Source organism: Ranitomeya imitator, chromosome 3 (genome assembly GCF_032444005.1).
Source record: "Ranitomeya imitator isolate aRanImi1 chromosome 3, aRanImi1.pri, whole genome shotgun sequence".
Taxonomy (NCBI): Eukaryota; Metazoa; Chordata; class Amphibia; order Anura; family Dendrobatidae; genus Ranitomeya; species Ranitomeya imitator.
Window position 1 is genome coordinate 702,398,725 of NC_091284.1, and position 576,716 is coordinate 702,975,440.

The window sequence follows — 576,716 nt, forward strand, 5'->3', positions numbered from 1 at the left end:
CGTGCTGTTAGTTCGGCACGGTGGGTCTTTTTGCCCCTTTGCGTGGTTTTCGTTTTAGGGTTTTTTGTAGACTGCATAGTTCTCTTTGCTATCCTCGCTCTGTCTAGAATATCGGGCCTCACTTTGCTGAATCTATTTCATTCCTACGTTTGTCTTTTCATCTTGCTAACAGTCATTATATGTGGGGGGCTGCCTATTCCTTTGGGGTATTTCTCTGAGGTAAGTCAGGCTTGTATTTCTATCTTCAGGCTAGTCAGCTCCTCAGGCAGTGCCGAGTTGCATAGGTAGTTGTTAGGCGCAATCCACTGCTGCTTTATAGTTGTGTGAGGATAGATCAGGTACTGCAGTCTACAGAGATTCCACGTCTCAGAGCTCGTCCTATTGTTTTTGGTTATTGCCAGATCTCTGTATGTGCGCTGATTACTGCACGCTGTGTTGCCTGATTGCCAGCCATAACAGTACAAGGAGCCACACCAATGATTCCCAATAGAGGGAAAAAAGAAATCCTGACATCATTTTTTTTTCTTAGCTCTGTCTTCAGTCTTTTTTTTCCCCTAGACATTAGAGTGCTTCAGGACACAGCTGTGGACATGGATATTCAGGCTCTGTGCTCCTCAATGGATAATCTCGTTGTAAATGTACAAAAGATTCAAGATACTATTGATCAGAAATCGATGCTAGAACCAAGAATTCCGATTCCTGATTTGTTTTTTGGTGACAGAACTAAGTTCCTGAGCTTCAGAAATAATTGTAAGCTATTTTTGGCCTTGAAACCTCATTCTTCTGGTAATCCTATTCAACAGGTTTTGATTATTATTTCTTTTTTGCGCGGCGACCCACAGGACTGGGCGTTTTCTCTTGCACCAGGAGATTCTGCATTGAGTAATGTTGATGCATTTTTCCTGGCGCTCGGATTGCTTTACGATGAGCCTAATTCAGTCGATCAGGCTGAGAAAAATCTGCTGGCTTTATGCCAGGGTCAGGATGATGTAGAAGTATATTGTCAGAAATTTAGGAAATGGTCAGTACTCACTCTGTGGAATGAATCTGCACTAGCGGCTTTGTTCAGAAAGGGTCTCTCTGAAGCTCTTAAGGATGTAATGGTGGGATTTCCTATGCCTGCTGGTTTGAATGAGTCTATGTCCTTGGCCATTCAGATCGGTCGTCGCTTGCGCGAGCGTAAATCTGTGCACCATCTGGCGGTACTGCCTGAGAGTAAACCTGAGCCTATGCAGTGCGACAGGACTATGACTAAAGTAGAACGGCAAGAACACAGACGTCTGAACAGACTGTGCTTCTATTGTGGTGATTCTACTCATGCTATTTCTAATTGTCCTAAACGCACTAGGCGGTTCGATAGCTCTGCCGTTATTGGTACTGTACAGTCCAAATTCCTTTTGTCCATTACCTTAATGTGCTCTTTGTCATCGTATTCTGTCATGGCGTTTGTGGATTCAGGCGCTGCCCTGAATCTGATGGATTTGGATTATGCTAAACGTTGTGGATTTTTCTTGGAGCCTTTGCGGTGTCCTATTCCGTTGAGAGGAATTGATGCTACACCTTTGGCCAAGAATAAACCTCAATACTGGGCCCAGCTGACCATGTGCATGGCTCCTGCACATCAGGAAGTTATTCGCTTTCTGGTACTGCATAATTTGCATGATGTGGTCGTGTTGGGGTTGCCATGGCTACAAACCCATAATCCAGTATTGGATTGGAACTCTATGTCGGTAACCAGCTGGGGTTGTCAGGGAGTACATGGTGATGTTCCATTTTTGTCTATTTCGTCATCCATTCCTTCTGACATCCCAGAGTTCTTGTCGGACTTTCAGGATGTATTTGAAGAGTCCAAGTCTGATGCCCTACCTCCGCATAGGAATTGTGATTGTGCTATCGATTTGATTCCTGGTAGTAAATTCCCTAAGGGTCGTTTATTTAATTTGTCCGTACCTGAACACACCGCTATGCGCAGTTATGTGAAGGAGTCCCTGGAGAAGGGACATATTCGCCCATCGTCGTCACCATTGGGAGCAGGGTTCTTTTTTGTAGCCAAGAAGGATGGTTCGCTAAGACCGTGTATTGATTACCGCCTTCTTAATAAGATCACTGTTAAGTTTCAGTATCCCTTGCCATTGATTTCTGACTTGTTTGCTCGGATTAAGGGGGCTAGTTGGTTTACTAAGATTGATCTTCGTGGTGCGTATAATCTGGTGAGAATCAGGCAGGGAGATGAATGGAAAACGGCATTTAATACGCCCGAGGGTCATTTTGAGTATCTGGTGATGCCGTTCGGACTTGCCAATGCTCCATCTGTTTTTCAGTCTTTTATGCATGACATTTTCCGTGAGTATCTGGATAAATTCTTGATTGTTTACTTGGATGACATTTTGATCTTCTCAGATGATTGGGAGTCTCATGTGAAGCAAGTCAGAATGGTTTTCCAGGTACTGCGTGCTAATTCCTTGTTCGTGAAGGGATCAAAGTGTCTCTTCGGTGTGCAGAAAGTTTCATTTTTGGGGTTCATCTTTTCCCCTTCTACTATCGAGATGGATCCGGTTAAGGTTCAGGCCATCCAGGATTGGACTCAGCCGACATCTCTAAAAAGTCTGCAGAAATTCCTGGGCTTTGCTAATTTTTATCGTCGCTTCATCTGTAATTTTTCTAGCATTGCCAGACCATTGACCGATTTGACCAAGAAGGGTGCTGATTTGGTTAATTGGTCTTCTGTTGCCGTGGAAGCTTTTCAGGAGTTGAAGCGTCGTTTTTGCTGTGCCCCTGTGTTGTGTCAACCTGATGTTTCTCTTCCGTTCCAGGTCGAGGTTGATGCTTCTGAGATTGGTGCAGGGGCGGTTTTGTCACAGAGAGGTTCTGGTTGCTCAGTGTTCAAACCATGTGCTTTCTTTTCCAGGAAATTTTCTGCTGCTGAGCGTAATTATGATGTGGGCAACCGAGAGTTGCTGGCCATGAAGTGGGCATTCGAGGAGTGGCGTTATTGGCTTGAGGGTGCTAAGCATCGCGTGGTGGTATTGACTGATCATAAGAACCTGACTTATCTCGAGTCTGCCAAGCGCTTGAATCCTAGACAGGCCCGTTGGTCGTTATTTTTTGCTCGTTTTGATTTTGTGATTTCATACCTTCCGGGCTCTAAAAATGTGAAGGCGGATGCTCTGTCTAGGAGTTTTGTGCCCGACTCTCCGGGGTTATCTGAGCCGGCGAGTATCCTCAAGGAAGGAGTCATTGTGTCTGCCATCTCCCCTGATTTGCGGAGAGTGTTGCAGAAATTTCAGGCTAATAAACCTGATCGTTGTCCGGCCGAGAAACTGTTCGTCCCTGATAGGTGGACTAGTAAAGTTATCTCTGAACTTCATTGTTCGGTGCTGGCCGGTCATCCAGGAATCTTTGGTACCAGGGAGTTGGTTGCTAGATCCTTCTGGTGGCCATCTCTGTCACGGGATGTGCGTGCTTTTGTGCAGTCCTGTGGAATTTGTGCTAGGGCTAAGCCCTGCTGTTCACGTGCCAGTGGGTTGCTTTTGCCCTTGCCGGTCCCGAAGAGGCCTTGGACACATATTTCGATGGATTTCATTTCTGACCTTCCCGTTTCTCAAAAAATGTCGGTCATTTGGGTGGTCTGTGATCGCTTTTCTAAAATGGTCCATCTGGTGCCCTTGGTTAAATTGCCTTCCTCCTCTGATTTGGTGCCTTTGTTCTTCCAGCATGTGGTTCGTTTACATGGCATTCCTGAGAATATTGTTTCTGACAGAGGTTCCCAGTTTGTCTCGAGGTTCTGGCGAGCCTTTTGTGGTAGGATGGGCATTGACCTATCTTTCTCCTCGGCCTTCCATCCTCAGACTAATGGCCAGACCGAACGAACCAATCAGACCTTGGAAACATATCTGAGATGTTTTGTTTCCGCTGACCAGGATGATTGGGTGTCATTTTTGCCGTTGGCTGAGTTCGCCCTTAATAATCGGGCCAGCTCGGCTACCTTGGTCTCTCCATTTTTCTGCAATTCTGGGTTCCATCCTCGTTTCTCTTCAGGACAGGTTGAGTCTTCGGACTGTCCTGGTGTGGATTCTGTGGTGGACAGGTTGCAGCAGATCTGGACTCAGGTAGTGGACAATTTGACCTTGTCCCAGGAGAAGGCTCAGCTTTTCGCTAATCGCAGACGCCGTGTGGGACCCCGACTTCGTGTTGGGGATTTGGTTTGGTTATCTTCTCGTCATATTCCTATGAAGGTTTCCTCTCCTAAATTTAAACCTCGTTTTATTGGTCCGTATAGGATTTCTGAGATTCTCAATCCGGTGTCTTTTCGTCTGACCCTCCCAGACTCCTTTTCCATACATAATGTATTCCATAGGTCGTTGTTGAGGAGATACGTGGCACCTATGGTTCCATCTGTGGAGCCTCCTGCCCCTGTTTTGGTGGAGGGGGAATTGGAGTATATTGTGGAGAAGATTTTGGATTCTCGTGTCTCTAGACGGAAACTCCAGTATCTGGTCAAATGGAAGGGTTATGCTCAGGAAGATAATTCCTGGGTTTTTGCCTCTGATGTCCATGCCCCAGATCTTGTTCGTGCCTTTCATGTGGCTCATCCTGGTCGGCCTGGGGGTTCTGGTGAGGGTTCGGTGACCCCTCCTCAAGGGGGGGGTACTGTTGTGAATTCTGTGGCTGAGTTCACTTCTGTGGTCACAAGTGGTATTGCAGTCTCTGGGCTTCCTCCCTCAGGTGTTTTGGTGAGCTCGTTGGCTGCCTTGCTATTTAGCTCCACCTGAGTCTGTCTTCCTTGCTCCTTGTCAATGTTCCAGTGTTGGATCTGAGCTACTGCATCTTTCCTTGGGCCTGCTGCTCTGCTAGATAAGTGCTTCTAGTTTGTTTTCTGTTTTTTTCTGTCCAGCTTGCTATTGTCTTTTGCTGGAAGCTCTGAGAAGCAGAGGGGTGCACCGCCGTGCTGTTAGTTCGGCACGGTGGGTCTTTTTGCCCCTTTGCGTGGTTTTCGTTTTAGGGTTTTTTGTAGACTGCATAGTTCTCTTTGCTATCCTCGCTCTGTCTAGAATATCGGGCCTCACTTTGCTGAATCTATTTCATTCCTACGTTTGTCTTTTCATCTTGCTAACAGTCATTATATGTGGGGGGCTGCCTATTCCTTTGGGGTATTTCTCTGAGGTAAGTCAGGCTTGTATTTCTATCTTCAGGCTAGTCAGCTCCTCAGGCAGTGCCGAGTTGCATAGGTAGTTGTTAGGCGCAATCCACTGCTGCTTTATAGTTGTGTGAGGATAGATCAGGTACTGCAGTCTACAGAGATTCCACGTCTCAGAGCTCGTCCTATTGTTTTTGGTTATTGCCAGATCTCTGTATGTGCGCTGATTACTGCACGCTGTGTTGCCTGATTGCCAGCCATAACAGGTGTGTGATCCGACATACGGCATAAACCACTTCTGTCTCCCAAATAAGCAGACTGTTCTCTGTAGTCTAACTTGTTTATTGGTAAACATGAGCGCGGTAAAACTATAAGAATACAAATGATTTGAGTAAGTATTGTGCAAATAATAACATGACTGCAACTAACAGGGAAAGCATACAGGATGATGCAACTTCTATAATAACTACATACAGCAGGTAAGTGAAATCACATTTCCTGTGTACTGGCTGCTATACAGTTAATCACACTCTGTACAACATTACATAGCAAGAACAGGGATAATGGTCTTACCGGATAAACTTAACCGGAATGGGAAGTAAGTGAGGTAGTTCAACACAGCAGATTAACACGTGTGTCCAGGGAAATACACAGAGAGAAAATGGGGTTTCCCCTTCCCATGATACCTTGGTGAATCCCAGAATGCAACACTCAAATAATTACTGAAAAACACATGTAATAAATTTAACCACCACTGGGTGGTGCTATAACACAGCAAAACCAAAACTATGGTATTAAACCTTTTTAAAGCTAGATACGAAACCTGACCTTCGCTAGAATGGGCAGAACAAGGCCTATGATGAAAGGAACACCATTCCTGGGGTTGTGTGAGCTACAAAGGCGCAGGAAACTTAGTTAAAGTTAAAGGAAAGATGAATGCAGCACGCCATCAGCAAATACTTAATTTGCACTCATCACCCCGGAAGTTGTGCATGGGACGTACTTGGATGTTCCAACATGACAACGATCCAAAACACAAGGCCAAGTCGACCTGTCATTGGCTACAGCAGAACAAAATGAAAGTTCTGGAGTGGCCATCTCAGTCTCCTGACCTCAATATCACTGAGCCACTCTGGGGAGATCTCAAGCGGCGCAATTCATGCGAGACAGCTCAGGAATTTACAGGAACTGGAGGATTTTTGCCAAGAAGAGTGGGCAGCTTTACCATCTAAGAAAATAAAGAACCTCATCCACAACTACCACAAAAGACTTCATGATGTCATTGATGTTAGAGGGAGCAAAACATGGTAATAAGAAATGTGGTATGTAAACTTTTGATCAGGGACATTTGGATGTTTTGGGTTGTCATTATGATTTAAAAAGAGAAAACACAAGTTCGACAATAAATAAGTTCACCCAACCACTATCCGTGAGTGGAGAAAAAGTTTTGGTGTTATCATTCACATTCTCTAAAAAAGAAAAGGCATGGAAAGCAAAAATTGTGCATGTAAACTTTTGACTACAATTGTATATATATATATATATATATATACTAGATTGTGGCCCGATTCTAACGCATCGGGTATTCTAGAATATGCATGTGCCCGTAGTATATGGACAATGATGATTCCAGAATTCGCGGCAGATTGTGCTCGTCGCTGATTGGTCGAGGCAACCTTTATGACATCATCGTCGCCATTATTATTATTATTATTATACATTTTTATAGCGCCATTTATTCCATGGCGCTTTACATGTGAATACGGGGCAAATATAGACAATTACATTAAACATGAGCAGATAACAAGGCACACGAGTACATAAGGAGGGAGGACCCTGCCCGCGAGGGCTCACAGTCATGGCAACCATTATGACATCTACGTCGATACTGTGACCTGGCAGCCTCGACCAATCAAATGCGGGATGTCTACTTCCTTTATGACATCATCGTCGCTGTGCCCGTCTCTGATTGGTCGAGGCCGCCAGGCCTGGCGGCCTCGACCAATCAGAGACGCGGGATTTCTAGGACAGACAGACAGACAGACGGAAAAACCCTTAGGCAATTATATATATAGACTAGATTGTGGCCCGATTCTAACGCATCGGGTATTCTAGAATATGCATGTCCCCGTAGTATATGGACAATGATGATTCCAGAATTCGCGGCAGACGACGCAACCTGATTGGACGACGCAACCTTTATGACATCATCATCGCCATGGCAACCATTATGACATCTACGTCGATACTGTGCCCGTTGCTGATTGGTCGAGGCCTGGCGGCATCGACCAATCAGACGCGGGATGTCTACGTCCTTTATGACATCATCGTCGCCTGGCGGCCTCGACAAATCAGAGACGCGGGATTTCCAGGACAGACAGACAGACAGACGGAAAAACCCTTAGACAATTATTTATATAGATAAATACGGTACAGACCAAAAGTTTGGACACACCTTCTCATTTAAAGATTTTTCCGTATTTTCATGACTATGAAAATTGTAAATTCACACTGAAGGCATCAAAATTATGAATTAACACATGTGGAATTATATACTTAACAAAAAAGTATGAAACAACTGAAAATATGTCTTATATTCTAGGTTTTTCAAAGTGACCACCTTTTGCTTTGATGACTGCTTTGCACACTCTTGGCATTCTATTGATGAGTTTCAAGAGGTAGTCACCGGAAATGGTTTTCACTTCACTGGTGTGCACTTTAACAAGTGGAATTTCTTGCCTTATAAATGGGGTTGGGACCATCAGTTGTGTTGAGCAGAAGTCTGGTGGATACACAGCTGATAGTCCTACTGAATAGACTGTTAGAATTTATATTATGGCAAGAAAAAAGCAGCTAAGTAAAGAAAAACGTGTGGCCATCATTACTTTAAGAAATAAAGATCAGTCAGTTTGAAAAATTGGGAAAACTTTGAAAGTGTCCCCAAGTGCAGCGGCAAAAACCATCAAGCGCTACAAGAAACTGGCTCACATGAGGACCGCCCCAGGAATGGAAGACCAAGAGTCACCTCTGCTTCTAAGGATAAGTTTATCCGAGTCACCAGCCTCAGAAATTGCAGGTTAACAGCAGCTCAGATTAGAGACCAGGTCAATGCCACACAAAGTTCTAGCAGCAGACACATATCTACAACAGCTGATAAGAGGAGACTTTGTGCAGCAGGCCTTCATGTTAAAATAACTGTTAGGAAACCACTGCTACGGACAGGCAACAAGCAGAAAAGACTTGTTTGGGCTAAAGAACACAAGGAATGGACATTGGACCAGTGGAAATCTGTGCTTTGATCTGATGAGTCCAAATTTGAGATCTTTGGTTCCAACCACCGTGTCTTTGTGCGACGCAGAAACGGCAAACGGATGGACTCTACATGCCTGGTTCCCACCGTGAAGCATGGAGGAGGAGGTGTGATGGTGTGTTGGTGCTTTGCTGGTGACACTTTTGGAGATTTATTCAAAATTGAAGGCATACTGAACCAGCATGGCTACCACAGCATCTTGCAGCGGAATGCTGTTCCATCCGGTTTGCGTTTAGTTGGACCATCATTTATTTTTCAACAGGACAATTACCCCAAACTCACCTACAGGCTGTGTAAGGGCTATTTGACAAAGAAGGAAAGTGATGGGGTGCTACGCCAGATGACCTGGCCTCCACAGTCACCAGACCTGGACCCAATCGAGATAGTTTGGGGAGAGCTGGACCGCAGAGTGAAGGCAAAAGAGCCAACAAGGGCTAAGCATCTCTGGGAACTCCTTCAAAATTTTTGGAAGACCATTCCCAGTGACTACCTCTTGAAGCTCATCAAGAGAATGCCAAGAGTGTGCAAAGCAGTCATCAAAGCAAAAGGTGGCTACTTTGAAGAACCTAGAATATAAGACATATTTTCAGTTGTTTCACACTTTTTTGTTAAATATATAATTCCACATGTGTTAATTCATAGTTTTGATGCCTTCAGTGTGAATTTACAATTTTTATAGTCATGAAAATACAGAAAAATTTTTAAATGAGAAGGTGTGTCCAAACGTTTGGTCTGTACTATATATATATATATATATATATATATATATATATATACTGTTTACATCAGGATGTGGAACATATGTATCAGAATGGGGTTGGGGACCTTGTCCAAATCTTGCACCGGTGCCCATCAGACTATAGTTGTGCCCCTTGACTAGGATCATGGTTTCAGCTCCTACATTCCTACATTATGCTGCTCTCAGATCACATAGCAAAACCTGCTGACAGATTCCCCGATTCCCTTTAAGAAACTGACAGACTCCATGCACGAAAGGATTATGCTTGATATTGAAAAGAATGGTAACTAATTTATTTTTTTAATATCAGAAATTTATTTTTGTACGTTTTGAGTTGTTTGGTTATTATTATCACATTAACATACAAAAATAAATAATGAGATTAAAAATTCAAATTTTTCATTTAGTTGCACATTAATTCTGCACATATAGATATTCTCCTAAGAAAGATAAAACCTCACCCTTGAGGTTTATTAACTTTTTGGATTGTCCCACAGCACTATAGTTGTATTATATTAATCATCAAAAATACAAATTATCCAATAATTTTGCACACAGTGTATATCATGAAAACACTTAGGCCTGATTCATACATTCTTGTTTTTCGCTTTTTTTTTTTTTAGTAAAGTTTAGATTTTAGACATTTTTATTTTGGTCCCAAATTCATTATGGGATTTTTTCCATCAGCAATTTTTTTGTGGAAGTGGTGTTTTGATTATCTAGAAGTCTATATGGTGAATTCATGATTTGTAACTTTTCAAAATGCCTCAAAAATGTTGTGCAATGGTACTCTAGTGGGGTTCAAGAGTATAAAATCTGTCTCCAATTTTTTTTAACCCTGGAATACTAACATGAAACCTTTTCAGCTTATTGAAAGGATTGTGTGACATTTTTCTCTAAATAAAAAAAGCTAAAAAACTTTTGCATTGTCCCTCTAAAAGTGTGTTTCTGCCACAAAGTAAATAACTCCCATGGGATTGACTTAGTCACAATTGTTAGCCAAGTCCTATTGTCCAAACATCCACGCACAGGTTTCAGAGAACCCACAATGTGCCATGAAAGCATTCTCCACACTATTATTCCACCCAAACCCAGGCTGATCTGTTGGCACAGAGCAGGAAGACTTCATCAATTATTGCTTCATCGGCCAAATTCTGATCCTCCTATGATCAGGCATATGGATTAACATGGTCATAAAATGTTTTACCACGTTTTTGCTTTTGCCTACAGGAGTCTTGCTTTTCTGTTTTCCTTACACAGCACTAGCACTCCAATTTGTCGCTGTTGATACAGTCCATCTGACAAGTTTCAACAACAGCATTGCATCGAATGGTAATTTTCTTGACTGTACATCATAATTATTTTTTAAATCCAACTATGACCCATTTTTTCCATTTTTTTTAAGTTCATAGGATCCCCTTTAGGCGGATGCTTTATCTCAGTCAAACGATTCTCTGTATGAGAAAAACTGCATAGGATTGCCAATTTTTAAATTACTAGACCGGACTTGTCTACCACCAATAACTATACCTCATTTGAAGAAAGAGTGGAGCAGCGCCCTATATGTACTAAGATACAGATAAAAGTTTGTGAAATCCTCAGAATTTTCCATATTTCTGTATAAAATTGACGTAAAACTACATTCAATTTTCTCACAAGTCTGAAAAAATAGGTAAAGAGAACAAAATCAAATAAATGAGTAAAATATTGCTTTGGAATTAGCAGACATTTTTAAGATAAAATAATTTTCTTGTGTTTTCAGTCAATGGGATAGCAATCAGGTGTGAGTGGGTGACATATTTTATTTAAAGAACAGGGATCTATCAAAGTCTGATCTCTACAAAACATGTCTGTGGGAGTCCTTCATGACACAAACAAAGGAGATTTCTGTGTAAATCAGAAGAGTTGTTGGTGCTCATTAGGCTGCAAAAGGTTACCAAACCATCTCTAAAGAGGTCTAATTCCACCAATTCGCAGTCAGACAGGATATTTACAAATGGAAGAATGGAAGAAATTTGAGACTATTATTACCCTCCCCAGCAATAAAAATCACTTGACGAGCAAGGCGCAGAATAGTATGTGAGGTAAAAAAGGAACTCAAGGTAACATCCAAGCAACTAAAGGTCTCTCATACACTAGGAAATATTAGGAGAACACTGATCACCAATTGTGTGCATGGCCGGATTGCAAGAAGAAAGCCACTGCTCTCCAATTAAAACATTGCCACCCGTTTGCAGTTTGCACAAATCTGAAGGCTTTGGAACAAAGTTTTCTGAGACAATGACACCAAACTAGTGTTTTTTGGTTCACAAGAATAGTGTTATGTTTGTAGAAAGAAAAACACTGCATTACAGCATAAAAACATCATGACATCTGTGAAACGTGATAGTGGGAGCATCGGGTTTGGGGCCTGTTTTTGTTGTATCTGGGCCAGGATGACTGTCAAGACATCTGTCTATAAGTTCACTCTCAATAAAACATAGTTCATGCAACAAGACAACGACTCAAAGCCCACAAGTTGCTCTACAACGGAATAGTTAGAATAAACTTAATGACTTGGAATGGCCAGTATAAGTCTTAATCTTAGATAGAAATGTTGAGGAAGGTGCTGACCTGGAAGGACCTGAAGTGAGCACTTCATGGAAGAAAACCCACCATCATAACTGAGTTGAAGCTGTTTTGTAGGTAGAAAGGGGCTAAAGTTCCTCCAAGATGATATGCAGGACTGATCAAAAATTACAGGAAACCTTTCAATGCAGTTATTGCTGCACAAGTGGTCACACCAGACAGGGCCGGCGTCAGCACCCGGCACACCCGGGCAAGTGCCGGGGCCCTGAGCAGGCAGGGAGTCCACTCGTCGTCGGGGACACTGGCGCGCTATAGGACCCCCCACCTGCTCCGGGCCCCGCCACTTGCGATAATTACCTCTCTCGGTTTGAGCGCTGCAGCGTCTTCCATCCTCTGACTGTGATGTTCAGGTCAGAGGGCGCGATGACGTCACCAGTGCGCGCCCTCTGCCTGAGCAGTCGCAGCACAGAGAGCAGGAAGACGCTGACGGTGAGGACTCCAGAGCAGAGCAGCGTCAAGCAACGAGAGGTGAGTATTTCATTTTTTTTAATATTTGGAGCAATATATGGGGACCATCAGAAGGGGCCCATATATGGAGCATTATATGGGGCTAATTATATATGGAGTATCTTATGGGGCCAATAATATAGGGAGCATCTTATGGGGCTAATTCTATAGGGAGAATTATATGGGGCCAATTTAATATGGAGCATCTTATGGGGCCAATTCAATATGGAGCAGTATATGGGGCCAATTACATATGAAGCAGTATATGGGGCCAATAATATATGAAGCATCTTATGGGTCTAATTATATATGGAGCATTTTATATGGCCAATTATATATGGAGCATTATATGGGGCCCATTATATATGGAGCATTCTTATGGGGCCAATTATTTTTGGAGCATTATATGGGACCCATTCTGTAAGGAGTATTATATGGGGCCCATTCTGTATGGAGCATCATATGGGGCCCATTCTGTATGGAGCAATAAATGGGACTCAGTATACTGTATGGGGCCAATCATATACTGTATGGAGCATTATATGAGGCCCGTTATATATGGAGCAATAGATGGGGTCCATCATATACTGTATGGAGATTTATATGTGGCTCACTATACTGTATGGAGCATTATATGAGGTCAATTCCGTATGGAGCAATATATGCGGCTCATTCTGTATGGAGCACTCTGTGGTGCCCATTATACTGTATGGAGCATTATATGAGGCTCATTATTCTGTATGGAGCATATTATTGGGCTCATTATTATGTTTGGAGCAATATATGAGGCTCATTATTCTGTATAGAGGACTATGTGGTGCCAATTATACTGTATGGCGCACTATGTGGGGCCATTATACTGTATGGGGCAATACATGGGGCTCATTATTCTGTTTGGAGCAATATATGAGGCTCATTATTCTGTATAGAGGACTATACTGTCCAGTTTCTGAGCTAATGTAGAATGTACTATAGATATCACTCATGTAATGTAAGAAGTAAGTGAAATCTTTGGCATTGTACTATACCTATATTTCTCTGCCGTATCGGTGCATTATGAATTGTGGTATGTTTTAAAGGGGCCCAGCAGGACTCTTTCGCCCAGGGCCCATGAAAACCTGGAGCCGGCCCTGACACCAGATATTCAAAGAAAAGAAGAAATGGTTCAAATTTTTTGTCACACTCAGACATGGGATGTAAGATTATTTTCTTACTTAAAAAAATGACAAAGTCAAATATTGTTGACTCATTTGTTTGATTTGATTCTCTTTATCTGCTTTTAGGACTGATGTATGTTTTGGTCAAATTATTCTAAAATATGAAAATTCTGAAGGGTTCACAAACGTTCCAGCACCACTGTATTTGCTATAATTGAATACGTGAAAGTTAAACTGCATTGCTGCTAAATAGACTATACGTATAAAATTAAGGTCGTTAGCGCACAAATTAACCAACTAATGTGTGCCACCAGCCACAACAAGGCAACCTTTCTCTGGATGGACTGCATGAGAGACATGGTTAGGGTTTCTGCAAAGTCGCCTTGTAATGACAGGTCCCTCCAGAGAAAGGTTGCCTTGTCGTGGCTGGCAGACACACACAAATTGGCGAATTTGCGCACTTAATTTATTCTATATAGCAGATATGCAGTTTACATTTAAGATAATCCATGTTTGCACATATCCTAGTGTACAGGGTGCTGCTGTATTCTTTGGCTTACATGTAATACAGTCATAGCACCTTTGACCTGTTCACACTTACTTCATTCTAAGGGTGGTTTCACACTTGCGTTTTTGTCTGCAGCGTTTTTTTTCAAAAAAAGCATGCGTTTTTTTTCCTATATTTAACATTGAAAACGCATGCGTTTTTGTTTGTACGCGTTTGGTCGCGTTTTGCAACGCATGCGTTTTTTAACTGCATGCGTTCATTTTCAGAAATGCAACTTGTAGTATTTTTGAGAGGCGTTTTTTGGACCCAAAAAAACGCATGCGTTTTCATGCGTTTTTTTGGGGTCAAAAAATACATTGGAGTCAATGGGGACGCATGCGTTTTTTTGTGCGTGCGTTTTTTTGCGTTAAAAACGCATGCGTTTTTATATTAAAAAACCAGAAAACACACTGATATGCCACCCCCCAACATAAAGGTGATAAAGGGATCCTAACCCTAACCCTACCCCTCACCCCAACCCTACCCCTAACCCTAACCCTAAGGGATCCTAACCCTACCCCTAACCCTACCCCTAAACCTACCCCTAACCCTAACCCTAAGGGATCCTAACCCTAACCCTACCCCTAACCCTACCCCTAACCCTAACCCTAAGGGATCCTACCCCTAACCCTACCCCTAACCCTAATCCCTTTAGGGTTAGGGTTAGGGTTAGGATCCCTTAGGGTTAGAGGTAGGGTTAGGGTTATGATCCCTACCCTTAACCCTACCCCTAACCCTAACCCTAACCCTAACTATTTCTGTCTTTAGTGGGTTTTTTACTTTATTTTGATGATTAGCAGCTGTCACACGTTTCTCAGCATGCGTTTAAAAAATGCAAACGCATGAAAAAACGCATGTAAACGTGTCAAAATGCCGCGTTTTTTTTCACCACATGCAAAAACGCATGCGTCAAAAAAACGCAGCATTTGCACGCGTTTACATGCGTTTTTTCACCATTCTTTTTTTTGCGTTTTTTACCGCAAAAACGCACCCAAAAAAACGCAAATGTGAAACCAGCCTAATAGGAGGCTTCTCTGTACTATACATCTGGATGTGGTGATTGTCTGCTTATTTGGCTGAGCACACCGCCTATCAATGGAAGGCTGATTTTCATTAGCATTGGATCCTATCTTCCCTTTATATTTGAAGGCTTTAACCCAGGAGAGGTATATCTGATAGACATTATTTGGGTCCATTCAGAGAAAGGTACGCCTTGTTATGGCTAGTGGGCACACATGAATTGGCCAATTTGTACGCTAATTACCTTACAGTGGTATTCCCATCTCCAAGATTTTATCCCAATATGCAATAGGCATAATAATAATAACATTAGCAAATACCTCCAATTAGAAATGTAGTACAGTTTTTCTGATTTGCTATGCCGCTTTCCCTCATGTGCAGGACATTGCAGTAGCTTAGGTATCCATGGTTATGACCACTCATATAGTGACAGCTAGTTGCTAGTGATTGTAACCATGGATACTGAAGCTACTGCAGTGCCCTGCACCTGAGATAAGAGACATAGCAAATCAGAAGAACTACACTATATTTCTAATTGAAGGTATTTGCTAATATTATTATTATTATTATTATTATTATTATTATTATTATTACATCAACTACATATTGAGATATGGTCTTGGAGATGGGAATATCCCTTTAGTAATTTAAGTACATTCTATATAGCAGTTATGCAATTTAAATTTTATATATTCAATGTCTGCATATGTCTCAGTGCTTAGAGTGCTGCTGTATTTTTTGGCTTATATATACAGTGGGCGAAATAAGTATTTGATCCCTTGCTGATTTTGTAAATTTGCCCATTGACAAAGACATAAACAGTATATAATTTTAAGGGTACGTTAATTTTAACATTGAGAGATAGAATTTCAAAAATAAAATCCAGAAAATCACATTGTGTAAATTATATAAATTTATTTGCATTTTACAGTGAGAAATAAGTAGTTGATCCCCTACCAACCATTAAGAGTTCCAGTTAGACGCTCCTAATCAACTCATCACCTGCAGTAAAGACAGCTGTCTTACATAGTCACCTTTATAAAAGACTCCTGTCCACAGACTCAATTAATCAGTCAGACTCTAACCTCTATAACATGGGCAAGACCAAAGAGCTTCATAAGGATGTCAGGGACAAGATCATAGTCCTGCACAAAGCTGGAATGGGCTACAAAACCATAAGCAAGACGCTGGGTGAGAAAGAGACAACTGTTGGTGCAATAGTAAGAAAATGGAAGAAATACAAAATGACTGTCAAGTGATATGATTGGAAGCACCAGGCAAAATCTCACCTCGTGGAATATCTGTGCTCACGAGGAAGGTGAGAAATCAGCCTAAAACTACTCGGGGGGAACTTGTTAATGATCTCAAGGCAGCTGGGACGACAGTTGCACTGGGGGCTAACTTATGCCCTGCAAACCTTTGCACACTTTCCTAATAAAACGTGTATGTTTCACATGTAAAGTGATGTGTCATGTGATATTGTTTTATTGTGAATTAATGTTAAACAATGTACTGATGTTCGGGTACGGTGCAAGTCATACAGTTAGGGCCAGAAATATTTGGACAGTGACACAAGTTTTGTTATTTTAGCTGTTTACAAAAACATGTTCAGAAATACAATTATATATATAATATGGGCTGAAAGTGCACACTCCCAGCTGCAATATGATAGTTTCCACATCCAAATCGGAGAAAGGGTTTAGGAATCATAGCTCTGTAATGCATAGCGTCCTCTTTTTCAAGTGACCAAAAGTAATTGGACAATGGACTCTAAGGGCTGCAATTAACTCTGAAGGCGTCTCCCTCGTTAACCTGTAATCAATGAAGTAGTTAAAAGGTCAGGGGTGGATTCCAGGTGTGTGGTTTTGCATTTGGAAGCTGTTGCTGTGAGCAGACAACATGCGGTCAAAGGAACTCTCAATTGAGGTGAAGCAGAACATCCTGAGGCTGAAAAAAAGAAAAAATCCATCAGAGAGATAGCAGACATGCTTGGAGTAGCAAAATCAACAGTTGGGTACATTCTGAGAAAAAAGGAATTGACTGGTGAGCTTGGGAACTCAAAAAGGCCTGGGCATCCACGGATGACAACAGTGGTGGATGATCGCCGCATACTTAATTTGGTGAAGAAGAACCCGTTCACAACATCAACTGAAGTCCAGAACACTCTCAGTGAAGTAGGTGTATCTGTTTCTAAGTCAACAGTAAAGAGAAGACTCCATGACAGTAAATACAAAGGGTTCACATCTAGAAGCAAACCATTCATCAATACCAAAAATAGACAGGCCAGAGTTAAATTTGCAGAAAAACACCTCAAGAAGCCAGTTCAGTTCTGGAAAAGTATTCTATGGACAAATGAGACAAAGATCAACCTGTACCAGAATGATGGGAAGAAAAAAGTTTGGAGAAGAAAGGGAACGGCACATGATCCAAGGCACACCACATCCTCTGTAAAACATGGTGGAGGCAACGTGATGGCATGGGCATGCATGGCTTTCAATGGCACTGGGTCACTTGTGTTTATTGATGACATAAGAGCAGACAAGAGTAGCCGGATGAATTCTGAAGTGTACCGGGATATACTTTCAGCCCAGATTCAGCCAAATGCTGCAAAGTTGATTGGACGGCGCTTCATAGTACAGATGGACAATGACCCCAAGCATACAGCCAAAGCTACCCAGGAGTTCATGAGTGCCAAAAAGTGGAACATTCTGCAATGGCCAAGTCAATCTCCAGATCTAAACCCAATTCAGCATGCATTTCACTTGCTCAACTCCAGACTTAAGACGGAAAGACCCACAAACAAGCAAGACCTGAAGGCTGCGGCTGTAAAGGCCTGGCAAAGCTTTAAGAAGGAGGAAACCCAGCGTTTGGTGATGTCCATGGGTTCCAGACTTAAGGCAGTGATTGCCTCCAAAGGATTTACAACAAAATATTGAAAATAAAAATATTTTGTTTGGGTTATGTTTATTTGTCCAATTACTTTTGACCTCCTAAAATGTGGAGTGTTTGTAAAGAAATGTGTACAATTCCTACATTTTCTATCAGATATTTTTGTTTAACCCTTCAAATTAAACGTTACAATCTGCACTTGAATTCTGTTGTAGAGGTTTCATTTCAAATCCAATGTGGTGGCATGCAGAGCCCAACTCGCGAAAATTGTGTCACTGTCCAAATATTTCTGGCCCTAACTGTATATCTTTATAGGACAAGGGTTAGAGATAGGGGAAATATAGTGTTAGTGTAAGGATTAGTATTAATAAGGGTTCATTTAGGAGTTAGAACACTGTGGGGCACTGTAGAGTAGGAGATTAGATTGAGTTAAGTTCAGAACTGGTTTCACTCAGAGTAGTGACAGTTGAGAAAGGGGGCGGGGCCATGTAGTGGCGGGAAGAGTGTCTCCCTGAGGTAATCAGTGAGAGGAGTTGATTAGAGCTGTCAGGTTGTGAGAGGAACGAGTCTGCGAGAAGCTCAAAAGTCCAGGCCCTTATACCACTAGCTCTCACCTGTTACTCTGCAGCACTGATTATCGGGACCCATTATCTATGACACGCACATGAACTTCTAAAGGTTACCTTGCACACCCTGGTCGGTCCCATAGCATTTACACAATGCGTCTGAAGAAGGTCTAAGAAAAGACCGAAACGTTATGCTTTTTTGGGGGGATTATATATCCATAAATAAATTAATATTTGCTGTTTACTTTTTGGAGTGCCGGATTCTTTTCATATTATTCTGATACAGGGGCTGGTAACCCTTATCTGAGCACCAAAAACTGAGTAGGAGTGACGTGTCATATTATTGAACTATGGGCGGTATGAGACACGAGGTGGAGAGGATCAGAGCAGCATGAGAGAGGAAACGGATAGGCTTAATGATAAATCCTGAAATGTCCAAGCCCTACGGTCTGAAAAGGATTGGCAGTGGCATCCTTTAGTTTCACCCAGGATGGGGAAAGTGGACGGGGAGCATCAAGAAGAAACTAGCATGGCTACTCAGGGAGCTGCGGTACCGGAGGATACTGTACAGGAACGAGAAATGGCAGGAAGGACCAGGGACAGTTCAGCGAAAGGAATGTCCCTGAAGTATGAAGATTACGGTGCCATGTCTGTGATAAAACTGGGCGAGCTCAGTAAAGTTGTTTTATTAAAAATTAACTTGGACTCGGACCTTCATTGTGTGGTGCTGAAGAACTCTGGGATGTAGCAATCTGAGGAAAACTCGATTTCACAAGTGAGTGACAGGCAACGTACACACATTACTCAGATTGGACATGATGTTTATGTAGCGGAGTGCCAGGGTGTGGAAATATAGAAGCCCCTCAGCATGACTACCACCCTGGCCCCGGTACACAGTCACCAAGAAAACCATTGGTAACATATTATGCCATAAAGGTTTAAAATCCTGCAGTGCCCGTAAGATCCCCCTTCTCAAGAAGGCACATGTGCAGGCCCATCTTAAGTTTGCCAATGAACAACTGGATAATTCTGTCAGTGATTGGAGAAGGTGCTGCTGTCAGATGAGACAAAAATTGATCTCTTTGGCATTAACTCAACTCGCCGTGTTTGGAGGAAGAGAAATGCTGCCTATGACCCAAAGACCCAACTGTCAAGCATGGAGGTGGAAACATTATGTTTTGGTGTTGTTTCTCTGCTGTGGGCACAGGACTACTTCACCGCATCAGTGGAAGAATGGATGGAGCCATGTACCATAAAATTCTGAGTGACAACCTCCTTCCCTCCTCCAGGACATTAAAAATGGGTTGTGGCTTGGTCTTCCAGCAAGACAATGACCCAAAGCATACAGCCAAGGCAACAAAGGAGTGGCTCAAAAAGAAGCACATTAAGATCATTTAGTGGCTTAGTCAGTCTCCAGACGTTAATCCCATAGAAAACTTATGGAGGGAGATGAAGCACCGAGTTGCCAAGCGACAGCCTCAAAATCATAATGATTTAGAGATGATCTGCAAAGGGGAGGGGACCAAAATTCATCCTGACATGTGTGCACACCTCATCATGAACTACAAAAACGTTTGACTGCTGTGCTTGCCAACAAGGGTGTCACGCTGCAGACATGCAGGATGATACAAACTCCACTAGATGGCAATAAAGTGGAGGGAGGAAAGAAAGTCTGCCAGAACAGACTGTTATGATCCGGTGACCTTGGAGCTGCATGAGAACTTTCACTGGAGAATGTGGCCACTATACTGACCACAATCCTGAACTTAACACCACAACTAGAAGTGGCCGTGGAGTGTACCTAACACACCTAGACACCTCGTCACAGCCGGAGGACTAAATACCCCTAAAGATGGAAATTGGAATACTATCTTGCCTCAGAGAAAATCCCCAAAGGACAGACAGCCCCCCACAAATATTGGCAGTGAGTCGGAGAGGAAAAAATATACACAGGCAGAAAAACAGGATTTAGCACAGGAGGCTGTTATGATTAGGTAATTCAGTACCACAATGGACATAGTAGCCAGAGCACATACAGTGATCTGACAATAACCCAAAAACATAGAACGAGCTCTGAGACGTGGGAACTCTGCTGACCGCAATCCCTAATCCTCTCCAACCACACTAGAGGCAGCCGTGGATTGCGCCCAACGCTCCCCATGCAACTCGGCACAGCCCGAGAAACTAGCCAGCCTGAAGATAGAAAATAAGCCTACCTTGCCTCAGAGAAATACCCCAAAGGAAAAGGCAGCCCCCCACATGTAATGACTGCGAGTTAAGATGAAAAGACTAACGTAGAGATGAAATAGATTTAGCAAAGTGAGGCCCGACTTTCTGAACAGAGCGAGGATAGGAAAGGTAACTTTGCGGTCAACACAAAACCCTACAACCACGCAAAGGGGGCAAAAAGACCCTCCGTACCGACTAACGGCACGGAGGTACACCCTCTGCGTCCCAGAGCTTCCAGCAAGCAAGAAAAACTAAATAAACAAGCTGGACAGAAAAAACAGCAAACAAAAATAACTCAAGCGAAACTTAGCTATGCAGAGCAGCAGGTCACAGGAATGATCCAGGAGGAAGCAAGTCCAACACTAGAACATTGACTGGAAGCCAGGATCAGAGCACCAGGTGGAGTTAAATAGAGCAGCACCTAACGACTTCACCACATCACCTGAGGAAGGAAACTCAGAAGCCGCAGTACCACTCTCCTCCACCAACGGAAGCTCACAGACAGAATCAGCCGAAGTACCAGTTGTGACCAAAGGAGGGAGCTCTGCCACAGAATTAACAACAGTACCCCCCCTTGAGGAGGGGTCACCGAACCCTCACCAGAGCCCCCAGGACGACCAGGATGAGCCATATGAAAGGCACGAACAAGATCGGGAGCATGGACAGCAGAGGCAAAGACCCAGGAATTATCTTCCTGAGCATAACCCTTCCACTTAACCAGATACTGGAGTTTCCGTCTCGAAACACGAGAATCCAAAATCTTCTCCACAATATACTCCAACTCCCCCTCCACCAAAACCGGGGCAGGAGGATCAACAGATGGAACCATAGGTGCCACGTATCTCCGCAACAATGACCTATGGAATACGTTATGGATGGAAAAAGAATCTGGAAGGGTCAAACGAAAAGACACAGGATTAAGAACCTCAGAAATCCTATATGGACCAATGAAACGAGGCTTAAATTTAGGAGAGGAAACCTTCATAGGAATATGACGAGATGACAACCAAACCAAATCCCCAACACGAAGTCGGGGACCCACACAGCGTCTACGATTAGCAAAACGTTGAGCCTTCTCCTGGGACAAGGTCAAATTGTCCACTACATGAGTCCAGATCTGCTGCAACCTGTCCACCACAGTATCCACACCAGGACAGTCCGAAGACTCAACCTGCCCTGAAGAGAAACGAGGATGGAACCCAGAGTTGCAGAAAAATGGCGAAACCAAGGTAGCCGAGCTGGCCCGATTATTAAGGGCGAACTCAGCCAAAGGCAAAAAGGACACCCAGTCATCCTGATCAGCAGAAACAAAGCATCTCAGATATGTTTCCAAGGTCTGATTGGTTTGTTCGGTCTGGCCATTAGTCTGAGGATGGAAAGCCGAGGAAAAAGACAAGTCAATGCCCATCCTAGCACAAAAGGCTCGCCAAAACCTCGAAACAAACTGGGAACCTCTGTCAGAAACGATATTCTCCGGAATGCCATGTAAACGAACCACATGCTGGAAGAACAATGGCACCAAATCAGAGGAGGAAGGTAATTTAGACAAGGGTACCAAATGGACCATCTTAGAGAAGCGATCACAAACCACCCAAATGACTGACATTTTTTGAGAGACGGGAAGATCTGAAATAAAATCCATAGAGATATGTGTCCAAGGCCTCTTCGGGACCGGCAAGGGCAAAAGCAACCCACTGGCACGAGAACAGCAGGGCTTAGCCCGAGCACAAATCCCACAGGACTGCACAAAAGAACGCATATCCCGTGACAGAGATGGCCACCAAAAGGATCTAGCCACTAACTCTCTGGTACCAAAGATTCCAGGATGACCAGCCAACACCGAACAATGAACCTCAGAGATAACTCTATTCGTCCACCTATCAGGGACAAACAGTTTCTCCGCTGGGCAACGATCAGGTTTATTAGCCTGAAATTTTTGCAGCACCCGCCGCAAATCAGGGGAGATGGCAGACACAATTACTCTCTCTTTGAGAATACCCGCCGGCTCAGATAAACCCGGAGAGTCGGGCACAAAGCTCCTAGACAGGGCATCCGCCTTCACATTTTTAGAGCCCGGAAGGTATGAAACCACAAAGTCAAAACGGGAGAAAAACAGCGACCAGCGAGCCTGTCTAGGATTCAACCGTTTGGCAGACTCGAGATAAGTCAAGTTCTTATGATCAGTCAAGACCACCACGCGATGCTTAGCTCCTTCAAGCCAATGACGCCACTCCTCAAATGCCCACTTCATGGCCAGCAACTCTCGATTGCCAACATCATAATTTCGCTCAGTAGGCGAAAACTTCCTGGAAAAGAAGGCGCATGGTTTCATCACCGAGCAATCAGAACTTCTCTGCGACAAAACAGCCCCCGCTCCAATTTCAGAAGCATCAACCTCGACCTGGAACGGAAGCGAACCATCTGGCTGACATAACACAGGGGCAGAAGAAAAACGGCGCTTCAACTCTTGAAAAGCTTCCACAGCAGCAGAAGACCAATTGACCAAATCAGCACCCTTCTTGGTCAAATCGGTCAATGGTTTAGCAATACTAGAAAAATTGCAGATGAAGCGACGATAAAAATTAGCAAAGCCCAGGAACTTTTGCAGACTCTTCAGAGATGTCGGCTGAGCCCAATCATGGATGGCCTGGACCTTAACAGGATCCATCTCGATAGTAGAAGGGGAAAAAATGAACCCCAAAAATGAAACCTTCTGAACACCAAAGAGACACTTTGATCCCTTCACAAACAAAGAATTAGCACGCAGGACCTGGAACATCGTTCTGACCTTCTTCACGTGAGACTCCCAATCATCCGAGAAGACCAAAATATCATCCAAGTACACAATCAGGAATTTATCCAGGTACTCTCGGAAGATGTCATGCATAAAGGACTGAAACACTGATGGAGCATTGGCAAGTCCGAAAGGCATAACTAGGTATTCAAAATGGCCCTCGGGCGTATTAAATGCAGTTTTCCATTCATCGCCTCGCTTAATACGCACAAGATTATATGCACCACGAAGATCTATCTTGGTGAACCAACTAGCCCCCTTAATCCGAGCAAACAAATCAGATAACATCGGCAAGGGGTACTGAAATTTGACCGTGATCTTATTTAGAAGGCGGTAATCTATACAAGGTCTCAGCGAACCATCCTTCTTGGCCACAAAAAAGAACCCCGCTCCCAATGGCGACGATGACGGGCGAATATGCCCCTTCTCCAAGGACTCCTTCACGTAACTCCGCATAGCGGCATGCTCAGGTACAGATAAATTAAACAGTCGACCTTTTGGAAATTTACTACCAGGAATCAAATCGATAGCACAATCACAATCCCTATGCGGAGGTAGGGCATCGGACTTGGGCTCATCAAATACATCCCGGTAATCAGACAAGAACTCTGGGACCTCAGAAGGGGTGGATGATGAAATAGACAGGAATGGGACATCACCATGTACCCCCTGACAACCCCAGCTGGACACAGACATGGATTTCCAATCTAATACTGGATTATGGACCTGTAGCCATGGCAACCCCAACACGACCACATCATGCAGATTATGCAACACCAGAAAGCGAATATGCTCCTGATGTGTTGGAGCCATGCACATGGTCAGCTGGGTCCAGTACTGAAGCTTATTCTTGGCCAAAGGCGTAGCATCAATTCCTCTCAATGGAATAGGACACTGCAAGGGCTCCAAGAAAAACCCACAACGCCTGGCATACTCCAAGTCCATCAAATTCAGAGCAGCGCCTGAATCCACAAATGCCATGACAGAATAAGATGACAAAGAGCAGATCAAAGTAACGGACAAAAGAAATTTTGACTGTACTGTACCAATGGTGGCAGACCTAGCGAACCGCTTAGTGCGTTTAGGACAATCAGAGATAGCATGAGTGGAATTACCACAGTAGAAACACAGCCCATTCTGACGTCTGTGTTCTTGCCGTTCAACTCTGGTCAAAGTCCTATCGCACTGCATAGGCTCAGGTTTATGCTCAGATAATGCCGCCAAATGATGCACAGATTTACGCTCACGCAAGCGTCGACCGATCTGAATGGCCAAAGACATAGACTCACTTAGACCAGCAGGCATAGGAAATCCCACCATGACATCCTTAAGGGCTTCAGAGAGACCCTTTCTGAAAATAGCTGCGAGCGCACCTTCATTCCATTGAGTAAGCACGGACCACCTTCTAAATTTCTGACAGTAAATCTCAATCTCATCCTGACCCTGGCACAGAGCCAGCAAATTTTTCTCTGCCTGATCCACCGAATTAGGTTCATCGTACAGCAATCCGAGCGCCAGGAAAAACGCATCAATATTACTTAATGCAGGATCTCCTGGCGCAAGGGAAAATGCCCAGTCCTGAGGGTCGCCACGCAAAAAAGAAATAATAATTCTAACTTGTTGAACTGGGTCACCAGAGGAGCGAGGTTTCAAGGCCAGAAACAGTTTGCAATTATTTTTGAAATTCACAAACTTGGCTCTATCACCATAAAACAAATCAGGAATAGGAATTCTTGGTTCTAACATAGGATTCTGAACCACCAAATCTTGAATCTTTTGCACATTTATAACGAGATTATCCATTGAAGAGCACAGACCTTGAATGTCCATGTCCACACCTGTGTCCTGAACCACCCAAATGTCTAGGGGAAAAAAAAGGCAAAACACAGTGCAAAGAAAAAAAAATGGTCTCAGAACTTCTTTTTTCCCTCTATTGGGAATCATTAGTACTTTTGGCTTCCAGTACTGTTATGATTAGGTAATTCAGTACCACAATGGACATAGTAGTCAGAGCACATACTGTGATCTGACAATAACCCAAAAACATAGAACAAGCTCTGAGATGTGGGAACTCTGTTGACCGCAATCCCTAAACCTCTCCAACCACACTAAAGGCAGCCGTGGATTGCGCCTAACGCTCCCTATGCAACTCGGCACAGCCTGAGAAACTAGCTAGCCTGAAGATAGAAAATAAGCCTACCTTGCCTCAGAGAAATACCCCAAAGGAAAAGGCAGCCCCCCACATATAATGACTGTGAGTTAAGATGAAAAGACAAACGTAGAGATGAAATAGATTTAGCAAAGTGAGGCCCGACTTTCTGAACAGAGCGAGGATAGGAAAGGTAACTTTGCGGTCAACACAAAACCCTACAAACAACCACGCAAAGGGGGCAAAAAGACCCTCCGTACCGACTAACGGCACGGAGGTACACCCTCTGCGTCCCAGAGCTTCCAGCAAGCAAGAAAAACTAAATAAACAAGCTGGACAGAAAAAACAGCAAACAAAAATAACTCAAGCGAAACTTAGCTATGCAGAGCAGCAGGCCACAGGAACAATCCAGGAGGAAGCAAGTCCAATACTAGAACATTGACTGGAAGCCAGGATCAGAGCACCAGGTGGAGTTAAATAGAGCAGCACCTAACGACTTCACCACATCACCTGAGGAAGGAAACTCAGAAGCCGCAGTACCACTCTCCTCCACCAACGGAAGCTCACAGACAGAATCAGCCGAAGTACCACTTGTGACCACAGGAGGGAGCTCTGCCACAGAATTCACAACAGGAGGCCACTCTAGCTAGATAGGACAGGATAGGACAGAGTTCTGTGCGGTCAGTATAAAAACCCTTCAAAACATCCACAGCAGAATATACAAAAACTTCCTACATCTAACTAAAGATGTAGGAGCGTAAATCTGCAACTCCAGTGAATCCTACAATCAGAGCAGGAATAAAACTGAAACAAGCACACAGCAGTGTGCCACAGATTCAAAAACCAAACACTTATCTTTGCTGAATTTGGCAGCAAGCAGGAGAAGCCAGAAAGTGATCCAACACTTCACAAGGAACAATGACAACTGGCAAGGGCTAAAGGATCCAGCACACCTAAATATCCCAGTCAGAATTGTAATCATCCGATACACCTGGCCAGGACTGTGACTCAGAGACAACTGCATTCCCACCTACAACCACTGGAGGGAACCCAAGAGCAGAATTCACAACAGTACCCCCCCCCCTTGAGGAGGGGTCACCGAACCCTCACCAGGGCCCCCAGGACGGTCAGGACTAGCCAGATGAAAGGCACGGGCCAAATCAGCAGCATGGACATCAGAGGCAAAAACCCAAGAATTATCCTCCTGGCCATAACCCTTCCATTTGACCAGGTACTAAAGCTTCCTCCTCGAAAAACAGGAATCCAAAATCTTCTCAACAACATATTCCAACTCCCCATCAACCAACACAGGGGCCGGAGGATCAACAGAGAGAACAACGGGCTCCACATATTTCCGCAACAAAGATCTATGGAAGACATTATGGATAGCAAAATAGGCCGGAAGCGCCAGTCGAAAAGACACCGGATTAATAATCTCAGAAATCCTACAAGGAACAATAAACCGAGGCTTAAACTTAGGAGAAGAAACCTTCATAGGAACATGACGGGAAGACAACCAGACCAGATCCCCAACCCGAAGCCGGGAACCAACACACCGACGACGATTAGCAAAACGTTGAGCCTCCTCTTGAGACAACACCAACTTGTCCACCACATGAGCCCAAATCTGCTGCAACCTGTCCACCACAGAATCCACACCAGGACAGTCAGAAGGCTCAACCTGCCCAGAAGAAAAACGAGGATGAAAACCAAAATTACAAAAGAAAGGCGAAACCAAAGTAGCCGAACTAGCCCAATTATTAAGGGCAAACTCGGCCAATGGCAAGAAGGCCACCCAATCATCCTGATCAGCAAACACAAAGCATCTCAAATAAGTCTCCAAGGTCTGATTAGTTCTCTCGGTCTGGCCATTTGTCTGAGGATGAAATGCAGAAGAAAAAGACAAATCAATGCCCAGCCTAGCACAAAAGGCCCGCCAAAACCTAGAAACAAACTGGGAACCTCTGTCGGACACAATATTCTCCGGAATACCATGCAAACGAACCACATGCTGAAAGAACAACGGAACCAAATCTGAAGATGAAGGCAATTTAGGTAAGGGCACCAAATGAACCATCTTAGAGAACCGGTCACAAACAACCCAGATAACAGACATCTTCTGGGAGACCGGAAGATCAGAAATAAAATCCATCGAAATATGCGTCCAAGGCCTCTCAGGGACTGGCAATGGAAAAAGCAACCCACTAGCACGGGAACAACAAGGCTTGGCCCGCGCACAAGTCCCACAGGACTGCACAAAAGAACGCACATCACGTGACAATGAAGGCCACCAAAAGGACCTACCAACCAAATCTCTGGTACAAAAAATGCCAGGATGACCGGCCAACACGGAACAGTGAACCTCAGAAATCACTCTACTAGTCCAACTGTCAGGAACAAACAATTTCCCCACAGGACAGCGGTCAGGTTTGTCAGCCTGAAATTCCTAAAGAACCCGTCGTAAATCAGGAGAAATGGCAGAAAGGACCACCCCCTCTTTTAGAATACTGACCGGCTCTAAGAACTCAGGAGAATCAGGCAAAAAACTCCTAGAGAGGGCATCAGCCTTAATATTCTTAGAACCCGGAAGGTACGAGACCACGAAATCAAAACAGGAAAAAAACAAGGACCATCGAGCCTGTCTAGGATTCAGCCGTTTAGCAGACTCGAGGTGAATCAAATTCTTATGATCGGTCAAGACCACAATACGGTGCTTAGCTCCCTCAAGCCAATGTCGCCACTCCTCAAACGCCCACTTCATAGCCAACAACTCCCGATTGCCGACATCATAATTGCGTTCAGCAGGCGAAAACTTACGGGAAAAGAAAGCACACGGTTTCATTAAGGAACCAACAGGATCCCTCTGAGACAAAACGGCCCCTGCCCCAATCTCAGAAGCGTCAACCTCAACCTGAAACGGAAGAGAAACATCCGGTTGGCGCAACACTGGAGCAGAAGTAAATCGACGTTTAAGCTCCTGAAAGGCAGAGACAGCCGCAGAGGACCAATTCGCCACATCAGCGCCTTTCTTCGTCAAATCGGTCAAGGGTTTAACCACGCTGGAAAAATTAGCAATGAAACGGCGATAAAAATTTGCAAAACCAAAAAATTTCTGAAGGCTCTTCACGGATGTGGGCTGAATCCAATCATGAATGGCTTGAACCTTAACCAGGTCCATCTCTATAGACGAAGGAGAAAAAATGAAGCCCAAAAAAGAGACTCTCTGTACGTCAAAGAGACACTTAGACCCTTTCACAAACAGGCCATTGTCATGAAGGATCTGAAATACCATCCTGACCTGTTGCACATGAGACTCCCAATCATCGGAAAAAATCAAAATATCATCCAAATATACAATCAAGAATTTATCAAGATAAGTCCGGAAGATATCATGCATGAAGGACTGAAAAACAGATGGAGAGTATTAGAGAGTCCGAATGGCATCTCAAGGTATTCAAAATGGCCTTTGGGCGTGTTAAATGCAGTTTTCCAGTCATCACCCTGCTTAATACGAACAAGATTGTATGCCCCTCGAAGGTCAATCTTGGTAAACCAACTAGCTCCCTTAATCCTAGCAAACAAATCGGAAAGCAAAGGTAAAGTGTATTGAAACTTGACTGTGATTTTATTCAAGAGGTGATAATCTATACAGGGTCTCAAGGAACCATCTTTTTTAGCAACAAAAAAGAACCCCGCTCCCAATGGTGAAGAAGATGGCCGAATATGCCCTTTCTCCAAAGACTCCTTAATATAGCTCCGCATGGCGGCATGTTCAGGCACAGATAGATTAAAAAGTCGACCCTTAGGAAACTTACAGCCTGGAATCAAGTCAATAGCACAATCGCAGTCCCTATGCGGTGGAAGGAAACTGGACTTGGGCTCATTGAATACATCCTGAAAATCAGACAAAAACTCTGGAATTTCAGAAGGTGAAAAAGAGGAGATTGACATCAAAGGAACATCATTATGAACGCCCTGACAACCCCAACTAGTCACAGACATGGACTTCCAGTCCAACACAGGATTATGTACCTGCAACCATGGAAAACCCAGCACGATAACATCATGCAAGTTATGCAACACCAGAAATCGACAATCCTCCTGATGGGCTGGCGCCATGCGCATGGTCACCTGTGTCCAAAACTGGGGCTTATTTTTAGCCAAGGGTATAGCATCAATGCCCCTTAAAGGAATAGGGTTCTGCAAAGGCTGCAAGGGAAAACCACAACGCTTGGCAAACTCAAAATCCATTAAATTCAAGGTGGCGCCTGAATCCACAAACGCCATGACAGAAAATGATGACAATGAGCAGATCAATGACACAGATAACAGAAATTTAGGTTGTACAGTACTGATGGTAATTGAACTGGCGATCCTCTTTGTCCGCTTAGGGCAGACAGAAATTACATGAGAAGCGTCGCCACAATAATAACACAACCTATTTTGACGTCTGAAACCTTGTTGTTCCGTTCTAGACAGAATTCTATCACATTGCATAGGCTCAAAAATGTTTAGAATTGAGAGTCCTCAGTGGTTGATACCTTTTAATGGCCAACTGAAAAGATGGTAACAAATTGCAAGCTTTCGAGACTACATACGTCTCTTCATCAGGCAAAGACTAAAACAAATTCTGAAGAATCACATATTTATGCACAACATCGTATAGAAAAAAAACAAAAACAAAAAAACAAACAAACCACCATGGATAAGCCAGGTCACCTGGCTTATCCATGGTGGTTTTTTTTTTTTTTTTTTTTTTCTATACGATGTTGTGCATAAATATGTGATTCTTCAGAATTTGTTTTAGTCTTTGCCTGATGAAGAGACGTATGTAGTCTCGAAAGCTTGCAATTTGTTACCATCTTTTCAGTTAGCCATTAAAAGGTATCAACCACTGAGGACTCTCAATTCTAAATATTTTTTCTATCTACTGGCTAACACGGTACCAAGATATATTTCTTTCCTGCATAGGCTCAGAAATTTGCTCTGAGGATAACGCCACAGCACGCACAGTTCTGCGCTCCCGCAGGCGTCGGTCGATCTGAATGGCCAGAGACATAGAATCACTCAGACCGGAAGGCGTGGGAAACCCCACCATAACATCTTTAACGGATTCAGAAAGCACCCTTCTGAAAATTGCCGCCAAAGCATGATTATTCCATTTAGTCAACACAGACCATTTTCTGAATTTCTGACAATACAATTCTGCCGCCTCTTGACCCTGAGACAGGGCCAACAAGGTCTTCTCAGCTTGATCCACAGAATTAGGTTCATCATATAATAGTCCCAAAGCCTGGAAAAAGGAGTCAATATTAAGCAAAGCCGGATTCCCAGATTCCAGGGAATACGCCCAATCCTGCGGGTCGCCACGCAGCAGGGAGATTACGATTTTTACCCGCTGAATGGAATCACCAGAGGATCGAGGTCTCAGGTCAAAAAACAGTTTACAGTTGTTTTTAAAACTCAAAAATTTAGACCTGTCACCAGAAAACAAATCAGGAGTAGGAATCTTCGGTTCTAAAGCAGGAGTCTGAACAATATAATCATAAATACCTTGCACCCTAGCAGCAAGCTGGTCTACACGAGAAGCTAATTCCTGAACATTCATGCTTGCACCAGGCTCCTCAGCCACCCAGATATTAAGAGGGAAGAGAACACAAAACAGACTGGAGAAAAAAAATGGCTCAAGAGCTTCCTTCCCTTCTTCTGAGATGCATTTAACTCACTGTTGGCCAGTTGTACAGTTATGATCCGGTGACCTTGGAGCTGCATGAGAACTTTCACTGGAGAATGTGGCCACTATACTGACCGCAATCCTGAACTTAACACCGCAACTAGAAGTAGCCGTGGAGTGTACCTAACACACCTAGACACCTCGTCACAGCCGGAGGACTAAATACCCCTAAAGATGGAAATTGGAATACTATCTTGCCTCAGAGAAAATCCCCAAAGGACAGACAGCCCCCCACAAATATTGGCGGTGAGTCGGAGAGGAAAAAACATACACAGACAGAAAAACAGGATTTAGCACAGGAGGGCACTCTAGCTAGATATGACAGGATAGGACAGAGTTCTGTGCTGTCAGTATAAAAACCCTTCAACACATCCACAGCAGAATATACAAAAACTTCCTACATCTAACTAAAGATGTAGGAGCGTAAATCTGCAACTCCAGTGAATCCTACAATCAGAGCAGGAATAAAACTGAAACAAGCACACAGCAGTGTGCCACAGATACAAAAACCAAACACTTATCTTTGCTGAATTTGGCAGCAAGCAGGAGAAGCCAGAAAGTAATCCAACACTTCACAAGGAACAATGACAACTGGCAAGGGCTAAAGGATCCAGCACACCTAAATATCCCAGTCAGAATTGTAATCATCCGATACACCTGGCCAGGACTGTGACTCAGAGACAACTGCATTCCCACCTACAACCACTGGAGGGAACCCAAGAGCAGAATTCACAACAACAGACCTGCAGCGAGGCTACCACCTGCAGCAGAATAGTCAAACAAGCCAGGTCAAAACCTAGAGAGTAACGCAGTACAAAGGGAAAACACCAAATACATAGTCAGCGGGGTGCTAGGGGGTCAATACCAGTCAGAAGCCGAAGTACCAGAAGCAAGAGATAAAGTCAGATCAGGATCAAACCCAGGTCAAACACAGGGAAATCCAAATACTAAGGGAAACACTGAGTCAGGACGGGGAGAGAGGAAGGAACAGACACGAGCGAAGTCAGCTAAAGCAGCAGGACAAATCAAAGTAACATCGGAGTCAGATACTCACGCCGTAGGCAGAAAATATAACTGACACCACCTGCAGGATGCAGCGGAGATATATAGCAAACCTGAACCCAGAATGAGGCAGAGCAAAGTTAACCCCTGATATGACCAGACGGGGAAAGAGGTAGACAGGGCTCAAAACCCGGTCGAGATCATGACAAAGGGTTTTGCCACCAAGTAATAAGTCTTGTTTGCCAGAGGGATCAAATACTTATCTCTCACTGCAAAATGCAAATAAATGTATATAATTTATACAATGTGATTTTCTGGATTTTATTTTTGATATTCTATCTCTCAAAGTTAAAATTAACCTACCCTTAAAAATTATAGACTGTTTATGTCTGTCAATGGTCAAACTTACTAAATCAGTAAGGGATCAAATACTTATTTACCCCACTGTAATACAGTCACATAAGTTTGTATCTGTTTATGCCTGCTTGACTTTGTTAGGTCAGTTTGTTGTTTTTGTAGTATACCTCTATTTGAAGTCACTCAAATCACTAGCTATTTCCTTTCTAAGACCATGTTCATAAGTTGAGTATTTGTTCAGTGGAAGAATCAGAGGAAAAGTAAAATAGAAACATGTGCACCACTTCTGCATTTTTCACCCACTCCTGTTTTTTGCTTACAAATACTGATGTAAAATACTAATGTGTGAACATGGCCTAAAATGGATTTACACTGAAAATGATCTACTGTACTTGTTCACTTGATTTTTGCGGCACTCTAGGGTCACATGTCAGATTTCCAGGGATGCTGCATTTGTGAAAGTGCAGGTGACTCTAATAAAGTGGTTATTCAGTGTATATACAGTAGGGGAAAAAAGTATTTAGTCAGCCACCAATTGTGCAAGTTTTCCCACTTAAAAAGATGAGAGAGGCCTGTAATTGACATCATAGGTGTACCACAACTATGAGAGTCAAAATGAGAAAACAAATCCAGAAAATCACCTTGCCTTATTTGGCAAGATTTTGCAAATTATGGTGGAAAATAAGTATTTGGTCATTAACAAAAGTTCATCTCAATATTTTGTTATATATCTTTTGTTGGCAATGACAGTGGTCAAATATTTTCTGTAAGTCTTCACAAGGTTGGCACACACTGTTGGTTGTATGTTGGTATGTTGGCCCATTGCTCCATGCACATCTCTAGAGCAGTGATGATTTGGGCCTGTCACTGGACAACACAGACTTTCAACTCCCTCCAAAGGTTTTCTATGGGGTTGAGATCTGGAGACTGGCTAGTCCACTCCAGGACCTTCATATGCTTCTTACGAAGGCACTTCTTCGTTGACCTGGCAGTGTGCTTGGGATAATTATCATACTGAAAGACCCATCCACATTTCATCTTCAATGTCCTTGCTGATGGAAGGAGGTTTGCACTCAAAATCTCACGATACATGGCCCCATTCATTTTTTCATGTGCACAGATCAGTCGTCCTGGTCTCTTTGCAGAGAAACAGCTCCAAAGCATGATGTTGCCACCCCCATGCTTCACAATAGGTATGGTGTTGTTTGGATGCAACTCAGCCTTCTGTCTCCTCCAAACACGACGAGTTTTGTTTCTACCAAACAGTTCTACTTTGGTTTCATCAGACCATATGACATTCTTCCAATACTCTTCTGGATAATCTAAATGTTCTCTAGCAAACTTCAGACATTTCCGGACATGTACTGGCTTAAGCAGGGGGACACGTCGAGCACAGCAGAATCTGAGATTCTGGCAGCGTAGTGTGTTACTGATGGTATTTTTTGTTACGGTGGTCCTAGCTCTATGCAGGTCGTTCACTAGGTCCCCCCGTGTGGTTCTGTGATTTTTGCTCACCGTTCTTGTGATCATTTTGACCCCACGGGTAGAGTTGAGCGACCTTGACCTTTTTAGAGTCGAGCCGGGTTTCGCGAAACCCGACTATCTCAAAAGTCGGGTCGAGTGACCCGACTTTTGAGATCGGCCGATTATGACGTAAAGTCGGGATCGACCGAAACACGAAACCCAATGCAAGTCAATGGGGCAGCATAGTCGGCAGTGAGTGGGGGCCAGGAAAACACCTAGAGTGCCCATTTTAATGTCAAAACCATCCATTCTTCTTAATGAAGCTTGTCAAGCGTAATTTACCTTATAATAATTGGAAGGCATTTGAAATTGGGGGTCATTTGGCTAAAGTTGTGGTGGGTAGGGCTGGTTCAAGTAATTAGTGGGCCCAGGAAATCTGGACCACGTCACGGCAGTGGAGCAGGGAGAGGTAAGTATTTCAACTTTGCAAGTGCTGTGAACCTGAGCAAGCAGGGGGGGCCCACTCGTTGGCATTGGCACTGGCACAGGGCCCCTCAAAGTACAGCGGTGTGTTTGCACGGCGGGGGCGCCTCCCACCGGCAGCAACACTTTTGCGTACCATGAGAGGCCCTGTGCCAGTGACGTCGCCAACTAGTATTCCTCCCCCCACCTGATGAAGGAACCTGCACTTTCATCTGCACCTTCCTGTTTGTCCCCGTGTAAGGTGGTATGGTATGCGGGAAGGGGGACCTGACTTTCAGCAGGGTCACAATCTTGCAGTGTAGCGTGCACGGGAAATGTTGCGTTATGGGTCAATGTACCAGCAGACTCATCTATCACTGGCTGGGCAATGGGCAGGATGAGGAGGAAACACAGATATAGGCCCAAAGAATAAAGTGGGCTAAATGCAGTTCAAAATTGGTAACACAGGACTAATCAGGGGGCATTGCAGTGGAGGACAACTGGAATGAGAGGCTGACACAGAGAGTAGGCCCAAATCAGTAAGTAATCGAAATGCAGTTCAAAATTGGCAACAGTAGTAAACAGGCGGCACAGCTTTGTTCAGTGGAGGAGAACAGCAAGGAGTGGCAGACACCAATAGTAGGCCCCAACCCAACTAGTAGGCCAAATGCAGTCTAACATTAACAACTACTTAACGAGCGCCTGAAAACGGAATTTCAGGACAGGAAACCAGGAGAACAGCAAGGAGCGGCAGACACCGATAGTAGGCCCCAAACCAACTAGTACGCCAAATGCAGTTGTTCCGTTTAACCACAATTTAATGAGAGCCTGAAGATAGAAGTTCAGGAAAGGCAACCTGGAGAACACCTTGGAGTGGAACACACCATCTCTCTACACCCCATACCCAATTTGTAGGCCTAATGCAGCGTAGTTTCCAACAACTACTAAACGAGAACCGGAAGATCGAAGCAATGGAGAGGAAACCTGGGGAACACCTTGGAGTGTAACACACCATCTCTCTACACCCCATACCCAATTTGTAGGCCTAATGCAGCGTAGTTTCCAACAACTACTAAACGAGAGCCGGAAGATCGAAGCAATGGAGAGGAAACCTGGGGAACACCTTGGAGTGTAACACACCATCTCTCTACACCCCATACCCAATTTGTAGGCCTAATGCAGCGTAGTTTCCAACAACTACTAAACGAGAGCCGGAAGATCGAAGCAATGGAGAGGAAACCTGGGGAACACCTTGGAGTGTAACACACCATCTCTCTACACCCCATACCCAATTTGTAGGCCTAATGCAGCGTAGTTTCCAACAACTACTAAACGAGAGCCGGAAGATCGAAGCAATGGAGAGGAAACCTGGGGAACACCTTGGAGTGTAACACACCATCTCTCTACACCCCATACCCAATTTGTAGGCCTAATGCAGCGTAGTTTCCAACAACTACTAAACGAGAGCCGGAAGATCGAAGCAATGGAGAGGAAACCTGGAGAACACCTTGGAGTGTAACACACCATCTCTCTACACCCCATACCCAATTTGTAGGCCTAATGCAGCGTAGTTTCCAACAACTACTAAACGAGAGCCGGAAGATCGAAGCAATGGAGAGGAAACCTGGGGAACACCTTGGAGTGTAACACACCATCTCTCTACACCCCATACCCAATTTGTAGGCCTAATGCAGCGTAGTTTCCAACAACTACTAAACGAGAGCCGGAAGATCGAAGCAATGGAGAGGAAACCTGGGGAACACCTTGGAGTGTAACACACCATCTCTCTACACCCCATACCCAATTTGTAGGCCTAATGCAGCGTAGTTTCCAACAACTACTAAACGAGAGCATGATGATCGAAGCATTGGCGAGGAAACCTGGGGAACACCTTGGAGTGGAACACACCATCTCTCTACACCCCATACCCAATTTGTAGGCCTAATGCAGCGTAGTTTCCAACAACTACTAAACGAGAGCATGATGATCGAAGCATTGGCGAGGAAACCTGGGGAACACCTTGGAGTGGAACACACCATCTCTCTACACCCCATACCCAATTTGTAGGCCTAATGCAGCGTAGTTTCCAACAACTACTAAACGAGAGCCGGAAGATCGAAGCAATGGAGAGGAAACCTGGGGAACACCTTGGAGTGTAACACACCATCTCTCTACACCCCATACCCAATTTGTAGGCCTAATGCAGCGTAGTTTCCAACAACTACTAAACGAGAGCATGATGATCGAAGCATTGGCGAGGAAACCTGGGGAACACCTTGGAGTGGAACACACCATCTCTCTACACCCCATACCCAATTTGTAGGCCTAATGCAGCGTAGTTTCCAACAACTACTAAACGAGAGCATGATGATCGAAGCATTGGCGAGGAAACCTGGGGAACACCTTGGAGTGGAACACACCATCTCTCTACACCCCATACCCAATTTGTAGGCCTAATGCAGCGTAGTTTCCAACAACTACTAAACGAGAGCCGGAAGATCGAAGCAATGGAGAGGAAACCTGGGGAACACCTTGGAGTGTAACACACCATCTCTCTACACCCCATACCCAATTTGTAGGCCTAATGCAGCGTAGTTTCCAACAACTACTAAACGAGAGCATGATGATCGAAGCATTGGCGAGGAAACCTGGGGAACACCTTGGAGTGTAACACACCATCTCTCTACACCCCATACCCAATTTGTAGGCCTAATGCAGCGTAGTTTCCAACAACTACTAAACGAGAGCCGGAAGATCGAAGCTCAGGAAAGGCAACCTGGAGAACACCTTGGAGTGGAACACACCATCTCTCTACACCCCATACCCAATTTGTAGGCCCAATGCAGCGTAGTTTCCAACAACTACTAAACGAGAGCCGGAAGATCGAAGCAATGGAGAGGAAACCTGGGGAACACCTTGGAGTGTAACACACCATCTCTCTACACCCCATACCCAATTTGTAGGCCTAATGCAGCGTAGTTTCCAACAACTACTAAACGAGAGCCGGAAGATCGAAGCAATGGAGAGGAAACCTGGGGAACACCTTGGAGTGTAACACACCATCTCTCTACACCCCATACCCAATTTGTAGGCCTAATGCAGCGTAGTTTCCAACAACTACTAAACGAGAGCCGGAAGATCGAAGCTCAGGAAAGGCAACCTGGGGAACACCTTGGAGTGTAACAAACCCTTTCTCTACACCACGGAAGGGCTGATTCTTAGGAAGGAAGGCTGTCGGAAAGAAGCAGGGCGCGTCCGAGGGTGATTATATTCTTATTAGGTATATACTCACCCTCGGACGCGCCCTGCTTCTTTATTTGTAATGAATGTTTATTTGCAATGTGGTTTTGACTTACTCTATTTTTTTGGTAAATAATGATTTTATTATTTTCATTGTTTTGCATCTTCTTGGCAATAATATAAAGAAGACGCGACAGGACAACACTCGGTGGATGCCATATCTGTGTTTAAAATTGAAAAAACCTTTCAGTTAACTACTTGCAGGAGAAAGTTATTGTAGCTGGTGGCCATTTTTAGTACTGTACCAGATTTTTGTTGTATGTGTTTGTTTTTAATGTTAAAATGTCTGCATTTGATATCTCTCCAGTATTTTCTTTTTTATAAGCAAAATACTTATTTTTATATTTTCTGATGTTGGTTCCAGGGGTACACGGGCAGCAGTGGTGTGGTCAGTGGAGGCCTAGTGGAAGGAGTGACCGCAGACAGGCATCGAAGGCCTAAAATAATAACACATGGCTGTAGGCAATTTTAAATTGGTTCCAGGGGTACACGGGCAGCAGTGGTGTGGTCAGTGGAGGCCTAGTGGAAGGAGTCACCGCAGACAGGCATCGAAGGCCTAAAATAATAACACATGGCTGTAGGCAATTTTAAATTGGTTCCAGGGGTACACGGGCAGCAGTGGTGTGGTCAGTGGAGGCCTAGTGGAAGGAGTGACCGCAGACAGGCATTGAAGGCCTAAAATAATAACACATGGCTGTAGGCAATTTTAAATTGGTTCCAGGGGTACACGGGCAGCAGTGGTGTGGTCAGTGGAGGCCTAGTGGAAGGAGTGACCGCAGACAGGCATCGAAGGCCTAAAATAATAACATATGGCTGTAGGCAATTTTAAATTGGTTACAGGGGTACACGGGCAGCAGTGGTGTGGTCAGTGGAGGCCTAGTGGAAGGAGTGACCGCAGACAGGCATCGAAGGCCTAAAATAATAACACATGGCTGTAGGCAATTTTAAATTGGTTCCAGGGGTACACGGGCAGCAGTGGTGTGGTCAGTGGAGGCCTAGTGGAAGGAGTGACCACAGACAGGCATCGAAGGCCTAACATAACAAAAATGTCAATACAATGGTATTGTCAGTGGCAGGCATTGAAGGATGTCAGCGCATAGACTAAACATTGGTGGAGCTGTGAGATAATTTTGCAAATGGTAGAGCACTGTTTGAGCTGGGGTGGGGGGAAACTGTCTTGTGGCCGGCGGTACAGGCCCAGGGCCCCTCATATTACAACGGTGTGTCTGACGTTGGGTGCGCACCACCACCGCCAGAGACACTTTATTGTACTAGGAGGGACCCAGTGGCAGTGCCGTCGACCAAAAGCGGGCTCACCCACCTCTTCAGACAAACTGCACTCTCACGGGTGCTGTCGCCAAGTGTCGATACCACGGCCCCGTGTGGGGAGTTTGGCCATTTAGTGAGGTGTAAACATGTCGTATGCTGGACAATCAGGTGCAGAAAATTACGAGATTGGAAAAGGCATTCAGAATAGTCCACAGGCAAGACCTTTTCATAGGAAAGCTAGGTGTCAGCCGGGCAAGGTGGGGCAAAAGATTTCGAAATCCAGTTGTGGTTCATTTTAATGAAGGTTAGATCATCTACATTTTGGGTAGCCAGACGAGTCCTTTTTTCTGTTAGTATTGAACCTGCAGCACTGAATACTCTTTCTGATAGGACACTAGCTGCCGGGCAAGCAAGCTCCTGCAATGCATATTCTGCCAATTCTGGCCAGGTGTCTAATTTTAATGCCCAGTAATCAAATGGGAATGACGGTTGAGGGAGAACATCGATAAGGGATGAAAAATAGTTTGTAACCATACTGGACAAATGTTGTCTCCTGTCACTTTGAATTGATGCTGCAGTACCTGTCCTGTCTGCGGTCATAGCAAAATCACTCCACAACCTGGTCAGAAAACCCCTCTGGCCAACGCCACTTCTGATTTCTGCCCCTCTAACTCCTCTGGTCTGCTGGCCCCTGCAGCTCGTGTGAGAACGATCACGGGCGCTGTGTGCAGGGAATGCCAGAAGCAAACGGTCAACAAGAGTTGATTGTTTGGTTGCTAATATTAGTTCCAAGTTCTCATGTGGCATTATATTTTGCAATTTGCCTTTATAGCGAGGATCAAGGAGGCAGGCCAACCAGTAATCGTCATCATTCATCATTTTAGTTATGCGTGTGTCCCTTTTGAGGATACGTAACGCATAATCCGCCATGTGGGCCAAAGTTCCAGTTCTCAAATCTGCGGTTGTGCTTGGTTGAGGGGCAGTTTCAGGCAAATCCACGTCACTTGTGTCCCTCAAAAAACCAGAACCCGGCCTTGCCGCGCCACCAATTTCCAGTGGCCCCGGAAAAGCTTCCTCATTAAAAATATAATCATCCCCATCATCCTCCTCGTCCTCCTCCTCCTCTTCGCCCGCTACCTCGTCCTGTACACTGCCCTGGCCAGACAATGGCTGACTGTCATCAAGGCTTTCCTCTTCCTCAGCTGCAGACGCCTGATCCTTTATGTGCGTCAAACTTTGCATCAGCAGACGCATTAGGGGGATGCTCATGCTTATTATGGCGTTGTCTGCACTAACCAGCCGTGTGCATTCCTCAAAACACTGAAGGACTTGGCACATGTCTTGAATCTTCGACCACTGCACACCTGACAACTCCATGTCTGCCATCCTACTGCCTGCCCGTGTATGTGTATCCTCCCACAAAAACATAACAGCCCGCCTCTGTTCACACAGTCTCTGAAGCATGTGCAGTGTTGAGTTCCACCTTGTTGCAACGTCTATGATTAGGCGATGCTGGGGAAGGTTCAAAGAACGCTGATAGGTCTGCATACGGCTGGAGTGTACGGGCGAACGGCGGATATGTGAGCAAAGTCCACGCACTTTGAGGAGCAGGTCGGATAACCCCGGATAACTTTTCAGGAAGCACTGCACCACCAGGTTTAAGGTGTGAGCCAGGCAAGGAATGTGTTTCAGTTGGGAAAGGGAGATGGCAGCCATGAAATTCCTTCCGTTATCACTCACTACCTTGCCTGCCTCAAGATCTACAGTGCCCAGCCACGACTGCGTTTCTTTCTGCAAGAACTCGGACAGAACTTCCGCGGTGTGTCTGTTGTCGCCCAAACACTTCATAGCCAATACAGCCTGCTGACGTTTGCCAGTAGCTGCCCCATAATGGGAGACCTGGTGTGCAACAGTGGCAGCTGCGGATGGAGTGGTTCTGCGACTGCGGTCTGTGGACGAGCTCTCGCTTCTGCAGGAGGACGAAGAGGAGGAGGAGGGGGTGCGAACGGCTACAGCCAATTGTTTCCTAGACCGTGGGCTAGGCAGAACTGTCCCAAACTTGCTGTCCCCTGTGGACCCTGCATCCACCACATTTACCCAGTGTGCCGTGATGGACACGTAACGTCCCTGGCCATGCCTACTGGTCCATGCATCTGTTGTCAGGTGCACCTTTGTGCTCACAGATTGCCTGAGTGCATGGACGATGCGCTCTTTAACATGCTGGTGGAGGGCTGGGATGGCTTTTCTGGAAAAAAAGTGTCGACTGGGTAGCTCGTAGCGTGGTACAGCGTAGTCCATCAGGGCTTTGAAAGCTTCGCTTTCAACTAACCGGTAGGGCATCATCTCTAACGAGATTAGTCTAGCTATGTGTGCGTTCAAACCCTGTGTACGCGGATGCGAGGCTAAGTACTTCCTTTTTCTAACCATAGTCTCATGTAGGGTGAGCTGGACTGGAGAGCTGGAGATCGTGGAACTAGCGGGGGTGCCGGTGGACATGGCAGACTGAGAGACGGTGGGAGATGGTATTGTTGCCACCGGTGCCCTAGATGCAGTGTTTCCTACTACGAAACTGGTGATTCCCTGACCCTGACTGCTTTGGCCTGGCAAAGAAACCTGCACAGATACTGCAGGTGGTGCGGAAAATGGTGGCCCTACACTGCCGGAAGGGATGTTGCGTTGCTGACTAGCTTCATTGGCCGAGGGTGCTACAACCTTAAGGGACGTTTGGTAGTTAGTCCAGGCTTGCAAATGCATGGTGGTTAAATGTCTATGCATGCAACTTGTATTGAGACTTTTCAGATTCTGTCCTCTGCTTAAGGTAGTTGAACATTTTTGACAGATGACTTTGCGCTGATCAATTGGATGTTGTTTAAAAAAATGCCAGACTGCACTCTTTCTAGCATCGGATACCTTTTCAGGCATTGCAGACTGAGCTTTAACCGGATGGCCACGCTGTCCTCCAACAGGTTTTGGCTTTGCCACGCGTTTTGGGCAAGATACGGGCCCGGCAGATGGAACCTGTTGCGATGTTGATGCCTGCTGCGGCCCCTCCTCCTCCGCTTCAGAACTGCTGCCGCCTGCACCCTGTTCCCCCAATGGCTGCCAATCGGGGTCAAGAACTGGGTCATCTATTACCTCTTCTTGTAGCTCGTGTGCAACTTCGTCTGTGTCACCGTGTCGGTCGGTGGTATAGCGTTCGTGATGGGGCAACATAGTCTCATCAGGGTCTGATTCTTGATCAGCACCCTGCGAGGGCAATGTTGTGGTCTGAGTCAAAGGACCAGCATACTAGTCTGGCTGTGGCTGTGCATCAGTGCACTCCATGTCAGATTCAACTTGTAATGGGCATGGACTGTTAACTGCTTCACTTTCTAAGCCAGGGACGGTATGTGTAAAGAGCTCCATGGAGTAACCCGTTGTGTCGCCTGCTGCATTCTTCTCTGTTGTTGTTTTTGCTGAAGAGGACAAGGAAGCGACTTGTCCCTGACCGTGAACATCCACTAACGACGCGCTGCTTTGACATTTACCAGTTTCACGAGAGGAGGCAAAAGAGCTAGAGGCTGAGTCAGCAAGATAAGCCAAAACTTGCTCTTGCTGCTCCGGCTTTAAAAGCGGTTTTCCTACTCCCAGAAAAGGGAGCGTTCGAGGCCTTGTGTAGCCAGACGACGAACCTGGCTCCACAGCTCCAGACTTAGGTGCAATATTTTTTTTCCCACGACCAGCTGATGCTCCACCACTACCACTACCCTCATTACCAGCTGACAATGAACGCCCCCGGCCACGACCTCTTCCACCATACTTCCTCATTGTTTTAAAAACGTAAACAAACTAACGGTATTTGTTGCTGTCACACAAATTACACGGTGAGCTATAACTTCAGTATGATTTAGCTACCCCTTTACAGGTGAGTGAGACCACAACGAAAATCAGGCACAATGTTACACACTCTGTTGTTGGTGGCAACAAATGAGAGAGATGCCACACACGCAGGACTGTCACTGAAGCACAAATGTAAATATTAATCTCCCACTGATTTGATTTTTTTTTTTTTTTAAGGGAGACTTTAGGAAAAAAAAATAATAGAATAAAATGATTTTTTCAGGAAGAATTTAGAAACCAAATAAAATAAAATGATTTTTTCAGGGAGAATTTAGAAAACAAATAAAACAAAAAAAGGCTTTCTATGGCCCACTGAGTGAGAGATGACGCACACAGGAGTCAGGAGTGGCACACAAGCCCAGAGGCCAATATTTATCTCCCACTTTTTTTTTTGTTCCAGGGAAAATTTATAAACCCAATAAAAAAAATAATAAATAGGCTTTCTATGGCCCACTATCTGAGAGACAGAGAGAGATGGCACGCTTAGGACTGGCACACAAGCCCAAAGGCCAATATTAATCTCCCTTTTTTTTAAGGGAGAATTTATAAAACCAAAAAAAAATAAATAAATAGGCTTTCTATGGCCCACTATTTGTGAGAGAGATGGCACGCTCAGGACTGGCACACAAGCCCAGAGGCCAATATTAATCTCCCACTTTTTTTTTTTTTTTCCAGGGAAAATTTATAAACCCATTAAAAAAAAAATAAATAAATAGGCTTTCTATGGCCCACTATCTGAGAGAGAGAGATGGCACGCTTAGGACTGGCACACAAGCCCAAAGGCCAATATTAATCTCCCTTTTTTTTTAAGGGAGAATTTATAAAACCAAAAAAAAATAAATAAATAGGCTTTCTATGGCCCACTATTTGTGAGAGAGATGGCACGCTCAGGACTGGCACACAAGCCCAGAGGCCAATATTAATCTCCCACTTTTTTTTTTTTTTTCCAGGGAAAATTTATAAACCCATTAAAAAAAAAATAAATAAATAGGCTTTCTATGGCCCACTATCTGAGAGAGAGAGATGGCACGCTTAGGACTGGCACACAAGCCCAAAGGCCAATATTAATCTCCCACTGATTGATGTAGTGATTTTTTCAGGTAGAATTTAGAACCCAAATAAAGCAAAAAATAAATAAAAATGGGCTTTCTATGGCCCACTGAGTGAGTGATGATGCACACAGGAGTCAGGAGTGGCACACAAGCCCTGAGGCCAATATTTTTCTCCCACTGATTGATGTAGTGATTTTTTCAGGTAGATTTTAGAACCAAAATCAAGCAAAAAAATAAATAGGCTTTCTATGGCCCACTGAGTGAGTGATGATGCACACAGGAGTCAAGAGTGGCACACAAGCCCTGAGGCCAATATTTTTCTCCCACTGATTGATGTAGTGATTTTTTCAGGTAGATTTTATAACCCAAATCAAGCAAAAAAATAAATAGGCTTTCTATGGCCCACTGAGTGAGAGATGACACAGACAGGGATGGCACTCTAGCAGAAATGTCAATCTTAATCTCCCACAAAAAAAAAAAAAAAAACAGGGAGTGTCCTTCAATTACTATCTCCCTGCAGTAATCTCAGCCAGGTATGGCAGGCAGCAATAAGGAGTGGACTGATGCACAAATTAAATAAAAAGTGTGTACAAACCAAAAAGATAGCTGTGCAGAAAGGAAGGAACAAGAGGTTTTGTGCTTTGAAAAAAGCAGTTGGTTTGCACAGCGGCGTACACACAGCAATGCAGCTATCAGGGAGCCTTCTAGGGCAGCCCAATGAGCTACAGCGCTGAGGGGAAAACAAAAAAATGTAGCTTCCACTGTCCCTGCACACCGAAGGTGGTGTTGGGCAGTGGAAATCGCTACAGCACAAGCGGTTTGGTGGTTAATGGACCCTGCCTAACGCTATCCCTGCTTCTGACGAAGCGGCAGCAACCTCTCCCTAAGCTCAGATCAGCAGCAGTAACATGGCGGTCGGCGGGAACGCCCCTTTATAGCCCCTGTGACGCCGCAGACAGCAAGCCAATCACTGCAATGCCCTTCTCTAAGATGGTGGGGACCAGGACCTATGTCATCACGCTGCCCACACTCTGCGTTTACCTTCATTGGCTGAGAAATGGCGCTTTTCGCGTCATTGAAACGCGACTTTGGCTCGAAAGTCGCGTACCGCATGGCCGACCCCGCACAGGGGTCGGATCGGGTTTCATGAAACCCGACTTTGCCAAAAGTCGGCGACTTTTGAAAATGAACGACCCGTTTCGCTCAACCCTACCCACGGGGTGAGATCTTGCGTGGAGCCCCAGATTGAGGGAGATTATCAGTGGTCTTGTATGTCTTCCATTTTCTTCTTATTGCTCCCACAGTTGATTTCAGCATACCAAGCTGCTTGCTTATTAGATAGATGTCCATATATATCATACTATAACAAGTAAACAAATGTACACAAATATATTATGGTAGATCGATTCACTCAGCTGCTTAAAGAGGTACTCACAGGAACACTTTCCGTTTAAGTTTTCAACTGGTTTATTAAAACTGCATAAACCAGTCCAAAATTAGGTAAACAAACATGTCCCTTCTGGCATAACAGGAAAAACAAAATAGCATACAGTACAGTCTGTAGCTGTGTTCATCCGCCTACAAGATTTAGTTCTCTTTAACATGAGCACAGCTCTGGAGTTCTCATCTCCTGACACACTGAACACTGAATGAATCCAAAGGCTCCACATTTAACTTCTGGACCACACCCTGGGGTGGAGATATGGTGAACAGTCTCCCACCCACTCCTCGGTTGTTAACAAAAACCCAGCTTTTAATATGGCGGATTAACCCCTCTCATTTTCCCAGGTTCATATCACTGAGGTTAACATCCTGAGTAACACATATCTCTCCTCTAGTATTTTACTAGTGACCTTCTTACAATTCAATCAATTTTTCTTTTCCCAATATTTTATTTCTTCATGTTTTATATTGTTCCAGTTTGTCAAACACTTTAACAAATTTGGCAAATTAATTTCCAGGAATAGTTCTGTGTTTTTAACATTTGTCTTTTTAATGCTTTTGCGCCTTCACATTTTGCAAACCTTTAATTAATATTATCTTACAATTCTAGCAAATGTTATTGGTAATTTTATGAAAGAGAAGCATTAGCATTTCCATACATGTTGTAAGTACGCTATTGTAGTTCTCTTTAAGAAGACAAAGAAAACAGCTGAGGACCTGACGTGCTTCCTTAATGACCTTGGAAGCTATTTCACAATCGTAGAAACTATTCGAAGGAACATACAGCTTACACATTTGTGTCTTTTGTACCACATTCTTCCAATTAGTTATAGTAAGAAATAAGGGTCGGTATGCACATCCATATTATGGATCCCATGCCTAACCTCTAAGTATCTACATAGTCTCATAAACATTAAGTCTGTGATGTTCTCCTAGAAACATCATCATAAGTCATAGCTCAGGCAAGATATGTTTCTTCCTACAGATATCCAGGTATGGTTTGCAAGATTGAACAAGGCTTGAGGCACATGACCATGACTGTATACCATCCAGCTTCCAGAGAAGTCTAACGGTCTCCATATCCATGCAATTTCATACAGGAGCATACAGAGGGTTTTTCTCGTATTTGGACTTATGCCATGTTGCATACCATTTTACAGATATACTATATTCTCCCTAAGATCCCAAAGAAACCAAAAAGTGGTGGTGCTGGGAGAAAAATTAATGGTCTCTTAAAGAGGTTGTCTGCTACTAGGACAACTCCATCTCAATCTGAATCTTTGCCCCCGGTAAAATAAAGACACATATACTCACCTTCCGTGCCGCCACTGTTCCAGCGGTGTCGTCACTCGCATTCCCGGGGCTCACATGAGGTTGTTAATTACCATATTTTTCGGACTATAAGATGCACCGGACTATAAGACGCACCTATGTTTTAGAGGTGGAAAATAGGGAAAAAAATATTTGAAGCAAAAGAATGTGGTAAAATATTTAGTAACATAAATAACATACTATTATATATGGTGTTATCATATATAATAGTATGTTATTATGTTGGAAGCTGCGGGTAGAAGATGGTGCTGCAGGACCAGTGTGGTGGCTGTAAAATACTATATGAAGACGCTGGAGGATGAGTATAAGAATGGGGGCACAGGGCTTATATTTTCCAGCACTGAAAACTAACACTGGAGTGCTGCTTTAAGATCCCATTGGAGAACTATAACTCCCAGCATGTCCTGCACATGCTATGGCATGCTGGGAGTAATAGTTCACCACAGGAGTGGCAGAGTGCTTTATTGTGTGTTGTAAAGACTAACCTTTTAATTGTGGCAGCCAGTCAGCCACTGTGGTGAGGTGAAAAGCTGAAGCATCCCATGAATGCACACACAGAGCCCTCCCTCTTGTTGACTTTCCACAGCACAGACAACAAGAGGAAGCCTGCAGATTCTATTGCGGTGTCTGAAGGACCTGTGATGACATCAGTAGAGAGAGAGCTCTGTGCTGTTATGTGATGCTCCAGCCCGCCCACTTCATGACATCACACAGGTCCTTATGCCTCAGCATCCAGCACAGCCCAGGCAGGTAAGTAGCGATCTCGTCTGGCCCCTGCTGCTGCCTCCTCCTCCACCGGACACACAGATCTCCCCAGCCTCTGCAGGAATTCAGCACTGGGGATCCATGTGTGTCACTGCTTAGGTGAAGGAGTATTCATTTGCTGCTCCCTGCTCACTGCTGGAAGCTGACAGGTGGGCGGGGAAGCTGCTAATAAATATTCACTGCACTTTAATCATCGGGACCACATGGTTTCCCCAGCACTGCAGCCAGGCAGCGGGGACATTTTTCTGCCTCTTGTGAGTGGGATCACAGTGGATCCCACTCGTGCTGCCCCCCTCCCCACATGGTACATCCGGACCATAAGACGCACCCACACTTTCCTCCCAAATTGGGAGGAAAAAAAGTGCGTCTTATGGTCCGAAAAATACGGTATGTTACGTGCGCCCTGTGCCCAATCAGCACTGGTGTCACTGTCTCCATCTTCAGATGTATAAGTAATCAAGAAGAGGTGAGCGGCAAGCGGCATTACCTTTCCTGACACCCCCATATACAAGAACACTCCAGCAGTAGCTTAAAGAGGTTGTCCACTACTAGGACAATCCCTTCTTGATATTAATGTTTGGCGCCAATAAAATTAAAAAGTTTATGCTCAACTCCCGTGCCAGTGCTGATAATTTTCTACAGCCCCTGAATGATGGTATAAATATTCACATGGCCCCTGGCAGAAAAAAGGTTTCCCATCCCTGATCTAATATGTACTGGGGTCTTAAGGCCGAAATCAGTGAGTTTAGCCTACTTAGACCTAGAAAGAAAAGTGGATATCATGAAACTAACATTTCCTAGATTTGAACATGAGACAACACTTCATTCATCCATCCAACTCAAGTTATTTCTAACATATATAATTTTCTTAAAGGAGTATATATCAAAAGATTGTTCATAAAATAAAAACTTTATGTTCCTTATGCCTTTTGTCATTAATGTTATTTGGGCAATATAGACTGATAATAAACTGGAGAACATCAGTGTTTAACTTTGCTTTGAGATGCAAATGTTATTACTATGGCATAGTTTGCGTTTGCACAAAAGTTTTACAAGTGCTTATGGGTGGCAGTTATTGTAGATTTGTCATTACATGCTATGAATTCCCATTTAAGTAATATGGGCATAGTAGAATAGTAGACGCATTAGTATTTATGCATAAACTACTCTGCAGCAATTAGAGGAAATTTCCACCCACAATTTCATATCCTGTTCTATGTAAAACTCAATAAATACCACACAAGGTAGAACACTACTTACCTGTAAGAGATAAAAGGATGCCTTAGCAGAGCTCCTGAAGCAAGTTAAGTAACACAAATTGCTATAATGGATCCACTTTCTTTTACAGCGCAGATTTATCCCCAAACCACAATTGTAATTGCTGTGCAATTGTTCCTGAATTTCATTTTTTACTATCTACTTTATCTAGTTTTTTATGTTTTGAAACTTATAATAAAGTATATTAAGTAAAAACATATTTTTTTGTTACTTGGCGCAGTATGGCAATCAGAAATGTCATTATTTGCACCCTTGGACCTTATTGCCAGTGAAAACGACGTGAAGATGAACAACTTGTACAGATGAAAAAGGTGCTCTATTAAATGCTCATAAGGAAAAAAGTAATTTGGAAGGGGGAAATATTCTCAGAATATACCATCAATTTCTGATCGGTGAGGTATAATCCTGGTCTTTCAAAGAGGTTGTAGTATTTTAGCCTGGTCAGTGTTTATCCAGGCCCTGTGTCACTTTCATAGATGAGGCTGTGTTGGGTCACGTGGCTCACCTGGATTTCAGGGAATAGCACTTCTGTTTTGTTCCAAAAAACTGCAGTTTAAACTCCACAAACCAGAATTGTAGCAGAGCAACAGTTTAATGTGCCCCTTCCAAAAAAACACATGTATAAACATGCATTAGGACGAACTCAGGTGTCCTTGTATCACAGTCCGAGTACGAATCACGATACATAGACTGGCCATGGGCCTCTAGCCCCAAACTTGACAGCCTCATAAGCATGTATGAGGCTCTATTGAGTTCAGGTTGGAAGGCTTGGTACCAGTCTGTGCATTATAGTTTGTGTTTCACAGATGTCTGAATTCAACCTTAGAACGAAGCTGACTTTATCCCCAAAAAGTAACATACAGTGGGAACGGAAAGTATTCATACCCCTTTAAATTTTTCACTCTTTATTTCATTGCAGACATTTAATAAATTCAAAAAAGTTCATTTTTTTCTTCTCATTAATGTACACTCTGCATCCCATCTTGATTGAAAAAAACAGAAATGTAGTAATTTTTGCAAATTTATTAAAAAAAGAAAACTGAAATATCACATGGTCATAAGTATTCAGACTCTTTGCTCAGTATTGAGTAGACGCACCTTTTGAGCTAGTGCAGCCATGAGTCTTCTCTTGAATGACACAACAAGTTTTTCACACCTGCATTTGGGAATCCTCTGCAATTCTTCATTGCAGATCCTCTCCAGCTCAGTCAGATTGGAAGGTGAACGTTGGTGGACAGCCATTTTCAGGTCTCTCCAGGGATGCTCAATTGGGTTTAGGTCAGGGCTCTGGCTCTGGGCTCTGAGTCAAGAATGGTCACAGAGTTGTTCTCAAGCCACTCCTTTGTTTTTTTTTAGCTGTGTGCTTAGGGTCATTGTCTTGTTGGAAGGTGAACATTTGGTCAAGTCTGAGGTTCAGAGCACTCTGGAGAATGTTTTCATTCAGGACATATCCGTAATTGGCTGCATTCGTCCTGTCCTTGCAGCTGAAAAACACCTCCATAGCATGATGCTGCCACTGCCATGTTTCAATGTTGGGCAGGTGATGAGCAGTGACATGTTTTCTCCACACATACTGCTTAGAATAATCACCAAAAAGGTCTATTTTCATCTCATCAGACCAGGTAATCTTATTTCTCATAGTCTGGGAGTCCTTCATGTGTATTTTTTAGCAAACTCTATGCGAGCTTTCAAATGTCTTGCACTGAGGAGATATAAGAAACTTGGCACTCAACTTAAGATTCTTAGATGCAGCAGTATTTTAATGAAAACCAGTAGCAGTACAGTCCAAACGTTTCGGTCAAACCATGACCTTCCTCAGTGTACTAGATATATACATATACAATTAATTGTATTGAAGTATAACCACTTATAACATATCATGTAAATTGACACTAATGGTAGTAAAGGAGAAACCATATAAAACCATATATATATGTATCTATATATATATAATTGTCTAAGGGTTTTTCCGTCTGTCTGTCTGTCTGTCTGTCTTTCTGTCTGTATGTCTGTCCTGGAAATCCCGCGTCCCTGATGATGTCATAAAGGACGTAGAAATCCCACGTTTCAGATTCAGCGACGGGCACAGTATCGACGTAGATGTCATAATGGTTGCCATGGCGACGATGATGTCATAAAGGTCTGCCGCGAATTCTGGAATCATCATTGTCCATATACTACAGGGACATGCATATTCTAGAATACCCGATGCGTTAGAATCGGGCCACAATCTAGTATATATATATATCTAAGGGTTTTTCCGTCTGTCTTTCTGTCTGTCTGTCTGTCCTGGAAATCCCGCGTCTTTGATTGGTCGAGGCACAGCATCGATGTAGAAATCCCGCGTCTCTGATTGGTCGAGGCCTGGCGGCCTCGACCAATCAGCGACGGGCACAGCGACGATGATGTCATAAAGGACGTAAATATCCCGCGTCTCTGATTGGTCGAGACCGCCAGGCCTCGACCAATCAGCAACGGGCACAGCAATGATGATGTCATAAAGGACGTAGAAATCCCACGTTTCTGATTCAGCGATGGGCACAGTATCGACGTAGATGTCATAATGGTTGCCATGGCGACGATGATGTCATAAAGGTTGCCTCGACCAATCAGCGACGGGCACAGTCTGCCGCGAATTCTGGAATCCTCATTGTCCATATACTACGGGGACATGCATATTCTAGAATACCCGATGCGTTAGAATCAGGCCACAATCTAGTATATATGTATATATATATATAAGAATAAACAAGAAAATACATGGAGTAGGAGGATCCCATGAATAGGAGGCCTACCCGACTGTTTGGAAGAATTAGACCTGTTGTGATTACGAAGTGCAGTTGGTCATTGTAATTGGGATAGTTCTGCAACAAAAGGGTGTAGCCTTATAAGAAATACAATCTTGGGCAAAGATGTAAGATAAATTTGTTTCACCCACATATTTTTATGTAAGGGAGAAGTAGTCAAGAAGACTAGTGATGCTGCATTGAAAACATATTTGACCATAATAATGTGTATATGAACTCAATGGTAATTTAATATAAAATATCATTAAAAGTTAATGCTGAAATACCTATTATTTGCAGTTTGAAGAGAGGCGGGTGGATCCGGTATCCACCGATTATCCTATTGGCACCGTCTAGTGTAAAAACCAGTGTCGTTAGGTGGGCGTGAATATACATATTAGGAGGTGATGCAGATTGTTGCTTACCAGTGGTGACAGTGGAGATTGGATCTTCTTGTGGAGAGAAGTGCTTGCCGTGGGAGATCTGGGCTCAGACTGCTGTTTATATGCAGTCAATCTAAGCTGTGGGCAGGAGGCCTTGGAGTGCACACAGCGGAAGTGACGCGGCCGTCGGCAGGAAGTGCATAGCTGTGCATTCCACTATGCTCCTTGTGGGGAGCTTGCGTTCCACTGTCCTAGGGATGCGCACGGCGGAAGTGACGCAGCCGGTGATGATACGGTCTGTGCTCCGTCAGCAGGAAGTGCGTCGATGAGCGTTCCACTGTGCTCCTAGTGAGGAGTTTGCGTTCCACTGACCTTACCACCCGGAATTGTGCATTCTAAAGTGTCTGGAAATAGAGTGAAATATAGCCAAATATATATTGTTGTATCCTATACGTTATACAGTATGTTGAGCATAAAAAATGGATGGCCAATGTTGAAGAAAAAAAGGGAATAATATCTTGTGACCATGAGTTATAGCAGTCGGATAGGTAGAGAGATCCGTAGTGGGGACCAAGTAGACATTTGCAAGCAGATTTTCAATATAATCGACTCTGTAAAGAGGAACATCAGAGTTAATGATACAGCATAAATGAATGGTTCGATCATAAGTACAGTACAGACCAAATGTTTGGACACACCTTCTCATTTAAAGATTTTTTCGGTATTTTCATGACTATGAAAATTGTACATTCACACTGAAGGCATCAAAACTATGAACTAACACATGTGGAATTATATACTTAACAAAAAAGTGTGAAACAACTGAAAATATGTCTTATATTCTAGGTTCTTCAGAGTAGCCACCTTTTGCTTTGATGACTGCTTTCCACACTCTTGACATTCTCTTGATGAGCTTCAAGAGGTAGTCACCGGGAATGGTTTTCACTTCACAGGTGTGTCCTGTCAGGTATAATAAGTGGGATTTCTTGCCTTACACTGTACTGTACTTATGATTGATCCATTCACTTATGCTGTATCATTAACTTTGATGTTCCTCTTTACAGAGTCGCTTATATTGAAAATATGCTTGCAAATGTCTACTTGGTCCCCACTACGGATCTCTCTACCTATCCGACTGCTATAACTTGTGGTCACAAGATATTATTCCTTTTTTTTCTTCAACATTGGCCATCCACTTTTTATGCTCAACATATAACGTATAGGATGCAACAATATACATTTGGCCATATTTCACTCTATTTCCAGACACTTTAGAATGCACAATTCTGGGTGGAAAGGTTAGTGGACGCACTTCCTGCTGACGGAGCACAGACCGTATCATCACCGTCTGCGTCACTTCCGCCAGTGGAACGCAAGCTCCCCACTAGGATGGTTTCTCCTTTACTACCATTAGTGTCAGTTTACATGATATGTTATCAGTGGTTATACTTCAATACAATGATATCTAATTGTATATGTATATTTCTAGGATACTGAGGAAGGTCATGGTTTGACCGAAACATTTGGATTGTACTGATACTGGTTTTCATTAAAATACTGCTGCATCTAAGAATCTTAAGTTGAGTGCCAAGTTTCTTATATCTTACACACTGGTTTGGGACCCTACTTGAGCACCTAGACGGTTGTGCCATGGTTTTTTCACTTGCACTGAGGGGAGGCTTCCGTCGGGCTACTTTACCATAAAGGCCTGACTGGTAGAGGGCTGCAGTGATAAGTTGACTTTGTGGAACTTTCTCCCATCTCCCTACTGCATCTTTGGAGCTCAGCCATAGTAATCTTGGGGTTCTTCTTTACCTCTCTCACCAAGGCTTTTCTCCCTCGATTGCTCAGTTTGTCTGGACGGCCAAGTCTTGGAAGACTTCTGGTGGTCCCAACCTTCTTCTATTTAAGGACTATTGAGCCCACAGTGCTCTTAGAAACCTTGAGTACTGCAGAAATTCTGTTGTAACCTTGGCCAGATCTGTGCCTTGCCACAATTCTTTCTTTGAGCTCCTTGGCCAGTTCCTTTGACGTCATAGAACAGTCCCAGCACTGTACGCCAGATGGTGCACAATACAGAGTCTCACCCTTCCGCTGACCCAATGGGATAATGGCAGATGTTACGTCAGAGCTCCCAGGGTCGGCTACCCCACCTGCGGTACTTACACAGAGAGGAGATATCGACAAGCGTAGGATGATGACAGTCCATTGAGTCCATACAAAGTCCAAGGCTAGTTGACATGAGAGTCACAACCTGGCTTATCCGACCATCTCCATGGAGCCAGGTGAAAAGCAGGTCCCAATCCTGGCTTTCTCCAAATGTATCCATGGTTCAGCGATGGTCAATGGAGCAGATCTGTATCCAACCGGAGCCAAAAACCCCTAGGTTTTTTCATGTAGCATGATTGATCCGTGTCACTCGTGATGGAGCCATGATGTAAAATGGCTGCTGTCTCTGTGAATTTATATGTCTTGGCAGAATCTGTGGTTGATTCTCTTCTGTCTCTCTGTCTCTGAGTCTCTTGATACAGAGACATGTAACCTATTTTTAGGTTTACCCAGTGTCCTTCAGTCCAGAATCAAAATAACGGGAACAATGGTGATGAGATCAAGCAGCATTACTCAATTATTTAATCTATTTGCATAGTTTTTCCCTTTCTGCTTTTGAAGTCAACAAATTGGCTCCATAATAAAATGCATAATTAGCATATCAGCAAACATCACTAGTCATCAAAGATAAGCGCACATTATGTTGTATGAAATATCATCTTACATATCACTATTACAGGATTACACAAGCAAAAGTATAGATAGCAGCATATTCTTCTTGGTTTGCTAAAAATAGTAGTCTGGGTAATTAAGATATAATCCAGTTTCTTCACACCAGATTTATATCCATTTTTTATGTTTGGCTACTGTTACAAACTAAAGACGCTTTTTTTTCCAAGAAAAAGTTTTTGCATCGCCATATTTTGAGAGCTATAATTTTTCCATATTTAGGCAAGCAGAGTTATGTGGGGGCTTGTTTTTTGCAGGACAAGCTGACTTTTTTTTATTGGTAACATTTTCGGGCACTTGACTTTTTTTTTTAATCTCTTTCTATTTTGATTTTTGTGGAAGCAGAATTAACAAAAACCAGCAATTCAGGAATTTTTTTTTTCTGGTCTGCGTGTGGTAAAATTGATAAAGCAGTTTTATTCTTCGGATCAGTACGATTACAGCGATGCCACATTTATATAGTTTTTTTTATGTTTTGGCACTTTTAAAAATAAAAACTTTTATAGAAAAAATAATTATTTTTGCATTGCTTTATTCTGAAAGCTATAACTTTTTTTATTGTTCCGCTGATTGAGCTGAATAGCACCATTTTTTTTCCGGGACAAGATGGCATTATCAGTTATACCATTTTTATTTACGTTAGTCTTTTTGATCGCATTTCCGCTTTTTCCAAGCGGTATGATGATAAAGCATAGTTTTCTACATTTTGTGTTTTGTTTTACACCGTTCACTGAAGGGTTTAACTAGCACGACACTTTTATAGATCGGATTATTCCGAATGTAGCAATACCAAACGTGTACCTTTTTTGTTTATTTTATTTTTTTATATAAAAATGTGTATTTATTTGATTTTTTTTATTATTTTGTATTTTTTTTTAACATATTTTTTTTTCCTTTTTTAACTAGTCCCTTTATTTATTTATTTTTTTTACTTTGATTGAAGGTATAATGCATTGCAATGCACTAGCATTGCTTAGCATTATACCTATACTGAAAGCTTCTGACACCATGCTGTGAGCATGGCCTTAGAAGCTTTCTGTAGCTTGGTGACCTGGGGGCAGTGGTGGATTATAATGAGGTCAATCTGGACGGTTGCCCAGGGCCCAGTGGTGTGGGGGGCCCTTGGCAACCGCTCAGATTGACCTCGGCCGCCATAAGGGCATTACTGCCCTGACTGGCTTATGGGCCCAGTGGGCAGAGGGGGCCCGCATCGGGCCCCATCTCATCTGCTCACCGGGCCCCTCCTACAGGTGCTGCGGCAGTAAGGCTATTGACGTGCGGGCCCGCACGTCAATAGTTAACAGCCGCCAGCCAATCGGAGGCTGGCGGCTGACATGTGCCGCAGCGAGCATGTCGCCAGCATCTGACATCATTGTCAGCCGCCGGCGAGTGCACGCTTCACCTGAGTGGAGGGAGGAAGCTTTGTCCACTGACCGCCGCAGGAGCGTGGCTAGGTATGTAAGAACTTGTTTTTTTTTTAGAGCGGCGATCCTGGGGCAGAATGCTGGAGAGACTGGGGGCAGAAATGCTGGACACTCTGGGGGCAGAAATGCTGGACACATTGGGGCAATAAGCTGGAGACACTGGGGCAGAATGCTGGACACACTGGGGGCAATATGCTGGAGACACTGGGGAAGAATTCTGGAGACACTGGGGCAATATGCTGGACACACTGGGAGCAATATGCTGGAGACACTGGGGGCAATATGCTGGACACACTTGGGGCAGGATGCTGTACACACTGGGGCAGATTGCTGGACACACTGGGGGCAATATGCTGGAGACACTGCGGGCAATATGCTGGACACACTGGGGGTTGGATGCTGGACACACTGGGGCAGTATGCTGGACACACTGGGGGCAGGATGCTGGACACACTGGAGGCAGGATGCTGGACACACTGGGGGCAGGATGCTGGGCACTGGGGGCAGAGATGCACGACACTGGGGGCAGAGACGCTGGACACTGGGGGCAGAGAGGCTGGACACTGGGGGCGGAGATTCTGGACACACTGGGGGCAGGACTGGAGACATGGGCTGAATGTAGATATGGGGCATAATTGGAGACACAGGGCAGAATGAAAGACAGATCGTGCAGGATCATGGGGCAGGATGAATAGATCATATGGGGCAGGATGGGAGAACATATGCCTAGAGCCAGGAATGAGATACATGGGGCCAGGATGGGGGACATTATTATTACCATAGGGGCTAATTAACCCCTTCATGACCCAGCCTATTTTGACCTTAAAGACCTTGCCGTTTTTTGCAATTCTGACCAGTGTCCCTTTATGAGGTAATAACTCAGGAACGCTTCAACGGATCCTAGCGGTTCTGAGAATGTTTTTTCGTGACATATTGGGCTTCATGTTAGTGGTAAATTTAGGTCAATAAATTCTGCGTTTATTTGTGATAAAAACGGAAATTTGGCGAAAATTTTGAAAATTTCGCAATTTTCACATTTTGAATTTTTATTCTGTTAAACCAGAGAGTTATGTGACACAAAATAGTTAATAAATAACATTTCCCACATGTATATTTTACATTAGCACAATTTTGGAAACAAAATTTTTTTTTGCTAGGAAGTTATAAGGGTTAAAATTTGACCAGCGATTTCTCATTTTTACAACGAAATTTACAAAACCATTTTTTTTAGGGACCACCTCACATTTGAAGTCAGTTTGAGGGGTCTATATGGCTGAAAATACCCAAAAGTGACACCATTCTAAAAAAATGCACCCCTCAAGGTACTCAAAACCACATTCAAGAAGTTTATTAACCCTTCAGGTACTTCACAGCAGCAGAAGCAACATGGAAGGAAAAAATGAACATTTAACTTTTAGTCACAAAAATTATCTTTTAGCAACAATTTTTTTATTTTCCCAATGGTAAAAGGAGAAACTAAACCACGAAAGTTGTTGTCCAATTTGTCCTGAGTACACTGATACCTCATATGTTGGGGTAAACCACTGTTTGGGCGCACAGCAGGGCTTGGAAGGGAAGGAGCGCCATTTGACTTTTTGAATGAAAAATTGGCTCCACTCTTTAGCGGACACCATGTCACGTTTGGAGAGCCCCCGTGTGCCTAAAAATTGGAGCTCCTCCACAAGTGACCCCATTTTGGAAACTAAACCCCCAAAGGAACTTATCTAGATGCCTAGTGAGCACTTTAAACCCCCAATTGCTTCACAAATTGATCTGTAAAAATGAAAAAGTACTTTTTTTTCACAAAAAAATTATTTTCGCCTCAATTTTTTCATTTTCACATGGGCAATAGGATAAAATGGATCATAAAGTTTGTTGGGCAATTTCTCCCGAGTACGCCGATACCTCATATGTGGGGGTAAAACACTGTTTGGGCACACGGCAGGGCTCGGAAGGGAAGGCGCGCCATTTGACTTTTTGAATGGAAAATTAGCTCCAATTGTTAGCGGACACCATGTCGCGTTTGGAGAGCCCCTGTGTGCCTAAACATTGGAGCTCCCCCACAAGTGACCCCATTTTGGAAACTAGACCCCCCCAAGGAACTTATCTAGATGCATATTGAGCACTTTAAACCCCCAGGTGCTTCACAGAAGTTTATAACGCAGAGCCATGAAAATAAAAAAATAATTGTTCTTTCCTCAAAAATGATTTTTTAGCCTGGAATTTCCTATTTTGCCAAGGGTAATAGGAGAAATTGGACCCCAAATGTTCTTGTCCAGTTTGTCCTGAGTATGCTGATACCCCATATGTGGGGGTAAACCACTGTTTGGGCGCACGGCAGGGCTCGGAAGGGAAGGCACGCCATTTGGCTTTTCAAATGGAAAATTAGCTCCAATCATTAGCGGACACCATGTCACGTTTGGAGAGCCCCTGTGCCTAAACATTGGAGATCCCCCACAAATGACCCCATTTTGGAAACTAGACCCCCAAAGGAACTAATCTAGATGTGTGGTGAGGACTTTGAACCCCCAAGTGCTTCACAGAAGTTTATAACGCAGAGCCATGAAAAAAAAAAATTATTTTCTAAAAAATGATCTTTTAGCTTGCAATTTTTTATTTTCCCAAGGGTAACAGGAGAAATTTGACCCCAAAAGTTGTTGTCCAGTTTCTCCTGAGTACGCTGATACCCCATATGTGGGGGTAAACCACTGTTTGGGCACATGCCGGGGCTCGGAAGTGAAGTAGTGACGTTTTGAAATGCAGACTTTGATGGAATGCTCTGTGGGCGTCACGTTGCGTTTGCAGAGCCCCTGATGTGGCTAAACAGTAGGAACCCCCCACAAGTGACCCCATTTTGGAAACTAGACCCCGAAAGGAACTTATCTAGATGTTTGGTGAGGACTTTGAACCCCCAAGTGCTTCACAGAAGTTTACAACGCAGAGCCGTGAAAATAATAAATACGTTTTCTTTCCTCAAAAATAATTATTTAGCCCAGAATTTTTTATTTTCCCAAGGGTTACAGGAGAAATTGGACCCCAAAAGTTGTTGTCCAGTTTCTTCTGAGTACGCTGATACCCAATGTGTGGGGGTAAACCACTGTTTGGGCACACGTCGGGGCTCAGAAGGGAAGTAGTGACTTTTGAAATGCAGACTTTGATGGAATGGTCTGCGGGCGTCACGTTGCGTTTGCAGAGCCCCTGGTGTGCCTAAACAGTAGAAACCCCCCACAAGTGACCCCATTTTAGAAACTAGACCCCCCAAGGAACTTATCTAGATATGTGGTGAGCACTTTGAACCCCCAAGTGCTTCACAGACGTTTACAACGCAGAGCCGTGAAAATAAAAAATCATTTTTCTTTCCTCAAAAATGATGTTTTAGCAAGCATTTTTTTATTTTCACAAGGGTAATTGTTGCGCAGTTTATCCTGAGTATGCTGGTACCCCATATGTGGGGGTAAACCACTGTTTGGGCACACGTCGGGGCTCGGAATTGAGGGAGCACCATTTGACTTTTTGAATACAAGATTGGCTGGAATCAATGGTGGCGCCATGTTGCGTTTGGAGACCCCTGATGTGCCTAAACAGTGGAAACCCCTCAATTCTAACTCCAACACTAACCCCCCCACACCCCTAACCCTAATCCCAACTGTATCCATAACCCTAATCACAACCCTAACCCCAACCCTAACCCTAAGGCTATGTGCCCACGTTGCGGATTCGTGTGAGATTTTTCAGCATCATTTTTGAAAAATCCGCGGGTAAAAGGCACTGCGTTTTACCTGCGGATTTTCCGCGGATTTCCAGTGTTTTTTGTGCGGATTTCATCTGCGGATTCCGCACGGTATTTTCCGCACCATGGGCACAGCGGATTTGGTTTTCCATAGGTTTACTTGGTACTGTAAACCTGATGGATCACTGCTGCGGATCCGCAGCCAAATCCGCACCGTGTGCACATGGCCTAATTCTAAAGGTATGTGCACACGCTGCGGAAAACGCTGCGGATCCGCAGCAGTTTCCCATGAGTTTACAGTTCAATGTAAACCTATGGGAAACAAAAATCGCTGTACACATGCTGCAGAAAAACTGCACGGAAACGCAGCGGTTTACATTCCGCAGCATGTCTCTTCTTTCTGCGGATTCCGCAGCGGCTTTACAACTGCTCCAATAGAAAACCGCAGTTGTAAAACCGCAAGTGAAATGCGCAGAAAAAACATGGTAAATCCGCCATAAATCCGCAGCGTTTTAGCACTGCGGATTTATCAAATCCGCAGCGGAAAAATCAGCAGAGGACCAGAATACGTGTGCACATGCCAAAACCCTAACCCTAACCCTAGCTCTAACCCTAGCCCTAGCCCTAACCCTAGCTCTAACCCTAACCCTAGTCCTAACCCTAGCCCTAACCCTAGCCCTAACCCTAGCTCTAACCCTAACCCTAGCCCAAACCCTAACCCTAACCCTAACCCTAGCCCTAACCCTACCCCTAACCCTACCACTAGCCCTAACCCTAACCCTAGCCGTAACCCTAGCCCTAGCCCTAGCCCTAAAACTACCGCTACCCCTACCCCTATTTTAACATTAGTGGAAAAAAAAAATTCTATATTTTTTTATTGTCCCTACCTATGGGGGTGACAAAGGGGGGGGTCATTTATAATTTTTTTATTTTGATCACTGGGATAGATTATATCTCAGTGATCAAAATGCACTTTGAACGAATCTGCCGGCCGGCAGATTCTGCGGGCGCACAGAGCATGCGCCCGCCATTTTGGAAGATGGCGGCGCCCAGGGAGAAGACGGACGGACACCGGCAGGATCGGTAAGTATGATGGGGTGGGGGGGGGAGCACGGGGGGGGGATCGGAGCATGGGGGGGTGGATCGGAACGCGGGAGGGGTGGAACGGAGCACGGGGGTGGAACGGAGCACGGGGGCTGTGGAACGGAGCACGGGGGGTGGAACGGAGCACGGGGGGGTGGAACGGAGTGCGGGGGGGTGATTGGAGCACGGGGGGGTGATTGGAGCACAGGGGTGAGCGGACAAGAGCACGGGGGAGCGGAGCACAGGACGGAGGGGAGCGGGGCAGTGTACCGGGCAGATCGGAGGGCTGGGGGGGCGATCGGTGGGGTGGGGTGGGGGCACATTAGTATTTCCAGCCATGGCCGATGATATTGCAGCATCGGCCATGGCTGGATTGTAATATTTCACCCGTTATAATAGGTGAAATATTACAAATCGCTCTGATTGGCAGTTTCACTTTCAACAGCCAATCAGAGCGATCGTAGCCACGGGGGAGTGAAGCCACCCCCCCTGGGCTAAACTACCACTCCCCCTGTCCCTGCAGATTGGGTGAAATGGGAGTTAACCCTTTCACCCGATCTGCAGGGGCGCGATCTTTCCATAACGCCACATAGGCGTCATGGGTCGGATTGGCACCGACTTTCATGACGCCTACGTGGCGTCATGGGTCGGGAAGGGGTTAAGGGATATTATTACTGCAGTGATGTATTTATTTTATTTTTTGAGGACACTGTTTTAAATGGGGGGGCGGTCCTGTTACTGTGTAGAGTGTCACTATGTTGCCTCTTTTTTCTTCATGTGGTGTAATGTAGAAGTTGGGAAAAATTAAGTAATGTGTTCTACAAGCGGAGCTCGAGATAACTGTTATTTCCTGCAGAGATCAGTCATGGCTGGATGAAGTAATGGCGGTCTGTGCTGGATGAAAGATGAAGGACTTCACCTAGAGATGTCACTGGTGAGTCAGTGTGTTACCTATAGACTGACACTATACACTGTATACTATATACTGAACTGAAGGGTAAATTGACTAGATCAATGGATGTTTGACAGGTTACAGTTTCACACAGCAACTATTTTTCTGGAATAATCTGGTTCAGGTATATGATGACCCTGTCACATGACCCCATCACATGACCCGGGGGCCCACAGTGTCTGAACAGCCCGGGACCCTGGCTACCCTTAATCCACCCCGTCCCTCCTGAACGCTGCGATCGTGCGTGGCGATGACACCACTCCTGGCTGTTAGTGCAGACGCTCAGCCACTGGCAGAGCTGAGCTGATGAACTGATCGGGCATGAAGTGCTAATATTTCAGCATCTCCTGTGCGATCATGCTGTTATCGGTCAGTCAGATTGACTGACCAATCACAGAGATCTGGGTGTGGAGACTGACAGCATGGGTCCCCGCAACTCTTTTTGTGACTCTCAGCTGCCACAGACAGCTGTCGGCACTGAACTGTCACTGCGTGTTTCCATGCAGTGACAGTTTAAATGCATGATGGACACAGTCTGTCCTGGTGCGGGAACTGACAGCCGGCCAGGATTTACTGTGTCTGTCAGTGGATGTTAAACACAGGAGTTCTGTACATAGTATACAGTGTATAGTGTACAGGTAATGCCGTGATTATTATTATTTATTTATATAGCACCATTGATTCCATGGTGCTGTACATGAGAAGGGGTTACATACAAATTACAGATATCACTTACAGTAAGCAAACTAACAATGACAGACTGATACAGAGGGGTGAGGACCCTGCCCTTCCAGGCTTACATTCTACAGGATGGTGTGGAAGTGCTGCTCTGTATATAGTGTCAGCGTACAGATAATACAGTGATCACCAGTGACGTTATACACAGGAACTCTGTATATGGTGTCAGTGTACAGGTAATACAGTGATCACCAGTGGCATTATATACAGGAGCTCTGAATATGGTGTCAGTGTATAGGTAATACAGTGATCACCAGTGACATTATACACAGGAGCTGTTTATATAGTGTGCCAAAAGGAGAGCAATTCAGAGCAATGATTTATAAAACAAACTTTAATTGTCATAAATAATACAAAAACATATATCAAAATATTACACTATCTAATGACTAGAGCACAGGATGAATGTCCCAGGAATGCTGGAAAAACGCCCATCCCCCCGCTCCCCCAGATGTAAATACCCTTGTAATGGTATGCATAAGAAAAAGCACCTACACTATCCAACCAAAGTCACCCCAAAGCAGTGGGACTCTATAGTAATGCCATTAAGTATGGTGGTGGAAAAAGGGTGCTAGCACTTACCACTACACAGAGGTAGGGGGGGGCGGTCAGGCGATGGTCCCCAACGCACGTTTCGTGGCCACCAGTGCCACTTCCTCAGGGGGATAACCATGTACTGCCTAACAGGACCTTAAAATAGCCCTTGGCCCCGGTCACATGGTACACAGCAGCCAATCACAGTGGCGCCATCGGCACATGTGCATTGTGTCCGGCAAGTCCCAGCAGTGGAAATCAGCGTCAGACCAGGTGCGCACGCCCAGGACAAAGAAAAAAAAAAAAAAAAAAGTCCGGAACGCACACACCGAGCCCTAAGACGCCGGTCCACACAGGGACAGGACGAATCACAGCGCAATGCGCACGGCCACTGGTGAGGGAAAATACTAAAAGTGCACAATATAAGTATAAAAGCTACTCCCTCCACATCCACTACTCATAGCTGCTACCAATACAGGACAATTGGGGACCCATCAAAAATACAGCTCACAATAAAAACCGGTAAATGAACAAGTATACAAAGTGGAACTAAACCGTTTTCTATACATCGGCATCACATTATAGTGGAAAAAGTGCATCGCTTCAGTTTAACAGTCTTCATAGTAAGAATATTTGTCCCATTCTCTCTGAAGCAGATGTCTTGATGAGTCCACTTTGCCCCGGTTTGGATGGTATCCACGCTGGTTACTTAAATGGAGCCAAGGACATATTCAAAAGGCATACCTTAAGGCCACGGATCAATTATTATCACTAATAATGTAAATAAACCAGAGGCTGCTTATATAGTGTATAGTGTACAGGTAATACAGTGATCACCAGTGACATTATAGACAGTAGCTCTGTATATAGTGTCAGTGTACAGGTAATACAGTGATCACCAGTGACATTATACACATGGGCTCTGTATATAGTATACAGTGTACAGGTAATACAGTATAGTACAGTACACTGACACTATACACAGGAGCTCTGTGTATAGTGTCAGTGTACAGGTAATACAGTGATCGCCAGTGACATTATACACAGGAGCTCTGTATATAGTGTCAGTGTACAAGTAATACAGTGATTACCAGTGACATTATACACAGGAGCTCTGCACATAGTATATAGTGTCAGTGAACAAGTAATACAGGGATCATCAGTGACATTATACTCAGGAGCTCTGTATATAGTATATAGTGTTTTGGTGTAAGTGTACAGGTAACGCACTGACCAGTGATGTATCTAGTTGAAGATATTCATCTTCGTTTTGCTTCTTCATCCAGGGCAGATTGTCATCATTTCTTATAGCCAGGACGTGCCTCTACAGGAAATAGCACAGTTATCTTGAGCACATTCCCCAACTTCTACACTACGCCAAATTAAGAAAAAATGCAACAGTGTCGCCCTGCACAGTACAGAACCCCCGCCCACTGAAAACAGTATCCTCAAAAATAAAATGCATCATGGCAGTAATAATATTCCTTAATTAACTTCTACAGTAAGTAATAAAATCCTACATTTTGGCACCTTGCTGTAACAACGTCCCCAATCCTGGCCCCCATGTGTCTCATTCCTGGTCCCATGTGTCTCCATCCTGCTCACATATGTCCTCCCATCATGGTCCCATATGGCCTTCCATCCTGGCCCCATATACAGTACAGACCAAAAGTTTGGACACGCCTTCTCATTTAAAGATTTTCTGTATTTTCATGACTAGGAAAATTGTACATTCACACCGAAGGCATCAAAAGTATGAATTAACACATGTGGAATTATATACTTAACAAAAAAGTGTAAAACAACTGAAATTATGTCTTATATTCTAGGTTCTTCAAAGTAGCCACCTTTTGCTTTGACGGTCTGTGCTCCGTCAGCAGGAAGTGCGTCGATGAGCGTTCCACTGTGCTCCTAGTGAGGAGTTTGCGTTCCACTGACCTTACCACCCGGAATTGTGCATTCTAAAGTGTCTGGAAATAGAGTGAAATATAGCCAAATGTATATTGTTGTATCCTATACATTATACAGTATGTTGAGCATAAAAAATGGATGGCCAATGTTGAAGAAAAAAAGGGAATAATATCTTGTGACCATGAGTTATAGCAGTCGGATAGGTAGAGAGATCCGTAGTGGGGACCAAGTAGACATTTGCAAGCAGATTTTCAATATAATCGACTCTGTAAAGAGGAACATCAGAGTTAATGATACAGCATAAGTGAATGGTTCGATCATAAGTACAGTACAGACCAAACGTTTGGACACACCTTCTCATTTAAAGATTTTTTCTGTATTTTCATGACTATGAAAATTGTACATTCACACTGAAGGCATCAAAACTATGAACTGACACATGTGGAATTATATACTTAACAAAAAAGTGTGAAACAACTGAAAATATGTCTTATATTCTAGGTTCTTCAAAGTAGCCACCTTTTGCTTTGATGACTGCTTTGCACACTCTTGGCATTCTCTTGATGAGCTTCAAGAGGTAGTCACCGGGAATGGTTTTCACTTCACAGGTGTGCCCTGTCAGGTTTAATAAGTGGGATTTCATGCCTTATAAATGGGGTTGGGTGTTATGATCCGGTGACCTTGGAGCCGCATGGAACTTTCTCTGGAGTTGGTGGAAACTAAACTGACCGCAAATCCTGAACTTAACACCGCAACTAGAAGTAGCCGTGGGGTGTGCCTAACAAATCCTAGACACCTCGACACAGCCGGAGGACTAAATACCCCTATAGATGGAAATAGGAATTCTACCTTGCCTCAGAGCAGAACCCCAAAGGATAGGCAGCCCCCCACAAATATTGACTGTGAGTAGTAGAGGAAAAGACACACGCAGGCAGGAAACAGGATTTAGCAAAAGAGGCCACTCTAGCTAAAATAGGAAAGGATAGGACAGAATACTATGCGGTCAGTATTAAAACCCTTCCAAAAATATCCACAGCAGAAAATACAAAAAACTCCACCATCTAACTAAAGATGTGGAGCGTATATCTGCAACTCCAGAGAATCCAGCAAGACTGAGAAAACACTGACACAATCTAAGCTGGACAAGAGAAAACAAATGAATAGCACAGAATTATTAAGCACACAGCATGTGTGCCACAGAAACAAAAACCAGACACTTATCGTTGCTGAAATAGCAGCAAGGCAGGAGGAACCAGACAACGATCCAAAACCTCCCAGAACCATGAACAACTGGCAATGACTAATGAATCCAGCACACCTAAATACCCCAGTCAGAGCTGCAATCAGCAGATACACCTGACCAGGACTGCAACTCAGGGACAACTGCATTACCACCTACAACCACTGGAGGGAGCCCAAAAGCAGAATTCACAACAGTTGGGACCATTAGTTGTGTTGTGCAGAAGTCTGGTGGATACACAGCTGATAGTCCTACTGAATAGACTGTTAGAATTTGTATTATGGCAAGAAAAAAAGCAGCTAAGTAAAGAAAAACAAGTGGCCATCATTACTTTAAGAAATGAAGGTAAGTCAGTCTAAAAATTGGGAAAACTTTGAAAGCTTCTCCAAGTGTAGCGGCAAAAACCATCAAGCTCTACGAAGAAACTGTCTCACATAGCTGCTAGGAAACCACTGCTAAGGACAGGCAACAAGCAGAAGAGACTTGTTTGGGCAGTAGACCAGTGGAAATATGTGCTTTGGTTTGATGAGTCCAAATTTGAGATCTTTGGTTCCAACCACCGTGTCTTTGTGCGACACAGAAAAGGTGAACGGATGGACTCTACATGCCTGGTTTCCACCGTGAAGCAAGGAGGAGGAGGTGTGATGGTGAGGGGGTGCTTTCCTGGTGACACTGTTGGGGATTTATTCAAAATTGAAGGCATACTGAACCAGCATGGCTACCACAGCATCTTGCAGCGGCATGCTATTCCATCCGGTTTGGGTTTAGTTGGACCATCATTTATTTTTCAACAGGACAATGACCCCAAACAGACCTCCAGGCTGTGTAAGGGCTATTTGACCAAGAAGGAGAGTGATGGGGTGCTATGCCAGATGACCTGGCCTCCACAGTCACCAGACCTGAACCCAATCGAGATGGTTTGGGGTGAGCTGGACCGCGGAGGGAAGACAAAAGGGCCAACAAGTGCTAAGCATCTCTGGGAACTCCTTCAAGATTGTTGGAAGACCGTTCCCGGTGACTACCTCTTGAAGCTCATCAAGAGAATGCCAAGAGTGTGCAAAGCAGTCATCAAAGCAAAAGGTGGCTACTTTGAAGAACCTAGAATATAAGACATAATTTCCGTTGTTTCACACTTTTTTGTTTTAGTACATAATTCCACATGTGTTAATTCATAGTTTTGATGTCTTCAGTGTGAATTTACAATTTTCATAGTCATGAAAATACAGAAAAATCTTTAAATGAGAAGGTGTGTCCAAAATTTTGGTCTGTACTGTATGTCCGCTCATCCTGGCCCAATGGCTCTCCATACTGCCTCCCCAAAAGTCTAGATCCTTTGCTTTCATGTCTCCATCCTGCCTTCCCATATATCTCCAACCTTCTTCCACATATCTCCTTCCTGTCACTCCTATTTGTCTCCATCCTGACACTCCTATTTGTTTCCATCCTGCCCCATATGTCTCCATCCAGCCCCATATGTCTCCATCTTGTCCTCCATATATTTCCATCCTGCCTCCCCTAGATCTGCATCCTGCCCCCATGTCTCCATCTTGTCCTCCATATGTTTCCATCCTGCCCCCATATATATATATATATATCCTCTCATCCTGGCCCCTACATGTTTCCATCTTGCCCCCCCATATGTCTCCATCCTGCCCCCATATGTCCCCATTCTTCCTCCCTATATATCCCCATCCTGCCCCCCCCATATGTTCTCCCATCCTGCCCCTCATCCCCCATATGTTCTCCCATTCTGCCCCCCCATATGTCTACCTCCTGCTCCCACATATGTCTCCTCATATTGGGGATTTCAGGCCCAAAAAAAGTTTCTCTTTACCTGGCAGTGGTCCAGCATCGTCCTCTTCCTCAACCATTTGATAGCAACGTCATGCGCCAGCGACGAGCTCACTGAGGTCAGCTGCCAGCCTCTGATTGACTGGTGGCTCCTATTGCAGTGCAAGAAGTGGGTCCTACACGGCAAAAGATTTCAACTGAATGTCCGTTCATGTTTAGTTACGAAACCGGCAGAATTTGTTGTGAATTCAGCTTTTGGGCTCCCTCCGGTGGTTGTAGAGGGTAATGCAGTTGTGCCTGGACTGCAGGAGTGGACATGTGTATCTACTAATTGCAAAACTGACTGGGGTATATTGCTTTGCAGGACTCTTTAGTCAGTGCCAGTTGTTCATTGTTTTTGTAGGATTCACTTCCCTGCTGGTCTCTCCAGTTTGCTGTGCTTTTCTACAAAGATAAGTCCAGGCTTTGTTTTTCCTGTCCACTGCTTTGCACACTCTTGACATTCTCTTGATGAGCTTCAAGAGGTAGTCACCGGGAATGGTTTTCACTTCACAGGTGTGCCCTGTCAGGTATAATAAGTGGGATTTCTTGCCTTACACTGTACTGTACTTATGATTGATCCATGCACTTATGCTGTATCATTAACTTTGATATTCCTCTTTACAGAGTCGCTTATATTGAAAATATACTTGCAAATGTCTACTTGGTCCCCACTACGGATCTCTCTACCTATCCGACTGCTATAACTTGTGGTCACAAGATATTATTCCCTTTTTTTCTTCAACATTGGCCATCCACTTTTTATGCTCAACATATAACGTATAGGATGCAACAATATACATTTGGCCATATTTCACTCTATTTCCAGACACTTTAGAATGCACAATTCAGGGTGGAAAGGTCAGTGGACGCACTTCCTGCTGACGGAGCACAGACCGTATCATCACCGTCTGCGTCACTTCCGCCATGCGCATCCCTAGGACAGTGGAACTAGCACGACACTTTTATAGATCGGATTTTTCCAAATGTGGCAATACCAAACGTGTACCTTTTTTGTTTATTTTATTTTTTTACATAAAAATGTGTATTTATTTGATTTTTTTTATTATTTTGTAATTTTTTTAACATATTTTTTTTCCTTTTTTAACTAGTCCCGTTATTTATTTATTTTTTTTAACTTTGATTGAAGGTATAATGCATTGCAATGCACTAGCATTGCTTAGCATTATACCTATACTGAAAGCTTCTGACACCATGCTGTGAGCATGGCCTTAGAAGCTTTCTGTAGCTTGGTGACCTGGGGGCAGTGGTGGATTGTAATGAGGTCAATCTGAACGGTTGCCCAGGGCCCAGTGGTGTGGGGGGCCCTTGGCAACCACTCAGATTGACCTCGGCCGCCATAAGGGCATTACTGCAACTGACTGGCGTATGGGCTCGGTGGGCAGAGGGGGCCCGCATCGGGCCCCATCTCATCTGCTCACCGGGCCCCTCCTACAGGCGCTGCAGCAGTAAGGCTATTGACGTGCGGGCCCGCACGTCAATAGTTAACAGCCGCCAGCCAATCGGAGGCTGGCGGCTGACGTGTGCCGCAGCGAGCATGTCACCAGCGTCTGACGTCATTGTTAGCCACCGGCGAGTACACGCTTCACCTGAGTGGAGGGAGGAAGCTTTGTCCGCCGACCGCCGCAGGAGCGTGGCTAGGTATGTAAGAACTTGTTTTTTTTTTTAGAGCGGCGATCCTGGGGCAGAATGCTGGAGAGACTGGGGGCAGAAATGCTGGACACACTGGGGGCAGAAATGCTGGACACATTGGGGCAATAAGCTGGAGACACTGGGGCAGAATGCTGGACACATTGGGGGCAATATGCTGGAGACACTGGGGCAGAATTCTGGAGACACTGGGGCAATATGCTGGACACACTGGGAGCAATATGCTGGAGACACTGGAGGCAATATGCTGGACACACTGGGGGCAGGATGCTGGACACACTGGGGCAGATTGCTGGACACACTGGGGGCAATATGCTGGAGACACTGCGGGCAATATGCTGGACACACTGGGGGTTGGATGCTGGACACACTGGGGCAGTATGCTGGACACACTGGGGGCAGGATGCTGGACACACTGGAGGCAGGATGCTGGACACACTGGGGGCAGGATGCTGGGCACTGGGGGCAGAGATGCATGACACTGGGGGCAGAGACACTGGACACTGGGGGCAGAGAGGCTGGACACTGGGGGCGGAGATTCTGGACACACTGGGGGCAGGACTGGAGACATGGGCTGAATGTAGATACGGGGCATAATTGGAGATACAGGGCAGAATGAAAGACAGATCGTGCAGGATCATGGGGCAGGATGGATAGATCATATGGGGCAGGATGGGAGAACATATGCCTGGAGCCAGGAATGAGATACATGGGGCAAGGATGGGGGACATTATTATTACCATAGGGGCTAATTAAGGGATATTATTACTGCAGTGATGTATTTATTTTATTTTTTGAGGACACTGTTTTAAATGGGGGGGGGCGGTCCTGTTACTGTGTAGAGTGTCACTATGTTGCCTCTTTTTTCTTCACGTGGTGTAATGTAGAAGTTGGGAAAAATTAAGTAATGTGTTCTACAAGCGGAGCTCGAGATAACTGTTATTTCCTGCAGAGATGAGTCATGGCTGGATGAAGTAATGGCGGTCTGTGCTGGATGAAAGATGAAGGACTTCACCTAGAGATGTCACTGGTGAGTCAGTGTGTTACCTATAGACTGACACTATACACTGTATACTATATACTGAACTGAAGGGTAAATTGACTAGATCAATGGATGTTTGACAGGTTACAGTTTCACACAGCAACTATTTTTCTGGAATAATCTGGTTCAGGTATATGATGACCATGTCACATGACCCCATCACATGACCCGGGGGCCTGTTATGAACTGGTGGTTTAGAAACACAATGGACCTGGTGGTTAAGAGCACACAAAGTGACCTGATAGTTACTAATAACATAGGACGAGCTCTGAGACGTGAGAACTCTACTGACCGCAATCCCTAATCCTATCAAACCACACTAGAAGTAGCCGTGGAGCGCTCCTGACCAGACCTAGGCGCCTCGGCACAGCCTAAGAAACTAGCTAGCCCTGAAGATAGAAAAATAAGCCTACCTTGCCTCAGAGAAATTCTCCAAAGGAAAAGGCAGCCCCCCACATATAATGACTGTGAGTAAAGATGAAAATACAAACACAGAGATGAAATAGATTTTATCAAAGTGAGGCCCGACTTACTGAATAGACCGAGGATAGGAAAGATAGCTTTGCGGTCAGCACAAAAACCTGCAAACAACCACGCAGAGGGCGCAAAAAGACCCTCCGCACCGACTAACGGTACGGAGGTGCTCGCTCTGCGTCCCAGAGCTTCCAGCAAGCAAGACTAACCAAAATAGCAAGCTGGACAGAAAAAATAGCAAACCAAGAAACACAAGCAGAACTTAGCTTATGCAGGGAAGACAGGCCACAAGAACGATCCAGGAGAGAGCAAGACCAATACTGGAACATTGACTGGAGGCAAGGAACAAAGAACTAGGTGGAGTTAAATAGAGCAGCACCTAACGACTTAACCTCGTCACCTGAGGAAGGAAACTCAGAAGCCGCAGCCCCACTCACATCCACCAGAGGAAGCTTGACCACAGAATTCACAACAGGGGCCCACAGTGTCTGAACAGCCCGGGGCCCTGGCTACCCTTAATCCACCCCGTCCCTTCTGAACGCTGCGATCGTGCGTGGCAATGACACCACTCTTGGCTGTTAGTGCAGACGCTCAGCCACTGGCAGAGCTGAGCTGATGAACTGATCGGGCATGAAGTGCTAATATTTCAGCATCTCCTGTGCGATCATGCTGTTATCGGTCAGTCAGATTGACTGACCAATAACAGAGATCTGGGTGTGGAGACTGACAGCATGGGTCCCCGCAACTCTTTTTGTGACTCTCAGCTGCCACAGACAGCTGTCGGCACTGAACTGTCACTGCGTGTTTCCACGCAATGACAGTTTAAATGCATGATGGACACAGTCTGTCCTGGTGCGGGAACTGACAGCCGGCCAGGATTTACTGTGTCTGTCAGTGGATGTTAAACACAGGAGCTCTGTACATAGTATACAGTGTATAGTGTACAGGTAATGCAGTGATTATTATTATTTATTTATATAGCACCATTGATTCCATGGTGCTGTACATGAGAAGGGGTTACATACAAATTACAGATATCACTTACAGTAAGCAAACTAACAATGACAGACTGATACAGAGGGGCGAGGACCCTGCCCTTCCAGGCTTACATTCTACAGGATGGTGTGGAAGTGCTGCTCTGTATATAGTGTCAGCGTACAGATAATACAGTGATCACCAGTGACGTTATACACAGGAACTCTGTATATGGTGTCAGTGTACAGGTAATACAGTGATCACCAGTGGCATTATGTACAGGAGCTCTGAATATGGTGTCAGTGTATAGGTAATACAGTGATCACCAGTGACATTATACACAGGAGCTATTTATATAGTGTATAGTGTACAGGTAATACAGTGATCACCAGTGACATTATAGACAGTAGCTCTGTATATAGTGTCAGTGTACAGGTAATACAGTGATCACCAGTGACATTATACACATGGGATCTGTATATAGTATACAGTGTACAGGTAATACAGTATAGTACAGTACACTGACACTATACACAGGAGCTCTGTGTATAGTGTCAGTGTACAGGTAATACAGTGATCGCCAGTGACATTATACACAGGAGCTCTGTATATAGTGTCAGTGTACAAGTAATACAGTGATTACCAGTGACATTATACACAGGAGCTCTGCACATAGTATATAGTGTCAGTGAACAAGTAATACAGGGATCATCAGTGACATTATACTCAGGAGCTCTGTATATAGTATATAGTGTTTTGGTGTAAGTGTACAGGTAACGCACCTGACCAGTGATGTCTCTATTTGAAGATATTCATCTTCGTTTTGCTTCTTCATCCAGGGCAGATTGTCATCATTTCTTATAGCCAGGACTTGCCTCTGCAGGAAATAGCACAGTTATCTTGAGCACATTCCCCAACTTCTACACTACGCCAAATTAAGAAAAAATGCAACAGTGTCGCCCTGCACAGTACCAGAACCCCCGCCCACTGAAAACAGTATCCTCAAAAATAAAATGCATCATGGCAGTAATAATATTCCTTAATTAACTTCTACAGTAAGTAATAAAATCCTACATTTTGGCACCTTGCTGTAACAACGTCCCCAATCCTGGCCCCCATGTGTCTCATTCCTGGTCCCATGTGTCTCCATCCTGCTCACATATGTCCTCCCATCATGGTCCCATATGGCCTTCCATCCTGGCCCCATATACAGTACAGACCAAAAGTTTGGACACGCCTTCTCATTTAAAGATTTTCTGTATTTTCATGACTAGGAAAATTGTACATTCACACCGAAGGCATCAAAACTATGAATTAACACATGTGGAATTATATACTTAACAAAAAAGTGTAAAACAACTGAAATGATGTCTTATATTCTAGGTTATTCAAAGTAGCCACCTTTTGCTTTGACGGTCTGTGCTCCGTCAGCAGGAAGTGCGTCGATGAGCGTTCCACTGTGCTCCTAGTGAGGAGTTTGCGTTCCACTGACCTTACCACACGGAATTGTGCATTCTAAAGTGTCTGGAAATAGAGTGAAATATAACCAAATGTATATTGTTGTATCCTATACGTTATACAGTATGTTGAGCATAAAAAAATGGATGGCCAATGTTGAAGAAAAAAAGGGAATAATATCTTGTGACCATGAGTTATAGCAGTCGGATAGGTAGAGAGATCCGTAGTGGGGACCAAGTAGACATTTGCAAGCAGATTTTCAATATAATCGACTCTGTAAAGAGGAACATCAGAGTTAATGATACAGCATAAGTGAATGGTTCGATCATAAGTACAGTACAGACCAAACGTTTGGACACACCTTCTCATTTAAAGATTTTTTCTGTATTTTCATGACTATGAAAATTGTACATTCACACTGAAGGCATCAAAACTATGAACTAACACATGTGGAATTATATACTTAACAAAAAAGTGTGAAACAACTGAAAATATGTCTTATATTCTAGGTTCTTCAAAGTAGCCACCTTTTGCTTTGATGACTGCTTTGCACACTCTTGGCATTCTCTTGATGAGCTTCAAGAGGTAGTCACCGGGAATGGTTTTCACTTCACAGGTGTGCCCTGTCAGGTTTAATAAGTGGGATTTCATGCATTATATATGGGGTTGGGTGTTATGATCCGGTGACCTTGGAGCCGCATGGAACTTTCTCTGGAGTTGGTGGAAACTAAACTGACCGCAAATCCTGAACATAACACCGCAACTAGAAGTAGCCGTGGGGTGTGCCTAACAAATCCTAGACACCTCGACACAGCTGGAGGACTAAATACCCCTATAGATGGAAATAAGAATTCTACCTTGCCTCAGAGCAGAACCCCAAAGGATAGGCAGCCCCCCACAAATATTGACTGTGAGTAGTAGAGGAAAAGACACACGCAGGCAGGAAACAGGATTTAGCAAAAGAGGCCACTCTAGCTAAAATAGGAAAGGATAGGACAGAATACTATGCGGTCAGTATTAAAACCCTTCCAAAAATATCCACAGCAGAAAATACAAAAAACTCCACCATCTAACTAAAGATGTGGAGCGTATATCTGCAACTCCAGAGAATCCAGCATGACTGAGAAAACACTGACACAATCTAAGCTGGACAAGAGAAAACAAATGAATAGCACAGAATTATTAAGCACACAGCATGTGTGCCACAGAAACAAAAACCAGACACTTATCTTTGCTGAAATGGCAGCAAGGCAGGAGGAACCAGACAACGATCCAAAACCTCCCAGAACCATGGACAACTGGCAATGACTAATGAATCCAGCACACCTAAATACCCCAGTCAGAGCTGCAATCAGCAGATACACCTGACCAGGACTGCAACTCAGGGACAACTGCATTACCACCTACAACCACTGGAGGGAGCCCAAAAGCAGAATTCACAACAGTTGGGACCATTAGTTGTGTTGTGCAGAAGTCTGGTGGATACACAGCTGATAGTCCTACTGAATAGACTGTTAGAATTTGTATTATGGCAAGAAAAAAAGCAGCTAAGTAAATAAAAACAAGTGGCCATCATTACTTTAAGAAATGAAGGTCAGTCAGTCTGAAAAATTGGGAAAACTTTGAAAGCGTCCCCAAGTGGAGGGGCAAAAACCATCAAGCTCTACGAAGAAACTGTCTCACATAGCTGCTAGGAAACCACTGCTAAGGACAGGCAACAAGCAGGAGACTTGTTTGGGCAGTAGACCAGTGGAAATATGTGCTTTGGTTTGATGAGTCCAAATTTGAGACCTTTGGTTCCAACCACCGTGTCTTTGTGCGACACAGAAAAGGTGAACGGATGGACTCTACATGCCTGATTCCCACCGTGAAGCAAGGAGGAGGAGGTGTGATGGTGAGGGGGTGCTTTGCTGGTGACACTGTTGGGGATTTATTCAAAATTGAAGGCATACTGAACCAGCATGGCTACCACAGCATCTTGCAGCGGCATGCTATTCCATCCGGTTTGGGTTTAGTTGGACCATCATTTATTTTTCAACAGGACAATGACCCCAAACAGACCTCCAGGCTGTGTAAGGGCTATTTGACCAAGAAGGAGAGTGATGGGGTGCTATGCCAGATGACCTGGCCTCCACAGTCACCAGACCTGAACCCAATCGAGATGGTTTGGGGTGAGCTGGACCGCGGAGGGAAGACAAAAGGGCCAACAAGTGCTAAGCATCTCTGGGAACTCCTTCAAGATTGTTGGAAGACCGTTCCCGGTGAGTACCTCTTGAAGCTCATCAAGAGAATGCCAAGAGTGTGCAAAGCAGTCATCAAAGCAAAAGGTGGCTACTTTGAAGAACCTAGAATATAAGACATAATTTCCGTTGTTTCACACTTTTTTGTTAAGTACATAATTCCACATGTGTTAATTCATAGTTTTGATGTCTTCAGTGTGAATTTACAATTTTCATAGTCATGAAAATACAGAAAAATCTTTAAATGAGAAGGTGTGTCCAAACTTTTGGTCTGTACTGTATGTCCGCTCATCCTGGCCCAATGGGTCTCCATACTGCCTCCCCAAAAGTCTAGATCCTTTGCTTTCATGTCTCCATCCTGCCTTCCCATATATCTCCAACCTACTTCCACATATCTCCTTCCTGCCACTCCTATTTGTCTCCATCCTGACACTCCTATTTGTTTCCATCCTGCCCCATATGTCTCCATCCAACCCCATATGTCTCCATCTTGTCCTCCATATATTTCTATCCTGCCTCCCCTAGATCTGCATCCTGCCCCCATATGTCTCCATCTTGTCCCCCATATGTTTCCATCCTGCCCCTATATATATATATATATATATCCTCTCATCCTGGCCCCTACATGTTTCCATCTTGCCCCCCCCATATGTCTCCATCCTGCCCCCATATGTCCCCATTCTTCCTCCCTATATATCCCCATCCTGCCCCCCCATATGTTCTCCCATCCTGCCCCTCATCCCCCATATGTTCTCCCATTCTGCCCCCCCATATGTCTACCTCCTGCTCCCACATATGTCTCCTCATATTGGGGATTTCAGGCCCAAAAAAAGTTTCTCTTTACCTGGCAGTGGTCCAGCGTCGTCCTCTTCCTCAACCATTTGATAGCAACGTCATGCGCCAGCGACGAGCTCACTGAGGTCAGCTGCCAGCCCCTGATTGACTGGTGGCTCCTATTGCAGTGCAAGAAGTGGGTCCTGCACGGCAAAAGATTTCAACTGAATGTCCGTTCATGTTTAGTTACGAAACCGGCAGAATTTGTTGTGAATTCAGCTTTTGGGCTCCCTCCGGTGGTTGTAGAGGGTAATGCAGTTGTGCCTGGACTGCAGGAGTGGACATGTGTATCTACTAATTGCAAAACTGACTGGGGTATATTGTTTTGCAGGACTCTTTAGTCAGTGCCAGTTGTTCATTGTTTTTGCAGGATTCACTTCCCTGCTGGTCTCTCCAGTTTGCTGTGCTTTTCTACAAAGATAAGTCCTGGCTTTGTTTTTGCTTTCCACCTGCTGTGGACCTTATAGTTCTGTGCATATTCATGTTTTTGTCTTGTCCAGTTTTGTCTGTGAAGGATTTTTTGCAGCCTAGCTATTTCTCTGGAGATGCAGATATACCCCCCATGTCTTTAGTCAGATGTGGTGATTCGTATTTTCTGTGTTGGATATTTTCTAGTGTTTTTATACTGACCGCATAGTACTCTGTTCTATTCTTTCTTTTTAGCTAGTATGGCCTCCTATGCTAAAATCTGATTTCATATCTGCGTATGTTATTTCCCTCTCCTCTCACAGTCAATATTTGTGGGGGGCTATCTATCCTTTGGGGATTTTCTCTGAGGCAAGATAGGTTTCCTGTTTCTGTCTTTAGGGGTAGTTAGATCTTAGGCTGTGCCGAGGGGTCTAGGGAGTGTTAGGTACCCCCCACGGCTACTTCCAGTTGCGCTGCTAGGTTCAGGGTTTGCGGTCAGTACAGGGACCACCTTCTCCAGAGTCCGTCTCATGCTGCTCCTAGGCCACCAGATCATAACAGTACAACTGGCCAACAATGAGTTAATTGCATCTCAGAAGAAGGGAGAGAAGCTTTTGAGCCATTTTTTTTTCTTTAGCCTGTTTGTTATTTTCATCCCTCTTTATCTCTGGGTGGCTACGGAATCTAGTATTAACATGAATGTTCAGGAGTTAGTTTCTCGGGTGGATCAGCTTGCTGCTAGGTTACAGGGTATTTCAGATTATATTGTTCAGACTCCTGCCTTAGAACCTAAGATTCCCACTCCTGATTTAGTCTTTGGTGACAGATCCAAATTTTTGAGTTTGAAAAATAACTGTAAACTGTTTTTTGCATTAAGACCCCGGTCTTCTGGTGATCCTATTCAGCAGGTTAAAATCATCATATCTCTGCTGCGTTGTGACCCACAGGATTGGGCATTTTCCCTGGAAACTGGCAATCCTGCTTTGCTTAATGTTGATTCGTTCTTTCAGGCATTGGGGTTGTTGTATGATGAGCCTAATTCTGTGCATCAGGCTGAGAAAATCTTGTTAGCCCTGTGTCAAGGTCAAGAAGCGGCAGAATCGTATTGCCAGAAATTTAGAAAATGGTCTGTACTGACTAAATGGAATGAGGATGCCTTGGCGGCAATTTTCAGAAAGGGTCTTTTTGAATCCGTTAAAGACGTTATGGTGGGGTTCCCCACGCCTGCTGGTCTGAGTGATTCTATGTCTCTGGCCATTCAGATTGATCAGCGCTTGCGCGAGCGTAGACTTGTGCACACTGTGGCGTTGTCCTCTGAGCGGAGCCCTGAACCTATGCAGTGTGATAGGATTTTGTCTAGAGCTGAACGTCAAACATTCAGGCGTCAGAATAGGTTGTGTTTTTACTGCGGCGATTCTGCAGGGGCCGTTTTGTCTCAGAGGAATTCTGATGGTTCCTTGATGAAACCGTGTGCCTTCTTTTCTCGGAAGTTTTAGCCTGCGGAGCGCAAGTATGATGTCGGCAATCGGGAGTTGTTGGCTATGAAGTGGGCATTTGAGGAGTGGCGACATTGGCTTGAGGGGGCCAAGCACCGTATTGTGGTCCTGACTGATCATAAGAATCTGATTTACCTCGAGTCTGCCAAACGGCTGAATCCTAGACAGGCTCGATGGTCCCTGTTTTTCTCCCGTTTTGATTTTGTGGTCTCGTACATTCCTGGTACTAAGAATGTTAAGGCGGATGCCCTCTCTAGGAGTTTTTTTCCTGATTCCCCTGGGGTTCTTGAGCCGGTCAGCATTTTGAAGGAAGGGATGATTCTTTCTGCCATCTTCCCTGATTTGCGACGGGTACTTCAGGAATTTCAGGCTGATAAGCCTGACCGCTGTCCTGTGGGGAAACTGTTTGTTCCTGATAGATGGACTAGTAATGTGATTTCTGAGGTTCATTGTTCTGTGTTGGCTGGCAATCCTGGGATTTTTGGTACCAGAGATTTGGTTAGTAGGTCCTTTTGGTGGCCTTCTTTGTCGCGGGATGTGCGTTCTTTTGTGCAGTCCTGTGGGATTTGTGCGCGGGCTAAGCCTTGCTGTTCCCGCGCTAGTGGGTTGCTTTTGCCATTACCGGTCCCCGAGAGGCCCTGGACACATATTTCTATGGATTTTATTTCCGATCTTCCTGTTTCCCAAAGAATGTCGGTTATCTGGGTTGTCTGTGACCGATTTTCTAAGATGGTTCATTTGGTGCCTTTGCCTAAATTGCCTTCCTCTTCTGATTTGGTTCCGTTGTTTTTTCAGCATGTGGTACGTTTGCATGGTATTCCGGAGAATATTGTGTCCGACAGAGGTTCCCAGTTTGTTTTTAGGTTTTGGTGGGCCTTTTGTGCCAAGCTGGGCATTGATTTGTCTTTTTCTTCTGCATTTCATCCTCAAACAAATGGCCAGACTGAGCAAACTAATCAGACCTTGGAGACCTATTTGAGATGCTTTGTGTTTGCTGATCAGGATGATTGGGTGGCTTTTTTGCCATTGGCCGAGTTTGCCCTTAATAATCGGGCTAGTTCGGCTACTTTGGTTTCGCCTTTTTTTTGTAATTTTGGTTTTCATCCTCGTTTTTCTTCTGGGCAGGTTGAGCCTTCTGACCTTCCTGGTGTGGATTCTGTGGTCGACAGGTTGCAGCAGATTTGGGCTTATGTGGTGGACAATTTGGTGCTGTCTCAGGAGGAGGCTCAACGTTTTGCTAATCATCGTCGGTGTGTTGGTTCCCGGCTTCGGATTGGGGATCTGGTTTGGTTATCTTCCCGTCATGTTCCTATGAAGGTTTCTTCCCCTAAGTTTAAGCCTCAATTTAATGGTCCTTATAGGATTTCTGAAATTATTAATCCGGTGTCCTTTCGCCTGGCGCTTCCGGCCTCGTTTGCTATTCATAATGTCTTCCATAAATCTTTGTTGCGGAAATATGTGGAGCCCGTTGTTCACTCTGTTGATCCTCTGGCCCCTGTATTGGTCGATGGGGAGTTGGAATATGTTGTTGAGAAGATTTTGGATTCTCATTTTTCGAGGCGGAAGCTTCAGTACCTTGTCAAGTGGAAGGGTTATGGCCAGGCGGATAATTCTTGGGTTTCTGCCTCTGATGTCCATGCCGTTGATTTGATTCGTGCCTTTCATCGGGCTCATCCTGATCGGCCTGGGGTCTCTGGTGAGGGTTCGGTGACCCCTCCTCAAGGGGGGGGTACTGTTGTGAATTCAGCTTTTGGGCTCCCTCCGGTGGTTGTAGAGGGTAATGCAGTTGTGCCTGGACTGCAGGAGTGGACATGTGTATCTACTAATTGCAAAACTGACTGGGGTATATAGCTTTGCAGGACTCTTTAGTCAGTGCCAGTTGTTCATTGTTTTTGCAGGATTCACTTCCCTGCTGGTCTCTCCAGTTTGCTGTGCTTTTCTACAAAGATAAGTCCTGGCTTTGTTTTTGCTGTCCATCTGCTGTGGACCTTATAGTTCTGTGCATATTCATGTTTTTGTCTTGTCCAGTTTTGTCTGTGAAGGATTTTTTGCAGCCTACCTATTTCTCTGGAGATGCAGATATACCCCCCATGTCTTTAGTCAGATGTGGTGATTCGTATTTTCTGTGGTGGATATTTTCTAGTGTTTTTATACTGACCGCATAGTACTCTGTTCTATTCTTTCTTTTTAGCTAGTATGGCCTCCTATGCTAAAATCTGATTTCATATCTGCGTATGTTATTTCCCTCTCCTCTCACAGTCAATATTTGTGGGGGGCTATCTATCCTTTGGGGATTTTCTCTGAGGCAAGATAGGTTTCCTGTTTCTGTCTTTAGGGGTAGTTAGATCTTAGGCTGTGCCGAGGGGTCTAGGGAGTGTTAGGTACCCCCCACGGCTACTTCTAGTTGCGCTGCTAGGTTCAGGGTTTGCGGTCAGTACAGGGACCACCTTCTCCAGAGTCCGTCTCATGCTGCTCCTAGGCCACCAGATCATAACAAGAATCCTGCCGGCAGTAATGCCCTGATGGCAACCCTGTATGCCGTCAGGCCGCACACTTATTTACACCATACCACAAACATTCATAGTATTGTTATACTGCAACACTATTATAATAAAAATAATCTTTATATAGCGTTAACATATTCCGCAGCGCTTTACAGTTTGCACAGCCCGATGGGGCTCACAATTTAAATTCCCCATCAGTATGTCTTTGAAATGTGGGAGGAAACCGGAGTACCCGGAGGAAACCCACGCAAACACGGAGAGAACATACAAACTCTTTGCAGATGTTGTCCTTGTTGGGGTTTGAACCCTGCACTCCAGCGCTGCAAGGCTGCTATGCTAACCACTGCAGCACCATGCCGCCAGTCAAACTTGCAGAAACACCCAACAAGAGCACATGACGGCAGTGAGAATAGAGCCTAAAGGATTGCTAACTTTCTGTTATATATACTATTTTCTTTTGAGATCTTGTATGTATTTTTGCTAAACTTTAACAGCATTCATGAGAAAAACTAGGTACATCTTCTTGCAATTTTATGCATCAGATAATGAAAATCATCTGGTCCTTAAAAGGATTTAAAATGAATTAATACAACTTCACATGAACAGGAACAACACATGGCAAATATCACCCTGTCAGACTGTGGAAAGCTCAGAGAAATTGGAAAAAACAACAACCCAGAAATCAGAGGAGCTGCAGCTCAGACTTTAAGGCTAGAGTCACACTCAGCGTAAGACAATACGGTCCGTATATTACGGCCGTAATACGCTGAAAAGTCCCCAAAATAGTGGTCCGTAGCTCCTCCGTAGGCAGGGTGTGTCAGCGTTTTTTGCGCATGGCATCCTCCGTATGTAATCCGTATGGCATCCGTACTGTGTGTTTTTCTCGCAGGCTTGCAAAACCAACATACGGCTATACAAGGGATCCATGTTTTAAAAAAAACAAAAAAACATATATACTGTCTATATATATATATATATAAATATATATATATATATATATATATATCAGTAGACACATATATGTATATATATTATTACTTCATACAGCACTAGATAGCTTTAAAACCGGTAATTCAATTGCCAGCTTTTGCTTTCTCCTTCCTAAAACCCGACATGAAATGAGACATGGTTTACATATAGTATCATATCACCTTTTTTTTTGCATATTCCACACTACTAATGTTAGTAGTGTGTATATGCAAAATTTGGCCGTTCTAGCTATTAAATTAAAGGGTTAAATGGCGGCAAAAATTGGCGTGGGCTCCCGCGCAATTTTCTCCGCCAGAGTAGTAAAGCCAGTGACTGAGGGCAGATATTAATAGCCTGGAGAGGGTCCACGGTTATTGGGCCCCCCCCCCCCTGGCTAAAAACATCTGCCCCCAGCCACCCCAGAAAAGGCACATCTGGAAGATGCGCCTATTCTGGCACTTGGCCACTCTCTTCCCATTCCCGTGTAGCGGTGGGATATGGGGTAATGAAGGGTTAATGTCACCTTGCTATTGTAAGGTGACATTAAGCCAAATTAATAATGGAGAGGAGTCAGACGTGCGCAGAAGAGATCGCGGCGGCCAATTTCCTGAAGCCGAGTCAGCCTCTCTGTCCTGAGCGTTGCAGAGCCGGAGAGACGCTGAGTGCACCGGACCTGCACTGGGAACGGGAGATGTTGTGAATTCTGTGGTCGAGCTCCCTCCTGTGGTCATGAGTGGTACTTCGGCTGGTTCTGTCTATGAGCTTCCTCTGGTGGATGTGAGTGGGGCTGCAGCTTCTAAGTTTCCTTCCTCAGGTGACGAGGTTAAGCCGTTAGGTGCTGCTCTATTTAACTCCACCTAGTTCTTTGTTCCTGGCCTCCAGTCAATGTTCCAGTATTGGTCTTGCTCTCTCCTGGATCGTCCTCGTGGCCTGCATAAGCTAAGTTCTGCTTGTGTTTCTTTGTTTGCTATTTTTTCTGTCCAGCTTGCTATTTTGGTTTGTCTTGCTTGCTGGAAGCTCTGGGACGCAGAGGAAGCACCTCCATACCGTTAGTCGGTGCGGAGGGTCTTTTTGCGCCCTCTGCGTGGTTGTTTGTAGGTTTTTGTGCTGACTGCAAAGCTATCTTTCCTATCCTCGGTCTATTCAGTAAGTCGGGCCTCACTTTGCTAAAATCTATTTCATCTCTGTGTTTGTATTTTCATCTTTACTCACAGTCATTATATGTGGGGGCTGCCTTTTCCTTTGGTGAATTTCTCTGAGGCAAGGTAGGCTTATTTTTCTATCTTCAGGGCTAGCTAGTTTCTCAGGCTGTGCCCGAGGCGCCTAGGTCTGGTCAGGAGCGCTCCACGGCTACCTCTAGTGTGGTGTGATAGGATTAGGGATTGCGGTCAGCAGAGTTTCCACGTCTCAGAGCTCGTCCTGTTGTGAATTCTGTGGCAGAGCTCCCTCCTGTGGTCACAAGTGGTACTTCGGCTGGTTCTCTCTGTGAGCTTCTGTTGGTGGAGGAAAGTGGTACTGCGGCTTCTGAGTTTCCTTCCTCAGGTGATGTGGTGAAGTCGTTAGGTGCTGCTCTATTTAACTCCACCTAGTGCTTTGATCCTGGCCTCCAGTCAATGTTCTAGTATTGGACCTGTTTCCTCCTGGATCGTTCCTGTGGCCTGCTGCTTTGCATAGCTACGTTCCTCTTTGCTATTTCCTTGCTGCTTTTTTTCTGTCCAGCTTGTCTATTTGTTTTTTTCTGCTTGCTGGAAGCTCTGGGACGCAGAGGGTGTACCTCCGTGCCGTTAGTTCGGTACGGAGGGTCTTTTGCCCCCTTTGCGTGGTTTTTGTAGGGTTTTGTGTTGACCGCAAAGTTACCTTTCCTATCCTCGCTCTGTTCAGAAAGTTGGGCCTCACTTTGCTAAATCTATTTCATCTCTACGTTTGTCTTTTCATCTTAACTCACAGTCATTATATGTGGGGGCTGCCTTTTCCTTTGGGGTATTTCTCTGAGGCAAGGTAGGCTTATTTTCTATCTTCAGGCCAGCTAGTTTCTCAGGCCGTGCCGAGTTGCATAGGGAGCGTTAGGCGCAATCCACGGCTGCCTTTAGTGTGGTTGGAGAGGTTTAGGGATTGCGGTCAACAGAGTTCCCACGTCTCAGAGCTCGTTCTTGTTTTTTGGGTTATTGCCAGGTCACTGTATGTGCGCTGACCTCTATGTTCATTGTGGTACTGAATTACCTTTCATAACAGTACTGGAGGCCAAAAGTACTAATGATTCCCAATAGAGGGAAAAAAGAAGTTCTGAGACCATTTTTTTTTCTTTGCACTGTGTTTTGCCTTTTTTTTCCCCTAGACATTTGGGTGGTTCAGGACACAGGTGTAGTAATGGACATTAAAGGTCTGTCTTCATGTGTGGATCAGCTCACGGCAAGAGTACAAAGTATTCAAGACTTTGTGGTTCAGAATTCTGTGTTAGAACCGAGAATTCCTATTCCTGATTTGTTTTTTGGAGATAGAACTAAATTTCTGAGTTTCAAAAATAATTGTAAACTATTTCTGGCTTTGAAACCTCGCTCCTCTGGTGACCCAGTTCAACAAGTTAGGATCGTTATTTATTTTTTGCGTGGCGACCCTCAGGACTGGGCATTTTCTCTTGCGTCAGGAGATCCTGCATTAAGTAATATCGATGCATTTTTCCTGGCGCACGGATTGCTGTACGATGAGCCTAATTCTGTGGATCAGGCAGAGAAGAATTTGCTGGCTCTGTGTCAGGGTCAGGATGAAATAGAGGTATATTGTCAGAAATTTAGAAAGTGGTCCGTACTCACTCAGTGGAATGAAGTTGCGCTCGCAGCTATTTTCAGAAAAGGTCTCTCTGAAGCCCTTAAGGATGTCATGGTGGGATTTCCTATGCCTGCTGGTCTGAATGAGTCTATGTCTTTGGCCATTCAGATCGGTCGACGCTTGCGCGAGCGTAAATCTGTGCACCATTTGGCGGTATTACCTGACCTTAAACCTGAGCCTATGCAGTGCGATAGGACTTTGACCAGAGTTGAACGGCAAGAACACAGACGTCTGAATGGGCTGTGTTTCTACTGTGGTGATTCCACTCATGCTATCTCTGATTGTCCTAAGCGCACTAAGCGGTTCGCTAGGTCTGCCACCATTGGTACGGTACAGTCAAAATTTCTTCTGTCTGTTACCTTGATCTGCTCTTTGTCATCGTATTCTGTCATGGCATTTGTGGACTCAGGCGCTGCTCTGAATTTGATGGACTTGGAGTATGCTAGGCGTTGTGGGTTTTTCTTGGAGCCCTTGCAGTGTCCTATTCCATTGAGAGGAATTGATGCTACGCCTTTGGCCAAGAATAAGCCTCAGTACTGGACCCAGCTGACCATGTGCATGGCTCCTGCACATCAGGAGGTTATTCGCTTTCTGGTGTTGCATAATCTGCATGATGTGGTCGTGTTGGGGTTGCCATGGCTACAAGTCCATAATCCAGTATTAGATTGGAAATCCATGTCTGTGTCCAGCTGGGGTTGTCAGGGGGTACATGGTGATGTCCCATTTCTGACTATTTCGTCATCCACCCCTTCTGAGGTTCCTGAGTTCTTGTCTGATTACCGGGATGTATTTGATGAGCCCAAGTCCGATACCCTACCTCCGCATAGGGATTGTGATTGTGCTATCGATTTGATTCCTGGTAGTAAATTCCCAAAAGGTCGACTGTTTAATTTATCTGTGCCTGAGCACGCCGCTATGCGGAGTTATGTGAAGGAGTCTTTGGAGAAGGGGCTTATTCGCCCGTCATCGTCGCCATTAGGAGCAGGGTTTTTTTTGTAGCCAAGAAGGATGGTTCACTGAGACCTTGTATAGATTACTGCCTTCTAAATAAGATCACGGTTAAATTTCAGTACCCCTTGCCATTGTTATCTGATTTGTTTGCTCGGATTAAGGGGGCTAGTTGTTTCACCAAGATAGATCTTCGTGGTGCGTATAATCTTGTGCGTATTAAGCGAGGCGATGAGTGGAAAACTGCATTTAATACGCCTGAGGGCCATTTTGAGTATCTAGTAATGCCATTCGGACTTGCCAATGCTCCATCAGTGTTTCAGTCCTTTATGCATGACATCTTCCGAGAATACCTGGATAAATTCCTGATTGTGTATTTAGATGACATTTTGATCTTCTCGGATGATTGGGAGTCTCATGTGAAGCAGGTCAGAACAGTGTTTCAGGTCCTGCGTGCTAATTCTTTGTTTGTGAAGGGATCAAAGTGTCTCTTTGGTGTTCAGAAGGTTTCATTTTTGGGGTTCATCTTTTCCCCTTCTACTATCGAGATGGACCCTGTTAAGGTCCAAGCCATCCATAATTGGACTCAGCCGACATCTCTGAAAAGTCTGCAGAAGTTCCTGGGCTTTGCTAATTTTTATCGTCGCTTCATCTGCAATTTTTCTAGTATTGCTAAACCATTGACCGATTTGACCAAGAAAGGTGCTGATTTGGTCAATTGGTCTTCTGCTGCGGTGGAAGCTTTTCAAGAGTTGAAGCGTCGTTTTTCTTCTGCCCCTGTGTTGTGTCAACCAGATGTTTCGCTTCCGTTCCAGGTCGAGGTTGATGCTTCTGAGATTGGAGCAGGGGCTGTTTTGTCGCAGAGAAGTTCTGATTACTCGGTGATGAAACCATGCGCCTTCTTTTCCAGGAAGTTTTCGCCTGCTGAGCGAAATTATGATGTGGGCAATCGAGAGTTGCTGGCCATGAAGTGGGCATTCGAGGAGTGGCGTCATTGGCTTGAAGGAGCTAAGCATCGCGTGGTGGTCTTGACTGATCAATAGAACTTGACTTATCTCGAGTCCGCCAAGCGGTTGAATCCTAGACAAGCTCGTTGGTCGTTGTTTTTTGCCTGTTTTGATTTTGTGATTTCATACCTTCCGGGCTCTAATAATGTGAAGGCGGATGCTCTGTCTAGGAGTTTTGTGCCCGACTCTCCGGGTGTATCTGAGCCGGCGGGTATCCTCAAAGAGGGAGTAATTGTGTCTGCCATCTCCCCTGATTTGCGGCGGGTGCTGCAAAAATTTCAGGCTAATAACCCTGATCGTTGCCCAGCGGAGAAACTGTTTGTCCCTGATAGGTGGACGAATAAAGTTATCTCTGAGGTTCATTGTGCGGTGTTAGCTGGTCATCCTGGAATCTTTGGTACCAGAGAGTTAGTGGCTAGATCCTTTTGGTGGCCATCTCTGTCGCGGGATGTGCGTACTTTTGTGCAGTCCTGTGGGATCTGTGCTCGGGCTAAGCCCTGCTGTTCTCGTGCCAGTGGGTTGCTTTTGCCCTTGCCGGTCCCGAAGAGGCCTTGGACACATATCTCTATGGATTTTATTTCAGATCTTCCCGTCTCTCAAAGGATGTCAGTCATTTGGGTGGTCTGTGATCGCTTCTCTAAGATGGTCCATTTGGTACCCTTGTCTAAATTGCCTTCCTCCTCTGATTTGGTGCCATTGTTTTTCCAGCATGTGGTTCGTTTACATGGCATTCCAGAAAATATCGTTTCTGACAGAGGTTCCCAGTTTGTTTCGAGGTTTTGGCGAGCCTTTTGTGGTAGGATGGGCATTGACTTGTCTTTTTCCTCGGCTTTCCATCCTCAGACTAATGGCCAGACCGAACGAACCAATCAGACCTTGGAAACATATCTGAGATGCTTTGTTTCTGCTGATCAGGATGACTGGGTGTCCTTTTTGCCTTTGGCTGAGTTCGCCCTTAATAATCGGGCCAGCTCGGCTACCTTGGTTTCACCATTTTTCTGCAACTCTGGGTTCCATCCTCGTTTCTCTTCAGGGCAGGTTGAGTCTTCGGACTGTCCTGGTGTGGATACTGTGGTGGACAGGTTGCAGCAGATTTGGACTCATGTAGTGGACAATTTGACTTTGTCCCAGGAGAAGGCTCAACGTTTCGCTAATCGCTGTGTGGGTCCCCGACTTCGGGTTGGGGACTTGGTTTGGTTATCTTCTCGTCATATTCCTATGAAGGTTTCCTCTCCTAAGATTAAACCTCGTTTTATTGGTCTGTATAGGATTTCTGAGGTTCTTAATCCTGTGTCTTTTCGTCTGACCCTTCCAGATTCTTTTTCCATACATAACGTATTCCATAGGTCATTGTTGCGGAGATACGTGGCACCTATGGTTCCATCTGTTGATCCTCCTGCCCCGGTTTTGGTGGAGGGGGAGTTGGAGTATATTGTGGAGAAGATTTTGGATTCTCGTGTTTCAAGGCGGAAACTCCAGTATCTGGTTAAGTGGAAGGGTTATGCTCAGGAAGATAATTCCTGGGTCTTTGACTCTGATGTCCATGCTCCCGATCTTGTTCGTGCCTTTCATATGGCTCATCCTGGTCGTCCTGGGAGCTCTGGTGAGGGTTCGGTGACCTCTCCTCAAGGGGGGGGGTACTGTTGTGAATTCTGTGGCAGAGCTCCCTCCTGTGGTCACAAGTGGTACTTCGGCTGGTTCTCTCTGTGAGCTTCCATTGGTGGAGGAAAGTGGTACTGCGGCTTCTGAGTTTCCTTCCTCATGTGATGTGGTGAAGTCGTTAGGTGCTGCTCTATTTAACTCCGCCTAGTGCATTGATCCTGACCTCCAGTCAATGTTCTAGTATTGGACCTGTTTCCTCCTGGATCGTTCCTGTGGCCTGCTGCTTTGCATAGCTAAGTTCCTCTTTGCTATTTGTTTGCTGTTTTTTTTCTGTCCAGCTTGTCTATTTGTTTTTTTCTGCTTGCTGGAAGCTCTGGGACGCAGAGGGTGTACCTCCGTGCCGTTAGTTCGGTACGGAGGGTCTTTTTGCCCCCTTTGCGTGGTTTTTGTAGGGTTTTGTGTTGACCGCAAAGTTACCTTTCCTATCCTCGCTCTGTTCAGAAAGTTGGGCCTCACTTTGCTAAATCTATTTCATCTCTACGTTTGTCTTTTCATCTTAACTCACAGTCATTATATGTGGGGGCTGCCTTTTCCTTTGGGGTATTTCTCTGAGGCAAGGTAGGCTTATTTTCTATCTTCAGGCTAGCTAGTTTCTCAGGCCGTGCCGAGTTGCATAGGGAGTGTTAGGCGCAATCCACGGCTGCCTTTAGTGTGGTTGGAGAGGTTTAGGGATTGCGGTCAACAGAGTTCCCACGTCTCAGAGCTCGTTCTTGTTTTTTGGGTTATTGCCAGGTCACTGTATATGCGCTGACCTCTATGTCCATTGTGGTACTGAATTACCTTTCATAACATCGTCCTATGTTATTAGTAACTATCAGGTCACTTTCTGTGCTCTTAACCACCAGGTCCATTGTGTTTCTGAACCACCAGTTCATAACAGTACTGGAGGACCAAAGTACTAATGCTTCTCAATAGAGGGAAGAGAGAAGTTCTAAGACCATTTTTTTTTCTTTGCACCGTGTTTTGGCTTTCTTTTCCCCTTTACATCAGGGTGGTTCAGAACACAGGTGTGGACATGGACATTCAAGGTCTGTCCTCTTTGATGGATAATCTCACTATAAGTGTACAGAACATTCAAGATTTAGTGGTTCAGAATCCTATGTTAGAACCTAAAATTCCTATTCCCGAGTTATTTTCTGGAGATAGAGCTAAGTTTCTGAATTTCAAAAATAATTGTAAAATATTTCTGGCTTTGAAACCCCGCTCCTCTGGTGAACCAGTTCAACAAGTAAAGATCATTATTTCTTTATTACGTGGCGACCCTCAAGACTGGGCACTTTCCCTTGCGCCAGGAGATCCTGCATTATGTGATGTTGATGCGTTTTTTCTGGCGCTCGGATTGCTGTATGATGAACCTAATTCAGTGGATCAGGCAGAGAAAAATTTGCTGGCTCTGTGTCAGGGTCAGGATGAGGTAGAGATATATTGTCAGAAGTTTAGGAAGTGGTCTGTGCTCACTCAATGGAATGAATGTGCGCTGGCAGCAATTTTCAGAAACGGTCTCTCTGAAGCCCTTAAGGATGTCATGGTGGGATTTCCTATGCCTGCTGGTCTGAATGAGTCTATGTCTTTGGCCATTCAGATCGATCGACGCTTACGTGAGCGTAAAAATGTGCACCATTTGGCGGTATTATCTGAGCATAAACCTGAACCTATGCAATGTGATAGGACTTTGACCAGAGCTGAGCGGCAAGAACACAGACGTCGGAATGGGCTGTGTTTTTATTGTGGCGATTCCACTCATGCTATCTCCGATTGTCCTAAGCGCACTAAGCGGTTCGCTAGGTCTGCCACCATTGGTACGGTACAGTCGAAATTTCTTTTGTCCGTTACTTTGATCTGTTCATTGTCATCCTATTCTGTCATGGCATTTGTGGATTCAGGCGCTGCCCTGAATTTGATGGACTTGGACTTTGCTAGGCGTTGTGGGTTTTTCTTGGAGCCCTTGCAGTATCCTATTCCATTGAGAGGAATTGATGCTACGCCTTTGGCCAAGAATAAGCCTCAGTACTGGACCCAACTGACCATGTGCATGGCTCCTGCGCATCAGGAGGATATTCGCTTTTTGGTGTTGCATAATCTGCATGATGTGGTCGTGTTGGGGTTGCCATGGCTACAAGTCCATAACCCAGTATTGGATTGGAAATCTATGTCTGTGTCCAGCTGGGGTTGTCAGGGGGTACATGGTGATGTTCCAGTTCTGTCTATTTCATCATCCACCCCTTCTGAGGTCCCAGAGTTCTTGTCGGATTACCGGGATGTATTTGATGAGCCCAAGTCCAGTGCCCTACCTCCGCATAGGGATTGCGATTGTGCTATCGATTTGATTCCTGGTAGTAAGTTTCCTAAGGGTCGACTGTTTAATTTGTCTGTGCCTGAGCACGCCGCTATGCGGAGTTACGTAAAGGAATCCTTGGAGAAGGGTCATATTCGCCCGTCGTCGTCGCCATTGGGAGCAGGGTTCTTTTTTGTGGGCAAGAAGGATGGTTCGTTGAGACCTTGTATTGATTACCGCCTTCTAAATAAAATCACAGTCAAATTTCAGTACCCCTTGCCGTTGCTGTCTGATTTGTTTGCTCGGATTAAGGGGGCTAGTTGGTTCACCAAGATAGATCTTCATGGTGCGTATAATCTTGTGCGTATTAAACAGGGCGATGAATGGAAAACAGCATTTAATACGCCCGAGGGCTATTTTGAGTACCTGGTTATGCCATTCGGGCTTTCCAATGCTCCATCAGTATTTCAGTCCTTTATGCATGACATCTTCTGAGAGTACCTGGATAAATTCCTGATTGTATACTTGGATGATATTTTGGTCTTCTCGGATGATTGGGAGTCTCATGTGAAGCAGGTTAGAATGGTGTTCCAGGTCCTGCGTGCAAATTCTTTGTTTGTGAAGGGGTCAAAGTGTCTCTTTGGTGTTCAGAAGGTTTCATTTTTGGGTTTCATTTTTTCTCCTTCTACTATCGAGATGGACCCTGTTAAAGTTCAGGCCATTTATGATTGGACTCAGCCGACATCTTTGAAGAGTCTGCAAAAGTTCCTGGGCTTTGCTAATTTTTATCGTTGCTTCATCAATAATTTTTCTAGTATTGCTAAACCGTTGACTGATTTAACCAAGAAGGGTGCTGATGTGGTCAATTGGTCTTCTACTGCTGTAGAAGCTTTTCTTCTGCCCCTGTGTTGTGCCAGCCAGATGTTTCACTCCCGTTCCAGGTCGAGGTTGATGCTTCTGAGATTGGAGCAGGGGCTGTTTTGTCTCAAAGAAGTTCTGATGGCTCGGTGGTGAAACCATGTGCCTTCTTTTCCAGGAAGTTTTCACCTGCTGAGCGTAATTATGATGTTGGCAATCGAGAGTTGTTGGCCATGAAGTGGGCATTCGAGGAGTGGCGTCATTGGCTTGAAGGAGCTAAGCATCGCGTGGTGGTCTTGACTGATCACAAGAACTTGACTTATCTCGAGTCTGCCAAACGGTTGAATCCTAGACAGTCTCGTTGGTCGCTGTTTTTCTCCCGTTTTGACTTTGTGGTTTCGTACCTTCCGGGCTCTAAAAATGTGAAGGCGGATGCCCTGTCTAGGAGTTTTGTGCCCGACTCTCCGGGTTTGCCTGAGCCGGCGGGTATTCTCAAAGAGGGGGTAATTTTGTCTGCCATCTCCCCTGATTTGCGGCGGGTGCTGCAAAAATTTCAGGCTAATAGACCTGACCGTTGCCCAGCGGAGAAACTGTTTGTCCCTGATAAATGGACGAGTAGAGTTATCTCTGAGGTTCATTGTTCGGTGTTGGCTGGTCATCCTGGAATCTTTGGTACCAGAGATTTGGTGGCGAGATCCTTTTGGTGGCCGTCTCTGTCGCGGGATGTGCCTTCATTTGTGCAGTCCTGTGGGATTTGTGCTCGGGTTAAGCCCTGCTGTTCTCGTGCCAGTGGGTTGCTTTTGCCCTTGCCAGTCCCGAAGAGGCCCTGGACACATATCTCTATGGATTTTATTTCGGATCTCCCCGTCTCTCAAAAGATGTCGGTCATTTGGGTGGTCTGTGATCGCTTCTCTAAGATGGTCCATTTGGTACCCTTGTCTAAATTGCCTTCCTCCTCTGATTTGGTGCCATTGTTTTTCCAGCATGTGGTTCGTTTACATGGCATTCCGGAGAACATCGTTTCTGACAGAGGTTCCCAGTTTGTTTCAAGGTTTTGACGAGCCTTTTGTGCTAGGATGGGCATTGATTTGTCTTTTTCCTCGGCTTTCCATCCTCAGACAAATGGCCAAACTGAACGAACCAATCAGACCTTGGAAACATATCTGAGATGTTTTGTTTCTGCTGATCAGGATGATTGGGTGTCCTTTTTGCCTTTGACTGAGTTCGCCCTTAATAATCGGGCCAGCTCGGCTACTTTGGTTTCGCCGTTTTTGTGCAATTCTGGTTTCCATCCTAATTTCTCTTCAGGGCAGGTTGAGTCTTCGGACTGTCCTGGTGTGGACACTGTGGTGGATAGGTTGCAGCAGATTTGGACTCATGTAGTGGACAATTTGACATTGTCCCAGGAGAAGGCTCAACGTTTCGCTAACCGCAGGCGCTGTGTGGGTCCCTGACTTCGTGTTGGGGATTTGGTTTGGTTGTCGTCTCGTTATATTCCTATGAAAGTTTCCTCTCCTAAGTTTAAGCCTCGTTTCATTGGTCCATATAGGATTTCTGAGGTTCTTAATCCTGTGTCTTTTCGTTTGACCCTTCCAGCTTCTTTTTCCATCCATAATGTATTCCATAGGTCATTGTTGCGGAGATACGTGGCACCTGTGGTTCCATCCGTTGATCCTCCTGCCCCGGTTTTGGTTGAGGGGGAGTTGGAGTATATAGTGGAGAAGATTTTGGATTCTCGTATTTCGAGACGGAAACTCCAGTACCTGGTTAAGTGGAAGGGTTATGGTCAGGAAGATAATTCCTGGGTCTTTGCCTCTGATGTTCATGCTGCCGATCTGGTTCGTGCCTTTCATTTGGCTCATCCTGGTCGGCCTGGGGGCTCTGGTGAGGGTTCGGTGACCCCTCCTCAAGGGGGGGGTACTGTTGTGAATTCTGTGGTCGAGCTCCCTCCTGTGGTCATGAGTGGTGCTTCGGCTGGTTCTGTCTATGAGCTTCCTCTGGTGGATGTGAGTGGGGCTGCGGCTTCTGAGTTTCCTTCCTCAGGTGACGAGGCTAAGTCGTTAGGTGCTGCTCTATTTAACTCCACCTAGTTCTTTGTTCCTGGCCTCCAGTCAATGTTCCAGTATTGGTCTTGCTCTCTCCTGGATCGTCCTTGTGGCCTGCATAAGCTAAGTTCTGCTTGTGTTTCTTTGTTTGCTATTTTTTCTGTCCAGCTTGCTATTTTGGTTTGTCTTGCTTGCTGGAAGGTCTGGGACGCAGAGGAAGCACCTCCGTACCGTTAGTCGTTGCGGAGGGTCTTTTTGCGCCCTCTGCGTGGTTGTTTGTAGGTTTTTGTGCTGACTGCAAAGCTATCTTTCCTATCCTCGGTCTATTCAGTAAGTCGGGCCTCACTTTGCTAAAATCTATTTCATCTCTGTGTTTGTATTTTCATCTTTACTCACAGTCATTATATGTGGGGGCTGCCTTTTCCTTTGGGGAATTTCTCTGAGGCAAGGTAGGCTTATTTTTCTATCTTCAGGGCTAGCTAGTTTCTCAGGCTGTGCCCGAGGCGCCTATTTCTGGTCAGGAGCGCTCCACGGCTACCTCTAGTGTGGTGTGATAGGATTAGGGATTGCGGTCAGCAGAGTTCCCACGTCTCAGAGCTCGTCCTATGTTATTAGTAACTATCAGGTCACTTTGTGTGTTCTTAACCACCAGGTCCATTGTGTTTCTGAACCACCAGTTCATAACAGGGAGAGGTGAGGATTTTACTTTGTTTTTCTTTATGTCTGACTCTGTCTGTCTGGGGGCAATGCTGGACACACTGGGGCAATGCTGGAGACCCTGGGGCAGATTTCTGGACACACTGGGGCAGATTTCTGGACACACTGGGGCAGATTTCTGGACACACTGGGGCAATGCTGGAGACCCTGGGGCAGATTTCTGGACACACTGGGGCAGATTTCTGGACACACTGGGGCAATGCTGGAGACCCTGGGGCAGATTTCTGGACACACTGGGGCAGATTTCTGGACATACTGGGGCAATGCTGGAGACCCTGGGGCAGATTTTTGGACACTGGGGCAGATTGCTGGACACGCTGGGGCAATGCTGGACACTGGGGCAGATTGCTGGACACACTGGGGCAAATTGCTGGACACACTGGGGCAATGCTGGAGACTCTGGGGCAGATTTCTGGACACCCTGGGGCAGATTTCTGGACACCCTGGGGCAGATTTCTGGACACACTGGGGCAGATTTCTGGACATACTGGGGCAATGCTGGAGACCCTGGGGCAGATTTTTGGACGCTGGGGCAGATTGCTGGACACGCTGGGACAATGCTGGACACTGGGGCAGATTGCTGGACACACTGGGGCAGATTGCTGGACACACTGGGGCAATGCTGGAGACCCTGGGGCAGATTTCTGGACACCCTGGGGCAGATTTCTGGACACCCTGGGGCAGATTTCTGGACACACTGGGGCAGATTTCTGGACACACTGGGGCAATGCTGGATACCCTGGGGCAGATTTTTGGACACACTGGGGTAGATTTCTGGACACACTGGGGCAATGCTGGTGACCCTGGGGCAGATTTCTGGACACACTGGGGCAGATTTCTGGACACACTGGGGCAATGCTGGAGACCCTGGGGCAGATTTCTGGACACACTGGGGCAGATTTCTGGACATACTGGGGCAATGCTGGAGACATTGGGGCAGATTTTTGGACACTGGGGCAGATTGCTGGACACGCTGGGGCAATGCTGGACACTGGGGCAGATTGCTGGACACACTGGGGGCAATGCTGGACACACTGGGGCAATGCTGGAGACCCTGGGGCAGATTGCTGGGCACACTGGGGCAGATTGCTGGACACACTGGGGCAATGCTGGAGACCCTGGGGCAGATTTCTGGACACACTGGGGCAGATTTCTGGACACACTGGGGCAATGCTGGAGACCCTGGGGCAGATTTCTGGACACCCTGGGGCAGATTTCTGGACACACTGGGGCAGATCTCTGGACACACTGGGGCAATGCTGGATACCCTGGGGCAGATTTCTGGACACACTGGGGCAGATTTCTGGACACTGGGGCAATGCTGGAGACCCTGGGGCAGATTTCTGGACACACTGGGGCAGATTTCTGGACATACTGGGGCAATGCTGGAGACCCTGGGGCAGATTTCTGGACACACTGGGGCAGATTTCTGGACATACTGGGGCAATGATGGAGACCCTGGGGCACATTTTTGTACATTGGGGCAGATTCCTGGACACGCTGGGGCAATGCTGGACACTGGGGCAGATTGCTGGACACACTGGGGGCAATGCTGGACACACTGAGGCAATGCTGGAGACCCTGGGGCAGATTTCTGGACACACTGGGGCAATGCTGGACACTGAGGCAGATTTCTGGACACACTGGGGCAGATTGCTGGACACTGGGGCAGATTGCTGGACACACTGGGGGCAATGCTGGACACACTGGGGCAATGCTGGAGACCCTGGGGCAGATTTCTGGACATACTGGGGCAATGCTGGAGACCCTGGGGCAGATTGCTGGACATACTGGGGCAATGCTGGAGACCTTGGGGTAGATTTCTGGACACTGGGGCAATGCTGGACACTGGGGCAGATTGCTGGACACGCTGGGGCAATGCTGGACACTGGGGCAGATTGCTGGACACACTGGGGGCAATGCTGGACACAATGGAGCAATGCTGGAGACCCTGGGGCAGATTGCTGGACACACTGGGGGCAATGCTGGACACACTGGGGCAATGCTGGAGACCCTGGGGCAGATTTCTGGACACACTGGGGCAATGCTGGACACTGGGGCAGATTGCTGGACACACTGGGGCAGATTGCTGGACACTGGGGCAGATTGCTGGACACTGGGGCAGATTGCTGGACACACTGGGGGCAATGCTCGACACACTGGGGCAATGCTGGAGACCCTGGGGCAGATTGCTGGACACACTGGGACAGATTTCTGGACATACTGGGGCAATGCTGGAGACCCTGGGGCAGATTTCTGGACACACTGGGGCAGATTTCTGGACATACTGGGGCAATGCTGGTGACCCTGGGGTAGATTTCTGGACACTGGGGCAATGCTGGACACTGGGGCAGATTGCTGGACACGCTGGGGCAATGCTGGACACTGGGGCAGATTGCTGGACACACTGGGGGCAATGCTGGACACACTGGGGCAATGCTGGAGACCCTGGGGCAGATTGCTGGACACACTGGGACAGATTTCTGGACATTCTGGGGCAATGCAGGAGACCCTGGGGCAGATTTCTGGACACACTGGGGAAGATTTCTGGACATACTGGGGCAATGCTGGAGACCCTGGGGTAGATTTCTGGACACAGGGGCAATGCTGGACACTGGGGCAGATTGCTGGACACGCTGGGGCAATGCTGGACACTGGGGGCAGATTGCTGGACACACTGGGGGCAATGCTGGACACACTGGGGCAATGCTGGAGACCCTGGGGCAGATTGTTGGGCACACTGGGGCAGATTGCTGGACACACTGGGGACAATGTGGGACACACTGGGGCAATGCTGGAGACCCTGGGGCAGATTTCTGTACACACTGGGGCAATGCTGGACACTGGGGCAGATTGCTGGACACACTGGGGGCAATGCTGGACACACTGGGGGCAATGCTGGAGACCCTGGGGCAGATTGCTGGACACACTGGGGCAATGCTGGACACTGGGGCAGATTGCTGGACACACCTGGGGCAATGCTGGACACTGGGGCAATGCTGAACACTGGGGCAGATTGCTGGACACACTGGGGCAATGCTGGACACTGGGGCAGATTGCTGGACACACTGGGGCAGATTGCTGGACACACTGGGGCAGATTGCTGGACACACTGGGGACAATGCGGGACACACTGGGGCAATGCTGGAGACCCTGGGGCAGATTTTTGGACACACTGGGGCAATGCTGGACACTGGGGCAGATTGCTGGACACACTGGAGGTAATATGCTGGACACACTGGGGCAGATTGCTGGACACACTGTCCAGGAGCAATACTGGACACACTGGGGCGATATGCCTGACATACTGGGGCAGATTGCTGGACACTGTCTGGGGGCAATGCTGGACACACTGCGGCAGATTGCTGGACACTGGGGCAATATGCTGGACATACTGGGGCAGGTTGCTGGACACACTGGGGGTAATATGCTGGACACACTAGGGGTAATATGCTGGACACACTGGGGCAGATTGCTGGATACACTAGGGGCAGGACTTGAGGCATGGACAGAATGTAGATACGGGGCATGATTGGAGACACGGGGCAGAATGAAAGACATGGGGCAGGATTGGATCATGGGGCAGGATGGATACAATGGAGACTGATGGGGCAGGATGGGGAGATCCTATGGGGTAGAATGGATACTCATGAGGGCAGGATGCGAGAACATATGGCTGGAGCCAGGAATGAGATAAACGGGGCCAGGGTGGGGAATATTATTACCATAGGGGCTAATTAAGGGATATTATTACTGCAGTGATGTATTTATTTTATTTTTGGAGTATACTGTTTTAAATGGGGGGAGGGGCGGTCCTGTTACTGTGTAGAGTGATACTATATCACTTTTTTTTCTTCATGTGGTGTAATGTAGAAGTTGTTAAAAATTAAGTAATGTGTTCTGCAAGCGGAGCTCGAGATAACTGTGTTATTTCCTGCAGAAACGAGTCCTGGCTGGAAGAAATGATGGCGGTCTGTGCTGAACAAAAGATGAAGGACTTCACCTAGAGAAGTCACTGGTGAGTCAGTGTTACCTATACACTGACACTATACACTGTATACTATATACAGCGGTCCCGTGTACAATGTCACCAGTGATCACTGTATTACCTCTACACAGACACTGCATACTAAGTATAGATCTCCTGTGAATACTGGCACTTATGGTGATAGCATTGGTTTTTTTTTATTACTGTTATTACTGATCAGTATTGTAATATTCAGTCACTATGTGGTGGTAATATGTGGTCTGGAAATGGTGTTGTGGTATTTGTCCCTTGTATGTGCTATTTGGTCACCAAGTGGTGGTAATATGTGATCTGTTCATGGTGTGGTGGTATTTGTCCCTTGTTTATAGTAGTATTCGGTCACTATGTGGTCTGGTCATGGTGTGGTGATGTTTCTTCTTGTATGTGATATTATTGGTCTTGGTATAGTGGATTGTTGTGTATGGCGGTCATTTGTTCTCTCTGATATTAATTAGGAGAAGATTCTTTATTTCCATTAGTTTTAATGCTTTGTACACAGCGGCGGAGATGCACTTACAGGGGGTTTCCTGTGGAAAAAAGTAATTACCTCTCCACAGGATAAGTGATAACGTATTGATTGGTGGGGGTCTGACTGCTTGGACCCATTCAGCAAAATGTGGAACTTTTTATCCCCATTAGACTGGAGTGGCATGTCCGACTAGATCACTGATCCATTCATTCCCTCAGTGGCTGCACTTGTTTTTTTCTGGAAGCCCCAAAGAGAATGAATGGAGCTGCGGTCAGACATCCCACCTGCCGCTGCATATTAAAATAGTGATAAAAGTGTCCTGTCAGGGATAAAACTTCCCAATTCTTCCGATCGGTGCAATTTCTAATGGTCGGATCTAAGCGATCACCTATCCTGTGGAGCCCATGGATCAGTGATAACTTGGTTTAACCAAGAACCCCATTAATGTAAACTACCGTAATTATACATCCCAGTTCTTGGGGCACACGGTAGATGTGCAGCAGCCGCCGGTGTTTTACAGCCGATGCTCCACTATAATGACATATATTTGCATATAGCTGTAGGGTGGGCCCCTAGAGTCCATTCCTCTGGTGGGCCCCGGACACCCCAGTCCGACTCTGGCTGCAGCTGTTTAACGCTATTGACGTGCAGGCCCGCACTTCAATAGTTAACAGCCGCCAGCCAATCTGAGGCTGGCAGCTGACGTCAGTCCCAGCGTGCATGTCGCCGGCATCTGACGTCATTGTCAGTTGCTGGCGAGTGCACGCTTCAGCTGCGTGGAGAGAGCAGGAGCGCGGTCAGGTAAGCACTGAGTGAATATTTGCATTACAATTGGGGATTTACCCCCCTGGCGCCTATACATTTAGCGTATTGTGCATAGCATATGCACAGCACACAGGTGGCATAAGCGCAAAAGGTGCCCCCCCCCCATCACCAGTCATTCAACCTGTCAGATGCTGCAACCTACATGGTTAGACCGATGGAGTGCACCTGTGATGTTATGACACAGTAATGATTATGGGCAACCATATCATTCATTGTCATTAAGAAAAGTCTCAGGTTTGGCATGTGGGGGTGACACCATTAGGCCCAGTTTAAGTTCTACAAAACAGGAAAACTATTTTTGGTAACCTTTGTGTGTATTGAGCCGGGGGGGTGGGGGGGGCGCCAAACTCGGCAACAGCCCCGGGCGGCAAAAGCTCTAGCTACGCCTCTGGGTTGCATACCGGACACTGTGCACCACACCTATCAGTGTGACTGGCGTCCTATGCGAGTTATATCAATGTGCATTTTTTCTACTAGGCAACACACACACAACACACACACAACACACCTCTCCTCACGCTCTGCCGCAGCATCTCATCGCGTCCTCGCCAACCCCTGCAATGTTTGGTTGGTATGGGGGTGGCTGTTTTTATCAAGTAGTTTGCACTTGTGCCGCCCCTAGCCTTTATCAGTGGAGGCCTGCTGCATCCTGCTAAGTGTGCATTTGTCATCAGACAGGGTTTTGGGAATGCCGTATCTCATGGTATGTATAATTGCAAGCAGGAGCAGTTTGTGACTACGAAGAATCGTGCCGAGCAAAATAGGCTCACAACCAGTGGCGTAACTACCGCGGTCGCAGCGGTCGCCACTGCGACGGGGCTCTGCAGGTCAGGGGCCCGCCGCCCGGCAGGTCAGAGGCACTGGCCGACACCATGTTGCAGTGCAGGAGATCCCTCCTGCACGGCAACAGTCCGAGGCATATCTGGGGGGGGGGGGGGCAGGGCGCAGCCGGCAGGGGGGGGCGCAGTCGGGCCGCCTAATATGGCGGTCCGCAGCGTCTCCCCCGGCGGCTGCATTCTGCTGCCCCCCGCACTGGGAGTCAGCTGTTCTCTGCGCCGACTGTCAAGCTGACAGCCGGCACAGAGAAGCTGCAGAGCGCCGACTCCCAATGTGAGCAGAGGTGGAGGGGAGCCCCTGCAGAGTGGCTGCGGCAGGCAGGGAGAAATCCCTGCAGCGCCGCTGCCCAGCGATCTGTCTTCCTGCTTCCTCTCACACAGATGCGCCGCTGGATGACGTCATCAGCCAGCGGCCGGCTGTGTCAGAGGAAGGCGATGAGATGCTGCGGCAGAGCGTGAGGAGAGGTGTGTTGTGTGTGTGTTGCGCTCTGCAGGGAATCTTCTCTATGCAGAGAAGTAAATGGTGTGTGTGTGTAGAGAGAGGAGAGGGCAAGGATGGGGATGGTGGTGAAGGAGGAAATGATCGAAGGGGTGGAATGGGCAAGGATGGGGATGGTGGTGGAATGGGCAAGGATGGGGATGGTGGTGGAGGAGGAAATGATGGAAGTGGTGGAATGGGCAAGGATGGGGATGTTGGTGAAGGAGGAAATGATGGAAGTGGTGGCGTGGGCAAGGATGGGGATGGTGGTGGAATGGGCAAGGATGGGGATGGTGGTGGAGGAAATGATGGAAGTGGTGGAATGGGCAAGGATGGGGATGGTGGTGGAGGAAATGATGGAAGTGGTGGAATGGGCAAGGATGGGGATGGTGGTGGAGGAGGAAATGATGGAAGTGGTGGAATGGGCAAGGATGGGGATGGTGGTGGAAGAGGAAATGATGGAAGTGGTGGAATGGGCAAGGATGGGGATGGTGGTGGAGGAGGAAATGATGGAAGTGGTGGAATGGGAAAGGATGGGGATGGTGGTGGAGGAGGAAATGATGGAAGTGGTTGAATGGGCAAGGATGGGGATGGTGGTGGAATGGGCAAGGATGGGGATGGTGGTGGAGGAGGAAATGATGGAAGTGGTGGAATGGGCAAGGATGGTGATGGAGGAGGAAATGATGGAAGTGGTGGAATGGGCAAGGATGCGGATGGTGGTGGAATGGGCAAGGATGGGGATGGTGGTGGAGGAGGAAATGATGGAAGTGGTGGAATGGGCAAGGATGGGGATGGTGGTGGAGGAGGAAATGATGGAAGTGGTGGAATGGGCAAGGATGGGGATGGTGGTGGAGGAAATGATGGAAGTGGTGGAATGGGCAAGGATGGGGATGGTGGTGGAGGAAATGATGGAAGTGGTGGAATGGGCAAGGATGGGCATGGTGGTGGAGGAAATGATGGAAGTAGTGGAATGGGCAAGGATGGGGATGGTGGTGGAGGAGGAAATGATGGAAGTGGTGGAATGGGCAAGGATGGGGATGGTGGTGGAATGGGCAAGGATGGGGATGGTGGTGGAAAAGGAAATGATGGAAGTGGTGGAATGGACAAGGATGGGGATGGTGGGGGAGGAGGAAATGATGGAAGTGGTGGAATAGGCAAGGAGGTGTATCTAGGGCAGTGGTGTATCTGGGGGGGGGGAAGGCAGCCGGGGCATGTAGGGAATTAATTAATAGGGAATTAATTAATAGGGAAAATGTGAATTTGGGTGGAAAATATTTTGGCATGGTGGGGGGGCCCCATTTGAAAGTTCGCACCAGGGCCCATAACTTTGTAGTTACGCCACTGCTCACAACTACCTACCTGTTAGTGTTTAGGCAAATTTTTTTTGCATTTTTTATTCCCTTTAAGTCCTTCTTAGTATCAGATGTTTCTCTTTATTATGCTTAGATACATTAACCCCTTAATGACAGAGCCAATTTGGTACTTAATGACCAAGCCAATTTTTACAATTCTGACCACTGTCACTTTATAAGGTTATAACTCTGGAACGCTCTAACGGATCCCGCTGATTCTGAGAATGTTTTTTCGTGACATATTGTACTTCATGTTATTGGTAACATTTCTTCGATATTACTTGCGATTATTTATGAAAAAAATGAAAATCTGGAGAAAATTTTTTAAATGTTGCAATTTTTAAACTTTTAATTTTTATGCCCTTAAATGCTACATGTCTACTTTACATCAGCACAAAATTTTTTTTGTTAGGAAGTTATAAGGGTTAAAAGTTGACCAGCGATTTCTCATTTTTACAACAAAATTTACAGAACCATTTTTTTAGGGACCATCTCACATTTAAAGTCGCTTTGAGGGGTGTACATGACAAAAAATACCCAAACTTGACACCATTCTAAAAACTACACCCTTCAAGGTGCTCAAAACCACATTCAATAAGTTTTGTTAACCCTTGAAGTGCTTCACAGCAACTGAAAAAATGTGGAAGGAAAAAATGAACATTTAACTTTTTTTTGCAAACATTTTACTTCAGAACCAATTTTTTTTATTTTTACAAGGGTAAAAAGAGAAAATGAACCACAAAACTTGTGCAATTTCTCCAGAATACACCGATAACCCATATGTGGGGGTAAACCGCTGTTTGGGTGCATGGCAGAGCTTGGAAGAGCAGCGCCGTTTGACTTTTTTCAATGCAGAATTGGCTGGAATTGAGATCGGACGCCATGTCGCATTTGGAGAGCCCCTGACGTGCCTCAACAGTAGAAACCCCCCACAAGTGACACCATTTTGGAAACTAGACCCTTCTTGAAACTTGTCTAGATGTGTGGTGACCACTTTAAACCCCCAGGTGCTTCACAGAAGTTTATAACGTAGAGCCGTGAAAATAAAAAATCGCATTTTTTCTACAAAAATGATTTTTTCACCCCCAAATTTGTATTTTCACAAGGGTAACAGGAGAAATTAAACCCCAAAAGTTGTTGTGCAATTTGTCCTGAGTACACCAATACCCCATATGTAGGGGTAAACCACAGTTTGGGCGCATGGAAGAGCTTGGAAGAGAAGGAGTTACGTTTGACTTTTTCAATGCAGAATTGGCTGGAATTAAGATCGGACACCATGTCGTGTTTGGAGAGCCCCTGATGTGCGTAAACAGTGGAAACCCCCCACAAATGACCCCATTTTGGAAACTAAGCCCATTAAGGAACTTATCTAGATGTGTGGTGAGCACTTTGAACCCCCAAGTGCTTCACAGAAATTTATAATGTAGAGCAGTGAAAATAAAAAAATCCTTTTTTTTTTCCTCAAAAATGATTTTTTAGCTCACAATTTTTTATTTTCTCAAGGGTAACAGGAGAAATTGGACCCCAAAAATTTGTTGTCCAGTTTGTCCTGAGTATGCTGATACCCCATATGTGGGGGGACCACTGATTGGGCACACATCGGGGCTCGGAAGGGAAGTAGTGACATTTTAAATTGTAGACTTTGATGGAATTGTCTGTGGGCGTCATTTTGCATTTGCAGAGCTCCTGATGTACCTAAACAGTAGAAACCCCCCACAAGTGACCCCATTTTGGAAACTAGACCCCCCCCAAAGATTTTATCTAGATGTGTGGTGAGCACTATGAACCCCCAACTGCTTCACAGAAGTTTATAATGTAGAGCCATGAAAATAAAAAATCATATTTTTTCCGCAAAAATGATCTTTTCACCCCCAGATTTTTACTTTCACAAGGGTAACAGGAGAAAATGGACCCCAAAATTTATTGTGCAATTTATCCTGAGTACGCTGATACCTCATATGTGTGTGTGGGTTGGAGGTGGACCACTGTTTGGGCTCGGAAGGGAAGTCGTGACGTTTTGAAATGCAGACTTTGATGGAATCGTCTGCGGTCGTCATGTTATGTTTGCAGAGCCTCTGATGTGCCTAAACAGTAGAAACCCCCCACAAGTGACCCCATTTTGGAAACTATACCCCCCAAGGAACTTATCTAGATGTGTGGTGAGCACTTTGAATGCCCAAGTGCTTCACAGAAGTTTATAATGCAGAGTCGTGAAAATATATATATATTTTTTTCCACAAAAATGATTTTTTTAGCCCCCAATTTTTTATTTTCCCAAGGATAACAGGAGAAATTGGACCCCAAAATTTGTTGTCCAATTTGTTCTGAGTACGCTGATACCCCATATGTGGGGGGACCACTGTTTGGGCACACATCGGGGCTCGGAAGGGAAGTAGTGATGTTTTAAAATGCAGACTTTGATGGAATGGTCTTCCGGTGTCATGTTGCATTTTCAGAACCCCTGATGTACCTAAACAGTAGAAACCCCCCCCACAAGTGACGCTATTTTGGAAACTAGACCCCCCCAAGGAACTTATCTAGATATGTAGTGAGCATTTTGAACGCCCAAGTGCTTCACAGAAGTTTGACGCAGAGCCATGAAAATAAAAAATCATTTTTTTCCCCACAAAAACCATTTTTTAGCCCCCAATTTTTTTTTTATTTTCGCAAGGGTAACAGGAGAATCTGGACCCCAGAAGTTTTTGTCCAATCAGTCCTGAGTACGGTGATACCCCATATGTGGGGGTAAACCACTGTTTGGGCGCACGGCAGGGCTAAGAAGGGAGGGAGCATAATTGACTTTTTGAACGCAAAATTGGCTTGGAGACCCCCTGATGTACCTAAACAGTGGAAACCCCCCAATTCTAACTCCAACCGTAACCCCAAAACACCCCTAACCCTAATCCCAACCCTAACCATAACCCTAATCACAACCCTAACGCCAAAACACCCCTAACCCTAATCCCAACCCTAATCAAATCTCTAAGCCCAACACAGCCCCAATCATAATCTCAACCCTAACCTCAAACCTAACCCCAACCTTAACCCTAATCCCAAACCTAATCCTAATCCCAAACGTAACCCTAATGCCAACCTTAACCCTAATACCAACCCTAATCCCAACTCTAACCCTAGCCCCAACCCTAACTTTAGCCCCATCCCTAGCCCTAACTTTAGCACCAACCCTAACTTTAGCCCCAAACCTAACCCTAACTTTAGCCCCAACCCTAACTTTAGCCCCAACCCTAACTTTAGCCCCAACCCTAACTTTAGCCCCAACCCTAACTTCAGCACCAACCCTAACCCTAACTTTAGCCCCAACCCTAACTCTATCTTTAGCCCCAACCCTAACCCTAATTGGAAAATAAAAATACATACTTTTTTTATTTTATCATTTTTTCCTAACTAAGGAGGTGATAGGTGGGTTATTTACTATTTTTTTTATTTTGATCACTGTGATAGGATCTCACAGTGACCGATATAAAACAAGAGGAAGAATCTTCCTCTGCTGGCCGGCACATCACGGCGGGTGCACTGCGCATGCGCCCACCATTTTCTTCCCGGAGGAAGAAGCCGGTGGCCAGGAGGGGACGCAGGAGGACCCAGGGACACCAGTAAGTATGACAGGGTTCCTGAATTGCCCTATTTCTCTGTCCTCTGATGTGCGATCACATCAGAGGACAGAGAATGACACGTAGCTTTTTTTTTCTTTTTGCACTTGCCGGTAAACGGTTAATTACCGGCGATCGCAAAACAGGGGTCAGTAACAACCAACCCCGATCATTTTCTTTAGGGTCGCAGCTACCCCCGGCAGCCGAGACCCCAAAGATCTGCTGGGTGCTGGCCGGCCGGCGCACTGCGCCCACCATTTTTTTCCCGGAAAAAGATGGTGGCGCCATCGGGAGCCACGAGGAGCATCGAGGGAGACGGGTGAGTATCGGGGGGCTATCGGGGACCCCATTTCTCTGTCCTCTGATGTGCGATCACATCGGAGGACAAAGAAATTAAATGGGAAATCTCGTTTTTTTTTTGCGGCCGCCAGTAAACGGTTATTTACGGCGATCGCAACCCGGGGGTCGGTAAAAACCAACCCAAATCATGTTCTCTGGGGTCTCGGCTACGCCCGGCATCCGAGACCCTAGAGAAAATACGACTCTGGGGGGCGCTATACACTTTTTCCACAACGCCGATAATTAATGGCGCTGTGGTTTAAGTACCCTTAACTGCCGCCGTTAGAAGGCGTATCGGCGGTCGTTACGAGGTTAAACCATAGAATACAACATGTGTACTTAGTTTAGATCATGACTGTATTTGTAGTCACTAAGGCTATGTGCACACGTTCAGGAATTCATGCAGAAAATTCCTGAGAAAATCCAGACATTTCTGGCAGATTTCCGCATGAAATCCGCATGCGTTTTTTTTTGCGCATTTTTTGCGCGGTTTTGACGCGGTTTTTGCGCGTTTTTTTCCGGACATTTCCCAATGCATTAGACAGTGGGAAAACCGCAAAAAAACGCAAAATTAATGAGCAGGTTCATTATTTTTCAGCAATGCGGTTTTCATGCGGAAAAACGCACATCATGTGCACAGAAATTGCGGATTTCATTAAAAATGATAGGATGCTTAATGTATGCAGATTATTTGCGGTTTTATAGCGTTTTTATAGCGCAAAAACGCTAGAAAACCGCAAATAATCTGCAACGTGTGCACATAGCCTAAGGGTTTATGTATTAACCCATTTACTAGTGAACTTTTTGACTCCTCTATAAAACATTACATCATAGTTACAGTGGTTACATAGACTGAAAAAAAGACCTCGGTCCATCAAGTTCAACTGTTCTCCACCAATTATAGCAATAATTTTATTTCTACTGCCAAAAACAGAGAAAACCTGCCGAATGAAATGAGATGGCCATAATGTTGCAATGATAGATGAGGTCTACACCATCGGTGCCTGTGCTTTACCTGTTCAGTAATTTGAGTATCACATTCACTGTGATTAATCTGCAGGCTTGTAAGAAGCAGAATGTAATTAGAAATGTTCGCTGTGCAATTAAAAAGAGAGTTAATTATTAGAAGCTATCCCATAATGCAATCATTGGACTTCATGAAACCGGAGCCAATCTGTTCTTTTTCCTTTTTTTTAGTTTAGTCTTTTCCTTCCAAAATACACAGACGTTCAAGAGCTTGTGACCACGGGGCTTTTGAGGCAGAAGTGAACCAGACCTCTGGAAAGCAAATAGCGTCTAATTACAAACTGCACCAACTTTCAGATTTCCTGGGGCTTGTGCCTTTTTTCCGTTCCTCATTGCAGGTCATACTGTTTCACATCAAGGTTGAGCTGTTGTAGCTGTGTTGTTCATATGGATGTATTTATAGCAGGGAATACATTTGTAGCTTTAGGAATGATTCTGGCTCCGTGAAAACAGTTTATAGGAATGCATTTTGCAAGTTTAACATCTGTATATATAAGTGCTCCCTCTGGAGGTATGAAAGTATCCAACAAATAGAGAATGCATCAGGGAGCTTTGTAAGGGTGCATGGGTTCAGAAGTCATGACTGTGGCATGGCTATTGTAGGGCAAAGGTGCGGCAACCACGGGGCAAGGTAAGGGTCTGCGTTCTTATTACTGAAAATATGAAAATGATAGAAGCGCTGGACTCTGATCATGCTGGACCCCGATCATGCCGGACCCCATGGATAGACCATTGTACCAGCGATGTACCGTTTCCTAACTGTGGCATTTAGGCAAATATTCAGTCCAACCTTGCACTTCCCCATCTACAATTTGTAGGGAGAGGAGCACCATTTCACTTTTTGACTTAGGGATCGCTCACAAGAGCGTCTAACATGGCAGAGCACTTTCCAATATTTTATCAGATGGCACTCTGCCCAATGTAATGCTATAGGTCAGTGCCGATCAGCTACATTTTTATCATGCCGATTCGGCATGAGAAAAAAGTTGCAGCATGCTGCGAGTGGCTCTGAAATTTGGAGCACATGCATCCATACAAGTCTACAGGTGCGCGTGAAACATTGGACTGCTGCAGATGTCATCCAAGCGCAGTCCGACAACTGCGGACTTGGACAATGGAAAAGATAGAAACATTAAGTTCTCCGCCATCTCACACTTTTTCTGTGATTTTCTCATGCAAGCAAATCAAATCACACTAAGATGACACTTTTTTTGGCAGAATTTGAGCCGAGTGTCATTAGCATCATCAGTTCAATTCTCTCACATGAAAGAATCTATGGGTGTCTGACTGCAGCCTAAGGATAAGTCCACATATCACAAATCCATTGCGGAATTCCCACAGAAGAAAATCCAGAGAAAAATCCACAATACTGAGAAACGCTGTGGACTTCACTACAGTAAAGATGCAGATTTTCCACATATGTAATCTTTTGTACTGCAAATACACAGCATGAATTGATGTGATGCAGATTTCAAATCCACAGCCCCGGTTTCTTTACTCTGCAAATATTCATGGTAGTGTCTGGATGAGTTTTCGAAAAATCTTACCTATAATATGAATACCTTTAGTACGCTATGAGTTTTAATCCCAGAAAATCAAGATGGAAAATCTGTGTATACGACCCATGGATATACTCTTGAGCAGAAAAGGACTAAACATATCTCTGTAGGTGGGCAGAGGGTGTCATTATACGAGTGTGTTTAAGCCTAAAGGTCCAAGAGGGTCCTCAACATTAGAAGATAGAAATTGTCATTAGGGCAGGTGCAGATGACCGTGTATTGTCTCTACTGAATCGGGTCAACTATATAAATCACACTCTGATCAAACTCTAATCAGAGGTTGGTCAGAGTGTCATCATAGTGTGATCCCATTCTCTTGGTTGAGGAGAAGATGGAGAAAAAAATTATCCTCTATTCTGTCAGTCCGTGGAAATCTGAGTGCAGTCCAATGTTTTCCACACACTCATTGACTTGCATGGCCGAGTGCATTCGAAATATCAGCTCAAACTCGGGGATGTTGTGATTTTTCTCTCAGACAGACTGGCAAAAATCAGACATGCGCACGACCCCACAGAATAACATTGGTCCGAATACAATCCGATGTTTAGTCGCATTAAACTCTGGAAAAGTAAGGAAAAATGTAGCCCACAGCAAGCCGTGGGCGCAGTGACCCGTGACTTGGTTGGTAGGGCAAGCAGGGTTTCAAATAAATATGGGTAGAAGCGCAGGCTCTGTTGGGGCCAAAAGTTTGGGTCATTTTGGAGAGCGGTAGTGAGATGGGTTCTTGGTGTTGGTGGCAAAATTGTAGTGAGGAGGTTGTAAATCAGGTGGTGACCCCCTCTTGATGTTTGGATTTTGGTTAATTGCCTGGCGGATTTTGGGACTCTACAGGGTGGGGTCCCTAGGACTCGGTGTTATGGAACAGGCCTGCACATGTGTCTTCTTGAGCAGAGGGACCTTGCTGGCACTGCAGGATTTTAAACCTTTACGGCGTAATGTGTTACCAATGGTTTTCTTGGTGACTGTGGTCCCAGCTGCCTTGAGATCATTAACAAGTCCCCCCCCGTGTAGTTTTAGGTTGACCTCTCACCTTCCTCATGATCAAGGATAACCCACAAGATGAGATTTTGCATGGTGCCCCAGACTGATGTCGATTGACAGTCATTTTGTATTTCTTCCATTTTCTTACTATTACATCAACAGTTGTCTCCTTCTCACCCAGCGTCTTACTTATGGTTTTGTAGCCCATTCCAGCTTTGTGCAGGTCTATGATCTTGTCCCTGACATCCTTAATGCTCTTTGGTCTTGCCCATGTTGTAGAGGTTAGTCTGACTGATTAATTGAGTCTGTGAATAGGAGTCTTTTATAAAGGTGACTATGTAATTGGATTGCACTTGGCCATTCAACTTTATGGGTCCGTAGAAAATATTGGAACGCACTCAGATGACATCTGAAAGGCTAATTGACATAGAGAAGGTGGAGAAACTTGTTTTGTTTTTTTTCATTCCACCTGCGATAAAATCGGATCACACTCTGATTAAACTCTAGTCTGGGTCTGATCAAAGTGTAGTGATGAGCGGACATGCTCAGACAACGTCTTATCCGAACATGCTCAAATGTTATCTGATCATCTGGGAGTGCTCGTATATTATGTTCGAGTCCCTGCGGCTGCATGATTTGTGGCTGTTAGGGAGCGTCAACACATGTGGCTTTGCCTGTTTGTTAAGGAATAAACACATTTGATGAGGCTATTTAACAAATATATACACTGCTACACTGGTCAAAACAATAAAGAGAACACTGAAATGCCACATCCTAGATATCAGTGAATGAAATATTCCAGTTGCAAATCTATATTCATTACATAGTGGAATGATCTGAGAACAATAAAACATAAAAATGATCAATGTAAATCAAAATTAATATCCCATGGAGGTCGGGATTTGCAATGATGCTCAAAATCAAAGTGGAAAATGAAGTTACAGGCTGATCCAACTTCAGTGGAAATGCCTCCAGACAAGTAAATGATGCTCAGTTGTGTGTGTGGCCTGTATGACTTCCTTACAACACTTGGGCATGCTCAATGAGGCAGTGGATGCTCTCCTGAGGGATCTCATCCCAGACCTGGATTAAAATATCAGACAACTCCTCAACAGTCTATGGGGCAACGTGCTTACAGCCCAAAACCCACTTGTGGAAGTCAGGCCCTCATACCACCCTCATGGAGTCTGTTTCTGACAGTTTGAGCAGACACATGGATGTTAGTGGCCTGCTGGAGGTAATTTTGTAGGGTTCTGGTGCTGCTCCTCCTTGCACAAAAGAGGAGGTACTGGTCCTACGGCCCCCTCCACGTGTTCTTGACTATCTCTTAGTATCTGCTTCATGCTCTGGGCACTATGCTGACAGACACAGTTACCCTTCTTTCCACAGCTTGCATTGATGTGCCATCCTGAATGAGCTGTGCTACCTGAGCAACTTATGTGAGTTGTACAGTAGCCTCATGTTACTGTACAGTACCTCTAGGGGTGAGAGCAATGACAATATGTAAAAGTGACGAAAACAACAGCCAAAAAGGATGAGAACAGCGAAATGGCCGGTGGTCACCCCCTGCAGATCCACTCCTTTATATGGGTTGTCTTGCTAATTGCCTATCATTTCTACCTGTCTGTTGCATTTGCCCAACAGCAGGAGAAATTGATTCACAATCAGTGTTGCTTCACAACTGGTCAGGATGATTTCACAGAAGTGTGATTGACTTGCAGTTACATTGTGTTTTTTATGTGTTCCCATTATTTTTTTTGAGCAGTGTATATTTGATTACGAGTTCTGAAAATTAAGTGCCACAATATCAGTGACTCTACAAACAGCATCAAAAGGCTTGTCTACGCTGTGGTATAATCTTTGGGGAAAGTCAAGCTAGCCTAGTACTCACCTGATTCACCCAGAGTAAAATGTTGAGTCCTGGGGGCCTTTCTAGGTTCTCGCGGCAACGAGTAAGAAACATCAAATACTGGTACATAACCCTATCCAGTAGTGTTTTTGTCCTCTCTGATACCTGCCAAAAGGGCTGTCCCCCAAGATGTCTAGAAGCTCCAGCTTGTCGCCAGCAGCAGGGCCTGCTTGTTTGTTATAGACTCGACGGTAAAAACTACAGTGTGAAAAGTCAAAGATTGTACTTTTCAGTTGGGGTGAGTGGATGGGGTCACCATCTGAGTTATGAGGTTTGCTGAACTTCCCTAATGCTCAGGTTTGGGTGATGAATTATGGTTCTAGGGCCTGGTGCTGGGAAAGTCTTACGCCCTGGGATCGGGTATGTCAAAAGTCTTTGTCCACCTACCTGGCAAATCCCACTTCTCCGTATTATGCATGTTGTCCCACAACAGTCTCCTGGCCTTCTTCTCCTGGGGTAGACCACTGCAGCCAATTGGTGGCAATAATCAGGTGCAGCATTCACATTCCGTCCAAGCTAGAAGACACTATTTTTTTTTCTTAGATGGGATGTAAAGGTTGCAGCCAATCCCTGGCTTCCACAGTCTTGTAGACACTGGCATCATGGCTCAGAGCTAAGTGTTGATGGTATTAGTGGAGCGCATTAGTACACAAAGCTTGCAGCCATGAAGAAAAACCATCAGGATCATCAAAACATCTGTTCTGGACCTGTAGACATTTTTTTTGTTAAATTAGAGCAGTTGCTAGTCCTTTTTACTTCTAAAAGTTGCACAACCTCTTTAATGGAATCTGTCAGTAGGATCAATGTCCTTAAGCCATCTATATGGCCATGTAGGTCATAGGAAGACGAGTAAAATAATACCTTGATATTTGAGATCTGATGTCCTATTCCAGAGAAATCCACATTATTTTTATGTGTAAATGAGCTGTTAAGATTTATGGGACAGACATAAATCTCCCTGAGAATCTGCTTCCAGATTCCAAGGTATCCAGAAAGGGGGTGGCCGTAACTCGTATCGGCCAAACCTGGTGACAGGTTCCCTTTAATGAAAGAGGTCATTACCAGGGTGAATCATGTAGATCAGGACATCAGACTGTCAATCATTACATGTCTTGCGCTGCTAATGCCCCCTTTCATTTAATCTCTGGAGGCAGATTCTCAGGGAGATCAGTGTCCAGCCCATAGATCTTAACAGCTCATTTACATATGTAAATAAACTTCAATTTCTCTGGTATAAAACATCAGATCACAGATATCAAGGTATCACTTTATTCAGCTTCCTATGACGTACATGTCCATATAGACGGCTTAGGAGGGAGTATCCTACTGAGATTCCCTTTAGGCCGGGGTCACACTTGCGAGTTCAATGCGATAAACTTGCGTGAGTTTCTCGCATTGAACTCACAAGTGTAACCCCGGCCTTAAGATCTCTCATTTTCTGATCACATGTCCAATCAGACATACGGCTTGTCTGTTCCATCAAATGGAATAAGTGACCCATTGCATCAGTTATGCAAACTGAATAAAGGGACCCGCTGATTTTTATGGGGTCCATGTCAGTTCCTTTTTTTTAAGACTCAATGAAAAAATTCTTTTTTTACTGTTCTAAAAAGCAGATCCCTTAATCAACTGTCCCCACTGCTTTTGTTTCCATAACTGATACAACGGGTCACTTACTCAGATGGCACAGATGAGCGGACTGTGAACGGTCATGTGACCAGAGCCTTACAAGGGTCCCCAGTCTAGTTCATGTGCCCTTTGTGTGATTGAAGGATTATAGGCAGTATTTGGTGCGGTGCTCATTTATTATAGGGGGCGGACATACTGTGTGGCCAGGACCACTTCAAGTCTGCCCAGATTTCATTAAAAAAAACAATTATGAAAAGTAGAGACCCCCTTCCCCCGCTATCACCCCTATAGAGCCTAACTGGCCCTTCATTAGCAGTATCACAGGAGGATGGTGGGCATGTGACGATGACGGGTCACTCTCACATCACCCCTGTGGGACACACGCCGTCCATGTGACGATGACATGTCACTCTCACTTCACCCCTGCAGGACACACGCCGGCCATGTGACGATGACATGTCACTCTCACTTCACCCCTGTGGGACACATGCTGGTCATGTGACAATGACGGGTCACTCTCATTTTACCCCTGCGGGACACATGCTGGTTATGTGACGATGACAGGTCACTCTCATTTCACCCCTGTGGGACACACGCCGGCCATGTGACGATGATAGGTCACTCTCATTTCACCCCTGTGGGACACACGTTGGCAATGTGACTGGATCGCCCCCACGTAAGGGCAATGGGGTACTCGGTACCGGGTCCTTCAGTTCCCTCAGCGAGGATGTCACGGTGGCCCGACCCGGACCGTGGCCCTATGAGGGGCGCCCAATAAAAGGCAGAGTTCGTAGATAACGGTAGTGTTCGTGACGCCACCGCAGGGCTTCCCAGAAGTGTAGATGTTAATGGTGGATAGTGCAAGGCGCGGCGAATAACGAGGACACAATGGGTGCAGTCTCTTTACCTTTACTGAAGGCTTCAGCATCCACAGTCCAGAGTGCCGGATGACAGGGTAGGCAGGGTCCGGCCGGTCTGATGGCAATTCCAGAGTCCCCTTATCCAGGTGGAAATCAGTAGCCTTCCCCTTGCGCACAGTAACGTAGTAGGTCCCTACTTGCATTAGCTACCATAAGGTCCTCACTGTTGTTACTTCTCTCTCTCTGTCCCCCAGATGGATAGGACAAACCCATATGACGGTGGTGGCCTGAGGCTATTTTATAGGGACCCTAGTGTCGCCCCTCGTCCACTTTGCCACCTTGTCTGCTTAGGTGTTTAGGTCGGACAGCCAACTTGGAATCGACTGCCCAGCCAGTCTCTGAAGTAAAGCGTAGAGTCTATTACTCCCTCGGTGTTCCGGCCACCGGATCTGCGCTTCAGATGGAGGCAGCCTGCTTCTAGCTGGTCTCCCACTAATGTTTCATTCCTGTTGCTATGACTTCCGTGCTCACTCACTACGGCACACTTCCTTTCTTGTCCTTTCTTAGGAGGCTGCCGCATGGGTTGCAGGCGCAGCTCCGTGTCCTTCCTACTGAGCCGCTGATGTTCTTTCCTTTTTCCTCTGTCTGCCTGACAGGAATTCCCTGGGCCGAGCCCAGTCTGCTTCTCTCCCTCTCCTTCTCCTGACTCCAACTGACTGACTTCCTAGCCAGCCCACCAGTTTTACCCTTTGTGAGGAATGGCCTAGTACATAGAACCCTTAGCTCCCCTGGTGGACCGGCGTGTGAAGTGTGTGTGTGTGGCTGTGATACCTGGCACGGTGAACTCCTTTGGTGCCATCAGACGTAACATCACTCCCCCTGGTGGAAGAACGACATTACTGCAACGACCAGGACTCTGGGGCGCTGCATGACGATGACGGGTCACTCTCATTTCACCCCTGCGGGACACACGCCAGCCATGTGAGGATGACGGGTCACTCTCATTTCACCCCTGCGGCTGCTGGGCACACGCCGGCCATGTGACGATGACGGGTCACTCTCACTTCACCCCTGCGGGACACACGCCGGCCGTGTGACGATGACGGGTCACTCTCATTTCACCCCTGCGGGACACACGCTGGCCATGTGACGATGACGGGCCACTTTCATTTCACCCTTCCGGGGCACACGCCGGCCATGTGACGATGACGGGTCACTCTCACTTCACCCCTGCGGGACACACTCCGGCCATGTGACGATGACGGGTCACTCTCACTTCACCCCTGCGGGACACACGCCGGCCATGTGACGATGACGGGTCACTCTCAATTCACCCCTGCGGGACACACGCCGTCCATGTGACGATGACGGGTCACTCTCACTTCACCCCTGCGGGACACATGCCGGCCATGTGACGATGACGGGTCACTCTCACTTCACCCATGCGGGACACACGCCGGCCATGTGACGATGACGGGTCACTCTCACTTCACCCCTGCGGGACACACGCCGGCCATGTGACGATGACGGGTCACTGTCACTTCACCCCTGCGGGACACACGCCGGCCATGTGATGCTGACGGGTCACTCTGACTTCACCCCTGCGGGACACACGGCGGCCATGTGACGATGACGGGTCACTCTCACTTCACCTCTGCGGGACACACGCTGGCCATGTGACGATGACGGGTCACTCTCACTAGTCACTTCACCCCTGCGGGACACATGCCGGACATGTAACGATGACGGGTCACTCTCACTTCACCCCTGCGGGACACACGCCGGCCATGTGACGATGACGGGTCACTGTCACTTCACCCCTGCGGGACACACGCCGGCCATGTGACGATGACGGGTCACTGTCACTTCACCCCTGCGGGACACACGCTGGCCATGTGACGATGACGGGCCACTTTCATTTCACCCTTCCGGGGCACACGCCGGCCATGTGACGATGACGGGTCACTCTCACTTCACCCCTGCGGGACACACTCCGGCCATGTGACGATGACGGGTCACTCTCACTTCACCCCTGCGGGACACACGCCGGCCATGTGACGATGACGGGTCATTCTCAATTCTCCCCTGCGGGACACACGCCGTCCATGTGACGATGACGGGTCACTCTCACTTCACCCCTGCGGGACACATGCCGGCCATGTGACGATGACGGGTCACTCTCACTTCACCCATGCGGGACACACGCCGGCCATGTGACGATGACGGGTCACTCTCACTTCACCCCTGCGGGACACACGCCGGCCATGTGACGATGACGGGTCACTGTCACTTCACCCCTGCGGGACACACGCTGGCCATGTGATGCTGACGGGTCACTCTGACTTCACCCCTGCGGGACACACGGCGGCCATGTGACGATGACGGGTCACTCTCACTTCACCTCTGCGGGACACACGCTGGCCATGTGACGATGACGGGTCACTCTCACTAGTCACTTCACCCCTGCGGGACACATGCCGGACATGTAACGATGACGGGTCACTCTCACTTCACCCCTGCGGGACACACGCCGGCCATGTGACGATGACGGGTCACTGTCACTTCACCCCTGCGGGACACACGCCGGCCATGTGACGATGACGGGTCACTGTCACTTCACCCCTGCGGGACACACGCCGGCCATGTGACGATGACGGGTCACTGTCACTTCACCCCTGTGGGACACACGGCGGCCATGTGACGATGATGGATCACTCTCATTTCACCCCTGTGGGACACACGGCGGCCATCTGACGATGACGGGTCATTCTCACTTCACCCCTGTGGGACACACGGCGGCCATGTGACGATGATGGATCACTCTCATTTCACCCCTGTGGGACACACGCTGGCCATGTGACGATGACGGGTCACTCTCACTAGTCACTTCACCCCTGCGGGACACATGCCGGACATGTAACGATGACGGGTCACTCTCACTTCACCCCTGCGGGACACACGCCGGCCATGTGACGATGACGGGTCACTGTCACTTCACCCCTGCGGGACACACGCCGGCCATGTGACGATGACGGGTCACTGTCACTTCACCCCTGCGGGACACACGCTGGCCATGTGACGATGACGGGCCACTTTCATTTCACCCTTCCGGGGCACACGCCGGCCATGTGACGATGACGGGTCACTCTCACTTCACCCCTGCGGGACACACTCCGGCCATGTGACGATGACGGGTCACTCTCACTTCACCCCTGCGGGACACACGCCGGCCATGTGACGATGACGGGTCATTCTCAATTCTCCCCTGCGGGACACACGCCGTCCATGTGACGATGACGGGTCACTCTCACTTCACCCCTGCGGGACACATGCCGGCCATGTGACGATGACGGGTCACTCTCACTTCACCCATGCGGGACACACGCCGGCCATGTGACGATGACGGGTCACTCTCACTTCACCCCTGCGGGACACACGCCGGCCATGTGACGATGACGGGTCACTGTCACTTCACCCCTGCGGGACACACGCTGGCCATGTGATGCTGACGGGTCACTCTGACTTCACCCCTGCGGGACACACGGCGGCCATGTGACGATGACGGGTCACTCTCACTTCACCTCTGCGGGACACACGCTGGCCATGTGACGATGACGGGTCACTCTCACTAGTCACTTCACCCCTGCGGGACACATGCCGGACATGTAACGATGACGGGTCACTCTCACTTCACCCCTGCGGGACACACGCCGGCCATGTGACGATGACGGGTCACTGTCACTTCACCCCTGCGGGACACACGCCGGCCATGTGACGATGACGGGTCACTGTCACTTCACCCCTGCGGGACACACGCCGGCCATGTGACGATGACGGGTCACTGTCACTTCACCCCTGTGGGACACACGGCGGCCATGTGACGATGATGGATCACTCTCATTTCACCCCTGTGGGACACACGGCGGCCATCTGACGATGACGGGTCATTCTCACTTCACGCCTGCGGGACACACGCCGGCCATGTGACGATGACGGGTCACTCTCACCTCACCCCTGCGGGACACACGCCGGCCATGTGACGATAACGGGTCACTCTCACTTCACCCCTGCGTGACACACGGCGGCCATGTGACGATGACGGGTCACTCACTTCACCCCTGCGGGACACACGCCGGCCATGTGACGATGACGGGTCACTCTCACTTCACTCCTGCGGGACACACGCCGGCCATGTGACGATGACGGGTCACTCACTTCACCCCTGCGGGACACACGCCGGCCATGTGACGATGACGGGTCACTCTCACCTCACCCCTGCGGGACACACGCCGGCCATGTGACGATGACAGGTCACTCTCACTTCACCCCTGCGGGACACACGCCGGCCATGTGATGATGACGGGTCACTCTCACTTCACCCCTGCAGGACACACGCAGGCCATGTGACGATGACGGGTCACTCCCACTTCACCCCTGCGGGACACACGCTGGCCATGTGACGATGACGGGTCACTCTCACTTCACCCCTGCGGGACACACGCCGGCCATGTGACGATGGCGGGTCACTCTCATTTTACCTCTGCGGGACACACGCCGGCCATGTGACGATGACGGGTCACTCTCACCCCTGCGGGACACACGCCGGCCATGTGACGATGACGGGTCACTCTCACTTCACCCCTGCGGTACACACGCCGGCCATGTGACGAATAATGACAGGTCACTCTCACCTCACCCCTGCGGGACACACGCCGGCCATGTGACGATGACGGGTCACTCTCACCTCACCCCTGCGGACACACGCCGGCCATGTGACGATGACGGGTCACTCTCACCTCACCCCTGCGGGACACACGCCGGCCATGTGACGATGACGGGTCACTCTCACCTCACCCCTGCGGGACACACGCCGGCCATGTGACGATGGCGGGTCACTCTCATTTTACCTCTGCGGGACACACGCCGGCCATGTGACGATGACGGGTCACTCTCACCCCTGCGGGACACACGCCGGCCATGTGACGATGACGGGTCACTCTCACTTCACCCCTGCGGTACACACGCCGGCCATGTGACGAATAATGACAGGTCACTCTCACCTCACCCCTGCGGGACACACGCCGGCCATGTGACGAATAATGACAGGTCACTCTCACCTCACCCCTGCGGGACACACGCCGGCCATGTGACGATGACGGGTCACTCTCACCTCACCCCTGCGGGACACACGCCGGCCATGTGACGATGACGGGTCACTCTCACCTCACCCGCCCAGCTCCTACGTGAACCCGCACGTCAGGTCCTGAGCTCTCACCCAGCAGCCGCAGATGCGCAGCCCGGATCCTCCAGCAGCGGTGGCGGCGGCTCCACACATGACACATCCACTCCACTGAAATGTTTTATTTAACATGCCATACAGGAAGAAGAAGCCATATTTATCCAGCCCTCACTTCATAGCCATCCATTGCTGCCTCGGCTCAGTGCAATAACAAGCCAGCCCTTATTGTGAGTGTAGCATGAGGCGGCCGGCAGCCGGTGCACGGTAAGCCTCAGCACCTGCATGTGGGGTGTCTCCTGTTATTGGGGGGACCCATGTCTGCCGCTGGTGTCTGTGCAGTGTGGATGATGCCCCCCAGCAGCGGCTGCAGGGTGGACGCCGGGGCTGGTGCTGATGATGCGGCTCCCTGATCTCCACCGGATGGATGGACAGTCACACCAGGCTGGGGATGCTGAGAGCTGAGACAAAAGAGGAGCCCTGCGTGTTTCATCCACGGAAAAGAAAGAGGAAGCAAGGGGGAGGGAAGACACGGGAGGAAGCCCAGCACCTCATCCAGATGGTCGCCTTCTCCATTGGATTATAAAGGATTCTTGCCTCTTCTTCTCCTGATGCTTTGCTAGTATGGAGGGCTGCACTCCCTGCAGATAGGATGGGCAGAGAGACCTGAATCTTCTCTTCCCCCATCCTGCATCCATGTTAATTGCTTTTTCCTCTATCCAGTAAACCCTTCTGCCTTCCACACAGCAGATTGTTGCACACCCTTTACCTGCTGTCCACCCTTTACCTGCCGTCCACCCTTTACCTGCCGTCCACCCTTTACCTGCCGTCCACCCTTTACCTGCTGTCCGCCCCTTTTGGCCTTACGGTTGCAGGTCCTCCCACCTTCCCCTCTCACTGCATGTTGGAATAATACAACTATTTTACAAGCCCTTTTTCTGAAATGTATCTCTAGGGTCCTGATTATTTGCTCCCCCCCTTTTTATATACAGAAGGGTTGATGGATGCCTCCCCTTTAGATAGACAATCCTGAATTGCACTCACTTAACCCCATGCCGTTCAGTCCCCTGTCACAGGAACACAGGAGAGTGAGAAGCGTTCCACTGTCATTGGGTCACTTGGGACCTCCGTCCATGCCGCTGTGCACTGGAACCCCCCAAACTCCTGGTCCACCGGCCGGTGAATGATGTTTAAATACCGGCTCCGTATGTTCTTCAATGAACTTAAGGTTCTGGTGCTGACCCGATCTGGGCGAAGTGAACCGGAGCCGGGTCACGCTATGCGAGGGCTTGGGGTTGGGGGCTGTGGATGGCCACCCTTTGCAGACTGCTCCTCCAGAGACGATGATGAGGAATACTATGGATCTGATCCTAGACCCCGCAGCCTGGCACTGGAGGAGAAGGATGGAAGGCTTGGGGCTGCGCTGGACGCTGTGTCCCTGGGCAGCAGCATTGACAGTGGCATGAGGACCCCGCAGTGCAGAATCTGCTTCCAAGGCCCTGAGCAGGTGGGTCCTGTTTACTTGGGGTCACACTTAGTGCTTGAGATTAAGTCACCTAAGGTAAAGGGTCTTGTCTTGGGGGGGAGGGGGATGTGTTTATTTGCTTTTCCTCGGTTTCACCAGGGCTGGTATATCTCAGGAGCTTCCATTACTATCATACATCGCTATTGCGAGCTGACCATATATATATATGCATGTCTTTATATGTATATGCACCTTTCTATGCCAAGATGACAATGTTGATTTTATTAAAACATTCTGTCGTCTTTCCGTGCAAATGTGAACAAAAGGCTGTACAATGAGAATACATTAGATTGCATGGGAAAGATGCTCTGGAGGCTTTCAGTACATGAAGAAATGTGCAGGAGAATATGTGGTGTCTGAGATCTCTTGGCTGGAGCCTAAACTGGCCGTAGACATATTGCTAATTTGGCTGATTAGGTCTTGTACATTTTCTGGTCGTCTGGGCCATCGGTCAGATCCTCTTATCAGATCCGTTCACAATTTTTATTGTTATCAACAGCAAGTGGTCAAGAATTGGGACTACACCTGAAGTCTTCATGATGTTCCTAAAAAAAATAGATTTGTCATGGAATTGTGTCTTTTTAGCCATGTTTTGAGAAATTGAATGATGCTGCTATAATCACCTGAGTGAGTGCAGATCTTGGTGTGTATGGCCAGCACGTGGTTCATTGTGTCTGAAAGGTCTTCCTTGGTCTTTGGTGCGTATAATGGATATTTAGATTACTTCCCTTAGTGTTTGTCCTGTTGGTTAACTTGGCTGATATCTGGATGAAGCAATGAATTTATGATATGTTGATGCATCAATGTGGAGTCGTCTACCAAGTCCCAAATTGTTATTTCAACTCAGATACTTAGGCCTGTAACGAGGGTGACGGGAACATGGACCTCCATACAAATAGTAAGAAAAAATAGTCATCCTACAATAAATATTCAGTAGTAATATTTCATAAGAATTGCGTGGTTATAGCATTTTCCATCCATACATCTGACTGACGGGACTCTTAACCGAGTCAGAGAACGTGGCCATGATCCAGTTGTTGTGAGACTGTCAGTATGAAGCTAGAGTGGCAAGTACCATTGACCCAGCCCTTTCTAAACTTCCTTGGTCATGAACCGTATGAACTTTCAAGAATCACTCTGGATTTTTTCCATCCCTCAACCCGAACCTAATTGTCTATCACATTCTTCACTTATATATTGCACTCACTTCCCTAGAGTTCAGCCTTCTATTTCTCCTCTTCAGTCACCATCTTGATTCCTTGATCTCATCCTGCATTTTTATTCCTCTATGCTCTCAGTCCCATGATGCATCAGCACAGCCTGACATGTGGAGCTATTGGCAGCATCATCTCTAGCACTCCTGATTATCCTTCCCTCTATATTCTCCTAAATAAACCAATCTAAGTATTCAGTCATGAAGGATGAATATTCCTCTGCTATATTATAAATGTGTGTGACTGGACCTGTATAATTATCATAAGTATTTGTGATAGAAGTTTCCATCTTCTATGAAGAACTTCATTGGTACAGTTCATGTAATTTTATTATAAAGAACTTCTGGTGACTGAGATAGTGATCCACATGAGAGAACAGAAAAGCATTTAACTTTCAAGGGGGGTTCACCATGCGATCACATGATCTAACTGAAGAGAAGGAACCCACAAATGATACCAGATAAAAAGCAATTAACTATATAAGGTAATACCAACCGAATTATATATATACTGGAGACTAGGTAGCAATGAATAATCAAAACATAGAGTGTTAGTTTAAGGCGAGTGAGACAATGCACATCACTCGGATATCATCCAAGTGATGTGCGATGTACGCTGACCCCGGCAATGGAGGAGATGGAGAAATTCATTTCTCCGCCTCCTCCACAGCTGTGCTCCGATCTTCTCTGTGCAAGAGGCTCGGAGCACAGACGCATGACACTCGGCTCGGCAAAGTAGGAGCCGAGGGTCATTAGCATATCACATCCGATGCTCTCGCATCGGACGCCGTAAGCTCGTCTGACTCCGGCCTAAAGGGGTTGTCCATGACGTTAAGATTTATGGCCTATCCTTATTGAAATCAATAGGCGGTGGATGAGCAGTACCCAATCATGGCCTCTGTTCCATTGATGGACCTGTGCTGTGCAGCTCCGTTACAGAGGAGTTTCGATATCGGAAACAACTGATCAGCACCTCCAAAAGTCAGACATCAAAGACCTAATTGGCCAGAAATCTTAAAATCACGGACAAGCTCTTTAAATAGAAACAACTACATGATGCCCCTAAAGATTTAAACCATTGCGTGTCTCTACGTCAGAACCCTTAAAGTTTATTTTTCTGCCATTTTTCATGTCCTACTGACTTGGACATCTAAGAGAAGGACAAGGGCAAGAGCAACCTAATCTGTGTTGATGGTATTCCTGGTATTCCTACCCTCAGAGCCCAGTTTTAGTTCTTTAGGGATGTCTAGTAGATAACCATATTTAAAGTTCACATGTTTAATGACTGGTGCTCTGGTGTCACTGGAGTCATCTAGGCATCCTCTGAAGCCTGCAGTATTACTTTTTTACAATTGAATCATATGAGCATATATTCCTAGGCCCCCCATCTAACCTACTGTGCCATCACATACTGCTATATCACAATGTAGAGGATCCATACTTTATGTTACAAAAATGACTTTAAAGCTATGTGCACACGTTCAGGATTTTTCGTGTTTTTTTCACGTTTTTTCAGCTGTTTTCCGCGGGAAAACGCTTAAAAAACGCATACATAAGCATCCCATCATTTTTAATGTACTCTGCAATTTTTGCGCACATGATGCACTTATTTCCGCGAAAAAAAAGCATTGCGGTAAAAAACGCAGCATGTTCGTTAATTTTGCGGATTTTTCCCGCTATTTAATGCATTGGGAAGCTACTGAAAAAAACGCGCAAAAAACGCACAAAAAATGCAAAAAAACCGCGAAAAAAACACATGCGGATTTCCTGCAGAAAAAGTCCAGTTTTGTTCAGGAAAATTCTGCAGAAAATCCTGACGTGTGCACATAGCCTGAATGTATCTGTTGTACCTGGAAGACCATTGCAGGGTTGTGATACGCCATCAAGATATTTGGCCTCGTTATTCTGTTGACTGGAGAAACTCCAAAATACAGGGGCCCCAACAATAGTGATAGACCAAGGATATTCCTAGTCATTATGCAATTTCCATTATATTTTGTTGTGCTTCCACATCATATACTTATAAGCTCCTGGTTTTCTCTGCATTGGGGCCTGTAGGCCCCCTAGGCATGGGGAGATAGTAATGATTACACCCTCTCCAAAGCCTATTATTGTATATTCATAGCATTTATTTTACATTTCTTGCCTAAAGGCTGAGCACATACATGCCATAGTCCATATAAAAAGAAGAAAGTATGATGGCACCAGGGTAGGTGGTTTTAGATGGCCTTCAAGTGAGCAATTTACTGCACCAATCAAAGTCTCTCATGGCAATCGGACCAACGGTGGAATACAATCGCGCTGTGGTGCTCTACCAAACAGTAATTCGTATTGAACATCCAAAGAAAAAAGAAAAGGTGGCACTCACCAAGTGATGTATTAAAAATCCTTTATTCTTCCATATATCGGAGTAAGGACATGCCTTTCGGGCTGCAGGTAAAACGAGAAGGTGCAGGGAGTGAACCGGACGACGGCTGTTTCACGCACGATGCGCTTCAACGGGTCCAGGTACCGATACCTGGACCCGTTGAAGCGCATCGTGTGCGAAACGGCCGTCGTCTGGCTCACTCCCTGCACCCGCAAGGAATGAACCAGATGACGGCCGTTTCGCGCACGATGCGCTTCAACGGGTCCAGGTATCAATACGGCCGTCCGGTTCACTCCCTGCACCCTCTCGTTTTACCTGCAGCCCGGAAGGCATGTCCTTACTCCTATATATGGAAGAATAAAGTATTTTTAATACATCGCTTGGTGAGTGCCACCTTTTTTTTTTCTTTGGAATATTCAATACATATATGCCATAACCTGCTGTTGTGAATTCAGCTTTTGGGCTCCCTCCGGTGGTTGTAGAGGGTAATGCAGTTGTGCCTGGACTGCAGGAGTGGACAGGTGTATCTACTAATTGGAAAACTGACTGGGGTATATAGCTTTGCAGGATCCTTTAGTCAGTGCCAGTTGTCCATTGTTCTTGAAGGATTCACTTCCCTGCTGGTCTCTCCAGTTTGCTGTGTTTTTCTACAAAGATAAGTCCTGGCTTTGTTTTTGCTGTCCACCTGTTGTGGACCTTATCGTTCTGTGCATTTTCATGTTTTTGTCTTGTCCAGCTTAGTCTGTGAAGGATTTTTTGCAGCCTAGCTTTTTCTCTGGAGATGCAGATATACCCCCATGTCTTTAGTCAGATGTGGTGATTCGTATTTTCTGCGGTGGATATTTTCTAGTGTTTTTATACTGACCCCTTAGTGCTCTGTTCTTTTCTTTCTTTTTAGCTAGTATGGCCTCCTATGCTAAAATCTGATTTCATATCTGCGTATGTTATTTCCCTCTCCTCTCACAGTCAATATTTGTGGGGGGCTATCTATCCTTTGGGGATTTTCTCTGAGGCAAGATAGGTTTCCTGTTTCTGTCTTTAGGGGAAGTTAGTTCTTAGGCTGTGACGAGGGGTCTAGGGAGTGTTAGGTACCCCCACGGCTACTTCTAGTTGCGCTGCTAGGTTCAGGGTTTGCGGTCAGTACAGGGACCACCTTCTCCAGAGTCCGTCTCATGCTGCTCCTAGGCCACCAGATCATAACACCTGCTCAGGAGTTCACATGAAATACAAATAACTAGAATGAATGCTTCCAACCAGTACAATGTACTAGACCTCAGTTGTCTCTTTTTAGTATTATATATTCTTGTAAATGGGTGTAGATCAGGGGTGTCAAACTGCATTACTCGAGGGCCGCAAACCATGCGTGTTTTCAAGATTTCCTTAGCTTTGCACAAGGTGCTGTAATCATTATGTGTGTAGGTGATTAAATTATCACCTGTGCAGTACAAGGAAATCCTGAAAACATTACCTGGTTGCAGTCCTCGAGGAATGCAGTTTGAAACCCCTGGTGTAGATAGTTGTTTTTCTTAAAAATGGTAATTTCTTAGCTATGACACAAAGTTCTCCACTGACTTTCACCTGGTTGTTCTCATGAGCAGAGAAGAATAGTCAATTCAAACCAGGCCACCTTGTTCCATTGCTTAATTGTACAATTCTGATGCTAACATGCCCAATGTAGGCATCATCAATGGTGGACATGAATCAGTATAATCTGACCTGTCTGTAGCTATGCAGCCCCATTTGCAACAAGATTAGATATTCTATGAATTGTGACCCCTTCTACCAAAGCCAACATTGCTTTTCTTCAGCAATTTGTTCTGAGGTAGATCTTCTCTGAGGTTAGGCAGATGGACAAGCCATCACTCCCCACATTCATAGTGAGCATTGGACACCCATGACCCTGACACCCCTTGTATAGGTGGTCCTTCCTTGTACTAATTTTAATACTTGCGACTACAAAAGCTGCTGTTATGGAGATGCTCTGGCCCAGTCATCGTTCTACTTGTCTCATGTCAAAGTCACTCAGATCCATACACGCAGCCAATTGTTGGTTTCTGACACACCAACTTTAAGAAGTGACTGTTCACTTGCTGCCTAATATCTACCTTCTTGACAGGTGCCATTGTCATGAGATTAGCAATGTCTGACTCTGAAATACTGCGGTGTTTCCTAATGAATACTGTATACCTTGAGAAGCTGGCCATGGAGAAACCTGTCAGTCATGTGGAGCGGGGTGGGGAGAGGCCGACCAGTGACTGCATGAGACTAGTCAGCCAAGACTCAAATTTCCTGGCTGGCTTCTCAAAGTATGTTTACTAGGAAACACGGCGGCATTTCAGAGTAAGACATACCGGCATACCGCAACTGTGCTGTCAGTTTCTGATTCACTTTAATTTTTCGTCCAAGGCTCTGTTCACATTGCATTTCTGCGGTGCAGTAGGGGTTCCTTCTGAATCCCACCAAAACGTGATTGAGACAAAACCCCCAAAAGGGCCATAGGCTGCAATAACACAAATTAGATTTTGTGCTCTCTTCTACAAGTGTCCGTTATATCAGTTTGACGCAGAAACGTTTCAAACGATGTTCCTGTGCCCATCCATGAAAACGATAGCGATGCTGTCAGAAAAAAGTGGCATTATAGCCCCATCGGGGATTCACCTGAATATCAATTTTAGGGGGCTTCAGGTGGAGCCCCTGAGCACACTGCAGAAATACTGTGTGAACAGGGCGTGACTGGCGTTTATGCAAATATAGGCATCTGACACTGTGGATATTCTGTACATAATGTGACAATGTATAATGAATAGAGTACATTGCACTTATTACAGTCATTGTAGATCGGTAGAGTTAGCCTATGTACACACGTTTTAGAAAAATCTGCTGCAAAAACCACAGTGTTTGCAGGTCAAACACCTCGTAAAATGTGCATTATTTTGTAGCATTTTTGCTTGCATTTTTGATGCGTTTTTATCTTACTTGCACTTTTTCCCATTCATTTGAGTCGGTGAAAAATACAGCAAAAATGGTGAAAGAATTGACATTCTGCAGATTTGAAGAACGCTTCGATAGTTATGGTCTGCAAAGAAAAATAAACAGCATGTGCATGACATTTCAGAAATCTCATTGTCTTTGCTGGTTCTGTAAGACTCTTCATTTATACCACGTCAAAAAGAAAAAACAGAAATAAAACAGAAAAAAAACACATGTGAACTAGTCCGTCTGGGTGTTTGCTAAATGGCTATGGTGCTATGCTTTGAGTTCAATAAATGTTCTCTATGTCCTACTGACCAGAAACAAACATGAGAAATGTGGATCTTTATCTGGATGTCTTTGCCATATATGAGTGTAGGGTGTGATGTATAAGTGAGTAATTGGCGTATATAGTTTGGCATCTGGCATGTACTTGAGGCTTTGGGTCAAGATGTCTTTGAGGGTTCTCTTAGTGAATAACAGAACAAAATGTCTTGTGTGCTTTGAGTCCCCATATCTGCAAATAATAGGACTTTTAAAGGGCATTTGTTTTTGGGAGTAGAATAAAAAAAAATGTTTGACTTGCCTGTTATTTATCCTATGTACTTCCATACATTGAGATGGAAGGCAGATGGAGGTCCTTCCACCGTTAATGGTCGCCACAGAGAAAATAGGAAAAAAAGCTGAACCTTGAGAACAAATTTGTCTGACAGTGGTAGGGGTGAGACAATCATATTTAGGCTGAGCTCAAATCTAAACAAATTAATATTAAAGTCGTCTGTACTCTCATATGTATGTTTAGGGATGTGAGAGACGGAGAGAATGGCATACCAATGGTAGGTGGACAATCATGATAAAAAGAAGAAACTAAGAATTAGTTATAAAAGAAGAAATAAAGATTGAGAGATGGGGAATGGTGGGAAGAAGAGGAATGGTAAGAATAGTTCATATTTGGCATCCATTAAAGCACCACTCCAGCGTTTTTTTTTTTTGTTTTTTTTATTTCAGCGCTGGAGTAGTGCCACTATTCTAAGTTCCCTGACCCTAGTCTAATGCTTACCAGCCACCATCTTCAGCTCTTCCTGGCATTGCTCCAGTACCACGCTGTCATCTTGTGACTATAACTTCTGACTGACCGGAAGTCAGAGGTAGCGGTCACGAACTCTCAATGTAAATCATTGTAAGTCTATGAAGGCCTCTTTCTGGTTCTCATAGACTTACATTGAGTTGTGACTTCCAGCTCACCCAGCAAACACTGGAGCCGTCCAGCCTGGAGTGATCGGCCTCCCAACGCGTTCATCGGGGGGATTTAATAATATATGGGAATATAGATTGGACTCTTGCAGTGGCAAGTAGTGCCAAAAATAAGTGAGTCTGACTACTTGTGTCAGTGCCCCTACATGGGACTAAAACAACTGGTTAAACTCACTTGTTTTTGGCACTACTTGCCACTGCAAGAGTCCAATCTATATTCCCATATATTATTAAATCCCCCCACCGATGAACCCCCCAAACGGAGGCGGAAACGCATTGGGAGGCCATACAATCCCTATGGGTAATTTGTGAGCAGGTTATACTTGCGGACCGTTCTTGTAAGGGCAGGAGCAATGCAGGGGCACGGCAAGGAGTTTTAGAGGAAAAGAGTAACTTATGCCTCTCCCCCTTTCCACTACCATTGTTCCTGTCCTGCTCCTGTCCTATGAACCTGGGAGAGAAAGAAAAGGAATAAAACTACATTGTTGAGATCAAACCAATTTTTACTATGAACACTGGTTATCTTAAACACTAGCACTTTATGTAATGTCTCGGTTGTTTATCATTTATTATGGGCCTCATATATTTTATGGTACAAATTAAAAGTTATATTTTATTTCCTTTGCCTTACTGAACTCTACTGTATATGTTGGAAAGATCATAGAGGCCAGTTACATCCACGGTACTCTCCCTGTTTTACCTTATATTAGTAGCATCACTCCAGAGGTAAAATAAAAAAAAAAACGCTGAAGAGTGGCATTAAGTCACTACGGAAACCACAAGGCAAGCCCACTGCTTCAGAGAAAACAGTTCACTGCTTCTATAAGGATAAGTTCTGGTTATCCTTATAGAGGAGCAGCATTCATCGACAGGAAACTGAAGAATACTCCATTTGCGCTAGAAGAGTCACCTGAAGGATTTTGTTGAGAAGAAAGCAATATGGAGCAATGCAATCCTTAGGCCACGTGCGCATGTTGAGTGTTTGGTGAGTTTTTTACCTCAGTATTTGTAAGCTGAAACCAGGAGTGGGTGAAAAATACAGAAGTGATGACGTGTTTCTATTACACTTTTCTTCTGATTGTTCCACTCCTGGTTTTCTCTTACAAATACTGAGGTAAAAAAACCTCACCAAATACATGTGCACATGGCCTTAGGCAGATTTTACTGCGGCAAAAACCAGAGTGTTAACATGAAAAACATTGCTTAACCCCTTTACCTCTCCAAGCTTGTTTTCACTTGAATGACTAGGCTAAACTTTACAATTCTGACCAGTGTCACTTTATGAGGTAATAACTCTGGAACGCGTCAACTGATCCCACTGATTCTGAGAGTGTTTCCTCCTGACATATTGTTCTTCATGTTAGTGGTAAAATTCGTTCGATATGACTTTCTTTTATTTGTGAAAATATCGGAAATTTTGCCAAAATATTGCAATTTTCTAAATTTTTATTCTTATGCCCTTAAATCAGAGAGTTATGTCACACAAAATAGTTAATAAATACCATCCAATACTTAACCACATTTCTACTTTACATCTGCATCATTTTTTAAAAATAATTTGTTTTTGTTAGGAAATTATAAGGCTTAAAAGTCAATCAGCAATTTCTTATTTTTCCAACAAAATTTACAAAACCATTTTTTTAGGGACCATATCACATGAAGTGACTTTGGGGCCTAAATAACAGAAAATACCCAAAAGTGACACCATTCTAAAAACTGCACCCCTCAACGTCATCAAAACCACATAGCATAACATTCCACTTTTTTCACAAAAATGTTCCTTTTTTTAACAGGAGAAAATGCACCTTACAATTTGTTTTGCAATTTCTCCTGAGTATGCCCATACCCCATATGTGGAGGAAAACTACTGCTTGGGTGCATGGTAGGAGCACTGTTTGACTTTTTGAACACTGAGGCAGTGACCGGTGTCACATATGAGGGTTGCTATGTGTCCACCCCAGGATGCGCAAGGAGGCATATTGAGGCCGTGGGAGTGCATTGCAGTCACAGGCATAGCTGTGATTACAATGCAAAATAAAAGTAAGTGTTGGTCTTGGGCAAGCTATTTGTCCAAGGCAGATTTAAGAAACCTGCTATGGCCTTTTATTTTTTAAATGGGCTACAAGATGGTAGTGGGGCAGTTCTTTCCTTCCCGGCCAGGTTTTCTACGTGGCCAACGGCAACAGGTTCCTTGTAATAAACCCTGAAGCAGAGAGTTAGGTGTGTCAGTATTGGTTTTGAAAGTGTGCAAGCCCACCGTTTGACTTTTTGAATGCAAAATTTTCTGGAATAATTAGCGGACGCAATGTCGCGTTTAGAGAGCCCCTGATATGCCTAAACGGTGGAAACCCCCCACATGTGACCTTATTTTGGAAACTACACCCCTCAAGGAATGTATTTAGATGTGTGATGAGCACCTTAAACCCTCAGGTGCATCAGAAAAGTTTATAATGTAGAGCCGTGAAAATAAAAAAAATCACATTTTCCCACAAAAATTTTTTTTAGCTCCAAATTTTTTATCTTTACAGCTAATAATGGTAGCAGGAAGAAATTGAACACAAAATTTGTTGTTCAATTTCTCCTGAATACGCAGATACCCCATATGTGGGGGAAAAACTACTGTTTGGGCACCCAGCAGGGCTCAGAAAGGATGGAGTGAGGCTTTGGAACACAGACTTTGATTAAATAGTCTGCCAGGAACATGCCGCGTTTTGAGAGCCCCTGATGTGCCTAAACAGTGAAACTCCTCACAAGTTACCAAAGTTTGGAAACTATATTCCTCAAGGAATGTAATAGACAGTGGTAAGCACCTTCAACCCACAGGTGCTTCACAGAATTTTACAACATTAATCTGTGAAAATGAAAAAAATATATATTTTTCGCACAAAATTGTTTTTAGCCCCAATTTTTTTCATTTTCACAAGGATAGCAAGAGAAATATGGCCCCAAAATTTGTTTTTCAATTTCTCCTGAGTACACCGATATCCCATGTGTGGTCGAAAACTACTTTTGAGGAACAGTGCAATTCTGAGAAGGGATGTAGGTACATATTGGAGTTCAGATTTTTTTGGAATGGTTTGAGGGTAGCGTGTTACAGTGCCAGAGCCCCTATGGTACCAGAACAGCAGAAACCCCCATAAGTGACCCAATTTTACAAACTGCACCTCTCAATGAATTAATGTAAAGGTGCAATGATCATATTGGCACCATGGGTGTGTCACAGAACTTTATACCATTGGGCAGTGAAGAAAAATTAATTTAATTTTTACCACCAACATTTTGTTGAAGCCCCAGATTTTACTTTTTCACATGGGGAAATGGGTAAAAATGACACCAAAATTTGTCCCACAATTTCTGCTGAATGTAGAATCACCTCAAATGTGGCTGTTCAGTACTGCTTAGCCACACGGCGAGACTTGGGTGGAATGGAGCGTTATTTGCCTCCTAGAGCACAGATTTTCCTAGAATAGTTAAAATAGTAACAAACAGGCAACCCCTGCATGTGTTGTGGTTGTCGAACAGCCGCGAAACTTGCAGCCGTGGGGACTCTTAACATATTTTTCGAGCACGCCAAAGTCACTCAATTAGCACCCGAGCGTGCTCGGAAAACAAATTATCCAAACATGTCCGCTCATCAGTACAAGCCAGTTATTACCTTTTGCCTATCTTATTGAAAGCAATATGTTGACAAGTAGCACTGGAGTTCAGGTCATTTGGACTATACATACATCAATCAGTAAATGATCCCTCTTTAGTGGATGCAAATTTCTCTAAATATTTAAGCAATCTGTCTTAGCAAATGAAACAGAAGTCTCAATGCAATATTTAAGAAGCCTTCTTGCTGTTGCAGCAATGATCGATAGTCATTTTACCATGCATTATTCTGCAGTAAATAGGCTTTATTGTGAAATCAACTGATGCAGCAAAATGAGGATTGTAATGAAGCATTTATGTTGTTGCTTTGTGCTCTGCTAATTTGGCACAATAAGTTTAAGTGTATAAATTCAGTATTTAGTTCTAATAGCAGCCGATCTATAAATGTACTCTGCACTCCCCGATTATATCTGTAACCAGGGTCCCCGAGATTAAAGGGAACCTGTCACCCCCAAAATCGAAGGTGAGCTAAGCCCACCAGCATCAGGAGCTTATCTACAGCATTCTGTAATGCTGTAGATAAGCCCCCGATGTAACCTGAAAGATGAGAAAAAGAGGTTAGATTATCCTCACCCACGGGCGGTCCCGGTCCGGTTCTGGTCCGATGGGTGTCGTGGTCCGGTCCGGGGCCTCACATCTTCTTACGAGGACATCCTCTTCTTGTCTTCACGCTGAGGCTCCGGCGCAGGCGTACTTTGTCGGCCCTGTTAAGGGCAGAGCAAAGTACTGCAGTGCACAGGCGCCGGGAAAGGTCAGAGAGGCCCTGCGCACTGCAGTACTTTGTCCCCGGACCGCGACGCCCATCGGATCGGACCACCCGCCCAGGTGAGTATAAGGCTACTTTCACACTAGCGCTTTTTGCAATCCGTCGCAATCCGTCGTTTAGGGCAAAAAATGGATCCTGCAAATGTGCTTGCAGGATGCATTTTTTGGCCATAAACTTGTATTAGCGACGGATCGCGACGGATTGCCACACGTCGCGTCCGTCGTGCGACGGATCTGTCGTGTTTTGGCGGACCGTCGTCACAAAAAAAGTTCAATGTAACGTTTTTTTGTCCGTCGCGTCCGCCATTTTCGACCGCACATGTGCGGCAGAAACTCCGCCCCCTCCTCCCCGGACTGCAGAATGGGCAGCGGATGCGTCGAAAAACTGCATCCGCTGCCCATGTCATGCAAAAAATTCACAATGTCCGTCGGTACGTTGGCCCGACACATTGCGACGGACCCGTACCGACGGAAGTGTGAAAGAGCCCAAATCTAACCTCTTTTTCTCATCTTTCAGGTTACATCGGGGGCTTATCTACACCATTCCAGAATGCTGTAGATAAGTCCCTGATGCCGGTGGGCTTAGCTCACCTTCGATTTTGGGGGTGACAAGTTCCCTTTAACGTAATGCAGTCTACATTACAAGGTAGGGGCACCACTATACAGCGTGGTCGTGTGTTCTTTATTGATTGCCTCCACCATCTCCTGTCTGTAGGTTATGGATAGCAGCATGGCTGGGCTCTCACCGTGGTTCATGGTGTTCTGTATTAATAACAGAATATAATACTCACCCTCCCCTATAATACAGCACTACATGTACACTTCGCCTCTGATTGTGTACAGGTTACAGTTGTGACATTCCATCAACAGCGCTGCAGCCAATCACTAAGTTCAGCAGTGATGGCATGAGTCATTAAGCCCAATGATTGGCTGCAGCGCTGTTAATGTTACATCACAGCTGCAGCCTGTACACTATAACTGGAGCAGCTGCTGGGGTGCAGTGCTGATTGGGGGGTGGGGGGGGTGGAGGAATACAGGCTGTTTTTATCATTTTTCCCTCTGCCAGGACCATTTAGTAAAATATGTTGATAGGGGAGAACTCCTGTAAATTACCAGGTAAGGAGAGCATTTACGCTGCAGTCACCAGAACCGAAGGTTGGTGCTATACAACTCTTCCAGGTCCTTCTGAGATAGGAAGACACAAAAACGCACAGAGAGGTCAAAAATACTCTGTTGTAAAAAAGTCACAGTAAATAAGCAAGTGATAGTCAAAAAATGAAAAAAATACAGGGTATTTAGTTAATACTTTTTTTTTGCAAAAAAATGTATGTTAAGCTGCTCCACCAATCGCCAAGGTATACCCATAATAGAGCAGTCCATCTAATGTATATAATCCCTATCTGATGTATTTAAAAACCTGATCATCTGTATAGTACCTGTATAAGCAGGGTTCAGAGAGAAAAAATATACATGTGGACATGCAGGAGGGAACAGCTACAATGCAAATGACCCACAGAGGAGTGGTGGACTCCCCAGTCTTGTAGAAACAAGATAACAATTATAGAACCAAAAACACATGGGCTACTTGCATAGTGAACAAGTCTGTAGAAATTGTTATCTTGTTTCTACAAGACTGGTGAGTCCACCACTCCTCTGTGGGTCATTTGCATTGTAGCTGTTCCATCCTGCATGTCCACATGTATATTTTTTCTCTCTGAACCCTGCTTATACAGGTACTATGCAGATGATCAGGTTTTTAAATACATCAGATAGGGATTATATATATATTAGATAGGACTGCTCTATTATGGGTATACCATGGCGATTGGTGGAGCAGCTTAACATACATTTTTTTGCAAAAAAACGTATTAACTAAATACCCTGTATTTTTTTCATTTTTTGACTATCACTTGCTTATTTACTGTGACTTTTTTGCAACAGAGTATTTTTGACCTCTCTGTGTGTTTTTGTGTCTTCAAGTTCTTTGGTGGTGTGAACAGGTTTCTACAGACTTGTTCACTATGCAAGTAGCCCATGTGTTTTTGGTTCCTTCTGAGATAGGGTATGGGGTCTGGAGGAGGGCCCCGGCACTTAGTGGCTAACCTCTAGCTTGTTTTGCGGAGCACCCTTTTAGCAGTACTAGTTGGAGAATAGCTGATGACTGCCTGGGCTCTCCTGACCTGCTGTCCTCCTGTTATGGGAGTGGGGTTCAGCATCCTCAAATTCCATCTTATGACAAAGGGGCTTTGAGTTACACCTAAAGCTGATTTTTTGGACTGGCTGTCTTTAGGCCACAGTACATGCCAGATCTTTGTTAAGGAGGCTGTGTAGGCGTTCATGAGTCTTTGCAGGATATTACAAGGTAGTGTAGTGCAGCGGTAGCACACTTATGCAGTGAGGTGGCAGTGACCAAACAGAGTTCTTAATCAAAGTCTCTTTAATGCTGTTTCTTCACAGCATTAATGTCCAATTCACACAAGTATACACCATTAATGTCCAATTCACAGCACTACATAGTACCCGATATCCTCTGGATCGCAGCCGGGCACATATCCTCTGGAGTACTGTCACTAAACATGCCAGTCCTCCTCTGACCTGTTCCCGTAGGTGACTGCACCGCTGTGCATGCTGTGGGTGCCAGATGTCTCAGCTCCCCTGGATGCTTGGCTCCGCCTGCCTGTCTTGCCTCTCACAGGAGCTCTGCAGAGCCGACTGCTCTGTCTTCTAGCATACACCAGACTGAAACTGACTCTGACCCTGACACACCCAAACCCTTTACTGCAGGGATTTTAACTGGAATCTGTGGCCTTCAGCCACATGTAAAATCCGGGCTTGGAATGAAACGGACTGCACCACTACCATCCTGCAGTCTGTTTCCAAACACAAAACCCCAGGGCAGGTTTTCCCAACTCTGCCCTGGACACTAACATACCCAAGACTAACACTTATTTTTAGTCTTCATTGCAATCACAGCTACGCCTGTGACCGCAATGCACTCTCATGGCCTCCATACGCCTCCGTGCACATCCTGGGGAGAACACACAGTGACCCCTACCTGTGACACTAGTCACTGCCTCACAGTAGCCATAAGAACTTTTCGAGCTTCAGTATGGTCGGTCAGTTTGTCTTCTGTATTCTATATTGAGGTTGGGTTACCCAGAATCATCTAGAAAGAACCTTTGTATAAAATCAGAAGCACACAAAAGTACAGTGTTGCCTCCTGAAGTCCATGAGCTCTCTGGTATGTCTTCTCACAGCTCTCAGGTTTATAGAGCCATAATACCACCATGCTGCACATGGTGTTTGAACTACAGCTGCATGGAGTCCATTAATATGAAGTTTTCTGTGAAAAAAAGATTCAGTATAACTTGTATTTTTTACATTTAATCCTTTGCGATTCATATGCCCAAATAATTCTGTGAGTGGTCCTGTGTATCCATTCACCTCCTTCTGTTTATGGGACCGTCCTCTGGACTCCTAATCCCAGAAAGCAGGGGATTCAAGTAATAAAATCCAAGTTATCCTGATTCTAAGTCTCGGCCTGCTCTACACCTGTACGTATACCTAGCTGCCCACAAGTGAGACTAGTATGCACAACATCTATTCTTTGCTTTGTGTTATATGTTCCTCTATTCTATCTAAATTTTGCCCTTTTCAGTCGGCAGTAAATAGATTATTCATAGAATTCTTCATTAAATGATGTGAATAGGTTTCATACATTGATTACTGAAGAGATTACAAAGCAAAAGAACAGATGTCTGGGCTTTATGTCGGCATGTCCTCAGCTTCCCAACGTGTCCTACAACCGCCGGCTCATAATCTAGTGAGTTATATGATAAAGACCCAGTCGTGCCTATAATTCTGTATATTTTACTACCAAAACTCATCCGGTTGTGTGGGATCATGTCTCCAGATATTACCTCTATTCCCAGCCAAAAATAACACTGTCCACATGAGCCAGATACTGTCCCCTGAAGGAGCTCCTGGCCCAAGGTACTAAGCTTGTGAGACGGGAGGAAAGACGGAGATTCCCGCTATCCCTCATATCCACATTTTCTTCACATCATTTCCCTCCATGATCATTGCCCAGGTTTTTAATACACAAATGTAGCCTTGAATTATTTACAAGGAAACATTTGCGTGAGATCAGTAATCTCGGCCTATACAGCCTTTATGGCGAGTAATAAGTAATGGTTCAGTACGGTGCCACTTTCTATCGGCCCTGGCATAGATCACATTTATAGAACAGCTCAAACACATATTTGCCTCTTCAAAGGAGCCTTACGTTATCACCTAGAACTGCCAAAGTCTGATTTTTTTTTGCACATTTCCACGTATCTCCCAGTATGTATTAATTATTCAAACAGAACATATGTTCCAGCTGTACGACTGACAAAGCACATAGGGTGGCATGTACCAACCTTATAGGAACGTGACTTCATGTTTACAGCAGTGTAGCTCAGGTTAGTTCAATGCCTTGGTAAATGGTACCGAGCGTATCTTCAGAGGGGGAAACAGCTGCTCGGGCACAGGAATAAATTGGGTTTGGATCGAATGGGTTATTTTAACATTCAGAAAGATAGTGCAATATCTGCCATAACGGATATGGAACTACGAATATATATTACCTGGTAGTTCAATAATTAAGGATAATAATCTTACCTTAAGTATTTTATTATTGTAATTTCTCTTTCTCAGTTAAGACCTTGTTCACACTCCAAAAGGAGGCCCCGACTATCACTGGTTTATGTTGGCGCTTGTGGATTGCCTCAACCCCAATTATCACTGGTCTTTATTAGTATTGGTTTCCACATATGGACCAAGCCTATTGTGACAGCAACTCTTGCACCCACTTTAGTTACACCCCTGGGTAAATGCTTGGCATAAGTTTCCAAGAGTACCCAAAGTGTTATGCCAAATGCATCGATAGACTTTGGCCTTACATATACTAAAAGATGGACTTACTAACTGGTAAGCATTGACGTACCCTTTTTTCACTCTGTGTTCAGAGGTGGTCGCCATACCCTGCTTGTTATACGTTTTTTATAACATGGCATATAGTTGTATACGTTGGAGCTTTACATTCGGGAGATACTGAGTAGCTGTCACTAAGGTTGCCGTCACACTAGCAGTATTTGGTCAGTATTTTACATCAGTATTTCTCAGCCAAAACCAGGAGTGGGTGATAAATACAGAAGTGGTGAATATGTTTCTATTATACTTTTCCTCTATTTGTTCCACTCCTGGTTTTGGCTTACAAATACTGATGTAAAATACTGACAAATACTGCTAGTGTGATGGCAGCCTAATAGTCACCATTACAGACCTCTTATAGTCACCCAGAGTTGGCTGTAGGTGTATATGGGGACAGAGTTACATTGCTTCCCCGTCTATCCCCTGTGCATTTACATGAGTAGATAATAAGGGCGTGTTTGTTCCCAATTACCGGCCTACGTAAACCTGGCAGCCATCACGTGTATCTTTCAACAGGTAATCAGATTATTTATGCCAACAGCTATAATTATCGGCAGCACATAGCTCCATATGAACAGGAGATGTGCAGGAGATAGCATGATGCTGACTTCACACTGTTGCCATAATTTTACATCGGCCTACCTGGCTTCACTCTTTATGCCTTCAAAAAGAGTGGAGTGGCTGCTGATTGACCGCAGGTACAGCACGACAATGACATTTCGTGAGATCCCCAGGAGAGCCAGTACCGCTGGAATGACTCCAGCATCGGAGGTGAGCACAGCTGTTATTTTACTGGGAGCAAACATAGGGATTCAAAAGGGTTTGTGTAATGCTAACGCCGCGTCCCTGCATGTTTTCTGTCCCTCTTAGGCCGGCTTCACACTCAGCGTATGAAAATACGGTCCGTATATTACGGCCGTAATACGCTGAAATGTCCCGAAAATAGTGGTCCGTAGCTCCTCCGTAGGCAGGGTGTGTCAGCGTTTTTTGCGCATGGCATCCTCCGTATGTAATCCGTATGGCATCCGTACTGCGTGGTTTTCTCGCAGGCTTGCAAAACCAACATACCGCTATAGAAATGATCCATGTGTCCCAAAAAGAAAAAAAAATATATATATATACTGTCTATATATATATATGTATATATATATATATATATGTCATTAGACACATATATGTATATATATTAATATTTATTCCAGCGCTATACAGCTTGAAAGCCGGTAATTCAATTACCGGCTTTTTCTTTCTCCTTCTTAAAACCCGACATGATTTGAGACATGGTTTACATACAGTAAACCATGTCTTCTCTCCATTTTTTTTGCAGATTCCACAATACTAATGACAGTAGTGTGTATCTGCAAAATTTGGCCGTTCTAGCTCTTAAAATAAAGGGTTAAATGGCGGAAAAAATTGGCGTGGGCTCCCGCGCAATTTTCTCCGCCAGAGTAGTAAAGCCAGTGACTGAGGGCAGATATTAATAGCCTGGAGAGGGTCCATGGTTATTGGCCCCCCCCTGGCTAAAAATATCTGCCCCCAGCCACCCCAGAAAAGGCACATCTGGAAGATGCGCCTATTCTGGCACTTGGCCACTCTCTTCCCATTCCCGTGTAGCGGTGGGATATGGGGTAATGAAGGGTTAATGCCACCTTGCTATTGTAAGGTGACATTAAGCCTAATTAATAATGGAGAGGCGTCAATTATGACACCTATCCATTATTAATCCAATTGAATGAAAGGGTTAAATAAAACACAAACACATTATTTAAAATTATTTTAATGAAATAAAAACAATGGTTGTTGGAGTATTTTATTCTACGCCCAATCCAATCACTGAAGACCCTCGTTCTGTGAAAGAAAAAACATAATAAACCAACAATATACTTACCCTCCGCAGATCTGTAACGTCCAACGATGTAAATCCTTCTGAAGGGGTTAAAACATTTTGCAGCAAGGAGCTTTGCTAATGCAGGCTGCTCCTCGCTGCAAAACCCCGGAGAATGAGTCTAAATATAGATCAATGAGCTATATTTAGCTTCATTTGCGGTGAGGCGCCCTCTGCTGGATGTTCATAGATCGTGGGAAATTTCCTAGAAAGCTCCCAGGCTTTCTAGGCAAGTTCCCACGATCTATAAACAGCCAGCAGAGGGCGCCTCACCGCAAATGAAGCTAAATATAGCTCATTGATCTATATTTAGACTCATTCTCCGGGGTTTTGCAGCGAGGAGCAGCCTGCATTAGCAAAGCTCCTTGCTGCAAAATGTTTTAACCCCTTCAGAAGGATTTACATCGTTGGACGTTACAGATCTGCGGAGGGTAAGTATATTGTTGGTTTATTATGTTTTTTCTTTCACAGAACGAGGGTCTTCAGTGATTGGATTGGGCGTAGAATAAAATACTCCAACAACCATTGTTTTTATTTCATTAAAATAATTTTAAATAATGTGTTTGTGTTTTATTTAACCCTTTCATTCAATTGGATTAATAATGGATAGGTGTCATAATTGACGCCTCTCCATTATTAATTAGGCTTAATGTCACCTTACAATAGCAAGGTGGCATTAACCCTTCATTACCCCATATCCCACCGCTACACGGGAATGGGAAGAGAGTGGCCAAGTGCCAGAATAGGCGCATCTTCCAGATGTGCCTTTTCTGGGGTGGCTGGGGGCAGATATTTTTAGCCGGGGGGGCCAATAACCATGGACCCTCTCCAGGCTATTAATATCTGCCCTCAGTCACTGGCTTTACTACTCTGGCGGAGAAAATTGCGCGGGAGCCCACGCCAATTTTTTCCGCCATTTAACCCTTTATTTTAAGAGCTAGAACGGCCAAATTTTGCAGATACACACTACTGACATTAGTAGTGTGGAATCTGCAAAAAAAATGGAGAGAAGACATGGTTTACTGTATGTAAACCATGTCTCAAATCATGTCGGGTTTTAAGAAGGAGAAAGAAAAAGCCGGTAATTGAATTACCGGCTTTCAAGCTGTATAGCGCTGGAATAAATATTAATATATATACATATATGTGTCTCACTGACATATATATATATATACCTATTCTATGTGTACACATTTATTCTACCTATTGGACTGTAAGCTGTCAGTGTGATTTTACTGTACACCGCACTGAATTACCGGCTTTTCTCTCTAACAGCGCTGCGTATTTCTCGCAAGTCACACTGCTTGTCCGTGTGAAATCCGTATTTTTCACGCTTCCATAGACTTTCATTGGCGTATTTCTTGCGCAGTACGGTGACAAACGCAGCATGCTGCGATTTTGTACGGCCGTAGAAAGCCGTATAATACTGATCAGTAAAATACGGCAGATAGGAGCAGGGGCATAGAGAATAATTGTGCCGTATTTTTTGCGAGTTTTACGGACGTAGTTTCTGCGCTCTTACGTCCGTAAAACTCGCAAGTGTGAAGCCGGCCTTACTGATAGGGACGTCGACATACTCAGCGCCATGGCCACTCGGCAGTGTCTACCTGTCCTGCTGCAGCTTCCTGAGTCTGCGCGCAGGTCTCCTGGTGGCACACTTAGCGCCTACGTGCTCCCCGCTTTTTAAAGGTACCCACTCTGAATCTGCCCCCTGCCAATAGCTGGGAGGCATCTAGTACTCAAGGCATCCTCCCCTGTAGGGAGCCGCCTTTACAACACCCTTTTAGTGCTAGTTTGAGTTTGTCCCTGTTGGTTAGGCTACGTTCACATTTGCGTTGTTGTGTGCTGCGTCGGTGACGCAATGCACAACGCACGCAAAACCGCATGCAAAACGCAGCAAAAGGCTGCGTTTTGTGACGCATGCGTTCATTTTTATAGCGCAAAAAAATGCAACAAGCTGCGTCCTCTGCGCCCTGACGCTTGCGCCCAAAAAACGCATGCGTCACAAAACGCAACAAAACGCATGTCCATGCACCCCCCATGTCAAGTATAGGGGCGCATGGCGCATGCATCACCGCGGTTGTGCCCGACGCACCGCAAATTTGAACGTTATCTTAGTTGTCAGGTTCCTGAGCCTATTCTGTTGGTACATGAACTGTTGCTGAACCTGCTTAGTCTGAACCCAAACCTGTACCTGTTTTCCATGTTACCTGAACCTGAAGCCACTTCGTGAGTACCTGAGCCTGCAGCCGCTCTGTTGAAACCTGAATCAGTACCAGTGTCCATCTTGTCAAGTGTTCCAGTATCCAAACAGTCTTAACCTGCACCAGTGTCCATCTTGTCAAGTGTTCCAGGATCTGCACGGTCTGAACCTGCACCAGAGTCCAGTCCTGCAGTGCTGACCCTTGGTGTCAGATGCCGCAATACCAGGTACTGCCCTTGTAGTGGTACCTGGCGGGTCACCTGCAAGCCTGACTCTACTGCCAGGAACTCCAATGAAAACCAGGTGGCAGCTTAGCCATGCCCCTCCAAGGGTAAACACGGACTGTGGTGCAGTGGGTCCACGATCCTCGTGTGTGATCATTTGTACAGGCCATGGACCCCGCTGATCTCAAGCCCCATCCACTATAGTTACACAGCTATGATCCTTTTTATATAGAGATATATTTATGGTCTTTATCAAGGAGGTGTTGCTCACGGGTTATAAATGCAGAATAGCCTAAAGACATGTCGCCAGAGAATCCTGTGAACACCGCCCCTTGGTGAAGACCATAGAAACAGCTCTAAATAAATAGATTAAAGTGGCTCATATCTCTGGAACCATATGGTGGATTTTAAAAATACTAAAAAATCTATTATTCAGGAGAGCAGCAAGAATAAAATAAGAGAAATATCTGGCTACTTTAGACCTGGTGACAAGCCCTCTTTAACTTGTCCTGCACCTGGGACCAACATGTAGTATTTATTTTAAATGACATTAAAAGGACTCTGTCACTCCCCGGGACGTATATGACCTATTAATATGGGCACAGGGCCGCCATCAGGGCATTACAGCCATGACTGGCGTATGGGGCCCGGTGAGCAGAGGGGGCCCGCATCGGGCCCCGTCTTATCTGCTCACCGGGCCCCTACCGGCAGCCGCAGGCTGAACCGGGCCCTTAGCGGCGGCCGGCGCTGCAGCTGTTTAACGCTATTGACGTGCGGGCCCGCGTCCGCACGTCAATAGTTAACAGCCGCCAGCCAATCTGAGGCTGGCAGCTGACGTCAGCCGCAGCGTGCAGGTTGCCGACGTCTGACGTCATTGTGTGGAGAGAGCAGGAGCAGCTACGTGGAGAGAGCAGGAGCGCGGCAGGTAAGCAGAACATGGTTTTTAATTTTTTTCATTGAGAGCGGCGTCCCGGGGTGGGTAGTTATGGGGGGGGGAGCAGGGCAGTAAAGCTGGACACAGGGAGGGCAGAAAGCTGGATACAGGGGGTGGCAGACAGCTGGACATGGGGGGGGGGGGCAAAAAGCTGGACACAGGGGGGGCAGAAAGCTGGACACAGGGGGGGCAGAAAGCTGGACACGGGGGGCAGAGAGCTGGACACGGGGGGGCAGAAAGCTGGACACAGGGGGGGGCAGAAAGCTGGACACAGGGGGGGCAGAAAGCTGGACACGGGGGGCAGAAAGCTGGACACGGGGGGTGCAAAAAGCTGGACACGGGGGGCAGAAAGCTGGACACAGGGGGGGCAGAAAGCTGGACACAGGGGGGGCAGAAAGCTGGACACAGGGGGAGCAGAAAGCTGGACACAGGGGGGGCAGAAAGCTGGACACAGGGGGGGGCAGAGAGCTGGACACAGGGGGGGCAGAAAGCTGGACACAGGGGGGGGCAGAAAGCTGGACACAGGGGGGGCAGAGAGCTGGACACGGGGGGGCAAAAAGCTGGACACAGGGGGGCAGAAAGCTGGACACAGGGGGGGCAGAGAGCTGGACACGGGGGGGGCAGAAAGCTGGACACAGGGGGGGCAGAAAGCTGGACACAGGGGGGGCAGAGAGCTGGACACGGGGGGGCAAAAAGCTGGACATGGGGGGGGCAGAAAGCTGGACACAGGGGGGGCAGAAAGCTGGACACGGGGGACAGAAAGCTGGACATGGGCAGAAAGCTGGACACAGGGGGGGCAGAAAGCTGGACACGGGGGGGCAGAAAGCTGGACACGGGGGGCAGAAAGCTGGACACGGGGGGGCGGAAACCTGGACACGGGGGGGCGGAAAGCTGGACACAGGGGGGGCAGAAATCTGGGCACAGGGGCAGAAATCTGGGCACAGGGGCAGAAAGCTGGGCACAGGGGCAGAATGCTGGACACGGGCAGATTGCTGGGCACGGGAAGATTGCTGGGCACGGGCAGATTGCTGGACACAGGGGCAGATTGCTGGACACGGGCAGAATGGAGAAACGGGGCATGATTGGAGACACAGGGGGCAGGATGACAGACATGGCGGCATGACTGGAGACACTGGGGCATGACTGGAGACAGATGGGGCAGAATTGAGACACAGGGGGCATGATAGGAGACGGGGCAGAATGGTGATACGAGCATGATTGGAGACACTGGAGGCAGGATTGGAGACAGATGGGACAGGATCATGGGGCAGGATGGATACGATGGAGACAGATGGGGCAGGATGGGGAGATCATATTGGGCAGGATGGATACTCATTAGGGCAGGATGGGAGAACATATGGCTGACGCCAGGAATGAGACGCATGGGGGCTAAGATGGCGAATATTATTACCATAGGGGCTAATTAAGGGATATTATTACTGCAGTGATGTATTTATTTTATTTTTTGAGTATACGGTTCTAAATGGGGGGACGGTCCTATTCCTGTGTAGAGTGATACTATGTCGCCTTCTTCATGTGGTGTAATGTAGAAGTTGGGAAAATTAAGTAATGTTTTCTGCAAGTGGAACTCGAGATAAAGGTGTTATTTCCTGCAGAGACGAGTCCTAGCTGGATGAAGTGATGGCGGTCTGTGCTGGATGAAAGATGAAGGACTTCACCTAGAGACATCACTGGTGAGTAAGTGTGTTACCTATACACTGACACTATACACTGTATACTATATACAGAGGTCCTGTGTATAATGTCACTGGTGATCACTGTAATACCTGTACACAGACACTGCATACTAAGTACAGATCTCCTGTGTATAATGGCACTGATGGTGATAGTATTGTGGTTTTTTTAAAATTATTGATCAGTATTGTAGTATTCAGTCACTATGTGGTGGTAATATGTGGTCTGGTCATGATGTTGTGGTATTTGTTCCTTGTATTTGATATTATTCGATCACTGTGGTGGTAATATGTCATCTGGTCATGGTGTGGTGGTATTTGTGCCTTGTAGATAGTGTTATAGGTCACTGTGGTGATATGGTGTCTGGTCATGGTGCTGTGGTATTTGTTCCTTGTATGTGGTATTATAGGTCATTTTAAAAATTGAAAAATAAATAAAACTATACCTAAATTGTATTGCATATTTTAACAAATATTTAATAGGTTACAGTAGAGTAGGGCCTGGCCAAAAGTGTCTACCTTGTCATTTTGGTGGCTTAAAAAATCTTTTGGCCAAAACAAAAGCTGCCGGCTATATGTGTGATCTGGTGATGGGAACTGTTAATGTGTGATAGGTGAGAAGTGGAGTTTTTCCAAGAAAGAGTGGTGGGACTGTGGACAGTTTGAGGGGTGGAGGCGGGGCTGGGGTGGAGCCTGGGCGGAGTCTCAAGGGGGCCCCAGAAATTTTGCCAGTATGGGGCCCTGAAATTTCTAGTGGCAGCCCTGTATGGGCATACAAGAAATAGAAATGTTACACTAATCCTACCTGTATGCCTCATATTAATGGTCTTGTTATATTATTATAATATTATATTTTTCTGTATGTTAATGATTTCTTCCAGGCTCCAGGGCGTGCAATGCCTGGAAGAAATCCCTACCTTCTGTCCTCATTCTAATATTACCCCCTTCCATGCACGTCAGTTATGGCCCCGGAATCCCTCGCCTGCACCCTGCACTCCCTCCACAATACGTACCTCTTCCTCCCTCCTGTGGGCACTGCTTTCAGGGATCTTCTGCGCAGGCGCCGGTTGCTTGCACTGCAGTGACCTCTCGCGTGCACTTCCTACCTGCATAGTCATCACTATGTACACATGGTTCCTAGTGATGATCATGCAGAGAGGAAGTGGGGAGAGCATCTTATCGGCGCACACCGGCCTCTGTGCAGAAGAACCATGAATGCAGTGCCCACAGAAGGGAGGATGAGGTATGTGTTTCTGAGGGAGTGCAGGGCGCAGGTGCAGGATTCCCGGGGCCATAACCGACGTGCATGAGGGGGGTGATATTATAATGAAGACAGGAGGCAGGGATTTCTTCCATGCATCGCACGCCCTGGAGTCTGGAAGAAATCATTAACATAAAGACAGAATATAGCATTTCTCCACAGCAAGACCATTAATATGAGGCATACAGATAGGATTAGTGTGACATTTCTATTACCTGTATGCCCATAATAATAGGTCATATACGTCCCAGGGAGTGACAGAGTCCCTTTAAAACCAATGTTAACGTGATTTAGGAAGTAGAGGAAGAAAAGATAATATTCAGGTGCTGTGCTTTTAAATGACTAATATTAGGTAAGTATGATCCTGGCTAAAGATCAAGGGTCCATATTCTCAATATAGAGTTTTTATTTGTCATTTCTTTTAAGCAAGATGACTATGAAACTGCAAGCCAGTGTCACTATTAACGATGGGAATGAGGAGGAAAATGCATTACTTGAATTTGGTAAGATTAAATGTTGAAAGCGTGAGTCACCCATAATTATAATACATTAGAGCATCCACTCTAGGCTTGTGCTGCTTAATGGCTGTGATGAAGGCTTGGGCTGGATGGGGTTAATGTTGATACCGTGCAGCTTATAATTTGTAGTACAGGGAAATTATCATAAGCATTTTAGGATGAAAGGAAACAAACATAAAGAGCAGAAGCTATAAGAGCTCTCGTTGTTTGTGTAGTGTGATGGTGACTGTTCAAGTAGAAGCAGTATCGGTAACAGGACCACTAGACTTACAGTGACGGGACATGGGAGAGGTGGTGTGATGCCACAGCGTCTAGTGAGCGCAGCAACAACAGTGATGGGACATGGAAGAGGTGGGGTGATGTAACGGCATCTAGTGAACGCAGCATCGACAGTGATGGGACTTGGAAGAGGTGAGGTGATGTCACAGCGTCTACTGAGCGCAGCATCGACAAAGACGGGACATGGAAGAGGTGGGATGACGTCACGTCATCTAGTTAGCGCAGCATCGACAGTGATGGGACATGGAAGAGGTGGGGTGATGTCACAGCATCTAGTGAGCACAGCATCGACAGTGATGGGACATGAAAGAGGTGGGGTGATGTCACATCATCTAGTGAGCACAGCATCGATAGTGATGGGACATGAAAGAGGTGGGGTGATGTCACATCATCTAGTGAGCACAGCATCGACAGTGATGGGACATGAAAGAGGTGGGGTGATGTCACATCATCTAGTGAGCACAGCAGCGACAGTGATGGGACATGAAAGAGGTGGGGTGATGTCACAGCATCTAGTGATTGCGGCATTGACAGTGATGGGACATAGAAGAGGTGGGGTGATGTCACAGCATCTAGTGAGCACAGCATCGACAGTGATGGGACATGAAAGAGGTGGGGTGATGTCACATCATCCAGTGAGCACAGCATCGACAGTGATGGGACATGAAAGAGGTGGGGTGATGTCACATCATCTAGTGAGCACAGCAGCGACTTTGATGGGACATGAAAGAGGTGGGGTGATGTCACATCATCTAGTGAGCACAGCAGCGACAGTGATGGGACATGAAAGAGGTGGGTGATGTCACATCATCTAGTGAGCACAGCATCGACAGTGATGGGACATGAAAGAGGTGGGGTGATGCCACATCATCTAGTGAGCACAGCAGCGACAGTGATGGGACATGAAAGAGGTGGGATGATGTAACAGCGTCTAGTGAGCGCAGCATCGACAGTGATGGAACATGGAAGAGGTGGGGTGATGTCACATCATCTAGTGAGCACAGCATCGACAGAGACGGGACATGGAAGACGTGGGGTGATGTCACAGCGTCTATTGAGCGCAGCATCGACAGTTATGGAACATGGAAGAGGTGGGGTGATGTCACTGCGTCTATTGAGCGCAGCATCGACAGAGACGGGACATGGAAGACGTGGGGCGATGTCACAGCGTCTATTGAGCGCAGCATCGACAGTGATGGAAGAGGTGGGGTGATGTCACAGCGTCTATTGAGCGCAGCATCGACAGTGATGGAAGAGGTGGGGTGATGTCACAGCGTCTATTGAGCGCAGCATCGACAGTGATGGGACATGAAAGAGGTGGGGTGATGTCACATCATCTAGTGAGCACAGCAGCGACTTTGATGGGACATGAAAGAGGTGGGGTGATGTCACATCATCTAGTGAGCACAGCAGCGACAGTGATGGGACATGAAAGAGGTGGGTGATGTCACATCATCTAGTGAGCACAGCATCGACAGTGATGGGACATGAAAGAGGTGGGGTGATGCCACATCATCTAGTGAGCACAGCAGCGACAGTGATGGGACATGAAAGAGGTGGGATGATGTAACAGCGTCTAGTGAGCGCAGCATCGACAGTGATGGAACATGGAAGAGGTGGGGTGATGTCACATCATCTAGTGAGCACAGCATCGACAGAGACGGGACATGGAAGACGTGGGGTGATGTCACAGCGTCTATTGAGCGCAGCATCGACAGTTATGGAACATGGAAGAGGTGGGGTGATGTCACTGCGTCTATTGAGCGCAGCATCGACAGAGACGGGACATGGAAGACGTGGGGCGATGTCACAGCGTCTATTGAGCGCAGCATCGACAGTGATGGAAGAGGTGGGGTGATGTCACAGCGTCTATTGAGCGCAGCATCGACAGTGATGGAACATGGAAGAGGTGGGGTGACGTCACAGCATCTATTGAGCGCAGCATCGACAATGATGGAACATGGAAGAGGTGGGGTGACGTCACAGCATCTATTGAGCGCAGCTTCGACAGTGATGGAACATGGAAGAGGTGGGGTGATGTCACAGCGTCTATTGAGCGCAGCATCGACAGTGATGGAACATGGAAGAGGTGGGGTGATGTCACAGCGTCTATTGAGCGCAGCATCGACAGTGATGGAAGAGGTGGGATGACGTCACAGCATCTATTGAGCGCAGCATCGACAGTGATGGAACATGGAAGAGGTGGGGTGACGTCACAGCATCTATTGAGCGCAGCATCGACAGTGATGGAACATGGAAGAGGTGGGGTGATGTCACAGCATCTATTGAGCGCAGCATCGACAGTGATGGAACATGGAAGAGGTGGGGTGACGTCACAGCATCTATTGAGCGCAGCATCGACAGTGATGGAACATGGAAGAGGTGGGGTGATGTCACAGCGTCTATTGAGCGCAGCATCGACAGTGATGGAACATGGAAGACGTGGGGCGATGTCACAGCGTCTATTGAGCGCAGCATCGACAGTGATGGAAGAGGTGGGGTGATGTCACAGCGCCTATTGAGCGCAGCATCGACAGTGATGGAAGAGGTGGGGTGATGTCACAGCGTCTATTGAGCGCAGCATCGACAGAGATGGGACATGGAAGAGGTGGGGTGATGTCACAGCGTCTATTGAGCGCAGCATCGACAGTGATGGAACATGGAAGAGGTGGGGTGACGTCACAGCATCTATTGAGCGCAGCATCGACAGTGATGGAAGAGGTGGGGTGATGTCACAGCGTCTATTGAGCGCAGCATCGACAGTGATGGAACATGGAAGAGGTGGGGTGACGTCACAGCATCTATTGAGCGCAGCATCGACAGTGATGGAACATGGAAGAGGTGGGGTGACGTCACAGCATCTATTGAGCGCAGCATCGACAGTGATGGAACATGGAAGAGGTGGGGTGATGTCACAGCATCTATTGAGCGCAGCATCGACAGTGATGGAACATGGAAGAGGTGGGGTGACGTCACAGCATCTATTGAGCGCAGCATCGACAGTGATGGAACATGGAAGAGGTGGGGTGATGTCACAGCGTCTATTGAGCGCAGCATCGACAGTGATGGAACATGGAAGACGTGGGGCGATGTCACAGCGTCTATTGAGCGCAGCATCGACAGTGATGGAAGAGGTGGGGTGATGTCACAGCGCCTATTGAGCGCAGCATCGACAGTGATGGAAGAGGTGGGGTGATGTCACAGCGTCTATTGAGCGCAGCATCGACAGAGATGGGACATGGAAGAGGTGGGGTGATGTCACAGCGTCTATTGAGCGCAGCATCGACAGTGATGGAACATGGAAGAGGTGGGGTGACGTCACAGCATCTATTGAGCGCAGCATCGACAGTGATGGAAGAGGTGGGGTGATGTCACAGCGTCTATTGAGCGCAGCATCGACAGTGATGGAACATGGAAGAGGTGGGGTGACGTCACAGCATCTATTGAGCGCAGCATCGACAGTGATGGAACATGGAAGAGGTGGGGTGATGTCACAGCGTCTAGTGAGTGCGGCATTGACAGAGATGGGACATGGAAGAGGTGGGGTGACGTCACTGCATTTGGTGAGCGCAGCATCGACAGTGACGAGACATGGAAGAGGTGGAGTGACGTCACGGCATCTAGTGAACACAGCATTGTCACTATCCTCGACTGGTTTACAAAGAAGACATATTGGGTCTGCAGTAAACGGGTCTCAGTATATGATGTACAGCTGCATATCCAAAATTCAAGGAATATACTGTGAGTTATTATTAAATTGGTAGAAGCTACTTGAAAACAAAAACCCCTAAAAGCCGTACAGTCCTTAGGGTATCCACCACAAGTCCTGTTCGGATGCTGCTTGGTTGTCATTGCTCTGTGCTTCTAAGGCCTGTCCTCAATACATGTGAAATGCCCGCTCTGCCAGTCGCTGACTGCGGTGGGTCATCACTGCAACCAGTGAAGCACCGAGCAGTGGAGATTGGGCAGTGCCAGAATATGAGCCGCAGGGGATTGGCATGGAGAAAATAGCTTCTTTTCTTCTTAAGCAGTTTGTGCCATTTTATTAATAATTCTAGACAAGCTCTTTAATGTTAAGCCCAGCCAGAAGCCTGCAGAGTATGGTTTATTTTACCTATTTTCTAGATGGTTGATAAATTCTAGATTTGTTGGGATCCCTACTGATCCCTAGCACGGTGGTCCTGATACCACCACAGTCAGGTATGCTCCTACCTGCGGTTGTGGAGTTGAGTTTAACAAGGGACCAGGGTTTCCCTTCTAGAGATTGCAGGGGGTACCCAGAAGTCAGACACCCAGTAATCTAACACTTAACACTTTTTCAGTGAATAGATGATACATTTTTTGTCTGTATACCCCCTGTAAGACGTGGCCTAGTGCATGAGCAGAGGCCAGTATACCAGACAATCAGGCTCCTGAGATGATGAGTTTTCCATGAATTAGTGCAGTGCGTGGGGAGAAATGCTTCTTGCGTTAAGGAAACCATAAACTTATTAGAAATGTTGTATTTCCAGGAGAAAGCATTGTAGAACATATTGCATGATATATAATAAATGAAACGATAATTTACACCCAAATCCCCAATGCTTAGACGAGCAGTAATACACAACAACGGCTGATACGAGAGTGATGAGAGGTGGATTGGATGTAATGGACATGCTTCGCGGTTACGCTTTAGTAGTTTAATGGCCTATTCACAATAACCATATGCAATATACCCCATAGGAGGAAATATTGTTACATTGCTCCAAAAATGTTGTATTATTTACTTTTATAAATGCTTTATCTTACTTAAAGCTGCACTCCTATCAAAGTTCTTATCCTTTTAATACATTGCAATCATCATATTATATAGCGCTGTGTACTTAAAGTTGCTTATTTTGCCTTTCTACCCAGTTAATTTTTTCCATTAGATCTAGGACATCACGTAATTAAAAACTGACTAGCTGAATCCTTCTAAGCTCAAAGTAGAAACAGGACGTCTCTTTTTTTCCTGCATCAGTCATCATTAGAGCTACAAATCTAGGTCAATGAAAACACTTTTGTAGTTCTAATAATGACTCATGTATGGAAAAAGAGACTTCCTGTTTCTACATAGAGCTTAGAAGGATGCCGCTAGTCAGTTTTTAATCATGTGATGTCATAGACCTAATGGAAAAGAGAAGAATTAACTGGGTAGAAAGGAAAAATGAGCAATTGTAAGTACACAGTGCTATATAATATGATGATTGCAATATAATCTACTATATAATTGTCTAAGGGTCACTTCCGTCTTTCTGTCTGTCCTTCTGTCTGTCCTTCTGTCTGTCACGGATATGCATTGGTCGCGGCCTCTGTCTGTCATGGAATCCAAGTCGCTGATTGGTCTCGCCAGCTGCCTGTCATGGCTGCCGCGACCAATCAGCGACAGCCACAGTCCGATTAGTCGCTCCCCTGCAGTCAGCGCCCGGTCGCCCACTCCATACTCCCCGCACTCACCGCTCACACAGGGTTAATGCCAGCGGTAACGGATCGCATTATGCCGCGGGTAACTCACTCCGTTACCGCCGCTATTAACCCTGTGTGACCAAGGTTTTACTATTGATGCTGCCTATGCATCGTCAATAGTAAAAACATCTAATGTTAAAAATAAAAAAAAATAAAAAATCATTATATACTCACTTTTCGCGACGCTCCGGTGACCGCTCCATGCAAGCGGCAGGTTCCGATGCCGTGTATGGGAGAAGGACCTGCCATGACGTCACGGTCATGTGACCGCGACGTCATCACAGGCCCTGCGCGCCTGCGCGAGAAGGACCTGCCATGACGTCACGGTCATGTGACCGCGACGTCATCATAGGTCCTGCGCACCTGCGCGAGAAGGACCTGCCATGACGTCATGGTCATGTGACCAAACTACAAGGGGCCCTCGGAAGGTGAGTATATGTTTATTTTTTAACCTGTGACATACGTGGCTGGGCAATATACTGCGTAGCTGGGCAATGTACTACGTGACTGGCCAATATACTACGTGGCTCTGTGCTGTATACTACGTCGCTGTGCAATATACTACGTGGCTCTGTGCTGTATACTACATCACTCGGCAATATACTACGTAACTGGGCTATATACTACGTGGCTGGGCAATATACTTCGTGGCTGGGCAATATACTACGTGGCTGCGCAATATAGTATGTGACTGGGCAATATACTATGTGACTGGGCAATATACTACGTGGCTGGGCAATATACTAGGTGACTGGGCAATATACTACGTGACTGGGCAATATACTACGTTGTTGGGCAATATACTACGTGGCTGGGCAATATACTTCGTGGCTGGGCAATATACTACGTGGCTGCGCAATATAGTATGTGACTGGGCAATATACTATGTGACTGGGCAATATACTACGTGGCTGGGCAATATACTATGTGGGCTGTGCAATATACTACGTAGACATGCATATTCTAGAATACCCGATGTGTTAGAATCGGGCCACCATCTAATCTACTATATAATTGTCTAAGGGTCACTTCCATCTTTCTGTCTGTTCTTCTGTCTGTCTGTCACAGATATTCATTGGTCACGGCCTCTGTCTGTCATGGAATTCAAGTCGCTGATTGGTCGTGGCAAAACGCCCACAACCATTGCCACGACCAATCAGCGACGGCCACAGTCCGACGGCAATATGGCCGCTCTTTCCTCCCCGCAGTCAGTGCCCGCTCCGTACTCTCCTCCAGTCATCCAGTCAGCCCTCACACAGGGTTAATGCCAGCGTTACCGGAGCACGGTGTAACCCACTCCGGTTACGTAGCTATTAACCCTGTGTGACCAACTTTTTACTATTGATGCTGCGTATGAAGCATCAATAGTAAAAAGATCTAATGTTACAAATAAGAATAATAACAAAAAAAAGGTCTCACCCTCCGACGTGGCGCGGTGTACTCTGCAGTGCAAGCGGCAGGTTCCGGTGCTAAGGATGCTATGCGAGAAGGACCTGCCATGACGTCACGGTCATGTGACCGTGATGTCATCACAGGTCCTGCGCTCATACCAACCCTGGGACCAGAAGCTGCGCGTGCACCGCACACAGGCGACAGGACTACAAGGGGCCCTCGGAAGGTGAGTATATGTTTATTTTTTAACCTGTTACATACATGGCTGGGCAATATACTACGTCGCTGGCCAATATACTACGTGACTGCCCAATATACTACGTGACTGGGCAATATACTACGTGGCTGGGCAATATACTACGTGACTGGGCAATATACTACGTGACTGGGCAATATACTACGTGACTGGGCAATATACTACGTGACTGGGCAATATACTACGTGACTGGGCAATATACTACGTGACTGGGCAATATACTACGTGGCTGGGCAATATACTACGTGACTGGGCAATATACTACGTGGCTGGGCAATATACTACGTAGCTGGGCAATATACTATGTGACTGGCCAATATACTACGTGACTGGGTAGTATACTACGTGTCTGTGCTGTATACTACGTGGCTCTGTGCTGTATACTACGTCGCTGTGCAATATACTACGTGGCTGGGCAATATACTACGTCACTGGGCAATATAATACGTGACTGGGCAATATACTGCGTGGCTGGGCAATATACTACGTGGCTGGGCAATATACTACGTGGCTGGGCAATATACTACGTAGCTGGGCAATATACTACGTGGTTGGGCAATATACTACGTGGGCTGTGCAATATACTACGTGGACTTGCATATTCTAGAATACCCGATGCGTTTGAATCGGGCCACCATCTAGTAACAGGATAAATCCTTTGATGGGAGGAGTGCTTCTTTATCCTTCACTATGTAATGCAGCCAAACATGTAATGAGGGTGTGGACTGTTTGGGATGGTACTTGTATATGATGGCCACTCCTCTTAACCTATAAACGAATTGCAGTTTCAGGTTTTGGAATTCTGTATGGCCCGCTCCTTGTGATCGACATTTAATACATTGTGCTCTTTGACAGGTACTGGATACTGTGTAGGACAGCTGGTAGGTAGACATGAATTAATTAGATCTACGCCTGTATGGTGGAACAGTTCAGATATCAAGAACAGTAACCAGAGAGAAGAATCCGGACATGCTATAACACCGTAGCATCATCACTTTTTGTAACCGAGTATTATTAATGGTAACTTGCAGTAAAGCTTCATCCTACGGAACCATAATGGAGATGTCCACTACTACGATACTGATGATGATATATCCTTGGGATAGGTCATCAATATAAAATTAGTGGAGTCCGACATCCTCCACCTCCTCCACCCATCAGCTGGTAGGAGAGGCACAGCTCAGCTCCTTACACCATGTAGTGGTCACAGCCGGGTACTGCAGATCGGCTCTGATTGATGAGAATAGGAGCTGATCTGCACTACCTGGCAATTGAAGCTTACATTAAGTGTTTTCTTCTATGTTTTGTTTCATTTTGTACCTTTAAATTGAGGAAGCTATACAGCAGTGATAGGAACCAGGCTCACGTGGTACTAGTGGCACATTAAAGACTGTCCTTGATAACTTTATTATTCTGATGTGTTATTTAGAAATAGATGTTTCTGGCAATTGAAGCTGTTTGTTCCACTACAGATGCCAATTTATAGATTTCACTCCCTTTTTTCATGTCTGAAATAAAAGCGTATGAAATGCCTGGCCTGGTATCAATCTGTGGTTATCTCTTTGGAATTGCCTGTAAATTGATAACATCATGTAAAACCTGGCCCAGTATTTTTATGTTTGTTATATATGGGGAGGGGGATATTGATTTTATAGCACTACATAACCAGTGTTCATACTTTGATTAAAATGGCTAGAAGGTTGGAGGAGTGTTTAAACTAGGGAATGGGGGGAGGGTATTCATTTTATAGGAGGGGAAGATAGTGCAGATAGAGACCTGGGCAGAAATAAGGAAGTTGGGTGGCGTTGGCATGGGGGGTGGGGTTAGATCAATTAATAATTTAAGAAAGAATAGAGGTGCAGAGAGATACATAAAGTGCATGTATACTAATGCCAGAAGCCTTGCCAACAAAATGGACGAATTAGAATTAATGGTGTTGGAGCATAATTATGACATGGTGGGGATATCTGAAACGTGACTGGATGAGAGCCATGACTGGGCTATTAACTTGCAGGGTTATAGCCTGTTCAGAAATTACCGAACGGATAAGCGAGGGGGAGGGGTGTGTCTATATGTAATATCGTCCTTAAAACCCATCCGGCGTGATAATACAGGTGAATTTAATGAAAATGTAGAATCCCTGTGGGTGGAGATAAGGGGAGGGGGAAAAAATAATAAATTATTGATAGGGGTTTGTTATAAGTCTCCAAAAATAATGGAAGCAACGGAGAATATCCTCATAAAGCAAATAGATGACGCTGCGACTCAAGGAGAAGTCATTATTATGGAGGACTTCAACTACCCTGAAATAGATTGGGGAACAGAAACCTGCAGTTCCAGCAAAGGTAATCGGTTTTTGACAACTATGAGAGACCTTTCACAACTGGTTCAGGACCCAACAAGAAGGGGGGCACTGCTAGACCTAATATTAACCAACAGGCCAGACCGCATAGCAAATATAAGGGTTGGGGGTCACTTGGGGAATAGTCATCACAAAATAATAAGTTTTCATGTATCCTTTAATAAGATGTGTAATAGAGGGGTTACAAGGACACTAAACTTCAGGAGGGCAAATTTCCAACGGATGAGAGATGATCTTGGTGCAATTAACTGGGATGATATCCCGAGACACAAAAATACACAAAGAAAATGGGAGACGTTTATTAGCATCCTGGATAGGACCTATGCACAGTATATATAACGTATGGGAATAAACATACAAGAAATAGGAGGAAACCAATATGGCTAAATAGAGCTGTAAGGGGCGCAATAGGTGACAAAAAGAAAGCATTTAGAGAATTAAAGGAAGTAGGTCGTGAGGAGGCATTAAATAAATATAGAAAATTACCGTAAATAAATTCTGTAAAAAGCAAGTCAAGGCAGCAAAGATTGAGACAGAGAGACTCATTGCCAGAGAGAGTAAAAATAATCCCAAAATATTCTTTAACTACCTAAATAGTAAGAAACTAAAAAATGATAGTGTTGGCCCCCTTAAAAATAGTCTGGGTGAAAAGGTGGATGAGGATGAGGAAAAAGCCAATATGCTAAATGACTTTTTTTCCCTCAGTATTTACACAAGAAAATCCCATGGCAGACAATATGATCAGTGATAACAAAAATTCCACATTAAGGCTGTGTGCACACGTTGCGTTTTTTTCACGGTTTTTCCCGATAAAAACGCTATAAAACCGCAAAAAAAAACGCATACAATAAGCATCCCGTCATTTAGAATGAATTCTGCATGTTTTGTGCACATGATGCGTTTTTTTCCACGAAAAAAACGCATCGCGGTAAAAACCGCAGCATGTTCATTAATTTTCCGTTTTTTTTTTGCGGATTTCCCACTCCAAAATGCATTGGGAAGTGTCCGGAAAAAAACGCGGCAAAAACGTGTCAAAACCGCGGCAAAATCGTGGCAAAAACGCATGCGGTTTTCTTGCGGATTTCTTGCTGAAAATGTCCGGAATTCTCAGGAATTTTCTGCGAGAAATCCTGAACGTGTGCACATAGCCTCAGTGTCACTTGCTTAGCCCAGCAGGAAGTACATCGGCGTCTAAAAATCACTAAAATTGACAAATCTCCAGGCCCGGATGGGATACACCCTTGGGTACTGCAGGAATTAAGTACAGTCGTTGATAGACCATTATTTTTCATCTTTAAAGACTCCATAATAACAGGGTCTGTACCACAGGACTGGCGTATAGCAAATGTGGTGCCAATATTCAAAAAGGGATAAAAACTGAACTCGGAAATTATAGGCCAGTAAGCTAAACCTCTACTGTGGGTAAAATCCTGGAGGGCATTCTAAGGGATGCTATGCTGGAGTATCTGAAGAGGAATAACTTCATGACCCAGTATCAGCACTGGTTTATTAGGGACCGTTCATGTCAGACTAATCTAATCAGCTTCTATGAAGAGGTAAGTTATGGACTGGACCAAGGGAACCCAGTGGACGAAGTGTATATGGACTTTTCAAAAGCTTTTGATACGGTGCCACACAATAGGTTGATACATAAAATGAGAATAATGGGGATAGGGGAAAATATGTGGGTTAAGAGCTGGCTCAGGGATAGGAAACAAAGGGTGGTTATTAAAGGAGCACACTCGGACTGGGTCGCGGTTAGCAGTGGGGTACCACAGGGGTCAGTATTGGGCCCTCTTCTTTTTAACATATTTATTAACCCCTTTCTGACATTAGACGTACTATCCCATCGAGGTGGGGTGGGCCCGTATGACCACCGACGGGGTAGTACGTCATATGAGATCGGCTGCGCTCACGGGGGGAGCGCGGCCGATCGCTGCCAGGTATCAGCTGACTATCTGAAGACACAAAAGAGAATAGTAAAACCAAAAACACTCAGTTTGAAAAAATGTTGCAGTAATCCGCAAGTGCTAGTAAAAGATGTAAAAAACAGGGTATTTGGTTGATACGTTTTTTGCAAAAAATGTATACTAAGCTGCTCTACCAATCTTCACGGTATACCCTTATCAGAGCAGTCCTAACTAATGTATGCAATCCCTATCTGATGTATTTAAAAACCTGATCATCTGTATATAACCTGTGTGAACAGGGTTCAGAGAGGAAAAATCCATGTGTGCATACAGGGTAGAACAGCTTTTGTGTAGATAGCCCAAGAGGAGTGGTGGAACTCCCCAGTCTTGTAGACACAAGAGAACAATTATGGAAACAGGAACACATGGGCTACTTGCACAGTGAACAAGTCTGTATGATCATGTTCATACACCACCAAGAAACCTGAAGACACAAAAGAGAATAGTAAAACCAAAAACACTCAGTTTGAAAATATGACTATCGCAGCTGACATCCGGTACTATGTGCCAGGAACGGTCACGGACCGCCCCCGGCACAATAACCCCCGGCACACTGTGATCAAACATGATCGCAGTGTTCCGGCGGTATAGGGAAGCATCGCGCAGGGAGGGGGCTCCCTGCGTGCTTCCCTGAGACCCCCGGAGCAACGCGATGTGATCGCGTTGGTCCGAGGGTCTCCTACCTCCTTCCTCCCTCCAGCAGGCCTGGATCCAAAATGGCCGCGGCATCCGGGTCCTGCAGGGAGGTGGCTTCACAGCGCCTTCTCAGAGCAGGCGCCGGGTAGCCTCCAGCAGTGCACGTCAGATCGCTGATCTGACACAGTGCACAGCAAAGTGTCAGATCAGCGATCCAACACTATAACATGATGCCTCCCCCCCCCCCCCCCCCTCCGGGGCAATGTTATAGTGTAAAAAAAAAAAATTCACATATGGAAAGAAAATTAAAAAAAAATTCCTAAAAAAAAAATCTATATATATTGTTACTATAAATACATTTCTTTATCTAAATAAAAAAAACAATAAAAGTACACATATTTAGTATCGCCGCGTCTGTAACGACCCGACCTATAAAACTGTCACACTAGTTTTTCAGTGGAAAAAAATAAATAAAAAACGAGGCAAAAAACAACACTTTATTATCATATCGCCAAACAAAAAGTGGAATAACACGCGATCAAAAAGACAGATATAAATAACCATGATACCGCTTTAAACGTCATCTTGTCCCGCAAGAAACGAGCCACCATACAGCATCATCAGCAAAAAAATAAAAAAGTTATAGTCCTCAGAACAAAGTGATGCAAAAATAATTATTTTTTCTATAAAATAGTTTTTATCGTATAAAAGCGCCAAAACATAAAAAAAAGATATAAATGAGGTATCGCTGTAATCGTACTGACCCGAAGAATAAAACTGCTTCATCCATTTTACCAAACGCGGAACGGTATAAACGCCTCCCCCAAAAGAAATTCGTGAATAGCTGGTTTTTGGTCATTCTGCCTCACAAAAATCGAAATAAAAAGAGATCAAAAAATGTCACGTGCCCGAAAATGTTACCAATAAAAACGTTAACTCGTCCCGAAAAAACAAGACCTCACATGACTCTGTGGACCAAAATGTGGAAAAATTATAGCTCTCAAAATTTGGTAATGCAAAAAATATTTTTTGCAATAAAAAGCGTCTTTCAGTGTGTGATGGCTGCCAATCATAAAAATCCGCTAAGAAAACCCGCTATAAAAGTAAATCAAACCCCCCTTCATCACCTCCTTAGTTAGGGAAAAATAAAAAAAATTTATTTATTTCCATTTTCCCATTAGGGTTAGGGCTAGGGTTAGGTGTCATGATCCCAATGGCAGGGGATCACAAAAGGACAAGCACAAAAAACAAAACAAGCTCTAGGGTGATGGAAACTGAGCTGACCGCGATCCTGAACCTAAACACACAACTAGCTGTAGCCGGGGAACGTGCCTACGATGATTCCTAGACGTCTCGCGCCAGCCGAAGGACTAACTTCCCCTGTTAGAAGAAACACAGACCTCTCTTGCCTCCAGAGAAACACCCCACAGAAATAGCAGCCCCCCACATGTAATGACGGTGAAATGAGAGGAAAGCACATACGTAGTTATGAAAACAGATTCAGCAAAATGAGGCCCGCTAACGCTAGATAGCAGAGGATACAAAAGTGAACTGCGCGGTCAGCGAAAAACCCTACAAAAAAACCATCCTGAAATTACTTGAACTCATGTGCCAACTCATGGAACATGAGGAGTAATATCAGCCCACTAGAGCAACCAGCAAAAAGGAATCACATATCTGCAAGCTGGACTAAGACAAAAATTAAGCAAAACGTGGAACAGGAAAATCAAAAACTTAGCTTGTCCTGAAGATTACAGAAGCGGGAAGCAGAGGTAACAAGACACACTGATTACATTGATAGCCGGCGAGGAAATGACAAGAAAGCCAGGTTAAATAGGAAACTCCCATATCCTGATAGAACAGGTGGACACCAGAGACCGCAGAAAACACAAGTCACCCAGTACCATCTGTAACCACCAGAGGGAGCCCAAAAACAGAATCCACAACAGTACCCCCCCTTGAGGAGGGGTCACCGAACCCTCACGAGAACCACCAGGGCGACCAGGACGAGCCCTATGAAATGCACGGACCAAATCAGCAGCATGAACATCAGAGGCAACCACCCAAGAATTATCCTCCTGACCATAACCCTTCCACTTGACCAAATATTGGAGTTTCCGTCTGGAAACACGAGAATCCAAGATCTTCTCCACAACATACTCCAATTCTCCCTCCACCAGCACCGAAGCAGGAGGTTCAAGCGAAGGAACAACAGGTACCTCATACTTCCGCAACAACGACCGATGGAACACATTATGAATAGCAAACGATGCCGAGAGATCCAAACGAAACGACACAGGGTTAAGAATTTCCAAGATCCTATAGGGACCGATGAACCGAGGCTTGAACTTAGGAGAAGAGACCTTCATAGGAACAAAACGAGAAGACAACCACACCAAGTCCCCAACACGAAGACGAGGACCCACGCGGCGACGGCGATTAGCAAACTGCTGAGCCCTCTCCTGGGACAACTTCAAATTGTCCACCTCATGACTCCAAATCTGATGCAACCTATCCACCACCATGTCCACTCCAGGACAATCAGAAGGCTCCACCTGACCAGAGGAAAAACGGGGATGAAACCCCGAATTACAAAAGAAAGGAGAAACCAAGGTAGCAGAACTAGCCCGATTATTAAGGGCAAATTCGGCAAGCGGCAAAAAGGTAACCCAGTCATCTTGATCAGCAGAAACAAAACACCTTAAATAAGTTTCCAAGGTCTGATTAGTTCGTTCCGTCTGGCCATTCGTCTGAGGATGGAATGCAGACGAAAAGGACAAATCAATGCCCATCTTAGCACAGAACGTCCGCCAAAATCTAGACACAAACTGGGATCCCCTGTCAGAAACGATGTTCTCCGGAATCCCATGCAAACGAACCACGTTCTGAAAAAACAGAGGGACCAACTCAGAGGAGGAAGGTAACTTAGGCAAGGGTACCAGATGAACCATCTTAGAAAAGCGGTCACACACAACCCAGATGACGGACATTTTTTGAGAGACGGGGAGATCCGAAATAAAGTCCATGGAAATGTGTGTCCAAGGCCTCTTCGGGATAGGCAAAGGTGACAACAATCTACTGGCCCGAGAACAGCAAGGCTTAGCCCGAGCGCAAACTTCACAAGACTGCACAAAAGAACGCACATCCCTCGACAAGGAAGGCCACCAAAAAGACCTGGCCACCAAGTCTCTAGTACCAAATATTCCAGGATGACCTGCCAACGCAGAAGAATGGACCTCGGAGATGACTCTACTGGTCCAATTATCCGGAACAAACAGTCTTTCAGGCGGACAACGATCAGGTTTATCCGCCTGAAACTCCTGCAAAGCACGTCGCAAGTCTGGGGAGACAGCCGACAAAATCACCCAATCCCTAAGGATACCAGTGGGCTCAGAATTTCCAGGGGAGTCAGGCACAAAACTCCTAGAAAGAGCATCCGCCTTCACATTCTTTGAACCTGGCAGGTATGAAACCACAAAATCGAAACGGGAGAAAAACAGTGACCAACGAGCCTGTCTAGGATTCAGACGCTTGGCAGACTCAAGGTAAATCAGATTTTTGTGATCAGTCAAGACCACCACACGATGTCTAGCACCCTCAAGCCAATGACGCCACTCCTCAAATGCCCACTTCATGGCCAAAAGCTCCCGATTACCAACATCATAATTCCGCTCAGTGGGCGAAAACTTTCTAGAAAAGAACGCACATGGCTTCATCACTGAGCAATCGGAGCTTCTCTGCGACAAAACCGCCCCCGCTCCAATCTCGGAAGCATCAACCTCAACCTGAAAAGGAAGCAAAACATCTGGCTGACGCAACACAGGAGCAGAAGAAAACCGGCGCTTAAGTTCCTGAAAGGCCTCCACAGCCGCAGGAGACCAATCAGCAACATCAGCACCCTTCTTAGTCAAATCCGTCAAAGGCTTAACAACACTAGAAAAATTAGTTATGAAACGACGATAAAAATTAGCAAAGCCCAAGAACTTCTGTAGACTCTTAAGAGATGTAGGCTGCGTCCAGTCACAAATAGCCTGAACCTTGACGGGATCCATCTCAATAGTAGAAGGGGAAAAAATATACCCCAAAAAAGAAATCTTCTGGACTCCAAAGAGACACTTTGAACCTTTTACAAACAAAGAATTGGCCCGCAGGACCTGAAACACCTTCCTGACCTGCTGAACATGGGACTCCCAGTCATCAGAAAAAACCAAAACATCATCCAAATACACAATCATAAATTTATCCAGATATTGACGGAAAATATCGTGCATAAAGGACTGGAAGACAGAAGGAGCATTAGAAAGTCCAAAAGGCATCACCAAATACTCAAAATGGCCCTCAGGCGTATTAAATGCGGTTTTCCACTCATCACCCTGCTTTATCCGCACAAGATTATACGCACCCCGAAGATCAATCTTAGTGAACCATTTAGCCCCCTTAATGCGAGCGAACAAATCAGTCAACAATGGCAAAGGATACTGATATTTGACTGTAATCTTATTCAAAAGACGGTAATCTATACAAGGCCTCAAGGAACCATCTTTTTTGGCCACGAAAAAAAAAACCTGCTCCCAAAGGGGACGAAGATGGACGGATATGTCCCTTTTCCAAGGACTCCTTAACATAATCCCGCATAGCAGTATGCTCTGGCACTGACAGATTGAACAAACGTCCTTTAGGAAATTTACTGCCAGGAATCAAATCTATAGCACAATCGCAATCCCTGGGAGGAGGAAGTGAATTGAGCTTAGGCTCCTCAAAAACATCCTAATAATCAGACAAAAATACAGGAACCTCAGAAGGAGTAGATGAAGCGATAGAAATCGGAGGTGCATCATCATGAACCCCCTGACATCCCCAGCTTAACACAGACATTGTTTTCCAGTCCAGGACTGGGTTATGAGTTTGTAACCATGGCAGACCAAGCACTAAGACATCATGTAAATTATACAGTACCAGGAAGCGAATCACCTCCTGATGAACGGGAGTCATACGCATGGTCACTTGTGTCCAGTACTGAGGTTTGTTCATAGCCAAAGGTGTAGAGTCAATTCCTTTCAAAGGAATAGGGACTTCCAGAGGCTCCAGACTAAACCCACAGCGGTTGGCAAATGACCAATCCATAAGACTCAGGGCAGCGCCTGAATCCACATAGGCATCGACGGAAATGGCTGATAATGAACAAATCAGAGTCACAGGCAGAATGAACTTAGACTGTAAAGTACTAATGGCAACAGACTTATCAACCTTTTTTGTGCGTTTAGAGCATGCTGATATAACATGAGCTGAATCACCACAATAAAAACACAACCCATTTTTCCGCCTATAGTTTTGCCGTTCACTTCTGGACTGAATTCTATCACATTGCATTGTCTCAGGTGCCTGTTCAGAAGACACCGCCAAATGGTGCACAGGTTTGCGCTCCCGTAAACGCCGATCAATCTGAATAGCCATAGTCATAGACTCATTCAGACCTGTAGGCGCAGGGAACCCCACCATAACATCTTTAATGGCCTCAGAAAGGCCATCTCTGAATCTTGCAGCCAGGGCGCACTCATTCCACTGAGTAAGCACCGACCATTTCCGAAATTTCTGACAATATATTTCTGCTTCATCTTGCCCCTGAGAGAGAGCCAATAAAGCTTTTTCAGCCTGAATCTCTAGGTTAGGTTCCTCATAGAGCAAACCCAATGCCAGAAAAAACGCATCCACATTGAGCAACGCAGGATCCCCTGGTGCCAATGCAAATGCCCAATTCTGAGGGTCACCCCGCAGGAAAGATATAACAATTTTGACTTGCTGAGCAGGGTCTCCAGAGGAGCGAGATTTCAAAGAAACAAACAACTTGCAATTGTTCCTAAAATTCAGAAAACTAGATCTATCTCCAGAAAAAAACTCTGGGATAGGAATTCTAGGTTCAGACATAGGCGTATGTACAACAAAATCTTGTATATTTTGAACCTTAGCAGCAAGATTATTCAGGCTGGAAGCCAAACTCTGGACGTCCATGATAAACAGCTGAGGTCAGAGCCATTCAAGGATTAAGAGGAGGTAAGACGCAGCCAGGCTGCAAATAAGGCTAGGCAGCAAACTCTGAGGGGAAAAAAAAAACTTCCTCAGAATACTTTTCCTCCTACTTCAGCCAATACGATTACCACTTTTGGGCCGCCTATACTGTCATGATCCCAATGGCAGGGGATCACAAAAGGACAAGCACAAAAAACAAAACAAGCTCTAGGGTGATGGAAACTGAGCTGACCGCAATCCTGAACCTAAACACACAACTAGCTGTAGCCGGGGAACGTGCCTACGATGATTCCTAGACGTCTCGCGCCAGCCGAAGGACTAACTTCCCCTATTAGAAGAAACACAGACCTCTCTTGCCTCCAGAGAAACACCCCACAGAAATAGCAGCCCCCCACATGTCATGACGGTGAAATGAGAGGAAAGCACATACGTAGTTATGAAAACAGATTCAGCAAAATGAGGCCCGCTAACGCTAGATAGCAGAGGATACAAAAGTGAACTGCGCGGTCAGCGAAAAACCCTACAAAAAAACCATCCTGAAATTACTTGAACTCATGTGCCAACTCATGGAACATGAGGAGTAATATCAGCCCACTAGAGCAACCAGCAAAAAGGAATCACATATCTGCAAGCTGGACTAAGACAAAAATTAAGCAAAACGTGGAACAGGAAAATCAAAAACTTAGCTTGTCCTGAAGATTACAGAAGCGGGAAGCAGAGGTAACAAGACACACTGATTACATTGATAGCCGGCGAGGAAATGACAAGAAAGCCAGGTTAAATAGGAAACTCCCATATCCTGATAGAACAGGTGGACACCAGAGACCGCAGAAAACACAAGTCACCCAGTACCATCTGTAACCACCAGAGGGAGCCCAAAAACAGAATCCACAACAGTTAGGGCTAGGGTTGGGGCTGGGGTTAAGGCTAAAGTTAGGGTTGGGGCTAAAGTTTGGATTACATTTACGGTTGGGAATAGGGTTGGGATTAGGGTTAGGGTGTGTCAAGGTTAGGGGGTGTGGTTAGGGTTACCGTTGGGATTAGGGTTAGGGATTTGTTTGGATTAGGGTTTCAGTTATAATTGGGGGGTTTCCACTGTTTAGGCACATCAGGGGCTCTCCCAACGCGGCATGGCGTCCGATCTCAATTCCAGCCAATTCTGCGTTGAAAAAGTAAAACAGTGCTTCTTCCCTTCCGAGCTCTCCCGTGCGCCCAAACAGGGGTTTACCCTAACATATGGGGTATCAGCGTACTCAGGGCACATTGGACAACAACTTTTGGGGTCCAATTTCTCCTGTTACCCATGGGAAAATACAAAACTGGGGGCTAAAAAATAATTTTTGTAGAAACGTTATAAATTGTAGTTAATCCCTTGGGGGTTCAAAGTTCTTACAACACATCTAGATAAGTTCCTTGGGGGCTCTAGTTTCCAATATGGGGTCACTTGTGGGGGGTTTCTACTGTTTAGGTACATTAGGGGCTCTGCAAACGCAATGTGACGCCTGCAGACTAATCCATCTAAGTCTGCATTCCAAATGACCCTCCTTCACTTCCGAGCTCTACCATGTGCTCAAATGGTGGTCCCCCCCCCACATATGGGGGTATCAGCGTACTCAGGACAAATTGGACAACAACTTTTGTGGTCCAATTTCTCCTGTTACCCTTGGAAAAATACAAAACTGGGGGCTAAAATATAATTTTTGTGGAAAAAAAAAGGATTTTTTATTTTCACGGCTCTGCGTTATAAACTGTAGTGAAACACTTGGGGTTTAAAGCTCTCACAACACATCTAGATGAGTTCCTTAGGGGGTCTACTTTCTAAAATGGTGTCACTTGTGGGGGGTTTCAATGTTTAGGCACATCAGTGGCTCTCCAAACGCAACATGGCGTCCAATCTCAATTCCAGTCAATTTTTGCATTGAAAAGTCAAATGGCGCTCCTTCGTTTCCGAGCTCTGCCATGCGCCCAAACAGTGGTTTACCCCCACATATGGGGTATCAGTGTTCTCAGGACAAATTGTGCAACAACTTTTGGGGTCCATTTTCTCCTGTTACTCTTGGTAAAATAAAACAAATTGGAGCTGAAGTAAATTTTTTGTGAAAAGAAGTTAAATGTTAATTTTTATTTAAACATTCCAAAAATTCCTGTGAAACACCTGAAGGGTTAATAAACTTAATATTAAATAATAACTTAATAATAAACTTGAATGTGGTTTTGAGCACCTTGAGGGGTGCAGTTTTTAGAATGGTTTCACACTTGGTTATTTTCTATCATATAGACCCCTCAAAATGACTTCAAATGAGATGTGGTCCCTAAAAAAAATGGTGTTGTACAAATGAGAAATTGCTGGTCAACTTTTAACCCTTATAACTCCCTAACAAAAAAATGTTGGTTCCAAAATTGTGCTGATGTAAAGTAGACATGTGGGAAATGTTACTTATTAAGTATTTTGTGTGACATATCTCTGTGATTTAATTGCATAAAAATTCAAAGTTGGAAAATTACGAAATTTTAAAAATTTTCGCCAAATTGCCGTTTTTTTCACAAATAGACGCAGGTAATATCAAATAAATGTTACCACTATCATGAAGTACGATATGTCACGAGAAAACGTTGTCAGAATCGCCAGGATCCGATGAAGCATTCCAGAGTTATAACCTCATAAAGGGACAGTAGTCAGAATAGTAAAAATTGGCCCGGTCATTAACGTGCAAACCACCCTTGGGGGTAAAGGGGTTAATGACCTTGTAGGGGGCATTCAGAGAAGAGTTTCAATATTTGCAGATGACACTAAACTCTGCAGGGTAATCAATACAGAGGAGGACAATTTTATATTACAGGATGATTTATGTAAACTAGAAACTTGGGCTGATAAATGGCAAATGAGCTTTAATGGGGATAAATGTAAGGTCATGCACTTGGGTAGAAGTAATAAGATGAATAACTATGTGCTTAATTCTAAAACTCTGGGCAAAACCATCAATGAAAAAGACCTGGGAGTATGGGTAGATGACAAACTCACATTTAGTGGCCAGTGTCAGGCAGCTGCTACAAAGGCAAATAAAATAATGGGATGCATTAAAAGTGGCATAGATGCTCATGAGGAGAACATAATTTTACCTCTATACAAGTCACTAGTGCGACCACACTTAGAATACTGTGCACAGTTCTGGTCTCCGGTGTATAAGAAAGACATAGCTGAACTAGAGCGGGTGCAGAGAAGAGCGACCAAGGTTATTAGAGGACTGGGGGGTCTGCAATACCAAGATAGGTTATTACACTTGGGGCTATTTAGTTTGGAAAAACGAAGACTAAGGGGTGATCTTATGCTAATGTATAAATATATGAGGGGACAGTACAAAGACCTTTCTGATGATCTTTTTAATCATAGACCTGAGACAGGGACAAGGGGGCATCCTCTACGTCTGGAGGAAAGAAGGTTTAAGCATAATCACATACGCAGATTCTTTACTGCAAGAGCAGTGAGACTATGGAACTCTCTGCCGTATGATGTTGTAATGAGTGATTCATTACTTAAATTTAAGAGGGGATTGGATACCTTTCTGGAAAAGTATAATGTTACAGGTTGATCCAGGGAACTAGTCTGATTGCCGTGTGTGGAGTCGGGAAGGAATTTTTTTCAACAATGTGGAGCTTACTCTTTGCCACATGGGTTTTTTTTTGCCTTCCTCTGGATCAACATGTTAGGGCATGTTAGGCTAGGCTATGAACTAGATGAACTTAAAGTCTTCCTTCAAGCTCAGATTTTAGAATCGGGGTTTTCAGATTCTGGGATTACATTGACAATAATGAGAAGATTACTCGTGTCGACGTTAGCTCTCCTGGGGATCGTGTGACATTGATATGTCACGCGATCCCTGAGGCCAATCTGCACAGACGTCACTCTCCCCGCCTTCGGACAAATCACATACATCTGGAGTAAGTGAGAGTTGCCACTCTCTAACTTCCTGTGGATGTATGTGATTTGTCCAAAGGTGGGGAGAGTGAAGTCTTTGCGGATTGGCCTCAGGGATTGTGTGACATAATATCACATGATCCCTGGGAGAGCTAGTGTCGACACCGCTGGAACGGTGACAGCACCGAAGATGAGTATAGGTGTTATTATTTTACTGGGATCAGAAACAATACGATTGAGAAGAGATTGAGTAGTGGACACCCCGTTTAACGGGAAGTTATAGTCAGAAAATGAACTATTGTTAACCTATCAAGTTTTTGTGTTAAATTAGCTTACCGTAGTCTTTCTTAATCATTGGCAATGTTGTTTTTTTCCATATCTCATTCAGTCTGTAAAACAAAATAGAAATCATGCCATTTTAACACTGGTCACTGGGTTTTTTAATAGATTTAACTTTTATTTTCTAATGATAGTTTCTCTTTAAATGGAAGTTGTCAGACCGTTCCCACATCCACTTCTCAAAACCAGTTATATGACTGTGAACCCTTTAAAAGATAAGTCAGTTGATGCCATTATGCTGCCAAAGCCCTTTTCCTGCTGCACAAAATCATGTTTGGAAGTGCACTGGGGCGTGATGATGCACTTCCAGCTCCTCTGCCCAGCGTCGTCTTCCTTTAGTTAATTGCTGGGACATTTGGTGCATGGCCATAGACTTGTCACTTGCCCACAGGAGGATGGCGCTAGTCAGGGATACAGCATGAGGCTAAGGAGCTGGAAGTGCATCATCATGCCCAATGCACTTCCAGGATGATGGATACTGAGCTTTTTTGCTGTTGGATCAGCACTTTGATGTCATGAAGGAATTGACTAACTTATTTTTTAAAGGGCTACACAGTCATATAAATGAATTTTGGGGTGGCGGGTGTATACATGTCTGACAGATCCCCTTTAAGTCTATATTTCCAAACCCTCTATATGTGCAATCAGCCTTCACATTATACATATAGGGAATTATGTCTTTAAAAAACAGCAGGCTGACGCCTGGGGCAGAAATTAGTAGTGCTGATATAAGCAGACTGTGCTGAAGCATTGAGTATTGAATTTACCAAACAAACCATGTAATTCCTTAGCCCGCGCTCTCGTCCTTTCACCGACTGTAACCCTTTCCTACCCCGCTAATGCATTTTCCAGCTAAACCTTTCATCCTCGTCAGTATTATTCCCGCTACGCTGGAAGTGCCAACAACATGTTGCTTCCCAATTGTGCCCGTGTTTCATTGTTACACCTTTATGATAACAGCATTGATAGAGCCAACTGCTGTTACGAGCCATTCTACTCATCCAGCCAGGAAATCTATGATCATATCACCCATAGTCGTACAACCTAACCTCAAAACGGTAATTACCTTTTGTCAAGGTATTCCGGACACGTACACGTCCTCTTTTCTTTCCATTACACGGGGGGCATTGTACTGTGGTGCTATTCAGAGTTTATGGCTTCAGACACCTTCTGATTCTATAATAGCAGAATTTTATCCTCCGCCGTATTATGTACATAAAATAAAAAAAAATGGCTACTCCGACTGTGCCTTTTAGAAGCACTTTCTGTGATATTCCGCTGGGAGATTGCTACATATATTGATATCTGAATTCAAAAATTTACAGTAATCGTAAACGTGGTCCTTTGGATGATGAAGAATTGCAAACTTCAGCGTGCAGCATTGGCCAGGCAATATCTAAAAACACAAAAATCACTAAAAACCGTGTGTTTTACTTTAAAAGTTACTAAATGTCACCATGCTCCAGCAAAAGCAATGTCCTAAGAGGAATGCAGATGAGACATTTGCCCGGGCAGAGTAGTAGGATGCAGTATAATTTTGCCAAACAGTGCACATTTATATGTCATCAGCGTGGAAAGAAGAATGTGGCAAAGAAACATTAAAAAAATGGAAAACGTTGATAATTTAAATTCCAAATGTGCTATTTGATGGCGTGCTGTAGATGAAGACAATAGACGCATTGTGATAGTGACCTCACGTGGGGGTCAGGCACAGGAATGTGTCTAAGATGGTGCATAATGTTGTTTCTTGTAAGCATCTGTCCCTCGCCCCAGTGCTGGGTTTATAGCCAGTAACGAATGTTAACAAGCCAACTGAATCACTGGAATTTACTGCAGAAGAAGCGAACCTGACGCATGGAATCGATAACACTACATTACTTAAAATTAGTTACTATGAATGTGTCTATGGTCTGTTACTAAGACATTGATCCATGGCATCAGCATCATGACAAGTAATTGTGCTATTCCCGTTAATATCATTGGCATTGTGATCCTCCTGGATAGGGTTATTTATCTCAGTGTGATCCACGTGAATTGGGGTAGGGTTATCATTTATGTTATAAATGAAGACAACAGAACCTAGCGAAGACAGGCAGAACCTCTAACTTAGCGCGGTGTCACTCGTCCTATATTCACGGACCAAGTTCAAACCGCAATGTCCAGACTGACCGCGGATCTTCTGACCAGAACTCAACAGCCTCATCTATGAATATGAGGTTATTGAGACTGGGTCAGGAGACTCGCGGCTGGTCCAGACATTGCCATCTGGACTTGGTTCGTGAATACCAGATGTATGAATCCGGCCTAGCACCATCTCTTATTCTACTCCCTTATCTCGAAGGACCTTTTCCTCGAAGGTCCTTGATGTAGTCCGAATATTTCCTATTCTATTTACACTATCTCTTGAATGGTTTATTTTAATCCAATATTTATGGCACACTTGATTAATACATATGGTAAAGGAATATTCCAATTTCAGCCATTTATGACTGATCTGAGAATATCAGCATCCAGGAGATGTTCCTCTCGACACAATTGAGCGGACTGTCCTCCGATGTTTCCATAACCCCCCATATAAGGTGGTTACAACATTAGGTTTCCATTACTTTTAGGTTAGTAGGATTTGTTTGGATTCTTTAGTCATATCTATCATGGATCCTGTAAAGCCAGTCTAGATAAGAACCATAACGGTAATTAATGGCGTTGTAAAGCAGAAATCCCCCTTCCCTCATAATTCTTTACTAATGTATTAGTATTGTAAACAAGACAACCCTTGTGAAGGGAACCCATCCTGGTCATCGGGTCAGCAGCCAGAATTTAGCTAGTCTGGATCCTTAGACTCTAGTGGAGACACGTTATGCAGGCATTCAGGGCTCCATCATCTTGACTTCTAGGATCAGAAATATCTAGAGTACAATGCTACATAGGATAGCATTTTCACATAATGGATATGACCGTGAAGACGCACAGTCTCCAATTTACAAGTGGATCACTTGTCCACAGTTGACTTTGCACATGGTGGGCAGCTGTTTTGAAGGCCACAATGTATGATGAAGCCTGTATGTGACCTAGGAACCAGTGTCATAATTGAGATGTGTCATACCTCGTGTCTCGGAGATGTCCCGAGTGCCTTGGATATAACCTTTCTTGTTTGTTGCTTGGCTGTTACATTAAACTGATGTAACGTGACAACGAACACACCTGAATTTCATCCTCACATCTTCTACATAGAAGTTATGTGTTCCGTTTCCTCGATACGAGAGCAGACGATGTATTCAAGTCTTTCGTTCAGCAGTCTTCTTATTCCAAAACCATCAAGGATATAAATTAGACATGTACACGGTTTACCCAGCCAACTAAATATTGACTATCACCGCTACTCAAAGTTTACTTTGGTGAGCTGACACAGACAGAATTTTATTGGCTGGCGTTCAGTGCAAACAGTAATTGAGTTTCTGCTGTACGAGATGCCCAACGTGTTGATAATACAATGAAAAAAGATCTAAATAGAAGACGTCTGCTACGGAGTAATGGAGGGCTGATTCCTGCACATTAACCCTTTTTACCGTAGACTGAACTACATTAAAGGACTCCATGATCATATATGTGGGACATTATTCAGCCATATTGCTTTCTGTAGCTCAGAAACGGTGAATTATTCAGACCTGGTAATATGTTGCCCAAGAGACATCTAGACCAGTAGCGCAATAGCGCAAAAGAAGTGGGTATATTAAATCCATTCCCAAGATGAAAATCAAGGTCATTGAGTTAACTCATGTTTATTCCCACCTGGATATGAGATCTTATAAAATGCTCAGCTATTTGAAGACCTGACTGAGCTGGTTTAGCTAATGTTGCCATTCTAGGGCAGAGACGTGGAAGATATTGAGACCCATTCTGTTTAGTGCTTGTTTTTCCTCGACATGCACTGGAGGTGGGAGAGAAGAACGGTTGACATTGCTGAAAAATGAGTCATAGAGGCTTATTACTAGATCTGCCTCAACTATGGGTAAGTCACAAATTGCTAGCCAGTTTCATAAATGTTCCTGTTCAATATTAGAATATATATATTTTCTTACAAAATAATCAATTATATTTCATTTTACCGTAACTGTATATGTGCAGGAAATTGGTCCTGATGAAGCATAATTAGATGCGAAACAGCTGTAGCTCACACTGTGTGTTTTTACTCTATAGTCCCATATGACCTTGAAATAAAAAATTACAATAGTACACTAGTGGTGAGTTGCCCTCATTTATTTTTCATTCTTATAATTCTAGAAACATTTTTCTTAATTTTCCTATTTGTTAGTCTGTATGATACATTGGTGGCTTCTTGTTGACAGGGAAGAGCTTTTAAGGTGCTTGAAGTCTACAAATCCCGAGCAGGTTTTCCTACATCCACTCGTATGGTTAGGAGATAAACCTTGTTCATGGGATAAGCTTCTCAATATGGGACCAGTGGGGATCTAACTCCCCCCACCAATGACCTCCAGGCGGATGTACACTTTGTATGGAGCGGAACACCACATCTCAAACACTGTGTAGTAGCCACTGCCAGGTACTGTAGATCAGCTCCTACTTTTTTATATAAAGTAATTTAGCTAAAGAATAGGATCAGATCTGCAGCATCTACTAAGTATTGTTCTGGTGTTCTGCTCCAAACATTATTTACATAATTATAACAGCTAATCAGTGAGGATGGAAGGTGACGGTCCTCCACCGATCTGACAGTCATGATGTATCCTAAGGATATCCTAAGTCATCGGTATCACAGTAGTAGACAAACCCTTTAATTATCTAAACATTGATCGACATGTAAATCACCTCTTTGGAGCCTCTGTCCAATTTTTTAATTTGTAATATTTTGTGCGGGGTCCCTAAATTGTAATATGTAAGGTTGAAGCCACTGAATAATAATAGCTAATGTACATTTTATTATTTTTCTAGATGCCTTTTTATGGTCATAAATGAGATTACTACTAGTACTGTATGTATTATACTTAATGGTGTTTACCATCTATACATACTCTCCCCACCAGGGTGGACATCATCGTAATGTGCAACTAGTGCAGCTGAGCTGGAAACCAGTAGGTATGGGGTCGGCTGCCATCTTAAAGGGAACTTGTCACCCCCAAAATCGAAGAAGAGCTAAGCCCACCGGCATCATTCTGTAATGCTGTAGATAAGCCCCCGATGTATCCTGAAAGATGAGAAAAAGAGGTTAGATTATACTCACCCAGGGGCGGTCCCGCTGCGATGGGCATCGCGGTCCGGACTGGGCCTCCCATCTTCTTATGATGACGTCCTCTTGTCTTCCTGCCACGGCTCCGGCACAGGCGTACGTTGTCTGCCCTGTTGAGGACAGAGCAAAGTACTGCAGTGCGCATCTGCCGGGCCTCTCTGACCTTTACGGCGCCTGCGCACTGCAGTACTTTGCTCTGTCCTCAACAAGTATGCCTGCGCCGGAGCCGCAGCATGAATACAAGAAGAGGACGTCATCGTAAGAAGATGGGAGGCCCCGGACTGCGACGCCCATCGGACCAGAACCGCAGCGGGACCGCCCCTGGGTGATTATAATCTAACCTCTTTTTCTCATCTTTCAGGTTACATCGGGGGCTTATCTACAGCATTCCAGAATTCTGTAGATAAGCCCCTGATGCCGGTGGGCTTAGCCTATGTTCGATTTTGGGGTGACAGGTTCCCTTTAAGAAAGAACATAATGCTGTCTGTCTTTTACATTGCATTTAAGAGACTGTTAATGGGTTTCATAGCTCACAATTACTGGTAGAATGCAAACTACCAGAGATATTAACTTATTTGTGGGGTTTGCTAGAGTGACATGAAGGATGTGATCTGTAATGGCCTGTTGGAGAGTATGGGGCACGTATGTTGTGTGTGCTCGGGGCCCTATACTGTTAGTGTCCGGTCCTCACACACTATAGATATACTCTCCTAATAGGTGGCACATTTCTTCTTCATTAATTCTAGATCAGGCTTCACAGTTATGTCCTCAGGTTTGCCTGTGATAATCTGGAACGCTATAGCTGAACAGGCTGAAATTGTATGGTTGTCGATTCAGGTAATATTAAAGGAAGCAGAGCAGTAGTCAGGAAACAATCTGGATTTGGCACATAATTACCGCTGGAGAGTTGGAGAGCTGCAACTAGTGCGATAAGGGGAATGGTAGACGGGAATGTAGAAAGCTTACACAGAAGCCATTGAATTGTAGAACAAGGAATCTGCCAATAGTCAGGTACAGCCGAGATTGACTCTCGGGAAGGAGCTGTCCAGCATCCCAAGTAGTTTATCGAGAAGCCTCGAAAGAAGACAGAAGAAACTCTGTCACACTATACATAGAAGGTCCATCACAAATATATTCTGTTCTTCAGAGGGGGTAAACGAGGACATCCCTGTTGGACCATGATTTTATTGTACTAAGATTGATGTTCAAGAAGCTGCTGTTCTCACTTGTGTCATCTTAAAGGGTTATTCTCATTTTGAGTCTCAAGAATGGAGCCACATTGTGCTGCATTGACCAGTACCAGTCTCTCCCTTTATTAGTATAGGAGTTCTTAAAATTGCAGATCGTGCCTGCTCGCATTTTTCAGAACTCTCATACAGATGAGTGGAGATAGTTGCACATATATTTCCAAATTCCCATTCTGGACAGGACCCCATTCTTGTGATAGAACAGGGTCCGACATCTAGCAAAGGTTTATGGCACATCCTACAGATACAGGATACGGAATAATTCAAATTATCTGAGATGTGAAAACTCATTTAATGTCATAAATGGTGAAAATGCACCGACTTAGTTTGTGGCAAAATGGCAGACACCATGATAGAACCACCATCGTCTACAGGTATTTACATAATGTGAGAGTCCTATCAAATATTGAGTTGTGATTACACATTTTCTCTATCATCTTAGCTCATAATGGCAATTGGATTCTGTGAGATGTTGTCTCTTCCTTCTTTAGAAACTAATAGTCAGTAGTAGTGACTTGGTTTCCCCCAATGTTGAGAGCAAGTGCTTGTTCTACACCTCATCTTCTGATTAAGAGGTCTTTTGTCTTCCTAGATTACCTGTCAAGTGGAATAGAGGCTTGTGACGGTCTTCTCTACAGCATCCATTAGTAAACGTTTAATGGAGACCACCATGATGTATTACTTAACGGAGCATTTATTATGTTACAAAACGATGATGAAAGTGTTGACGGGAAGAGGATTTTTGTGGAAATAGTGGTGGATAATATGAGATGCGACTAGAGATGAGCAAACCCGGGCAGAAATGTTCGGCGTTCATACCATGTAGTCACTGTTCGGGGCCATGGACTTAATTTTTTGTGTTCTTACCGGATAAGGCCGTGGTCTGAAGTCTGAGAGAGAGATGTCCTTTTATACATGATCTTACGTGCTTCATCTCCCACAAGTTCACATATGGATAAATTACCAAGCTTCTCCTATCATTACAATGTTAATCATAGACTACACATAGACTATACACTGATGCCATCCATGTGCTCTCCGTGGTTTTCACAGACCCAAAGACTTCTGTTGGTACTTTCAATCCGTGATGCTGATAAAAAAATAGACATGTTCAGAAAAAAGCATGGGCACGCGGTGCGCAAAAAAACTCGGACATGCGAACTGCCCCATAGCCTATAATGGGTATGTGTTCTATCTAGTGATGAGCGAATATACTCGTTACTCAAGATTTCCCGAGCACACTCGGGGGTCCTCCGAGTATTTTTTAGTGCTCGGAGATTTAGTTTTCTTCGCCGCAGCTGGATGATTTACAGCTACTAGCCTGCTTGATTACATGTGGGGATTCCCTAGCAACCAGGCAACCCCCACATGTACTTATGCTGGCTAATAGCTCTAAATCATTCAGCTGAGGCGATGAAAACTAAATCTCCGAGCATTAAAAAATAGGACACCCGATCGTGCTGAGGAAATGTCGAGTAACGAGTATATTCGCCCATCACTAGTTCTATCCTTAAAAATCACAGGTAGAACACGTATGTGAAAAACGGACACGTGAATGCGGCCTAGCAAATCTATGAATTAAGAATGATTTGTACTAAAGACTAGAGACCATTTACCTTCACTTCTTTGGTGCATTGAGATACCATAGTTGTCTTACTTGATAAAAGTAAGGCTTCTGTCTCCCGCATGCAGACTATGGCCTCACACGCATGGCTTTTCATGCCTATGTATGTAGGCTCTGTTTAATATAGATATTTTGACAGTCATAGAGGTGCATGGAACATACTGTATACCTCCATGTCTCAGATACATACAAAGTCAAAGGAGGCATGATTTAGACGGAAACAAAATTCTGGCTTATTTCATTGGTTGTTGTTGTGTACACAATGCTCTTCTCCCATATAAGCGGAGATTGATGTATGGGATATCTTATGCTTTGTATATGAGACCTAGGGGTCCTTTGTATATTTAAGCTTTTTGAGAGTTGATGTTCAGGCAAAAGTCAATTGTCACTTTGGGTCAAGTTGACGATGAAGAATATCTACGTTCTATGAAGAGGTTTTTCCAGTCAAAAATAGAAAAGCACAAATGGAAACCAGACTGACCCAGTTGTAAGTCAATAGAAACAGGAGGAGTCACCAAGCGCAATAGAGTCTTATCTAGTGGAGAAATTGTGGTCCCCTGATGAAGAAGTTGGTTCAACATTGAAACGCTTTGAGAATAAACCACATGATCTAATCCCTCATCGCGTCCTCCGGATTTCTTGAATCTAGCACAGCAGTGAAGACTACTACTCCTATCCTCCCACCAATAATTATAAGACAGTGGCATCCATCAGGATTTGATGGTATCCAATCAAAAACTAATCCACGATATCTGCCATCAGTGTAAACAGAGTGTCCACAGCTCCGTACACTGGGAACTCCTGGTGGCCATGAGACCTGATAACAGCTGATTATTCCGGGTGCTAGGAGTCAGTCCCCCACCGATTTGATATTGATGACCTATCCACTGGATAGTTGGTGGACAACCCCTTTGAAAGCCATTGGTAGTCATGGTTGACCACAGCTTTCATTGCCGCTCCCCATAGTCCTCGCACAGCTTGGATTATGGATGTTGTACATTACTATACCAGAGTATTTCTGACAGACAAACACTAGATCATCATAGAAAACGTCCGTCCTTTTCTAGGTGGCCAATCACTACTTATTATTGAGAGAACGACTTGTAAAATATCGGTGAGCGCTTTTATATTTTACAGTAGGAGACAGAGGAAATTGATTTGTGTGCTCCATTTTCTATGCTTGGCATTACATGTTTGTATAATCTCCTCTGCAGCCTTTGAGGTGATAAAACACTTACTTTACCCCTGGAGACAGCCCAGTGATATGCATTAAACCAACGAGGAGAGCTGTGTAACAATTTGCTCTACATTTGTATGAAAGTCACAACTTCCTTGTAAATTTCAGACAATTAAAGCAATGCTTAAGGGGGAAATTTTAATGCCACATCTCGTATGACTTTCCTTATAGAACGTCTAAAAATATATAAATGAGAACAATTCTAAAGCACAAAAAAAGAAGTAAGTAAATTGGTAGATATAAATTGTTGTCATTATGTAGTCGGATTATTCTACTTTATGCAAATAAAAGGTAATATAAGTTTTAGCTCTGTCTTTTCTTAGCATCTTCTTTCCCAGAAATGTATCGTCAGTGATTCATTCCCTATACGTGGCGCATCGAATCAATATCGGAGAAAATAACAGGAACGGTCTTAACACTTTCAGGTCTTCACAACAATCACTGTGGTCAGAGGCAAAATACAGTAACTATTGGGCCCAGTACAAATCTGGTTAAGTAACAACCACAGGTACACTAATTGCTATATGCCAAATAATAAAATCAATAAAAAATAATAAAATCTTGATTCAAATACCAGTGGCTAGTGTCCTGTGGAGAGAAATGTGGAAACCACCACCGTACTGAGAGAAAGCAACCACAGCCAATATAGAAAAGTCAAAAAAGATCTCCCAAACAGGAATAAGATTAAAATGCCTTTATTATATATATTTGGCAAATATTAAAATAGAAAATACAGATAAAATATAGACACATGTGCGCACAATGGGAAAATATTTTTTGTATAATAAAATCGATATCAACAATGGTACAGGCTGACCCTTTAAAAATATATTGTATTTAAATAACAGGTTCAAACATCACCCCAAGATGACATATATCTTGACCCCCTGACGAAGGATAGTAATCCGAAACGCGCGTCGGGGTGCGTTTCTTTGGGATTCGGCTGACCCCACTTTCACAGGTATATTGGAGATTCAGTAATTCCCCCTGTATTGTACCATATTGGCTGGATTAGTATCCGATCCTCTGGTCTCTTGGATCTAGAGTGTATTTGGACCGGAGAGTGGCTATACCGATCTATATCTGGCTCCATTAGTGGCAGATTAGAACCACAGTATTGGAGCCATATGGTGGCAATTTAGCTGCTTTATATCCGGCTCTTAGGGTGATAGATTGGAATAATTATTATTGGCACATAAATGTGTATTGTGTAACTTTACACTGCCCAAATTAATAGTAACTTCCTTATAGGCCTTTCTGCTCACTGTGGTTCAGTTTATACTTCACCTATAGCAGTTAAACCTGCATGTTTTTTGCACTCTGCGGTTTTTATAGTTCCCACGTTTTTACAACTATTTTTTGCACATAGCACTTTCTGGCACAATCCAGTATACTTCATGGTTATACTCAACCTTTTCCTTTTTTTGCACTTTATATTGCTATATTGCACATATAAGTTATTACTTGCTATAATTTTGCACATATTGCATTAAGGAGTGTGTATTTGAATATATGCCGATTTTTTTTTTTTTTTTGGCTACATATAAATCCAGTTAACAATATATGTCATCTTGGGGTGATGTTTGAACCTGTTATTTAAATACAATATATTTTTAAAGGGTCAGCCTGTACCATTGTTGATATCGATTTTATTATACAAAAAATATTTTCCCATTGTGCGCACATGTGTCTATATTTTATCTGTATTTTCTATTTTAATATTTGCCAAATATATATAATAAAGGCATTTTAATCTTATTCCTGTTTGGGAGATCTTTTTTGACTTTTCTATATTGGCTGTGGTTGCTTTCTCCCAGTACAAATCTGGGAATGGGACCCCACTACTCTATCACCAACAATAGCAGAAAGTATGCTTGGGGTATAAACAGCTTATAATTAGACTGATCTCTAATCCGGCCCATCTTTCCCTTTTTTTCTAACATGTTTTTATTTTGTGTTCTACCATCAATTATAATTATCTTCTGTCCCTCCCATTATCCACTGTCACCAAGATTCTGCTGATTTGTCTCATTATTATTATTTATTATTATAGCGCCATTTATTCCATGGCGCTTTACATGTGAGGAGGGGTATACATAATAAAAAACAAAGCCTATACGAAAAGGCCAACATCCACATATACATAGAATATAAATGTGGAAAACAGAGTACAAATAGGATATGATGCAATAAGCAACAGAACTCCAACTTGTTGGAGTTCTATAATAAAAAACAAGTACAGTAATCGTAAACAATACAATTCAAGACTGGTAGAGGAGGAGAGAGGACCCTGCCCGCGAGGGCTCACAATCAACAAGGGATGGGTGAGGATCCAGTAGGCGAGGTAGAGCTGGTCGTGCAACGGTTTGGTGGTTACCGCAGGTTGTCGGCTTGTTGGAAGAGGTAGGTCTTCAGGTTGTTTTTTTGAAGGTTTCCAGGGTAGGCGAGAGTCTGATATGTTGGGGCAGAGAGTTCCAGAATAGGGATGATGCGTGGGAGAAATCTTGTATGCGTTTGTGGTCATCTGAGATGGGGCGCCATCACATGAGGCTGGATTACACAGAGATTGGAAGAGGACCAGATCAAGGAGCCACAGAGGCACCAGTGGAGGTGAGTATAGTTTTGTAGTTGTTTTTGTAATTTCATTCTTTGTAAAACTATTTTTCAGCAATGGATTTTGTCACAGATCTCAGAATAATTCACAGTTAAATGCCCAACAAAAAATAAAATGAAAAAACTGACACAACTCTACAACTGTTTCACAATGAAACTGACATTTTGCAGATTTATAATTCGCATCAGAGGTTAATTTCCTTATGGACGTCTCCACAGCCTATGACTGAGATTTGGTAAAATCTCGTCCATTTTTCCACTATTCTAATTCGCTTCAAAATTTCTGCCTTAAAAATTGTGGACAGAAAATTTGGAGTATATCTATCCAAGTGAACATACCCTTAAGAATTCTGGACGTTATATATCAAGGTTCTTTTTCTTTTTATATTTTGAGTACTTAGCTATATGACTTGAGTTTTTGCAGGATAAGTTGTGGCCTAATAGTCAGATTTAAATCTGGAAGCCATTGTTAGACCCTGGCTGTACACTGGTGCCTTATAAATGTGGTGCGGGTTGTCATCGGGCTAACAGTTCCCTTCATTTGTTAAACACCTTAGATGCTAGTGTCGCAATGAACTGTATCATCTAAGGTGTTAAATAGCCAAGATCAGCGGTTTCTCTGATCTCAGTTGTTACAACAGAAGCCAGACTGCTCTGCCTGTATGATCAGCATAATGTCAGTCGTGGCGCAGTAACGTGTGCCATTTCACGACGTACACCAAGTCATGGAGCTTCAATCTGAAAGAACAGACTTGATCAAAAGTTACAATAGTTTAACTTTTTTGTTAAGTATTTTCTGTCAATCTCACTTAATGAATATCTTTCAAAACCCAATTAAATAATGTTGACTTGAATGTCTGAATGGCATCTACTGTAGACTTCTCAAACTTTTGCCTTCTGTTTGTTGCATTACGGGATTGGATGTAGCCAAGATCAAAATTTATCCCCGAGGAGATGGCAGCAATTCAAGTCTTGGAACATACAGCACTTATTTCATTTCTATAACAAAGAAACAATGACAAACATAAAAGATGAAGAGTGTGTTATCCTCAGATACAGAGACAGGACTGATCTAATTTCTTATTCTCTGAAGGCAAAGTCTGCGGAGCTTTCCCATTTTCATGTACCAGTGTGGCCAGAATTTTCTATCTTTCAGGAACCTCTCATTTGACTCAAAGTTTGTGAGACGTTCAAGGACCAGTTTCAAGAATTGTGACTCGAGTTTCACTTTTGACATTAATTCTCATTTGTAGTCATTTTGATTCGGACATAACTAAATTTCTTTACTTTATATTGATCTCCTACTGTCTATGTGTTTTATTTGCTGTGATGTTGACTGCTGTGACCCTATAGACAGGCAATGTACAGAACATTCCTTATGGCGCTTAATGGCCTACTATTTTTCTAACCTTAAAGGAAACCTGTCACCAGGTTTGGCCGATAAGAGATATGACCATCAACTTTTAGGGCTGATACAGCATTTTATAATGTTGTATATCTGCCTCCAACCCGACCTGTAAGAGAAGAAAAATAACTTTTATTATACTCACCTGTGGGGCTGTCTGGTCCGATGGGTGTCACTGGTCTTGGTTGGCACCTCCCTTCTTCTTGTGATGTCGCCCTTCTGCTTACTTCATGTGAATGATGCATCTCCTCTCACCACGCTCCTGCACAGGCATACTTCTTGGCCCTGTTGAAAGCAGAGCAAAATACTGCAGTGCACAGGTGCCGGGAAAGGTCAAATAGCCCCGTTGCATGCGCACAGCACTACTTTGCTCTGCCCTCGACAGGACAGAGAAGTACATCTGCGCAAGAGCACTGTGCCGAGGAGATTGTATGGATGATGAAGGGACACATCATCCACACAAAGCAAGCAGGAAGACTGGGATCGTAAGAAGATGGGAGGCGCCGGACCAAGAAGAGTTACACCCCTCGGACCGGACCGCCCAGCAGGTGAGTATAATAAAAGTTACTTTTCTTCTCTTACAGGTTGGGTTGGGGACAGATATACAGCATTATAGAATGCTGTATATCAGCCCTGAAAGGTGAAGGCCATATCTGTTATCAGCCAAACCTTGTGACAGGTTCACTTTAAGGCTGGGGTCACACCGCCTTTTTCTCCACGTCCAAGAAAATTGGTCTGATTATGCTGATATCACTCTGATCAGAGGTTGATCAGAGTATGATCCGATTTTCTCAGAGAGAGAGAGAAAAAAAAAGTTTGTCCACTTCTCCATTTAGTCAGTCCATGTATAAAGGACCAGACTCAGATGTTATCCGAGTGTGGTCTGATTTTTTCCACGGACCCATAGAGTTGAATGGGCGAGTGCAATCTGATTCTCAAAGGGAAATCGTACATGTGCCCAGCCCCTTGGAATAACATGAGGACGAATGCTATCGGTCAAAACCAAGGGTAGCACTCATCCGAGTTATATGGTTGTCTACACAAGCCCTATGTCCACAAGTCCCACATTCTTGGTCCGAGGACGGACGCATTGCTCGGACAAGCCGAGGGTTTACGACCCAAACTCAGTAGTCTTATATACTTTTGAAGTAGATGAGTTCAGGTCAGGAGACCATCGGTGGGTCTGAACACTTAGCCAGCCCCCTTCCCACACAGTCAGTGCCGACAAACACAAAGGCGCAAAGTGGAAGAAGAAGCTCTGAAACCCCAGAACGGTGCTGACTTGAGCTCATTTTTTCAACCTAAATGATATACAGTGGGGAAAAAAAGTATTTAGTCAGCCACCAATTGTGCAAGTTCTCCCACTTAAAAAGATGAGAGGGGTAGACCACAACTATGAGAGTCAAAATGAGAAAACAAATCCCAAAAATTAACTTGTCAGATTTGACAAGTTTTATTTTGCAAATTATCGTGGAAAATAAGTATTTGGTCATTAACAAAAATTCATTTCAAATTTTGTTATATATCCTTTCTTGACAATGACAGAGGTCAAACGTTTTCTGTAAGTCTTCACAAGGTTGGCACGCACTGTTGGTGGTATGTTGGCCCCTTCCTTCACGCAGATCTCCTCTAGAGCAGTATTGTTTTGGGTCTGTCGCTGGGCAACAAAGACTTTCAACTCCCTTCAAAGGTTTTCTATGGTGTTGAGATCTGAAGACTGGCTAGGCCACTCCAGGAACTTCAAATGCTTCATAAGTCACTCATTCATTGCCCTGGCAGTGTGCTTGGGATCGTTATCATGCTGAAAGACCCATCCACATTTTATATTCAATGTCCTTGCTGATGGAAGGAGGTTTATACTCAAAATCTCACGATACATGGCCCCATTCATTCTTTCATGTACATAGATCAGTCATCCTGGTCCCTTTGCAGAGAAAAAGCCCCAAAGCATGATGTTGCCAACCCCATGCTTCACAGTAGGTATGGTGTTGTTTGGATGCAACACAGCATTCTGTCTCCTCCAAACGCGACGAGTTTTGTTTCTACCAAACAATTCTACTTTGGTTTCATCAGACCATGTGATTTTCTCACAATACTCTTCTGGATAATCCAAATGGTCCCTAGCAAACTTCAGATGGGCCTGGACACGTACTGGCTTAAGCAGGGGGACAATCTGGCACTGCAGGATCTGAGTCCCTGGTGACGTAGTGTGTTACTGATTGCATCCTTTGTCTTCCATTTTCTTATTATTGCTCCCACAGTTGATTTCATCACACCAAGCTGATTGCCTATTGCAATTTGAGTCTTCCCAGCCTGCAGCAGAGCTACAATTTTGTTTCTGGTGTCCTTCGACACCTCTTTGGTCTTCACCATAGTGGAGTTTGGAGGGTGACTGTTCGTGGACAGGTGTTTTTTATACTGATGACAAGTTCAAACTGGTGCCATTACTACAGATAATAAGTGGAGGACAGAGGAGCCTCTTAAAGAAGAAGTTATAGGTCTGTGAGAGCCAGAAATCTTGCACGTTTTTAAGTGATAAAATACTTATTTTCCCCTGTAATTTGCAAAATAAATCTTGCCAAATTAGGCAAGTTGATTTTCTGGATTTGTTTTCTCATTTTGACACTCATAGTTGTGGTCTACCTATGATGACAATTACAGGCCTCTCTCATCTTTTTAAGTGGGAGAACTTGCACAATTGGTGGCTGACTAAATACTTTTTTTCCCCACTGTAAAAGGAATTAGTCCAAACCGACAGTGTAAACTGGGCATAATATCCTTGTAGGGGATACAGCCCCTATAAAAATAACACCCTTAGGGCTTGTTCACATGTTGCATTTTTGCAGTGTTTTTTTCCCCCGCACTTTTTTTTTTTTTTTTTTTAAAGTTGCAATTCACAGTATCAGCAAAGTGATTGAGATTTCTGAAATCTCATGTACATGCTGCATATTTTTTCCTTGCAGATTTGAGCCATCAAAATGTTTCTTTTGGCAGCATGTCAATTATATACGTGTTTTTGCAGCGTTTTTCACCCCGTTTAAATGAATGGGAAAATACATTGACAGTAAAATCGCATAAAAAACGTGCTTAAACCTTTGGGTATTTTACAGTGTTTTTCCTGCCAATACTCTGGTTTTTGCTGCAGAAACATCTGCTGCAAATACTCATCAATATTGAGAGATTTGCAAACACTATGCTCACAACATATGCAGAAATTGTACATAAATCATATCATCATATTTCAGTCCAAACTGTCGCTATAAAATTAGCATATATAGACCTTATAAAAATTGCACCTTACAATGTTTCAATGTTTGCCTCTGTTTTGCAGAAGCTGATGTTTAATCAAATGTGCTAATTAGGGTGCTTGGAGCACCCTTGGTGTGGCCAAGAAGGTCCCTGCACCATTCTACACACTGGTTTTGCATGCCCCCGCCTCCCTCACTGGTACTTGACATAGCTGACTTGCTTGAGCTTTCTCTATGCACTGAGCTCACTTAATGCAAGCCAGGGCTGTCAGTCACAAGTGAAGAAGGCGGTCCCATGCAAAACCATTTAGCATTATTTATTAAACGTAAGCTTCTGCAGAACAGAGGCAGGATTAGACCATTAAAGATGCCATTTTTACCAGGACCATTTTCCCTACAAAGTGTGTTCTTTTTTTTTATACTGTCAGTTTGGGCTGACAGACTCCTTTTCAGATTTATGTACAACTAGCTGTACTACCCGAATTCGCCTGGATTAATAACTGCTGTTAGTAAAATAGAATGTGTTAACAAAAATGTATTCTGCACACAAAAAAACACAAAACAAATAGATAGAAATGTAATTATTAAAAGGCAAAAACTAAGCTAATAGAAGCATTTCACAACATATATTTCAACAGCAGAGAAACTCCACACAGATTTCACTAAATTGGCCAAGTAATGTGAAGTAATCTTCTACTTATTCGAGAGCCTTTTGATAAACGACATTCTTAGTTTTTCCTTCATGTGCAAAGACGAACAGATTTTTGGATGTTCCAACTCTTGCACAGGCCACATAAAGTTGACCATAAAAAAAGCATGGAGATTGTAAATCGATTCCAACTACTTTCAAGGACTGTCCCTGAGCCTTGTTGATGGACATAGCAAATGCCAGTCGTACAGGAAACTGGAGGCGTTTAAAATCAAAAAGCAAATCAGATGGAATGAGAGGAATTGTTGGAATGAAAACATCTTCTCCTGTGGCACATCCTTGTTGTGAATTCTGTTGTCGAGCTCCCTCCTGTGGTCATGAATGGTACTTCGGCTGGTTCTGTCCATGGACTTCCTCTGGTGGCTGTGGGTGTTTCTGAGTTTCCTTCCACAGGTGACGAGGCTAATTCGTTAGTGGGCTGCTCTATTTAACTCCACTTAGATCTTTGCCCCATGCCAGCTGTCAATGTTGTACTATTGGTCTAGTTCGCTCCTGGATCGTTCTGTTACCTGTTTACTCCAGCAGAAGCTAAGTTCCTCTTTGCTATTTTCTTGTTTGCTATTTTTTCTGTCCAGCTTGCTATTGTGAATATTGCCTTCCTTACTGGAAGCTCTGGGACGCAGAGGAGCGCCTCCGCACCGTGAGTCGGTGCGGAAGGTTTTTTTTCCCTGCACTCTCTGCGTGGCTTTTTGTAGGTTTTTGTGCTGACCGCAAAGTTGCCTTTCCTATCCTCTGTCTGTTCAGTAAGTCGGGCCTCTCTTTGCTAAATCTATTTCATCTCTGTGTTTGTGATTTCATCTTTACTCACAGTCAATATATGTGGGGGGCTGCCTTTTTCCTTTGGGGAATTTCTCTGAGGCAAGGTAGGCTTTATTTTCCTATCTTTAAGGCTAGCTAGTTCTGAGGCTGTGACGAGTTACATAGGGAGCGTTAGGAGCAATCCACGGCTATTTCTAGTGTGTGTGATAGGATTAGGGATTGCGGTCAGCAGAGTTTCCACTTCCCAGAGCTTGTCCTGTGGTTTTGTAGCTATCAGGTCTTTCTGGGTGCTCTTAACCATCAGGTCCATTGTTGTCCTAACCACCAGGTCATAACACATCCTGTCAAAATGGTTGCCTCAATTACATGTGGAAACAGGTTCTTAATCAAGAGTCTTGTTCCATTACACAGCTTTGGTGGATCCAAATTTCTCAATAGCAGAATAGGTGCTCCATGTTTTAGAAAGAGGTTGTGAGGAGGAAGTCCTTGTGGCTCCAAGGAATTGAGGAACTCAGTTGGATAAAATAATGCTTAAGCAGGGTCTATTACTGTATCCACTGACTTGTAGGTTGTGCACACACCTGGAAGGATATTTAGAATTTGAAGATTGATCTTGTTGACGCTGTCATTTTTGGGAGCTAGAATAGCCCTTTCACACAGCCAGCCAGAATTTTTGAAGTGGAGTTGAATGTTTGGAAAAACTTTTGCTTTCAACTCCTCAATTGAAGTCACAATGCAACAGAAGTTGATTGGGAAGGTGATCTGTCCAGTGGTTGAGTTTACTGGTGCCTTGCCATCTCCAATAGTCAACAGCTGGCTCGAAAACAGTCCAGCAGAAACATCGCCTGTCATGTAGACCCTCATGTTTTTGTTCATTGACATTTTCTTTACTTTTCTCCAAAGGTACGATGCTTTGAGACAGGCATTGAGTTCGTCTGCAGGGGTTGATCTTGGAATAACAGGTAGTGTTTGGCGGAAGTCACCTGCCAAAACAACAACTACTCCTCCCATGATATATTTGTTGCTACGCAGGTCTTGCAGCAGTCTGTCCACTGCTTCCAGAGCCCTTTTGTGTGACATGGTGCATTCATCCCGAATGATGGCACTGCATTTTTGAAACAATGTGGCTAGTCCTGATCCCTTGGCAATATTACACACGGAGCTGTCACTATGAGACAGTTTAAGTGGTAGCTTGAATGTCGAATGTGCTGTCCTGCCACCTTTTAAAAGCGTAGCTGCAATTCCAGAAGATGCCACTGCGAGTGCAATCTTTTTTTGTTGTCGAAATTTTGCTAGGAGCAGCATCACAAATGTGATGTGATGTGAGCGTGAGGCTGGCCTCTTTTTTTGCCATTCAACTGAATACATCCAGCACTGCGTCTCACCATAAATATGTGATTTTGTGATGAGATTAGTCATTTTTTAAGGTCATGGCGATTCACTGTTTTTTGGCCCGGCAAGAGGTGCCCTCCAATTTCCTCCCAGGCAGGATTGCAAGTAAAGGTGATGAAAAGATCTGGACGGCCATACAGTACTTTCTCACATAAGTCATTGCATCCTGTGTGTATTCATGCATGTGTCGTGGGCTTCCAGTGACAGTTGATGGAAGAATAACCATTTTCCCCAACTCTTTTGGATCAGCATCATTTGCAACAGCATCTCGGATATATAAAAGACGTTCACTCTCAGTCATTGCATACATGTCAACAATAAATTGGTGGAAGAGGTGTTTGCATTTCAAGAGGTGATTTTCCCCTGCAAATCTTGTCATGATCCTATATGCATAGAAGTCCATGGCAGACACTTTTTTCCTGAAGGGTTGCCTGTTGTAGGATCTGTCGGAGGTACTCCAAAGTGATAGCCATCCTGTCCCTGCCAAAAGATGACTGGATATTGCAGTGCATCATAGGACCTGTGAGTTTCTGCTACTCGTTGCAAGCTATTGTTCCTTTTCTGAAGCACAATGTCACGGCTTTGAAAATCATTACCTACAATCAAGATGGCTACCTCATCAAATGTGGGAGCATTGAAACTTTGCTGATGTTCACCTTGTGGTGTTTTGTCAGCTCGAATGACAACCTTGTAATCGTCATTTGACATGTATTCAAGTGCAGTCTTGAAAAGTTGAACATACGGATTGTTGGAGAGAAGGAACTGCTCCAAAATAGTGACAATATCAAGGCAAGTGTTAGGAATTAAAGAGCATTTCCACTGAGCCTCTGCTTCTGCATTTCCCATGAAGAAGAGTTGAAGAAATTGAGGTTCTTCTCCTTGTAATGGAAGCAGTGAGCCAATTGAGTGGTAAACCTGTCCTTGAACTTTAAGGTCATGTTCACACTATGCGGTTTTTACTGCGGAACCGCTGCGATTATGCTGCTGCGGGTCCGCAACTGTTTTCCATGCAGGGTACAGTACAATGTTACCCTATGGAAAACAGAAACCGCAGTGCACATGATGCGGAAAAACCCGAAAAAAAACGCGCAGAATTGCTGCGGAAAAAAAGAAGGACCATGTCACTTCTTTGTGCAGAATCGCAGCGATTCTGCACCCATAGAAGTGCATTGATCCGCTTACTTCCCGCATGGGGCTGTGCCCACCATGCGGGAAGTAATGCGGATAATGTGCGGGTTATACCCGGGGTGGAGGAGAGGAGACTTTCCTCCAGGCCCCGGGAACCATATTTGTATTAAAAAAAAAGAATAAAAATAAAAAATTATGTATACTCACCCTCGGAAGTCTCAGCGCTGCACACGGCCGTCCGGTCTCAGGTTTGCTATGCGACCAGGACCTTCGGTGACTGCAGCGCCCAGGAGATCGGGACGTCAGAGGGTGAGTATATCATCATGATTTTATTATTTTTAACACTACTATTGATGCTGCATATTGCTGCATATGCAGCATCAATAGTAGGGGTAAATCCCGCAGCGGAACCCGCAGGACAAACCGCGATAAATCTGCAGGGATAACCACAGCGGGTTTGCCCTGCAGATTTATCAAATCCGCTGCGGGAGAAACCGCAGAATAAAAAGGAACGTGTGAATGTGGCCTAAATATCTGCATAAATCCTGTTGTAAACATTTCTTTTATTGCACCAAATGATGTCATTTGGAAGCAGGAGTTGTACTTCTTGATGTTGTCCAAGAAATGCTTTGATATTGTACTGGTACCTGTCATCAGAGACTAGGGGATCTGGTGGTGACAGGAGAGGTGGAAGTTTTATCTTGCCACTTGCACAGCATAAACCTGGCGGTTCATCTTTCCATTTTAGGGCACTGCAGTACATGCAGACCATATCCATTTTTCCTATCTGAACTTTAGGATTATCCTGATAGTTTATGTCTGACTGGTAACAAAAGGCAGCATGTTTCAAATCTCCAACCATTTCCTGTGCCCTGGTGGAAGAAATAGCAATTCTCTTAGTGGCAAGTCGGCCTTCACTCTGCTGAGATGACTCATTGGCCCTTGAGGAAGCACTCTTCTCTTATCTGCAAGCCTCGCTTCCCTCTCATCAGAAAGTTTATTGGCTCTTGAGGAAGCAGCTCTTGTTCTCTTGTCTGCAAGCCTCGCTTCCCTCTCCTCAGAAAGTTCATTGGCCCTTGAGGAAGCAGCTCTTGTTTTCATGTCTGCAAGCCTCGTTTCCCTCTCCTCAGAAAGTTCATTGGCCCTTGAGGAAGCAGTTCTTGTTCTCTTGTCTGCAAGCCTCGCTTTCCTCTGCTCAGAAAGTTCATTGGCTCTTGAGGAAGCAGCTGCTGTTCTCATGTGTGTCAGCCTTGTTTCTCAGTCTTCACATTTTTCATTGGCCCGTAATGCAGCTGTTCTTTTCGCATCAGCTGACATTCGTGCCATGGAATTCCTTTTCTTATGAGGCATTATTGTGGTAAAAATAGTCTGTAACTGGCAGTTTCTATATCCTCTCACATAGAGGTAATGTGACTGACATCAGCCTTTCCACCAACACACCCTAACTGACATGCTATTACCTCACACAAGCTTTGTTATACTGAGAATGTCCTTTGTTGCCTATATTAACCAATCAGAGCTCAGATTAATTAACTGTAGCAAAATAGAAGCTTTGCTGTGATTGGTTGCTTTTGGCAGCCTGATTAATCCCAGCCAGCAGGAAGCCCTCCCCCCGGCAGTATATATTAGCTCACACATACACATAATAGACAGGTCATATGATTGACAGCTGTCGTATTTTCTATATCGTACATTTGTTGCTCTTGTAGTTTGTCTGCTTATTAATCAGATTTTAATTTTTGAAGGCTAATACCAGACTTGTGTGTGTTTTAGGGCGAGTTTCATTGTGTGTGTTGAGTTGCGTGTGGCGACATGCGTGTAGCAACTTTTTGTGTGTCGAGTTGCATGTGACAGGTTAGTGTAGCAAGTTGTGTGCAGCAAGTTTTGCGCATGATGAGTTTTGCGCGTGGCGAGTTTTATGTTTGGTGCGTTTTGACTATGTGCAAGTTTTGTGTGAGGAAACTTTTGCATGTGTTGCAACTTTAGTACATGTGGCAATTTTTCCGCGTGTGCAAGTTTTGCGTGTGGTGAGTATTCCATGAGGTGAGTTTTGCATGTGTGGCTGGTTTTGCGTGAGCCTAGTTTTGCATGTGGCGAATTTTGCACCTGGCAAGTTTTGAGTGGCGACTTTTGTGTTTCGACTTTTATGTGGCGAGGTTAGTGTATGTGTGGTAAAATGTTTGCTGAAGGTGGTATATGTGTTCAAGCACGTGGTAGTGTGTGGCGCATTTTGTCTGTGTGTGTGTTCATATCCCCGTGTGTGGTGAGTATCCCATGTCGGGGCCCCACCTTAGCAACTGTACGGTATATACTCTTTGGCGCCATCGCTCTCATTCTTTAAGTCCCCCTTGTTCACATCTGGCAGCTGTCAATTTGCCTCCAACACTTTTCCTTTCACTTTTTCCCCATTATGTAGATAATCATAGGGGGAAAAATTTTTTCGTGAATTGGAACGCGCGAGGTTAAAGTTTTGCCTCACAACATAGCCTATGACGCTCTCGGGGTCCAGACGTGTAACTGCGCAAGCATTTTGTGGCTGTAGCTGAGACGTTGCAGGTCCCAGACATACACACATACATACACACACACATTTAGCTATATATATTAGATTTGTGTATGTTGTGATATCAGTGTTTGTACATCTCGTTATATTAATTATTAAAGGGATTCTGTCATTAGGATCAATCCACCTAAGCCGTCTATATGGGTGTGAATATCTGCGATCTGATGTCTTATTCCAGAGATATCCAGGTGTTTCTTAGGCTACGTTCACATTAGCGTTGCGCCGCCGTTGCGTCGGCGACGCAGCGGCGACGCGCCCCTATGTTTAACATAGGGGACGCGTGCGTTGTTTTGGTGGCGTTTTTCGCCACGTGCGTCGTTTCCGACGCTAGCGTCGGACGCAAGGAAACGCTACATGTAGCATTTTACGTGCGTCGCGCGTTGCGTCGCCGACGCAGGGCGGCGCAACGCTAGTGTGAACCTAGCCTTACATGTATATGAGCTGTTCAAGACTATGGGCCATATAGTGATCTCACCAAGAGTCTGCCTCCGGAGATTATTTATAATAAAAGGTGAGTTACCAGTGTGAGATGTGTAACTAACACAGAACAGTAGAACTGAACTTTGTTTCCCTGCAAACACATTTGCTGCAGCTCTCACAGCTCTGCTGTATTGTAACCCTGTTTGCTTGTGAGATGGAAGCTGGAGCTGAGAGGAACATGCAGATGTGTCAGTTATAAGGACACACAGCTCTGCAGGGAGATCAGAAGAGCAGAGAGTGGCCATCACACATCACACTGGTAACTCCCCCCTGATGTAAAATAATCTCTGGAGGCAGAGTCTCCATGAAATCAATGTCCTACCCATAGTCTTGAACAGCTTATTTGCATACAAGAAAAATGTGGATTTCGCTGAAATAAGACATTGGATTGCAGATATCTCTATACGGGACTTTCCCGGGTTTATCCTACTGGCTGATGTCCTTTAATAAGTAAATTTAATTGTATATCACTGTAGGATTCACGCAGTTGTATCATCACGGCTTGAGTACATTGATGGCAACAAGGGGTTAACGCTTACTGCCGGCACCAGATGATTTTACATCCGCAAACTAATCATATATATTAAAAGCCATTCAAATGAACATGTAATGAAGAAATGACAGCGTTACAGGGCTTTTCGCAGACAGCCTGATACTTTAACCTCAATATTTGTCACCTAGTAGAAAAAGGCGTTGGAGACTTTCAAATAAATCTGAAATATTCCAATATTTTATATGCTGATTCAGTGTCTCACCGATAGACAGGTTTTCTTGATTACGGTGAATGTTGAAATAATATAAATATTGGCACTTGAGAAAAGTCTACGGTCCACGCGTGACATAATTGGTAGCTGAGCCTTTGTCTCTGATGTTCGCGGCTCCTTCTTCTGTCGGCACAGGTTGCAGCACCCATCTGCTTGTAGCCGGCGGAGGGCCGGGTCACCAGCTGTCTGTGGATCCCATCGTACCCAGCGCAAACATGTCTGTCCCTGTGACTGAGGCGGCACTGCTAGAAGAGAAGAGTGATCTAATAATGAGCGGAGGATAAACAGTAATATCATTTCTGAAATGGAAGGAAACAATGCGAGTTCTCCTGCAGCTGTGTTCTGCTGCGGAATAGGGGTCCGGAAAGGTTTCCAGCTTATGTATAGTGGAAATGAGCTTGTTGCAGATGTTTCTGATAAAAACTGTGTATTGTTCAGCCCTGGCTGCTGTGAGGAGCAGGGAGCGTGTCTGACGACCATTGTCCCTTACATGGCACATTTCTATTATAAGAGATGGTAGGTTTATGAAAAAACCCTGAGAATCTGATGCTTTGCAGCCTTGGCTAAGAATGGCAGGTGTTGTATGGAAATCTCATGTAGCTCTAGAAACATCTACAACTTACACCTCACCTTCCATCTCTCCAATTCATGACAGACAGACCACGGCCTGCGGAGCCTCCTCACTACAGCTACAGGGCTCAGAAGTGACAGCGGCTCATGTACTCATATACAGTGCAGCCACATGTACTCATATACAGTGCAGCCACATGTACTCATATACAGTGCAACCTCATGTACTGTCATATACAGTGCAGCCACATGTACTCATATACAGTGCAGCCTCATGTACTCATATACAGTGCAGCCTCATGTACTCATATACAGTGCAGCCTCATGTACTCATATACAGTGCAGCCACATGTACTCATATACAGTGCAGCCACATGTACTCATATACAGTGCAGCCTCATGTACTCATATACAGTGCAGCCTCCTGTACTCATATACAGTGCAGCCTCATGTACTCATATACAGTGCAGCCTCATGTACTCATATACAGTGCAGCCTCATGTACTGTCATATACACTGCAGCCACATGTACTCATATACAGTGCAGCCACATGTACTCATATACAGTGCAGCCTCATGTACTCATATACAGTGCAGCCACATGTACTCATATACAGTGCAGCCACATGTACTCATATACAGTGCAGCCTCATGTACTCATATACAGTGCAGCCTCCTGTACTCATATACAGTGCAGCCTCATGTACTCATATACAGTGCAGCCTCATGTACTCATATACAGTGCAGCCTCATGTACTGTCATATACAGTGCAGCCTCATGTACTCATATACAGTGCAGCCACATGTACTCTCATATACAGTGCAGCCTCATGTACTCTCATATACAGTGCAGCCTCATGTACTCATATACAGTGCAGCCTCATGTACTCTCATATACAGTGCAGCCACATGTACTCATATACAGTGCAGCCACATGTACTCATATACAGTGCAGCCACATGCACTCATACAGTGCAGCCACATGTACTCATATACAGTGCAGCCACATGTACTCATATACAGTGCAGCCTCATGTACTCATATACAGTGCAGCCTCATGTACTCTCATATACAGTGCAGCCTCATGTACTCTCATATACAGTGCAGCCTCATGTACTCTCATATACAGTGCAGCCACATGTACTCATATACAGTGCAGCCACATGTACTCATATACAGTGCAGCCTCATGTACTCATATACAGTGCAGCCACATGTACTCTCATATACAGTGCAGCCTCATGTACTCATATACAGTGCAGCCACATGTACTCATATACAGTGCAGCCTCATGTACTCATATACAGTGCAGCCTCATGTACTCATATACAGTGCAGCCCCATGTACTCATATACAGTGCAGCCTCATGTACTCTCATATACAGTGCAGCCTCATGTACTCTCATATACAGTGCAGCCTCATGTACTCTCATATACAGTGCAGCCACATGTACTCATATACAGTGCAGCCTCATGTACTCATATACAGTGCAGCCACATGTACTCTCATATACAGTGCAGCCACATGTACTCATATACAGTGCAGCCACATGTACTCTCATATACAGTGCAGCCTCATGTACTCTCATATACAGTGCAGCCTCATGTACTCTCATATACAGTGCAGCCACAGTACTCATATACAGTGCAGCCTCATGTACTCTCATATACAGTGCAGCCTCATGTACTCTAATATACAGTGCAGCCTCATGTACTCTCATAAATAGTGAAGCCTCATGTACTCTCATATACAGTGCAGCCTCATGTACTCTCATATACAGTGCAGCCACATGTACTCATATACAGTGCAGCCACATGTACCCATATACAGTGCAGCCTCATGTACTCATATACAGTGCAGCCTCATGTACTCTCATATACAGTGCAGCCTCATGTACTCTCATATACAGTGCAGCCACATGTACTCATATACAGTGCAGCCTCATGTACTCATATACAGTGCAGCCTCATGTACTCATATACAGTGCAGCCACATGTACTCTCATATACAGTGCAGCCTCATGTACTCTCATATACAGTGCAGCCTCATGTACTCTCATATACAGTGCAGCCACATGTACTCATATACAGTGCAGCCACATGTACTCTCATATACAGTGCAGCCACATGTACTCATATACAGTGCAGCCTCATGTACTCTCATATACAGTGCAGCCACATGTACTCATATACAGTGCAGCCTCATGTACTCATATACAGTGCAGCCTCATGTACTCTCATATACAGTGCAGCCTCATGTACTCTTATATACAGTGCAGCCACATGTACTCTCATATGCAGTGCAGCCTCATGTACTCATATACAGTGCAGCCTCATGTACTCATATACAGTGCAGCCACATGTACTCTCATATACAGTGCAGCCTCATGTACTCATACAGTGCAGCCTCATGTACTCATATACAGTGCAGCCTCATGTACTCATATACAGTGCAGCCTCATGTACTCATATACAGTGCAGCATCATGTACTCTCATATACAGTGCAGCCTCATGTACTCTCATATACAGTGCAGCCACATGTACTCTCATATACAGTGCAGCCTCATGTACTCATATACAGTGCAGCCTCATGTACTCATATACAGTGCAGCCACATGTACTCTCATATACAGTGCAGCCTCATGTACTCATATACAGTGCAGCCTCATGTACTCTCATATACAGTGCAGCCTCATGTACTCTAATATACAGTGCAGCCTCATGTACTCTCATATACAGTGAAGCCTCATGTACTCTCATATACAGTGCAGCCTCATGTACTCTCATATACAGTGCAGCCACATGTACTCATATACAGTGCAGCCACATGTACTCATATACAGTGCAGCCTCATGTACTCATATACAGTGCAGCCTCATGTACTCTCATATACAGTGCAGCCTCATGTACTCATATACAGTGCAGCCACATGTACTCTCATATGCAGTGCAGCCACATGTACTCATATAAAGTGCAGCCTCATGTACTCTCATATACAGTGCAGCCACATGTACTCATATACAGTGCAGCCTCATGTACTCATATACAGTGCAGTCTCATGTACTCTCATATACAGTGCAGCCACATGTACTCATATACAGTGCAGCCACATGTACTCATATACAGTGCAGCCACATGTACTCATATACAGTGCAGCCTCATTTACTCATATACAGTGCAGCCTCATGTACTCATATACAGTGCAGCCTCATGTACTCATATACAGTGCAGCCTCATGTACTCTCATATACAGTGCAGCCTCATGTACTCATATACAGTGCAGCCTCATGTACTCATATACAGTTCAGCCTCATGTACTCATATACAGTGCAGCCACATGTACTCTCATATGCAGTGCAGCCACATGTACTCATATAAAGTGCAGCCTCATGTACTCTCATATACAGTGCAGCCTCATGTACTCATATACAGTGCAGCCTCATGTACTCATATACAGTGCAGCCTCATGTACTCATATACAGTGCAGCCTCATGTACTCTCATATGCAGTGCAGCCTCATGTACTCATATACAGTGCAGCCTCATGTACTCATATACAGTGCAGCCTCATGTACTCATATACAGTGCAGCCTCATGTACTCATATACAGTGCAGCCTCATGTACTCTCATATGCAGTGCAGCCTCATGTACTCATATACAGTGCAGCCTCATGTACTCATATACAGTGCAGCCTCATGTACTCTCATATACAGTGCAGCCTCATGTACTCTCATATACAGTGCAGCCTCATGTACTCTCATATACAGTGCAGCCTCATGTACTCTCATATACAGTGCAGCCTCATGTACTCATATACAGTGCAGCCTCATGTACTCATATACAGTGCAGCCTCATGTACTCTCATACAGTGCAGCCTCATGTACTCATATACAGTGCAGCCTCATGTACTCATATACAGTGCAACCTCATGTACTCCTATACAGTGCAGCCACATGTACTCTCATATACAGTGCAGCCACATGTACTCATATACAGTGCAGCCTCATGTACTCTCATATACAGTGCAGCCTCATGTACTCTCATATGCAGTGCAGCCTCATGTACTCTCATATACAGTGCAGCCACATGTACTCATATGCAGTGCAGCCTCATGTACTCATATACAGTGCAGCCACATGTACTCATATACAGTGCAGCCACATGCACTTTCATATAAAGTGCAGCCACATGTACTCATATACAGTGCAGCCTCATGTACTCTCATATACAGTGCAGCCTCATGTACTCTCATACACAGTGCAGCCACATGTACTCATATACAGTGCAGCCTCATGTACTCTCATATACAGTGCAGCCTCATGTACTCATATACAGTGCAGCCTCATGTACTCATATACAGTGCAGCCACATGTACTCTCATATACAGTGCAGCCTCATGTACTCATATACAGTGCAGCCACATGTACTCATATACAGTGCAGCCACATGTACTCTCATATACAGTGCAGCCTCATGTACTCATATACAGTGCAGCCACATGTACTTTCATATACAGTGCAGCCACATGTACTCATATACAGTGCAGCCTCATGTACTCTCATATACAGTGCAGCCTCATGTACTCATATACAGTGCAGCCTCATGTACTCATATACAGTGCAGCCACATGTACTCTAATGTACAGTGCAGCCTCATGTACTCATATACAGTGCAGCCTCATGTACTCATATACAGTGCAGCCTCATGTACTCATATACAGTGCAGCCACATGTACTCATATACAGTGCAGCCACATGTACTCTCATATACAGTGCAGCCACATGTACTCATATACAGTGCAGCCACATGTACTCATATACAGTGCAGCCACATGTACTCATATACAGTGCAGCCACATGTACTTTCATATACAGTGCAGCCACATGTACTCATATACAGTGCAGCCACATGTACTCATATACAGTGCAGCCCCATGTACTCATATACAGTGCAGCCTCATGTACTCAGATACAGTGCAGCCACATGTACTCATATACAGTGCAGCCTCATGTACTCTCATATACAGTGCAGCCACATGTACTTTCATATACAGTGCAGCCACATGTACTCATTTACAGTGCAGCCACATGTACTCATATACAGTGCAGCCTCATGTACTCATATACAGTGCAGCCTCATGTACTCATATACAGTGCAGCCACATGTACTCATATACAGTGCAGCCACATGTACTCATATACAGTGCAGCCTCATGTACTCTCGTATACAGTGCAGCCTCATGTACTCCAATATACAGTGCAGCCTCATGTACTCTCATATACAGTGCAGCCACATGTACTCTCATATACAGTGCAGCCACATGTACTCATATACAGTGCAGCCACATGTACTCATATACAGTGCAGCCTCATGTACTCTCGTATACAGTGCAGCCTCATGTACTCTCATATACAGTGCAGCCACATGTACTCATATACAGTGCAGCCACATGTACTCATATACAGTGCAGCCTCATGTACTCTCATATACAGTGCAGCCACATGTACTTTCATATACAGTGCAGCCACATGTACTCATATACAGTGCAGCCACATGTACTCATATACAGTGCAGCCTCATGTACTCATATACAGTGCAGCCTCATGCACTCATATGCAGTGCAGCCACATGTACTCTCATATACAGTGCAGCCTCATGTACTCTCATATACAGTGCAGCCACATGTACTTTCATATACAGTGCAGCCACATGTACTCATTTACAGTGCAGCCACATGTACTCATATACAGTGCAGCCTCATGTACTCATATACAGTGCAGCCTCATGTACTCATATACAGTGCAGCCACATGTACTCATATACAGTGCAGCCACATGTACTCATATACAGTGCAGCCTCATGTACTCTCGTATACAGTGCAGCCTCATGTACTCTAAAATACAGTGCAGCCTCATGTACTCTCATATACAGTGCAGCCACATGTACTCTCATATACAGTGCAGCCACATGTACTCATATACAGTGCAGCCACATGTACTCATATACAGTGCAGCCTCATGTACTCTCGTATACAGTGCAGACTCATGTACTCTAATATACAGTGCAGCCACATGTACTCATATACAGTGCAGCCACATGTACTCATATACAGTGCAGCCTCATGAACTCTCATATACAGTGCAGCCACATGTACTTTCATATACAGTGCAGCCACATGTACTCATATACAGTGCAGCCTCATGTACTCTCATATACAGTGCAGCCTCATGTACTCATATACAGTGCAGCCTCATGTACTCATATACAGTGCAGCCACATGTACTCTAATGTACAGTGCAGCCTCATGTACTCATATACAGTGCAGCCTCATGTACTCATATACAGTGCAGCCTCATGTACTCATATACAGTGCAGCCACATGTACTCATATACAGTGCAGCCACATGTACTCTCATATACAGTGCAGCCACATGTACTCATATACAGTGCAGCCACATGTACTCATATACAGTGCAGCCACATGTACTCATATACAGTGCAGCCACATGTACTCATATACAGTGCAGCCACATGTACTTTCATATACAGTGCAGCCACATGTACTCATATACAGTGCAGCCACATGTACTCATATACAGTGCAGCCTCATGTACTCATATACAGTGCAGCCTCATGTACTCATATACAGTGCAGCCTCATGTACTCATATACAGTGCAGCCTCATGTACTCTCATATACAGTGCAGCCACATGTACTTTCATATACAGTGCAGCCACATGTACTCATTTACAGTGCAGCCACATGTACTCATATACAGTGCAGCCTCATGTACTCATATACAGTGCAGCCTCATGTACTCATATACAGTGCAGCCACATGTACTCATATACAGTGCAGCCACATGTACTCATATACAGTGCAGCCTCATGTACTCTCGTATACAGTGCAGCCTCATGTACTCCAATATACAGTGCAGCCTCATGTACTCTCATATACAGTGCAGCCACATGTACTCTCATATACAGTGCAGCCACATGTACTCATATACAGTGCAGCCACATGTACTCATATACAGTGCAGCCTCATGTACTCTCGTATACAGTGCAGCCTCATGTACTCTCATATACAGTGCAGCCACATGTACTCATATACAGTGCAGCCTCATGTACTCTCATATACAGTGCAGCCACATGTACTTTCATATACAGTGCAGCCACATGTACTCATATACAGTGCAGCCACATGTACTCATATACAGTGCAGCCTCATGTACTCATATACAGTGCAGCCTCATGCACTCATATGCAGTGCAGCCATATGTACTCATATACAGTGCAGCCTCATGTACTCTCATATACAGTGCAGCCACATGTACTTTCATATACAGTGCAGCCACATGTACTCATTTACAGTGCAGCCACATGTACTCATATACAGTGCAGCCTCATGTACTCATATACAGTGCAGCCTCATGTACTCATATACAGTGCAGCCACATGTACTCATATACAGTGCAGCCACATGTACTCATATACAGTGCAGCCTCATGTACTCTCGTATACAGTGCAGCCTCATGTACTCTAATATACAGTGCAGCCTCATGTACTCTCATATACAGTGCAGCCACATGTACTCTCATATACAGTGCAGCCACATGTACTCATATACAGTGCAGCCACATGTACTCATATACAGTGCAGCCTCATGTACTCTCGTATACAGTGCAGACTCATGTACTCTAATATACAGTGCAGCCACATGTACTCATATACAGTGCAGCCACATGTACTCATATACAGTGCAGCCTCATGAACTCTCATATACAGTGCAGCCACATGTACTTTCATATACAGTGCAGCCACATGTACTCATATACAGTGCAGCCACATGTACTCATATACAGTGCAGCCTCATGTACTCATATACAGTGCAGCCTCATGTACTCATATACAGTGCAGCCTCATGTACTCTCATATACAGTGCAGCCTCATGTACTCTCATATACAGTGCAGCCACATGTACTTTCATATACAGTGCAGCCACATGTACTCATTTACAGTGCAGCCACATGTACTCATATACAGTGCAGCCTCATGTACTCATATACAGTGCAGCCTCATGTACTCATATACAGTGCAGCCACATGTACTCATATACAGTGCAGCCTCATGTACTCTCGTATACAGTGCAGCCTCATGTACTCTAATATACAGTGCAGCCTCATGTACTCTAATATACAGTGCAGCCTCATGTACTCTCATATACAGTGCAGCCACATGTACTCATATACAGTGCAGCCTCATGTACTCATATACAGTGCAGCCTCATGTACTCATATACAGTGCAGGCTCATGTACTCATATACAGTGCAGCCACATGTACTCTCATATACAGTGCAGCCACATGTACTCTCATATACAGTGCAGCCTCATGTACTCATATACAGTGCAGCCTCATGTACTCATATACAGTGCAGCCACATGTACTCATATACAGTGCAGCCACATGTACTCATATACAGTGCAGCCTCATGTACTCATATACAGTGCAGCCACATGTACTCATATACAGTGCAGCCTCATATACAGGTCCTTCTCAAAAAATTAGCATATAGTGTTAAATTTCATTATTTACCATAATGTAATGATTACAATTAAACTTTCATATATTATAGATTCATTATCCACCAACTGAAATTTGTCAGGTCTTTTATTGTTTTAATACTGATGATTTTGGCATACAACTCCTGATAACCCAAAAAACCTGTCTCAATAAATTAGCATATCAGGAAAAGGTTCTCTAAACGACCTATTACCCTAATCTTCTGAATCAACTAATTAACTCTAAACACATGCAAAAGATACCTGAGGCTTTTATAAACTCCCTGCCTGGTTCATTACTCAAAACCCCCATCATGGGTAAGACTAGCGACCTGACAGATGTCAAGAAGGCCATCATTGACACCCTCAAGCAAGAGGGTAAGACCCAGAAAGAAATTTCTCAACAAATAGGCTGTTCCCAGAGTGCTGTATCAAGGCACCTCAATGGTAAGTCTGTTGGAAGGTAACAATGTGGCAGAAAACGCTGTACAACGAGAAGAGGAGACCGGACCCTGAGGAAGATTGTGGAGAAGGACCGATTCCAGACCTTGGGGAACCTGAGGAAGCAGTGGACTGAGTCTGGTGTGGAAACATCCAGAGCCACCGTGCACAGGCGTGTGCAGGAAATGGGCTACAGGTGCCGCATTCCCCAGGTAAAGCCACTTTGAGCTACAGAGAAGCAGCACTGGACTGTTGCTAAGTGGTCCCAAGTACTTTTTTCTGATGAAAGCAAATTTTGCATGTCATTCGGAAATCAAGGTGCCAGAGTCTGGAGGAAGACTGGGGAGAACAAAATGCCAAAATGCCTGAAGTCCAGTGTCAAGTACCCACAGTCAGTGATGGTGTGGGGTGCCATGTCAGCTGCTGGTGTTGGTCCACTGTGTTTCATCAAGGGCAGGGTCAATGCAGCTAGCTATCAGGAGATTTTGGAGCACTTCATGCTTCCATCGGCTGAAATGCTTTATGGAGATGAAGATTTCATTTTTCAACACGACCTGGCACCTGCTCACAGTGCCAAAACCACTGGTAAATGGTTTACTGACCATGGTATTACTGTGCTCAATTGGCCTGCCAACTCTCCTGACCTGAACCCCATAGAGAATCTGTGGGATATTGTGAAGAGAAAGTTGAGAGACGCAAGACCCAACACTCTGGATGAGCTTAAGGCCGCTATTGAAGCCACATGTACTCTCATATACAGTGCAGCCACATGTACTCATATACAGTGCAGCCACATGTACTCATATACAGTGCAGCCACATGTACTCATATACAGTGCAGCCACATGTACTCATATACAGTGCAGCCACATGTACTTTCATATACAGTGCAGCCACATGTACTCATATACAGTGCAGCCACATGTACTCATATACAGTGCAGCCTCATGTACTCATATACAGTGCAGCCTCATGTACTCATATACAGTGCAGCCTCATGTACTCATATACAGTGCAGCCTCATGTACTCTCTTATACAGTGCAGCCTCATGTACTCTCATATACAGTGCAGCCTCATGTACTCATATACAGTGCAGCCTCATGTACTCTCGTATACAGTGCAGCCTCATGTACTCTAATATACAGTGCAGCCTCATGTACTCTCATATACAGTGCAGCCACATGTACTCTCATATACAGTGCAGCCACATGTACTCATATACAGTGCAGCCACATGTACTCATATACAGTGCAGCCACATGTACTCATATACAGTGCAGCCACATGTACTCATATACAGTGCAGCCACATGTACTCATATACAGTGTAGCCACATGTACTCATATACAGTGCAGCCTCATGTACTCGTATACAGTGCAGCCACATGTACTCGTATACAGTGCAGCCACATGTACTCATATACAGTGCAGCCACATGTACTCATATACAGTGCAGCCACATGTACTCTTATATACAGTGCAGCCACATGTACTCTCATATACAGTGCAGCCACATGTACTCTCATATAGAGTGCAGCCTCATGTACTCATATACAGTGCAGCCTCATGTACTCATATACAGTGCAGCCACATGTGCTCATATACAGTGCAGCCTCATGTACTCTCTTATACAGTGCAGCCTCATGTACTCTCATATACAGTGCAGCCTCATGTACTCATATACAGTGCAGCCTCATGTACTCTCGTATACAGTGCAGCCTCATGTACTCTAATATACAGTGCAGCCTCATGTACTCTCATATACAGTGCAGCCACATGTACTCTCATATACAGTGCAGCCACATGTACTCATATACAGTGCAGCCACATGTACTCATATACAGTGCAGCCACATGTACTCATATACAGTGCAGCCACATGTACTCATATACAGTGCAGCCACATGTACTCATATACAGTGCAGCCACATGTACTCATATACAGTGCAGCCTCATGTACTCGTATACAGTGCAGCCACATGTACTCGTATACAGTGCAGCCACATGTACTCATATACAGTGCAGCCACATGTGCTCATATACAGTGCAGCCACATGTACTCTCATATACAGTGCAGCCTCATGTACTCTCATATACAGTGCAGCCTCATGTACTCTAATATACAGTGCAGCCTCATGTACTCATATACAGTGCAGCCTCATGTACTCATACACAGTGCAGCCACATGTACTCTCATATACAGTGCAGCCACATGTACTCTCATATACAGTGCAGCCACATGTACTCTCATATACAGTGCAGCCACATGTACTCATATACAGTGCAGCCACATGTACTCATATACAGTGCAGGCACATGTACTCATATACAGTGCAGCCACATGTACTCATATACAGTGCAGCCTCATGTACTCATATACAGTGCAGCCACATGTACTCATATACAGTGCAGCCTCATGTACTCATATACAGTGCAGCCACATGTACTCTCATATACAGTGCAGGCACATGTACTCATATACAGTGCAGCCTCATGTACTCATATACAGTGCAGCCTCATGTACTCATATACAGTGCAGCCTCATGTACTCATATACAGTGCAGCCTCATGTACTCATATACAGTGCAGCCACATGTACTCTCATATACAGTGCAGCCACATGTACTCTCATATACAGTGCAGCCTCATGTACTCATATACAGTGCAGCCACATGTACTCATATACAGTGCAGCCACATGTACTCATATACAGTGCAGCCTCATGTACTCATATACAGTGCAGCCTCATGTACTCATATACAGTGCAGCCTCATATACAGTGCAGCCTCATGTACTCATATACAGTGCAGCCTCATGTACTCATATACAGTGCAGCCTCATGTACTCATATACAGTGCAGCCTCATGTACTCATATACAGTGCAGCCACATGTACTCTCATATACAGTGCAGCCACATGTACTCTCATATACAGTGCATCCACATGTACTCATATACAGTGCAGCCTCATGTACTCATATACAGTGCAGCCACATGTACTCTCATATACAGTGCAGCCACATGTACTCATATACAGTGCAGCCACATGTACTCTCATATACAGTGCAGCCTCATGTACTCTCATTGTCACGATTCCACTGACCGCTGTCACCAATGGGTCAGGATTCACACCGTGACCGTCACCCCTACGTCACGGATTGAGGTGACTTTAGGCCAACAGACGGCTATCACATGTGCAGGGGGGCTTATCTTAGTTATCCCTCCACTCCACGATGTGATGAAAAACCACACACAAGGCTATTGACCTCTTAGCTTACAGCAGGGGCTTATTCTAGGTATCCCACTGCTTTCAATATACCACAAACTGCAGGGATTTATGTATATCCCGCTTACAGTTCCACTTAACACTTGCAGTTCTCTGGCGCCCCCTTACTCTCAGGTCAGATTAGGTACTGCACCCTGGGTAATTAGTCGCCAGAAAGGCTGCCTGCTATGTACTGGCTATTGGGCACGCTGCAGCGACGAGATAACTACTCCCACTCAGGCAGGAACAATAATTATTAACCCCGCAGCCGCTTCAGCATCACCCAAAAGTCTGCACACTATCGGTATCACTGCCACCAGCTTCGATTAAACGGGTCCGAAGCTAACCCAACACAACAATAACAGTAGCGTATTTCACTTCAGAAGACTGGGTAAGTTTAGAGCATGGATGAACGAACTAATATATAATAGTATATTCCATTGAAATTAATTAGGCAGTGCTTTACCAAAAATATTTTATAAAGAAGTTACAAATGAGACAATTGCAAATATGTACAAGGGTAATTATAACATAAAGGGAATAAATGAGAAAAAGCAACACTTACATGTTCAAAGCATGACAGGCAACCAGGCTAGGGCAGTTTTTCCCATACGTCCCAGCTCATTTGGACGTGAGCAGGGCTCTTCCAGGACAAGACAAGAAATCAAGCAGCAAGTGACTCCTCAGAGCCTGCCAGACACTTAAAACATTAAGGCTGTGACATCACAGAAAGGCTGGCTTATCCAGACCCTCCTCTCTCTACATTCTGCCTAAACTTTAAACTATTCTCTCTGATTTCTATAACTTCACTACAAAACATGTCAGAGTCAGACCAAACCTATCATTCATCTCGGGTTAACGTGAGCATTCTAATGAGATCAAATATGTCCTATCTGGGATACATATTTACAGAGAAAACCCTACTTCTTTACCAGATGGAGTTAGAAGCCCGAGATTCATGGGATGTGTAGATACACCGAGTGAGACTACGAATATATATTTTCATGTTCCTAGCTTAAATCGTTTGCCTAATATCTAACAAAAACCAAACAAAGAATCTTTCATGGATTCTTGAAGTTTCTACTTCCCTTATAGCTGAACAAGAGCTTACACAGGAAATGCTAGTCGTAAATTCCATTCGGCAATAAAACCTCTCTTCCCCCATACTCTCAGAGAAGGAAAGCCAGGAATTTGCAGCTACAAACTGTTGCTCCAAGAAGGGGGGGCTTAGCCCACGCAGGCTAGAAAACTACTTATGATATTTCATACCATATCGTGACACCTCCCCCTTTTGGTGTGCGCTAGGGAGGCAGGACCTGATGGTTCTCCTCCCTGCGCACCTCAGCAGGTTCACCCTGGTTGGCCAACCCATCACCATTGCCATGCTCTGGCTCCATGGTGCCTTCGCCTACCCGGTGCCCCAGATAGTGAACCTCCCTCATGCCCATCTGACACTTTCCTGGCTTGATAGTCAGTCCTGCTTGGTGAATTCGCCTGAGCACCTCCTCGAGATGCTGCAGGTGTTCCTCCCAGGAGGAACTGAAGATGGCAATGTCATCCACGTACGCCACGGCGTACTTCTCCAGTCCCTGAAACAGGAGGTTGACCATCCGCTGGAAAGTGGCAGGGGCATTCTTCATGCCGAAGGGCATGACCGTGGACTCGTACAGTCCAAAGGGTGTGATAAAGGCGGACTTCTCCTGCGCCTCGGGGCTCAGGGGAATCTGCCAGTATCCTCGACTCAGATCCATTATTGTTAGGTAATCTGCGCCAGCTAACTTCTCAAGCAGCTCCTCCATGCGCGGCATTGGGTGCGCATCCGAGGCTGTGATGGCGTTGAGCCCCCTGTAGTCCACGCAGAACCGGGTGGTCCGGTCCTTCTTTGGCACGAGAACTACAGGTGATGCCCACGCGCTCTTTGACCGTCGAATCACCCCCAGCTGTAACATCTCATCGATCTCTTGGCGCATAGTCTGCTGCACCTGGTCCGAGATTCGATAGGGTGTTCGCCGTAGTGGGGCGTGATTCCCGGTGTCCACCTCGTGGACTGCTAACTCAGTCCTCCCAGGTCGGTTGGAGAATACGACCCGGAAGGGTTCCAGTGTGGTTTGCAACTGCACCCGCTGGGGTTCAGTTAACGAGGCGCTTACCTCCACATCCTCGATGGACCCATTGGCCTTGGCTTGGGCCAGCAAGTCCAGGAGGGTGTCTTCCTCACCGTCTTCGGGCAAGCTGCAGACCGGTAGGACGAAAGGTTCACGTTCGTGATGAGCCTTCATCATGTTGACGTGAAAGGCCTTTTGCCTACCCCGAGCGTGGTCAAGCGTGACCACGTACGTGACCGGGTTGAGCTGTTGGTGGACGACGTACGGGCCCTCCCAGGCTGCCTGAAGCTTATCGGTTGGTACGGGGACCAGCACCCACACCTTTTGACCCACGTGGTAGGTCCGCTCCCGGGCGTTCTGGTCGTACCAGTGCTTCTGATCAGCCTGAGCCTGCATCATGTTGTCATGCACCAACTGCGTCAAGGTCTGCATTTTGTCACGGAAGCGCATGACATACTCCACTATGGACACTTCAGAAGGGTTCGGCTCCTCTTCCCAGGATTCTCTTACCAACCCAAGGGGTCCCCGGACTCGCCTGCCGTACAGGAGCTCGAAGGGGGAGAACCCCGTCGAGGCCTGCGGAACTTCTCGGTAAGCGAACAGCAGGGAGGTACCGCTCCCAGTCGCTCCCTTGAGTCTCAACCAGCATGCATTGGTCTGTGGGTGATACGCACTCGATACCAGGTGCTTCACCTGCATTCTCTTACAGAGAGCCTCCATTAGGCGAGACATAAATTGGGTCCCTTGATCAGTAAGCATTTCCCTGGGAAATCCTACACGTGAAAAGATGGCCAACAGGGCATCCGCCACCTTATCTGCCCTAGTTGACGACAGAGCTACTGCCTCTGGGTACCGAGTAGCGTAGTCTACCACAGTAAGGATGTATTGCTTTCCAGAGCTGCTGGGGACGGCCAGCGGGCCCACAATGTCCACCGCGATCCTCTGGAAAGGCTCCTCTATCACTGGCAAAGGGATCAGGGGTGCCTTAAGAGCAGGCCCCGCTTTCCCCACCCTTTGACAGGTGACACAGGAGCGGCAGTAGTTTGACACATCTGTCCCCATCTTAGGCCAATAGAAGTGTTGAGACAGACGGGCCTTAGTTTTGCTGATCCCCAAGTGTTCAGCTAGCGGGATCTCATGGGCAATCCGCAACAACTCACCCCGGAATTGCTGGGGGACGACCAACTGTCTTTCCCTCAACCACTCCTTTTGTGATTCTCCGGGTACTGTCTCCCGGTATAACCTTCCTCGTTCCCAGAACACCCTCTCCTTATCAGTCTCGGAGGTGGGCGTCTCGGCGAGTTGTCTCAAACTCTCTAGGCTCGCATCTGTGTGCAGAGCGGCCTGAAACTCCTGGCTAGGGGAAGCCAGAAGCGATGTCAGGGTCCCTTCCCCACGGGAACCCTCTTGGACCTGCTCTGGGTCCACCTCTGGTTCATTCACAGTAATGACTGAGGAGGGTCCGGAAGGCCGACAGTTATCTGCGTTCCGGGCACTCTGACTGCGGGTGACAGCAGCTACGTAGGCTGTCTCCCCGGGGGTTTCTAAAGACCCATCAGCCGGCGCTGCTATGGGCTCTACCTCCCCATCCACCCCCAACACTCCAGGGGCAGTGCTACTTATGGGCCAGTTACCTTCCTCGGTGGCACTGGTCACTTTCATGGCATCACCTTCCTCACGGTTCCCATGCATCTCCCCATTTCCGGTAGCACCGACACTTGCCCCTGTTAGGGGTTCCTCAGCCGTCTCACTCTGCAGAGCGACGTGGCTGGGCACGCCTGTACCTATGGACACATTAACCTTCACAGAAAAATCATTATCAGGTTCAGCTGGCACAGGTACAGCATTTTCACCATCAATCCTAGGGAAAAAATGGGTATTAGATGCATCATTACAAGATAAAGCATGGTCAGGTAACACATGCGATTTCCCATCATCATCATCATCAGGGTTAACTTTACCCTTATTAGTAGATTGGGGAGGGGTGTCAGGGACGTAGTATGCAACCATCCTCCCCAAATCAGTCCCCAACAAAACATCAGTGGGCAAATTATCAGACAGCCCCACTTCCTTCACCCCGCTCCCAGCACCCCAATCAATAAAAACCCGGGCCATCGGTAAGGGACAGCTGATGCCCCCAATCCCAGTGACAGTTAGGGTTTTCCCCGGAATGATTTCTTCAGGGGCCGCCAGTTCGGGTCGGATGAGGGTTCGTTCAGCCCCGGTGTCCTTGAGGCCTGTAGCAACATGGCCCCCCACAGTAACGGGCTGTACGTTGTCACACACCCTCCCAACCACACCACCCACCAAAAGAACTGCTGCATTAGGCCCTGGGGCCTTGGCTGGGGGGTTCTTCGGCCTGTCTGGACAGAAGGTACTGATATGCCCAGGCCGCTTGCAGTAGTAACACCCAGATTCTGACTCTAAATGTGCAGCTGGCAACACTGAGATCCATAGACAACATGGAGAGGAGTCTTCTGCTCACGGAGCAGACGCTCAATGGGACAGATGAGGGGGGGGATGGTGGGATGGAGCTGCAGGACAATGAAGTAGCAAGCTGGGTGACAGTTAGGAAGCGGGGTAGAGGGAAGAGTGCCAGGGAGGCTAGTCCTGATCTGGAACACCCCAATAAGTTTGCTAAGTTGGCAGATGAGGGGGGTGCCAGTACAGGGGTAGCACTGCTGCAGCCAGGCATGTCCTCTGAAAGCCGGAGGAGTGACTGCTCCAGTAAGGAGGGAAATAGGAGAGCAGGGCAGGCCAGACAGGTGCTGGTAGTGGGCGACTCAATTATTAGGGGAACAGATAGGGCAATCTGTCACAAAGACAGGGATCGTCGAACGGTGTGCTGCCTACCTGGCGCTCGAGTCCGACACATCGCTGATCGGGTGGACAGATTATTGGGAGGGGCTGGTGAGGACCCAGCGGTCATGGTGCACATTGGCACTAATGACAAAGTTAGAGGTAGGTGGAAGGTCCTTAAAGATGATTTCAGGGAATTAGGCTGCAAGCTGAAAGCAAGGACCTCCAACGTGGTATTTTCCGAAATACTGCCTGTACCACGTGCCACGCCAGAGAGGCAACGGGAGATTAGGGAGGTTAATAAGTGGCTCAAGAATTGGTGTAGGAAAGAGGGGTTTGGGTTCCTGCAGAACTGGGCCGACTTCTCAGTTGGCTACAGGCTCTACGCTAGGGACGGGCTGTACCTCAATGGGGAGGGTGCAGCTGTGCTGGGGGAGAGAATGGCTAGAAGGTTGGAGGAGTGTTTAAACTAGGAATTGGGGGGGAGGGTATTCATTTTATAGGAGGGGAAGATAGTGCAGACAGAGTCCTGGGCACAAATAAGGAAGTTGGGGGTGGCGGTGGCATGGGGGGTGGGGTCAGAACAGTTAATAATTTAAGAAATAGAAGTACAGAGAGGAACATAAAGTGCATGTATACTAATGCCAGAAGCCTCGCCAACAAAATGGACGAATTAGAACTAATGTTGTTGGAGCATAATTATGACATGGTGGGGATATCTGAAACGTGGCTGGATGAGAGCCATGACTGGGCTGTTAACTTGCAGGGCTATAGCCTGTTCAGAAATGACCGTACAGATAAGCGAGGGGGAGGGGTGTGTCTATATGTAAAATCATCCTTAAAACCCATCCTGCGCGATAATATAGGTGAATTTAATGAAAATGTAGAATCCCTGTGGGTGGAGATAAGGGGAGGGGGAAAAATAATAAATTACTGATAGGGGTTTGTTATAAATCTCCAAAAATAATGGAAGCAATGGAGAATATCCTCGTAAAGCAAATAGATGAAGCTGCGACTCAAGGAGAAGTCATTATTATGGGGGACTTCAACTACCCTGAAATAGATTGGGGAACAGAAACCTGCAGTTCCAGCAAAGGTAATCGGTTTTTGACAATTATGAGAGACAATTACCTTTCACAACTGGTTCAGGACCCAACAAGAAGGGGGGCACTGCTAGACCTAATATTAACCAACAGGCCAGACCGCATATCAAATATAAGGGTTGGGGGTTACTTGGGAAATAGCGATCACAAAATAATAAGTTTTCATGTATCCTTTAAAAAGATGTGTAGTAGAGGGGTTACAAGGACACTAAACTTCAGGAGGGCAAATTTCCAACGGATGAGAGAGGATCTTGGTGCAATTAACTGGGACGATATCCTGAGACACAAAAATACACAGAGAAAATGGGATACGTTTATTAGCATCCTGGATAGGACCTGTGCACAGTATATACCGTATGGGAATAAACATATTAGAAATAGGAGGAAACCAATATGGCTAAATAGAGCTGTAAGGGGCGCAATAAGGGACAAAAAGAAAGCATTTAGAGAATTAAAGGAAGTAGGTAGTGAGGAGGCATTAAATAAATACAGAAAATTAAATAAATTCTGTAAAAAGCAAATCAAGGCAGCAAAGATTGAGACAGAGAGACTCATTGCCAGAGAGAGTAAAAATAATCCTAAAATATTCTTTAACTACATAAATAGTAAGAAACTAAAAAATGATAGTGTTGGCCCCCTTAAAAATAGTCTGGGTGAGATGGTGGATGAGGATGAGGAAAAAGCCAATATGCTAAATGACTTTTTTTCATCAGTATTTACACAAGAAAATCCCATGGCAGACAAAATGTCTAGTGATAAAAATTCCCAATTAAATGTCACCGGCTTAACCCAGCAGGAAGTGCGGCGGCGTCTAAAAATCACTAAAATTGACAAATCTCCGGGCCCGGATGGGATACACCCTCGAGTACTGCAGGAATTAAGTACAGTCATTGATAGACCATTATTTTTAATCTTTAAAGACTCCATAATAACAGGGTCTGTGCCACAGGACTGGCGTATAGCAAATGTGGTGCCAATATTCAAAAAGGGAACAAAAACTGAACTCGGAAACTATAGGCCAGTAAGCTTAACCTCTACTGTGGGTAAAATCCTGGAGGGCATTCTAAGGGACGCTATACTGGAGTATCTGAAGAGGAATAACCTCATGACCCAGTATCAGCACGGGTTTACTAGGGACCGTTCATGTCAGACTAATTTGATCAGTTTCTATGAAGAGGTAAGTTCCGGATTGGACCAAGGGAACCCAGTGGATGTAGTGTATATGGACTTTTCAAAAGCTTTTGATACGGTGCCACACAAAAGGTTGATACATAAAATGAGAATAATGGGGATAGGGGAAAATATGTGCAAGTGGGTTGGGAGCTGGCTCAGGGATAGGAAACAAAGGGTGGTTATTAATGGAGCACACTCGGACTGGGTAGCGGTTAGCAGTGGGGTACCACAGGGGTCAGTATTGGGCCCTCTTCTTTTTAACATATTTATTAATGACCTTGTAGGGGGCATTCAGAGTAGAATTTCAATATTTGCAGATGACACTAAACTCTGCAGGGTAATCAATACAGAGGAGGACAATTTTATATTACAGGATGATTTATGTAAACTAGAAGCTTGGGCTGATAAATGGCAAATGAGCTTTAATGGGGATAAATGTAAGGTCATGCACTTGGGTAGAAGTAATAAGATGTATAATTATGTGCTTAATTCTAAAACTCTGGGCAAAACCGTCAATGAAAAAGACCTGGGTGTATGGGTGGATGACAAACTTAAATTCAGTGGCCAGTGTCAGGCAGCTGCTACAAAGGCAAATAAAATAATGGGATGCATTAAAAGAGGCATAGATGCTCATGAGGAGAATATAATTTTACCTCTATACAAGTCACTAGTTCGACCACACTTAGAATACTGTGCACAGTTCTGGTCTCCGGTGTATAAGAAAGACATAGCTGAACTGGAGCGGGTGCAGAGAAGAGCGACCAAGGTTATTAGAGGACTGGGGGGTCTGCAATACCAAGATAGGTTATTACACTTGGGGCTATTTAGTTTGGAAAAACGAAGACTAAGGGGTGATCTCATTTTAATGTATAAATATATGAGGGGACAGTACAAAGACCTTTCTGATGATCTTTTTAATCATAGACCTGAAACAGGGACAAGGGGGCATCCTCTGCGGTTGGAGGAAAAAAGGTTTAAGCATAATAACAGACACGGATTCTTTACTGTAAGAGCAGTGAGACTATGGAACTCTCTGCCGTGTGATGTTGTAATGAGTGATTCATTACTTAAATTTAAGAGGGGACTGGATACCTTTCTGGAAAAGTATAATGTTACAGGGTATATACACTAGATTCCTTGATAGGGCGTTGATCCAGGGAACTAGTCTGATTGCCGTATGTGGAGTCGGGAAGGAATTTTTTTCCCCAATGTGGAGCTTACTCTTTGCACATGGGGTTTTTTTGCCTTCCTCTGGATCAACATGTTAGGGCATGTTAGGTTGGGCTATGGGTTGAACTAGATGGACATATAGTCTTCCTTCAACCTTAATAACTATGTAACTATGTAACTATGTAACTATGTAACTATGTAACACTGGCGAGGTTCGGTGGTAGGTCTGGTGTTGTTGGCCACAGGGCCAGGACCTCTGGTGTGCTGGCTGGCAGGGGTACTGGCGTTGGTTGCAGGCTTACCCCCTCTCCAGCTGGTGGTGACTGGCTTCCGCGCTTCCGATCTACGGTTGGCCTCATAGGCATCGGCAATCTGCGCTGCTTTCGTCACGTCTTTGGGTTCTCTGTCCATCACGAACTGTCGCACCTCAGCTGGGCAAAGATGAAAGAACTGGTCTTTGATCATCAGGTCTCGCAGCTGTGCAAAGGTGGTCACTGACAGTCCTTGGGTCCACTGGTCAACGTGGGTCACCAGTCCATGCACCACATCACTGTAACTGTCCTGTGGGCCACGTTGGAGGGTCCGGAACTTTCTACGGTACACCTCGGGTGTAAGCTGGTACTTGGCTATCAAAGCCTTTTTGATGGCCTCATAGTCACCATCTTGTTCTTGAGGGAGGGCAGCAAACGCCTCCAGAGCTTTACCTCTCAGCCCTGGTGTCAGGTATCGTGCCCATTCATCTGTAGGCAGCTGGTACTGCCTGCAGGCTTTCTCAAAGGCCCGCAGAAAAGTGTCCAAGTCCCCATCCTTCTCCATAACAGGGAAGTGATCGGGCCGGGGCTTAGGTATCTGAGTGCTGCTGGACTCACGTCTCTGGGCGGTGGAGGGCATCCCCCCCTGCCGGAGCATCTCCAGTTCATGAGCTCGCTGGGCTTGGCGCTCGGCTCTCTCAGCCTCCCGCTCGGCTCGCTGGGCCTGAGCCTCTCGCTCAGCTCGGGCCTCTCGCTCAGCTCGGGCCTCTTGCCGGTATTGCTGAATCAGCTGCCGACGTCCCTCATGGTCGTCAGTGGGGAATTCTTTCAAGGCCGCCTGCAGGTGGGGGTCCAATTCGCCCGGATTGCTAACAGGGCCAGCATTCAGTGGTTGGACCTCTGCTGCAGCACCATGTTCGCTGGTGCTGGCTTCTGCGGCCTCTGAGCTCTGAGATTGGTCTCGAGCGGCTTCCCATTGCACCAGATCTGCGACCAGTTGGGCTTTGTTTTTGCTTGCAAAGTCAATGTGCTGTGACTTGCATAAGGCGACAAGGGTGTCTCTGGTCTGCTGCTCATAGAAGGTTTCTCCCAGCACAACCATGGTTGCCAAATAAAAGATAGGATAGAAAAACGAAGAGAAAGGGAGGGGATAATTACCAGTACGCAATTGTCTCACAACTAAAAAGCACTGAGTTCGTTCTCCAAACTTATTTGCGCAGAGTCCTCGCAAGAACTTTCTGCAAGTTTTTAGTGAGAGGAATGATTACTCAAACCAAATCACTAATGCTCTAAGATATCCCACCGCCTTGCCACCAATTGTCACGATTCTCCTGACCGCTGTCACCAATGGGTCAGGATTCACACCGTGACCGTCACCCCTACGTCACGGATTGAGGTGACTTTAGGCCAACAGACGGCTATCACATGTGCAGGGGGGCTTATCTTAGTTATCCCTCCACTCCACGATGTGATGAAAAACCACACACAAGGCTATTGACCTCTTAGCTTACAGCAGGGGCTTATTCTAGGTATCCCACTGCTTTCAATATACCACAAACTGCAGGGATTTATGTATATCCCGCTTACAGTTCCACTTAACACTTGCAGTTCTCTGGCGCCCCCTTACTCTCAGGTCAGATTAGGTACTGCACCCTGGGTAATTAGTCGCCAGAAAGGCTGCCTGCTATGTACTGGCTATTGGGCACGCTGCAGCGACGAGATAACTACTCCCACTCAGGCAGGAACAATAATTATTAACCCCGCAGCCGCTTCAGCATCACCCAAAAGTCTGCACACTATCGGTATCACTGCCACCAGCTTCGATTAAACGGGTCCGAAGCTAACCCAACACAACAATAACAGTAGCGTATTTCACTTCAGAAGACTGGGTAAGTTTAGAGCATGGATGAACGAACTAATATATAATAGTATATTCCATTGAAATTAATTAGGCAGTGCTTTACCAAAAATATTTTATAAAGAAGTTACAAATGAGACAATTGCAAATATGTACAAGGGTAATTATAACATAAAGGGAATAAATGAGAAAAAGCAACACTTACATGTTCAAAGCATGACAGGCAACCAGGCTAGGGCAGTTTTTCCCATACGTCCCAGCTCATTTGGACGTGAGCAGGGTTCTTCCAGGACAAGACAAGAAATCAAGCAGCAAGTGACTCCTCAGAGCCTGCCAGACACTTAAAACATTAAGGCTGTGACATCACAGAAAGGCTGGCTTATCCAGACCCTCCTCTCTCTACATTCTGCCTAAACTTTAAACTATTCTCTCTGATTTCTATAACTTCACTACAAAACATGTCAGAGTCAGACCAAACCTATCATTCATCTCGGGTTAACGTGAGCATTCTAATGAGATCAAATATGTCCTATCTGGGATACATATTTACAGAGAAAACCCTACTTCTTTACCAGATGGAGTTAGAAGCCCGAGATTCATGGGATGTGTAGATACACCGAGTGAGACTACGAATATATATTTTCATGTTCCTAGCTTAAATCGTTTGCCTAATATCTAACAAAAACCAAACAAAGAATCTTTCATGGATTCTTGAAGTTTCTACTTCCCTTATAGCTGAACAAGAGCTTACACAGGAAATGCTAGTCGTAAATTCCATTCGGCAATAAAACCTCTCTTCCCCCATACTCTCAGAGAAGGAAAGCCAAGAATTTGCAGCTACAAACTGTTGCTCCAAGAAGGGGGGGGGCTTAGCCCACGCAGGCTAGAAAACTACTTATGATATTTCATACCATATCGTGACACTCATATACAGTGCAGCCTCATGTACTCTCATATACAGTGCAGCCACATGTACTCATATACAGTGCAGCCTCAAGTACTCATATACAGTGCAGTCACATGTACTCTCATATACAGTGCAGCCTCATGTACTCATATACAGTGCAGCCTCATGTACTCTCATATACAGTGCAGCCTCATGTACTCTCATATACAGTGTAGCCACATGTACTCTCATATACAGTGCAGCCTCATGTACTCATATACAGTGCAGCCTCATGTACTCATATACAGTGCAGCCACATGTACTCTCATATACAGTGCAGCCTCATGTACTCATATACAGTGCAGCCTCATGTACTCATATACAGTGCAGCCTCATGTACTCTCATATACAGTGCAGCCTCATGTACTCTAATATACAGTGCAGCCTCATGTACTCTCATATACAGTGAAGCCTCATGTACTCTCATATACAGTGCAGCCTCATGTACTCTCATATACAGTGCAGCCACATGTACTCATATACAGTGCAGCCACATGTACTCATATACAGTGCAGCCTCATGTACTCATATACAGTGCAGCCTCATGTACTCTCATATACAGTGCAGCCACATGTACTCATATACAGTGCAGCCACATGTACTCATATACAGTGCAGCCTCATGTACTCATACAGTGCAGCCACATGTACTCTCATATACAGTGCAGCCTCATGTACTCTCATATACAGTGCAGCCTCATGTACTCTCATATGCAGTGCAGCCACATGTACTAATATACAGTGCAGCCACATGTACTCTCATATACAGTGCAGCCACATGTACTCATATACAGTGCAGCCTCATGTACTCTCATATGCAGTGCAGCCTCATGTACTCTCATATACAGTGCAGCCACATGTACTCATATACAGTGCAGCCTCATGTACTCATATACAGTGCAGCCACATGTACTCATATACAGTGCAGCCACATGTACTCATATACAGTGCAGTCTCATGTACTCTCATATACAGTGTAGCCTCATGTACTCATATACAGTGCAGCCTCATGTACTCATATACAGTGCAGCCTCATGTACTCATATACAGTGCAGCCACATGTACTCTCATATACAGTGCAGCCACATGTACTCATATACAGTGCAGCCTCATGTACTCATATACAGTGCAGCCACATGTACTTTCATATACAGTGCAGCCACATGTACTCATATACAGTGCAGCCTCATGTACTCTGATATACAGTGCAGCCTCATGTACTCATATACAGTGCAGCCACATGTACTCTCATATACAGTGCAGCCTCATGTACTCATATACAGTGCAGCCACATGTACTCATATACAGTGCAGCCACATGTACTCATATATAGTGCAGCCACATGTACTTTCATATACAGTGCAGCCACATGTACTCATATACAGTGCAGCCTCATGTACTCATATACAGTGCAGCCTCATGTACTCATATACAGTGCAACCTCATGTACCCTCATATACAGTGCAGCCACATGTACTCCTATACAGTGCAGCCACATGTACTTTCATATACAGTGCAGCCACATGTACTCATATACAGTGCAGCCTCATGTACTCTCATATACAGTGCAGCCTCATGTACTCTCATATGCAGTGCAGCCTCATGTACTCTCATATACAGTGCAGCCACATGTACTCATATACAGTGCAGCCTCATGTACTCATATACAGTGCAGCCACAAGTACTCATATACAGTGCAGCCACATGTACTTTCATATACAGTGCAGCCTCATGTACTCATATACAGTGCAGCCACATGTACTTTCATATACAGTGCAGCCACATGTACTCATATACAGTGCAGCCTCATGTACTCTCATATACAGTGCAGCCTCATGTACTCATATACAGTGCAGCCTCATGTACTCATATACAGTGCAGCCTCATGTATTCATATACAGTGCAGCCACATGTACTCTCATATACAGTGCAGCCACATTATTATTATTATTATTATACATTTTTATAGTGCCATTTATTCCATGGCGCTTTACATGTGAACGGGGCAAATATAGACAATAAACATGAGTAAAACAAGGCACACACAAGTACAGGAGGAGAGAGGACCTTGCCCGCGAGGGTTCACAGTCTACAGGGGATGGGTGAGGATACACAGAGAGGGTAGAGCTGGTCATGCCGTGGTTCAGTAGACTGGAGATCACTGCAAGTTGTAGGCTTGTCAGAGGAGATGGGTGTTCAGGTTCCTCTTGAAGGTTTCCGTGGTAGGCGAGAGCATAATGTGTTGGAGTAGAGAGTTCCAGAGTATAGGGGAAGCACGGGAGAAGTCTTGGATGCGGTTGTGGGAGGAAGAGACGAGAGAGGAGTAGAGAAGGACATCATGAGACGATTGAAGGTTGCGTGTAGGTAGGTAACGGGAGACCATGTCACAGATGTATGGAGGAGTCAGGTTGTGAATGGCTTTGTATGTCATTGTTAGTGTTTTGAACTGTAGCCTCTGGGCAATAGGAAGCCAGTGAAGGGCCTAGCAGAGAGGAGAGGCTGGGGAGTAACGGGGAGACTGGTGGATTAGTCGGGCAGCAGAGTTTAGGATGGATTGGAGTGGTGCCAGAGTGCTAGAGGGGCGGCCAGAGAGTAGGAGGTTGCAGTAGTCGAGGCGGGAGATGATAAGGGCATGTACTAGTGTTTTTGTGGTTTCATGGTCAAGGAATGCATGGATCCGGGAAATGTTTTTGAGTTGGAATCGGCAAGAGGAGGCAACGGCTTGGATATGTGGCTTGAAAGAGAGGGTAGAGTCAAGGATCACCCTGAGGCACCGAGCGTGCGGGACCGGGGAAAGTGAGCAGCCATTTGCATTGATGGATAGGTCGGGTGGAGGGGTAGAGTGAGGTGAGGGAAAGATGATGAATTATGCTTTGTCCATATTCAGTTTTAGAAAACGAGCAGAAAAGGATGAAATAGCAGACAGACATTGTGGGATTTTGGTCAGTAAGGATCTGTGTAGAAATGATATTGTAAACCGTGAGATTCTATGAGCTGTCCCAGGCTGAAGGTGTTGATGGAGAAGAGTAGGGGTCCTAGAACTGAGCCTTGGGGAATACCGACAGACAGGGGGCGAGGTGAGGAGATGGTGTGGGAGAGGGAGACACTAATGTCCGGTCTGTTAGATATGATGAGATCAAGGATAGGGCCAAGTCTGTGATGCCAAGAGATGAGAGAATCTGTAACAGGAGGGAGTGGTCCACAATGTCGAAGGCAGAAGACAGGTCCAGGAGGAGGACAGTAGTGTCACTTGCTCTTGGCGGTTAGTAGGTCATTGGTCACTTTAGTTAGAGCAGTTTCAATTGAGTGATGTGGTCGGAAGCCAGATTGTGACCAGTCAAAGAGTGAGCAGGAGAGGAGAGGTGGGAGGACAGTTCAAGATGGACATGCTGTTCCAGTAGTTTTGAGGCATAAGGGAGAAGGGATATCGGGCGATAGCTGGACACAGAGGATGGTCGAGGGAGGGTTTTTTGAGGATAGGTGTGATTGATGCTTGTTTGAAGGATGAGGGGAAGACACCGTTTGTAAGTGAAAGGTTGAAGAGTTGTGTTAGGGTTGGGATGAAGACTTTTGCGAGGTTTGGGATGAGGTGGGACGGGAGCGAGTCAAGCGTGCAAGTGGTGAGATGTGATTTTGACAGAAGGATGGCCCATTCAAAAGGCCCACAAAAAATAAGCTCTCATATGTCCATGCAGACAGAAAAATACAAAAGTTACGGCTCTGGGAAGAGGAGGAAAAAATGAAAACGCAAATTGGCCACATCGTGAAGGTGTCAACTATCTGTCAAGCAGCTCAGCATATGGACAATATTCTATTTTTGTCCACATGTACTCATATACAGTGCAGCCTCATGTACTCTCATATACAGTGCAGCCACATGTACTCATATACAGTGCAGCCTCATGTACTCATATACAGTGCAGCCACATGTACTCATATACAGTGCAGCCACATGTACTTTCATATACAGTGCAGCCACATGTACTCATATACAGTGCAGCCACATGTACTCTCATATACAGTGCAGCCACATGTACTCATATACAGTGCAGCCACATGTACTCTCATATACAGTGCAGCCACATGTACTCATATACAGTGCAGCCTCATGTACTCATATACAGTGCAGCCACATGTACTTTCATATACAGTGCAGCCACATGTACTCATATACAGTGCAGCCTCATGTACTCTCATATACAGTGCAGCCTCATATACAGTGCAGCCTCATGTACTCATATACAGTGCAGCCACATGTACTCTCATATACAGTGCAGCCTCATGTACTCATATACAGTGCAGCCACATGTACTCATATACAGTGCAGCCACATGTACTCATATACAGTGCAGCCACATGTACTTTCATATACAGTGCAGCCACATGTACTCATATACAGTGCAGCTACATGTACTCTCATATACAGTGCAGCCACATGTACTCATATACAGTGCAGCCTCATGTACTCATATACAGTGCAGCCACATGTACTTTCATATACAGTGCAGCCACATGTACTCATATACAGTGCAGCCTCATGTCCTCTCATATACAGTGCAGCCTCATGTACTCTAATATACAGTGCAGCCTCATGTACTCATATACAGTGCAGCCACATGTACTCATATACAGTGCAGCCACATGTACTCATATACAGTGCCGCCTCATGTACTCATGTACAGTGCAGCCTCATGTACTCATATACAGTGCAGCCTCATGTACTCATATACAGTGCAGCCTCATGTACTCATATACAGTGCAGCCTCATGTACTCCTATACAGTGCAGCCACATGTACTTTCATATACAGTGCAGCCACATGTACTCTCATATACAGTGCAGCCTCATGTACTCATATACAGTGCAGCCTCATGTACTCATATACAGTGCAACCTCATGTACCCTCATATACAGTGCAGCCACATGTACTCCTATACAGTGCAGCCACATGTACTTTCATATACAGTGCAGCCACATGTACTCATATACAGTGCAGCCTCATGTACTCTCATATACAGTGCAGCCTCATGTACTCTCATATGCAGTGCAGCCTCATGTACTCTCATATACAGTGCAGCCACATGTACTCATATGCAGTGCAGCCTCATGTACTCATATACAGTGCAGCCACATGTACTCATATACAGTGCAGCCACATGTACTCATATACAGTGCAGCCACATGTACGTTCATATACAGTGCAGCCACATGTACTCATATACAGTGCAGCCTCATGTACACTCATATACAGTGCAGCCTCATGTACTCATATACAGTGCAGCCACATGTACTCATATACAGTGCAGCCTCATGTACTCTCATATACAGTGCAGCCTTATGTACTCATATACAGTGCAGCCTCATGTACTCATATACAGTGCAGCCACATGTACTCTCATATACAGTGCAGCCTCATGTACTCATATACAGTGCAGCCACATGTACTCATATACAGTGCAGCCTCATGTACTCTCATATACAGTGCAGCCACATGTACTCATATACAGTGCAGCCTCATGTACTCATATACAGTGCAGCCACATGTACTCATATACAGTGCAGCCACATGTACTTTCATATACAGTGCAGCCACATGTACTCATATACAGTGCAGCCACATGTACTCTCATATACAGTGCAGCCACATGTACTCATATACAGTGCAGCCACATGTACTCTCATATACAGTGCAGCCACATGTACTCATATACAGTGCAGCCTCATGTACTCATATACAGTGCAGCCACATGTACTTTCATATACAGTGCAGCCACATGTACTCATATACAGTGCAGCCTCATGTACTCTCATATACAGTGCAGCCTCATATACAGTGCAGCCTCATGTACTCATATACAGTGCAGCCACATGTACTCTCATATACAGTGCAGCCTCATGTACTCATATACAGTGCAGCCACATGTACTCATATACAGTGCAGCCACATGTACTCATATACAGTGCAGCCACATGTACTTTCATATACAGTGCAGCCACATGTACTCATATACAGTGCAGCCACATGTACTCTCATATACAGTGCAGCCACATGTACTCATATACAGTGCAGCCTCATGTACTCATATACAGTGCAGCCACATGTACTTTCATATACAGTGCAGCCACATGTACTCTAATATACAGTGCAGCCTCATGTACTCATATACAGTGCAGCCACATGTACTCATATACAGTGCAGCCACATGTACTCATATACAGTGCCGCCTCATGTACTCATGTACAGTGCAGCCTCATGTACTCATATACAGTGCAGCCTCATGTACTCATATACAGTGCAGCCTCATGTACTCATATACAGTGCAGCCTCATGTACTCCTATACAGTGCAGCCACATGTACTTTCATATACAGTGCAGCCACATGTACTCTCATATACAGTGCAGCCTCATGTACTCATATACAGTGCAGCCTCATGTACTCATATACAGTGCAGCCTCATGTACTCCTATACAGTGCAGCCACATGTACTTTCATATACAGTGCAGCCACATGTACTCTCATATACAGTGCAGCCTCATGTACTCATATACAGTGCAGCCACATGTACTCTCATATACAGTGCAGCCTCATGTACTCATATACAGTGCAGCCACATGTACTCATATACAGTGCAGCCACATGTACTCATATACAGTGCAGCCACATGTACTTTCATATACAGTGCAGCCACATGTACTCATATACAGTGCAGCCACATGTACTCTCATATACAGTGCAGCCACATGTACTCATATACAGTGCAGCCTCATGTACTCATATACAGTGCAGCCACATGTACTTTCATATACAGTGCAGCCACATGTACTCTAATATACAGTGCAGCCTCATGTACTCATATACAGTGCAGCCACATGTACTCATATACAGTGCAGCCACATGTACTCATATACAGTGCCGCCTCATGTACTCATGTACAGTGCAGCCTCATGTACTCATATACAGTGCAGCCTCATGTACTCATATACAGTGCAGCCTCATGTACTCATATACAGTGCAGCCTCATGTACTCCTATACAGTGCAGCCACATGTACTTTCATATACAGTGCAGCCACATGTACTCTCATATACAGTGCAGCCTCATGTACTCATATACAGTGCAGCCTCATGTACTCATATACAGTGCAACCTCATGTACCCTCATATACAGTGCAGCCACATGTACTCCTATACAGTGCAGCCACATGTACTTTCATATACAGTGCAGCCACATGTACTCATATACAGTGCAGCCTCATGTACTCTCATATACAGTGCAGCCTCATGTACTCTCATATGCAGTGCAGCCTCATGTACTCTCATATACAGTGCAGCCACATGTACTCATATGCAGTGCAGCCTCATGTACTCATATACAGTGCAGCCACATGTACTCATATACAGTGCAGCCACATGTACTCATATACAGTGCAGCCACATGTACGTTCATATACAGTGCAGCCACATGTACTCATATACAGTGCAGCCTCATGTACACTCATATACAGTGCAGCCTCATGTACTCATATACAGTGCAGCCACATGTACTCATATACAGTGCAGCCTCATGTACTCTCATATACAGTGCAGCCTTATGTACTCATATACAGTGCAGCCTCATGTACTCATATACAGTGCAGCCACATGTACTCTCATATACAGTGCAGCCTCATGTACTCATACAGTGCAGCCACATGTACTCATATACAGTGCAGCCACATGTACTCATATACAGTGCAGCCAAATGTACTTTCATATACAGTGCAGCCACATGTACTCATATACAGTGCAGCCTCATGTACTCTCATATACAGTGCAGCCTCATGTACTAATATACAGTGCAGCCTCATGTACTCATATACAGTGCAGCCACATGTACTCTCATATACAGTGCAGCCTCATGTACTCATATACAGTGCAGCCTCATGTACTCATATACAGTGCAGCCTCATGTACTCATATACAGTGCAGCCTCATGTACTCCTATACAGTGCAGCCACATGTACTTTCATATACAGTGCAGCCACATGTACTCTCATATACAGTGCAGCCTCATGTACTCATATACAGTGCAGCCTCATGTACTCATATACAGTGCAACCTCATGTACCCTCATATACAGTGCAGCCACATGTACTTTCATATACAGTGCAGCCACATGTACTCATATACAGTGCAGCCTCATGTACTCTCATATACAGTGCAGCCTCATGTACTCTCATATGCAGTGCAGCCTCATGTACTCTCATATACAGTGCAGCCACATGTACTCATATGCAGTGCAGCCTCATGTACTCATATACAGTGCAGCCACATGTACTCATATACAGTGCAGCCACATGTACTCATATACAGTGCAGCCACATGTACGTTCATATACAGTGCAGCCACATGTACTCATATACAGTGCAGCCTCATGTACGCTCATATACAGTGCAGCCTCATGTACTCATATACAGTGCAGCCACATGTACTCATATACAGTGCAGCCTCATGTACTCTCATATACAGTGCAGCCTTATGTACTCATATACAGTGCAGCCTCATGTACTCATATACAGTGCAGCCACATGTACTCTCATATACAGTGCAGCCTCATGTACTCATATACAGTGCAGCCACATGTACTCATATACAGTGCAGCCACATGTACTCATATACAGTGCAGCCAAATGTACTTTCATATACAGTGCAGCCACATGTACTCATATACAGTGCAGCCTCATGTACTCTCATATACAGTGCAGCCTCATGTACTCATATACAGTGCAGCCTCATGTACTCATATACAGTGCAGCCACATGTACTCTCATATACAGTGCAGCCTCATGTACTCATATACAGTGCAGCCTCATGTACTCATATACAGTGCAGCCTCATGTACTCATATACAGTGCAGCCTCATGTACTCCTATACAGTGCAGCCACATGTACTTTCATATACAGTGCAGCCACATGTACTCTCATATACAGTGCAGCCTCATGTACTCATATACAGTGCAGCCTCATGTACTCATATACAGTGCAACCTCATGTACCCTCATATACAGTGCAGCCACATGTACTCCTATACAGTGCAGCCACATGTACTTTCATATACAGTGCAGCCACATGTACTCATATACAGTGCAGCCTCATGTACTCTCATATACAGTGCAGCCTCATGTACTCTCATATGCAGTGCAGCCTCATGTACTCTCATATACAGTGCAGCCACATGTACTCATATGCAGTGCAGCCTCATGTACTCATATACAGTGCAGCCACATGTACTCATATACAGTGCAGCCACATGTACTCATATACAGTGCAGCCACATGTACGTTCATATACAGTGCAGCCACATGTACTCATATACAGTGCAGCCTCATGTACGCTCATATACAGTGCAGCCTCATGTACTCATATACAGTGCAGCCACATGTACTCATATACAGTGCAGCCTCATGTACTCTCATATACAGTGCAGCCTTATGTACTCATATACAGTGCAGCCTCATGTACTCATATACAGTGCAGCCACATGTACTCTCATATACAGTGCAGCCTCATGTACTCATATACAGTGCAGCCACATGTACTCATATACAGTGCAGCCACATGTACTCATATACAGTGCAGCCAAATGTACTTTCATATACAGTGCAGCCACATGTACTCATATACAGTGCAGCCTCATGTACTCTCATATACAGTGCAGCCTCATGTACTCATATACAGTGCAGCCTCATGTACTCATATACAGTGCAGCCACATGTACTCTCATATACAGTGCAGCCTCATGTACTCATATACAGTGCAGCCTCATGTACTCATATACAGTGCAGCCTCATGTACTCATATACAGTGCAGCCTCATGTACTCATATACAGTGCAGCCACATGTACTCATATACAGTGCAGCCACATGTACTCTCATATACAGTGCATCCACATGTACTCATATACAGTGCAGCCACATGTACTCATATACAGTGCAGCCACATGTACTCATATACAGTGCAGCCTCATGTACTCCTATACAGTGCAGCCACATGTACTTTCATATACAGTGCAGCCACATGTACTCTCATATACAGTGCAGCCTCATGTACTCATATACAGTGCATCCTCATGTACTCATATACAGTGCAACCTCATGTACCCTCATATACAGTGCAGCCACATGTACTCCTATACAGTGCAGCCACATGTACTTTCATATACAGTGCAGCCACATGTACTCATATACAGTGCAGCCTCATGTACTCTCATATACAGTGCAGCCTCATGTACTCTCATATGCAGTGCAGCCTCATGTACTCATATACAGTGCAGCCACATGTACTCTCATATACAGTGCAGCCTCATGTACTCATATACAGTGCAGCCTCATGTACTCATATACAGTGCAGCCTCATGTACTCATATACAGTGCAGCCTCATGTACTCTCATATGCAGTGCAGCCACATGTACTCATATACAGTGCAGCCTCATGTACACTCATATACAGTGCAGCCTCATGTACTCATATACAGTGCAGCCACATGTACTCATATACAGTGCAGCCTCATGTACTCTCATATACAGTGCAGCCTTATGTACTCATATACAGTGCAGCCTCTCGTACTCATATACAGTGCAGCCACATGTACTCTCATATACAGTGCAGCCTCATGTACTCATATACAGTGCAGCCACATGTACTCATATACAGTGCAGCCACATGTACTCATATACAGTGCAGCCAAATGTACTTTCATATACAGTGCAGCCACATGTACTCATATACAGTGCAGCCACATGTACTTTCATATACAGTGCAGCCACATGTACTCATATACAGTGCAGCCTCATGTACTCTCATATAAAGTGCAGCCTCATGTACTCATATACAGTGCAGCCTCATGTACTAATATACAGTGCAGCCTCATGTACTCATATACAGTGCAGCCACATGTACTCTCATATACAGTGCAGCCACATGTACTCATATACAGTGCAGCCTCATGTACTCTCATCTACAGTGCAGCCACATGTACTCATATACAGTGCAGCCTCATGTACTCATATACAGTGCAGCCACATGTACTCATATACAGTGCAGCCACATGTACTTTCATATACAGTGCAGCCACATGTACTCATATACAGTGCAGCCACATGTACTCTCATATACAGTGCAGCCACATGTACTCATATACAGTGCAGCCACATGTACTCTCATATACAGTGCAGCCACATGTACTCATATACAGTGCAGCCTCATGTACTCATATACAGTGCAGCCACATGTACTTTCATATACAGTGCAGCCACATGTACTCATATACAGTGCAGCCTCATGTACTCTCATATACAGTGCAGCCTCATATACAGTGCAGCCTCATGTACTCATATACAGTGCAGCCACATGTACTCTCATATACAGTGCAGCCTCATGTACTCATATACAGTGCAGCCACATGTACTCATATACAGTGCAGCCACATGTACTCATATACAGTGCAGCCACATGTACTTTCATATACAGTGCAGCCACATGTACTCATATACAGTGCAGCCTCATGTCCTCTCATATACAGTGCAGCCTCATGTACTCTAATATACAGTGCAGCCTCATGTACTCATATACAGTGCAGCCACATGTACTCATATACAGTGCAGCCACATGTACTCATATACAGTGCAGCCTCATGTACTCATATACAGTGCAGCCTCATGTACTCATATACAGTGCAGCCTCATGTACTCATATACAGTGCAGCCTCATGTACTCATATACAGTGCAGCCTCATGTACTCTCATATGCAGTGCAGCCTCATGTACTCATATACAGTTCAGCCTCATGTACTCATATACAGTGCAGCCTCATGTACTCTCATATACAGTGCAGCCTCATGTACTCTCATATACAGTGCAGCCTCATGTACTCTCATATACAGTGCAGCCTCGTGTACTTTCATATACAGTGCAGCCTCATGTACTCATATACAGTGCAGCCTCATGTACTCATATACAGTGCAGCCTCATGTACTCATATGCAGTGCAGCCTCATGTACTCTCATATGCAGTGCAGCCTCATGTACTCATATACAGTGCAGCCTCATGTACTCTCATATACAGTGCAGCCACATGTACTCATATACAGTGCAGCCACATGTACTCATATACAGTGCAGCCACATGTACTCATATACAGTGCAGCCACATGTACTCTCATACAGTGCAGCCTCATGTACTCATATACAGTGCAGCCTCATGTACTCATATACAGTGCAACCTCATGTACTCCTATACAGTGCAGCCACATGTACTTTCATATACAGTGCAGCCACATGTTCTCTCATATACAGTGCAGCCTCATGTACTCATATACAGTGCAGCCTCATGTACTCATATACAGTGCAACCTCATGTACCCTCATATACAGTGCAGCCACATGTACTCCTATACAGTGCAGCCATATGTACTTTCATATACAGTGCAGCCACATGTACTCATATACAGTGCAGCCTCATATACTCTCATATACAGTGCAGCCTCATGTACTCTCATATGCAGTGCAGCCTCATGTACTCTCATATACAGTGCAGCCACATGTACTCATATACAGTGCAGCCTCATGTACTCATATACAGTGCAGCCACATCTACTCATATACAGTGCAGCCACATGTACTCATATACAGTGCAGCCACATGTACTCATATATAGTGCAGCCACATGTACTTTCATATACAGTGCAGCCACATGTACTCATATACAGTGCAGCCTCATGTACTCATATACAGTGCAGCCTCATGTACTCATATACAGTGCAACCTCATGTACCCTCATATACAGTGCAGCCACATGTACTTTCATATACAGTGCAGCCACATGTACTCATATACAGTGCAGCCTCATGTACTCTCATATACAGTGCAGCCTCATGTACTCTCATATGCAGTGCAGCCTCATGTACTCTCATATACAGTGCAGCCACATGTACTCATATACAGTGCAGCCTCATGTACTCATATACAGTGCAGCCACAAGTACTCATATACAGTGCAGCCACATGTACTCATATACAGTGCAGCCACATGTACTTTCATATACAGTGCAGCCACATGTACTCATATACAGTGCAGCCTCATGTACTCTCATATACAGTGCAGCCTCATGTACTCATATACAGTGCAGCCTCATGTACTCATATACAGTGCAGCCTCATGTACTCATATACAGTGCAGCCACATGTACTCTCATATACAGTGCAGCCACATGTACTCATATACAGTGCAGCCTCATGTACTCATATACAGTGCAGCCACATGTACTCATATACAGTGCAGCCACATGTACTTTCATATACAGTGCAGCCACATGTACTCATATACAGTGCAGCCACATGTACTCTCATATACAGTGCAGCCACATGTACTCATATACAGTGCAGCCACATGTACTCTCATATACAGTGCAGCCACATGTACTCATATACAGTGCAGCCTCATGTACTCATATACAGTGCAGCCACATGTACTTTCATATACAGTGCAGCCACATGTACTCATATACAGTGCAGCCTCATGTACTCTCATATACAGTGCAGCCTCATATACAGTGCAGCCTCATGTACTCATATACAGTGCAGCCACATGTACTCTCATATACAGTGCAGCCTCATGTACTCATATACAGTGCAGCCACATGTACTCATATACAGTGCAGCCACATGTACTCATATACAGTGCAGCCACATGTACTTTCATATACAGTGCAGCCACATGTACTCATATACAGTGCAGCCACATGTACTCTCATATACAGTGCAGCCACATGTACTCATATACAGTGCAGCCTCATGTACTCATATACAGTGCAGCCACATGTACTTTCATATACAGTGCAGCCACATGTACTCATATACAGGGCAGCCTCATGTCCTCTCATATACAGTGCAGCCTCATGTACTCTAATATACAGTGCAGCCTCATGTACTCTCATATACAGTGCAGCCACATGTACTCATATACAGTGCAGCCACATGTACTCATATACAGTGCAGCCTCATGTACTCATGTACAGTGCAGCCTCATGTACTCATATACAGTGCAGCCTCATGTACTCATATACAGTGCAGCCTCATGTACTCATATACAGTGCAGCTTCATGTACTCATATACAGTGCAACCTCATGTACTCCTATACAGTGCAGCCACATGTACTTTCATATACAGTGCAGCCACATGTACTCTCATATACAGTGCAGCCTCATGTACTCATATACAGTGCAACCTCATGTACCCTCATATACAGTGCAGCCACATGTACTCCTATACAGTGCAGCCACATGTACTTTCATATACAGTGCAGCCACATGTACTCATATACAGTGCAGCCTCATGTACTCTCATATACAGTGCAGCCTCATGTACTCTCATATGCAGTGCAGCCTCATGTACTCTCATATACAGTGCAGCCACATGTACTCATATGCAGTGCAGCCTCATGTACTCATATACAGTGCAGCCACATGTACTCATATACAGTGCAGCCACATGTACTCATATACAGTGCAGCCACATGTACGTTCATATACAGTGCAGCCACATGTACTCATATACAGTGCAGCCTCATGTACTCTCATATACAGTGCAGCCTCATGTACTCATATACAGTGCAGCCACATGTACTCATATGCAGTGCAGCCTCATGTACTCTCATATACAGTGCAGCCTTATGTACTCATATACAGTGCAGCCTCATGTACTCATATACAGTGCAGCCACATGTACTCTCATATACAGTGCAGCCTCATGTACTCATATACAGTGCAGCCACATGTACTCATATACAGTGCAGCCACATGTACTCATATACAGTGCAGCCACATGTACTTTCATATACAGTGCAGCCACATGTACTCATATACAGTGCAGCCTCATGTATTCTCATATACAGTGCAGCCTCATGTACTCATATACAGTGCAGCCTCATGTACTCATATACAGTGCAGCCACATGTACTCTCATATACAGTGCAGCCTCATGTACTCATATACAGTGCAGCCTCATGTACTCATATACAGTGCAGCCTCATGTACTCATATACAGTGCAGCCTCATGTACTCATATACAGTGCAGCCACATGTACTCATATACAGTGCAGCCACATGTACTCTCATATACAGTGCATCCACATGTACTCATATACAGTGCAGCCACATGTACTCATATACAGTGCAGCCACATGTACTCATATACAGTGCAGCCACATGTACTCATATACAGTGCAGCCACATGTACTTTCATATACAGTGCAGCCACATGTACTCATATACAGTGCAGCCACATGTACTCATATACAGTGCAGCCTCATGTACTCATATACAGTGCAGCCTCATGTACTCATATACAGTGCAGCCACATGTACTCATATACAGTGCAGCCTCATGTGCTCTCATATACAGTGCAGCCTCATGTACTCATATACAGTGCAGCCACATGTACTCATATACAGTGCAGCCACATGTACTCTCATACACAGTGCAGCCACATGTACTCATATACAGTGCAGCCACATGTACTCATATACAGTGCAGCCTCATGTACTCATATACAGTGCAGCCTCATGTACTCATATACAGTGCAGCCTCATGTACTCATATACAGTGCAGCCACATGTACTCATATACAGTGCAGCCTTATGAACTCTTATATACAGTGCAGCCTCATGTACTCATATACAGTGCAGCCACATGTACTCATATACAGTGCAGCCTCATGAACTCTCATACAGTGCAGCCTCATGTACTCATATACAGTGCAGCCACATGTACTCATATACAGTGCAGCCACATGTACTCATATACAGTGCAGCCACATGTACTCATATACAGTGCAGCCACATGTACTTTCATATACAGTGCAGCCACATGTACTCATATACAGTGCAGCCACATGTACTCATATACAGTGCAGCCACATGTACTCATATACAGTGCAGCCTCATGTACTCATATACAGTGCAGCCTCATGTACTCATATACAGTGCAGCCTCATGTACTCATATACAGTGCAGCCTCATGTACTCTCATATACAGTGCAGCCTCATGTACTCTCATATACAGTGCAGCCTCATGTACTCTCATATACAGTGCAGCCTCATGTACTCTAATATACAGTGCAGCCTCATGTACTCTCATATTCAGTGCAGCCACATGTACTCTAATATACAGTGCAGCCTCATGTACTCATATACAGTGCAGCCACATGTACTCATATACAGTGCAGCCACATGTACTCATATACAGTGCAGCCTCATGTACTCATATACAGTGCAGCCACATGTACTCATATACAGTTCAGCCACATGTACTCATATACAGTGCAGCCTCATGTACTCTAATATACAGTGCAGCCACATGTACTTTCATATACAGTGCAGCCACATGTACTCATATACAGTGCAGCCACATGTACTCTCATATACAGTGCAGCCACATGTACTCATATACAGTGCAGCCTCATGTACTCATATACAGTGCAGCCTCATGTACTCATATACAGTGCAGCCTCATGTACTCATATGCAGTGCAGCCTCATGTACTCTCATATGCAGTGCAGCCTCATGTACTCATATACAGTGCAGCCTCATGTACTCTCATATACAGTGCAGCCACATGTACTCATATACAGTGCAGCCACATGTACTCATATACAGTGCAGCCACATGTACTCATATACAGTGCAGCCTCATGTACTCATATACAGTGCAGCCTCATGTACTCTCATATACAGTGCAGCCACATGTACTCATATACAGTGCAGCCACATGTACTCTCATATACAGTGCAGCCTCATGTACTCTCATATACAGTGCAGCCTCATGTACTCTCATATACAGTGCAGCCACATGTACTCATATACAGTGCAGCCTCATGTACTCATATACAGTGCAGCCACATGTACTCTCATATACAGTGCAGCCACATGTACTCATATTAAGTGTAGCCTCATGTACTCTCATATACAGTGCAGCCACATGTACTCATATACAGTGCAGCCTCATGTACTCATATACAGTGCAGCCTCATGTACTCTCATATACAGTGCAGCCACATGTACTCATATACAGTGCAGCCACATGTACTCATATACAGTGCAGCCACATGTACTCATATACAGTGCAGCCTCATGTACTCATATACAGTGCAGCCTCATGTACTCTCATATACAGTGCAGCCTCATGTACTCTTATATACAGTGCAGCCACATGTACTCTCATATACAGTGCAGCCTCATGTACTCATATACAGTGCAAAAAAAAGGGGAGAAGCCAGCACTGCTTATGGTCAGAACGCAATAACTGAAGTGCAATTGCACATAAATTCTAACTGTATTTCAAATATGAGACATTTAGCAAACAATTGATCAATTCTTTGAGCTACCCCGCCACTTCACGGCAATCTCATAATGGGGCAGTCCTAATCTTCGTATTTTATTTACGTTGTGCCATTATGGCTTCCTGAATGTATAAAAAAAAAAAAAAAAAAAGGACCACATTAAATGCGAACTGTACCTGGAGCATTTTCAGAATCACTCCCTTGGTGCCAGGAAAGGCTTCATCTTTGGTGCGGGTTTGGCAGTGTGGAAGCCAGATCTGAAATGTTCGCACTGGACCTGATCGGCCTTTACCTGCGCTTGCCTTTCCTGGCACCAAGGGAGTGATTCTGAAAATGCTCCAGGTACAGTTCGCATTTAATGTGGTCCCTTTTTTTTTTTTTTTTTTTATACATTCAGGAAGCCATAATGGCACAACGTAAATAAAATACGAAGATTAGGACTGCCCCATTATGAGATTGCCGTGAAGTGGCGGGGTAGCTCAAAGAATTGATCAATTGTTTGCTAAATGTCTCATATTTGAAATACAGTTAGAATTTATGTGCAATTGCACTTCAGTTATTGCGTTCTGACCATAGCAGTGCTGGCTTCTTCCCCTTTTTTTTTACTCATATACAGTGCAGCCTCATGTACTCATATACAGTGCAGCCTCATGTACTCATATACAGTGCAGCCTCATGTACTCTCATATGCAGTGCAGCCTCATTTACTCATATACAGTGCAGCCTCATGTACTCATATACAGTGCAGCCTCATGTACTCATATACAGTGCAGCCTCATGTACTCATATACAGTGCAGCCTCATGTACTCATATACAGTGCAGCCTCATGTACTCTCATATGCAGTGCAGCCTCATGTACTCATATACAGTGCAGCCTCATGTACTCATATACAGTGCAGCCTCATGTACTCTCATATACAGTGCAGCCTCATGTACTCTCATATACAGTGCAGCCTCATGTACTCTCATATACAGTGCAGCCTCATGTACTCTCATATACAGTGCAGCCTCATGTACTCATATACAGTGCAGCCTCATGTACTCATATACAGTGCAGCCACATGTACTCTCATATACAGTGCAGCCTCATGTACTCATATACAGTGCAGCCTCATGTACTCATATACAGTGCAGCCTCATGTACTCATATACAGTGCAGCCTCATGTACTCCTATACAGTGCAGCCACATGTACTTTCATATACAGTGCAGCCACATGTACTCTCATATACAGTGCAGCCTCATGTACTCATATACAGTGCAGCCTCATGTACTCATATACAGTGCAACCTCATGTACCCTCATATACAGTGCAGCCACATGTACTCCTATACAGTGCAGCCACATGTACTTTCATATACAGTGCAGCCACATGTACTCATATACAGTGCAGCCTCATGTACTCTCATATACAGTGCAGCCTCATGTACTCTCATATGCAGTGCAGCCTCATGTACTCTCATATACAGTGCAGCCACATGTACTCATATGCAGTGCAGCCTCATGTACTCATATACAGTGCAGCCACATGTACTCATATACAGTGCAGCCACATGTACTCATATACAGTGCAGCCACATGTACGTTCATATACAGTGCAGCCACATGTACTCATATACAGTGCAGCCTCATGTACGCTCATATACAGTGCAGCCTCATGTACTCATATACAGTGCAGCCACATGTACTCATATACAGTGCAGCCTCATGTACTCTCATATACAGTGCAGCCTTATGTACTCATATACAGTGCAGCCTCATGTACTCATATACAGTGCAGCCACATGTACTCTCATATACAGTGCAGCCTCATGTACTCATATACAGTGCAGCCACATGTACTCATATACAGTGCAGCCACATGTACTCATATACAGTGCAGCCAAATGTACTTTCATATACAGTGCAGCCACATGTACTCATATACAGTGCAGCCTCATGTACTCTCATATACAGTGCAGCCTCATGTACTCATATACAGTGCAGCCTCATGTACTCATATACAGTGCAGCCACATGTACTCTCATATACAGTGCAGCCTCATGTACTCATATACAGTGCAGCCTCATGTACTCATATACAGTGCAGCCTCATGTACTCATATACAGTGCAGCCTCATGTACTCATATACAGTGCAGCCACATGTACTCATATACAGTGCAGCCACATGTACTCTCATATACAGTGCATCCACATGTACTCATATACAGTGCAGCCACATGTACTCATATACAGTGCAGCCACATGTACTCATATACAGTGCAGCCTCATGTACTCCTATACAGTGCAGCCACATGTACTTTCATATACAGTGCAGCCACATGTACTCTCATATACAGTGCAGCCTCATGTACTCATATACAGTGCATCCTCATGTACTCATATACAGTGCAACCTCATGTACCCTCATATACAGTGCAGCCACATGTACTCCTATACAGTGCAGCCACATGTACTTTCATATACAGTGCAGCCACATGTACTCATATACAGTGCAGCCTCATGTACTCTCATATACAGTGCAGCCTCATGTACTCTCATATGCAGTGCAGCCTCATGTACTCTCATATACAGTGCAGCCACATGTACTCATATGCAGTGCAGCCTCATGTACTCATATACAGTGCAGCCACATGTACTCATATACAGTGCAGCCACATGTACTCATATACAGTGCAGCCACATGTACGTTCATATACAGTGCAGCCACATGTACTCATATACAGTGCAGCCTCATGTACACTCATATACAGTGCAGCCTCATGTACTCATATACAGTGCAGCCACATGTACTCATATACAGTGCAGCCTCATGTACTCTCATATACAGTGCAGCCTTATGTACTCATATACAGTGCAGCCTCATGTACTCATATACAGTGCAGCCACATGTACTCTCATATACAGTGCAGCCTCATGTACTCATATACAGTGCAGCCACATGTACTCATATACAGTGCAGCCACATGTACTCATATACAGTGCAGCCAAATGTACTTTCATATACAGTGCAGGCACATGTACTCATATACAGTGCAGCCTCATGTACTCTCATATACAGTGCAGCCTCATGTACTCATATACAGTGCAGCCTCATGTACTCATATACAGTGCAGCCACATGTACTCTCATATACAGTGCAGCCTCATGTACTCATATACAGTGCAGCCACATGTACTCATATACAGTGCAGCCACATGTACTCATATACAGTGCAGCCACATGTACTTTCATATACAGTGCAGCCACATGTACTCATATACAGTGCAGCTACATGTACTCTCATATACAGTGCAGCCACATGTACTCATATACAGTGCAGCCTCATGTACTCATATACAGTGCAGCCACATGTACTTTCATATACAGTGCAGGCACATGTACTCATATACAGTGCAGCCTCATGTACTCTCATATACAGTGCAGCCTCATGTACTCATATACAGTGCAGCCTCATGTACTCATATACAGTGCAGCCACATGTACTCTCATATACAGTGCAGCCTCATGTACTCATATACAGTGCAGCCACATGTACTCATATACAGTGCAGCCACATGTACTCATATACAGTGCAGCCACATGTACTTTCATATACAGTGCAGCCACATGTACTCATATACAGTGCAGCTACATGTACTCTCATATACAGTGCAGCCACATGTACTCATATACAGTGCAGCCTCATGTACTCATATACAGTGCAGCCACATGTACTTTCATATACAGTGCAGCCACATGTACTCATATACAGTGCAGCCTCATGTCCTCTCATATACAGTGCAGCCTCATGTACTCTAATATACAGTGCAGCCTCATGTACTCATATACAGTGCAGCCACATGTACTCATATACAGTGCAGCCACATGTACTCATATACAGTGCCGCCTCATGTACTCATGTACAGTGCAGCCTCATGTACTCATATACAGTGCAGCCTCATGTACTCATATACAGTGCAGCCTCATGTACTCATATACAGTGCAGCCTCATGTACTCCTATACAGTGCAGCCACATGTACTTTCATATACAGTGCAGCCACATGTACTCTCATATACAGTGCAGCCTCATGTACTCATATACAGTGCAGCCTCATGTACTCATATACAGTGCAACCTCATGTACCCTCATATACAGTGCAGCCACATGTACTCCTATACAGTGCAGCCACATGTACTTTCATATACAGTGCAGCCACATGTACTCATATACAGTGCAGCCTCATGTACTCTCATATACAGTGCAGCCTCATGTACTCTCATATGCAGTGCAGCCTCATGTACTCTCATATACAGTGCAGCCACATGTACTCATATGCAGTGCAGCCTCATGTACTCATATACAGTGCAGCCACATGTACTCATATACAGTGCAGCCACATGTACTCATATACAGTGCAGCCACATGTACGTTCATATACAGTGCAGCCACATGTACTCATATACAGTGCAGCCTCATGTACACTCATATACAGTGCAGCCTCATGTACTCATATACAGTGCAGCCACATGTACTCATATACAGTGCAGCCTCATGTACTCTCATATACAGTGCAGCCTTATGTACTCATATACAGTGCAGCCTCATGTACTCATATACAGTGCAGCCACATGTACTCTCATATACAGTGCAGCCTCATGTACTCATATACAGTGCAGCCACATGTACTCATATACAGTGCAGCCTCATGTACTCTCATATACAGTGCAGCCACATGTACTCATATACAGTGCAGCCTCATGTACTCATATACAGTGCAGCCACATGTACTCATATACAGTGCAGCCACATGTACTTTCATATACAGTGCAGCCACATGTACTCATATACAGTGCAGCCACATGTACTCTCATATACAGTGCAGCCACATGTACTCATATACAGTGCAGCCACATGTACTCTCATATACAGTGCAGCCACATGTACTCATATACAGTGCAGCCTCATGTACTCATATACAGTGCAGCCACATGTACTTTCATATACAGTGCAGCCACATGTACTCATATACAGTGCAGCCTCATGTACTCTCATATACAGTGCAGCCTCATATACAGTGCAGCCTCATGTACTCATATACAGTGCAGCCACATGTACTCTCATATACAGTGCAGCCTCATGTACTCATATACAGTGCAGCCACATGTACTCATATACAGTGCAGCCACATGTACTCATATACAGTGCAGCCACATGTACTTTCATATACAGTGCAGCCACATGTACTCATATACAGTGCAGCCACATGTACTCTCATATACAGTGCAGCCACATGTACTCATATACAGTGCAGCCTCATGTACTCATATACAGTGCAGCCACATGTACTTTCATATACAGTGCAGCCACATGTACTCATATACAGTGCAGCCTCATGTCCTCTCATATACAGTGCAGCCTCATGTACTCTAATATACAGTGCAGCCTCATGTACTCATATACAGTGCAGCCACATGTACTCATATACAGTGCAGCCACATGTACTCATATACAGTGCCGCCTCATGTACTCATGTACAGTGCAGCCTCATGTACTCATATACAGTGCAGCCTCATGTACTCATATACAGTGCAGCCTCATGTACTCATATACAGTGCAGCCTCATGTACTCCTATACAGTGCAGCCACATGTACTTTCATATACAGTGCAGCCACATGTACTCTCATATACAGTGCAGCCTCATGTACTCATATACAGTGCAGCCTCATGTACTCATATACAGTGCAACCTCATGTACCCTCATATACAGTGCAGCCACATGTACTACTATACAGTGCAGCCACATGTACTTTCATATACAGTGCAGCCACATGTACTCATATACAGTGCAGCCTCATGTACTCTCATATACAGTGCAGCCTCATGTACTCTCATATGCAGTGCAGCCTCATGTACTCTCATATACAGTGCAGCCACATGTACTCATATGCAGTGCAGCCTCATGTACTCATATACAGTGCAGCCACATGTACTCATATACAGTGCAGCCACATGTACTCATATACAGTGCAGCCACATGTACGTTCATATACAGTGCAGCCACATGTACTCATATACAGTGCAGCCTCATGTACACTCATATACAGTGCAGCCTCATGTACTCATATACAGTGCAGCCACATGTACTCATATACAGTGCAGCCTCATGTACTCTCATATACAGTGCAGCCTTATGTACTCATATACAGTGCAGCCTCATGTACTCATATACAGTGCAGCCACATGTACTCTCATATACAGTGCAGCCTCATGTACTCATACAGTGCAGCCACATGTACTCATATACAGTGCAGCCACATGTACTCATATACAGTGCAGCCAAATGTACTTTCATATACAGTGCAGCCACATGTACTCATATACAGTGCAGCCTCATGTACTCTCATATACAGTGCAGCCTCATGTACTAATATACAGTGCAGCCTCATGTACTCATATACAGTGCAGCCACATGTACTCTCATATACAGTGCAGCCTCATGTACTCATATACAGTGCAGCCTCATGTACTCATATACAGTGCAGCCTCATGTACTCATATACAGTGCAGCCTCATGTACTCATATACAGTGCAACCTCATGTACCCTCATATACAGTGCAGCCACATGTACTCCTATACAGTGCAGCCACATGTACTTTCATATACAGTGCAGCCACATGTACTCATATACAGTGCAGCCTCATGTACTCTCATATACAGTGCAGCCTCATGTACTCTCATATGCAGTGCAGCCTCATGTACTCTCATATACAGTGCAGCCACATGTACTCATATGCAGTGCAGCCTCATGTACTCATATACAGTGCAGCCACATGTACTCATATACAGTGCAGCCACATGTACTCATATACAGTGCAGCCACATGTACGTTCATATACAGTGCAGCCACATGTACTCATATACAGTGCAGCCTCATGTACACTCATATACAGTGCAGCCTCATGTACTCATATACAGTGCAGCCACATGTACTCATATACAGTGCAGCCTCATGTACTCTCATATACAGTGCAGCCTTATGTACTCATATACAGTGCAGCCTCATGTACTCATATACAGTGCAGCCACATGTACTCTCATATACAGTGCAGCCTCATGTACTCATATACAGTGCAGCCACATGTACTCATATACAGTGCAGCCACATGTACTCATATACAGTGCAGCCAAATGTACTTTCATATACAGTGCAGCCACATGTACTCATATACAGTGCAGCCTCATGTACTCTCATATACAGTGCAGCCTCATGTACTCATATACAGTGCAGCCTCATGTACTCATATACAGTGCAGCCACATGTACTCTCATATACAGTGCAGCCTCATGTACTCATATACAGTGCAGCCTCATGTACTCATATACAGTGCAGCCTCATGTACTCATATACAGTGCAGCCTCATGTACTCATATACAGTGCAGCCACATGTACTCATATACAGTGCAGCCACATGTACTCTCATATACAGTGCATCCACATGTACTCATATACAGTGCAGCCACATGTACTCATATACAGTGCAGCCACATGTACTCATATACAGTGCAGCCTCATGTACTCCTATACAGTGCAGCCACATGTACTTTCATATACAGTGCAGCCACATGTACTCTCATATACAGTGCAGCCTCATGTACTCATATACAGTGCATCCTCATGTACTCATATACAGTGCAACCTCATGTACCCTCATATACAGTGCAGCCACATGTACTCCTATACAGTGCAGCCACATGTACTTTCATATACAGTGCAGCCACATGTACTCATATACAGTGCAGCCTCATGTACTCTCATATACAGTGCAGCCTCATGTACTCTCATATGCAGTGCAGCCTCATGTACTCTCATATACAGTGCAGCCACATGTACTCATATGCAGTGCAGCCTCATGTACTCATATACAGTGCAGCCACATGTACTCATATACAGTGCAGCCACATGTACTCATATACAGTGCAGCCACATGTACGTTCATATACAGTGCAGCCACATGTACTCATATACAGTGCAGCCTCATGTACACTCATATACAGTGCAGCCTCATGTACTCATATACAGTGCAGCCACATGTACTCATATACAGTGCAGCCTCATGTACTCTCATATACAGTGCAGCCTTATGTACTCATATACAGTGCAGCCTCATGTACTCATATACAGTGCAGCCACATGTACTCTCATATACAGTGCAGCCTCATGTACTCATATACAGTGCAGCCACATGTACTCATATACAGTGCAGCCACATGTACTCATATACAGTGCAGCCAAATGTACTTTCATATACAGTGCAGGCACATGTACTCATATACAGTGCAGCCTCATGTACTCTCATATACAGTGCAGCCTCATGTACTCATATACAGTGCAGCCTCATGTACTCATATACAGTGCAGCCACATGTACTCTCATATACAGTGCAGCCTCATGTACTCATATACAGTGCAGCCTCATGTACTCATATACAGTGCAGCCTCATGTACTCATATACAGTGCAGCCTCATGTACTCATATACAGTGCAGCCACATGTACTCATATACAGTGCAGCCACATGTACTCTCATATACAGTGCAGCCACATGTACTCATATACAATGCAGCCACATGTACTCATATACAGTGCAGCCACATGTACTCATATACAGTGCAGCCACATGTACTCATATACAGTGCAGCCACATGTACTTTCATATACAGTGCAGCCACATGTACTCATATACAGTGCAGCCACATGTACTCATATACAGTGCAGCCACATGTACTCATATACAGTGCAGCCACATGTACTCATATACAGTGCAGCCTCATGTACTCATATACAGTGCAGCCTCATGTACTCATATACAGTGCAGCCTCATGTACTCATATACAGTGCAGCCTCATGTACTCTCATATACAGTGCAGCCTCATGTACTCTTATATACAGTGCAGCCACATGTACTCTCATATACAGTGCAGCCTCATGTACTCATATACAGTGCAGCCTCATGTACTCATATACAGTGCAGCCTCATGTACTCATATACAGTGCAGCCTCATGTACTCTCATATGCAGTGCAGCCTCATGTACTCATATACAGTGCAGCCTCATGTACTCATATACAGTGCAGCCTCATGTACTCATATACAGTGCAGCCTCATGTACTCATATACAGTGCAGCCTCGTGTACTCATATACAGTGCAGCCTCATGTACTCTCATATGCAGTGCAGCCTCATGTACTCATATACAGTGCAGCCTCATGTACTCATATACAGTGCAGCCACATGTACTCTCATATACAGTGCAGCCTCATGTACTCTCATATACAGTGCAGCCTCATGTACTCTCATATACAGTGCAGCCTCATGTACTCTCATATACAGTGCAGCCTCATGTACTCATATACAGTGCAGCCTCATGTACTCATATACAGTGCAGCCTCATGTACTCATATACAGTGCAGCCTCATGTACTCATATACAGTGCAGCCTCATGTACTCCTATACAGTGCAGCCACATGTACTTTCATATACAGTGCAGCCACATGTACTCTCATATACAGTGCAGCCTCATGTACTCATATACAGTGCAGCCTCATGTACTCATATACAGTGCAACCTCATGTACCCTCATATACAGTGCAGCCACATGTACTCCTATACAGTGCAGCCACATGTACTTTCATATACAGTGCAGCCACATGTACTCATATACAGTGCAGCCTCATGTACTCTCATATACAGTGCAGCCTCATGTACTCTCATATGCAGTGCAGCCTCATGTACTCATATACAGTGCAGCCACATGTACTCTCATATACAGTGCAGCCTCATGTACTCATATACAGTGCAGCCTCATGTACTCATATACAGTGCAGCCTCATGTACTCATATACAGTGCAGCCTCATGTACTCTCATATGCAGTGCAGCCACATGTACTCATATACAGTGCAGCCTCATGTACACTCATATACAGTGCAGCCTCATGTACTCATATACAGTGCAGCCACATGTACTCATATACAGTGCAGCCTCATGTACTCTCATATACAGTGCAGCCTTATGTACTCATATACAGTGCAGCCTCATGTACTCATATACAGTGCAGCCACATGTACTCTCATATACAGTGCAGCCTCATGTACTCATATACAGTGCAGCCACATGTACTCATATACAGTGCAGCCACATGTACTCATATACAGTGCAGCCAAATGTACTTTCATATACAGTGCAGCCACATGTACTCATATACAGTGCAGCCACATGTACTTTCATATACAGTGCAGCCACATGTACTCATATACAGTGCAGCCTCATGTACTCTCATATAAAGTGCAGCCTCATGTACTCATATACAGTGCAGCCTCATGTACTAATATACAGTGCAGCCTCATGTACTCATATACAGTGCAGCCACATGTACTCTCATATACAGTGCAGCCACATGTACTCATATACAGTGCAGCCTCATGTACTCTCATCTACAGTGCAGCCACATGTACTCATATACAGTGCAGCCTCATGTACTCATATACAGTGCAGCCACATGTACTCATATACAGTGCAGCCACATGTACTTTCATATACAGTGCAGCCACATGTACTCATATACAGTGCAGCCACATGTACTCTCATATACAGTGCAGCCACATGTACTCATATACAGTGCAGCCACATGTACTCTCATATACAGTGCAGCCACATGTACTCATATACAGTGCAGCCTCATGTACTCATATACAGTGCAGCCACATGTACTTTCATATACAGTGCAGCCACATGTACTCATATACAGTGCAGCCTCATGTACTCTCATATACAGTGCAGCCTCATATACAGTGCAGCCTCATGTACTCATATACAGTGCAGCCACATGTACTCTCATATACAGTGCAGCCTCATGTACTCATATACAGTGCAGCCACATGTACTCATATACAGTGCAGCCACATGTACTCATATACAGTGCAGCCACATGTACTTTCATATACAGTGCAGCCACATGTACTCATATACAGTGCAGCCTCATGTCCTCTCATATACAGTGCAGCCTCATGTACTCTAATATACAGTGCAGCCTCATGTACTCATATACAGTGCAGCCACATGTACTCATATACAGTGCAGCCACATGTACTCATATACAGTGCAGCCTCATGTACTCATATACAGTGCAGCCTCATGTACTCATATACAGTGCAGCCTCATGTACTCATATACAGTGCAGCCTCATGTACTCATATACAGTGCAGCCTCATGTACTCTCATATGCAGTGCAGCCTCATGTACTCATATACAGTTCAGCCTCATGTACTCATATACAGTGCAGCCTCATGTACTCTCATATACAGTGCAGCCTCATGTACTCTCATATACAGTGCAGCCTCATGTACTCTCATATACAGTGCAGCCTCGTGTACTTTCATATACAGTGCAGCCTCATGTACTCATATACAGTGCAGCCTCATGTACTCATATACAGTGCAGCCTCATGTACTCATATGCAGTGCAGCCTCATGTACTCTCATATGCAGTGCAGCCTCATGTACTCATATACAGTGCAGCCTCATGTACTCTCATATACAGTGCAGCCACATGTACTCATATACAGTGCAGCCACATGTACTCATATACAGTGCAGCCACATGTACTCATATACAGTGCAGCCACATGTACTCTCATACAGTGCAGCCTCATGTACTCATATACAGTGCAGCCTCATGTACTCATATACAGTGCAACCTCATGTACTCCTATACAGTGCAGCCACATGTACTTTCATATACAGTGCAGCCACATGTTCTCTCATATACAGTGCAGCCTCATGTACTCATATACAGTGCAGCCTCATGTACTCATATACAGTGCAACCTCATGTACCCTCATATACAGTGCAGCCACATGTACTCCTATACAGTGCAGCCATATGTACTTTCATATACAGTGCAGCCACATGTACTCATATACAGTGCAGCCTCATATACTCTCATATACAGTGCAGCCTCATGTACTCTCATATGCAGTGCAGCCTCATGTACTCTCATATACAGTGCAGCCACATGTACTCATATACAGTGCAGCCTCATGTACTCATATACAGTGCAGCCACATCTACTCATATACAGTGCAGCCACATGTACTCATATACAGTGCAGCCACATGTACTCATATATAGTGCAGCCACATGTACTTTCATATACAGTGCAGCCACATGTACTCATATACAGTGCAGCCTCATGTACTCATATACAGTGCAGCCTCATGTACTCATATACAGTGCAACCTCATGTACCCTCATATACAGTGCAGCCACATGTACTTTCATATACAGTGCAGCCACATGTACTCATATACAGTGCAGCCTCATGTACTCTCATATACAGTGCAGCCTCATGTACTCTCATATGCAGTGCAGCCTCATGTACTCTCATATACAGTGCAGCCACATGTACTCATATACAGTGCAGCCTCATGTACTCATATACAGTGCAGCCACAAGTACTCATATACAGTGCAGCCACATGTACTCATATACAGTGCAGCCACATGTACTTTCATATACAGTGCAGCCACATGTACTCATATACAGTGCAGCCTCATGTACTCTCATATACAGTGCAGCCTCATGTACTCATATACAGTGCAGCCTCATGTACTCATATACAGTGCAGCCTCATGTACTCATATACAGTGCAGCCACATGTACTCTCATATACAGTGCAGCCACATGTACTCATATACAGTGCAGCCTCATGTACTCATATACAGTGCAGCCACATGTACTCATATACAGTGCAGCCACATGTACTTTCATATACAGTGCAGCCACATGTACTCATATACAGTGCAGCCACATGTACTCTCATATACAGTGCAGCCACATGTACTCATATACAGTGCAGCCACATGTACTCTCATATACAGTGCAGCCACATGTACTCATATACAGTGCAGCCTCATGTACTCATATACAGTGCAGCCACATGTACTTTCATATACAGTGCAGCCACATGTACTCATATACAGTGCAGCCTCATGTACTCTCATATACAGTGCAGCCTCATATACAGTGCAGCCTCATGTACTCATATACAGTGCAGCCACATGTACTCTCATATACAGTGCAGCCTCATGTACTCATATACAGTGCAGCCACATGTACTCATATACAGTGCAGCCACATGTACTCATATACAGTGCAGCCACATGTACTTTCATATACAGTGCAGCCACATGTACTCATATACAGTGCAGCCACATGTACTCTCATATACAGTGCAGCCACATGTACTCATATACAGTGCAGCCTCATGTACTCATATACAGTGCAGCCACATGTACTTTCATATACAGTGCAGCCACATGTACTCATATACAGGGCAGCCTCATGTCCTCTCATATACAGTGCAGCCTCATGTACTCTAATATACAGTGCAGCCTCATGTACTCTCATATACAGTGCAGCCACATGTACTCATATACAGTGCAGCCACATGTACTCATATACAGTGCAGCCTCATGTACTCATGTACAGTGCAGCCTCATGTACTCATATACAGTGCAGCCTCATGTACTCATATACAGTGCAGCCTCATGTACTCATATACAGTGCAGCTTCATGTACTCATATACAGTGCAACCTCATGTACTCCTATACAGTGCAGCCACATGTACTTTCATATACAGTGCAGCCACATGTACTCTCATATACAGTGCAGCCTCATGTACTCATATACAGTGCAACCTCATGTACCCTCATATACAGTGCAGCCACATGTACTCCTATACAGTGCAGCCACATGTACTTTCATATACAGTGCAGCCACATGTACTCATATACAGTGCAGCCTCATGTACTCTCATATACAGTGCAGCCTCATGTACTCTCATATGCAGTGCAGCCTCATGTACTCTCATATACAGTGCAGCCACATGTACTCATATGCAGTGCAGCCTCATGTACTCATATACAGTGCAGCCACATGTACTCATATACAGTGCAGCCACATGTACTCATATACAGTGCAGCCACATGTACGTTCATATACAGTGCAGCCACATGTACTCATATACAGTGCAGCCTCATGTACTCTCATATACAGTGCAGCCTCATGTACTCATATACAGTGCAGCCACATGTACTCATATGCAGTGCAGCCTCATGTACTCTCATATACAGTGCAGCCTTATGTACTCATATACAGTGCAGCCTCATGTACTCATATACAGTGCAGCCACATGTACTCTCATATACAGTGCAGCCTCATGTACTCATATACAGTGCAGCCACATGTACTCATATACAGTGCAGCCACATGTACTCATATACAGTGCAGCCACATGTACTTTCATATACAGTGCAGCCACATGTACTCATATACAGTGCAGCCTCATGTATTCTCATATACAGTGCAGCCTCATGTACTCATATACAGTGCAGCCTCATGTACTCATATACAGTGCAGCCACATGTACTCTCATATACAGTGCAGCCTCATGTACTCATATACAGTGCAGCCTCATGTACTCATATACAGTGCAGCCTCATGTACTCATATACAGTGCAGCCTCATGTACTCATATACAGTGCAGCCACATGTACTCATATACAGTGCAGCCACATGTACTCTCATATACAGTGCATCCACATGTACTCATATACAGTGCAGCCACATGTACTCATATACAGTGCAGCCACATGTACTCATATACAGTGCAGCCACATGTACTCATATACAGTGCAGCCACATGTACTTTCATATACAGTGCAGCCACATGTACTCATATACAGTGCAGCCACATGTACTCATATACAGTGCAGCCTCATGTACTCATATACAGTGCAGCCTCATGTACTCATATACAGTGCAGCCACATGTACTCATATACAGTGCAGCCTCATGTGCTCTCATATACAGTGCAGCCTCATGTACTCATATACAGTGCAGCCACATGTACTCATATACAGTGCAGCCACATGTACTCTCATACACAGTGCAGCCACATGTACTCATATACAGTGCAGCCACATGTACTCATATACAGTGCAGCCTCATGTACTCATATACAGTGCAGCCTCATGTACTCATATACAGTGCAGCCTCATGTACTCATATACAGTGCAGCCACATGTACTCATATACAGTGCAGCCTTATGAACTCTTATATACAGTGCAGCCTCATGTACTCATATACAGTGCAGCCACATGTACTCATATACAGTGCAGCCTCATGAACTCTCATACAGTGCAGCCTCATGTACTCATATACAGTGCAGCCACATGTACTCATATACAGTGCAGCCACATGTACTCATATACAGTGCAGCCACATGTACTCATATACAGTGCAGCCACATGTACTTTCATATACAGTGCAGCCACATGTACTCATATACAGTGCAGCCACATGTACTCATATACAGTGCAGCCACATGTACTCATATACAGTGCAGCCTCATGTACTCATATACAGTGCAGCCTCATGTACTCATATACAGTGCAGCCTCATGTACTCATATACAGTGCAGCCTCATGTACTCTCATATACAGTGCAGCCTCATGTACTCTCATATACAGTGCAGCCTCATGTACTCTCATATACAGTGCAGCCTCATGTACTCTAATATACAGTGCAGCCTCATGTACTCTCATATTCAGTGCAGCCACATGTACTCTAATATACAGTGCAGCCTCATGTACTCATATACAGTGCAGCCACATGTACTCATATACAGTGCAGCCACATGTACTCATATACAGTGCAGCCTCATGTACTCATATACAGTGCAGCCACATGTACTCATATACAGTTCAGCCACATGTACTCATATACAGTGCAGCCTCATGTACTCTAATATACAGTGCAGCCACATGTACTTTCATATACAGTGCAGCCACATGTACTCATATACAGTGCAGCCACATGTACTCTCATATACAGTGCAGCCACATGTACTCATATACAGTGCAGCCTCATGTACTCATATACAGTGCAGCCTCATGTACTCATATACAGTGCAGCCTCATGTACTCATATGCAGTGCAGCCTCATGTACTCTCATATGCAGTGCAGCCTCATGTACTCATATACAGTGCAGCCTCATGTACTCTCATATACAGTGCAGCCACATGTACTCATATACAGTGCAGCCACATGTACTCATATACAGTGCAGCCACATGTACTCATATACAGTGCAGCCTCATGTACTCATATACAGTGCAGCCTCATGTACTCTCATATACAGTGCAGCCACATGTACTCATATACAGTGCAGCCACATGTACTCTCATATACAGTGCAGCCTCATGTACTCTCATATACAGTGCAGCCTCATGTACTCTCATATACAGTGCAGCCACATGTACTCATATACAGTGCAGCCTCATGTACTCATATACAGTGCAGCCACATGTACTCTCATATACAGTGCAGCCACATGTACTCATATTAAGTGTAGCCTCATGTACTCTCATATACAGTGCAGCCACATGTACTCATATACAGTGCAGCCTCATGTACTCATATACAGTGCAGCCTCATGTACTCTCATATACAGTGCAGCCACATGTACTCATATACAGTGCAGCCACATGTACTCATATACAGTGCAGCCACATGTACTCATATACAGTGCAGCCTCATGTACTCATATACAGTGCAGCCTCATGTACTCTCATATACAGTGCAGCCTCATGTACTCTTATATACAGTGCAGCCACATGTACTCTCATATACAGTGCAGCCTCATGTACTCATATACAGTGCAAAAAAAAGGGGAGAAGCCAGCACTGCTTATGGTCAGAACGCAATAACTGAAGTGCAATTGCACATAAATTCTAACTGTATTTCAAATATGAGACATTTAGCAAACAATTGATCAATTCTTTGAGCTACCCCGCCACTTCACGGCAATCTCATAATGGGGCAGTCCTAATCTTCGTATTTTATTTACGTTGTGCCATTATGGCTTCCTGAATGTATAAAAAAAAAAAAAAAAAAAGGACCACATTAAATGCGAACTGTACCTGGAGCATTTTCAGAATCACTCCCTTGGTGCCAGGAAAGGCTTCATCTTTGGTGCGGGTTTGGCAGTGTGGAAGCCAGATCTGAAATGTTCGCACTGGACCTGATCGGCCTTTACCTGCGCTTGCCTTTCCTGGCACCAAGGGAGTGATTCTGAAAATGCTCCAGGTACAGTTCGCATTTAATGTGGTCCCTTTTTTTTTTTTTTTTTTTATACATTCAGGAAGCCATAATGGCACAACGTAAATAAAATACGAAGATTAGGACTGCCCCATTATGAGATTGCCGTGAAGTGGCGGGGTAGCTCAAAGAATTGATCAATTGTTTGCTAAATGTCTCATATTTGAAATACAGTTAGAATTTATGTGCAATTGCACTTCAGTTATTGCGTTCTGACCATAGCAGTGCTGGCTTCTTCCCCTTTTTTTTTACTCATATACAGTGCAGCCTCATGTACTCATATACAGTGCAGCCTCATGTACTCATATACAGTGCAGCCTCATGTACTCTCATATGCAGTGCAGCCTCATTTACTCATATACAGTGCAGCCTCATGTACTCATATACAGTGCAGCCTCATGTACTCATATACAGTGCAGCCTCATGTACTCATATACAGTGCAGCCTCATGTACTCATATACAGTGCAGCCTCATGTACTCTCATATGCAGTGCAGCCTCATGTACTCATATACAGTGCAGCCTCATGTACTCATATACAGTGCAGCCTCATGTACTCTCATATACAGTGCAGCCTCATGTACTCTCATATACAGTGCAGCCTCATGTACTCTCATATACAGTGCAGCCTCATGTACTCTCATATACAGTGCAGCCTCATGTACTCATATACAGTGCAGCCTCATGTACTCATATACAGTGCAGCCTCATGTACTCATATGCAGTGCAGCCTCATGTACTCTCATATGCAGTGCAGCCTCATGTACTCATATACAGTGCAGCCTCATGTACTCTCATATACAGTGCAGCCACATGTACTCATATACAGTGCAGCCACATGTACTCATATACAGTGCAGCCACATGTACTCATATACAGTGCAGCCTCATGTACTCATATACAGTGCAGCCTCATGTACTCTCATATACAGTGCAGCCACATGTACTCATATACAGTGCAGCCACATGTACTCTCATATACAGTGCAGCCACATGTACTCATATACAGTGCAGCCACATGTACTCATATACAGTGCAGCCACATGTACTCATATACAGTGCAGCCACATGTACTCATATACAGTGCAGCCACATGTACTCATATACAGTGCAGCCACATGTACTCTCATATACAGTGCAGCCTCATGTACTCTCATATACAGTGCAGCCTCATGTACTCTCATATACAGTGCAGCCTCATGTACTCTAATATACAGTGCAGCCTCATGTACTCTCATATACAGTGCAGCCACATGTACTCTAATATACAGTGCAGCCTCATGTACTCATATACAGTGCAGCCACATGTACTCATATACAGTGCAGCCACATGTACTCATATACAGTGCAGCCTCATGTACTCATATACAGTGCAGCCACATGTACTCATATACAGTTCAGCCACATGTACTCATATACAGTGCAGCCTCATGTACTCTCATATACAGTGCAGCCACATGTACTTTCATATACAGTGCAGCCACATGTACTCATATACAGTGCAGCCACATTTACTCATATACAGTGCAGCGTCATGTACTCATATACAGTGCAGCCTCATGTACTCATATACAGTGCAGCCTCATGTACTCTCATATACAGTGCAGCCACATGTACTCTAATATACAGTGCAGCCTCATGTACTCATATACAGTGCAGCCTCATGTACTCTCATATACAGTGCAGCCTCATGTACTCTAATATACAGTGCAGCCTCATGTACTCTCATATACAGTGCAGCCACATGTACTCTAATATACAGTGCAGCCTCATGTACTCATATACAGTGCAGCCACATGTACTCATATACAGTGCAGCCACATGTACTCATATACAGTGCAGCCACATGTACTCATATACAGTGCAGCCTCATGTACTCATATACAGTGCAGCCTCATGTACTCATATACAGTGCAGCCACATGTACTCATATACAGTGCAGCCACATGTCCTCATATACAGTGCAGCCACATGTACTCTAATATACAGTGCAGCCTCATGTACTCATATACAGTGCAGCCTCATGTACTCATATACATTGCAGCCTCATGTACTCATATACAGTGCAGCCTCATGTACTCATATACAGTGCAGCCACATGTACTCATATACAGTGCAGCCTCATGTACTCTCATATACAGTGCAGCCTCATGTACTCATATACAGTGCAGCCACATGTACTCATATACAGTGCAGCCACATGTACTCTCATATACAGTGCAGCCACATGTACTCATATACAGTGCAGCCACATGTACTCATATACAGTGCAGCCTCATGTACTCATATACAGTGCAGCCTCATGTACTCGTATACAGTGCAGCCTCATGTACTCATATACAGTGCAGCCTCATGTACTCATATACAGTGCAGCCACATGTACTCATATACAGTGCAGCCACATGTACTCTCATATACAGTGCAGCCACATGTACTCATATACAGTGCAGCCACATGTACTCATATACAGTGCAGCCACATGTACTCATATACAGTGCAGCCACATGTACTCATATACAGTGCAGCCACATGTACTTTCATATACAGTGCAGCCATATGTACTCATATACAGTGCAGCCACATGTACTCATATACAGTGCAGCCACATGTACTCATATACAGTGCAGCCTCATGTACTCATATACAGTGCAGCCTCATGTACTCATATACAGTGCAGCCTCATGTACTCTCATATACAGTGCAGCCTCATGTACTCTCATATACAGTGCAGCCTCATGTACTCTCGTATACAGTGCAGCCTCATGTACTCTAATATACAGTGCAGCCTCATGTACTCTCATATACAGTGCAGCCACATGTACTCTCATATACAGTGCAGCCACATGTACTCATATACAGTGCAGCCTCATGTACTCTCGTATACAGTGCAGCCTCATGTACTCTAATATACAGTGCAGCCACATGTACTCATATACAGTGCAGCCACATGTACTCATATACAGTGCAGCCTCATGTACTCTCATATACAGTGCAGCCACATGTACTTTCATATACAGTGCAGCCACATGTACTCATATACAGTGCAGCCACATGTACTCATATACAGTGCAGCCTCATATACTCTAATATACAGTGCAGCCTCATGTACTCATATACAGTGCAGCCTCATGTACTCATATACAGTGCAGCCACATGTACTCTCATATACAGTGCAGCCACATGTACTCTCATATACAGTGCAGCCACATGTACTCTCATATACAGTGCAGCCTCATGTACTCATATACAGTGCAGCCACATGTACACATATACAGTGCAGCCACATGTACTCATATACAGTGCAGGCACATGTACTCATATACAGTGCAGCCTCATGTACTTATATACAGTGCAGCCTCATGTACTCATATACAGTGCAGCCACATGTACTCTCATATACAGTGCAGGCACATGTACTCATATACAGTGCAGCCTCATGTACTCATATACAGTGCAGCCTCATGTACTCATATACAGTGCAGCCTCATGTACTCATATACAGTGCAGCCTCATGTACTCATATACAGTGCAGCCACATGTACTCTCATATACAGTGCAGCCTCATGTACTCATATACAGTGCAGCCTCATGTACTCTCATATACAGTGCAGCCACATGTACTCTCATATACAGTGCAGCCACATGTACTCATATACAGTGCAGCCACATGTACTCATATACAGTGCAGCCTCATGTACTCATATACAGTGCAGCCTCATGTACTCGTATACAGTGCAGCCTCATGTACTCATATACAGTGCAGCCTCGTGTACTCATATACAGTGCAGCCACATGTACTCATATACAGTGCAGCCACATGTACTCTCATATACAGTGCAGCCACATGTACTCATATACAGTGCAGCCACATGTACTCATATACAGTGCAGCCACATGTACTCATATACAGTGCAGCCACATGTACTCATATACAGTGCAGCCACATGTACTTTCATATACAGTGCAGCCACATGTACTCATATACAGTGCAGCCACATGTACTCATATACAGTGCAGCCACATGAACTCATATACAGTGCAGCCTCATGTACTCATATACAGTGCAGCCTCATGTACTCATATACAGTGCAGCCTCATGTACTCATATACAGTGCAGCCTCATGTACTCTCATATACAGTGCAGCCTCATGTACTCTCATATACAGTGCAGCCTCATGTACTCTCATATACAGTGCAGCCTCATGTACTCTCGTATACAGTGCAGCCTCATGTACTCTAATATACAGTGCAGCCTCATGTACTCTCATATACAGTGCAGCCACATGTACTCTCATATACAGTGCAGCCACATGTACTCATATACAGTGCAGCCTCATGTACTCTCGTATACAGTGCAGCCTCATGTACTCATATACAGTGCAGCCACATGTACTCATATACAGTGCAGCCTCATGTACTCTCATATACAGTGCAGCCACATGTACTTTCATATACAGTGCAGCCACATGTACTCATATACAGTGCAGCCTCATGTACTCATATACAGTGCAGCCTCATGTACTCATATACAGTGCAGCCTCATGTACTCATATACAGTGCAGCCACATGTACTCTCATATACAGTGCAGGCACATGTACTCATATACAGTGCAGCCTCATGTACTCATATACAGTGCAGCCTCATGTACTCATATACAGTGCAGCCTCATGTACTCATATACAGTGCAGCCTCATGTACTCATATACAGTGCAGCCACATGTACTCTCATATACAGTGCAGCCTCATGTACTCATATACAGTGCAGCCTCATGTACTCTCATATACAGTGCAGCCACATGTACTCTCATATACAGTGCAGCCACATGTACTCATATACAGTGCAGCCACATGTACTCATATACAGTGCAGCCTCATGTACTCATATACAGTGCAGCCTCATGTACTCGTATACAGTGCAGCCTCATGTACTCATATACAGTGCAGCCTCGTGTACTCATATACAGTGCAGCCACATGTACTCATATACAGTGCAGCCACATGTACTCTCATATACAGTGCAGCCACATGTACTCATATACAGTGCAGCCACATGTACTCATATACAGTGCAGCCACATGTACTCATATACAGTGCAGCCACATGTACTCATATACAGTGCAGCCACATGTACTTTCATATACAGTGCAGCCACATGTACTCATATACAGTGCAGCCACATGTACTCATATACAGTGCAGCCACATGAACTCATATACAGTGCAGCCTCATGTACTCATATACAGTGCAGCCTCATGTACTCATATACAGTGCAGCCTCATGTACTCATATACAGTGCAGCCTCATGTACTCTCATATACAGTGCAGCCTCATGTACTCTCATATACAGTGCAGCCTCATGTACTCTCATATACAGTGCAGCCTCATGTACTCTCGTATACAGTGCAGCCTCATGTACTCTAATATACAGTGCAGCCTCATGTACTCTCATATACAGTGCAGCCACATGTACTCTCATATACAGTGCAGCCACATGTACTCATATACAGTGCAGCCTCATGTACTCTCGTATACAGTGCAGCCTCATGTACTCATATACAGTGCAGCCACATGTACTCATATACAGTGCAGCCTCATGTACTCTCATATACAGTGCAGCCACATGTACTTTCATATACAGTGCAGCCACATGTACTCATACACAGTGCAGCCACATGTACTCATATACAGTGCAGCCTCATATACTCTAATATACAGTGCAGCCTCATGTACTCATATACAGTGCAGCCTCATGTACTCATATACAGTGCAGCCACATGTACTCTCATATACAGTGCAGCCACATGTACTCTCATATACAGTGCAGCCACATGTACTCTCATATACAGTGCAGCCTCATGTACTCATATACAGTGCAGCCACATGTACACATATACAGTGCAGCCACATGTACTCATATACAGTGCAGGCACATGTACTCATATACAGTGCAGCCTCATGTACTCATATACAGTGCAGCCTCATGTACTCATATACAGTGCAGCCACATGTACTCTCATATACAGTGCAGGCACATGTACTCATATACAGTGCAGCCTCATGTACTCATATACAGTGCAGCCTCATGTACTCATATACAGTGCAGCCTCATTTACTCATATACAGTGCAGCCTCATGTACTCATATACAGTGCAGCCACATGTACTCTCATATACAGTGCAGCCTCATGTACTCATATACAGTGCAGCCTCATGTACTCTCATATACAGTGCAGCCTCATGTACTCATATACAGTGCAGCCACATGTACTCTCATATACAGTGCAGCCACATGTACTCTCATATACAGTGCAGCCTCATGTACTCATATACAGTGCAGCCTCATGTACTCATATACAGTGCAGCCACATGTACTCATATACAGTGCAGCCTCATGTACTCATATACAGTGCAGCCTCATGTACTCATATACAGTGCAGCCACATGTACTCATATACAGTGCAGGCACATGTACTCATATACAGTGCAGCCACATGTACTCATATACAGTGCAGCCTCATGTACTCATATACAGTGCAGCCACATGTACTCATATACAGTGCAGCCTCATGTACTCATATACAGTGCAGCCTCATGTACTCTCGTATACAGTGCAGCCTCATGTACTCTCATATACAGTGCAGCCTCATGTACTCTCATATACAGTGCAGCCACATGTACTTTCATATACAGTGCAGCCACATGTACTCATATACAGTGCAGCCACATGTACTCATTGTCACGATATGGTATGAAATATCATAAGTAGTTCTTTTGCTAGCCTGAGTGGGCTAAGCCCCTTCTTGGAGAACAGTTTGTAGCTGCAAATTCCTGGCTTTCCTTCTCTGAGAGTATGGGGGAAGAGAGGTTTTATTGCCGAACGGAATTTACGACTAGCATTTCCTGTGTAAGCTCTTGTCCAGCTAGAACAGGAAAAATGGCTCCAAAAATCCATGAAAGATTCTTTGTTTAGTTTTTGTTAGATATTAGGCAAACGATTTAAGCTAGAAATACGAAAATATATATTCGTAGTCCCACTCGGTGTAGCTACACATCTCATGACACTCGGGTTTCTAACTCCATCTGGTAAAGAAGTAGGGTTTTCTCTGTAAATATGTATCCCAGATAGGACATATTTGATCTCATTAGAATGCTCACGTTAATCTGAGATGAATGATGAGCTTTTTAGGACGCTGACATGTTTTGTAGTGAAGTTATAGAAATCAGAGAGAATAGTTTAAAGTTTAGGCAGAATGTAGAGAGAGGAGGGTCTGGATAAGCCAGCCTTTCTGTGATGTCACAGCCTTAATGTTTTAAGTGTCTGGCAGGCTCTGGGGAGTCACTTTTTGCTGATTTCTCCCTCTGGACTGCTTTGTCCTATTGTCCTGGAAGAGCTGGTACATCCCATGGACTGGGATGTATGGAAACTGCACTAGCCTGGATGCTTGTCATGCTTTAAACATGTAAGTGTTGCTTTTCTCATTTATTCCCTTTATGTTATAATTACCCATGTACATATTTGCAATTGTCTCATGTATAACATCTTTATAAACTATTTTTAATAACGCACTGCCTAGTTATTTTGAATGGGATATACTATTATATATTAGTTCGTTCTCCTGCTCTAAACCGTACCCTAAGTCTCTTGAAGGGAAAATACGCTACTGTTACTGTTGTGTTGGGTTAGCTTCGGACCCGTTTAATCGAAGCTGGTGGCAGCGAAAGTGTGCTGACGGTTGGATTATGCTGAAGCAACTGCGGGTTTGATAATTATTGTTCCTGCCTGTGTGGGAGTAGTTATCGCGTCGCTGCAGCGTGCCCAATAGCCAGTACATAGCAGGCAGCCTTTCTGGCGACTAATTACCCAGGGTGCAGTACCTAATCTGACCTGAGAGTAATGGGGGCGCCAGAGAGCTGCAAGTGTTAAGTGGAACTGTAAGCGGGATATACATAAATCCCTGCAGTTCGTGGTATATAGAAAAGCAGTGGGATACCTAGAATAAGCCCCTGCTGTAAACTAAGAGGTCAATAGCCTTGTGTGTGGTTTTTCATCACATTGTTAGCAGTGGAGGGATAACTAAGATAAGCCCCCTGCACATGTGATAGCCGTCTGTTGGCCTAAAGTCACCTCAATCCGTGACGTAGGGGTGACGGTCACGGTGTGACTCCTGACCCGTTGGTGACAGCGGTCAGGGGAATCGTGACAATTGGTGGCAGCAGTGGGATATCTTAGAGCATTAGTGATTTGGTTTGAGTAATCATTCCTCTCACTAAAAACTTGCAGAAAGTTCTTGCGAGGACTCTGCGCAAATAAGTTTGGAGAACGAACTCAGTGCTTTTTAGTTGTGAGACAATTGTGTACTGGTAATTATCCCCTCCCTTTCTCTTCGTTTTTCTATCCTATCTTTTATTTGGCAACCATGGTTGTGCTGGGAGAAACCTTCTATGAGCAGCAGACCAGAGACACCCTTGTTGCCTTATGCAAGACACAGCACATTGACTTTGCAAGCAAAAACAAAGCCCAACTGGTCGCAGATCTGGTGCAATGGGAAGCCGCTCGAGACCGCTCTCAGAGCGCAGAGGCCGCAGGAGCCAGCACGAGCAGAGGTGCTGCAGCAGAGGTCCAACCACTGAATGCTGGCCCTGTTAGCAATCCGGGCGAATTGGACCCCCACCTGCAGGCGGCCTTGAAAGAATTCCCCATTGACGACCATGAGAGACGTCTGCAGCTGATCCAGCAATACCAGGAGCGAGCCGAGCGAGAGGCCCAGGCCCAGCGAGCCGAGCGGGAGGCTGAGCGAGCCGAGCGCCAAGCCCAGCGAGAACATGAACTGGAGATGCTCCGGCAGGGGGGGATGCCCTCCACCGCCCAGAGACGTGAGCACAGCAGCGCTCAGATACCTAAGCCCCGACCCGATCACTTTCCTGTTATGGAGAAGGACGGGGACTTGGACACTTTTCTGCGGGCCTTTGAGAAAGCCTGCAGACAGTACCGGCTGCCTACAGATGAATGGGCCCGATACCTGACACCAGGGCTGAAAGGTAAAGCTCTGGAGGCGTTCGCTGCCCTCCCTCAAGAACAAGATGGAGACTATGAGGCCATCAAGCAGGCTCTGATAGCCAAGTACCAGCTTACACCCGAGGTGTACCGTAGAAAGTTCCGGACCCTCCAACGTGGCCCACACGACAGTTACAGTGATGTGGTGCATGGACTGGGGACCCACTTTGACCAGTGGACCCAAGGACTGTCAGTGACCACCTTTGCGCAGCTGCGAGACCTGATGATCAAAGACCAGTTCTTTCATCTTTGCCCAGCTGAGGTGCGACAGTTCGTGATGGACAGAGAACCCAAAGACGTGACGAAAGCAGCGCAGATTGCCGATGCCTATGAGGCCAACCGTAGATCGGAAGTGCGGAAGCCAGTCACCACCAGCTGGAGAGGGGGTAAGCCTGCAACCAACGCCAGTACCCCTGCCAGCCAGCACACCCGAGGTCCTGGCCCTGTGGCCAACAGCACCAGACCTACCACCGAACCTCGCGCGTGTTACACCTGCAAGCGGCCTGGGCATATCAGTACCTTCTGTCCAGACAGGCCGAAGAACCCCCCAGCCAAGGCCCCAGGGCCTAATGCAGCAGTTCTTTTGGTGGGTGGTGTGGTTGGGAGGGTGTGTGACAACGTACAGCCCGTCACTGTGGGGGGCCATGTTGCTACAGGCCTCAAGGACACCGGGGCTGAACGAACCCTCATCCGACCCGAACTGGCGGCCCCTGAAGAAATCATTCCGGGGAAAACCCTAACTGTCACTGGGATTGGGGGCATCAGCTGTCCCTTACCGATGGCCCGGGTTTTTATTGATTGGGGTGCTTGGAGCGGGGTGAAGGAAGTGGGGCTGTCGGATAATTTGCCCACTGATGTTTTGTTGGGAACTGATTTGGGGAGGATGTTTGCATACTACGTCCCTGACACCCCTCCCCAATCTACTAATAAGGGTGACGTTAACCCTGATGATGATGATGATGATGGGAAATCGCATGTGTTACCTGACCATGCTTTATCTTGTAATGATGCATCTAATAACCATTTTTTCCCTAGGATTGAGGGTGAAAATGTTGTACCTGTGCCAGCGGAACCTGATAATGATTTTTCTGTGAAGGTTAATGTGTCCATAGGTACAGGCGTGCCCAGCCACGTCGCTCTGCGGAGTGAGACGGCTGAGGAACCCCTAACAGGGGCAAGTGTCGGTGCTACAGGAAATGGGGAGATGCATGGGAACCGTGAGGAAGGTGACGCCATGAAAGTGACCAGTGCCACCGAGGAAGGTAACTGGCCCATAAGTAGCACTGCCCCTGGAGTGTTGGGGGTGGATGGGGAGGTAGAGCCCATAGCAGCGCCGGCTGATGGGCCTGTAGAAACCCCCGGGGAGACAACCTATGTAGCTGCTGTCACCCGCAGTCAGAGTGCCCGGAACGCAGATAACTGTCTGCCTTCCGGACCCTCCTCAGTCATCACTGTGACTGAACCAGAGGTGGACCCAGAGCAGGTCCAAGAGGGTTCCCGTGGGGAAGGGACCCTGACGTCGCTTCTGGCTTCCCCTAGCCAGGAGTTTCAGGCCGCTCTGCACACAGATGCGAGCCTAGAGAGTTTGAGACAACTCGCCGGGACGCGCTTCTCCGAGACTGATAAGGAGAAGGTGTTCTGGGAACAAGGAAGGTTGTACCGGGAGACAGTACCCGGAGAATCACAAAAGGAGTGGTTGAGGGAAAGACAGCTGGTCGTCCCGCAGCAATTCCGGGGTGAGTTGTTGCGGATTGCCCATGAGATCCCACTAGCTGGACACTTGGGGATCAGCAAAACTAAGGCCCGGCTGTCTCAACACTTCTATTGGCCTAAGATGGGGACAGATGTGTCAAACTACTGCCGCTCCTGTGTCACCTGTCAAAGGGTGGGGAAAGCGGGGCCTGCTCTTAAGGCACCCCTGATCCCTTTGCCAGTGATAGAGGAGCCTTTCCAGAGGATCGCGGTGGACATTGTGGGCCCGCTGGCCGTCCCCAGCAGCTCTGGAAAGCAATACATCCTTACTGTGGTAGACTACGCTACTCGGTACCCAGAGGCAGTAGCTCTGTCGTCAACTAGGGCAGATAAGGTGGCGGATGCCCTGTTGGCCATCTTTTCACGTGTAGGATTTCCCAGGGAAATGCTTACTGATCAAGGGACCCAATTTATGTCTCGCCTAATGGAGGCTCTCTGTAAGAAAATGCAGGTGAAGCACCTGGTATCGAGTGCGTACCACCCACAGACCAATGGCTTGTGTGAACGCTTCAATGGTACCCTCAAACAGATGCTACGCATGCTGGTTGAGACTCAAGGGCGCGACTGGGAGCGGTACCTCCCACACCTGCTGTTCGCTTACCGAGAGGTTCCGCAGGCCTCGACGGGGTTCTCCCCCTTCGAGCTCCTGTACGGCAGGCGAGTTCGGGGACCCCTTGGGTTGGTAAGAGAATCCTGGGAAGAGGAGCCGAACCCTTCTGAAGTGTCCATAGTGGAGTATGTCATGCACTTCCGTGACAAGATGCAGACCTTGACGCAGTTGGTGCATGACAACATGACGCAGGCTTAGGCTGATCAGAAGCACTGGTACGACCAGAACGCCCGGGAGCGGACCTACCACGTGGGTCAAAAGGTGTGGGTGCTGGTCCCCGTACCAACGGATAAGCTTCAGGCAGCCTGGGAGGGCCCGTACGTCGTCCACCAACAGCTCAACCCGGTCACGTACGTGGTCACGCTTGACCACGCTCGGGGTAGGCGAAAGGCCTTTCACGTCAACATGATGAAGGCTCATCACGAACGTGAACCTTTCGTCCTACCGGTCTGCAGCTTGCCCGAAGACGGTGAGGAAGACACCTTCCTGGACTTGCTGGCCCAAGCCAAGGCCAATGGGTCCATCGAGGATGTGGAGGTAAGCGCCTCGTTAACTGAACCCCAGCGGGTGCAGTTGCAAACCACACTGGAACCCTTCCGGGTCGTATTCTCCAACCGACCTGGGAGGACTGAGTTAGCCGTCCACGAGGTGGACACCGGGAATCACGCCCCACTACGGCGAACACCCTATAGAATCTCTGACCAGGTGCAGCAGACTATGCGCCAAGAGATCGATGAGATGTTACAGCTGGGGGTGATTCGACGGTCAAAGAGCGCGTGGGCATCGCCTGTAGTTCTCGTGCCAAAGAAGGACCGGACCACACGGTTCTGCGTGGACTACAGGGGGCTCAACGCCATCACAGCCTCGGATGCGCACCCAATGCCGCGCATCGAGGAGCTGCTTGAGAAGTTAGCTGGCGCAAAATACCTGACAATAATGGATTTGAGTAGAGGATACTGGCAGATTCCCCTGAGCCCCGAGGCGCAGGAGAAGTCCGCCTTTATCACACCCTTTGGACTGTACGAGTCCACGGTCATGCCCTTCGGCATGAAGAATGCCCCTGCCACTTTCCAGCGGATGGTCAACCGCCTGCTTCAGGGACTGGAGACGTACGCCGTGGCGTACTTGGATGACATTGCCATCTTCAGTCCCTCCTGGAAGGAACACCTGCAGCATCTCGAGGAGGTGCTCAGGCGGATTCACCAAGCAGGACTGACTATCAAGCCGGGGAAGTGTCAGATGGGCAAGAGGGAGGTTCACTACCTAGGACACCGGGTAGGCGGAGGCACCCTGAAGCCAGAGCCGGAGAAAGTGGGCGCGATCGTGAACTGGCCCACTCCCGTGACCAAGAAACAGGTGATGTCCTTCTTGGGCACTGCAGGGTACTATAGGCGCTTCGTACAGCACTATAGTGGCCTGGCAAAACCTTTGACGGACCTCACCCGGAAGAAGCTACCCCACATCGTCAACTGGACAGATGGCTGTGAGGGGGCTTTCAAGGCGTTGAAAACCGCACTGTGCAACGCCCCTGTGTTGAAAGCAGTCGACAGCAGTCGACCGTTCTTGGTGCAGACCGACGCCAGCGAGTTTGGCCTTGGTGCTGTACTCAGCCAGGTTGACTCGGAGGACCAAGAGCACCCCGTGTTATACCTGAGTCGGAAACTTTTGCCGAGTGAAGTGGCCTACTCCACCATCGAGAAGGAGTGCCTGGCCATAGTCTGGGCCCTGCAGCGCTTGCAGCCCTACTTGTACGGTCACACCTTCACTGTGGTGACCGACCACAACCCTCTGCGCTGGCTAAACGCCATGTGTGGAACCAACGGCAGGTTGCTACGCTGGAGCCTTGCCCTTCAGCAGTTTGACTTCACCATTGAACATAAAACGGGCAAAGAGCATGGGAATGCAGATGGACTCTCCCGCCAGGGTGAACCTACTGAGGTGCCCATGGAGGCATACCGTGGGGTACTGCCTCCCTAGCGCACACCAAAAGGGGGAGGTGTCACGATATGGTATGAAATATCATAAGTAGTTCTTTTGCTAGCCTGAGTGGGCTAAGCCCCCTTCTTGGAGAACAGTTTGTAGCTGCAAATTCCTGGCTTTCCTTCTCTGAGAGTATGGGGGAAGAGAGGTTTTATTGCCGAACGGAATTTACGACTAGCATTTCCTGTGTAAGCTCTTGTCCAGCTAGAACAGGAAAAATGGCTCCAAAAATCCATGAAAGATTCTTTGTTTAGTTTTTGTTAGCTATTAGGCAAACGATTTAAGCTAGAAATACGAAAATATATATTCGTAGTCCCACTCGGTGTAGCTACACATCTCATGACACTCGGGTTTCTAACTCCATCTGGTAAAGAAGTAGGGTTTTCTCTGTAAATATGTATCCCAGATAGGACATATTTGATCTCATTAGAATGCTCACGTTAATCTGAGATGAATGATGAGCTTTTTAGGACGCTGACATGTTTTGTAGTGAAGTTATAGAAATCAGAGAGAATAGTTTAAAGTTTAGGCAGAATGTAGAGAGAGGAGGGTCTGGATAAGCCAGCCTTTCTGTGATGTCACAGCCTTAATGTTTTAAGTGTCTGGCAGGCTCTGGGGAGTCACTTTTTGCTGATTTCTCCCTCTGGACTGCTTTGTCCTATTGTCCTGGAAGAGCTGGTACATCCCATGGACTGGGATGTATGGAAACTGCACTAGCCTGGATGCTTGTCATGCTTTAAACATGTAAGTGTTGCTTTTCTCATTTATTCCCTTTATGTTATAATTACCCATGTACATATTTGCAATTGTCTCATGTATAACATCTTTATAAACTATTTTTAATAACGCACTGCCTAGTTATTTTGAATGGGATATACTATTATATATTAGTTCGTTCTCCTGCTCTAAACCGTACCCTAAGTCTCTTGAAGGGAAAATACGCTACTGTTACTGTTGTGTTGGGTTAGCTTCGGATCCGTTTAATCGAAGCTGGTGGCAGCGAAAGTGTGCTGACGGTTGGATTATGCTGAAGCAACTGCGGGTTTGATAATTATTGTTCCTGCCTGTGTGGGAGTAGTTATCGCGTCGCTGCAGCGTGCCCAATAGCCAGTACATAGCAGGCAGCCTTTCTGGCGACTAATTACCCAGGGTGCAGTACCTAATCTGACCTGAGAGTAATGGGGGCGCCAGAGAGCTGCAAGTGTTAAGTGGAACTGTAAGCGGGATATACATAAATCCCTGCAGTTCGTGGTATATAGAAAAGCAGTGGGATACCTAGAATAAGCCCCTGCTGTAAACTAAGAGGTCAATAGCCTTGTGTGTGGTTTTTCATCACATTGTTAGCAGTGGAGGGATAACTAAGATAAGCCCCCTGCACATGTGATAGCCGTCTGTTGGCCTAAAGTCACCTCAATCCGTGACGTAGGGGTGACGGTCACGGTGTGACTCCTGACCCGTTGGTGACAGCGGTCAGGGGAATCGTGACACTCATATACAGTGCAGCCTCATATACTCTAATATACAGTGCAGCCTCATGTACTCATACAGTGCAGCCTCATGTACTCATATACAGTGCAGCCACATGTACTCTCATATACAGTGCAGCCACATGTACTCTCATATACAGTGCAGCCACATGTACTCTCATATACAGTGCAGCCTCATGTACTCATATACAGTGCAGCCACATGTACACATATACAGTGCAGCCACATGTACTCATATACAGTGCAGGCACATGTACTCATATACAGTGCAGCCACATGTACTCTCATATACAGTGCAGGCACATGTACTCATATACAGTGCAGCCTCATGTACTCATATACAGTGCAGCCACATGTACTCTCATATACAGTGCAGGCACATGTACTCATATACAGTGCAGCCTCATGTACTCATATACAGTGCAGCCTCATGTACTCATATACAGTGCAGCCTCATGTACTCATATACAGTGCAGCCTCATGTACTCATATACAGTGCAGCCACATGTACTCTCATATACAGTGCAGCCTCATGTACTCATATACAGTGCAGCCTCATGTACTCTCATATACAGTGCAGCCTCATGTACTCATATACAGTGCAGCCACATGTACTCTCATATACAGTGCAGCCACATGTACTCTCATATACAGTGCAGCCTCATGTACTCATATACAGTGCAGCCTCATGTACTCATATACAGTGCAGCCACATGTACTCATATACAGTGCAGCCTCATGTACTCATATACAGTGCAGCCTCATGTACTCATATACAGTGCAGCCACATGTACTCATATACAGTGCAGGCACATGTACTCATATACAGTGCAGCCACATGTACTCATATACAGTGCAGCCTCATGTACTCATATACAGTGCAGCCACATGTACTCATATACAGTGCAGCCTCATGTACTCATATACAGTGCAGCCACATGTACTCTCATATACAGTGCAGCCTCATGTACTCATATACAGTGCAGCCACATGTACTCATATACAGTGCAGGCACATGTACTCATATACAGTGCAGCCACATGTACTCATATACAGTGCAGCCTCATGTACTCATATACAGTGCAGCCACATGTATTCATATACAGTGCAGCCTCATGTACTCATATACAGTGCAGCCTCATGTACTCATATACAGTGCAGCCACATGTATTCTCATATACAGTGCAGCCTCATGTACTCATATACAGTGCAGCCTCATGTACTCATATACAGTGCAGCCACATGTACTCTCATATACAGTGCAGCCTCATGTACTCATATACAGTGCAGCCACATGTACTCATATACAGTGCAGCCACATGTACTCTTATACAGTGCAGCCTCATGTACTCTCATATACAGTGCAGCCTCATGTACTCTCATATACAGTGCAGCCACATGTACTCTCATATACAGTGCAGCCACATGTACTCATATACAGTGCAGCCACATGTACTCATATACAGTGCAGCCACATGTACTCATATACAGTGCAGCCACTTGTACTCATATACAGTGCAGCCACATGTACTCATATACAGTGCAGCCACATGTACTCATATACAGTGCAGCCACATGTACTCTCATATACAGTGCAGCCACATGTACTCATATACAGTGCAGCCTCATGTACTCTCGTATACAGTGCAGCCTCATGTACTCTAATATACAGTGCAGCCACATGTACTCATATACAGTGCAGCCACATGTACTCATATACAGTGCAGCCTCATGTACTCTCATATACAGTGCAGCCACATGTACTCTCATATACAGTGCAGCCACATGTACTCATATACAGTGCAGCCTCATGTACTCATATACAGTGCAGCCACATGTACTCATATACAGTGCAGCCTCATGTACTCATATACAGTGCAGCCACTTGTACTCATATACAGTGCAGCCACATGTACTCATATACAGTGCAGCCTCATGTACTCATATACAGTGCAGCCACATGTACTCATATACAGTGCAGCCTCATGTACTCATATACAGTGCAGCCTCATGTACTCATATACAGTGCAGCCACTTGTACTCATATACAGTGCAGCCTCATGTACTCATATACAGTGCAGCCACTTGTACTCATATACAGTGCAGCCTCATGTACTCATATACAGTGCAGCCACTTGTACTCATATACAGTGCAGCCACTTGTACTCATATACAGTGCAGCCTCATGTACTCATATACAGTGCAGCCACTTGTACTCATATACAGTGCAGCCTCATGTACTCATATACAGTGCAGCCTCATGTACTCATATACAGTGCAGCCACTTGTACTCATATACAGTGCAGCCTCATGTACTCATATACAGTGCAGCCTCATGTACTCATATACAGTGCAGCCACTTGTACTCATATACAGTGCAGCCACATGTACTCATATACAGTGCAGCCTCATGTACTCATATACAGTGCAGCCTCATGTACTCATATACAGTGCAGCCACTTGTACTCATATACAGTGCAGCCTCATGTACTCATATACAGTGCAGCCTCATGTACTCATATACAGTGCAGCCACATGTACTCTCATATACAGTGCAGCCTCATGTACTCATATACAGTGCAGCCTCATGTACTCATATACAGTGCAGCCACATGTACTCTCATATACAGTGCAGCCTCATGTACTCATATACAGTGCAGCCACATGTACTCATATACAGTGCAGCCACATGTACTCTTATACAGTGCAGCCTCATGTACTCTCATATACAGTGCAGCCTCATGTACTCTCATATACAGTGCAGCCACATGTACTCTCATATACAGTGCAGCCACATGTACTCATATACAGTGCAGCCACATGTACTCATATACAGTGCAGCCACATGTACTCATATACAGTGCAGCCTCATGTACTCATATACAGTGCAGCCACTTGTACTCATATACAGTGCAGCCTCATGTACTCATATACAGTGCAGCCACATGTACTCTCATATACAGTGCAGCCTCATGTACTCATATACAGTGCAGCCACATGTACTCTCATATACAGTGCAGCCTCATGTACTCATATACAGTGCAGCCTCATGTACTCATATACAGTGCAGCCACATGTACTCTCATATACAGTGCAGCCTCATGTACTCATATACAGTGCAGCCACATGTACTCATATACAGTGCAGCCACATGTACTCTTATACAGTGCAGCCTCATGTACTCTCATATACAGTGCAGCCTCATGTACTCTCATATACAGTGCAGCCACATGTACTCTCATATACAGTGCAGCCACATGTACTCATATACAGTGCAGCCACATGTACTCATATACAGTGCAGCCACATGTACTCATATACAGTGCAGCCTCATGTACTCATATACAGTGCAGCCACTTGTACTCATATACAGTGCAGCCTCATGTACTCATATACAGTGCAGCCACATGTACTCTCATATACAGTGCAGCCTCATGTACTCATATACAGTGCAGCCACATGTACTCATATACAGTGCAGCCACATGTACTCTTATACAGTGCAGCCTCATGTACTCTCATATACAGTGCAGCCTCATGTACTCTCATATACAGTGCAGCCACATGTACTCTCATATACAGTGCAGCCACATGTACTCATATACAGTGCAGCCACATGTACTCATATACAGTGCAGCCACATGTACTCATATACAGGGCAGCCACTTGTACTCATATACAGTGCAGCCTCATGTACTCATATACAGTGCAGCCACTTGTACTCATATACAGTGCAGCCACATGTACTCATATACAGTGCAGCCACATGTACTCATATACAGTGCAGCCTCATGTACTCATATACAGTGCAGCCACTTGTACTCATATACAGTGCAGCCACATGTACTCATATACAGTGCAGCCACATGTACTCATATACAGTGCAGCCTCATGTACTCATATACAGTGCAGCCACTTGTACTCATATACAGTGCAGCCACATGTACTCATATACAGTGCAGCCTCATGTACTCATATACAGTGCAGCCACTTGTACTCATATACAGTGCAGCCTCATGTACTCATATACAGTGCAGCCACTTGTACTCATATACAGTGCAGCCTCATGTACTCATATACAGTGCAGCCACTTGTACTCATATACAGTGCAGCCTCATGTACTCATATACAGTGCAGCCACTTGTACTCATATACAGTGCAGCCACATGTACTCATATACAGTGCAGCCTCATGTACTCATATACAGTGCAGCCTCATGTACTCATATACAGTGCAGCCACTTGTACTCATATACAGTGCAGCCTCATGTACTCATATACAGTGCAGCCTCATGTACTCATATACAGTGCAGCCTCATGTACTCATATACAGTGCAGCCACTTGTACTCATATACAGTGCAGCCTCATGTACTCATATACAGTGCAGCCTCATGTACTCATATACAGTGCAGCCACTTGTACTCATATACAGTGCAGCCACATGTACTCATATACAGTGCAGCCTCATGTACTCATATACAGTGCAGCCTCATGTACTCATATACAGTGCAGCCTCATGTACTCATATACAGTGCAGCCTCATGTACTCATACAGTGCAGCCTCATGTACTCTCATATACAGTGCAGCCTCATGTACTCATATACAGTGCAGCCACATGTACTCTCATATACAGTGCAGCCTCATGTACTCTCATATACAGTGCAGCCTCATGTACTCATATACAGTGCAGCCTCATGTACTCATATACAGTGCAGCCTCATGTACTCATATACAGTGCAGCCTCATGTACTCATATACAGTGCAGCCTCATGTACTCTCATATACAGTGCAGCCTCATGTACTCATATACAGTGCAGCCTCATGTACTCATATACAGTGCAGCCTCATGTACTCTCATACAGTGCAGCCTCATGTACTCTCATATACAGTGCAGCCTCATGTACTCATATACAGTGCAGCCTCATGTACTCATATACAGTGCAGCCTCATGTACTCATATACAGTGCAGCGTCATGTACTCATATACAGTGCAGCCTCATGTACTCATATACAGTGCAGCCTCATGTACTCATATACAGTGCAGCCTCATGTACTCATATACAGTGCAGCCTCATGTACTCATATACAGTGCAGCCTCATGTACTCTCATATACAGTGCAGCCTCATGTACTCATATACAGTGCAGCCACTTGTACTCATATACAGTGCAGCCTCATGTACTCTCATATACAGTGCAGCCACTTGTACTCATATACAGTGCAGCCTCATGTACTCATATACAGTGCAGCCTCATGTACTCATATACAGTGCAGCCTCATGTACTCATATACAGTGCAGCCTCATGTACTCTCATATACAGTGCAGCCTCATGTACTCATATACAGTGCAGCCTCATGTACTCATATACAGTGCAGCCTCATGTACTCATATACAGTGCAGCCTCATGTACTCATATACAGTGCAGCGTCATGTACTCATATACAGTGCAGCCTCATGTATTCATATACAGTGCAGCCTCATGTACTCATATACAGTGCAGCCTCATGTACTCATATACAGTGCAGCCTCATGTACTCATATACAGTGCAGCCTCATGTACTCTCATATACAGTGCAGCCTCATGTACTCATATACAGTGCAGCCACTTGTACTCATATACAGTGCAGCCTCATGTACTCTCATATACAGTGCAGCCACTTGTACTCATATACAGTGCAGCCTCATGTACTCATATACAGTGCAGCCTCATGTACTCATATACAGTGCAGCCTCATGTACTCATATACAGTGCAGCCTCATGTACTCTCATATACAGTGCAGCCACTTGTACTCATATACAGTGCAGCCTCATGTACTCATATACAGTGCAGCCACTTGTACTCATATACAGTGCAGCCTCATGTACTCATATACAGTGCAGCCACTTGTACTCATATACAGTGCAGCCACTTGTACTCATATACAGTGCAGCCTCATGTACTCTCATATACAGTGCAGCCTCATGTACTCATATACAGTGCAGCCACTTGTACTCATATACAGTGCAGCCTCATGTACTCTCATATACAGTGCAGCCTCATGTACTCATATACAGTGCAGCCTCATGTACTCATATACAGTGCAGCCACTTGTACTCATATACAGTGCAGCCTCATGTACTCTCATATACAGTGCAGCCTCATGTACTCATATACAGTGCAGCCTCATGTACTCTCATATACAGTGCAGCCTCATGTACTCATATACAGTGCAGCCTCATGTACTCTCATATACAGTGCAGCCTCATGTACTCTCATATACAGTGCAGCCTCATGTACTCATATACAGTGCAGCCACTTGTACTCATATACAGTGCAGCCACATGTACTCATATACAGTGCAGCCTCATGTACTCATATACAGTGCAGCCACATGTACTCATATACAGTGCAGCCACATGTACTCATATACAGTGCAGCCACTTGTACTCATATACAGTGCAGCCACATGTACTCATATACAGTGCAGCCTCATGTACTCATATACAGTGCAGCCTCATGTACTCATATACAGTGCAGCCTCATGTACTCTCATATACAGTGCAGCCTCATGTACTCATATACAGTGCAGCCTCATGTACTCTCATATACAGTGCAGCCTCATGTACTCATATACAGTGCAGCCACTTGTACTCATATACAGTGCAGCCACATGTACTCATATACAGTGCAGCCTCATGTACTCATATACAGTGCAGCCACATGTACTCATATACAGTGCAGCCACTTGTACTCATATACAGTGCAGCCTCATGTACTCATATACAGTGCAGCCACTTGTACTCATATACAGTGCAGCCTCATGTACTCTCATATACAGTGCAGCCTCATGTACTCTCATATACAGTGCAGCCTCATGTACTCATATACAGTGCAGCCTCATGTACTCATATACAGTGCAGCCACATGTACTCATATACAGTGCAGCCTCATGTACTCATATACAGTGCAGCCACATGTACTCATATACAGTGCAGCCTCATGTACTCATATACAGTGCAGCCACATGTACTCATATACAGTGCAGCCACTTGTACTCATATACAGTGCAGCCTCATGTACTCATATACAGTGCAGCCACTTGTACTCATATACAGTGCAGCCTCATGTACTCTCATATACAGTGCAGCCACATGCACCCTTTTTTTGTAAAATAACCTCCTTGTCAGAAAGTCACATCATCGTACAGGAGGCACCTAAAGGATGTAGTGCTCTGTAAGGCCTCTTTCAGATGTCCAGATAATTCCGGTACCGGAGAAATCGGTACCGGAATTATCTGTGTCCGTGTGCTCACGTAGCACATCAGTGTGGCATCCGTGTGCCGCCCGTGTGCCGCCTGAGGACAACACGGACCGTTCAGGAAAGACAGCGCTACACTAAGCACTGCCCCTCTGCGTGGTGCTGAAGCCGCATTCATCTCTTCTCCCCCGCAGGAGAGAAGAGATGAAAGATCATTTTTTCTTTTTCTTTGTTTAAAATATAGTTTGCGTGTGACTCCCCCCTCTCATCCCCCGTTCACCGGCCCCTTGCATAGAAATACTCACCTAGCTCCCGCGATGCCTCCTCTCTCCTCTCAACGCTGGCAGCTTCTCCTGTGTGAGCGGTCACGTGGGACCGCTAATTACAGTGAGGAATATGCGCATATTCCCCCACTGTAATGAGCGGGACCACATGACCGCTCACACAGCACAGGCTGCAGCCGCTGAGGAGACTTTGCTGGAGCTTGGAGCTGGGTGAGTATTTACTGGCCAGCCGGGGGGACGCACAGGGGATGGGAGGCGGGAGGGGGCGCATAAACTTTACTTTTAAGTGGAAAGAGAAAAAAAAAGATTATTCATTCCTTCTTTCCAGCAAATGCTGCTGGGAAGAAGGGATGAATTCTGGATTCAGCACCGCACGCAGGGGGGACAGCGCTTAACTGTAGCGCTCTCTCTCCTGCGGGCGGTATGTGCACACGGAGGAGAGTGCACACTGTTCTCCGTGTGCACGTGTGCGGCACGTATTGCGGTACGTGCTGCCGGCGAAAAACGGACATGTCTCCGTGTTTTCAACACGAACACACGGTCCGTGAAAACACGGAGACATGTGCATAGACCCATTCATTTGAATGGGTCTACGTGTGTCAGTGTCTCCGGTACGTGAGAAAACTGTCACTACACGTACCGGAGACACTGACGTGTGAAAGAGGCCTAAGATAGACGAGATATGATTACTGCAGCTCTCCAAGTCTTGTGTTAGATCCCATGTTTTCAGGACTGAGTACTGGGGCAGTGGGGGAGGGGACCAATATTCAGGACCCTGAAAGTCTTTTGGGAGCCCAGCATCTCATCTGGGGTGTCATTCAGACTTCCAGTGTTGTCCACACTACAAGCTGATGTAAGAAGAGCATTTATGTGCAGCATATTGAACATTATTGGCAGCAATAGAGTTTTTGAACATTGCGCAGGCGTGTACTACGGAGGACAGAGAATGAACTTCAATCCAATATTTCGGCCAGCGTGCAGCCAGCGGGTAAGGAAAGGGTGAATCAAACACCCGAAAACTCCGCCCATATGACCCAAAACCAGTCCCGCCAAATTCAGGTGACAGGTTCCCTTTAAGCTGTCTCGGAGCTGTCCCTTGCTGCTGTGCCCTCCTTAGTGGAGTCTCTTCCGCAAAGCTCCTTTAGTGTCTTCATGCAGTTCTACCATTGTTCTCATTCTTAAGTATGGAATGAAGGAACCATAATGGTAAAGTTGTCAGATTTGTACAGGGAAGGCTTAAAGGGAATCTGTCAGCTGTTTTTTTGCCATGTAAACTGACAGCAGCATGCGGTAGAGATTGAGACCCCGATTCCAGCTATTTGTCACTTAGTTTACTGGGTGCAGCAGTTATGATAGTGTCACAGTTTTCTCTGCTGCATATCTAGAAAAGTTTAATTGTTGAGCTGTGTCCCCCGTCCATACCACAGCTAATCGGTGATGAGGGAGTGGTTGGACTAGAATGCACAAGGGCAGTTGTCCTGCAATGATAATCTCTTGCTGATAAAATACCAATTGTATTGAAACAGCAATACACAGACCAGTAAGTGACACATCACTGTTATCAGGGTGTCAGCTCGCACATTATGGCGCACTCAGATTACATATCAAAAAACGGCTGACAGATTCCCTTTAAGCATGTCTATAGTGTTGATCATGGTCATCAAGCACTTACATATACAGTACAGACCAAAAGATTGGACACACCGTCTCATTTAAAGATTTTTCTGTATATTCATGACTATGAAAATTGTACATTCACACTGAAGGCATCAAAACTATGAATTAACACATGTGGAATTATGTACTTAACAAAAAAGTGTAAAACAACTGAAATTATATCTTATATTCTAGGTACTTCAAAGTAGCCACCTTTTGTTTTGATGACTGCTTTGCACACTCTTGGCTTTCTCTTGATGAGCTTCAAGAGGTAGTCACCGGGAATGGTCTTCCAACAATCTTGAAGGAGTTCCCAGAGATGCTTAGCACTTGTTGGCCCTTTTGCCTTTACCCTGCGGTCCAGCTCACCCCAAACCATCTCGATTGGGTTCAGCTCTGCTGACTGTGGAGGCCAGGTCATCTGGCGTAGCACCCCATCACTCTCCTTCTTGGTCAAATAGCCCTTACACAGCCTGGTGGTGTTTTTGGGGTCATTGTCCTGTTGAAAAATAAATGATGGTCCAACTAAATGCAAACGGATGGAATAGCATGCCGCTGCAAGATTCTGTGGTAGCCATGCTGATTCAGTATGCCTTCAATTTTGAATAAATCGCCAACAGTGTCACCAGCAAAGCACCCCCACACCATCACACCTCCTCCTCCATGCTTCACGGTGGGAACCAGGCATGTAGAGTCCATCCATTCACCTTTTCTGCGTCGCACAAAGACACGGTGGTTGGAACCAAATCTCAAATTTGGACTCATCAGACCAAAGCACAGATTTCCACTGGTCTAATGTCCATTCCTTGTGTTCTTTACCCCAAATGTGGCTCCCCAGGGTCCTGGTCATCACAGTAGCATTGCTTTCCTTACGGGGAGAGTGATGTTATGTTTGGAGGCAAGAAGGGATAACTGTCACCATGTAAACACAAGCATGCAACACATTCATAATCCAGGCCACCAGGGGGAGCTTTTGATCCTATTTACTAGGTGACTCCCTATATATATATGGTAGCCTGTAAGGAAAGTTAGTGAGTTATTGCCAGGAAGCAGACTGAGTCAGAAGATGGTTTACGGAGCTGTGTATCCACAGTGCTGCAGTTGCCGGAAAGAGACATACAGAAAGCCGAATATATTGCAGTGAGCGTGTAGGAGAGCGAAGCACTGGAGAGGATACCAGCGGGAGACAAGCCCCGAGCAGGCTGCCTCCTTCTGAGGCGCAGAGACTGGTAGCCGGAACACCGAGGTTGTAAGGATCTCTACAACTTACATCAGAGACCGGCTGGACAGCTGAACACCAAGTTCTACCTGTCCGCCTTAATACCCAGGATGCACTGTGACACCCTTAGAGCCTGGGGCATGCTAGAGTCCCTATAAACAGGTTCAAGTCACCAGTCATACGGGTTATGTCCTATCCTATACGGGGGACAGAGAGAGAACATCTGTGAGGACCTTATCTGAAGCCATAGACAGTAAGGGACTACAACACCACGGCGCTAAAAGAAGGCTTTGATTTCCACCTTGATAAGGGGACTCCTATCTTGCCTCCAAGACGGCCGGACCCTGCCTGCCCTGTGATCTGGTGCCCTGGACTGTGGCTGCCAGTAAACAAGGTAAAGATACTGCAAACCTGTGTCCTCGTTCTTTACTGCGTCATTTACCATCTTCCATCTACACACCGGGATCCCTGGGGATACACTTCACCTATGGGAAGTCATACCATCTAGCTGCCATAACATCACCCCAGAGGACCCCTTAAAGCAGCATCGGTCCACACTGACCGAATACCACAGGTGGCATCACGAACATAAACTTTATTCCCTTTAAAGACCTTTCCCTTTTATATGGGCGCCCAAGGCCACGAACCGGGTCGCCACCGTGACATCCCCCTGTGAACTCAGGACCCATTACCGAGTACCCCACGGACCAGGCGGGGCGACTCACAAACAAGTCTCTTCTGCTTGTTGCCTGTCCTTAGCAGTGGTTTCCTAGCAGCTATTTTACCATGAAGGCCTGCTGCACAAAGTCTCCTCTTAACAGTTGTTGTAGAGATGTGTCTGCTGCTAGAACTCTGTGTGGCATTGACCTGGTCTCTAATCTGAGCTGCTGTTAACCTGCGATTTCTAAGGCTGGTGACTCGGATAAACTTCTCCTCAGAAGCAGAGGTGACTCTTGGTTTTCCTTTCCTGAGGAGGACCTCATGTGAGCCAGTTTCTTTGTAGGGCTTGATGGTTTTTGCCACTTCACTTGGGGACACTTTCAAAGTTTGCCCAATTTTTCAGACTGACTGACCTTCATTTCTTAAAGTAATGATGGACACTCGTTTTTCTTTACTTAGCTGCTTTTTTCTTGCCATAATACAAATTCTAACAGTCTATTCAGTAGGACTATCGGCTGTGTATCCACCAGACTTCTGTACAACACAACTGTTGGTCCCAACCCCATTTATAAGGCAAGAAATCCCACTTATTAACCCTGACAGGGCACACCTGTGAAGTGAAAGCTATTTGCGGTGACTACCTCTTGAAGCTCATCAAGAGAATGCCAAGAGTGTGCAAAGCATTCATCAAAGCAAAAGATGGCTACTTTGAAGAACCTAGAATATAAGACATAATTTCAGTTGTTTCACACTTTTTTGTTAAGTATATAATTCCACATGTGTTAATTCACAGTTTTGATGCCTTCAGTGTGAATGTACAATTTTCATAGTCATGAAAATACAGAAAAATCTTTAAATGCGAATCCAAACATTTGGTTTCTACTGTATATTTTGGCCTTTTTTTGCTCTTGAGGATTTGTTCTGTCTTGCCTTACACAGACAACCCATTGACTTGAATCAGCACTTTGTCATTATTCATATGGTAACATTGCACGAAAATGTAACACTTTGCCGTTGTCCTTCAGTTTAATGTTTTTGTTTGTTTTCATGGTTGTTACCTCTAAGATTGATTATGGAATATGATTGTGGGGAAAAAGGTTCCTCTCTGATCTCTGGTATAAAATGATTGAATGGACCTTAATGGAGTAGTCTTTTTTTAAAGGGAACCTGTCACCCCCAAAATCGATGGTGAGGTAAGCCCACCGTCATCAGGGGCTTATCTACAGCATTCTGCAATGCTGTAGATAAGCCCCCAATGTATCCTAAAAGAGGAGAAAAAGATGCTAGATTATACCCACTCAGGGGCGGTCCCGCTTCGGTCCGGGTCCGATGGGTGTCTCAGGTCCGGTCCGGAGCCTCCCATCTTCATTCCATGACGTCCTCTTCTGGTCTTCATGCTGCGGCTGCGGCGCAGGCGTACTTTGTTTGCCCTGTTGAGGCTTTGTTTGCCCTGTTGAGGACAGAGCAAAGGACTGCAGTGCGCAGGTGCCGGGACAGGTCAAAGAGGCCCGGCGCCTGCGCACTGCAGTACTTTGCTCTGCCCACAAAAGGGCAGACAAAGTACGCCTGCGCCGCAGCCACTGCGTGAAGACCAGAAAAGGACCCCCATCTGTAAATGAGCTAATGTAAGCAATGCCCTTATACCATAATATGCAACAAATAGTTCCCGACCTGTGAAGTAGCATACCGTATTTTTTGTTTTGTAAAATGCACGTTTTTTCCCCAAAATTTTGGGGGAAAACGGGGGTGCATCTTACAACGTGGATATACCTTATCTGTGCTGCCACTGCGGGTGTCCGGTACTTGCTGTCGGTTCTGTCGCCGCGCTCTGTCCCCCGGTGCTTGCTGCTGCGCTCTGTCCCATGTGTGCTGCGTGGGGGGCTGTGCCATTCCATCCATGCTTTCTTGTACGTGTGCGGTGGATTCCTTCTGGGAAAATGGCCGCCAGGAGGCGGCGCATACGCAAATGGAGATCTCAGCACTGAAATCTCGGGAGAACTCAGCAAATCCGCAATCATTTTTCTACCTGCATTTATGCTGCGAATTTGACTATGGGTCAATGGGTGAAAAACGGTAAAAATAAGCACAAAGAATTGACGGCTGCAGAAAAAAACCACTGCAAATAGTTTAAGGAAAACTACTGATCATGATCATGTGCACAACACTTCAGGATTCTCATTCATTTAACTGGCATAAGGATTGCATAGCGTTTCTCGCCCATTTCCGCCTGGAAAACTGCCTCAAAAACGCACCTTGTGCACACAGCCGTACAGAACTGATACATGCAAGAGCAGAAGGGTCCTGTTGAATGCAATGGCTCCATAAGTTTTTCTTTATGTAAATTCAGTTATTTGCAGGTTAACGCCAAGTCCCAGAGGATGAGCGTTAATAAAAAAGTGTCCTTAAAGGGGTTTTACGTTTTTTTTTTTTGAGAAAATAAACAAATTTTCTTTGCTCATCTTTCCCTGGTTCAGCGCTGTGCCTCCACCTTTGCCACGTGAATCTTGTTGTCTTCAACTCTGGCGTCAGTTCACTTCAACAATGCTACAACCAATCACTTAGCTCAGCCACCGTGACTGTGTAGATGGCACGAGCCGCTGACCCGGATTATTGGATGCATCTGTTGACGTGACATTAGCGCCGCAGACAACAAAAGCCACTGGAAGGTGGTGGACACTCGGCGTGTGGCGCTTACTGTTCCCTCATAAAATAGGACACCTAATGGAAACCAGACGGGTTTCATTATAGTCAGTTTTGTAATAGAGCTGTTTTGGATGTTTTTCATTTCTGAGTTCCTACAACAGAACAGAGAAATGGAAGTCAAAATCACAAGTGTGAACACTGTCTTAAAGTGTACTCATAATTTTGTGTATTTTTTTGCATTGGTCAGTAATAATTAAAGGTGAACAAATCAATTCTAACATAATAAAATTTGTTTAAATTTCCCCAAATTTGTGGATTCAGGTGACTCTAAATTTTTGACTTTCTGGCTGAGCACTACTTTGATAGATTCTGAGATCAGTGAAGGGGCTACAAAATAATAATAATCTGTTATACTGCCCTCTATTTGGCTATCCCCATACCTGTCCCGCTGCCATTCCCTGTCCCGCTGCCACTCCCTGTCCCGCTGCCACTCCCTGTCCTGCTGCCATTCCCTGTCCTGCTTCCACTCCCTGTACTGCTGCCCCTCCCTGTCCTGCTGCCACTCCCTGTCCCGTTGCCACTCCCTGTCCCGCTGCCACTCCCTGTCCCGCCATTCCCTGTCCCGCTGCCACTCCCTGTCCCGCTGCCATTCCCTGTCCCGCTGCTACTCCCTGTACCGCTGCCCCTCCCTGTCCCGCTGCCACTCCCTGTCCTGCTGCCACTCCCTGTCCCGATGCCACTCCCTGTCCCGCTGCCACTCCCTGTCCCGCTGCCACTCCCTGTCCTGCCATTCCCTGTTCCGCTGCCACTCCCTGTCCCGCTGCCACTCCCTGTCCGGTCCTTCAATCGACCTGACAGCACAGGGCCTAGTCGGCAGTGGTGTATCCGTCAGAGGACCTGGAGGAAAGAAGAACGAAGAGAAGTCGGCCGGAGGACCGGATAGGGATCAGGAATCGGCGACAAAATGACATGTATGTAAAGGACAGAGAAGAGTTGAGGATTAAAGTTTATTTTTATTTTAACCTCTTCCTGGCAGATTTGTTTAACGCCTAGTTGTTTTGATGTGAAACGAATTCCCCCTAAATTGAACAAGTGTGCCAAAATTGAATCTTAGCAGATTCGTCCAACTGAGTAGTACACATGAATAAAAGAAGCATTTTCATATATCTAAAGTGGCATCTTCTGCACTTTCTAGCACTTTGTATTTGTGCTTTTCATGCCTGCAGGCTACATACTTGTTCATAAACCTCTGCAATCCACAAAGAATTTGTCTGCAGTAACATAGTAAAGTAGGAAGGGAGGAGGGGGATGCAGCTGCATTTTCTACCTCTAATGAAGCAATAAACTAAGAGCAAGCAGAAAGCTCAGATAAAACCATTACAACCATTGTCCCCAGTTAGCTAATAGTGGGAAAACCTGCCAATTCAAGTTGTGATTGCACAAGAGACTGATTTATTTTTCGTCATATCTGTGTATTACATTTCCACATTTGTTTTATATCATATCCCTAGGATGACATTATAATAATACAAGTGGGCCTGACCACAGAATAAGTGGATCACAATTTTTCCAGCAGACACAACACTGTCATCTGAGTACTTTGTCTGACATTGCAGATCAGCACTATTCAAGAGAATGGAGGGCGCGGACCCCGTTGAGATCAGAAGGGGTCCCAGTGGATGGACGCACATTGCTGACATGTGGATGATAGATCTTTTTCATATGCCATTCACGACTGTCAAACGCTGACAGCGGCATCTAACTACCGCTTGTGGCCGGAAATGAGCGCATCGCCGACCCCCGTCACATGATCGGGGGTCAGCGATGCCTCAGGATAGTAACCATAGAGGTCCTTGAGACCTCTATGGTTACTGATGCCGGCCTGCTGTGAGCGCCACCCTGTGGTCGGCGCTCATAGCAATGCAGGAATTCAGCTACATAGGAGCGATCTGATGATCGCTGCTATGTAGCAGAGCCGATCGAGTTGTGCCAGCTTATAGTCTCCCATGGAGGCTATTAAAGCATGGCAAAAGTAAAAAAAAAAATGTTTAAAAAAATATGAAATAAATAAAAAAAAATAAAAGTTTAGATCACCCCCCTTTCGCCCCATTCAAAATAAAACAATAAAAATAAAATCAAATATACACATATTTGGTATCGCCCCGTTCAGAATCGCCCAATCTATCAATAAAAGAAAGGATTAACCGTATCGCTAAACAGCGTATCGAGAAAAAAATTAGAAACGGCAAAATTACATTTTTTTGGTCGCTGCGACATTGCATTAGAATGCAATAACGGGCGATCAAAAGAACGTATCTGCACCAAAATGGTATCACTAAAAATGTCAGCTCGGCGCGCAAAAAAAAAAGGACTCAACCAACCCCAGATCATAAAAAGTGGAGATGCTACGGGTATCAGAAAATGGCAAAATTAATTTTTTTTTATTTTAGCAAAGTTTGGAATTTTTTTCACAACTTAGCATTTAGTGAACCAAGCAATAAAGCCAAACACAAAACATGCATGGGATTGCACTTTTGTTTGCAATTTCACCGCACTTGGAATTTTTTTCCCATTTTCTAGTACACGTCATGGTACAACCAAGATGTCGTTCAAAATTACAACTCGTCCCGCAAAAAATAAGCCCTCACATGGCCATATTGACAGGAAAATAAAAAAGTTATGGCTCTGGGAAGAAGGGGAGCGAAAAACTAACACGGAAAAACGGAAAATCCCAAGATCATGAAGGGGTTAATATTCTAATTCCGGGTTTGTGACTGGACCACGGCTACTTTACCAATTAATACATTATTTTTCTAAAGGTTCTTGTCTTAGCTTTTCTTTCCCATAGTAAATAGAAATTGTCGTGCTGCAAATAGGTCCGATTGGGCGTCTTCCTTCAAGACATCGGAGGTGTGAAATATTTCCAATTCTGTGTTCTCAGGAAGGCACCCTGGGGTCTGAGAACAGGAAAGCTACCTTTGCATTAGATAACATAGGTTATGACCCAAAAGTGCTATACCCTAGAAGTGGCAGCTCTTCTTCAGGCACAGATTTTATCCACCTCTGTGAGTACCTCTCAGCTGCTGAGTCTCCTCAAGCTGTTGCCAAAGATGCTTATTTAGGCAGCCCTCGCCATGGTCAGTCCTGGATGGAATGGAGTCTACTCTACTTTACTCAAACAAAACAGACCATATTTACAATGTTAAACATTGCTATTAAACCACTTCTGTATCGGCTCCACATCTTAATAGCCATGTATATAAAAATTGATGTCTCTAAATATTTGCCCTTACAATTGTGGTCAACATTATTGCCCTCCTTTATTTTAGAAAAGCCTATCCCTCCTTTATTATAAAAAAGCCAACATCTTCAGAAATAATCGGACTTTTACCACCTATATATCTTAAGATTACTTCATTAGCGTATTCAATTACATTCAACAAAAAACTTGTCCTGTCAACCTACATGCAAAAAGAAATAAAGAAGAATTGTAGTGTCTGACATGCACAGGACTCTAGACAGGGCCGTATTTAGAGTTTCTGCTGCCCTAGGCACTTTTCGTGCTGCCTCCCCCATTGGTGAGTATGACTGATGCAGACACTATCGGCAGTGACTTAGGCTACTTTCACATCAGCGATTTTTGACATTTGCGGCAGATCCGTCGTTTTTCCGCATCCGTAACGGATCACTTACGGCAACACTGTGTTCGGCCTCATTCATTCCCTATGGGACTTGCGGCACTTGCAGTTTTGCTGCGATCCGGCAAATGCAGTACTTGCAGCAACAAGAAAAAAATGCTGCTAGCAGTGTTTTTTTTGTCTCACCTCAAGTGCTGCACATGTCCGCAAGTCCCATAGGGAATGAATGAGGCCGAACGCAGAGTTGCCGGCCTGTAAGTGATAAGTTACACGACAGAGGCGGAAAACCTGCAGTATCTGCCGCGAACTGAGAAAATCGCTGATGTGAAAGGAGCCTTAGCAAACCTTTCCATTAGTTGTCATGTGAGAATCTGGTGGATCTCATACACAGTACATGGTCAGTTGATTCTGCCACGGTTGCAAGGTTTGGCTGACAGGTTTTTAAGGGGAACCTGTCAGTCGATTCATATTAACAAAACCACGGGCAGCATCACTCAGACTGCAAACAGGGAAGTTTATCTCTGCAATGCTGGGACGTTTCAGAGAGAATAGTTTGAAGAGCTGGATGGGTAATTTAGTGAGAGAATGGACTAATCTGTTGCTATCGTCTGTGGGCTTCTCACTCCATGTCTCTAGATCAGGGGTGAGCAATTTATTTTCCCGAGGGGCTATATGAAAGACCATGACTGTTGTGGAGGCCGAACCAATAGCATGAAAATAATTCTACTCAATATTAATTAATATTAATTGTATCACTTAATATTGAGCAGAATTAAGTATGCTGACACCCCCTATATATCTTTAAACCCCCCACAGCCCCTTAAATACAGCATGAGCCCCACACAGCCTCCCCATATACTGCATGAGACCAGCCTCTCATCTCCTCTCCTTTCCAGCCTCTCCTCTCCTTTCCAGCCTCTCATCTCCTCTCCTTTCCAGCCTCTCATCTCCTTTCCAGCCTCTCATCTCCTTTCCAGGCTCTCCTCTCCTTTCCAGCCTCTCCTCTCCTTTCCAGCCTCTCCTCTCCTTCCAGCCTCTCCTCTCCAGCCTCTCCTCTCCAGCCTCTCCTCTCCTTTCCAGCCTCTCCTCTCCTTTCCAGCCTCTCATCTCCTTTCCAGCCTCTCATCTCCAGCCTCTCCTCTCCTTTCCAGCCTCTCCTCTCCATCCTCTCCTCTCCTTTACAGCCTCTCATCTCCTTTACAGCCTCTCATCTCCTTTACAGCCTCTCATCTCCTTTACAGCCTCTCATCTCCTCTCCTTTCCAGCCTTTCATCTCCTTTCCAGCCTCTCCTCTCCTGCCTCTCCTCTCCAGCCTCTCATCTCCTTTCCAGCCTCTCATCTCCTTTCCAGCCTCTCATCTCCTTACCAGCCTCTCCTTTCCAGCCTCTCCTCTCCTTATCAGCCTCTCATCTCCTTACCAGCCTCTCCTTTCCAGCCTCTCCTCTCCTGCCTCTCAGCTCCTTACCAGCCTCTCATCTCCTTACCAGCCTCTCCTTTCCAGCCTCTCCTCTCCTGCCTCTCAACTCCTTACCAGCCTCTCATCTCCTTACCAGCCTCTCCTTTCCAGCCTCTCCTCTCCTGCCTCTCCTCTCCTGCCTCTCCTTTCCAGCCTCTCCTCTCCTGCCTCTCAGCTCCTTACCAGCCTCTCATCTCCTTACCAGCCTCTCCTTTCCAGCCTCTCCTCTCCTGCCTCTCAGCTCCTTACCAGCCTCTGATCTCCTTACCAGCCTCTCCTTTCCAGCCTCTCCTCTCCTGCCTCTCATCTCCTTACCAGCCTCTCATCTCCTTACCAGCCTCTCCTTACCAGCCTCTCCTCTCCTTACCAGCCTCATCTCCTTTCCAGCCTCTCCTCTCCTGCCTCTCAGCTCCTTACCAACCTCTCATCTCCTTACCAGCCTCTCCTTTCCAGCCTCTCCTCTCCTTACCAGCCTCTCATCTCCATACCTGCCTCTCCTCTCCTGCCTCTCAGCTCCTTACCAGCCTCTCATCTCCTTACCAGCCTCTCCTTTCCAGCCTTCTCCTCTCCTGCCTCCTGGTGACCCTAACTTTTGTGCTGTGAAATGGTCACAGTAATGGCTAGGGGCTGCATAAGCCTCTTTCTCTCTTTCCATCTGTTTTTGGAGTTCAGCAACAGACACTAAATGTATAAAAGACTCCCTCTCCCTTAAGGAGTCGCCAATCAGCCAGCGTCCTGAACTCAAATCCCAGGTCCCAGGAAGGCAAGTGTCCTTACCAGCCTCTCCTCTTCTTACCAGCCTCATCTCCTTTCCAGCCTCTCCTCTCCTGCCTCTCAGCTCCTTACCAACCTCTCATCTCCTTACCAGCCTCTCCTTTCCAGCCTCTCCTCTCCTTACCAGCCTCTCATCTCCTTACCAGCCTCTCCTCTCCTGCCTCTCAGCTCCTTACCAGCCTCTCATCTCCTGCCTCTCCTCTCCTGCCTCTCCTCTCCTTACCAGCCTCTCATCTCCTTACCAGCCTCTCCTTTCCAGCCTCTCCTCTCCTGCCTCTCAGCTCCTTACCAGCCGCTCATCTTCTTACCAGCCTCTCCTTTCCAGCCTCTCCTCTCCTGCCTCTCAGCTCCTTACCAGCCTCTCATCTCCTTACCAGCCTCTCCTCTCCTGCCTCTCCTCTCCTTACCAGCCTCTCATCTCCTTACCAGCCTCTCCTTACCAGCCTCTCCTCTCCTTACCAGCCTCATCTCCTTTCCAGCCTCTCCTCTCCTGCCTCTCAGCTCCTTACCAACCTCTCATCTCCTTACCAGCCTCTCCTTTCCAGCCTCTCCTCTCCTTACCAGCCTCTCATCTCCTTACCAGCCTCTCCTCTCCTCTCCTTACCAGCCTCTCATCTCCTTACCAGCCTCTTCTCTCCTGCCTCTCCTCTCCTTACCAGCCTCTCATCTCCTTACCAGCCTCTCCTTTCCAGCCTCTCCTCTCCTGCCTCTCAGCTCCTTACCAGCCTCTCATCTCCTTACCAGCCTCTCCTTTCCAGCCTCTCCTCTCCTGCCTCTCAGCTCCTTACCAGCCTCTCATCTCCTTACCAGCCTCTCCTTTCCAGCCTCTCCTCTCCTCCCTCTCAGCTCCTTACCAGCCTCTCAGCTCCTTACCAGCCTCTCCTTTCCAGCCTCTCCTCTCCTGCCTCTCCTCTCCTTACCAGCTTCTCATCTCCTTACCAGCCTCTCCTTTCCAGCCTCTCCTCTCCTGCCTCTCATCTCCTTACCAGCCTCTCCTTTCCAGCCTCTCCTCTCCTGCCTCTCAGCTCCTTACCAGCCTCTCATCTCCTTACCAGCCTCTCCTTTCCAGACTCTCCTCTCCTGCCTCTCAGCTCCTTACCAGCCTCTCATCTCCTTACCAGCCTCTCCTTTCCAGCCTCTCCTCTCCTGCCTCTCCTCTCCTTACCAGCCTCTACTCTCCTTACCAGCCTCTCCTCTCCTTAAACCAGCCTCTCATCTCCTTTCCAGCCTCTCCTCTCCTGCCTCTCAGCTCCTTACCAGCCTCTCATCTCCTTACCAGCCTCTCCTTTCCAGCCTCTCCTCTCCTTACCAGCCTCTCCTCTCCTGCTTCTCATCTCCTTACCAGCCTCTCCTTTCTAGCCTCTCATCTCCTTACCAGCCTCTCCTCTCCTGCCTCTCAGCTCCTTACCAGCCTCTCATCTCCTTACCAGCCTCTCCTTTCCAGCCTCTCCTCTCCTGCCTCTCAGCTCCTTACCAGCCTCTCCTCTCCTGCCTCTCAGCTCCTTACCAGCCTCTCATCCCCTCCCCTCACTCACTCACATCAGCAGACTCCCGTCTCCTCTCTGCAGCCTCCTCTGAGTCCTCACACAGACACACACTGCCCGTTTCCTCCTCTCCCTGCTCACCGCCGACTTCAGTATCTTCTCCCACAAACATTAAATGCTTCTCTGCAGTCTGCTCCAGTGCTCTTACAGTAAGAAGAGCGCGCAGCGTGTCACATGACCGGCGTCAGGAGGACCATGATGCACTTGGGCTGCTGCTGCTTAAAGGTACAGCACCCATTTCTGCCCCATACAGTAGTCAGGGCAGCAATGCCCTGATGGTGGCCTTGCGCTTGTGACCATTACCCCCCCCCTCTAACCGCCCCCCCCCCCCCGCAGCAGCTGGGACTGAGGTGGGTGGGCGGGTTGGACCCCCGAACTTTAAAAAAAAAATTTTTTATTTTTTTAAACTTGCTCAGGTGCCGCCCCCCTGCATTGTCCCCGCCCTAGGCACGTGCCCTCAAGTACCTAGTGGCAAATACGGCCCTGGTTATGGGTATTTTTTGTGCAAAGTTATAGCGATGTTTTTTTTCTTTATATCATGGTCTCTATTATAAAAAATCAAAATTCGTAATCCTGCTATTTTTTGCTTTGGTTCTTGTTTTGTTTTACAGTCTACTACCGTTGAGTGTGGCGATTACTATTCTATTTTTTGATTAGTCTCAATAGGGATGAGCGGGCCCGTGGAAGTTCAGGTCCATCGGGTCCAATCGAACGTTAGTCCAAAGTTCAGTTCGGGTACCAGAACTCTACCCGAAACGTTAACTAGAACCTGTACCACCTAGAAGTCAATGGTGACCCTAACTTTTGTGCTGTGAAATGGTCACAGTAATGGCTAGGGGGCTGCATAAGCCTCTTTCTCTCTTTCCATCTGTTTTTGGAGTTCAGCAACAGACACTAAATGTATAAAAGACTCCCTCTCCCTTAAGGAGTCGCCAATCAGCCAGCGTCCTGAACTCAAATCCCAGGTCCCAGGAAGGCAAGTGTCTAAACATTGTCCCCTGGTCCCGGTGTGCCCTGTCTTGTTCCTGACCAATGTGTCTGAACAGAGCAGTAGTCCGTGTCAGCGAACCTGAGCTGCAGTACCAGGTTCAGCCTAATAGTGGTACCTGGCGGCTATCTGCAGCCCAGTCCGTCTCCACCATCAGGAGGTCCAGTGAATGCACATACAGTCATGGCCAAAAGCATTGACACCCCTGCAATTATGTCAGATAATACTCAGTTTCTTCCTGAAAATGATTGCAATCACAAATTCTTTGGTATTATCTTCATTTAATTTGTCTGAAATGAAAAAAACACAAAAAGAATTGTCCTAAAGCCAAATTGGATATAATTCCACACCAAACATAAAAAAGGTGGTGGACAAAAATATTGGCACCGTTCGAAAAATCATGTGATGCTTCCCTAATTTGTGTAATTAACAGCACCTGTAACTTACCTGTGGCACCTAACAGGTGTTGGCAATAACTAAATCACACTTGCAGCCTGTTGACATGCATTAAAGTTGATTCAACCTCTGTCCTGTGTCCTTGTGTGTACTACATTGAGCATGGAGAAAAGAAAGAAGACCAAAGAACTGTCTGAGGACTTGAGAAACCAAATTGTGAGGAAGCATGAGCAATCTCAAGGCTACAAGTCCATCTCCAAAGACCTGAATGTTCCTGTGTCTACCGTGCGCAGTGTCATCAAGAAGTTTAAAGCCCATGGCTAACCTCCCTAGATGTGGATGGAAAAGAAACATTGACAAGAGATTTCAACGCAAGATTGTGCGGATGTTGGATAAAGAACCTCGACTAACATCCAAACAAGTTCAAGCTGCCCTGCAGTCCGAGGGTACAACAGTGTCAACCCGTACTATCCGTCGGCGTCTGAATGAAAAAGGACTGTATGATAGGAGACCCAGGAAGACCCCACTTCTTGCCCCGAGACATAAAAAAGCCTGGTTGGAGTTTGCAAAAACTTACCTGAAAAAGCCTAAAACGTTTTGGAAGAATGTTCTCTGGTCAGATGAGACAAAAGTAGAGCTTTTTGGGCAAAGGCATCAACATAGAGTTTACAGGAGAAAAAAGAGGCATTCAAAGAAAAGAACACGGTCCCTACAGTCAAACATGGCAGAGGTTCCCTTATGTTTTGGGGTTGCTTTGCTGCCTCTGGCACTGGACAGCTTGACCGTGTGCATGGCTTTATGAAGTCTGAAGACTACCAACAAATTTTGCAGCATAATGTAGGGCCTAGTGTGAGAAAGCTGGGTCTCCCTCAGAGGCCATGGGTCTTCCAGCAGGACAATGACCCAAAACACACTTCACAAAGCACTAGAAAATGGTTTCAGAGAAAGCACTGGAGACTTCTAAGGTGGCCAGCAATGAGTCCAGACCTGAATCCCATAGAACACCTGTGGAGAGATCTAAAAATGGCAGTTTGGAGAAGGCACCCTTCAAATATCAGGGACCTGGAGCAGTTTGCCAAAGAAGAATGGTCTAAAATTCCAGCAGAGCATTGTAAGAAACTCATTGATGGTTACCGGAAGCGGTTGGTCGCAGTTATTTTGGCTAAAGGTTGTGCAACCAAGTATTAGGCTGAGGGTGCCAATACTTTTGTCTGGCCCATCTTTGGAGTTTTGTGTGAAATGATCAGTGTTTTGCTTTTTGCTTCATTCTCTTTTGTGTTTTTTCATTTAAGACAAATTAAATGAAGATAATAATACCAAAGAATTTGTGATTGCAATCATTTTCAGGAAGAAACTGAGTATTATCTGACAGAATTGCAGGGGTGTTAATACTTTTGGCCATGACTGTAGCTATGCCCCTTCCTAGGTAGGCCCGGCCCTGTGGCACAGTGGCTCCACAAATCCACATGTGCTATCGTTGGGCGTAACAATATTTTTTTGGTTTTCATAGTTTCCTCCCATTGATATGTGGAATTTCGGGATTATACACAATTTGCATCTTAAACATTTCTTCAGATTAGTAATCATTCTGTTTTTGCTTTCTATTCTTATCATGCAATTTATGTGCGGCTGATAGGAATTATTGTACAGTTACAAATAAATTCAGCCTATGTGTTGTTACTATATTGTTTCCTGAAGCAGCAGTGTAGTGTAACCTAGTAACATATGTATACTTACTATATTTCAGTAACAACAATTATTATTTTCTTGTGTACAATATTATATCTAACTCTGCTCATTGATCATTATGTGTAAGTGAGGTGGGAGTGCCGAGCGGGCTATTTAGTCTTTAGTTATGGTGTCACGTTTAAAAAGGGCTTAAAGCCGAAACGCGTCGCGGATGTATGATGCCTAACCTGATAAATTAATCTACAAGATTGAGCTACAGAATTTAGTCTTCTTATATGAGTGCGCACGGTCTGTATGAAGCCTGGCAGGTGGCAGACATTACTGGCTGGCATTTGGGCATCAGGAAAGCTAAATAAATGGAGAGTAAGCGTACATTATGTCACATTGAAGAAAAAGTTTTAGTCTGTTAGGATAGATCAGGATAATGCGGTAATTTAGCCTTGATAAGGAAATATAAGTGCACAAAGTGGTCTCATGTATGAGGGTGGGACAAATATGGGAAACTAGATTGTGGCCTGATTCTAACGCATCGGGTATTCTAGAATATGCATGTCCCCGTAGTATATGGACAATGATGATTCCAGAATTCGCGGCAGACTGTGCCCGTCGCTGATTGGACGAGGCAACCTTTATGACATCATCGTCGCCATGGCAACCATTATGACATCTACGTCGATACTGTGCCCGTCGCTGAATCAGAGACGCAGGATGTCTACATCCTTTATGACATCATCGTCGCTGTGCCCGTTGCTGATTGGTCGAGGCCTGGCGGCCTCGACCAATCAGAGACGCGGGATGTCTACGTCCTTTATGACATCATCGTTGCTGTGCCCGTTGCTGATTGGTCGAGGCCTGGCGGCCTCGACCAATCAGAGAGCCGGGATTTCCAGGACAGACAGACGGACAGACAGACAGACGGAAAAACCCTTAGACAATTATATATATAGATATTTTAGTTTGCAGTGATAGGAGGTAGAGAGTAGATGGTTGGTTTTCTAAGTTCATCCAGGCGGATCAGTGTGCCTGTCTATGGGGCTGAGCCTGGTACTACAGCTGAGCCACATTCACATAAATAGGGATAAGCTACAACCAAGCGTGTGAGCGAGACGTTAGGAAGAGCTGAGGGCCTTTATAGAATGGAGCTGAGCCGCAGTATGAGGCCCAGCTTCATATAGTGCTCTCATTTATGGGGCTTAGGTGAGTGTTAGGCACATCCACAAACATGGATGTGAAGGGTTATGGCACTGTCAGCAACGTGGCTGAGCTGCAGTGCCAGGAAAAGCTACACCTATGGACAGATGAGAAAGCAAGTACCGTGGTAAGCGAAACGCGCATCGGGGGTTCTTTCTGGATCCAACCCGATGTCTGCCGCCTTCTTCTATTTTACCGCCTTCTTCTATTTTACCGGTAAGCGCTGCTTTATTCACTTATACAGTGGTTGCAGTGAAGGGAAGCACGGTGGGTCACAGGTTAGCACAGCAGCGCTGGAGTCCTGGATTCAAATCCCACCAAGTACAACATCTGCAAAGAGTTTGTATGTTCTCTCCGTGTTTGCGTGGGTTTCCTCCGGGTACTCCGGTTTCCTCCCACATTCCAAAGACGTACTGATAGGGAATTTAGATTGTGTAAATAACCTTTTGTCTCCTATGGAGATTTTATCCTAATTCCTCTCTTGAAATAGCTTTTGAGAATACTGTTTGTACAAGTTATCTCTTCTCAAGACTTAAGGTACCGTCACACTAAGCGACGCTGCAGTGATACCAACAACAATCCGGATAGCTGAAGCGTAACTGTTTGATCGCTGGAGAGCTGTGACACAGACAGCTCTCCAGCGACCAGCGATGCCGGTAACAAGGGTAAACATCGGGTTACTAAGCGCAGGGCCGCGCTTAGTAACCCGATGTTTACCCTGGTTACCATCGTTAAAGTAAAAAAAACAACCACTACATACTTACCTACCGCTGTCTGTCCCCGGCGCTGTGCTTCTCTGCCCTGTGTAAGCACAGCGGCCGGAAAGCAGAGCAATGACGTCACCGCTCTGCTTTGCGGCTGCCCGGCGGGGACAGACAGCGGTAGGTAAGTATGTAGTGGTTGTTTTTTTTACTTCAACGATGGTAACCAGGGTAAACATCGTGTTACTAAGCGCAGCCCTGCGCTTAGTAACCCGATGTTTACCCTGGTTACCAGCGAAGACATCGCTGAATCGGCGTCACTTACGCCGATTCAGCGATGTCAGCGGGAGAGCCAGCGACGAAATAAAGTCCTGGCCTTTGTGCCCCGACCAGCGATATCACAGCAGGGGCCTGATCGCTGCTGCGTGTCACACTGGACGATATCGCTAGCCAGGACGCTGCAACGTCACGGATCGCTAGCGATATCGTCCAGTGTGACGATACCTTAAAAACATATCAGTCTTTCAAAGGAAATAACTAAGATCCTCCATGTCTCCTTATCAGTTTGGTGGATCTTCTTTGCATCTTCTTTGTGGCATCTTTTCTAAGAACTAGTGCCCAGAACTGAACTGTATATTTGAGACGAGGTTGCACTGACGCTGTATTATGTCCCTGTTCCGCCAGTCCATGGCTCTTAATACAAGACAATATCCTACTGGCCTCAGAAACCACGGAGTGAAAATTGCATTGTGCGATTTACAAGTACACCCAGATCCTTCTCTACAAGTGACTCTCCTAGTTTTACTGCTCCTAGAACATATGGTGCCTGCAGGTTATTAATGCCCAGATGCAGAACTTTGTATTTATCAACACTGAACTTCATCTGTCAAGTGGATGTCCAAACACTCCATATGAATGAGCCATTATGGAGGGCTGAGCTGTAGTACCAGCCTTAGGGCCTTTTCACACTTTTTCATACCATGTTATTAGCCAGAGGTAAGTGTTCACACTAGGCAGTCAGGTCAGGGACCCATCTGATCTGAGATTACCTTGACGTTTGGTGGATGGGCTCACATTTTTTGGCCAAATCTTGTGCTAAGCATCTCATGTGTTTTTTCATAGATTTCACAAGCCATTATGCTATTCACATTTCATGTATCACACTTTTCCTTGCTTTAATACAGTTGAGTGCAGCCATTGATGTATTTACTCCATATGATTGAGCCATTATGGAGGGCTGAGCTGCAGTACCAGCCTTAGGGCTTTTTCACACGTCAGTATTTCGTCAGTATTTTGCATCAGTGTTTTTATTCCAAAACCAGGAGTGGAACTTACAGAGAAAACTTATAATTGAAAGATTGTCACCGATTCTGTGTTTTGGAGACACTCCAGGTTTTGGCATACAGATACTGATGAAATACTGATCAAAATTACCGATGCGTGAACATGGACTTAGATTCACATATGAATTAGACATTGTGAAAGGGGAGCCGCACTTTGTGGAATGGGGTTGGGCTGCAATAAGCATAGTGCATGGATGTGCCACTATAAGGCTATGTGCATACGCTCCGGATTTTGATGCAGATCCGCAGTGGTTTTCAATGAGTTTACAGTATCATTTAAACCTATGGAAAACAAAATCAGCAGTGCACATGCTGCGGAAAAAAACGCTCGGAAACGCTGCGTTTATTCTGCAGCATGTCAATTCTTTGTGCGGATTCCGCAGCGGTTTACACCTGCTCCATAAGAGGAATCCGCAGGTGTGGAAAAATCCGCAGAGATCCCACGTACGTGTGCACATACCCTAAAGAGAGATCTCTATTCCCAGATTGCCAACCGTCCAGAAATTCCAGGGCGGTCAGTAAAAATAGGGCTCTTTTTTGCTCTGTCCTTTTTTTTTTTACGGCATCTGTGATATTTTTTAACCCCTTCATGACCCAGCCTATTTTGACCTTAAAGACCTTGCCGTTTTTTGCAATTCTGACCAGTGTCCCTTTATGTGGTAATAACTCAGGAACGCTTCAACGGATCCTAGCGGTTCTGAGATTGTTTTTTCGTGACATATTGGGCTTCATGTTAGTTGTAAATTTAGGTCAATAAATTCTGCGTTTATTTGTGATAAAAACGGAAATTTGGCGAAAATTTTGAAAATTTCGCAATTTTGAATTTTTATTCTGCTAAACCAGAGAGTTATGTGACACAAAATAGTTAATAAATAACATTTCCCACATGTATACTTTACATCAGCACAATTTTGTAAACAAATTTTTTTTTTGCTAGGAAGTTATAAGGGTTAAAATTTGACCAGCGATTTCTCATTTTTACAACGAAATTTACAAAACCATTTTTTTGGGGGACCACCTCACATTTGAAGTCAGTTTGAGGGGTCTATATGGCTGAAAATACCCAAAAGTGACACCATTCTAAAAATTGCACCCAACAAGGTGCACAAAACCACATTCAGGAAGTTTATTAACCCTTCAGCTGCTTCACAGCAGCAGAAGCAACATGGAAGGAAAAAATTAATATTTAACTTTTTAGTCACAAAAATGATCTTTTAGCAACAATTTTTTTATTTTCCCAATGGTAAAAGGAGAAACTGAACCACGAAAGTTGTTGTCCAATTTGTCCTGAGTACGCTGATACCTCATATGTGGGGGTAAACCACTGTTTGGGCGCATGGCAGGGCTTGGAGGGGAAGGAGTGCCATTTGACTTTTTGAATGAAAAATTGGCTCCGCTCTTTAATGGACACCATGTCACGTTTGGAGAGCTCCCGTGTGCCTAAATATTGGAGCTCCCCCACAAGTGACCCCATTTTGGAAACTAGACGCCCCAAGGAACTTATCTAGATGCATAGTGAGCACTTTAAACCCACAGGTGCTTCACAAATTGATCCGTAAAAATGAAAAAGTACTTTTTTTTCACACAAAAATTCTTTTAGCCTCAATTTTTTCATTTTCACTTGGGTAACAGGATAAAATGGATCCTAAAATTTGTTGGGCAATTTCTCCTGAGTACATCGATACCTCACATGTGGGGGTAAACCACTGTTTGGGCACATGGTAAGGCTCGGAAGGGAAGGAGCGCCATTTGACTTTTTGAATGAAAAATTATCTCCATCGTTAGCGGACACCATGTCGCGTTTGAAGAGCCCCTGTGTGCCTAAACATTGGAGCTCCCCCACAAGTGACCCCATTTTGGAAACTGGACCCCCCCAAGGAACTTATCTAGATGCCTAGTGAGCACTTTAAACCCCCAGGTGCTTCACAGAAGTTTATAACGCAGAGCCATGAAAATAAAAAATAATTTTTCTTTCCTCAAAAATGATTTTTTAGCCTGGAATTTCCTATTTTGCCAAGGGTAATAGGAGAAATTGGACCCCAAATGTTGTTGTCCAGTTTGTCCTGAGTACACTGATTCCCCATATGTGGGGGTAAACCACTGTTTGGGCGCACGGCAGGGCTCGGAAGGCAAGGCACATCATTTGGCTTTTTAAATGGAAAATTAGCTCCAATCATTAGCGGACACCATGTCACGTTTGGAGAGCCCCTGTGTGCCTAAACATTGGAGATCCCCCACAAATGACCCCATTTTGGAAACTAGACCCCCAAAGGAACTAATCTAGATGTGTGGTGAGCACTTTGAACCCCCAAGTGCTTCACAGAAGTTTATAACGCAGAGCCATGAAAATAATACTTTTTTTTTCTTTTCTCAAAAATGATTTTTTAGCCCGCAATTTTTTATTTTCCCAAGGATAACAGGAGAAACTGGACAACAACTTTTGGGGTCAAATTTCTCCTGAGTACGATGATACCCCATATGTGGGGGTAAACCACTGTTTGGGCACATGCCGGGGCTCGGAAGTGAAGTAGTGACGTTTTGAAATGCAGACTTTGATGGAATGCTCTGCGGGCGTCACGTTGCGTTTGCAGAGACCCTGGTGTGCCTAAACAGTAGAAACCCCCCACAAGTGACCCCATTTTTGAAACTAGACCCCCCCAAGGAACTTATCTAGATATGTGGTGAGCACTTTGAACCCCCAAGTGCTTCACAGACGTTTACAACGCAGAGCCGTGAAAATAAAAATCATTTTTCTTTCCTCAAAAAAGATTTTTTAGCAAGCAATTTTTTATTTTCACAAGGGTAACAGGAGAAATTGGACCCCAGTAATCGTTGCACAGTTTGTCCTGAGTATGCTGGTACCCCATATGTGGGGGTAAACCACTGTTTGGGCGCATGTCGGGGCTCGGAAGGGAGGGAGCACCATTTGACTTTTTGAATACAAGATTGGCTGGAATCAATGGTGGCGCCATGTTGCGTTTGGAGACCCCTGATGTGCCGTAACAGTGGAAACCCCTCAATTCTACCTCCAACACTAACCCCAACACACCCCTAACCCTAATCCCAACTGTAGCCATAACCCTAATCACAACCCTAACCACAACCCTAATTCCAACCCTAACCCTAAGGCTATGTGCACACGTTGCGGATTCGTGTGAGATTTTTCAGCATCATTTTTGAAAAATCCGTGGATAAAAGGCACTGCGTTTTACCTGCGGATTTACCGCGGATTTCCAGTGTCTTTGTGCGGATTTCACCTGAGGATTCCTATTGAACAGGTGTAAAACACTGCGGAATCCGCACAAAGAATTGACATGCTGCGGAAAATACAACGCAGCGTTTCCGCGCGGTATTTTCCGCACCATGGGCACAGCGGATTTGGTTTTCCATAGGTTTACATGGTACTGTATACCTGATGGAACACTGCTGCGAATCCGCAGCGGCCAATCCGCTGCGGATCCGCAGCCAAATGCGCCCCGTGTGCACATACCTTAAGAATTAGGCTATGTGCACACGCTGCGGATCCGCAGCAGTTTCCCATGAGTTTACAGTTCAATGTAAACCTATGGGAAACAAAAATCACTGTACACATGCTGCATAAAATCTGCACGGAAACGCAGCGGTTTACATTCCGCAGCATGTCACTTTTTTCTGCGGATTCCGCAGCGGTTCTACAACTGCTCCAATAGAAAATTGCAGTTGTAAAACCGCAATGAAATGCGCAGAAAAACCGCGATAAATCCGCAGCGGTTTAGCACTGCGGATTTATCAAATCCGCAGAGGACCAGAATTCGTGTGCACATACCGAAACCCTAACCCTAACCCTTACCCCAACCTTAGTGGAAAAAAAAAAATTCTTTATTTTATTATTGTCCCTACCTATGGGGGTGACAAAGGGTGGGGTCATTTACTATTTTTTTTAATTTTGATCACTGTGATAGGTTTTATCACAGTGATCAAAATGCACATTGGAACGAATCTGCCTGCCGGCAGATTCGGCGGGCGCACTGCGCATGGGCCCGCCATTTTGGAAGATGACGGCGCCCATGGAGAAGACGGACGGACCCCAGGAGGCTCGGTAAGTATGATGGGGTGGGGGGGAGCACGGGGGGGGGGGTGGATCGGAGCATGGGGGGGTGGATCGGAGCGCGGGGGGGTGGATTGGAGCATGGGGGGGTGGATCGGAGCACGGGGGGTGGATCGGAGCATGGAGGGGTGGATTGAAGCACGGAGGGGTGGATCCGAGAACGGGAGGGGTGGATCGGAGTGCAGGGGGGTTGGATTGGAGCACGGGGGGGAGCGGACAGGAGGACGGAGGGGAGCGAAGCACTGTACAAGACAGATCGGTGGCTTGGGGGGGCGATCGGTGGGATGGGGGGAGGGGACAGACCAGTGTTTCCAGCCATGGCCGATGATATTGCAGCATCGGCCATGGCTGGATTGTAATATTTCACCAGTTTTAATAGGTGAAATATTACAAATCGCTCTGATTGGCAGTTTCACTTTCAACAGCCAATCAGAGCAATCGTAGCCACGGGGGGGGGGGGGGGGGGGTGAAGCCATGGATCACTGATAGTCATAAGGATTTATTATGGTTTTCCAATATGTCTGTAAAAAATATTGATTTTTTGGTAAGCTGTCCCGAAAAAATAAAAAGTCAAGTTGGCAACCCTATTTTTTTTCGTGCCCCTGATCAATTTGTTTTCCGAAAATGATCCTAGTATTATCCTAATCATGATTTTATCCCAGTATCTGATATTCTGAGCTGTGTACACCTGAGCATATTCGGGTTTTATCTGGAGTTATTGCTGCCATTTAGTGCTATTTACATCCCTTATTGGGTGTATTTAATATAGAAACTTCAGGCTGGTTTTATGATGTCGTAAAGATGGGGAAAATGTCATACAGTGATAAAATGAAACAGATATTCCCTAGGAAAGAGAGAGGATCCTATCTTTACCAATCATAGGTGGTTTTCTTCATATTAATGGAACAAGAACCAACAAAGTCCTGGATCATTTATCAGAGAATCAAACATACAAGAATGAAACCTTCACAGACGAGTTTCATGATGGATGAGGAACATTTCCATTCTCTGCTGAGACTTTTAAGTGGATGACAGAGAAGATACACGTCTGCCCAGGACATGCAACCTACAATAGGAAACCCGAAAGAGAATAGCGCGGCCCTTTGTCCCTGGATTCTACACTGATGCGCAGTGTTAACCACAGTGTCATTGATACATTGCTACGTTCTCAAGCCATTCTCTTTGTAGAAATGATATTGTGCTTTTGACACTTTTTTATATAGGGATAGATACACAGTATAATGGCCCATTGTGTGTTTGCTGGGAAGATTTGAGGATTTGAAGAAAGATCTGCTGCTAGAGGTACAGATTTACAGTTTCCAGCTGGGAGTTAAGGGGTAAAGTTTCTCCTTGTGGAGAGTGACAGGCCAGGCCTGGCATGTCAGAGTGAGGAGACTTATATGCCATGCATGCTCCTCATGGGAAATTAAAAATGCAAATGGTCTCTTCAGAGAGGAAGAGGACTTGCCACCTATTGTAAGTAGCAATTCTAAAAGTCACTATCGACCCTTTTACTAGCCTTGCCATATGATTTAGAAGAAAAAAAAACAAGTCAGAATCTCAATTTGCAAACACAGTGTTTCGGGGTGTTGCCCTTCATCAGTGCAAAGTATGAGATCTGATTTGTCTACGCGAGAGTAAAATTGTTAGATAAATGGGTTAGTTATCCAAATGTAACTTTTAAATCTGAACTCAAATGTCCATGTTTTACCGGCTGCAATGATCAGGGCAACTACGGGTCTCCTGTCTGGAAAATACAGCTTAAAATAAGCCTTTGAGGTTGTTAGTTCTGGTTAGGAAATTGTATTTAACAAAAATGAGATGTATACTTTTTTTTTTTTTTGGGGGGGGGGTACAATATACTGAAATACTATAGTATTGCAGTGTACTGTAAATGTAGGTCCTAAACTAGGCAAGACTTTAATAATTGAAGACAAAAAAGCACAGTAAAACCAAAAACACTCCGTTAAAGAAAAATCAAAGTAATCAGCAAGTGCTAGTAAAAAGATGTCAAAATAGGGTATTTGGTAGATAAGTTTTTTGCAAACAATATATACTAAACTGCTCCACCAAACGTCAAGGTATACCCATATAGAGCAGTCCTAACTGATGTATGTAATCCCTATCTGATGTATTTAAAAAACTTGATCATCTGTATAGTACCTATAAAAGCAGGGTTCAGAGAGAAAATGTCCATGAGGACACACTGAATGGAACAGCTTTTGTGCAGATAGCCCACAATGAGTGGTGGGCAAGTCCCTAGTCTTGTAGACACAAGAGTGTTGCAGTGTACTGTAAATATAGGTCCTAAACTAGGCAAGACTTTAATAATTGAAGACAAAAAAGCACAGTAAAACCAAAAACACTCCGTTAAAGAAAAATCAAAGTAATCAGCAAGTGCTAGTAAAAAGATGTAAAAAACAGGGTATTTGGTTGATACGTTTTTTGCAAAAAATATATACTAAACTGCTACACCAAACGTCAAGGTATACCCATATAGAGCAGTCCTAACTGATGTACGTAATCCCTATCTGATGTATTTAAAAAATTTGATCATCTGTATATTACCTGTATGAACAGGGTTCAGAGAGGAAATGTCCATGTGGACACGCTGAATGGAACAGCTTTTGTGCAGATAGCCCACAAAGAGTGGTGCGTAACTCCCTAGTCTTGTAGACACAAGAGTGTTGCAGTGTACTGTAAATGTAGGTCCTAAACTATGCAAGACTTTAATAATGTAGCAACATCTTAGGCCTCATTCACGCGTCATTTTGTTCACGTACAAGAAACACGGCCTGAGTTTCATCACAGTTTCAGCAGTGATTTTCATCAGTTTTATCAGAGTTTGGTCCGATTTTTAACAGTTTTCATGAAAATTGGACCGCACTCCGATGGTATCCAAGTGCTTTGTGATTTTTATCATGGACCCACAGACTTGCGTTGCCATTTTTTATCAAAAACGCAGGATTAAGATTAGACATGAATCTGCAATTTTGCGCCAAACATTTCTGCGAAAAAAATCACGGACATGTGAACTGCCTCATTCACTACTACAGGTAGGAAAATTATTCGTAAAAAAACACAGAACGTGTACAGAAAAACTGAAGAGTGAATGAGGCCTTACTCATATCCTCACAATACACAATTTTTGGGGCGCAATACACTGCAATATTATAGTATTGAGGTGTACTGTAAATTTAGGGCCTAAACCAGACAACCCTTCAATAACGTAGCAGATAGTGCAGACAGAGACCTGGGCACAAATAAGGAAGTTGGGGGTGGCGGTGGCATGGGGTTGGGGTCAGAACAGTTAATAATTTAAGAAACAGAAGTACAGAGAGGAACATAAAGTGCATGTATACTAATGCCAGAAGCCTCGCCAACAAAATGGACGAATTAGAACTAATGTTGTTGGAGCATAATTATGACATGGTGGGGATATCTGAAACGTGGCTGGATGAGAGCCATGACTGGGCTGTTAACTTGCAGGGCTACAGCCTGTTCAGAAATGACCGTACAGATAAGCGAGGGGGAGGGGTGTGTCTATATGTAAAATCATCCTTAAAACCCATCCTGCGCGATAATATAGGTGAATTTAATGAAAATGTAGAATCCCTGTGGGTGGAGATAAGGGGAGGGGGAAAAAATAATAAATTACTGATAGGGGTTTGTTATAAATCTCCAAAAATAATGGAAGCAATGGAGAATATCCTCGTAAAGCAAATAGATGAAGCTGCGACTCAAGGAGAAGTCATTATTATGGGGGACTTCAACTACCCTGAAATAGATTGGGGAATAGAAACCTGCAGTTCCAGCAAAGGTAATCAGTTTTTGACAATTATGAGAGACAATTACCTTTCACAACTGGTTCAGGACCCAACAAGAAGGGGGGCACTGCTAGACCTAATATTAACCAACAGGCCAGACCGCATATCAAATATAAGGGTTGGGGGTCACTTGGGAAATAGCGATCACAAAATAATAAGTTTTCAAGTATCCTTTAAAAAGATGTGTAGTAGAGGGGTTACAAGGACACTAAACTTCAGGAGGGCAAATTTCCAACGGATGAGAGAGGATCTTGGTGCAATTAACTGGGACGATATCCTGAGACACAAAAATACACAAAGAAAATGGGAGACGTTTATTAGCATCCTGGATAGGACCTGTGCACAGTATATACCGTATGGGAATAAACATACTAGAAATAGGAGGAAACCAATATGGCTAAATAGAGCTGTAAGGGGCGCAATAAGTGACAAAAAGAAAGCATTTAGAGAATTAAAGGAAGTAGGTAGTGAGGAGGCATTAAATAAATACAGAAAATTAAATAAATTCTGTAAAAAGCAAATCAAGGCAGCAAAGATTGAGACAGAGAGACTCATTGCCAGAGAGAGTAAAAATAATCCTAAAATATTCTTTAACTACATAAATAGTAAGAAACTAAAAAATGATAGTGTTGGCCCCCTTAAAAATAGTCTGGGTGAGATGGTGGATGAGGATGAGGAAAAAGCCAATATGCTAAATGACTTTTTTTCATCAGTATTTACACAAGAAAATCCCATGGCAGACAAAATGTCTAGTGATAAAAATTCCCAATTAAATGTCACCTGCTTAACCCAGCAGGAAGTGCGTCGGCGTCTAAAAATCACTAAAATTGACAAATCTCCGGGCCCGGATGGGATACACCCTCGAGTACTGCAGGAATTAAGTACAGTCATTGATAGACCATTATTTTTAATCTTTAAAGACTCCATAATAACAGGGTCTGTGCCACAGGACTGGCGTATAGCAAATGTGGTGCCAATATTCAAAAAGGGGACAAAAACTGAACTCGGAAATTATAGGCCAGTAAGCTTAACCTCTACTGTGGGTAAAATCCTGGAGGGCATTCTAAGGGATGCTATACTGGAGTATCTGAAGAGGAATAACCTCATGACCCAGTATCAGCACGGGTTTACTAGGGACCGTTCATGTCAGACTAATTTGATCAGTTTCTATGAAGAGGTAAGTTCCAGATTGGACCAAGGGAACCCAGTGGATGTAGTGTATATGGACTTTTCAAAAGCTTTTGATACGGTGCCACACAAAAGGTTGATACATAAAATGAGAATAATGGGGATAGGGGAAAATATGTGCAAGTGGGTTGAGAGCTGGCTCAGGGATAGGAAACAAAGGGTGGTTATTAATGGAGCACACTCGGACTGGGTAGCGGTTAGCAGTGGGGTACCACAGGGGTCAGTATTGGGCCCTCTTCTTTTTAACATATTTATTAATGACCTTGTAGGGGGCATTCAGAGTAGAATTTCAATATTTGCAGATGACACTAAACTCTGCAGGGTAATCAATACAGAGGAGGACAATTTTATATTACAGGATGATATATGTAAACTAGAAGCTTGGGCTGATAAATGGCAAATGAGCTTTAATGGGGATAAATGTAAGGTCATGCACTTGGGTAGAAGTAATAAGATGTATAATTATGTGCTTAATTCTAAAACTCTGGGCAAAACCGTCAATGAAAAAGACCTGGGTGTATGGGTGGATGACAAACTTAAATTCAGTGGCCAGTGTCAGGCAGCTGCTACAAAGGCAAATAAAATAATGGGATGCATTAAAAGAGGCATAGATGCTCATGAGGAGAACATAATTTTACCTCTATACAAGTCACTAGTTCGACCACACTTAGAATACTGTGCACAGTTCTGGTCTCCGGTGTTTAAGAAAGACATAGCTGAACTGGAGCGGGTGCAGAGAAGAGCGACCAAGGTTATTAGAGGACTGGGGGGTCTGCAATACCAAGATAGGTTATTACACTTGGGGCTATTTAGTTTGGAAAAACGAAGACTAAGGGGTGATCTTATTTTAATGTATAAATATATGAGGGGACAGTACAAAGACCTTTCTGATGATCTTTTTAATCATAGACCTGAAACAGGGACAAGGGGGCATCCTCTGCGGTTGGAGGAAAAAAGGTTTAAGCATAATAACAGACGCGGATTCTTTACTGTAAGAGCAGTGAGACTATGGAACTCTCTGCCGTATGATGTTGTAATGAGTGATTCATTACTTAAATTTAAGAGGGGACTGGATACCTTTCTGGAAAAGTATAATGTTACAGGGTATATACACTAGATTCCTTGATAGGGCGTTGATCCAGGGAACTAGTCTGATTGCCGTATGTGGAGTCGGGAAGGAATTTTTTTCCCCAATGTGGAGCTTACTCTTTGCACATGGGTTTTTTTTGCCTTCCTCTGGATCAACATGTTAGGTTAGGCTATGGGTTGAAATAGATGGACATATAGTCTTCCTTCAACCTTAATAACTATGTAACTATGTAACTATGTAACATCATACTCATGTGCTCTAATCTGATACTGAAGCTTTAGTAAATTAATGAGCTATGGACCCTTGTAACTGAAAGAACCTAAAACATGTAGAATCTCCATGATACAGCAGTAAGCCAACACAAAAGGGTAATTGTCACCATAAGACATAGAGATCCTGTGGCCAGAATGTGATAAAATAAAAAATATTGGGGGGCAATTATTAATTTTTTGGTGGATTTTCGCTTCCTATTGGCTTTAGGTTTAGCAGATTGCCATAGAAAAAGAACAACTCTGTACGGTTACGGCCGGTAATAAGGTGGATTCTGCTTCTAAAGAGCTAAACTTTCAAAAGAACAGCAAATAAAATGTCTGTACCCGGTGTCCAGCCGCTTCCGCTTATTTAATAAATCTCCTTTGGGCTACAATGCAATTAAAATAGAGGAAGCAGACCTTCCTGGCACAAGGCTAATAAATCAGTCTAGGACCAGACTTCAGACACAGATCTGTCTTAAAGACTCCGCCGGTGTGTTGTGATCCAAAGCTGTCATTCCAGCCATCCTTTGTACGCTGGGTACATTTCATTGGGCTTTTATAGGATTTTATTTATATTCCTCCTGTTTGTGAAGGTGAATCTATTACTGGCAATGACCTTGTTAGTATAATTTACCACTACTACTGATTTCTGTGCATTTATGTCAATCGTTGCTTTGTTCTTGTACGTGAATCTTACGGAGATCCAGGATACATGACTGTAGTCAGAGACATGACTTTTGTAGCAAGGTTGATACTTCAAGGGGTTGTCTACTACTCTCACAACCCCTTTTCAATCCCTATGTTTGCAGCTTTCACTTCCTCCGGATGTACAGTATGTGATTTGTCTGAAGACGAGGAGAGTGAAGCCAGCTCTGATTGGCTGCAGGGATTGCGTGACATAATAATGTCATGCTATCTCCGGGAGAGCCAGTGCCGACAATGCTGGAACAGCAATGAGACCGACGGCGAGAATAGGTGCTTTTATGTTACTGGGGGCAAAAATAGGGATTGAGGAAGGTTTGTCCGAGTAGTGGAAAAACCAACGGCGGCTGTCAGATGCTATGACCCTGAAAGTTCTAGGTAGGAGAGGTGTAGAGCTGCTTAGCTTGCCTCAGCCAGTTTTTGTTTTTGTTTTGCTCATTTTGCTCAATTTTTTTCTCTTTTGCTTTCGAGAATGATAACATTTTTATTTTTCTATCAAAATGACGGCTTGCTTTTATTTGCAGGACGAGTTGTCGCTTTGATACCATTCACTTTACCGTGCAAAGTACTGAAAAATAGGAACAATAATATCGAGTGAAGTGAAATGGTGAAAAAAAAACGGGATTCTGACTTTTTTGTTTTATTTTTACTGTGTTCTAAATAAAAATAACAGATAATTTCCAGAATGGCGCTGTTACAAAGATACCAACATGAGCGCTGTAGTAAATCAGCGGCCACTAATGTTCTGGAGCACTCACACCTCCCCCCGGATATCCTGTTTTATCAGCTTTGCGTAAAGGTGTTACCTGGCATTGTAATCCTGCCTCTGATGATAATGAGGCTGCTGAAAACTCTTCTTGGGAGGACAGGAAGTGTGGGATTAAAAGAGCCCCAGTGGCCAGTGTGCAAATTGCAAGATTACTATTTTCTTTATACAAATTGTGACATGAAAGAAAACATAACCAAATTTAGAAATACATGTAACAAAACTAAACCTGATTTATACAATAGGTCATTTTCTGGTGACGCATTCGCTTTAGGTGCCTGCTGTACAATTCAAGCACGAGTCTGCTACAAAAGAAAGCACATTAGCCTTAGGAGCATGTGCAGGAGCCGTATTCTCAAAAATAAAACATCATTTTTTCATTATTACTGCTGCCAAAACAGTAAGGTTTACCTAAACACCTATCTACACCTATCTATTTCTATAGGGATCAAACCTTCTGACAGGCTCCCTCTAAAAGCTACACATACGTTCTGTATATGCTCTATCGTAGCGGTGGGGAATCTTTTACCTGTTAAGGGCCATTTGGATATTTATACCATCCTTTCTGGGCCGTAAATCACACTCTGACTCCACCCACGAAGTACAGGCTCATGCTGGCACTGGTGTCAGGACGTAATCTTTCATTGCACCCTCCTTAGCATTCAGTAGTGAACAATGCCCACGGAGCAAGAAGAAATTAATGGTTCAGCGGCCGTAAAAACTACAGGTGCCAGCCCAAGCACTGTGGTCCCTAGGAATCTGCCTGGGGTCCAGATAAAATGTAATCGAGGGCTGTAAACGGCTCGCTGGGCTAAGGTTCCCCACCTCTGGTCTATGGATACCAATGTAAGAGGCAGGACCAGAGCCGTAGTCATGGCCGAGCACTCCGGTGTATCTGTGTCCTGGCCTCCCGTTACATGAAAATATTGTCCATTACTTTGCGCACCTGTAACTCCTCTTTCTGCACCATCAGAGTCACCTCTGTTTCGCTGTGGGTTCCCATCAGTCAGCGTAATAAAGATTGAGACACAGTCCTTTTCATCTTTCAAATAAACAACTTTACTGTTAGGTTTACGCAGCACATCCAGATTCTTTACAGCATTTACAACAGGATTTCCATTACACATTTCCTCTTCTTTCCCTGCACTTTCACAGCACACACCTGGGTCGGACCATGCCGCACGGTTCCTCAGCGTCCTCCCAATTCAGCTCTGCCACGGTTAGACCTTCCTTAGTCTGTTTCGCATAAGACAAGAGAATTTCTGTCTCCGAAGCTAGTTGCCACTTGGTGAGCGACCAGCCCTTCTGTAATGTGCTTTGTGATGACCCAGCAAACTCCTGTTCTAAGCTCACTGCATCTGCCAGTTCCCTCAGCAGCCGTTTCGCCCCGATACTGAGAGCATCTGCCCAAGCTATAAGCTGCCACATCCTGGAGCTACCTGTGCCCCGTACTGTCTTGTTTCTCCTTTCACGCTGCTCTACTGGCCTCTGCTGTTCCGGCCCGAAACTGTGGATGGCTAGGCTTATAAATCGTTGCATGGTAGCTGCTATTGTCCTGGGCACTTAAGCCTGTGTGGACTGTCTGGGCACTCAGGCCCTCTGACTCTAATTAGGAAGACCTCCCTGTCTTAACTGCAGAGCTGACCCCTCCTATTATGACTATGCACATTATTGTGCCCCCTCTAGTGTCCAAACTTCAATACTACACTTTCCCTATTTAACAAGTACTTGCAATATAAAATTATATACATTAGGCACATAGCAGCACAAATAAGCAATGAACATTGAGCAAGAATGGTAATACACCTTTGTAGTGTAGCAGTTCCAATATAACATTATACCTAGACATATAATACAGATGAGAGAGAAAGGAAGGGCACAACAGAAACATTATTTACTCCCCTACACCCCCACAGTACATTATACTAGAGCTTCTCAAATGTTACTACTGTGGTCTCATCAGACATAGCAAGGTGATGCCTAGGTGTCGTATAATGGCTATGATCCCTGTGTCTCGCCACCTATAATCAAAGGCCATGCCAAAATTTTAAATATCCTAATTTTCCTTTTCTTGAACGTTGTTTCTTAATAAAAATAAGTCAGTAAACCAAAGAGTGCTGTAACTTTGTAAATGACTGCATTGAAATGGTTGAGTACTAGGCTCCCATACACAATAGATAGCTGTCGGCCGATGGTATGGCCAATCGTTCGGCTGGCAGGTATCTCGCCCGACTTTCCCAGCTCTCATTCTGCCTAGTGCTCCTGTGTCCTCTGTAAGAGCTGCTGTCAGACTCCTCTGGCGGTGGCTTATCTCTTGGAGAATAAAAGGATCTACAGTCTAAAATTGGACATGCCGGATCCCCATACACATTGCACTGCCTATCAAACCCATCAGTACCGTCAGGTCCGGCCAACATTAGTGTAGTGTGAATGGGGGCCTGAACCCCTGTTACCAATCCCGTCCTGATTTTACATGTGAGGCCCTAAGCAGTAAATGTACCGTAATCGCCATTATCTTACGGTACTGTAATGTACCACCCTAGGCTACATACACACTGGCATTTCTGGATATGCTCTCTGCTGAAATGTATTCTAGTTCCTACGAGCAGAGGGGAAGTGGAGCTTAGAACGCCATTGGGGTTTCTTCATTTTGTGCATGCCACAATCAGTCTGCAGCAATGAGTCACTGCACGCCTGTATGTGAGGAAATTATTGCCACAGAGGTCAGTGATCCATGTGATTTGCTTTTTAGTTGCTGGATTAATAACCTATTAGCCTCGGTTTTCAGTATAGAATAATCCGAGATCAGCAAGACAGTCCTACATGTGTCACGGTATAATAGACACGAGGGATAAGAAGACTGTGCTACATATAAGAAAACCAAGGGCTCTTTTCTACACAACCTTATAATGTCTGTTCTTCCTTCCATAATGGTGGACTAAAGAAGAAAGTCTGGCTATGATTTATTCAAACAGCGGTCCGATTTACAAAAGCCTTTTTATTATCCTATTAGGAAATTTTCCGTAAATGGAGTCGCCCTTTCGGTACCTTAAAATTTGTCTCTTGCTCTGAAAGGCCAAACATGACTTTCCATTGCATAGACGGCCCATTGATTTCAGTGGACGCTGTGTAATTCCTCATTTCTCCAGTGGTGTCACTGTAGGGAAAATGAACACTAGGTAGCGCGCAGAAAAAAATTGGACATGTGCATGTGCGCCAAGTGCCCACTTCATTGTCTATTGGGCTACTGGTGGTAGCCGAGAACAAAGCTGGACTATCTTCAGGGAATGGTGGCACATATGAGTCTGATGCTTGGACCGTCGGGTCCCAACAATGTCAACAGGAAGTTATCACCTATCATTAAATAAGGGTTGACTTATCAAAATGGGATCACTCCTTTAAGTGTCGGGCTCCTTTCTGCCAAAAAGAAAACCCATTTTTAGGCCACGTTTCCACGATGAGCTTTTGGTGAGTTTTTGATGTTTTTTTATATAATTTAGGTTACTTGTGTTTTTTATACATTTTTGATGTTGTGTTTTGTTTTTTTGTCTCTTGTTGGTATGTTTGTTTTTGATACTTCCTGGTATTTGGCTTTGGCAAAACCTTTTTGATATATAAATGTTCAAATTTAATTAATTTTTTAGTGAGTTTCCGCAGTGGAAACGCAAGAAAAACACGTGGATTTTACGCATCTAGTGCACATCTATGGGAAAAATCCGCTCAGACAGCTCAGCGTACCTGCAAGAAAAATTGACAAGTTACGGATTTGAAAGTCGCGCCGCCGGTCAGTTTATACTGAGTAATAAAGAAGCCGAGTGGGCAGGAGATTTCTATAAATCCATCCACTTTGCTGGAACTCTCGGCAAAAATTTCCACTAATCATCCGCTCATAACAACAACGAGCGCAATAATCAACAGCTTGAGTAAACCTTGATCTTGCTGTTTGCTTTCTGCATGTATTGGTCATACACCACTAATTAATGCGGCGTGGTAAATATGACAGGGTGATCCTCTGCGTTCTCTGCGGGTGTAATACACACATGTTTATTTTATTCATGGAGACCTTTAGAATTAATAAAAATAACCACATTTGTGTGCGGCATGACATTAGGAGGCCGGATACTTGTAGTGTGATGTGCTAATAATGTCTCCTATAATAAGCCGGTGAAGACAAATGGGGCGAGATACTAGTGCAGCAGAATTCTGCCCAAATCGCACCGATTGTAACATGTTTAGTCCCTATTTACGCCTCACTGGACGGTGTCTAGAAAAGAAGACGCGCAGGTAAGAGGAATCATAAAGATGAGTCTGTATTAATAGCGTTCACCATTATTGTAGGAAAAATAGGTATCAACCAGCTAGGGGATGGCATAAGGAAACGTGTCTAAGATGTCTAGCAAGATGTGCCAAATTTATCATACAGCGTGCGCCTCTGTGATTCATTTGGCACCGCTTATGCCACGTCTCGTTTCATCCTGTCTAAATTTAGGACACTAATAAATCTCCCCCATTGTGTTTTATACAACATTAAACATATTGAACAATTAAAGCCACTTGTCCCCATTATTTATTTTGGTCAGGCGCTCAACACAAGTCTCGATTATTGATCCAGAAGAGTATGGAATGGTCCCTAAATAAAATACGTGCCACTTTTATAGAGGTACCTGTCCAACAAAGAACTATAAGGAAAACATATCTATTTTCATTCATTATTATGCATTTGTTCTCTGATGCTTAATAAATGTGGATAACTACACGATTACATTAATAGATTGAAGTAGTAAACATAAATTATGGTGGCCAACGTCCATCCTACCAAGGCCGCCGGTGAAGCCTTTTAGGCACTGTGTGCTGATGAAGCCGGGTCATATACACCCAGCTTCACTGCGCATGCGCCAGGATATTCGTTGTGCATACGCAGGATTTTGGACAGGCCTATCAAGATGCTCTTAACTCAAGAACATCAATCAACTACTGGGCAAAACTAGCACACGGCCATATTGACTTCTTTAGCAGTGGTCTTTGCCTCTTTGACAGAAAAGAGATCACTGGAATATGGCATGTTCAGGCATTGACCCCTTAGTGACCACCAATATGTCTTTTTTACTGACCTCACATATCAGACAATAGCATCCCCCGACTGGTGAAAATGCATCAGCTGTCGACTGTACACTATAGCTGACACCTTGCTGTATCAAGCTTGATTAGTGTTGCCACCAACCATGGATTTTTAACCCCTTAGATGCTGCTGTAAATAGTGGCTATGGGATATAAATGGTTAACGGAGTGTGGGGGCTCCCTCCTTAACCCCATCAGCACCCTGAGATCATGATTGTGTGGTCCTGATATTTGCCATCGCAATTCACGTCCAAAAAACGGCCTTTAAGTCTGCCAGCTAAAGTAACCTGTTCAGAAGTCAGCAACATTTAGGTGGTGAAAATAACAGTTTTCATTCCTAGCATGATACTTTTTATTAATTCTTTAAAAGCACCTGAAAGGTTAATAAACTACCTGAACGTAATTTTGAATACCTTGAAGGGTGCGGTTCACAAAATGGCATCCTTTTTGGGGATTTTATGACCTTAAGGTTCACCAAAGTCACTTCAAAAAAAAAAAGTAAGTTTTGTAAATTTTCTTGAGAAAATTAAAAATTGCCGCTACAGTTTTAAACCTTCTAGCATCCTAACAAAACAAACGGACATTTTAAAAAATGGTGTTAATGTAAAGCAGACATGAGGAATATTTTTATAAATAAAATCAGAAAATATTGACATAAATTTACTGTTAACATAAAGTACAATGTGTCACGAAAAAACATTCTCAAAATACATGAGATCTGTTGAAGCGTTTTAGAGTTATTACCACATAAAGTGACACTGGTCAGAATTGAAAAGTTTGGCTTTTATTATAATGAGGCATGTATTTGGGCTACAAGGAACACGCCTGGAGAATGGAGAAGCAGAACCTTGAGTTACTGGTGGAGGTTGGGAGGCTAAAAACTTTATGACAGGTTTAACTAATCAGCAATTATATAAGGATTTGTGCAAATGATCATATTACCAGTCCAAGTGCAAGTCTACAAAACACCAGATCAATATCAGTCTATAGGGCCCTGTACATGTCCGATTTCTTCCTGGACAGATACTGTCCAAGGTTAAAAAACAAAAATGCCGCATGCTTGTGTTTGACCCATTATTTGGATGACTCTTGGCCATGTAAGTCATTGAGTGCACGGAAAACATCGGATCAGATGACACTTGAGTGCAGTTTGATTTCCACAGACTGAGACAATGGAGAAGATGGAGAAATCTTGAACTCCATCTTCTCACTTGTACTACAGCTCTCATGCGAAGGAATTGGATCACACGATGCTGATACTCGGATCAGCCTCTGGTCAGAGTTTGATCAGTGTCATTTACATAATTGACCCGATTCTCTCAGATAACAAATATTTTGACTTAACCCTAAATCATCACTCCAAAGCTGCGGCTGTCGGCTTCCCTCCTTTTGTCTAATTTGCTGCACGCTGCATGTTGTCAAGTGTAATCTATCTCTATCAGTAGTCATGCCAATTACAGGTTACTCCTGTTTTCTGGTCTGTCAGAAAGCATACAATCATAACAGAGGCCATCTTGCGTGCTGGAAAGCGATGCAAAGGAGGTTCCTGCAGCTATAGTGCTGGCAGAATACTAATGTTGACAAGAAGCCAAATAATTTTTACTAAGCACAAGGCAAAGTAGATATTGTTTTTAATTAACAAATATTGAAACACAGTTATAACTATTAAAGAATTAAAAACCATCTCTGCTTCCTGATATTTTTTTAAAGCCAATCAGATGCAATATTTGAGTGGTTGATTCTGCTACATTGACCCAAGCATACATACAGAACTGTGCAAAAGTTTTAGGCAGGTGAGAAAATAGTGCTGCAAAGTAAGGATACTTTCAAAAAATAGAAGAGTTAAGAGTTTATTTATATCAATTAGCAAAAGGTAAAGTGAGTGAACAAAAGTGAAATCTAAAACTAAACAATACTTGGTGTGACTGCCCCATTGTCCTCAAATCTTTATCAATCCTTCGAGATACACTTAAGGTACCGTCACATTTAGTGACGCTGCAGCGATCTAGACAACGATGCCGATCGCTGCAGCGTCGCTGTGTGGTCGCTGGAGAGCTGTCACACAGACAGCTCTCCAGCGACCAACTATGCGAAGTCCCCTGGTAACCAGGGTAAACATCGGGTTACTAAGCGGAGGGCCGCGCTTAGTAACCCGATGTTTACCCTGGTTACCAGTGCTAAGTTAAACAAAAACAAACACTACATACTTACATTCCGGTGTCTGTCCCCCGGCGCTCTGCTTTCCTGCACTGACTGTGAGCGCCGGCTGGCCGTAAAGCACAGCGGTGACGTCACCGCTGTAATCTGCTTTACGGCTGGCCGGCGCTGACAGTGCAGGGAAGCAGAACGCTGGGGGACGCGACAGACACCGGAATGTAAGTATGTAGTGTTTGTTTTTTTTTACATTTACACTGGTAACCAGGGTAAACATCGGGTTACTAAGCGCAGCCCTGTGCTTAGTAACCCGATGTTTACCCTGGTTACCAGTGAAGACATCGCTGAATCGGCGTCACACACGCCAATTCAGCGATGTCTGCGGGAGATCCAGCGACGAAATAAAGTTCTGGACTTTCTGCTCCGACCAACGATGTCACAGCAGGATCCAGATCGCTGCTGCGTGTCAAACACAACAATATCGCTATCCAGGACGCAGCAACATCACGGATCGCTAGCGATATCATTGTGAAGTTGGTCAGTGTGAAGCTACCTTTACACGCAGTGTCTGGAGGAACTCTGCAGGGAGCTTGTTCTAACCATGTATGAGAATGAACCACAGATCTGTGGATGTACAGTTGTGGCCAAAAGTGAGTCTGACACAGATTTTGGTTTTCACAATATTTGATGCTTCAGTGTTTTGAAATCTCTTTTAGAGTATGTTCCCACGGTCAGAATTGGCTCAGTATTTGCTCAGGATTTGACGCAGGTGAAATCTGCATCTGAGGTCACTGGCGAGTCACCGGTTTTTGATGTGTTTTTTTTTCATGCATTTTTTCCTCATGCGTTTTTTTCATTTCATGCACTTTTTTTGTCACTTGAAATAAAGCTACCGTAATTGAAAATTGGCATCTGGGAAGAAAAAAAAAAGTGATTTCCTGTTTGAAGATATATTGGGGTATGTTCCCATGGTCAGTAAACTCTGAGGGTTGGACGCTGTGTACATTTGCAGCATCCAGCTGTTACAGCATAGTGACACAGCCGGACATACACGACACAGGAAGTGGAGAAAAGCACGGAGGCCCCCTCTTTAATAAATAAATAATTTAAAAAAAATGTCATGGGGTCCCCCAATACTTGTTAACCAGCCAGAGTAAAGCCGACTACTGGGACTGGTATTTCAGGCTGGTAAGGATCCAATATCCATGAACCTAAAGGTACCGTCACATTTAGCGACGCTGCAGCGATCTAGACAATGATCCCGATCGCTGCAGCGTCGCTGTGTGGTCGCTGGAGAGCTGTCACACAGACAGCTCTCCAGCGACCAACGATGCCGAAGTCCCCGGGTAACCAGTGTAAACATCGGGTTACTAAGCGCAGGGCCGTGCTTAGTAACCCGATGTTTACCCTGGTTACCAGTGTAAATGTAAAAAAAAACAAACACTACATACTTACATTCCGGTGTCTGTCGCGTCCCCCGGCGTTCTGCTTCCCTGCACTGTGTAAGCGCCGGCCATAAAGCACAGCGGTGACGTCACCGCTGTGTTCTGCTTTACAGCCGGCGCTGACACAGTGCAGGGAAGCAGAACGCCGGGGGACGCGACAGACACCGGAATGTGAGTATGTAGTGTTTGTGTTTTTTACATTTACACTGGTAACCAGGGTAAATATCGGGTTACTAAGCGCGGCCCTGCGCTTAGTAACCCGATGTGTTTACCCTGGTTACCAGTGAAGACATCGCTGAATCGGCGTCACACACGCTGATTCAGCGATGTCTGCGGGAGATCCAGCGACGAAATAAAGTTCTGGCTCCGACCAGCGATGTCACAGCAGGATCCAGATCGCTGCTGCGTGTCAAACACAACGATATCGCTATCCAGGACGCTGCAACGTCACGGATCACTAGCGATATCGTTGTTAAGTTGTTCAGTGTGAAGGTACCTTTACCAGCCTGATAATACCAGGCCGCAGCAGTCTGCTTACCTTGGATGGTTAGCCAAAATAGTGGGATCCGTTCCAAAAAAAATAGTGTGGTATCCCCCTATATTTGTTAACCAGCCAAGGAAAAAGCAGACAGCTGCAGCCCAGTATTCTCAGGCTGGCGAGGCCCATGGATTTGGGCCCTCACTAAAAATAGCATCCCGCAGCCACTCATCAATTGGCACATCCAAAGATGTGCCAATTGTGGCAATTTACTCAGCTCTTCCCACTTGCCCTGTAGCGGTGGCAAGCGGGGTAATATTTGTGGCGTTGATGTCACCTTTGTTTGTCTGGTGACATCAAACCCACGGCTTAGTTATGGAGAGGCATCTATAAGACAACTATACATTACTAATCCTATAGTTTTATGGTAAATAAAGACACGTCCAGAATAAAGTCCATTAAGTGAAATAAAGACACAAGACTCCTTTAATATTCTAAATTAATCCATACTTACTGCAATGCCTAATTCCCCAAAGCCCTCAATCTCCTGTAAAAAAAGTAAAATAAAAAAGCAACAGTATACCATACCTGTCCGCCGAGAAGATAATCCATAATGTCCCATGACAAGTCCAGCTCTGCTACATCTGGATGCCTTTGGCTGAACACCATATTATGCCACCATCCAGCCTGACATCCAGACACAGCAGAGCTTGTAGATGACCACCGGAGATAACTCGGTTGCTGGCGGCGGTCACCTGCACTGCAGTTCTCACGATCAGCTGACCGTGAGAACTTGGCAAGTGACCGGAGATAACCCCGGTGGTCACGTGCATAGCAGTTCTCACGGTCAGCTCAGCTCATCGCGAGAACTGCAGTGGATGCGAAGTTCCGACTGTGTCACAAGGTAAGACGTTATTTAAATTAGTTCACATGAATAGTAAGCTGCGTTTTCGCACTTAATACGCATGTGACTATAAAGATAATGCGGTTTTATCGCATGTAATGATAGTCTATGGGAAATTTATGCTGTGGAGACGGAGTGTCTCTGCAACATAAACAGACTTACTGCGGTCTGGAAAGACGCGCCGCATGTCCGTTTACGCAGGGATGCCGGGGGCATCTTTTAACGCATAGTGGAGATGGGATTTCATGAAATCCCCTCCACTATGCTGTAACATCTGGACGCTGCAGGTTTGGCGCTGCGGATGTACGCAACAGCGTTCAACCTGCAGCGTTTACTGATCGTGGGAACATACCCTTTCTCAGAAGTTTCTATAGTTACTGAAGTACAATTATCAGCATTTTATACGTTTTTAAGCTTTTAGTGACAACTGCATCAAGTTTCTGCAAAGACTCCATATTTACAGTGTTGACCCTTACTTTACAAGATTTCTGCCATTCGCCCTGGCAGCTGGATATCGGCTTCTGTGCCGAATCCTGACCAATGAGCGCCCATTCTTGTCTACTCAGTGATTGGAATTTATCACAATTTCTGTGGTTTTGTTTGTCCACTCACTTTTTGAGAATTGACCACAGGTTCTCAGTGGGATTGAGTTCTGGGGAGTTTCCTGGATGTGGAAGCAAAATTTCAATGTTTTATTCATCAAGCCACTTGGTTAGTTATCATTTTTTTCGTGTGACTTAGTACTCCATCATGCTGGAAAAGGCATTGTTCATCACCAAACTGACCCCTGGATTGTTGGGAGAAGTTGCTCTTGGAGGATGTATAGATCCCATTCTTTATTCATTGCAGAGTGATTAGTAAAAATTGTGAGTGAGCCCCTCCATGGATGACAAACAACTCCACACATGAATGGTCTCAAAAAGAGAAAAAAAGGTCATATACCTGTCCGAACTTTGTCATCTGTCATGTGTTTTTAGGTGGTATGTGACCGAACTTTGACATCTGTCATGTGTTTTTGGCGGTGGTACCTGACCGAACTTTGACATTTGTCATGTGTTTTTAGGTGGTATGTAACCGAACTTTGACATCTGTCATGTGTTTTTGGCGGTGGTACCTGACCGAACTTTGACATTTGTCATGTGTTTTTGACACCCATATTTGAAATCTCCATTGCTATGTAAACAATATCTTTGCTGTTTTTGCTGTATACGTGTGGTCTTTCCTAATGAAAAATTCATTTGTACTTTGAAACGCGTAGAATAAACCACCATTTCATTTTATATCCTGGGATATACGTCTGTTGGCAAGCGCAGAAACCATCTGCACACCTTTCCTTCCATCCTTTAACCCCTCTGTGACCTTAGACGTACTATCCCGTCGAGGTGCCCTGGGCTTATCTGACCCTGGACGGGATAGTACGTCATAGCCGATCGGCCGCGCTCACGGGGGGAGCGCGGCCGATCGCGGCCGGGTGTCAGCTGCTTATCGCAGCTGACATCCGGCACTATGTGCCAGGAGCGGTCACGGACCGCCCCCGGCACATTAACCCCTGGCACACCGCGATCAAAGATGATCGCGATGTGCCGGCGGTGCAGGGAAGCACCGCGCAGGGAGGGGGCTCCCTGCGGGCTTCCCTGAGCCCCCCGCAGCAACGCGATGTGATCGCGTTGCTGCGAGGGTCTCCTCACCTCCCTCCCTGCTCGAGCCCCGGATCCAAGATGGCCGCGGATCCGGGTCCTGCAGGGAGGGAGGTGGCTTCACAGAGCCTGCTCAGAGCAGGCACTGTGAAGGCTGCAGCGCTGCATGTCAGATCAGTGATCTGACAGAGTGCTGTGCAAACTGTCAGATCACTGATCTGTGATGTCCCCCCCTGGGACAAAGTAAAAAAGTAAAAAAAAAAATTTCCAAATGTGTAAAAAAAATAAAAAAAAATATTCCAAAATAATGAAAAAAAAAAATAAAATATTATTCCCATAAATACATTTCTTCATCTAAATAAAAAAAAAAACCAATAAAAGTACACATATTTAGTATCGCCGCGTCCGTAACGACCCGACCTATAAAACTGTCCCACTAGTTAACCCCTTCAGTAAACACCGTAAGAAAAAAAAAAAAAAAACGAGGCAAAAAACAACGCTTTATTATCATACCGCCGAACAAAAAGTGGAATAACACGCGATCAAAAGGACAGATATAAATAACCATGGTACCGCTGAAAGCGTCATATTGTCCCGCAAAAAAAGAGCCGCCATACAGCATCATCAGCAAAAAAATAAAAAAGTTATAGTCCTGAGAATAAAGCGATGCAAAAATAATTATTTTTTCTGTAAAATAGTTTTTATCGTATAAAAGCGCCAAAACATAAAAAAATGATATAAATGAGGTATCGCTGTAATCGTACTGACCCGAAGAATAAAACTGATTTATCAATTTTACCAAACGCGGAACGGTATAAACGCCTCCCCCAATAGAAATTCATGAATAGCTGGCTTTTGGTCATTCTTCCTCACAAAAATCGGAATAAAAAGCGATAAAAAAATGTCACGTGCCCAAAAATGTTTTCAATAAAAACGTCAACTCGTCCCGCAAAAAACAAGACCTCACATGACTCTGTGGACCAAAATATGGAAAAATTATAGCTCTCAAAATGTGGTATTGCAAAAAATATTTTTTGCAATAAAAAGGGTCTTTCAGTGTGTGACGGCTGCCAATCATAAAAATCCGCTAAAAAACTCGCTATAAAAGTAAATCAAACCCCCCTTCATCACCCCCTTAGTTAGGGAAAAATAAAAAAAAATGTATTTATTTCCATTTTCCCATTAGGGCTAGGGTTAGGGCTAGGGTTAGGGCTAGGGTTAGGGCTAGGGTTAGGGCTAGGGTTAGGGCTAGGGTTAGGGTTAGGGTTAGGGTTAGGGCTAGGGTTAGGGTTAGGGCTAGGGTTAGGGCTAGGGTTAGGGCTAGGGTTAGGGCTAGGGTTAGGGTTAGGGCTAGGGTTAGGGTTAGGGTTAGGGCTAGGGTTAGGGCTAGGGTTAGGGTTAGGGCTAGGGTTAGGGCTAGGGTTAGGGCTAGGGTTAGGGTTAGGGTTGGGGCTACAGTTAGGGTTGGGGCTAAAGTTAGGGTTAGGGTTTAGATTACATTTACAGTTGGGAATAGGGTTGGGATTAGGGTTAGGGGTGTGTCAGGGTTAGAGGTGTGGTTAGGGTTACCGTTGGAATTAGGGTTAGGGGTGTGTTTAGATTAGGGTTTCAGTTATAATTGGGGGGTTTCCACTGTTTCGGCACATCAGGGGCTCTCCAAACATGACATGGCGTCCGATCTCAATTCCAGCCAATTCTGCGTTGAAAAAGTAAAACAGTGCTCCTTCCCTTCCGAGCTCTCCTGTGTGCCCAAACAGGGGTTTACCCCAACATATGGGGTATCAGCGTACTCAGGACAAATTGGACAACAACTTTTGTGGACCAATTTCTCCTGTTACCCTTGGGAAAATACAAAACTGGGGGCTAAAAAATAATTTTTGTGGGAAAACAAAAAGATTTTTTATTTTCACGGCTCTGCGTTATAAACTGTAGTGAAACACTTGGGGGTTCAAAGTTCTCACAACACATCTAGATAAGTTCATTGAGGGGTCTAGTTTCCAATATGGGGTCACTTGTGGGGGGTTTCTACTGTTTAGGTACATTAGGGGCTCTGCAAACGCAATGTGACGCCTGCAGACCAATCCATCTAAGTCTGCATTCCAAATGATGCTCCTTCCCTTCCGAGCCCTCCCATGCGCCCAAACGGTGGTTCCCCCCCACATATCGGGTATCAGCGTACTCAGGACAAATTGGACAACAACATTTAGGGTCCAATTTCTCCTGCTAACCTTGGAAAAATACAAAACTGGGGGCTAAAATATAATTTTTGTGGAAAAAAAAATATTTTTTATTTGCATGGCTCTGCGTTATAAACTGTAGTGAAATACTTGGGGGTTCAAAGCTCTCACAACACATCAAGATGAGTTCCTTAGGGGGTCTACTTTCCAAAATGGTGTCATTTGTGGGGGGTTTCTACTGTTTAGGTACATTAGGGGCTCTGCAAACGCAATGTGACGCCTGCAGACCATTCCATCTAAGTCTGCATTCCAAATGGCGCTCCTTCCCTTCCGAACCCTCCCATGCGCCCAAACGGTGGTTCCCCCCCACATATGGGGTATCAGCGTACTCAGGACAAATTGGACAACAACTTTTGGGGTCCAATTTCTCCTGTTACCCTAGGGAAAATACAAAACTGGGGGCTAAAAAATAATTTTTGTGGGAAAAAAATTTTGTTTTATTTTTATGGCTCTGCATTATAAACTTCTGTGAAGCCCTTGGTGGGTCAAAGTGCTCACCACACATCCAGATAAGTTCCTTAGGGGGTCTACTTTCCAAAATGGTGTCACTTGTGGGGGGTTTCAATGTTTAGGCACATCAGTGGCTCTCCAAACGCAACATGGCGTCCCATCTCAATTCCTGTCAATTTTGCATTGAAAAGTCAAACGGCGCTCCTTCCCTTCCGAGCTCTCCCATGCGCCCAAACAGTGGTTTACTGCCACATATGGGGTATCAGCGTACTCGGGACAAATTGGACAACAACTTTTGAGGTCCAATTTCTTCTCTTACCCTTGGAAAAATAAAAAATTGGGGGCAAAAATATAATTTTTGTGAAAAAATATGATTTTTTATTTTTACGGTTCTGCATTATATACTTCTGTGAAGCACTTGGTGGGTCAAAGTGCTCACCACACCTCTAGATAAGTTCCTTAGGGGGTCTACTTTCCAAAATGGTGTCACTTGTGGGGGGTTTCAATGTTTAGGCACATCAGTGGCTCTCCAAACGCAACATGGCGTCCCATCTCAATTTCTGTCAATTTTGCATTGAAAAGTCAAACTGCGCTCCTTCCCTTCCGAGCTCTCCCATGCGCCCAAACAGTGGTTTACTGCCACATATGGGGTATCAGCGTACTCAGGACAAATTGGACAACAACTTTTGAGGTCCAATTTCTTCTCTTACCCTTGGAAAAATAAAAAATTGGGGGCAAAAATATAATTTTTGTGAAAAAATATGATTTTTTATTTTTACGGTTCTGCATTATAAACTTCTGTGAAGCACTTGGTGGGTCAAAGTGCTCACCACACATCCAGATAAGTTCCTTAGGGGGTCTACTTTCCAAAATGGTGTCACTTGTGGGGGGTTTCAATGTTTAGGCACATCAGTGGCTCTCCAAACGCAACATGGCGTCCCATCTCAATTCCTGTCAATTTTGCATTGAAAAGTCAAATAGCGCTCCTTCCCTTCCGAGCTCTCCCATGCGCCCAAACAGTGGTTTACTGCCACATATGGGGTATCAGCGTACTCAGGACAAATTGGACAACAACTTTTTGGGTCCAATTTCTCCTGTTACCCTTGGTAAAATAAAACAAATTGGAGCTGAAGTAAATTTTTTGTGTAAAAAAGTTAAATGTTCATTTTTATTTAAACATTCCAAAAATTCCTATTAAACACCTGAAGGGTTAATAAACTTCTTGAATGTGGTTTTGAGCACCTTGAGGGGTGCAGTTTTTAGAATGGTGTCACACTTGGGCATTTTCTATCATATAGACCCCTCAAAATGACTTCAAATGAGACGTGGTCCCTAAAAAAAAATGGTGTTGTAAAAATGAGAAATTGCTGGTCAACTTTTAACCCTTATAACTCCCTAACAAAAAAAAAAATTGGTTCCAAAATTATGCTGATGTAAAGGAGACATGTGGGAAATGTTACTTATTAAGTATTTTGTGTGACATATCTCTGTGATTTAATTGCATAAAAATTCAAAGTTTGAAAATTGCGAAATTTTCAAAATTTTCGCCAAATTTCCGTTTTTTTCACAAATAAACGCAGGTACTATCAAAGAAATTTTACCACTATCATGAAGTACAATATGTCACGAGAAAACAATGTCAGAATCACCAGGATCCGTTGAAGCGTTTCGGAGTTATAACCTCATAAAGGGACAGTGGTCAGAATTGTAAAAATTGGCCTGGTCATTAACGTGCAAACCACCCTTGGGGGTAAAGGGGTTAAAGAGAAGAAAATGTGAGTGCTACCATGAATCCTGTAGGTAAGTCTGTGTAGAACAGTGGGCCGTTTTGGTCACATGGCCTTGATTAAGGCCTACAAAATACATAATAATAGCTGTTATTATTATGTACCAATACTGGGTGTTATAATTTACAGTATACCTATAATCATGTGCTCCTTATATTTGACCAAATCATCTCTTTTCTGTGTATTCACCTTAACAGGGGCAGCACGGTGGCGCAGTGGTTAGCACGGTGGCGCAGTGGTTAGTACGGTGGTGCAGTGGTTAGCACTGTAGCCTTGCAGCGATGGAGTCCTGGGTTCAAACCCCACTAAGGACAACATCTGCAAAGAGTTTGTATGTTCTCTCCGTGTTTGCGTGGGTTTCCTCCGGGTTCCCCGGTTTCCTCCCACCTTCCAAAGACTTACTGATAGGCAATTTAGATTGTGAGCCCCAATGGGGACAGCAATGATAATGTGTGCAACCTGTAAAGTGTTGTGGAATATGTTAGTGCTATATAAAAATAAAGATTATTATTATTAACATTATATATATATATAAAAAAACTTCCCTCTCACCCCCATTGGGGGTGGTCTTTGTTGCACCACAGGCAGTATGAATTAGATATTGGTTGTGTTATTACAGTCATATATGTCTGATTCTGAAACACTGCGGCATTTTAGAGAAAGTGTAGCCGGGGACATGCATCTTGGATGACTAGTCCATGGCAGGCTCCCATGGGCTTCTCGTACATAGGAGGAGACCTGTCGGCCATGGTGATTGGGCGGTGAGAAGCCGATGGTGTCCGGCCATGGCTTGTCATATGAGATGCAGCAGTAGTGCAGAGTAAATTGTACAAGTCTCCTGCGCAGGTCTGCTTCTCTGACCTGACCAGGGCACAGTAAAGTACTACAGCGCGCATGTGCAGGGTCTCTTTGACCTTTCCCGGCGCATGTGCACTACATTATTTTGCTCTGCCCTTGACAGAGTGGAGAAGTCCGCCTGCGTAGAAGCGCGATGCCTGGGAGACTGTGTGCCTGACTTAGGGACGCGTCATCCATACAAAGCAAGCATCGCAAGAAGAAGGGAGGCGCCAGACCAAGACAGCGACGCACATCAGACTCGACCGCCCTTTAGGGTAGTATAATAAAAGATTTTTTTTATTGTTGGGGATCTAATTGGGGGCCTATATACCGCATTATAGAATGCTGTATGTCAGGGCTGAAAGGAGGTAGTCTTATGTCATATCGGCCAAACCTGGGGACAGGTTCCCTTTAAACGAAACATCACAGGAAGTAAAACATAAAAAATAAATATAGGGAATACGGTAACTGTATGAGGAGAACAAGAAGGAATTTTGTAAGAACCCAAATAACAAAAGTGGTTAGAGCTTTAAAAATAAATAATTATAAAGGGGATTTTATGTATTGCACAACAAGTAGCATCATTTCGATTTCCCAGCTGTGCTTCCTATAATGTGCACCCGGTTCTGAGACTCGGCTACTTCCATTGCTCTACCTGCCTGACCTATAGATGGGACAGTACTTCTGTATGTGCGCCGCACAGTCCACACTCGATTGAGGCTGCAGAAAACGTGTGTCTTCTTTATTTGGGAAGGTCCATGATGGAGCGCACAGTGATCAGGGAAAGGTGTGTAGGATGCCAGCAGTCATTAGGGGCAGTGCTCTCGGAGGGGTCAGCTGTCAGTGACACAGACCATCCATGGGATGTTTGCTTGCGTTGGGACATCTCTGCAATATGGGAAATCATCATATATGTATCACCCAGTGCTCAGTCCTGCATGTACAAACCACTGACACTGAACATTGGGGAGGATGGTTGCGTACCACCCTTCTTTTGACAGGTGCAATACATATTTGTCTGGTCTCCTGTAAGGGTACCAACAGCAGAGGGGCTCTCCCCTGTATAACGGATTGTGTGAAGCTGAAATATGCTGTAAAATATGCAGAATTATGTTTTTTTAAGCTAAAGATAAACTATGATTCAAGGGCTATATCTGTTGTTTCATAAGGGGACTCGAGCTGTACTCCCACCTACCATATGGTGTCAGCTCCAATCTCTGCAAGAAAGCGCCATTGTCTCATCTGTATCTAGCACTTTTCTTGATTAAGGGCGAATCTTAACATTATGTTAATGTTTTCTTCATTCCCAAAGCCAAGCTCATCAAATTACTAGCCAATCACTTAATAGCACATATGCACCAAACAGACCTTATTATTTGGCCTGTAATCTTCCCATTATGTCCCTGAGTTATTTATAGGCTGCGAGTGATTGAAAGTCTTCACTGTTCAAAATGCTGTTTATAATCTATGAATTACTAAAATGGAGCAGTTTTGGCCAATAATTTGATGCAGGCACATGTGTATTAACGAGATACAGAAAATCAGAGCTGGATTGTGACCAATGATTTCTGTCTGTCTATAGTCTATTTAATATCTCTATCTATCTATCTATCTATCTATCTATCTATCTATCTATCTATCTATCTATCTATCTATCTATCTATCTATCACTCTGCCTATTTATCCATCTATTATCTATCTATCTACACTATGTTTCAAATTATTATGCAGATTACATTTTTCTCTGATTTTCCTAAATGGTCGGTGCAAATGAGTCAGTCTAATAAAAGTCATCACCCGTTAGAGTATACATTGAATTTTATTGAAGAAACCTCCCAATGATAACAGTATAATCTCCAAAGTGAATAAAACCTCAAAATGCACTGTTCCAAATTATTAGGCACAGTAGAATTTCTAAACATTTCATGTATTAACTAACCCCTTTGCCCCCAAGGGTGGTTTGCACGTTAATGACCGGGCCAATTTTTACAATTCTGACCACTGTCCCTTTATCTATATATACGTATAACTAGATTGTGGCCCGATTCTAACGCATCGGGTATTCTAGAATATGCATGTCCCCGTAGTATATGGACAATGATGATTCCAGAATTGGTGGCAGACTGTGCCCGTCGCTGATTGGTCGAGACAACCTTTATGACATCATCGTCGCCATGGCAACCATTATGACATCTACGTTGATACTGTGCCCGTCGCTGATTGGTCGAGGCGAATTCGCGGCAGACTGTCTCCGTCGCTGATTGGTCGAGGCAACCTTTATGACATCATCATCGCCATGCTGTGCCCGTGGTTGATTGGTCGAGACAACCTTTATGACATCATCGTCGCCATGGCAACCATTATGACATCTACGTTGATACTGTGCCCGTCGCTGATTGGTCGAGGCGAATTCGCGGCAGACTGTGCCCGTCGCTGATTGGTCGAGGCAACCTTTATGACATCATCATCGCCATGCTGTGCCTGTCGTTGATTGGTCGAGGCCTGGCGGCCAGGACAGACAGACAGACGGAAAAACCTTTAGACAATTATATATATAGATTGTCTAAGGGTTTTTCCGTCTGTCTGTCTGTCCTGGAAATCCCGCGTCTCTGATTGGTCGAGGCCGCCAGGCCTCGGCCAATCAGCGACGGGCACAGCATGGCGACGATGATGTCATAAAGGTTGCCTCAACCAATCAGCGACGGGCACAGCATGGCGACGATGATGTCATAAAGGTTGCCTCGACCAATCAGCGACGGGCACAGTATGCCGCAAATTCGCCTCGACCAATCAGCGACGGGCACAGTATCGACGTAGATGTCATAATGGTTGCCATGGCGACGATGATGTCATAAAGGTTGCCTCGACCAATCAGCGACGGGCACAGCATGGCGACGATGATGTCATAAAGGTTGCCTCGACCAATCAGCAACGGGCACAGCATGGCGACGATGATGTCATAAAGGTTGCCTCGACCAATCAGCGACGAGCACAGTCTGCCGCGAATTTGCCTCGACCAATCAGCGACGGGCACAGTATAGACGTAGATGTCATAATGGTTGCCATGGCGACGATGATGTCATAAAGGTTGCCTCGACCAATCAGCGACGGGCACAGTCTGCCGCAAATTCTGGAATCATCATTGTCCATATACTACGGGGACATGCATATTCTATAATACCCGATGCGTTAGCAGAAGGTTCGGCCCCAGAAGTTCTGGACCCAGCGCTTCAGCAGCTCTGGCAGCCTGTCTTCCCTTTTACATATCTACCCACAAAAAGGATGATATTGGTCTAAATGTAGAATATAAAATATCAATACTTTATTGTTAAAAAATGACAACAGGTGCACAGAGGTAATATACAGAACGATGTCTAAAACGGTGCTGTAGAAACAATGACAGGAGGCATGTGAGAGGAGGTCGACATATAGATATATGATCCTAAGCAGAACAATGCTTGTTAAACATATTATTACACTTATTAGAGGGACCAAAAATATGGAACAATGAGATCATAGATACGTAATGATTAGACATTGGTCCCTATAAGTATGGGGTTAACAAAGACACTGCATCATACCCACAATGGGGACTGTGCGCAGCAGCCACTACCATTGATTAAAGCCGTTTTGATAGTAATAATAATCATGGCAAGAGAAAAATAATGAAGCAGTTGTCAGCGTTTTAACCACCGCAGTGTAGAGAGACTCTCCTGGAATGTGCCTCTGCCCCAACGCGCGTTTCGGAAAACAACCTTCGACAGGGGGCCCCCTGACGAAGGTTGTTTTCTGAAACGCGCGTTGGGGCGGAGGCACGTTCCAGTAGAGTCTGTCTACACTGCGGTGGGTGTCTTTGTTAACCCCATATTACCTCTGTGCACCTGTTGTCATTTTTTAACAATAAAGTATTGATATTTTATATTCTATATTTAGACCAATATCATCCTTTTTGTGGGTATGTGTTTGATATATGATGATAGGTCATATTATGGTCCTATTTGATTCGTATATATGTACCATGCAGGAAAACGCTATAAGTGGTCTTTTACATATCTATCAGAAGCATGCACTGTTAATTTTATTAAGGTCTGCTTCAGAGGACATTTTCAAGGCTTTGAAGTGTACTGACTTATAGGGAACTTGTCACTGGGTTTTTGCTACCTAATCTGAGAGCAGGATAATGTAGAAACAGAGACTCTGATTCCAGAAATGTGTCACTTATTGGGCTGCTTGGGCAGGGTTATACAGAGCTCAGCATTCAGAGAACTGCTAGATTTGCAGCAGAGAAGACATTGATTTTCAGAACTGCAGCAAGCACCTCAGTGACTCAACACTGGAGTCTGGATCTCTGCCCCTACCTCATGCTGCTCTCAAATAGGGTAGCAGATCATGTTAGTAGATTCCCTTTAAAGGGAATCTGTCACCACTTTTATGGCATAGGAGCTAAAAATATCACCTTATTAAGAGTCTGCTATGCATTCCCTACATCTTTATAGAACCCGCTGACTCCCCTTGTATACTCACAAAAAGGTGTTTTAATGTGTCCCGCGCTGCATGTTAATTTCTCAGTCCGGTCCGATGGGCGTGGTTTCGGGTCTGTACATCACGCCCATTGGCTGTAGGTCGCCATCCTACTTTATAGGTAACTCCTCTTGTCCCGTGCGACAATTTGCTCCTGCTCAGAAATATAGCCTTGTGCACCTGCGCAATACGCTTTGCCCAACTGCGGGCAAAGGTGAAAAACAGAAGTACATATGCACCGACACATACTTCCGGCTCATGTAACTCATGTATCGGAAGTACGTTTACCTGCGCATGTGCACTTCTGTTTTTCTGATAGTGCCCGTCAGCTCCCTGCATGGATAGTGCCCGTCAGCTCCCTGCATAGATAGTGCCTGCCAGCTACCCTGCATAGATAGTGCCCGTCATCTCCCTGCATAGATAGTGCCCATCAGCTCCCTGCATAGATAGTGCCCATCAGCTCCCTGCATAGATAGTGCCTGCCAGCTCCCTGCATAGATAGTGCCCGTCATCTCCCTGCATAGATAGTGCCCGTCATCTCCCTGCATAGATAGTGCCTGTCAGCTCCCTGCAAAGATAGTGCCTGCCAGCTCCCTGCATAGATAGTGCCCATCAGCTCCCTGCATAGATAGTGCCCATCAGCTCCCTGCATAGATAGTGCCCATCAGCTCCCTGCATAGATAGTGCACATCAGCTCCCTGCATAGATAGTGCCTGTCAGCTCCCTGCATAGATAGTGCACATTAGCTCCCTGCATAGATAGTGCCCATCAGCTCCCTGCATAGATAGTGCACATCAGCTCCCTGCATAGATAGTGCCTGCCAGCTCCCTGCATAGATAGTGCCCGTCATCTCCCTGCATAGATAGTGCCCGTCAGCTCCCTGCATAGATAGTGCCTGTCAGCTCCCTGCATAGATAGTGACCGTCAGCTCCCTGCATAGATAGTGCACATCAGCTCCCTGCATAGATAGTGCCCGTCATCTCTCTGCATAGATAGTGCCCATCAGCTCCCTGCATAGATAGTGCCTGTCATCTCCCTGCATAGATAGTGCCTGTCAGCTCCCTGCATAGATAGTGCCCGTCAGCTCCCTGCATAGATAGTGCCCGTCAGCTCCCTGCATAAAGAGTGTCTGCCAGTTGCCTTCATAAACAGTGCCTTTTAGCTGCCTCCATAAATAGTGCCTACCAGCAACCTCCGTAGGTAGTGCCTGCTAGGTACCCCATAACAGTAGCAGCCAGAGCGTGCCACCAAATACCGTACTATCATGTTCTTTTAGGCTCTGTACAGCCAACGTGCTCCCAATAGTGCTGCCAAAGTGTGCACCCACCAAATCCTTAAGAAGCCTACAAGGCGAATCGCACAACTACAAAAATAAGTGTTTGCCCCAGAGAATAATTATCATATTGTATTCAGCATCTAGCTGACAAAACCCAAGCAGTTTTTCTTTCTATGATTCCATATCCAGCTGCCTGTATGTTACAGTGTAAACCCTCTGTATGGCAGCCCTGCTCATAGCCATGCAGGAGCCTGGGATCCTGAAGAAGGGCTCGACGCAACCTGATGGAAAAAGCAGTGCACTGCTCCTCCCATGGGCCCTCGCCGGGTATAATGTGTGCTTTATGTGTATTTGTCTGCTATAAAACATCAGCAAGAAGGAAGAAAAAAGACTAGACTAATAATGGTGTGCACATCCACAACATAGTAAAATGTAAGAAAAACCTATAAAATACATATAACAAGACCAATGTACCAACGCCCCCAAATACCAGGCCAAATAGGCCCTAGAATGAAATGGATGAAATAATCCAATGGTTAGTGGTTCATACACTTGTGCAATGCTCAATAATAGCCTATCTCACCATAAGAGATAAATCTATACATTCAACAAGAACATGTACTGATGGCAATCCACCAAACATCCCAATAATGATGTGACAACAGCAGTATGTATGGTAGATGTAATACACATTAGTGGGTCTATACAAAGCTCTGGGTGTTACCCACAGTGTGACACTAAAAAACCTTCACCCTCATTACGGGAACATATGATAGTGTATCCTACTGTAACTCCTAAGTTTCCGGTGTCTTAGCCTTGGTAATCTGGGGATAAATTCTCCCAGTATGAAACACCATAGATAAGGAGGAGGAAAAAAGAGGAATACCCAATCATTATATGGGATATATAGTAACTCTGGGAAAAGGTAAATATACAACCTGATCAGTGGTCACTCATGGTGCAGTGTAGAGGAGTATAGAGGTCACGAAAAGGGCTATAATAGCCTATGGGATTTGGGGAGGCCGCATGGCCGGTTCAGAAAAGGCTATAAGATAAAGCCATATAAATATGGAATCCTAATGGAAGATGAAAAGGGGTGAGGTGAGGGCCCCATGCGTATTGCTGCAGCCGCAGCTTCGTCAGGGGTAGTGACCATGAGGTGAATGCATCAGGTTTAAATATACACCTTGATACCGGTGTGAAGTCATGGCGCTGGTTAATGAAGGAAGTTCCGGCGCGAGTTGTGTGAAGACAGGACGCGAATAGTTGTCTGACTGTCCGGAAGTATGTGCCGTTGCTATGGCATGTTCCGGCGCGTGCACACATTGGACAAGCCAGAAATACAAGAGCAATAAAGCGCATGCGCTGGTACCAGCAGCGGATAATAGCATAGGCATAAGTGGAAGCGCGCATGCGCCGTAGCTGCAAAAACAGGACGACCTGAATAAGCGAGTGTGACATGCGCATACAATCTACTAAGGGCTCAATAGAGCCTGAATGTGGCGTTGAAGGGGAGGTGGAAAACTAAATGCCCTAAGTGATAGTTATTGGCACGGCCACCAGCAAGTAGCCTGCAAAGAGCAATGGAACAAACAACATGTATATTAAGTTTATCGACATTTTATTATATATTATATTATGTTATATCAAGTTCTACAATGCACACCAATAAGAACGGCAAGTATAGCTCATATGGTTATTAGGTATATCACAAAATAGGTGTAAAAGCCCCCTTGAGATAAATACAAACGCCCATAAAAAGGTCCTAAATAGTGCTAAAGTGCCCCCGACCCAAAAAAGTTGGTCATAAGACTGGGAGCGAGTGTCATGACTGCATAGACACTACCCAGTGGGAAAGTGGTATCCCCAATAGTGTCCATATGATATTACAGAAGACCGGAAAAAGTAGTGTACCCAGAACAACTTTCATGGAACTCTCAGCCAATCGTGGTGAGACAATAAATTGAGTGAAATATATTGAGGTATTGGTGCACTACACGTACCAAGACACCGTCTGTTTTTTACTCATCAATTACATACATTATGTGTCCAAAGGGCCACAATATCCTAAGTATATGAAGTTTCTGTCTATAACCACAGATAAATGGCATAATAGCCATAACAAAACCGGATAGAGCATCATTGTGTACATACCAAGTCCAATATACTGCCAAGCCTTCTGGCATAGATCTACAAATAGGTGACAAAATGGCTCCTAAAACAAGGCTCAAGTACGTAATACAGGAGATCTACAACATTCCATAATGTTCAAGGGTGTCCTTAAAGAAGGATAATATGTTGTTCCATCAAAGAAGAAAGAAAAGACTGTTTTGGATAAAGGGGCCATTTAAATTCAACACGTGGATCCATCCGGTTTCTTGGTCCATGTCTGTGCCCAGTCACATAAGTATGAAAATCCTACAACACTCAATAATGTTCAAAAGTATCCTTTGAACAAGATAATATATGGTTCCATCGGAAAAGTCAAGAAAAAACTGTTTTGAATGTAGGGGTTACTTAAATTCAACACATGGATCCATCCGGTTTCTTGATCCATGTCTATGTTGCTGTCAAGTAATTTACTGCATTGTTCACTGAAGCCAATAACCCCTCCAATGGTAGGACGGGGCCGATATAAAAAAAGACAAGGGATGTCCTCATAGATATTGCCAGAATGGGTCCACAGTAGGATCTTGTCGAGTGCCACCTGTATCAAAGAAGTAAAGGAGATTTTTTATATTGTTATCCAGATCCTGTATGCCAGGTACAGATATTCATCCCAGGATCCCAGTGAAGAGAAGCTCCTCATTTAATCCAGTTGGTGCCACCGAGCGCAGTTCAAAGATCCATCTGGATTCGATTTGTAATAAACGCTTTTGTGTAGGGCCACCCCTACCTCCATAAGGGATTTTTTGTCATCCAATGATCTTAATATTAGAGGTGTAGCCCCCATGTGCTGTCAGAAAGTGAGTGGCTACAGGTCTAAGGGTTTTGCCATTTCTTTGATTGGCGGCTGCCAGATGAATCGTGGATATATGTTTCTGCGCCTTCTTCCTCAATTACTGAGATGTTTGCCCCACGTATATCTTATTGCAGGAGCAAAGTATAGCATATATTACATCCCTGGATTTACAATTAATATACGATTTTAATGGGTGGCTCCTAATGTCATCTGGATTCAAAAAGCATCACATGTGGGGACCATGAAGGGGCATATATTGCAATCCCCACAGGGGAATGATCCTTTAAGGATGATTAGCCTGTTCAACCTTGCGGTGGGTCTGGAAAAATGGCTCTTAGTCGGGAGCTCCCGTAGACTAGGGGCTCTTCTTGCCATAAGAACGGGCCTGTCACTAGTAACTCCGCTGTCTGGGCATCTGTTCTAGACAGCGGATGTTCTAGACTAGGTGTTGCACCCTATTTTTTTATATAGTTATTGGCACATTTGTGATAGCAGTGCGCCCTTTATTGACAGTTGCTATAAAATATCAATGATCTAGTATAAGGCCTAGTTCCAGGCTTCAGGGGGCACTGACGCAGGGGCGGGCTGACGCAGGGGCTTGGTGATGCAGGGGCGCGGTGATGCAGGGGGCTCTGACATAAAGGCAGGCTGACGCAGGAGCATTGACGCAGGGGCGTGCTGATGCAAGGGCGCGGTGACGCAGGGGCAAGCTGATGCAGGGGCGCGGTGATGCAGGTGGCTCTGACGTAGAGGCAGGCTGACGCAGGAGCGGTGACACAGGGGCGTGGTGATGCAGGGGCGCGGTGACGCAGGGGCTTGGTGATGCAGGGGCGCGGTGATGCAGGGGGCTCTGACATAGAGGCAGGCTGACGCAGGGGCGTGCTGATGCAAGGGCGCGGTGACGCAGGGGCAGGCTGACGCAGGGGCGCAGTGATGCAGGGGGCTCTGACGTAGTGGCAGGCTGACACAGGAGCAGTGAAGCAGGGGCAATCTGATGCAGGGGCGTGCAGACGCAGGGGTGTGCTGACGCAGTGGCGGCCTGACGCAGGGGGCACTGATGCAGGGGCGCACTGATGCAGGGGGCTCTGACGCAGGGGCGCAGTGATGCGCTCAGGGGCGGGTTGATGCAGGGGCGGGCTGATACAGGGGTCTCTGACGCAGGGGCGCAGTGATGCGCTCAGGGGCGGGCTGACGCAGGGGCAGGCTGATGCATTGGTCTCTGACGCAGGGGCATACTGACGCAGGGGCGCAGTGATGCAAGGGGCTCTGATGCATGAGCAGGCTGACTCAGGGGTGCAGTGTCGCAGGGGCGGGCTGAAGCAGAGGCGGGCTGATGCAGAGGCGCAGTGACACAAGAGGCTCTGAAGCAGGGGCAGGCAGACGCAGGGGGCGCTGATGCAGAGGCATGCTAGTGCGGTGATGCAGGGGCTTGCTGATGCAGGGGTGCGGTGACTCGGGCTTGCTGATGAAGGGGCGGGCTTACGCAGGGGCGGGGTGTGCTGACACAGGGGCGCGGTGACGCATGGGCGGGCTGACGCAGGGGCGCGATGACTCGGGCTTGCTGACGCAGGGGCGGGCTGATGCAGGGGTGTGCTGACGCAGGGGCGCGGTGACGCAGGAGCGTGCAGACACAGTGACGCAGGGGATTGCTGACGTAGGGCGGGCTGAAGCAGGGGTGTGCTGAAACAGGGCTATTCCGTGAGCTTTAGAACCGAGTGTCATCCATGAAATATGTATTCATTTTCCTAGAGTGTTCCTGAACACATCATATTAGATGACACAAGGCTCCAGTGTAATGTCATCAGAAGCACGGACCCCCGTGGGAGCAGCTAGAGGATCATTTCCAGGGTCACTGAGAATTCCCATCCCCTGCATTTGCCCTGCGGACCTGTCACTGGGCCCGGCTGTATTATTACCGGACTGGTAAACTGTAGAGATTTGCATGTTAGGATGACACTTACAGAGAGTATAATAATGCAATTCTGGAAAGATAATGATACGAACCCCTGATACATTAGTGAAAGTGACTGCTGTGATGCAGAGTAACGTTAATGTATTTTATTGTTTTTGCTTCTTTGTTTTTAGATGGTGTAATATATAACGTGCAGCATACTTGTAACAAGTTTTTTTAAGCTCTTAATTCAATGACATTAACATTTGTGTGATAAATTATTGTATTTTAATAAAAATGGCATAAAACAGCCTTAACAACGACGATCTGTGTGAGAAGCTGTCATTTGACCTAGAAGCAGAATTGGATCAGTGCAGATTGGTCACAGGCTGGAATGGATAATGCTGAATGGCTGGATTGCATTATGTGCGAGCGCTGTTACCAGGGGATAAGGGCTGAGACAACCAGGGAAACATGCACTCAGATCTCTCCACGTTAATGAGCTCGGCCCTGTTACATGAATAGGGCGGATGCCATAAGGAACACCTGAATCCGCTCTCGCTCATCCTGATAGTTCAGATCGTTGGGGTAGAAATTCTTCATACATCAGTTTGAGCTTATATTTTGCAACAGACATTAGAATAATATTAAAAAAAGTAGTCCGCTGTTTAACAATATAAAGCTTGGCTTCTATGGGCGTCTTCGGTAATGCTAACGCTTTCTTCCAATGACATCATTTATACTAGGCCTGGATCCAAGCTATTACATATTGCGATGAATATCATGTCTGCCAGAGGAGCTTTGGGAGAAGATAAATGGATTATGGTAAAGGGAAGACAAACAATGAACAGTGAGCTCAGCATGTAGAGTGCAAATTAAAGCAGAACCCTAGTATTTTTTTTGCCTACCTAGTACAGAATAGACTTTTTTGGGGGTCTGTATAGTACAGAGTTCTGTAGAGGCTTTTTTGTACGCCTCAGTCTGTTTTAGATGATGCCTCATGCTTATTCCTTTTTGTCTTCTCATATGATTCTGCTAATACAAACTACATTTCCTATGATGCCTCTGACAGCTGAGAGACACAGGAGCGGAGTCTCACCACATTGCACTTATTCTGTTCTGAGTCCTAAGTGCAGCAGTGAGATAAGTTAGATATGACTGGTGTCCTCTGCACTGCAAAGTTTTAGTCTCCTCTGTAATGCAACTTCAGCCTGTATCCCCTCTGCCTCCCCTGCCTTCTGCTTGTGATAGATTTCTACCTGTCAACATTTATAAAAAGGAGGCAGGTGAGATGCAATTCATAGGAATATACTGGGGTTAATGTGCAGGTTACTTGCGTTATTAACCTGCCCGACGCCTGCAAGTAGCTGAACGCTGCTGAGAGAAAAGAAACTTTATTCCCCTGACAGCTTTCAGTCACAGGGCCGGCACCAGCGCGGGTTCAGTCACTACTCTGTGTATGCAGAATGTAACCACTAATTGACAGCTCGCTTTCCATTGGGGCCGGCTGTAAGTCAGGGCCAGGGGCTTCCCTTTACGAGTGTCATTAGCCTCCATGCACCTCGCCACAAATCTTACCCCCATAAGGGAATGGAGTAAGATTTGTGGCATAAGGTACTCCCTTCATGAATTAGATGACCAGGTATTGCCGTATCCTGTCAAGCCCCTGTCCCAGTTCTACCTATATTGGCCGAGGTGGCCGAAACTATCATGAATACGCCAAAAGCGCTCGCCATAAATCCTGCTCTAGTCAGGGAATGTGGCATAAGGTACGTCCATCATGAATTAGATGAGTGGTCATCACCACATCCTGTCGAGCCCCCCATTCTGTTGAGCCTCTGGCCAGACCAGCTCCACCTACTTTGGCAGAGGTGGTCAAAACTATCATGAAAATGCCAAAAGCCCTAGCCAAAAATCCTACTCCAGTCAAGGAATGGAGTAAGATTTGTGGCATAAGGTACGCCGATCGTGAATTAAATGAGTGGTCATCGCCACATCCTGTTAAACCCCTCGTCCTGCCCCAGCCCAGCTCCACCTATCTCACCAGAGCTGGCAGAAACGATCATAAAAACGCCAAAGTTGCCGAATTTTTCACAGCCTCATGTTGCATTAAAATTATTTGACTTTTCAATGTGTTCTGTGCCTGATTTTTGAACGAATCGAGGTTCATAATGCTCGGTGCTCTCGGCAAACAAGGAGAAGACTCTCCTTACATACACAATGGATACAATGGAATTAAAAAAGGTAATTTAGCTAGTGAATTTCTTTGCACGTCTAGCCAAGCTAGACAGCCTGAAGGAACCACTGTCTGTAAAGTTGTAAGGATATAAATGAGTTAGTGGCAGGAAATATTACACCTCCGCGCTGACAGGTAGCGTGATTAATAGAGACCATGTGTGTGTAGTATGAATGGGAAAGATCAAACTTCAGTGACGTCTAGTGCAGTTGTGTGGGAGGAGGTTATATTATGCCTCATTTTGACAAATGTAACGCTAGAAACAGTCATTTTCTTCATCCACCGTCTGATTAGATTGTAATTGTATAGCCTATTGCTATAAATGCAATTCCGTTATCTGTATACTGAATTCTGCTGATAACGTACCCATATTACGGCTTTGGACATAGCTGGTCTATATAGACAAGAATATGTTGGGTATATGTGACTGTGTTACACATGAAACACATACCGTAGCTTTCAGTGCAGAGGAGTTTTTTTCTGTTGAAGTAGATGAGAAAATAGTTGTAGAATCGGCATTCTTTAAAATCTTTTAACCCTCTTTCATTTTTGCTCTTTCATTTTTCGTTCCCCTTCTTCTAAGAGCCATATTTTTTGTCACGTCGACATGTCCCCTATGTGAGGCTTGTTTTTGGCGGGACGAGTTGTAGGTTGTAACAACCATTTTACCATATAATATACTAAATATGCTAATATAAATACTAATATACTAAAAAATAGTAAAACAAATTCCAAGTGCTGTGAAATAGTGGGAAAAAAAATGAAATTCTGCCATTGTTATTTGTGTTTGTTTCAGCAGCGTTCATTGTGCAGTAAACATGACTCAATATGATTAGTAAGGTCAGTATGGTTTGGTCATAACAAACTTATGTGTTTTCTATTTTAGTGGTCAAATGAAAAAAATTCAGAACTTTGTAAGAAGAAAATTTGATTTGAATTTTCTAAAATCATATTTTGTTAATAGCCTGTATATATTATATATTTATATTATAAGTTATAGTTATGATCTATTTTATATATTTGTATTTTACTTTATAAATAGTTTGGGCAATTGTGCGCATATGGAAATATCAACTCCCTTCAGTTTTTAATTGTATGCATTTTGCTATTTACATTTTGGGAAAAGGATGGTGATATATATATATATATATATATATATATATATATATATATATATACCGTATTTTTCGGACTATAAGACGCACCTGACTATAAGGCGCACCCAGGTTTTAGAGGTGGAAAATAGGGAAAAAAAATATTTGAAGCAAAAAAATGTAAAATATTTAATAACATAAATAACATACTATCATATGTAGTGTTATTATATAAAATAGTATGTTATGTTGGAAGCTGCGGGACCAGTGTGGTGTCTGTAAGGTACTATATGAAGATGCTGGAGGATGAGTATAAGAATGGGGGCACAGGGCTTATATTGAAAGCACCACTCCAGCACTGCAAAATAACACTGGAGTGCTGCTTTAAAATCCCATGGGAGAACTATAACTCCCAGCATGTCCTGCAGATCCTATGACATGCTGGGAGTTATAGTTCACCAAAGGAGTGGCAGAGTGCTTTATTGTGATTTGTAAAGACTAACCTCTTAAATGTGACAGCCAGCCACGCTGCGGTGAGGTAAAAGCATCCCATGACTGCACACAGAGCCCTCCCTCGTTTCCTTTCCACAGCACAGGTTATGAGGAAGCTGCAGATTCTAGTGGAGAGCCTGAAGGACCTGTGATGATGTCAAGAAGAGGGAGGGCTCTGAGCTGCCATGTGATGCTCCAGCCCGCCCACTCCTGACATCAAACAGGTCCTGTTTGTGCACAGCACTCAGCGTCCAGCCCAGGCATGGCAGGCAGGTATGCAGCGATCTCCTCTCTCCTCTGGCCCCTGCTGCTGCTGCTGCCTCCTCCTCCCCCGAACACACAGACTTCCCCAGCTGCTGCAGGAATCAGCGCTGAGGAAACCATGTGTGTCCCTGCTTAAGTGCAGTATTCATTTGCTGCTCCCTGCTCACAGCTCAGCTGATAGGTGGGCGGGGAGCCGCTAATGAATATTCACTGCACTTAATCATCGGGACCACATGGTTTCCCCAGCGGTGATTCTGGGCAGCGGAGACATCCTGAAGTGGGATAACAGTGCGATCCCACTCACTGCTGCCCCCCTCCCCACATGCTACAAGTGCGTCTTATGGTCGGAAAAATACGATATATATAGTTGTCCAAAAGTAGGTGGACAGTATATGTAATATGGTTACGTAGGGGGAGATTTATCAAACGTAGGGGGAGATTTATCAAACGTGGTTTTTGTGGTTCAAAGTTCCCACCACACATCTAGATAAGTTTCTTGGGGGTCTAGTTTCCAAAATGGGGTCACTTGTGGGGGGTTTCTACTGTTTAGGCACATCAGGGGCTTTGTAAACGCAACATGACTTCCGCAGACCATTCCATCAAAGTCTGCATTCCCAAACGTCACTACTTCTCTTCCGAGCTCTGCTGTGCGCCCAAACAGTGGTTTACCCCCACATATGGGTTATTGCAGTACTCAGGACAAATTGGACAACAACTTTTGCAGTCCACTTTCTCCTTTCACCCTCGGGAAAATAAAAAAAATTGTTGCTAAAAGATTTTTTTTGTGACTATAAAGTTAAATGTTCCTTTTTTTCTTCCATGTTGCTTCTGCTGCTGTGAAACACCTGAAGGGTTAATAAACTTCTTGAATGTGGTTTTGAGCACACTGAGGGGTGCAGTTTTTAGGATGGTGTCACTTTTGGGTATTTTCAGCCATATAGACCCCTCAAACTGACTTCAAATGTGAGGTGGTCCCTAAAAAAATGGTTTTGTAAATTTTGTTGTAAAAATTAGAAATGGCTGGTCAACTTTTAACCCTTATAACTTCCTAACAAAAAAAATGTTGTTTCCAAAATTGTGCTCATGTAAAGTAGACATGTGGGAAATGTGATTTATTAACTATTTTGTGTCAGATAACTCTCTGGTTTAACAGAATAAAAATTCAAAATAAATAATAATACTAGTAAATCAAAATAAATGTTATTATATTCTGTCCACCTACTTTTGGACCACCCTGTATATACATGAACACTCTTTTTTATATTTCTAAAAAATATTATTTCATGTTTTTAACTCAAGGCTCGAGGAGCTGATATCTGTTATCTGTTAAGTGATGCCCAGCATTTTAACGTTTTTTAAATACTGCCTTCATGCTTGATAGCGGCAATTAAGAGGGTAAACTGATGACAGCTAATCTAGTTCTGTTATACCCACATAATTCCAAGCCCGCTGCAAGTCGCTTGGGGAGCCCCACCGCACCCGACGCGTGTTTCGCAGGAAAGGCTTCGTCCAGGTGTCAGTAAATGAATGTTTGCAGTACTGAACTCGATAGACATATCAAACCACTTAAATGTTATATATACCGTTGCGTCGTTATATTTTTTTACTTGCCGGTATTTTTGACTTAGGCCGGGTCACACTAGAACGTAATACGGACCGATGCTATGCAATAAAAAATTGTATAGCACTCGGACTATTGTTAATCTATGGGGCAGCTCCTATCAGCCGTTGTTTTCTCGGCCGTATTATACATACAAGTGAAATTGCACCATTGTCACCGTATTACGCTCGAAATACGCCAATGCAAGTCTATGGGTGCGAGAAAAACTCTCACACCACACGGACCATCAGTGTGACTTGCGAGAAATACGCATCGGTGTTCTATAGAAAAGCCGGCAATTCAGTGCGGTGTACAGTAAAATCACACTGACAGGTTAAAAGAGAATAGATAGAATAAATGTCTACACATAGTATAGGTTTATATTTATATATATATATATATATATGTCAGTGAGACAGGGGGCGCAGCATTGGTGATGGCACCGCTAGTTACCAAAGCTCCGCCCCCTGCATTTTATTCATTCCCAGTCTTTTACAGCCGGGAGCGGCAGCATTAGCAGCGCTCACAGTTGTAAATGTATTTAACCCCTTGAGATGGATTTACAGCGTAGGGTTTGACTGTACGGCGGACAGGTATGGGATATTGTTGCTTTTTTATTTTGGAATTTTTTACAGGAGAATAAGGGTCTTCAGTTAGATTGAGCGTACAATACAGATAATGAAACCTGTGTGTTTATTTATTTCATTAAAATACTTTATTCTTAATGTGTATGTGTGTTTTATAACCCTTTCAGACTAGTGGCTTAATAATGGATAGGTGTCTTATTGACATCTCTCCATTATTAACCAAGCTTAATGTCACCTTACATTAGCAAGGTGACATTAACCCCTTATTACCTCATATGCCAAGCCACAGGGCAGTGGGAAGAGAGAGGCTAAGTGCCAGAATAGGCGCATCTTACAGATGCATCTTTTCTGGGGTGGTTGGAGGCAGATGTTTTTAGCCGGGGGGAGGGGGGCTTGGCAATAACCCTCTTTAGGCTATTAATATCTGCCTTCAGTGACTGGCTTTCCCTCCCTGGCGGAGAAAATTGCGCGGGAGCCCACACCAGTTTTTTCCGTGAATTAATTCTTTAATTTAGCACCTATAGCTCCCAAATTTTGCACACAGACACTTCTAACGTTATTAGTGAGGGATATATAAAAATATAACGGATATGAAATGGTTTACTGTATGTAAACCATGCCTCATATCCTGTCGGGTTTGGTAATTATTTATCAAAAGCCGACGAATTACCGGCTATTCGGCTATCTAGCGCTGTATGAAATATAAAGATATATATAAATATATATGTGTCTTACTGACATATATATATATATGTATATATACAGTATATATATATATATAAATATATATATATATATACATATATATATATACTGTATATATGTTTTCACGAGTATTTGAGCCCATGAATTCATTATATGTCAATTTTGCAAGCCGGGGAGAAAATCTCGCCGTACGGATGCCATACAGAAGTCACACGGATACTTTTTGGAGAAAAAAATCGCATCCTCGCATTGAATATGGATGACATACGGATCACTGTTCATGAACATTTCTGCATATCTCCGCCTTAAAAAACGGACCGTATTTTTATACGTTAGGTGTGACGCCGGCCTAAGGCCATGTTCAGTGTTGGTTCAGTACTTTACATCAATATTTGTACGCTAAAACCAGGAATTATAGGAAAAGTATAATAGAAACACGCGCACTACATTTTTTTTACCCACTCCAGGATTTGGCTTACAAATACTGATGTAAAAAACTGACCGAATACTGAACGTGTGCACATGGCCTAAAGAACACTTTTCTAACAGAGTTCCAAGAAAATTTTTAAAAGTTTAACTTTTAGCCTTTATTGTTTTATTTTTGTAGGAACAGCAGCACTCTTGTCCAGGGGATGTGTCTGGTATTGCACCTAAGCCTCATTCACTTGAATAGAGAATGGATATGAGTTTTTTTACCGAAAAAAAACTTCTTACCTTTTAGATATATGACTGTCCATAAATCCCAGTCCCTCGAAAATCAATTGTGCATAGGTATATTCTAAGTGTACATGTATAGCAGCAGGAGTCATTTGTGCTCCTCGTTTTTGCGGTCAGCGCATCATTAAACTGAGTTATATTTTATTAGTGGGTTAATTGATCCAGTCCTGCAGTCTGTTTCAGAGGCTGGTCCCACAGCGAGACGTGAGGTTTTTGCAGTGAGTTACATCGGCGGAGACCAGACGCTGCTGGGAGATGATTTCTGGGAAAGTTCCTTAAGCTGCAGCTCTTACATAACATGTGTTGTAAGGAGCTCGGGCAGACTGGAGAAGGGTGTGGTAATGTGCACAGCGCTGCGCTGTCTGACGGCCACGTCTGTCTGATACCGAGCTATCTCTATTTATTAGACTTATATTAGAGCGGGGATGTCAGACTCAAATACACAGAGGGACAAAATGAAAAGCTTGGACAAAGTCGCGGGCCAACCTTGACATTTATTAAAAAATGTCTACAATTGAAGACATTTTATTTTATCATCAAATATAATAATTAAACTTTTCATATGGAAAAACTTAAAGGGTTTGTTCCACAAACAAAGTACATTTTAATTAATAGATCTTAGAATAAAATATTGGAATAACATAATATGTTGTGTAATAACAGTAAAAGGCATATGGCCCCATGGCCTAATTTACATGTAAATATGTAATAACAGAGATAATAAAGTATGATACCAAGAAAAATGCCTCCACAGCACGATACCCCCACTGTGAATTCCTCCACAGTACTCTCCATATGCACAGTATGATGACCCTACGATACCCCCTCCCTCAATCAACCAGACAAAGAATGCTGACCCCCATCACAGTATGATTCTCCAACTGTAATCCCCACACAGTCCCCACTACTTGAAGACACAAAAGCGCACAGAGAGGTCAAAAAATACTCTATTGTAAAAAAGTCACAGTAAATAAGCAAGTGCTAGTCAAAAAATGAAAAAATATAAAAATACAGGGTATTTAGTTAATACGTTTTTTTTGCAAAAAAAGTATGTTAAGCTGCTCCACCAATCGCCAAGGTATACCCATAATAGAGCAGTCCTATCTAATGCATATAATCCCTATCTGATGTATTTAAAAACCTGATCATCTGTATAGTACCTGTATGAGCAGGGTTCAGAGAGAAAATATCCATGTGGAAGATGCAGGATGGAACAGCTACAATGCAAATGACCCACAGAGGAGTGGTGGACTCCCCAGTCTTGTAGAAACAAGAGAACAATTATAAAACCAAAAACACATGGGCCACCTGCATAGCGAACAAGTCTGTAGGAACTTGTTCACACCACCAAAGAACTTGAAGACACAAAAGCGCACAGAGAGGTAAAAAAAATACTCTATTGTAAAAAAGTCACAGTAAATAAGCAAGTGCTAGTCAGAAAATGAAAAAATACAAAAATACAGGGTATTTAGTTAATACTTTTTTTTGCAAAAAAAGTATGCTAAGCTGCTCCACCAATCGCCAAGGTATACCCATAATAGAGCAGTCCTATCTAATGTATATAATCCCTATCTGATGTATTTAAAAACCTGATCATCTATATAATACCTGTATGAGCAGGGTTCAGAGAGAAAATATCCATGTGGAACATGCACGATGGAACAGCTACAATGCAAATGACCCACAGAGGAGTGGAGGACTCCACAGTCTTGTAGAAACAAGAGAACAATTATAAAACCAAAAACACATGGGCTACTTGCACAGTGAACAAGTCTGTAGGAACCTGTTCACACCACCAAAGAACTTGAAGACACAAAAGCGCACAGAGAGGTCAAAAATACTCTGTTGTAAAAAAGTCACAGTAAATAAGCAAGTGCTAGTCAGAAAATGAAAAAATACAAAAATACAGGGTATTTAGTTAATACATTTTTTTGCAAAAAAAAAACAACTGTATACTGTTATGATTATTCATAAATATATATACATAAAACAACTCGGCACAGACGGCAACAACCGTGGCACACGCTGCAAACACGTTTCCTGCAGCGGTGCTCCAGGTGCGCAGAACGTCTGTGGAGAAAATCTAATCTACCCGAAGATTTCATCCATTATAAGTTCATGCTAAAGACATACAATTCTGCCCTTCACCTCTCCAAACAAACCTACTTCAACACCCTCATCACCTCCCTGTCCAATAACCCTAAACGTCTCTTTGACACGTTCCAGTCCCTACTCAACCCAAGAGCGCAGGCCCCAACCACGGATCTCCGTGCTGACGATCTGGCCAATTACTTCAAAGAAAAAATTGACCATATTCGACAGGAAATCATCTCCCAATCTCTTCATACCATGCACTGTCCTCCCTCCCCCACTGCATCTAGTTCACTCTCTGACTTTGAAGCAGTTACAGAAGAAGAAGTAAGCAGGCTCCTTGCATCTTCTCGCCCGACCACTTGCACCAGTGACCCCATTCCGTCACATTTCCTCCAGTCCCTTTCCCCGGCTGTCACCTCTCACCTAACAAAAATATTCAACCTTTCCCTCACTTCCGGTATTTTTCCCTCCTCATTTAAGCATGCCATCATACATCCATTACTTAAAAAACCATCCCTCGACCAAAACTGTGCCGCTAATTATAGACCTGTCTCTAATCTTCCCTTCATCTCTAAACTCCTCGAACGCCTGGTCCACTCCCGTCTTACCCGCTATCTCTCAGATAACTCTCTTCTCGACCCTCTTCAATCTGGTTTCCGCTCTTTACACTCTACTGAAACTGCCCTCACTAAAGTCTCTAATGACCTACTAACAGCTAAATCTAATGGTCACTACTCCATGCTAATTCTCTTGGATCTCTCTGCAGCATTTGATACTGTGGATCTTTAGCTCCTCCTCACTATGCTCCGCTCCATCGGCCTCAAGGACACCGTTCTCTCCTGGTTCTCCTCCTATCTCTCTGACCGATCCTTCACTGTATGTTTCGCTGGTTCCTCCTCCTCTCACCTTCCCCTTACTGTTGGGGTTCCTCAAGGATCAGTCCTAGGCCCCCTCCTCTTCTCTTTGTATACTGCCCCTATTGGACAAACAATCAGTAGATTTGGCTTCCAGTACCATCTCTATGCTGACGACACCCAACTATACACTTCTTCTCCTGATCTCACGCCTGCCTTATTAGAAAACACCAGTGATTGTCTTACCGCTGTCTCTAGCATCATGTCCTCCCTCTATCTGAAACTAAACCTGTCAAAAACTGAACTCCTCGTGTTTTCTCCCTCTACTAACCTACCTTTGCCTGACATTGCCATCTCCGTTTGCGGTTCCACCATTACTCCAAAGCAACATGCCCGCTGCCTTGGGGTCATCCTTGATTCTGACCTTTCATTCACCCCCCACATCCGATCACTGGCTCGCTCTTCTTACCTGCATCTCAAAAACATTTCTAGAATTCGCCCTTTTCTTACTTTCGACTCTGCAAAAACTCTTACTGTTTCACTTATTCATTCTCGTCTGGACTATTGTAACTCTCTACTAATCGGCCTCCCTCTTACCAAACTCTCCCCGCTCCAATCTGTCCTGAATGCTGCTGCCAGGATCATATTCCTCACCAACCGTTACACCGATGCCTCTACCTTGTGCCAGTCATTACACTGGTTACCCATCCACTCAAGAATCCAGTACAAAACTACTACCCTCATCCACAAAGCACTCCATGGCTCAGCACCACCCTACATCTCCTCTCTGGTCTCAGTCTACCACCCTACCCGTGCCCTCCGCTCCGCTGATGACCTCAGGTTAGCATCCTCAATAATCAGAACCTCCCACTCCCGTCTCCAAGACTTTACACGTGCTGCGCCGATTCTTTGGAATGCACTACCTAGGATAATACGATTAATCCCCAATCCCCACAGTTTTAAGCGTGCCCTAAAAACTCATTTGTTCAGACTGGCCTACCGCCTCAATGCATTAACCTAACGATCCCTGTGTGGCCTATATTAAAAAAAAAAAAAAATTAATTAACTGGTTCATGCAGCTTTACATGAACACCCAAGCCTTACACTATGGCTGGTCCGAATAACTATAGCAATTGTTACCATCCACCTCTCGTGTCTCCCCTTTTCCTCATAGTTTGTAAGCTTACGAGCAGGGCCCTCACTCCTCTTGGTATCTGTTTTGAACTGTATTTCTGTTATGCTGTAATGTCTATTGTATGTACAAGTCCCCTCTATAATTTGTAAAGCGCTGCGGAATATGTTGGCGCTATATAAATAAAAATTATTATTATTATTATTATTATTATATATATATATACAATCAGCCAGTTAGTCTGCCTATCTTTATCCTGTCTAGTGTAAGTGCTGGTCTGTAATCCCAAACTGTTCTTCAACTATATCAATAGTAAAAGAATAAAAACTGAAAATGTAGGCCCCTTAAAAAATAGTGAGGAAAGAATGGTTGTAGATGACGAGGAAAAAGCTAACATATTAAACACCTTCTTCTCCACGGTATTCACGGTGGAAAATGAAATGCTAGGTGAAATCCCAAGAAACAATGAAAACCCTATATTAAGGGTCACCAATCTAACCCAAGAAGAGGTGCGAAACCGGCTAAATAAGATTAAAATAGATAAATCTCCGGGTCCGGATGGCATACACCCACGAGTACTAAGAGAACTAAGTAATGTAATAGATAAACCATTATTTCTTATTTTTAGTGACTCTATAGCGACAGGGTCTGTTCCGCAGGACTGGCGCATAGCAAATGTGGTGCCAATATTCAAAAAGGGCTCTAAAAGTGAACCTGGAAATTATAGGCCAGTAAGTCTAACCTCTATTGTTGGTAAAATATTTGAAGGGTTTCTGAGGGATGTTATTCTGGATTATCTCAATGAGAATAACTGTTTAACTCCATATCAGCATGGGTTTATGAGAAATCGCTCCTGTCAAACCAATCTAATCAGTTTTTATGAAGAGGTAAGCTATAGGCTGGACCACGGTGAGTCATTGGACGTGGTATATCTCGATTTTTCCAAAGCGTTTGATACCGTGCCGCACAAGAGGTTGGTACACAAAATGAGAATGCTTGGTCTGGGGGAAAATGTGTGTAAATGGGTTAGTAACTGGCTTAGTGATAGAAAGCAGAGGGTGGTTATAAATGGTATAGTCTCTAACTGGGTCGCTGTGACCAGTGGGGTACCGCAGGGGTCAGTATTGGGACCTGTTCTCTTCAACATATTCATTAATGATCTGGTAGAAGGTTTACACAGTAAAATATCGATATTTGCAGATGATACAAAACTATGTAAAGCAGTTAATACAAGAGAAGATAGTATTCTGCTACAGATGGATCTGGATAAGTTGGAAACTTGGGCTGAAAGGTGGCAGATGAGGTTTAACAATGATAAATGTAAGGTTATACACATGGGAAGAGGGAATCAATATCACCATTACACACTGAACGGGAAACCACTGGGTAAATCTGACAGGGAGAAGGACTTGGGGATCCTAGTTAATGATAAACTTACCTGGAGCAGCCAGTGCCAGGCAGCAGCTGCCAAGGCAAACAGGATCATGGGGTGCATTAAAAGAGGTCTGGATACACATGATGAGAGCATTATACTGCCTCTGTACAAATCCCTAGTTAGACCGCACATGGAGTACTGTGTCCAGTTTTGGGCACCGGTGCTCAGGAAGGATATAATGGAACTAGAGAGAGTACAAAGGAGGGCAACAAAATTAATAAAGGGGATGGGAGAACTACAATACCCAGATAGATTAGCGAAATTAGGATTATTTAGTCTAGAAAAAAGACGACTGAGGGGCGATCTAATAACCATGTATAAGTATATAAGGGGACAATACAAATATCTCGCTGAGGATCTGTTTATACCAAGGAAGGTGACGGGCACAAGGGGGCATTCTTTGCGTCTGGAGGAGAGAAGGTTTTTCCACCAACATAGAAGAGGATTCTTTACTGTTAGGGCAGTGAGAATCTGGAATTGCTTGCCTGAGGAGGTGGTGATGGCGAACTCAGTCGAGGGGTTCAAGAGAGGCCTGGATGTCTTCCTGGAGCAGAACAATATTGTATCATACAATTATTAGGTTCTGTAGAAGGACGTAGATCTGGGTATTTATTTATTATGATGGAATATAGGCTGAACTGGATGGACAAATGTCTTTTTTCGGCCTTACTAACTATGTTACTATGTTACTATGTATGTGACACCTACGGTATATTAGGATCCATACTAGGAGACATAGGGACAGCCGACGGTGAGTGGGGGCGCCAATCTCGTATCTGTGTTTAGGGTGCCAACCTCCACTAGGCAGTACTAAGAGGTATTGTTTGGCAGGGTTATCCCAGAGTGCACGGTTGTGTGTTTTATGTGTTTATCTGGTTGTATTTGTGGCATGGTTTTAATTGGTATATTAATTAAAAGCTATATTTTATCTGTGTTACCTTTAGTACATAAAGGCAGTGGCGTAACTACCGCGGTCGCAGCGGTCGCCAGTGCGACCGGGCCCGGCAGGTCAGGGGCCCGGGCCCGGCAGGCAGGCTCGGACTGGCAGTGCCTCACCCCGCTCCAGGGCCTCCCCCCCCTTCCCCGCCGCCGCCGCCGCCGCTGCCTTGAATACTCACCCTGCTCCAGCGATGGTCTCGGCGTCTGCAGCTCGTTCCTGCTTGAGCGGTCACGTGACACCGCTCATTGAGGTCATGAATATGCCCATATTCATGATCTTAATGAACGGTGTCACATGACCGCTCAAGCAGGAAGAAGGTGCTACGCCGGCGCCGCCGTCTGGAGTCGGGACAGAGCGCGAGGGATGTCGGCACGGCCGTGCAGTGGGAAGACAGGTGAGTATGAGGGACGAGGGACGGGGGGACGGGGGAACGGGGGGGGGGGGGTGGGATGAAGGAGGACATAAGCCGGCGCGCCGAGCAGGAGCGGAGAGCTAAGCCTGCATACAGGGGGGAATATGAGCCATGCAGGGGGGAATATGAGCCATGCAGGGGGGGATATGAGCCATGCAGGGGGGAATATGAGCCATGCAGGGGGGAATATGAGCCATGCAGGGGGGAATATGAGCCATGCAGGGGGGAATATGAGCCATGCAGGGGGGAATATGAGCCATGCATACAGGAGGGGTAATATGAGCTATGTATATGGGATAGGAGGGAGATGAGCCATGCATACAGGAGGGGGGTCATTATACAGTATTGAGCATCATGTGTGGCCGTTATACAGTATGCAGCATCATGTGTGGCCATTATACAGTATGGAGCATCATGTGTGGTGGCCGTTATACAGTATTGAGCATCATGTGTGGCCATTATTCTATGGGGGTTACATTGAGTTGTATGGCAGGGCTGCAGGGGGGGGGGCCCCATTTGGAAGTTCGCACCGGGGCCCCTAACTTTGTAGTTACGCCACTGCATAAAGGGTTCCTATTGGTATAATTCTGGACAATGCCCCTAGACACCCTGCCCATCTGGATGACTTTAACCCTAATGTCAAGGTGGTTTACCTTCCACCTAATAGCACTGCCCTAATACAGCCTATGGACCAAGGAGTCATTGCTACATTCAGGGCCTACTACCTCCGAAGGGTCATTGGTAATGCTTCAGCAGCAACTGAAAAGAATAAGGACTTGACTCAAAAGGACTTTTGGAAAACATACAACATCCTTGATGCTGTGAATAACATTGCTGATTCTTGACTCACCTGCCCCTCTTGACTCACCTGCCCCAGTATCTCCAGCACCTTCTGCAGCTTCCTCCCAATAAGCCTGTTCTCTCTTTGGAATTGTTATCTTTGTTTATTACAGTACACTGTTTATTACTGTTACAGCACTTACAGTAACGTTTTTCATTATTAAACGTACTGTACTGCACAATATTTTACCGTACCTATGTTTATTGATAATTATGTACTGTACTGTGTTAGGATAGGTGTTTAGATAGGCTAAGTGTTTGCAGTACTGTACTGTTATTATGGTACAGCACTGTATGAACATATGGTCCGACTTACGTCGAAATTCGGTTTACAACGCCGCGTAAGACCAAACGTCGTAAGTCGAGAACTACCTGTACTCTAAATAGTATAGTGGGCCCCACATAGTTCTCCATCTATTTACATAATTGTCTAAGGGGTACTTCCGTCGGTCTGTCTGTCCTTCTGTCACGGATATTCATTGGTCGTGGCCTCTGGAAATCCAAGTCGCTGATTGGTCGCCGCAAAACAGCCACGACCAATCAGCGACGGGCACAGTCCGGAAGAAAATGGCCGCTCTATACTCCCCGCAGTCAGTGGCCGGCGCCCGCTCCGCGCAGTCAGTGTCCCCAGCGCTCCGCTCCCCGCAGTCAGTGTCCCCGACGCTCCGCTCCGCGCAGTCAGTGTCCCCAGTGCTCGCTCCCCACAGTCAGTGTCCTCGGCGCTCCGCTCCCCGCAGTCAGTGTCCCCGGCGCTCCGCTCCCCGCAGTCAGTGTCCCCGGCGCCCACTCCATACTCCCCTCCGATCACCGCTAACACAGGGTTAATGCCGGCGGTAACCATTCCGTTACCGCCGCTATTAACCCTGTGTGTCCCCAACCTTTTACTATTGATTCTGCCTATGCGGCATCAATAGTAAAAGAAAGTAATGTTAAAAATAGTACATAAGCAAAAAACCTGCTATACTCACCCTCCGTTGCCTGCTGAGCCACTCGCGGCTGCCACCATCTTCATTTCCCAGCGATGCTTTGCGAAATTACCCATAAGACCTAGCGGTCTCCCGAGACCGCTAAGTCATATGGGTAATTTCACAAAGCATCCTGGGAACGCAAGATGGCGGCAGCCGTGCGCCCATCTGCACAGCGCCGTTGGATCCCAGGAAGCGGAGAGACGGGACACTGAGGAGCAGCGACCAGAATGGTGAGTATGTTCAGCTACAAGGGGCCCTCGAATCGTTAGGTGAGTATGTTTATTTTTTATTTTTTTAACCTGTGACATACGTGGCTCGGTAATATAGTACGTCACTGGGCAATATCCTACGTGGCTCTGTGCTGTATACTACAAGGCTGGGCAATATACTACGTGACTGGGCAATATACTATGTGGCTGGGCAATATACTACGTGGCTGTGCAATATACTACGTGGCTCTGTGCTGTATACTACGTGGCTGGACAATATACTACGTGCCTCTGTGCTGTATACTACATGGCTGGGCAATATACTACGTCACTGGGCAATATACTACGTGGCTCTGTGCTGTATACTACGTGGCTGGGCAATATACTACGTGGCTGGCCAATATACTACGTCGCTGTGCAATATACTACGTGGCTCTGTGCTGTATACTACGTGGCTGGGCAATATACTACGTAAATGGGCAATATACTACGTAACTGGGCAATATACTACGTGGCTGAGCAATATACTACATGACTGGGCAATATACTACATCGCTGGGCAATATACTACGTCGATGGGCAATATACTACGTGGCTGGACAATATACTACGTGGACATGCATATTCTAGAATACCCGATGCGTTAGAATCGGGCCACCATCTAGTACAGTGTAATGGGGCCCTGCATTGCCTTCCATACAGTATAATGGCCCTGCACAGTGCTCCATACAGTAAAATGCACTCCACATAGTGCTCCATACAGTATGTTGGGCCCACATAGTGATCCATACATTATAATGCCCCCACATAGTGCTTCATGCATCATTTTGGCCCCTCATAGTGTTCCATACAGCATAATGGGCCCACATAGTGATCCATACATTATAATGCCCCCACATAGTGCTCTGTACATTATTATGGCCCCACATAGTGTTCCATACATTATAATGGGCCCACATAGTGCTCTATACAGAACAATGGCCCCACACAATGCTTCATACAGTATAATGGCCCCACATAGTCTTTCATACAGTATAATGGCCCCACATAGTCTTTCATACAGTATAATGGCCCCACATAGTGCTCCATACAGTGTAATAGGCCAACATAGTGCTCCTTACAGTTTAATGGCCCTACACAGTGCTCTATACATTATAATGCTCCACATAGTGTTCCATACATTACAATGCTCCCACATAGTGCTCCATACATTATAATGGGCCCAGATATTGATCCATGCAGTATGATGGCCCCACATAGTGCTTAATACATTATAATGCCCCAACATAGTGCTCCATACATTACAATGGTCCCACATAGTGCTTCATACAGTATAATGGCCCCACACAGTGCTCCATACAGTATATTAGGGCCAACATGATAAAAAAATGTACTCACCTCTGCCCATTCCCCCGCTACAGTGCTCTCCTCATGGTTTCTTCATATTCTCTGCATATCTCGGTACAGCAGGCGTGTTGTATTGACGTCATCGCAGCCGTTGCGCTGAGATGTCAGACGCAGAGGGGGAATGATGAGAGAAGAAGCTCCCTCTTCCATCATTGCTATCAACTGTATCAGCATCTAGAATGCCGATATAGTGGAAATGGCGATGCCACCCAGCGTCACTGGCCAAATATACTCACCCTGCTGGCCAGATTTTGACTTCTGTGTATTAGATCATAGTCCAGGTTCACACATCACAAAAAAATTTATGGGATTATTGAGGACTATATAATTTTTTTATAGCGGTTTAAGAACTAAGAGCTTGGTAGTTACTAACTTCCTGACCGTTGTGCCTGGTGCTAATCTCTGCCATCACAGAGTGCTCCTGCTGGCTATTCTGTGGCTTTCGCTGACGTCACAACCACAGAGCAATGGCTTCTTTTCCGCTGACAGAGCGTGAATGTTGTCGTCATGCTGATTGACAGCTGGATCTGCTGCCTAAGGCTAGTTTCACATTTGCGTTTAAAAATGCAGCGTCTTAAACGCAAACGCAGGTGGTGAAAAAAACGCATATAAACGCGTGCAAACGCTGTGTTTTTTAGACGCATGCGTTTGTGCATGTGGTAAAAAAAACGCGGCGTTTTGCCGCGTTTACATGCGTTTTTTCCTGCATTTGCGTTTTTGAAACGCATGATGAGAAGTGTGTGACAGCTGCCAATCATCAAAATCAACTAGAAAACCCACTATAAACACAAATAGTTAGGGTTAGGGTTAGGATCCCTAGGGTTAGGGTTAGGGTTAGGATCCCTATGGTTAGGGTTAGGATCCCTAGGGTTAGGGTTAGGATCCCTAGAGTTAGGGTTAGGATCCCTAGGGTTAGGGTTAGGATCCCCAGGGTTAGGGTTAGGATCCCTTTAGGGTTAGGGTTAGGATCCCTTTAGGGTTAGGGTTGGGGGGTGGCTTATCAGTGTGTATTCTTGTATTTTTCTATTGAAACGCATGCGTTTAAAAACGCAAGCAAATGCATGTGCTTAAAACGCATGCATTTACATAGACAGCAATACGTTTTTTGGCAGCAAAAAAACGCCTCTAGAAATTACTACATGTTGCATTTCCGCAACAAAACGCAAGCATAGAAACAACACATGCGTCGTCAAAACGCGGCAAAACGCATGCAAAAAAACGCATGCGTTTTTAATGTTAAGTATAGAAAAAAAACGCATGCTTTTTTTGCGCTAAAACGCAGCGGCAAAAAACGCAAATGTGAAATCAGCCTTACTGGGCATTCGGCTGTCAAGTCAGCATGACATTGACAGTCATGCCCTATTGACAAATCTGCCTGGAAGAAGAAGAGCTGCCGTGTTGACGTGGATCAGTTGATTCACTGGCAGGAGCGGTCGGTCAGTCCCGACAACCCCTTTAATCTGTGGAGCTGACCTAAAAATCTGCAACAGAATCCAGTTTCTGATTATCCTTGCGGATTTTGGTGCAAATTTAGCTGTGATTTCACTTGTTGCATTGTAAAGAAGGAAATAAGCGGTGAATGCCTAGAGTGTGCAGCATTGTTTTATGCTGTGAATGCAGTTTGAGGAAACCCCAATCGCCCGCATTATACAGGACTTTATTGCGTCATTGTGACTGAACTAATGATGAAGAATCCATGCAGATATGGAGGAAAAATTTAGGTAATTCTACGACACAACCAAGCTGTCCCAATCACGTAATCACCCTCACTGAGCACAACTTATTGTCTTCATAGACGTTTTGATGAATATTGGCACCATTAGCGTATGTAACATTTGTAACCTTATTTTACGCTGTGTAATGAACAATTTTTTTTTCTGTGATTTGGAAACTGTCAACAGGCTGGTAAGTGACAGCTGGCGGGTTTAGTCAAGGCTTAATTCTAATCATGGTATGAGCGAATACCCAGGGAAGCCTAAGTAACACGAATGCAGTGGGGTGTAAGATTTTACCAGCTATTCCACACCAGGTCACGGCAGGACACGGTGCACTATACTCCATAGTGGGCTCCCACGGCCAGGCTTGGTGCTATCCACTCTACTTAGCAGAACCTAAGGGGATCCTGGTTTTCATTCTTAAACCCCAATATTGGAATATGGTCATCGCAGGTTCTGTAGACAAGTCAGTGGTTGTGGAGTAAGCTGATGGAAAATCGAACAAGACAAAATCAGAGCCAGGAGCAAGGACAAAATCTGATCCAAAAACACAGGGATCCAAACTAAGGGATGTTAGAGGGACAAGCAGGATTCAGAAAGGAAATGTCCAATGTGGACATGCTGGATAGAACCGCTCTTGTTCACATTCGACATTACCTTTCTGAACCCTGCTCATACAGGTAATATACAGATGATCAGGTTTTTAAATACATCAGATAGGGATTGCATACATTAGTTAGGACTGCTCTGATACGGGTATGCCTTGACGTTTGGTATAGCGGCTTAATATACATTTTTTGCAAAAACGTATCAACCAAATACCCTGTTTTTTCCATCTTTTTACTAGCACTTGCTGTTCACTGTGATTATTTTGCAACAGAGTGTTTTTGGTTTTACTGTGTTTTTTTGTGTTTTCAAGTCTGTTGGTGGTGTGAACATGTCTCTACAGGCTTGTTCACTGTGCGCACGGCTCGTGTTCCTGTTTTGCATAAAATCAAAAATGGCTCACGGAGAAAGGACATTGATCCAAATAAACATCACGGAAAAGGGACATAAATACGCAAAAAAATGGTAGATTGTGAGTGGTTGTTTCATCAGTATTTTGCACCAGTGTTGCCTCCGGCTTTATCATGGGGGTCTGCTGCATCCTGCTAGTGCATTGGTGATCTGACCTGGTGTTGGTAAGGCTGCTGCTTTTTCTGTGAGATTTTTCTTGCATTTATGTCCTACTAGATGGTGGCCTGATTCTAACGCATCGGGTATTCTAGAATATGTATAGTAGTATATAGCACAGCCCACGCAATATATAACACAGGCCACGCAGAATATAACACAGCCCATGTAGTATATAACACAGCCCATACAGTATATAACAGCCCACGCAGTATATAACACAGCCCACACAGTATATAACACAGCCCACGCAGTATATAACACAGCCCACGCATTATATAACACAGCCCATGCAGTATATTTCACTCAGACCACGTAGTATATAACATAGCCCACGCAGTATATAACACAGCCCACGCAATATATAACACAGGCCACGTAGTAGCCGATAAACAAGTGGTCATATCACAAATCTTAGCAGCTGTGTGGCAAAACCGAGGACAATTCCTGTAGGTAAGGGCATCCTGGCAGCGCTGGGGTTCTGCAAGGAATTTGCGTGGGTTTCCTCCGGGTTCTCCGGTTTCCTTCCCTGATAGGAAGTCTAGATTGTAAACCCCATTGGGGACAGTGATGATAATGTCTGTAAAGCGCTGCAGAATAAGATAATCAAAGCATAATATAAATAAGAGCTCTTCTATGTCACACTTGCAGCTGCCGTTGCCTCCTTTTCTTGTCAGTCACCTCCCGCTCTTCGTCTGTTCCCAGTGTGAGTGCTGTCCTCGGTCCTGAACTGCGCCCGGCCTTTGGAAGCACTGCACTTTCCAATTCCACAGCGGCCGCGCTTGAGATCTGCTTTCTAACGTGACCTGAAGCGTGCTCCTGTGTAGGCCGTGCTGACTAACTTGTGTGAATGAGCACTTTCAGCCCCCTGTTGCTATATGTCCTCGCATCACTTTGTGCTGCCGGATGCTTCAGGCAATTTCTAAGGTTTCCCGACATGAACAGCTCAGATAAGATAAGTATTTCATTCTCCAAATTACAGTCTGTGCAAATATTTTGGGTCAAATTACTATAGAGTATCAAATAGAATCCACTACAACTGTGAAATTGTACATTAGAGGGAATGTGTCCACGGAAAATGACGCATTCTTTACGTTTTTAGGCAAAAAAAAAAAATGGAACTTAAGCATTTTTTGTATTGGAATTGCATGTGTAAACAATTATTAAATAACCAAAAAATATAAGAAACAAAAAAAACAGTTAATTGGCAACTGAGCGCTGCATGTAGTAATATAGCAACTGAGCAATGCATGTAGCAATATAAGATCGATACAATAGATGCAAATGTATAACAAATTAAAAACACAATGGTCAGAACCTGCATTATATCCAGTACAAACCAAAAGTTTGGACACATCTTCTCATTTAAAGATTTTTCTGTATTTTCATGACTATGAAAATTGTACATTCACACTGAAGGCATCAAAACTATGAATTAACACATGTGGAATTATATACTTAACAAAAATGTGTGAAACAACTGAAATTATGTCTTATATTCTAGGTTCTTCAAAGTAGCCACCGTTTGCTTTGATGACTGCTTTGCACATTCTTGATACAGGAAAGAAATATATCTTGGTACCGTGTTAGCCAGTGGACAGAAAAATATTTAGAATTGAGAGTCCTCAGTGGTTGATACCTTTTAATGGCTAACTGAAAAGATGGTAACAAATTGCAAGCTTTCGAGACTACACAGGTCTCTTCATCAGGCAAAGACTAAAACAAATTCTGAAGAATCACATATTTATGCACAACATAGTATAGGAAAAAAAAAAAAGAGGGGAAAAAAAACCATGGATAAGCCAGGTGACATGAAGCAGAATTACCATGGGTGATAAACAGTTACGTCCATAAATATTGGGCCAATTCTTAGATAAGGATTGTTTTATAGTCCTGTGATTAGGGTCTCTGTTGTAATGACCCTTCATGGTCTGAGGGGCAAGTTCCTTAGTTGATGTAAAAAGACAAATCCATGTGACACATTCATTCCTGCATTAAGAGTGTCAAAGGTCGTCATCAGTTTATATTCCCAGACTCTCCTGTCTTTCTGCGATTTGAAGTTTCCTTTCAATACAAGTAATTTCATGTCCATAATGTTATGATTTGGGAGACAGAAATGTATTGCCACCGGTAGATCCATTCTTTTTTCTCTTATTGTATGGCGATGGGAGTTCATTCTTGTTCTAAGCTTCTGCCCTGTCTCCCCCACATACAGACCCCCAGTTGGACATTTAGTACAAATAATTAGGTACACCACATTAGAAGTGACACAGCTGAAAGTACCTGGTATCTTGTAGTCCTGATGTGAATTGGGGATCTTTATCTTGTCCGTGGTCATTATAAATGGACAGGTTTTACATTTTTGCTGGTTGCAGGGAAAGGTTCCTGCAGCTGTTGGAGAGGACAGGGAGCTCTTGGCAATGATGCTTCTTAGATTTGGGGGCTGCCTAAAACACAGTAGTGGGGGGTCTGGAAAAATGGATTGTAAGTGGGCATCTTTTTGCAGTAAAGGTTGCAATTTCCGTGCAGCTCCCCTTAGCACCTCCAGATTTGGATTGTAGGTAACTACTAGAGGTACCCGGTTATTTTCTTCTTTAGCTTTGTAATGTAGCAGGTGATTCCTTGATATTCTGGTGGCTCTTGTGATCTGATTTTCAATTGTTCTTGGATGGTAGCCCTGATTCAAAAAGATCTTTCTGAGGCGACCAAGGTGTTCATCCCTATAGGAAAAACAAAATCCAGCTCACCATACCGACATTCCCAGGAGCTCGGAGCACGGAACCGCTGTGTCAGGGCGTGGACGAACAGGAAAGAGAAGGAGATCCAGCTCAACGAAATAGTGAAAAATCCATAATTTATTTCACTTAAAATGATTAAGGGTGCTTAGTCACTGGAAACGCGTTGACCTTGTTTTTATAATTTTTTCTGTATGCTGATGTTTTGTCCTTTCACTATATTTTAAGTGAAATAAATTATGGATTTTTCACTATTTCGTTGAGCTGGATCTCCTTCTCTTTCCTGTTCATCCCTATCCATGGAGTTGGAACAAATACGATTGTATCTGATGGCTTGGCTGTAGACAATAGAGTTTTTTATGTGTTTTGGATGGAAACTGTCCCATTTAAGGTATGTTGGGCGGTCGATTGGCTTCTGATACAGGGATGTCTCTATTTTATTGTTCTGCAGCTTAATGATGGTGTCCAAAAAGTTAATTTCAGTGCAGGAGTAGTTGAGTGTCAAGTTGATGGTAGGGTGAAATTGATTAAACTGATCATGGAACGTCTTTAGCTGCGGCTCAGACTCCGTCCAGATGATTAAAATGTCATCAATGTAGCGGTAGTACGCCAGAGGCCTGATGGGGCATGAGGACAAAAAGTCGCTTTCAAGCTTGGCCATGAAAAGATTTGCATACTGTGGGGCCATTTTACTACCCATTGCTGTGCCAGTCTCCTGTAGATAGATCTTCTTGTCAAACTCAAAGTAATTGTGGGTGAGGATGAATTTTATAAGTTTCACCACAGAATTTGCATCAGTCCCTGCGTTTTCCAGGAAGAATTTGCAGGCATTTAATCCATCCTGGTGTGGGATATTGGAGTACAAAGATTCCACATCCATGGTGGCCAGGATGGTTCCTTCTGGTAGAGGACCTATTGCTGATAGTTTATTCAATAGGTCAGTTGTGTCCTGAATGAAGCTGGGTGTATCTTTTACCAGGGGTTTAAGAATACCCTCTACCCATCCAGATACCTGCTCAGTAAGGGTGCCCACACACGAAATAATTGGTCTTCCTGGGTTTCCAGATTTGTGGATTTTGGGAAGCATGTAGAATGTCCCTGTTCTTGGACTTTCTGGTATCAGGTCATTGGTTCTTATGGATTCGTCGGGCAGACAAGATACCAACTTGTTTAGTTCCTTGTAATAATCCTGTGTAGGATCCGACTCCAATTTTTTGTAGTAGCGTGTGTCCATAAGTTGTCTGTTTGCTTCCCTCATATAGTCTGATGTGTTCATCATGACTATTGCACCGCCCTTGTCAGCAGGTTTGATGATGATTTCTTTGCTGGTTTTCAGAGACCCTATGGCCTTTCTCTCCTGGGCACTGATGTTGGATGCTTGTCTCCTGTTAGTATCTATGATGGTGGATTTTATCAAATATCTGAAGGAGTCTATATAGTTATCCAAATGAGGATTGCGTCCAGGTGGAGGTGTCCACTCTGACCTCTTCTTTGTTGTTAGGATCCCTTTTCCTTCCGTCCAGGTGGGTCCTGAATCTTCTGCATCACTGAAATATTCCCTCAGGCGCAGTCTCCTGAAAAAATGTTCCATATCACTGCAGAGTTCAGTTTTATCCAGGGCCTTAGTGGGACAAAATGAGAGTCCTCTGGAAAGCACAGCCAGCTCCACTTTGTTGGGTTTATAATCTGAGAGATTAATGACACAGTTATTTGTGCCTGGAATGGAGTGGTTGTCCAAGTTGTCAGATTTTGGCTTTTTGTATCTGTTTGCATAGAGTCCTGAATTGAGGCGCAATCTGTGCAGTTTCTTTTCCTTGTTATGAATTAGATGGGTCCGTAGTTTGTTGTAATATTGTTGTAATTTTTGCTCTGCGTCTTCTGTAAGTGTTTTCCTCAGAGTTTCAAATTGCCCTTGGACTTTACTCTTTATGCTGTAGCAGACATGCAAAAGATGATTCCTTAATCTCTCAGAAGTCCTGTGACACAGGTTCTGTGCATAATGGGTATTGTAGGTATGAAGAATTGGGTTTGTAATCCAGAGTCCTTTGGGAATTAGATTCTCCTTTTTGCATTTAGATAGGAAAAAAATGTCGCTGTCCATTTGTGCACGTTTCTTCAGAAGTGGTTTTAGTTCCATAAGGATGCGGTACATTCTGGTATCCTCCATTTTGATACAGGAAAGAAATACCTTTGACACTCTTAATGCAGGAATGAATGTGTCACATGGATTTATGTCTTTTTACATCAACTAAGGAACTTGCCCCTCAGACCATGAAGGGTCATTACAACAGAGACCCTAATCACAGGACTATAAAACAATCCTTATCTAAGAATTGGCCCAATATTTATGGACGTAACTGTTTATCACCCATGGTAATTCTGCTTCATGTCACCTGGCTTATCCATGGTTTTTTTTCCCCTCCTTTTTTTTTTTTCCTATACTATGTTGTGCATAAATATGTGATTCTTCAGAATTTGTTTTAGTCTTTGCCTGATGAAGAGACCTGTGTAGTCTCGAAAGCTTGCAATTTGTTACCATCTTTTCAGTTAGCCATTAAAAGGTATCAACCACTGAGGACTCTCAATTCTAAATATTTTCCTTGCACATTCTTGGCATTCTCTTGATGAGCTTCAAGAGGTAGTCTCCGGGAATGATTTTCACTTCACAGGTGTGCCCTGTCAGGTTTAATAAGTGGGATTTCTTGCCTTATAAATGGGGTTGGGACCATCAGTTCTGTTGAGCAGAAGTCTGGTGGATACACAGCTGATAGTCCTACTGAATAGACTGTTAGAATTTGTATTATGGCAAGAAAAAAGCAGCTAAGTAAAGAAAAATGAGTGGCCATCATTACTTTAAGAAATGAAGGTCAGTCAGTCCGAAAAATTGGGAAAACTTTGAAAGTGTCCCCAAGTGCAGTGGCAAAAACCATCAAGCGCTACAAAGAAACTGGCTCACATGAGGACCGCACCAGGAAAGGAAGACCAAGTCATGAAAATACAAAAAAATCTTTAAATGAGAAGATGTGTCCAAACTTTTGGTCTGCACTGTACGTATACATAAACACACATGTACCCATTCACATGTATATGACAAAAAAGTGATGCAGGGTTAGCATAGAAACATATTCCCCTACTCGCGTTTCACACCTATTGATTTAGCTTCCCCAGGGGATTTGATGATCTTTGTTAGGTTCTCTTAGGAGGAAAAACAGGTAAAATAGGTGCATTTTTGCTGCGTTTCCCCACTCATTAATATGGGTGAAATCTGTTGCAAAAACGCTGAATCTGCTGCAAACCTACGAGGACAAAAACGAGCAATGTGGCTTCAGGAATCTCATTCACTTTGCTGGCATCAGAAAACCTTTCAGGTTTAATGGCAAATCTGTACAGGGAAGAAATGCGACAAAAATGCAACAAAGCTGCAGCGTGTCCACAAACCCTTGCATAAACTTCTGGAGCAGCTAATAGTTACTATTTAAATGGCTATGTGCCCTTCTTTGGATTAAATGGCTGAATTTTATAATTTATCTATGTACCCGGTGGATATATATTTCCTAAATTATTATTATTATTATTTATTGTTATAGCGCCATTTATTCCATGGCGCTTTACTATATTTTAGTGTTATTATTATTTTCTTTTAATTTTTCATGTGCTTGTAAATAAAACATTTAAGGCCAGTATTGGTCTGGGATGCTAAGGGCCCACCAGTAACATTGAATCTGGGGGTCCTCTATTCAATACATTATTCTTATTCACAACTTTACCTGTTTCTATATAATAATACATTAGTTAGTTTGTTAAATTATTGATGAGATGCTGCCTGGGCCCATACCTAGAGAATCAAGTGTATTGTGTCATGCCAACTATTGCTCATGTTGGGCAGCACAGTGGCTGTGGTTAGCACTGGGGCCCGGGGTTCAAATCCTCCCAAGAACAACATTCAGCAAGGAGTTTGTATGGTCCCCCAAAGTTTACGTGGATTTCCTCCCAGGAAAGGAATTTAAATTGTAAATCCCAACAGGGACAGTGATGATGATGTTGGTAAAGTGCTGTGGAATTAATGGCGCTATCCAAAACAAGTAAAATAAATAGGGCAGTGGGGGCCCACTCCAGAAAGGAAACCCACCAAGAGAATCATATGCCAAACCAACACAGTTCATTGCCTCAAAACACCTTCCCCACAATGAAGCATGGTGGTGGCAGTATCATGCTGTGGGGATGTTTTTTGGCTGCAGGGACAGGGAAAATGATCTGAATCACGGGGAAGATGGATGGTGAGAAATACAGGGATATTCTAGAACAAAACCTGTTTCAGTCTGTCAGTGATTTGATACTGGGATGACAACAAGATTATGACCCAACTAAAGCAACACTCAAGTTGTTTAAGTGGAAACGTGTAAATGTTTTGGAGTGGCCTAGTCAAAGCCCAGACCATAATCCAACTGAGAATCTGTGATCAGACTTGAAGATTGCTGTTCACCAGTGGAAACCATCTAACATGAAGGAGCTGGAGCAGTTTTGCCTTGCGAAATGGGTAAAAAGCTCAGTGGCAAGATGTGCAAAGCTCATAGAGACTTATCCAAATCGACTTGGAGCTGTAATTGTTGCAATAGGAGGCTCAAAAAAGTACTGTCTTTACGGGGGCTTATAGTTATGCACACTGACGTTTTCAGTTATTTTGTGATGTTTGTTGTTGTTTCACAATAAAAAGAGAGCCAAATATTCACAGTTGTAGACATTTTCTTTACATGAACTGATGCAAACCCTCAAAGAAAAAAACAGAAATTTCAGGATGTGAGGTAGCAATACACAAAAAATGCCAAAGAGGTGAATACTTTCGCATGCCGCTGTATGTAACAGTGACCAAATGTCCTATAATAAGTCACTCCTTTATTCCTATATTATACAAGTATTAGGGGTGAATATAGATCTATCAGTTGTAGTGCAGTGGGGTTGGTGCAGTGTGACAAACAGGCAGTGACAAGACGAAAGTTCCAAAGTTTCTTTGATGTCCAACATACTCACAAACGGAAAACAAATGGTATCATCCGGATCACAGCTGGGGCGTCACAACAGTGCGTATACGAGACCGGTTGTCGAGGCCGACTGCACCACCATATTATTCTGCGGGGTTCCAGGCGTTCGCTGCTCTTGGCTCTGTGTTACCTCACACAAGATGGACGCTGCAGAGCCACCTGCTCTGCCACTTGCAAACAAACACTGATACACCCAAACCCCTTGCTGCAGGGTTTTTAACTGGAATCTGTGGCATGGGCCACCTGTAAGACCCGGCTTGGAGGGGGTGGACTGCCCCACTACCATCCTATAGTTCACTACAAAAATAAATGCCCTTAACGGGTTTTCCTGAACATTGCCTTGGCCAAATAGCTTGATGAAGTCCGCACTTACTTTTATTTTGTCTTGTGACTCACAGGCGTCCTGCTGTGGACACAAGGCACTCCAGCGAGTCTAATAGGACTCCGTCCGCATCCTGTGGGATACATATCGTCCCTTACATAGTATATGATTTGCTTTGTATACTGCACATTGTGATTCCTGGACAGACAGCTGCTTTCTCTGAAGAGCTCAGCAGGAAAGAGACTTTCAGGATTCTGAATCACACTGTAGGTGATTGACTTCCATCTAGGAAGGACCGCTTGTCCTAAGCGACTTGTTCTACAGCGTATTTCCATATGTTCAACTTATGGCGGTAACTTCCCTTTAGATGTCCGCCGCTGAAGCAGCTGCCTGGCAGTGACACGGCAATATGCTTAACATATTGACTCCCCAGATGATTGGGCGACTGGAAGAAAGAAAGATACTATCTAAGTAAAATATGTCAATGGCATGCTGACAGTGACCTGTATGTTTTACATCGGAGATGCCAGTGTGTTGTGGGCACCTACTAATGTAAATGCTCTAGTCTGATGCATTCAGTTCTCCATCATTAATAAATGCCTTCTGCCTTCTCCTGTTTGCACAGGACTCTTGGACTTATTCAGTCCTCACTGTAGAAGTCATAAGATCATGAATAGATTAATTTAAGACTCAGGCTTACGTCTGCTATGTACCCATTACTTTTCTCATAATTCGCCTCTAAGTCTTTAGCTTGGACTGCATTCTTCTCCTTGAGAAATGAAAAAAGGGATTAATGTGCAATTGGAAATCTTCTATTGAGATTCTTCATTATTTGAAAGTGATAAGACTATGTTCTCCAGGACTTTCATTGCTTTTGAAATTTGGATATTATTTTACAAGATAGCTTTCTGACACTCCCATGCACACCCCTCCATCGCTGCGTTCTCTGTTAGGCTATGATGGTTTTCAGGTGGGTCTGCTCCGAAACGAATTTTTGAACATATAGTCAATTTTAAAGACATCTTTTGACCTCTTCACATTTCTAAAGATGCCAAGCAGCTAATAGAAGTGAGCTGATCATTCTCCAGGCGTCTTCCCTAAGGGATGTGCACACAATGTTTTTTTTTTTGGGGTGAACTAACCCACCCAGTTTTACAAGAGAAAGACACTTCTGGAAGCGAGCCTCATGGAGCATCTTCTCTTGTGTTTTTTTTTTTTGAGGGATGGTTTCTTGATCATTTTTTGTTTGTATTTGACCATCAGCCTTTCTCAATGTCCTGTATTCTAAAGTATAGAACGTCTTCAGAGCAGAAGATGCCCGAAGAAAGGTCACCTCACTTCTGTCACCTACTTGGTATCCACAGAATTGTCAAGCTGTTAAAAGATGCCAAAAAGCCTGAACATAGGAACAGCAAGTCATTTTTGCATAGAAATGCATATGTTCATGTATTTGAGCGTTTTCAGGCCATTTTTTTCAGGCAGATTTCAAAGAACCACCTGAAAAAGATGTGTGCACATACCTTTAGGTGCAGGGCCGGACTGGCCATCGGGCAGTTCTGGCAAATGCCAGAAGGTACGGTGGCAGTCGTGGGCCGCTCGCCAGCGCTGACTCCCCCCCCCTCCCCGACTCAAATGACTCGCCGCCCCTGACTCACCCCCCCCCCCCGCCAGCGCCGCCGCATACAACTATACCGGCTATATGGGGGCTATGCTGTATTACATTCTATGGGGGCTGTGCTGCATTACATTCTATGGGGGATGGCTGCATTACATTCTATGGGGGCTGTGCTGCGTTACAATCTATGGGGGCTGTGCTGCATTACATTCTATGGGGGCTGTGCTGCATTACATTCTATGGGGGCTGTGCTGTATTACATTCTATGAGGGCTGACTGCATTACATTATATGGGTGGCTGGCTGCATTACATTCTATGGGGCTGTGCTGTATTACATTCTGAGGGCTAGCTGCATTACATTTTATGGGGGCTGTGCTGCATTACATTCTATGGGGGCTGGCTGCATTATATTCAATGGGTGGCTGGCTGCATGACATTCTATGGGGGCTGACTGCATTATATTCTATGGGGACTGTGCTGCGTTACAATCTATGGGGGCTGTGCTGCATTACATTCTATGGGGGCTGTGCTGCATTACATTCTATGGGGGCTGGCTGCATTACATTCTATGGGGGCTGTGCTGCATTACATTCTATGGGGCTGGCTGCATTATATTCAATGGGTGGCTGGCTGCATGACATTCTATGGGGGCTGGCTGCATTATATTCTATGGGTGGCTGGCTGCATTACATTCTATGGGGGGCTGGCTGCATTATATTCTATGGGGGCTGGCTGCATGACATTCTATGGGGGAGGGCTGTATTACATTCTATGGGGTGCTGTATTATATTCTATAGAGGGGCTACATTATATTTTATAGGGGGCTGCATTATGCTCTATGAGGGGGCTACCATATATTATATATGCAGGGGCTGCATTATACTACATGAGGGGGCTGCATTATATTCTCTGGGGGTTACATTATACTCAGGGAGCTACAATATATTCTGTGGGGTGGCAGCATTATACTCTGGTGGCATCATTATACTATATGTGGGCTGCATTATACTGTATCATATACTATATGAAGAACTATGGGGTGCATTATACTATGGGAAGTGAATTGTACTACATGGATGACAATGGCGGGGCATTATACTATATGGAGCACTATGAGGAATGTATTATACTATTTGGAGAACTGAGGAATGTATTCTACTATTTGGAGGACTGAGGAGTGTATTATACTATATGGAGGAATTGCAGTGTATTTTAATATATGGAGGTCTATGAGAAGTGTATTATACTATATGGAGGACTATGTGGAGTGAATAATACTATATGGAGGACTGAGGAGGGTATTATACTATATGGAGGACTGAGGAATGTATTATACTATATGGAGGACTGAGGAGTGTATTATACTATATGGAGGACTGAGGTGCATATTGTAATATATGGAGGACTATGAGGTGTATTATACTAAACAAGCAAAATGCTGCCTATTCATCGAGTGATTGGATTATTTATGTGGGAACAGAAATCCTTGTTCTCAGCAGCACATCGCCGGTGTAAACTGTAGTTGTGCTGCTGATGACATGATACTGTATGGGGACAGATTGTAATTGTGATTGTTCTGTTCCCTTCATTCTTTCTCAGTTGGTGTAAAGAGGCCGGTAAACATGCGAACAACTTCAGTATTGTCGATCACACTCGTTTAGTGGCCTGAGATCAGCTCATGTAAATACAGCAGAAATGCTTCGCAGGGAGACCAGGCAAGGATGATGACAGTTGTAGTTAGCACCTGGCACCTGGGAATAGCACTAACTCTACTGCTTTTCCCAGCCGCCAGAGCATTTAATTCTGGTATGTGTAATGATTTTTAGGGTTGATGTCAGCTGCGTAATGTCAGCTGCTATCAAAACCCTTGTTGGCAAGCACAGCAGTCAGACGTTTTTGTAGTTGATGATGAGGTTTGCGCACATGTCAGGAGGAATTTTCATCCACTCTTCTTTGCAGATCATCTCTAAATCATTAAGATTTTGAGGCTGTCGCTTGGCAACTCGGAGCTTCCACTCCCTCCAGTTTGCTATGGGATTAACTTTTGGAGACTGGCTAGGCCATTCCATGATCTTAATGTGCTTCTTTTTGAGCCACTCCTCTGTTGCCTTGTCTGTATGTTTTGGGTCATTGTCTTGCTGGTAGACTCAGCCATTACCCATTTTTAATGTCCTGAGGAGGGAAAGAGGTTGTCACTCAAGATTTTACGATACATGGTTCCATCCACTCTCCCATTGATGGGGTGAAGTAGTCTTGTGCCTTTAGCAGGGAAACACCCCCAAAACATAATGTTTCCACTTCCATGCTTGACAGTGGGAACGGTGTTCTTTAGGTCATAGGCAGCATTTCTCTTCCTCCAAACACGGCGAGTTGAGTTAATGCCAAATACCTCAATTTTTGTATCATCTGACCACAGCACCTTCTCCCAATCACTCAAAGAATCATCCAGGTGTTCATTGGCAAACTTGAGAAGGGCCTGCACATGGGCCTTCTTGAACAGGGGGACCTTGCGGGCACTGCAGAATTTTAAACCTTTACGGCGTAATGTATTACCAATGGTTTTCTTGGTGACTGTGGTCCGAGCTGCCTTAAGATCATTAGCAAGCTCCCCCTGTGTAATTTTAGGCTGATCTCTCACCTTCCTCATGATCAAGGATACTCTACGAGGTGAGATTTTGCATGGTGTCCCAGATCAATGTCGATTGACAGTCATTTTGTATTTCTGCTATTTTCTTACTATTACCCCAACAGTTGTCTCCTTCTCACCCAGCATCTTACTTATGGTTTTGTAGCCCATTCCAGCTTTGTGCAGGTCTATGATCTTGTGCCTGACATCGTTATAAAGCTCTTTGGTCTTGCCCATATTGTAGAGGTTAGAGTCTGACTGATTAATTGAGTCTGTGGACAGGAGTCTTTTAAAAACGTGACTATGCAAGACAGCTGTCTTTACTGCAGGTAATGAGTTGATTAGGAGCGTCTAACTGGTCTGTAGTAGCCAGAACTCTTAATGGTTGGTAGGGGATCAAATACTTATTTTTCACTGCAAAATACAAATAAATGTATAAAACTTATACAATGTGATTTTCTGGATTTTATTTTTGATATTCTATCTCTCAATATTAAAATTAACCTAACCTTAAAATTATAGACTGTTCATGTCTTTGTCAATGGGCAAACTTACAAAATCAGCAAGGGATCAAATACTTATTTCCCCCACTGTATCTTGCCACAGCTATAAGACACATGTATCTTACCGTAGAGCAACATAGAAATCTTCAAATGTACAAAAGTGACAGATCTAATAAAGAAGGTCCTAGTGCCTTAATCTAATATATAAAGCTGAATGTGTGTGCGTGTGTGTCTGTATGTATTTGTGTATGTCCGGGATTGGCATCTGCACCGTCGCAGCTACAGCCACAAAATTTTGCACAGTCACACGTCTGGACACCAAGAGCGTCATAGGCTATGTTGTGAGGCGAAATTTTAACCCCGTGTGTTCCAATTCACCAAACAATTTTGCCCCTATCTACATAATGGGGAAAAAGTGAAAGGAAGTGTTGGAGGCAAATTGACAGCTGCCAGATGTGAACAAGGGGGACTTAAAGAATGAGAGCGATGGCGCCAAAGAGTATATGCCGTACAGTTGCTAGAACAAGGGGGACTTAAAGAATGAGAGCCATGGCGCCAAAGAGTATATACCGTACAGTTGCTAGAACAAGGGGGACTTAAAGAATGAGAGCGATGGCGCCAAAGAGTATATACCGTACAGTTGCTACGGTGGGGCCCTGACATGGGATACTCGCCACACACGGGGATATGAACACACACACAAAATGCGCCACACACTTCCACGTGCTTAAACACTTATACCACACTCAGCACACATTTCACCACACATACACCAACCTCGCCACATAAAAGTCGAAACACAAAAGTCGCCACTCAAAACTCGCCACGCGCAAAATTCGCCACATATTAAACTAGCCATACGTGGAAAACTCGCCACAGATGCAAAACTAGCCTCATGGAAAACGCGCCACATGCAAAACTAGGCTCACGCAAAACTCGCCACACATACAAAACTAACCTCATGGAAAACTCGCCACATGCAACACTTGCACATGTGGAAAAATTGCCACATGCACAAAAGTTGCAACAAATGCAAAAGTTGCCTCACACAAAACTTGCACATACTCAAAATGCACAACACATAAATCTCGCCACGTGCAAAACTCGCCATGCACAAAACTTGCTGCACACAACTTGCTACACTAACCTGTCACATGCAACTCGACACACAAAAAGTTGCTACACGCATGTTGCCACACAAAACTCATCTAACAAAAGTCGCTACATGCATGTCGCCACACGCAACTCAACACGCACAACTTGACACATGAAACTCGCCCTAAAACACACACAAGTCTGGTATTATCCTTCAAAACTAAAAATCTGATTAATAAGCAGACAAACTACAAGAGCAACAAATGTACCGTATAGGAAATACAGCAGCTGTCAGTCACATGACCTGTCTATTATGTGTATGTGTGAGCTAATATAGACTGCCGGGGGGAGGGCTTCCTGTTGGCTGGGGATTTATCAGGCTGCCAATAGCAACCAATCACAGCTCAGCTTCTATTTTGCTACAGTTTATTAATCTGAGCACTGATTTGTTAATATAGGCAACAAAGGACATTCTCAGTGTAACAAAGCTTGTGTGAGGTAATAGCATGTCAGTTAGGGTGTGTTGGTGGAAAGGCTGATGTCAGTCACATTACCTCTATGTGAGAGGATATAGAAACTGCCAGTTACAGAGTATTTTTACCACAATAATGCCTCATAAGAAAAGAAAAAACATGCGCCAAATATGGACTAAAAAAACAGTAATAAAGGTAAATAAAAATTGATGATGGCAGGGAAATAATATTAGAAAATGCTCTTTATTATTAAAGTTCCTGATGAAGGAACTTTTCTTGGGTCCGAAACGCGCGTCGGGGTACATATCACCACATATTGGCGGTCCTGGAAGCAATTTTCCCCAACTTTATAAGTAAGTGACATCAGATAGACTGGATCATATGCTCAAATAGCACTTTCTCCTTTGGTGTGGTTGCAGCAAGGCTAATACGTTTAGCTGCCTTTTAGTTGATTTCTGCTCAGTCTTTTGTCCTAAATACCTTTAGTAGGTACTTATACACAAGCTTTTTATGTGACACTTTTATATATTTATCATATGTGGTTTATTTATATACTCACATATATATATATTTTATTTATATTATTTTTTTTTATCACTTTGGCCTCACATAATTTGCCCTTGGTATTTTTTAAAATATATATTTTTTTTTTGACATATGATCTCTCTCTCCTTTTTGTACTCATACTTTTTTTATTTGGTCCACTGGGGTATCCAGAGCATATATACACATTTTTTGACCTGCCACATGTCGATTTTATTGTATTAATTATATGTGTGTGATATGTGCATATACATATGAATATAAAAATATATACATATACATAGTTATTTTATCTTTTTATCTTCTATTGCTGTTGCTATATTTAATAATAAAGAGCATTTTCTAATATTATTTCCCTGCCATCATCAATTTTTATTTACCTTTATTACTGTTTTTTTTAGTCCATATTTGGCGCATGTTTTTTCTGTTCTTGTAGTGGTTTCACTATATTTCCTTGACACAGGTGGTGACCGGTATTTTTATATTCTAATCTTTGGCTTATGGGTATTCTATTTTAGTACTCTCTCTTCATAAATAATACCTGGTGTTTTATCCTGTGTCTATTTTATACTCATAAGAAAAGGAATTCCATGGCACGAATGTCAGCTGACGTGAAAAGAAAAGCTGCATTACGGGCCAATGAAAAATGTGAAGACCGAGAAACAAGGCTGACACACATGAGAACAGCAGCTGCTTCCTCAAGAGCCATATCCAACTGAGTTCCTCAATTCCTTGGAGCCACAAGGACTTCCTCCTCACAACCTCTTTCTAAAACCTGGAGCACCTATTCTGCTGTTGAGAAATTTGGATCCACCAAAGCTGTGTAATGGAACAAGACTCTTGATTAAGAACCTGTTTGCACATGTAATTGAGGCAATCATTTTGACAGGATGTGCCACAGCAGAAGATGTTTTTCATTCCAACAATTTCTCTCATTCCATCTGATTTGCCTTTTGATTTTAAACGCCTCCAGTTTCCTGTTCGACTGGCATTTGCTATGTCCATCAACAAGGCTCAGGGACAGTCCTTGAAAGTAGTTGGGTCAACTTTATGTGGCCTGTTCAAGAGTTGGAACAGACAAATCTGTTAGTCTTTGCACCCGAAGGAAAAACTAAGAATGTCGCTTATCAAAAGGCTCTCGAATAAGTAGTAGAAGATTATTTCACATTACTTGGCCAATTTAGTTAAATCTGTGTGGAATATCTCTGGTGTTGAAATATATGTTGTGAAATGCTTCTACTAGCTTAGTTTTTGCCTTTTAACAATTACATTTCTATCTTTGTTTTGTGTTTTTTGTGTGCAGAATAAATTTTTGTTAACACATTCTATTTTGCTAACTGCAGTTATTAACCCGGGCGAAGCCGGGCAGTAGAGCTAGTCTTGTATAAATAACTACAAATTGAACTGAATCAGTTTTAAGAAGTATAATTTGTAAGGCCGGTTTTACATTAGCATTTTGAGGAGCTGCGGAGGGCTGCGGACTTCCTCCGTGAAGCCCCGCCATTGGCCGCACCTCTGCCACTAGCTCCGCCTACTTCTGCATGCGGCCTGCATACGGCCTGCGTACCTATCTTTAACATTAGGTACGCAGGTCGTGCGGCTGTATGCGGATGCTTCTGTATGCGTCATTTTGACGATTCGGCGACCAGCCTAGGACGCAGCTGGTTGCAATTTCTTTTTTTCTCCACATCGTCAAAGCGAAGCATGCGGAAGCATCCGCATACAGCCGTACGACCTGCGTACCTAATGTTAAAGATAGGTACGCAGGCCGCATGCAGAACTAGGCGGAGCTAGGGCAGAGGTGCGGGGCTTCTCAGAGGAAGTCCGCAGCTCCTCAAAACGCTAGTGTGAAACTAGCCTTAAAAATAAAGTAGTAAATAGGTAGTAAAAAATGGTAGCAAGTTTAATAAGTTGGATATGAGAAACGATTTTATAGTTTTACCCACATGCTGATTTAAAAAAATATACTTAAATGCATGTATGTATAATTATTTACATAATACTATATACAGTACAGACCAAAAGTTTAGACACACCTTCTCATTTAAAGATTTTTCTGTATTTTCATGACTATGAAAATTGTAAATTCACACTGAAGGCATCAAAACTATGAATTAACACATGTGGAATTATATACTTAACAAAAAAGTGTGAAACAACAACAATTATGTCTTATATTCTAGGTTCTTCAAAGTAGCCACCTTTTGCTTTGATGACTGCTTTGCATACTGTTGGCATTTTCTTGATGAGCTTCAAGAGGTAGTCACCGGAAATGGTTTTCACTTCACAGGTGTGCCCTGTCAGGTTTAATAAGTGGGATTTCTTGCCTTATAAATGGGGTTGGGACCATCAGTTGTGTTGTGCAGAAGTCTGGTGGATACACAGCTGATAGTCCTACTGAATAGACTGTTAGAATTTGTATTATGGCAAGAAAAAAGCAGCTAAGTAAAGTAAAAGGAGTGGCCATCATTACTTTAAGAAATGAAGGTCAGTCAGTCCGAAAAATTGGGAAAACTTTGAAAGTGTCCCCAAGTGCAGTGGCAAAAACCATCAAGCATTACAAAGAAACTGGCTCACATGAGGACCGCCCCAGGAAAGGAACACCAAGAGCCACCTCTGCTTCTGAGGATAGGTTTATCTGAGTCACCAGCCTCAGAAATCGCAGGTTAACAGCAGCTCAGATTAGATGCCACACAGAGTTCTAGCAGCAGACACATCTCTACACCAACTGTTAAGAGGAGATTTTGTGCAGCAGGCCTTCATGGTAAAATAGCTGCTAGGAAACCACTGCTAAGGACAGGCAACAAGCATAAGAGTCTTGTTTGGGCTAAAGAACACAAGGAATGGACATTAGACCAGTGGAAATCTGTGCTTTGGTCTGATGTGTCCAAATTTGAGATCTTTGGATCCAACCATTGTGTCTTTGTGCGATGCAGAAAAGGTGAACAGATGGACTCTGCATGCCTGGTTCCCACCGTGAAGCATGGAGAAGGTGTTATGGTGTGGGGGTGCTTTGCTGGTGACATTGTTTGGGATTTATTCAAAGTTGAAGGCATACTGAACCAGCGTCGCTACCACAGCATCTTGCAGCGGCATGCTATTCCTTCCGGTTTGCGTTTAGTTGGACCGTCATTTATTTTTCAACAGGACAATGACCCAAACACACCTCCAGGCTGTGTAAGGGCTATTTGACCAAGAAGGAGAGTGATGGGGTGCTACGCCAGATGACCTGGCTTCCACAGTCTCCAGGGGTGAGCTGGACTGCAGAGTGAAGGCGAAAGGGCCAACAAGTGCTAAACATCTCTAGAAACTCCTTCAAGATTGTTGGTAGACCATTTCCGGTGACTACTTCTTGAAGCTCATCAAGAGAATGCCAAGAGTGTGGAAAGCAGTCATCAAAGCAAAAGGTGGCTACTTTGAAGAACCTAGAATATAGGACATATTTTCAGTTGTTTCACATTTTTTTGTTAAGTATATAATTCCACATGTGTTAATTCATAGTTTTGATGCCTTCAGTGTGAATTTACAATTTTCATAGTGATGAAAATACAGAAAAATCTTTAAATGAGAAGGTGTGTCCAAACTTTGGTCTGTACTGTATATATATGCAGTATATTTATAATTATGTTACTCACCTGTTCTGAATCACGTGCCAGGCTCTGCTGATATCTGCTCTCTTTGACATTACGTTCCAAGGCTTATAAGGCAGGCTCAGACAGCAGTCGCCACCTGAGTATTCAGCTAGTTGGCAAAGGGATCACTTACCTACATTATGGTCTTCGTCACAAGCTGAGATAAATTTCTGGAGAATAGCTCACACTGAAGATCTGACACTTTGATACAATATAAAGTAGTGCGTCTACAGCTTGTATAACAATGTAAATTTGTTGTGCCCTCTAAATAACTCAACACACAGCCATTAATGTGTAAACCGCTGGCAACAAAAGTGAGTACACCCCTAAGTGAAAATGGCAAAATTATGGGCAAAGTTTCAATATTTTGTGTGGCCACCATTATTTTCAAGCATTGCCTTTAATCTCTTGAGCATGGAGTTCACTAGATCTTCACATGTTGTCACTGGAATCTGCTTCCATTCCTTCATAATGACATCTTGGAGCTGGTTGATTTTAGAGACTTTACACTCCTCCCCTTTTGATTTGAGGATGTCCCACAGATGCTCAGTAGGGTTTCGGTTTGGAGACATGCTTGGCCAGTCCAGGACCTTTAACCTCAGTTTCTTTAGCAAGCCAGTGGTTATCTTGGAGATATGTTTGTGGTCATTATCATGTTGGAATACTGTCCTGTTTCCCAATTTCCGAAGGGAGGTAATCATGCTCTACTTCAGTTTGTTACAGTGTTGGCATTCATGGTTCCATTGATGAACTGTAGCTCCCCACCACTGGCAGCACTCATGCAGTTCCAAACTTTGACACTCCCACCACTACGCTTGACTGTAGGCAAGATAAACTTGTCTTTGTACACATCACCTGGTTGCCGCCACACATTCTTGACACCATCTGAACCAAATAAGTTTATCTTGGTCTCATCAGACCAGAGGACATGGTTTCAGTAAAGGCCCCTTCACATTAAGCGACGCTGCAGCGATACCGACAACCATCCGGATCGCTGCAGCGTCGCTGTTTGGTCGCTGGAGAGCTGTCACACAGACAGCTCTCCAGCGATCAACATGCAGGTAACCAGGGTAAACATCGGGTAACTAAGCGCAGGGCCGTGCTTAGTAACCCGATGTTTACCCTGGTTACCATCCTAAAAGTAAAAAAAACAAACACTACATACTTACCTACCGCTGTCTGTCCTCCAGCGCTGTGCTCTGCACTCCTCCTGTACTGTCTGTGTGAGCACAGCGGCCGGAAAGCAGAGCGGTGACGTCACCGCTCTGCTTTCCGGCTGAGCGACGCTCACAGCCAGTACAGGAGGAGTGCAGAGCACAGCGCTGGAGGACAGACAGCGGTAGGTAAGTATGTACTGTTTGTTTTTTTTACTTTTAGGATGGTAACCAGGGTAAACATCGGGTTACTAAGCGCGGTCCTGCGCTTAGTTACCCGATGTTTACCCTGGTTACCAGTGAAGACATTGCTGGATCGGTGTCACACACGCCGATCCAGCGATGTCCACGGGAGATCCAGCGACGAAATAAAGTTCTGGACTTTCTTCAGCGACCAACGATCTCCCAGCAGGGGCCTGATCGTTGGTCACTGTCACACATAACGATTTTATTAACGATATCGTTGCTACGTCACAAAAAGCAACGATATCGTTAACAATATCGTTATGTGTGAAGGTACCTTAAGCCATGTCCTTAGTCTGCTTGTCTTCAGCAAAAATTTTTGGGCTTTCTTGTGCATCATCTTTAGAAAAGGCTTCCTTCTGGGATGACCGCTATGCAGACCAATTCGATGCAATGTGCGATGGCGTATGGTCAGAGCACTGACAGGCTGACCTCCCACCCTTGTAACCTCTGCAGCTATACTGGCAACCTCATACGTCTGCTTCTATGTCTGAATGTCTGCTTACTGTAGGCGTACACTCCTAAAAAAAAGTGCATGGCACAGCACATGTTTGCTCTGCCATCACCATTGCAGTCTTTTAGCCCCGTCGGTGCATGCTTCTGGACCCCGTTTTGTGAAGGATTTTGGATATATGCCCCGACGGGAACACAAAGCAATGTGAAAGCACCCTAAGTCATTTTTTGAGTTTAAGTCGTTGTGCACAATCATTCCCTGTCTCCAGGTCCACATTGTCTGCTTGTGCCACTTTCAAGGATCACAATAAAAGTTGAGTGTTTACATTTTGCTTAATGGCTCATGTTCTTATTCCCCCCGCTAATAGACTCATTTTACCTTAACTTTCCTCATGGAGAGTGAATTTCATGAAGCCCTGAAAGCATTATCATAGAAATCTTCAAATGTGCAAAAGTGATAGATCTACCAAAGAAGGTCCCAGTGCCCTAATCTCCTGCGAATAAAGTAAAACATGAGCAGTATTAGAAAGCTATAAAGAATCAAGTGGTAAAAAATGCTAGCAAGTTTAATATGTTGAATATAAATAATGATATTGTAGTCATTCTACGTGCTGAGGTTTAGGAGTTGAAAAATGTACATACATGTATATACTGCCAGTTCCTAGAATAATTTATTCTGTGTTAAGGTTTCCTACTATGTTACTTGTAGATTAAATATAACTGCAATACATGTCTTAGTAACTAGGTAAGTGTCGTGGTCTCAGTTATGGTCATTGCCTCGGAGTGCTTGCTGCTCTCCGCCAACTTTGTGTATTGGCACCAGGTCTAGCAAACGGTAATGAAGAGCAAGTCTCTAGATGGGGACTTTATTAAGTAGGCCCACAACAGATGTGGATGCATATATACTCGCCTTTGGGTTGGAGGGATAAATGAAGTAAGTTCTGTCTTACCAGAAAGGGTGCTTGAAGCTAGATATGATAGTGAGGTGGGAGCGTTTTATGGAGCAATACGGAATGAGCGCAAGGTGGGGACCCCGGATGCAAGTTTACCACCATGATGTGATTTCTGTGGGGAGGCTTTGGCTGTCATTATACTGATAATGGGGGCTCATGGTGTCACTGTGGTGGGGGGACTAGGCCAGTGATCTCGTTGAACATCCCAAACGGAAACCATGAACCTCAACAAGAAGTTGGTTCCCACATTTGCTATCTTGATTTGTCCAACTGCCACAGCTTGTTTTTATATTCTTTCTCTGTCCCTTAATAATGTGCTTTAGACAATTCCAGCAGATGCATGACATTGTGCTTACTGATCTCACCATTGTGGGCTGCTGCTTAGTTAGCGAACACTAATCCATAAGGGCATAACGTTCCACACTCTTTGGCGGAAGTATTTTTTCTCCCAGTGCCACAGTACTTAGTATGATATAGTCTGCTGCTCGAGCTTTTTATTTTTTACATGTAGCCTGTCCCATGCATCAAACACGCCTGGGCAGATGCCAACATCCATTGCACTCTGGGTAAGGGTGCTCTTCTGACCATGTGACACATTGCAGAATACATGGCAAAAGATTGACGGATTTGAGCAGAAGGATGGTCATACCCGTGACTATGTGCTTAATACAACCACAAGTTGCACCTGCATCATCTCCTAGTCCCCCTCAAGTAGAATGCTTATTGCAGCAATAGCGAATTTGACTATTAAGAGTACTTAAACTTATTGTTTAGTAAATTATCTTCCAGGTATTGCAAAATTATGAATATTTGTAATATACTTTATTACCTTATTTTGCTTTCCTCCCTCCTAGACGCTATGCTATAGTACTTTTCCTTACCCATTCATGCTTCTTTAGAAGCCCCTTTCAGCTGCTGCTCAACAAGATCCCTGCACAATATTCAGAGTACAGGACTTTCCCTATCTGAGCCTCTCTGCTCAGTCAGGAGAATTCCAATACTCTGATTGTTTGATTATAAATGTGTATTGATCCTCCGGAGCAGCAGTTCAAAGTAGTTTTAAATGAGCATTAAAACAGTAAAGAAGCAAAATAAGGAAATAAAAAAACGGGATACTTAAAAAAAATCAATAGTCTTGGATCAGTGGGTGGTTTTAAGGGTGTGAAGTAGACAGGGGAACCTTTATTGAACATTAGCCTAGAACATATACTGTGTGAGTAACTGGTTGCTTTTAGCATCAGTGTAGTACAGTACATTGTCATTGACTATTATTTCTTTTGTTGGGAAATAAAAGGCTGCTATTACAATAGAAGAACATTGTGTTATGATATGTATTCAATTTCAAATTATGTGGAACGTTTCATTTTATGGTCCAAATACGTCAGCAAGCTCAGGATGACAAGCAATTCTCTCTACTTAATGACCTGCATCAAAATAAGGTACTTTACTAACTGTCATTTCATGCATACATCACCTGTAAACTGGGATCTGACGCTGTTCTCTTGTGTTTTGGGGCACAATAAAGGGAAGAATACCGTATTTTTAAATAGGAAATATTTTTTCGTTTTATTGTCAGTGCAAGAAATGTTTAACCGTAGTCATAAAGTGTCTCATTCTGTATAATACTTTATACACTTAAATTAAAGGGATTTTTGATACGTTCATACTGGCGATCTATCCTTCAGATCAACAAGATTAGATTAGTGACAGTCTGATTCCATCACAATCAACTGATTGAGGCAGTGACGGCACACCAGAAGTGGCGCAGCTCCGTACAGCGTGTTGTCCTGAATGGTACTAAGTTCTGTCCCATTCACTTTGAGGGGTACTTCTTCTCTCCTATTCACTTGAATAAGTGAAGGCTGCAGTACTGTTCGTGGCCACTACAAAATGTCTAGCGCTGTGCCAGATCCAACACACCACAGTTGTTTCGATCAGGTGATCAATGGGGTCTTGGCCAATCGGATATTATATATAAATAATATTTTTCATGCTTTTAAGACCAAAAAGGCAAATCTGCAGGACCTAAGGAAAGATCGTTACTTCATTATAGCAATCCACCTCCAATCAAGCGCAGAGTCTAGGTCTTTGGAAAAGCCAATCATCACAAAAATGTCATCCCTCTCAGACACTACATGTAAATGTCACTATGGGTTTAAACTGTTCCCATGTAGAATTTTAATTAACTTTCTCCTTTAAAAAGTGCACCTGTAATGAGACAAGGGCTCTTCAAACAGGCACTTCTTTAAGATCAAGAGTTTGAGGCTATAACACAGAGATCTGACTGTCAACCGCTGAGTTATAGGTTTACTGGAAGCAGCTCTAAATGATACCTTACCCTAAAATGGGATCTTTTATGGTTCAGTGCCCTAATAGAATGGTCAAGAGATGAGGAAACAAAGATACTTTTACTTTTCTATGGTCGGGGCTGGAGGTCACTGCTCAAGGATAGAATTGGGGTACAGGCACATTTCAGATTTGTGTACAGTTTATTTCAGCTTTAAAGATCTTTACATTTACTTGTGTCTACTGTAGAAGTCCAGAATGTTTATGTTTTTGACAGTGGATCCACAAGGCCCCTCCACCCAATGTACAAACTATTCAATGTGCAAACTATGCAGTCTTTTTCCTGAAAACAAAAATTTGCGCGCCCTGTTGTCTCGCATGCAGCCCACAGATCGGGTAGTGAGTTCTTTGCTTTCTTGCTTTTGTAAACCCAATTTCAAATGCTTTTCTGAGGTTTTCTTTGTTAATAGAGCACATTCTCCCTGTTCAGGTCCCTTATCAATTAGCAGAGGAGAGGTGATATATAGCGTACTGTATATAGTCGTGTATAAGTCGACCCGAGTATAAGACGAGGCACCTAATTTTGCCACTAAAAACTGGGAAAACTTATTGACTCGAGTTTAAGCCGGGTATGCATTGTCCCCTCATCCCTATCCTGGTAAACATGGCTCCCCATCCCCTCCTGATATGCATGGCTCCCCATCCCTGTCCTTGCATGCAAGGCTCCCTGTCCTTGTATGCATGGCTCCCCATCCCTGTCCTTGTATGCATGGCTCCCCATCCCTGTCCTTGTATGCATGTCACCCCATTCCTCTCCTTGTATTCATGGCTCCCCATCCCTGTCCTTGTATGCATGCCCCCCCATCCCTGTCCTTGTATGCATGGCTCCCCATTCCTGTCCTTGTACTCATGTGGATCGCCCCCAGACACAGGGCCACGAGTTCTCGGTACCGGGCCTCTCTGGTTCTGTTCCTGGGGCTGTCATGGTGGCTAGACCCGGTCCGTGACCCTGCTAAGGGGCGTCCAATAAAGGTGGTGCAGTCTGTCAGGGGTTCGTGACGCCACCTGTGGTATTCGGTCAGGGTGACCGACGCTGCTATGGGGTCCGCTGGGGTGATGGAATGGCAGCTGGATGGTATACCTTCCCACAGGTGAAGTATGTCCCCAGGGCTTCCCAGTGGTGTAGGTGGCGATGGTGTGAGGTGCAGTCAATAACGAGGACACAAGGTTGCAGTCTCTTTACCTCTTTACTGATGACTTCAGGATCCTCAATCCAGAGCACGTTTAACAGGGCTATCAGAGACAGGCCGGTCTGATGGGCACTTCCAGAGTTTCCCTCGCAGATGGAAATCGTTGCCCACCACTAGCGCTTGTGTGTTGTAGTCTTACCCTGCTGAGCATTCGGTATAGTCCTCACAACTGCTGTTCTCGTTCGTTCGTTCTCTACAGCTCTCTCTTTCTCTTTTGTTCCAGATGTTACTAGTTTCTCGTCCCCCAGTATGTTTTGGCTAGGAAGCACCCGTATGACGGGAAGGCTTGGAGGTCTTCTGGGACCCTAGAGACGCCCCTCTCCCAATGTTGCCCCCTATGTCTTCTTAGGAAATTTAAGGTAGACAGCCAACCTATAATTAACTGTCCTGCGGAGTTCGAAGTAAGGCCTGAAGTCAGTTACTCCCGCGGTGTTCCGGCCACCGCCTACACGCCTCAGTAAGATGTTGCCTCGGTCTCACGGCACGACTCTTACTGGTACTCCTTTTTGCTTGATCTCGTTTACACTGTTCCACAATATCCTTCCCTTTCTTGTCTCTTTCTTAGGATATCGCCACAAGGAAGTGCAGGCGTGGTTCCGTAACGTTCTGTTCTGTTCGCTAGGCTCCTGCCAGGTTCCCACGCCTGACAGGGACCCCCCTGTGTCTTCTCCCCGCAACACCCCCTGCCATGGGATGTTGCCTGAATCCAACCCAGTCAGCTTCTGACTAACTTCCTCCCCAGCCCCTAGTTTTACCAGTGTGAGGAGTGGCCCAATAAATAAAGCCTTTTTCTCCCCCTAGTGGCCGGAGTGTGAAGTGTAATGTGTTCTGGTGATACCTGGTCAGGAGAATTCCTTCAGTGCCATCAGACGTACCATCACTACCCTTAGTGGCAGAGTGTCATACTGCAACGACCAGATCTCTGGGGCGCTGCACATGGCTCCCCATCCCTGTCCTTGTATGCATGGCTCCCCATCCCTGTCCTTGTATGCATGGCCCCCATCCCTGTCCTTGTATGCATGGCCCCCCAGCCCTGTACTTGTATGCATGGCTCCCCATTCCTGTCCTTGTATGCAAGGCTCCCCATCCCTGTCCTTGTATGCATGGCCCCCCATCCCTGTCCTTGTATGCATGGCTCCCCATTCCTGTCCTTGTATGCAAGGCTCCCATCCCTCTCCTTGTATGCATGGCCCCCCATCCCTGTCCTTGTATGCATGGCTCCCCATTCCTGTCCTTGTATGCAAGGCTCCCCATCCCTCTCCTTGTATGCATGGCTCCTCGTCGTTGAATGCATGGCTCCCCATCCCTGTCCTTGTATGCAACGCTCCCCATCCCTGTCCTTATATGCATGGCCCCCCATCCCTGTCCTTGTATGCATGGCTCTCCATTCCTGTCCTTGTATGCAAGGCTCCCATCCCTCTCCTTGTATGCATGGCCCCCCATCCCTGTCCTTGTATGCATGGCTCCCCATTCCTGTCCTTGTATGCAAGGCTCCCCATTCCTCTCCTTGTATGCATGGCTCCCCGTCGTTGTATGCATGGCTCCCCATTCCTATCCTTGTATGCAAGGCTCCCCATCCCTGTCCTTGTATGCATGGCCCCCCATCCCTGTCCTTGTATGCATGGCTCCCCATTCCTGTCCTTGTATGCAAGGCTCCCATCCCTCTCCTTGTATGCATGGCCCCCCATCCCTGTCCTTGTATGCATGGCTCCCCATTCCTGTCCTTGTATGCAAGGCTCCCCATCCCTCTCCTTGTATGCATGGCTCCCCGTCGTTGAATGCATGGCTCCCCATCCCTGTCCTTGTATGCATGGTAAAAAAACAAACAAAAAAAAATCCTACTTACCTTCCCTGTGCTCCCTCGCTGCATCTCGTTCCGGTGCCAAGACTCTTCCAGGCCGAGCGATCACGTATCCCTGCTCATTAAGGTAATGAATATTCACTCCACGCCTATGGGAGCGGAGAGGGGTGAATATTCATTACCTTAAGAGCGGGCACCCGTGCTAGCCGACCACTGCTGGAAGCCGGCGGCTGTAACTGTGTGGGCTATAAGAGAAATGAATATTCACTGCCAGTTCAGTGAATATTCATTTATCTTTTACAGTGGGCACAGATACAGCCGCAGCCGCCAGCTCCTGCCTCTGTGACCCGCTGCTCCACCGCTCCCCCTCCTTCCGCCGTCTTTCTGGGACAGTGACTCGTGTATAAGCCGAGGGGGGCATTTTCAGCACAAAAAAATTTAATTTCTAAAAAACTCAGCTTATACACGAGTATATACTGTATGTGCATCTCTGAAGTCACAGTACAGGAGCAGGGTGTTGATTTTAAAGAGGTTGTCCACTACTCTAACTCATTTACTGTTTTTGCCATAAATGATTAAGGATGTCGTCCCTAGAGACAATATATCTTTCCTCCCATATTTCCTGTTTTCTCCCTTTCTGCTTCACTTCCTGTGTCCTGATATGGCTCTTGTCACAGCGATTACTTCCTCTTCAGAATCTTCTGCTTCGTTCTGACTACATTTCTCATCATTTCTTGTGCTTGGCTGCAAGCCATTAGTGAGCACAGTCCTATAACTGCACCTAAACCATTCGCACTCCTCTCCAGCGTCACACACTATATCAGCATGACCGCCTGTACAGGACACTGTTGCAGTGAATGCAAGTAATGCACAAAGCACCAGAACAGCAGCTCTGGCAATAAAGATTATCCCTATTCTCCCACACTGACTAATTTTTGGATGGTTGGGAAGAGAGATATGAAAGTGTTCATATCATAGAGGAAATATAGCAGAGTTTATACAGTCATGGCCGAAAGTGTTGGCACCCTTGAAATTGTTACAGAAAATGAAGTATTTCTCCCAGAAAATTATTGCAATTACACGTTTTGTTATATAAATGTTTATTTCCTTTGTGTGTATTGAAGCAAGAAGAAATAACCGAGGAAAAAAAGACAAATTTGACTTAATTTCACACAGAACCCCTGAAATGGACCAGACAAAATTGTTGGCACCCTCAACTTAAGGTACCTTCACACTGAGCGACGCTGCAGCGATACCGACAACGATGTCGATCGCTGCAGCGTCGCTGTTTGGTCGCTGGAGAGCTGGCACACAGACCGCTCTCCAGCGACCAACGGTCCCGAGGTCCCCGGTAACCAGGGTAAACATCGGGTTACTAAGCGCAGGGCCGCGTAAAAGTTAAAAAAACAAACACTACCTACTTACCTTCCGCTGTCTGTCCTCCGGCGTTCTGCTTCTCTGCGCTGTGTAAGCTCACAGCCAGCGCAGGAAAGCACAGCGCCGGGGACAGACAGCGGAAGGTAAGTATGTAGTGTTTGTTTTTTTAACTTTTACGCTGGTAACCAGGGTAAACATCGGGTTACTAAGCGCGGCCCTGTGCTTAGTAACCCGATGTTTACCCTGGTTACCAGTGAAGACATCGCTGAATCGGCGTCACACACGCCGATTCAGCGATGTCTGCAGGGAGTCCAGCGACGAAATAAAGTTCTGGACTTTCTGCAGCGAACAACGATCTCCCAGCAGGATTCTGATCGCTGCTGCCTGTCAAACTGAACGATATCGTTAGCCAGGACGCTGCAACGTTACGGATCGCTAGCGATATCGTTCAATGTGAAGGTACCTTTAGTATTTGCTTGTACACCCTTTGAAATAAATAACTGTAATCAATCACTTCCTATAACCATCAACAAGCTTTTTACACCTTTCATCTGGAATTTTGGACCACTCTTCTTTTGCAAACTGCTCCAGGTCTTTTATATTTGAAGGTGCCTTCTCCCAACAGCAATTTTAATATCTCTCCACAGGTGTTCAATGGGATTTAGATCCAGATTCATTGCAGACCACTTGAGAACTTTCCAGCTCTTAGTTTCCATTCATTTCTGGATGCTTCTTGAAGTTTGTTTAGGGTCATTGTCCTGCTGGAAGACCCATGACCTTGGACACAAACCCTCATTTCTGACACTGGACAGTACATTGCAACCCAAAATCTGTTGGTAATCTTCCGATTTCATGATGCCTTGCACACAGTTAAGGCACCCAGTGCCAGAGGCAGCAAAACATCTTTGAACTTCCACCATATTTGACTGTAGGTACTATGTTGTTTTCTTTGTGGGCGTCATTACATTTTCTGTAGACAGTAAAATGATTTAGTTATCCAAAAAAGGTCTTAGGCTATGTTCACACGCTGCGGATTTTGCTGCGAATCCGTTTCCGCAGCTGCTGGTCAGCAGCGGTTTCCCATGCATTTTCAGTACAATGTAAACCTATGGGAAACGCAATCCGCAGTGCACATGCTGCGGAAAAAACGGCGCGGAAACGCAGCGGTTTACATTCCGCAGCATGTCAATTCTTTGTGCGGATTCCGCAGCGGTTTACACCTGCTCCACAATAGGAATCCACAGGTGTAAAACCGCAGGGGAATCTGCACAAAAACCACAGTAATTCCGCAGGAAATCCGCAGGTAAAACACAGTGCCTTTTACCTGCGGTTTTCACAAATCCGCTGCGGAAAAATCCGCAGACCTCAAAAAGACGTGTGCACATACCCTTAGTCTCTTTTGTCCACAAGACACTTCTCCAGAAAGATTTTGACTTACGTACATTTTGGCAAACTACAAATGTCTAGCTTTTTTATCACTTTTTGTCAGCTGTGGGGGCCCTAGCAACCAGGCAACCCCCACATGTACTTACGCTGGCTAACAGATGTAAATCATTCAGCTGCGATGATGAAAACTAAATCTCCGAGCACTAAAAAATACTCGGAGGACCCCCGAGCGTGCTCGAGAAGTCTCGAGTAACGAGTATATTCGCTCATCACTAGATTTAAACACTATTTCCTGCAGGTTACAACTATATCTACAGGTGAAAAAGTGATTTTGGAGGTGACAGGTTCCCTTTAGGGCTTGTGCACTCAGCAATATGAAAAGTCAGAAAATAATCTGCAGCGTGTCAATTCTCTGTGCATTTTTGCCAGCGTTTTCCACTATTAACCTCACTCAAATTAGTAAAAAAAAACGCAAGCAAAAACGCATGAAAATTGTGTTTTTGCAGTTGTGTTTTTTTTCCTGCCAAGAGATGCAGAAATATAAGGAAGGAATAAGGAATGTAAGTAAGAAAAAAAAGTTCTGATTTAGTTGTTTCCCACTATTGAACAGCCCCTTATTGGGCCCAGTGAGGTGAGAATAATAAGTGTTTCTTTCGCGAAGACAAATTGTGAATGCCTCGCCCTTGTCGGATGTTGATCCCAACAGACTAGCAGCATAAAGTACTGAGTATGGAGGATCTGTACCAGTCCAGGAGGTGGACATCAGCTTTTTTATATTTTTCCCACCGCTCTGGGCCAATTACTAAGGGGTGGACCAGTAATGTACAATCCCTTGATATGAAAGCTGGTAGGTACAAGTCTATAGTCTCATGGGACAAATAGCTGTTTGACTAATAGGAGCAACGAAAGCATAGTTCTGAATGCACAGTTGATGTGGGGCGCGCTCCTCTGCCCCCTAATGCAGTGATTGACATTTATGTTATTTTAAAATAGTTGCGTTTGTGAGTACTTGATGTTGCTTTGATTTGGGGTAAACCCTACTTGTGTGTCCACCGTGTAGGAGAACCGCGCATCCCTTCTTCTATAGGGAAAATGTAAGAGCAGAAAAGATAATAGTAGAAATCGTAGCTAATACACCGGGGAAAGTGTTTGTGCGCCAGACCTTTGTGTCACATAATAACCCTTGTACGTCTCCCTATACATCCATAGCAGGCAGTATTGTTTGCATTGTTGTTTTCTGCGGACAGCCTCGTCTATGAATGCCCAGAGTTCTCTGAGATGGCTTTGGATGTGATTTTTTTTTTTTGTAGCTTCACATGTTTTCCAGACTTGCTGGAGATCCAGCTATAGACAACTAGATGGTGGCCCGATTCTAACGCATCGGGTATTCTAGAATATGCATGCCCAGTGACATAGTATATTGCCCAGTGACGTAGTATATTGCCCAGTCACGTAGTATACATCACAGAGCAACGTAGTATACAGCACAGCCACGTAGTATAATGCCCAGCAACGTAGTATATTGCCCAGTCACATAGTATATTGCCCAACCACGTAGTATATTGCCCAGCCACGTAGTATATTGCCCAGCCACGCAGTATATTGCCCAGCCACGTAGTATATTGCCCAGTCACGTAGTATATTGCCCAGTCACGTAGTATACATCACAGAGCAACGTAGTATACAGCACAGACACGTAGTATATTGCCCAGCGACGTAGTATATTGCCCAGTCACGTAGTATATTGCCCAGCCACGTAGTATATTGCCCAGCCACATAGTATATTGCGCAGCGACGTAGTATATTGCCCAGTCACGTAGTATATTGCCCAGCCACGTAGTATATTGCCCAGTCACATAGTATATTGCCTAGCCACGTAGTATATTGTCCAGACACGTAGTATACATCACAGAGCAACGTAGTATACAGCACAGACACGTAGTATATTGCCCAGCGACGTAGTATATTGCCCAGTCACGTAGTATATTGCCCAGCCACGTAGTATATTGCCCAGCCACATAGTATATTGCCCAGCGACGTAGTATATTGCCCAGTCACGTAGTATATTGCCCAGCCACGTAGTATATTGCCCAGTCACATAGTGTATTGCCCAGTCATGTAGTATACAGCACAGAGCCACGTAGTATATTGCCCAGTCACGTAGTATATTGGCCAGTCATGTAGTATATTGGCCAGTGACCCATAGACAATTATATAGTAGATGAGGAAAAGTTGAAATCCGCTTTATTATGCCACACATCAACAAGAGAGCCACCTTCATATATGTACCTAGCAAACGTGTAAAGGGGAACCGCACTCATATGATCAATCATTATAGGGTCACTGCTACGTGTTCACTGTGGCCAGCGCACTTATAGGGACAGTACGATGGATGTTATCAGCCATTGCTACATGCACATTTCATGGCCTTATTTAGGCATTATTGTCTCTAATATTTAGTTATTGTGTGCCACCATTATTTCTGCAGTATAGGACACTCTAATTTTGGATTTGGACTTTTATTTTTTTCATAAAAGTTTAGTTTTCACCTTTTTTTGTCTATTTTTTTCACACTTTTGTGCCCCCATAATGTCATAAAAGACCTTTGGTGGGCATTTCAGCAATTAAATACATTTTTAATATTTCAGATTTCCAAATTCAACTTCCTGGCTGCACTTCAGAGCTGATCTAGGTGTTAGGACCCAGTAGCTCCTGCTCCCTCCTGGCATCAGCAATCAGTTGATCCCTGGGATCGGAAAAGGAAGCACTGTCAGTCCTCCCCAAACTGTATTTACAGCATTTAGTAATGTGTATACAGCAATCAGATGTATGCCTCTTAATGAATTTGGCGCATGTACAGTACGTTTGTCGTAATTGACACCAATTTTGTCCCATCAACTATGATGAATTTGTCAACCACGACCCTTCCTACTTAGATCCCCTCGCTTTTTGAAAAGTTGGCTGACTTGGCATAAAAACAACAAAAGTAGCAACATTTTTGCCCAGCTAATTTAGTGACATTTCAAACAGTTTTATGCCTAAATTTTTGTGCAAACTGTTTGATGAAGTAGGACCTAAGACCTATTTTAGGGTTTATTATGTCAAGATACAGTAATATCCACATATAGGCTTGCAGGTAGAATAATACTAAAGGTTTGTTTACACGGACCGACCACAAGCAAATTATGACCGCTGATCAGTAAACTTTTACCAATCGGCGGTCATTTGAATGCCTGTGTACACAGGCAGACCAAAGCAAACAGTGCGTGCTGAGCGATCAACACCAGACCGCTTAGTCCTCATAGGCTGCCATAGTTCTCAGCGGTGTAAGTCCTGTGTAGGACAATGCGTCTCCAAGAATGATGATTTTTTGTTTTGCTGCAAATATTGTCTCTAGTGATGCTCATGAGCTAACCAAGTGTCTTCAGCGTGCTTTAAAAATATGTTCGAGTCCCAGCGGCTGCATGTCTCGGTGCTTTTCAACAGCCGCAATACATGCCGGGATTGCCTGTTTGTTAGACAATCCATGCATGTGTCGCGGCTGCCTAACAGCACCGAGACATGCAGCCGCGGAGACTCGAACGTATTACTCGAGGATACCGAAGATACTCATTTAGCACCCGAGCATTATGATCACTCATCACTAATCGTCTCACCTGACGAACAAGCTTCTCGCTTGTTTATCAGGTGATCAGCAGCCTCTTTACATGGCAATATAGTCGTGAAATAAATGTTATTATAAAAGCTCGTTAACTTTTTGTATAACCAGCCTTCCAAGCCAAGGAGAGAGAAGTAACATAAATCACGTCTCCATACTGTTGGTGTATATTTGTAATGCAGAGACAGCAGCCCGTTCTGTAGACTCCTAATTAACTCTTTCTGAGAGGTGGTCAGTGAATTAGAGATGTTTATTCTATTAAATATTTGTATTCTGCGCGCCTGGAGATGAACATGAATTCTGAAAGACCTTTGCAGCTTTATCATTTTGCCTCCCGTAATGTCAAATCTGGCAAAAAAAAAATCTGCACAAACCAAGTAAAAATGAATGAAAAGTAATGAGAACGACTTATTTTGGAGCGGGATAGTATGGCTTTCTCAATGACTCGGTATATGACACTGCTTCTAGGCTTTACGGTCCATTAAGTAGATATTTACTGTACATAGTGCTTTTATTAGCGCTAACTACGTGTCGGCTTAATGTGCACAGTGACAAGCAAAAAGAGTAATTAGTGTAAATATTTGATGCCATTTGATGGGAAGCCTGGCTGGTGCTGCGGCACACTCTCCACGGTAGCCGGCATCTCTCTGGTTCCTTGGCTTCTGTAGTCACAGGAGGCAGAGTGGCTGAGCTGAGTGGATGGCATAGCTCCACCTTGCACATTTCTCATAGGTTTGCTAAGCAGGGTGAGAGATCTGTTGCTATGGGTATAAGTGGGGATGCTCGTGGTTGATGGCTGGGTTACTGTGTGTCACTGGAAGCTGGTGGAGTACGGGCCCTACTGGATGCTGCGTGTGTCGGCAGCCTCAGCCTGCAAGAGGTCAAAACCCTGCTATACAGTGAGAGCCTCCCCTCCATCTGTGTGCATGTATTCGTCACACAGCAACAGCTCCTCACTATTCTGTGTGTATACAGTATATACCTCGTATGTATAAAATAGGAATACAGCTATACGAAGGTGGAATAGTATCCATTTTTACAGGAGAAATTAAAAACATTTAATATTTTTTTTCTTCAGATGTCTTCAAATTCATCATCAGTATTGTCAGTATTAACAATCATTGGCTTTCATGATCAGAGAGGAAGAGGACTAGAACTCTAGCGCCACCTATTGGAAGTAGCAATGTGAAAAGTCAATACTGACCCTTTAACGAGCCTTGTCACATGACTTAGGATAAAAATCAAACCAGAATCTCAATTTGCAGAGACATGTTTCAGAGTGTTGCCCCCTCCTCAGTGTAAAGCATGTGAAATCAGTTGGCTGCATAAGAGGCCTCTGAGTGGGAGTAACGTTTAATCGGATCTCTTGATTTGCACTGAGGAGGGGCAACACCCCAAAACATGCGTCTGCAAATTGAGATTTTTTTTATCCTAAGTTATTTGGCAAGGCTCGTTAAAGGGTCGATATTGACTTTTAGGGTGGGTATTTCCAATAGGTGGCTTTAGCGTTCTCGTCGTCTTCCTCTCTGAAGAGGCAATTTGCATATTTTCCCACAGAAGCATTACACGACCTATAAGCCTTCTTACCCTGGCATGTCACTATCCACAAGGAAAGATGTTACCCCTTAGACTCCGAGGTCAGGTTACAAAACCCCCAAAAAATATTTATTGATATGATAGCTTTTTAATAAATACGGTATGTACAGAGTGTTGTAAACAAAGGTCTACATTATTTTTTGATCATCATAAAATTTGATTTAACCTCCAAACTGAAAAGAAAACCTTTACTGTCTAAACTGTTAAGTACCGTATATACTCGAGTATAAGCCGAGATTTTCAGCCCAAATTTTTGGGCTGAAAGTGCCCCCCTCGGCTTATACTCGAGTCACGGTAGCGGTGGGGTCGGCGGGTGAGGGGGTGAGGGCGCTGAGGTATACTTACCTAGTCCCAGCGATCCTCGCGCTGTCCCTGCCGTCCCACGGGCTTCTGTGCTGCAGTTTCTTCCTCTCTTCAGCGGTCACGTGGGACCGCTCATTACAGAAATGAATAAGCGGCTCCACCTCCCATAGGGGCGGAGCCGCTTATTCATTTCTCTAATCAGCGGTGCCGGTGACCGCTGATAGAGAAAGAAGCTGCGGCACCGAAGACAGGAGGGGACAGCGCGAGGATCGCCAGGACTAGGTGAGTATAGCATATTCACCTGTCCTCGTTCCAGCCGCCGGGCGCCGATCCATCTTCCCGGCCGGCGCCTCCATCTTCCCGGCGTGTCTGCTCTCTGACTGTTCAGGCAGAGGGCGCGATGACGCATATAGTGTGCGCGGCGCCCTCTGCCTGATCAGTCAGAGCAGAGACGCCGGGAAGATGGAGGCGCCGGAACGAGACGCCGGGAGCTGCAATCAAGGGAGGTGAGTATGTGTTTTTTTTTCTTTATTGCGGCAGCGGCGGCACAAATTTATGTGGAACAGCTATGGGGCACAGTGAACGGTGCAGAGCACCGTATATGGCACAGCACAGCTATGGGGCACAGTGAACGGTGCAGAGCACCGTATATGGCACAGCACAGCTATGTATGGGGCACAGTGAACGGTGCAGAGCACCGTATATGGCACAGCACAGCTATGGGGCACAGTGAACGGTGCAGAGCACCGTATATGGCACAGCTATGGGGCACAGTGAACGGTGCAGAGCACCGTATATGGCACAGCACAGCTATGGGGCACAGTGAACGGTGCAGAGCACCGTATATGGCACAGCACAGCTATGTATGGGGCACAGTGAACGGTGCAGAGCACCGTATATGGCACAGCACAGCTATGTATGGGGCACAGTGAACGGTGCAGAGCACCGTATATGGCACAGCACAGCTATGGGGCACAGTGAACGGTGCAGAGCACCGTATATGGCACAGCTATGGGGCACAGTGAACGGTGCAGAGCACCGTATATGGCACAGCACAGCTATGGGGCACAGTGAACGGTGCAGAGCACCGTATATGGCACAGCACAGCTCTGTATGGGGCACAGTGAACGGTGCAGAGCACCGTATATGGCACAGCACAGCTATGGGGCACAGTGAACGGTGCAGAGCACCGTATATGGCACAGCTATGGGGCACAGTGAACGGTGCAGAGCACCGTATATGGCACATCTATGGGGCACAATGAACGGTGCAGAGCACTATATGGTTCACACCTATGGGGAAATATGAACGGTGCAGAGCACTATATGGCACAGCTATGGGGAAATAATGATCTATTTTTATTTTTGAAATTCACCGGTAAATGCTGCATTTCCACCCTAGGCTTATACTCGAGTCAATAAGTTTTCCCAGTTTTTTGTGGCAAAATTAGGGGGGTCGGCTTATACTCGGGTCGGCTTATACTCGAGTATATACGGTAATTGAACACGTATATTAATGTTCTATGCTTCTAGCAGATTTGATAATGAACCTGTGGATAGATTTATAGGTATACTAACAGCTGTAACTCACAATATAACCGAAGCTCATAGTCGTATTGGGGATCTGGCGCCTATAACAACTGCACCTCTGCTTTTCACATACGAGCCCTACCTGCATCATTCATGGTTAGGGCTCATACTCATCTGCTGGGAAAACGGACGAGTGCAATCCGATAAAAAATAAGATTGCGCTCGGATCAATGTTATTCTGTGAGTCCCTGCTCATGCCGTGATTGTCCTCATATCTCAGACGAGACTCGCCAATGCAAGTCAATGGGTGCGGAAAAAAATCGCTACGGCACTCGGACAATGCAAGTGCCGTCTGATTTTGAAAAGCCGGCAATTCATCTGCCGCATACTATAAAATCCCAGCGTCACCTGACAGAAGAGATATATGCATAGAATAGATAAATATAAAGATGTCAGTCACTTATATAATTATTACAGTGCTTGTGTAGCTTACTATATATGTATTTTTTTAGATACTAAATTATGTTCTGAAAAAAATGACGTGGTATTCCCCGACATTATATTAACCAGCGGAAGGAGGGGGAACAGCTGGGAGCAGATGTTTACGTATATCCTGGGAAGGGGGAAATACCCATGGAGCTTCCCAGGCTATTAATATCAGCTCACAGCTGTATACTAAGCCTTTACTGGTTATTAAAATGGGGGACCCCAAAATAAAAATGATGCAGGGTCCCACTATAATTAATAACCAGCAAAGTCTAGGCAGACAGCCGCAGGCTAATATTAACCCCTGAAGACACAAAAGAGCACAGTAGACTACAAGTCTGTAGGAACATGCTCACACACCAACAAGAAACTTGAAGACACAAAAGAGCATAGTAGAACCAAAAACTCTCAGTTTAAAAAAAATCACAGTAATCCGCAAGTGCTAGTAAAAAGATGTAAAAAACAGGGTATTTGGTTGATACATTTTTTTGCAAAAAATGTATACTAAGCTGCTCCACCAAACGTCAAGGTATACCCATATCAGAGCAGTCCTAACTGATGTATGCAATCCCTATCTGATGTATTTAAAAACCTGATCATCTGTATATTACCTGTGTGAACAGGGTTCAGAGAGGAAAAGTCCATATGGACATGCTGAGTGGAACAGCTTTTGTGCAGATAGCCCAAGAGGAGGGGTGGGTAACTCCCTAGTCTGGAGTGGAGTATCATCAGCTGGACTATCGCAGCTGACATCCGGCACTATGTGCCAGGAGCGGTCACGGACCGCCCCCATCACATTAACCCCCGGCACACTGCGATCAAACATGATTGCAGTGTTCCGGTGGTATAGGGAAGCATCGCGCAGGGAGGGGGCTCCCTGCGTGCTTCCCTGAGACCGCCAGAGCAATGCAATGTGATCACATTGCTCCGAGGGTCACCTACCTCCTCCGTCCTGCAGGACTCGGATCCAAAATGGCCGAGGGGCTGCATCCGGCTGCATCGCGCAGGGAGGTGGCATACCAAGCGCCTGCTCAGAGCAAGCGCTGGTAAGGCTGCAGGAGTGCACGTCAGATCGCTGATCTGACACAGTGCACAGCAAAGTATAAGGCTATGTGCACACTTTGCAGATTCCACTGCGGATTTTTCCGCAGTGGAATTACAAAATCCGCAGTGAAAACCCGTCGCGGTTTTTACTGCGGATTTATCGCGGTTTTTACTGCGGTTTCTTCTGCGGATTTTCATCTGCAGTTTCCTATTGGAGCAGGTGAAAATCCGCAGAAAAGAAGTGACATGCTGCGGAATGTAAACCGCAGCGTTTCCGCGCGGTTTTTTTCCGCAGCATGTGCACTGCGTTTTTTGTTTCCCATAGGTTTACATTGTACTGTAAACTCATGGGAAACTGCTGCAGATCCGCAGCGGTCAAATCCGCTGCGGATCCGCAGCAAAATCCGCAACGTGTGAATATAGCCTCAGAGTATCAGATCAGCGGGGCAATGTTATAGTGTAAAAAAAAATATTCACATGTGTAAAAAAAAAAAATATATATATATATAATATCAAAAAAAGAAAAGCAGCACAAAAAATAATACAAAAAGTGGACTTTATTGCCTGAGCAGGCGTGGCAACGTTTCGGATATAAGAATCCTTTTTCAAGCAGTGAACATGTGAGTGAGACCTCTCTTTATACAGATACTAAACATATCCAATTAAAGCATTCATTATATTCAATATCATAAATGCTGAATCAGTGTAAAAACCAATATTACAAAAATCAGTGCAGTAGTGTAATCAGTGCTTCACCTAAAACATTCATTATTCATAAATACAATGCATTACACATCCTGTGATTAATCTTAAAATTCTGCTCAATGAGCAATTAATACTCATAAAATCCAGGTGCTCCATTCCCCAGAATCATGGTTCTATCAAACTTACAGCGTTGTTTTATTTATATATAATGTTCACATAAATGCATTTCTTTATCTAAATAAAAAAAACAATAAAAGTATACATATTTAGTATCGCCGCGTCCGTAACGACCCGACCTATAAAACTGTCCCACTAGTTAACCCCTTCAGTGAACACAGTAAAAAAAAAATAAAAAACAAGGAAAAAACAATGCTTTATTATCATACCACCAAACAAAAAGTGGAATAACACGCGATCAAAAAGACGGATATAAATAACCATGGTACCGCTGAAAACGTCATCTTGTCTGGCAAAAAACGAGCTGCCATACATCATCAGCGAAAAAATAAAAAGTTATAGCTGTTGGTGGAGCATGCCCATATTTACCTAGTGACCATGTCTAATAACACATGTCTTGTAACACAGTTCAGCTATCGCTATGTTCACATTTGCGTTGTTGGGCGCAGCGTCGTCGGCGCATACCGACGCATGCGTCATGCGCCCCTATCTTTAACATGGGGGGGCATGGACACGCGCCGGTATGCGTTGTAATGCGTTTTACGACGCATGCGTCATTTAGACGCACCAGACAGGGCGTGGACGACGCTACTTCTAGCGTTTTCCCTGCGCCAAAAATCCAGAACTTTACTAGTTTATAACAATGCATGCATCAAAAAACGCTGCGTTGTGTACATGCGTTGTGGGTTGCGTCGACGACACTGCGCCCAACAACGCAAATGTGATCGTAGCATTAGCTATGCTCAAGAACCCAGTGATACCAGTAGCATTTATACCTAATATCCCTGTCTAATTCATGAAAAACAGATTCACTTATGATGGTGTCTAATAAAACTTCCCCCAGACTCTCACAGTATCCTCATTGCCCTGACAGCTGTGCTGACTCACTCTTCTCGCTATGTAGGCTCAGCTTTGCTGTTCATTCAGAGGAGAACATGATCATGCTCTGAAGATCCCCATGAACCACCACTGAAATGTGTGGTTTGTAATAAGTACATTGAAAACTATTATTGGTCACCTCATCTATATGAATAAAAAATTCCCATTTTAAGATCTCTCTATCAGGAAACACACAGGAATGGAGAGCGAGGGGTTTCCAGCACTGAGGAGAAGTAGGGTGCTGCTGGGCAATGGAGTTTTAGCAGTGTAAAGAATAGGACCATCTATATAGCTCTGCAAAGCTTGATGCACAGAGACCAAGGGAGATGAGAACAACACAGGTATAAGAGAGTAACCGTATACTTGGCTTGTACACTATATTAACAATACTGCTGCTTGTAAAAAACAATGCTACATACGCATTTCAGACTAAAAAAAAGTCCGTAATCATTTCATTAGTCTGAAATGCGTAGGAAACTACATCATGCTTGGATTTATTGTGAGTGCCAATTCTTACAATCTGGAATAAAAGTTTTTGAAATATTTTAATCAAGAATCGGCTGAAAAATCTTCTATTTGTTATGCAGTCTTTGGCCTCAGGGGGCAGGTTTGGCATTTCCATCCTGAGAATCATTGAAAGCCTCTACCTACTGTAGATGAGCTGGAGTACACCTATTTGCAAATACCATTCCACACATATGAGGGTTTCTAAATAGATTTTTGGTTGCAGGGAGAAATTGAAAATTATATTCCCCCTGCAGCTGCTCGGTTCCAGTCAACTGGGCAGCTCTGGGGGCTGCGAGTAGTCACTGCTCTTTACAGAGTGAGTGATTTTCAGTTACGCTGATCGTTGATTGACAGTGTACTCCAAAGCGTGTGTGCTGAGCAGCATGTGATTACAGTGCGCTCACTGTCTAGAGAGCACTGTCTGTTCACAGTCTTAGTGATCCCCGTTTGGCTGGAACCAAGCAGCTGTAGGGAGAACATAACTTCATTTTTTCCTGCTACCAGACCTTACATAAGACATGTGTGATATCTGCCCACAATTTAGCACTATGGCTGGAGGTAAATTTGTTTTTTACTGATGACTGGTTCCCTTTGATGTGATCAATGTCCTTAGGAATATGTTGAGTAGCTTGGAAATCTCTTCAAAGTCCCTCCAGTCTAGCGAGTCACTAGCGTTTTCTTTTTTTGAAATATGGTTTACTTGGATGTCTACATTGTTTGAAATAGTGATAGCTACCCTTCTACTACATAGAGCAACAAGACGTCTTTGGTAGTGGTGCTCTATTAATTAAAAACCTTGGAGCCTAATTAAGAACCACACAGGTAATACCTGCAAAATGGAAGAATATTAAATGGGTGCTAAATCTTCTGTAAGTATCACCGATAACCTTTTTCTCCATCTCAGAGCACTTTAGCGCACATGAAAGTTGCTAACATTACCTTTTTGGATTAGGTTCAGAGTTGAAGAGCACAGTTTGGTCAGCTCGTATATTTTTCTGCTGAGTTCGTCAAAGGGAAAAGCACTCAGAGCAAATGTACTTAAAAGTTTTAACTTTTTTCCAACCACGCATTAGCCCTGAAAAATCTTTGCCAAGAGTTTCTAGACTTATTAAACTCTCTGATCTCTTATGTGTGATGGATAATTAGTTGTTTCAACAAAAGGTGTCAAAATGTTAACAATTGATCATGATTGCTGCCATGTAGATGTGGTCTACGTGGTCCATTCAGACAGAGATATGTTGGCCATAAGATTAAATACCTTAAATAAAAACACTGTCTCTTTGGCTGTGTTCACACATTGCATTTTTTGCTCCGTTTTTTTATGCAAATTTTAAGCTGTGTTTAACAGTACCAGCAAAAAGCAATGAGATTTCAGAAATCTCATGCACACGCTTTGTTTTTTTTTCCTGACCGATTTGGAAAACTGCTGCATTTTTGCAAACTGCAGCATGTCACTTCTTTCAGCCTTTTTTTCACCCTGAAAGAAAGTAATGAGTGTGGAGACACGGGGGTCGGTGGGTGCCCAGGTCCACAAGCCGGAACCGCATGGACTAGGGATCGTCTCACCTGCTCTCCTGTTAAAGTGGGCATAACACTACTCAGACAACGCAGGGTGAGGGTAAAACAGTGTGGCATTACTTTATTGAACCACAAAACAGGCAGATAACACCTAGAATAGTCCCAGCACAGTACCGCAGATGGTGCACATTACAGAGTCTCACCCTTCCACTGACCCGCCGGGATAATGGCAGATGTTATGTCAGAGCTCCCAGGGTCGGCTAGCCCACCTGTGGTACACACACAGAGAGGAGGTAACGACAAGCGTAGGAAGATGACAGTCCATTGAGTCCATACAAGGTGCAAGGCCAGTTGACACGAGAGTCACAACCTGGCTTATCCGAATATCTCCATGGAGCCAGGTGACCAGCGGGTCCCAATCCTGGCTTTCTCCAAATGTATCCATTGTCCAGCGATGGTCAATGGAGCAAATCTGTATTCTCCCACCTGGAGCCGAAAAACCCCTAGGTTGTTTCCTGTAGAATGATAGATCCGTGTCCCTCGTGATGGTGCCATGATATTGGCTGCTGTCCTGTCTCTGGTCCTTCGGATGTATATGTCTTGGCAGAATGTCTGTCTCTCTCCCTCCCAGTCTCTCTGTGTCTGAATCTCTTTAGACATGTAAAAGTATAGATGACAGCATATTCTTCTTGGTTTGCTAAAAATAGTCATCTGAGAATTTAAGATATAATCTGGTTTCTTCACAATGGATAAATGCAAAAACGCTGCAAAAAATGCAGATATCAGGTTTTGCTGCATTTTTGGTGCAAAAACCTTAAGAAGTTGCATCAGGATTTTTTGCTGGGCACTAAACTTTATCACTATGCACAAGAGAACAGAAACGCAGCAAAACCTGCTTTTTGTAAGCAGCTGCCTTACTGCTCAGATTGCAGGCTTTGGCTGTAAAAAATGCAGTAAAAACGCAACGTGTGAATTTAGGCAAAGTACACTTGAATGCATAAAAAGTACGGTAATCTGATTTTCTTCCAGAAAGAAACAGACAATTTTGTATTTTTATTGGTATGTAGGGCCGGCGTTACCAACTGATGCACTCAGGCAAGTGCCAGAGCTCTGAGCAAGCGGGGGGGGGGACTCACTCGCCGTTAGGGACATCGGCACGCTATGGGGCCCATGAGTTGGGGAATCCTGGTGCCAGCGCCTGCGAGTGGGCCCCCTGCTTGCTCAGGGCCCCGGCACTTGCAATTCTTACCTCTCCCTGTTCCTCTGCAGCTCCGGTGTCTTCCGCGTTTGTGACATCTCAGGGCAGAGAGCGCGATGATGTCACCACTGTGCGCCATCTGCTCTGAGCAGTCACAGTGCAGAAAGCCGGAAGACTGGGTCCGGACCTGCAGCCAGTGAGGAGAGATGAGTATTTGATTTTGTTAATATAAGGAACATTATATGGGGCTCATACTGTATGGAGCATTATATGGGTTCCATTATTCTGTATGAGGCACTGTGTGGTGCACATAAGCTAATGTAGAATGTACAATAGATATCACTCATGTAATGTAAGACGTAAGTGAAATCTTTGGCATTGTACTATACCTACTTTTCTCTGCCGTATCTGTGCATCATGAATCGTGGTATATGTTTAAGGGGCCCACTGAGACTTTTGCCCGGGGCCCACGAAAACCTAAAACCAGCCCTGTCGGTATGATATACTTATTTATACATCTGCTGTTAAAGTTTACAATACCAAATACAGTTTCCAGTGTTAACTACTTTGGGGCTGCCCAAAGTCTTTACACGCCCGGACTGTCAGGCTCCTAGTCCGCAGTGATGTTCTAACATGTAACTTCATAGGCGCAAAGCTACCATGCAGGCTCGGACTGGCCGACAGCGGAACAGTAGAATCCTCCGGTAGGCCCCTGTGACTGACTGCTAATGAGTAGTGCTACCCCAAAAATCAATGTTACAACCCAGTCCGGCACTGGCTACATGCGATGGTGTAGCTGCGGGAGCGTAGATATGGCTGTCATAGACAGCTGAAGTCCAAATAGAGAAGGCAGAGATGGTTTATTGCCTTCTTGATTGCTGTATCCACAGTGCTAAACAAGCACTGTGGATACAGTAATGAGAAGCTATTGCGGCGCCTCCCTATATAGTGGCCATGTCATCTCAGTGTTTAGTGAGAGAGCAGGAGCTGCTGGGTCTTAGACAGCTCTGCTATATGGTCAACAGGCTACAGTATAATATACCAGGTCCAATTACAAGGGAAAAAATATTTCAAACTATTAAATGGCCTCCAAATGTCTTTTTATCATCTAATGGGGGGACACAATGTGTAAAATAAATGGAAAAAAAAGAAAGATAATAAATGAAAAAATATTTTAAAATGCCACTGTCATTCCAAATAGCTGTAAAAAACACCACATGTTCAATATGTAAAAATATTTGTTACCGAATGGTGCACAATATTTTTTAAAGTATTTTAGTAATTCTTCGTGGCCATAAAAAAAATTAAAATGGTAAAAACACTTTACTCCTTTATTTTTCCATAACAAATACAACAGTGACATAAAAATAAAGCAACATATATTATGAAAAAAAGCATATGGGAAATGAGACATTTTTCTTAGAGTTCTGTAAACCTCATCCATCTAATATATAAAGCTGAATGTGTGTATGTATGTGTGTATGTCCGGGATTGGCATCTGCACCGTCGCAGCTACAGCCACAAAATTTTGCACAGTCACACGTCTGGACCCTGAGAGAGTCATAGGCTATGTTGTGAGGTGAAATTTTAACCCCGCGCTTTCCAATTCACCAAACAATTTTGCCCCTATCTACATAATGGGGAAAAAAGTGAAAGGAAAAGTGTTGGAGGCGTCGCAGCTACAGCCACAAAATTTTGCACAGTCACACATCTGGACCCCGAGAGCGTCATATGCTATGTTGTGAGGTGAAATTTTAACCCCACACTTTCCAATTCACCAAACAATTTTGCCCCTATCTACATAATGGGGAAAAGTGAAAGGAAAAGTGTTGGAGGCAAATTGACAGCTGCCAGATGTGAACAAGGGGGACTTAAAGAGTGAGAGCGATGGCGCCAAAGAGTATATACCGTACAGTTGCTAAGGTGGGGCCCCGACATGGGATACTCACCACACACGGGGATATGAACACACACACAAAATGCGCCACACACTACCACATGCTTGAACACATATTACCCTCAGCACACATTTCACCACACATACACCAACCTCGCCACATAAAAGTCGAAACACAAAAGTCGCCGCTCAAAACTCGCCACGCGCAAATCTCGCCACATGCAAAAACTAGGCTCACGGAAAACTCGCCATAAGTGCAAAACTCACCTCATGGAAAACTCGCCACACGCAAAACTTGCACACGCGCAAAAATTGCCACATGCACAAAAGTTGCAACACATGCAAAAGTTGCCTCACACAAAACTTGCACATGCTCAAAAGGCACCACACATAAAACTCACCACGCGCAAAACTCGCCATGCGCAAAACTTGCTGCACACAACTTGCTACACTAACCTGTCACATGCAACTCGACACACAAAAAGTTGCTACACGCATGTTGCCACACAAAACTCATCTAACAAAAGTCGCTACATGCATGTCGCCACATGCAACTCAACACACACAACTTGACAAACGAAACTCGCCCTAAAACACAAAGTCTGGTATTAGCCTTCAAAAATAAAAATCTGATTAATAAGCAGACAAACTACAAGAGCAACAAATGTACCATATAGGAAATACGGCAGCTGTCAGTCACATGACCTGTCTATTATGTGTATGTGTGAGCTAATATATACTGCCAGGGGGAGGGCTTCTTGTTGGCTGGGGATTTATCAGGCTGCCAATTTAGCTTACAAATACTGAGGTAAAAATACTGAGCCAATAACGTGTGAACGAGGTCTAATACAGGAGGAGATGACATACAGGTACATACTATATTCAGGAGGAGATGACATACAGGTATATGCTATATACAGGAGGAGATGACACACAGGTATATACTATATACAGGAGCAGATGACTTACAGGTATATACTATATACAGGAGGAGATGACATACAGGTATATGCTATATATAGAAGATGACATACAGGTATATACTATATACAGGAGGAGATTACACACAGATATATACTATATACAGGGGAGATGACACACATGTATATACTATATACAGGAGGAGATGACATACAGGTATATACTATATATAGAAGTAGATGAAATACAGGTATATACTATATATAGGAGGAGATGACATACAGGTATATACTATATACAGGGGAGATGAAACACAGCAGGTATATACTATATACAGGGGAGATGACATACAGGTATATACTATATACAGGAGATGACATACAGGTGTATACTATATATAAGGAAGATGACAAACATGTATATACTGAGGTGAAAATGAGAGGTGTGAGGTGAAAATGAAAAGGTGTGAGTGCAAAATGAGAGGAGTGAGGGAAAATAGTGGAGTGATCGGAAAATGACAGATGTGAGGTCGAAATGACGAGTGTTAGGGGGGAATGAGAGGAGTGAGGGAGAAAATGAGAGGTGTGAGGGGGGAAATGAAAGATGTGATTGGGAAAATGAGAGGCGTGATGGGAAAATAAGAGAAGTGAGGTGCTATTACTAACCACAGATATTTACCATGCCAAGGCAACGCCGGGCTCTTCAGCTAGTATAGGAATAAACCTGAAAACGTACCCTGTCTTGAACTGGTTGGGAATTGCAATGTGTACATAAAATGTGAATGTTATATGACTGATCCTTTTTTTGTGCGCACTCACAGACTTGAATGAGTTCCGAAATATAGAAGAGACTCGATCACGCTGCAAATTTTTTGCTCGCGGACATTCGATTCATTCGAAACACCCGCTGTCATGATCCATTCCGGGTTTTGTCCTGTCTGCCCTTTTTCCGGGCGTATCATGTCAAGGGTTAACTTTGCTCTGCCTCATTCTGGGTTCAGGTTTGCTATTTAGCTCCAATGCTTCCTGCTGGCGGTATCAGCTATAGTTCTGCCTTCGGCGTGTGTGCCTAACTCTGGTAGATCTTGATTTGTCCTGCTGTGATCCCTGACTTGCCCCATGCCTGTCGACTCCCTCTGTCTGCCCTTTTCCAGTGTTTCCCTGTAAGTTTGTTTTGATTCCCTGGTTTTGACTTGGCTTGTATTCGGACTCGCTTCTGCCTTCTGTCTTTGTCTTATCCGCTTCCGACCGTTGCTGAACCCCTTGTTCCTTGTTCCTGACCACGTGTACTGCTGCAACCTCTGTTACTTCTGCTTGACTGTTTTTTGTCTCTGCTTGTCTGACCACTCTCTCGCCACTTGGTGGCGTCTGTGCTGCTGCTCTGTGGTGCTACTCTGTGTGTGCAGCCTCACTTCCCTCACAAGCTCCCCCTGGTGGAGGTTGCGCTATACTGCACTGCAGCAGCATGACACCTGCCAGCTGAGCAGACCTAGCGAATATGATTAGTCCGAGTGCTGTTCGTGTGAGATTATTTATTTTCGCTGATAGCACTCGTGCCGAATATACTGTACAGTTGTGGGAATGCACTCTTAGAGTCCAAATGGGCATCTTAGACCCTCATTATTTGTTTGAAATCCTACTGTTAGCATACAAGGCATGCTTATCACTCATCAGGAACGTAGATGCTCCTCCTGACTACAGACACCCATTCACGCTGTCACGTTTCCACATTCGGGATGTGGTGTTCATCATTTAAAGAAATATATTCTGCTTTTTATCTGTGATCTAAATTGCTATTTAAAGCAAAGAGAAAAATAAAACCAGAGCTTTTTTAGGGAGCAGGTTAGTGTTAAATTGAGACTTCCAGTGTTTCTATTTAGATCCTAATTACTGCACTGTAATAGAATAAGTGCTTATCTAATTTAGTTAGTATATATGTTAATTAGCAATCAGATAAGTGGATCCACTCCTGTTATTCGGGAATAGAGAGAAGTGATGTGTACTCCCATCCATTAGCTTACCTGTTTGCTCTCACCTTGCCATTTTTAACCAAGCTTTCTTATATGACTTCTGCCCTTGTAGAAATGATATGTTATTGATATTGATCTGAAAGATGTCCTTGGCCCAATTATTGATTGACGTAGTCATTTTAATTAGCACTGCACTTAGCCTATCCAAATAAACAAGATTATTATTATTCGTTTTTAGAGCACCATCGATTCCACGGTGCTGTACATGAGAGAGGGTTACATACAAAATACAGATATCACTTACAATGAACTAACTAGCAATGACAGACTGGTACAGATAGTAGAGGAACCTGCTCTTCTGGGCTTACAGTCCACAGGATAATGGTGGTGAGGTGGCAGTGGGGTCATTGCTGGCTGTGGCTTTCTTGAAGAGATGGCTTTCAAAGTTCCATCTGAAGGTTCCAAATGTGGTGGAAAATGTGTTGGGGCTCAGAATTCCTGAGGCTGAGGGATACTCAGAAGTCTTGGAGGCGATTGGGTGAGGGTCATACGAGTGTCCAGGAGAGAAGGTGGACTTGGGAGAACTGGAGATTAAGCCTGGGAAGATATCAGGAGATTAGCTCTGAGATATATGGAGGAGACAGATTATGGATGGTTTTGTAATTCAGATGAAATTACATTTACGTTAACAAAGACAAAATGATCTGATGTACTATAAGTGGCAGTAATTATGTTGTTTCCAGGGGGTATTCACTACTTTTACACATTTTATAAATGAGGCCAGAATGGTTCAAAAGTAAAGAAAAACATTGTGACCTTCCTGTTCTGTGTCATTTTGCTGCCAGAATTCCCAGCTTTTTTCCCTCTCAGACAGAATGTCTAGAGTCCTTGTGACGTAGATGCAAAGCAGCCATAACTGATAGTTTACGGCTATGATGGATTTCTCTTGTTTTTGCTATATTTCACACATGTTAAACTCTGGTCCACGGGCCAAATCAAAGGTAAGTATGGTATATTTGGTTTGCAACGCCAGGTGGGCCCCTTCCCCAGCATCGCACATTCAATTGTATTGGCATCCTGGATGCTCATAAATTTGAAAGCATTGATGGAGGAGGGAACGTCAAGACTCTCCCTCTGCCATCAATCTCCCTCTGTATCTGTCTTCTCAACGCAGCGGGTGGTATGGTGTTATTACAATGCACTTACAGAGCCGAGCAGTGTATAGGATCAGAAGATGCGCTGCAGAGACAGGAGCAGTGGGGAAAGAGGAGAGGTGAGGGTTTTTTACGTGGGTCCCATTATACTGCATTGAGCACTATTTGGAGCCCATTATACTGTATCAAGCACTGTGTGGTGCCCATTTTACTGTATTGAGCACTGTGCGGGGCATTATACTTATACTATGTGGAGCACTGTGTGGGGCCCGTTATACTGTATGGAAGGCAATGCAGGGCCCATTATACTATGTGGAGTGCTGTGTGGGGCCTGTTATACTGTGTGGAGCACTATGTGGGGCCATTATATGGTACGGAAGGCAATGCAGGGCCCATTATACTATGTGGAGTGCTGTGTGGGGCCCGTTATACTGCGTGGAGCACTATGTGGGGCCATTATACGGTACGGAAGGCAATGCAGGGCTCATTATACTATGTGGAGTGCTGTGTGGAGCACTATATGGGGCCATTATACTGTACAGAAGGCAATGCAAGGCCCATTATACTATGTGGAGCGCTGTGTAGGGCCTATTATACTGTAGGTTGGAAACTTGGGCTGAAAGGTGGCAGATGAGGTTTAACAATGATAAATGTAAGGTTATACACATGGGAAGAAGGAATCAATATCACCATTACACACTGAACGGGAAACCACTGGGTAAATCTGACAGGGAGAAGGACTTTGGGATCCTAGTTAATGATAAACTTACCTGGAGCAGCCAGTGCCAGGCAGCAGCTGCCAAGGCAAACAGGATCATGGGGTGCATTAAAAGAGGTCTGGATACACGTGATGAGAGCATTATACTGCCTCTGTACAAATCCCTAGTTAGACCGCACATGGAGTACTGTGTCCAGTTTTGGGCACCGGTGCTCAGGAAGGATATAATGGAACTAGAGAGAGTACAAAGGAGGGCAACACAATTAATAAAGGGGATGGGAGAACTACAATACCTAGATAGATTAGCGAAATTAGGATTATTTAGTCTAGAAAAAAGACGACTGAGGGCGATCTAATAACCATGTATAAGTATATAAGGGGACAATACAAATATCTCACTGAGGATTTGTTTATACCAAGGAAGGTGACGGGCACAAGGGGGCATTCTTTGCGTCTGGAGGAGAGAAGGTTTTTCCACCAACATAGAAGAGGATTCTTTACTGTTAGGGCGGTGAGAATCTGGAATTGCTTGCCTGAGGAGGTGGTGATGGCGAACTCAGTCGAGCGGTTCAAGAGAGGCCTGGATGTCTTCCTGGAGCAGAACAATATTGTATCATACAATTATTAGGTTCTGTAAAAGGACGTAAATCTGGGGATTAATTATGATGGAATATAGGCTGAACTGGATGGACAAATGTCTTTTTTCGGCCTTACTAACTATGTTACTAACTATGTTACTATGTATGGAGCACTATGTGGGCCATTATACAGTGCGGAAGGCAATGCAGGGACCATTATACTATGTGGAGTGCTGTGTGGGGCCCATTATACTGTACAGAAGGCAATGCAGGGCACATTATACTATGTGGAGCGCTGTGTGGGGCCCATTATACTGTATGGAGCACTATGTGGGCCATTATACAGTACGGAAGGCAATGCAGGGCCCATTATACTATATGGAGTGCTGTGTGGGGCCCATTATACTGTATGGAGCACTATGTGGGCCATTATACTGTATGGAAGGCAATGCAGGGCACATTATACTATGTGGAGCGCTGTGTGGGGCCCATTATACTGTATGGAGCACTATGTGGGCCATTATACAGTACGGAAGGCAATGCAGGGCCCATTATACTATATGGAGTGCTGTGTGGGGCCCATTATACTGTATGGAGCACTATGTGGGCCATTATACAGTACGGAAGGCAATGCAGGGCCCATTATACTATATGGAGTGCTATGTGGGGCCCACTATACTGTGTGGAGGGAATACAGTTGGGGAATCATACTGTGACTCCAGATTCCAAACTAATGAGCTTATCAAATAGTACAAGCTGATGGACTTTTTCTTACCATTGAGAAAACAGGGTGAGTGTCAATTCATTTTAATATAGTAATGATATTAGCAGCTCGTATGAGCCTAGCAATAAGGTAATGTTTAGAAGCTCGTAGAAGAACAGTTTCTGGCCAAAGTGAGCCATCTTTATGTGACCAACGTTTATTATATTATTTGTGACCTAACCCAAAAGGAGGTATCAATGGAGAATTTTTGACCATTAGGACTCAAAAATGGTCCTTGAGATAATTATTTTTGTTTTCCAGAGTAGCCAATCACAACTCAGTTCTTATCTTTCCAGTGCAGAATAGACGATAATTTCTTCGCCCCGGTTGCTATGAGCAATGAGACGCTGACGCATTATTGATACATGAGGCCAATTATATGTCTGGAAAGCATTTTGTCTGGAAATAACAAGTGTCTAAGATTTTATAATACAGAGCAACATGTTGTGTACAGATATTTCTTGTCAGTATTATAGATAGCTCAGTCCTACAGAAAAACAAATTACCATAATGGCAGTGTTCCAGATTCATCCCCAAACAGTTCTGTGCAAGCTGCGAATTGTACGGAGCCATAATATGGCACCCATAGAAGTATAGGGGCTATAATGCATCTGCATTTCAAATGCATAAGAATCGTAAAGAAAAATAAGATTTTGTTATAAGATTTTTTTTTTAATGAAGACAGAGTTACCATATTGTGGTACTGTAAAGGGAATCTTTCAACAGGATTTCATCCCCCAAATTATTTATATGAGAATGTAGCTGTTTTAAACACAAGTCCAGCTATACCTTTTACATGGCGATTCTGTCCCTCCGTTACTGAGAAATCGGCATTTGAAGTGGTATACAATTGGGGCTGTAGAACTATAGCCTCTGTCACTCCAGCTCTATTCCCTGCTCAGCACTTGTCTCCTCCTGATTGGCTGCCGGCCTCTCTGCTGCATGACTTCAGGAAAAGGAATCGTCAGTCAGGCATGAGGAGGAGGGGAATAGAACTGGAGTGACAGAGGCTTCAGAGCTACAGCCTAATTTCCATATCAATTCAAACACTGATTTCCCAGTAATGGAGGAGCAGACTGGCAATGTAAAGATATTGCTGGACTTGTCATTGCGAGAGCTACATGCACATATAGATAGTTTGGGGAATGAGATCCTACTGAGAGATTCCCTTTAAGAGTTCAGGTTAGAAAACCTGTGTTTTCGTGTAAGAACTGGCTCCCGTCTACCTGCAGGTTGTGTGTGGTATTGCAGCTCCTTCCCATTCACTTCCTTGTAGCTAGGCTGGAAGAAAGAAGTCTTGTTTTTCCTAACCCAGACACCCCTGAGCCTTAGGGTCTCCACGTGTGCCGTCTTGTCTATTAGGCCTTGACATAAAAAATGTTGCTATAACCTAATCTATTATTGTGGCGTGCTGACCATTTCTGTAGAGCAGTATGAATAAATAATCGGATCAATCACTCATCTCTAGCAATCTTCTTAACAGATCATTTATATTATGTATTTGCAAGAAAATCCAAATTGGTGTAATCAGCCATTAAATGATCATTTTAATAAACTCCATTAGTCTCCCTATTTTCCTTGGGCTCCAGATATTGTGATCCCTGAAGCATCGCTGGCATCTCTATAATAATGTCTTGTACATGGACACATCACTGCATGAGATACAGCAGCAGAACCTCCTGTCTCTGCTCGTGTTAGGTAATGCACTGAGCTGGGTCTTCACTACTGTTTCTCGAGCAGACGGCCTTGAAATTCAGCTCGTTTCTAAGAAGTGAATTCAACATGGCCTCACTTCTAAAGCCTCACAAGCAGTTTCGATGGTTCGGCCGATCGTTCAGCCATAGCTCCCTCTCTGTTCTCTATGGCAGCTTATTTCTAAGAGAATAAAAGAATCGGCAGTCCGAATTCGGACATACGGGATCCTTATCTTCCCTGACATCTGTTGAGGAAGAGTCGAGGGCCCCATATACACATTCTACTGTCACCCAAACGGTCGATGTTGGTGGGTTTGTCCCACATTATTTCAATGTGTATGCTCAGAAAAAGTCATCATTGTGAGTGCTGCCAACACCATGCCTTGCTGGTCTGGCGCAGTACATTGTTTTTAAGATACAGGTATGAGAAGTAAATCAGAAGCTTGTAGAACCACCTTTAGAAGCTATGACTTGAAGTAATCATTTTCTGTAGGACTTTATCAATCGCTAACATTGATTTGTAGGAATTTTGACCCATTCTTCTTTGTATTATTTAACCCCTTCAAGACCCAGCCTATTTTGACCTTAAAGACCTTGCCGTTTTTTGCAATTCTGACCAGTGTCCCTTTATGAGGTAATAACTCAGGAACGCTTCAACGGATCCTAGCGGTTCTGAGATTGTTTTTTCGTGACATATTGGGCTTCATGTTAGTGGTAAATTTAGGTCAATAAATTCTGCATTTATTTGTGATAAACACGGAAATTTGGCGAAAATTTTGAAAATTTCGCAATTTTCACATTTTGAATTTTTATTCTGTTAAACCAGAGAGATATGTGACACAAAATAGTTAATAAATAACATTTCCCACATGTTTACTTTACATCAGCACAATTTTGGAAACAAAATTTTTTTTTGTTAGGAAGTTATAAGGGTTAAAATTTGACCAGCGATTTGTCATTTTTACAACGAAATTTACAAAACCATTTTTTTTAGGGACCACCTCACATTTGAAGTCAGTTTGAGGGGTCTATATGGCTGAAAATACCCAAAAGTGACACCATTCTAAAAACTGCACCCCTCAAGGTACTCAAAACCACATTCAAGAAGTTTATTAACCCTTCAGGTGCTTCACAGCAGCAGAAGCAACATGGAAGGAAAAAATGAACATTTAACTTTTTAGTCACAAAAATTATCTTTTAGCAACAATTTTTTTATTTTCCCAATGGTAAAAGGAGAAACTGAACCACGAAAGTTGTTGTCCAATTTGTCCTGAGTACGCTGATACCTCATATGTGGGGGTAAACCACTGTTTGGGCGCACGGCAGGGCTTGGAAGGGAAGGAGCGCCATTTGACTTTTTGAATCAAAAATTGGCTCCACTCTTTAGCGGACACCATGTCACGTTTGGAGAGCCCCCGTGTGCCTAAAAATTGGAGCTCCCCCACAAATGACCCCATTTTGGAAACTAGACGCCCCAAGGAACTTATCTAGATGCATAGTGAGCACTTTGAACCCCCAGGTGCTTCACAAATTGATCCGTAAAAATGAAAAAGTACTTTTTTTTCACAAAAAAATTCTTTTAGCCTCAATTTTTTCATTTTCACATGGGCAACAGGATAAAATGGATCCTAAAATGTGTTGGGCAATTTCTCCTGAGTACACCAATACCTCACATGTGGGGGTAAACCACTGTTTGGGCACATGGTAAGGCTCGGAAGGGAAGGAGCGCCATTTGACTTTTTGAATGAAAAATTATTTCCATCGTTAGCGGACACCATGTCGCGTTTGGATAGCTCCTGTGTGCCTAAACATTGGCGCTCCCCCACAAGTGACCCCATTTTGGAAACTAGACCCCCCAAGGAACTTATTTAGATGCCTAGTGAGCACTTTAAACCCTCAGGTGCTTCACAAATTGATCTGTAAAAATGAAAAAGTACTTTTTTTTCACAAAAAAATTATTTTCGCCTCAATTTTTTCATTTTCACATGGGCAGTAGGATAAAATGGATCATAAAATTTGTTGGGCAATTTCTCCCGAGTACGCCGATACCTCATATGTGGGGGTAAACCACTGTTTGGGCACACGGCAGGGCTCGGAAGGGAAGGCGCGCCATTTGACTTTTTGAATGGAAAATTAGCTCCAATTGTTAGCGGACACCATGTCGCGTTTGGAGAGCCCCCTGTGTGCCTAAACATTGGAGCTCCCCCACAAGTGACCCCATTTTGGAAACTAGACCCCCCAAGGAACTTATCTAGATGCATATTGAGCACTTTAAACCCCCAGGTGCTTCACAGAAGTTTATAACGCAGAGCCATGAAAATAAAAAATAATTTTTCTTTCCTCAAAAATGATTTTTTAGCCTGGAATTTCCTATTTTGCCAAGGATAATGGGAGAAATTGGACCCCAAATATTGTTGTCCAGTTTGTCCTGAGTACGCTGATACCCCATATGTGGGGGTAAACCACTGTTTGGGCGCACGGCAGGGCTCGGAAGGGATGGCACGCCATTTGGCTTTTTAAATGGAAAATTAGCTCCAATCATTAGCGGACACCATGTCACGTTTGGAGAGCCCCTGTGTGCTTAAACATTGGAGATCCCCCAGAAATGACACCATTTTGGAAACTAGACCCCCAAAGGAACTAATCTAGATGTGTGGTGAGGACTTTGAACCCCCAAGTGCTTCACAGAAGTTTATAACGCAGAGCCATGAAAATAAAAAAAAAAATTATTTTCTCAAAAATGATCTTTTAGCCTGCAATTTTTTATTTTCCCAAGGGTAACAGGAGAAATTTGACCCCAAAAGTTGTTGTCCAGTTTCTCCTGAGTACGCTGATACCCCATATGTGGGGGTAAATCACTGTTTGGGCACATGCCGGGGCTCGGAAGTGAAGTAGTGACGTTTTGAAATGCAGACTTTGATGGAATGCTCTGTGGGCGTCACGTTGCGTTTGCAGAGCCCCTGATGTGGCTTAACAGTAGAAACCCCCCACAAGTGACCCCATTTTGGAAACTAGACCCCCAAAGGAACTTATCTAGATGTGTGGTGAGCACTTTGAACCCCCAAGTGCTTCATAGAAGTTTATAATGCAGAGCCGTGAAAATAATAAATACGTTTTCTTTCCTCAAAAATAATTATTTAGCCCAGAATTTTTTAATTTTCCCAAGGGTAACAGGAGAAATTTGACCCCAAAAGTTGTTGTCCAGTTTCTCCTGAGTACGGTAATACCCCATATGTGGGGGTAAACTACTGTTTGGGCACATGCCGGGGCTTGGAATTGAAGTAGTGACGTTTTGAAATGCAGACTTTGATGGAATGCTCTGCGGGCGTCACGTTGCGTTTGCAGAGCCCCTGATGTGCCTAAACAGTAGAAACCCCCCACAAGTGACCCCATTTTGGAAACTAGACCCTGAAAGGAACTTATCTAGATGTGTGGTGAGCACTTTGAACCCCCAAGTGCTTCATAGAAGTTTATAATGCAGAGCCGTGAAAATAATAAATACGTTTTCTTTCCTCAAAAATAATTATTTAGCCCAGAATTTTTTATTTTCCCAAGGGTTACAGGAGAAATTGGACCCCAAAAGTTGTTGTCCAGTTTCTCCTGAGTACGCTGATACCCCATATGTGGGGGTAAACCACTGTTTGGGCACACGTCGGGGCTCAGAAGGGAAGTAGTGACTTTTGAAATGCAGACTTTGATGGAATGGTCTGCGGGTGTCACGTTGCGTTTGCAGAGCCCCTGGTGTGCCTAAACAGTAGAGACCCCCCACAAGTGACCCCATTTTAGAAACTAGACCCCCCAAGGAACTTATCTAGATATGTGGTGAGCACTTTGAACCCCCAAGTGCTTCACAGACGTTTACAACGCAGAGCCGTGAAAATAAAAAATCATTTTTCTTTCCTCAAAAATTATGTTTTAGCAAGCATTTTTTTAGATTCACAAGGGTAACAGGAGAAATTGGACCCCAGTAATTGTTGCGCAGTTTGTCCTGAGTATGCTGGTACCCCATATGTGGGGGTAAACCACTGTTTGGGCACACGTCAGGGCTCGGAAGTGAGGGAGCACCATTTGACTTTTTGAATACGAGATTGGCTGGAATCAATGGTGGCGCCATGTTGCGTTTGGAGACCCCTGATGTGCCTAAACAGTGGTAACCCCTCAATTCTAACTCCAACACTAACCCCAACACACCCCTAACCCTAATCCCAACTGTAGCCATAACCCTAATCACAACACTAACCCCAACACACCCCTAACCCTAATCCCAACTGTAGCCATAATCCTAATCACAACCCTAACCCCAACACACCCCTAACCACAACACTAACCCCAACACACCCCTAACCCTAACCACAACCCTAATTCCAACCCTAACCCTAAGGCTATGTGCCCACGTTGCGGATTCGTGTGAGATATTTCCGCACCATTTTTGAAAAATCGGCGGGTAAAAGGCACTGTGTTTTACCTGCGGATTTTCCGCGGATTTCCAGTGTTTTTTGTGCGGATTTCACCTGCGGATTCCTATTGAGGAACAGGTGTAAAACGCTGCGGAATCCGCACAAAGAATTGACATGCTGCGGAAAATACAACGCAGCGTTCCCGCGCGGTATTTTCCGCACCATGGGCACAGCGGATTTGGTTTTCCATATGTTTACATGGTACTGTAAACCTGATGGAACACTGCTGCGGATCCGCAGCCAAATCCGCACCGTGTGCACATAGCCTAATTCTAAAGGTATGTGCACACGCTGCGGATCCGCAGCAGTTTCCCATGAGTGTACAGTTCAATGTAAACCTATGGGAAACAAAAATCGCTGTACACATGCTGCGGAAAAACTGCACGGAAACGCAGCGGTTTACATTCCGCAGCATGTCACTTCTTTGTGCGGATTCCGCAGCGGTTTTACAACTGCTCCAATAGAAAATCGCAATTGTAAAACCGCAGTGAAATGCGCAGAAAAAAACGCGGTAAATCCGCCATAAATCCGCAGCGGTTTAGCACTGCGGATTTATCAAATCCGCAGCGGAAAAATCCGCAGAGGACCAGAATACGTGTGCACATTCCTAACCCTAACCCTACCCCTAACCCTACCCCTAACCCTAGCCCTAACCCTAACCCTACCCCTAACCCTAACCCTAACCCTACCCCTAACCCTAACCCTATTCTAACATTAGTGGAAAAAAAAAATTTCTTTATTTTTTTATTGTCCCTACCTATGGGGGTGACAAAGGGGGGGGGTCATTTATTATTTTTTTTATTTTGATCACTGAGATAGATTATATCTCAGTGATCAAAATGCACTTTGGAACGAATCTGCCGGCCGGCAGATTCGGCGGGCGCACTGCACATGCGCCCGCCATTTTGGAAGATGGCGGCGCCCTGGAGAAGACGGACGGGACCACGGCTGGATCGGTAAGTATGATAGGGTGGGGGGGGGACCACGGGGGGGGGGATCGGAGCACGGGGGGGGGAATCGGAGCGCGGGAGGGGTGGAACGGAGCGCGGGGGGCGTGGAACGGAGCACGGGGGGGCTGGAATGGAGCACGGGGGGGTGGAACGGAGCACGGGGGGGGGTGGATCGGAGTGCAGGGGGGGTGATTGGAGCACGGGGGGGTGATTGGAGCACGGGGGGAGCGGACACGAGCACGGGGGGGAGCGGAGCACTGGATGGAGGGGAGCCGGAGCAGTGTACCGGCCAGATCGGGGGGGTGGGGGGGCGATCGGTGGGGTGGGGTGGGGGCACACTAGTATTTCCAGCCATGGCCGATGATATTTCAGCATCGGCCATGGCTGGATTGTAATATTTCACCCGTTATAATGGGTGAAATATTACAAATCGCTCTGATTGGCAGTTTCACTTTCAACAGCCAATCAGAGCGATCGTAGCCACGAGGGGGTGAAGCCACCCCCCTTGGGCTAAACTACCACTCCCCCTGTCCCTGCAGATCGGGTGAAATGGGAGTTAACCCTTTCACCCGATCTGCAGGGACGCGATCTTTCCATGACGCCGCATAGGCGTCATGGGTCGGAATGGCACCGACTTTCATGACGCCTACGTGGCGTCATGGGTCGGGAAGGGGTTAAGTTTATTTGTAGGCCTTCATTCTTTTCTTTTTCAGCCAGTCTGATGTAGAATTGCTGCTGTAATTGGGATCAATGACCTGTTGCTAACTCATTTAGCTTTTGGATAGATGATTTTAGAAAACTTTGCGACACATTGGCATTCATGGTTGACTCAATGACTGTGAGGTGCCCAGGTACAGTGACTGCAAAACAAGCCCAAATCATGACACCCCCTCATCTCTACCATTGTCACCAGGCTTGACAGCTGGTATGATGTGTTTGTGCTGTGTTTGGTTTTTCCCAAACCTGGCATAGGGCATCATAGCCAAACATCTCCATTTTAGTTTCGTTTCACAATTGGACATTGCTTCAGAATTCTTGTAGCTTGTTCGTATGCAATTTTGCAAACTTTTTTAAAAGACGTGCTTTCTCTTTGCAACCCTTCCAAGCAAGTCATTCTTGTTCAGACTTTTTACTGTACTGTCATGAATTTGAACATATAACATGCTAATTGAGAGAGAGAGAGAGAGACCTTTAGCATCTGAGCTGTAGGTCTTGAGTTCTTGTAGTATTTTTCTTTGAGCATTGCACTGTGCAACTAGCATGGAATCTTGGGAAGATTCGCAACCAACTTGAATGTTTTCCAATTGTTAATAATCTTTCTCACTGTAGAATAATGGACTCCAAAATGTTTCAAAATGGCTTGAAAACCCTTCCTGATTGATGGGCATCAACAATTGCTTCTGTAAGATCATCGCTCATGTTTGTCTTCCTTGGAATTATGTTAACAGTAACACACATCTGAATGCTCCAGTGTCACGAATGTGCAGCACACTGCTGGGACCTGTAGTGCGTCTGGGATTAGAAGATCTCAACAATTAGCACAGCACAGGTCCACTTTGAAAACTACATTGCCATTCGTGAGTTAAACAGGTTTATTGTGGTATGGAAGGGGTTAAGACCTCCTTGTTGTAACTTTGCAGAGTTTTTCTATTGGCTCTTGTGACAGCTGCTACTTGTTGGAACCAGGGCTGTGAAGTCGGTAAGCCAAACCTCCAACTCTGACTTTTCAATTTCCATGACACCGACTCCACCAAAATGGGCTCCGACTCCATGACTCCAACTCCACAGCCCTGACAGGGCTGTGGAGTCGGTAAGACAAACCTCCGACTCCACAATTTCCATGACACCGACTCTAACTCCACCAAAATGGGCTCCGACTCTACGACTCTGACTTCGACACCACAGCCCTGGTTGGCACTACCCCCCTTTCATTATTTAAACCTGCTCCTGACATGACAGCTATAGAATTTCTATCCTTTGCCTGACTTCTCTGGAGAAAGTGTTGTTGGAGAAACTGATGTGCTTCCTTGAAGCTTGTGGATTTCTATTTGTTTGTGTGTTTTTCCCCTGTCTGTCTCATTCCCTGTATTGTCTTTACCATAGTGTTAAGACTGTCTTGCTGTCCTGCACACTAGCCAGTGCAATGTACAGGGTAACTCAGGGCTTAGGCACATGACAGCGCACAGGGGAAAGAAGCCGTCTAGGGCAATAGGGAACGCAGGTCATAAGGTGAGTGTTGAGGGGGTCATCATCCTCCCCCCTCTCCCTATCATCAGGGCTTTCCTTTACCTGCTCCCTTAGCCCCTCCCTTTGCGTCTTACTGTGGGCATCTTCTTGCCCTGGCGCAACATCCAGACCAGCAATATGCCCAAACTTCTGCTTTTATAGAGTTGATCACACTTACTGATTAACATTTCATCAAAGACATTTTGTTAGCACCTGGCTGCTGTTACTCTCTTAATTCCTATGGAAGAAGTAAAGGTGTATGTAATTTTTCACGTATTGTTTCTGCATTTTGGCCTACTTTTTATTGAATAAATGATGACACGGTGTGATTTGTCATGTGTTGTATTTTCTTAGTTTTAAGACTTTCGAAGGACCAGATGTTTTCTTTTTTGCCCTGATACATCAAGCCATAGAATTCGAAAAGGGCGTACTTAGTCTTTCTCCTGTCTGTATATGTTTATACCACCACCTGTTTGCTTTATACTTTGTACGCAATGACATTGCAGCTCTTTCCATTAAGTTATGCGAGGACAGCTCAGTAGGTACCTACATTTCCATTATAACAGCCAAAACATAAGCCTGCAGGATCTATTTTGTACCTTCAACATACAGTATTTGTATATTATCTGCGTTTGTCAGTGAGCTGTAGCAAATCAATTACTGCACCGCCTTGTTAGCAGCTTGTAACAGGCTGTCATTGCTGAAGGAAAATACAGGTGAGCAACCTGCGTGAGGTTATTGTGCGCCATTATTATTCGCCATCATGCAAGTGACACTGTTTAAAAATCGCTTTGCCTTTTGAATTCATTTACCGCACATTTTTTTTTACATATGTTGTAGAGACATCAACTAACCACAGGTCACCACTGAGATAACAATGGAGTCCTGGCTTTATTTTCCCCTCGAGCATACCTGCTTTGGATGAAGGGAATAGAAAAGCCTTAAAAAATCCTCTAGATTGTTGGTGACCTGGGGCTTGTGGAATCTTTGATGTTACAGAAATAGTCTTGCCATAGCATAGAAGAAACGGCTAAAGATGAATGGCAATAAAATGTGTGAAGACAGCAAGGTGCCGCTGTGAATGACATTTCCTACTGGCGTCCATATTTGACGAGCACGTCTTGTGTCACTCAGTGGCTGCACCCGTCATACATAGATTAAGAACTAACCCTTAGAACATTGGAAGGCAGCCTGGTGAATATGCATCATTTATTTCCCGGAATTAAGGCCTCATTCACACATGATTATTCTCATACGTAAAAACATGGATCGTTATTCATAAATATTTTGGATCTGATTTTTATTGCATCGTTATTTATCAATATTTTGGATCTGATTTTTATAGCGTTTGCTTAATTTCTACCATCAGTGATTTTTCACGTATATAAAAAAAGAAAAGAACAATAACTGCTAGAATTTCTCCTAAAATTGAAATGTTCGTCAAGGAGAGCACATGGACTGCCATCCGTGTAGTCTGTGATTTTCATGGACCATGAACTTGCATGATTCCGGTCAAAAATGGATTGTCTTTGATTTTTCTTGTGGATGCCTAGTCTGCAAAAGAAAACCCGGGGGCATGTGAACAGCACCCTATCAGAATGAGGCCTAAGTGTTACCCTGTGTCTCATGGCGTTTTCAATATGGACCTTTTTTGAGGATGTTTTCCTGTTCTTTTTTTCAGGGAGAATTGCTGAGCCCATGCCGATGTGACGGGTCTGTGCGCTGCACACATCAGCCTTGTCTAATACGATGGATTAGTGAGCGGGGATCCTGGAGCTGTGAGCTGTGTTATTTCAAATATCATGTCCTAGCTATCAGTACTAAGAACCCCCTCCAGGTAAGATGGCTTCCTGCATGCAAAATACAAGACTTTTTGTGATGGCATAATAATAACACTGGTAACGCTCTGTTAGCACAACAGTGTATATCGGCATAGAGGCTTAGCTATAGTATATGCAGCAGTACCGTGGACAGTATAATATGCAGTATGTTTTAGACTTATATATGTCTGCCATGTAAAATAAATGTATACTACATGCCGGATAGACGCACTTGTCCTACATTCACTACATAAAAATCTAAATAACTCCATAACTTTTACAGTCATGGCCAAAAGTATTGACACCCCTGCAATTCTGCCAGATAATACTCATTTTCTTCCTGAAAATGATTGCAAACACAAATTATTTGGTATTATTATCTTCATTTAATTTGTCTTAAATGAAAAAAACACAAAAAGAATTGTCCTAAAGCCAAATTGGATATAATTCCATACCATACATAAAAAAGGGGGTGGACAAAAGTATTGGCACTGTTCGAAAAATCATGTGATACTTCTCTAATTTGTGTAATTAACAGCACCTGTAACTTACCTGTGGCACCTAACCTGTGGCACCTAACAGGTGTTGGCAATAACTAAATCACACCTGCAGCCAGCTGACATGGATTAAAGTTGACTCAACCTCTGTCCTGTGTCCTTGTGTGTGCCACATTGAGCATGGAGAAAAGAAAGAAGACAAAGAACTGTCTGAGGACTTGAGAAACCAAATTGTGAGGAAACATGAGCAATATCAAGGCTACAAGTCCATCTCCAAAGACCTGAATGTTCCTGTGTCTACCGTGCGCAGTGTCATCAAGAAGTTTAAAGCCCATGGCACTGTGGCTAACCTCCCTAGATGTGGACGGAAAAGAAAAATTGACAAGAGATTTCAACGCAAGATTGTGCAGATGTTGGATAAAGAACCTCGACTAACATCCAAACAAGTTCAAGCTGCCCTGCAGCCCGAGGGTACAACAGTGTCAACCCGTACTATCCGTCGGCGTCTGAATGAAAAGGGACTGTATGGTAGGAGACCCAGGAAGACCCCTAACTTCTTACCCCGAGACATAAAAAAGCCAGGCTGGAGTTTTCCAAAACTTACCTAAAAAGCCTAAAACGTTTTGGAAGAATGTTCTCTGGTCAGATGAGACAAAAGTAGAGCTTTCTGGGCAAAGGCATCAACATAGAGTTTACAGGAGAAAAAAAGAGGCATTCAAAGAAAAGAACACGGTCCCTACAGTCAAACATGGCGGAGGTTCCCTGATGTTTTGGGGTTGCTTTGCTGCCTCTGGCACTGGACTGCTTGACCTTGTGCATGGCTATATGAAGTCTGAAGAATACCAACAAATTTTGCAGCATAATGTAGGGCCCAGTGTGAGAAAGCTGGGTCTCTCTCAGAGGTCATGGGTCTTCCAGCAGGAAAATGACCCAAAACACACTTCAAACAGCACTAGAAAATGGTTTGAGAGAAAGCACTGGAGACATCTAAGGTGGCCAGCAATGAGTCCAGACCTGAATCCCATAGAACACCTGTGGAGAGATCTAAAAATGGCAGTTTGGAGAAGGCACCCTTCAGATATCAGGGACCTGGAGCAGTTTGCCAAAGAAGAATGGTCTAAAATTCCAGCAGAGCATTGTAAGAAACTCATTGATGGTTCCTTGAAGCGGTTGGTCGCAGTTATTTTGGCTAAAGGTTGTGCAACCAAGTATTAGGCTGAGGGTGCCAATACTTTTGTCTGGCCCATTTTTGGAGTTTTGTGTGAAATGATCAATGTTTTGCTTTTTGCTTCATTCTCTTTTGTGTTTTTTCATTTAAGACAAATTAAATGAAGATAATAATACCAAATAATTTGTGTTTGCAATCATTTTCAGGAAGAAAATAAATGAGTATTATCTGACAGAATTGCAGGGGTGTCAATACTTTTGACCATGACTGTAGATTAAAGTACGTTGAACAGTCAGTCAGATTTGCCGATCACGATGATTTCGACATTACTCACTCATCATTTATATATTGGGGTCTTCTGACTCTCTTCCTACAGATGAAATAAGGGGAAAGATTAGGCAGCTTGAATTTTGATGGCCAATCCTCTTGTTTTACTATCCCAGTAGAAAACCAATGAACGCTCAGGAAACCCAAATGTTCATGTGTATGGTGATGTCGAGAGTATAAGCTGTCGGCCATCATTAGACAACATTTGGCTGTACATGCACTGCTACAACTGTGGGAATATAGCTTAGTTCTGCTAAAGCTGTCTCCACTATCAGGCCACAAGCACATGTTCAGTATTTGGTCAGTATTTTACCTCAGCATATGTAAGCCAAAACCATGTGAGAGGAACAATCAGAGGAAAATTATAATAGAAACACATCACCACTTCTCTATTTTTCGCCCACTCCTGGTTTTTATCTTACAAATACTGAGGTAAAAAAACTTGCCAAATACTCAGTGTGGGAACATGGCCTTAGACTGAATTCACATGTCCATGTTGGAAACAGACAGCAAACTGATGCACCAAGGATGGCGCCCTACAACATCTGTTCACATCACAGACGCAAGCATTGACATGTCAGCTTGGTCCACAAATCGGACTAAATTGGACTTGGTTCCAAATTTTTTTTGAGGATCATCAGTCTCCAAAAATGTCAAATCAGTAGGGTCTTAGACTGGATGCTATCTGTGTCTGGGTGCCATCCATTAAAAAACCACACACAATCATATTTTTCAGATTTATTTTGGAGTTATAGGACTGAGTCTTTCCTCCTCCTCCAATTTTTTCTGTTTGAGGTAGGAATGCTTACTTGTATAAAGTAAATTACAGTGGAAACTTCAAGGACTGATTCAGTGAGTATGTTCACAAGGGGCAAAATTGCTTCAGAAAATAAAAATACACAAAATAAAAAAAAAAGGTGGCTTCTCCCCACCCGCTCCGCTAGAGTATGAATTCAGCCATGTATGTTTGACTCTGAAACTCTGCGGCGATTCTGAGAATAGCATTTAATAGCCGTTGGGGACCAAGCCGAACAGGAGACTAGTTGGACAGTCTGGTTCCCAGTGGCTATTTCCTACCTACTCCCCTGTAGTGACCGGTCTCTCCCTACGTTCATGTATAGGGAGAGACATGTCAGTCACTGGCAGCATGCGGGGAGAAGTCGCCAGGGATCCACGTCTCCAACCTCTCACGCGGCTTGGTCCCTCACAGGCTTTTAAAGTATGTATCCGCTGCCAGGTTCCCTATAAACTTTGCAAAGTGCTATTTTAAGGAGTTGACAAGTTCTGTTCAGGTTATTTTCACAACATATGGGTGAGATTTGTTAAAGTCTCTCCTCTAGTTTGCTGCTACTGTAATACATTGCAGATTTATCATCTGGAAAATCCAGACAGAAGACATGCAGCTCATCTTCCTAGCAATTTGTAGTAAACTATGCAAATAAAAAGACCCCAAAGGAGAGTGGAGTACTATACTTCCTTTTTTTTAATTGGGATCTCCCCTTATACTCTTCCTTATTAGTGGTAACAAACAGGCAATCCCTGCATGGGTTGCGGCTGTCTAACAATGCGAGATATGCAGCCGCCAGGACTGGAACATATTATTCGAGCACTCCAAAGTTGGGTCAGTAGCACCTTATCCGATCATATTCGCTCATCACTATGCTCCTTATCTATTTATTCATACATGGCATTGTGGCATCTTTTGTGTCTAGTGGGATCTGATAATGCTGGATCTTTCTGAAGGTGCCTCAAGCCTGAAACAAGTGTTTAGCACTGTAATTATTTGGAAACTGGAGGAATTTTAATTTTAAGCCAGATAATTTATTGGCCAAATGATTTACATCCCCACTCCAGGGGGCCCAGCTGAATTTTGGCAACTCCATAATACACCCAAATGAATAATTTGAACCTTCCTGGCATGCGCCTTCCAAGCCTTTCTGCAGTAAATGAAAGCATGTTCCCATCACAGAGAATTTTTTACTGACATAGACAATGGTTGAACACAGAGGGGTAGCTAGAGCTTTTGCCGCCCGGGGCTGTTCCCGAGCTTGGCGCCCCCCCCTTCAGCAGGAATAAGACCTCAGATGGAGAAGTTAAATTGTTTCGCCGGTGAATGTTACCATCACATGATCGGGACTGCAAAAAAAAAAAACAAGTTCTGCTTACCTGACCGCGCTCCTGCTCTTTCCACGCAGCTGAAACGTGCACTCGCCGGCGACTGACAATGATGTCAGACGCCGGCGACATGCACACTGGGACTGACGTCAGCTGCCAGCCTCAGATTGGCTGGCGGCTGTTAACTATTGACGTGCGGGCGCGGGCCCGCACGTCAATAGCGTTAAACAGCTGCAGCGCCGGCCCAGTGACCCACCCCCAGGGCTGGCTCCAGGTTTTTGAGGGCCCCGGGCAAAAGAGTCTCAGTGGGTCCCCCCTTTAACACATACCACGATTCATGATGCCCAGATACAGCAGAGAAATCTAGGTATAGTACAATGCCAGATTTCACTTCTAGCATGAGTGACAGCTATTGCAAATTCTACAGTGTATATATACAGGACAGAAGGAGTGGTACTGTGCAGTGTATATATATATACAGGATAGGAGGAGAGGTACTGTGCAGTGTATATATACAGGATAGGAGGAGTGGTACTGTGCAGTGTATATATACAGGATAGGAGGAGTGGTACTGTGCAGTGTATATATACAGGAGAGTGATGGTACTGTGCAGTGTATATATACAGGGCAGTGGTACAGTGCAGTGTATATATACAGGGCAGTGGTCCTGTGCAGTGTATATATACAGGAGGAGCGGTACTGTGCATTGTATATATACAGGAGAGTGATGGTACTGTGCAGTGTATATATACAGGAGGAGTGGTACTGTGCAGTGTATATATACAGGAGGAGTGGTACTGTGCAGTGTATATATACAGGAGGAGTGGTATTGTGCAGTGTATATATACAGGAGGAGTGGTACTGTGCAGTGTATATATACAGGAGGAGTGGTACTGTGCATTGTATATATACAGGAGAGTGATGGTACTGTGCAGTGTATATATACAGGAGGAGTGGTATTGTGCATTGTATATATACAGGAGAGTGATGGTACTGTGCAGTGTATATATACAGGAGGAGTGGTATTGTGCAGTGTATATATACAGGAGGAGTGGTACTGTGCAGTGTATATATACAGGAGTGGTACTGTGCAGTGTATATATACAGGAGGAGTGGTACTGTGCAGTGTATATATACAGGAGGAGTGGTACTGTGCAGGGTATATATACAGGAGGAGTGGTACTGTGCAGGGTATATATACAGGACAGTGGTACTGTGCAGTGTATATATACAGGGCAGTGGTACTGTGCAGTGTATATATACAGGGCAGTGGTCCTGTGCAGTGTATATATACAGGGCAGTGGTCCTGTGCAGTGTATATATACAGGGCAGTGGTACTGTGCGGTGTATATATACAGGGCAGTGGTACTGTGCACTGTATATATACAGGGGCAGTGGTACTGTGCAGTGTATATATACAGGGCAGTGGTACTGTGCAGTGTATATATACAGGACAGGAGAAGTGGTACTGTGCGGTGTATATATACAGGGCAGTGGTACTGTGCAGTGTATATATACAGGGGCAGTGGTACTGTGCAGTGTATATATACAGGGCAGTGGTACTGTGCAGTGTATATATACAGGACAGGAGAAGTGGTACTGTGCGGTGTATATATACAGGGCAGTGGTACTGTGCAGTGTATATATACAGGGGCAGTGGTACTGTGCAGTGTATATATACAGGGCAGTGGTACTGTGCGGTGTATATATACAGGGCAGTGGTACTGTGCAGTGTATATATACAGGGGCAGTGGTACTGTGCAGTGTATATATACAGGGCAGTGGTACTGTGCAGTGTATATATACAGGGCAGTGGTACTGTGCAGTGTATATATACAGGGGCAGTGGTACTGTGCAGTGTATATATACAGGGCAGTGGTACTGTGCGGTGTATATATACAGGGCAGTGGTACTGTGCAGTGTATATATACAGGGCAGTGGTACTGTGCAGTGTATATATACAGGGGCAGTGGTACTGTGCAGTGTATATATACAGGGCAGTGGTACAGTGCAGTGTATATATACAGGGCAGTGGTACTGTGCAGTGTATATATACAGGGGCAGTGGTACTGTGCAGTGTATATATACAGGGCAGTGGTACTGTGCAGTGTATATATACAGGGCAGTGGTACTGTGCAGTGTATATATACAGGGCAGTGGTACTATGTGCAGTGTATATATACAGGGCAGTGGTACTATGTGCAGTGTATATATACAGGGCAGTGGTACTGTGCAGTGTATATATACAGGGCAGTGGTACTATGTGCAGTGTATATATACAGGGCAGTGGTACAGTGCAGTGTATATATACAGGGCAGTGGTACTGTGCAGTGTATATATACAGGGGCAGTGGTACTGTGCAGTGTATATATACAGGGCAGTGGTACTGTGCAGTGTATATATACAGGGCAGTGGTACTGTGCAGTGTATATATACAGGGCAGTGGTACTATGTGCAGTGTATATATACAGGGCAGTGGTACTATGTGCAGTGTATATATACAGGGCAGTGGTACTGTGCAGTGTATATATACAGGGCAGTGGTACTGTGCAGTGTATATATACAGGGCAGTGGTACTGTGCAGTGTATATATACAGGGGAGTGGTACTGTGCAGTGTATATATACAGGGGAGTGATGGTACTGTGCAGTGTATATATTTCAGCAGCCGCCCAGCCCAGGCCCCCAGCACCTGTCCTGTATATATATTATATATACTGTCATGCAGGCTGTACAGATACAGTATATACACATACAGGACAGGTGCTGGGGGCCTGGGCGGCTGCTGAAGTGTATATATATCAGCTGTGGCCACCCCAGGTCACCCAGACTGTCAGAATACAAAGATACATCGCACTCACTCAGGGCGGCAAGGAAGGAGCTCCTCCAGAATCTGCCTGTCCTAATAAGTGTTCACTTCACAGCAGCCAGCGAGGGGCGGGCGGGAGAGCAGAGCAGGAGAAGTGCTCTCTCCGCCCACAAACAAAGTCACTCACGCTGCGTTCTTAACGCCGATGTGCCTGCACTGCCTGGCCCTGCACTGAATGAAAAGATGCTTGTGCCAGCAGGGCTAGATGCCCGCCCCCCGCATTGTGCCGCCCGGGGTGGCCCGCCCCCCCCCGCACCCTCCTTCCTACGCCACTGGCCCGCCCTCCCTGCACCCCCCTTCCTACGCCACTGGTTGAACATAAGACGTAAAAAACATAATCAGAAGAATGAGTTACAAAGATTTACGTATTAAAAAGTTTCGTCTTTAGGCATCCTCTTGTTATTTTCCCTTTGTGGTCAAATTGGATCCACGTGTTGATTTTCTTAAAAAGTCAGCTTGGATAGGGGAAACAAGTACTCACCCGACAGCCCATCAGTAGACCACAGTTGATTGAGGGATCCAAAAAGAGAGAAGCCCTCAAGATCATGTTAGACAGTCCTAGTTAAGACATCACATTTTACTTGGTATTACATGTGTATTGGACAAAGACATTTACTGAACTGAGTAATGATAAAATATGGAATTTCATGGAACAATATTAGTTTTTGTATATGTATACAGGTTCACAAACGCTAATGTCAGGCATTGGACTAATCAGAGGCATTACTTGCTATAAAGCATTTATTGCATAGGGTCAGCTATAGACAAGATTATATGATTGGCATCAGTCAGTCATCTACTTGTTTTTATACCTTGACAGCAGGAGATGCCATCATGCCTGGTGTCAATGACTTATCCCATAAAGAAAAATAATAACATGTATCTCAATTTAAACTTTTAATGTGAAAATCTCCAATAATAAGTACGTTGTGCTTGTTGTCTCTTCCAGAAGCCAACCTCATAAGTCTACACAATGATCAAACATGAATGGCGAAGTTAAATTTGCCAAATTTAGAACTCGAGTACAAAAAGAATTTCATTATTTAAGGCAAAGCAAGGATTTCTCTTTTTTTAGGATGCACAGCCATTTTCTGCCCGTAAGAAGCTTCCCTGAATTGTATTTCTGAAGTCCCTTTGATCCGCTCTGTGCTTATATTAGAAGCACTTTTCACCTTCGAGCTGCAAATTTGCTGGGACACTTAAACCAAAATAATAATGAGCTTCAAAAACAGAAAAATGACACCCGCCTGAGTGCCCCCTAATCCCTATGATTAATCACAGCATAAGCAACGCTGGACTGCAGCATACTTTAGAAGAAAAAGCAAAAATATCTGAACATCTCAATGAAGCAATGAGAAAACATAAAAAAAAGTGGTCAGCCCGTGACCACAAGTATGCAGATTATATATTAGCGGTTATATGACGCCCACCGAGGATGGTGAAAAGGGGCAGTACACTGCACACTGTCAGGATTCCCAATGTTACACTACATCGTAAGTATTTGTCATGCCCTAGAAAGCCCTATAAACACATAGGGCCGATTCATTGAGTCTGGTGTTGTGCATGCCATTTTTAATGTAGTGCTCGTTGTAGTACGATACTCCCCTAATTCATTAAGAGGCGCATGCTGCTTAAAGAGAACCTGTCACTCCGTTTTTTCAGATTGAGATAAAAATACTGTTAAATAGGGCCTGCGCTGTGTGTTACAATAGTGTATGTAGTGTACCCTGATTCCCCACCTATGCTGCGAAATACATTACCAAAGTCGCCGTTTTCGCCTGTCAATCAGGCAGGTCAGGTCAGGTGGGCTTGGTGACATCGCTGTTTCTTCCCCAGCTTTCCGTTGGTGGCGTAGTGGTGTGCGCATGTCCAAGTGCCGAATCCACTGCGCGCACGTGAAGAAACAGCGCGCGATCTGCGCTATTACCCTTGTCATCGGTGGGGGCGGCCATCTTCCTGAGGCCGCGCTTGCGCAGATGGAGTGCTCTGCTGCACGGGGCTTCAGGAAAATGGCCGCGGGATGCCACGCGTGCGCAGATGGAGATATCGGCGGCCATTTTCCCAAAGCCGAGTTTGCATCTCGGCTTCAGGAAAATGGCCGCCGCGATCTCATCTGCGCACGTGCGGCATCCCGCGGCCATTTTCCTGAAGCCCCGTGCAGCAGAGCACTCCATCTGCGCACGCGCGACCCCAGGAAGATGGCCGCCCCCACCAATGACAAGGGTAATAGCGCAGATCGCGTGCTGTTTCTTCACGTGCGCGCAGTGGATTCGGCACTTGGACATGCGCACACCACTACGCCACCAACGGAAAGCTGGGGAAGAAACAGCGATGTCACCACGCCCACCTGACCTGACCTGCCTGATTGACAGGCGAAAACGGCGACTTTGGTAATGTATTTCGCAACATAGGTGGGGAATCAGGGTACACTACATACACTATTGTAACGCACAGCGCAGGCCCTATTTAACAGTATTTTTATCTCAATCTGAAAAAAACGGGGTGACAGGTTCCCTTTAATGAATTTGGTGCCTCTTCTCAGTGACGAGCACTTTTGTGTGCCTCACCAGAAATGTTACTCCAATGTGGGACTACAGTAACATTTCTGGTGCACAAAACACCAGCACTCTAGATTTATTTAACAGGCGAGTGTAGCAACACCTTATCACACCCGGCTCCTCACCGGCTCCACCAGTTTTGGCAGAGCTGCTTCAAACTTGTGTAAAATATTGGTGAGTCTCTAAGTGTTTTAGAACCGTTTTCTAGCGAAAACACTTTGATGAGATGTGATTTTATATTTCAATCTAGGAATTATTTATTGTCAAGACAATTTAGTCACTTTACCTTTTAGGCCGGCTTCACACTTGCGAGTTTTACGGACGTAAGAGCGCAGAAACTACGTCCGTAAAACTCGCAAAAAATACGGCACAATTATTCTCTATGCCCCTGCTCCTATCTGCCGTATTTTACTGATCAGTATTATACGGCTTTCTACGGCCGTACAAAATCGCAGCATGCTGCGTTTGTCACCGTACTGCGCAAGAAATACGCCAATGAAAGTCTATGGAAGCGTGAAAAATACGGATTACACACGGACAAGCAGTGTGACTTGCGAGAAATACGCAGCGCTGTTAGAGAGAAAAGCCGGTAATTCAGTGCGGTGTACAGTAAAATCACACTGACAGCTTACAGTCCAATAGGTAGAATAAATGTGTACACATAGAATAGGTATATATATATATATATACATGTCAGTAGACACATATATGTATATATATTAATATTTATTCCAGCGCTATACAGCTTGAAAGCCGGTAATTCAATTACTGGCTTTTTCTTTCTCCTTCCTAAAAGCCGACATGATTTGAGACATGGTTTACATACAGTAAACCATGTCTTCTCTCCATTTTTTTGCAGATTCCACACTACTAATGTCAGTAGAGTGTATCTGCAAAATTTGGCCGTTCTAGCTCTTAAAATAAAGGGTTAAATGGCGGAAAAAATTGGCGTGGGCTCCCGCGCAATTTTCTCCGCCAGAGTAGTAAAGCCAGTGACTGAGGGCAGATATTAATAGCCTGGAGAGGGTCCATGGTTATTGGCCCCCCCCCTGGCTAAAAATATCTGCCCCCAGCCACCCCAGAAAAGGCACATCTGGAAGATGCGCCTATTCTGGCACTTGGCCACTCTCTTCCCATTCCCGTGTAGCGGTGGGATATGGGGTAATGAAGGGTTAATGCCACCTTGCTATTGTAAGGTGACATTAAGCCTAATTAATAATGGAGAGGCGTCAATTATGACACCTATCCATTATTAATCCAATTGAATGAAAGGGTTAAATAAAACACAAACACAATATTTAAAATTATTTTAATGAAATAAAAACAATGGTTGTTGGAGTATTTTATTCTACGCCCAATCCAATCACTGAAGACCCTCGTTCTGTGAAAGAAAAAACATAATAAACCAACAATATACTTACCCTCCGCAGATCTGTAACGTCCAACGATGTAAATCCTTCTGAAGGGGTTAAAACATTTTGCAGCAAGGAGCTTTGCTAATGCAGGCTGCTCCTCGCTGCAAAACCCCGGGGAATGAGTCTAAAAATAGATCAATGAGCTATATTTAGCTTCATTTGCGGTGAGGCGCCCTCTGCTGGCTGTTCATAGATCGTGGGAACTTTCCTTGAAAGCTCCCAGGCTTTCTAGGCAAGTTCCCACGATCTATAAACAGCCAGCAGAGGGCGCCTCACCGCAAATGAAGCTAAATATAGCTCATTGATCTATATTTAGACTCATTCCCCGGGGTTTTGCAGCGAGGAGCAGCCTGCATTAGCAAAGCTCCTTGCTGCAAAATGTTTTAACCCCTTCAGAAGGATTTACATCGTTGGACGTTACAGATCTGCGGAGGGTAAGTATATTGTTGGTTTATTATGTTTTTTCTTTCACAGAACGAGGGTCTTCAGTGATTGGATTGGGCGTAGAATAAAATACTCCAACAACCATTGTTTTTATTTCATTAAAATAATTTTAAATATTGTGTTTGTGTTTTATTTAACCCTTTCATTCAATTGGATTAATAATGGATAGGTGTCATAATTGACGCCTCTCCATTATTAATTAGGCTTAATGTCACCTTACAATAGCAAGGTGGCATTAACCCTTCATTACCCCATATCCCACCGCTACACGGGAATGGGAAGAGAGTGGCCAAGTGCCAGAATAGGCGCATCTTCCAGATGTGCCTTTTCTGGGGTGGCTGGGGGCAGATATTTTTAGCCAGGGGGGGGGCCAATAACCGTGGACCCTCTCCAGGCTATTAATATCTGCCCTCAGTCACTGGCTTTACTACTCTGGCGGAGAAAATTGCGCGGGAGCCCACGCCAATTTTTTCCGCCACTTAACCCTTTATTTTAAGAGCTAGAACGGCCAAATTTTGCAGATACACTCTACTGACATTAGTAGTGTGGAATCTGCAAAAAAAATGGAGAGAAGACATGGTTTACTGTATGTAAACCATGTCTCAAATCATGTCGGCTTTTAGGAAGGAGAAAGAAAAAGCCGGTAATTGAATTACCGGCTTTCAAGCTGTATAGCGCTGGAATAAATATTAATATATATACATATATGTGTCTAATGACATATATATATATATATATATATATATATAGACAGTATATATATATATTTTTTTCTTTTTGGGACACGTGGATCATTTCTATAGCGGTATGTTGGTTTTGCAAGCCTGCGAGAAAACCACGCAGTACGGATGCCATACGGATTACATACGGAGGATGCCATGCGCAAAAAACGCTGACACACCCTGCCTACGGAGGAGCTACGGACCACTATTTTCGGGACATTTCAGCGTATTACGGCCGTAATATACGGACCGTATTTTCATACGCTGAGTGTGAAGCCGGCCTTAGGTTGTCACTAGTGATGAGGGAACGTGCTCGGATAACGTCTTAATGTTGGGTGTTGTCCGAGCATCTGGACGTGCTCATATATTATGTTCTAGTCCCTGTAGCTGCATGATTTGTGGCTGTTAGATAGCCTCAACACGTGGGGATTCCATAACAAACAGGCAATTACTGCATGTGTTGGGGCTGTCTAACAGGCGCAAATCATGCAGCCGCAGGGACTCGAACATAATATATGAGCACTCCCAGATACTCGGATAACACCTGACGTTAAGATGTTATCCGAGCATGTTCGCTTATCACTAGTTGTCACTTTTACACTCAAAAATGCTTCCCAGTTTAAGGGTGATTTCTGCAAGACTTTTTTGCCGCTATTTCCCCAAATTGTGCAATAAAAATAAACCCAACATTTGCCACACACCACCGCTGGTTGTAGGATTTTTACTGGGTACTTCTGATTGCCTGTTACCATCCTTCGCTGGTGCTAAGGTCATGCTCAGCTCAAACAGTACGTAGCCTCACTGCATGTAATCTGTGCTATAGCACGAAAATACAGGCAATTGCTATTGACGGTAAAAAATATTTTCGTTTTGTCGCCTCCAAGTGCTCTGCCAATAATTTGCTAGCCAGGTGGCAATCCTACTTGGGTACATGATTTCATGGCAATTACTGATATACAAGTATTACATTGTCAGTGCCGCCTTCTTGACAGACTGCGCTCCACTCATGTTCTCAAAGTGGCTGCTGATGGAGGGTCATGTGCCCGGGCCTGTCCATCAATCTGCTCCAATTGAAAAAGAGCTTTCCCGTGTGCAGTATTTCTCTATTGGAGGAGGCTGATGGTCTGGTCACATGATCCTCCGCCAGCAGCCATTGTATGGCCCGGAGAGCTGTGCAGTCTGTGAGGAAGGCGGCACTAACAAGAGGAGGAGAAGAACCTGTCATTATTATATGATAAAAAGTCACTTGTTAAAATGAAGGTAAAGTGGAATGCCGCTTTAATAAATAAAAGGGAATTGTCTGATATTGAAGCCATACTTTTAGTGTCCCTTGAGTGCGGACGGTATCAATGTGTAGGGACACTTCTAAGACTGCAGATATTTTGGCCACATTCCGCTGTATACAGTATAAGTCTAGCATCCCTCCCAATGCAAGTCATCAGAACATGCCCTGAAGATAAACTAATCCAGGCGCTAAGAGATCTGGGGTCATAGATAAGGGAAGCCAACAGAATTCTGGTTGTAATTCTGCATGAGAATGGTCCATATTACAATCCTCGATAGAAGAGGAGGAGACATGAGGATTGTCCGTTTGATTACTTATTGCTCTTGATATCGTGTCCTTCTGCAGCAGATCCCTAAATATACATTTATTCACCAAAATGTCACATAACGACAATCTTGCAAAAAGTAAAAAAAAAAAACTTTAGACTTCATTTTTCTGGCACTAACATGTGATGTTTGCATCACGTCGTCTCGCAGTTCAGGAGGAATATGTTGCACGTTAGGCCACTTACTGCTCTTTGCTGTCATTGATTAGTAACACTTCTGGGTTCTTGAAAACGTTACAAAATAAGTAACGCCCAAGCTTCACGATGACTGACACCTCGGAAAATAGTTGTTTTTAATGTCGTTAGCGTGAGAAGAACATGAAATAAATAAACTGCTCTTTAGATAGTTTCTTAGTCAGAATCGTCAACAATGTCGACAGTTCGCAAAGTAATTAAAAAAGTACCGATCAGGAGATGGGTACAAGACAAAATTGGCATAAGATGCTCACATCAAAATTGTATAAGTCACAGGTTGTTAAAAGAAGTTGTCCATTTTTAAAGAAATATCTGTAAGTTTGTGTAAAATGGCAACATATCAATCAATTAGTATCACTGCTGAGTCACTGCAGCTCAACTTCTGGCTTGTGGGAGAGCACATGATCAATGCTGTGTGTGAAGGGGGCTGGCTGACTGCTCATTTTAGTAGCCAGACCCGCTGCTTTCTATGGCACAGCCAATGCAAAGACAGTAGAGAACAGTCTTAGCTTTTGAAAGCAGTCAGACAGATCTTTTCACCCACAAAACTGATGATCCATCGACACAGGAAATGCTCTCCTGTGTCAAACATAACCTAGTAGTGGAGTTTTCACATATTGATGCTGATGTCTGAAGAGCAGGACACCTTCGCTAATTGAAGTATATGACTAAGGCCAGCTTTCTACAATTAGGGATCGAGTCTGACTCCGATGTATGGACCGGCCATGGGTGTTTACTGAACAGCAGTTGATTTTGGGTCAGGAGACCCATGGACAGTCATTACTTCGTGGTCTAGAGGATGAATGTTAGATGTGTGAAGGCAGCCTAAGATGAATATTTCTTTTAAAACTTGACATAGGGTATACGTGAGTTCCGTGACCTGGAAAAAAAATTACCCCAACCCCCTTAAACAGATCTCTTAACAATCTAAAGAATAAACTACTAACGTACTCAAAACAGCAGACGGAGACATATGTTGGATTTAATTGGCCACAGCAGCCATTTAATTAAATAAAAGATAACAGAACTTTTATGACAACCCAGAATAGGAGGGGCGGTCCTCGAAGCCCCAAAGTTATAAAAAACTCAGTATCCCAAAAACTCCACAATGTTCAGCCCAGGATGAGTCTTACCCCCAGCCGTAAAGCACCAGCTCAGGGATAGATAACAACCAATCCTGGTCCACCGAACCCACCCCCATGCCAGGGGTCCATAAATCCACCTCACGCGGAATAACCGTACCGCGCCTTGTTAAATTCTCTCATGGGGTGTCCAGGACCTCTCAAGATCCCCACCCCATTGAACCACGATTTACCATTTCCACCGACTTCGAGGACCTCCACCCCCGCCAACTGCCGTGACAATACCCTGACAGCATTCACATAACAAAATAAATACATTTAGACGCCTCTTAAAACAATACTCCAAAAGCCCACATATGCCGACTTCACCCCCCCCCATTACCCTAACCAAAAAAGGGAGGGTGGGCGGGAGATTCCTCACTTGTCACGCAGGCACCTAAAATGGATGCCTGCGTGAGGAGCGTGCCCCTTTTTATGTGCCCCCTCCCCACAGTCCCCTAGTTCCACCCCTTATTTTCAAAAAATGCCCCTAAAGCCACCCCTCAAGTTCCCAGTTAACCCCTTACCACCGTATCCCTTCTAACTGCTCCAGCTCCCCAGGTCCCACGTAACCCCGTCATGGCGGCCTCCCTTTACGTGCCGTGGGCCCCCAGTACGGCCTTTCTTGACATAGGGTATACGTGAGTTCCGTGACCTGGAAAAAAAATTACCCCAACCCCCTTAAACAGATCTCTTAACAATCTAAAGAATAAACTACTAACGTACTCAAAACAGCAGACGGAGACATATGTTGGATTTAATTGGCCACAGCAGCCATTTAATTAAATAAAAGATAACAGAACTTTTATGACAACCCAGAATAGGAGGGGCGGTCCTCGAAGCCCCAAAGTTATAAAAAACTCAGTATCCCAAAAACTCCACAATGTTCAGCCCAGGATGAGTCTTACCCCCAGCCGTAAAGCACCAGCTCAGGGATAGATAACAACCAATCCTGGTCCACCGAACCCACCCCCATGCCAGGGGTCCATAAATCCACCTCACGCGGAATAACCGTACCGCGCCTTGTTAAATTCTCTCATGGGGTGTCCAGGACCTCTCAAGATCCCCACCCCATTGAACCACGATTTACCATTTCCACCGACTTCGAGGACCTCCACCCCCGCCACGAACACGAATGGCCTGACACCTTAGCCATTCATGTCCCTCCACACCTTCAAGCTTAATTCAATGCCACTACGGATAGCCAAACACCACATATCATTACCCACCGCGTTCAGGTGCACGCCATCAGCTCTCCAGTAAGCTCCTTGACCCGATTCCAAGTCCACATGTCTCACGGCCAACGCGCCATTCCTCACCATAAACCGAGATATGGCCCTGCTTATTTTAATCCGGGCCCTGTTCACCCCCTCGTGTGATCTAGCACCTCTCCATCTTTTACGGGGAATGATGTCGGACCACACCAACAACACTTTTGGAAACATGACCCAGAACCTCAGGATATCGAATTTGATATCCTTAATCAGCTCCCTACAAGACCGTTTAGCCAAATCATTCCCCCCTAAATGTATCACCACGATCTCCGGCACTCTATCCAGTCTAACAAAACGATGAAATTCAGGTAACCATTCCTTCCACACCATCCCCCTTTTACCGATCCATCGTAAAGTCACTGTCTCTCGAGAAAGACCCAACTGACGACCGTCCGGACGAACCGCAGCACGCAACGCAGCCCATACAACATACGAATGCCCCATGATCCAGACGAGCATCGGATCAGGCCCTGCAACACAGAAAGAAAGGCAACAAACAATTAACTTAACACAGCTTCTAACTCACAATAGGTTTGGGCGAACATACGACTGGAATCTTGAAGATTCCCACCTCCCAATTCTCCGAACCACATCCTCACCAAGGCCCCACCTAGCGGCCTCAGTCGCTGCCCCGATCCTGAAGGAGTGACCACTATATTGTGTTGCAGGTAAGCCCGCTGCCGCCAAACATTTCCTAAAAACAGAAATAAACTGAAAACGGGACAAGAAAGACCCATTTTCGTGCACCAAGAATGGCTCGTCTAACACCCCGCCCTTTGCCATATACTTCTTCACGGATGCCACCGGGCACACCGGGGAACCTTCAACATTGAACAACACCACTTTGCACCCTTTCCCATACACGTCCGTTTTGGAAGCCTTAATAAACACTACCACCTTATTCCCTTCGACATCCACGTTTTCTCTTAACAAAATACCTTTTTTACTAACGGACGGGCTAACCAACTCACCTAACCGAAATGCCCCAAAGAAGGCCAAAGAAAAGGCTGCACAGAACAGAACCACTTCCCATTCGAAAAAACACACCTCTTGCAACTTCCGCTCAATGGCTGAGAGCACCTCATAAGATACGGGTCGGCGACCGTCCGAAGCCTTCCAGCCTTTCTTCCAACCCCGAACAACTTGCCGAACCAAGAAGGATTTCGTTATATCCTTACCCCCCCTCCATTTAAGGTTGAAGGCTAGCCCCGCCAGAAACTTATTCAAACGTGTCACAGACCAACCTGCCTCCCAATGATGACCTAAGAACAACAACAAACCATACTCCTCCTCCATATCCTGGTCCATACTTGACATCCAGGATTCCCACAAGCTCCAAGCCTGATTATAATGAGACCAAGATGAATCCGCGAGCGATTTGGTAAATAACTCTGTTACGGCCCTCGCGGCAGGTTCCACAACTCCACTGGACAATCCCGGCCCGCGCTCTCCGCCTGTGGTGCCAAATCCCGGAAAAGCTGCCACTGAAATTGAGAAAGAGCAACAACTATTGGATCAGGCGCTGACAAGCTAACTTCAGATACAATCCATAAGTTAAACTTAAGACCCAGGAAAACCAAGTGCTGCAAGACCTTCACTACTGCAGGCGTAGCCGCTGACAACGAGTTTACCGCCATCACCGTTCCAACATGCTCACAATGAAAAGAAATCTTCAAATTCCTCAATTTGTCATCCCACAGGGCCAACGCAACTACCCTGGGGAACAAATGCAACAGTAGCCGGTTGTTTGTTAACCCCTCCTCCTTCCATTCTTCCGGCCAAGCCGCTGCTGACCAGCTACCATGAAAGAAAAGACCAAAGCCACTCATTTCAACGACATGCACCAAAATGCCCAAGGAGGTAGCATCTGCCACCGGCTGAATCCACAGAGATCTGCCATTGTACTCGTCAAGAAAATCCGCCCACATCTTCAAATCGTCCCGAAACTCTTTCTTTATCCTGATGAAATGCAAAGGGGACTTTACCCCTACTGTTGCCAAGGATAGGCGGCGGCAGAACGCTCGACCCATCGGCATGATCCTACATGCAAAGTTCAGTTTCCCTAACAACGATTGCAAACTGCGCAAATTTATCTTCTTTAAACCAATCGTATTAACCACATCTTGGCGCAACGCGGTAACCTTGTCTGCAGGTAGCCTACATTCCATTGCTACCGTGTCGATTTCAATGCCTAGGAAGCTCAACACTGTCACCGGACCAACTGTTTTATCCTCCGCCAAAGGCACCCCGAAGTTTTTTGTCACACTCTCCATTGTATGCAACAAAATCGAACAATCTGCTGATTCCGCTGGCCCTATAAACAGAAAGTCATCCAGATAGTGCGAACATGAGCGTATCCCAGACACATCTTTCACCACCCATTCTAGGAACGTGCTGAAGGCCTCAAAGTAAGCACATGAAATCGAGCAACCCATGGGAAGACAACGATCAACAAAGAAGCCGCCATCCCAAAAACAACCCAATAAATGCAAACTGTCAGGATGAACTGGCAACAAACGAAAGGCCGCTTCGATGTCGGTCTTAGCCAGCTTAGCCCCCTTTCCACATGCTCTAACCCACTCCATCGCTGAATCGAATGATAAGTACGACACCGAACTCAACTCGGGATCAATACCATCATTAACCGAAGATCCCTTCGGAAATGACAGGTGATGGATTAACCTAAATTTATTAGGTTCTTTCTTAGGGACCACGCCAAGAGGTGACACCCTCAGATTTGCAATCGGAGGGGCGACAAACGGGCCTGCCATTCTTCCCAGAGCAACTTCCTTATTCAACTTCTCCGACACGACCTCCGGGAATTGTAACGCCGATTTCAAATTTTTTCTTTTTAAACTAACATCCTGCTCAACATAAGGGATTTTGAAACCCTCCTTAAAACCGTCGCGCAATAAAACTGCAGCTGACCTATCAGGGTATCTACTTAGAAAGGCCTCCATCACGACCCACTGCACCGGAGTCACCCCTTTTGTCAGCTGAATCTCCAACTTTTTGCCTGTTACCCCTGAAACATTTTGAAGCGCTATGCACCCCCCCGCAGGTTGAACACTCGTGCCTATATTTACACTTGCTCCCGAATCTGCATATGCCATCATTGAAGGCGAAACACAGTCCCTTCTGCAAAGCCGCCGAGTGTCCTGACTGCCCTGAACTCCCGGCGCCCCCGTGAAAAGGCTGGCTAGTCTGACCTAAACGGGACGGGACCATAACTCTCATCCACAACGCTATGTCCTTGTGATTCCACCTGATACTTGGCCTAAAAGCCTTACGCTGACGAAACTGTTTGTCATAGCGTAACCAACCCTGTCCCCCATAGGTCCTGTAAGCCTCCCCTATGGCATCTAAGTAACAAAATAATGCCGAGCAATTTTCCGGGGCCTTCTCCCCGATTACGCTAGCCATAATAGCGAAAGCTTGCAGCCAATTTGAAAATGATCTGGGAATCAGCCTATATCTCCGTTTCTCCTCATCTTCTTTTTTAGAGTCCTCCCTTCTAGGTCTATCCAAATTAAATCTCTCTAGGGGTAAAAGAGAAAATATTTCTATGTACTCCCCTTTCCAGATTTTTTCCCTAACCTCTTGTTTTAAATGTGCCCCTAACGGGCCCTCGAAGCAGACATAGACCTCCCCCCTAGCCGCATCGTCTAGTTGCGGTACATCCTCCTTTTCCTTATCCTGCAAAGCTCCCTCACCTGGTGCATCAATTCCTGACCCAGGCCCTGGTGCTGTTCCGTCCTTCTCCCTTGATGAGCTCCCCGTGTCTGCCGCAGGACCCGCACTGCTGGATGTACCCGTAACTTCAGACAACTGTCTAGACCCCTCAAACGACCCCGTATTTCCCAACCAAGCAGCTGACGGCAAAGACCCCCTGCTAAGACCGGACCCCCACAAGCCCGCTAGCTCCCCTAAACCTCTAAGGATTAAACCCATACCCCCGCTAGCAACTCCCGAAGTAATGTCACTATTCCTAGCTTCAGGGGAAACTATGCCTGGCAAATTAAAGATAGGGAAAATGTTCTCACCTAGCTGCCTGGGTGCTGTGAGCCCAGCAGCCGAAGATCCAGCTCCCAGCCGAAGGTGTCCTGCATCCCTACCGGCTTGATCCGCGATGTTGCCCGCCGAACTCCTGGCGGCCGTATCCGTGTCCTGGCGACTCGGTGATGCCGTCGACTGCCCTGGTGCTGCGGAAAGGGAAAAGGCCGAGCCAGCATCCTGCCGCCCGATGGAAGATGTGCGGCTCCTTGCCACGGATACGTCCCCGGCACTGCGTACCGAAGCGACGGAATGTCGCCTGCCGGAATCCGGAAAATTTCCGCCACCACCAGCAGAGGACGCAGATCCAGGAAAGTTCCGGCCATCACCAGCAGAGGGCGCAGATCCAGGAAAATCCCGGCCATCACCAGCAGAGGGCGCAGCTGCAGGAAAATCCCGGCCAACACCAGCAGAGGGCGCAGAACTTGCAATATCCAGGCCACCACCAGCAGAGGGCACTGCTGCGTTGAAGACTCCAGAGCTGTGCACTGCAGAAGGCCGCACGCTGATGCCAGGGCCAGCCGACTGCCGCCCGCATAATCCTCGGCGCTGAGGGGCCACCGCACCTGACCCCCGTCTCCTCGGCTGTCGCTGCCTCCCACGCTGAGCGGCGCCAGCGGGCATGCTGGCGGCCGCCGTACCGGCTCCTGCTCCTGCCGCCCCACGTCGCCCGGACACTGAAGGAGGGGAGGAAGGATCCACCCCCCGTTGTAGGCCCCGCCGCACTGGAGGATTCCTCCCGGCGCCGCGCTGTGAGGTGGAGGGAACAGCGCTGCTTACCGGAGGGTCCGCAGAGGGGCTCCTATTTCGGCGCCGGGCCCTGGGGATGATGTCCGGGCTTAGGCGCGCCGGAGGCCTAGTCCTCCGCGGCCGGCGCCCGTCCTGCGGTGCCTGCGATGGTGCTCCCGATGTCCCCTGGAGAAGGCTGTTAACGGATGCATTCAGCCAATCTGTCCCCTGGGAGCTGGCTGCCGTCCGGAGACGCTGGAGGATCGCTTCAACGTCCATTCTGGTAAGTGTGACAGAGATTCCTCACTTGTCACGCAGGCACCTAAAATGGATGCCTGCGTGAGGAGCGTGCCCCTTTTTATGTGCCCCCTCCCCACAGTCCCCTAGTTCCACCCCTTATTTTCAAAAAATGCCCCTAAAGCCACCCCTCAAGTTCCCAGTTAACCCCTTACCACCGTATCCCTTCTAACTGCTCCAGCTCCCCAGGTCCCACGTAACCCCGTCATGGCGGCCTCCCTTTACGTGCCGTGGGCCCCCAGTACGGCCTTTCTGGACAACCTCTTTAAAGCATGGGAGTATTGCCCTGGCCTCCTTTAGGATCAACAATGCTTTCTTTTTCAGTCTTCTTGGAACTAAGTTGTAGGGTCCCGTGGATTTCTTGACCTGTTTCAAACATATACCTCTGTATTTACCAATTTTATGTGGATGTTTTCTTTGTATGATGTTAGTTAATCATTTATTAACCTCAAAAAAACTGATACCCAACAATTGTAAGTCTGCCTAGAGCAGGTCGTCCCTGAAACCTTATGGACGTTGCAGAGAGGGTATTAGTGATGGAGGCCAGCAGGACTAATATAATGGTGGACCTCCAGGATTTGTAACTTGAGTTAATAGTTTCCATTGACAGGAACCCATTTAGGTCAATGTGATGTGTTCATCATAATTTTGTTTTTGCATAGTGAATGTGTCTGAACGTGGCTAATGTCATGTGGACAGAGACAAAGATATAAGATTTATATAAATGGAGATTGTGGGGGGAAAACCTTCTGCAGTCTACAAGGGAATTGCGGGATACTAGCGATTTTTCACCAGGACTAGAGCTACACAGCTTTGGCTGAAACACATAAATGTACCAATCTTGTTCCATTCGATTTTATTGCTTAATCCAGGTAGTAATATATGGCGGGATGCGTTGTCACCGTTCCCATGCAGGATGGCGGAGCTCGAGAATGGGACAGCAGTTCACTTCTGGAGAGCTAATGATTACTACCACTAACACCATAAATGTAAACAAGCAAATAGTAAAAAGAACGCCATCGTGATTATATTGTATCTGTGATATTAGTAAGAAATTGCATAATAATATTGCAAGACTTCAAAATGACAGGTTAGATTGTGTCGCCTTCCCGTTTACAGCGAGGCACAGCACTGTGTATACGCGGGGTTATAAAGAGCTGTGTACAGGAAGGCTTTGCTGGGTAAGGAAAAAGCATAGATCTGTCTTAATACAGTTTTGCCAGCAAGGTGTAAGTGGGAATTATGTTTTAGTAGTTTTATTATATGCCACATGTTGTACAAAATGGTCTTTCTGAGACTTGAGCTCTGTAATGTAATAGTCATTCATAGACGGTGAGTCAGCAGCTGATTACACGGCAGCACTCTGACTACTGAAGGTAGGTATACACGCAAAGTGCTTCACGTGACGGCTGACTCACGGGTCGGGAACATTTCATCTCAGATCATTTAGAGTCTCTTTCAAGAAATCATGTCGGAAATTGCTATTACTGGGTAACCGGCTGATTTCCCTTTTTTAACTTTTTTTTTTCTATATCTGTGTGTGTTTAAGTGATCATGTCCGGTCCCCCGCTACCATAGCAGTGTGGGTGCTGATCTCTGCTGTAAGTTATTGGACGTTCCATGCTAAAGCTGCAATCCGTGAACAATGAACAACATCACTTTTGCAGATGGACCGGGATAGCATCTCTTCCCCCGGACTAGTCCTGCCTCTAATTTTCTAATAATGCCTCCCTGGGCATCTATCTATATATATAATTGCCTAAGGGTTTTTCCGTCTGTCTGTCTGTCTGTCTGTCTGTCTGTCCTGGAAATCCCGGCTCTCTGATTGGTCGAGGCCGCCAGGCCTCGACCAATCAGAGACCGGCACAGCATCGACGTAGAAATCCCGCGTCTCTGATTGGTCGAGGCCGCCAGGCCTCGACCAATCAGCAACGGGCACAGCGACGATGATGTCATAAAGGACGTAGAAATCCCGCGTCTGATTTGTCGAGGCCGCCAGGCCTCGACCAATCAGCAACGGGCACAGCGACGATGATGTCATAAAGGACGTAGACATCTCACGTTTCTGATTCAGCGACGGGCACAGTATCGACATAGATGTCATAATGGTTGCCATGGCGACGATGCTGTCATATAGGTTGCCTCGACCAATCAGCGACGGGCACAGTCTGCCGCGAATTCTGGAATCATCATTGTCCATATACTACGGGGACGTGCATATTCTAGAATATGTGAAACGTGGCTGGATGAGAGCCATGACTGGGCTGTTAACTTACAGGGTTATAGTCTGTTCAGAAATGACCGAACGGATAAGTGAGGGGGTGGGGTGTGTCTATTTGTAAAATCATCCTTAAAACCCATCCGGCGTGATAATATAGGTGAATCTAATGAAAATGTAGAGTCCCTGTGGGTGGAGATAAGGGGAGGGGGAAAAAATAATAAATTACTTCCAGCAAAGGTAATCAGTTTTTGACAGCTATGAGAGACAATTACCTTTCACAATTGGTTCAGGACCCAACAAGAAGGGGGGGCACTGCTAGACCTAATATTACCCAACAGGCGAGACCACATATCAAATATAAGGGTTGGGGGTCACTTGGGGAATAGTGATCACAAAATAAACTGTTCCCACACGGAACATGCAGGTGGCATCCGATTATATATTTTTTTTCATAAATTTTTGTTAGAAACCGGTATTTGATCATGTACATGTTTTAATCTAGTTGCGTGAAAACGGATCCCACACGGATGTAAAAAGCGGACACATGGGTGAAATTCTAATGAAAAATTCTAAAAAACTGTTCTTGTTTTCTGGATGAAACTCAGATGATTTGTTTTTATGATGATCCTTAAATGGGTTGTCCGGTCTAGAATGACTCAGACTTGTGCATCCTCCCAGCGCAGGCACTGTGTGCTGCAAGGATTTACCAGTGTGTGTGCTGGGAACCGCGGTCAGGTATGCGATATACATACTGCCAGTCAGGACCCGTATAGTGGGTGTCCATTAGATGGGTTCTGGCTGGGACATCCGCTCCTGGCACAGACACCGGCGAGTTCTCGCAGTGCACAGTGCCTGAGCTGGGAGGATTCACAAGTCTGCAGTCACACAGAGTGAATGCAGATTTGTCATTCTAGACCTGACAACCCATTTAATCAAATGTGTTGTGTTACAAAACACTGATGTACATCTGCATGTAAAAGTTTGGGCACCCCTGGTCAAAATTACTGTTATTGTGAACAGTTAAAGGGTACATCTGGGACTAAAAAAAAATGTTTAAGCACTAACTGGCACTAACTGCTACCTACCTGCCTGTTGTGCCTGACACTGTTCCCCGTGACACAGAGCACTCACAGACATCCGATGACATCATGTCAAAAGAGCGGCAGTTTCTTTTCATTTTGACAGGGCGAGACTACTGGTGTAATTCTTGAACAATGAACAACATCACTTTTGCAGATGGACCGGGATAGCATATCTTTCCCCGGACTAGTCCTGCCTCTAATTTTCTAATAATGCCTCCCTGGGCATCTATATATATAATTGCCTAAGGGTTTTTCCGTCTGTCTGTCTGTCTGTCCCGGAAATCCCGCGTCTCTGATTGGTCGAGGCCGCCAGGCCTCGACCAATCAGCGACTGGCACAGCGACGATGATGTCATAAAGGACGTAGACATCCCGCGTCTGATTGGTCGAGGCCGCCAGGCCTCGACCAATCAGCAACGGGCACAGTATCGACGTAGATTTCATAATGGTTGCCATGGCGACAATGATGTCATAAAGGTTGCCTCCACCAATCAGCGACGGGCACAGTCTGCCGCAAATTCTGGAATCATCATTGTCCATATACTACGGGGACATGCATACTGTAGAATACCTGATGCGTTAGAATCGGGCTACCATCTAGTAATTGCATAATGGTCCTACCATGATGGGGATTGACTCAGTCACACCCAAGGATGCATTATTAGAAGATCTGTGGCAGGACTAGTCAGGAGAAGAAACACTATGCCGGACTAGTCCTGCCTCTAATTATCTAATAATGCCTCCCTGGGCATAATTGCATAATGGTCCTACCATGATGGGGATTGACTGTCAGTCACACCCAAGGAGGCGTGATTAGAGGTTCTAAGGCAGGACTAGTCAGGAGAAGAAACACTATGCTGGACTAGTCCTGCCTCATTTGCATATGCATGACTACAGAGTAAAGGTTAATTGTTCAAGCATTGCAACTTAAGTTGAACGTGAAACACTTTATAGGAATAAAGATCTGCACCTAGAAGTGGGGACATGACAAGATATACAAGGCCAGGATTTCTTGCCATGTAACTATGACATGTCCATCTCTTGTTAGCCAAAATAGAAGAAAAAACAAGGCAGAAACTTCCAGGTGCATCTCTGTTAAAATGTAAAAAGTATAGATTGAGAGATAGAGAAAGGGGGCTCTCCAGGTATAATGGAAAAATTACTGTGTGATTTCTCCCCAAACACATGGGCGCCGACCACCTGATTGGGTTAGATGAGAGCATAACACTCATTCTCACATGTTATGATGGTGTCAGTAGTTGTCAAGGTTCCTGTTTCTGCTGTTTTTCTCACCGGTGACCAGATGGACCAGATGAACACAGCCTTTACATTGTTACCCAGATAATAACATAGCTTTAATGTTGATGCACAGATGTGAACACAGCCTTTCCATTGGAAGCCAAATAAAAACACAGCCTTAACGTTGATGCACAGATGTGAACACAGCCTTTCCATTGGTTGTCCTATAGAAATACATTCTTAACGTTGATGCACAAATGTGAACACAGCCATTACTTTGGTACCCAAATAAGAACATTGGTGCTCAGATAAGAATACAGTCTTAGCATTGGTAAACAGATGTGAACACAGCCTTAACATTGGTACCTACAGTAGGTAAGAACACAGCCTTAACATTGGTACCTAGGTAAGAACACAGCCTTAACATTGGTACCTAGGTAAGAACACAGCCTTAACATTGGTACCTAGGTAAGAACACAGCCTTAACATTGGTACCTAGGTAAGAACACAGCCTTAACATTGGTACCTAGGTAAGAACACAGCCTTAACATTGGTACCTAGGTAAGAACACAGCCTTAACATTGGTACACAGACGTGAACACAACCTCTATGGATAAATCATCTTTCGTATTCTTTCATAAAATTAGCCCTTTGCATATGCTCTATTAAGGCAGGTGTTGGTCATTGTGAGGAACTCTCTTGCTGGGGGCCCTGTTTTAATAATCTAGAACAGAGAGCTGTTCTGTGTCTGGACCATCCTCGCCTTAATTGGATTGCCATCCATTTGAATGGCTGCCCAGTAATGCTAGACATCTAGTCACTAGAAATCAGAGCGATCCGTCCTGCAGCGATCACCTGGATTTTTTTTTAGTGAGGTTTCATTGAAGAATAAGAGCAAGGCAAATCAACAAGATAGCCACTCAGGTTATATAGGTGAGGTTAATTGTCGACCTCTAGCCCATTGCGGGCTCCGTGACCAGGTTGGCTTCATACATTGTCACCAAAATTGTACCGGGTCTGTAGATGTCCTAGAGATGTATGAATAATTTTACCATGGCAAAATTGTTGTTTGTTTTTTTTGTTTCGATGATTCAGAAAGGCGACTGATTCAGCAGGTGGATTACTATTCAGGACACAGGGAACATTCGTCTGCATGCATGAATTATGTCAATTGTTCATTTAGGAAATAAAGGCGCTTGTTTTCCTACGAATATATGAAAACTTTGCTTGATGTAATAAATCTGACTGGTGATGGATGTCTTCTGCTCAGCGTCAGGTAAGGCAGCGATACTTGCGCGTTCCTGACAGCTTTTTAATCTGCATTGCAGTGGCAGGCCATTTCTTTGACTGTGATCGAGAAGGTGCAAATAGCAGCTATAATCCTGGGCTCCCTCTTCCTCATCGCCAGCATATCCTGGTTAATCTGGTCCTCTCTCAGCCCCTCGGCCAAGTGGCAGCGCCAGGATTTACTGTTCCAAATCTGCTACGGCATGTACGGCTTCATGGACATTGTCTGCATAGGTAAGAAAATCATTTCTTTATATGATGACTGTTTTCTTTTCATTAGAAAATGTTTCCTTTGAAATCAATAATACTTTTTGTAAATATAAGCTTTTACGATTTCCATCAGCAGGTTAAGTAATTTTTTACAGCAGAAATAGTGTGGTCTGCAGCACTGCTCGTACAATCAAGAAACTCTGACTGACCTCATGGTAAGTCAGCGTGGTCTGCGTGGCAGCGTGGTCTGGCAGGATTCGTCAGTTTATGATTAAAAGGAATCTATTACAAGATTTTGCCAACTAATCTGAGAGCAGCATAATGTAGAGACAGAGGCCCTGATTCCAGCGATGTGTCACTTACTGGGCTGCTTGATGTACTTTTGATAAAATCACAGTTCTATCAGCCGGAGATTATTGTTAGTGGACTAGTAACCCTGATGCCAGTTAGTCCTCCATATTCATGAGTGGCTCCCACCACTGATTGGCAGCTTTCTGTGTCCTGTGTATGGGCAAAAAACAGCCAATCAGTGGTGTGGGCTCAGCATTTAGAGAACTGCCAGATCTACAGCAGATAAAAGTGATTTTATGAAAATGACACCAAGCAGCTCAGTAAGTGGTACATCGCTGGAATCAGGGTCTCTGCCTCTACTTTATGCTGCTCTCAGATGGGGTGGCAAAAACCTGGTGTAAGAATGAATTCAACTTGAAAAGAAGACATTGGGCTATAAACTGAGCTTAAGTCTCTAAAGTACCGTATTTCATCTTCTTCAAATGGTTGACAGACCATCCAGCTACTAAAAGGTATGTTACCCAACTGTAACCAAGTTCTTATTTTCACAAAGTTGCTGCTTCAGTGAGTTTAGATCTTTGAGTCAGATGTTTCCATAGTATACTGACGTACAATTATAAGCATTTCAGTCCTGACTTATGACAGACCATTCTTGCCTGAAAACTTCAATGTGCATAACTATTTACCCCCCGTAAAGTCAGTACTTTATAGATCCTCCTTTTGTGGCAATTACAGCTGCAATTTGCTTTGGATACGTCTCAAATTTTTACATCTTGCCACTGGAATTTTTGCCCGTTCCTCAAGGCAAAACTGCTCCTTCAAGTTAAATGGTTTTCATTGCTGAACAGCTATCTTCAAGTTTGACCACAGATTCTCAGTTGGATTAAGGTCTTGGCTTTGACCAGGCCTCTCCGAAAGCTTAAACCACTTGAGTGTTGCTTTAGCAGTATTCTTTGGGTCATTGTCTTGTTGGAAGGTGAACCTCTGTCCCAGTCTCAAATCACTGCCAAAGTGAAACAGGTTTTGTTCAAGAATATCCCTGTATTTCGCACCATCCATCTTCCCCTTGATTCGGACTATTTTCCCTGTCCCTGCTGCCGAAAAACATCCCCATAGCATGTTGTTGCCACCACCATGTTTCACTGGGGTGATGGTGTTTTGGGGTGATGAACTGTGTTGGTTTGGTGCCAGACATATTGTTTACCTTGGTGACCAAAAAATTCAATTTTGGTCTCACCTGACCACAGCACCTTCCTCCATACATTTGGGGAGTCTCCCACATGTGTTTTGCCAAACTCAAGACGAGCCTTAGGCTGTGTGCACACGTTCCGGATTTTTTCCGCTATAAAAACGCGAAAAAAAAAAACGCTCACATTAAGCATCCTATTAATAGAATGCAATCCGCATTTTGTGTGCATATGCTGCGTTTTTTTCCTAAGCGGAAACGCATTCCGGAAAAAACGCAGCATGTTACTATGTTACTATGTAAACGGTTTATCCATACTACTTTTTTGCTTCTTTAAATTGCTTACTAACTATGTTCATTAATTTGCAGAATCGCGGGGATTCCGCACACATAGGAATGCATTGATCCGCTTACTTCCCGCATGAGGCTATGCCCACCATGCGGGAAGTAAGCGGATCATGTGCGGATGGTACCCAGGGTGGAGGAGAGGAGACTCTCCTCCACGGATTGGTCACCATATAATTGTTAAAAGAAATGATTAAAATAAAAAATATGGATATACTCACCTTCTGATGGCCCCCGGAGTCCTCCCGCCTCTCAGCGGTGCACGCGGCACCTTCAGTTCCCCGGGATGCTGTATGCGAAGGACCTGCGATGATGTCGCGGTCACATGACCGTGATGTCATCCCAGGTCCTTCGTACACAGCATCCATGGGAACAGAAGCCGCCACGTGCACCGCTGAGGAGATCGGGATGCCGGAAGGTGAGAATAACCATTCTTCTTATTTTTTTAAAATTATTTTTAACATTAGATCTTTTACTAAAGTTGGTCACACTTGTCAAACGCTATATTTGACAAGTGTGACCAACCTATCAATAAGTTTTCCAAGCGATGCTACAGATCGCTTGGAAAACGCTAGCATTCTGCAAGCTAATTACGCTTGTAAAACGCTAGTGTTCAGCGGGAATACGCATGACAATTCCGCATGCGATATACCCGCTGCAGGAGTTGCGGAATTGCCATGGAAATTGCCATGGAAATTCTGCAACGTGTGCACCTAGCCTTACAATTTTTGTGTGTAAATAAAGGCTTTTTTCTGCCCACTCTTCCATAAAGGACCACCTCTATGGAGTGTACGGCTTATTGTGGGCGTATGGACAGATACTCCAGTCTTTGCTTGGGAACTCTGCAGCTCCTTCAAGGTTACCTGTGCCAATTTTTAGTTATTTGATCCCATAAATTTAATTTATACCTACATTTTTCTCACTTCACCAACTTAAACTATTTGGTGCTGAATGGGGCGATTCCTATTCATAGTCTGATTCGTTATATTTCTATTCTATATGAAATGGAACTATTATTATTAAATTACCATTAAATTATCTTAGGAAAGTGAACAATTTCTGTTTGTTTTTATTGGGTATTTTTGCTATGTATACACCAACCTATGTTTGTTAATTAAAGTGTATTACGCCTTTTATTGTAACATCTAAAGATCTATGCATTTAAGTTCTCACTTCCCCTTAACCCCTTTCTGCCAGCTGACGGAATAGTACGTCAGCTGGCAGATCCCCTGCTTTGAGGTGGGCTCCGGCGGTGAGCCCACCTCAAAGCCGCGACATGTCAGCTGTTTTGTACAGCTGACATGTGCGCGCAATGAGCGCGAGCGGAATCGCGATCCGCCCGCGCTCATTAACTAGTTAAATGCCGCCGTCAAGCGCTGACAGCGGCATTTAACTAGCGCTCCCGGCCGCGCGGCCGGAATGTGCTCGCACTGCTGACCCCCGTCACATGATCGGGGGTCAGCAGTGCATCGCCATAACAACCAGAGGTCTCCTTGAGACCTCTATGGTTGTTGATGGCTGATTGCTTTGAGCGCCACCCTGTGGTCGGCGTTCAAAGCAACCCTGCATTTCTGCTACATAGAGGTGATCTGTACTTCACCTCTATGTAGCAGAGCCGATCGAGTTATGCATGCTTCTAGCCTCCTATGGAGGCTATTGAAGCATGCCAAAATTTAAAAAAAAAAGTGATTAAAAATATAAAAAAAATAAAAAATATATAAAAGTTCAAATCACCCCCCTTTCGCCCCAATCAAAATAAAACAATTAAAAAAAAAATCAAACATACACATATTTGGTATCGCCGCGTTCAGAATCGCCCGATCTATCAATAAAAGCAAAGGATTAACCTGATTGCTAAATGACGTAGCGAGAAAAAAAATCAAAACGCCAAAATTACGTTTTTTTGGTCGCCGCGACATTGCATTAAAATGCAATAACGGGCGATCAAAAGAATGTATCTACACCAAAATGGTATCATTAAAAACGCCAGCTAGGTACGCAAAAAATAAGCCCTCACCCGGCCCCAGATCACGAAAATTGGAGACGCTACGGGTATCGGAAAATCGCGCATTTTTTTTTTTTTTTTAGCAAAATTTGGAATTTTTTTTCACCACTTAGATAAAAAATAACCTAGACATGTTTGGTGTCTATGAACTCGTAATGACCTGGAGAATCATAATGGCAGGTTAGTTTTAGCATTTAGTGAACCTAGCAAAAAAGCCAAACAAAAAACAAGTGTGAGATTGCACTTTTTTTGCAATTTCATCACACTTGGAATTTTGTTCCCGTTTTCTGTTACACGGCATGGTAAAATCAATGGTATCGTTCAAAAGTACATCTCGACCCGCAAAAAATAAGCCCTCACATGGCCATATTGACGGAAAAACAAAAAAGTTATGGCTCTGGGAAGGAGGGGAGTGAAAAACGAAAATGAAAAAGCTCCGGGGGTGAAGGGGTTAATTATCCTTTTCTACTTTTCCAACTACTGTGTATTAAATAATTATTTACATCTATCTTTCCTCCCTCCCTTTTTCCTTCTAATTATATTTCTGCTAATATTTAAAAATGTAATAAACATTATTGAAATACAAATATTTAAACACAGGTTGTAATGTAAGAAAATAGGCAAAAAGCCAAGTGGGTGAATAATAATAATAATCTTTGTTTTTATATAGCGCTAACATATTCCGCAGCGCTTTACACACATTATCATTGCTGTCCCCATTGGGGCTCACAATCTAAATTCCCTATCAGTATGTCTTTGGAATGTGGGAGGAAACCGGAGTGCCCGGAGGAAACCCACGCAAATACGGAGAGAACATACAAACTCTTTGCAGATATTGTCCTTAGTGGGGCTTGAACCCAGGACGCCAGCGCTGCAAGGCTGCTGTGCTAACCACTGCGCCACCGTGCTGCCCAACGTTCGCAAGCCACTGTGGTTATCACTTTGGCCTAGTGTCATGGTGTCCAACATACTGTAAAGAGCATTGCTCATCACCAGATTGCTCCTGGATTGTTGGGTGAAGGTCCCTTTGGAGGATGAATAGATCCCATTCTTTGTTTGTGTTCTTAGGCAAAATTGCCAGCCCACTCCATGGATGGAAAGCAGCTCCACACATGAATGATCTCAGGATGCTTTACTTTTGGGGTGACACAGGACTCTGGTGGTGCTCATGTTTTTTTTCTCTGAATAAAAACTCTTTTAGAAGTTCCAAATAGTCTGTAGGGGGCATGATCAGAGAAAATAACTTTACCCCAGGCCAGTCCTAGGACTTTCTGTAGAATGTCAGTCTGTCTTTAACCCCTTCATGACCTTGGGATTTTTCGTTTTTCCGTGTTCGTTTTTCACTCCCCTTCTTCCCAGAGCCATAACTTTTTTATTTTTCCGTCAATTTGGCCATGTGAGGGCTTCTTTTTTTGCGGGACGAGTTGTACTTTTGAACGACATCATTGGTTTTAGCATGTCATGTACGAGAAAACGGGAAAAAAATTCCAAGTGCGGTGAAATTGCAAAAAAAGTGCAATCCCACACTTGTTTTTTGTTTGGCTTTTTTGCTAGGTTCACTAAATGCTAAAAATGACCATCAATTATGATTCTCCAGGTCAGTACGAGTTCATAGACACCTAACATGACTATGTTATTTTTTACCTAAGTGGTGAAAAAAAATTCCAAACTTTGCTAAAAAAAAAAAAAATTGTGCCATTTTCCGATACTCGTAACGTCTCCCTTTTTCGTGATCTGGGGTCGGTTGAGGGCTTATTTTTTGCGTGCTGAGATGACGTTTTTAATGATAGCATTTTGGTGCAGATACGTTCTTTTGATCGCCCGTTATTGCATTTTAATGCAATGTCGCGGCGACCAAAAAAACGTAATTCTGGCGTTTCAAATTTTTTTCTCGCTACGCCGTTTAGCGATCAGGCTAATGCTTTTTTTTAATTGATAGATCGGGCGATTCTGAACGCGGCGATACCAAATATGTGTAGATTTGATTTTTTTTTTCTTGATTTATTTTGATTGGGGCGAAAGGGGGGTGATTTAAACTTTTATATTTTTTTTATTTTTTTTCACTTTTTTTTTTACTTTTGCCATGCTTCAATAGCCTCCATCATGGGAGGCTAGAAGCAGGCACAGCACGATCGCCTCTGCTACATAGCAGCGATCTGCTGTTCGCTGCTATATAGCAGAAAATCAGGTGTGCTGTGAGCGCCAACCACAGGGTGGCGCTCACAGCCACCGGCGATCAGTAACCATAGAGGTCTCAATGACCTCTATGGTTACCATTCTGAAGCATCGCCGACCTCTGATCATGTGACGGGGGTCGGCGATGACGTCATTTCCGACCGCCCGGCCGGATGCGGTAGTTAAATGCCGCTGTCTGCGTTTGACAGCGGCATTTAACTAGTTAATAGGTGCGGGCAGATCGCGATTCTGCCCGCGCTTATTACGGGCACATGTCAGCTGTTTTGAACAGCATGTCCCGGCTTTGATGCGGGCCCACCGCCGGAGCCCGCATCAAAGCGGGGCTTCTGACCTCGGACGTACTATCTCGTCCGAGGTCAGAATGGGGTTAATGTTTTTTGGACATCTGAAAGAATGATTGTCCATCGAAGAAAAGGTGAGTGCTGCCATGAATCATGTGTCCTGCCAACCGTAAAGCATCCTGAGACCATTCTGTGTGGGGGGCTTTTCATCCATGGAGGGGGCTCACTCACAATTTTGTGTAACAGCAATGCCATGAACAAGGTATGGGATCTAAACATCCTCCAAGAACAACGTCTCCCAACAATCCAGAGGCAATTTGGTGATGAGCAATGATATCTCCAGCATTATGGAGACCATGTCAGAAGGAATAAGTGATATCTAAATTACTTGGTGAACAAAACATTGACATTTTGGGTCCATGGTCAGGAAACTCCACAGATCAATCCCATTGAGAACCTCTGGTCAATCCTCAACGTGTCGGAGGACAAGCAAAAATACAGGAAGATCAGGTGTAGACGATCGTTTTTTCTCCATTCGAGAAAATTGGCCTGATTATGCTAAATATTCTCTGATAAAATGCGAAGAACCATGGAAAAAACCCAGACAGGAATATATACATGAATTATATACCTTTATTGGATATAGTTTGGCAAGAGAAATGCTACATTAAAAACATGTGCACTTAATGGGTTGATGTATACATGTATCATGAGCGTGAGTTCATTCCCGTTTCATGGTGGATGTATACATCATGCAGATCTCATGGGTGCTGCTCGTATACCTGTGGGATCCGAATCTGGAGCCCTAATGAATCTGTAGGGATTGCTGAGGGTGAGAAAGCAGATCCTTGTAGTATAACCCTTGTCAGCTATTTCTAGAGGGCTAGGGCGTTTTTATGCCAAGAAGAGGCCTACAAGTGGCCACCATGGCTGCCACCTCAGACACCTAATTAGTCCTGGGCCTGATAGGGGGGGTATAATACCTTGCAGTGCAGGACATCAAGTCACCTAATGGAACTAAATTAAAAAGTACAAAAAAATTTAATAAAAATTTAAAAACCGCCTTTCCCCTTTACCTGTTTCTTCATGTTAAAAAGAAAGTCATACGTTCATAATTGGTATTGACGCACCCATAATTACCCCTCACGCAAGGATGTCTTAGTTAACTATACGGTAAAAGCTGTGGAATAAAAAAATTCTAGCTTTTTTTTTATTTCCCTTACAAAAAATGGAATTAGGCACTGACAAAAATCACATCAATCACAAAATGACACCGAAGAAAACGTGACTCATCCCGCATAAAGCAAACCTTTACATAGGTCCGCAAGCTGAAAACTAACAAACCTACGGCTCTCAGAATACGACTATATGAACGCAAATGACTATGTATGAAGTATTTTATTGTGCAAAGCTAGTAATCTATAAAAAGTCATTTCTATAAATGTGTAATAACCGTACTGACCCGCAAAATAAAGTTAACGTGTGACTTATACTGCACAGTGAGCACCGAAAAAAAAGAAGAGTAAAATAAAACTAAGCTGCTGAAAATATTGGAGAATCGCTGCTTTTTATTCCCCTCCCTTCAATGAAACGTAATAAACGTTTTTCAATGCGTCATATGTTTTCTGCCTAATATTCTGCCATTAAGCGATAAAATTCTTCCTACACAAAACAAGCCCTCATGTGGCGGCCATGTGAGCGCCAAACCTGTACAGCTATGGGTCCAGGTCTAATAAAAAGACAAGAATTACTGTGTCCTGAAGGCCCAAAATAACTGCGCACTGGAGGGAACAAGGTGGATCCAGGGGGTCTCTAAAGTCAACACTGTGAGAAATAGCGCATTGTCTGCAGATACAGTGCTACGGCAATAATTACAGCGAGTGCAGGAAACAGACCATGAGCCGCTTGTCTGAGGTCATTGATTCACATTATATTAGTCACATGGATTTCTTCTGAGGAAATAAAATGAGCATGAATATTTTTGATCTTCCCGAACACATTTCTACTGAAAATCCAATAGAAAAACATAAATGTGTACTTTTAACTGAAAATTAATTTGCCCTGAGATGTTATGGTGTCTGCATTAACTGTGAGGCTTTGTGATAGATAGATATATACCGTTTGGCAAATAGTATTTGATCCCTTGCTGATTTTGTAAGTTTGCACACTGACAAAGACATGAACAGTCTATAGTTTTAAGGGTAGGTAAATTTTAACTTTGAGAGATACAATATCAAAAATAAAATCCAGAAAACCACACTGTATATATTATATAAATTTATTGCATTTTGCAGTGAGAAATAAGTATTTGATCCCTCTGGCAAACAAGACTCAATACTTGGTTGGCAAAACCCTTGTTGGCAAGCACAGCAGTCAGATTTTTTTGTAGTTGATGATGAGGTTTGCGCACATGTCAGGAGGAATTTTGGCCCACTCCTCTTTGCAGATCATCTCTAAACCATTAAGATATTGAGGTTGTCGCTTGGCAACTCAGAGCTTCATCACCCTCCATAAGTTTTCTATGGGATTAAGGTCTGGAGACTGGCTAGGCCACTCCATAACCTCAGTGTGCTTCTTTTTGAGCCACTCCTTTGTTGCCTTGGCTGTATGTTTGGGCCATTGCCTTTCTGAAGACCCATTCATGACCCATTTTTAAAGTCCTGGCGTAGGGAAGGTGGTTGTCACTCAGGAATTTATGGTACATGGCTCCATCCCTTCTCCCATTGATGCGGTGAAGTAGTCCTGTGCCCTTAGCAGAGAAACACCCCCAAAATATAATGTTTCCACCTCCATGCTTGACAGTGGGGACGGTGTTCTTTGGGTCATATGCAGCATTACTCTTCCTCCAAACACGACGAGTTGAGTTAATGCCAAAGAGATCAATTTTTGTCTCATCTGACCACAGCACCCTCTCCCAATCACCCACGGAATCATCCAGGTGTTCATTGGCAAACTTCAGACGGATCTACACATGTGCCTTCTTGAGCAGGGGGACCTTGCGGGCACTGCAGGATTGTAAACCTTTACGGCGTAATGTGCTACCAATTGTTTTCTTGGTGACTGTGGTCCCAGCTGCCTTGAGATCATTAGCAAGCTCCCCCCGTATAGGTTTAGGCTGATCTCTCACCTTCGTCATGATCAAGGATACCCCACGAGGTGAGATTTTGCATGGTGACCCAGATCGAAGTCGATTGACAATCATATTGTATTTCTTCCATTTATTAACTATTGCAGTTGTCTCCTTCTCACCCAGCTTACTTATAGTTTTGTAGCCCATTCCAGCTTTGTGCAGGTCTATGATCTTGTCCCTGACATCCATATAAAGCTCTTTGGTCTTGCCCATGTTGTAGAAGTTAGAGTCTGACTGATTGAGCCTGTGGACAAGAATCTTTTATAAAGGTGGCTATGTAAGACAGCTGTCTTTAATGCAGGTAAAGAGTTGATTAGGAGCGTCTAACTGGTCTGTAGGAGTCGGAACTCTTAATGGTTGGTAGGGGATCAAATACTTATTTCCCACTGCAAAATGTAAATAAATTTATATAATTTATAGAATGTGATTTTCTGGATTTTATTTTTGATATTCTATCTCTCATTGTTAACCCCTTTACCCCCAAGGGTGGTTTGCACGTTATGGACCGGGTCAATTTTTACAATTCTGACCACTGTCCCTTTATGAGGTTATAACTCTGGAACGCTTCAACGGATCCCGGTGATTCTGACATTGTTTTCTCGTGACATATTGTACTTCATGATAGTGGTAAAATTTCTTTGATATTACCTGCGTTTATTTGTGAAAAAAACGGAAATTTGGCGAAAATTTTGAAAATTTCGCAATTTTCCAACTTTGAATTTTTATGCAATTAAATCACAGAGATATGTCACACAAAATACTTAATAAGTAACATTTCCCACATGTCTACTTTACATCAGCACAATTTTGGAACCAAAAATTTTTTTTTGTTAGGGAGTTATAAGGGTTAAAAGTTGACCAGCAATTTCTCATTTTTACAACACCATTTTATTTTAGGGACCACATCTCATTTGAAGTCATTTTGAGGGGTCTATATGATAGAAAATACCCAAGTGTGACACCATTCTAAAAACTGCACCCCTCAAGGTTCTCAAAACCACATTCAAGAAGTTTATTAACCCTTCAGGTGCTTCACAGGAATTTTTGGAATGTTTAAATAAAAATTAACATTTAACTTTTTTTCACAAAAAATTTACTTCAGCTCCAATTTGTTTTATTTTGCCAAGGGTAACAGGAGAAAATGGACCCCAAAAGTTGTTGTACAATTTGTCCTGAGTACGCTGATACCCCATATGTGGGGGTTAACCACAGTTTGTGCGCATGGCAGAGCTCGGAAGGGAAGGAGCGCCATTTGACTTTTCAATGCAAAGTTGACTGGAATTGAGATGGGACGCCATGTTGCGTTTGGAGAGCCACTGATGTGCCTAAACATTGAAACCCCCCACAAGTGACACCATTTTGGAAAGTAGACCCCCTAAGGAACTTATCTAGAGGTGTGGTGAGCACTTTGACCCACCAAGTGCTTCACAGAAGTTAATAATGCAGAACCGTAAAAATAAAAAATCATTTTTTTTCACAAACATTATCTTTTCGCCCCAAATTTTTTATTTTCCCAATGGTAAGAGAAGAAATTGGACCACAAAAGTTGTGGCACAATTTGTCCTGAGTACTCTGATACCCCATATGTGGGGGTAAACCATTGTTTGGGCGCATGGGAGAGCTCGGAAGGGAAGGAGCGCCGTTTGACCTTTCAATGCAAAATTGACAGGAATTGAGATGAGACGCCATGTTGCGTTTGGAGAGCCACTGATGTGCCTAAACATTGAAACCCCCCACAAGTGACACCATTTTGGAAAGTAGACCCCCTAAGGAACTTATCTAGAGGTGTGGTGAGCACTTTGACCCACCAAGTGCTTCACAGAAGTTTATAATGCAGAACCGTAAAAATAAAAAATCATTTTTTTTTCACAAAAATTATCTTTTCGCCCCCAATTTTTTATTTTCCCAATGGTAAGAGAAGAAATTGGACCACAAAAGTTGTGGCACAATTTGTCCTGAGTACTCTGATACCCCATATGTGGGGGTAAACCATTGTTTGGGCGCATGGGAGAGCTCGGAAGGGAAGGAGCGCCGTTTGACCTTTCAATGCAAAATTGACAGGAATTGAGATTGGACGCCATGTTGCGTTTGGAGAGCCACTGATGTACCTAAACATTGAAACCCCCCACAAGTGACACCATTTTGAAAAGTAGACCCCCTAAGGAACTTATCTAGATGTGTGGTGAGCACTTTGACCCAATAAGAGCTTCACAGAAGTTTATAATGCAGAGCCGTAAAAATAAAACAAAATTTTTTTCCCACAAAAATAATTTTTTAGCCCCCAGTTTTGTATTTTCCTGAGGGTAACAGGAGAAATTGGACCCCAAAAGTTGTTGTGCAATTTGTCCTGAGTGCGCTGATACCCTATATGTGGGGGAGAACCAGCGTTTGGGCGCATGGGAGGGCTCGGAAGGGAAGGAGAGCCATTTGGAATACAGACTTAGATGGAATGGTCTGCAGGCGTCACATTGTGTTTGCAGAGCCCCTAATGTACCTAAACAGTAGAAACCCCCCACAAGTGACCCCATATTGGAAACTAGACCCCCCAAGGAACTTATTTAGATGTGTTGTGAGAACTTTGAGTCCCCAAGTATTTCACTACAGTTTATAACGCAGAGCCGTGAAAATAAAATAAAAAATTTCCCCTCAAAATTATTTTTTAGCCCCCAGTTTTGTATTTTCTCGAGGGTAAAAGGAGAAATTGGACCCCAAAAGTTGTTGTCCAATTTGTCCTGAGTGCGTTGATACCCCATATGTGGGGTGAACCAGCGTTTGGGCGCATGGGAGGGCTCGGAAGGGAAGGAGCGCCATTTGGAATGCAGACTTAAATGGAATGGTCTGCAGGCGTCACATTGCGTTTGCAGAGCCCCTAATATACCTAAACAGTAGAAACCCCCACAAGTGACCCCATGTTGGAAACTAGACCCCCCCACGAACTTATCTAGATGTGTTGTGAGAACTTTGAGCCCCCAAGTGTTTCACTACAGTTTATAACGCAGAGCCGTGAAAATAAAAAATCTCTTTTTTTCCCACAAAAATTATTTTTTAGCCCCCAGTTTTGTATTTTCCCAAGGGTAACAGGAGAAATTGGACCCCAAAAGTTGTTGTCCAATTTGTCCTGAGTACGCTGATACCCCATATGTTGGGGTAAACTCCTGTTTGGGCACACGGGAGAGCTCGGAAGGGAAGGAGCACTGTTTTACTTTTTCAATGCAGAATTGGATGGAATTGAGATCGGTCGCCATGTCGCGTTTGGAGATCCCCCTGATGTGCCTAAATAGTGGAAACCCCCCAATTATAACTGAAACCCTAATCCAAACACACCCCTAACCCTAATCCCAACGGTAACCCTAACCACACCTCTAACCCAGACACACCCCTAATCCTAATCCCAATCGCAAATGTAATCCAAACCCTAACCCTAACTTTAGCCCCAACCCTAACTGTAGCCTTAACCCTAACCCTAGCCCTTACCCTAGCCCTAACCCTAGCCCCAACCCTAACCCTAACCCTAGCCCTAACCCTAACCCTAATCCCAACCCTAACCCTAGCCCTAACCCTAGCCCTAACCCTAGCCCTAACCCTAGCCCTAACCCTAACCCTAGCCCTAACCCTAGCCCTAACCCTAGCCCTAATCCTAGCCCTAACCCTAGCCCTAACCCTAGCCCTAGCCCTAACCCTAACCCTAGCCCTAACCCTAGCCCTAACCCTAGCCCTAACCCTAGCCCTAGCCCTAACCCTAACCCTAACCCTAGCCCTAACCCTAACCCTAGCCCTAACCCTAATGGGAAAATGGAAATAAATACATTTTTTTCATTTACTTTTATAGCGGGTTTTTTAGCGGATTTTTATGATTGGCAGCCGTCACACACTGAAAGACGCTTTTTATTGCAAAAAATATTTTTTGCGTTACCACATTTTGAGAGCTATAATTTTTCCATATTTGAGTCCACAGAGTCATGTGAGGTCTTGTTTTTTACGGGACGAGTTGACGTTTTTATTGGTAACATTTTCGGGCACGTGACATTTTTTGATCGCTTTTTATTCCGATTTTTGTGAGGCAGAATGACCAAAAACCAGCTATTCATGAATTTCTTTTGGGGGAGGCGTTTATACCGTTCCGCGTTTGGTAAAATTGATAAAGCAGTTTTATTCTTCAGGTCAGTACGATTACAGCGATACCTCATTTATATCATTTTTTTATGGTTTGGCGCTTTTATACGATAAAAACTATTTTATAGAAAAAAATAATTATTTTTGCATCGCTTTATTCTGAGGACTATAACTTTTTTATTTTTTTGCTGTTGTCGCTGTATGGTGGCTCGTTTTTTGCGGGACAAGATGACGCTTTCAGCGGTACCATGGTTATTTATATCCGTCTTTTTGATCGCGTGTTATTCCACTTTATGTTTGGCGGTATGATAATAAAGCGTTGTTTTTTGCCTCGTTTTTTTTTTTTTTTTCTTACGGTGTTTACTGAAGGGGTTAACTAGTGGGCCAGTTTTATAGGTCGGGTCGTTACGGACGCGGAGATACTAAATATGTGTACTTTTATTGTTTTGTTTTTTTTATTTAGATAAAGAAATGTATTTATGGGAATAATATATATATTTTTTTTTCATTATTTAGGATTTTTTTTTTTTTTTTTTTTTACACACTTGGAAATTTTTTTTTTTACTTTTTTACTTTGCCCCAGGGGGGGACAATACAGATCGGTGATCTGCCAGTTTGCACAGCACTCTGACAGATCACCGATCTGTCTGAGAGCAGTGCAGCGTTACCAAGTGCCTGCTCTGAGCAGGCACTTGGTAAGCCACCTCCCTCCCTGCAGGACCCGGATCCGCGGCCATTTTGGATCCGGGACTTACTGCAGGGAGGGAGGTAGGAGACCCCCGGAGCAACGCGATCACATCGCGTTGCTGCGGGGGTCTCAGGGAAGCCCGCAGGGAGCCCCCTCCCTGCGCGATGCTTCCCTGCACCGCCGGCACATCGCGATCATCTTTGATCGCGGTGTGCCGGGGGTTAATGTGCCGGGGGCGGTCCGTGACCGCTCCTGGCACATAGTGCCGGATGTCAGCTGCGATAAGCAGCTGACACCCGGCCGCGATTGGCCGCGCTCCCCCCGTGAGCGCGGACGATCGCGCTGGACGTAATATTCCGTCCTTGGGAATTAAGGCCCACCCCACATGGACGGAATATTACGTCCAATGGCAGAAAGGGGTTAAAATTAACCTACCCTTATAATTAAATTATAGACTTTTCATGTCGTTGCCCGTGGGCAAACTTACAAAATCAGCAAGGGATCAAATACTTATTTCCCCCACTGTAGATAGATAGATCTTAAATAGATAGATTAATAGATAGATGGATAGACAGATGTTAGATAGATAATGGATTGATTGATAATAGATATTAGATAGATAGATATATATTAGATAGATTGATATCTGATATAGATATTAGATAGATTAAGGGTAAGTTCACACAGGACGTTTTTGCTGCCTTTTTTATGCTAATTTTCAGCTGCTTTTTACAGTACCAGCAAAGCCTATGAGATTTCAGAAATCTCATGCACACACATTGGTTTTTTGTGTCATCAGGATTTTGTGCTTTGCTGCGTTTTTTGGACATAGAGCATATCACTTCTTTCAGCGTTTTTTCAGCATTTTTCACCCATTGACTTGAATGAATGGTGAAAAAACGCTGCAAATACACAGCGTATTTTTGATAACCAGCCAGACAAAACTTACAGCTGGGGGCTGCAACCCCCAGCTGTCAGCTTCAGCAAGGCTAGTTATAAAGAATAGAGGGTTTAAAAAAAAATTATTTAAATAAATAATTTTAAAAAATGGCGTGGGGTCCCCCCCATTTTTGACAACCAGCCTTGCTAAAGCTCACAGCTGGGGGCTGGTATTCTCAGGCTGGTTAAGGGCCATTGGTATAGGCCCCCCAGCCTAAAGATAGCAGCCCACAGCTGCCCAGGAAAGGCACATCTATTAGATGCGCCAATTCTGGCGCTTTGCCTGGCTCTTCCCACTTGCCCTGTAGCGGTGGCAAGCGGGGTAATATTTGTGGGGATAATGTCACCTATCCATTACTAATCCTATAGTTGTTACATGTAATAAAGACACAGGCAGAATAAAGTCCTTTAATGAAATAAAACACTGCACAGTTTTACCATTTTATTATTCAGGTAATCCATGCGACGCCCTCAATCTCCTGAAATAAAAATAACAAACCAACGCAAATGAGGAGAGGACATATCTGAAATATCAAGACACCCACTAAGAAGATGCAGGGGCAGTCAGAGCTGGTGTCGTCTATCTATGGATCCATGGCAGTTGCATGTTCAGCATATATTTCTTAGGATACCTGTTTACCAACAAACAGGCAATGCCAATTTTGCAGTGGAGGTCCTGAGATGGGGACTTTTCATACAGTATGATATATCAGAAGACCATTGCACTAGATGTCATCCATATTTACATCAGTCTGTAGGACCGTTACGTGATGTCTTGGTTCGGATTACGATTGCCAGCGAGTATTGTGTTTGCAATATTCGCCAAACGTCATTGGAGTCAATAGGACTAGAGTTGAGTGAATACGTTCAGCACAAATAGAGTACAAAAATGGCATGAATATGGCAAATTCGGATTTAGGGAACGTTTCCAAATATATTCCCTCAACTCTAGTTATGAGATGCTAGGGTTAAAAAGCATCAGCCATTTTGAGTTTTGACATGCCCAATCCTATGTTTTTATAACAGGTATAAGCCTCCACCAGAGGTGTCTGGCAGCAACTTAGTGTCTGTTTACAAGAGACAATCTGGGACACTAAACCACCGCTACTTGTTTCCTGATTGACGGTCGTTGACACAGGCAGACTGGTCATTACATGTGCACTGAGGTTGCACTCAGCCCTGGAGCCTAGGGGGGCCAATATGAAAAGACTATTGCTATTAAAGACTTGCAATAGTTGAGGGTCCTGTTGGAGATGTTGTATTTGAGCCCAGGATCTCCAAGTTATGCCACCGCTCCCCATCCCGAGTGTGATTGTGTGGAGTGGTTGAGAGGAATACCTATAGGCTGACAGGTAATTAAAGTGTATGCCCAGGTTTAGGCATTAAATTATGTCTGAAAAGATTTTAGATAAAATAGATTTTATTTGACATTCTTAGGAAACCAAGAACAAGCAACATCTTTAAGGATCTGATAGCCATAGAAACTATACCTAAACGTTCAATGCTACCAGTACTTTGGTTACTTGCCTTTGCCCCTTAGCTCTTGGGATTTGAAGAGCCTTGGTGTCCAACAAAAGAGAAATGACGCATTTGCCCCAAAGTCGTTTACCATGCTGTCTTTTCTTTCTAGGTTGTTTGGACTGTGGTATTAAACATACAGTCGTTTATATATAGAAGATATATTTATAGTCTGACATTTTCATTTAAACCAAACTGCATGAACGATGGCCCCCTGCAAATGCACTTCCACAGAATCAGGACAGCCATGCATGATTTATGTCACACGTGTCTGGAGTACAGAAATCCCCCACCTACTCTTACGTCCAGTATACCTGCCTAGAAAAGAGTGTAAATTAACAGCTGTAATGTATGATTTTTACACATTATAGTGCTGTATATACTACATTATTGTAAAGCGCTGCGCTATTATATTCCGCAGCGCTTTACAGACACTTTCATCACTGTCCCCAGTGGGGCTCACAATCTAGATTCCCTATCAGTATGACTTTGGAGTGGGAGGAAACTGGAGACCCCAGAGGAAACCCGTGCAAACACGGTGAGAACATACAAAGTAATGGAAAAGAGAAGGATTAGCTGAGGAGAAAGGCAAAATGAGCAATTGTAATTACACAATGCTGCATAATTTAGTGACTGCAGTATATTAAGAGGGGAAAAACTTTGGTGGGAGGAGGAGTGCTTCTTTAACAGATGCACAGAGGTTCAGGGGCAGAAGTACAAGAGCTTTTACAGCGAGAAGCAGAGGAGTGTGCAGGAGGCTGAGAACAGCGCCGGCTGCTGGATATAATACACTGGCACAAAGGTCTTATAGGTCTGCACTACTGGGCCAATATATACTGTCTGCCACGCTAATGAACCTCCGACGGGTGCTGTGTAAGGGAGGTCCTCGCCCCCAGACATCTCCGCTCTAGCTGTGCATGTCCTAGAACCTGACGCAGTTTTATTTCTGCTCAGCTAAGCTCACATGAGAGCATGAAAGATGGTTCGATTTTCTTCAAGGAAGAAAACAGTTTTTCAACTGTATTATCATCCTTATGCTCTCTGTATGTTACATCCATGTGACATTCATTTTCATACATCAGTTATTAAAGGAAATCTGTCACCAGGTTTTTTCCAGCTAATCTAAGGGCAGCATAATGTAGAAACCGAGACCCTGATTCCAGTGATGTGTCACTTACTGTGCTGCTCACTGTAATTTTGATAAAAATATAAAAAATATATAAAAATATTCTTCCATATTCATGAGCTCTTTATAACCTCGCCCCCACCACTGACTGGCAGATTTCTGCCTATGTATTGCACATTGCACAGTGTTGTGGACGGATTATCTAGAGCTCAGCATTCAGAGCACTGCTAGATCTGGTGCAGATAAAACAGTGCAGTGCAGTCCAATAAGTGATACATTGTTGGAATCTGGGTCTCGGCCCCTACATCATACTGCTAGGGTAAAAAATCCTAGTAACAGATTCCCTTTACACAGATTATACAAAGCGGATTACAGTTTCCTGTGTTCATTTTTGCATGAGATCCATTAAAAACATACGGATAGCGTTTGTATGGCCATTGAGATCTATCGTTGAGTCTCATTTCAAACCCAGATCAAATTAGCACATGTTGAAAATGTTATTACCATAGTTGATCCACTTATAAAATTGTTCATGTGAATAACCCATTCACTAATATTGGTCCATGTGCTGCCCATGCGATGTCAGCACTCTGTAGGAAAATATGTGTTTGTGAACGTACCCTTAAACTCACAGCAGCATCCAGCAAAAAATAAAAACTACTTCTCCATGATCTGGATGGCTCTAGGAGCTGTACCTACTTGCCGTGGACTTCTGTAAGCCGCATTGTAATGCTATGCAGGTGGTGGTGCCACCTGTAAATAGTATGTGGTGCCTAAGTGAACTTGTCTCTCTGAGGCTTAGAGCTTGGCATCTGAAAACCACTCTAAAGCTTTCACATTGCCATCTGAACCTTGATCCCGTCACGGCTGAACTTCTGAAGACTCCTCACTACAATGCTGAAAGGCTCCCAGCACTTCTAGGTCACAAGGAAAAGCCAAAGACTACCAGTCACCCCTCCAACACCCTCAGACTTCTCTGGCAGTGTACCTAACATCAAGAGGCCAGGATCTCAGTGGCCACTGTAGCGGTTTCAGGTGGCCGAGGTAATCGGTCTGATGTTGGATCGTAATGCACTAGTTGGCCACATGTCTCCTGACCCGACCATGACATCTTCATAGAAGTATATGAATCAATCACGCTTGGTTCAGGACCATATGTGGCCAGCCCGTGCTTTGCAATCCATCATTGAACCGATTATCACAAATCTCTTGAAACAGCTCTAAGAGGAGGCCTCCCAGTAAATCCACTCTTACCAGTTTTCAGACCAGAGACTACTTACCGTACTTGTTGAATCAATCATCGGCCTTAGAGGATCAAACCTCCAGAGCTGTCTGCTGCTCCAGGTAGACTTTTTTAGATTGACCTCTAGAGCAGTCCTTGGCAGGTCAGAGGTGCTCCTGGTGGGATGCCAAATGGCAAAGTGCCCTAAAAAATTTCAGAATGCTTTTTAGAATCAAAGGCATGTAGATGTATAGAAATTCCTCATTCTATATCTCCCCTACTACATCTTTGTACAGAAGCAGTATTATAGCTGTGGGTATAAGGTCTCAGTTGTTCTTAAAGCTAACTATGATGATTTTGATGTAAATAAATTATGCCAGTCAGTAATCCACTTGTTTTGGTTTCCAGTTGCCAGTTCTAGAAGCAATGGAGTGAAACTGAAAGGTAGAAGATAGAGATTAGATATTAGAAAAAACTTTTTGACAGTTAGGGTGATCAATTAGTGGAACAGACTGCCACGAGAGGTGGTGAGTTCTCCTTCAATGGAAGTCTTCAAACAGAGACTGGACAGACATCTGTCTGTTGGACACGATGACCCAGGAGGTCCCTTCCAACTGTACCAGTCTATGGTTCTCTTAAAGGGAACCTGTCACCCCGTTTTTTGAGATTGAGATATAAATACTGTTAAATAGGACCTGCGCTGTGTGTTACTATAGTGTATGTAGTGTACCCCGATTCCCCACCTATGCTGAGAAATAACTTACCAAAGTCGCCGTTTTCGCCTGTCAATCAGGCTGGTCAGGTCGGGAGGGCGTGTTCACAGCGCTGGTTCTTCCTCAGCTTTACGTTGGTGGTGTAGTGGTGTCCGCATGTTGAGGTGACTAATCCACTGTGGGCACGTGAACAAGCAGCGCGCGATCTGCGCTGTCATCCCTTTCGTCGGTGGGGGCGGCCATCTTCCTGGGGCCGCGCGTGCGCAGATCGAGTGCTCTGCTGCACGGGGCTTCAGGAAAATGGCCGCGGGATGCCGCGCGTGCGCATTAGAGATCGCGGCGGCCATTTTCCCAAAGCCGAGATGCAAACTCGGCTTTGGGAAAATGGCCGCCGCGATCTCTAATGCGCACGCGCGGCATCCCGCGGCCATTTTCCTGAAGCCCCGTGCAGCAGAGCACTCGATCTGCGCACGCGCGGCCCCAGGAAGATGGCCGCCCTCACCGACGAAAGGGATGACAGCGCAGATCGCGCGCTGCTTGTTCACGTGCCCACAGTGGATTAGTCACCGCAACATGCGGACACCACTACGCCACCAACGTAAAGCTGAGGAAGAACCAGCGCTGTGAACACGCCCTCCCGACCTGACCAGCCTGATTGACAGGCGAAAACGGCGACTTTGGTAAGTTATTTCTCAGCATAGGTGGGGAATCGGGGTACACTACATACACTATAGTAACACACAGCGCAGGCCCTATTTAACAGTATTTATATCTCAATCTCAAAAAACGGGGGTGACAGGTTCCCTTTAAAGAAGCAGTGGAACAATTAGAAAAAGCGTTATTTTGCTATTTTTTTTTAAGATGAGCCCAATTTATAAAATTGAGGCACAAGTGTTTGTGGACTGGGTGTATGTAAAAATCATCTACAATATATGATTGACCAATAGAGGCCCTAATGACTCTAGCTACCCACATTCCCAATCAGAAGGCCACGACACTTGATAGATTTAAAGAGAATCTAAAATCAGATATCGACCCATTAAGGGGAACCTGTCACCCCCAAAATCGAAGGTGAGCTAAGCCCACCGTCATCAGGGGCTTATCTACAGCATTCTGGAAGGCTGTAGATAAGCCCCCGATGTATCCTGAAAGATGAGAAAAAGAGGTTAGATTATACTCACCGGGGGGCGGTCCAATCCGATGGGTGTTGCGGTCCAGTCCGGGGCCTCCCATCTTTCTACGATGATGTCCTCTTTTTGCGCGGCTCTGGCGCACGCGTACTTTGTCTGCCCTGTTGAGGGCAGAGCAAAGTACTGCAGTGTGCAAGCGCCGGGAAAGATCAGAGAGGCCAGGCGCCTGCGCACTGCAGTGCTTTGCTCTGCCCTCAACGGGGCAGACAAAGTACGCCTGCTCCGGAGCCGCAGCGTGACTACAAGAAGAGGACATCATTGTAAGAAAATGGGAGGCCCCAGACCGGACCGCGATGCCCATTTGACCGGACCGCAGCGGGAACGCCCCTGTGTGAGTATAATCTAACCTCTTTTTCTCATCTTTCAGGATACATCGGAGGCTTATCTATAGCATTACAGTATGCTGTAGATAAGCCCCTGATGCTGGTGGGCTTAGCTCACCTTCGACTTTAGGGATAACAGGTTCCCTTTAATTATTTCAGCTTCTTATGTTAATTTTGACATTATTTGTATTATCAGTCTGTATGGCCACAAGAGCTTTGTTGGATGCCAGGTTCTTCCTGTTGTTTCAGGAAACAACATATGAACATAGCCGCAAGGGTCCGATTCCATCCTTATCTGTCATATAGACGCATCTAATGATCATTGTGATGTGAGGGGAACAGGGTCAGCTGTGACATCGCTTATTGTTATTGGTGGATCCTTTCTTTTTTAGCTGTGTACACAGGTATTACCTGTCACTGTGAAAATTTCAAGATTACAAATTGTATTTAAAAAAAAATTAAGATGGGCATAGGAATAGAAAACATTACTTTTTTTAATTACATGTGACGCATTCACTTGATTTAAACAGGTAATTTTCTGATGATAGTTTCCCTTTAAATTAGTGTGACTTCTGGGTGCTGCCATTGATAAAGGGGCAAATCTGAGCTTCTGTACTATATACCTTTGCTAGAGGACAAACCCTGACCTGATAAGTTCTACATAATATAATGTTGGAGGACATGTAGCAGAGCTTTCCATACATTATTCAGCTTGTAGGCTTATAAACATGTATAGGGTGTCATGATATATTGCATTATTCTTTATCAAATCAGCGGTATTTGAGTAATGATCTTGTTGTGGTTCTGACTCCCCAAATAAAGTTGTGATTTATGACAGTGAAGTAATTTTCTGGTTAGCTGACTACTGCATAAAATTTTAATTAGACAAGCGACATATTAGTTGTTATTCCATTTCCAGTAAAACTGAAGGAGAAGGTGCTGCATTTAGAGAGTGGATGTTATTGCAGTGGGTTTATGCAAAATTTACAGGAAATTCTATGTGAAGTTGAAGGAGCAATAAAACAGCCAGGGGAATAAACAGCTTTTCAGACGGATCTCTAGTGCTCATATCTTATATGTCCCCTCTATCTGAAAGTCAACTGTATATAACAGAATATACCTGACAGAGAAAGAAATGTAAATGATCGCATGGATCTGACTGTTTCCATGCACATAGTAGATACAAGATGAGCAACTGTATATTAATAGTAACCATAATAATACTAATACAGGAGTCTATAGAAAGGACAGGCACAGCTGCACCGCTCCAGGACAGTTGATGAGTGCTGGCTTCTGGACCTTGGGTGCCACGCCACACAGCCAAACAGTCAACAATCCAAGTCCAAAGCACGAAAAGGAAGTGGCACAGACACTCACCGTTCCATTTAGTGTCCTTTATTTGGATATCACATCAAAACAGCAAGGAAGCTTGGAGAGGAGCCGTTTCACGGGGAGGACCCATAGAAGTGCATTCCAGCGCAAAACGGCCGTCGTCCGTTGCCTCTCCTCTCCAAGGTTTTTTGCTGTTTTGATGTGATATCCAACTAAAGGACACAAAATGGGATGGTGAATGCTTGTGCCACTTCTTTTTTGTGCTTTGGACATAATAAATTACTAACGACTTACTTACAGCCAAAGCTAACAGACAATTCTCTATACTCCTCCTCCTAGACCTGTCCTCTGCCTTCGACACAGTTGACCACTGCCTCCTACTACAGATCCTCTCTTCCATTGGGGTCAAAGGCCTTGCCCTATCTTGGATCTCCTCATACCTTTCCAACCGCACATTTAGCGTTTCCTACTCCCATACTACCTCTTCATCTTGCCCCCTCTCTGTTGGAGTCTGTCCTAGGACCCTTACTCTTCTCAATCTATACACTCGGCCTGGGACAACTCATAAGGTCCTATGGCTTCCAGTACCATCTATATGCCGATGACACTCAGATCTACCTCTCTGGCCCAGATGTCACCTCTCTGTTCTCTAGAATCCCAGAGTGTCTATCGGCCATATCCTCCTTCTTCTCCTCTCGCTTCCTCAAGCTCAATGTGGACAAATCTGAACTCATTATCTTTCCTGCATCTCACGTATCTTCCCTACCTGATCTATCTAATATCAAAATAAATGAAATCACACTTTCCCCTGTCCCCAAAATCCGCTGCCTCGGAGTAACCCTTGACTCTGCCCTGTCCTTCAAACCGCTCATCCAGGCTCTCACCACCTCCTGTCGCCTCCAGCTCAAAAATATTTCCAGAATCCGTTCTTTCCTCAACCCACACTCTACCAAAATGCTCGTGCATGCCCTAATCATATCCCGCCTGGACTACTGCAACATATTCCTCTGTGGCCTACCTTCTAACACTCTCGCACCCCTCCAGTCCATCCTTAACTCTGCTGCCCGACTAATTAATCTCTCTCCTCGCTACACTCCTGCTTCCCCTCTTTGCAAATCCCTTCACTGGCTCCCAATTTCCCAGCGTATCCAGTTTAAATTACTAACACTGACCTACAAAGCCATCCATAATCTTTCTCCTCCGTATATTTCCACACTAATCTCTCAATATCTTCCCTCACGTAATCTCCGGTCCTCCCAAGACCTCCTCCTCTCCTCTACGCTTATTCACACCTCACCCAATCGCCTCCAAGACTTCTCCCGAATATCACCCATCCTCTGGAATTTAGTGCCCCAACACATCCGGTTATCCACTACTTTTGGATCCTTCAAAAGAAACCTGAAAACCCACCTCTTCAAGGAAGCTTACAGCCTGTAAAGACCACACGGCCACCTCAACACCATTGGAGCTACTGCAGCCCTCGACCTACTGTCTCCTTCCCCATAATCCTGTCGAATGTAAGCCCGCAAGGGCAGGGTCCTCTTCCCTCTGTACCAGTCTGTCATTGTTAGTTTTGTTTACTGTAAGTGATATTTTTCTATTTTGATGTAACCCCTTCTCATGCACAGCATCATGGAATTAATGGTGCTATATAAATAAATAATAATAATAAATAATAATACTAATGTTTGTTGTATAGCTCCAACGTAGTAGTCATCAGTGCTTTGCCATCAATTGGAACTGATATAGTACAAAAGAGCTTACATTCAAAAGGAGATTGGTTAGTGGAGCTATTTACTATCTCTATACAATGATGATAACAATAAAGAAAACTTTTGTTCATGCTTATATTCTGGTAAAATCTTCCACAATGCAGAAGTGTGCAAAAGTTTTTGGTAGGTGTGGAAAAAATATTATAAAGTGAGAATTCTTTAAAAAATAGAAAAATATTAAAATTTGAGAGTCCTCAGTGGTAGAGATACCTTTTAATGGCTAACTGAAAAACTGGCTAACACGTTACAAAGATCTATATTTTTCCTGTATTAAATAGAAGTGCTAATAGTTTATTTGTTTTTTTTTGTCGATTAAAAAAACATAAAGTGAATGAACAAAAAATAAATCATTATAAATAATTATTTGAGGTGATAAATTTGAAGCCAATCAGTCCTCTGCCTGATGGTATTGCATGAAGGATAAGTATTGAGGACACTAAGAAATGGCAATGTTGACGACCGTAAAGGCAAGTGGTCGGCAAAGGAAACTTAGTGAAGCAGCTTAAAGACACGTCATGCTTACTTCCCTTCAAAATCAGTAGTTGTCCAGCAATGCCATCAGCTCAGAACTGGCAGCAACCAATTGGACTCACCTACCAGCATCGACTATTAGGAGACGTCTGGCCAAAAGTGGTCTTCATGGAAGAATTGTGGCCAAAAGCCATACTATCGACAAGAGAAAGGTCTCTATGCAGGGGAAAATTATCAATGAATGCAGCACTAAATCAGCTAAGTGCATAAGTGCACCATAATTCTGAGGATCAGTGATAATTCCGCCAGGTGGAATCAATAAGTATCGGCATGGACTGACAATATTCCATCGCTTAATAAAATGGTGGAGTATCTGACGGTACATTTATGTTCTCCCGAAGTTGTTTGATCAGTGCAGATGTGTTCCCAATACTGAGACAACCATAGCAGAGAATGCATTGGAATGGAACCGCGCACCATCTCCCCACTGAGAACTCAAGGCAGCGGGACATTGAATGTAATTCTCAACCCTTGGATGGACTGAGTGGATGTATCTGAGGTCCAGTGTTCTTCACAGATAACAGTGGAAGAACTTTCCCTTCTCTGCCTTAACTCGCGAGTAGTTCAGTCATAAAACCGATGCAGAAAGACAATAAACTGGCAATGAAGCGCCGTCACACGATAATAGCCCCAGTGTGGCCTACAATCCATGCTGTGTTTTTGAACAGTGTTATGCTGACACCGTTATGTGACGATACAGAGACATTTGCAGAAATACTAAAATTGGCAGTTTAGCAGCTCAGCCTGAGAAGACGACAGTAATGGTATATGTAATGTGCCAGCAAAAATATATCCCACTGAAAGAACAGGCAATTTATTTAAATTCATGGGTTATCGTAAGCATTTGGAATACAGTAGCCTTGCAGTTAACTCTACAGGCCAGTGGGATGTAGAGACAATCTATTGGTAAGGCTGTGGACAAATCCTTTAAGGGGTTTTACGGTTTCAGAATACCACTCTTCCCCAGCTACAGTTTGTTTAAAAAAAAAACAACCATCTTTACTCACCTTCCCTGGGTCCACCACTCCATCGCTGCTCCCGGTGTCTGTGGTTGTCTGCAGTGCTTATGTCATGTCAGCAAAGCCTGCAGCCAATCACTGGGCTCCACGACTCTCCCGATATGACGGCAGGAGCGGTTGAGCTCACAGATTGGCTGCAGTGCTGTCGACGTGATGTCATTGCTGCAGACAATGACAGACACTGAGAGCAGCTGAGGAGAGTCATCTCTGGACCAGGAAATGGTGACAAAAGCACAGTTTTTTTAACCAAACTGCAGCCTGGGGACAAGGGTTTACGAAATCATAAAAGCCATTTAAACACTGTTTTTACTTATTGGAACTGTCATACCCAAAATGGAAAAGAAAGCCTGGTCAGATCGTAACTCCAAAGACATACTGATAGGGGACAGTGATAAAGTTGTCTGTAAAGTGCTGTGGAATTAATGGCAATATATAATTGAGTAAAATAGATAATCTTAAAGGTACTCATACACCTCAGATAGCTGCCTGATGTACATGAATGCTTGGTTAAGTGTTTTGTATGGGAAGAGCGGAGTAAGTGGTTCCCAGATACATCTGTCATTAGCTTATTTTCCCCAGTTTCATCTGTGTGGGGAAACAATTGGGAGGTCCCCTATTTCTCACTGATATTGGTCGGACTAGCTGACGTAAATCTAACGTGCAATACGAAAAAGAATCCGGCACTCGCGAATACAAGGAAGAAAATGTAGTTTTATTTGGCCAGCAATAATAGATTATGTAACGTTTCAGTCTATTACTAAGACCTTTATCAGACAGTTTGTAATTTAGATAGTTGTATAAATGGTGGGAAGGAATATAGCGCAATATAGAAAAATGGTAACTTCATAAACGATGTATGGTAAATCTAATGTGCATTGGGAAGTCTACGGGGAGAGAGAAAACCTCCTCTAAGTAGATTGTAAAGTTCTTCCTGTTGGGTTTAGTGTAATTAAACTAATGTCGGCTGAACCAGCCAATATCTGTGGGTTAGGCCAACACTCTGATGTATATGGCGGAGGAGATGTCGATCGGGCATATCCAGGTTGGGCTGCCAAACACTTTCTTTTATCTGAGATAAGCCCCTGACAGAGATTTTCATCAGGAGCTTTATCATAGGGAACAGAGGAGTGCTCAGCCGATCAAGTCCTCCTGTGTATGGGAGAGACAGCCTAATTTGCTGTCAGCCAAACGACTGGCCAAAGCATTGTTCTTCGGACCTCCATCTACTGTAATATGCATGGCCGGCTTACGGTTGTAATGGAATGCTATGCACATGTCTATGTTTTATCTTCAATGGCTTCTGTTATTTACATGGATGTTTATTCATATTTTACAGGTTTGATTATCCACGAAGGATCATCGGTCTACCGGATCTTCAAGCGATGGCAAGCTGTGAATCAGCAATGGAAGGTTCTGAACTATGATAAAACCAAGGACCTTGGGGAACCTATTAGTGGGACTACAAAGCTTGGGGGAAGGAATTCACGGACGAATCACTCTTCTCACGATAGAGGCCCTGGGCGGAGCCAGCGGGTTAGGACTATTTTAAACCATCACTGTGGTTATACAATCCTACACATCCTCAGCCACCTGCGGCCTAATGAACATCGAAATAGCTCAAACTCCAACAGAGAGGTGGTGATGAGAGTGACAACGGTATGAGAAATCGTCCGAAATGTTGAAGGAAATGGTTTGCTGCTATCCTTCACTGGCTTTACAGGTACCACGACTGCACTGGTATCGGAAGGGGGAAAGAAAAGAGCTTTGTTTTGCTGGAGAAAACAGCGAATTCTGATCCCTGAGGCGCCGGCCTTTCAGTGCATTTTGGCCAACCTTGTTGATATACGAAAAGCCCTGATTTTTATTTTTTAAAAGTTTGGGCCTTTTATCATGTAATACTTTTCTGTGCGTCCTATCCGCTACAAATTCTGCCAGTCCGAATTGAAAGAATAGGGTTCCCTCCAATAAACGTCGTCGACCGAAACAAATGTCACTTGAAGCGTTGAAATACGTCGAAAGCACAAGCCAGCGTTTAAAAAAAAAAGAAGTCATCACAAGAACCAAGTCTTAACTTTTTTTTACCTCAGCTTTAAAGGATGACAACATCACAGAAAACCATAGGATACAAAACCTAAACGTAAAAAAAATACAATTACGGAAGTAATTGTAAGAAATGCCTAAACACAAGGTAAAACGGCAGAAATAAAAAACACAAAAAGACTCTGAAGTGGTTCACAACTTTCTAAGCGATGAATAGGTGCAATAAAACATATTTTTACGGCAAAATGGGATCTTTGCAATAAGACGCTTATACGTTCCCTGGTTTTACATTTTTTGCATGAGTAAATGTAATTTTTTTTCCTCTCTTCTCCCTGCGGGAGGATAAAGAAAAAAATATTTATATGCAAATGGTCTCCAACTACATTTCTTTTCTTTTTCTCTTCTTACTCACATACTGGGATGTAAAATTAAAGGCATCAGGTTTTTCCTGTAACTTTTGCACTTGTATGTCTGTGTATGATGATGCAAGGGTGTCGCACTGATGCTTGTTTGGCTGATCATATCCATACTTTAACATTAGTTTAGTTTTTAGCGTATAGCAAATAACACTACCATATTTTCATCTAAAACAGAGAAATCAAAGCCAAGGTTAAAGTTTTTGTCTGGGATTAGGAAAAAAATCTGGATTTTTTAAAAATTTTCTTAGAAGTAACATCATTCTTTTCCTTGACTGGTGAGTTGAAATCCGCATGAAAAATCCACAGATAGTAATGGATTTAACATTCTGCAGCGTAAGTCAATTTCGCAGCAGGTGGATGAGATTTTTGTACCATCATTCACTTTGCTGCTACTATAATTCAGTGTGGATTTTCCATCTGTAAATCAGGGTCAGAAAAACTGCAGAAAATTTGCAGCTTGTGAACTAGCACTTGTGTTCTTTGTTTCTTTTGACGTTTTTCAAATCTAATAGAGGATCCTACTTGTATAGTGCCAGAAAAAAATAACTTGCCTAGAGCACTAAGTACATTCTCTGAGCCAAAAACACATATGAACAAAAAAAGCGCAAAACGTTTTGTATGTGGGCTTTTCAATATTTTACTGTAGACATTAAAGAGGTTAACAAGAACTATATTTTATATCATTTTTTTTTACTGTGGGCCTAAGAACTAACAGGTAAATAGTTGCTCACTACTTGCCTGCTCTGCCTAGTGCAGATCTCTCTGTCACAAATAGCTCCTGCCAGCAATTCAGCAGCTTCCGCTGACGTCACATAGACAGAGCAGCAGCTTCTCTTCCACTCTGCTCTGTTGACGGGGTTGAGACTGGTGATGTCATGCAGATTGGCAGCCAGAACCCCCCTTGCATAACTGTGGTTAGTCGGCTGTCATTCAACATGATATCGGCAGTCATACCCCGTCGACAGAGCTGACTGGAAGAAGAAGAGCTGCTTTGTTGACGTGGAAGAGCTGAATCGCCGGCCAGAGTGGTCAGTGATCCCTCTGAGTTAGTATAGGATAGAACCGCCAGATAGTTGCTAGATACTTAGCAACTACCTACCTGTTAGTTTATTGGCCTATAGTAAAAAAATTATAATTTAGTCCTGGATAACCTCTTTATTTAACATTTGAGCACAGTAAAAAACACTAATGAAAACGCCATTCTAAAAAACTGTGTGTGAATCCAACCTCATGTGACATAGTGATTTTGTATTTCAGTTACACTGGTGTCAAGGAACTTTTTTTATGTTATGCCCCGATTAAAATAATAAAGCCTATACTCACCTCCGCCAGTGTCAGCACTCGCTCTCCCCGGGGCGATGATGCAGTAGAATGACACAACGCCCATTCAGCGCTGGCATCACTGTCTCCGCCTGAACATTAAGAGGACGTCCAAGTTGCAGCTGATCCCAGGCTTCCTCTTCATGTTCAGTTTGTCCGGAGACAGTGATGCCAGCGCTATTTGAGCTCCAGCCTCACGTGTCACAACACCGCCTCACAGCCCCAGGGAGAGGGAGTGCCAACACCGCGGGAACGACACCAGCACGGGAGGTGAGAATAAACTTTATTACTTTATCTGGGCCAAACATTTGGTTTAAGAAGGGGTTTTTCTAGTAGTGGACAACCCCTTTAAATGGAAAGTTATTTCACCAATTGATTGATATCACTGAGACATATTCATATTTATATTTCTTTGCTCTCCAAAAAAACCTTGAAAAACCGCTCAACAAAACACTTGAAAGACTTCTATTCTTCAGACTTTTTCCGCTATGACACGCCGCTCTATACTTACAGTAGAAGTCAATGCAAAGACTTCAAAAATGCCACAAAGCCACAATTTTTTTTACAATTTTGTGTTTGAGACTTTTTTGACTCATAAAACACTAACATTTTATTAATTGCAAAATGGATTTAAAAAAATAAGAAAATTGTTCCTGAAAAACTCTTAAAGAGAATCTTTCACCAAATTTTTCATGCTGAATTGGACACATGATATAAGTAGCTGCTGAGCAAAAAAAAAAAAACCCTTTTTTTATTTTGCCACTTTGTTGCGAAGAAATTAGGAAAATATTTGTCATGCAATGAGTTAACACCCACTTAGATTTTTTTTAAAAAGTTATCGAACAGTTTTCCCTTGGGGACGTGTACTTCTCCTTGTACGATGCTGATCAATCATAAGCAGGTAGCAACACTCAATGAAAAGAACACACCCCCTCCATAGCATAGCACAGGTTTATTAATGAGTGAAATGTAATGATACAGCCGGGATCTCCTGGTCTAATCTTCCGCATGAGTCACTGTGGGGGGAGGGGCAGTGTACCTGAGTTTAGCTGTGTCACATTACAAACCCTCCAATCCACTCTCCTAATTACTGTGTGTGTCACATTTATGTCTGCTGTGCTGAAGCAACTTTTACTCACTCTGCAGTGAGATCAGAGCTGGTTGTCATTGCAACTCACACCTGTCTCGCCTCCCTGTTCTGGACCACTCTTTTATCAGATGTAATGACACCCTGATGTGATCTCACTGCAGAGATAGAAATTTAACACAGCAGATATAAGTGTGACTACTGACGCATGTCTGGACAAGCAGGAGAGGCAGTAGAGCAGAGCTGACAGTGCTGGGAGAGGAGGAGAACTGATAAGAGGGTTTGTAATCTAACACAGCTAAACTCAGCAGTGCTGTCCCTCCACACTGACTTAATGCCAGAGGTCAAACCAGGAGATCAGAGCTGTAACTGCACAAGTGATACAGATGAGAAATCTGCTTCAAGATGTGGTGGAGGTGTGTTCTTTCCTGACTGTTGCTACCTGCTTATGATTGGACAACATCATGCAGGGAGAAAAGTACACCTCCCAGTGAAATCTCACACCCAAATGGAATTTAAAAACATTATCTCATTAGGTGCCAAATGCTTGACTGCCAATATCTCTGCAGCAGAGAAATTGGAGAGAAAACTCTGATAACACCCAATTGGTGCCAAATACTTTGTCAATATTTCTGCAACAGAGTGTCAAAAGAAAAACATTTTATTATTTATATGAAGCAGTAACGCTCGAAATGGGAAATCCGCCGGCCAGTACATGCATTGCCTTCTGATCTCGGTGTGATTTCTATTATAGTCTGACTGCACCCATAGAGTGAAAGATAAAGCCGCAGCTGGTATGGCAATCTATTATTCCTCTTATCATTGAAATACTCATCTAAGTAACACATTCATGGTGACATTGAATGCAAAAGATGTCAGCTGATTAACTTCTGATCACATTTTTTATAACCCTATCTCTGGTCTTTTCTAACTCAGAACTTTACTTTCTCTGCAAAGACATAGTATTTAAAATATACCTGTCCCTTCACCCAAAAACAGTAGATAAGCTTGGTTCTGCCGCCCACATTCCCCACAAGAGGGCAAAATTGCTTTTGGCATACATAGTCTTACATGTCAGTGAACTCATGCTCTCTTACTTTGCCATGCACTCTTTTTAAGTGGAGGATTCCATTTGATCAGCATTCTGACAGCACTCTAGGTGCTGTAACTTTCTTTCTTAATAATAATAATAATAATCTTTATATAGCGCCAACATATTCCGCTGCGCTTTACAGTTTAACAGTTTCAAACACAAAAGTCATAAGTAACAAGTCTTAAGTAATAAGTCTTCCCCGCTTGTTAGTATGCAGCTCCCTTGCCATTGACCAATGCCTTGCCTGCCCTGAAATTAAAACCTTCCTTTCTTTAGTGCCTCCCTTCAGGTTGACAGACAGGAGAGCAGAAGCAGAAAGGAAAAGACACTATGTGCACCCGTTGCAGATTGGGGTGCTGAATTTTCCACACAAAATCCGCATCTCCTGGCAGAAACCGCAGGTGCGGATTTGCCCTGGATTTTATGCGGATTTTGTGCGATTTTGATGCGGATTTTGTGCGGATTTTATGCGGTTTTTACACTTGCGGATTTCTGTTATGGAATGGGTCAGAAATGCTGCAGATCCGCACAAAAGAAGTAGCATGCTACTTCTTTTGTTCCGCAGCGTTTTTTAGGCGGATTTTTCCGCACCATTAGCACAGCATTTTTTTTCCAATTGATTTACACTGTACTGTAAATCACAGTGTGGATTTGCAGCGTTTCTGCGTGGAAAAATCCGCTGCGGATCCGCACCAATTCCGCATCATGTGAACAGAGCCTTAAAAGACCCCGAGAGACCAGCACTTTGGAATGCTATTTTTTGGGTGGTTGAGACAACTACATTTTTAAATAAAAAAGATTTGCAGAGATATTAAGAAGATTTTAAGAAATTGCTCAGCACTGACTTTTGGATCCATTTCAATTAACGTCCAACGTTGACTTTTTTTTGTCACTCTTATCCTTTCTGCATATTGCATTCCATTTTTATTCTGAACAGAGCAGATTCTCACCCAGAAACATTTTACTGAGTGATCGCTGGTCTGTATAAGGGCCACAGTGAACACTGATACAGAGTCTTATCAATTTTTCCTCCGCACAGACAAAGAAAAGCCAGTCATCCAGAACATTACATGGTAGACAACTGTGTGTGGGCGAGATACGCTCTTTCACTGCAATACTTTGAGCAGGAATAAAAGGGATCTTTTTGATGATGGTATTTCATACTTTCCCCTTCTAGTTAATATATTCATTTGTTTCCGATGTCCTAGTAAGGAAGCAGAGGAAGGCATGTTAGTTTCTGAACACAATCCTAATTTATTTTAGCCGTTCAACAAAAAACTGGACTTGTCCAGAGCAACCAATTACAGGGCAGCTTTCATTTTTCCAGAACAATTTGAACAATATAAGCTGAGCCCTGATTGGTTGCTGTGGGTAACATGGCCGTTTTGTCTGAGGCCTAAAATTAAGGCATACATTTACCCTAGTGCAAATAGGCTCACCAATGTGGTTTTGGCCAGATGGCTTCACTGGTAATGTATGTTATAGGGAAGCTGTTGCAACCTACCGAAAATTGTCTATGTGGCCTTAAAGTGTAACTGCATTTTATATATTATTGGCCCCTCATAGCATTGCTGATCAGTTGGGTTCGGGTTGTGAGACGTCTGCCGATTGGTAACAGCACCACTCTGAAGTCTGCAGCTCCAGCATGAGACCTCACATAGCGGTCTATGTCTGCAATTATAAGTCTATGGGTCTCTCACTCTCAGTGGTGTATGGACCAAGAGACTTACTATTGAGCCTGTGCACCTCCTGAGAGAATGAATATACAGACCCCTAGACTTACTATTGAGCCTGTGCACCTCCTGGGAGAATGAATATATAGACCCCTAGACTTACTATTGAGCCTGTGCTCCTCCCTGGGAGAATTAATATATAGACCCCTAGACTTACTATTGAGCCTGTGAACCTCCTGGGAGAATGAATATACAGACCCCTAGACTTACTATTGAGCCTGTGCACCTCCTGGGAGAATGAATATACAGACCCCTAGACTTACTATTGAGCCTGTGCACCTCCTGGGAGAATGAATATATAGACCCCTAGACTTACTATTGAGCCGGCGCTCCTCCCTGGGAGAATGAATATACAGACCCCTAGACTTACTATTGAGCCTGTGCACCTCCTGGGAGAATGAATATATAGACCCCTAGACTTACTATTGAGCCTGTGCGCCTCCCTGGGAGAATGAATATATAGACCCCTAGACTTACTATTGAGCCTGTGCACCTCCTGGGAGAATGAATATATAGACCCCTAGACTTACTATTGAGCCTGCGCTCCTCCCTGGGAGAATGAATATAGACCCCTAGACTTACTATTGAGCATGTGCACCTCCTGGGAGAATGAATATACAGACCCCTAGACTTACTATTGAGCCTGTGCACCTTCCTGGGAGAATGAATGTACAGACCCCTAGACTTACTATTGAGCCTGTGCTCCTCCCTGGGAGAATGAATATATAGACCCCTAGACTTACTATTGAGCATGTGCATCTCCTGGGAGAATGAATATATAGACCCCTAGACTTACTATTGAGCCTGTGCACCTCCCTGGGAGAATGAATATACAGACCCCTAGACTTACTATTGAGCCTGTGCACCTCCTGGGAGAATGAATATATAGACCCCTAGACTTACTATTGAGCCTGTGCTCCTCCCTGGGAGAATGAATATATACACCCCTAGACTTACTATTGAGCCTGTGCACCTCCCTGGGAGAATGAATATACAGACCCCTAGACTTACTATTGAGCATGTGCATCTCCTGGGAGAATGAATATATAGACCCCTAGACTTACTATTGAGCCTGTGCACCTCCCTGGGAGAATGAATATACAGACCCCTAGACTTACTATTGAGCCTGTGCACCTCCTGGGAGAATGAATATATAGACCCCTAGACTTACTATTGAGCCTGTGCTCCTCCCTGGGAGAATGAATATATACACCCCTAGACTTACTATTGAGCCTGTGCACCTCCCTGGGAGAATGAATATACAGACCCCTAGACTTACTATTGAGCCTGTGCACCTCCTGGGAGAATGAATATACAGACCCCTAGACTTACTATTGAGCCTGTGCACCACCCTGGGAGAATGAATGTACAGACCCCTAGACTTACTATTGAGCATGTGCACCTCCTGGGAGAATGAATATACAGACCCCTAGACTTACTATTGAGCCTGTGCACCTTCCTGGGAGAATGAATATACAGATCCTTAGACTTACTATTGAGCCTGTGCATCTTCCTGGGAGAATGAATATACAGACCCCTAGACTTACTATTGAGCCTGTGCTCCTCCCTGGGAGAATGAATATATAGACCCCTAGACTTACTATTGAGCATGTGCATCTCCTGGGAGAATGAATATATAGACCCCTAGACTTACTATTGAGCCTGTGCACCTCCCTGGGAGAATGAATATACAGACCCCTAGACTTACTATTGAGCCTGTGCACCTCCTGGGAGAATGAATATATAGACCCCTAGACTTACTATTGAGCCTGTGCTCCTCCCTGGGAGAATGAATATATACACCCCTAGACTTACTATTGAGCCTGTGCACCTCCCTGGGAGAATGAATATACAGACCCCTAGACTTACTATTGAGCCTGTGCACCTCCTGGGAGAATGAATATACAGACCCCTAGACTTACTATTGAGCCTGTGCACCACCCTGGGAGAATGAATGTACAGACCCCTAGACTTACTATTGAGCATGTGCACCTCCTGGGAGAATGAATATACAGACCCCTAGACTTACTATTGAGCCTGTGCACCTTCCTGGGAGAATGAATATACAGATCCTTAGACTTACTATTGAGCCTGTGCATCTTCCTGGGAGAATGAATATACAGACCCCTAGACTTACTATTGAGCCTGTGCACCTTCCTGGGAGAATGAATATACAGACCCCTAGACTTACTATTGAGCCTGTGCACCTCCCTCGGAGAATGAATGTACAGACCCCTAGACTGACTATTGAGCCTGTGCACCTTCCTGGGAGAATGAATGTACAGACCCCTAGACTTATTATTGAGCCTGTGCACCTTCCTGGGAGAATGAATGTACAGACTCATATACTTACTATTGAGACTGTGCACCTCCCTGGGAGAATGAATGTACAGACCCCTAGACTTACTATTGACCTGTGCACCTCTCTGGAAGAATTAATATACCCCTAGACTTCAGAGTGGTGTTTTGAATGATCGATGGGGTCACAGGACCCAGACCCCCCACTGATCAGAAACACTATGCAGGGCCAATTATGTATAGAAACTTTTATAACATGTCACTTACACTCTAAATAATACGACAGTAAATTTTTAGGAATTGTAATCAGTGGGGCCAATTACATCAGTCTTGATGAAGTGTCCGTTGGAGTAAGATGAGCCTAATTCGTTCATGTGCCTCATAATGATTTTGCCACATTTTTCACCTGCCATGTGCCTGTGTAAAAAGTGTAGAGTACATTTATGCATACAGTACAAACCAAATGTTTGGACACACCTTCTCATTTAAAGATTTTTCTGTATTTTCATCAAAACTATGAATTAACACATGTGGAATTATATACTTAACAAAAAAAGTGTGAAACAACTGAAATTATGTCTTATTTTCTAGGTTCTTCAAAGTAGCCACCTTTTGCTAAGATGACTGCTTTGCACACTCTTGGCATTCTCTTGATGAGCTTAAAGAGGTAGTCACCGGGAATGGTCTTCCAACAATCTTGAAGGAGTTCCCAGAGATGCTTAGTAGTGATGAGCGAATATACTCGTTACTCGAGATGGACAAACAGGGCAGTGACAGTAGAACTGTAAAGACAACAGCACAGGCCATAGTAGAAAATCAATAAGGAAATGCGTTAAATATACCGTGGGTATGAAAAGTATTCAGACCCCTTTACATGTTTCACTCTTTGTTTCATTGCAGCCATTTGGTAAATTCCAAAAAGTTAATTTTTTTCACAATAACGTACACTCTGCACCCCATCTTGACTGGAAAAAAACAGAAATATAGACAATTTATTAAAAAAGAAAAACTGAAATATCACATGGTCATAAGTATTCAGACCCTTTGCTCAGTATTGAGTAGAATCACCTTTTGAGCTAGTACAGCCATGAGTCTTCTTGGGAATAATGCAACAAGTTTTTCAAACCTGGATTTGGGGATCCTCTGCCATTCTTCCTTGCAGATCCTCTCCAATTCCATCAGGTTGGATGGTGAACGTTGGTGGACAACCATTTTCAGGTCTCTCCAGAGATGCTCAATTGGGTTTAGGTCAGGGCTATGGCTGGGCCAGTCATGAATGGTCACAGAGTTGTTCCGAAGCCACTCCATTGTTATTTTAGCTGTGTGCTTAGGGTCATTGTCTTGTTGGAAGGTGAACCTTCGGCCAACTCTGAGGTCCAGAGCACTCTGGAAGAGGTTTTCATCCAGGATCTGTCTGTACGTGGCCGTATTCATGTTTTCTTCAATGACAACCAATCGTACTGTCCCTGCAGCTGAAAAAAAACCCATAGCATGATGCTGCCACCACCATGTTTCACTGTTGGGATTGTATTGGGCATGTGATGAGCAGTGCCTGGTTTTCTCCACACATACCACTTAGAATTATCACCCAAAAGGTCTATCTTTGTCTCATCAGACCAGAGAATCTTATTTCTCATAGTCTGGGAGTCCTTCATGTGTTTTTTTAGCAAACTCTATGCGGGCTTTCATATTTCTTGCACTGAGAAGAGGCTTCCATTGGCCCACTTTGCCATAAAGACATGACTGGGGGAGGGCTGCAGTGATAGTTGACTTTGTGTAACTTTCTCCCATCTCCCTACTGCATCTCTGGAGCTCAGCCACAGTGATCTTGGGGTCCTTGCTACAATTCTGTCTCTGAGCTCCTTGGCCAGTTCCTTTAATTCTCATTTGGTCTGTGAGGTCTTATATAGGTGTGTGACTTTCCGAATCAAGTCTGTTTAAACACAGCTGGCCTCCAATGAAGGAGTACAACCATCTCATGGAGGATCACAAGGAAATGGACAGCATGTGACTTAAATATGAGTGTCTGAGCAAAGGGTCTGAATACTTATGACCATGTGATATTTCAGTTTGTTTTTTTTTATTAAATTTGCAAAAAAATTTACATTTCTGTTTTTTTTTTCAGTCAAGATGGGGTACAGAGTGTACATTAATGTGAAAAAAATGAACTTTTTTGAATTTACCAAATGGCTGCAATGAAACAAAGAGTGAAAAATTTAAAGGGGCCTGAATACTTTCCGTACCCACTGTAGCTGCCATTCAGTAAAAAGCTAATAATATATGGATGGTGTCACAATCGCTGATACTTACCTGTCCGGCCGTCGCGCTCCCGACATCCCTCCTTGTTCTTCTCTGCCTGGCTTCTCTGGCTCCCGGCACGTCGGCGGTCCGCGCATGCGCCGTAGCCTCTCTTCCACCGCTCGGGTTTCTGGGAGGTTGTGACCCGGTGGCCCTGCCTCCAATATGGCAGCGCCTACCGAGTATTTCTGGTTAGCGCTTACCCAGGTAAGTGCCTGTGTATGTTCGCTGCTGCGATTCTGCTTTGTAGCTTATCCTGCATCCTTCTCAGACCTTCTTCTGCCTTCTCACTTGCTAGTTCCAAGTGCTCCTTCCCTCCCGTGCTAATCTCGTCTATTCCTGATTCTATTGTCCTCCTCTGCCTCCATACTCTACAGTATTGCCGTCACTTAAAATTTTTGTTTCTTTTCCAGCTCACCGCCTCGTCATCTTCTTATCCTCAGTGTTCCTGCTTACCATCTTGACCCAGTCGTCCCTTTGGCTCTGGCAGTTGCAGTTCCATCCTCCTTAGGCCTGCTCAACACTCCCTGTATAGGGGGTGTGTCCATCAGGTTTGCTCGCCCTTGGGGGCTCTGGGGCCCCGACCCAGAGGGTCCACTCTCGGGTTCACCATTCCCTCTGTCTCACTGCCGTGTAGTGTGATAGTATACACAGGCCATGGATCCCTCTGGAGCCTCTGCTTCTCAGATAGAGCTACTGTTTCTACGAGAGAATAAGTCCCGTATGATGGCCTTTATGAAGTCCATGGACTCTCGTCTGTCCTCAGTTCAGTCCTCCGACCCCGGGAATGCTTCCCAATTGGCCAGTTTGCAGCAAGAACTGGCGCAACAGCGAGACACCCAAGCCCATATTTTAAGTTACATGGCCTCTGTAGACACTCGACTTCTCTCCCTGCAGACTACTGTGTCTGCTGCCGCTCCTGTTCCGGCTTCTCACGCATCTCCTCGTCTGGCTAAACCTCCACGCTATAGCGGTGATCCCAAATTATGTCAGGGATTCTTAAATCAGTGTCGCCTTCATTTTGAGCTTTTGCCTTTACAATACCCCACTGATCGGGCAAAGATAGCTTTTATCATTTCTCACATGGAGGGAGATGCGTTGGCGTGGGTAAATCCTCTTTGGGAGCGTGACGACCCTGTGATTTCACAATCAGCGAATTTCTTTGAGACTTTCCGTTGAGTATTCGACGAACCAGGTCGCCTGGCCTCTACTACGGAGTCTCTATTTAATTTACTAGATATAAATTTCACCGCACTCTCACAGGGAATATGATGCAAAACTATTAGATTTATTCAATATGTTCTGGGAGCATAACAGAATATTTTAACAAAGCGATAAGAAACGTTTCGGCTCCACCGGAACCTTCATCATACTCGCTTGTTCAGATAGTTAGAACGTATAGGGAAGATAGGGATAAGGATCCCGGTGATGCTATGGTTACGTAGTGCCCAGGCGTATTTGCGCCGCAGCTAGGCACGGGAGCGCCGCTATCCTCATTTCCTACTCAGATCCACAGCTGTTCCCACATTGCACAAATACGCCTGGGCACTACGTAACCATAGCATCACCGGGATCCTTATCCCTATATTCCCTATACGTTCTAACTATCTGAACAAGCGAGTATGATGAAGGTTCCGGTGGAGCCGAAACGTCTCTTATCGCTTTGTTAAAATATTCTGTTATGCTCCCAGAAAATATTGAATAAATCTAATAATTTTGCATCATATTCCCTGTGAGAGTGCCGTGAAATTTATATCTAGTTATTTACGTGACCATCTGGTCCGTTACATCTGCACCCCAAATCTTTGACAGAGTGCACCCTATACCTATTTCTATTTAATTTACAACGGGTCCTTAACTGTTGGTCAGCACGCCATTCAGTTCCGCACGTTATCTTCCGACTTGGGTTGGAATAATGAGGCTTTGGTAGGGGCATTTTGGCGAGGTTTATCCGGGCGCATTAAATATGAGTTAGCGGGTCGCAATACTCCAACCAATTTGGAGGATCTGATCTGTTTGTCTACCCGTAATGACCTACGAATTTAGGAGCAAGCCCATGAGAGAAGGATTACTTTCTCTTCGCTGCCTTCACGTAGACCACTTAGTCCTAGACCCAGGGTGTCCGCCACCGTTCCTGCGCAGGAGCCGATGCAAGTTGACCGGCTCAAAATGTCTGAGTAACAGCGCCAGGAGAGACGCACCCAAGGTCTTTGTTTCTACTGTGGCAGTGCCTCCCATCTTCGTGCCTGTCCGGATCATACGGAAAACTCCTCCGCCTAGGCCAGGTAAGAGAGGCCTCCCTAGGTGCATGTGATACCTCTCTACCCCTCACTCTTTCTGTCTTATTACACGTTTCTGGTAAACGCTTTTCCTTACTAGCCTATATTGACTCAGGTGCTGCGGGGAATTTTATTAGGCTAGAGGAGGATATTAGATTTTCTGTTCCCATTAGGACATTAGAAAATCCCCTTTTCCTCGCCTCGGTGGATGGCAAGCCCCTGCAAGAGACTATAACCCAACTCACACAGGTAGTAGAACTTCAAGTAGGGGTTCTGCATAAAGAGAAAATTGCGTTTTATGTTCTAGCCAATATTTTGCATCCTGTTCTCCTAGGTCTACCATGGTTGCGGACCACAAGCCCGCTTTAGATTGGCATAATGGTAATGTTCTTCATTGGGGGGATTCCTGTCGGGCTCGGTGTCTGCTGCCGGTGCGTCCTGTTGGTGTTTCTCACTCTGCCCTTGCTCCTTCTGGTCTGCCTTCTCTTTACTCTTCCTTTTCTGATGTCTTCAATAAAAGGGAAGCAGAGAATCTTCCTCCACATTGGTCCTATGACTGCCCAATAGACCTCGTTCCTGGTACCATGCCTCCGCGAGGAAGAATCTATCCCCTCTCGCCTGCAGAGACTCAAGCGATGTCAGAGTATGTTCAAGAAAATCTCGCCAAAGGCTTCATTTGGAAATCCTCTTCTCCCACCGCTGCTGGTTTCTTTTTTGTCAAAAAAAAAGATGGCTCTCTTCGTTCTTGCATAGATTACAGAGGTTTGACCAACATTACGGTAAAAAATAAATACCCATTGCCACTAATCTCTGAGCTCTTTGACCGTCTTAGAGGGGCACGAGTGTTCACTAAGCTGGATCTTCGAGGAGCCTACAACCTGGTTCGTATTCGTGCAGGAGATGAGTGGAAGACCGCATTCAATACCCGTGATGGTCACTACGAATACTTAGTTATGCCTTTCGGCCTCTGCAACGCACCTGCTGTATTCCAAGAGTTCGTAAACGACGTCTTCAGAGATTGCCTCTATGCTAGTGTCGTGGTCTATCTTGATGACATTCTCATCTTCTCTCCGGATCTCTCCACCCATCGACGTGACAACCGTCTAGTTTTTCAGCGTCTTCGGGAGAATCATCTTTTCGCCAAGATTGAAAAATGTTTTTTCGAACAGTCCTGTGTACCCTTTCTTGGATATATTGTTTCTGATGCCGGTCTAAAGATGGACCCAGCTAAGGTGTCTGCTGTTCTGGATTGGCCACGGCCCGTCGGGGTAAAAGCCATTCAACGTTTCCTTGGCTTTGACAATTATTATAGGCAATTTATTCCTCATTTCTCCTCTTTAACCAAACCCATCTCAGCTCTCACCCGCAAAGGAGTCGATTCCAACTACTAGTCCTTGTAAGCACAGAACGCATTTCTAACTTTGAAACGAAGATTTGCTGCTGCCCCAGTGCTGCACCATCCAGATGCCAACAAACCCTTTGTTCTTGAGGTGGATGTATCTTCCATAGGAGTTGGAGCAGTGCTTTTACAAAGATCTGTTTCTGGACGTATCGTCACGTGTGGCTTCTCTAAACCGTTCTCAGAACGAAATTATTCCATTGGTGACAAAGAACTGTTAGTCATTAAGTTGGCCTTAGAGGAGTGGCGTTATCTCCTTGAGGGGGCTGTTCATCCCTTCATTATTTTTACAGATCATAAGAATCTGGTCTATTTTCAGTCTGCCCAAAGACTAAATCCTCGACAAGCCAGATGGTCCTTGTTTTTTGGACGTTTTGATTTTGAGCTCCACTTCCGTCCAGGTGATAAAAACGTCAGAGCCGACGCTCTCTCCCGATCCTTTCAACCTTTGGATGAAGTAGAGAGTCCTGCACATATTATTGATCCAGCTAGGATCATTTCCGTGGCTCCTTTGGATGTATTTTCTCTGCCTCCTGGGAAGACCTTTGTGGCAAGCGGTGACAGAAGGAGAGTTCGGCAGTGGGGTCACTCCTCCAAGTTTGCCGGGTGCGCAGAGGGCAAGAAGACTCTCTCTTTTATTTCACGCCACTATTGGTGGCCGTCTCTTCATCAAGATGTCCTGGATTTCACCGCTTTGTGCTCCTCTTGCGCTAAGAACAAAGTTCCTCGGCAGTTACCTTCTGGACTCTTGCATCTGCTTCCAGTGCCTTCAAGTCCTTGGTGTCATATTGCTATGGACTTTATCACGGATTTCCCTCGCTCCTCAAATTGCTGCATCATTTTGGTAATTGTGGATCGATTTTCCAAGATGGCCCACTTCGTACCCTTATCGGATTACCATCTGCTCCCGAATTAGCAAAGATCTTCATTCCTCATATCTTCCGACTTCATGGTTTTCCTCTACATATTGTATCGGATCGAGGAGTCCAGTTCACTGCCCAATTTTGGAGGGCTCTGTGCGGTTTAATGACTCTAGATTTCTTCTCCGCTTATCATCCTCAGTCTAATGGACAGGTTGAGCGTGTTAATCAAATTCTCACGTCGTATCTACGACCAGGGATTCAAGCTTGAGGAGGCTAATTTGCATATTCCAGGTGCCTTCTGGGAAAACCGAAGTCTCCCTAAGCTAGAAGATCGTTGGGTACAGCCGGGACCAGCTGCTTGGAAAGCATCACCAAACCAGGGATTCAAGCTTGAGGAGGCTAATTTGCATATTCCAGGTGCCTTCTGGGAAAACCGAAGTCTCCCTAAGCTAGAAGATCGTTGGGTACAGCCGGGACCAGCTGCTTGGAAAGCATCACCAAACCAGGGATTCAAGCTTGAGGAGGCTAATTTGCATATTCCAGGTGCCTTCTGGGAAAACCGAAGTCTCCCTAAGCTAGAAGATCGTTGGGTACAGCCGGGACCAGCTGCTTGGAAAGCATCACCAAACCAGGGATTTAAGCTTGAGGAGGCTAATTTGCATATTCCAGGTGCCTTCTGGGAAAACCGAAGTCTCCCTAAGCTAGAAGATCGTTGGGTACAGCCGGGACCAGCTGCTTGGAAAGCATCACCAAACCAGGGATTCAAGCTTGAGGAGGCTAATTTGCATATTCCAGGTGCCTTCTGGGAAAACCGAAGTCTCCCTAAGCTAGAAGATCGTTGGGTACAGCCGGGACCAGCTGCTTGGAAAGCATCACCAAACCAGGGATTCAAGCTTGAGGAGGCTAATTTGCATATTCCAGGTGCCTTCTGGGAAAACCGAAGTCTCCCTAAGCTAGAAGATCGTTGGGTACAGCCGGGACCAGCTGCTTGGAAAGCATCACCAAACCAGGGATTCAAGCTTGAGGAGGCTAATTTGCATATTCCAGGTGCCTTCTGGGAAATCCGAAGTCTCCCTAAGCTAGAAGATCGTTGGGTACAGCCGGGACCAGCTGCTTGGAAAGCATCACCAAACCAGGGATTCAAGCTTGAGGAGGCTAATTTGCATATTCCAGGTGCCTTCTGGGAAAACCGAAGTCTCCCTAAGCTAGAAGATCGTTGGGTACAGCCGGGACCAGCTGCTTGGAAAGCATCACCAAACCAGGGATTCAAGCTTGAGGAGGCTAATTTGCATATTCCAGGTGCCTTCTGGGAAAACCGAAGTCTCCCTAAGCTAGAAGATCGTTGGGTACAGCCGGGACCAGCTGCTTAGAAAGCATCACCAAACCAGGGATTCAAGCTTGAGGAGGCTAATTTGCATATTCCAGGTGCCTTCTGGGAAAACCGAAGTCTCCCTAAGCTAGAAAATCGTTGGGTACAGCCGGGACCAGCTGCTTGGAAAGCATCACCAAACCAGGGATTCAAGCTTGAGGAGGCTAATTTGCATATTCCAGGTGCCTTCTGGGAAAACCGAAGTCTCCCTAAGCTAGAAGATCGTTGGGTACAGCCGGGACCAGCTGCTTGGAAAGCATCACCAAACCAGGGATTCAAGCTTGAAGAGGCTAATTTGCATATTCCAGGTGCCTTCTGGGAAAACCGAAGTCTCCCTAAGCTAGAAGATCGTTGGGTACAGCCGGGACCAGCTGCTTGGAAAGCATCACCAAACCAGGGATTCAAGCTTGAGGAGGCTAATTTGCATATTCCAGGTGCCTGTGCGCGAATTTTTGCCTGTAGGATATTATTGCAAGAGAGCTTGGCTGAGTAGATTACACAAGAAGGAAAACACACAGCAAGTCAGCAGGATCTAGGAGCAACATGGCAGATGTGACAACCTACATGGTGAGCTGCAGCATGTGCTACATGTTCACAGATCGACCAGAAGAAGAATCAAATTTCACCTGTCAGAAGTGTAGACTAGTGGCCCTTTTAGAAGAAAAGGTGCGGGGTCTGGAAGAAAGAATAGCAACTTTGAAACTCATCAAAGAGAATGAAGACTTTCTAGACAGAACAGAAGCATCTCTACTGGTCACAGAAGGTGAAAAAAGTGTCAGAGAACCTCCAAAAGCAGATGAGTGGAAGCATGTGACCAAAAGAAGCAAGAAGACCATGGAGAAATCACCAACCACACAACTGAAGAACCGATATAAAATCTTTGTAGAGGATGAAGATGGCACACCTAAGGATGAAGCAATACCAGCAAGCAAAAAAGAAAAGGGCACACAGCAACAAGTGACAGCAAAAAGTACAGCCAAGAAGCAACGAAGAGTGGTGGTGGTGGGAGACTCACTACTGAGAGGCACAGAAGCAGCCATCTGCAGACCGGACATAACTGCAAGAGAAGTATGCTGCCTTCCAGGTGCGATGATCAAGGATGTGACCGATAGGATACCAAAGCTCTTCAGCTCCAAGGACGTCCACCCATTTCTTCTGATACATGTTGGCACCAATGACACGGCAAGGAAGGACCTACCGACAATCTGCAAAGACTTTGAAGAGTTGGGGAAGATAGTAAAGGAACTGGATGCACAAGTAGTTTTTTCTTCTATCCTTCCAGTAGACGGGCATGGCACCAGGAGATGGAACAGGATCCTTGATGCAAACAACTGGCTAAGACGATGGTGCAGACAACAAGGATTCGGATTCCTGGACCACGGTGTGAATTACTGGTACGATGGACTCCTCGCCAGAGACGGACTACACCTCAACAAACCTGGGAAACACACATTCGCCAGAAGACTCGCTACACTCATCAGGAGGGCGTTAAACTAGAAGAAGAGGGGACGGGAAGAAAAACATTAGACTTGAACAAAGAAGACCCAGGAAAACATACTCAGATGGGAGGTAAGAACATTTCTAAAACAATCCACAGCGAGGAGATTGGAACAAAACAAAATCCTCTAAACTGCATGCTCGCAAACGCCAGAAGCCTGACAAACAAGATGGAAGAACTAGAAGCAGAAATATCTACAGGTAACTTTGACACAGTGGGAATAACCGAGACATGGTTAGATGAAAGCTATGACTGGGCAGTTAACTTACAGGGTTACAGTCTGTTTAGAAAGGATCGTAAAAATCGGAGAGGAGGAGGGGTTTGTCTCTATGTAAAGTCTTGTCTAAAGTCCACTTTAAGGGAGGATATTAGCGAAGGAAATGAGGATGTCGAGTCCATATGGAGGGAAAAATCGTAACAAAATTCTCATTGGGGTCTGTTACAAACCCCCAAATATAACAGAAACCATGGAAAGTCTACTTCTAAAGCAGATAGATGAAGCTGCAACCCATAATGAGGTCCTGGTTATGGGGGACTTTAACTACCCGGATATTAACTGGGAAACAGAAACCTGTGAAACCCATAAAGGCAACAGGTTTCTGCTAATAACCAAGAAAAATTATCTTTCACAATTGGTGCAGAATCCAACCAGAGGAGCAGCACTTTTAGACCTAATACTATCTAATAGACCTGACAGAATAACAAATCTGCAGGTGGTTGGGCATCTAGGAAATAGCGACCACAATATTGTGCAGTTTCACCTGTCTTTCACTAGGGGGACTTGTCAGGGAGTCACAAAAACACTGAACTTTAGGAAGGCAAAGTTTGACCAGCTTAGAGATGCCCTTAATCTGGTAGACTGGGACAATATCCTCAGAAATAAGAATACAGATAATAAATGGGAAATGTTTAAGAACATCCTAAATAGGCAGTGTAAGCGCTTTATACCTTGTGGGAATAAAAGGACTAGAAATAGGAAAAACCCAATGTGGCTAAACAAAGAAGTAAGACAGGCAATTAACAGTAAAAAGAAAGCATTTGCACTACTAAAGCAGGATGGCACCATTGAAGCTCTAAAAAACTATAGGGAGAAAAATACTTTATCTAAAAAATTAATTAAAGCTGCCAAAAAGGAAACAGAGAAGCACATTGCTAAGGAGAGTAAAACTAATCCCAAACTGTTCTTCAACTATATCAATAGTAAAAGAATAAAAACTGAAAATGTAGGCCCCTTAAAAAATAGTGAGGAAAGAATGGTTGTAGATGACGAGGAAAAAGCTAACATATTAAACACCTTCTTCTCCACGGTATTCACGGTGGAAAATGAAATGCTAGGTGAAATCCCAAGAAACAATGAAAACCCTATATTAAGGGTCACCAATCTAACCCAAGAAGAGGTGCGAAACCGGCTAAATAAGATTAAAATAGATAAATCTCCAGGTCCGGATGGCATACACCCACGAGTACTAAGAGAACTAAGTAATGTAATAGATAAACCATTATTTCTTATTTTTAGGGACTCTATAGCGACAGGGTCTGTTCCGCAGGACTGGCGCATAGCAAATGTGGTGCCAATATTCAAAAAGGGCTCTAAAAGTGAACCTGGAAATTATAGGCCAGTAAGTCTAACCTCTATTGTTGGTAAAATATTTGAAGGGTTTCTGAGGGATGTTATTCTGGATTATCTCAATGAGAATAACTCTTTAACTCCATATCAGCATGGGTTTATGAGAAATCGCTCCTGTCAAACCAATCTAATCAGTTTTTATGAAGAGGTAAGCTATAGGCTGGACCACGGTGAGTCATTGGACGTGGTATATCTCGATTTTTCCAAAGCGTTTGATACCGTGCCGCACAAGAGGTTGGTACACAAAATGAGAATGCTTGGTCTGGGGGAAAATGTGTGTAAATGGGTTAGTAACTGGCTTAGTGATAGAAAGCAGAGGGTGGTTATAAATGGTATAGTCTCTAACTGGGTCGCTGTGACCAGTGGGGTACCGCAGGGGTCAGTATTGGGACCTGTTCTCTTCAACATATTCATTAATGATCTGGTAGAAGGTTTACACAGTAAAATATCGATATTTGCAGATGATACAAAACTATGTAAAGCAGTTAATACAAGAGAAGATAGTATTCTGCTACAGATGGATCTGGATAAGTTGGAAACTTGGGCTGAAAGGTGGCAGATGAGGTTTAACAATGATAAATGTAAGGTTATACACATGGGAAGAAGGAATCAATATTACCATTACACACTGAATGGGAAACCACTGGGTAAATCTGACAGGGAGAAGGACTTGGGGATCCTAGTTAATGATAAACTTACCTGGAGCAGCCAGTGCCAGGCAGCAGCTGCCAAGGCAAACAGGATCATGGGGTGCATTAAAAGAGGTCTGGATACACATGATGAGAGCATTATACTGCCTCTGTACAAATCCCTAGTTAGACCGCACATGGACTACTGTGTCCAGTTTTGGGCACCGGTGCTCAGGAAGGATATAATGGAACTAGAGAGAGTACAAAGGAGGGCAACAAAATTTATAAAGGGGATGGGAGAACTACAATACCCAGATAGATTAGCGAAATTAGGATTATTTAGTCTAGAAAAAAGACGACTGAGGGGCGATCTAATAACCATGTATAAGTATATAAGGGGACAATACAAATATCTCGCTGAGGATCTGTTTATACCAAGGAAGGTGACGGGCACAAGGGGGCATTCTTTGCGTCTGGAGGAGAGAAGGTTTTTCCACCAACATAGAAGAGGATTCTTTACTGTTAGGGCAGTGAGAATCTGGAATTGCTTGCCTGAGGAGGTGGTGATGGCGAACTCAGTCGAGGGGTTCAAGAGAGGCCTGGATGTCTTCCTGGAGCAGAACAATATTGTATCATACAATTATTAGGTTCTGTAGAAGGACGTAGATCTGGGGATTTATTATGATGGAATATAGGCTGAACTGGATGGACAAATGTCTTTTTTCGGCCTTACTAACTATGTTACTATGTTACATTTCTCCAATGCTCATCAGAATGTTTGGGTTTCCCTGCTTCCATAGGCTGAATTTGCCTATAACAATCATCCTAGTGAATCTTCTTCTAAGTCTCCATTCTTTGTGGTCTTTGGGCAACACCCTAGCATTCCTCTTCCCATTTCCTGCAATTCAGGCGTACCGTCGGCGGATTCTCTGTGCTTGGAGTTCTCCAAAATTTGGCAGGAGACTAAAGAGGCTCTTATAAAGGCTAGTAATCGTATGAAAATGTATGCAGATAAGAGACGTCTTGATACTCCTCCATACCAACCACGGGATAAGGTCTGGCTCTCCTCTCGTTACATTAGACTGAAAATCCCCTCACATAAACTGGGCTCTCATTACATTGGTCCCTTTGAAATGTCTAGTCAAATGATGTAGCTTATAAGTTAAAATTGACTGCCTCTTTGCGTATTCCTAATACTTTTCATGTCTCGCTTCTTAAACCTGCAGTATTTAATCGTTTTCACTCATCTCCATCTTTTGTCCCTTCTTTCTCCACTTCTGATGATCTATTCGAACTGAAGGATATTTTAGCCCAAAAGACTGTTAGGGGTTAGACGTTAATTTTAATTGACTGGAAGGGTTTTTTTAAAGAGGTTTCTTTCCAGCTTTAAAAAGAGGGGGAGTAAGAGAGGGGGTACTGTCACAATCGTCGATACTTACCTGTCCGGCCGGCGTGCTCCCGACGTCCCTCCTCGTTCTTCTCTGTCCGGCTTCTCTGGCTCCCGGCACATCGGCGGTCCGCGCATGCGCCGTAGCCTCTCTTCCGCCGCTCGGGTTTCTGGGAGGTTGTGACCCAGTGGCCCCGCCTCCAATATGGCGGCGCCCACTGGGTATTTCTGCTTGGCGCTTACCCAGGTAAGCACCTGTGTATCTTCGCTGCTGCGATTCTGCTTTGTAGCTTATCCTGCATCGTTCTCAGGCCTTCTTCTGCCTTCTCACTTGCTAGTTCCAAGTGCTCCTTCCCTCCCGTGCTAGACTCGTCTATTCCTGGTTCTATTGTCCTCCTCTGCCTCCATAGTCTACAGTATTGCCGTCACTTACTATTTTTGTTTCTTTTCCAGCTCACCGTCTCGCCTCGTCATCTTCTTATCCTCAGCGTTCCTGCTTACCATCTTGACCCAGTCGTCCCATTTGCTCCGGCAGTTGCGGTTCCATCCTCCTTGGGCCTGCTCCTAACACTCCCTGTATAGGGGGTGCGTCCATCATGTTTGCTCACTCTTGGGGGCTCTGGGGCCGCGACCCAGAGGGTCCACTCTCGGGTTCACCATTCCCTCTGTCTCACTCCCATGTAGCGTGATAGATGGGTCAGGTCCATGAGAGTGAGGGCTGATCAGTGAATTTGTGTTGTGTGGTCCTGAAAGAAAACTTTTTATTGATGGTGTCAGTATGCCACAATAGAGAATTTGGAAAGGTTTTTTCTCATAAAACAACCCCATTCAGCCTCCTTTTAACCCTATATCTAGTGCCATAGCTGCTTATATAAATCCTTGCTCCTAGCAAACTTCAGAATCTAATTTCTCTATGTCAATTGTACACTTACTAACCAAATACATTAATAATTTGCTGTCATAACAGAATAAATCAGGAAATTCTGTGCCTTTTAGACATAGGTCAAATGTGGCTCTCATGCTGTTCGAATGCCCCATGGCAGCCAGGACAACTGGAGAGCCATGGGATGTATCTGGTTGAGATGACGTATCTACTGCATCTAGATAGAATAATGCCTCTGACAGAGAACAAAACATTCAGTATATTTAATCATGCTCCATAGGGATGCTATATTAATGTTTTCAGTGTAGAAGCTGAATAGATGTGGCCATTACTAACTCTCTTGTGAGTCAACAAGCAGTCTTATTGGACTGTAATGTCCTTGAGATCATTCCTATAGCTCATTACCTCCGTCACTGATATGCGAGAGAGGAGTAAAGCGCCACAGCACTAATTGAGGAAGGTGGCTTAAAACTGCCATTTGTGTCAGTGGCTGGCATTACTGAATTAGTCTATGATTCATTAGGTTCCATTAAGTCAAGAACAATAAAATGGCCTTTTATAAATATTTCTTCTAATTAACCCGTAATGCACTAAAATATCATAAAAAAATGGTAGGGGATCCAGTTGGATCATCATTTCAGAATAATTGATTTACTCCAGCAGTGCAGTCCGCCTACGTGTTCATCCAACTGGATCCAATATCTCCTGGAGAATTTAGCCAGTTTTTCTTCATGTCTACATAGGAGTTGTGCCTGTCACAGCACGACCAGGTGAGTGTAACCAGCACTCTCCTAGTCTCCCTCCATAGGGTATCACCATATTGTGTGAGTTGTTTCCCAATTCTAGATTTACACATAAAAAACTGGTAAATATTCAAAAATAAGTTGCATACAAAAAATCATATGCCACAGCAATCAAATACAATATCATGCTCCTCGAAGTGGGGAAAGGAGGGATTTTATACTGCTCTCTATACCATTTATGAAGGTCCTCAGACAAAACTCAATGTTTCAGAAAAAAGGGGGATTGATGGAGATCCTTGTCCAAAGAGATATCATCATTAACATGCCATTAAACTCTGAAACATCACTTTACATGGTAATAAAATCCATATCTAAGCTATGGGTATCCCACATTTTTTAATAACATTTTGGTCATAGTGGGTTGGGTTCTCCAAGGGTAGAAGAAAGACTTGGAGTAGTTAGATTGTGCCAACATAAAACTAAACATAACAGTGCTAAATTGTGAATAATTTTATTATTTTAAAGGGAATTTGCCAGGAGGATCAACCCTCCTAAGCCATCTATATGGCCATGTAGGTCATAGGTAGTTATTATTATTTATTTATATAGCACCATTAATTCCATGGTAATGTACATGAGACGGGGTTACATCAAAATACAAATATCACTTACTTACAGTAAATAAACTAACAATTACAGACTGATACAGAGTAATATACCTTGTAGGAAAGACAAAGGGCAGATAGTGTCTTATCTCACGATTTAAAGGAAGATTCACCAGTAATGTAACTGCTTACCTGATGTAGAAGATTCATAGGCATATAGTGCCGGCTGCCACAGATCCACAGGTCGACCGTAGCTAAAACGCTGAATAGGAGGATTTGTGGGTTATGATCTGCGCTGCCAGCTCCATCATTTGAATAAGCCACTGTTCAATTGTACATTTTGGCTGTTTCTGGATGAGCTGGCGGCGGGGATCATAACCCACAAATCCTCCTATTCAGCGTTTTAGACTGATACAGAGGGGAGATGACCCTGCCCTTGCATGCTTACATTCTAAAGGATTGTGGGGAAGGAGACAGTAGGTCAGGGGTTGCAGTAGCTCCGATGGTGTTGAGGTGTTCATGTGGTCATTACGGGTTGTAAGCTTCTTTGAAGAGATGTGTTTTCAGGTTCCGTTTGGAGGATCCAAATGTGGTGGATAACAGGACGTGTTGGGGCACAGAATTCCAGATGATGGGGATATTCGGGAGAAGTCTTGGAGGCGATTGAGTGAAGAGCGAATAAGCGTGGAGGAGAGAAGGAGGTCTTGGGAGGACAGGAGATTACATGAGGGAAGATATTGAGAGACTAGTATGGAAATATACGGAAGAGAAAGGTTATGGATGGCTTTGTAGTTAGTAGTGTTAGTAGTTTAAACTGGATACGCTGGGAAATTGGGAGCCAGTGAAGGGATTTGCAAAGAAGGGAAGCAGGAGTGTAGCGAGGAGAGAGATTAGTCGGGCAGCAGAGTTACGGATGGACTGGACGGGTGCAAGAGTGTTAGAGGGTAGGCCACAAAGGAGGATGCTGCAGTAGTTGAGGCGAGAGATGATTAGGGCATGCACAAGCATTTTGGTAGAGTGAGGGTTGAGGAAAGGACTGATTCTGGAAATATTTTTGAGCTGGAGGCGACAGGAGGTGGCGAGAGCTTGGATGTGAGGTTTAAATGACAGGGCAGAGTCAAGGGTTACTCTGAGGCAGTGGATTACTGGAACGGGGAGAAAGTGTGAATTCTTTTATTGTGATAGATAGATCAGGTAGGGAAGGTGTGGGAGATGAAGGGAAGATAATTAGTTTGGTTTTGTCCACATTGATTTTGAGGAAGCGAAAGGAGAGGAAGGAGGATATGGCTGATAGACACTCTGGGCTTCTGGAGAGCAGAGAGGTGACATCTGGGCCAGAGAGGTAGATCTGAGTGTCATCAGCACATAGATAGTACTGGAAGCCATAGGACTTTATGAGTTGTCCCAGGCTAAGGGTATAGATTGAGAAGAGAAGAAGTACTAGGACGACAGAACCTTGAGAGACACCAACAGAGAGGGGGCGAGATGAAGAGATAGTATGGGAGTGGGAAACGCTAAATGTGCGGTTGGTGAGGTATGAGGAGATCCAGGATAGAGTAAGGTCTTTGACACCAAAGGAAGAGAGGATCTGTAGTAGGAGGCTGTGGTCAACTGTGTCGAAGGTAGGGGACAGGTCTAGTTGAAAATGATACCTTGATATCTGTGATCCAATGTTTTATTCCTGAGAAATCCATATTTTCTTAAGAGCTCAATTGCAAGTTGTTAAGATCTATGAGCCTTACACTCATCTCCCTGAGAATCTGCTCCAGAGATTATTTTAACCCCTTTACCCCCAAGGGTGGTTTGCACGTTAATGACCGGGCCAATTTTTACAATTCTGACCACTGTCCCTTTATGAGGTTATTATTCTGGAATGGTTCAACGGATCCTGGTGAATCCGACACTGTTTTCTCGTGACATATTGTACTTCATGATAGTGGTAAAACTTATTTGATATTACTTGCGTTTATTTGTGAACAAAAAGGAAATTTGGCGAAAATTTTGAAAATCTCACAATTTTCCAACTTTGAATTTTCATGCCCTTAAATCACAGAGATATGTTACACAAAATAATAAGTAACATTTCCCACATGTCTACTTTACATCAGCACAATTTTGGAACCAAAATTTTTTTTTGTAGGGAGTTATCAGGGTTAAAAGTTGACCAGCGATTTCCCATTTTTACAACACCATTTTTTTTAGGGACCACATCACATTTGAAGTCGCTTTGAGGGATCTATATGATAGAAAATACCAAAAAGTGACACAATTCTAAAAACTGCATCCCTCAAGGTGCTCAAAACCACATTTAAGAAATTTATTAACCCTTCAGGTGCTTCACGTGAATTTTTGGAATGTTTAAAAAAAATGAACATTTAACTTTTTTTCACAAAAAAATTAATTCAGATCCAATTTGTTTTATTTTACCAATGGTAACAGGAGAAATTGGACCCCAAAAGTTGTTGTGCAATTTGTCCTGAGTACGCTGATACCCCATATGTGGGGTTACACCACTGTTTGGGCGCATGGCAGAGCTCGGAAGAAAAGGAGCACCGTTTGACTTTTTCAACGCAGAATTGGCTGGAATTGAGATCAGACGCCATGTCGCATTTGGAGAGCCCCTGATGTGCCTAAAAAGTGGAAACCCCCCACAAGTGACCCCATTTTGGAAACTAGACCACCTAAGGAACTTATCTAGATGTATGGTGTGCACGTTGAACCCCCAATGGTTTCACTAAAGTTTATAATGTAGAGCCGTGAAGATTAAAAACCAATGTTGTATTTTCCCAAGGGTATCCGGACCCCAAAACTTGTTGTGCAATTTGTTCTGAGTACGCCTATACCCCATAACCACCGTTTGGGCGCATGGCAGAGCTCGGAAGGGAAGAAGTGGCGTTTTGGAATGCAGACTTTGATGGAATAGTCTGCAGGCGTCATGTTGCATTTGCAGAACCCCTGATGTACCTAAATAGTAGAAACCCTCCACAAGTGACCCCATATTGGAAACTAGACCCCCCAAGGAACTTATCTAGATGTGTTGTGAGAACTTTGAACGGCCCCAAGTGTTTCACTAAAGTTTATGACACAGAGCCGTTAAAATAAATTTTTTCCCACAAAAATGATTTTTTTAGCCCTCAAATTTTTATTTTTCCAAGGGTAACAGGAGAAATTGGACCACAAAAGTTTGTGTCCAATTTGTCCTGAGTACGCTGATACCCCATATTTTTCAAAGCAGAATTGGATGGAAATGAGATCGGACGTCATGTTGCATTTGCAGAGCCCCTAATGTGCCTAAACAGTGGAAACCCCCCAGTTCTAACTCCAACTTTAACCCCAACACACCCCTAACTCTAATCCCAACCCTAACCACACCCCTAACCCCAACACACCCCTAACCCTACTCCCAACCTCAGCACACCCCTAACCCCAACACACCTCTAACCCTAATCCCAACCATAACCCTAACCACACCCCAAACCCTGACACACCCCTAACTCAACCGTAAATGTAATCCAAACCCTAACCCCAACTCTAGCCCCAACCCTAACTTTAGCCCCAACCCTAACTTTAGCCCCAACCCTAACTTTAGCATCAACCCTAACCCTAATGGGAAAATGGTAATAAATACTTTTTTTATTTTATTATGTTTCCCTAACTAAGGCGGTGATAATGGGGGGTTTACTATTTATATCGGGTTTTCATAGCAAGTTCTTATATTTGGCAGCTGGCACTCACTAAAAGACGCTTTTTATTGCAAAAAATAGTTTTTGCGTCATCACATTTTGAGAGCTATAATTTTTCCATATTTTGGTCCACAGAGTCATGTAAGGCCTTGTTTTTTGCGGGACGAGTTGACGTTTTTATTGGTACCATTTTCGGGTACATGACATTTTTTGATCACTTTTTCTGATTTTTGTTAGGCAGAATGAACAAAAACCAGCAATTCATTAATTTCTTTTTTTTTTGGGGGGGGGGGGGCGTTTATACCATTCCACGTTTGGTAAAATTGATAAGGCAGCTGTATTCTTCGGGTCAGTATGATTACAGCGATACCTCATTTATATCTTTTTTTATGTTTTGGCCCTTTTATACAATAAAAACTATTTTATATAAATAATAGTTATTTTTGCATCGCTTTATTCTGAGCGCTATAACTTTTTAATTTTTTTGCTGATGACGCTGTGTGGCAGCTCGTTTTTTGCAGGACAAGATGACGTTTTCAGCGGTGCCATGCTTATTTATATTCGTCTTTTTGATCGCGTGTTATTCCACTTTTTGTTCAGCGATATGATGATAAAGTATTGTTTTTTACCTCTTTTTATTTTTTTTTTACGGTGTTCACTGAAGGGGTTAACTACTGGGACAGTGTTATAGGTGGGGTCGTTACGGACGCGGCAATACTAAATATGTGTACTTTTATTGGGTTTTTTTCTATTTACATAAAGAAATGTATTTATTGGAACAATATTTTTTTTTCTTTATTTAGGAATTATTAAAAAAATATTTTTACATGTTAACTTTTTTTTTTTACTTTGTCCCAGGATGGGACATCACTATATAGTGTCAGATCGCTGATCTGACACTTTACACAGCACTGTGTCAGGTCAGCGATCTGATAGGCACTGCAGGAGGTTTACCGGTGCCTGCTCTCAGCAGGCACTGACAAGCCACCTCCCTGCAGGACCCGGAAGGACCCCGTGGCCATCTTGGGGCCGGGGGCCTGCAGGGAGGAGGCCCTCAGAACAATCCCCCTTCCCCCCGGAAAGCAGATTCAGTCATTACATGTAGATCTTAACAGCTCATTTTCATATTAAGAAAAATTTGGATTTCTCGACTGAATTTCAACCTACCTGTTTCCAGAATTTCAATGATCTTCTTATCAGGAGAAAGAGGGAGTTGATATCACTGCTTCATCATTGCTTTGCATCAAAAGGGCAAGGACATTGCTGCTGTTAAGATTGCCCATAAATTAACCGTTTATCAGATCAACAAGAACTTCAAAGAGAGAGGTTCAATTTCTGTGAAGATTTCAGGGCGCCCAAGAAAGTTGAGTAAATGAGGAAACCTGCCAGAAGGTTTTAGACCCCAAACTAACATAATCTATGTAAAGTCCATGAAATTTTGACTATGTATATACCTTTGTTTTATAAGTCTGTTTCTCTATTTTATAGAAATGCATTGGCGAATTTTTATGCAAATATGTCGCTTGACCCAACACTTGTAGCTAACTGATTTCGCTCCTCCCTCTTTTCTCACCCACCACTGGACTCCTAGCAGTCACTGACAGGTTAGGCCTCTTTCACACTTCCGTCTTCCAAATCTGCCCAGCATCCGTCAAGACGTTGAAATGACGGATCCTGTGCGGATTGTGGAAAACGTGTACACTGGGCCCGTCTTTCTGACGGACCCATCGAGGCTATGTGCACCTGTTGTGTATGCGTCTTCGCAGCGGTTTTCTGCTGCAAAAACACATACACAACACAAACCAGGTTAAAAAAAATAAAAAATTGCAGTATTCTCACCTACGGGCGTTCCCGCGCAGTGATGCTCCCGGCAGCTAGCGTTCCTAGTAATACATTGCGAAATCTCGCGAGAAGTTGTGGTCTCGCGAGACCGCGACTTCTCGCAAGATTTCGCAATGTATTACTAGGAAGTAATGCTAGTTGCCGGGAGCATCGGTGACGCTACACGGGAACGCCGGTATGTGAGAATATTGCGATTTTTTATTTTTTTAATTATTTTTAACATTCTATCTTGTTACTATTGATGCTGCATAGGCAGCATTAATAGTAAAAAGAGAAAGAGAGCGAGCAAGAAAGAATTTCCCTGACAGAAAATTCTTCCACGCATGCTCTCTTTGAAAAGGCGGGACCCGTCGCTGGATTCCTGCTTTTCACAGGCAGCGACGCATCCTGCGCCCATAGGCTTCCATTGTAGCCAGTGACAGGCAGTGCAGGATGCGTCGCTGACCGATTTTCCAGCGTGCAGAAAAAAAGTTCCTCTGAACGTTTTCTCTGCCCGACGGACCGTTTTTTTACGCAGGATCCAGTTCACAACGAATGAAGCGGAAGGCCATCCGTCACAATCCGTCGCTAATACAAGTCTATGAGAAAATGCAGGACCCTGCATTCTCAAAAAATGACGGATTGTGACGGGAGCTGAAAGACGGAAGTGTGAAAGAGGCCTTACTCTTCTCTGATACATGCTTTTCTGCCTAAGATGTCGAGCAAGTGCTGTAATTCTTGGGGACAGTACATGCACAGAATCATAGTTCAGCATTATCACAACATTATCAGGACCTTACAGTGCATGATGGAAAAATGGTGTGCACTCAGCACTGGATTAGGAGGTGCTGGTCTGACTAAGTAAAGAATCCAAAATCATTAGAGAAGAGATGACCGCACTCACAAGGAATTCCACATGAGTCTGTTCTCTACGTACAGTGCATGTGACGCCCTCAGGAATGGCGGCACATGCGCAAGATCTTGGGCAGGGGAGCAAGACACAAAAAAGTGTGACCTGTCAGTCACTGAAAGAGGTCAACAACAGGCAGAGAAAGAGAGAGAGACCAGAGAACTGTAAGTGCTGGGCTAAGATCCCTACACTTGAACTAGATTTTCATAAAAAATTGCCAATTGATATACGGATATAACATTACAGGGTCTTTACATTGATTACATAAGACTGGGGCCTATCAACTTGCTGACAGGTTCACTTTAAAGAGAATTCAGCTGCTGGACTGGTTCAACACCAGTACAGAGCTTCCTCATAAATGACGGCAGGCAAGTGTCAGTACATTTGAAGGTTTTTGGAGGCTGCAAAGAAGCTACTCTCCAAGAAAAGCATTAAGAACAGACTGACTTACTGCGCGTTGTACAATGATTGGAATAAAGTTATTTTCTCTGGAGTCCAGAGAAGAAAAGGTGAGCGCTGCTATGAGTCCTGTGTCATGCCAATAAATAGTAAGTATCCTGAGACCATTCATATGTGGGGACTTTTCATCCATGGAGGGGGCTTACTCACAATTTTGCATAAGAACACTGAGTTGAATAAATAATTGTATCTAAACATCATCCAAGAGCAACTTCTCGTAATGATCCAGGAGCAATTTGGTGATGAACAATGCTTCTTACAGCCTAATGGAGACCGTGTCACAAGGCAAAAGTGATAATTAAGTGGCTCAGTGAACAAGACATTGAAATTTTGGGTCATAGCCAGGAAACTCCAAAGATTTCAATCCCATTGAGTCACTGAAAATGTATGAAATGCTGTTAGTTGTACTGCTGTATCCATAGAAACACCTGACTAAAATATCTAAAAACACTGAAGCAGTAAACCTTGTGGAAACCAAAATTTGGGTCAGTCTCAGAACTTTTAGCCAGGTAGATATTGTAACTATGCACCCACCTAAAGACTTGGGTCAATTCCTCTTCAAACCTGGTGACATGCAGTCGAGGAAGTGGTTTTGACGTGTTACACAGGCCTTGCTAAGGTTATTTGCTCCACTCAAAAATTGATGTGCTCAACAACCTTCATCATATACAAAACTAAAAGTCAATTATCACCTTTTAAAAAAAATCCAGTGGTCCAGATGCAGTATGTTCACAGCACTTCCGGTTCCTTCTACGCCTTCTGCATGTGCTGACCAGACCGGTTTTGGTAGATGTTACAGCAATTTGGGCCTAAGACACATGACATCAGTGACGAAGTTCTATATATTCCGGCATTGATTCACCTTGAAGAGAAGCTGGTAAAAAAATCTTATGTGATGTGTCTCAAGAGAAGGAAACTTTGTAGGCAGCATCGTGTGACCTTCAGATAAAAACGAGATATCGGGAGACTTATAAAAGTGCAAGTTTCAGTATAAGTACGGTAGTTTAGTCAGTAGATGTTTTATTTTGATTTTGAAAATGAAGACAATTGAAAGATAATAACTTCATTAATAAGAGTTTGAGATATAAATTTATATCTGGAGAAGTTAACAAGACTAGAACAATGCCAGATCACCTCTGAAAACCGCTAAAAGGTAAATTGCTTTCTTGGCTAAGTTCCTGTGTAAATAATACATCGAGGATGCGCAAGTGAAAAAAGAAAACGTTTGAAGGTATGTTGAGTGGGATGGTGAGTAGATGCTGGACACTAGAAATCAAGGAACAAAAAAAAACCCTAATATTAAAGGAACGGTCCTCATACTGGGCATGTACAGAACTACAGAAATATTCCAGGCCTTTGAATGAGATGCCCTCTAGTGGTCGCAGAACACTTGTGCAGGAGTACAAAACCTCAACTATTGCTTTAGTCCCAGTCTTGTGTACAGAACAATCATATATTACCCAAATGATTACAGACAACAGACTTAACTCATCTTTCAAGGGGTTTTGATGTTACTTTTTTATTTGCCTTCTGATATTCATTGATTTTTTTTACATCAATTTCTTAAAAATTGGGGCACAAGGTTTATGACGTTTATTTAAAAAAAAATATTTTTTTGTGTCGTTAACATTTTTATGCAAGTTTTTAGACCCAAATGATGCATTTACCACTAGAATGACAAAATTTGTGCAAAAATTCCAGATGTATGTACAATCACCTTGGGGAGGAGTGCAGGGGTGCCAGAATACATTTATGCAAACATTTTAGGACTTTTAGAATTGTTATAATTGATTATTCAGTCAAAAACATCTGGAGACCTCAATGACAAACTTTTAAAAAAAAGATAAAGATTATATTTTTAAAAAAGACACAAATTAAAAGAAGAACATGGTGCAAATAAAAAAACAGGCGAAAAACACCAAAAATTGGACACAAAAAAGGCGCAAATGCAATAATGAATTAGACCCTAAAAATACAAGAGCAACCGTACACAATGAGAAAGATCTGCCTGTCAATTGACTTACTGTAAAACCAGCGGAGGATTCGACCCTTGGCTTCTCATGCTCAAGATGAAAAATTACACCTACATGGTCCAAAGGAAATTACTTGGAAACTCCATTTTTACAACTTGCCTTTAGCAGCAGAGTGTTATCAGTTGGCTCTGTATGTACAATTCCCTATAATTATAATTTTTATTTGATCAGATTGGTAGTCAGAAATATGGGAGAGTGATAGATATGTATGAAATTGATATGAGAGCATAAAATAGATTGATGGTTTTGAGAGATATCTACCGATATTTACAATAGGATGTGTAAGATTGCTCTCACTAAGTGTATTGGGAGACACTCGCTTGGCACGGGATTAACGTAGTCAGGCACTATTTTTGACTTAAACACAGTCTATACGGTTTATTAAAGTGTCATAAACCGGGTTGTGCACAGTTCACATTATACATTTCATCAAACACAATAGGCACCAACTGGTGATATTAACTTGCAGCTTTGTCTTAAACACTTCATTTACGGCTTTGTTTCTCAAACAGTAAACATGCTGGACCTCTCACTTCACCCAGTTACCATGGGTGTCCGTAAGCTGTACAGTTCACCAATGCCCCAAGTCACATACAGCGCATATGACACTGGGTCGCGGTCTCTAAACACGCCGAACCTCACTCCGTTCAGTCACCGTGGGAGTTCATAGAACATTACAAGCACCAAAAGTCTGTATAGGTACCTGACGGGAGCTCCTGCTCCACCTGCTGACTCCTTGTCAGTCCATTCCTCCGGGAAAGCTGCCTCACAGGGATCACCAACTTGCCTGGGCGGCATATCTTAGTCAGTCCAGACCCAACGAAGGACGGTAGCTTCCCCACATAGACCATCCAGAATCATAGTCTTTCTGTGCGCTATTCAGGGATCCGGTCCTACTCCCAGGACCTCCCAACACGCCAGCATGAAATCTTCAGGAAACCTACTCCCAGGTATTCCAACACAGGTTGCCCAGTGTGCTATTCAGGATTCCTACTCCCAGGAAATCCAACACACTGGCATCTCCTCCTCACATGAACCGCACATGTGATCTGTCCAGGTGCTATTCAGAACCTCGTCCAACACCCCAGGCATATGACCTGTACAGGTACTATTCAGGACCTCGTCCAACACCCCAGGCATATGACCTGTCCAGGTACTATTCAAGACCTCATCCAACACCCCAAGCATATGACCTGTCCAGGTGCTATTCAGGACGTCAGTCCAACATCCCAGGCTACTAGCAAGTCCAAAGCCTCACCATGTGCTCTTCAGGACTCCTACTCCCAGGAAATCCAACACAGGTTGTTCAGTGTGCTATTCAGAACTCCTCCCAGGAAATCCAACACACCAGCATGTGACCTGTCCAGGTGCTATTCAGGACCTCTGTCCAACACCCCAGGCCACCAGATCCAAAGCCCCACCATGTGCTCTTCAGGACTCCTACTCCCAGGAAATCCAACACAGGTTGTTCAGTGTGCTATTCAGGGATCCGGTCCTACTCCCAGGACCTCCCAACACACAGGCTCTCCAGGACCTTCCACTGGAACCACACAGGAACATGTGACCCATACCCTGGTCACATGTACCCTTAACCACTCCCCTGGGTGAGAGTGTGGATGTGTGGCTAGTTTGTCCCGCCCATCTCACACAACTAGCCTAGTAAGTCTCCTTTACAACTACACCATACATATACACACTCTTGAGGGACTACAGGTCACAGAACAACAACATTGCATCAGACTTACCACACAGACTCCCTCTGCGACACATATCGGCCACTCACAATTGTGCCAGTCACTGTTTCACCACCATTATCACAATAGATATGTCTCCATGCACATCCCAGGGAGCACACACAGCGCCCCCTAGCTGCCACAGGGGTCACTGCATCACAGATGATTGTCATAGAAAGAATTAAAATACTTACAGAGATGTTGCCCAGAGCTTGCATTCTACTCAGTATGGCTGACCCCCTGCTTTGGAATAAGGTAACCAAGGAAACTCCTCATGGCTAACAGATGAGAGGCCCTGCTTCAGGAATGTGGAGCAGTTTTACGACCAAGATAAGACTTTAACAAGGTAAAGATCTGGAATCTCTTTGCCTGCTTACTAGAAGTTTAGGGTAGGAAAATCATATTTTCGGAAACGGCATGAGGTGGCGAATGCAAGCATGGTTTCACATCACTGAGCAATAACCAGAATCCTGATAGACGAGTCTACACCTGTCATATTTGTTCTCTATGTAAAGATTAAATCATAATAAAAAAAATATGACGTTGATAACGAGGACCTGAGACTCCCAGGAACAAAGATATCAATGTAGGGAATCTCATAATATTCTGAAACTGAAGCCACATCTCACGTCCAACCCTGTGAGGAGTCATCAAGGGGGGTATGGGTGTAATTCAGGAGCTATTAAAACGCAAATGCCAAATTTTGGGCGTGGTCAGTACTTGCAGGCACAGTTGACTGTGAGTGCTGTCCATCTTCCTGGTGTGCCTGTCTCCATAAATCTGAAGCCATTGCTGTCACGACAGGTACAGTAGCTTTTTTTTGCTTATTCTATTTATTTTTTGTAATTGTATATGCTGTTTTGTTTTGTCCCCTTTGAAAAATCTTTTATATTTTTTTATAAGCACTGCTTATCTTTCTGGATTAAATATAAAATGTAATAGTTCTATTCCTTTTGTTCTGTAAACCACACTTCTGAAAGCCATACTCTACCAGAAAGCAGGCTTCCAGTCAGCCTTTATAAATGACTGGTGGTGGCAGCGAGTAGTTGTTGGGTTATCTTGGAGTTAGCAGTAACCGTACTGGGGTATATATTCAATGCGTTGGAATCGAAAGTATATGTACTATACACTCACTGATAGTTTTCCAATAACCAGAGGGGGCAGCAGGGGGCTGTCTGTGACAAAAATATAACAGCGTAATGGGTTCATTTACGGCTGCAATAATGACTGATGATATATAAGAAATAGATTGAAAAAATATAGATAAATAACGGAGATGGATAGATAGATAGATAATGAAAGATCCTAGTAAACAGAAAATGTTACTATACATAAATTCCAGATAGACAATGCCAGAAAGAGGCCGAAGCAAGCTTGAAAAAGACCTATATGGTTGAAACGTTGCATTTGGCACAATAAAGGACTTTTTATACTTCACCTGGATTGGATGCTGTCCTTCACTTTGCTGCGGTATGTACTTTTCCATTTGGGTCCAGTGGAACTAGGATGGGCATCCCTATATCAGTTGTGCTGTCGGCTATTTTCTAATAATGCCAGAAAGAGGGTCAAAACAGAGTCCAAAGTTTCATGTTTTGGACTCTGCATAATTGAAGTCAATGTCTTTGTCAGAGGCACATCTGTATGTCATTTTTTCAGGATTCATATGGAAGCCCCCAAATAAGTCAGGGACACGAAAGTGATCTATAACTGACCTTAGTCTTCTTTAGTGGCACTGATGTCTGCAGTTTACCTCTACTTTGGATTAAAAAAAACGAAGGTAATTTTCAAATCCATTTTGTTAAATTAACATTGCAAACTTTAAATCTTTTCTGAAATCTTTGAAGTAGACGCTTACATTTGCTTTCCTTACTTTGAACTTTGCTACATTGTTCATCACATTTCACTTGGAAAAAGAAAGTAGCTTGATGGACTGGTCTAGGAATAGCTCTGCCAGTATCCCACAGAGAATACCATCCACTTAACAGAAAAAGAGTGAGTGACCAGCTGACTGCAGACTATATCTAACCAGCACAGTTCTGGCCCTTCAAAGCTTTAGTCATGAGCTTCTAAGAATATATATCCAGGCCTTTCTTGGAAGCCGTTTTTAACCCGTCACATCTTTAATAGTAAAGAAGCTGCCATAGATTTATACTCACATCAGTTGTGTATGAGTCAGCCCCACAAATAATAGCTGTATCACCAAAGTGAGAATATGAGGTCACTATTAGAGATGAGCGAATATCTTCGGCTCCCTCCTTATTCAGCAAGCTATAGCGCTTACCAAAGAAGCTGCAGTGCTCCGATAATCAGGTGTTCGGCAACGCAGTGTGTGTCGCGGCTTTGTGATAGTCCCAGCACATGCCTGGAGAACCTGTGTGTTGTGACTGTCACACAGCCGCGACACATGCAGCTGCGGTGCCGAACAACTGATCATCGGAGCGCTCCAGGTTTCTCGGTTCCCACCGCAGCTTCTTCGGTAAGGCTTCTTTCACACTCCAGTTGTTTGGCGTCAGTCTGCTCCGACATTGTGACGGATCAACGGATCCGTCAAAATTGTTGAGCAAATGGTTCTAACGGATCCGGTTTTTTGACACATCCATGTATCTGGGAAAAGTATCTACTTTTTGGAGCATGCGCAATTGAAAAAGCGGATTGGGGCGACAGATCCGCCAAATGACGGTCGCGCCCATAGGCGGCCATTCTATGAAATGGCGGACGCGACGGATCCGTCGCGAACCGCCATTTCAGCGCAGACAAAAATACGTTGCAATGTCCATCAATGTCTAGACGACGTCCGCCAAATTTCGACGGATCTGTCACATGGCAGATGGAACAGACGACCATCCGCCACAATCCGTTGCTAATGCAAGTCTATGGGAAAATAGCAGATCCGCCAAAAAAAATGGCGGGTCAGCTATTTGACGAAAACGGTGGATTCAAACTGACGCCAAAAGACTGAAGTGTGAAAGAGGCCTAAGCACTATAGCTTGCCGAATAATGAGGGAGCCAAAAATATTCGCTCATCTCTAGTCACTATGAGGCTGAATACTCATCAGTTCTTTGGTTTTGCCTCATCATGGGATTTTTTTTTTGTCTTTTTTAAGAGGAATGATTTTGCCAATCTTGGTCCACCGGTGTCCAGAAGACTGATGAGTCAAATGTCTTTCATATTTAAGCTTGTGATATAGAAAATGCTAAGCACAGCCTAAATAGGGGAGGTGCACAGTCATAGGTGCCCAAACCTGAACGTATACAATATAAAGTGACTAGCACACTCCAGGGTGTTGTGATGCAAAAAAGTGGGGATTTATTACATACAGTAAATCACAAACGTTTCGGTCGATACTGGACCTTCATCAGTGTGCTACAAAAAAGAATTATATACAGAACAAAAAACAATAAATGTGTTGTACATATGAAAGACAAAAACAAAAGTATATACATCACGGAGACACAGGTCATAAAATGAGGAGAGAGAACAATGACCCTGGAGAACATTCAACTTGCGCGGATACAGGTATATATATATATCTATCCATACATAATTCTTTAAATCATAGGCTGCAAGTTCTAACATGGAAAAGCTGTTGGTACGCTGAGGACATAGGTCCAAGAGGGAGTGTGAGAGGACTACTTTGTGGAACACGAGCGGTGAAGTGATATGCCGAGGGGAGAGTCGGTGTGCAGTGAACACATACCTAGGTATAATTGTATACTTGTATGGCCCCAAAAACAATAGAATACTCGGATTTGCATCTAGAGATGAGAAAACGGGGTTACGATCACAGACGCTAATGGTGCCGAGTGTGTGTGGAGCTAAATAAGGCTGCCTACCAATCAGACATGCTGGAAAAAAAAGGCAACAAGCCAGGAAGAAACAGAACCAGGCTGGTCTGTGGAGTAATGGCGAAATAATAATGGAAATGTAAGACAAGATGCTATTATGTGTACATGGAGAGTAATAAGGAGGGGTACATACCAACTGACGGTGAGTCAGAATAATAGGTGGCGCTGAGGCTTAAAAGAGCTGTCTGTAGGAGGAGGGTAAAAATCTATTGTTAATGTACTACTTCAGAGACCATGTAAATTGTACCGCCATAAGCTGCAGAGTGACGCTGAGAGACTTACCAGTATGCCGGGACACTAGGGATAAATGCGGTATCCACCGCTAATGGAGTGTGTGCAGGGATCGCCGGCATGACCCTTTATATAGTGGGGCAGAGCGCATAGTGTGCATTGTGTGAGCTGGCAAGACACAGGAAGGGGCGGGGCGGTGACGACATGGGAGTCAGCTGACTACAGGGGGCGGTGATCTGAGCGTTCCACTGACAAAAAAAAATGTTAGAGGTGCATTCCAGCTGCTGGGATGAGGTGTTAGCTGACCGCAGAGGGCGGTGATGTGAGCGTTCCACAAATGGAGGTGCGTTCCAGTTGAGAAGAGCAGTGAATAGCCGTGCATTCGTGGGGGCCGAAAGGTGTCACAAAACGGCAGTGGAGAAGTGAAGTCAGAGTGGGCGATTCTGTGAAAAAGAGCAAAGATAATTACTATGCTATATTGAACACATTCAGCAGCAGACATGATAACTACATTGGAATATACCAAACATGCAATATTGATACCGATATAGATGCAAACCAAGGGGTTATACAGGTAAAAAAACCGGGTTATATTACAGACCTGGAGAATAGGAATAACAATAATTGTTGTTAGCAAAAACTCACAGTGAGTTGCGGGGGTGAAAAGGACAACCACTTAATTATGGGATATACAAGACCCAAAGATACTATACCATAGCATAATGATAAAAAAAGGTGCACTTAGGTATAAACCTGATGAAAGAAACCATATGGGGCCACTAAAGATAGAGGTACTCCTGTCAAGGAAACAGAACTGCAGGTTATAAATAATATGATAACAAAATGTAGAATCATAAGGCAACGATAGCACATTGATGTTACAGATGATCAGAAATTGGATTTTTAATTTCAAATGAAGGACATTAGTTCGTAATCCCTGTTGAGACCTTTGGGACTTAAGGTGTTAAGCTCGTGTATCCAATAAGCCTCCCTACGCTTCAGCATAGTAACTCTGTCTCCCCCGCGGCGAGGTGGTATGACCTGTTCGATTATTTGAATTCTGAGTTGGGACAGGTTGTGGCCATTCTCTTTGAAATGAGACGGTAATGGGAGCATGAGATTTTTGCACCGAATGGTGGACTTATGTTTAGATATACGTGTTTTTACTGACTGAGTGGTCTCGCCCACATACAAAAGACCACAGGGGCATTTGATTAAATAGACTGCGTAATTAGTATCACAGGTAAAAAAGTTGTTGATTGGGTATCTCTTTCCTGTGTGTGGGTGATGTATGGTATTGCCCCGCAGTACGTTGTTGCACTGATTGCAACTCAGGCACGGGAAGGTACCCGTTTTGGGGTTGGCTAGAAAACGCTGAGTTGGGCCAGAGTGTGTGGGGCCAATGTCTGCACGGACTAGGTTATCCTTGATATTACGCGGTCTTTTAAAGCAAGGGAGAAAAGGATGTTGAAATTCTTGGATCGTGGGGTATGCTTCTTGAAGAATATGCCAATGTTGGCGAATGGTTCTGTGTAGTTTATAAGCTGCAGGATGGTACTGGTGTACAAATGGGATCCGTGACGTAGCGGATATCCTGTCTCTGGTAGTACTGTTGGCCTGGGCGGTATCAAGGATATGTGGTGGATAACCCCTTTCACGGAATTTTGACCTCATCTCAGTTGTTCTAAGGTCTTTGGTGGCAGGGTCTGAGACTATTTTTGATACCCTGTTTAGTTGTGATTTGGGAATAGATTTTATCATGTTTTTGGGGTGGAAACTACTGTAATGCAATAGACTGTTGCGGTCCGTAGGTTTTGAGTATAAATCTGTTGACAAATTCCCATTATCATCTTTGATGACTAATGTATCGAGGAAACTGATTTGGTGAGTGTCATGTGTCATCGTGAAATCCAATCCGGGCCACGAGGTCCTAAGAACTTGAAAAAAGGCTTGTAGGGTTCTAAGATCACCCCCCCAGACACAGAAGACATAATCTATATAGCGCTTCCATGTCAATGCATGGCTACGAAAGAGATCTTGAGTGTATATAGATGTGTCTTCGTAATGGGCCATGTAGGCATTAGCATATGGAGGTGCAACGTTCGAGCCCATGGCCAAGCCCTTTATTTGGAGATAGTAGGTGTCTTCGAACAAGAAAAAGTTATTATTCAGAACGATAGACAGGAGCTCACAACACAGGTCAGAAAGATCAGGGTTCACGTGATTAGTGGTGAGTAGCCAGCGGACAGATAGTAACATAGTAACATAGTTAGTAAGGCCGAAAAAAGACATTTGTCCATCCAGTTCAGCCTATATTCCATCATAATAAATCCCCAGATCTACGTCCTTCTACAGAACCTAATTGTATGATACAATATTGATAGTAACATACCGTATATACTCGAGTATAAGCCGACCCGAGTATAAGCCGACCCCCCTAATTTTGCCACAAAAAACTGGGAAAACTTATTGACTCGAGTATAAGCCTAGGGTAGAAAATGCAGCATTTACCGGTGAATTTCAAAAATAAAAATAGATGCTCCATACCGTTCATTATTGCCCCATAGATGCTCCATATACAACTGTGCTATATAGAATGCTCTGCACCGTTGATTATGGCCCCATAGATGCTCCTTATAATGCTGTGCCATATATGCTCTGCACCTTTGATTATGGCCCCATAGATGCTCCTTATAATGCTGTGCCATATATGCTCTGCACCTTTGATTATGGCCCCATAAATGCTCCTTATAATGCTGTGCCCCATATATGCTCTGCACCTTTATGGCCCCATAGGTGCTCCTTATAATGCTGTGCCCCATATATGCTCTGCACCTTTATGGCCCCATAGGTGCTCCTTATAATGCTGTGCCCCATATATGCTCTGCACCTTTATGGCCCCATAGGTGCTCCTTATAATGCTGTGCCCCATATATGCTCTGCACCTTTATGGCCCCATAGGTGCTCCTTATAATGCTGTGCCCCATATATGCTCTGCACCTTTATGGCCCCATAGGTGCTCCTTATAATGCTGTGCCCCATATATGCTCTGCACCTTTATGGCCCCATAGGTGCTCCTTATAATGCTGTGCCCCTTATATGCTCTGCACCTTTATGGCCCCATAGGTGCTCCTTAGAATGCTGCTGGTGCTGCCATAAAAAAAAAAAAAAATCACATACTCACCTCTCTTCTCAGGACGCCGGCACTTTCAATAATTACCTGCTCCTCTGCGGCTCCGTCTCCAGCACTGACGCTCAGCAGAGGGCGCGCACTGACTACGTCACAGCGCCCTCTAACCTGAGCGTCATTGCTAGAGGACGCTGCAGACGGAGCCGCACCGGAGCGAGGAGCCGGTAATTATAGCGCTGCGCTCCCCTTACCTGCTGCGGCGCGGTCCCTGCAGTTCCTGGCTTCTCCGGCGCTGCAGCTTCTTCCTGTAATTGAGCGGTCACATGGCACCGATCATTTACAGCAATGAATATGCGGCTCCTCCCCTATGGGGGTGGAGCTGCCTATTCATTTCTGTAATGAGCGGTGCCATGTGACCGCTCAGTGCAGGAAGAATCTGCAGCGCCGGAGAAGCCAGGGACTGCAGGGACCGCGCTGGGAGCAGGTAAGTATGATTACACAGCCCCCGCTCCCCCTCCCCTGCTGACACCCGGGTATATGACTCGAGTATAAGCCGAGAGGGGGACTTTCAGCCCAAAAAAATGGGCTAAAAATCTCGGCTTATACTCGAGTATATACGGTAGTTAGTAAATTGTATGCCATTTGTATGGGGTATGGACTTGTACAAGTCCTTCACGTCAAAGGATACTAGATAGGCGTCAGGAGGGCCAGGGGATATGTTCCTAACAGTTTCCAGAAAGGCACCCGTGTCAAGAAGGAAGGAAGTGGTGTTCCTAATGAGGGGTGTCAAGATCTTTTCTAAGTAGATAGAAATGGGGGCCAAGATCGAATCAGTAGATGCCACAATGGGACTACCAGGTGGATTATGTAAACACTTGTGGATCTTGGGTAGGATGTAAATTACTGGTGTAATCAGATGTTTCTTAGTCAAAAAGGCCCAAGTTTTGCAATCTAGGATGCCCCGGGTTTGAAACCCGTCTAGAGTTGTGAGGATGACATCTTGGATGGTTTGAGTGGGATTATGGGAAAGTTTTTTGTATGTGGTAGTGTCGCTGAGTTGGCGGTACACTTCATTCTTATAGAGGGTTTTGTCCATTACCACTATGGCCCCACCCTTATCTGCTGGTTTGATAATGATGTCCTTCTCTTGTTTTAAGGCTGTTAAGGCCTGTCTCTCGGTAACGGAAAGATTTGTTTTTTGTTCTGTATATAATTCTTTTTTGTAGCACACTGATGAAGGTCCAGTATCGACCGAAACGTATGTGATTTACTGTATGTAATAAATCCCCACTTTTTTGCATCACAACACTCTGGAGTGTGCTAGTCAATTTATATAATATTTAAGCTTATCTTACTCAGAAAAGGATATTAACCATTCCAGCACTGAAGAATCAGGCGTGTTGTATCTCAGAATGCCCAAACAGCAAACAATCTGCATGCATATGACAGAGTTGGGTGGACATCGCTAGAGAGTTTGGGCAGTCTATGGTCAACATTAGGTAGAGAAATTAAGATCTTTAGAGAGCTTTAAATAGTAGACCAGGCACCTGCTATGGACCCAAGTTGGCCGCTAACTGGCTCCCAAAGGGAAAAAGTCAAAAGATTAATGCTGTACTTTGGGTAGGGCAAACAACATCCCTCATATGGAGTGTGTTGAGGTTAGTAGGACCCCATTAATATGATTACCATGAGGTCTAAATGACCCTAAGCCATTGGCAGTAGGTCACAAAATATTTTGGAATCTACGATTAAAACTCGTCAGCTATTTTTCTATGCCCAGGCTACTATTTTCATGATGAAGCACAATAAATAATAATTTCTTTTAGTTTGCTTTGGTGGATTGAAAACCCTTTCTCATCTAGATTTTGGACTGGTTTGCTGACGATCCACATATACCTGAGAATACATATCCGATGGGTAATATTTGCTTTGTGTGTTGCAGATACAACTATTATCACAAACAATCAGGAGCTTTAGGCAAAACGCTATAGGAATTTTCACCATGGGGAGTTGTACGGCAGCTGTGTTTTTCTTCAGCGCATCATTATCAACGTAACACATTTTGTCCTTCTCTTTCCACGGTAGTTTTTCTCCACGTTGCACCGTTAACATTAACAACCCTGTTTACAATCCAGTTGGGGTTTACTAAAGTCATTAGCATATGTAGTACGCTGTCCAGATTTATTGTTTTGTATTTATTTAATTGGCACCAGGGCATTATTGTAAAACAATTACCAGAAACAGATTTTGAAAGGGAATTTTAATCCATACCTCAAGAACAAGACATTTTAATGTCCTTTATTGAGCTGTGCATCTTAACAGCACTGACATCTCCAGCGAGATTACAGGAAGCGCATTCTCATGGCTGTGCACTAAGCTATCGCTCGCGTCTTCACCGTATCTTAGCATATCACACTGACGCCACATCAATATGAATACTGCTGATTCCAACTACCGCTGTCCGGAGAGCCCGCAGATTTCTTACAGGGCAGACAATGTAGTCAGGAGCGATGGAGCCAATAGTAGTGACAGCTAATAAATCATCACGCTCTAACAGAGACGTACAGCGTGTGCGAAGATGGACATGTAACATAGAGTAAAAGACCTTTAAGTGCCAATGATGAAGAACGTCAGCACAAATTTTGCTGTAAATGAGCCCAACATGACGTTTCCAACAGTGTTGTGTCAATCTTGCGAAATATCTGGGATCAAATGTAGCAAATATTGGTCTCATAAGTTTGAAGGTGTCAAACGCAATCAGTACCGGATGTACACAATTATTCTAGCAATATTGCTGCTACTTGGGAATTGGGAATCCTACATCGAGGTGGTGGTAGTTTGCTTCTTCTTTTACACAGTGGTGTGACTTTTATAATTACCATAGGTAGAGCTTAGATTAATTTGTATTGGGATTCCTGGTGCCTGTATGATATATTGTATCCTATAAAGGTTGCCATTTCCTGCCACTTTTGGGAGTCCGACAGTTGGGCCTTATGCACCATTATCTTTTGCTGCTCTATAACATTGACTGTTATGGGTTGAAACACAATCAGGAGTGAGCGAGAAGGCCAGACCCACGTGTGTATGCAAGTCCCGGGCAGTAACATACGTACAAAATGGCAGAATAAAGCTGGCAATGAAGTGCTGATGAGAATTAGGGGCTGAGCTGCTATTAGGCAGTGGGGGTAAGCTGCAAATTACTATTTGGGTTAAAAAATATTGAGATTTGAGAGTCCTCAGGGGTTGATACCTTTTAATGGCTATAACCATGAAAATGTATCAACCACTGAGGACTCTCAAATCTAAATATTTTTCTATCTACTGGATAACACTGTACAAAGATATATATCTTTCCTGTATTTGGGTTAAGGTGACCTGCAACTCTGAGACTGAAAATGGCTATACAGTCCGCATATATACTAGCCTTACTTGCTGCCCTCCTTTGTCTCCCGCTACCTCCACTGATCGGATTGGCTTTCCATTTCTCCTGCTTCAAGACCGCCGCCACAAAGGCATGAGCAAGAGCAGTGGTAAGTCTCAACCACACTGTGAGTGCTGTTGGATTGAAAAGGCAGAGGACACATGATTTAGACTCAGTACTGCACTCCCCATGTTACTGTGGCAGCCATGCTGGAAGCAGGAGGATAGCTGATCTGAGCCCAGGAGACAGCAGGAGGCAAACAGAGGGCGCAAAGAAGGGTGAATATACAAGAGAAACATATAGTCACTTTTCAGTCCCAGGATGATGGGTCGCTTTAAGCTATAAATGTGTAACATGAAGCCACATTTTTCATTTGCTTTTTGCCATCTTAGTTTATCCTTGACTTATCGGATGTTCTGCTTTCAATCTTGACCAGAGTTTCTTGTTTTCAGCTAAACAGCATGAAGATTGAGGTAATACCTATTAGGGTAGGCACAGACTGTCGGAGGCCACAGTCAGGATGGATGCTAAGAAGGGATGAGCGGACCTATAGATGTTCGGGTTCGTTGGGTTCGACTGAACTTTAGTCCAAAGATCGGTTCAGTTACCAGATACCAGAACTCTACCCAAACTTGAGCCTGAACCTCACGGTAGACAATGGGGACCCAAACTTTGATGCTGTAAAATGTCTCTCTCTCTCTCCTCAGCATCCGAACACTAAAACCGACTTCCAAGAGAACTCCGTGTTCAGAATTCAGTACCGAACAATAAATGTCTAGCACGAACCCCAAACTTTACAGTCCAGGTTTGCTCATCTCTAATGCTGTTGCATCCATCATCCATAGAGACCCATGGTAAAAAAATATGTATATTGTATGGTATAATTTTCTTTGCAGTTAGTCCTTTTTATAGGAAAGTGCAGTCTGCTGGGCTCCTCTATAATAATAAAAAATGTTATGTAGACACATACCGGCCAAATGGAGGCCACATACCTGCCACCCTGTTGGCCTCCATCTGGTGAATGGGTGGGAAAGTTACAGTATATGTCGGGAAAAGCTCCTGGTTTATATTGAAGGCTAATTGCATAGACACAGTGTGTACATAGCCTTACAACCAATAGTTTGCTTAATCTCGCCTCATTCTAAACATGGTTTATTAACGAGATATTATTGACTAGGGCTATGAATATGCCTCCTTTGGCCTCACTCAATGGTCCTCTGAGGCCACTCACAAAGATGGCCACACGCTGGACCTCATCTTCACCCGCCTCTGCTCCCTTACTAACCTCACTAACACACCCCTCCCCCTGTCTGACCACAACCTACTGACATTCTCGTGCCTCTCCTCTCCTAGTGTGCAACCCCCACTCCACAAACTCACTCACCCTCGCAGAAATCTCAAACATCTCAACTTACAATCACTCTCTGAGTCCCTTCTCCCTCTCACAGACATAGCTTCCCTTCATGACACAGATGCTGCTGCCACTTTTTATAACACCACAATAACAACAACACTCGATTCGGCCGCCCCACTCATGCATAGTAAAACTCGTACAATTAACAGGCAGCCCTGGCTGACCAGCCTGACCAAAGAATTGAGACGGGCTTCCAGGATTGCTGAGCGGAGATGGAAGCGATCCCGCTCTGCCGACCACTTCACTGCATACAAGCAGTCCCTCGCCAGCTTCAAGTCTGCGCTCACTGCCGCAAAACAAACTTACTTCTCATCCCTCATATCCTCCCTGTCCCACAACCCTAAACAGCTTTTCAACACTTTCAATTCTCTACTCCGTCCCCCCGCACCTCCTCCCTCCCCCCTCATTTCTGCTGATGACTTCGCCTCTTTCTTTAAACAGAAGATCGATACGATCAGAGAAAGCTTTGGCCCACAGCGCCCACTACCCCTCTTAGCTGCTCAACCCTGCTCCTCCAAAACCAGCTTCTCCACCATGACAGAAGATCAGCTCTCCACCCTCCTGTCAAGATCACACCTCACCACCTGCACGCTTGACCCGCTCCCATCCCACCTCATCCCTAACCTTTCCACGGTCTTCATCCCAACCCTAAAGCACCTCTTCAACCTCTCACTCACAACAGGTGTCTTTCCCTCATCCTTCAAGCATGCCAAGATCACACCCATCCTCAAAAAGCCCTCCCTCGACCCATCCTCTGTGTCTAGCTATCGCCCAATATCTCTTCTCCCTTATGCCTCCAAATTGCTGGAGCAACACGTCCATCTTGAACTGTCCTCCCACTTCTCCTCCTGCTCCCTCTTTGATCGGTTACAATCAGGCTTCCGTTCCCATCACTCAACTGAAACTGCCCTAACTAAAGTCACCAATGACCTACTAACTGCCAGGAGCAAGCGACACTACTCTGTCCTCCTTCTCCTGGACTTGTCTTCTGCCTTTGACACTGTAGATCACTCCCTTTTGCTACAAATCCTCTCATCCCTTGGCATCACAGACTTGGCCCTTTCCTGGATCTCGTCATATCTGACAGACCGAACATTCAGTGTCTCCCTCCCCCACACCACCTCCTCACTTCGCCCCTTGTCAGTCGGTGTTCCTCAAGGCTCTGTTCTAGGACCCCTACTCTTCTCCATCTACACTTTCGGCCTGGGACAGCTCATAGAATCCCACGGTATGCAGTACCATCTCTACGCTGACGACACGCAGATCTACCTCTCCGGACCTGACCTCTCCTCCTTGCTTACCAAAATCCCGCACTGTCTGTCTGCCATTTCAGCCTTCTTTTCTGCTCGCTTTCTACAACTGAACATGGACAAAACAGAATTCATCATCTTTCCCCCATCTCACTCTACCCCTCCACCAGACCTATCCATCAATGTCAATGGCTGCTCACTATCCCCAGTCCCACACGCCCGGTGCCTCGGGGTGATCCTCGACTCTGCCCTCTCTTTCAAGCCACATATCCAAGCCCTTGCCTCCTCCTGTCGTCTCAAACTCAAAAATATTTCCCGGATCCGTGCTTTCCTTGACCGCAACACTGCAAAAACGCTAGTGCATGCCCTTATCATCTCCCGCCTCGACTACTGCAACCTCCTACTCTCTGGACTCCCCTCTAGCACTCTGGCACCACTCCAATCCATCCTACACTCTGCTGCCCGACTAATCCACCTGTCCCCCCGCTATTCCCCAGCCTCTCCCCTGTGTCAAGCCCTTCACTGGCTTCCTATCGCCCAGAGACTCCAGTTCAAAACCCTCACACTGACATACAAAGCCATCCACAACCTGTCTCCTCCATACATCTGTGACATGGTCTCCCGGTACCTACCTACACGCGACCTCCGATCCTCCCAAGACCTCCTTCTCTACTCCCCTCTCATCTCTTCTTCCCATAACCGCATCCAAGACTTCTCCCGTGCTTCCCCCATACTCTGGAACTCTCTACCCCAACACATCAGACTTGCGCCTACCATAGAAACATTCAAAAAGAACCTGAAGACTCATCTCTTCCGACAAGCCTACAGCCTGCAGTGATCCTCAACCTACTGAACAGCCGTACAGCCAGCCCTTCCCTCTCCTAGTGTATCCTCACCCACCCCCTGCAGACTGTGAGCCCTCGCGGGCAGGGTCCTCCCTCCTTATGTACTCGTGTGCCTTGTTATCTGCTCATGTTTAATGTATTTGTCTATATTTGCCCCGTATTCACATGTAAAGCGCCATGGAATAAATGGCGCTATAAAAATGTATAATAATAATAATAATAATAATAATGAATATTAATAAACACTATATCTAATGTGCTTGAAGGAATGGCTGTGATAGAAATCATACATATATATAGTTTCCAACAATATTAAATGGGTTGTAAGAGTTCAGAAAAATATGACTGCTTTTAGCCAAAAACTTCACCTTTCTTATCCATGGGTGGCATCTGATGTTGTGTCCTTGCCCTATTTGCATTAGAGGAATGAGATATAATACCATTCATATCCAATTAGTAGAGATTTCTGGAAGAAAATTGCCATTATTATCATCTTAAACACTAGAATTGACAATAGATTTCCAATATTGGGCAGCTGAGGGTACTGACTTTTTTCGGTAATGTAACAATGATCATGAGTGAAATTAATATTTTAGCTACATATTACTAATGCATGATTGTATTGCCATTGTGACGTTTCAGATCATGATAGTAGGGTGCTTATTCTGATGCCAAGATAACACAGGGAGACATATACCATCCAATGCTCCCTGGGACAAAGGTATGGAAATTCGCTCTCTGAAAGGAAGAAATCTGGTTCTCTAGTGCCTCCTATCATTTTCAGATGAGAAATTACACTGGAACACTAGTGATATGGGAAGAATCATTACTGTGTGTATATGGTCAGATCAAGTCATGAAAAAGATTGTTACATCACTGGTTATAGACATCTCTAAGTTATGGACATTTATACAACCACATATATAGATGCTGCAAGATTTTTAGGCTTATACCAATAGCTAGTCAAGCAACAAATCTGCCATTTTGGGGTAAATTATTGCAGAATAGATTTACCCCAAGAAGAAGATGATCCATCCATCCCCTGAATAGGTAGGTGGATTATCTGCAATCCTAATTTCTCATAATTGGCTCATGTGTAGTCTTAGTAAATTGCTACTTATAATTGGCTCTTCGGTATAGCCTACACAGGGATGGATCTTCTACCACTTTCTCCGGTATCACCGTATAATGTGAATAGGTCATGATTTTGTAATGGAAATTTACAATTTACATTTTAGAGAATCCAAACAAAAAGCAAAGACAGTGAACAATGCAATAGATAGAAGGGCATGATGATTGGACCGTACATGCCAAGATTCCTCTGATATTAGCTGTCTGCTGAAATGAAGCCCTTTGTAAGCAGTACACTATGGTTAGTGCAGAAATGAATCACTTTAATACCAATTCCTTCTGGGCAATTTTCCATGTTATAACCTGATACACAAAATAATTGGAATAAAAACAACCAGGTCTATAAAGGAAAGGAGCTAAAAGCATTTTATTATGCGACTAATCATGTTTTGCACAGTGCATGCAGGAGAGGGATTTTTGAAAACACCATTACTTCTTAATATGGCTGATTTGGCTGTGTCTGCATTTGGAGTCCAATATGGGAACATCCATGCACTTTGATAAATCACAACATCTAATGGATACATGGCATTACATTTCATTCAGATGCACATAAAAAAAATCTATTTCTGTGGTTGGGCTAAAGAGGTATTCCCATATAAGTAATTGACAGCATATCGCTATGATATGCCATCACTTAAAGGGTTTACCCAGGACTTTTTTTGAACTATGGGCCTAAAAACTAACAGGCAGGTAGTTGCTAACTACCTTACTGTTCTACCCAGCAAATCGGCTATAGGAGGATCATCTTCAAGCCAGACAGGAGAGGGATATGGTTATTTATTATTTTTGGTCTTTTACAGGCGACATGGGTATCAGAGGATTAGACATAAAGGTGAGAATAACTTTTTATGTTTAATTAAATTAAAGGTGTCGGTGTCTTTATTTTTATTAAAGGACCTGGGCTAGATATCAGCTGCCAATAAGAAGCTGACATCATCCCCAATACTATTACCCCACTTGCCAACAAGCCAGGGCAAGTGGGAAGAGTGGGGCTAAGAGCCAGAATGCTTTTAGTTTGGGAGGGGGCAAATATCCATGACCCCTTCTTAGGCTATTAATATCAGCATGCAGCTGTCTGCCTAGCCTTGATAGTTATTAATTATAGGGGGACCCTACATCATTTATTTTTTGGGGTCCCCGATTTTAATAACCAGTAAAAGCTAAGTATACAGCTGTTAGCTGATATTAATAGCCTGGGAAGCTCCATGGGTATTACCTCCTTCCCAGGCTATAAACATCAGCCCCAGCTGTCCGCTTTCTCTCTGCTGGTAAACAATATTTTGTGGGATCCCACTGTACAAATTTTATATATATATATATATATATATCTATATATATATATATATATATATGCATATATATATATATAGATATATATATATACCACATGTGTGTAGTTATCTATCTATATATCTATCTATCTACTGAAGAATATTTCATTTGAAAACTATCTTTAAATGACATAAAGAATTCCTCTATCTAAAAGCTAAAGTTAAAATTGCTTGGTATACGGATTACATACGCATGTCATGCAAATGCTAGGTGAGAAAATTAGCATTGTACTTGCATAAAAATCGCATAACACTTGCATGACACTCATCCGACTTTTCAGGAACAAAATCGTATCGATTTTATTCATGCTGATGGTTATGAGCCTTTGGCCGGAGTCACATTATCGTACAATATGGCCGAGTGCTATGCGAGAAAACATTGCATAGCACTCGACCCAGTATTATTCTATGGGTCATTCCAGATCAGTGTATTTTTACTCTGTCGTATTCAGCAGATAAGTCTATGGGTGCGTGTGACACAACACACAGCACTCAAATATCATCTGAGTGCTGTGCGATATATAAAGGGGTGCCATGTCATATATAAAGGTGTACAGTTGTTTTGCTGCTATGTACAGGTCCTTCTCAAAAAATTAGCATCTAGTGTTAAATTTCATTATTTACCATAATGTAATGATTACAATTAAACTTTCATATATTATAGATTCATTATCCACCAACTGAAATTTGTCAGGTCTTTTATTGTTTTAATACTGATGATTTTGGCATACAACTCCTGATAACCCAAAAAACCTGTCTCAATAAATTAGCATATTTCACCCATCCAATCAAATAAAAGTGTTTTTTAATAACAAACAAAAAAACCAACAAATAATAATGTTCAGTTATGCACTCAATACTTGGTCGGGAATCCTTTGGCAGAAATGACTGCTTCAATGCGGCGTGGCATGGAGGCAATCAGCCTGTGACACTGCTGAGATGTTATGGAGGCCCAGGATGCTTCAATAGCGGCCTTAAGCTCATCCAGAGTGTTGGGTCTTGCGTCTCTCAACTTTCTCTTCACAATATCCCACAGATTCTCTATGGGGTTCAGGTCAGGAGAGTTGACAGGCCAATTGAGCACAGTAATACCATGGTCAGTAAACCATTTACCAGTGGTTTTGGCACTGTGAGCAGGTGCCAGGTCGTGCTGAAAAATGAAATCTTCATCTCCATAAAGCATTTCAGCCGATGGAAGCATGAAGTGCTCCAAAATCTCCTGATAGCTAGCTGCATTGACCCTGCCCTTGATGAAACACAGTGGACCAACACCAGCAGCTGACATGGCACCCCACACCATCACTGACTGTGGGTACTTGACACTGGACTTCAGGCATTTTGGCATTTCCTTCTCCCCAGTCTTCCTCCAGACTCTGGCACCTTGATTTCCGAATGACATGCAAAATTTGCTTTCATCAGAAAAAAGTACTTGGGACCACTTAGCAACAGTCCAGTGCTGCTTCTCTGTAGCTCAAAAGTGGCTTTACCTGGGGAATGCGGCACCTGTAGCCCATTTCCTGCACACGCCTGTGCACGGTGGCTCTGGATGTTTCCACACCAGAATCAGTCCACTGCTTCCTCAGGTTCCCCAAAGTCTGGAATCGGTCCTTCTCCACAATCTTCCTCAGGGTCCGGTCTCCTCTTCTCGTTGTACAGCGTTTTCTGCCACATTGTTTCCTTCCAACAGACTTACCATTGAGGTGCCTTGATACAGCACTCTGGGAACAGCCTATTTGTTGAGAAATTTCTTTCTGGGTCTTACCCTCTTGCTTGAGGGTGTCAATGATGGCCTTCTTGACATCTGTCAGGTCGCTAGTCTTACCCATGATGGGGGTTTTGAGTAATGAACCAGGCAGGGAGTTTATAAAAGCCTCAGGTATCTTTTGCATGTGTTTAGAGTTAATTAGTTGATTCAGAAGATTAGGGTAATAGGTCGTTTAGAGAACCTTTTCTTGATATGCTAATTTATTGAGACAGGTTTTTTGGGTTATCAGGAGTTGTATGCCAAAATCATCAGTATTAAAACAATAAAAGACCTGACAAATTTCAGTTGGTGGATAATGAATCTATAATATATGAAAGTTTAATTGTAATCATTACATTATGGTAAATAATGAAATTTAACACTATATGCTAATTTTTTGAGAAGGACCTGTATATAGTATGTTGCTACCAGGGGTGAACCTAGCCTCTCTGCTGCCTGAGGTGAACTTTAAAACGGCGCCCCCCCAATCACAAGTATGTCAGTGCCATCACACACACACATACAAGAACCACACAGAAGAATCCAGAACAAGGATCATTAATGGCAATTGCAGGCTTGGCACAAACATACAGATACACAGTGATGGCTGGCAGAGCTGTGGTCCTGTAGGCAGACACAGTCCTGCATCCTTAGAGCACAGGAGGCAGCACTGATTGCCAACCTATTATCTCTGGCACGCGCTTACAAAACTCTGGGAACCTCCAATGTGGCCGCTGCCGGGCACTGACCAGACAGACATGTCCACCATGCAGCATCGTCCGCAGACCACATGCAACAACCTGTAGTCTGAGCATCAACAAGCCGCCACTGCACTAACCTGGTAAAATGGCGCTTCTTCCCTAACAGACCATTCCTCCCAAAATGCTTAGTCAGTCACAAGCGCCGCACACAGGGCTGTCCGGAGCTAATAGCAGAGGCCTTCCAATGCGGTTTAACAAAGGATGCGGGAGCGGGAAGAGGGACGAGCTCTACCGAAAAACCGCCGCTCGGGAGGAACACGGCTGGAATGACTGTACCGAGGGGCAGCAATGGACCTAGTGTGTAAGTTATAGGCAATGAGTCCTGCAGAAGAGGCATATGTGAAAGGGACAATGCATCCTGCACCAGGGGCGTATATAGAAACCAAGGGGACCCATAGCAGAAATTCTAATTGGCCCTCCCCTCAAAAAAAAAGAATATTTGGCTGGGTCACATAATATTTCACATCTTTGCTGCCGTTACAAAGTAATTTTCCTCCTATTGAAGCCCCTAGATTCCTCTCATTCTTTCATTGCCCCAATAAAGTGTGATGCCAACAAAAATGTCCCAAAAACACTGTGACCCCCCCACAGAGAATTGCTCAACAGGAGCCTCCACACACACAGCATGATGACCCTACTGAACTCCCCTTCAACTACCTCGGCACAGTATAATTCCGAACTGTGACCCCCACACAGCCCTCCATGTAGTGTAATGGACCCACATACAGTATAATGAACCCTACATCTCTTCACACTGTATAACGGCCCCCAACACAGCCCTTAAATCGCCTGCCGTAAAGTATAAAGGTTTCCTCATAGCCCTCATTATTAAACCACAGAAAAATAATTAAAAAAACAACTCACCATTGCCATCTAATACTATGCACAAGCTGGGTGCAGAGAACTTCCCAAGATGGAGATGCGGGCAGTGCCCTCCTAGCCCTCCAAGTATTATCATTCCCACCACAGAGCTTTACAAATATAATGGTTTCCATGTAGTATAATTGGCTCCATATATTATAATGCACCCCCATAGCCCTCCATATAGTATAATGCACCCCCATAGAAAATGCACCCTATAATTCTTCATATATTATAATGCACCCTCCTAGTCCTCCATATATTACAATGCACCCCATAATCCTCCATATACGGTGCCGGCAAAAAAAATGTTTACACTTGCGCAGCAAAAAAAAACTTTACATATAAAATCCACATCATAATTTCACTTTTTAAAAGTGTACACAATGGGGGAGATAATAAAAAACTGTCTAATATTAAAGCTGGCTTTGTTGCAAATATCAACCAATCAACGCTCAGTTTTCACTTCTCTGGTTAAGCGAAAGCTGCACTCTGATTGGTTGTTATGTGCAGCTCAGCCAGTTTTGCTATTAGGCAGTCTTTTATTATCTCCCTCAGTTTTTTATTATCTCCCACAATGGGTCGAAAGAAGCTTAAAATGGAAGAGAAATCCTGTGCCTTGACTCTGCTCGAGAAGGGGGATTCAGTGATTGTTGTAGGTAGAGATCTGGGAGTGTCAAGAGAAGCAATTTATCAACTGAAGCGGTCGGCGTCATCATTGCCTCCTGGGATGGTACCGCAGAGGAAGTCAGTCTCTGGCGCACCTAAGAAGACTTCACCAAGGACTGATAAGCTTCTGAAGCGTGAAGTGATGTCACATCCTTCTATAACTGCTGTGAACTAAAAAACAAGTACCCTATGCTCCTCCAGAACATCGCAACTAGGACAATTCGTCACCGCCTGCAGAAGGACCTGGGTCTACCAAGTTGCCGTGCCGCAAAGAAGCCCCTGCCCACAGCAGCAATGAAGAAGAAAAGGCTTGCCTTTTGTAAGAAATATCAAGATTGGACATCTGAAGAGTGGAAGAATGTGATGTTTAGTGATGAGACCACTTTCAGGCTGGTCAGGGGCGGCTCAAAGGTTGTGCGTCGTCCGAGTACCGTGTCACGGTATGACCCAAAATATACAGTACTAAAGGAGGTGCTGAAGACACTGTGGGTAAACATGGACTCCACATACTTAAGGCCCCGTCACACATAGCGAGATCGCTAGCGAGATCGCTGCTGAGTCACAAGTTTTGTGACGCAACAGCGATCTCAGTAGCGATCTCGCTATGTGTGACACGTAGCAGCGATCAGGCCCCTGCTGTGAGATCGCTGGTCGTGTCGGAATGGCCTGGGCCATTTTTTGATCGTTGAGGTCCCGCTGACATCGCTGAATCGGCGTGTGTGACGCCGATTCAGCGATGTCTTCGCTGGTAACCAGGGTAAACATTGGGTTACTAAGCGCAGGGCCGTGCTTAGTAACCCGATGTTTACCCTGGTTACCATCGTTAAAGTAAAAAAAACAAACGCTACATACTTACCTACCGCTGTCTGTCCTCGGCGCTGGGCTTCTCTGCTCTGGCTGTGAGCGGCGGGCAGCCGGAAAGCAGAGCGGTGACGTCACCGCTCTGCTTTCCGGCCGCTGTGCTTACAGCCAGAGCAGAGAAGCCCAGCGCCGGGAACAGACAGCGGTAGGTAAGTATGTAGCGTTTGTTTTTTTTACTTTAACGATGGTAACCAGGGTAAACATCGGGTTAATAAGCGCGGCCCTGCGCTTAGTAACCCGATGTTTACCCTGGTTACCCGGGGACTTCGGCATCGTTGAAGACAGTTTCAACGATGCCGAAGTCTTTCCCCTGATCGTTGGTCACTGGAGAGCTGTCTGTGTGACAGCTCTCCAGCGACCAAACAGCGACGCTGCAGCGATCCGGATCGTTGTCGGTATCGCTGCAGCGTCGCTAAGTGTGACGGTACCTTTAGCCAGCCTTGCTGAATCCATGCCTAAACGACTGCAGATGGTGATAAAATGTAAGGGTGACACGACAAAATACTAATTATAATAAAATATCCACAATAAAACACTTGAATCATTATTATTATTATTATTATCCACTTGATTATTAAGATTTTGTGGTTTCATTGAACTTGTAAAGATTTTTTTTGCCGGCTCTGTATTATAAGGCAACCCCAGAGTCCTCCATATATTATAATGCACCATCCATAACCCTCCGAATACTATAATGCATCCCCCATAGCCCTCCATATACTATAATGCATGCTCTATAGCCCTCCATATAATAAACGGCACCCCCATGTACAATACAGCACCACCCCCATATACAGCACAGCACCCCTATATGCAGCACAGCACCCCCATATACAGAACAGCACCCCTATATACAATACAGCACCCCCATTTACAGCACAGCACCCCCTTATACAGCACAGCACCCCCCATATACAGCACAGCACCCCCCATATACAGCACAGCACCCCCCATATACAGCACCCCTAGATACAATACAGCCCAGGACCCACATATAGAGCACAGCACCCCCAAATACAGCACAGCACCCCAAATACAGCACAACACCCCCATATACAGCACCCCTAGATACAATACAGCCCAGGACCCCATATACACCACAGCACGCCCAAATACAGCACAGCACCCCCATTTACAGCACAGCACCCCCCATATACAGCACAGCACGCCCATATACAGCACCCCACATATACAGCACCCCTATATACAATACAGTACAGGACCCCCATATACAGCACAGCACCCCAAATACAGTACAGCACTCCATATATAGCACAACACCCCCATATACAGCACAGCACCCCTATATACACCCCATTTACAACACGGCAACCCCATTTACAGCACAGCACCCCCATAAACAGCACCCCATATACAGCACAGCACCCCCATATACAGCACAGTGCCCCCATATACAGCACAGCATCCCCATATACAATACAGCATGACACCGCTATATACAGCACAGCACACCTATATACAATATAGCACCCCCATATACAGAACAGCACCCCCAAATACAGCACAGCTCCCCTATATACAATACAGCACTCCCATATACAGCACATCACCCCCATTTACAGCACAGCACCCCCCATATACAGCACAGCACCCCCATATACAGCACAGCACCCCCCATATACAGCACCCCCATATACAGCACAGCACCCCCATATACAGCACAGGACCCCATAAACAGCATAGGACCCCTCATGGGCAGCAAGGTGGCTCAGTGGATAGCACCCACCAAGGACAACATCTGCAAGGATTTTGTATGTTCTCCCCGTGTTTGCGTGGGTTTTCTCCAGGTACTCCAGTTTCCTCCCACATTCCAAAGACATACTGATAGGGAATTTAGATTGTGAGCCTATTGGGCACAGCGATGATAATGTTTGTAAAGCACTGTGGAATATGTTAGCGCTATCTAAAAATAAAACATTATTATTATATACAGCACAGGACCCCCATATAAAGCACAGCACTCCTCATACAGCACAGAACCCCCTATATATAGCACAGAACCCCCCATATACACCACATCACCCCTATACACAGCATAGCAACCCCATATACAGCATCTGGAGTCTGATGAACACAGACACAGTCACTTGATGCAGAGAGGTAGAATGACTCACAGATGGACCAATCATTCACACGCCCTGGCTGGAGGGGGCGGATGCAGAGGAGGCAGAGTCAATTGCTGCTGTATTGAAAATGAAAGTGCAACCAGGCAGCCTCCTCCCTCCCAAGTCCCGACTGCAGCTTGCTCTTCTGACTCATTGACAGCACCCAGGAATGCATGCAAGAACTGGACACCAAGTGATCTGACTGCAGGGGGTGGTGCTCCCTGTCTTCACGAACTTACTGCCGCCTGAGGCAAAGTGCTCAACTGGCCTCATTATAGGTACGCCCCTGATTGCTACCTGTTAGATAAGTATATATTCCTTTTTGTGATATGTCTATTTCAGTAGTGATAGGGTAAATGTAGGACCCTACATCGGACACTATATGGGGCACCACATTATACATAGTTATGTAGGAGGGGCTGTCTGTGTCAAGAGGAAATTGTCTTACTGTTTGTAGTCAGTTGGGGCCTAGTGCCCTTGTTGGGCGGACAACTCCGCACCATTAAGCCAGATAACCAGCCATTCAAGGTCCGGATAGACAGAAGTACAGCTGAAGCAGCAGCGGTACCGCAGTTTGGGACAGGAGCTTGAGAAGTGGTCCTTGACCAGTACAGGGACATAGGTCGCTCACCATGTGACAGATCATAGCTTGGGCAGACGCCCTCCGTACCAGTGGGAAACGGATGAGGGAACTGTCAGGCATAGTGGGCTTGCATAGGGACGACACCGTGTTATCGAAGGAGGCGATACAACCCCGTAATGTACTGAAGGATGTAGGAGAAAGAGTAGGCAGAGCGGAGAACGTGAACTGTATGGAACCTAATGCTGATGATGTAACTGACAAGAATGTGCTGGGACAAGCAAATAGTAAAGTTCATTGTTTTAAGATTAAAAAAGAATTTGACTCTTATTGAACAACGGAAGCAGCGGAACTTCAGCCAGCCCGATGGAACCTAGATGGTGCAGAGGTTGAAGCGAAAGGTATGTTGCATAAGGGACATTGTATGTAACTGGGGGCCAGGGCACGAGTAACCAGTTATCCTCAGCGATGACTATGGCCCTGGCTCTTCCTTTTACAGATATACGCCGGCAGCGGAGGAGATGTAGAAATTAATTTCTCTGCCTCCTCCACAGCTGTGCTCTGATCCTCTCTGTGCAAGAGGATCGGAGCACAGTAGCATAACACTCGGTTCCTGCTCGCAGAGCAGGAGCCGAGGGTCATTAGCATATCGTATACGATGCTCTCGCATCGAATGCCATACGCTAGTGTAACTCCAACCTTATAGTAATACCCGAACTCTGTAGCCGGAGGCCCAAAAGGTCTTTTTGGATCATATGTAGAGACCAGTACAATTAAAGACCTGAGATACTTGGGTGCCCTGCTGAAGATTTGGCATTGTAGACTGTTTCAAGTTACACAGCTTTGTACGTCAGTTTAGGTACATCTTATTACATCTTTAAAACGGGTTGTCCAGCAAATAAAAATTATTCTTAAATCTGTGTAAAATAGTAGTTAGACCACTTACTAGTTTTATCCTATTTATTATCACAGATGTCCCAATCTTCAGCGTCCAGAACACGGTTTGACACAGGAAAGTCTTTCTGTGTGTGGAGGGGCTGGCTGTTTGCTCATTTCATTAGCTAAGTCTAAGGCCTCAAACACAAGTTCGATTTTCTCACATACAAGAAAATCGGACCAATTATTCTCATCTGAGTTTGATTATCATCCAATTTTCCCTACATGAGAAATAAAAAAATCCAGCTTTTTCATTTTGTCAGTCTGTGAAATTAGACCGCATTGACATGCACTGATCTGACCTTCGGTCCAAGGAAATAATTGGTCATGTCAATGGTTCCATAAAATATCATGGGTACAAGTGCTAGCCGTGAAAAATATGGATAACACTCTTATGCAAAAATTGTATGTGTGAATGGGACCTGACACTCTGTGAAATTTATCATTCCACCATTTTCTGGGATCAAAAAGTCCCAAAATTTCTCTACTAGCTTTGTTGCTTTTCCAAAAGTAAGTGCTTAGCAAAATGGCTGGGGCCTACCACCAGACAACAAATTTATTTTAATTTGCGCCATAAACATTCTAGCTGAAATCTATTCCATCTCTTGTCTGGTGTAGATAACATGTAAAGGTGCACAGACAACCTAAGAAATGCAAAAAATGTATCAAGTGGCGAACACAACTTTATAAAATAGGTACATCTTAAGACCACGACACACTTTAGACTAATGTTGGCTGAACCAGCTGATATCGATGGGTTCAGCTTACGGCAATATGGATGGGGTTGCCGGCCAACTGATGGTTGGGAGAGATGGTGATCATGCATGTCCGATTTTGGACTGTCGATCGCATTGTTCTCAGGTAGATAAGCTGCCGGCCGATGGGTCAGTTGGTGGCTTTCTCATGCAGAACATAGGAGCGCTTGTCTGTGCGAATTCTCAAAGGTATGGGAGATTCGGTTACTGTGCATGTAATGTGTATGGCCAGATTTTCTCCAGCAGGCTACAGGTTCAAGAATGGATGACACACCAATCTTGATATATTCCATTCTCTGTTTGTAGAAGGTTATTGAGCTTTGTCTGGAGAATAGTAGACAGATGAGATGTTGCGGTTATTAGCCTATGAAAACTGGCTAATCACATTACGAGAATCTTCAGGAATTACTATAGTAATCATACTATAGAAAAATTGGGGAGTTTGCAATCCTGGCTTTCATAGCATATTGCACTATACATCATGCATCTGACAGCCTCCTACACACACCTGTCCATTATGCTTTCCAGCAATGTTTGTGGTTGAAGAACGTTCAGCGCTGTCACACATGTAGCTCTTCTTACCCAAACAGTCATTTTCTGTCAGTAGGTAGACAAGGAAATCACCAATTACCCTGCTCAGTGTATTAACAGATCTGGCACCTGAAAATAAACACACCGCGTCCCTGTAAGGTACACCATGATGCCTTCAAATGGCCGATGAGATTGATTTTGAAGCTATGGGCTGTTCTGTTAGGACAAGACCTGCATTAGCTTACATCATAAACTGATAAAAGGTAACAGTCATAAACATGACTTTTTTAATCATTTGGATAATTATTTGGACTAACATTTGGAGCCCAAGTCATTATTGCACTTGTGCCAGTTTTTTGTTGACTTTTTGGTGTTTTTGTGCCTTTTTTGTATGCACCATGTTCATCTTTCCATTAGTGACTTTTTTTTAAGTCTATTTTCTATGTGTTCACCTATCTTTTTACTTCTTCACTGAAGGCGAGGTTTGTCGCATATGTGTGCGAGTCCCTCCTATAGTAGTTTGATGTACACTAGAAATGTTCGAGCCATTTTCGAAGCATTTTGAAGACAATTTGACTTTTTGCTCTTAAGAGTCACAAACTGGTTAAAGACAGAAAAAAAACACCACTTTCCACAAAATTCTTGAACTGTGTGCACCATTTTGATTAATTTGGCAGATAAAATGTCAATGCAAATGATGAATCAGGCCCTTGGTTTTTCAATAATGGCCCCATTAATCCTACATAAAAAGGAATACAGAAATGCTTTCATCTGCCATCTTCATGTTTTTTTAATATACAGTGCCTTGAAAAAGTATTCATACCTCGTTGTGAACTTTCCACATTTTTTTCACATTACACCCACAAACTTAACCCCTTAAGCCCCGGGGGTGGTTTGCACGTTAATGACCGGGCCAATTTTTACAATTCTGACCACTGTCCCTTTATGAGGTTATAACTCTGGAACGCTTCAACGGATCTTGGCGATTCTGACATTGTTTTCTCGTGACATATTGTACTTCATGATAGTGCTAAAATTTCTTTGATATTACCTGCGTTTATTTGTGAAAAAAATGGAAATTTGGCGAAAATTTAGAAAATTTCGCAATTTTCCAACTTTGAATTTTCATGCCCTTAAATCACAGAGATATGTCATGCAAAAAACTTAATAATTAACATTTCCCACATGTCTACTTTACATCAGCACAATTTTGGAAACAAATTTTTTTTTTGTTAGGGAGTTATAAGGGTTAAAAGTTGACCAGCAATTTCTCATTTTTACAACAAAATTTACAAAACCATTTTTTTTAGGGACCACCTCACATTTGAAGTCACATTTAGGGGTCTATATAGCAAAAAATACCCAAAAGTGACACCATTCTAAAAACTGCACCCCTCAAGCTGATCAAAACCACATTCAAGAAGTTTATTAACCCTTCTGGTGCTTCATGAGAGCTAAAGCAATGTTGAAAGAAAAAATGAAAATTTAACTTTTTAGTCATGAAAACGATCTTTTAGCAACTATTTTTTTATTTTCCCAAAGGTAACAGGAGAAATTGGACTGCAAAAGTTGTTGTCCAATTTGTCCTGAGTAAGACAATACCCCATATGTGGGGGGGAACCACTGTTTGGATGCATGGCAGGGCTCAGAAGGGAAGGAGCGCCATAAGACTTTTTCAAGCTAAAATTAGCTGGAATTGAGATCGGACGCCACGTCGTGTTTGGTGAGCCCCTGATGTGCCTAAACAGTGGAAACCCCCGCAAGTGACCCCATTTTGGAAACTAGACCCCCTAAGAAACTTATCTAGATGTGTGGTGAACACTTTTATCCCCCAAGTGCTTCACAGAAGTTTATACCGCCCGTGCATAAAAATAAAAAAACGTATTTTTTCCACAAACATGATTGTTTAGTCCCCAATTTTTTATTTTCACAAGGGTAACTGAAGAAATTGGACCATAAAAGTTGTAGTCCAATTTGTCCTGAGTAAGACAATACCCCATATGTGGGGGGGAACCATTGTTTGGGCGCATGGCAGGGCTCAGAAGGGAAGGAGCGCCATAAGACTTTTTCAAGCTAAAATTAGCTGGAATTGAGATCGGACGCCACGTCGTGTTTGGTGAGCCCCTGATGTGCCTAAACAGGGGAAACCCCCCACAAGTGACCCCATTTTGGAAACTAGACCCCCTAAGGAACTTATCTAGATGTGTGGGGAGCACTTTTATCCCCCAAGTGCTTCACAGAAGTTTATACCGCCTGGGCGTGAAAATAAAAAATCCAATTTTTACCCACAAAAATGATCGTTTAGTCCCCAATTTTTTAATTTCCCAAGGGTAACAGGAGAGATTGGACCACAAAAGTTGTTGTCCAATTTGTCCTGAGTAGGCTGGTACCCCATATGTGGGAGAAAACTACTGTTTGGGCACACGTCAGGGCTCCGAAGGGAAGTAGTGACGTTTTGGAATGCAGGCTTTGATGGAATCGTCTGCGGCCGTCACGTTCCGTTTGACCAGCCCCTGATGTGCCTAAGCAGTGGAAACCCCCCACAAGTGACCCCAATTTGGAAACTAGACCCCCTAAGGAACTTGTCTAGATGTGTGGTGACAACTTTGAACCCCCAAGTGTTTCACTAACGTTTATAACGCCCGGGCGTGAAAATAAAAAATCCTATTTTTTGCCCACAAAAATGATCGTTTAGTCCCCAATTTTTTAATTTCCCAAGGGTAACAGGAGAAATTGGACCACAAAAGTTGTTGTCCAATTTGCCCTGAGTACGCTGGTACCCCACATGTGGGAAAAAACTGTTTGGGCACACGTTGGGGCTCGAAAGGGAAGTGCTGACGTTTTTGAATGCAGACTTTGATGGAATCGTCTGCGGGCGTCATGTTCCGTTTGCAGAGCCCCTGATGTGCCTAAACAGGAAAAAAAACAAGAGACAACATTTTGGAAAGTAGACCCCCAGAGAACTTACGTAGATGTGCCAACTTTGGAATTATTCTATTTCCTGGAAAGTAAATTAGTAGTGCATGGAGGTGTGGTACAATTTAAAGCAATCCTTCATACACAGGCCAGGTTTGTCGGGGCAGGTGTCTCATTGATAGATGGTGTCCCTTCGAATTCCTCTTTTGTAGCACACTCGGCACCTTTTTTGCGGCTTACCTTTTCTATCAGTTGGCGGGATCACCCCAGGAAAATGCTGTCCTGGTACGATACGTGCACCTTCAGTTCCAGAAGTACTGGGGCCCGCTTCTTCCCTCGTGCCAAACATCAGGGCCTTAACCACTACCTTCTGGAAATGAAGGTACGACGTATCGGTGTTGCGTGCACATCGTGACAGCAGGAAAGCGTTGAGCATTGCCATTTGTACGATGTGCACGGACAGCTTTTTGTACCACACCCTGGCCTTTCTCAAAGCACTGTACGGTTGGAGGAGTTGATCGGAGAGATCAACGCCCCCCATGTTTTGGTTGTACCCAAGTACACAGTCCGGTTTGAAGACCTGTGCAGAGGTACCCCGAACAGTGCTGAGGGCGCTGCCATCACCGTGTATGGTGGTCAACAGAAGGACATCACTTTTGTCCTTGTACTTGACAACCAGCAGGTGGTCGCTACATTGGGCTTTGCTCTCACCTTTTCTGAGAATCTGCCCAAGTAGCGTCTTTGGGAGGCCTCTCTGATTTTTGCGGACAGTACCGCAGGCTGCGGTACCTCGCGCAAAGAGAGATTTGTAGAGTGGGATGCTGGAATAAAAGTTATCGGTATAGAGGTGATAACCTTTATCCAGCAGTGGGTGCACCAAATCCCACACAATTTTCCCACTCAGTCCCAGGATAGAAGGACACTCAGGCGGTTCAATCCTGCTGTCCTTCCCTTCGTAGACTCTAAAGCTGTGGGTGTACCCTGAGGTACTCTCACACAGCTTGTAGAGTTTGATTCCATACCTGGCCCTCTTGCTGGGCAGGTATTGACGGAATCCGAGCCTCCCCTTAAAATGAATTAAGGACTCATCCACGCAGATGTCCCTTTGAGGCACGTACACTTCTGCAAACTTTTTGTTGAAGTGTTCGATGACCGGCCGAACTTTAAACAGATGGTCAAAGTTGGGGTCATCTCGTGCGGGACACCGTGCATTATCATTGTAATGCAGGAACTTATGGATGGCCTCAAAACGCGTCCGGGTCATGACCATTCTGAATACTGGAGTGTTATATAAAATATCCACACTCCAATATTGCCGAAGTTCAGGCTTTTTCAGAATTCCCATATGGAGGACCAGGCCCCAAAACTGCATCATTTCAACTGCGTCTACAGGAGACCAGTTAGAATATGATGAACCCGAGTTTTGGTCCAAAAATTGCCGAGCATACAGATTAGTTTGCTCCACCATGAGGTTGACGAAAGCCTCAGAGAAAAAGACTTTGAAAAAGTCTAGTTCTGTGAGGCCGGTGGTGTCAAACTTGATTCCTGATTCTGTTACAATATCAGGAATCAGTGGCTCGTTATTTTTTGGGGGGCGTGGTCCATATGGGATCCGCAGTGGGGTGTGCTGGTTCGTCTTCAGCAATGGTGGGCGCTTCATCTTCATCAAAGATGGGCCTAGCCTCATCTTCTGTCCTGCAGCGTCTGCGTGGCGGTTCCGCAGGGCCGGAGGAGGAAGATGAGGAGTGGGAAGAGGATGAAGAAGAATCAGAAAAATAAAGAAAAGTGGGATCCTCTCCCTCGCTATCAGTGTCGGAGGCAAGGAAAGCATATGCCTCCTCCACTGAATAGCGCTGTTGGGACGAACGGGACGAGCGGGACATTTTTTTTGTAAGTGTGGTGCTTGAGTGTACTTTATTGGTAACTATGTGTAAGTGTGGGGGGATAGTGCTTGGTGCAAACTACTCTGAAAAGAAAAAGCTAAAGGAAAAAAAAAATACACGTGAAAGAAAAGTATAAAACAGCAGGCCCTAGCTCTGATAAGTGAACCGCGTCACTTACCAAAGTTTGGCGGCTGCTGGGTGTGTGAACGGGGATGTGAAAAAAAAACCCGCAGGCGCGAGAGCTCTGATAAATGAACCGCGTCACTTATCAAAGTTCAGTGGCTGCTGGGTGTGTGAACGGGGATGTGAAAAAAAACCCGCAGGCACGAGAGCTCTGATAAATGAACCGCGTCACTTATCAAAGTTCAGTGGCTGCTGGGTGTGTGAATGGGGATGTGAAAAAAAACCCAGCAGGCACGAGAGCTCTGATAAATGAACCGCGTCACTTATTAAAGTTCAGTGGCTGCTGGGTGTGTGAACGGGGATGTGAAAATAAACCCCGCAGGCACGAGAGCTCTGATAAATGAACCGCGTCACTTATCAAAGTTCAGTGGCTGCTGGGTGTGTGAACGGGGATGTGAAAAAAAAACCCGCAGGCACAACAGCTCTGATAAATGAACCGCGTCACTTACCAAAGTTCAGCGGCTGCTGGGTGCGTGCACAGGGATGTGAGAAAAGAAAAAGGAAAGCACGGGTTAGACGCGGTGGGGTGAGCGCACGGAGATGTGGGGGAAAAGAAAAGGAAAGCACGGGTTAGATGCGCGCGGGGTGAGCGCACGGAGATGTGGGAAAAAAAAAAAAAATGAAAGCACAGGTTAGACGCGGCGGGGTGAGCGCACGGAGATGTGGGGGAAAAAAAAGGAAAGCACGGGTTAGATGCGCGCGGGGTGAGCGCACGGAGATGTGGGGGAAAATAAAAAGGAAAGCACGGGTTAGACGCGGCGGGGTGAGCGCACGGAGATGTGGGGAAAAAAAAAAAGGAAAGCACGGGTTAGACGCGGCGGGGTGAGCGCACGGAGATGTGGGGGAAAAAAAAGAGGAAATCACGGGTAAAATGCGCGGGGTGAGCGCACGGAGATGTGGGGAAAAAAAGAAAAGGAAGGCAAGGATCAGATGCGGAGGCTGGGTGTGCGCACGGGGATGTGTTAAAAAAAAAATGGCAGGCACGAGAGCTTTGATAAGTGAACCGCGTCACTTAACAAAGTTCGCGCGGCTGCTGGGTGTGCGCACAGGTGTGGTGAAAAAAAAAAAAGGAAAACGGCAGGCACAAGCTCTGATAAGTGAACTGCGTCACTTATCAAAGTTTGGCGGCTGCGGGATGGGTGTACGGAATTGGGCAAAGGGGGCTGCTGAAAAAAAAGCGAGCACGAGTGTTGATCGGTGAACTGCGTCACCAATCAACGCTCGGCGGCTGCTAAATGTGCGCACGGAGGCGGCGCAAAGAGGGACAGAGGGGGTAAAAAAGAGGGGGAAATGGGGAAGAGGGGGAAGGGGGGAATGGGTGGATGGGGGGGTGAAATGAGACCGGGTAGGGGCTGTTAGCACTTACCTTTTGTAGTCTCTCTTCTTTCTTTGGTTTTCTTTCTTCGGTTTTCTTTCTTCTTTCTTTCGCTTTTTTGTATCGCAAGGGATTGTGGTGTTACAGGCTTCTGTAGCACCACAAGGCCCAGCAAGACAGGATCTGGCTGTGTGACCGCTCAGCAGGAATCCCTCAGCTAGAGTGAGGACCCCTGCAGAGCGGTCACACAGGTCACCTGCAGGTGACAGACAGGTCACAGAGCGGTCACACCGCTGCTGTGAGCTGTCATTGGTGGGATCGAATGATAACATCGATCCCACCAATCCCTGCAGGGCTTGGTGACCATGGCAACTGCCTAGGATCCCTCCGATCCTAGGCAGGTCACTGCCAGGTCACCAGCAGGGCACACAGCGGTCACAACGTGACCGCCGCTGTGCCCTGTGATTGGCGCGATCAGCTCCTGCAGGCCCTGCTAGGCCTGCACTAGTCACTGGCCTGTGATCGGTGCCATTGCAGCACCGATCCAGGCCGCTACAGCAGGGGGCAGGGGGTATGGGAGCAGGGGACAGCCGGGCACGGGGCAGGGAAAAGCCGGGCACGGGGCAGGGAACAGCCGGGCACAGCGAGGTAATACCGCCGCTGTGCCCGGTGATTGGCGCGATCGTCGTTCGCATCGATCGCGCCAATCAGCCTCTGCAGGCCCTGCTGGGCCTGCACTAGGCTCTGGCCTACGATCGGTGCTATTGCAGCACCGATCCAGGCCAGTACAGCAGGACACAGCGGCGGTAATACCGCCGCTGTGCCCTGCGATCGGCGCAATCGATACGATCGGCGATCGCGCCAATCCGGGGGGTTTTGCCGGTGCCTGGCGTTGCCAGGCACCGGCCCTAGGATCGAGTACATCGGTACTCGATCCTAGCCTGCGACCTCATTGTTTCAGCCGCTCCAATTGGCTGAAACAATGAGGAACGCTGTGATTGGCTGTTCAGAATTGAACAGCCAATCACAGCGATCCAGAGGCCTGGGGGGCGAAGCCATGCCCGGGGACGTCGGCGCCATCTTCCTCCAGGTAAGATGGCGCTGGAAATTTAATGCGATCGCCGCGACTTAAGTGGCGATGTCGCATTAAACACTATGACATACTATCCCGTCACTGGGAATTAAGTCCCAGGTCACCTCGACGGGATAGTACGTCATATGGGATTAAGGGGTTAATGGATTTTATTTGGATTTTATGTGAAATACCAACACAAAGTAGTAAGTATTTGTGAAGTGTAAAGGCAATGAAACATGACTAAATATTTTACAAATATAAACAGGAAAATTGTGATGTGCATTTGTATTCAGCCCCTGAAGTCTGATACCCCTAAATAAAATCCTAAGTGAGCAAGGAAAGGGTGATCTAGAAGTGATCATATCTGTGCAGTACATTTTGCAGTCGTGGCTGGAAGAAGCCATAGAGTTCTGCGATGTGTGAAGAAGAAAAGTAAAACTGTCTTCAACTGGAAAACATCACTGGTGAATATCTGGAGTTACCAGTACTGTATCTGACACCTTTGACCAGATATTCATTGTGTTGGGGTAGTAGTGCTAGAGCAGCGATTTTTATTAATAATCAGTATGGTGGTGCGATTATGTGGTCTGGTCCTGGCAGAATTCATCTCTTGTATGTGATATTATTGGGATATTGGTCTTTGAATAGTGGGCTGTGCTCAGTAACAAGATGGTGGTTACATTCAGATTCTAAGTCTACATTCCCATGATGAGTTTTTGATGCTGCGTACTTTTGCTCCTTCAAAACCGTGCCCTCTTACATTTCCAGCAAAGTGGATGGATTTATAGAAATCTCCTGCTCAGTCTGTAGCTTTATTACCCAGAGTAGAGTGACCTGCGGTGCAAGTTTCAAATCAGCAACATGTCAACTTTTCTCAGTACGCTGATTTTTCTGTGTGCAATTTCCCCATAGATTTGCGTTAGATGCGGAAAATCTGCAGATAAAATACGCACCAATGTTAGTGCATTTCCGTGTCGGAAACACCTAAAAACGCAAGTAGTCATCACTTAAGTATGTCAATAAAGTTTTGTCAAAGCAAAAAAAACAGGAAGCATCAAAAACAAAGCAGCTTTATTTAAAGCATGACACACCAACAAGAAACAAAAATCACAGATTAAAAAAAAAACAATAAATAATGTGTGACGCCCAGGAGACCGGGATACCCAGCACCGGACCAATGGGGTCTGTCTCTTGAGGGGGATGTCACGGGTGGCTTGACCCGGTGCTGTGGCCTCAGGCAATGCACAGTGTAAGGGGTATCATGAGGGGACAGGCACTTACTTGATCAGCAGCAGGTTCTCCCAGCGGTGACGATCCCGATCCTGGATAGATGGCTATTGTCCAAATGAAAGACTGAGGCACTGAAACGTTTAACCAGTTTACTTTAACATAAAAGGATTTACAACCAGTCCTGTCACCGGAGTCTGTATGGGAACTCTGAGTTACTTTGACCCTGCCGGGGTCTTCGCCTCTTATTGTGCGCAATTTCTGTGTGGCCCTGCTGCTGTATGTGAACTGGCTGCCGGCCCAATCTGTCCCCTCCGGGTCCTGGTTCGACGGGCAACCCGAGTCCTTTTATCGGTTTACCCCCTCCAGGAGTACCGCTGAACTCTGTGTCTGTTGCTGCGTCCGGCCCTAGTGAAGCTGATATCACCTCACGTTTTTCCGGTTGCTGTATTATATATAATGAATACAGCCACGGATCCGGTATCCGTCTTTGCGCCTGTTCTGGGTAGTGATTAATGCTACCCGGTTCTCACAATGTCCTTTTTCTCTATCCCTCTTCTCCTCAGGCCGGTGATTTAGGCCTGGTAACAGTCACAGGGCTGTTAGATATTCAACTGTATGACCTCTCACTATCAGCTCCTTGGCCCAACTGCCATTTCTTCTCTCAGACCAGAATGGATCAAGGGGAGTCTCTGGAGCTCCCCCTTCTGGCCGGAGGTGGTAGTGCAGTCTTGCTATTTTAGTATTTGTACTTACTGTCAGTAACTATTTTTGTGGCAAATACCCCTAGGGGTAATGCAAGTAGCCCAATATAAATAATACATGCAGAAATGGTGCAGAAATTCTGCAACATCAAAAACTCAGCAAAAGCTCATCGTGGGAATGTAGCCTAAAAAGTGAAGAATCGTGGCCTAGGTGGTTATAATTTATTGTTATGGTGTGCCAGCATTATTTGTCTGTTGTATGTGTCAGGTGCACGAGCCCTTAAAGGGAATCTGTCAGCAGGATATAATATGCCAAACTATCGATATGTTCATGTAGCTCTTCAAAAGAAAAGAACAGAAATACCTTTACATAGCCAGATTTCTCAGTAGTGGAGGAATTGACTGGCCATGTAAAGGTGTTGCTGGACTTTTCTTTGAAAGAGCTACATGAACATGTAAATACTTTTGTGTGTTAAATCCTGCTGACAGATTCCCTTTAACTGGCTACCCAATTGTCTCCGTACACCCAAATTCCAGCCAAGTTGTGATGACGCATGTGACTACTGCAGACAGTGATTTGCTGCAGCGGTTATGTGTCTAATCTACATGTAATTGCTACAGGAGTGACAGGGGATTTATGACATGAATATACTTTCATTTTTATCTACATTATACCCACTTGAGGATTTTGCTGAAGATCCGCAGTTAGTCTACAGCAAAAGCTGAATTATTTGATATCAGATTTCATCTTGACTACTGAAATCAAAAGATAAAAAAAAAAGCACAAACCCATACTGTTGGTCAATTTCTATTAACGAATAAATCAATTTTTATGTGTAGAGTTATATACTTTCCAACTTTATTAATAATTTTCCAAAAACAGCTTATAACTGCAGTGGCATGCCAGGTAGGGGTCCGTAAATGTGGAGGGGACTCAGGAGCTGAGCTTGCTCTACATGCGGTAGATGCTGGCTGTACTACACAGCCATCTTCTGTCTCTAACAGCCGTGTTCGGAGCTCAGCTGTAAACCATTAAGATGCAGCACAATTTAGATGGAGTTGCTGCCGATGCGTGCGCATCGTATTGACGGGTTACCATGGCAGTGAAGAGCTTGCTGAAGTCCTCCATCACTGCCATCTCGGTCCTCTCATGAAGCACAAGTTATATAGTGGTACTGCAGCACACAGCAAAAATGATCACAGATTTAAGTCCACTAAGGCTTCTTTCACACTAGCGTCGGATTCGGCCCGTCGCATTGCGTCGGGCCGAGATTCCGACGCTAGCGTTTGATGCGCCGCACAACGGGTGCAGCGGATGCATTCTCCGGCGCATCCGCTGCCCCATTGTGAGGTGCGGGGAGGTGGGGGCGGAGTTCTGGCCGCGCATGCGCGGTCGGAAAAAGCGGTCCGTCGGCAGCAAAAAACGTTACATTTAACGTTTTTTGCTCCCGGTGGTCCGCCACAACACGGCGCAACCGTCGCACGATGGTTGCGACGTGTGTCAATACGTCGCAATGCGTCGGTAATGTTACTCTATGGGGCAAAAACGCATCCTGCAAACAACTTTGCAGGATGCGTTTTTTCCCCTAAACGACGCATTGCGACATATTCAAAAAAACGCCAGTGTGAAAGTAGCCTAAGAGTGTAAAAGATATTTTAAAAAAAAAAGGTTTTATAAATATAAATAAAATGAAAAATATAAATATTCAAATCACCGCCCATTTCCTCTATTAAAAGAGAGAAAAGAAAATAAATAAACATATTTGGTGTTGCTATGTCCATAAAAGTCTGATCTATCAAAATATAAAATTAATTAAACTATATGGTAAACAAAGGAAAAAGGAAAAAATAGAAACCCAAGAATTTTCCCTAAAGAATGCACTAAAAAGCGTTCAAAATGTTGCATGTACCCCATATTGGTACCAATAAAAATGTCAACTCACCACACTAAAAAAGAACAATCCCTCCCTCAGCTTTATCAATGGAAAAATAAAAATGTTATGGGTCTCGGAAATAGGCAACACAAATCAAATTATTATTTTTTTTTACAAAATTCTGAATTTTGTTGCATCACATATCAAATACAATCGCAAATCATCACAAATAAGGACAAATTTAAAAAATGCACATTTGGTATTACAGTAATTGGATTGACCTGCACTATCATGTTCCTAGGTCATTTCTACCCCACAATGAACGCCATAAAAACAAAGCCCAAAAAACAATGACGTAATTACATTTTTTTTTTCATACCTTTATCCCACGTTTTTCAGTACAATGTATGGTAAATGAATGGTGCCATTCCAAACTACAGCTTGTCTGGCAAAACAAAAAAAAAATCAAACGTCTATGTTGACGAAAAAAATAAAAAAGTTATGAGTATTGGAAAAAGGGGACAAAAAAGCAAGAGTTCAAAGAAAACATTGCATTATTGATTTTTTAATGCCATTTTAAACATTTTTGGAAAGTAAATCGCTTCCACATTATGTGAATATTCTCCAAAAGAAAAACTTTTTTCTTTGCCATGCCTGATGTTGGGAAGCAGTGATCTAAAATGTGTTTCTTTGCTTGTATTTCTTCCTGTTACCTGTAGATGGCGGTAAAATAACACCTTCATGGACTGATGAGACTCAGAAATGTTATCAGAATTTTTTTCTTTTCACACTAGTGCAAATGATCCAGTTTATTATCGAATAAGCACCACAATAATGCACCTGGGTGTTCAGTGCAGTAATTATATATTAGTATATACTCTTTTAAATTATTTATTGGCACAAAATCCAGAAAAGAATGATATAAAGACTAGTATTAAAATCTAAGACAGAAAAAAATAAAACACAAACCCTGCTGTAAGTAAAACAAGTGTAAAAGCCATCCCACCGGCGTCAAGGTGCGCCCAAATTGGGATGGTCCTAACCTCTGGTATTAAAACCTTTCCATGTGTCAATGTGACATCAATGTGAATAAGGGCCCAGCAGGGTATGCTGTGTGTGAATGTTCAGGACTCATTCTGCTCGGCCCTTATTCACATTCACGTCACTTTGATGCATGGAAAGGTTTTAATACCAGAGGTTAGGACCATCCCGATTTGGGAACAATTTGATGCTGGTAGCGTGAGTTTTACATGAAAAAACTGCTTTTCTATTGGAGGAGACTGATAGACAGATCTGGTCCCGTGTTCCTCCTCCAGCAGCCATTGTATGAACTGGGGAGCTGTGCAGTCTGGGAGGAAAGCTGCACTAATAAGAGCAGGAGGAAAACCTGTCCTAGATATATAATAGTAAGTACCAGAAAACATGTCCTCAGCACATCTATTAGAATAACGATAATGGATAATGGGGCCGACCCCGATATTGCATTCTGCAGCCAGCAATAGACAGTGTAATACAGACGATATATGAGGCAAACAGTGCTAATTTTTTAATAAAATACAATTGCTAATTTTTTTTAGCCCCATTAGCATTCATTTAAGTAAGAAAAAGAACTGTCTTCAAAGGTGCACGCATCCTTTAACCCCTTCCCGATATGCGCCATACATGTACTGCTCTGTGGGAGCTGCGTTCCCGCAAACAGCAGTACGTACGGTGCACCGATCAACAGACTCACGTTAAGCGCCGCAACAATCGGGTGCAGATGTCAGCTCTGTATGAGAGCTGACATCCCGCAGCAATGTCCCATCACGGGCAGTTAACCCGTCTGATGGAACTGTCAGTAGTGACAGAGGCATAGATGAGCATCGCGCAGGGAACGAGCTCCCTGCGCTCTTCTATCAGGACAACACGATGCGATTGCATTGTCCTGATGGTCTCTATGGAGAACCCCAGCTGCAAGAAGACCGCTGGGTCCTTTGGGGTCCTGCAGGGAAGGTGGCTTGTGAATGTTTGCTGAGAGCAGGCGCTGACATGCCTCATTCCCTGCTTGTCAGATGCTGATGTGATACTCTGCGATCTGACAACATACAGTGATGTCCGAGGATGGGAAAATGTAAAAAAGAAAAAAAAAAAAAAAATTGGAAGCAAACCCTCACTCAGGTCTGTCATGTATTAAAGGGAACCTGTCACCTGAATTTGGCGGGACTGTTTTGGATCATATGGGCGGAGTTTTCAGGTGTTTGATTCACCCTTTCCTTACCCGCTGGCTGCATGCTGGCCGCAATATTGGATTGAAGTTCATTCTCTGTCCTCCGTAGTACACGCCTGCGCAAGGCAGGCGAATTCCGTACTTTGTCCGAAAGTTAATGTCACATGAACGATGATACAGACAGTCTGCAGCATGTAAGTCCTTCCCAAAGTATGTGATTCTCCCTTGAATGGTGATTGCCCAGTCATCATTACGCTGTTTGCAATGTGACATGATGGACCTTACAAATCCATCCATTTTAACAAAGCTATAGTCATCGAAATCACTACTAGATCTTGTCTTCACCACTTCATGTCCACAGAACAAACACTGCGTCGTGCTATCATAGGATCCAGTAGACACCCGTGTACCTCTTGGCAGGTGAACGATGAACGGAAGTAGCTTTCTTATGCAAGTCTATTTGCTTCTTGTTTATGTAGTTCATACGACATCTCTTGTGCACCACTGCTCCAGCAGCTACCACAGTGCCAACGCCCCTCTCAATACTGGCTTTATTGATCCCTTCAGCTCCTTTCACACCAATCACCACTCTTTCTCCGTCATCTTCTACTTCATGGCTGCATAAGGGGCAAGTTTCTTGACTTTCCATCATTCTCAGCTCTGTAAAAGAAGATAAATAAATCATTAAATAATAAATATAATAATAGTAGTAATTGTAAAAGAAATATCATAGACACTGAAAGGCGAGTCGCATTTAACATTTTACAGCTTTGGCGGCCATATTCTTTGACGTCACATTTGGACCCTTTGTGGTAACCCTATCTTGGTAAACTTTTAGTATGTTTTTGTCTACATGTAATGCTACAAAAAAAACAAAACAATATAACGCTTTCTTGGAATTTGTTCAGAGTAAAGTATTTTTTTTTTCGTATTTTGACTGGACTAAAAGGCTCTGGAAAAGAGAAATGGCTCCTGGCCCCCCAAAAGAAATTCAGCATATTCTCCACTCCCAAACCCAAATGCTCTCCCTCCCTTCTGGGCCCCAGTGTGCCTAAACCACATTTAGTGCCAACATGTTTGGCATTTCTTTAGTGATGAGAGTCTGCCTAATTTACAGGTGTGTTTCTCCAGAAGCATGAGCTGGGCATAATGTACTGGTCACTACAACGGCAGTTTGCAATTGTCACTCAGCAACATCCACTGCTGCTTGTTTCTGGAAAACACCCATGTAGTCAAAATCGTCACTACACCTGTAGATAAATTCCCAAAGGGATATAATTTCCAAAACGGGTCACTTGAGGGGAGTTTCTTCTTTTCTAGCACTTAGGGGCTCTCTATATGGAGTCCACAAACTATTCATGCAAAATCTGCGCTCCAGAAGGCAAATAGTACTCCATCCCTCCCGAGTCTCTTCATATGGCTAAGCAGTGCTGTACAACCATATACAGTTAGGGCCAGAAATATTTGGACAGTGACACAAGTTTTGTTATTTTAGCTGTTTACAAAAACATGTTCAGAAATACAATTATATATATAATATGGGCTGAAAGTGCACACTCCCAGCTGCAATATGATAGTTTCCACATCCAAATCGGAGAAAGGGTTTAGGAATCATAGCTCTGTAATGCATAGCGTCCTCTTTTTCAAGGGACCAAAAGTAATTGGACAATGGACTCTAAGGGCTGCAATTAACTCTGAAGGCGTCTCCCTCGTTAACCTGTAATCAATGAAGTAGTTAAAAGGTCAGGGGTGGATTCCAGGTGTGTGGTTTTGCATTTAGAAGCTGTTGCTGTGAGCAGACAACATGCGGTCAAAGGAACTCTCAATTGAGGTGAAGCAGAACATCCTGAGGCTGAAAAAAAAGAAAAAATCCATCAGAGAGATAGCAGACATGCTTGGAGTAGCAAAATCAACAGTTGGGTACATTCTGAGAAAAAAGGAATTGACTGGTGAGCTTGGGAACTCAAAAAGGCCTGGGCGTTCACGGATGACAACAGTGATGGATGATCGCCGCATACTTAATTTGGTGAAGAAGAACCCGTTCACAACATCAACTGAAGTCCAGAACACTCTCAGTGAAGTAGGTGTATCTGTCTCTAAGTCAACAGTAAAGAGAAGACTCCATGACAGTAAATACAAAGGGTTCACATCTAGATGCAAACCATTCATCAATACCAAAAATAGACAGGCCAGAGTTAAATTTGCAGAAAAACACCTCAAGAAGCCAGCTCAGTTCTGGAAAAGTATTCTATGGACAGATGAGACAAAGATCAACCTGTACCAGAATGATGGGAAGAAAAAAGTTTGGGGAAGAAAGGGAACGGCACATGATCCAAGGCACACCACATCCTCTGTAAAACATGGTGGAGGCAACGTGATGGCATGGGCATGCATGGCTTTCAATGGCACTGGGTCACTTGTGTTTATTGATGACATAAGAGCAGACAAGAGTAGCCGGATGAATTCTGAAGTGTACCGGGATATACTTTCAGCCCAGATTCAGCCAAATGCTGCAAAGTTGATTGGACGGCGCTTCATAGTACAGATGGACAATGACCCCAAGCATACAGCCAAAGCTACCCAGGAGTTCATGAGTGCCAAAAAGTGGAACATTCTGCAATGGCCAAGTCAATCTCCAGATCTAAACCCAATTGAGCATGCATTTCACTTGCTCAAATCCAGACTTAAGACGGAAAGACCCACAAACAAGCAAGACCTGAAGGCTGCGGCTGTAAAGGCCTGGCAAAGAATTTAGAAGGAGGAAACCCAGCGTTTGGTGATGTCCATGGGTTCCAGACTTAAGGCAGTGATTGCCTCCAAAGGATTTGCAACAAAATATTGAAAATAAAAATATTTTGTTTGGGTTATGTTTATTTGTCCAATTACTTTTGACCTCCTAAAATGTTGAGTGTTCGTAAAGAAATGTGTACAATTCCTACATTTTCTATCAGATATTTTTGTTCAACCCTTCAAATTAAACGTTACAATCTGCACTTGAATTCTGTTGTAGAGGTTTCATTTCAAATCCAATGTGGTGGCATGCAGAGCCCAAATCGCGAAAATTGTGTCACTGTCCAAATATTTCTGGCCCTAACTGTATTGGGTATTTCTACATTCAGCAGAAATTGTGGGACAAATTTTTGTGCCATTTTTACCGCTTTCCCAGTATGAATATATAAAATTTGGGTCTAAGACAATTATTCTTTCTTCACTGCACAATGGTATAAAATTCTGTGACACACCTCTGGTGTCAATATAATTACTGCACCCCTAGATGAATTCATTGAGAGGTTTAGTTTGTAAAATAGGGTCACCTGTGGGGGGTTCTGCTGTTCTGGCACCTCAGGGGCTCTGTCAATGTGACGTGCCACCCCCAAACCAGTGCAGCAAAATCTGCACTGTAATATGGCGCTACTTCACTTCTGAGCTTTGCACTGTGCCTCAAAAGTAGTTTTCGACCTCATATCGGGTATCGGTGAATTCAGGAGAAATTACAAAACAATATTTGGGGTCCATTTTCCTGTTACCTTTGTGAAAATGCATAACTTGTAGCTAAAAAAGATTTTTGCGGAAAAAGTGTGATTTTCTTTTATTTTCACGGCTTAACGTTATAAACTTCTGTAAAGTACCTGGGGGTTCAAGGTGCTCAATACACATTTTCATAAGTTCCCAAAGGGGTCTAATTTCCAAAATGGTGTCACCTGTGGGGGGTTTCCACTCTTTAGGCACATCAGGGGCTCTCCAAACGCGACATGGCATCTGCAAGTTATTCCAGTAAATTTTACATTTAAAAAGTGAAATGGCGCTCCTTCTCTTCCAAGCCGTGCCATGCACCCAAACAGTTGTTTTCCACCACATATTGGGTATCTGCGCACTCAAGGCAAATGGCCCAACAAATTGTATGGATCAATTTATCCTTTTACTCTTATGAAAATGCAAAATTTAGAGCTAAAAAATATTTACCTGGTAAAAATGTGATTTTTTTTTATGGCTCTTTGTTAGAAACTACTGTGAAGCATTTGTGGGCTCAAGGTGCTCAATACACATTTAGATTAGTTCCCTAAGGGGTCTAGTTTCTGAAATGAGGTCACTTGTGGGGATTTTTCACTGTTTAGTCACATCAAGGACTCTTAAAACACAACATGGCGTCCGCTAGTTATGCCAGCAAATTTTACATTCAAACTGTGAAATGGCGCTCCTTCCCTTCCGAGCCCTGCTGTGCACCCAAACAGTAGATTTCCCCCACATATGGGGTATCAGCATTCTCAGGATAAATTGCACAACAAACTGTATGGTCCATTTTCTCTTGTTACCTGTGCGAAAATAAAATAAAATTAGGTCTAAAGGAAAAATTTTGTGAAAGAAAAGTAAATGTTTATTTTTATCTATCCACATTCCAAAAATTCCTGTGAAGCACCTGAAGGGTTAATAAACTTATTGAATGTGGTTTTGATTACCATGAGTGGTGCAGTCTTTAGAATGGTGTAACCTTTGGCATTTTCTGTCATATAGGCCCCTCAAAGTCACTTCAAATGTGAGGTGGTACCTAAAACAAATTTTGTTGTAGACATGAGAAATCGCTTGTGATTTTTTAACCCTTATAACTTCCTAACAGAAAAAAAACAAAAAAAAATTAAAAAATTGTGCTGATGTAAAGTAGACATGTGGGAAATGTTATTTATTAACTGGTTCGTGAGATATGACTCTGTTATATAAGGGCATAAAAATTAAAAGTTTGAAAATGGCGAAATTTTCTAAATTTTTTGCCAAATTTCCATTTTTTTCACAAGTAAACACAAGTCATATCAAAAAAAATTTAACACTATCATGAAGTTCAAAATGTCTCAAGAAAAAATTCTCAATCAGTGGGATCCTTTGAAGTGTTCCAGAGTTATGACCTCATAAAGTGACAGTGGTCAGAATTGTAATAATTGGCCTGGTCAGGAAGGTGAAAACAGGCTTTGGGGTGAAGGGGTTAATAGATTGGCTGACAAACAGGGGTAGGACAATCTATTTTAGGCCTCATTCAGACGTTTCTTATTTCACAAACATGTTCTATCCATTGTTTTTATGGATAGAAGATGTACCCATTATAATCTATGGTTCAGACATGTCCATATTTGTATCAGCATTGTAGATGAAAATCATCCACACAAGTCTATGGGTCCATGAAAATCTCAGACAGCACATTAATGTCATCAATGTAAAATCCGAGTGCTGGTTAACATCGTAATGAACAGAAAAAGCTTTGTCACTCATATATTTATGTTTCCATGTCGTGAAGGGGATGCGCGCTTCTGTGTTGTCAGATGTAGAATGATCCTTCCAAAATGTAACACTTTCAGCTGTATCCTAATCCAATTAAAATGACAAAAATGAGCAAACTATTAAAGGGAAGGTGCCACCAGTTTTCTTGTATTTTGTTTTTTTGTGAAATTAAGCTTAAAATAGTAATTAAAATGTATTAATGCAATGTTTGCACTGTTTGCAAACATTTCTATATGAAAAATATTATATATTTTTCTACAAATATACATATTTACCACTAGGGGGAGCATTTTCCATTTTAGACCTCAAGCAGCTATAGTAAGATTTAGCAGCTCTGCCCCAGGGATATTAGACCACCCAAAAGGGGAGGGAAATGGTGATGTCAGCAGTTACTGCCCCAATTTTGCTTCTAACAGTAAGAATGAAGAGTAGCATCACAGGGCAGCACCATTTTGTGTGTGACTGCCCTGTGACCTGCTATCACCAGCAGTTACTGCATCAGAGGCACAGCTTGTTTACAGAGGAGCAGAACACAGTGGGCTCGGCAGCATTTTTTGTGAATAACATTCTTGCCATCCCCTTTCCCCCACCTTAATCCCTGTCCTGTCAGCTGCCCTGCTCTCTCCCTCCAGGTGTCACCTCCCTCTCTGCAGGCTGTGAGTGCAGCTTACTGGAGATCACAGGGACTGTGTGTGAGGGGGAGGCGGAGACACAGCAGGAGAAGCACACAGGGCAGCCTGTGAGGAGCAGAGGATGTGTGCCTGCCTGGAGTACAGAGGAGCAGTGAGGGCTTCTTCTGTCCTGCGATAGAGAGTAAGTGGAGCTCGGCAGATAGCACAGGGCTATAATAAATGGCAGCTAGTCACACCTACAGCAGTGAGTTGTGCAGCCCACAGAGGCATGCCCAGCTCACTGCTAATGCTGCTGCAATGTTACAGATAGGGTCAGTGCCGGTCTATTATCTCCTATGTCCATCGGGTGCCGTAATCTGACACTGATAGTGCCCTGCTACTGCTGCAAAACCAAGATGTCAGCCACCAGTGCATTCTTTAAACTCATATAACACATGAAATCTGTTTCACATGCATTTCAAACTTGCTTATAGCAGCATGTTATGCTACATTACAGTAATTTATTAATGACCTACAAACGCGGTACCTTCCCTTTAAATGCCTGTTATAGTTTATTGAAATCACAAACATATTTATCTATCAGCTGTGACTGAAGCCTTGCACCCAGTCTACCCAACATTAGCTGATAAACTAAACTAAGGAACATTGTGACTAAAGAAATATGGACAGTAGTGACAGTAATTACAGATGATATGGACAGTAGTTGATCTTCAAAATCTGCTTTTGATAAAGAGCTTGGACACCAATGGAGTAATCAGGATAACTGTGTGGATCTCACATTGACAGGACTGGTGGCTCCAGAAACTGTTGCTGCTTCTACAGAGGTGACCATTAGCAGCACCTAAAAAGAAGGTAACTAGAGAGAATCAACCAGCCAAGAAAATATACATGTCAGGCTCACCAGGTGAGGTGGATCTATTAAGCCTCAGGTCCGGTTAGGCACATGGGTTCCTGGCTTTTGTGCAGCTGCCTTCAGGACATATGGAACTGTGAGGTCTTGGGCAAACAGCAATCTCAGGAGTAGTAGGACAGATGAAGTGCAACCCAGCAGTGATTGAAGTAAGTTAAAGCATGGTGGATCACACCAAAAAAAGAACTCTGGAGTCTCAATCCCAAGACACATGTGTGTGTTTTAGTGGGCGTTAAATAAGCCAGAAAGATGATGTCAATGATCCATGCCTGGCAACTTGCAACACCTGACATGGAGGACAACAGAGGACTGCGGACCAGGGGAATACCTTGGACAGGCGTATTACAGTGCCAAAAAAGTCTAAATGGCCCTATCCATTTTATTAATGGGGCTGTGCCACTATATATTTCACAAGCTATCTGCTCTGATGATCCCTCATCATTTACAAATTATTCACTAGTTTATATCAGGGCTGGCGCTCACTATATAACCTCACTACTACATTACACACATAAAAATCAAGTTTATAGACTGCCAACTTTGTTTTGGAGTTTTGAAGTGAACCAGAGAAAGAATTTGGGGAGGAGATACATTTGCTGAACAAAATTGACTCCATGAAGAAGACAAGCTCATCATTCCCTCTTATCAATGGTTATTAGTCAGGGGGAAAATGTAATCAGGATGCTGCGAGGAGACAAAAAATACTTTTGATTACTAGCACTGCAGATCAGAGATGAAAAGGAATTTGTCACCACATTCTTTTCGCTTTTCCGATTCCAGAATTTTGTCTGTCCCGTGCTTTGTGTAGTTTTAGAGAAATGTATTTTTGATGTACCCATACAACAAAGTTGGGAAGGGGTTCACGATCTTTGATGTATGGGTACGTCATAGCAATCGTTCACCCCCAGGAGCTCAGCTTATGGGACCATAAGGGGCCACTTATGGGAGGTTCTGCTATTGTGGCACCTCAAGGGCTCTGCCAATGTGACATGGCACCCTCAAACCATTCTAGCAAAATCTGATCTCTAATATAGCGCACCTTCCCTTCTGAGCTTTGCACTGTGCCTCAAAAGTAGTTTTCGACCACATATGGGGTCAAATTGTATGGTTCATTTTCTCCTATTACCCATTCTGAAAATTCAAAACTTTGGACTAAAGCAACATTTTAGTGGAAACGATGGTAATTTTTCATTGACTCAGCCCATTGTTAACCAATTCTGTGAATCGCTTGAGGGTTACATATGCATACTACAACCCTAGATGACTTCCTTAAGGGGTGTAGTTTCCAAAATGGGGTTACTTGTGGATGCATCTGCTGTTTTGACATGTCAGCGTTTCTTCAAATGTGACATGGCATAAGGAGCGCACTGCACACCCTTTTCCTTCCAATATATTTGTAAGCAGGGGAGCAGTGCGCTCCTGACAACAAGTTAAAACATCCCCTGAAATATTTGTTCTACTAGAACATTTCCGTCTTTTATGAATGCTATTCAGATAATAACTATTCTATATGTCGTATGCAGTTCTCACATCAATAAGCATTCTTTCCTAGTATTTACTATATTTCATTTCTCCCACGTGTTATTTGAACAAGTAAAAAAAAAGGAAAGACACGTAAGCTTTACAAAGTAATTTGTGTAGAAACGTCTTTGACTGTTGCAACACAGCACACAACATCCTTCAGCAGCATTAACACATGCTGACCACAAGAGATGGCTCGTCATTAGAAATAAACTGATTTCCAGGAAGCGCTTAGATTGCTGATGTCAAAGCAATTGTATCCTTTACGGTTCATTCATAGGTATTATTGGGAATGACAAAGCTTCCTCCCACTCTTGTAATGGAATGTTCAGTTTTTCTAAATAAAAAGTACCGGTATCTGTAGTTTCAAATGACTTTTCAGAAGAAGTTGTTTTTTGTGTGTACATGGGGAATAACTCTATTTCTGACCATTATATGACTTCTTTATTGCATTTCTCACCAGTTTTTCTTTTCTCTTCCCTAATGAAGCTATCATTAAAAATGACAGATAATTGCAAATTAATTATAATTAATTTGTACGGCTATGTTACCTATACAGTATCTTATTTTCCTCTCCTTTTTTTCCAAGATTTTTGCATTTTAGCCATCGGATGGCTCAGTTGACAACTCTAGCTGGAAGGCATATCAAGAACTACCACCTAAGACATGTACGAGCCAAGAATGTAAAGTTATAAAAAAGGTGGAAAATTTTGACAAACCTTCCCCTGTGGAAAGCAGGTTTTTGCTTAATACAAACATTTTGATTCAACAAGTCTTGCCTTTTTGTTTTTTAAAGTCACTTGCTTTTGCTATTCTTTTGGATAGGAAGGATCAGAACTCCCACGCAGTTCACACTGAGTCACAATATCAGGCTAATAATTCAACTTTCTTTTAATTAATCTACAGAAAAAAAGATATCTAAGGACAAACCATCTGTTTACAGTCAAACCATCTTTTTTTTCACCTTTATCATTATGAGTTATCAATTTCTTCAAAATCCTAAAATGGAGACTTCCACTACTAAGGACTTCTACTAGCCAAACGTATGCTAAAAAAGAATACAGAATACTTTTGTCTCAAGTATACTCTATGATCAAAACTTGTTTTTTTCAACGGCAGATATAAGTTTTTCTAACGATTGGGGGATGAACTTGGACTGAAATTCAGCCCTGGCTTTTGAAAGCACACAGGCCCATGCTGTCCTCACCCCCGAGCACCAGATGGGGTCTCTATTACTAATATTACCCTGCCTGAGGTAAATCTAACAATATTTCTAATAATTCTAATTAAACCGCTATATAAGATTGAATAATAATAAAACTGCAATAATAAAATTGTAGTATAATACCAACCAACTAACGATAGCCAAATATTACCAGAATATACAGTATTAATAATAACACCATACTGATCATGAAGGGGTTGTCCAGGCTTGAGGTTAAAATCTATGTGAATTCAGAGTTCTGAATCTTCACGGCGCGCATGATCAGGATTCTCCACATCATTGGAAGTGTCCGTCATGTGACTGCAAATATGCAATTTCCATACCTCTGGCCACATTCAGACTAAACGTACTTGGCCTTGTGAAATTCACTTCTATTGAGCAAGACCTTGCACATCTGATTAGGACGCAGGCTCGGACTGGCCCATAGGGTAACAGGGGAATCCCCCGGTGGGCCCCTGTGCAGATCTGGGCCCTCAACCCCACTATATGGGCAATATTTGGCATAATTCAATTGTTCCACTCTGTACATAAAAAAGCAGCATGGCTGTGCGGAGCATCTTATGGTGCCATAACACTTGTGCAGCACTATATGGGGCAAGTGGCTGTACGGAGCATCTTATGGGGCCATAACACTTGTGCAGCACTATAAGGGGCAAGTGGCTGTACGGAGCATCTTATGGGGCCATAACTCTTGTGCAGCACTATATGGGGCAGTGACTGTACGGAGCATCTTATGGGGCCATAACATTTGTGCAGCACTATATGGGGCAAGTGACTGAACGGAGCATCTTATGGGTCCATAACACTTGTGCAGCACTATAATGGGGCAAGTGACTGTACGGAGCATCTTATGGGGCCATAACGTTTGTGCAGCACTATAAGGGGCAAGTGACTGTACGGAGCATCTTATGGGGCCATAACACTTGTGCAGCATTATATGGGGCAAGTGACTGTATGGAGCATCTTATGGGGCCATAACGCTTGTGCAGCATTATATGAGGCAAGTGACTGTATGGAGCATCTTATGGGGCCATAACACGTGTGCAGCATTATATGGGGCAAGTGACTGTATGGAGCATCTTATGGGGCCATTTGCCGCAGTCTCACCCCCAAAAAAGTGAGATTTAAATTGACAACAAGTTTCTATACGTCAGTTCTGTTTGTCGTATATCTGCCAGCTACGTTCTGCCACTTACATTGTGTAGTGTAATACACAGGGACAGTTTTTTTCCGCAGTCTCCCCCCAAAAAAGTGAGATTTAAATTGCCCACAAGTTTCTATACGTCAGTTTTTTTGGTCGTATATCTGCCAGCCACATTCTGCCCCTTACATTGTGTAGTGTAATACACAGGGCCTGATTTTTGCTGCAGTCTCCCCCCCAAAAAAAAGTGAGATTTACATTGACAAGTTTCTATACGTCAGTTCTGTTGGTCGTATATCTGCCAGCGGCAAGAAACTCAGTCATGGCTGTGCAGTGTACATCTTGAGGCAGGCAAGGTAGTCAGTGATAACGGAAGGAATTTTATGGCTGCCATAGCCCTTTCAGAACTGAAACACATTCCTTCCCTGGCTCACACCTTGAACCTGGTGGTGCAGTGCTTCCTCAAAAATTATCCGGGGTTACCAGCCCTGCTCGCACATCCGCCGGTCGCCCGTACACTCCAGCCGTATGCTGAACCATCAGCGATCGCTGAAGCTTCCCCAGCACCGCCTAATAATTGACGTTGCAACAAGGTAGAACTCCACACTGCACATGCTTCAGAGGCTGTGCGAACAGAGGCGTGCTGTAACGTATTTGTGGGAGGATACACATACACGGGCAGGCAGCTGGATGGCAGACATGGAGTTGTCTGGTGTGCAGTGGTCGAAGCTCCAAGACCTCTGTCAAGTCCTTCAGTGTTTTGAGGAATGCCCATGGCTGGTTAGTGCCGACGACGCCATCATAAGCATGAGCATCATACTAATGCGTCTGCTGATGCAAAGTTTGACGCACATTAAGGAGCAGGCGTCTGCGGCGGAGGAGGAGGGAAGCCTTGATGACAGTCAGCCATTGTCTGCTCAGGGAACTCTCCTGGACGAGGTGGCGGACGAAGAGGAGGAGGAGGAGGATGATGGGGATGAATATTTATGGGAGGAGGATGCTTCTCAGGGGGCAATAGAAACTGGTGGCATTGCAAGGTCAGGTACAGGGTTTTTGCGGGAGACAAGTGATGTTGATTTGCAAGAAAGTGCTCCTCAACCCAGCACAAGCAGTGAATTGACACCTGGAACATTGGCCCACATGGCTGATTATGCCTTGCGTATCCTAAAAAGGGGCCCCCGCATTATAAAAATGATGACTGATGACGATTACTGGTTGGCCTGCCTCCTGGATCCACGATATAAAGGGAAATTACAAAATATCATGCCACATGAGAACCATGAGCAAATATTGGCTACCAAACAAGCAACTCTTGAAGACCGTTTGGTTCAGGCATTCCCAGCACACAGTGGCGGTGATGCTTCTCACACGAGCTGTAGGGGGGGGGGGACATGGCAGAGGTGTTAGAGGTGCACAAATCAGAAGTGGCGTTAGACAGAGGGGTTTTATAACCAGGTTGTGGAGTGATTTCGCAATGACCGCAGACATGACAGGTACTGCTGCATCGATTCAAAGTGACAGGAGACAGCATTTGTCCAGTATGGTTACAAACTATTTTTCCTCCCTTATCGATGTTCTCCCTCACAGGTTATTCCCCTTTGATTACTGGGCATCTAAAATAGACACCTGGCCTGAATTGGCAGAATATGCATTACAGGAGCTCACTTACCCAGCTGCTAGTGTGCTATCAGAAAGAGTCTTCAGTGCTGCTGGTTCAATACTGACCCAAAAAAGGACTCGCCTGGCTACCCGAAATGTTGATGATCTAACCTTCATTAAAATGAACCAATCATGGATTTCTAATTATTTTGCCCCACCTTCCCCTGCTGACACATAGCTTGCCTGAAAAATGTCTTGCTTTTGGCCTCCTCTTACTGACTGCTCCAATTCCTCTTTTTGCAGCTGCTGAATGTCCACCATAGGCCATTTTTATACCTCCCTAAATGGGCTGACTCCCCCCACAGGGCCGTGGTCACCACTTGGCACAAGCACCCGAGCGAGTGCCGTTTGCCTGGATAGGTGGGTGTGCCCACTTTTCGGCGACGGCACTGGCACAGGGCCCCTCATAGTACAATGAAGTGTCTCTGACGGTGGTGCACACCCAACATCAGACACACCGTCGTAATATGAGGGGCCCTGTGCCAGTACCGCTGCCCACGAGAGAGTGTTCCCCCCAGCTCGAGCAGTGCTCTACCACTTGCAATACTTACCTCTTCCTGCTTCACCACTGTGTAGTCTGTGCTGTTAAATCCTTCAATGGCACTGCCAATACAAATTTGTTGAAATGATAGATGATAGTTAAAATATACAGGGGCCCTGGCCTCCATTTAGACCAGTTAATACTTTTCGCCTACTACCACTGTCTGCTACTCAGCAGAGGAGACCACCCCAGTACCTAGCTATGCCGCCTGGTTAGTCTTGTTACCAATTTTGAACTGCATTTAGCCAACTTTTTTATTTTAGGTCTACTAAGTCTGTGTGAGCCTCTCATAACAGTTGTCCTCCACTGAAAAAAGCTATGCCGCCTGTGTACTCCTCTTACCAATTTTGAACTGCATTTAGCCTACTTACTTATTTAGGCCTAATAACTGTGTCTGCCTCCCATTACAGTTGTCCTCCACTGAACAAAGCTGAGCCTCAATTTTCACCGTTTCAGATATTAAACTGCATTTGGCCTACTTGTTTGGTTTGGCTTTCTAACGGTGTCTGCCGCTGCTTGTTGTTCTCCTCCACTGAACAAAGCTGAGCCTCAATTTTCAGCGTTTCAGATATTAAACTGCATTTGGCCTACTTGTTTGGTTGGGCCTACTAACGGTGTCTGCCGCTCCTTGCTTTTCTCCTCCACTGAACAAAGTTGAGCCTCAATTTTCACCGTTTCAGATATTAAACTGCATTTGGCCTACTTGTTTGCTTGGGCCTACTAATGGTGTGTGCCGCTGCTTGTTGTTCTCCTTCAACTGTACAAAGCTGAGCCTCAATTTTCACCGTTTCAGATATTAAACTGCATTTGGCCTACTTGTTTGGTTTGGCCTTCTAACGGTGTCTACCACTGCTTGTTGTTGTCCTCCACTAAACAAAGCTGAGCCTCAATTTTCACTGTTTCAGATATTAAACTGCATTTGGCCAACTTGTTTGGTTGGGCCTACTAACGGTGTCTGCCGCTCCTTGCTTTTCTCCTCCACTGAACAAAGCAATGCCGCCTGTCTACTCCAGTTACCAATTTTGAACTGCATTTAGCCTACTTACTTATTTGAACCTAGTAACTGTGTCAGCCACTCCTTACAGTTGTCCTTCACTGAACAAAGCAATGCCGCCTGTGTACTCCTGTTACCAATTTTGAACTGCTTTTAGCCTACTTTTTTTATTTTGGGCCTATATCTGTGTTTCCTCCTCATCCTGCCCATTGCCCAGCCACTGCTAGATGAGTCTGCTGGTACATTGACCCAGACCATTACATTCCTCTTGCACTATACACAGCCAGAATCTGACCCTGCTGAAAGTCAGGTTCCCCTTCCCGCATATTATACCACCTTACACGGGGACAAAGAGGAAGGTGCAGATGAAAGTGCAGGTTCCTTCATCAGGTGGGGGGGGCATACTCATTGGCACTTGCACAGGGCCCCTCATAGTACACAAAAGTGTCTCTGGCAGTGGGAGGCGCCGTCAAACACACCGCCGTACTATGAGGGGCCCTGTGGCAGTGCCAGCTAGTGGGCCCCCCTGCTTGCTCAGGATTGCAGCACTTGCAAAGTTGAAATACTTACCTCTCCCTGTTCCACCGCCGTGACGTATTCCGCGTTTCCCGGGCCCACAAAAATCTTGAGCCAGCCCTACGCCCCCACAACTTTAGCCAAATGAGCCCCTGTTTTCAATGCCTAACTATTATTATAAAGTAAATTAAGATTGACAAGCTTAAGAAATAAGAATTGATGTTTTTGGCATTAAAATGGGCACTGTAGGTGTTTTCCTGTCCTCCACTCACTGCCGACTTTGATTCCCTATTGACTTGCATTGAGTTTCGTTTTTCGACCGAACCCCGACTTTTCGCAATAATCGGCCGATTTCACCCGACCCGACTTTTGAGAAAGTCGGGTTTCGCGAAACCCGACTCGATCCTAAAAAAGTAAAAGTCGCTCAACTCTAGTGCCAACTAGAGAGTCTGCAGTGTTCTATTCACTGACAGCGAACACTAGTTGTCACCTGACTGCAAGTCTGACTGCGCTGGAAGCAGCAGAACCAAATTTTAACCTTTGATAATGAGGGCAATCTGGTTTGTTGTTCAGAGCCAGATTGCTCTCATCATAAGCAGGGGGGCCCAGACACATTTCTTGCACAGGGGCCCAAAGCTGTCAGTGTCCGCCACTGTCTCACCTGTTCCTATTCCCACAATGAGTGGCTCTGTGATTCTCCTTGTTTTGGCTCAGGCAGCGCAATGCAGTGATGTAATTATCCCACCTGCCATGTCCTCTGTATCCAGTGTCTTTCTGCTCCACTACAGTTTTCAATTGGATCTGTGTCTAAAGACACACATCCAGTTGATCGCTGGCTTCGGCGGGACCCTTTCCTTATAGGCACTGTTGCATCCACTATCATTCTGGTCCTTTTTGATCAGACATTTATCACTTTTTCTTTGGAAACCCTTTTTAAAATACATTATTGAAAATAAACCCAAACAGTATATGATGTGCATTCGTTGAGGATTTTCCAGAAAGAGCAAAGTAGATGAGATCAAAATAAATCTCACCCACGTATTTTAGATATTTTCCAATGGAAACTAACATGATGCAAATTATATAATTTATAGAATTTTCAGATATTGACATAAACAAACAATAAGATGGGCACAAATCCCACCAAGGACAACATCTGCAAGGAGTCGGTATGTTCTCCCCGTGTTTGGGTGGGTTTCCTCCAGGTTCACCGGTTTCCTCCCACGCTCCAAAGACATACTAATTATTGGGAATCTAGATTGAGAGCCCCATTGGGGACAGTGATGATGATGTCTGTAAAGCGCTGTGGAATTAATGGTGCTATATAAGTGAGTAATATAAATAAATAAATAAAATCCCTCTCATCCTCTTCCCATTAACAGATACGTGACATATAGTGCACTTCCTTTGTAAAGTTGAAATATAACCAAATATGATACTAGAATATACTCATTTTTATACTAATATTCCCAAAGTAAATCCCATATATTTCCCCCCACCCATATATTATATTATGATATATTTCTTTAGATCATCAGCTACGTTGCTTATTAAAATGCATCATAAAAATGAAAAGAGCTATATCAGGTCATGTATTGAATAAGGGATTTAGCCAATCCTGTTTTGTACCTTCTTGTCATGAGTCCAAAGGAAGCTTTGCCGGATATCTGGGGGTGGTCATGGTCCATGATCAGTTACTTCTTCCAAGAACAGATAGCTGACCATTTACTTAACTTAACTGCCCAGTTACTTCATGTGTGTACATTTTCATGAATTAGACTCTCGGCTTAGCCATGACTCGTCCTCCCCATACTCCACCCTTTTTGTCAATGCTGGCTGGGGCTGCAGTGAAAACTCAAAAACTTTTGAGTTGCGTAAACATTTTGCAACATTTGAAGGTATTTTATGTCAGAAAACTTCTGAAAATGCTTTCACGAATCGGGGCCCAATCTGGGGAACATTTTGTGGGGAACATTTTGTCATCAGCTTCTTGTCAAGAGACGCCAAACTAGACAACCATTTTTGATATGCACAATACAATAGCATATGTATGCAAGCAGGACATCTAGATGTTAAAACTAGTTTTGCAATAATATTAATGCGTCTCAGGCTATCCAGAAGAAATTTATTTTGTATTATAGTTGTGAATGAGAGTAATGTAATATTTGCATGTAGTTGAACACTGGGCCCCAATGTTCCTGGTAGGCCCTTATCACACCGGTTCCACACTGCCACACAATGAAATCCAGTATGTTGTGGATTTTTATTTCCACACCATGACATTCAACTTGCAGAATTGCCATGGTTTAGCAACGCAAATTCCCAATGAGATGCACAGTAAAAGCCAAAAAAAATTAGTCGTAGAATCCAGAGCACAGTATACAAGTTGTAGGATGTAAGGGCGTGCTAGACTTATTTCATAATTCCACTCCTAAAATATAATTTTTTCCCATAATGAAGAACCATGTGTTTCCTTCACACCTTGAGGGCTATATACCAATACAGGAAATACTGTGACTCAGCTAAAGCCGTGATTGACATTTTAACATATGTGAAGATCATACAGTAAATTAGCATATTAGCAAACACTATTTCCTGAGTAGTAGAGGTATCTACATGTTGTCTGCACAGAGCTTATAGAAATACAGCTTTTCTTACCAGGAATTGTATTATGGTTTCAATAAATTTAGTTTACCATACTCTCACCTAAATGTGCACATTTACTTCAATGGTGACAAGGATATACCCAATTAACTTTCTGCTAGAAAGGATTGAGCATGTTAAAGCGAACCTGTCAGCAGTTAAACCGATATAAGATGCAGCCGCTGCCTTTCAGGGCTTATCTACGGCATTCTATAATGCTGTAGATAAGCCCCCGATTTGACCTGAAAGATAAGAAAAATAAGTTTTATTATACTCACCCGGGGGGGTCCGGTCCAATGGGTGCGACAGGTCCGGCACCTCCCATCTTCCTGCGATGCCGCCCTCCTGTTGATTCATGGCTCCCCGACATTGCGCTCCTGTGCAGGTGTACTTATCTGCCCTATTGAGGGCAGAGTAAATTACTGCAGTGTGCAGGCGCTCTGCTTCTCTGACCTTTTCCGGTGTCTGTGCACTGCAGTACTTTACTCTGCCATCAAACAGGGCAGATAAGTACGCCTGCGCAGGAGCGCGATGTCAGGGAGCCATGAAGCAACAGGAGGGCGGCATTGCAAGAAGGTGGGAGGCGCCCGATCCGAACCTGCGACACACATCGGACCGGACGGCACTGGATCGCTCCCCCGGGTGAGTATAATAAGACTTAGTTATCTTTCAGGTCGAATCGGGGGCTTATCTACAGCATTGTAGAATGCTGTAGATAAGCCCTGAAAGGCAGTGGCCGCATCTTACAGTATATCGGCCAAACCTGGTGACAGGTTCCCTTTAAAATCCAACATGTCCAATCCTTCTTTCTCCACTTATGCAAGAGGCCCCATACACATCCGAGCCTTTATCAACCCAAACCTTTATCTTTTGTGTATGGACTGCTTTATGCCAGTAATTCACAAATCACAAATCCTTCTATTTATTTTCTCATTCCAAGCAATCCATACAATTATCCTATATTTAATGTAAAGCTGCATCTCTTGCTGTTATTTTTTTTTCTGCGGAAACCCCTATAAAGCTCTTTCCTGGTACAGAATACATTGCACTGGGCCCTTTTCATATTATTAGACCATACACTTGAATGGTAGCTTAAAAATAAAAAATAAACTTTACTCTAAAAACTAATAGAATATATTATTGGCAGGGCCATTAATATACTGAAGAAAATAGAGTCATGGCCAAAAGTGTTGACACCCTGTTGTTCCAAAAAATTAAGTATTTCTCCAAGAAAATTATTGCAATTACACTCGTTTTGTTATACACTTTTATTTCGTTTGTGTGTATGGGAACAATACAAAAAAAACGAAAAAAAGGCAAATTTGACATGATTTCAGACAAAATCTCAAAAATGGGCTGGACAAAATTGTTGGCACCTTCAACTTAACCCATTACTTGTCAAATTAAAATTTTTACAAGTACGGATTTTTCAGAAAAGGGCGTCCCAATATTAAATTATAAATGACAATGACATGACTTCCTATTTTGAAAATATTCATTTTGCAAACACAACTCAAAAAATTGGACCTAATTTTAAAAATTATAAAATCTTAGTTGCTAGAAGCTAAAGATTAGGCGTCCTAAAAAAAAGGACATTGGTAGATAATGGGTTAATATGTTTAGTGATGGGGTGCTACGCCAGATGACCTGGCCTCCACAGTCACCAGACCTGAACCCAATCGAGATGGTTTGGGGTGAGCTGGACTGCAGAGTGAAGGCAAAAGGGCCAACAAGTGCTAAGCATCTCTGGGAACTCCTTCAAGATTGTTGGAAGACCATCCCCAGTGACTACCTCTTGAAGCTCATCAAGAGAATGCCAAGAGTGTGCAAAGCAGTCATCAAAGCAAAAGGTGGCTACTTTGAAGAACCTAGAATATAAGACATAATTTCAGTTGTTTCACACTTTTTGTTAAGTACATAATTCCACATGTGTTAATTCATAGTTTTGATGCCTTCAGTGTGAATGTGCAATTTTCATAGTCATGAAAATACAGAAAAATCTTTAAATGAGAAGGTGTGTCCAAACTTTTGGTCTGTACTGTAAATAAGCAGCTTCTAAACCTCACCAAAAACTCATCTTGGGAACTTAACTTTCCATAGCAAGATTGCAGAATCTGATACTTTGATAATGGACACCTTGTGACTGCACTTTACACCTGACTGGAGTCCGTCCGTAAGAAACACCCAGCATTGAAGTCCAGTGTAGAATCAGAAGCTGCCATGGAGAGCATGCCACATGTTGGCGGATTTCTGCTTGAGGAACTTACTACACAGCAAGAGACCATGTTAGTAAATGAAAGACGGGAGGGTCAGTGATCCATACTGCCTGACATCTTTTTTGCCAGCTTGCTCTCTGCCCACATAAACTATTTATCTAGAACAAGATGAGAATGACTTGAGTTTTCTCCTATTTTGTCTTCTTCCAGTGTTCTACTTTGTCTTTGAAGGAGAAACTATTATTTTCATGTGTAAATAGCAAAATCACCACATTGAAGTGTGATTTCCTTTTTTTTTTTCTTGATGTCTGTTAATTAAAATAAATTGTATGATTACATTGTAACGTTTTCATGTAAGTTGGTAAGAATGGTAAGTATTTGCTTTGTAAAATATTTCTTGCAGCGCTTGAGCAGCTGAGATAGCGGGGTCCTGGGGTCCTTTCATACAAGAGCTTTTTCATCTCCACAAACACTTGTAATTTTCAGGAGCGTTGTAATTGGCAATGATTAACGGCTGCATTCATTTGGAAGTTTTTATTTTTCATCTCTAAGGGATTTACTGTCGTTTTTTATATGAACAGGAAGTGTGCAGCATAGAAAAGGGGTGCAGAAATATCAGACATGTTATGTGGTCATTGATATATTTATAAATTATTATTAGTATTTACTATTATAGCAGCATTTATTCCATGGCGCTTTACATGTGAGGAGGGGTATACATAATAAAAACAAGTATAATAATGTTAAATAATACAAGTCACAACTGGTACAGGAGGAGAGAGGACCCTGCCCGCGAAGGCTCACAATCTACAAAATAAATGATGAATTGGAAAAAATGGCAGCGCTGTACCTTAAACGGAGTACAATCTGATTGCCATTATACATTGAAGCTCTTTGAGCCTAAATGGTTCTGTCATTCAAGACCTCTGCAAGGTAGACTTTTTATTTTAGAGTGCGTATATACATAAATCTTATGACTTTCAGAAATACAGCTGTAAAGAAGTACTGATTGTCCTTGCAGAGATCCATCTAATATAAGGAGCCTTTTAAAGTGAGGCTGTCAAGTTAGATAATGATATTTACCTGCAAGTATGGGGTTAATCTGCAGGTTCAGGGTATGTGCACACGCTGCGGATTTTGCTGCGGATCCGCAGCGGATTGGCCGCTGTGGATTCACAGCACTTTTCCATGAGTTTACAGTATCATGTAAACCTATGAAAAACAAAATCCGCAGTGCACGTTGCGGAAAAAATTTATTCCGCAGCATGTCAATTCTTTGTGCGGATTCTGCAGCGGTTTACACCTGCTCCATATTAGGAATCCGCAGGTGTAAAACCGCAGGTGGAATCCGCACAAAAACAGAGGAAAAACTGTGAAAAATCTGCTGCAATTCTTCAGGAAATCCGCAGTGCGGATTTCCTGCGGATTTACCAAAATCAGTGCGGAAAAATCCACACACCTTTCTGCAACGTGTGCACATACCCTCATAGTGTAAGGTGCCCGTACGCTGTACTGAAAATGCGACACCCAGCTTTATTTCTCCCGGGAGCCCACAGCTTCCAGTCATAGAAACGTACCGCTGTGGCTTCAGTCATCGTTCACTATACTGGTGACTGAAGGAAACCCTTGGCACTTTGACTGGCAGCCAGCTCTGCACTGCTGTACTGCAAAGTCGGCTGTCAGTCAAAGTTCCAGGGTGAGCCTACAGCCTCCACTCACAGTATGGTGAACGAAGTCTGAAGCCTTGCTGGCACACCTGTATGACTGAAAGCTAGCCGTTCCTGGGAGAAAGAAAGTTTTCTTATCTTGAGTGCCTCACTTTCCGTATAGTAGCCTGGCACCTCCATAACACTGTTAACCTGCAGATCAATCCTACATCTGACCTGATGGGTTCCCTTTAACCCCTTCCCGACCTTTGACGCATACGCTGCGTCATGAAAGTCGGTGCCATTCCGACCCATGACGCAGCATATGCGTCATGGAAAGATCGCGTCCCTGCAGGCCGGGTGAAAGGGTTAACTCCCATTTCACCCGATCTGCAGGGACAGGGGGAGTGGTAGTTTAGCCCAGGCGGGGTGGCTTCACCCCCTCGTGGCTACGATCGCTCTGATTGGCTGTTGAAAGTGAAACTGCCAATCAGAGCGATTTGTAATATTTCACCTAAAAAACTGGTGAAATATTACAATCCAGCCATGGCCGATGCTGCAATATCATCGGCCATGGCTGGAAACACTTATGTGCACCCACCCCACCCCTCCGATCGCCCCCCCAGCCCCCCGATCTGTGGTCCGCTCCCCTCCGTCCTGTGCTCTGCTCCCCCGTCCTCCTGTCCGCTTCCCCGTGCACCAATCACACCCCCTGTGCTGCAATCAAACCCCCCCGCACTCCGATCCCCCCCCCGCACACAGCGACCCCCCCCGTGCTCCGATCCACCCCCCCCGCACAGCGATCCCTCACCCCGTGCTCCAATCCTTCCCCGTGCTCCAATCCTCCCTCCCGTGTTCCGATCCACCCCCCCAATGATCCGATCCACCCCCCCGTGCTCCGACGCCCCCCCCCGTGTCCTGATCTCCCCCCCCTTATACTTACCTGGCCGCCCGAGGTCTGTCCGTCTTCTTTCCTGGGCGCCGCCATCTTCCAAAATGGCGGGCGCATGTGCAGTGCGCCCGCCGAATCTGCCGGCCGGCAGATTCGTTCCAGAGTGAATTTTGATCACTGAGATATATCCTATCTCAGTGATCAAAATAAAAAAAATAGTAAATGACCCCCCCCTTTGTCACCCCCATAGATAGGGACAATAAAAAAAATAAAGAATTTTTTTTTTTTTCACTAAGGTTGGGGTAAGAACTAGGGTTAGGGTTAGGGGTAGGGTTAGGGTTAGGGGTAGGGTTAGGGGTAGGGTTAGGGTTAGGGTTAGGGTTAGGGGTAGGGGTAGGGTTAGGGCTAGGGTTAGGGGTAGGGGTAGGGTTAGGGGTAGGGTTAGGGCTAGGGTTAGGGTTTCGGTATGTGCACACGTATTCTGGTCCTATGCGGATTTTTCCGCAGCGGATTTGAAAAATCCACAGTGCTAAACCGCTGCCGATTTATCGTGGATTTACCGCGGTTTTTCTGCGCATTTCACTGCGGTTTTACAACTGCGATTTTCTATTGGAGCAGTTCTAAAACCGCTGCGGAATCCGCAGAAAGAAGTGACATGCTGCGGAATGTAAACCGCTGCGTTTCCGTGCAGTTTTTCCGCAGCATGTGTACAGCGATTTTTGGTTCCCATAGGTTCACATTGAACTGTAAACTCATGGGAAACTGCTGCGGATCCGCAGCGTTTTCCGCAGCGTGTGCACATACCTTTAGAATTAGGCTATGTGCACACGGTGCGGATTGGCCGCTGCGGATCCGCAGCAGTGTTCCATCGGGTTTACAGTACCATGTAAACATATGGAAAACCAAATCCGCTGTGCCCATGGTGCAGAAAATACCGCGCGGGAACGCTGCGTTGTATTTTCCGCAGCATGCCAATTCTTTGTGCGGATTCCGCAGCGTTTTACACCTGTTCCTCAATAGGAATCCACAGGTGAAATCCGCACAAAAAACACTGGAAATCCACGGTAAATCCACAGGTAAAACGCAGTGCCTTTTACCCGCGGATTTTTCAAAAATGATGCTGAAAAATCTCATACGAATCCGCAACGTTGGCACATAGCCTTAGAGTTGGGTTGGAATTAGGGTTGTGGTTAGGGTTAGGGGTGTGTTGGGGTTAGGGTTGTGGTTAGGGGTGTGTTGGGGTTAGGGTTGTGATTAGGGTTACGGCTACAGTTGGGATAAGGGTTAGGGGTGTGTTGGAGGTAGAATTGAGGGGTTTCCACTGTTTAGGCACTTCAGGGGGTCTCCAAACGCAACATGGCGCCACCATTGATTCCAGCCAATCTTGTATTCAAAAATTCAAATGGTGCTCCCTCACTTCCGAACCCCGACGTGTGCCCAAACAGTGGTTTACCCCCACATATGGGGTACCAGCATACTCAGGACAAACTGCGCAACAATTACTGGGGTCCAATTTCTCCTGTTACCCTTGAGAAAATAAAAAATTGCTTGCTAAAACATCATTTTTGAGGAAAGAAAAATGATTTTTTATTTTCACGGCTCTGCGTTGTAAACGTCTGTGAAGCACTTGGGGGTTCAAAGTGCTCACCACATATCTAGATAAGTTCCTTGGGGGGTCTAGTTTCCAAAATGGGGTCACTTGTGGGGGGTTTCTACTGTTTAGGCACACCAGGGGCTCTGCAAACGCAACGTGACGCCCGCAGACCATTCCATCAAAGTCTGCATTTCAAAAGTCACTACTTCCCTTCTGAGCCCCCACGTGTGCCCAAACAGTGGTTTACCCCCACACATGGGGCATCAGCGTACTCAGGAGAAACTGGACAACAACTTTTGTGGTCCAATTTCTCCTGTAACCCTTGAGAAAATAAAAAATTCTGGGCTAAAAAATTATTTTTGAGGAAAGAAAACGTATTTATTATTTTCACGGCTCTGCGTCATAAACTTCTGTAAAGCACTTGGGGGTTGAAAGTGCTCACCACACATCTAGATAAGTTCCTTTGGGGGTCTAGTTTCCAAAATGGGGTCACTTGTGGGGGGTTTCTACTGTTTAGGCACACCAGGGGCTCTGCAAACGCAATGTGACGCCCGCAGACCATTCCATCAAAGTCTGCATTTCAAAAGTCACTACTTCCCTTCTGAGCCCCCACGTGTGCCCAAACAGTGGTTTACCCCCACACATGGGGTATCAGCGTACTCAGGAGAAACTGGACAACAACTTTTGTGGTCCAATTTCTCCTGTAACCCTTGGGAAAATAAAAAATTCTGGGCTAAAAAATTATTTTTGAGGAAAGAAAACGTATTTATTATTTTCACTGCTCTGTGTTATGAACTTCTGTGAAGCACTTGGGGGTTCAAAGTGCTCACCTCACATCTAGATAAGTTCCTTTCGGGGTCTAGTTTCCAAAATGGGGTCACTTGTGGGGGGTTTCTACTGTTTAGCCACATCAGGGGCTCTGCAAACGCAACGTGACGCCCGCAGAGCATTCCATCAAAGTCTGCATTTCAAAACGTCACTACTTCACTTCCGAGCCCCAGCATGTGCCTAAACAGTGGTTTACCCCCACATATGGGGTATCAGCGTACTCAGGAGAAACTGGACAACAACTTTTGGGGTCAAATTTCTCCTGTTACCCTTGGGAAAATAAAAAATTGCGGGCTAAAATTCATTTTTGAGAAAATAATTTTTTTTTTTTATTTTCATGGCTCTGCGTTATAAACTTCTGTGAAGCACTTGAGGGTTCAAAGTGCTCACTACACATCTAGATTAGTTCCTTTGGGGGTCTAGTTTCCAAAATGGGGTAATTTGTGGGGGATCTCCAATGTTTAGGCACACAGGGGCTCTCCAAACGCGACATGGTGTCCGCTAATGATTGGAGATAATTTTCCATTTAAAAAGCCAAATGGCGTGCCTTCCCTTCTGAGCCCTGCCGTGCGCCCAAACAGTGGTTTACCCCCACATATGGGGTATCTGCATACTCAGGACAAACTGGACAACAACATTTGTGGTCCAATTTCTCCTATTACCATTGGCAAAATAGGAAATTCCAGGCTAAAAAATCATTTTTGAGAAAAGAAAAATTATTTTTTATTTTCATGGCTCTGCATTATAAACTTCTGTGAAGCACCTGGGGGTTTAAAGTGCTCAGTATGCATCTAGATAAGTTCCTTGGGGGGTCTAGTTTCCAAAATGGGGTCACTTGTGGGGGAGCTCCATTGCATAGGCACACAGGGGCTCTCCAAATGCGACATGGTGTCCGCTAACAATTGGAGCTAATTTTCCATTCAAAAAGTTAAAAGGCGCGCCTTCCCTTCCGAGCCCTGCCGTGTGCCCAAACAGTGGTTTACCCCCACATATGAGGTATCGGCGTACTCGGGAGAAATTGCTCAACAAATTTTAGGATCCATTTTATCCTATTGCCCATGTGAAAATGAAAAAATTGAGGCGAAAATAAATTTTTTGTGAAAAAAAAGTACTTTTTCATTTTTACGGATCAATTTGTGAAGCACCTGAGGGTTTAAAGTGCTCACTAGGCATCTAGATAAGTTCCTTGGGGGGTCCAGTTTCCAAAATGGGGTCACTTGTGGGGGAGCTCCAATGTTTAAGCACACAGGGTCTCTCCAAACGCGACATGGTGTCCGCTATCGATGGAGATAATTTTTCATTCAAAAAGTCAAATGGCGCTCCTTCCCTTCCGAGCCTTACCATGTGCCCAAACAGTGGTTTACCCCCACATGTGAAGTATCGGTGTACTCAGGAGAAATTGCCAAACAAATTTTAGGATCCATTTTATCCTGTTGTCCATGTGAAAATGAAAAAATTGAGGCTAAAAGAATTTTTTTGTGAAAAAAAAGTACTTTTTCATTTTTACGGATCAATTTGTGAAGCACCTGGGGGTTTAAAGGGCTCACTATGCATCTAGATAAGTTCCTTGGGGCGTCTAGTTTCCAAAATGGGGTCACTTGTGGGGGAGCTCCAATTTTTAGGCACACGGGGGCTCTCCAAATGTGACATGGTGTCCGCTAAAGAGTGCAGCCAATTTTTCATTCAAAAAGTCAAATGGCGCTCCTTCCCTTCCAAGCCCTGCCGTGCGCCCAAACAGTGGTTTACCCCCACATATGAGGTATCAGCGTACTCAGGACAAATTGGAAAACAACGTACGTGGTTCAGTTTCTCCTTTTACCATTGGGAAAATAAAAAAATTGTTGCTGAAAAATCATTTTTGTGACTAAAAAGTTAAATGTTCATTTTTTCCTTCCATGTTGCTTCTGCTGCTGTGAAGCACCTGAAGGGTTAATAAACTTCTTGAATGTGGTTTTGTGCACCTTGAGGGGTGCAGTTTTTAGAATGGTGTCACTTTTGGGTATTTTCAGCCATATAGACCCCTCAAACTGACTTCCAATGTGAGGTGGTCCCTAAAAAAAATGGTTTTGTAAATTTCGTTGTAAAAATGAGAAATCGCTGGTCAAATTTTAACCCTTATAACTTCCTAGCAAAAAAAAATTTTGTTTCCAAAATTGTGCTGATGTAAAGTAGACGTGTGGGAAATGTTATTTATTAACTATTTTGTGTCACATAACTCTCTGGTTTAACAGAATAAAAATTCAAAATGTGAAAATTGCGAAATTTTCAAAATTTTCGCCAAATTTCCGTTTTTATCACAAATAAACACAGAATTTATTGACCTAAATTTACCACTAACATGAAGCCCAATATGTCACGAAAAAACAATCTCAGAACCGCTAGGATCCATTGAAGCGTTCCTGAGTTATTACCTCATGAAGGGACACTGGTCAGAATTGCAAAAAACGGCAAGGTCTTTAAGGTCAAAATAGGCTGGGTCATGAAGGGGTTAAGCAATGTACCCGGTCACTCAAATAATGACCTGTAAAAGAGCCTTGAAACATGACTTGGGTTTTGAGGCAAAATTAGCCACTCATCTGTAGACAGCTGCCTGGGAGTTCTCCTTCATCATAAGATAATCTCTCCTCTGAGTGCTAGAGCTGAGACACCTTACTCAGCCAACTCAACTACTACCCCATGCTGTACTGATGTGAAGTATGAGATTTAATATAGCAGTTTACCGATGGGTGTTAGTCTGAATTTAATTCATATGATAGTGAATAACTTGCTTATTGCTCAGGGCCTGACCTTTGGGACCACCAGCAGTACTGAGCATAAGGAATGGCTAGAGAAAGCTGAGTACAGCCCTGGCTATTTTGGGCAGTCCCATAATCTATCTTTGCAGAGCCCTTTTCTCATGATCTAAGTCGTCCCAACAGACAGGACCCCAATGATCAGAAAGTTATCTGTTTAACGTGGTGATGTGTAGTAGCCATTAGCGAGGTACTCACCTCTTGTGCCCCGGCACATTACGTGAAAATGTGGGTCCTGGCTGGGTGTGTGGACTTGTGCTGTGAAGGCGCTACACCCATGCAGGCCTCATGTAACCCATGACGCTGGTTTGTAGGACCAGATGTTAACCAGATGATGAAAGGAGACCACCAGTTCTGGTTAAACAAAGCTTTAATAAACAGCCATTGGCAACTATATACACAGGATAGTGGGTACACAACTTCTCACATGTTTCTTAGTTGTTAAAAAGCATCTCATTTCACAGTCTTGTTACTTCCTCGCCTCACACAATCCTGCCTCCATTGGTCTCATTCCTTCACCACTACCTAGTTTTACACCATGAAAGTAATTTCCTCTTTCTGCAGTTCTGCGTCTGATGCTCCTCATAGAAGAGGGGGTTTGCAAGTATGGCCGAACTCAGCTTCACGCTCTCTGACGCCAAGAAAATTCCTGCCCAAGGAACTCACTTCTCCTCACCTTCTATTCCATCTTGGCCCTTTACCTCTAAGGGCTTGTTTTCACTTGTGAGAAACACGTCCGAGTCTCGCATGAGGAAACGAAGCTCTGGTGGCGGCACTGTGGAGCGGAGCGTGCAGCCGCATAGGAACACATGGAGCCGCACGCTCCGCTCTGGAGTGCCGCCACCAGAGCTTCGTTTCCACATGCGAGACACGGACGTGTTCCTTGCAAGTGAAAACAAGCCCTAAGAGCTGTAAGATACCCAGGGCCTTGCTGCTATTGTGTATCTTCTCCCAACGCTTCTCACTTGGTTACTCTGCTCTCTGGTCAGTCCTCTGAACTGGCATTGTCCTTCTATCTGCGTCTCTGTAACTCTCACTGTCTCGGTCTGTTCCTAAAGGTACCATCACACTCAGCAACTTTGCAACGAGAACGACAACAATCCGTGACATTGCAGCGTCCTGGATAGCGATCTTGTTGTGTTTGACACGCAGCAGCGATCTGGAACCCGCTATTATATTGCTGGTCGGAGCTAGAAGTCCAGAACTTTATTTCGTCGCTAGATCGGCGTGTATCGTCATGTTTGACATCAAAAGCAACGACGCCAGCAACGTCTTACATGGAGCGAGAACGATAAGTGAGTCGCCGTTACTTCACTGGATCGCTCCTGCATCGTTCTGGAGTTGCTGTGTTTGACGTCTCTACAGTGACCTAAAAAGCGACGCTCCAGCGATCTAGTTTAGGTTGGATCGTTTTCTATATCGCTGCAGCGTCACTGAGTGTGACGGTACCTTAAGGATAACGCTATCTCTCTCCCGATCTCCTTTCTCTTTTGCAACAGAACACCCACTGCATGCAGCCTTGCTGAACACATGTCTGCTAGCTAGGCTTATGCACAGTGTACACAGAAAGCTACCAATCAGTGTGTGCGGGATTATACAGAGCTCAGCATTCATAGAACTGGTAGATCCGCATCAGACAAAACAGTGATTTTATCAAAATGACACCAAGCAGGTCAGCAAGTGACACATTGCTGCAATCAGGATCTCTGCCCCTATATCATGATGCTCTTGGAATACATGACAAAAACCTGGTGACATTCCCTTTAAGACATATACTTTCATGGTGTTCTTCTAGTAGTGGCACTTGAGAGACAGATTTATTTCTTCTGTAGGTGATATAGTGTGCATTTAATGGTGCAGATAATACATCTGTTGCATTTGCGATGTGGGTAGTGGGCATTATTTGTTGTATTTTATGTATCTATACTAACACATCCAATTCTTATGGTGCTCAACTAGATCAGGAGACCTGGTGGTGGACAAAAAATGCAGCACATGCGCTAATGTGACTATATTGCTCCTTTAATGTAACCTTCTATGCCGCAACAATCTAAACACAACAATCTTACATATCTTAGTATTTATATTGTGGTTAAATATAGGT

At 44.5% G+C, this 576,716-nt stretch overlaps 1 protein-coding gene across 1 annotated transcript; it reads left to right on the top strand.

Moving 5' to 3' along the window:
- Positions 1–119,901: 119,901 nt before the first annotated feature.
- On the top strand, positions 119,902–474,070 carry MARCHF9 (membrane associated ring-CH-type finger 9). The gene is made up of 4 exons (XM_069758603.1): positions 119,902–121,391; positions 418,088–418,243; positions 445,488–445,680; positions 472,913–474,070. Exons 1-4 carry the CDS (start codon positions 121,068–121,070, stop codon positions 473,236–473,238), a joined length of 999 nt encoding a protein of 332 aa, XP_069614704.1. The 5' UTR covers positions 119,902–121,067; the 3' UTR covers positions 473,239–474,070.
- Positions 474,071–576,716: the final 102,646 nt, after the last annotated feature.

Bases quoted from the DNA above. Each gene is read 5' to 3' on its own strand.
- MARCHF9 (XM_069758603.1), top strand. From the start codon at position 121,068: ATGATGTTTAAATACCGGCTCCGTATGTTCTTCAATGAACTTAAGGTT. The intron at 121,392-418,087 runs GTGGGTCCTGTT...TCTTTTTTTCAG, and splicing joins GCTTCCAAGGCCCTGAGCAG to GGAGAATTGCTGAGCCCATG. The intron at 418,244-445,487 runs GTAAGATGGCTT...TCTGCATTGCAG, and splicing joins GTACTAAGAACCCCCTCCAG to TGGCAGGCCATTTCTTTGAC.